Source organism: Manis javanica, chromosome 10 (assembly GCF_040802235.1).
Source record: "Manis javanica isolate MJ-LG chromosome 10, MJ_LKY, whole genome shotgun sequence".
Classification (NCBI taxonomy): domain Eukaryota; kingdom Metazoa; phylum Chordata; class Mammalia; order Pholidota; family Manidae; genus Manis; species Manis javanica.
Window position 1 is genome coordinate 269,907 of NC_133165.1, and position 537,946 is coordinate 807,852.

Consider the following 537,946-nt stretch of genomic DNA (forward strand, 5'->3'; position numbering starts at 1 on the left):
GAATTTTTGAACTATTTGTTCTGGTTCGTTGAAGAATGTTGTTGGTAATTTGATAGGGATTGCATCAAATCTATATATTGTTAAAGCTCTTTTTTGTTCCAGTTTTTTTGTGGATGTTATTGTCCAAGGCCTCCTATTCTGATTTCATGGAGGCAATGTCTTTTCTGTAAACATCAAATACAGCTCTGTGGGTCTGCTTATTTTGGTCCGTCTTCCACACTGCAGGCTTTCTCCATGAGTCTGAGATCCTTGACTGCCTGTCCTCACTTGTCCCCTACAACACTAACTGGACACTCTTTCTGTGGGGGCACGGCTTGCTAACTGGTAGGCTTCCCCATAGGGATGGATTTTTCACTCCCTAATGGGGTGGGAAGATCTTTTCTCGAGCTGGTCAGTTTCTCCAGCAGAAAATTCTCCTCTCCTGCTGAGGGTGTGTGTGTGGGCAGCGTGTATGCAGCAGGGGAAGAGGGCCCAGGCCCCCAGCTGGATGCACGGACTCCCACGCACTCCTGTTTCAGTCCCCTGATTCAGCTCACCTGCAGTGAGACACTTCATCAGGGTTCCCCCAAAGGTCTTATGAGTGCTCAAATGGGTCATCTCCATCTCCTTTCTGTCATTCTAGAATTGTCGCGCGCCCCGTCCTCGCCGGCAAGAACAGCACGCAACAACAGCAGGATTCTTCTGCAGAAAGCTTTATTCTTCAGCTCTTTGTGAAACAAATGAGTTGGGCAGGACCCAGAGGGGAAGGAGAGGCTTGCTTATATAGTTCTCATGCTCTGACCTGGTTGGTGCGGCTCCATATGCCTTATTAGCATAACCATTTGGTGGGTCTCATTGGTCCTTATGCCAAGGCGCAATTAGCATGTAGTTTAGTGGTGTGGGATGATTTGTCATTAGGAAGTTCGGGGCCTTCCGGCTGCCCTGCATTGGGCGCTATTTTCTGAGCGCGGCTGCCAACATAGAATACGCTTACATCTTTCACTAGCTGCTTCCTCCCCTCTCATTCTTTCTGTGTTCCTGGATTAATAGTCTTTTTATTCCTTTACTGTCCTTCTAACTGTGGTTTTGTGAGAGGGAGGTGGCATTTGCTTGCAGCCCTTCGGCCAGGTTTAATCGGTGTGATAATCCGTTTTGCAAATGAGGAAGCTAAGGGTTTCCCCAGGAGCCAACCAGTATAACCAGAAAATCAGTGCTGATCTGGGGTTTTGAGCCCATTTCTGCCTGCCTCCAAAGTCTAGGTTCACTCCCTGACAACACATGGCCTGTTTTCTAGAACGGTTCGTATTTGGATTAGCCGTCTTCCACAGTGGGATGGTCTGCAGTGTGTGTGGTTCCCAAGCATATGGAGAAGGCCCCTTCCCAACATATGCAGAAACCTGAAGTCACAGGACCTACCCCCATCCATTCAACAAGCACCCTAATTCCCTCTGCACCAGGTCCCCAGCTCAGCGGGGTGTGCCCAGCAATGCAGAGGACATGTTCTCTGCCTGATTTTTCTCCTGGCTCATAGATGGATGTCATGTATTATCTTTTCTGATATGGACTTGTAGGAAATTCTTACTTGCCTCTGAACTAGGCCCATGCCTATTCCAAATACAATAAAGGTCTCTGCTGGACAGAGATTTCAGGGTTCTAATATGGTTGCTCTATTTAGCAAATAAAACTTCAGAAAAAAAAAAAAACAAAAAACTTCAGGCCGTCCAGTTAAATTTGAATTTCAGTTAAACATCAAGTAATATTTTAGGATAATTACGATGGCATGCTCACACTAAAACATTATTCAGTGTTCCTCTGTGAAAGGAAGGAGCAACACACAGTAGCAATTCACCGGAGAATTCCACTTTATTGGGGAAAAGCACTGGGTTATATAGGGAGGGACATAAGCCGACTGAGGTGTCACTTCAACGGGACTGGTGCTATTGGCCAGGTGTTGGGATTGGTGGGGGGGGAGGTGACTGCGCCTCGGGTGGCGCCGGCGGGAACTGAAGACCCCTAAGAGAAGCAGGGAGTTCGCCATCTTACGGGTGGGGGCCCTTCACTCCCCCCTTTCTCCTCTATGGGTTTGTGGACGTTGCTTTCTCTCTGCTTCCTGCTGAATGGGGGCGGAGAAGGGAGTGAGGGCTTGAGGATTGGGAGGAAAGGGTTGACAGGACTCCCCACAGTAAGGACGAGTAGGTGTGGGCTTCTTCAGGCTGGAAATCAGTGAAGGTTCCCTGTAACCGTAGGTCGAGGACTTGTTGATTCCAATGGTGCCAAGAGGATATGGGTGTCAGGAGCCAGGCGTCTGCGGCCATTGTTTCCCGGAACAGTTTCCAGTGGAGAGAGGGGTCCATCTCAGCGTGTGGTGAGGAGGTCACGTGAGGGTGAGGGATCTTCTGTGGCCAGAAGCTGGTAGTTCCTGAGTAAAAGCTGGTTGAAAGCTTGATCAGAGATTTTTCTGACTTGGGATTTGATGAACTTTATTATACAGGGTAAGAAGAGACAGGCGAGAAGAATGACTATTATGGGGCCTGCAATGGGCCAGAGCCAGGTGAGGAGGGGGTTTGTTAGTATTGACGAGAATGGGTTGGAATTGGAAGCAGAATGGAGGCTGGAGGCAAGGTCAGTGAGTTTGGTGATGTCAGTTTCTACAATGCCGGATTCGTTGATGTAATAGCAGCACTCTTACGGGAGGAAGACGCAGGTGCCGCCCTTCTCGACTGTAAGCAGATCTAGGGCCCACCGGTTTTGAAGGGTGACCTTAGCTAGCAAAGTGACTTGTCTTTGGAGAGAGGCTAGGGAATCGGCAGTGGATGTCAGGGCCCCCTCAAGTTTGGCGTTGAGATCTCTAACTGCCCATAGAGAGTGACCCAAGGCTTCTCCCGAAAACCCTGCCCCAATGGCTGAGGTGATCAAAGAGATACCGACCATGATGGGAAGGAAAGCAGTCCTTTTTGTGCGCAAGGGCAAGGGAGGTTGGAGCTCAAGGAATTCTGCCATGCTGTAAAGTGTAAGCTGTGGGGTTAGGGTGACGAGAATGCAGGGTGTATCGGAGTTGAGAGGCAGTGAGTTGAAAAAACTGCTATTACACTAAAAGAAGTGTCCCCGTTGCATAAAAGTCTTAGAGCCGGAGGTGGGGGTGTAGATAGAGAGGCAGTGAAGTGCGCTGGAGTGGGGAGGGGTTGGGCCTACACAGTGGTGGATGGTGAGATTATCTGCGTATTCTGGTTCCCATAGGGGTATGTCTGCCAGGGGGCAGAGGGGTTGTCTTTCTGCATGGAAGGAGTAGTTGGAAATATTAAGGGGCACGGCAGCCAGCAGTGGGCGCTGTAGTGATGCGCACAAGAAACAATTGGCGGTGTTAAGGGTGTGGTTGAGAAAGATGGTGGTGTCCTGAATGAGCTGTAATGAAGAGTAGGAGAAATGGGAAGAGGGGCGGGGATAAGAAGATGAAGAGGCGCCGTCAAATGTTTGAATCTGATGCAACTTGAGAGATCTGGGAATGAGAGGGAACATACTCTCGAGAGATATGAAGGGTACTGTGGGGGGTCGAGGACCCCCCATAGTAAACTGAGGCTATGACTCCGGCGGCCCATCGAGAGTCCCAGGGATCTGGGATTGATAAGGAGAATGAGCCGTTGGGATATTTTCTGAAACGGTTGGAGGAGTAATACTGTGGGTACTGGAAGTCACCCATGTAGTGAATGGCGCAAGACCAGTAGGGACATCCCCCGTAGGTGTCTGGCCACTGCTTGCATGAGGCTTCTTTCTGGTCATAGAGGAAGCAGAGGTAGGGAATGAAAAGGGGGCTGCTAGTGAACACTTCGGTGGAGGGAGGAAAGTGAAGGTACAAATGCTCGGAGCAGCCTTTTAGAGGGCAGTCTGATGTGGTAATGAGGGGGGTAATTTTTGTTCCATGCTGTGTGTAAGTCTGTCTGACCTTGAACTGCCATACAAAGGAGGCTGGGGAGGTGGGGAAGACAATAGGAACGAGAAAAAAAAGCGAGAGAGCAGTAAAGGAGGAAAAAGTCATGATTTGGGTATAGATGGCAAAGGGGGTGCACAGGAGATGCGGAGTTTCAAGGGATCAGAAGGATGAGGCGTGGTAGACAGCGTCTTGGGCTGTATCCAAAGGACTCTGGGTTGGATCTTGGGTGTCCAGAGGAGGTGGGTCCTGGGTGTTTAGTTTCAACCTGGAGATATGAATCCAAGAGGTGACAGAGTTATCAGGCAGTGAGAGCTTAGTGGCCAAGGGGGTGCAGAGAATGAGTGGGTGTGGACCTTCCCATTTTGGGGTGAGAGGGGGCTTATTTTCTGGAGGCTTATAAAACACTAGTTGACCGGGTCGTAAGACAGGAGGGTTTTGGGAAGCGGATGGATCTGGGAGGAGCCAATCCTGATATTTCCATAATTCAGTGCGGAGGAGAAAGAGTAGCGGAAGGGCCATATTGGGAGGAATTGGTCCTTTGTGGGAAGGGAGCCCCGGGGGTAAAATTGGGCAGCCATACATAATCTCAAAGGGCGACAAGAAGGAAGGTTTCTTTGGGAGGGCCCGAATGCGGAGTAGAGCTAAGGGAAGTAAGCGAACCCAGTCAAGGTGTAGTTCTAGAGATCGTTTGGTCAGGATGTCCTTTAGAGTCCTATTGGCTCTTTCTACTTTTCCCGAAGCCTGTGGTCGATAAGGACAGTGTAGATGCCAGGGGAGCGAGGGCGACTTGGAGAGGTTCTGAATGATTTGGGCAGTGAACTCAGGGCCGTTATCTGATTGGAGGGAAGTGGGCATCCCGAACCTGGGAAAGATCTGGGTGAGGAGGATAGAGGCAACCGCGGACGCTCATTTGTTAGTGGTGGGGAAAGCTTCGACCCATCCTGAAAATGTATCTACCAACACGAGTAGGTATCTGGTACGCCGTACGGGGGGCATGTTAGTGAAGTCTATTTGCCAATCTGCGGTGGGGACATTACCCCTTGCTTGATGAGCCAGGAAGGGTCGGGCCTTGAGGGGGGTATTAGGGTTAGTGCATTGGCAGGTGGTGCACCTACGGGTGATTTGGTTAAGTAGGGTTTTGTCTTCAGGAGAAAGAGAGAAAAAGGATTGTAAAAAACAGATCAACGATTGGGGGCTAGGATGGAACAGATCGTGTAAGAAGCAGAAGAGGGACTCTTTGTCCTGGGAACAGAGGGTGTCTTGTGATAAGGCTAAAACCGCAAGGGCAGACGGATTGTTGTCTGGTGTGTCTTCTGATAGGGCAACTGACCGGGCTACTCTGTCGGCTTTGTTGTCACCTCTTGCAATGGGGGAGTCATCCTTTTGATGTGATTTGCAGTGGACTATGCCTAGTCGGTGTGGGAGTTGTGAAGCCTCTGTAAGTTTGGTAATTAAGGCTGAATTAGTGATGGAATTTCCTTTTGTGGTGAGGAGGCCTCGTTCTTTCCATACTGCCGTGTGAGACAAGAGAATGTGGAATACGTATTCGGAGTCAGTGTACAATGTGAGAGACGTGTCCCGGGCCAGAGTGCAAGCTCTGGTGGCTGCAATGAGTTCGGCCTGTTGATTGGTTGTACCGGGGGGTAGGGCTCGTGCCTCAGTGACGTCTTTGAGGGACACTACTGTGTATCCTGAGTAGTGGGTGCCCTCATGTTTAAAGGAGGACCCATCAGTAAACCAGGTGAGGTCGGAGTGTGAGAGGGCTCCTTCGGAGGTCATGGAGTGGCACGGAAGGAAGCTGTGAAGGGCTTCCAGGCAATCATGCGAGGGAGTGTGAGGAGAGTCGGGCAGAGGAAGAAGAACGGCCGGATTCAGGGGGGCAGGGGAGGAAAGAAGTGCCTGGATTTTGGAGGAAAGAGGACAGTAAGGTCAGGAGTCTGGAGGGAGGGAGAGTCTGTAAACTTTTGTAGGTTAAGAGGTCCTTTAGGTGATGTGGGGACAGAATGGTAAGGGGCGCCCCGAATGTTAGTTTATTAGCTTCTTTCTGCAAGAGCTGCCCAGCGGCTAATGCCCGTAGGCAGGGGGCCCATCCCCGAACTGTGGGGTCTAATTGCTTGGAGAGATAAGCTCCTGGGGCAAAGGATGGGCCATAATATTGGCCTAGGACTCCTAGAGCTTGACTGGACCTCTCATGAATGTATAATGAGAAGGGCTTCGACAAATCAGGGAGATGGAGAGCTGGGGCTTCCACAAGGGCTTGACGGAGCTTAATGAAGGAGTGTCGGGGTGAGGAGGATAATGGTTCTTCAGGGGGGCCCTTGCTGAGGTCGTATAGGGGTCTTGCCAACAGGGAGAAGTTAGGGATCCATGCTCTAAAATACCCAGCCAGGCCTAGAAAGGAAAGGATTTCTGTCTTGGTTTGGGGAACGGGCAGGTCAGAGAGGAGCTGTTTTCTGTCTAAGGTAATGGACTTTCTTTGTTGAGATAGAAGGAATCCGAGGTAAGTGACAGAAGGGGAAGAGATTTGAGCTTCGACGGGGGATACCTGGTAACCTCTGGAAGCTAGAAGGTTAAGTAGGGAGGCAGTGTCAAGTTGAGACTGTTCCCACGAGGGACTGCAGAGTAGAAGATCGTCCATGTATTGTAATAAGGTGGACTCGGAGTGACCATGATGAAACTGTTTGAGGTCCTGAGCTAGGACCTGTCCAAAAATATGGGGACTATCTCAGAAGCTTTGTGGCAAAACTGTCCAAGTGAGTTGTTCAGAATGTCTTGTGCATGGGTCCGTCCAGGTGAAGGTGAAAAAATCTTGGGAGGAGGGGTCCAGAGGGATAGAAAAAATGCGTCCTTGAGATCTAGGACTGAGAAGTGGGAGGTCTGAGGCAGGGATCCGCGACAAAAGGGTGTAAGGATTTGGAACTAAGGGATGGATAGGGACAACAGCCATGTTGATGAGGCGAAGGTCTTGGACAAGACAGAAAGACCTGTTGGTTTTTTTTTAACAGCTAATATGGGGGTATTAAACGGGGAGTGAGTGGGTCTGAGGTAATTTTTGTTTAAGAGATCTTGAATGATGGGTTGGAGGCCTATGAGGGCTGAAGTGGTTAGGGGGTATTGGGCCTGACAGATATACTGAGAGGGTTCATCTAATTTGATAGAGGCAGGGGGACATAGGGCCACGGAGGGGCTTGTAATGTCCCAAACTCTGGGATTTACAGGGTGTATGAGGGCGGAACCGGAGCTTTCATTGGGTAGACGGGGGTCATCGGCTATGAGGGCCATCAGAAAGGGAGTACTGGGGGCTGTGGGAGTGGATATAGTTATGGAAACGTGGAGGAGGGAAAGGATGTCCCGTCCTAGTAAAGGGATGGGACACTGGGGCATAACCAGGAAGGAGTGGGAGAAAGGTATGGGATTATCTTGGATTGTGCATAAAGTGGGGGTGGGGTTTAATGGGAAAATCTGTTTACCTCCTACCCCGACTATAGGAGTAATGGCAAGCGTGGTAGGGCCCCGGTATTCTCGCAAGACTGAGAAGGTGGCTCCTGTATCTAGGAGGAAGGAGATGGGGCGACCGTCTACTGTTAAAGTAACCCTGGGCTCCTGTTTGGTGATGGAAATGGTTGGGCGAGAAGCCCCCGGGCCCCGTCAATCTTCTTCTGCCAGCCCTACTACGGCGGGCTTAGGATGGGGGTTGTTCGTCCAGCCTCCCCTTCAGGTGGTTGGGCAATCAGACCCCCAGTGGCCCTTTTTGTGGCATCTGGGGCATGGGGTGGTAGGAGGTCTGGGGGAGGGGCACGCCCTTGACCAATGTCCCTCTTTTCCACACTTGAAACAAGCTCCTGGGGGGGGGCTTGTCTGTAGAGGGGCGCCCAGGTTGTGGTTTTATCAGCTGGGCCAACATCTGGAAATTGGCCTGATCAGCCTTTTGTTTACGGCGTTCTTTCTCCTCCTCCCGGTTATGGAAGACTTTAAAGGCCACTGTTAGGATCTCAGTCTGTGGGGTAGCGGGGCCCTGTTCTAACTTTTTGAGTTTAGCTTTAATGTCGGGTAGCTTTGAGCTAGGAAGTATGTCATAAGGACATGTCTTCCGTCTGGCGTTTCTGAGTCCAGGCTGGTATACTGTAATAGGGCTTGAGTGAGTCTGTCTAAGAACTCGGAGGGAGTTTCCTCCCTCCTTTGAATTATGTCTTGGAGCTGATGAAAATTGACTACTTTACAAGCTGCCTTTTTCAGACCTGGTATTAAGCAGCAGGTGAAGATATCTTGAGAGCAGAGACCCATGGTAGTGTTATAATCCCAGTGTGGGTCTTGTTCGGGGGACAGCGGTGGGGCCAGGAGGATAGGTGGGGTCAGTCCCGTGGGTTTTGGTAGCGTGTGTTTGGGTGAAGTCCCAAACTCGTCTACGCTCTTCAGGAAGGAGGGTATTGGCCTGGAGCATGAAAATGTCATGATGCGTGAGGCTGTAAGACTGGAGGGTCCATTGAAACTCCCTGATATATGTCTTGGGATCAGTGGAAAAGGAACCTAGGCATTTCTCAAGTTGGGCTAAATCCCCTAAGGAGAAAGGGACGTGAACGCGCACTATGCCTTCGGATCCTGCCACCTCTCGGAGGGGGGCGATAATTTGGGGTGGCCCCCGGGATAGAGTCTGAGGGCGACTGAAGGGTTCCGGCTCAGTCTGTGGGGGAGAAACAGGTGATGAGGGCAAAGACGGAGGAGGCCCCTGGGACCTAGTTAAAGGGGGGCTGAAAGGCTCAGGCTCAATCTGCGGGGGAGGGGCAGGTGAGGGGGGCTAAGGCGGAGGTGGTGGGGGAGGAGATGGGGGGGGAGGAAGTGGGAAGGGCTGTTGTAGGAGAAGAAGGGGAAGGGAGTGGGAGGGAGGCCTCTGCGGGGGAGGAGGTGGAGGTGGCGGTGGTGGAGGAGGGCGGAGGGGTTGTAGGAGGGGGAGGGGCCGAAGGGGGAAGTCTGTATGGCGGAGGTTCATTGGCTGGGTCAGAGGTAATCGAAGAGGGACTGGGAGTGTGTGGAGGGGAGGGAGGCGGCCTGCAGGCTAGGAGAACTTGGGGCGGGGAACAAGTGGTGCAGAGGCTGGGATTTTGGGCTAGGAGGCGAAAAGCCTCGATATAGGGAATCTCCTTCCATTTTTTCAGCCGGTGGCAGTAGTTAAAAAGATCGCGAGTGATGTTAGGATCAAGAGTTCCCCATGCGGGCCATTGGTTGTTATTGTCTAGGGGGTATGTCGGCCAATCTTGGGAGCAGTATTTACGGAGAAGTTTTGGTTTTATATCAGGCGTCAGGGAGAGGGTGGCCAGATGCTTGAGCAGGCATTCAAGAGGTGAACTTTCAGGGAGGGATGAGGAGGCTCCCATGGCTAAAGGACAGAGAAGGAGACAAACAGGGGAAGACAAACGGAGATCCTCGGACTGGGAGCAGACCGCAAGGAGACAAAGGGCGTCCCCGATGATCCTTGGTGGTCTGCGGAAACTCGTATACGAGTCGGAATTTCTTAGGAAGTGTGGGTCGTCACCCAGACTTCTTTAAGAAGGCAGAGTGCCGGAGTCACGAGGAACCTAGTACTAGGAATTTTCGGGGGAAGGAACGGAAGGAGGGGGGGGAAGGGAGCGTTCTCATCTACAAAGGAGTCACCTCGTTTATGGCTGTCAGAGGAGGGGCAGAGGGTCCGCCGCAGCAGTGAAGGCCTGAGGCGGGGAGAGTTCCCTCCTCGTCTCCAAGAGTCAGGGTCTTGCCGGACAATCACGGTCAATGGCGCTGCGATAGCTGGGGGGAGAGCAGCCCACCCGGGGGGGGGGGGGGGGGGGAAACTTACCCAAAGGCCAAAGAGGAGTGGTAAGTGCGAGGAGCCAGCGCCGGAAAAAGAGGACGAGGGCAAGCTGCTGCTGGTGTCAGGGGAAGACGGGGCCCAGTTGGGGCGTCCCGTCTCCCACGTTTCGGCACCAATGAAAGGAAGGAACGACACACAGCAGCAATTCACCGGAGAATTTCACTTAATTGGGGAAAAGTACTGGGTTATATAGGGAGGGACATAAGCCAACTGAGGTGTCACTTCAACGGGACTGGTGGCTATTGGCCAGGTGCTGGGATTGCGGGGGGAGGCGAGAGGTGATTGGGCCTCGGGTGGCGCCGGCGGGAACCGAAGACCCGGAAGAGAAGCAGGGAGTTCACCATCTTACGGGTGGGGGCCCTTCACTCTGAAATTCAAATTTAACTGGGGAGTCCCGTGTTTCATCTGGCCGGCAACCCTAGTCGATGGAGCCCCAGGAGGGCTGGGCGGTCCCGGGGCGCAGTTCCTGGGCTAGTGCCCGGGCGAGAAAGCTGTACCGGACGTCCGAGAGGCCCGCTCTGGCTAGAGCGCTCGGTGCCGGCGGGGCCGCTCTAGCCCGCGCCTCGCTGGGGCGACGTTGCCGCGCGCACTTCCGCCGGGCGGGGCGGATGCTGGGCGGGGCGATGACGTCGCCCAGGAAAGGGCGGGCCCACCGAGAGCAGGCCGTGCCGTTCTGTGCCGTTCTGCGCCGCGCCGCGCCGCGCCGGCCGGTTGGGGGCCGGATCCCGGACTATGGCGGCAGCGGTCGGCGCCGACGGGCGGCGCGCGGGCCTGGAGGCGGCGGCGGCGGCGGCGGCTCCCCCCGAGCGGGGCGGTGGGAGCTGCGTGCTGTGCTGCGGGGACCTGGAGGCTACGGCGCTGGGCCGCTGTGACCACCCGGTGTGCTACCGCTGCTCCACCAAGATGCGGGTGCTGTGTGAGCAGCGCTACTGCGCCGTTTGCCGCGAGGAGCTGCGTCAGGTGCGCTGCGCCGTCGGGCGGCGCGTTCAGGGCTCCGGGCCGGCGTGGGGGCGCGGCCTGGCGGGAACGGCCCCGGGGCGGCGGGGCTCCCGGCGCCCGGAAGGGGACTTTGCCTTCCTGGTGTCTGGCCGTACGGCTGGCGGCTCCGGCTTCCAAAAAAGAGGCCTTGAAGGGGCCACCGGGGCCGGGGCCCGGCAGACGGGCGGCTGTGGGGCGTCTGGGGCCGGCGGACAGGAGCTGGCCGAGCTGGGTCGAGAGCCTGGAGTCTTTCTGCGCCCCAGGAATTCCTGCCGGGCCACAGGAAGGGGCATGATCGGAACAATACCTAGACCTGCTGGTGTCTGGGAGTTTATTCCTTGGGTCTCCATTCAGGTAGCCGGGACAGGGCCGGGGGGCACCTCCAGAGGCAATCTGTTCTGGAGGCAGACCGTCAAAGTGGGCATTTCCGGCCCAGCTGTGTTTCTGGACCCCCCCTAGGTGACCCCAAGCAAACTCTTTCAAAGACTGACGCTTTCAGATAGTAAGTGGTGGTGGCACTCAGACCTGCCCACGGGAGGGGAAGGCAGAACCACTGAGGTCTCAGGATGCATGGTGGGTGGAGATAAAAGTGTCCCGATGGTTTCCCTCCCCGGGGGCCGGAGCACGCTCAGTTCCAGAGTGAAGGGGGTACATTTCAGGACTCGGATGCTCAGGAGGGATCAGAGGGCAGCACAGAGCTCTCCTCCACCTCTGAAGTGCCTGCTGCCGGCTGGGAGCACCGAACTGAAGCTCTCTGGGCTCGTGCTGTGGGCCTCCTTGCTTCCGCGTCGTGAAAACCCCCTGGTCTGTTCATGGAAGGCTCGGGTTGGTGACATCTGCCAGAGAGTTTGACTTTCCTTTTCCTAGAAGTGACACAGAGATGGCATTGTTGAGGAATAGGTTTCCTTCTCCTTTTTTTTTTTTCCCCCCAAAGTAAATATTTGTGTAAATGGAGCTAAGGAGATGCTGTGATCCCGTGAAAATTACTGGGGCACCTACTCTGTGCTCTTTGGGAAGAGACACTTGGAGATGCTGTCAGTCTGTAACTGGGTGGACAAAGATGGGCCAGACCCAGGGAAGATGTGGGGTGTGGGAATAGTTGGGGAAACCTTGGGCCTGCGGCTTACTCAGAGGCTGCCTGCAGCCTTGCCAGAGCCTGTGTTGATGGCCAGTCTTGCCTGACATGACGTAACTCTTCAAGTGCCAGGTTTCCTAGCACACCTGTAGTCTCCTCCTAGAGGAGAAGGTGCCACAGGCCTCACTCAGGAAGTGAGCAGACGTCGATGAATGGCTGCTGTGCCAGCACTGGACTCTCCCACTCCTTGTAGGTCCTATGCGATTCGAGTGCTGTGTGGCAAGGGCGTATTGGCAGGAGCTGTCAGGCTCCAGCTGCAGTGTGGCTTGGCACCCGGGGCCCTTGCTGAGCCTGAGCTTCCTCTTGGGCCTGCCTCTCACTGTTGAGCAGCGGGAGGGTGTCCTGGGAAGTCTGGGGAGATGATGCAGCTCTCCGTTCATCCTGCTGCACTCCCACTCCTGGACTGGAAGCTCCACCCTAGGCCTTCCTGTGTCCTTGCTGAGTCCTGCGCTATTCTCTGAATACATCCCGTGTGCCATGCCCTCTTGGGAATCCCACAGCAACCCCCATCCCCTGAACCTCGCCTCCTCTGTCCCCTCCTTATGGGACTAAGTCTTTCCAAAAAGAAATTGGGAGGAAGATGGGGCAAGAATGCTGTGTGGAACAGAGCAACTTTGCTTGCTGGTTAATGCCTACGCTCTGCGGAGTGCTTCCCTGTGTCTGCCCACAGCTGCTGGCCAGGGGAGGAGCCAGATCAGTCTAGAGTGCCTGGCAGGTACTCAGAGTGGAGGCTGAGGCAGGCTCCCCGCTGCTGGTGGCACCGGTCAGAACTGAGGTCAAGTCCCCTGCCCCCTTTTTCCCTGTCAGTGTCACATCTTTCCCACGGACCACTTTCTTCTGAAAGATGATCTGCATTTTGCCCTGATCCCCAGCCATGTCCAAGAGGCTTGATGGGGCTGCTTCACAAAATGGGGTGTGTGTGAGCTGGGAGGGGCCTGCAGGTTGCCTCGGCAGCCCCACCCCCATTTCACAGGCAGGAAGTGGTAGGGGAGGCTGAGGCAGGTTGGGAGGCTGGACCTGCTGACTCAGGGCCCCCTCACCGTGCCCTTGTCCTCTGGGCTTGTTCCTGCTCCATCCACATCTGGGCTCCTGGGTGCCTGAACTATACTCCAGGCAGGGCCATCCCCAGGGGCCTGGCCCTCACTATCCGGCTCCTGTGCCCACTGCATGACAGGAGTGGGGAGCAGCAACACCCCAGGTGGGAGGCCACATGCTGCCTGTGGGGGCTCAGGGGAGACTGTTGCCCCCATCTCCCCTTCACTCTCCTCAGGGACTGGCCTGACCATCCCAGGCCCACCTAGGGGTGCCCTTTACTTGTTGGACATTTACTGCTGAGCCCACCTAGGGGTGGCCCAGGCCTGCTCATCCCCAAATGTCCAGGCTTGCTGTGGACCCATGACCCTCTCCCACTGGGATTCTCATCAGGGTGGTGGGCGTGGATCCCTGGGGGGGTTCCTGCCCTCCCCTGGCTGGGTCACCACACCCTCGTCTTGTCCAGCTGCTCAGTCTCGCCACCTGCTTCACTTGCTAGGGGTGGCGACACTGGCCCCACCAGGCTGCACTGCCATCCGTCGTCTGCCCATTGCTGGTACCACCGCTGCTCATCTGGTACAGGCCTGGGGGGCCCAGTCCTAGCCTCTTGGCCTGTCTGGGACGGGAAGTTGGCATTTCCCCGCTCCTGCCTCAGACCCCGCTCACCCTCATCCTCCAACACGGCCTTGAGCCACATGCCCACAGCCACCTTCCTTTCCCAAACCTTTTCCTGTGTTTCCAGCCCCTTACTAGGCTGGTGCAATGACCGCCTTCTCTTCCCTGGCTTGGGTGCCCAGCCTGGGCTGCCCCAGCAGGCTGCTCAAGAGGGCCAGTCTTGAGACCCACAGCTTGCTTCTCCCAGGGCAAGGGTGCCTGCAGGTGGAGAGACACCACCATGTGGGTCAGGGCATCCAAGAGGAGGCCCCTGGAGCTGGTGGAGGTGGTGGTGATGGCGGTGTCCCGGCACCGGTTTCCTCTGGGGAAGGTGGTTTCCCTCTGCTGAGTGTGTAGGGCTTGGGTGCTTCTGGCAGCCTCCGGAGCTCCCTTGAGGACCTCTTGCCAGTGAGCGGAGTCTCGTCTCATTAGTGAGCGAGTCCACAAGGGGCTGCGCTTTGTGTTCACCTGGGTGGCGTGGCCCTGGGCAGGAAAGAGGAGGACCCAGGGCCTGGGCCGGGAGGGCACTCTGGGGAGAGGCGGGATGCAGGGCCGGGGGTGGGCTTGTCTTGGGAGGGTGGGTCTCGTGAGCAAAGGCCAGCTCAAGGCCCAGGGACCTTCACCATGTTTGTGGGCCGGGGGAGAAGGCTGGGGATGGAGGGTGACCCTTTGCCGGTGGAGCTCCAACTCCCTGTGAAGACAGGTCCTGGCAGTGCAGCTGGGAGGAGGCGCCCACCTGAGTTCGGGGCAGAGGGCAGCGGTTGGTGGCCTTGCTGGACATGACGACAGGGAGAAGAGGCCTGTTGGCAGCTGCTCATCTGCAGAGCGGGTGTGGCTGGACTGTGCTGGTGCCCCGGGCTCATTTTGGGGACAGGCTTCTGTGTCATCAGAAGTGGAGGCTGAGTCCCAGCTCCTCCTCCCCCAGACCCCCAGAGAACCGATGTGAACCCCTCCTGCAGGGGCGCAGTGACCACCCATCTTCCTGGCCAGCCCTGTGCTTTCCCAAGTTCATGGCTGTTCTGGTCCCAGAGGACCTCCCTGGCTGAGTCTAGACTTAATAGGGACGACCTCAACCTGGCCTTTGCCAAGGTGAGGATGTTCCCCCAGCTGTGCTGGTGAGGATTCTGACCTGAGGCGAGCCACCAAATCTAGGCTGCAGGGTGGGGGGTCGGTGGTGCCGATGGGGCGTGGAGAGAGGGGCTGGTGTCCTCTTGATCCGAGGGAGGGAGAGGGGGCCAGAGAGAAGGGGGACAGGAGGGGGAGGGGTGTGGAGCGAGCAGTGCCCTTGTTGGCTAAGAGGGGAGGCCTGAGCGCATAAGAGGGCCCCGGAGGTCAGGCTGAGGGCACAGGGACGGGTCTGTGGGGGAGGGGGCAGAGAGGCCAACAGGACAGGCCCAGAGGGCTCCTGCGTCCAGCCCCTGCTAAGTGTATGCATACCAACTTGTCACTTTGGTGCTGCCAGATGGCCCTGTTAACAGGAAGCTGGCCAGGTCCAAGTCCTGTGAAGGATGCCCTCTCCTGTGGCATCCTGGAGCCATCATGGGTGGACGGAGGGTTGCCAGGCCTCAATGCAGTCACCAGCTGCATCCGCCCTGGCAGCATCCCTCGTTTTCATGGCTGTTGCTTGGACTGCGTCTCTCCCTTCCTGTGAGAGCCACCCTGTTGAACCTCGCGTGGTTAAGCCCTGATTGGCCAGGCCTTTGGTCCCTGTCACTGTCCTGAGGGTCACTGCCCCTGGGGCGGCCTCCATCCGACAGTGGGTGTGGGTTTGGCTATGGGTGAGCGGGGAGCCGGCCGCCCCCTGGTGGCGAGGCCTGCTGTCACCTCGGTAGCTGGCAGCCCCGGGTGGGCGGGCTGCAGCTGTGGAGGACGGGGCCCTTGGCTGGTCCAGGGTAGCCCAGTACGGCAGAGGGTGCTGCCAGCAGGGCCTGCCTGGGGCCTCCCTCTCTCCTCAGCCGGACAGTGTTCTCCAGTGGGTGTCCATGGCCCCGCTCACCAGTCCCTTTCCCTTTCGGTTTCAGGTGGTCTTTGGGAAAAAGCTTCCTGCCTTCGCCACAATCCCCATCCGCCAGCTGCAGCATGAGAAGAAGTATGATATCTACTTCGCTGATGGAAAAGTGTTTGCTCTGTACAGGTGAGAGTGGGATCCCAAGGGTCTGTGGCCAGCCCCATCTGCAGGGCACTTTGTGGCAGGGACGGGTGTGTCCCCATTACTTCCTGTGTTCCTCACAACCCTCAGGTGGGTGGGGGTGCCTGGTGCAGCACAGATACCAGTGCCGGGAAGCTGGATTCCGTCCTTGGTTTCTTCTGTAACCAGGGACACTCCCAGCACCCCTCCTGGGGTGGCGGTAGAGACAGAGTCGGAGAGGCAAGTGGTGAGGTGAATTCAGGGAGAGCACTTCCAGTGAAACGCACAGCACCTGCTCTCTGGGGCTCTTTGGGGCACATGTGAGCCCCTAAAATTCAGGCTTTTTAGCCCATGGCAGTAAAACCCCATAAAGGGGTATGGTTGTCATGGGGGCGGACCCTAGCAGCTAGAGCTGGGGCTTCTGACCCCAGCCCTCTGTGTGGCTTCGGTCATGCCTACCCGGTGTGGGGGTCAGGCTTCCGGAGTGTGGACCTGCCCCAGCCCTGCGGCCTTGCTCCGTGCAGGCCGGGCCCGACACTGTCTGATGCAGCGGTTGGGTGGCGGAGGGCAGGGGGCGGCACCTGTCCTGCTCCTGCCCCCAGGGAGACTGTAAGGGCACAGAGCCAGGGCTGTGGGGGTGCCAGGGCCGCTTTGCACCGCAGTCCTGAGTGCCGGAGGTGGGGGCTCCTGGTGTCTCCCCAGGCAGCTGCTGCAGCACGAGTGCCCACGGTGCCCCGACCTGCCGCCCTTTGTCCTCTTCGGGGACCTGGAACAGCACATGCGGAAGCAGCATGAGCTCTTCTGTTGCAGGCTGTGCCTCAAACACCTAAAGGTGCGCCTGCCCTGCGCCCGTAGAAGGGGGCACCGGTGGGGCACTCAGCCAGGCAGCTCCAGGGGCCTCGTCGCTGCCTCTGACCCTGGCAGGCTGGACCCCCGGATCCTCACGCCTCCTGCACCCCTGCCTCACAGCCCTGGGTGGCACAGCGCAGGAAGGGAGGCGCCTAGTGCCCATCTGAGCCTGCCAGGCTCCTGGTGTCTGGGGCCCTGGGGTGAAGCTGGCGATAGCAGGGCCACCCCTGTTGTTGGGCCAGGGAAGGGGAGGTGGCCTGGGAGCCCTGCCCTGTGCCCACCCCTGCTCCCTACAGATCTTCACGTACGAGCGCAAGTGGTACTCACGCAAGGACCTGGCGCGGCACCGCATGCAGGGGGACCCGGATGACACGTCGCACCGTGGGCACCCGCTCTGCAAGTTCTGCGACGAGCGCTACCTGGACAACGACGAGCTGCTCAAGCACCTGCGCCGTGACCACTACTTCTGCCACTTCTGCGACGCTGACGGGGCCCAGGACTACTACAGGTGGGGGTGGGGGCGGGGCGGGGAAGGGGGGCGGGGCGGGGTGGCCTCGGAGCCCGCTCACACCCGTCCCGGACAGCGACTACGCGTACCTGCGCGAGCACTTCCGGGAGAAGCACTTCCTGTGCGAGGAGGGCCGCTGCAGCGCGGAGCAGTTCACCCACGCCTTCCGCACCGACATCGATCTCAAGGCCCACAGGACGGCCTGCCACAGCCGCAGCCGCGCCGAGGCCCGTCAGAACCGCCAGATCGACCTGCAGTTCAGCTACGCGCCGCGGCACTCGCGTCGTGGCGAGGGTGAGCGGGGACCCCCTTCCGCCGTGCGGGGCTCTCGGGGCGGCAGCCAGCCCCGGAGGCCTGATTCAGGTCCTGACGCCGCCTCTCCCGCGGGGTGGCTGGTGGCTGCAGGTGGCGCCCTCGGTGTCCTGTGCGGTGGGGCCCCCCCCGAGGCGGCGGTGGGCCGTTCTCCATGCCCACTCCCCGCTCCGACCTGGGGCCCAGGCCGTAGAGCTCTCGGGCCCACCCCCCGGGCTCCCGAGCTGCGGGGCGTGGCGAGCCTCTGCCCTCCCAGCCGGAGCACAGCCTTGGTCCACGCTGACCTGGGCCTGTCGCGGGCTGTGTGCTGGCTGCAGGGGTCGTCAGTGGCGAGGACTACGAGGAGGTGGACAGGTACAACCGCCAGGGTCGTGCAGGCCGGGCCAGCAGTCGCGGAGCCCAGCAGAGCCGCCGGGGAAGCTGGAGGTACAAGAGGTGGGAGGATCCGCGAGCCGCTGGCATTCTCGTGGCACCACCTGTGAGGTGGTGGCAGCGGCCAGCAGCTGGGCTGGGGGCAGGCACGGGGGTTGGGGGCCTTTGGCCTTCTGGCGTTGGGTGCCCCGAGCTTAGAAGCAGGGTCTGCTGAGTGTCAGCTGGACGCAGGTATCCTCATCTTTCTTCTAGTTGCAGCCAGAGACGGCAGGACCCTGCGGGTCAGGGTGGGCGCAGGGGGCCTGTGTCACTCTGCAGTTCAGTGTGGTTGTACCGAGGAGCAGCGGTGCTGCTCGGGCCAGGGTTGCCCCCATCCAGGGCAGGGTCAGAGCCGTCTGTGGACCCCAGGTGGTGCCCCAGCCTGGAGGGGGCGTGCGTCCCTCTCCTGGCCATCTCGGGTGGGCTGACCGCCTCTGGTAGCCCCAGGCCTGGCTCCTGGCAGCCTCCCGGGGCCTGGCTTTCCCAGGGGCAAGGACCCCTCCGCCTGCACGCCCCGTGGTCTGGCCTTGCCCAGCCTGAAGGCATCCCCATTGCAGGGAAGAAGAGGACTGGGAGGTGGCAGCTGCCACCCGGGCCTCGGTGGCCGCACAGCAGCAGGTGTGCAGGAGCGAAGAACAGGAGCGCAGCAGGCCCACAGAGGAGGCGGCTGGGGCGCGGGGGCCCGAGGAGCCCCACGGCCTCTGGCGCCCGCCCCGGACTCAGGGCGAAGCCCCAGGTGAGCCAGCCCTGCCGCAGGCAGCCCCGCGCTGGCCCAGGAGCCACCTGGGGGGCAGGGGGGTTCCTGACGCCACTGCCGGGGACCGGCAGAGCCCCCAGCCACAAGAGGACCCCAAGGGCCTGCTCACGAGGGCCTGCCCACGCCCTGACGTAGAGGCCTTTCGGGTAGGCCCCAAGGAGGTCCTGACAGATGGCCCCGTGAGCCAGGAGGCTCCCCCTGCACCCGGCCAAGCCGCAGGGGCCGCCCTGAGGTACGTGGGTGCACGAACTGGGGTGGGGGTGGGGCTCCCACAGAGGGTGGGCTCAGGGCAGGTCAGGGCCCGGCACGCCGCTGACCTCTCTCCCCTCTCTGGGCTCAGCACCGTCCCGCCCCCAACTTCAGAGCTCAAGGACGAAGACTTCCCCAGTCTCCGTGCCTCCACGTCCTCCTCCTGCCCCTCGGCAGCAGCCCTAGGCCCCGTGGGGCTGGCCCTGGCGTGCGCTGTTCCCTCCAGGGGCAGGAGCGCCTTCCAGGAGGAGGACTTCCCTGCCCTGGTGTCCTCCACCTCCAAGCCCAGCGCTGCCCCCACCAGCCTCATTTCCGCCTGGAACAGCAGCAGCGGCACAAAGGTGGTGCGGCCCCCTGCCGGGGTCCAGGCTGCCGGTGGGGGTGTCCAGCCGCACAGGAAGGCTGCAAAGGGGGGCAGGGGCAGCAAGAAGGGCGGGCCACCCCCTGTGGAGGAGGAGGAGGAGGAGGAGGACGGTCGAGCCAGCCTCACTGCCCAGGAGCTGCGGAGCGTGCCCACCGCGGTCGCCGTCTCCTCCCTGCTGTCGTTGGCCTCCACCCAGACTTTCAGCAAGGTTGGCAAGAAGAAGAAGGTGGGCTCAGAGAAGTCAGGTGCCGTGTCGCCCCCAGACAAGGATGGGCCCCCTGGGGCTGAGCAGGCCCCAACGGCCCCCCTTGGCAGAGCTGAAGGACCGGCTGCTGTCATCGTCAACGGACACACGGAGGGGCCCACCCTGGCTCAGAGCGCCCCCAAGGAACCGCCTGGCCTCCCTCGGCCCCGAGGGCCGCTCCCCTGCCCCACGGCCCAGGACGACTTCCCAGCGCTCGGTGTCCCCTGCCCGCCGAGGACACCCCCGCCCCCAGGTACTTGCCCCGGGCTCAGGCCTGCTGCTGGAAGTCTGGGAAGGGGACTGGTAGGAGAGTGAGCCTGGAATTCTGGCCCCGAGGGTAGCGCAGCTCGGGGGTGCAGGGCCGGGAAGTCAGGCCTGCAGGCAGGGGGAGGCGAGCCTGGGCAGTTCTTCCCAGCTGCTTCCAAAGCCTAGTGGCACCATTGTCAGCAGTCACCTTGCCCTCTCTGTGTCCCTGTTCTCCCTGTAAGATGGGAGATTTGGGCAAACGAGCTGCCTTAGGCCAGAATTTGCCACGAACAAGTGCAGCATGTGCAGGCCCTCGCCATCATCAGGCCCTGGCCCTGCTCTGCGGAGGAAGTGTGGCCTATGGACAAAGCCTGGCCCGGGGGACGGCATGACTGAGCTCTGGAGGTGCCTGGCCAGCAAGGGTCATGTTCTGGGTCTTGCGGTGCCACCCGCCCCCTACAGGCTTCAACAGTGTGGTGCTTCTGAAGGGCACCCCACCCCCACCTCCACCAGGTCTGGTGCCCCCTGTCAGCAAGCCACCCCCTGGCTTCTCTGGCCTCCTACCCAGCCCCCACCCAGCCTGCGTCCCCAGCACTACCACCACCACAAAAGTGTAAGTGTGGGTGGGCCACCTGGCCTTGTGCCCCTGGGGGCTGAGGGAGTGTCCTCACCTTGGTCCGCCCCAAGGCTGAAGCCTCCTCCTCCATCCTCAACTGCCAGAGCCAGGCTGACACCCGCACCGCGGGCCTACCTGGCCCCCAGGGACTTCCGGGAGCGGAACCTGCAGCTCATCCGGTCCGTCAGGGGCCTCCTGGCGAGCAACGAGGCCCGCTTCAGCGAGTTCAGAAGCCGCTCGGGAGAGTTCAGACAGGTCAGGCGGGCAGGGGGGTGGGGACCAGCCCAGCCACCTGGGCCCAGGCCTGGCCGGGCGTGACTGGGTCTGGCTCTGGGTGGCAGGGCATGATCTCTGCAGCCCAGTATTACAAGAGCTGCCGGGACCTGCTGGGGGAGAACTTCCAGAAGATCTTCAATGAGCTGCTGGTGCTCCTGCCTGACACGGCCAAGCAGCAGGAGCTGCTGTCTGCACACACGGACTTCCGGGGCCGCGAGAGGCCCCCAGGCACCAAGGCAAAGAAGAAGAAGAGTGCATGGCAGGCGGGCCTGGACTGCTGCGTATGCCCCACCTGCCAGCAGGTGCTTGCACATGGTGACGTCAGCAGCCACCAGGCGCTGCATGCTGCCCGGGACAATGATTTCCCCTCCCTGCAAGCCATTGCCAGGGTCCTGACGTAGCTCCTGCTGGTATGGGCAGGGCTGCCATACCTGCAAGCCTTTCTCCTTCCTTCTCTTGGGCTGCTGGGCAGCCAGGCAAGGCCCTGGTGAGGCTGCCTACTGAGGCCTCTTGGCCAGCTGGCCCACTAGGGGTTGCCAGGAATGCCCAATCTACCCTCTTGGTACACTGTCACGCAGGAGTCCAGGAGTCCTTGGGACTGGGCAGAGATGGCCCCTGCCTCAGTGGTGGGTTGCTCTTGGTTTGTATTCTCATGTTTTTGGAAGATGCCAGGAGTGGGAAGGTCCAGGGTGCCAGAACCTGTCCATGCTGTCAGAGCCAGTGGCCACAGTGGGCTGGTCTGGGACCTCCTGAGCCGGAGGGCTGCAGTACTGTGGCCCCCCAGGCAGACATTGTGGGTCCCCCGGAGCTGGAGTCAGATACTGAGTGTGCTGTATAAACATTTGGTTGTTCCGTGATTGAAGAATGTTCAGGATTAAAAGGCTGACACGAAATTGTGCTACTTGAAGTTGAACCGTTTTACAAGATGGGCTGCATCTGGGATCTCAAATTGTCTCTGACCCTTTATAAGACAGTTTATCTTCAAATAAATTTATTTTGCAATAATGCACATAGCTGGTGTTCTGAGCTTCTCTGCCTTCCAAGGTCAGCCCACAGCCTGGGATGCTGAGCTCCCGGGCACCGCCACTCGGGCAGTTGGCCGCCAGAGGACACAGGTGGGGAGGAAGCGCCGTAGGACAGCCGGGCAGCTGGGCTTTGGGCCCTGCCCAAGCCTTCCAGGAATAGCCATGCTTGACCCGCTCTGTGTACCAGTAAAACTATCCTTCCAGAAAGTGGAGGTCATACAGACTAGTGAGAAAGCCACTGAAGATACACACAGTGGTGGGCATTAAGAAAATAGTTTGTATGTAATTATTTGGATCCAGTATTTTAGAAGACGACCAGACAAACAAATCTCCCCATTTCTCCCCCAAATAAGTAAGTAGGGAAAAAGTTCTGAAGGCACAGCCACATCCAAATAAGGCAAAGGCGCCACCCTTGCCAAGCAGAGGCAGAGGTGTCTCGACGCAGCAGAGCTGCCTGTGGTGATGAAGGGGCCACAGCCACTCAAAGCTGAGGACATGCACAGCACTGTCTGCCCCTGGCTAGGGCGGAGGGGTTCCCGGGCATGCTCAGGGCCCACTAGGAGATGGCTGACCCATCACAGGCCGCCTGCGTCACCACCACGCACCATAAGCCCTGAGCTGGCGCCTTTTTCAAAGACCTGAGCACAACCGACCTCACAGGAGAGTGATCTGCAAAAGGGTAAAACTCATGAATGATATTGAAAATACCTTTTCAAGAAGCAAGAGCCACGGTAATACTAGGTGGCACTTGAGTAGCGCTTGCTGTGTGACAAGGCTTGCCCTTTATAGCTCTACATGTCTTTGCATGTACAGCTCCTTACATGTGCACACGTCACCCCTCATCTCACCCTGTGTGATAGGACTGTAACGGTTCTATTGCAGGCTGGGTGGGGAACCTGGGGTGTAGACAAGCTGAAACTTGCCCGAGATGACAAACTGTGAACATGGCAGCGCCAGCATTCCAGCTCCAGGAGGCCGTTAATTAGCAATCTTAGAAATGAAAAAGTAACTGAGATACAGATCCCAACAGACGGGCTCAGAAGTAAGTAAGACCAAGCTGGGGAAATTCCAGAGAACTCACTGGCCGTGAGACGCGGCTCTGGATGCTGCGTGCTGCACCTGAGGGGAGTCCTAGGACCAGAAGGTGGTGAAAAGGGGACGTTTGTAAAAATCATAATTTCTTTTCCAGCACTGAAACTGAAGAAGAAAAAGAAAAAAAAAAAGCACTAAGCATGATAATTTTTTAAAGACCCACATCTGGACACAACAGAACTTAAAACAAAAAAAAGACTAAACATTATTACCAAGAAGAAACCTACAAAAGAATGTGAATTATCGTGGTTCTCATCAGCAGTACAGGGTCCTACAAGAGAAATACCTTCAACGTTCTAAGGAAAATGACATTTACGTGCCCTGTACAACTATCCTTCAAAAAACATGGGAGTAATACAAAGATTCGTCTACATCCACAGACTGATGAACTTCTAAACATATTCCGATATTCCAACAAGAAATATTTACTAGTCCTGCCATTATAAGAAGAATAAAAGAGGTGGGGGTCTCCCGAGCATTTCCGAGAGTCTGCTCTGAGCATATGTGGTGGGCTCAGGGACCTGGGGTCCCCAGAAGGCAGGCATCAGCCTGGCCCCCCACCTCTTTGCCCCTGCCTGGATTCTGGGCCCCGGTACCACTCAGATCCCAGCCTCTGGCACTGGAAGGAGCAGGGGTAGAAATGATTCCACAAGTGTCTTGGCCACAGTAAACTCACTCACAGTCTTTATTGTAAAGAAGCTGCAGTTGGAAGATGGGACACTGAAAACACACAATCACTGATTGTTCTTTCAGAAGAGGGAGGAAGAGATCCATATATACAAAAGTGTAAACATGTTCACTTAAATATCCACACATAATCGGTCTATGCTACAATGTACAGGGTTGTAACTCAACTGCAGCTCCAGAGGGAGGTGTCTGCCTGTAAGAATGAAATGTGGCAACCACACTTGGTATTGAAAAGCCAGCTTTGAGCAATGCATGAATAGCTAAGCAGAAGGACCTCAACTTTGGGCTGGGCCTTAAAACAGGGTGTGGAGTTAAGGGACTGGTTCTGGGAGCCAAGGTAAAGGGGTTTGCACAAAATTGCATCTCTGGGGTGCCATGGACAGTGTGACCTCTGACCTCTCCTTGAAAGGAGCTTGTCTTGCCAGGCACCTGGGTGCTCCCAGACTCCCTGTGGCTTCGTTGAAGGGCTTGGAGAGGGCTGGTGCCCAGGCCTGCAGCCATGTTGTGTCTTCCTGGCCAGAACTGCCCATACCTGGGCAGAGGCTACAGACAGAGGGGCTGCTTACGGGGAACTATGAGGTGAAGCCTGAAGACATGACCACAGCCACAACATGGCCAGGGCCAGGCTATGGAAGCAAGCCTATGAGAGGGCACGGGGAGGCTCCGGGTGAGCCACCGTCAAGGGAACAAGGACCGTCATGACCAACAGGGATGTGGGATGGGTAACAGTGGCCACTCTCCCTGGGTCATGGCATGGGGAGGAGCAGTGGAGCAGTGCCCCTGGGGATGGGGCAGCCCTGCACCTGGCTATGGAGGACAGCTGGACCCCTGATCCCAGAGCAGACAGGTGAGACCCAGACTGGCTGGTGAGGAGAATGGCCACCTGATCAGGCTAGTCCACTAGAGGTTAGAGGGTAAGTGTCTAGGGCTGTGCATTCCCCTCCTCAGGACCTCAGGCCCAGGGCCAGCAGCTAAGCAGAGATCAGGGGAACTTGGGTGGGCACAGTCCAGTCACCCTGGGGGCTATCTCCTTTGGCCTCAGATGGTCCACACTGACCACCCCCTCTGTCACTGGCACTGGACCTAGAGGCCCTGCGATGGACCTTGCATTGATGGGGTGGCCTTCCAGCCATGGTCTGGGCCTGGTGGCCACTAGTAAGCTGGCACCTGGTACCCTTTGGGGCTGGTGTCCAGCGTCTCAGTGATGGGAGGGCTCTGGTAGGTCTCGGTGTCCTCTATGCTGCTGCCTACTGGGTAGCCGGGGTAGGCCTGGCCCGCCCCAGTGCCCAACTGTTCGGTGGCAAAGAGCGACATGTCGGTGCCCAGGCGGAACCGCTGCAGGGCCTTCACGGTGAGCGCCACCTGTGGGGAAGCCCGGGGTCAGCGGGTCGACCCCCAAAGCCGACGCCAACCCGCCCGGCCCCGCGCCGCGACCCCTGTCGGCGCACTCACCCAGCTAAAGATGGAGAAGAAGCTGAAGGCTATGGCGGCCCGCGCCGCGTCTCCCGCCTGCGCTGTGCCGGGCCCGGGCGCCGTGCGCTGCCACTGGTTGGTGAGGAAGCAGAAGCCCACGAACCACAGGAAGGACCAGAGCCCTGCGGACCGGCGGCCGGGTCACGCGCGGGGCCGGGGGCGCTGCCGCGGCGAGCGCGCCCCGCCTCCGCCCTCCCCGCGCGCCCCGCCCCTGCCCACCTGAGAAGCCCAGGTCCAGGAGCACCGCACGCCGGCGGTCGCGGACGCTGCTGATCTGCTGGAAGCGCGCGTCGAGCAGCAGGAAGGCGGCGCAGGCGAGGAAGGCCCCGAGGCCCAGCGCGACGCCGAAGCGACAGGCGCCCGCGTTCGCATTGAAGACGCAGCGCAGCTCGGGGCCGCTGTCGGCGTTCACGTAGCCCTCGTTGAGGATGGGCCCGAAGACGGCGATGGAGAACACCTGCGGGCGGCGGCGGGCGGCGCTCGGGGCCCTGCGTGCCCCTCCTCTCCCCGCCGAGGCCCGGGGCTCCTTTGAGCCCGCGGGCGCCCACGCCCTCGAGCCTGTCCCTGAGTCTCCCTGCGGCACAGGGCCCTCCTCCAGCGGGGGGTCCTCGGGCACACCTCGCTCAGGTGTTAGGAATTATGGATAACGCGCATCACTTAGCATCTACTATGCCCAGGCACCGTGCTCAAAACCGCTCCTTGACGCGCGTGCGCTCACAGAATCCTCCCAGAAAACCATAAGGGTGCCATTGTTCTTATCCCCCTTAGAGATGGGTAAATCGGGGCACCAACAGGTGAAGTGACCTGTCCAGCATCACACGGCTGATAAGAGACGGAGCTACCAAATTGGGTCCTCCGCGTGGGGTCCGTAGTGTCTCCCCAGGGCCCACTCAAGAGTTGGGAACAGGAGCCTTCGCCTGGACCAGTGACTTCCACACTGGACCCTGGAGCGGCAGGTGTGGAGCCAGAGGAGAGGGGCCGGAGCACAGGGCGGGCAGCGGAGAGACCACTGCCTAGAGCTGTCCTCCAGCCCCCGAGTAGAACCTGCTTTCAGCATTTTGGGGCCCCTTACCCTGTTTCCTAGATGCCAAAAGCACTGTCAGGAACAGCTCGTGGGGTGTTGGGGACAGAAATAATGCCCACCCAGCAATCTGCTCTCGGTGGCACTGGAGGGATGGCCGCCCCGCGGGACTGGCATCCATTGATCTCATCCATGAGTGTTTGGGCCTGCTGCCCTCGAATTGAGTCAAACCCCAGCCCCTGTGCCCGGCGGGCTGGAAGGCAGGTAGGAGGTGGACCGCTGTCATTTTTAAACCACACGCTGTTCTTTTAGCTCTGGGGAGCCCTGTGTTTCTACAAAAAGACCCCCAGTTCCAACTTCAGTTCCCTCCTTACCACCCCTGCTCCCAGAGACTGCGTGGAGAGAGAAACGAAGGCAAAGGACAAGGGCACGTCCCCCCGAGAAGCCTGCAAGGCGGACCAGAACTGGGGCCAGACACGGGGTCATTACTTCCTGGTCTGGCCACTGGAAGACCCAGGCCCCCTGCTCCACCCTGTGTACCACCCTCCTGGAAGCCCCGCTGGACACAACCTTGGACAAAACCTAGAACTCGGCAGCCCACTTGCCACCTCTCCCTGCAGGACAGGCGCAGGCCACGGGACTACGGATGCCCCGGGAGGCCAGGCTGCCTCCAGATCCGCCCCTCCCACGCCACCTCCAGGAAGCCCTCGCAGAGCAGAGTCCCTTCAGAATGCCCCACCCAGAGGGGGCCCAGAGCGCTCCCCCGACTCACAGTCGCGACTGGGCTTCTGGGAAAGGGCCAGCTCCTAGCTCCCTGCGAAGGAGGCTGGAGGGCGTGTGCGGGAGAAGCAGGGGGGGCTCTGCTGACCCTCTTGGCTCCAACAGCCCCCTCCTCCTGCTGAGGTTGAGGGCCCAAGCCCCTCGCAAACCCCGTCCCCGCTTCCAGGTCGTGAGAACAGGGAAAACGGAGCGAGGAGCTACGAGTTAGACCTAAGGAGGAATTCGGGGGCGGGGGGCAGCGGGCGGTGACCTCTCAAGGTCCCCGGCTGTCCCCGCCGGCCCCTCCCCCGCCCGCAGGTGGGCGCGCCCGGCCCGCTGACGTCACCCCAACCGGCGGCCGGCGGGGGAGGGGCCGGCGAGGAAGAGGACGGGGCGAGGGGCGAGGGGCGAGGGGAGGCGCAAGCGAGGCGAGGCCAGACGGGGTCAGGTACGAGGGCGGGGCCCCGGGCCACTCACCCAGGACGCGACCCGCAGCAGGGTCTGGGGCCGCCGCGCGAAGCTCACGGGGTCCAGGGCGGCCCCCGCGCGGCCCGCGCCGAACGAGGCTCCCTCCATCGCCGGCCCGGGCGGGTCACGTGCCCCTGGCGCCCTCTGTCCGACTGTCGGTCCGACCGGCCCCGCCCGAGGCCGCTCAGGACTGCAGCTGATGCTGCCGGTGCCGCCGCCGCCGCCTCCCGGGAGCGCGCGCCGGCCGAGGCGGGGGCGCGCAGGGCGGGGCCGAGCCCGCGCCCCCCACTGGCCCACGCGCGGGGGCCGGAGCCCTCCCGTCCGCCCCTCCCGCCTTCCACCCCCAGCGTCGCCTTAAGGCGGCAGGGTTGAGATGGAGACCACCAGCCACCAGGTCCCCATCAAGGCGCACGAGGGGCTGGGACGTCCACCGCCCCTCATCAGGGGAGTCGGACACTGGGCCCAGCCTTTTCAGTAGATGGACGGATGGACCTGGCTCCGCTCCTCGGAGCAGAACCGTCTCCTGTGCACGGACGTCACCAGGCTCAAGGGCTCCTGCGTCTTCGCCCAAGCTCAGGTAAGGGGAACCCAGGTCCCCAGCCCTGGTCTCTGCCTGGACCAGAGAAAGGTTACTGGAGCCTTTCCCACGACCCCCCAGTGCACCCCAGCTTCTCCTTTAGAAGGTTCTGGCCTGACAGGGAGAATGGCCTCTGCCCCAGGAGCACTTGTCCAGGTGGGCAGCATCAGGGAGAGCTGGAGCCTGTCTGCTCTTTTCCTGAGCCGCAGGGGCGCTCAGTGAGCTCTCCAAACTCCTGGGTCGCCCTGGCTGGTGGCTGTTTAGTTTGGGGTGGAGCGCTGGGGAGAACATCAGATGGGGAGTTTGGCCAAGCTGGGGGCCCTGGCTGCCCTGAGCCCCTCCCTGCTGGGTCTCCCGCACAGACCCCAGGCCCTGGTTAGCCAGGGTCCCTTCAAGCACTTCCCTGCCAGCTCAGCCTGGCAGTGGCCTGGTGACTCCTGTTTCTGTCCAGGGCACTGATAAGAAAGGAGATTTGCAGTGCCCAGTGCTTGATCACCAGTGGAAGTAGGGACTGTTTTTACCCCGTTTCAGATGGTGAACAGGCAGGCCGGTTGAGCTGCTCCATCACAGAAGCGAAGAGCTGGGCTTCAAACCCAGGTCCCTGCAGAACGCTAATATGGACAGCAGGTGGCGCCCGCAGCCCCTGGGAAGCTCCAGGCAGGGCAGGTGTGGCCAAAGGTGCCACCAGCCAGTCTTAAGGCAAATCCGTCGCACTGCATCCAATCCTGTCACCTCTTACCTGTCAGCTACAGTTCCCCACCTGTCTCTGCACCACCCACTTCCCCCTTTTACTGGATCATTTCCATCAGCTTTCTTCTCTCTCAAAACAGACCTCCATGTTAACCTCATTTCCTGCCACGGCTGTCCCACAGCTCTTCTCTTTAGTCCCTCTGGCAATCCAGACACTGCCGTCCGCACCCTCCTGGGAACGCTCCGGATCCGACCTCATGTTCCTCCTACTTCATAGGCCCTTTCTTATCGCCGCTCTGGGGCTCCCTCCCCCTGGGCAGCCCGAGAGGCCCCAGGGCGTGGTCCTGGGCTCTTCTCCCTCTGAGCTCGGTGCTGACAGTCTGGGCCAGAACTTTCCCTTGAACCAGAGTTCCATTTGTCTCAGCCTGGATGCCACGGAAAACAGAGTCTGAGGCAAAGTTGAGCTTTATTGGGGGTGGGGTGGAAACTTCAGGAAAGGCAGAGTCAGGGAACAGGGAAGTGAGGCCGGGCGGGAGGGCCAGGGGTAAAGGCGGGGGTGGTCCCGCGCTGACCACAGCTCTGTCAGAGAAGCTGGCTGCTTCCCCAGCACACGGGTGACTCGGGAAAGGCCAGAGAGCAGCCCTGGGCCAGGAACAGTTCACCTGGGGCAAGGCCGCAGTTTCTCTGCTGGGCGCCTGGCCCCTCCGGAAAAAGGCAGCTCCCCTGTGGGGCCAGGTGCTGCAGGTGCACAGGGGGCCATGCCAAGGGTTGGCCCTTGCCCAGAGCAGCTTCTCGGCCACATGGTGCCTGGCCATGCTGCCTCATTCTAGCTCAGCAGCTGGAGGGACCTTTCAGAAGTACACCTCACCATTCCTGGGCTCCGAATCCTCTAAGACCTTGTCACAGGAGCTGGAGTTAGAAACCACATCCTTGCTGGGGCCTCAAAGACCTCGTGCCATTTGAGTTCCCCTCACTTCTCAGCTCCAGAAGCTTGGTCTCCTTGCTGTTCCTGGAATGTCCACTTCTGCCTTGGGACCTCTCCCTGCTCCCGAGGAGCCGGAATGCAGACCCGCAGCAGCAGCTGAGCACAGAGGGGCAAGGGCAAGCCCCGCCCACCACTGTAGGTCCCGAAACAAACACAGGCTGAAGCCAGGCCCCCCGTCACTTCTCCAGCATTTTTTCTTCTCAACGCCCTGAGGAAGGTGGCCCCATGAAGCCTGACAGGTGCTGTGGTACAGCTGTGGAAGACATGTGCCAACAGGGCGCAAGTGGCAGGGTCGGTGTGTTCTCCCTGAAGTGCACACAGCACACAGGCTTGCAGGCTACAGTCCCTGCAGCTGTTGCTAGCTACATGGGGACACAATGCAGGGCAGGGGAGCCAAGCCAGGCCTGTCGCCTTCCTGTGCAGTAAGTGGACACCAGGGTGTGGTGCGAGTAGGAGGCTGTATCCTGAATGGAACAGACAGCCTGAGCTGCTCCCACCTCCTTCACCTGCAGTCCCACAGGTCCTCCGCTGAGGAGGAGGCCATCAGCGTGCCTATCAGGGTGGGTGCAGTGGGTGTGTCTACTTGGCCAGTGGCTGGGGACTCAGACTAAGAGACATAGGCTTGGGCTCTACACACTTTAATGAGGGCCCCATCCCTCTCCCACTGGGCCACGTGCAGTGGGCCCTGGCCAGAGGCCCCACAGGCCCCAGTGCCACCATCTAGTCACATGAGCCATCCTTCCAGCCATCACGCCAGCGCTCGTCCACCTGCGAGCAGTCGAAGTCTGGCTTGCCTAGCTTGCGGTTCACCTCGTTGTGCAGACGGCATAGCCACTGGGTGAGGTTGGCCCGCGTGCGTGTGTCTGGCTGGTTCCTGCATATCCTGCATGGGAGGAGCACAGGGAAGATGGGGTCATGGTCCCACTGCCTCTGCCCCACCAGCTTGTCTGTTCCGTCCAGGAGGAGGGCTGGGGCACTACTGTGAGCTGCACCCAGGAGTGCCTCTATGCTCTGAGAGACAGCAATTCCTAGGCCAGGGCTGTCCCTGCAGCATCCAGGCAGCTAGCCCTGCTGAAATCCCAGCCTGGGGAGCTTGGCAAACCCTGACAGAAGCCCAGAGCAAGACAGTAAGGCACAGACGAGACAACTTTACAACCTCATAACAATCAAAAAGCCTCAGCCCAGCATCCTTGGCCGGGGGCAGTATGTAAAAGGGGTGGGGCCAGCACAACTGGAAATCAGACCTGTTTCATAGCACCTGCTGCCCTGGTGCTTCAGCTCAGCCAGGCACCTGGTTCTAACGGCCCAGACTTTCAAATGCCACAGGCTGCCCTGCCCTCCACATCCATCTCAGAAACCCCTAAAGGTGCCAAACAACATCTCTTGGGCTTTTCAGCGAAGAAACAGTGGCTCTGTAAGTCAGGCAAAGTGGAGGCCCTTAACCTGCCAGAGCCTCCAGAGCCTCCATCTGTGCTAAGCAAGGGCCCTCATGGCGGAAGCCCTCCCTGGGAGCCTTGAGGCTGCGAAAAGCGCAGCCCCAGGCAGCTGGGCTTCTGAGGAGAAAGGAGAAACTGAGATGACCCAACCCCCACTCTGCTGGCGGTCCCTGTTTTCACCAACCCTCTGCACCTTATTTCTCTAGGCTACCCTTGATGACATCAGCAAGGGGCCCCAGGCCAGGCTCCAGGTGGGCGCTCTGCCACCTGCAGACAACGCAGACTCAACTCACCTCTGCCTTATGTCTTCAGCACACTCTTCACACGGGTAAAACTTGGAAAATAAGTGTATGAATTGGGCCATGTCTTGCTGCTCTTCTGGGGTAGGCAGGTCGGGGTAGTAGGCAGCCAGGGTGTGGAGGACAGCCCAGCTGTGGCGGCCCAGTTCTTCGCGATCCTGAGGGCAATCTTCCCTAAACTTGTCCCGCTGCGGAAGGAGGCCGACCTAGGGTCAGTTAAGTCTCCCGGCCAGAAGTCTGCAAAATTCCCTTTTTCTGCCCCAGCCAAAGACCCACTGACTCCGGACGGAACTACTGCGGCCGATCAGGCCCACAGACGGCTGAAAGCTGGAAGGCCGGAACTAGCTTGGGGTCAAGGTGCAGGGACAGCCAATTCTGGGGGGCATAAAGCTGCCCAGTGTGGGGCCCGAGAGACCGCCTGGCTTGGGCCTCGGAGGTCGGCCCGAGCGCCTGGGAATCACGGGTGGGGGCCGCGGGCAGGGTGCGGGCGCGCGCCGGGCAAGGGGTCGGCAGGGCTCGCGGGCCTCTGCGGGAGGTGGCGTCCCCGAGCACCTGCACCTTCTGCTGCGACCGCATCCACGCCCTGAAGTCCACGCAGGCCCTGCAGGGCCGCCGCCGGGAGGTGTCCTCCGCGACTTGAGAGTCGGAGGTCGGGGCCCGGGCTGGCGTCGGCGCCGAGGCGGTGGCATCTCTCCGCCCCGCGCCCCGGCCCCGCGCGTCCGTCCCCAGGTCGTCCATCTCGGAGCGAGCACCGCCGAGTAGGAAGGAGAAGAAGCTCCCACCACGGAAGCGCCCTTGCTCGCCGGGCGCCGCCATGCTGCCCGCGCAGCGCCTGCCGGGCCGGCTCGGTCTCCAGGCCGGCGCGCGCGCCCCCGCCCGGGCGAGGCCCCCGGAGGCGGGCGCGGAGGCGGGGCCTGAGGCCCGGGTGCTGGGCGCGCCCGACCTGCGTTCGTGGCGGCGCCCCCGCCTCCTCCAGCAGAAGATCAGTGTGTTGCGGAAGGCGCGCCGCGGCCGAGACGAAGTCCGTGGTGCTTCCCGCGACGCCCCCATCGTTCCGCTCAGACCGGCCCGCGCGCCCGCGTGCCCGCGTACCCTCGGCCGGGGGCGCGCCGCCATACAACGCGGGGAGGGCCCGTGAGCGCATAGAGGCCGGCGCGCGTGCCCGCGGGTCCGCCCCTTGGCCGGGAGCCTGGCAACGCGGGCGGGGTGGGGCCTGGCCCGGGCGGCGCGCTGCTCGGCTCCGGGAAGCGCGGAGCGGCCCCGGGCACTGCTGCGTCCTGCTGTGCATTGTCTCATTCCGTGAGTGTGTGTGTAGCTGCTCATCTGTGCCCTGTTCCATGCGCGGGGCAGGCTTCACAGACCGCTGGGCAAGACGGAAATAAAATAAAGGACCTCCCAACAGACGTTCACTTACAAACTGTGGTGGGGGCCAGAACGGGGCGTGGTGAGTCCGGAGGCCCCCCTGAGGCGGCCACAGGTCCGAAGGGTGAGGAGCCATCTGGGGACGGCGATCAAGGCCAAGGCCAGAGGAGGGGAGGTCTTGGACCCCTGCGTGGGCAGAAAGACCAGTGGGGACGGGACCTGGGGAAGGTGGTGGGGGCAGAGATCCGGAGGTGGGCAGAGGCCTAAGACCGCGTCAGCTGTCCGGGGCTGGGAATTGATTTGAAGGACCGGGGGACGGTGCTGGACAGTTCTGGGAAGGGCTACCCTGACCTGATCCCATTTGTTTTGCAAAGGCTCCTCTGAAAAGAGGATTTCATGGAGCAAGTGAGGAGCACAAGCGAGGAGGAGGGGCTTGTTGTAGGTGTCTAGGTGAAGGATGAAGAAGGGGCTACGGCCAGGGACATGGGAAAGGACGCAGGGTGCAGGGGAGTGGGGCAGGGCCACGTAGGGGGCCCACCATCCTTCTGTGGCTCTGGTCGTTGAGTAACTGGCCCTTCCCTAGCTTCTCTCCCCTGTTCTCCAGGGGAGCAGGGTCAGGGTCTGTCCTACCCTAGATGCTGCCAGGCCAGCTGTGCCCTCAGCATGACCCCCAGTAAGACTGGAGAGAGGGTGACAGGTGGGCTGCAGGCACTCTGCAAATCAGGCCCATGTCACCAGGTGCTCACTGTTGTCTGCCTTCCTTGTTATCTGTGGTGCAGGCCGCAGCTCACTGAATCTAAACCAAGATCTGTTTCTTGTTATCTCTACCCCGTCATCGCCTGGCACCAGGGCCGACTTGCCCCAGCGACCTAGAGTAAAGCATGTTAATCACTGTGTCTAGAAACTTGTTAACCCACTCGAGAATGTGATGCCTGATCAATAAACATGAGAGGTGCCTTTCCAGCACCACTCTCGAGCTGGTGTGCCTCGAGTCCCCTGGCTGGCCCGCTCAGGTCTTTGATGCCTCATCGCGTCGCCTCCTTTACCTGCAGGTCGGAGACGGGAGGAGGCCGACAGACCGCTATGAGCCGGGGTTGGGTGGTGCTCCGTGAATCTCCCCTATAAGCAAGCAGTCCAGAGATGTGGGGAGCACTTGGCATGTCCTCTATTACAGCCTTCCCTTCACCACTCTGGTGAGTGGGAGAATGGTCACTTCCGATCTCAAAGTCTGCATTTGCAGTAAATTGATGTAAACATGAATTTAGAGATGGCTCTCAAAACAGTCCTAGTCACCACCGCCTCCACCCCCCAAGTGCCAGTGACTGCAAGGCTGGACCCTTTTCATCCTGCCCGTCACCCACCACGGAGGAACCTGTAGTATGAGGTCTACCCTTCTCCAACACATACAGAAAAGCTAACATAATTCTCTGCTTAACACAAATGCCTTCCTCTGTGACTTGGGGACACTTACCTTTCCTCCAATGTTGGGACTGAGCCAAAAAAAAAGTGTTTAAAGCCCTTAGCACTGGGCTGTGGCTCCCCAATGACAACAGCAGTGAGCTCCCAGGGAGTTCAGAGGCGGAGCCACGGATGCGCCCTGACAGGAGGGTCCCACTAGTCCCCGCCCTGCCCGGGGGTCGGGGATGGGGGGTGGGGGGAAGGAGGCACGGGCCAGGCCCGCAGCACTTCGCTGGCGCTCCTCCCCCCTCCCGCGCCGGCCTCCAGCGGGAGGGTCCGGGCCAGCAGTCCCAGCCACACCACCGTCTCTGCCCCGCCTCCCCCTTCCCCAAGCTCCGTGCTCCTGTCCCTCCAGCCAGACCCTCAGCTTGGGGTGCAGTGAGGAAACTGAAGGACCCAGGGGCAGGGCAGCACGGCAAGGACCTGGCAGGTGTGGGGCGTCCGCGGGGAATTCCGACCAGTCTTCCGGGTGCCCCCTTCCTCCCTCTGCGGGCAGGGAGGCAGTGGGACCCTTGGCAACATCCTGACGGCTGCAGAACCCCAGGACCGCGACCTGTGAGCCCGCAGCGGTGGCGACCCCCCGGCACCCGGTGTCGCTGCGCGCATCTGCTCTGGTGCAGACAGCGCGGTTCCAGGTACGACTTACTGGGCCCCTGCCCGCCCCAGGGGGAGGGAATAGTTCCCGGCCCCTCCGAAATGCCCCAGCCCTTCCTCCAACAGACGTTCGCCTTCTCTGTGCGCTGGTCCGACAACAGCGACACCTTCGCGCGCAGGAGCTGGGACGAATTCAGGGGGCTCCATGTGAGTAAGCGCGGGGACCCCGGCTTCCTCCTACGGTAGGGCTGACCAGGGACCCCGCCCGAATGCCCGCCCTCGTGCCGACAAGAGCTTCCAGTCCCTTCCGTCCGGAGCCCCACGGACTCTGAGAGACCAATATGCCGGCTTCCGCCTTCAGAGGACGCTGAAGGAGGGCTTCCCGGTGGAGGCAGGCCTGCTGAGGAGATCCGGCCGCGTTCTCCCCAGGCTTCCCGGTCAGGCCAGCCAGGGACCCCCGGCAGCGGCGGGCATCGGCCGTGGGGGGTGTCCCGATGGGAGTCCCACGGCCCGCCCCCGTCGCGCCCGCAGACGCCTTGCTGCCGTTGCGCCGAGGGCGCGTGGGCCGCGGCTTGGAGCACCTGCGGCTGCTGGAGGACTATCTGCGGGCGCTGGTGGCACGCGTGTCCCGGAGCCCGGCGCTCACCGACTTCCTTGAGCCGCACGCCCTGGACCTGGAGCCCGCCCTGTCTCCTGGCAGGTGCCCGACCTGCCCGCAGCTCCGCGGAGGAGCAGGGAAGGGCCTATGAGGGGCTGCGGCGGGGGGCGGAACTGGTTCAGGAGGGGTGGCAGGCCGATTCGCACACTTCCCGCTCACCTCCTACCTGCACCCGCTGCCCTCCCCAGCCTGGTGATCCTGCCCGCGCCGGAGGAGCCCCCTGCGCACCCCGCAGGCAGCCCTTCCATCCGTGGCCTGGAGCCCCAGAGCCTGTGCTGCCTGCAGCCCTTCCACACTCAGCACACGCGGGGTCGGCTGTTCCACGCGCAAGCCCAAGAGGCCCTAGAAGTGCTGCTGCGACACCCCTCAGGTGGGGCACAGGAATCTAGGGGCTCGTGCTTCTGCCGTGATGCCAGCGGGCTTCCTGATCTGAGGCCCCATGCCCCTCTTGCGCACAGGATGGTGGCTGGTGGAGAACGAAGGCTCCATACCTGAAGGAGGCAGGCCCGGGCCCAGAGGCATGGCCCCTACGAGGCAGTGGTATCAAACTGACCCTCCTCCTCACGCCCACCACCGGGCACTGCGCAGCAATGCGGGGCTACAGGAACCACCTGAGCTGCAGTGGGAGGCCTAGGGACTAGGTGGCAGGGGGCCTGTAACAGGTGGTGGCACCCACAGCGAGGGGCAGCCCCATGGTTTTGTGTGGTCAATTATGTTAGTGGAGGACCTGGAAGGGACAGAGAGCTGTGGGCCCTGGCCTCTGGTCCTGTGGCAACGCCTTAAATGTCCACTCCCAGGGTCCCAGTTCTGTGCTTCCCGGGCCTACGAGAGCAGCAACGCGGACGAGCTTTCGGTGCCAGCGGGGGCACGTGCCGACGTGCTGGAAACCTCAGACCGTGGGTGGTAGCTGTGCAGGTGCGTGAGGGTGGGGCTTTGGGGGGCCCGGCCCGCACTGGTCTCCTCCCTGCTCTGCTGCTGAGGCCTGACTGGCTGGGTGCGGTCCTGGGCGTCTCAGGGCCCCACCTCCGGGCTGACGGCAGTGCCGGCGAGGCCGGAAGGTCCCTGGAGTCCACACAGGCCACGACCCTTACCCCTGCCGTGCCTGCCAGACCCATGCTGAGTGTTATTCAAAGCCGCTGTTGTACCATTACCAGGAGGGCGCTGGGGCAGGACCCAGAGGGTCAGGGACCCCCTTGAAGGTGTGTGGAACCAAATGGGGGGCCCTGCTGTGCACCGTAGGGCGTGACTGGTAGCAGCCATCCCATCCCATCCATGCTGGGTGGGAGAGCACCTGAGGTGGGGGTCTCCAGCTGGTACCATTTCCCCCCAGTAAACCTCTCCTGATGACCCACTGCAGTCCTGTGTGAGGGGCCTGCTGGATGCTGGCCAGGGGCAGGGAAGCTAGCCAAGGCTGGGGCCTGGCACCTGGGGTAAGACAAAGCCCAGACACAAGAAGCCGGGGTGGAAAGGTACACCTTTCTATATGTTTTAGAGAGCTGCGGGGGCGGTGTGGAGGGTGGGCAGCTTCATGCTGTGCCACAGGAAGTCCAGGAAGGTGGCCGCCTGCAGTGTCCGGCCAAGCCGCTGGAAGTGCCGCTCTGGGGAGGACAGGGCTGTCAGGGCTCCATGGAGTCTGGCAGGGCTGCTCCCTACCACCCAGGGCAGCTGCCCACATACCAGTGTAGGGCAGCAGGGCCTCCAGTGAGGCCCGCACACCCTCATAGGCCAGCAGCTCCTCTGGGGCCTCATGCCTCAAGAGCACACCCAACACAGCCTGGGCTTCGTGGCAGTGCCTTGAGTTGGTGTTCCACGTGACACAGAAGCGCAGCAAGGCCTCTGCAAGCGACAGGGAGAGTCAGGCGTCCCCCAGACCACCCTGCTCTTACCAGGCCATTGCCCAGCTCCACATGCCCACCCCAAACCTTTCTGGTCTCGCCGCAGTCGGAGCACAGTGGCTTCCAGTTTCTCGCAGGCCTCAGGGTCCCTCCGGATGGCTGTGCAGGGGAGCGAAGATTGAGCCTGGGGAAGGGGCACGGCAAGCCCAGGGGACCCTCTGCCCAGCCGGCCCCCAGGGCAGCACTGACCCTGGACCACAGTGAGCACGGTGTGTGGCCAGTCCAGGGAGATGGCCAGGCCCAGCGCACGCAGGTACCTCTTCTCGTGGAGCAGGTTGTCTAGTTCCTGCTGCCTAGCCCGGAAGAAAGGAGAACAGGGCTGCTGGGGGCCTGGCCAGGACTGGCGACAAAGCCACTGGGGCGCCGCCCTGGGAGTCAGCAGCCAGGGCCTGAGCACCCATTGGAGATGGCTGTCACCCACCTCTAAGCCTCAGTCTCCCCATGCTATAAAGCAGGGGTGATGCAGATACCCGGCCCCAGGAAAGGGATGGCACTGATGCACAGGTCATGCCAGACTTGTGGCGGCACACATGATGAGGGCTGAGTGGGGAGCCCCAGACTCACTTGACCAACTGTTCCTCCCGCTTGGCCTGCTCCTCTGCTTGCTCCACCTCGGTCACGTCCTGGGGTCAGATGGGTCAGATTGGCACCCGTGCTGCTGAGCCCCCCACTCGCTCCCTGAGTCCACACACCTTCCAGAGGATGATGCAGGAGTCGCTGGCACCAGTGAGGGCACGATCATCCAGCCGGCTGCAATGCAGCCCCCAGACCTTGTCCTCATGGGCGTCCAGCGTCCTCACACACTCGTTGTTCTTGATGGTCCAGAGCTTCACAAGTCCGTCAGAGCCTCTGGGTTTGAGATGGGGAGGGGCTTCAGCACTGGGGCCTGTCCCTCAGCTTCACCCGTGCCCTGCCGCCAGCCCACTCACGTGGACAGGAGCTGTGTGCCGCGGCTCACAAAGGCCACCTTCAGCACGGAAGCATCGTGCCCCTCGAATGTCTGCAGGGAAGGGAGGAGGAGGGCATAAGATATCACCGGGTGGGGGGCCAGGCTTAGGGCAGGGGTGGCTTACCTTGAGGCAGCTGAAGTCCTGCAGTGCCCAGAGCTTGATGGTGCCATCGGCTGAGGCTGTGGCCAGCACCTGGTCCATGGGTGAGAACTGGACACACCAGAGGCCACGCCGGTGGCCCGAGAAGACACCTAGCAGTTGGCACTGTGGCAGGGCCCAGAGCTTGGCCGTGCGGTCCTGTGAGCCTGTGGCTAGCAGCTTGTCATTGGGGGCAACGGCCACACTGTTGATGTCCTGGTGACAGGAGCACGCAGCAGCTCAAACCCTATCCAGTGGGGACCCTGCCACACCCCTGCCCCAGCATACCGTACAGTCACCTTGTCATGGCAGCGCTGTGTGACCTGGGCCTGGAGGAGGACAGGGCCACTGTCTGGGGCTAAGCTTTTGGACAGCAGGGCGCTGGGGAGAGGCCACAGCTTTACTGTGCAGTCCTGGCTGCCCGTTACCAAGAAGGTCTCCTTCAGCCTGAGGCCCAATTTGGGGGGAGGGAGAAACACGTGCTGAGCCCCAGCCAGTCCTGTCTGCCAGTGCACCACCGCCCAGGCATGTAGGACCATAGTCTAGACCAGAGGGACTGCCCCAGGATGCAGACAGTACATGTCATCCCCCACCACTGGGACCACCTGCCTGCTCTCCAGCCTGCACCCACCACCCTTGGTCCCACCATACCTGGTGATCTGGTGTCACCTTCTCCACCTGGGTTTGTTCAGTATCATTCTTTCTGCCCTGTATCCACCCAGTCCCAATGTTACTTCCAGAGGAAACCCCCCCCCCACTGGTGCCTGGGGGAACCCCTGGCCCGTTCTCTGTTCCATATCCCTGGGCTGGGGCTTTGAGGAACAAGGCCAAAGCCTCCCTCTGCATCTCCCTGAGCAGGGCCCCCATCAGCAGGGCCTGGGCCTCTGAAGCACCACTGACCCCAGTCCTGGCCCGCTACCTAGAGCAGCAGATGGCACCCACGCTGTGTGTGTGCCCTGAGCCCTGAGCCACACGGGTCACCTCGCCAGCCTTGTTCATCCTCCAGATGCAGATGCTCTGGTCCTAGGGATGGAGGGGTTAAGGAGAGGGTGGGCTGGGCTTCCCCACCCGAGGACCCGTGGTACCACACCTCTTAGGTGCCTTACTTTGGCACAGCTGGCAAAGAGCCACCCCTTCCGGAACACATCCAGAGCCAGGACGATGTCTGGGAAGAAGTGGAGGGGAAGTGGTCAGAGATCAGTTACGGCAAGTGGGGACAATCAGTCCAGGCTGGGGTCTGGTAGTGTCAGCCTGGCACCCTCACCTGTGTGGCCATGGAGAATCTGGCAGGCTGACGTCTGCAACTCAAACACTTTCAGGCAGGGGCTGTTGGAGGCCACGACAACGTGGGAGTCCTCGGGACCGAGAAACCGGACGTCCAGAACCTCCTCACTGTAGCCAGCAAACTGCAGGGCAGAAGGGACACAAGCCAGACCCACATGAGTGGAGGGCCAGTGCCCCAGCCGTGGGCAGAGCAGGGGCAGCACCCACCTGCTTCTGTAGCTGTAGGGAGCGAGCCTCGTACAGTAGCAGGTTGTGGTCGGCAGTGACGCTGAGGACCAGGCCAGCGGCGGGGACCAGCGAGCAGTGGGTCAGCTCCTGCCCGGGGCCTGGCCGCCGCTGCTGTGTGTACACACACTGCCCCGAGGCTGCCTCCCATACACGCAGTGCGCCTGTGCGGGGACAGGGGCTGCTGGGATTCAGATCTGCATGCCTCCCCCGGCCCCAGCTACCTGCCCTGGCGGGGCCCCGCACACCTTGGTCGCCAGCTGTCAAGAAGTGCAGGCCCGTGGACGTCACACCCAGCTCGGGCGCCAGCTCCTCTGGCAGCAGCACTGCGGCCTCCACGCTCTGCGGTTGAGAGGGTCAGGAGGCAGCAGCCCCCACCTCCCTGCCCGGCCCCACTCACTGGCCCCGGTCCCTTGCCACCCCCACCTCAAACACTGGCACGGTCCTTGTTGCCTGGTGGGTCCGCAGGTCCCAGACAACGCAGATCTTGTCTCGGCCTGAGCTGGGGGAAAACAGCCACGTCAGTTTCCAAGTCTCAGCTGCAGCCCCCTCAACCCCTGCCAAGGCTGGGCGGCCAGCTGCTAACCTGAGCATGGTCTGGCCACCACCAGTAAAGGTCAATGAGGTGACAGTACTGTAGTGGGCAGTTAGCACCGCCAGGCACGACCGGTCCTGGAGAGACCACACGCGTATGGTGGCATCTATGGATGAGGAGAAGAGCAGCAGACGTGCAGGGTCCGGGTGGAAGGCCACCAAACTGCAGGCAGGTGGGGTGGGGCAGGTGAGCTGTGCCACCCTGGTCGTGTTGCCCTGCCCGCCCGCCCTCCACTGGCACTCACTGTACAACACCCGGCGAGCCCCGAAAGTGGTGTGTCCCGTAATGCCGCACAATGTCCCAGACGCGCACAGCCCCGTCACAGCCACCTGTGGGGACGTGTTTGAGGGGAAGGGACTGGAGTGCCAGAAGTCCCCTGCCGCTGTGCTCTCCAGCCAGCACACCCACCCGGCCAAGGGGCCTCTACCTGTGGCTAGCAGCGTGGAGACGGGGTCAAAGGCCATGCTGGCCACAGGGGCTGTGTGTACTGCCTTCCACAGGCGGCTGATGCTGCCCTCTCGCCAGGCCCACTGAGCCAGCAGCAGTGCCCGGCTGGCACTCACCAGCACCTGGGGGAGGATGCATTTCAGCTGTGGGTACAAGCACGGCCACCCATCCTCATGGACTCAGAGTCTGGCTGGGAGGTACTGGAGCCCACCTCCTGTCCCTGCTGCACATACCGCATCATCGGGACTGAGCACGAAGGCAGTGATGTCCTCCTGGTCCTCCTAGGAGCAAGAGAGGACACATGGAGCACCAGGAGAGCAGGCTGCTCTCCATACCAGTCCCTCACCTGGCTCTCCCCAGCTCACCTGCTCCAGGCTCTGCAGCACAGCCCCTGAGGCCACGTCCAGGATGTTAACTCTGGTACCACAGACACAGAAGAGGTGCTGCCCAGTCTGGTCCAGCTGGAGACAGAGGGGTCTCAGCCAAGGTAACACTCTGCAGCCCTTGCCCACCCCACTGCTCTGACCCTCCTTGAGCTGGTACCTGCACCTTCCCGCCCTTGTAGAAAGGCTCGATCTTGCGCTCGACAGCATAGCTGGAGGGAAGACAGGGAAAGAGAGTGAATCGCCCACTGCTGGGTCCCCAGTGCCCAGCCCCATGCTGCGTGTTCTCCCAGAGGTCAGTGCAACAGGCCCTTGCCCTTGAGGAGTTTCTGGCCGGCAGCAGGGATGCGCGTGCAGAGCGGAGGTGCTGGTGATGAGCTCTTCTCGTTGTTAGCTACAGTGGGTGTTGGTACCCCCATGCTACAGAGCACCTGGCCCAGAGCTGGGCACTGATCTACACAGCACAGCCAGTCCCACAGCCCAGTCTCCCCGGAGTTCCTCCACGATGGAGAAGACCAGACCCTGGGGGCCCCTTACTGGCCGTGGGAGGCCAGGCCTGGTACCACAGCCAGGAGCAGCATCCTCAACATCTGCGCCCCTGAAGCCCAGCCTCCCTCTTCCCCAACCCTGGCTCCCTCCTCCATCTCCAGCCTGGCCTGCATCCTGCTCCCCAAGCAGCCTTCACTTCTGTGGCCTCGTGCTGGCCTCTTCCCTCCCTCTTGGCTGCCTCCATGCTGGTCCCGGCCACTGCACTCTCACATCTGGCTGCCGCTCCAGCCTCTTCTCCAGGCCCCTTCCCACTCTCTCAAATCCTGCTACCAAAGGGGCCTTTTAGAACATAACTGTTCACGTCAGCACCCTGCCTTAGCCCCCCTCCCCCTTACTTACATGTTTTGAAGACTGCCTGGCTAGAGGAGCCTCTGCTGCCCCTTCCTGCCTCACACAGGCTGCTCCTGGTATGTGGCCCGTGCTTCTCTTCCCAAAGTGCAATGGCATCTGCCTTACTTGACTGGGAGAAGCCTGACTGCCAAGTTGAAAGAGTCCTTCAACCCCTGAACCACGTACCACCCAGCAGGGGTGCTCTTGGCACAGCCACCTGCCTTTGTTAGTGTCCGTCACAGCCACTGACAGAAATGTCTTGTCTAATATGCGACCATCGAACTGTGCTCCACATGGCGGGATTACTCTGTCCCATCCCAGGCATGGCGCACTTAGATGTGCAACAGAGGCTTGGGTGTTGAAAAAGCACAGGACTCAAGGGCCTCCTGGCCCACTGCGCACGCACCGCTCTTCCGCTCCCTGGAGAGGAGGGAAGCAGGTGCAGGCTCCCCAGGTCCCGCTGCCGTCCAGAACCAGGCTCGACTTGTGCTCGGTCCCGCTCCTTCCTCCTTTGGGATTTCTCGTCTCCACCCCACCCCCACCCCCAAACTGGCTCTCAGTTTAAGTCACCGACGCTGGCTGTGCCCGGCGGGGTTCCAGGGCCGCCTCTCGCACCTTAAAATACTGCGGCTGCTACGACCCAGCGAGCCAGTCAGTGCTCAACCCTCACCCCTACCCAGACCTGAATGGGCGCCAGCTCCAGGGCGGGCGCCTCCGCTGCTCCCGCTGCAAACCCGGCCCCCTCCCCGGGTGGCGCCCGCAGTCCCAGCGTCTTGGCTCACTTAGCCTTGAAGCGACTCGCTCCCAGTGTGGCCTCCGCCATGCCGCCGCCGCCGCCGCGTGAGGGCGTACGCCACGCCACTCCACAACGCAGGCGCACTGCGTGGCGTCACCGTCGGCGACTAATGCGGCGTCACCAGCCCAGTACGACGCCATCTTTGCTGTGGGCAGCGGCTGCTGCTTCGGGAAGCGGAAACTGGGAGAGGTGTTTCCGGCCTGGAGGGTGCGAGGTGGGGCAGTGTCGAATGGACTACGGCGATGGAATAGACTGGTGGTGGAGTGGGATTGCCAGTTCTCCGGCCTCTTAATGAAAGTCTGAAAAAGGCACTCGTAGGAAATATTTGCTAGTTATCCCACGACCCCTGCCGCCTCAACATTCTGGGATTTGAGGGCAGGCACGATCAGGTGCGGTCAGTGAGCAGATGGAGGTGGGAACAGCGCACTGCCACCTGCTCACCGCTTGGTGTGAGAAATAACGCCATTAAGTGAATAAAACCAGGTAATCTCAGAATGGCTAAAGTATTTAGTGAGCACATTCTGTGTGCAAAGCCCTGTTCTGGGCACTATAGAGAAGAAAAAACACCAGTGTTCGAGTAGTGCGCACGCCGGGTGGGTTAAGGGTTGGACGGGGGAAGAGCAAGAAAGTCAAGATGGGTAAGTGATCAGTGCTGTGTAAAGGGTAAGTGTGGGCAACGGGGCGAGAGGCGTGCAAGAGCTGCAGTTTTAAATGGGTAATGGAGGCGGCTTCGTTGAAATGACACCTGAGCAAAAACCTGCAGTTGGTCAATCAGGAAACCCTGGGGCTCCCTGGGGGAACATGCTTCAGGCTGAGGAACAGCCAGGGCACAGGCCTGCGTTCAGGAGCAGCAGAGGTTGGTATGGCTGTAGGGAGTGAGGAGGCAGGAGGTCAGAGATTACGGGGGTTCCTCCTGTATCATTGTGTGGATCTGGCTTTTTCTCTTGAGCCCTAGGTTTTGAACTGGTTGTACTACTGGTTATGAAGCTGGTAGCCGACTGGTAGAAATTAACTGGGAAAGACACTGAGGATGATCAGTAGAAGCCTCTGGGAAGAGACATTTGAGTGAAACCTGCTCAGAGCAAGGGGAGGAGCCTTGGGCAGGGGAAGTAGCCAGTGCGAAGACCCCGCGGTGGGAAAGTACTTGGAGAAGTCAAGAGAAAGGCCACAGCAACCCTGCAGGGGAAGGAAGTAATGCCGGGAAGGCGGGGCGGGCTGTGGGGGAGGGGGAGGCGCAGGCAAATGTGACAAGCACAGAGGTGGTGGGGCGGGCCGGACCTGGGCTCCACGTTTATTTACTCTCTATTACAAGGTATCTTGGCCCCGGGCTCTCCACAGCTCAGCCCCAGTACTGCCTTCTGGGATGGTCTGGGCTTCCTGTTGCGAGGAGCCCATGAGCAAGGCGTCGTCCTCCTCCAGGAAGTCTCCAGCTGCGCCAGCTGCCGGTGAAAGAGGTTGATGGTGCGGTGCACCTTGCTCATGCGCCGCAGCACGCCCAGCCCTAAGATTTGGCAGCCTGGAGGTGGGCACGCCTGGAGGGGCCCTGGGTGGCCCCACAGCCACGGAGCAGCGCTGCTGGGCACCATGCTGGCTGCGCTGCCGGTGCTCAATCAGGGACCCACGCGGCACCCGAGCTGGGCAGCCCTCGTTGGGGCAGGCCATCAGCTCGAAAGGTCATGAGTCCTGGTGCTCTTTGTGATGGGCCAGGGGGAACGTCACCAAGCAGCCAGCTTCAGCGTTCTTGCACTGCACTGGGAGTGGGAGAGAGCACCTTGTGAGCTCCACTGTGAGGGCCGTGTGAGGGGCAGCCCAAGACTCGGAGATTGGTTAAGTATGGGGCTAGGTGGCTCCTGCAGGTGGTATGTTTACCAAACTTTTTAAACTTTAGTTTCCCCATCTATATAATTAAAGAATAGTAACACTTTATCCTCTTAAGAATTCTCTATAATCCCCGTTTTACAGCTGAGGCCCTAGGGGCTCAGAAAGGTAATTTGCCCAAAGTCACCAAGCAAGTTAAGTGGTAGAGATGTGACTAAAACTCAGCCAGGTCAGACAACGCCAGAGGCGCCAGTCTGAATGGTAGGCGTAGAAACCCTTGGTTCTGAGGGTGGTGTCTCCTTGTCCCCTTCCCAGGCTCTGCCCCAACACCCCCAGTGGTGGGACTGGGTGCTTCCAGCTAGCCTGACTTCTAAGTGGCCAATGATCTTCCAGAGTTTATTCACACGGACTACCTTTTTCCATTTTACTTCTTTCCTGCAGTATGGACAGGTCTTTTGTCTAGGAGGCATGAGGGTAGGGGGTAGGGGGTGTGTTGGCAGTGGCGAGGAAGCAAGCAGCAGTAATGTGCCTTCTCTCCAGCTAGAAGAGGCATGAGAGGGTTTTATAGGGAGTTCTCAGCTCTGACGCTTGCTTGGGTCAAGGGTTGCAGAGACCACAAGATGGACTGACCCATATTTTAGTGTCCCAGTGGATTTGACAGCTGAATCTTCTGACCATCATGACCCAGTGCTTCCTGTTCTGGGCCACAGGAATGGCTCTCAGCCCTGTCCTCCCAGCCTCTTGGGTACCCAGTAGCACCTGAATAGCCAGCAGAGGATGCACTTCTTGCAGATGTGGCTGCATGGCAACCTCACTGGGTTCTTGAGGACCCCATGGCAGACAGAGCACAGAAGTTGCAGTTGGGAGGGCTAGTGAAGAGGTTGAGGTCATACACACCACTGTGTAAGACAAGGCTAGCATCAGAGCCTGGCTGGGACCAGGATCTAGCCCCCTGTGGGTTGCCACCCATAGATCATTCTGTTTCTATGGGAATTGTTTGCCTCCCTTGGAATCTGGTGCAGGCCGCAGCTCACTAAAACTAAACCGAGATGTTTCTTACCGCTACCCCCTCATTGTCTGGCGCCAGCGACGACTTGCCCCAGCGACCTAAAGCACGTTAATCATTGTCTAGAAATTCGCTAACCCACTCGAGAATGTGATGCCTGCTCAATAAACATGAGAGGTGCCTTTCCAGCACCACTCTTGAGCTGGTGTGCCTCGAGTCCCCTGGCTGGCCCACTCAGGGCCTCGATATCTCATCGCGTCGCCTCCTTTATCTGCAGGTCGGAGATGGGGAGGAGGCCAACAGCACCCCCCACTCCACATGCCCGGAGGGAGACCAGGGAAGCTTTGGGTGGGGAGATGGGCCATGTGAGGACTCCCTACTGTTGATTTGAGGGGGCAGCTGAGGTTAAGATCTCCCTTGACTACAAACCCCCAGCTGGAGAAGCTGGCCTTGGCCTCGAGTCACACCTGGACAGAGCCTTCTGAAAGATTTCCTCCTCCCATTGTGAACCTGTAACCCACTGTCTGCCCCTTCTGAGGAATGGGGTCCCGTTCTAGGCAGATCTCTGGAGTCAGGCACAAATCTAATGGCCAGAGTCCAGGACCACTCACCATATTTGTCTTAGATGTCAGCTTCACTGATTCCTGGGACTCAAGAGCCTCCATTTCACAGCAGGAGTGGACTGACATCACAGTGGCATTGTCCAGCTCAGGTCAATCACAGCCCTGGTCCAGGGCCCTGTGGGACCCTGCATTATCTGCATTATCTGGCTCTTGCTCCCCTCTCCAAAGGGTCACAGAAGAGGACAGAACAGCATGGACCAGGGACAGGACCCTTGGAGCCCCTGCCTTGGGGGTAGCTGAAAGGCCAGGAACTAAGCTTCTGGGAGTTGTTTCCCCAAGGGTGAGGCTTCAGCAGGAACTGTTTCCCTGTCCTTCCTCAAATACAGTGCTGCCCAGGTGGACAGACCTCCAAGAGCTCAGAGGCTTTTGGCATCGATCCATCTCAAGTCTCTTAGGACCCATGGTGCTAGCTCTAAGTAGACAAGGGACGTGAGGGCCAGATTCCATTTAGCCCCTGGTACCACAGTAGGGAGGCCTGGCCTGTGGGAAAGCCTTCCAGGGCATCTTCATCTTGGCGGGCCTATGAGAAAAGGGGAGGGGAAGTCAAGTCTAGTCTGTGAAACCAGCATGTAGGAATAAACGACTGCAGGTTCAGTGCTATGGGAGTAGCAGTAGGAAAGGAAGATGAGGTCAGAGGGTAGAGAGTCCCAAAGACCCTAACCCTGCCCCAAGAGCAATAGCAGCCACAGCAAACGTTTGAGCTATGGACCTTGCACTCCTGTCCTTGCCAGTGGATTGTGGCCCAGACTCACTTGCCTCCAGCTCAAGACACTTTGCTGAGGTAAGGTATGAGGTGTGATAGACCCATCAGGGTGTCAAGCCTGGTTCTACCACTTAAGGAGTGTGGGACCTTAGGAGTCACCTGCCGACCTCCACAACTCAAGTTCTACCCCTGGGTGGCACCCACAGCAGAGGCCAAGTACAGGAGGTGTGCCACAAGGACCTGCCCTTCAGAGCACACCTTGGTCTCAGGGCCAAAGATGCGCTTTCCCGGCTGATAGGCGGGAGCCCAAGAACACCCACACACAGATGAACTGGTTCCACCCACGGCTTTATTGCAAAATGAGGGCTGAGAACCCCTCCTCCGCAGTCCTGGCCGCGACGGTCTCGGGCTTCGGCAGACCGGCGTCCTGTTAAAGGAAGATGAGGTCAGAGGCCGGAGCACCGAGCAGCGGCACGTGTCGGGGCCTGGGTTTCACCTGCCCACACGGCGGGGCGGGAGGCGAGCTAAGGCCCCGGTGGCTCTAGGCGCCGAATCTCACCCACGGCCACGGCCAAAGCAGCAGGTGATTTTCAACCAACGCCAACTCCCCCTGGCAACACTCTCGCAGAGCGCGAGAGACGGACCTACCTGCAGTCCTGCGAGGTGCGGCGCGGCGCAGGTACTTCCGGCCGCTCCGGCGCACGTAGATGGCCAGGCAGCCGAGCGCACGCGCACGCCCAGCCACTCACAGGCTGTTTTATAGCGCTCGGAGCGCTCGCGATCGGGGCGGGGCAGCGAGAATATCGCGGCACTTGATGTGATACAAAAACCGCCCTGTCGCGAGGCCTCATCCTTCTTCTCCGGAAAACACGTGAGTACCGCTCTGGCGGCGCCGAGCTGCTCGGACGGCGGGGTTCGCGGACATTGTGGCGTTTCGGGAGGGCGCGCCCGCCCCGTCGGAGTACCGGTCCGGTCAGCTCGGGTGTCAGGGCCTCACTGATTCTTGTCTTCCTTCTCAGCAAATGGCGGATGACGCCGGTGCTGCGGGGGGGCCCGGGGGCCCCGGGGCCCCCGTAATCGGAGGCCGCGGCAACTTCCGTGGAGGCTTTGGCAGCGGCGGCCGGGGTCGGGGCCGCGGCCGGGGTCGGGGCCGGGGCCGTGGCCGCGGAGCTCGCGGAGGCAAGGCCGAGGACAAAGAGGTAAGTCCGGGCCAACCGCGTGGGACGGGCCCGTGGACGGTGCCTGGCAGGCGGCCCTGGTCACCGGCGCCTTTTCCCCCTGCAGTGGATCCCTGTCACCAAGCTGGGCCGCCTGGTCAAAGATATGAAGATCAAATCGCTGGAGGAGATCTATCTCTTCTCGCTTCCCATCAAGGTAACACGAGGGCCCTTTGTCCCTGGAACGGGCTTTGGGCAGGTGGGGTCCCAGGGAGCTTTTTTCCTGGGGTGGAGGGATGAGATCTGCCTTTGAGGGGCTCCAGGCTTCACGTTTGAGAGGTGGTGTGGTGCGTGGGTGTCCCACGTCTGACACTGGTTTTCTGCCTAGAGAGTAAAGACTGGATGAGCAGCTCTGTTTGTTGAAGGGCACCCAGTGACGTGTGGTTGTGGATGGGCATTGTTTTAATTTTTAAACTCGATAAACGTATTTGCCACGAATCTTTTCCCTTGTAGGAGTCTGAAATAATTGACTTTTTCCTGGGGGCATCTCTCAAGGATGAGGTCTTGAAGATTATGCCTGTGCAAAAGCAGACCCGAGCTGGTCAGCGGACCAGGTTCAAGGTAGCCCAGTCGTCTTGTGCTTTTCTGGGCCGTTTCTTTTGAGGGGTTTTGTGAGACTCTCTCAGCTCTGCACAGTCACACTAGTTGACACACGTGTGACTTTCGTAATGGGGAGAGAGAGAAAGGAGCTCCTCAGGACCTCAGATTGGCCTTATGGTGGCTACTCTTCCCTTGAGGAGCACGACAGGCCCTGGGTGGTAGTTACTGTTGGTGTGCAGGCTAGTGGCTCACCAGCCAGCGTTCTCGTCTTAGGCGTTTGTCGCCATTGGAGATTACAACGGACATGTTGGCTTGGGTGTTAAGTGCTCCAAAGAAGTAGCCACTGCCATCCGTGGGGCCATCATTCTTGCCAAGCTCTCCATTGTCCCTGTGCGGCGAGGCTACTGGGGGAACAAGATTGGCAAGCCTCACACTGTCCCTTGTAAGGTAGGTGGGTGATGATGAGTGGTGGGCCCTGTAGTGGTGCAGACTCCAGCCCCATCTCTTGTTTCCTCCACCATTTCCAGGTGACTGGCCGCTGTGGCTCTGTGCTGGTGCGCCTCATCCCTGCCCCCAGGGGCACTGGTATCGTCTCTGCCCCTGTGCCCAAGAAGCTGCTGATGATGGCTGGTATTGATGACTGTTACACTTCAGCCAGGGGCTGCACGGCCACCCTGGGCAACTTTGGTAGGTGTCCCACACACAGGCTGTGGCCTCTCGGCTCTCCTCAATCACTGTGTGCTTGGTGTACTTTGAAAGAGAGAGAGGGAGAGTAATGCCTTCCTAATGCTTGGCAGACTGGCCCAAAGTGGCCTCTCTTCCTAGGAGTGCAACAGCTGCCTGCACGTGGGGTGTTCAGTGACCCCCCACCAACCGTCTTATGCTCTCCCTTTTCCAGCTAAGGCCACCTTTGATGCCATCTCCAAGACCTATAGCTATCTCACCCCTGATCTCTGGAAAGAGACAGTGTTCACCAAGTCTCCATACCAGGTACTGCCTGCCCTGCCGCCATTTTACCTAGCCAGGTGTAGAGGTGGTATGTCCAGCTGCAACCAAAGCGTTTTCTGTCTTTTTAGGAATTTACTGACCATCTTGTAAAGACCCACACCAGAGTCTCTGTGCAGAGGACCCAGGCTCCAGCTGTGGCCACCACATAGTTTACTACAAGTAAAATAAAGTGAATAAGTTGCCAACTCAATAGTTGGTTTTTGTTTCTTTCTCTCACAAGTCTGGTGATGACTGAATGTGGAAGAGAGACGGGAGGCAATGACAGGAATCAGCGTAAAGCTCATCAGTGTGTCGGGGGTAGAGCCTGAAGGTGACATGAGAAACAGCTTTCATGACTCTTTATTTTTGTAATAGTGACAGTATGTGGGAGCTTCAGCCAGCTCAGGCAGCAGCTGCCTCTTTAGCAGCTTTTCTCTCTGCCAGCATCCTCTGCTTCTGTTTTGCCAGGCACTTCCTGGCAGAATAGTGGGCACCCAGGTCGTGATCTAGGAACAAGATGGGAGGGAAATCATGGGCCACTTGGGCCGTGATAGGGACTGAGGTCTTCCCCCACGCGCGCACACGGGCTGGGCAGCTGAGCAGAACGGGGCCAGGCAGTTTCTCAGTAGCTGCACCCCACTGGCCACCCTGACTGCAAGCTTTGGGTGTGGTGGTGGTAGGGAATCACATGCGGCACACGGTTGGAAAGCAGTCAATAAGACTAGAAGCCCACACCTGCGTGGGGACTGGGCGGACTGGGGGTCAGGCTGGGGTGGAGCTTGCTTACAGCGGTCCTGGTAAGCCTTGGCCACCTGGGTAAACTGCTCCACTTCGTCGGCACAGTTCTGCTTGTAGCTCTCGCCTTCCCTCTGCTGACAGGCCTTCAGCCTTTCCTGGATGATGTTGACAATTTCTTGATCGACTTTGCTGAAAGTGAAAGGGACAAAAAAACATGGTCCACAAGGAATCCCTTCCCTGTCCCCAGGGAAAACAATGAAAGCAGGGCCACACAGCCCTGTGCAATATGCCATCCCATCTCCTAAAGGAATGATGGCCCAGCAGGGTATGTCTGCGTAGGGCTCAGTATTCCCTGACAGAATGAAACCAAAAGGCAGGACGTACTAATCTCTTCTCCACTGCATTTCTGCTTCAAACATGCACAAGACGTCTTCCTCCTGGCACTCGGTGACGTCCGGCACGCGGCGGAACTCCCGGTGGTAGTAGTAATACCTGCTCTTTGCATGCTGCCTCTCTATAAACTCTGCAGAGAGAAAACCCAGACTCACTCCCTGCTGGTGCGGACAGGCCAGTTTGGGCTCTTGGCTTTGTTATTTCACATAAGCCGCAGAAAGGGCAAAACTCCCAAATGTTCTTAGCTTTACAAGACTGGCAAAAGGTGTGCGCTGGCACAGTCCAGTCCTGGGAAGAACGGGGCTACAGAAGGTGAGCGCTGTTTATGGAGAGCCTCCTGCCAGCCAGGCACCATCTGGTTCCACACGCATTATCTCACTTTGTCCCCGCAGCAACCCTATGTGCAGCAAGTCCTTTTCATTCACAGACAGGACTGAGGCCCAGAGAGACAGGAGGACTCAGAACCCAAGGATTCTGCAAGCCCACACTCTGCTATAGGTTCTGGCAGCTGGCCCACCTTCCCCACAGCACAGAGACTCCACTGTGTAGACAGGAGCCATGACGAGCCACCAGCAGGGATTCTAGGCCCACATCTGCCACCACTGGCCTTCAGTCTTTTAACTTCCCCATTGGTAAATTAACAGGTCGGACCTAGTGGGGTTTCAAACATCCAGACATGTAAGGTGCTACCAAAAAAGCAGCTCCGGCGCTGTGCCTACGTGATCCTCCCTAAGAGCTGCCAGAGCATGCTATGCACCCCAAACGCTTTTGTTGTTTAATGAAAGCACTGACTGATTTAAATGCACGGATGAGCTGCTTGCCACTCATGGCTGAAGGCGGAACTTGCTGTAGCTGCTGCCCCATGGAGCTAGCTGGTGGAACCAAACTGGGCAGCGAAGAACTTTTTTAAACATCTGCCTGGTTCGGGCCAGAGGTGGGGGGAATGTGGGCAGGTATCAAGCGTGGCACACACGGAGGGCACCTCACAGCACATGGAGGTTGAGGGGCTCTCAGCCATCACCTGCCCACCGCGGTCATTTTGCAGGCGTGCAGAGGATTTAGCGGAGAACCCCTCATTTCGACTCCCGTTTGCTGACCGCCTACTGTGCACAGCGCAGGATGAAAAGCGTGCAGGAAGACTGAGACCTAACGAGACAGGACACGGATGGCTGCGATCCGCAGACCTCTAATATTTGGACGAGGACGGAGAGCAGGGGTGCGCGGGGGGTTTCCCAGGCGCCGGGGGCTGGGGGGTGGTGTAGGGGGGGGGGCGTTCGGGGGGCGAGGCCTCGGGTGCCGCGGGGGGTCCAAGGAGGCGAAGAGGCCCGCAGGTGCCTGGGTGGGGGCCCAGGGGAGCGGCGAGGTGTCGCGGCAGAGCGCCCGGGACCGGATGCGGGGGGGTCTGGGGGGCAGCGGGGAGCTCTGGGGGGCAGCGGGGCGGCCAGGGCGCGGTGAGGCCCGGGGGGGGCCGTTACCTCTCACGAAGGTCACGGGCCGGTCCACGAGGAGATCGAAAGCCTTTGCCAAGTAGGTGACGGGGTTGGGCAGCGAGGTCCGCGGCGAGGGCGCCGGCGTCCGACGAGGGGGCTCGGGATACACGTCCTTGTCCCAGCTGTCCGGCATGGCGTCGGGGCGCGGCGAGCTCGCCTCCGGACGCGCTGCCCAGGGCTCCGCCAGGCTCCCGCGGCCTAACGGCCGCAGCGCAGGACGCCCGAGCGCGACCTCGCCTGCGCAGGGCGGCCTGCGCCCCGAGGCACCACGGGACTTGTAGTTCGCCTGGCCGCCCCCGTGCGGGCTGTGGCAACGCCTTACGGCGGGTGCGCATGCGGCCTTCTCCCCCGGTCTGCGTTTCTGGAACGCCTAGTCTGTGGGGGCGCTGGTCTCGGTGAAGGAAACACCCCCAATCACTTCATAGGTGACAGACACAGGAGCAGGTAAACCACGCATTCCGATCCGATGGCGTGCAGGCACGCGCCAACTGCACAAGCGGTCAAGGTGAACACAGCTGGGCTTTCCTGGAGAATTCAGGCGGGGAGAGCAAACGAGTAACACCACAAAGTCAACAACTAACACAAACTACCAAATGTCCTACTCTTACAGGAAGCCTTCCTGGGTTGCCCATTCCCTATGGCCTTCTCTGGGCTCCGCTGTGTTTGCTAGAACCCTCATAGACTGGCTGGTGTTAGCAACCTGGGGCATTGCCCAGGTCTGAGCAGGGGCAGGGCTTGCCCTCGGGGGCCCCACCCATAGGGAGAGGCTGTTCCTGCCTTGGACACGGGGTGTTCTGTTCTGGTTCTGATGGTTCCATCCTGGCTCTGAGCATTGTCCTACCCCTGGTGCAACTCACTGCCCAGGACCCTGCTGGCTGCCTTCGGTGATCTGCATACCTGGCATTGCCCTTGTCTAATACCAGAGATGATGCTGGTCACCTCCTGCCCAGAGGCTGGGGCCGGGGACACAGAGCCATCCACTCAGTAGACGCACGGCCTCTGGAATCACAGAGGGGTCAAAGCTTCGCATCATGAACTCTTAGAAACACACCCTGTCAGACCCAAAGAATTGTGCTGTTGGCCTGCAACAATGGCCTGAACAAGGGGACCCAACAGAGGCAGACCCGATGGAGCTGCTGCAGTCGTCATGAACTGAACTAACAAGTGTGAGCTTGCCCACCAGAAGAATACGAGAGAGCACGGTACGCGGTTAAGGGAAAGTGACCAGGTGATGGCTTTCTGCAGGGCACCATAGCAGAGGGGCTTGGAGCTCAGGCAGTGGAGCCGAGAAAGACAAACGAGAAGGAAGGACCAAAGCAGCTTTGTGGCTCCATGTCCCTCTGGCCATTGGCTGGTGTGCCTGGAGCCAGTCCCGCCACACGGAGCATCTTGGGCCGCTCATGGGTCCCAGCTCTGATGGACTCCTTGGGCCTTGAATCTGAGGTGGGTCTCTTCTGTGCTGTCTTCCTTCAGGTAGCCTCTCTCCCACTGGACCCTTCCTGGGGGTGAGGGGGTTACCCCTTTCCAGTGACTTTATTCGTATGGGGCTCAGCCCAAAGCATATAAGTACCTTTAATTCAAAAACAACATCAAAAATAAATTATTGTAGAATTTTAGTAGCATCAAGCAGTGCAAAATCCACACACCCTCAAAAGACATCTGACATCTTAGGCCTATAGAATGGGTTCTGCAACTACAGAATTTTAAAATCATAGACTCTTTGAATCAAAAAAGAAGAGTTTTAATCTCTTTTTTATTCAAAACTGAAGTTCATAAAAGTATCTGAGTGTTTTTGGATCATACCTATTAGAGTCAAGGGCTCTTCATGGTGAATCACGACCCAGGCAGTGTCATCCCTCCCCGCCCCCACATCTGTCCAGTTCAGGCTCACAGCCTTCAGACAGGACAGGAGGTCCCTCCGCCTCAGTGCCGGCCGCCTAGACTGAGGCCCTCCTCTCAGCAGCCGCCTGGGTTCCTTGACCCCCTACCAGGCAGGCCAAGCTGTCCACTTCCTGGAAGGGTCATGTGAGGCAGAAAACAAAGTGGGTGTGACCCAGTCCCCCAGTCCCAGAGCCCTTGAAAGGAGTGCCAGCCTTATCTCAATGTCCCTGCTCCAGGCTGCCCATCTGATGCCCCACTTCATCCTGCCCTGGGCCAAGCCTGTTTCTGGCACCAGAGACGGTGCCTACCACAGATGACCTAGCTCTCCTGCCAGGGGCTAAATCTGGGATCTGGCTTCTGTATGTCCTGGCCCTGCCACTCGACCTCCGGAGCCTGGTGGGGAGGCCCCTTCCCTTCCTGACCTGCAGGGACCCGCCACCATGGTCAGTGGGCTGGGGGTGCTGGAGCCGGAGCAAGCCGGCCTCCTGGGGAAGGGCAGGTGGGCCTCTGGAGTCTCTACCAGCAGGGATGGTCCTTGGTCCTTGGTCCTGTGAGGCAGTAGGTGATTGGAGAAGACAGCAGGGGCCGGAGCTCTGGCTGACAGGCCTAGAAGGGGCAACAAGGTGGACAGATGGCAGCGGACCCACCATAGTCCTTAGCCCCAGTGAGGGCCTGCCCTTTCTGAGCCCAGCCAGGCCAAGCCCGCTGAGGCAGGAAGTCTGTGGGTGAGGAAAGCCTGGTGCTGCCTCTGTCCCTGTGACACTGCCCCTGGGCAAACCTTCCCCTCCTCTCCTGTAAGCAGATGGAGGCCCTGCAGACCACAGGGCTTCAGTCTGGTGTCTCTAGCCCGCTCCTCCAGCTCTGGGAGCTGAGGCCATGCAGATGACCCCACCAGGGAGACACCAGGTCTGACCTCCTTCCCCTCTGGCACCCAGTCCCACAGGAAGTTCTCTGCCCCTCGGCATGGACACCTGGGCTTCCTGCCCCACAAGAGGAGCCGCCGGCACCGGGGCAAGGTGAAGACGTGGCCTCGGGATGACCCCAGCCAGCCTGTGCATCTCACAGCTTTCCTGGGCTACAAGGCTGGCATGACACATACTCTGAGAGAGGTGCACCGGCCGGGTCTCAGTGAGTGGGCGCAGGGGACCTCAGGGGTGGGCGGAGCGTCCCTGAGCACCTCCAGCTGCGCCTGGGCTCCAGGAGGGGACACAGCCGCAGAGGGCGAGGTCCTGCCAGTGAGGATCAGTCAGCATGGCCCACCATCAAGCGCTGACCCCTGGCCAACCCTCGAGGTGGGTTCTGCCATTGCCCCCAGTTTACAGGTGAGGAAACTGAGCAGTTATGAGACTTGGCAGCGGCCCGGTTAGTGAGTGTTGGAGCTGGGATTCAAGGCAGTGCCCAGGATACTTTTTGTTTTGAACTTACTGCAGATTGGCATGCGGTTGGGAGCAATAGACCCTTCACCCAGTTCCGGTTCCCCAGTGGGAATGTCTTATAAAACAATGGTGCTATGTTGGCAGGATGTTGACATAGATACAACTACCCATCCTGTTTAGGTTTCCCCAGTGGCATGTGTGCATTTCATTCTGTGCGGTTCTGTCATGTGTAAATGTGGGGACCCAACACCTCAGAAAACCATCCCCACAGGGGCCCTCCTGGTGCCCCTCTGGAGCCAAAGCCACCTCAGCCTTCTGGCAGCCCCTTGGCTGCCTTTCTTCTCTCCTAAAACATTGTTTAAACACATACCTCTTTCCCATTGTATCAGTCTTAGTGGTGACAGCTGTCAAATCATGGGTTTTGGACAAGTTACAGGCTTTTTGGCTTTTTTCTAGAACTCTCCAACATACATTCATCATTGTTAAAATAGAATGCTTGTCCACGCTCCACTACAGGAGGCCCAGCTCTACCCCTTGGGAGGTGCTGCCTGGCTGCTGCTCTCCTAGTCCATTCCTGGAGGGCCTGGAGGGGGAAACTGAGGCAGGGAGCGGTGAGGCCTGGCCTGAGGTCTTAGAGTCAGCACGGGCCACCTGTCGGGGCCTGACCAGCAGCTACTCCATGCCCAGGGCAGAGTGGGGAGATGAGGGGCAGGGAGTGAGCAGGCTGAGGGGCATGAGGCTCTGTCCCCAGCAGCCCTGGGCATGGCCATCTGTCCCCCCTCAGGCAGAAGGGCTGCAGCTGGCCCCTCCCCTCTGTCCCCTTCCCCAGGGGCCCACCTCTATGCCTCTGTCTCTGGGTCTCTTCCAGAGATTTCCAAGAGGGAGGAGGTAGAGGCGGTGACGATCGTGGAGACACCGCCTCTGGTGGTGGTGGGCGTCGTGGGCTACGTGGCCACCCCTCGAGGCTTGCGGAGCTTCAAGACCATCTTTGCAGAACATCTCAGTGACGAATGCCGCCGCCGCTTCTACAAGGACTGGTGAGGCTGCCCTTGGCAGGACCATGGGGCCGAGCAGGCCCTGAGCTGCAACGATGCGTGTGGGCAGGCAGGAGAAGGGTCAGCTGTGCAGAGCTCCGGGGCTGATTGTTTGTCACTGAGAGATGAGTCCTAGAGCGCTGGAGAGGAAATGGGGAGAGAGGAAAAAGAAGCAAGTATTCTAATTCTCAGAGTCATTTAAGGGACTAATTTGATGGAATGTCAGAGTTGGCTCCAAGCTTCCCAGCACCCAGGGTGAAAAGGGAAAACAGCCAGCTGACAAGCTCTTCTCATCAGAAGGAAAAGCATTCTTGGGCCTCAACTCTTCCCGGGCAGTAAGTCCTGAAAGGGGAGGCCCTCCCTCCTGAGGAACCTCACTGACACCCCCTCTTGTGGAGGCAGAGACACAGCCCAACCCTGTGGGAGGTGACAAGCTTGGGCACCAGAGCCGTAGAGGGCTGTGAGACCACAGGCCAGCTGGCTCACCTCTCAGAGCCATGTGTCTCCTCCCACACACATCCCAGACACCATCAGGTGGAGATGGAGGGGTCCCTGTGGCATGGGGCTGCTCTGGGGCTGGGGAAACGGTGGTGTGCAGACCTTAGCACAGAGAAAGTGCTCAGCAAACACTAGCTGGCCTTGTTCTCATTGTTTCCATTGTTATCAGTTTACCCCGTGTCCAGGGACTTTGACCTTTGTGAACATTGTTTCATCATCTGTAGAATGGGGGTAATAATGTCTGCCTTCCAGAGGGCTGGTGAGGTGAGTCAGGAACAACGTGGCTGGGTGTCTGGCCGGTGCCAGCTGTTTGCTGCAGAAGTGGGGTCAGTAGCTGTAGCAGTGTGGGCAGGTGCCTCTGGGGGGCGAGCGATGCCGTTTCCCAGCGCTCCTGAACATCTGCCACTCACTCTCAGGCCCTGGGAGGCAGGGGTGCCCACTTTAGAGGAGGAAACTGAGGCCTAGAGGAGGAGCAGTCTGTGCGTAAAGGGAGAGACTGGACCCAGCCCAGAGGAGGGTCCAGCAGGGGCCTCCGCTAGGAGGCTCGGAGGAAGGAGGGGACATTTACTGTTTGAAGGCCCTTCTGAGCATCCCCTGCGTGGCTCAGGCACAGGAGCAAAAAGAAGGCCTTCACCAAGGCCTGCAAGAGGTGGCGTGACGCTGACGGCAAACAGCAGCTCCAGAAAGACTTTGCCGCCATGAAGAAATACTGCAAGGTCATCCGGGTCATCGTCCACACCCAGGTCAGGCCCCCACCCCTTGTCCATACTGGTGAGCCAGTCCACCCCTGGTCCCCTCCCCATCCTTCTTCCCTTCCTCCTCTGCCCCAGCTTCCGGGAGCCCCAGCAAATGTCAGCCTAAAAATACCACAAGCTCCGGGCACAGGCCCAAAGGGCTGGCTGACCAGCTGTGCGGGCCATCTGGCCACAATCCCAGGGACGGGATGCTGGGCGTCAGTGTGCTCTGAGGGCTGTGGGGCATCGGCCGTGCCCAGTGGTCAACCTGAAATGGCCTGAAGAGCCTGGATCTCCTGCCCAATGTCTGGTGTAGAGGGCCAGCTGCGTCCCTTTGGGTTCTGGCCTAAGTGTGTGTGAATCAGCGTTCACTGATGGGGTCTGGCCTGATGTGGGCTGGCAGGTTACCAACTGCTTATTCTGGGACAGTCCTTGGCGTCCTGTCATCAGGGCCCCTTCCCTAGGCTTGGAGAGCAGCACCTCGGCCCCAGGTACTCTCATGGAGGCCATTGGTTCCTGGTTACGTGCGTCACTGTCAGAGGCCCAAGTCCCTCAGCAGACAAGCAGAGCAGTCTACGTGCCCAGTACCCAGCAAGAGCCTTGCGCGTAGTAGGCGCCCCATAGTCACCTGCTGTGCACTGTGCTGTCCCTGACGCGTCCCACAGCCTGAGCCTCACACAGTGGCCAGAGAGCTTCAAAGACCAGAATCAGATCGCATCCCCCTGACACTTGGAACAAAGTCCAGGCGCCCCCCTACCAGACCAGCCTGGGCTGGCGCTGCTCACCTCCAACTCCATCCTGCGCCGCTCTCCTCCCTGCTCACCTTTCTGTCCCAACTCTCCAGGATCTTCCCTGACACAGGGCCTTTGCACCCTCTGGCAGGGTCCCCTCTGCCCAAAAGCTCTCAGGTCTTCACCTGGTGGCTCCTGCTTGTTATTGGTGGCACCTCCTCACAGAGGCCCTCCCTTGATCAGTCTATGGGAAACAACTGTCCCCCGCCCCCCACAAGCATTCCTTCAGAACACCTGGCCCTCTTCAGGAATTTTTCTCAGCTTCTGTCCCCCAGCTAGATGGTAGCTCCGTGAGGACTGGGACCCTATCTGCCTCATCCCGGGCTGCAGCCCCGGGGCCTAGCATAAAACACAGCCCATAAAGCAGACCAGAGCATGGAATGTCTGCTGGCGTCCCCAGCTGGCCACGCTGTAGCAGCAAGTGGGGCCCGGAACCAGCTGGCTGTGCCACGTCCTGCAGATGAAGCTGCTGCCCTTCCGGCAGAAGAAGGCGCACATCATGGAGATCCAGTTGAACGGTGGCACAGTGGCTGAGAAGGTGGCCTGGGCCCAGGCCCGGCTGGAGAAGCAGGTGCCGGTGTACAGTGTGTTCAGCCAGAGTGAGGTCATTGATGTCATTGCTGTCACCAAGGGCCGGGGAGTCAAAGGTAGGGTTGGGTGGGGATGGTGGCTTTGGAAGGCTACCTGGAGGGGGTGAAGGCCAGACTGGCCTCTCAACCACCAGCCTCTGCCACGTGCAGGGGTCACAAGCCGCTGGCATACCAAGAAGCTGCCTAGGAAGACCCACAAGGGGCTGCGCAAGGTGGCCTGCATCGGGGCCTGGCACCCTGCCCGTGTGGGCTGCTCCATCGCTCGGGCTGGGCAGAAGGGTTATCACCACCGCACAGAGCTCAACAAGAAGGTACATCTGTAGTCCCAGTGGTGGGGGGTCCTGTGACCAGGTCCCACCGGGTGGGGTGCATGACCCGGATACCACCTCACCACCCAAAGGCTCTGAGATGCCCCTGCCCCCCGGCACCTGGGTCTGCGCACATACCGCTGGCCCCAGAGGCCACCTGCTGCTCCCAATGTGCCCTGCTCTCCTGGCAGATCTACTGCATTGGCCGGGGGCTGCACATGAAGGATGGGAAGGTGGTCAAGAGCAATGCGTCCACCAGCTACGATGTGACCGAGAAGTCCATCACGCCGCTGGTGAGGGCAGGCAGCGATTTGGCAGAGGGGCCTGGTGAGCATGTGTGTGGGGTGGTGCCCTGTACCAAGAGCTCAGGCACCAGTGAGCAGCTGCCTGGGCGGAACAAACCACTGTCGTCCCTGCATCTTCCAAGCCTCCTCTGCAGATGGCTTCTGCTCCAGCTGTCACAGGCGCGGAAGGCAGCAGCTCAGACGTGGCCTCGGAGTCACGTCGCCTGGGTTCACACCCCAGCTGTGGAATGTAATAGCTGTGGCTGGAGCAAGTGACTCCTCTGAGCCTCGTTTTCCCCCTGTACAATGAAGATTGTTAAATGAGATAATACTTGTAAAGGACTTAGGGTGTGGCTCAGTTGCCCCCTCATTAGTGATGAGGGTGTCGCCTCAGTTGCAGGCATGGGGTGGGAGTCCACCTAGGGCCCCCAGCTGCCCTGACTTGGCAGCCCCTGTTCTGGACCCTGACCCACTTCCCCACAGGGCGGCTTCCCCCACTATGGGGAAGTCAACAACGACTTCGTTATGCTGAAGGGGTGCATCGCCGGCACCAAGAAGCGGGTCATCACGTTGAGGAAGGTCAGCTCCCACCGGTGGGCTGGGGAGCTCGAACCCCATGGGCTGTGGGGCTTTGGGAGCTGGCCTGCTCTGTCCCTCCAGCCTGCTGTGAGGAGGGTGGGCAACGGGGAGGGCGAAAGGGAGGGGCTGTGGCAGGAACTGGGTGGGTGAACCTTCCTGGTGGACTGGAAGTGAAGGGAGGGGATGGTGGGGACCTCCACCTTGAGGCTGTCTTCTCCCACCACCCGCAGTCCCTCCTGGTGCACCACAGCCGCCGGGCTCTGGAGAATATTGAACTCAAGTTCATTGACACCACCTCCAAGTTCGGCCATGGCCGTTTCCAGACAGCCCAAGAGAAGAGGGTCTTCATGGTGAGCCCCCAGCCTCAGTCTCTGGGGCTCAGGCCCCACATCCCACCGGCCCGGGGTGGGGAAGCTGGGGCAGACGGGCATGGCGGGCACGCCTCCTGCACTGCTGCCCAGAAAGGGGCTTCGGGGAGCCCGGCCCTGGGAGCTGGGCCTGCTGGAAAAGAGGACGGGGGAGGGAGCCCGGCTCGGCGTGACCCGCGTGGCCGGCAGACCCCTGTGACCATCGCTGCTCCCGTCCCCCCTCCCCCAGGGTCCCCAGAAGAAGCATCTCGAGCAGGACAAACCGGCGACCTCGGGAGACTCGTCGGCTCCACGGGACGGGGGAGCCTGACGGGGGGCGGCGCGATCCCCGCCCACAGCCCCTAATAAAGGCCGCGGCCGCTCTGCCCGCCCCGTGTCGGAGTTGGGGGCACGGCCGGACGGCCCACCGCCGGAGGCCGGGGCTCAGCACGCGGGGCCGGGCGGGCGCAGGGCCTCGGGTCGCGGCCCGGGGGCAGCCCCGCCCGAGCGGCCGGGAGGCAGGAGAGGCGGGGCCTGTGGGGGCCGAAGCCGGAACCCCGCTTCCGGGGCGCGATTGGTCCGCGGCAGCGGCGGGTCCGCGGGAGGAGGGCCGTGCGCGGGGGACGTGATTGGCCCCCGGGGCGGGGAGGCTGGCGCAGGCCCGGGGGTGGGCGCCGGCGGCCGCGGGGCTGTCCCGGCGGAGGGCGCGCAGCGGCCCCCGCGGCGCCATGTCCTTCTGCAGCTTCTTCGGGGGCGAGGTCTTCCAGAACCACTTCGAGCCGGGTACGCCTCGTGAGCTCCTGGGACGGCAGCGAGGCGGGGGCGCGCGTAGGGGGAGCGCGCTGCCCTCGAGTGTGAATGCGGGCGAGCGTGGCGGCTCGGGGAGGGGCGCACCTGGGTAGAGGGGAGCGCGCAGGAGGGAGAGTCCGGGGTGCCTGGGGAGGGGAGAGGGGACCTGGAGAGAGGGGTCGCTGCCCTCGGGGAGGACGCGCACCGGGTGCGAGCTTGGCTGCTTCCAGGAGGAATCTGTGCGGCCAGGTCTTGGGGGCGCAGACGTCGCCGGGCGCGATCTGGGTCAGGATCTGGACTTAAGAGGGACGCGGTGGAAAGTCTTGTTCAGGGGCAGCTCCTGTGGCTGGGCTGGCCCTCCTTGGGGCATCCCCCTGATGTTACCCCTGCCCTGTCCCCTCCCGGGTTGCAGGGACCACGTCCCGTTCCTGTATAAATGTACCCACCTGGGTGCCTCACCCACCTGCCCGCGATTCCTGGTTTCGGTAACCAGGAGTGCTACAGGGCTACGAACCGCCAGTGGAGTTTGGCCAGTGGAGTTTGACCAGACAGCCTGGGCAGGGTGGGGTGGTTGGGGCATGGCCAGCCCTCAGCCCTGGCTCTCGGCTTTGAGAGGCCCTGGAAAGGACTAATTTGGTAAAAACATGCCCACAGGCAAGACTAGAGCAGTGACCCTCGGGCAGATCTGTTGGGTGTGAGTGCCCTAGGGGGCTGGGCTGTGACCCCAGGCATCTGTGAGGGCCAGCTGTGACGTAGGTCCCTCTGGGCAAAGCTTCTCCTGAGACCCTGTGGCCCTGGGACCCTGGGCTGTCCTCAGGCTGCTCTGCGAAGCCGGAGCTGTCCTCCTGCTGCTGGCCCTGGTCCCCCTTACTGGTAGAGGCTGAGTTGTTCACAGACTGCGGGGCAGGTGTTCACAGACCCAGGCCAGGTGGTAAGTGACGGGTATTCCTGGAGGGGCTCCCACGCAGTTACCTGTTCTGCAAGTCAGTTTTGCAACTTTTTTCTTTTCTCCCACTGGAGTGATCTTTTGGGGATGGGTACAAGCCTATCCTTCCTGGTCCTGTCTTTCTAGGCCCCCTGGCTGGCCCCAGAGGCCTTTTTGCCATTTTCGTCTCACATGGAGGGCAAGCTGGTGTCTGGGTGTCCAGCTCAAGGCTTTGCCGGGCAGCAGGGCTGGCCACTTAGAGGGGCGGGGGTAGGTGGCTCTGCTGGCCACATCAGAGCCCCTCCCGAGTGGGGCCTGCGGTGAGGAGTGCTGTGTCATCACCGGGCTGCCTGGGCTCCTTCCTGGTGCACACCCCCTAGCTGAGACTTTGGCATCACTAAGCCTCAGCTTCCTCATCTGTGAAATGGAAAGGTCTGCACTGCAGGGCTGTTGAGAAGAGCCCATGTGAAATGTGGCTGTCCTGGTCTCTGGCACATGCTAAGAACCATGGGATGTGAGCTCAGTGGCGTGCCTTCCCCACAGAGCCAGGGTGCAGGCCTGAGGGTGGTGCGCTGGGTGTGGGAGGGCACACAGCCACTGCTGACAGTGAGGACCACGCTGCCCTCGGGGCCGAGGATGTGGGAGCTCGCTCCGCACAGGCCGAGCTGATGTGCCCGCTTTCCCTCTCCTCACGCCTCCCAGGCATCTACGCTTGTGCTAAGTGTGGCTATGAGCTCTTCTCCAGCCGCTCCAAGTATGCCCATTCGTCCCCATGGCCGGCCTTCACTGAGACCATCCACACTGACAGTGTGGCCAAGCGTCCGGAGCACAATCGGCCTGAAGCCTTAAAGGTGGGGGCAGCAGCAGAGTCAGCGAGGGGTGTTGGCCAGGGAAGGCCCAAGGCTGACCACCCCCTTCTTCCCCCCAACAGCTCTGGGGGCTTAGAGTCCATCCTCAGCCTCAGCCAGGGAAGCTGCCCCCACAGACTATCAGGAGAGCCTGGGTCCTGGTGGGAGCAGGAGAAAAGGACGGCCTCTGTGTGCAGGCTGTAGGGTGGAGGCCCACCCCTCTGGCTGGCGGTCACCTCGGGAAGGGGTGTGTGGGGTCACCATCTGCTGGTGGCAGGAGGGGCCGCAGCTGCTGCTCTTCCATGGTCTTCCCAGGTGTCCTGTGGCAGGTGTGGCAACGGGCTGGGCCATGAGTTCCTGAACGACGGCCCCAAGCGGGGGCAGTCCCGCTTCTGAATATTCAGCAGCTCTCTGAAGTTCATCCCTAAAGGTGAGATTGCCTTCTGGCAGCTGGCACAGGCCTGCTGTGCATTTTAGGTGCCCAGGGTGGGGGGCACACTGTTTCTGTCCACAGTGACAAAGCACGAGGGCACCAAAGCACACCACCCAGGACCTGCCCAGGGCCACCCCACGATGTGGCCGGAGGACAGGGCTGAGGGCTCAGATATCCTGCATCCCGCTCCTGTTGGCAGTGTGCTTGTTACTGGTGTCCCCGCCCTCCGTAAGTAGAGCGGTCCAGTGAAGCCTTTCATAAGCCGAATGGCATAAAGCCAAGACTATCCCCTGCTTACTGGAAGTTCCCCTTACAACGCTTCGCTTTTAGGGAAGACCTACCTTAATATCTGCTTTTGCGAGCTGAGAGAATTCTGAAGAGGATTTTGCTTCTGTGAAAAAAGCTATTGGCATACTAATGTAGGTCCTCCACAAAAGTGAGGTGTGGAAAGGGGACTTCAGGAAAGCAGGGGTTTCCTGTGCTGGCGGTGTGTCTTAGGGAGCTATTTGTCATTTCCGTGCGTTCTCACCTGAGCTCAGCCTTCTCTCTGGCCCTTTGCTCTCCTGCTCACACACAAATGCTCACCAATCACCACCTGTCTACCTGCACACCCAGCCGCCCTCTGAACTCAAATCCACGCTTTGTAACTCGAATCCCAGCTCATCGCTTGCTGCCACAGGCCTGGCTGGCCTCTGACCTCAGATGTGTCCCCTGTGAGGGGGGGCTGCTAACAGCACTTCGCTGTCCTCTGCAGGGTTGGGAGAGTGCCCGCGTGTGGTCAAGCTGTGATAATGCTTTCACCCTTTTGTACAGTCATCTGTTCTCCTGGTGTGGGTTCTCCTGCAGATCTCGAGGAACACAATGGAGCACACGGACCCCCCACAAGCTGAGCATCTGGGTCCTCTGGCCCGCCTGCCTGCTGGCTGGAATAGGAGCAGGGTAGCTCAGGGAATGGTGTCTGAGGCTTAAATTAGTGGTGACTTGTTTATCTCTCCACTCCCTTTTATTTCAGGCAAAGACACTTCTGCCTCCCAGGCGCAGTAGGCAGGCAGCCCACACCTTGGAACGAACCGGAACCCCAGACATTCAGGTCGGCGGGTAGCTGAGACATCAGGAAGGCTCCCAGGGCCTTGGCTCTGTGCTGGTTCTCCTTGAGAAAAGCCCTGGTCTGCCATCAACAGCCTGTACCCTGCTGCCAGAATGGGCCTGGAGGACCCAGCTGTCGGCTCATCTTAGCCTCCTGCTCACATGGGTCTCCAGGGGGTGGGCTCTAGGCCCAGCCATCTTAAGTCCACTGCCCCCTCCCTGCTTGTCTGGATTCACCCCTGTGGGGCGCAGTACTAAGGTGGGCCCCAGCCCTTGCCAAAGCTCATGTCCATCTTCTCCAGGCTGCACTAGAAGGCAGAATAATACAAGGGGGCCCAGCCAGCCACTCCAGCCCCGGTCACTATATGATTCACTCTGGTTAAACCCTTCTAGGCAACCAGAGTGGTGAAAACCTGTGACCCACTTGGAGGGCAGGCCAGGGTCACACAGCCCTGGTTTCTCAGTTACGTGACATCCTGAGCCTGTTTCACAACCTATGCGGGTGCAGCTTGCCTCACTTGGGCTTAAGAAAGCAGCTCTTACTCCATTACCTTGACTGCACCAGGCTGGGGAGCTCAGAGCCCCCAGCCTACAGGGCACACCATCCCGGAACTCGGAGACATGCCTTACTGCATATGCTCGGAAGCTCTTCCAGAAGGGCGGTTGATGCTGAAGCCCTCCCATCTTGAGCCCTCTCTGGAGCAATCAGATCAATAAATGGATGAAACCCAGGCCTGCCATCTTTATTAACACCATAAGGGATGCCAGGGCCTGGGGGCCCGGCTTTGCACAGTTTTGTTTGCTGCACAAACATTTAGTGAGCATCTGCTCCGTGCCAGGTTCCCACCTCATGCTGGGGGTGCGGCCATGAGGAAGACAGACGAGGTTGCCAGCAGGTCTGACGGTGCAGGTGGGGAGGCAGTAGGTTCGCGTGGGGTGATGGTTCTGGCCGTGAATAACTTTGGCAGAGTAATGATGCTAGAACGTACTTGGGCCCCAGTGGTCAGGGAGGACATCAAGGAGGGGTCACCCCAGCTCCACAGTGACGGGAGAGGAGCCAGCAGAAGAGCTTCCTGGGCAGGGGTCCAGCTTGTGCAAAGGCCCTGTGATGGCAGCAGGTCAGTGTGCCCAGGCCCTGCAGGGGGAAGTGCAAAGTCAGCCCCTGAGGACTCACACTGTTCTCTGAAAGACCTAATGATTCTGTCAGTTTATATTGATGGAAATCCAGGGAATGTGGGTGGGAATGGGCATTAAGGGATGGGATGATGGTGGAAGGAATATAAATTTGTATTAGGCTGAATTTATCGATAGGGGCTCACTAAGAGATCCTGAACTTAATGTTGGTGCTCATGGGATGAGAAAGGGCCTGACAGTTTGATCGGTCAGTCAGCGGAAGCATGAACCAGGAAAGGTGGCCCAAGGGACACGAGCCAAAATTCCAGACCTGCCTGTGTAATACAGGATGGGATCAAAGGCTTAGGGAGGCTGAAATGCTGGGAGGATCTCATTTCAGGCCGGCTCACCCACCAGGGAGGGTCCAGGGGTCACACTCACCGGGATGATGCGGAGTTAATGTGTGGGGGGGCGGAGCCCAGCATCCTGTAAGAGCTCTGTGGGCGGGGAACCTACACGCAGTGGGAGTCGCTGGGTCCGGAGGCAGGGGCGGTGTGGCTGCGCTTGGCCGCCCCAGACCAGGAGGGTGTGGTTACCGACAGAGGAGTAGGGTAGCGGTCCGAACATCCGCATGCAGCCTGTGGTGGTGGCGAGTTGATTGCGGTGTTCCTAGAAGTGAAAAAGATGGGAAGCCTACTGAATTCTTACTTAGTATGTATAAGCAGAAGGGTTCTAGGTCAGGGAGCCGAAGTGTATCTTGAATCATAAAAACGCAGTCATAGCCCCTCACTCACTCATTCCCAGACTCGAGGAGGTTACAGACCCCAAACTCCTTGGATAAACTAGAGGCGGCGACCTCCTGAGCTAGGACCCTGGTCTACTGCCAGAAGTTCATACCCTCCGTCCGTCTCCCGACCTTCCCCAGGGGGATCTATGCCACGGTGACTGTGCTGGGGAAGGAAAAATCAGGCACTCTGGGGGCTCCTGGACTCCGACTCGACTGATGCCAACCCCAGGAGATGACATGTGTCACTGTCAGTATGGTTAGCTGTCAGGTGGTCGGTGGAGTCTTAGCTCAGGTCTGTCTTACAGTGGGCCCAGTGGGCCCCCAAACCCACCCTGTGATCATTTCGCCAGTTCTGAGTGTGTAAGTGAACAGACATAGTTGGCATCGGAGCGTCCCCACACTGGGGGAAGCAGAGCCCACAGGTGTGAGGGCGAAGGCGAAGCAAGCAGCTGAGGAGGGGGCAGGGAGAGGCTGGCCAGTGCCCACGGCTCAGCTTGGGACTGTGCCCTCCCCAGACTCCAGCCCCAGGCCTGGGCTCCCTGTGCTGGGGTGGTGTCGCCAGCCTGCACAGGGGCTGCTGGCTCACCTGCTGGGCTTTGGTGGACTGCAAGCTCACTGTGCGGCATGGGCCCTGTGTCCTGTTGGGTGAGGGCACAGGTTCTAAGCACATGTTACTCTGTGGGTTAGATCCCAACGCCAAGCTGTATGGTCAGTGGGTCCTTTGCGCAGAGGAAGGTGTGCGACGGGTGAGTGGGGCCAGCATGGACAGAAAGCACAAAGGAACCCCATTCAGGAGGGCTCCGGCTGCTTGCCTCTTCCTCACAGTGTGGCAGCCGCTTTGTCTAGAGAACATCTCCATCCTGCCCTGCTGGGGGCTGGTACCACTGAAGCTGCCAGCGAATTGCCCTGGGGCTGCAGAGGGTGGCCCTCCACCGCATGATTCCAGCTCCTCCCTCTGCCTGACTTGCTTTTATGTGGACCCCTGTGTGTCCCAAGCTGGTCACTGGCTAAAGTGGAGCCTGTCTTTGGGCTGTCCTGGTCACCTGGGGTCCTGGCTGGCCCTGGGGCTGCTCGTGCTGAGTCTAGTAGCTGGCCTTGGCCAAGCGCAAGCCCACTGTAGGTGAGAAGGGATTGAGCACACAGTGTGTCTTCATGGACATCATCACCCTGAATCTCTACCCTAACCCTAGTGGGGCAGGTTCTCATTCTGCAGGGGAGAAAGGAGGGCTCAGAGAGGGGGAGTGAGTTGCCTGAGGCCACACAGCATGGAAGAACCTCAGGATCTCTCTGCGCACATTTAACCCTTTTCTTTCTCTTCACCCCAAATGAGAAACAGTGACTCTGAGAAGGCTGCAACCACCTACTGAGCACAGCCAGCATGTTGAAGGTGGCCAGGGATGAGGAGGTAGCCAGCTGAGTGGTCAGCAGGAATTTCTGGACCCCAGGGCCGGGATGGACCTTGGACTTTACTCACCCTTCCCAGCACATTCTGGCCCACCATGTCCCAGACAGTGAACTTGGCCCAAGAGCAGGCTGGCGTCTTCCTGAAATCTGGGCCCGTGCATCTAGGCCATGCCCCTGGGGCTGCCTCTCTGGGCTCAGACCTTTAGCAGGGTGGGCTAAAGAACCTGCTGGTGCCTAGGGGGCTGGTGAGGGGGATGCTGAGGCTGGTATGGATGCTGTGAGGAGCAGTGCCTGGCTGCCTGCACCCCAGGGGCCCCACAACATTTGCACATCCAGGTTCACACCGGGTGGGGTTGGGCTGGACAGTGGGCAGGGGGAGGGCTGCAAGCAGTGTGCTTGGAGAAGTAAGCAGGGAAGGGTGAGGCCCCCTCACATCAGGAGCCCAAGCCCCAGGCCGCGGGAAGGGTCTGTCTGTCGGCCAGAGGCCTGCTAGGGAATGGGTGTACCCCGTGGGATCAGAAATCCCCGCCCCCCCCCGCCCCCTCCTCCTGCTGGGTTGCACCATAACTTCCCCTGGCAGTCCCAGTTCCTGCTTGAGAAACAAAATTTTGCGTAGAGCCTCCAGGGCACAGCCTTGCAAGCCCAGGGTTGCATTCTCGGCAGCTGTCTTCTGGTGCTCTGTTAACACCAGCCAAAAGCAGCTGCCAGGCCTGGGCAGGGCAGGGCAGGACACCCCAGGCAAGGTGGGAGAAAGAAGTCTGTCTGGGCCTGCTTGCTCCCCAGCAGGGCCAGCGCTCCATAAGCGCTTGCAGAATGGGTGAGCGAACTGACAATGCTCGGGACTTGGGTGCATGCATGGCTTTCCTCTTTATCCTGAGTGACAAGTGCCAGGGAGGACCGTGGCCGTGATGGGGTGCGGCCTGTGGCAGGTCCTGAGGGTAGATCCCAGGAACCCCCTGACCCATTAATGCTGTCGGCAAGGCCAGCACGTGGGAGGGGCGCCCAGAGACGTGGGCCAGTCACCAAGCGAGCCGCTGTGAGGCCTTAGTAGGGGGCCCAGCGCGATGACCCCCACTTCTGAGTCTACCAGTCGTGAGCCCGCCCCCCGGGCAGTGGGCGCAGGGACCGTGCGCAGCACCGACTGACAGAGGGGTACGCTCGCTCCGCGCTGTGCCTGCTCCCCGGAGGGTCGAGAGGCGCTGCAGTTCCCTGGGGGCGCCGCTAGGGGCGCAGCGACGGCAGCTTCGAGAACCTGGACGCCCCGGGGCCGAGTCCGGCCCGGCCCGCGTAACCCCCGCGCCCGCAGAGCCCCGGTCGGGCCCGTCGTAGCCCCACGCGGAGCTCCGTCCTGAGCCCCAACGCCGGCTCCGCCCGGCGCCCCCGGCCGGCCCACAGCCCCTGCAGCCAGCGGTCAGCGCCAGCGTTCCCTGGCCTCCTCGGCCACGCCTGCGCAACACAGTGCCCAGGACACAGGCGGAGGCCCCCTGGTGTCAGAGCGTGCAGGACCGGTGGGGCGAGGGGCCTGTTTGGTGGGCTTCACGAAAGTAACCGGTGCAGGGAGAGCAGCGGAGGGCCACGTTGCCTCCTCTCCCCCTGGCATGAGCAGGGCAGGGCTGGGGCTGGGGGAAGGAAGCTGTGGGAATGGTGGGGGGGGCATGGGTGGAGGCAGGACGCGCCAACCCCTTCTCAGGGCAGCTTGGAGGGACCCACCTGCCCCGTGCCTCCAGCCTCCTCGCCCTGCTCGCGTCCATGCCCTCAGCTTGCACCTGCTGCCACTCCCGCCCCCTTGGGGACACCAGTCTGGGAGCCTGCCTCCACGCATCTTCACCCACTCTCTCCCCCACAGTAGTGATAGCTCCTAGCTAGCCTCCCAACCAGACTACGTATCTTTGCTCAGTGCCTCTGGCAGGCTCCATTTCCCCGGCTTGGTTTCCCACTCCAGAAGTGACTGTTTTTATTATCCACACCCCCAGCATCCAGACCCCTGTGCCTGTGCCTCTAGGCCATCCAGACTCCATTCTAGAAGCATACCCCTGTGTTCCTGCCTCCTAGCCTTTGCTGTTCCTTCTTCATCTGCTCCCCACTTGCTAGGATCCTTCTAGAAGGCTTTCCTGGGGCTCTGCCCTAGAGGCTCTCCCTGCCCTCACACTGCAGGGCCCCTGGGTGGGTCTGTGTGTGCCAGCGCAGACTGGGTCCCTCTTCCCCCTTGCAGGTCTCACCCCATCCCAGGTCAAAGAGCTCCTCAAAGTCGGTGGCAACAGCACACCCATCTTGTTGCCTTTCCCGAATGCTGAACTGAGCTGGATGGGATGAATGGATGTCCAATTGCACTGCCTCTGCGAGCTGCACAGCCTCAGGTGGGCGAGCCACAAGGCTGCGTGAGGGTGTCCATAGTCTGGGGTGCAGCGATGCCAGGTCAGCTACCACCCTACCCTTGCCCTGGGTGCTAAGGCTCTGCTTAATGGAGCTTAGGGGCAAGAAGAACAGGGAAGATAGTTGGACAGGAGGGGGGTTGCTGGGGAGGCGGCTGAGGGCTACTTGCAGGTAGGCTCCCTCCACCCCGTACCCTCATGGCCAGCCAGCTCCTGTCTCCAAGCGTGATTTGTTCCGGGTAAAGCTACGGGGACTATCCATGGTTCAGCCCCTGGCATCATGTCTTGGCACGTTTCCCCTCCATCCAGGACATTTACAAGCTACTCTCGGCTTCAAAGGGCTTTGCAGGTGAACTGCTGGAGCAGGAGCAGAGAGGAGATAGGGCACTATGGGGTCTGCCCCCTCTCAGTGCAGCCTTCCTGTGGCCCTGGGCCCCCCCTTTGCCCTCTGACTCCAGTGGCTTTGGGGCGCTTAGTCTCAGGAGTGTGGCTTTTTGCTGAGCCCTCATCCCTTAGCCCAGGAGCTCCTGGTGTGTGTCTGGAGGTAGAGGGAGGGCATGGAAGCCAGAGTTAGGGGATAAGCAATGCCAGAATAGGAGACGAAGATGAAGTCAGTCATTGTTCTTTGAGGAGGGGTGGGAGTCAATTTTGAAGGTCCCGTAGTCAGAGCAGCAAGACAGCACCTTAGGGAGGAGTGTGGTGGGGAGCAGGAGCTGGAGACAGCTTCCCCAGGATGTTTGGCTCAGGCTCTGGGTTCTGGGTCTTCCTAAGGACCAAGCCAAACAAGACTGGCCACATGTCTGTCTGGCCAACTGTGGAGGTGGGGTGCTTCCCCTGGTAATGAGCTGGGGACAGAGTGTAGCCCTCCCGGGGGGTCCTGTCCACTGGCTAGACTGGAATTGCTCCTGGGAGTAGGTCACTGGTATGTGGGGAGATTCAAATTTGGGTCTTAGCATACGCATGCACGCACGCGCACACACACACACACACACACACACACACACACACACACACACACACCATGTGCACACAGTCCTGCATGCTCTAAAGAGCTTAGGGTTCCTGAGCTCCTGAAGGAACATCCTTACAATCACCTTTCAGTCTCTGGGACCCTTGCCAGCCATAGATGGGCAGGCCTGGCCACAGAGCCCTTGCATGGGGCCTGAGGTGGGGGCCCTTGGATGGCACCCAGCCTTCCCTATGACGCTGAGGGGCCTCCATACCCAGAGGCCTGGCTTGGAGCTGTGAAGGTGGAGGAAGTGGGGAGGGTGGGACAGAGAGAGGCCTGTCTCTGTGGGACCCTCCTCTCTTTCCCCTTTAGGGGATGAGGGCTGTTCGCCTCCTGCAGAGCTGGGACTGCCAGTCTTAGAAGAATCACTATATCGGCATAAACTGTGGGGCCAGGCTGGCAGGTGAAACACTGCAGGCGCAGTTATACATCTGGGGACCCGGACCCCTGCCCTCTCCTGGAGAAGTAGGGGCCCGTAGCAAAGGCTCCTCTGCCCAAGGGAAAGCAGTGAGGTGGCTTGAAAGCAAGGCAGCAGGGGGCTGTCCCTTCAGGAGAGGAGCCCCAGGCAGGCTGCCTGTAGGCGGGTGACTGCTTGAGGAGGCCCTCACTCCTTCCCACTCCTGGCCACCGGCACCTTTTCATGCATTCCTCCTGACTGGGAATCTGGCTTGCCCTGGCACACCCTTCTGTGCCACAGTGTCCCAGGTCTAGCTGGTCACATCCAGAAAAGCCTGTTCCCAAGGAGGAAAAACTCCCATGTACTCAGGTCTCTACTGTGGGAGCAGCTTCAGGGCACCCCTGCTTGTGCCAGGGTCTCCGTCACATGTCCATTGCCTCGTTTTCATAGAGGGCTGGGCACCCAGGGGGTGGGGGCTAGTATCGCCTGTGTTTTATAAAGTAGGAAGGTGAGGTTCAGAGAGACTGGATACCTGCCGCAGTTGCGGGCTAGGAGGGGGTAGAGCTGGGCTTGAATCAGCCTCTGAGCTGAAAGGCCCTTCCTCTCAGCTTTGCCCACACCAGCCATGGGCTCCTCCCTTCACATTCCCTTCAGGGTGAGCTGGGAACAGCAGGCTCTGGGTGTGGGTGGGGTGGGTGGCTGGACTGTCTCAGGGGCCCCTCCTCAGGAGGAAACCACATTCTCTCTGTGCTCCAGCAAATCCAGCATCGAAGTGGGAAAACCCCACCCAAATCAGGGACAGCTGGGCCTGCCTTCAGCTGGAGCTGCCCCCCTGCCTAGCAACGCTTGCAGGCTCCGAATCCCGGCAGGCTGCAGGAGTGGGTCTGGGGGGCTAGGGTGAGGCTGGAGGGGAGGGAGTTCCTGGAAGCCCACATGTGTGAACTCTCTCCCCGTTGTCCCCCATGGAGGGAGGGACTGCACAGTGTTATTAATCATTTTCCAGAGTTGGGCACTGCTTGCACATCCCACCCTGCTGCCTGTGGGGGCCCCGGCTGGGCATGCCCACCCTGGGGAGGGGACAGGCTGGAAAAGAGGTGGATGGGGGCATGGGGAGGGCCCCCCGGCACTCCCCCACCAGAGTTGGTCAGTCACTCAGCAAGCATTCATGAGTACTCAGCATGTTAGGTATGCAGCTGTAGAGGGGATTAATACTGTCCTGTCCTCTGCCCTTGCAGAGATCATGGGTAGGTTCATTGGAGGGGGCAGATGAGGATCAAAATCATCCACAAAGAAATAATCAGTCTGTGAAGGGGACAGGGACATAGCTGGGCAGCTGGGTCACGGATTTGTGAGGTCAGGGGTGTGAGAAGGCTGAGTCTTCCTTCTACCATGAACTTGCTCCCCAGGCCTCCTTCCCTAGACTTGCCCTCTCTGCCCCCTGTTCTTCCATCCTTGTCATCTCCCCCAGGGACAGTGCTTACTTGGTCTAGCCGCCTGAGCAATGCAGCCCACCTCCTCTCCCAAATTCTCCTCCTGGCCAGCTGCCACAAGGAACGTGACTACCCACACATCTGATGGCTGGCCTAGGGGGGATGGAAGAGAGACCGACCTCTGCCTGGCCATCCTGCCCAGGCAGGAGCTCTGGGTAAGCCGGGTGAGAAGTGAGCCATGCTGGGCCTTCAGAGCTGAGGCCCCCGGGGACGCTGGCTGGGCAGAGGGACTCGATGGCATTGGTTTTCTATTACAGAGCAGGCTTGACCTCTCAGGGCACAGGGACAGCCACTCACCCCATGCCCCCATGACCTGGTCTCTTTTGGGGCCCCAAAGGCATCTTATGAACCATATGTTCCCATAAGAACTTGTACATGAACGTTCACAAAAGCACGATGCACAAGAGTCAAAAAGTGGAAACAGCCCAAGTGTCCCTCAGTGGATGAAAGGTAAACAGAATGTGGCCCATCCTCACAGTGGGCTATTACTCAGCCATAAAATGGAACGAAGCCCTGACACACACGCACATATGGTCCTTGAGCACATGCGGAGTGAAAGACGCCAGTGATAAAGGTCACTTATGTGAAACGTGGAGGACAGACACATGCAGAGATAGAGTGTAGGTTGGTGGGTGTCAGGGGCTTGGGGAGGAGATGGGGCTGGGCTGGGAGAGTGGAAGGGGCTGGGGGTCTGGGGAGGGCTGGGGGAGGGGATCAGGGCGGGGCTGATGGGGTGGTGACTGTGTTCTCAGTACAGCTGGTCATACAGCGCTGGGACTATACTGAAACCCACTGAATTCTACATTCTAACGGCTGAATTGCTTGGTATGGGTCTTACATCTCAATGAAGCTGTTACTTCAGAGACAGGACCACGGTCTCCCATCTTAACAAAGAAGGAACCGGAGCTCCTTGCCTGACCATCACCTCCTCCAGAGACCCTTCCTTGATCTCTCTCTCTTCACTCACAGACATTCACCAGCCAGCCTTTATTGAATGCCTACTGCATGCCAGGCTCCTAGGCTCCTAAACAAAACTCCAAACATCCTAGGAGTTCTCACCTGAGAGTCAAAGACAGTGGGTGAAGGCGGGGGACCAGCTGCCAAGCTCTCTGAGCCACTCTTGTCCTCACGACCTCTTGACCCCACTCCCCCATACTCAACGTGCTGTCCTGCTGCTCTTGGTAAATTGCTCCTGGAAAGTCATGCATTCCCAGCAGGAGCACAGCATGAGCAAAGGCAGGAGGTGGACACAACTATGCCTGGGCTGTGGCAGGAGATGGAAGGGCCACCAGCGTCCAAGTGCTGGAATTAGAGCCCTGAGTGGCAGCTGCTGAGACTGTGGGTGGGTGCAGTCTGGGACCCTACCCAGGATGGCTCTAAGGAACAAATCCCATTTTAAGCTAGACCAGAAGAAGAGCTGCCTGTGACCCTGCATGTGCCAGCATGTACCCCAGACACTGCCGGACCAACCGTCCACCCACAGGGCTCCTGGCTGGATTTTGCCTTGACAAGCAGGTGCAGGCCTGGCATCTGGGACCTGGGCTGGGGCCCTGGCCAGTGGTCTTCATCCCATTGGTTGTGCAAAGCCCCCTCCAGCCAGGGCTGCTTCTGGTTGCAAGCCTTGGAAATGTCTGGGGCTCATGGATGCCCCTGCCCCTTGAAGTCACACCAGGCTGCTGGCACTTGCCCAGATGCTATTAGGCCCAGGAACAGCTCATTAACCAGCAGAGCCCAGGGCCGTGTCCTCTAGGCATTGACTGCAGAGAGGCTGGCCTCTTCTGGGAGTTTGTGCCCACCTGGCTCCAACCTTGAGGCCAGGCAGGCTGGGGCAGAGGCGGAGAGAGGACGCAGGTCAGGTTTCACGTCTGCCTGGGGCCGTTGCTCACCCTCTCTGGGCCTACGCTCTTCTTCTCTGCCTTCCTTTGCCATGTTGGGGGTTCCGGGAACCACGGGGTGGATAGGGCTCCTGCAGAGTGTCCAGGGCCCAGCAGGTCCCATAATTGAGTGGCCCCTGGGTCTCACTGCCCCTGAGTGAGCTTCTAGGACAGGACCTGGGCTCCAACTCCTCCCCCTAACCCTTTGCTTCTCCAGGAGGAGCCACTTCATCAGTGTCGGAGTGGGTCACTGACATCCCAGGGCAGCACCAGGTGGACTAGCTGCACAGACTGACGGTGTGACACGGTAGAAGGGATCAGGGGACTGAGGTCTGAATGTCACTGGGCCCAGGGGAAAGAGGCCTGTCCCTTGGACTCTGAGTGGTGATCATACTTGGTCAGCCCTCTCCAGCCGCCTGGGCCGACCCCGGTCAACGACACGTAGACTGTCGGCAGGGCGCGCCCCATTGCCCCGGAGCCCCTTTGCGCACTAGGTTCGGGTCCACTAGCCTCCTTGGCCCACTTGCTTGGCCAGCGCACCCGCCGCGCCACCCTCGTCCGGGAACGGGGGGATCCGCTGTCACTGGCTCGGGAACCGACCCTGCCAAAGCAGCGCGTAAGGGTGAAGACGCTGGAGCCCAGCGGGATGCATCCCGGGCTCCGAGGCAGTAGGGCTCGTGGGAGCCCGCGTGTTCCAGGCGCGGCAGGGGGCGGGGCGTCTAGCCCGGCCCCCGCCTCGCGCCCGCTCCCGCTCCCGGGCGGCCCGGAGGTGGCGCGCAGAGAAGCCCGGCGCCCGCGGGCTGAACGAGGAGCGGGCCGGGATGCACGCCCTCCTGCAGCCCCCGTTCCCGAGCCTGGGCGCGGTGAGGCCCCACGGCAGGTAGCGGAGGCCTGGGCTGGGGTTCGCGCTGCGGTCGCCGCGTGCGCCGCGGCTGCTCGCCGCGCTGGTGCTTGGTGCCTACTGCCTCTGCGCCCTCCCGGGCCGTTGCCCGCCGGTCGCCCGCGTCCCCGTGGCGGCCCCCGCGCCCGCCAAGCTGGCCCGAGCCGCCCGCAGCCCAGGGGCGCCCGTGCTGCCGGTGGCCAGCAGCCCCGGCCGCCGGCGCTTATCGTGGGCGTGAAGAAGGGCGGCACGCGCGCTCTGCTGCTGTTCCTGCGGCTGCACCCCGATGTCGCGCGCTCGGTTCCGAGCCCCACTTCTTCGACAGGTGCTACGAGCGCGGCCTCGCCTGGTACCGGTGAGTGCCTTGGCTGGTCGGTCCCTGGGCTTCGGTTCGGGTGAGCGCCCTGGGCGGATGCCTTCCACAGAACAGCGAGGTGCGCCCCTGGGGTCTCGTTGGAGGCGCGCGGAGCGAGGTCTCTGGGCATCGGAGCTGAGACCAGCCCTGTTTGGGGTCGAGGGTTGACCCTGAGGACGCAGCCGTCCTGCAGCAGGTGTTACCGAAAGGAGGGACTATCCCTGGTCGGGGGCTCCCAGAAACCGAAAACTCCAGGGGAAGCCCCGGTTCGAGGCTGCTGAGGCGTCCCCTCTGGCCTGGAGGGGCGGGTGCGATCCCGGCTGAGCAGACTCGAGCTGGTGGGGTTCGGGGAGTCTTAGAACTACTTGGTGCCCAGTCGCTTTTCTTACCCCCCAGGATCGCTCTGCATAGCGCGTCTGGCCTCTGATCAGTTGCCCTAGGAAGGGGCCCTGGGTTCCCCGCAGCTTCCTAGAAAGTGCCCACCCATGGCCCCAACACCCCCGTCCCTGGGAAGAGGACCCCTTCTCCAGAGCCCTGGGGTCTGGGGAAAGTGGATGTCAGGAAGGAGGAAGGTGCCTTGGAGTGAGTGCCCAGGAGTGGGAATGGGCCTCAGCCTTGCAGCGGGGCTCTGCAGCTACCCTGCCCGCACCAGGGACGTATGGAAATGCCGCAGGGAGCAATGTGGGGGAGCACGAAGGGCTGTAGGGAGCACACGGCCCAGCTGCAGCCATCTGTCCTGGTGACTGGTCGCACACCAGCCCCTCCATGCTGCGGTCAGCACGGGAGGCCCTTCCCAACGGCGCCCTGCCCCTTCCTGGGGGAATGAGGGCTTCCAGATGGGGAGCATCACTCTACCCCGGCAGCTAGTGCCTCCCCAAGCCTGGGGCAGAGAGAAACCAGCCCAGGGTCGCCTGCTGAATCAGTGGGGAGTGGAGGCTGGTGGGACCCTTCCTCCCTGCCCATTGGGATGGGCAGGTGCACCTGGGTGAGAACAGTGTTCTCTGCTCTGGGCCTTGCACACACAGGTACTGGAAGCCCTCAGCAGACCCCTGAGTGGCCTCTGACTCAGGCTGGAGAGTGGGAGGTGTCAGAACCTGGACCCACCCTCCCCACTGGCCCAAAAGTACTTTCCTACGTGAATCTTCATTTGAGAAGAGGAGAGGAGGCTATGCACATTGTTTGCGCACTCCCCACCTTCAAGGCCCTTGTCTGGCTCCCTCTCTCCCTGGTGCAGGCTCTGCCAGCCTGGGGGCCTGGGAGCACAGCTGTGTGATCACCTGCTGACTCCAAGGTGCCCTCTCCTCTCCGTCCAGTCTAGCCTTCCTGTGGTCAGAGTGGGCAAAGCTGGAGGGCCAGGTGGGCTGAACCTGCTCCTCACTAGGGTGGAGGAGGACCTGTGTTTTGGGTGGCAGACTGGTCCTAGGCAGATCCACAGGACCTGGGCATCTTGCTGGATGCGGGTGAAGCCAGGAGAGCCTTGATAGTGGGACAGCGAGATGTTTGCTCGTGCGGTTCAGTGCGCAGGAGATAGCAGAGCATTTCCCATGTGTTCCGAGTGCTCTGCCACCATTACCTGTTATCTGGCCCTATCTTGCCAGGTACCTTGAGGGGTTGGTGAAGAATGACTGGTGGGGAAATGAGGTTCCCAGAAACAGTCTGGCTGGTACATGTGTCTGTGAGAGAGCGGCTGAGGCCAGGCTGAAACTGGTTTCCAGCTCCCCTACTCCTCTTTCCCCTCTGCATGGTCCCTGGGCTCGTTCCCCTGCAGAGCAGGAGATCAGCAGACCATCCCCAGGACTCCCAAGGTGCACACTGAAGCCTGTGCCTTACCTCTGCCGCCTGTCACAGGAACGTCATCCATGCCAGTGACTCTGTGGAGGGGGCGAAGAGGGAGATCCTGCTGTGGTTCCAGAGCAATGAGCTGGTGGACTGGGCAGATGAAGGCCACCACGGCAGCATCTACCCAGCCTGAGCGCTCAGGTTGCCTCCGCCCCGCAAGCATCCACCCAGGACCAGCTACCTCTGTCGACACGCCCACACTCCGCCCACCTGTGCCAGACCACCTCCCAGTCCATCTTCTGCCCCACCCCAGCCCAGAGGGATTGAGCTCACAACTTTATGTGCCTTTCAGTATTGCAAACCAGCAAGAGATTGGAGGAAATTCTTTCTGTAGTGAAGTGCCAGGCAGCCTTTGGGGTGCCTCCAAAAGTGGGTAGTGTGATCTCTCCTCCAAAGGGAGAGTGCATTAAAACATTGCTGTGCATGGGAGTGGGGTGCTTATAATGGTTCCTGCATCTGGGAGGGAGGGAGGAGGCCTTTATGCAAAGTTTAAGCAGTTTGCGAATAGAAATGGAGCTTACCCTCCCACACACCAGTCGGGGATCGAGAACTGGTGAATGTGTGAGACGGGCGTGGGCCAGAGACCTACAGCCTGGAGTCTGGGGGAAGTCAAGCTGAGACCCAGAACCGGAGATGTCCTGCCCTTCTCCTCGGACCTGCTGAAGGAGCTGCATTTCTTGGGCTGGACTGGAGGTTGGCAGGAATGGGTGGGGCTGAGACCACCCCCAGGGGCACATAGCCTGGTGACCAGGCACCGTCCCATCTTCGTGGTCTCATGGCTGAGGCTGACCAGAGCTGCCTGTCCACCTGTTTTCACGTTGACACTACACCCATCACACCTCCCCCCGGGGCCCCAGGTGTGTTCGTTGTCACTGGTCATGCACTGGACACTGCACGTCATCACACCTACCGAGGCCAACTTGGTCCTCACTCTGCTTTTCGACATCCTGGGGCCGGATGCCCTGGTGCTGGGTTCACGGCCTCGGTTGCTACCTGTGTCTCCAGGGAATGGCACGGATAAGGTGCCCTGATTTTTCTTCATCTGCCACGAGGCGGGCAATTCTGGGAACTGGCCCTGGGGCCGGCCAGGCGGGAGAAAGCCTTCGTTTCTCGTGCCTTCCCCCGCTCTAGTCTCCCCTCTAAGGAGCAGGGAAGGCCGGTGTCAGAGAGCAAGGCCGCTTAAATGCTGCGCGCCCCGTTCCAGGCGTTTTCAGTGAACATCGGGGCCCGAGCGCCCGCCGCGTACTGCGGGTTCCGACCGAGGCGGCGGCTCCCCGTCCTGTCGGAAGCACTCGGGAACGCGGACAGCTCGGCGCCCTCTCACCGGCGTCCGCAGCGGGGACAGGCCCACGGCACTGCGCTTGCGCCCGCCGCGCGGAACGGGGCCCTAAGTCCCAGCAGGCCGCGCGGCCGCGGTGGGCGGGGCGACCGGAGGAGGGGTCGGGCTCGAGAGAATGGGCGGGGCGGGAGGAGGCCGCGAGGGGCGGGGCGGGGCGGGGCGGGGCGGGGCGGGGCGACCGGGGGAGGGGAGGGGAGGGGCGCGAGAGGATGGGCGGGGAGGGGCGGGGCGGGGCGGGGCTGCCGGGGTTCGGCGCTGTCCCCACGGCGGCTGAGACCCAACCGTCGCCCCCCACGCGCCGTCCGCGCTTGCCGAGCGCCATGGCCCAGCCGCCGCCCGGCGTGGAGGAGGACGACTGCCTCCTCGAGTGCCGCCACCTCTTCTGCCCCCACCTGCCCCGGTGAGGCGGCAGGCGCCCGGGGCCACCGCACCGCCGCTCCGGGCCGGGGCGGGAGCGCGCGTGCGGGGCGCCTGTAGGGCGGGCGTCGCCCGCAGCTCGTTGTAAGGCCCCGAATAGAGGCTCTGGGGCTGGAGCAGAACCTGGGAATCGCCGCAGCGCGCAGGCTCTGCCAGGCGGCGTTTCAGCTTCTCTTCACCGAAAGTCCTGCGACGTCCTCGTCGACCAGCGCCGGGGCCAGAGGCCAGAGCCTCGCGTCGGCCGCGTTAGCGGGCGTCTCAAGGGCCGCCGGGGTTTTCTCGCAGGGACAAAGTGGCCTTCATCACCGGCGGCGGCTCGGGGACCGGGCTGCGGATCGCTGAGGTTTTCATGCGGTGAGCGCTGCCTTGTTCCCCCGCCCCTTGTAGGGATCCCACTGGATCCTGGGCTCCCTGGGCAACTTGCTGGTGGGCGGCGGGAACCCTCTAAGCGCGCCGAGAGGGGTCAGACGCCCTCCTGGGGGAGGTCAGACTCCGGGGTCTCCGAGAGGTTAGTCCAGCTGGTGGGGCTCTGGCTTCAGCACCCCCATTTGTACAAAGAGGGAGGGTTCACCAGGTTGAGGTCGCCGTAGCGCAGGGCTCCCTGGGCCCTCTCGGAGCCAGGGTTGGGGTGGACAAGTTGACCTTGACACATTGTTGGGACCCAAGCTCTGTGGCCTCAGGCTCACGTCAGCACTGTGTTTGCTGGGAGACACACTCACCTGGGAGAGAGGCCCAGAGGTAGGCCGGGTTGGAACAGAGGGGGCCTATTGATCAACTGGGGCTCCTCCCCAGTTTAGCCCAGCCACCCACTCTTCATACCAGAGGTAAGTCCCACTGGATGAGCTTCTGGGATTCAGCCAAACCAGGTGAACTCGTTTTCTAAGTTGGCAGCTTTGTGTGTGTTGCTTCTGTGAGCAGAGCGTGGCCAGCCATTCTCAGGTCGTCTGCAGGAGTAGATGGGGCCTGATTAGAAGGGAATGGCTGCTTCTGTCAGGGGGTGAGGCAGGGAATGCACCCTGACCTCAGAAGGGGTGCTCTCCTTCACTTCAACCTCGAAGGCAGGGGATGTCGGGGACACGTGGGACTGAGCCAGGAAGACCCAGCAGGCCCCATGCAGATGCCTGGACCCTGAATCCAGGCTCCTGGCTGCTTTGATGCTATGCACATGTTTCGGGCAGGGCCTGCATCCCTGTGTGGCCGAGATGCCTGTGCCAGAGAGGCCTGGCCAGAAACCTGAACCCCTACCTGCCACAGCCACTCAGCCCTGCTCAGGGCCTGTCTCCTCTGCCAGCTGTGCCCTCACCCCTGGGCTGGTGCTTCAGCCCAGGAGCCTTGAGGGAGGGGGTTCTGCTAGAGCAGGCAGGAGCCCACCTGATGTGTCCCTCGCACCCACCCTTTGGCTTTGCAGGCACGGCTGCCATACAGTTATCGCCAGCAGAAGCCTTCCAAGAGTTTCAGTGGTGAGGGGTCTCTCCTGTGCCCACCCTGTCCGTGGGTGGCTATGGGGTCCAGAGAATGTTGACACCAAAGCCTGCTCCTTTCCAAATATGGAGCTTCAGTGGAACTGGCCTCCCAGAGACATCTGGGGCTATAAAAAAATTTGGATGAGTGGGTCCTGAGAAGGGGCCCTCATGTTGGGTGGCATTATGGACCCAAGAGAAGTGTTGCAGCTCACCAGGCTTATAAGGTGGTCCGTGTGTGTCCCACTCACGGGGAGGAGAGTCTCACTGCTGCCACAGCTGGTTTCTGGGCAGGGACTGGAAGTCAGCTGGGGTGCCATTAACCTGTGACCAGTGACCAATGCCTGGGAGGTGATGGAGAGCGGGGATCCTGGGGCAGGTTGGTAGGGGAGGGAGTGTGGGATGTCTTGGAAATGCCTACCAGGGCTCCTGACCCCTGGAAGTCACCACTTGTCAGCTGCGCATCCGCAGAGTGGGGTCCAGCTTCCCAGCAGAACCTGGACACGTCATCCTCAGCAGGCTCTGAAAGGCTTTTCGTCCAGGACAAGAACACTTGCCTACCTATCTCTTCCTGTCCGGCTTCTAGGCTGCCAGGAAGCTGGCCTCTGCCACTGGCCAGCGGTGCCTCCCTTTATCTATGGACGTTTGAGTTCCAGCAGCCATCACAGCTGCCGTGGACCAGGGACTAAAGGAGTTTGGGAAAATTGACATCCTCGTTAACTGTGAGTGTCTGTTGAGTGAGGCCAGGGGGTTCTGAGGGGTTGGCAGTACCAGACCTCCCTGTGTGGAGGGCCCAGATGTCTGTCCCAGGCTCCTGAATGCTATCTTGGCCCAAATGCTCCTTCTGGGTCAGTGTAGCTGCCGCAAATTGGACCCTGTGAACCGGGGTGAATCACAGTCAAGAGTGTCTTGAAATTCCCCCTTAAAAAGAAAAGAAATAGACTGTACGAGTTTAGTACAGTTTTAGATTTATGGAGTAATCAACCAGATAGTACACAGAATTTTGCAAATCACCCCTCCCAGGGTTCCTTATTGTTAACATCTTCTGGTTTTTATATTGATGAACCAATATTGACACATATTGTTAACCATAGTCCTTAATTTAAGGTTCACCTTTTGCTGAAATTCCTTCTTAAAATGTCCAGTATATTAGTTTCCTGTGGCTGCCAAAGGACTGCAAGCTGTGGGGCTTAAAACAAGAAGTTGTTTCCCTGTTCTGGAGGCCAGAAGCCTGAAACCAAGTGCTGGCAGGGCTGCAGTCCTGTGAAGCACCCAGTGGGGATTCTGTCCTGGCCCCTCTCAGCCTCTGGTGCTGCTGGCGTCCTGGGCACCCCTGGGCTTGGCGTCGCCTCGCTCCAGCCTCTGCCTCCTCCCCCACGCAGCCATGTCCCTGTGTGTCTGTATCCTCTCTTCTTGTTTGAGGACACCTGTCCTTGGCGTTAGGCCCACCTGAATAGAGTATGCTCTCATCTTAACTTGATTACATCTGCAAAGATTGCATTTCCCACTAAGGTCAAGTGTGCAGGTCCCAGGGGTAAAGACTTCAACGTAGCTTTTTGAGGGACACAACCCAATACATCCACCCTGCCCCTGTCATTCAGGATTTTGTCCGAATGTCCAGGTCTCTCTCCCTGTCCAGCCTGGACTCTAACTACCTAGGGCTCCGGCACCATCTGCTGTCTCCTTTCACCTACAGGTGTGGCTGGACACTTCCTGTGCCCTGCTAGCGTGTTGTCCTTCAATGCCTTCAAGACTGTGATGGACATCGATGCCTTGGGACTCGGGTGCTTTACGAGGTTCTTCCGGGTGCGTGTCCTCTGGGCCGGGCTGCCCCTCCTCTCGCTGCCGGCTCATCGCCTGCTTTGTGTATTGCAGGACCACGGAGGGGTGATGGTGAGCATCACCGCGACCCTGGGTACCCGGGGGCGGGTGCTCCAAGTGCACGCAGGCTCTGCCAAGGCGGCCGTGGGTACGGGCACCCCCCTGGTCTGCTGCCTGGGTTCCTGTCAAGTCCCCCCCTGTCTGTCCCAGGAGGCCTGCAGTACCCGTGTGATGCTCAGTCCAGCGATGGGCAGTGGAGAGGCCCGGCCCCAGCCCTGAGCCCCCACTTGCACCCAGCGCCCCCAGGAGGCAGAGCAGCCCTGCTTCTCCCTCATGCCTCCCTTCCTTCCATGCAGATGCGATGACGAGGCACTTGGCTGTGGAGTGGGGTCCCCAGAATCGGTGTGAACAGCCTTGCTCCAGGCCCCATCAGTGGCACAGAGGGGTTCCGGCGGCTAGGTAAGGCTGTCGGGGAGCCCAGGCCCCCCACAGGTGCTCCCTGGGGCCCAAGCCTGGGATAAGTGCCGAGTCGTCATGGCTCCCTGGGGCTGGCAGAGTGTCCCCACGCCAAGTCAGGGCCAATCCTGGTCAGTGCACATCCGTGAGGGACTATGGGCAGCTGCTCCCTGGAGGTAGAGGCCACAGGGCCACGGCCCTTGATGTGAGCCAGGCACACGGTGAGGCACCCCCTGAAGCTTCTAGAACCTTGGCAGGGCGTACGTCAGAAAGTCCTGTGCTGGCTCTGTGGTGGTGCTGCCCTGTGGCTGGCCCGCACCTGCTCCCCCAGGATGCTGCTCACGCCCCCAACATTCCCGGATGTAGCTGGGAGGGAGCTGGGCAGGGGAGGGTGGGGGGCCATGGGGTTCACGGGGGCTGAGCGTCCCCTGGCCCAGGCGCGCTGGCAGAGGGAGTCAGTCTGGTAGAGAAGCCGCGGACTTCGGTCGCTCGCTCGCTACCCAGACAGACCTCGCTGATCGCTGCTCATGGGAGGTTTTCTGAGCCGAGTTGTGGGAGGGCTTCTCACCCAGCTGGTGGGGGTTCTTCTCCCGCAGCTGGTGGGGGTCCTTCTCTACAAAGTGGTGGGAGCCCTTCTCATCACGCTGCTGGGATTTCTCCTCACCGAGCTGGGGGGACGGCTTCTCCCCAATCTCCGCCCACCGGACCGCCTGGCCCTCCTCGGAAGCTCCGCCCACCCGTCCGGCCCTCGGGGATCCCATTCACCCCTCGGTCCGCCCTCCTTCCCTCCGGTCCCCTTGGAGGCCTTCCTGCGGGTAAGACACACTGACCCTCCCAAGACCGAGGACTTGACTTTGTTTGTTTGTTTTTTCGTTTAATTTATTTATTTTATTAAGGTATTATTGATATACACTCTATGAAGGTTTCACATGAAAAAACAATGTGGTTACAACATTCCCCCGTTATCGTGTCCCCCCAGACTCCATTGCAGTCACTGCCCATCAGTGTAGGAACATCTTTCTCTTTGAAATCAGAGAGGAACAATTTTTTAAAAATAAATGGTAGCCCTTATTTTAATCAGTGGGGGTGATTCTTTTTCTGATACTGACTAAACAATATTTCATAGGACCTAAGAAAAACTCTTTGAAAAAATTAAGTAGTAAACCCTTGTTTCAATTTTTCTTTTAAGGAGCTTTATTCATTCACCCTACAACAACAAAAAAGGAAATGGATATATTATTTTGACAAAGCATTGTTTAGTCATCACTCTACCTAAAACTTGCTAAATCTTCTATTTCTCAGGTAACTAAAGAAGTCCACAGAAAAGCAAATATTCATTTTAAAAATTAACTTTTGCTTTTGAAAGTGAGATCAGAAAAGCTATTAACACAGATCCAAAAAGCGTTGCCAGAGAGTTAGCTGCTGTTCCAAAGAACAGTGAAGAAACAGGAGCCTGTTAGCAGGTCCAGAACGTGGGCACGTAGCCCACCCAACAGCCGTGAGACCTTTGATGCCCCACCTCTAGGCTTTGGATATTCCCATCCTCTTTTATCTTGGCTGCTCAGGTGTTTGCTTTTCCTCCCTAAAGCAGAAAACTGAATATGAATGATGTAAAGGTTGATAGTAAACATTTATCTTTGAGCCCGTATTACATGCCAGTCACTAGGATACACATTTTACATGCCTCCTCTCAGTTAATTCTGACAAGAAGCCACAGAGGAAGGAATTATCGCCTCATTTAAGAGGTTTGTACCTTCGTTAGGGCTGAGACTGAAGCTTGGGGTGGGAATTCAAGCTATTTATAAATGCAGTAATAATTACTAGACTTTCCTGTATTTTTTAAAAGAGTGAATGAACTTTTATTTTTTCCTATGTATATTTTCCTGGTTAAAAGTAACCAGCTTATTCTTTACTTGAGTTGGTTCCACAGTTGTTGGCGCTTTGTTTAGTTACATATTTTTCCTTTTTGTCCGTATGATTTACTGGCTCTCAATAGATAGAAATGTTTTAAACTTATATATGTATTTTAATTTTTCAATATAAGATATGCATTGTTCTATCATTTAGGTTTTTTGGTCCAGAGCTATAATTACCTCTCAAGAGACATCATTGCATAAGACAATATTTATTAAGTAATTGTGAGTTCTATTTCATTACCTATTTCTTGGTTCTTTTTTCTTCATTCCCAAGTATAGCAAAACTGTGTATTTTATTCCTTTCATTTTCTCTATCAAAGTTTCAATTAAACTTATGTGAGTTTTTAAATGTTAAAAATCATAGTGATCTTTTTTTTTTTTTTGAGAGGGCATCTCTCATATTTATTGATCAAGTGATTGTTAACAACAATAAAATTCTGCATAGGGGACTCAATGCACAGTCATTAATCAACCCCAAGCCTAACTCTCAACAGTGTCCAATCTTCTGAAGCACAACGAACAAGTTCTTACATGGTGAACAAGTTCTTACACAGTGAATAAGTTCTTACATGGTGAGCAGTACAAGGGCAGTCATCACAGAAACTTCCGGTTTTGATCACGCATCACGAACTATAAACAATCAAGTCAGATATGATTATTCATTTGATTTTTATACTTGATGTAAATGTGAATCCCACATTTGTCCCTTATTATTATGATTTTTAAATAAAATGCTCAAGTGGTAGGTAGATGCAAGATAAATGTAGAAAACATAGTTTAGTGCTGTAAGAGGGCAAATGTAGATGATCAGGTCCTTGCCTATAGACTAAGTATTAATCCAAGCTAGACAAGGGCCACAAAACATCCACAGATGCAGAAGATTCCCAGAGAGGAACATTTTGAGGAACTTGCCGCAGTAACTATGTTGTCTAAATTTCACACCCATGAAACCATCACCACAGCCAAGATACTGAACATCACCATTCCTACCAGAAGTTTCCCCGGGCCCCTCGGTGGAGCCTAAGACCTCCCTCTCGCCCTGCCCCTGCTGCCAGGCATCCAGTGGTCCCCATTCTGTCACTGTAGATTTGTGTGCGTTTCCTAGAGTATACATAAGTAGAATCATACGTTTAATTTTTAAAATACTGAGCTTTCCCTTTCTTTGTGAGACATGTGTAGCTGAATTAACAGTAAAATTAACAACATTATCCTTTTTCATTACATTAGAACGACTTTGTGACCATGGGATGAAGCCTTAAAACAATGTTGCTGCCTTTCAGTAGCACATCTGTGTTTTTTCCTTTTATTTCCCTTTAAGGCCTGGGCCTCCGAAGAGTGGCTTCAGTTCCCAGAGCTCAGATGGCCACTTGGATAAGAGACCCTCCACCTATGCTGTGAGCTGCTTGAAGGGCACGTGCACATGTGGCATCCGTCTGTCCAGCCGCAATGCCATTACCAGTTCCTACAGCTCGACTGGAGGCATCTCTCAGGTTCCTTCCCCTGGTGCTGTGGAAGAAGTGGGTTCTTTGCGTTTATTCGTTGATTATAATACAGACTTGCGGAGCTGTTTTACGCAAGTGGGATCATCACATATGTGCTTTTTGCATGCTTTTTGTCATTATATATTGCATGCATTGTGTGTCATATAAACTCTCTTTAATGGCCTTTTTAAAATTAGAGAATGTGCAGAAAAACAGGTGTCATAAGCGCAACCATTCCATGGAACCACCACCCAGGCCAAGTTAATAAATCATTTTCAACGTCCCCGAGCCCCTCTCATACCCACTCTCAGTCACTACTCTTTCCCTCTCTTCTTTCCTGATTATTAGCACCACATATAGTTGTCCCTGTTTCTGAACCTCATATCAATGGGAACAGAATATGCTTTCTTTTATGTGTGGGTTCCTTCACTCAGCATTTTACTTGTGACATTCATCTGTGCTGTTGCAGGTAACAGAGGGTCTTTCATTTTCGTTGTGTATTCTCTTAAACTGTAGGATATATCACAACTTAACCATTCTACCACTGGACGTTTGGGTTTCCAGTTTGGAGCCATTATGCGTAATGCTGCTCTAGACATTCTTGTATTAGTCTTTTGGTGCACATATATCAAGTTACATGTATGTTCGGTCTTAGTAATTCGACCAATTGTAGAAAGTAATGTTTCAGTTAATACTCCTACCACAGCAGGGGAGCTTTTGTTCCTGGGGTTACACATCCTCACTGACACCTGCTGTTGCCACTCTCTTTAATGACCCATTTCAGTGGGTGTGAAGTAGCATTTCATTGTAGTTTTAATTTGCATTTTCCTGATTACTAATGAGTTAAAAGTATGAGTTCATTGGCCATTTGTACATCCTTTTCTATGAAGTGTCTGTGCAAGTTTCCTGACTTTTCTATTAGGTTCTCTATCTTTTTCTTACTGACGTATACAAGTTCTTTATATGTTCTAGATGCAAGCTTTCTGAATGATATATGTTGCTGTAAGTAAGCGTCCCCCATTTCATTCTCTTTCAGTCATTTCACTTGCGGTTAGTGTGTTTTCTGTGCTGTTTAGGAAATCTGTGCCTGCTGAGGGCTGTGATGATCCTCTCCAATACTCCTTTCTAGGAACTTTAATATTTTTCCTTTCACATTTAGATCCTCACCTGAAAAATTTTTTTTACATGGTATGAGGTCAAGGTCAGTCTTAGTATTTTTCCGTGTAATATCCGTTTGATTCTGTAACATTCACTGAAAGAATGGGTCACCCTTTCCCTATTGCTCACACTATCGGCTTTGTTGCATGTCGGTCCCTCCCTGCTTCCGACCCACAGATAAGGGGGGAGACACGATGAGATCCCAGAGACCTGAAAGGACCAGCCAGGGTACTCGAGGCCTAACAGCGCAAGAGTGGTGCTGAGAGGGCACCCTTCTTATTTTTTGAGCACATACGTGTTCAAAACAATAGAATCCTGTTGGGGGGACTTACTAGACAATCATTAACTAACTGGAAACTGCATCCTCAGCAGGCTCCGGTCTCCTGGGCCACGATGTCTCACATGGTATTGAAACAATAGCAAAGGCAATTAGGGCACAGAAACTGTCTTGGTCTTATTTGTTCTGTTCTTGATCACTTATCAGGAATTACAGGAAAAATAACCAAGTCATATATGATTATACGTTTGATTTCTATGCTTGATTTCTATAGTAATCCCACAGTTGCAATTGAAATGCCCACGTGTACGCGGATCCACTTCTAGATTCTGTCCTGTTCCGCTGCTCTGTTTTTCTGCCTGTGCCCATCTTTTTTTCTTCCCTATGCTACAGTCTTTATGTTTTGATATCTAGTAGAATAAGTCATCCAACGCTGTCATTTCTCTCATTCCTCTTCTGAAGGCTCTTGCATCATGACCCTGTGCATTTCTACATAAATTTAGAATCAACGTGTCAGTTTCAACCAAAACTAAAACAAAAACCACTTGCTGAGCTATTGATTGGGATTGCCTTTAATATAACAGTTATTTTGGAGAGAATCGATATTTGTACAGTATTTAATCTTAAAATCCATGAACATCGTACATTCTTCACTTATTTACATCATCAACTTCTCTGTGTAGTGGTTTTTTGTATCTTTTATTAAATTTTTCCTAGGTGTATGTTTTTGATGCTCTTATAAATAGTACATTGAAAATTTGTTGCTGATGTTAGAAATGCAACTGATTTTTATATTCAGAAAACTTGCTAAACTGTGAACATTTATCTGTACATTCTTCAGGATTTTTATATGTATGTCATGTCTACAATCATGACACTTTTTCTCCTTTCTTCCAATCCTTTTATTGTTTGTTTATGCCTTACTGCACTTGGCTAAGATCTCCAGTACAATGTTGAACAGAAGTGATAGCAAACATCTTTGTCTTGTTTTTCCCAATCTCAGAGGGACCACTTTCCAGTTTTGTATTACATGTGACATTTGAATATAGACATTCTTTGTAGATACCTTTATTGGATTAAGGGAGTTCCATTTCCAAAGTCATATTGTCAAGTACCAACTTTAGGAGCCATTCTCTTATGTTTTTCTGTTTCTTTAATTTCTGTTCTCATAGGTACTATTTCCTTCTCCCTTTCTTCATGTTTGAGTTGCTAGGATGCCTTTGTGGCTTTAAGTGTGGATTCTTAGATCACTCGGTTTCAGCCTGTTCTCTTTTCTCATGTATGTTTTGAAGGTTACTGGGAATTCAACTTTAGCTTCATCCCACTAGTTTTGAAATAGAAGGATTTTCATTTTCATGCAGTTAAAAATATTTTCTAATTGCCATTGTGATTTCTTCTTTGACTCATAGGTTACTTAGAAGTACACTGCTTAACTTTTAAATGGTTGGGAATTCTCTAGTTATCTTTTAATTACGGGCTTTTAGCTTAATTCTGCTGGGTCACATGGTGTCTTCATCAGTCCTTGAAATGTTCTGCATTTGCTTGATGCCCCAGCACATGTGCAGTTTTGGTAAGTGCTCCACCTTCACTTGAAGGGAAACTTTACTGTGAAGTGCTGCCTTGTGGTTTCTCTTGCTTGGAACTTACTGTGTGGCTTGATGACTTTGATGGTTTTGAGAAGCTCTCAGCCATTATCTTTTATACTGTTCTGCCCTGTTTTCTCACCTCTCTCTAGTAACAATTCTGGAACATGTTAGACGTCTTCACGGCGTCCTATGTGTGTCTCTGCATGTTTCCCATCATTCTGTCTCCCAACCATCAGTTCTTCAGTTTTCCAGTTCACTAATTTCAGTTAGTCATTTTTATAGCTACCGTTTCTGCCTGGAATCTCCATACTGTCATTTAAATCACAATAAACCGTCCCTCTAAAGTCTTGACCACTCCAGTATTTGAATCTTCTGTGCTCTGTCCACCTGGTTATTGGTCAAATCTTATCTTACATGCCTGATTTTATGTGTTGTTTATCTGTCAGACAGTGAAAAACACAAAACAAAGTGGCAGTAACTTGAAGCTCTCGGTGGTGGTGTCTTTCTCCAGAGAGGTTTCCCTTTTCCCTCTGGCAGGCAGCCAGGGAGGGAGCAGATTCCTCTGCCTACTTGGGACTGACACGGATTCTGAGTTGTCCGTTCTCAGGGGGCTGGTTTATTTCTGATTGCCTCCTGTCTTCTTGTGTAGCCTGTGCGATCCCAACCAGAGGTTTTGTTAGGACCCCTCCACTTTGGAAAGCTCTGAGTCCGTTATTTGTGTCTTCAGCCCTGTGAGGCTGGGGACAGGTGCTCGCAGCCTCCGCACTGCAGCTTTCCCTTGTGGAAACAGCAGTCACCTGGGGGAAATGCAGACCTGAAGGCAGGCTCGTCTCTGGGCTTCTCTTCTCTGTCTTGTCTTTTTTAAGCCAAATCATGAAGGAGCATCTCAAGTGCCCCCTTCATCCCCCGATTCCTCTAACTGAACTCCGCATGGTCTCTTCCTAGGCTCCTGGGCACAGACCTTCTTTATCTTTCATTGCTGTCATCATTTCGTGCTCTGCCCTGTCTCTTTTCCAGATTGTAAATTTCTTGACGATGGAACCGTCATACTTGTCTTGAGATTCTTTGTGGAGTCTGAAGGTATAGTGTCCTTATGAAGTAGGAACTCAGCAAATAAAAACGGGACTCCAGTGCTGAGCTACCTGCCCGAGACACAGGCTGCTTCTGGGAGTTGCCTTGCTGCGTGCTCCTTGCCTGCTCTCCCTGGACACAGTCGTGATATTCATATGGAATTGCGAGACTCCATTTTCACATGGTACGGACATGAATTTATCAGTTTAATGGAAAAGACGTGCCTTTTAATGTTGCTTATGGTTTTGTTTTTGTTTCAGGGTGTTTCGGTTTCCTATTTTATTTATGGTTTATGGAAACATTAGTATGGTTGAAAATTCAAATGGCACAAAGGGTGTACAGTAAAGTCTCTTTCCCATGGGACAATATTTTTAGAGAGAAAGGTTCTTAGTTTTATGGAACAGTCTGTCAGCTTTCTGTCTTCTCTCTCTCATACAGTCCCTCCCTACCCAACCTTATCTAAGAGCTTGTCTGTTTTGTTATAGTCCTTTTGTTTGTTACACTTCTAAATGTAAATCTTTTATCACGTCTGTGTGGTGTGTGTATGCACAGTCTATGAGGTACAGAGAAAACACTTTTTCCCTAATTGTTGAACTGGATTCTCCTCAACCCTGGCTGGTCACGGATAGATGGCTGTAGGGATAATTATCATGTGACAGTAAATGCCATAGATGTTGCAAAAGTCACAAGTGTCACAATAGCATATTTTTAAATTTTAATAAAATAAAATTGAAAATTCAATGGAAGCAAGACTAAACTAGCTTACTGGCTTGTCTTCACGGGAACAGTCTCTGAGTGTCCCTTTATCCTTTCCGTGGACGAGTACAGAGTGGCCTTGTGTGCGTCAGAGCCCGCTCCCCACCGTCGCTGAGTATGACGCTCCACTCTTCAGGACATGCAGAAAGGACGCTCATTCCTCTGCCGTTTATTGGCATTCCATTACTTTTTCCGACTTCATTCCCCATAGTTAATACTGGCAATTGACTCACTTTCCAGAAGCTCCTCTTCACAAAGAAGTGTTTTTGAGTCATGTGGAAAGGAGACTTTACCTACAGTGATGGATTAGAGCCACAGAATCATGTTGACGGTCAGCCCCTAAGTTATTACATAGGGTCAGTCACGTGACTTGTGTTTGGCTTTTAGCTCTGAAAGAGGAGAGGTCCCAGCTCGTCACCCTCCTCCGGTCCCTCCTCTTTCCGCCTGCAGACAGCAGAGAGGTCGCCAAGGAAAACGAGGTAACCAGTGATTTGCCGTGTGGACTAATGAGAGGGCAGGAAAGGAGGGGAATTCACTCGGCTCTTAGGCCATCTGAGACTCCGACTTGGAGAATCAAAGCGGTTCACATCTGAAGGGTAGCGATGGTGCCGCCCTGAATCACTCTTGTCTCTTGCAGTCGTCACACAGTGACCACACCGGCCTCTGCTCCCCGTCATGCTGCAGCGGGAGGGGCTGGGGTGTAAGGGGAAGGGCTGCACAGGACAGAGTGACCAGAGTGACTGATGGGAGTGGGCGGCAGGCTTCACATTCTAGACCCCAGCTGACCCTCCAGGTGTCTGACTAGAATGCCGCTTTCTTAGAGATAGAGGTGTGACTGGAACTCTCGGAAATTTGCCAGGCTGTACGTAAGGTTCTGGAGATTGTTTTGTGCTTGTTTTCAGATGAAGGTGTCTCTGTGGCTTCTCTAAACTGCCTCCCTTCATTTCTTTAGGAATTTTCTTTGATTTATTTCATTTGTTATCTTGACACACTGGGATCTTAGTCATGGTTGTTCTCGACTTTGGCCAGTCGGTAGTTAGGAGGGTGTAAGAAGTTATCCTGTACTTACTTGGGCCTCTTCCTCCGACAGAGGAGAGGAGCTTTCTCCTCATTCCGGCTCCTCAGCTCCCTCCGCAGGAGACAAGCAGTCCCAGGGAGAACAGGGTAAGTTGATGAACGCGTGGCATGTGTTGGCGGTAGTGTGTATGGAGGGCGCATGGGCCACGACCCACTGGACACATGTACTGAGCCTTGATTTGTGTGGGGCCTGGTAGTTACAGAGAGAGACGTTCCTGTCCTTCGGGCTTCCTGGTCTGGTAAGGGAAGGTGGCCCAGACTCGTAGAGCATGACCCAGGCCACCTGGGGGGTTCGGGGTAAGGTAAGCCTAGGTGGGGGAACCTGAGCAGTCCAGGCAATTTCTGTCCAGTCAGCAACCGTGTGCACACATTTGGAGCAATTCCCACCTCATGTCGTCTTGACTGTCAGAAATAATCTTGCGGACACCATCCAAGAGCCCAAACCATGGAAAATAGAATCCCAGAGACACCTAGTGACAGTTCAGTGTTACAAACTAGGCTGGCTAGACAAACCTCTCCATTTCTGGAAGAGAGGAGGAAGGAAGGAAGTCGGGTCCTTTATTTGCAGGCACAACCACACCTGGGAAGCAGAACTGGGATTCTCCACCTACGCCCAGCAGCTCCCGGCTCCGCAGACACAGGTTTCCCCTGGTGCCCTCCAGGCGAGGGATCCCGCTGATCTTGGTATGGCCTGTCCAGCCGCCCCTGCCCACCCCAGCCTGGCTCCCCTGCGTCTCGGGAACGGAAGGGTGGGCACAGGTTTCTTTCACTGCCTTCTGACCGGCTCGGCTTCTCCTTCTCCTGGTAGCCTCCAGCTCCCGTGCTCTGCGGCCCGATCACACGCGAAGAGTTATTACCGGGAGGAGCAAGCTCAGTCGGAGAAGTGGCTGAAGTGGATCTTCCAGGGTGAGGCTGGTAAGGAACATGGGTTAACTTCACACTCCAGAGACGGTTCCCTTTTGGTCTTTCTCCTCTGAGAAATCCACCTCTTGGGTTCTCAGTGGGCTCCGAGCACAGTGAGCCCTGAGACTGAGAGGAAGCATTTGTGCACGTGTTCCCCCGAGTCCCCAAGCCTCCCTGTGCTCTGTGAGGCCCCCGGAAAGAATTCCCCTGCCAGGGAGGATAAGCCCTTTTCTTTCTTCCTTAGAAACTGCATCGAACTCGGAGGGTGGGGACCCACCTGCCACTCCACCATCTCCTCCGAATTTCACCCTGCCCACTGCTGAGACTGCTGCTCCCGCAGCCTCCCTCCCAGCCACAGTGACTGACGTGCTGCTGAGGTGCTTGGAGCAGTTGGCAGACTTCCTGTGCCTACCATCTTTCCCAGGTGAGCAGGAGGGCTTTCTGGGCAGCACACAGTGCCATCAGCCTCTGCTCAGGTGAACGCAGCATGCCAGTCAGTCACTGAGACGGCTGAACCTGCTCTGGCTTGGCACACCTGAGCTGGTGCAGGCCTGGCGGCTTCAGAACCCTCTCATGAGGCGCAGATTGTAGGGAGGGGCCTGCCGCTCTTAAAGCTGGAGAAGGCAGCCTGGTTTTGGGAGTCAGACGGCTGTTGGCTTGCAGCCCCATTCCTTAGCTGCTCTGAGCCGTGCTTGGGTTCAGAGGATTGGATTTTCCTTAGTGTCCACACATGGAACCCCTGCTAGGCCAAGGTTTATCCCCTGCTGTCTGCCTTATGATCTGTGAAGGGTAGAAATAAAGAGCCCTTCCTTGATGTTGAGGAATGAATACTTGAAGAACCTGTGGTAGAGATGAGTCGGATTTGCTGACTCCTGAATCCCTGGCACAGCAAGGCTTCTAGAGCACCAATACCGTCACATTTCAGATACCAGAATTCACGTTTTCTGTTCTTCCTAGAATCGGCTGCAGTGGCACTGTTGGGGAGGAGGCATTGTGTATTCCCTCCATTCTTGTTCCCGCCGTGACAAAGAATTGAAGGGCAGAGACACAGTAGTGAGCAGAGGAAAAGTTTTATTTAAAGTTACTTAGAGAAAAAGTGCAGGCGACCTCAGAGAGAGAGGAGCACCCTGACAGTTTTGGGATCCCCCATTTCAGGATTCTTCAGGAATGTGACTAAGGGCTTGGGGTGCAGACCTGTTAGGTGGGCCTTGAATACTTAGAACTAACTTAACACAAGGGACTTCCTGCTCTGATTTCTCCCTGGGAGCCCGGCGTTTCTTGGTCTGGGAGCAGATCAAGGCTGCCTGCCCGGCCCCGAAGGTGGGCTGAGTTGTCTGTTTGCTAAAGAGTAAGTGAAGCATCTTCTTAACTTCCTGGGTATTAAGACCCAATCTTATTTTTAAGATGGAATCCTTCCTGCCTGTTGCTATGTTATTTATGCTGGCCTTGCTTGCCATTATTCATTGTGCAGATTGCAAACTACTTGATTTGGGCCAAAGGAGAAAAAAACAGCATATAGATAAAGTTAAAAACATAAGCTGAGCCTGTCTGATTAACACAATAAAGCCATGGGCTCTGCTGAGGTGCCTTCCTTTCTCTGGGGAATATTCAAACATTCCAGGCCAAGTTGCTCATGGCTTTTTGAGCTTTAACTGATTAACTCTGGGTCTTTTTTATTGGGCTTTTTCCTGGCCTTATTCTCTTTCCATCCCACTCATATCTATTTTCCTGCCTAACAGGGTGCGTTCCCTTCCCCTCTGGGTACAAGAAAGATGTGACCTCGCTGGCAGTCATGCGCCGCCGAGGTTTGCAGATAGGCAGCAGAGCTCAGAGAGGAGCTGTTTCTGGCAGGACTTTTCCCAAACCACAGGAAAGCCAGGTAAAAATACCTTCCCGGGCCTCCTGCCTCCCAGGGAACTCAGCCTGGGAAGTCCTGTTGAAGCACCCAGGGTTCTGTGGGCCTGGCCCTCCACAGCTTAGGGCACACAGAGAAGCAGTCTCTGGTAGTAGCTGCCCTGATGAGGTCTTTTTCCATTGGTGCAGGATCAAGATGCCTGGGAGCCGGACAGAAAACGCAGGCATATAGCATAGATAACCACGTCGGCAGGAAGTAGCCTAGGCCCCTTTCCCCCACCTGGACCCCTCACCCAGAGGTAGACTTCGGCTCCTGCTGGGAAGAGCCTCTGACCTGTTCCTTAAGGCAAACTGACAGCAGCAGATCTCTGGCTTCAGCCTGCAGGGAGGGAGGGGCAGCCCTGGAGGCCACTGCCCTCTCCAGGAGGAAGCAGAGCCTCAGGCTTTCTGCAGGAGGGGAGGCCGGATGTGGCAGAGCAGAGCCTGATTGGTACCTTGCTTTACCTGGACGGTTCCACTGGTGAGGCTGGACAGAATCAAGAAACATCTGGACCACCAGCTGAAAAGATGGAAGCGTGAGAGGCGAGACAGAGGCTTCTTCCTAAAACCGCATATAATACGAAAATATAACTAATACACACAATCCTCAAAGAGCAGCAGGAAAGAGGACTGCTCCAAGCTGCATACACCTGGAGAAGAGAATAAATCTCACAGAACAGGTAACGTACCAAAGCCGTGACCTGGCGGGACCCAGGCCCTTCCCCCACCCCAGTTCTCCTGTGGGAGGAAGAGAAACAGAGCAGGGAGGGAGTGGAGGCCTGGGCCTGCTGAACACCTAACTCCGCGATCTGCTCTGGGGGCACAAACCTACATTTCATGGTGTTTTCATGGTACTCTCGTGATTAGGGGGTTGGAAAGCTAAGACAGGCAAAATTCCTGGAGAGACTGAGATTCCAGCTGCTTGTGGAAAGCAGGGATCCATATCCGGCAGCTCCGGGACAAAAGAAAGGCGGGCATTCTGAGAGACTTCCTAACAGCAAGAGGGCTGCTAAAGGGCCAAGGATTGCAGAGCTCACTGCTCAGGAGAAAGGGGAGGCAGACAAAATTGTCCGGGGTACCTCTGCCCAGCAGGTTGGGAACTTTCACGATCTTCAGGAACTCCAGCCCCCTGGCTGGCTGCACAGCTGCAAGGACCCCCTCCGTGATAAGCAGCCTGCTGCGCGCCTTTCTCCCGGCCAGCCCCACCTGACTCCCCAACTGGCAAACTGGACCCTGGCATTAGGCCGGCCAGAGGGAAGCCCTGTCTACAGCGACTACAAACGCAAAGCATAGAGGCTTATACCTGTGTGCTCGGCCCACTGGCTCAGGCAGTGGAGACAGGCAGAGCAGCCGGGAAGCAGGAAACAGCTCTGTCCTCCCCCCAGGCACCAACACCGCTCCCCTGTGACCCCCAACATTGCTTCAGGGGCTGAGCAGCTCCAGTGAGTAGAGCTTCTGGGCACTAGAGGGCGCCATATACAAATATGAAACGCCAAAGGAACCTGCTTCAGAGTGAAATTATGAATATGAATACAACCCTGAGAAAGATTAAAATGAAATTGACCTCATGAATCTGCCTGTAAGGGATTTCAAAATAAAAATCATTAACATGCTCATGGAGGTAAGAAAAATATTCATAACTCAGGGAGGAATTCTGGTTGGAGATCCAATCATTATGGAACACTGTATCAAACATGAAACATACAATGGAAAGTTTTAAAAGCAGATTAGATATGGTGGAGGAGACGATAAAAGAAACAGAAATTAGAGAAGAGGAATACAAAGAAGCTGAGGCACAGAGAGAATAAAGGGTCTCTAAGAATGAAAGAATATGGAGAAAACTGTGTGACAAATCCAAATGGAACAATATTCACATTATAGGAGTTCTAAAAGAAGAAGAAAAGAGAAAAAGGGATAGAAAGTGTCTTTGAGGAGGTAATTGCTGAAGACTTCCCCAGTGTGGGGAAGGAGAGAGTCTCTCAGGCCGTGGAGCTGCACACATCTCCCAACACAAGGGACCCACGGAAGACAATACCAGCACAAACAGTAATTAAAATGACAAAGATCAAGGATAAGGACAGACTATTAAAAGCAGCTAGAGAGAGAACGAAGATCACATACAAAGGAAAGCCCATCAGGCTATCATCAGACTTCTCAACAGAATCCTTACAGGCCTGAAGGGAGTGGCATGATGTATTTAATGCAATGAAACAGAAGGGCCTTGAACCAAGAATACTTTATCTGGCAAGGTTATCATTTCAATTTGAAGGAGAAATTAAACAATTTCCAGATAAGCAAAAGCTGAGAGAATTTACCTCCCACAAACCATCTCTATAGTGTATTTTGGAAGGACTGCTATAGATGGAAGTGTTCCTAAGGTTTAGTAGCTGCCCCAGAGTTAATAAAACCACAGTAAAGAAAGTAGAACAGTTAATTACTAAACAACTGCACGATTAAATCAACTATCCACAAAGTCAATCAAGGGATAGATGAAGAGTACAGAACATGATACCTAATATACAAAGAATGGAGGAGGAAGAAAAAGGAGGAGAAAAGAAAAAGAACCTTTAGACTGTGTTTATAACAGCATATTACGTTAGTTAAGTTATACTCTTAGATAGTAAAGAAGTTCCCCTTGAACCATTGGTAACCACGAATCTAAAGCCTGCAATGGGAATAAGTACATACCTATCGATAATCACCCTAAATGTAAATGGACTGAATGCACCAATCAAAAGACATAGAGCCACTGAATGAATAAAAAAAACAAGACCCATCTATGTGCTGCGTACAAAAGACTCACTTTAAATCCAAAGACATACACAGACTAAAAGTGAAGGGATGAAAAAAGATATTTTATGCAATGAATAGAGAGAAAAAAGCAGGAGTTGCAGAACTTGTATCAGAAAAAATAGACTTCAGAACAAAGAAAGTCATAAGAGACAAAGAAGGACATTACATAATGGTAAAGGGGTCAATCCAACAAGAAGATATAACCATTATAAAAATCTATGCACCCAATATAGGAGCACCTACATATGTGAAACAAATACTAACAATTAAAAGGAGAAATACAATGCAATGCATTCATTCTAGGAGACTTCAACACTCCACTCACTCCAAATGACAGATCAACCAGACAGAAAATAAGGAGAAAGAAGCACTGAACAACACACTAGAGCAGATGAACCTAACAGACATCTACAGAACTTTACACCCAAAAGCAGCAGAATACACATTCTTCTCAAATACACATGGAATATTATCAAGAATAGATCATATCACAGGCCACAAAAAGAGCCTCTGTAAATTCAAAAAGGTAGAAATTGTACCAACCAGTTTCTCAGACCACAAAGGTATGAAACTAGAAATAAATTATGCAAAGAAAATGAAAAATCCCACAAACACATGGAGGTTTCACAGCATGCTCCTAAATAACCAATGGATCAATGACCAAATAAAAACAGACATCAAGCAATATATGGAGACAAATGACAACAATAATTCAACACCGCAAAATCTGTGGGACACAGTGAAAGCTGTGCTAAGAGGAAAGTATATTGCAATACAAGCCTACCTCAGGAAAGAAGAACAATCCCATACAAGCAGTCTAAACTCACAATTTATGAAACTAGAAAAAGAAGAACAGATGAGGCCCAAAGTCAGTAGAAGAAAGGACATAATAAAGATTAGAGCAGAAATCAATAAAATTAAGAAGAACAAAACAATAGAGTCAATGAAAGCAGAAGCTGATTCTTCAATAAAATAAACAAAAGATAAACACCTAGCCAGACTTACCACGAAAAAAAGAGAGTCTACTCACATAAACAGAATCAGAAATAAGAAAGGAAAAATCAGACACCACAGAAATACAAAGAATTATTAGAGAATGCTATGAAAAATTATATACTAACAAACTGGATAACGTAGAGGAAATGGACAGCTTTCTAGAAAAATACAACCTTCCAAGGCTGACCCAAGAAGAAACAGAAAATCTGAATAGACCAATGACCAGCAACGATACTGAACTGGTAATTAAAAAACTACCTAAGAACAAATTCCTGGACCAGATGGCTTCACCACTGAATTTTATCAAACATTTAGTGAAGACCTAATACCCATCCTCCTTAATATTTTCCAAAGAGCAGAAGAGGGAATACTTCCAAACTCATTCTATGAGGCCAGCATCACTCTAATACCAAAACCACAAAACAAAAAAAAAATTACAGGCCAATATCCCTGATGAACATAGATGCAAAAATACTCAACGAAATATTAGCAAACTGAATTAAAAAATACATCAAAAAGATCATCCATCATGATCAAGTAGGATTTATTTGAAGGATGCAAGAATGGTACAACATTAAAAAATCCATCAACATCATCCACCACATCAACAAAAAGAAGGACAAAAACCACATGATCATCTCCATAGATGCTGAAAAAGCATTTGACAAAATTCAACACCCATTGACAATAAAAACACTCAAAAAAATGGGTATAGAGGGCAAGTACCTCAACATAATAAAGGCTATATATGACAAACCCACAGCCAACATTATACTTAACAGTGAGAAGTTGAGAGGTTTTCCTTGAAGATTGGGAACAAGACAAGGATGCCCACTCTCCCCACTTCTATTCAACATAGTTCTGGAGGTCCTAGCCATGGCAATCAGACAACACAAAGAAATAGAAGGCATCCAGATTGGCAAGGAAGAAGTTAAACTGTCCCTGTTTGCAGATGACATGATATTGTACATAAAAAACCCTAAAGAATCCACTCCAAAATTACTAGATCTAATATCTGAATACAGCAAAGTTGCAGGATACAAAATTAATATGCAGAAATCTGTGGCATTCCTATACACTAACAATGAACTAGCAGAGAGAGAAATCAGGAAAACAATTCCATTCACAGTTGCATCAAAAAAAATAAAATACCTAGGAATAAACCTAACCAAAGAAGTGAAAGACCTATACTCTGAAAACTACAAGACACTCATGAGAGAAATTAAAGATACCAATAAATGAAAACATCGCGTGCTCATGGATAGGAAGAATTAATATGGTCAAAATGGCCATCCTACCTAAAGCAATCTATAGATTCAATGCAATTCCTATCAAAATACCAACAACATTCTTCAATGAACTGGAGAAAATCATTCTAAAATTCATATGGAAATACAGAAGACCTCGAATAGCCAAAGCATTCCTGAGAAGGAAAAATAAAGCTGGGGGGATTATGCTCCCTGACTTCAAGCTCTACTACAAAGCCACAGTAATCAAGACAATTTGGTACTGGCACAGGAACAGACGCATAGACCAATGGAACAGAATAGAGAGCCCACATATAAACCCAACTATATATGGTCAATTAATATATGATAAAGGAGTCATGGACATACAGTGGGAAAAAGACAGCCTCCTCAACAGCTGGTGTTGGCAAAACTGGACAACTACATGTAAGAGAATGAAACTGGATTACTGTTTAACACCATACACAAAGGTAAACACGAAATGGATCGAAGACCTGAATGTAAGTCATGAAACCATGAAACTCCTAGAAGACAACATAGGCAAAAATCTCCTGCCTATAAGCATGAGCAACCTCTTCCTGAACGCATCTCCTCAAGCAAGGGAAACAAAAGCAAAAATGAACTCATGGGACTACATCAAACTAAACAGTTTGTGTACATCAAAGGACACCATCAACAGAACAAAAGGGCATCCTACAGTATGGAAGAATATATTTGTAAATGACATATTGACAAGGGGTTAACATCCAAAATATATAAAGAACTTACACACCTCAACACCCAAAAAGCAAATAACCCATTGAACAAATGGGCAGAGGAAATGAAGAGACACTTCTCCAAAGAAGAAATTCAGATGGCCAACAGGCACATGAAAAGATGCTCCACATCACTAATCATCAGGGAAATGCAAATTAAAATGAGAATGAGCTATCACCTCACACCAGTAAGGATGGCCAGCATCGAAAAGACTAAGGACAACAAATGCTGGTGAGGATGCGGAGAAAGGGGAACCCTCCTACACTGCTGGTGGGAATGAATATAAGCTAGTCCAACTATTGTGGAAAGCAATATGGAGGTTCCTCAAAACACTAAAAATATAAATACCATGTGACCTGGGAATCACACTTTTTGGAATTTACCCAAAGAATACCACTTCTCAGATTCAAAAAGACAGATGCACCCCTATGTTTATTGCAGCATTATTTACAATAGCCAAGAAATGGAGGCAACCTAAATGTCCATCAGTAGATGAATGGATTAAGAAGATGTGGTACATACACACAATGGAATACTATTCAGCCATAAGAAAGAAACAAATCCTGCCATTTGCAACAACATGGATGGAGCTGGAGGACATTATGCTCAGTGAAATAAGCCAGGCAGAGAAAGACAAATGCCAAATGATTTCCCTCATTTGCAGAGTACACATGGTGTGGGGGATAATGGGGAAAACAGTGTAGCACAGAAAAGGCACATAGTGGATCTGTGGCATCTTGCTGCACTGATGGACAGTGACTGCAGTGGGGTTTGGGGGGGACTTGATAATATGGGTAAATGTAGTAACCACATTGTTTTTTTATGTGAAACCTTCATAAGAGTGTATATCAATCATACCTTAATAAAAAAAAAGATGTGGTACAAATACACAATGGAATATTACTTAGCCATAAAAATAAAAGAAATCCTTTCATTTGCAACAACATGGATGTATCTAGAGGGTATTGTGCTCAGTGAAATAAGCCAGGCAGAGAAAGAAAAATAGCAAATGATTTCACTTATTTGTGGAGTATAAAAACAAAGCAAAACAAAAGGAATGAAATAGCAGCAGACTCACAGACACTGAGAAGGAATGAGTGGTTGTTACCAAAGAGGAGGGTTTGCAGAGGCATGGTGGGAGGGAGAAAGGGATTGAGGCGCACAATAATTCCCAATGACAATATAGGTTGGTCATGGGAGTGTTAGTACAGCACAGAGAATAATTCTGTGGCATCTTACTGCATGGATGGACAGTGACCGCTCTGGAGGAGGTGAGGACTTGGTAGTATGGCTGAATGTTGAGCTGCCGTGTTGTGTATCTGAAACCAGCATAAGATTGTATATCAATGACACTTTAATTTTTAAAAAAAGGAATGAAGTGCTGACACATGCTATGTCATGAATGAACCTCAAAAACATGATGCTTAGTGAAAGACCACAGACTCAAAAAGACAAATATTGTGTGATTCCACTTATAGGAGGTCCCTGAGACATCAGATTCATAAAGACGGAAAGCAGAAGGGTGGCTGCCCGGAATGTGGCAAGGAGGGGGGAACAGCTGGGGAGTTTCAGCCTCAGAAGGTGGGGAAGTTCCTGAGAACTCTGTCATAGTGACCAGAAGCGCTGTCATTAGGAACAGGACAGCGTGTCTGTGTGTTTGTTTATAGTCACTGCCTCCGTCTCTGTTTTCTTCAGCACTGGATTCCCCAGTGCCCTTGCTCAACACCTGGGACACTAGACGTCCACCAGTAAGTGCTGTGGAGAGGAGGGAGGGAGGGAGGAGCACGTGCTGGGGAAAGAAATCAGGTAGTGGGACCCATCATCAGACAGGTAAAGTGGGGGAGTGGGGGCAGCTCCCAGGCCCCATCTCGGTGTGAGCGGGCTTCTGTGCACATGCGCTGGCGCACAGCCCAGAGGGTAACCCGTGCCTGGGCACTGCTGTTCGTGCTCCACCCACACAGAGCTGAGTTCTGGGAAGTGCTTGCTGCGCAGGTGAATCAATGCCTGTCCCCTCTGTGGTCCTGAGAGCTGCGCAGCCGCGGCTTCTGGCCAGTGAGTCGGCCCTGAGCAAGTGCGGAGGAATCCTGCTGTGCTTCACTTTCCTGGCCCTGAGGCTGCAGCCCAGGGCCCAGGTAGCAGGGATTAGGTATTATCTGCTCCTGCTTCCGGGCCCTCCTGGCATGAATCGGTTCGAGCCACCTCTTTCCCCAGCTGGGGCAGCATCTCCTCATGAGGTCAGACCGCCTGGCCTTCCCGGCGCTGGGGGAGCATGGGGACTGGCTGCTGCCACAGCAACGGCACAAACCCTGCTGGGGTTCTCACCCAATCCTGAGGAGCAGGGTGGGGGGCACCCTCCTCCGAATGTGCTCCATGCCCACAGGCTTCCGGATCAGCTGGCACCCCTGATGGGTCAGGGAGGGACGAGGAGGCTGTGAGGCCAGCCCGGGGCATCCTGACATTTAGTGGCATGTCAGGATCTTGATGGGAGGGAAGCACCATCTTAGATTATGCAAGTGTCTCAGGAATCAGCCTCCATCAGCTCTGCTTCCCCACGCTCTCCCAGCCTCCAGGATGGAATGCCCCCTCTCATTCATTTAAACCCTAATCTTTTCATGTCACTCATGTTGAAAACCTTCTCAAGCTCCCAAGGTCCTTGAAGAAACAAATGGACCGGGCCACACCGAGGCCCAAGTGAGCCCAGTTCCCTTCAACAGAGAGCGTTCTCCCCCTAACCACCCACCACAGGGCCTTTGCACACAGTGGACCTTCTCCCTTGGCAAAGTTGAACTTGGCTGACTTACCAGACCTTGGCTGATGGACCTTTCTCTGTGTTCCAAGAACGCCCTGCTCTTTCTGCCCGAGAAATCATTCCACATGGCATGTGCCTGGCTCCCCTATGCCCCCTGCCTTCACACACACACACACCACTGCAAGCTCTGTGACAGCAGGAAGGGATCATGTCAGGGGAACTAAGTTAGGACAGAGCCAGAACAAAAGCAGACATGGTCCCCGCCTTCCTGAAGCCTACTTGAATGAAAACACCTATATAAACAAGTAAACAAGCAAATTAACACAAAGAATAATGATGCATTTCAATAAGTTCTATGGAATCCACTATGCTGTAGCCCCTGCACTTAGCTTGGTGCTTGGCACACAATGAAAACTCAATAAATATTTGTGGAATGCATACATGCATGTATGCATGAATTAAGGCATGCATAAATTAATGAACAAGGCCCTGCAGTGTATTTCAGGGCCCTCTGAAATCAGATCACTTTGCTGGGCAGTGGATCACCTCTGCTCTCCCAGCCCAAATCAGAGCACCTCAGGGCCCTGTAAGCAATCCAGGGTGGAAAACGCTGCTTCCCTTAATCTGTTAGCAACAGGATCAGATGACAGGCTCCAGGGAACTAATTTAAACTCCTTTAAATAAGGCCCCTGATGCTTTATTAAAACTATATCCATAACAATGATTCCAACTGTAACTGCCTTTGGCTTTCAGAAGTGATGAGACTCTTCTAACAGACCCCCAAGAGGGCACTGCCCCGTAGTCAGGGACTGCCCTGTAGTCACGGACATCAGACAAGGGGCTGGGCCCTTCCCCTGCTCAGAGCCAAACTCCTGGCTTTGAGGCTGAGGAATTCCTTTCATCCTGCTTAATCTGAGCCACATTGCCTGTGCTTTTCGCTGGAAGAGCAGTTGGAAAACAGTCAGTCAGCCAGGACAGTTAATGCAAAACTGTTGCTGGGGGATTTCATACCCGAGTATTCTGATTAAGGGGGTAATGGAGGCCTGCTGTTGGGCAGCAGAGAACAATCAGAGATGTTGTTCTGGCTGTGTCTGCTCCCAGCCCTCCCCGGCGGCCCACAGGGGGACGGCGGGCCCAGCCTGACACGAGGGAGGACGGATGTCTGATAGAAAGCCAATCTGGAGACCAACGCTTGGGCCGCAGGGAGAGCCGGTTCCCCTGCACCAGAGGATGGCAGACCAAGCAGCTGTACAGAACAGGAGCTCTTTTGCCAGCCACAGCAGTGTGTTTGGGAGAAGCATCTGGAAACTGTCTGACTCCTGGTCTCACTGTCTGGACTCCGGTTGGGGAGCAGGGGGCCCCCTCATACAGGGCAGGGCATAGAGGGGTCTACTGTGCTTCCATCACGGGCTGGTCCTGTTGGGTGCAAGGCTGGAGGTGGGAGCAGGCTCGGAGGGAGCAGTGCGGGGGTGCGGGCGAGGCCCAGAAGAGCACCAAGAGGCACACCCAGGATTCCGCAGTCCCAGGGAGCGCCGCCACAGGGCCCGCTGGGGACGAGCCCAGGAGGAGCGGGGGAGGACAGGAGGCAGATGCCAGCGATAACGGCAGCGTGTCCTGGGCACGGAAAAAGAATGCCTTTCAAGTACTTGGCACAAGGCTGGCATCAGGCAGATTGATGCTCAGCCATGTCATTTCATTTCTCCATCAGGTCATTGCCTCCGTTTTACATATGAGTGACGTGAGCAGAGAAGGGACGTGCGTTAACAGGAGCCGGCGGAGCATGCGCACCGAGGCACACCTAGGCTCCGCCCACAGCACACACCCTCCCCGCGCATGCTCCATGTGAGGGGCTCAAGTGGCCGCCCGCCTAGGGCATAGAGAGGATGTGGGCCCTCAGAGCTGCCCCTCGGGTGGACGGGGATGTGGGAGGCAGAATACTGACGTGCCCCGGATTCCCTGTCCTGGGTGGGAAGGTTCTGGGAAAGCCCCTGCACTTTCCGAAGGTGTCAGGGGGCCTGTGAATTTGGAGGATATCACTCTTGCCATTCAGTTGCTAATCAGTTGACTGAGTTTCCTTAGGGAGAGCATCCTGGGTGGGCCTGGCTTCATCAGTTGGTCTCTGGGAGGGGGTCTGGTGTAATGGGTGCAGGGGTGATGCCAAGGCTGTGGAGCTGGACAGAGGTGACAGCCCAGCACCCCTAGTGACCTCAGCCCAGTCACCCTCATGACCTATTGCCTCCCAAAAGCCCACCTTCTATACCCATCACCTGGGGAGAAGGATTTCCATTAATGAACAGGAGTGTTGAGAAGGTGCAGAAAGACTGGGGGGACTGGCGCCTCTCTGCGTGAGCCCGGTGGGGTGCAGTCTGGTTTTTATTAAGTATCGTAAGCTCATATTAATTCCTGCTAGAAAAACACCGAGTCTCCATCCAGTTGTAAACACAAACGCTTTAAGACACAGGCCCTTGGGCCAGGGGGCACGTGCACGTCCTTCAGAGGTACCAGTGAACACGGCCCAGCCTCTGGTCAGGAGGACGGGGCCCAGGGCACACGAGGCCTGATGACAGTCAGTGCCAGGCCTCCATCCCGCCCGACGTCTGGAGCTGGCAGGCAGTGTTGGGGACAGCCCGTGTCCCCATCCAGGCAGCAATCGGGAGGGTTGTGTAAGGGCACGAGCGGTCCCAGGAACTTCTCTGGGACGTTTCCAGTCCTGCGACACGTGTGACACAACTCAGGCAGAGCTCGCTCTTCTGAGCAGAGTTGGGAACCGAGGCTGGAGCTCAGGCCTCCCGCAAGGCTCTGCCCCAGTGGGCAGGAAGGGAGGCGTGGGAGCGCACCTGCCCAGGGCTCTGCGGCGGGAATAGTGTCCCCCTAAATCCATGTCCACCCGGAACCTGTTGCTGAGACCTTGTTTGGAGATGTAATTAGTGAGGGATTTCGAGAGCGTCCTGGACCCGGGTGGCCCTGAAGCAGTGACTGGCGTCCTTATAAGAGGTGCGGACGCACAGACACACAGAGGAGAGGCCACGTGATGCTGCGGCAGAAACTGGAGCGATGCCCGGAAACAGCAAGGATTCCCGGCGGCTCCAGAAGCCGCAAGCTGCAACAGGGAGCCCCGCAGGCTTCCGAGGGGCCCTGCGCTGGGACACCTGTGATGTGCTTCTGGCCTCCAGGGCTACGAGAGCGCAAATCTGCTTTTCTTTCAGCTGCTGGATTGGCGGCCCTTTGTTGCGGCAGTCCCAGGAGAGAAGCGGCGTTGGAGAGAGTCAGTGCCTCCCTCCCCTGCATGGTCCTGGGAGCGGGTCAGCGGGGCGCGCACAGCAGGGCCTCGGTAACCACGCGAGTCCTGAATGTGGAGACGGTTCTGTCTGAGGGCTGCAGCCAGCCTGAAGCAGCTTGGCTGCGCTGCAAGGAGCCTTGGGTTCGTTTCCTGTCACTGCCTTAACAAATCCCCACCGACTCAGTGTCTTAAAACAGCACAAATGTGTTATCCTGGGGTTCTGGAGGAAAGGAGTCCAGCATAGGTCTCACCACGCTAAAATCAAGGTGTGGGAGGGCACCCTTCCCTCCAGGGGAGAGCCTGCTTCCGGCTCAGACTGTTGGCAGAATTCAGTACCTTGCAGTTGTAGGAGTGAGGTCCCCATTTCTGTGCTGGCTGTCAGCTGCAGGCTGCCTGATTCCTTCCCCCATCCTTGAAGCCAGAGACAATGGGCAGAGTCCTTTTCATGCTTTAAATCTCTCTGAGATTGTCTCAGCTCTCTCTGACTGAAGCTGGGGAAAGGTCCCCGCTCTTAAGGACCCGTGTGATGACACCACTGGGCCCCTCCAGATAACCTGCCTCAAACAGTCTCCCATCTCAAGATCCTTAAATTAATATGCAGAGTCCCTTTTGCCAAATAAGGTGCCTATCTATAGGCTCTAGGAATTAGGTTGTGGATAACTTGGGCCATCATTCTGCCAATCACAGACCCCAAAGCAACAGCCCCAGGAACTGTCTTTTGCTCCGGGGACCTGAGGCCTGACGTGCTGGTTACAGCCATCCTGGTGAGGGTGCAGGGTCATCTCATTACAGTTTTGGTTTGCATCCCTCGATGATTAGTGATGTTAAGCATCTTCTCATGGGCTTTTAGGCCATTTGTATGTATTCTTTGGGGGGAATAATGTCTACTCAGATCATTCGTTCATTTTTACAATGGGTTATTCATTTAAAAAATTGTAATAGTTCTTTATAAAATCTAGATATGAGTCTTTTACCAGACCTATGATTTGCAAATATTTTCTCCCAGTCTGTGGATTGTCTTCACTTTCTTGATGGTGCCCTTTAAAATGCAAAGGTTTTTAATTTTGATGAAGTTCAATTTCTCTGTTATCCTTCCCCCCTCCCCATGCTTTGGTTGCTTTTGATTTAGTACCATATCTAAAAAATCATTGCCTAATTCAAGGTCATGTAGATTTACACTTAAATTTTTTTCTAAGAGTTTTATAGTTTTAGGTCTTATATTCATGTCTTACATTTACATTTACATTTAGGTTTCATTTTGAGTTAATATTCGACTATGGTGTGAGGTAGGGGTCTAACTTCATTCTTTTCCTGTCTGCATAGTCAGGTTTCCCAGCACCACTGCTTAAAAGGACTATTCTTTTCCCATTGAATTTTCTTGGTACTTTTGTCAAAAAAATCCATAGTTTATTTCTGGACTGTCAATTCTATTCAGTTGGTCTCTACATCTATCCTTATGCTAATGCCACATTGTCTGGATTGCTGTAGATTTGTGATCAATTTTGAAATCAGTAAGTCCGACTCTTCCAAGTTTGTTCTTTTCAAGATTGTTTTGGCTCTTCTGGGACCCTTACATTTTCACATGAATTTTAAGATCAGCTTCTCCATTTGTGCAAAGAAGCCAGTTGGGATTTTTAGAGATTGCTTTGAATCTGTAGGTCAATTTGGAGAGTATTGCCATGTTGGCAATATTTAGTCTTTCAATCCATGAACATGTGATATCTTTCTATTTCTTTAATTTCTTTTGACAAAGTTCTGTAGCTTTCAGAGTGTAAGTTTTGCCTTGTACTTTTTTGTTAATTTTTTTTTCCTAGGTATTTTATTCTTTTTGTGTTATTGTATATGGAATTGTTTTCATAATTTCACTTTTGGATTGCTCGTTACAAGTGTTTAGAAATATAATCAATTTTTGCCTATTGATTTTATATCCCACAACCTTGCCGAATTCATTTATTAGTTCAAATAGCTTTTTAGTAGATCCCTTAAGGATTTTCAATGTATAAGATCATGTCATCTGCAAAGAGAGAGAGAGTCTTAGTTCCTCCTTTCCAATCTGCATACCTTTAATTTCATTTTCTTGCCTGCTTATACTCGCTAGAAACTCCTGTCTTACTCATCTCCCATTCTCCATGTGGGTGAGGACGGGATACCTGCCCTAAGCTTACAGGGACGGTAAAACACCTGACACCCAACACTGGGCAGATTAGATGGACAGCGGCTTATCAGTCACGTGTGCTCACAGCCCAGGCAGCAGGCCGCTGCAGGCCGCACGGAGCCACCGGAGGCTGCACTTGCGGATGGAGGGAGCCAGCAGGGCTGTGGGTGGCAGGCTTTGTAGTAACAAGAGGCCAGGTGCCCCCTGGTTCCGATGGGCTGGGATGGGCTTGTTAAACTCACAGGCTGCCAGGGAACCGATGCCCACTGATCAGGCTAAGCAGGAGCTGTGCCCCATCTGATAAGGAGGGTCATGTGGCTAGGGGACCCTGACCGTGGAATTCACGTGGGGAAAGGACCCTGCGGTTAGGCCATTCAGGGCCCCTCAGGTTTCAAATGTTTAATATTGGGTCTTAATTTCAGGCCTCATACCAAAGCCGCCATTTCCATGTTGGCTCATGAGGGCAGACTCGGCCTCATCTGCTGGCTAAGTGAACACGGGCTGACGTGCCCTGACGCTTCTCTTCTGGGGCTCGGGCTCTGGGGCTCTGTGGACCCCTCCTCTCCTCTCCTCTCTCCTCCCTGAATTCTTCAACGGCCTGCCTTTTCTAACGTCTACCCACCTGTGCAAATATTTGCGGTGGCCCAGCCCAGTGCCTGGTCCCTTCAGGCGGCTGGCCTCGAGCTGTGTTTGGGGGGCGAGAGCGTCTCACCCACAGGGCTTGTTTAAGTCTCTTCCTCTCGCTAGGGACATGCACCATTTATTTTGACCTACACACACACACAGGCCCTATTTAAAAGCAATTAAGAACACTCTCATGGTGTAACCACGGAAATGCCGCAGCTGGAAGCGAGAATTCACTGTGTGTCACGAGAACACTTGCGTTTGCTGGCTTAGAGCTTTTGGATAGATGCTCAGGACACAGCACTGCCCGAGCTGCCTGGTCACCTGCCAGCTGACGCTGTGTTCTCTCTGCGACGACGCTCCTGTTTCCAGGCGCTCAGACCCCAGAAGATGGCAGAGCACACTCGAGTTCCTCTTAGGACTGAAGGTGCCTGATGCTGTCTGCCCTGCAGGAAGTTAACCTGTAGAGAGAAGAACTCCAACGGAAAGAAAACATTGTACCTCTCTGTGTAGGTACCCACGCTGGCAGGGCTGTCCTGGGTTCTGGGGTTCGCCCCTCTCACTCCCACCGCAGGCTGAAGGCACCTCACCCGTCTGTGCCATGGAGGGCAGAAAATCGATGGTTTTGCTCTGCTGACAGAAATGCTCCTGACGGCTCGAATGCAGGAGACGATTAAAACACCACTGACACAGTTATTTACTATGAAGATGTAGCTATTGATTTAACAGTTTACAAGCACAAAATGCCGAAGAGCAGTGGCAGCCGGGGCTGGCCTTTCTCCAGTGCAGGTGGCGAGAGCTGAGCTTTTTTTTTTTAACGTTTGCAGAACTTTTTTGTGAAATAATTTTAGACTACAGGAGAGCTGCAGAGATAACTCCGAGTCCCCATGCAGCCCCTCACCCAGCCTGCCCCTCCTCAGGTCCACACTGCGTAACTGCAGCACGAGGGCTGAACATAGTGTGACCTTACTGGCGCCACACCGTCAGCTGGACGACAGACTGGACGCGGATGTCACTGGCGTCTCTGCGGAGTCCTTTTTCTGCCCTGGGGCCCCACACCGCTGCATTTAGTTGTGGTGTCAATTTTGGCTTGGACCTCAGACTGTTTTTCGGCCTCTCCTTTTCTGTGACGGCCGTGACCTTTCAGAAGACACTGCTCATGGGCTTTGTGGTATGTCCCTCAAATCGAGTTAGCCTGATGCGTTCTCATGATTCCACAGAGGCTGTGGGTTTGGGGGAAGAATCCCACAGAGGGGGCTGCCCTGCAGCACATCACATCAGGGGTTCGCGCTGCCCCCAGGTCTCCTTCCTGGTGATGTTAACCTTCATCACCTGGTGAAGGTGGTGTCTGCCCTCTAAGGTTACCATTTTCCCCTTTGTGATTAGTAATTATTTGGGGGCTGATACTTTGGTATCATGCACATGTTCTGTTTCTCCTTGAACCGTTGCCCACTGATTCTGGCATTTGTGGGTGCATCGAGCATTTGGTTAATTCCAGAAGTTCTCTGAGCAGCCTTTCTCCCATCCCTTGGAGAGTCAGACTCAAGCTGCTGAGGGTCTTCAGGCAAAGCCTTTCTAAGTATAACTGAAACTGTGACCAAGAACTCAGCTCCCTTGTTGACAAACAGGAGAGTATCCCCAGCACGCTGACAGACGCAAGAAACACGGTGGAATCATTTCATAAGGGTTTTGATGGAATTTTATTTTCACATATGTTAGCAGCTACTACGGAAAGCGAGGGCGTGAGCAAGGACCCGGGGAGGCTCCCGGGCGCACGCCGTTCCTGTAAAAGGCCGGATAGGAAATATTTCAGGCTTAGTGGGCCATATGGTCTCTGCTGAGGCTATTAAACTCTGCTGTTGGGCGAATATGCAGCTCTACACTTTGAACACCCACGAGTGTGGTTGTGTTCCATTTAAACTTTATGGACACTTAAATTCGGATTTCATGTAATTTCCACATGTCATGAAATATTCTTCTTCTTTTGATTTCTCAACCATTAAAAAAAATGTCAAAACCATTGAATGGCTCACCCATCACACAGACACAGGTGGTCGCCAGACGGAGTCCACAGGCGCTGTTTGCAAACCCCTGGTCAAGGGGCACGTTTTATTCTTCCGGTCCCCAAAACTCTTTCTTCCGCCTCCAGTGTTTTCATGCCTATTAGGATTGGATTCTACAATTATATATTTGCTGAAGTTGCAAACATCTAAAAGATCAGATTTATCCATTCATTTGTTTGGACTTTAAAAAAAATCATATCTGTCAATCTTTGTGTTTTGAAGAGTGAATTTAGACCATTTATGGACGTACTTGGACCTGTTCACACATCATTTCAGTTTGTCCCACTTTTTGTTTCCTCTTAATCCTTTCTTAAAAAATATTTTGATCTGTGTTTCTCCCATAATAGTAGCAGAATTTAGCACACTCTGGACCCTGGGTCTTCTCCTACCCAAGTCTGTGGGTAACACTTAATTCTTTTATAATACATACATATTCTTTAATATCCTTGCTATGGATATAATTTCTCTTTTTATCTCTTCTAAGAGATTTCCTAAGGACGCGATAATATTTTTCGAGGAATGTTAGTGCCTCTGTTTATCTCTTGTAGCTTCTCCTGTGATTTCTTCCCTCTTGTTTGAATACTTCATCCCAAACAATTTCCATGGGCCTTGTGACCCAAAACGCCTGAGGTCTTCTATGTCTTAAAGAATATTTTTATCATGCCCTCATATTTGAAAGCAGTTGACTGGATATAAAATTCTAAGTTCTAAGTTATTTTCCTTTAATATTTTGAGAATACTATTCCATTGTCCTTTTTTTTTTTTTTCAGCTTGCCGTTTCCCTGTCGAAACATTTGTTACAAGGTCCTGGTTTTTCATCTTTAAAAGTTATTATTATTGAGCTATAATCCATATACTGTAAAATTCACCATTTTAAAGGGTACAGTTCAGAGGTTTCTAGCACATTCACGAAATCGTGCCACCATCACTGCTGTCTAACTCCAGGACGTTTTTTGACGGGAGGAGGAAGCCCTGTGTTCATGTGCGGCTTCTCCATTCCCTCCCCCTCTGCCCCAGGCAACCACTGATGTAATTTCTGTCTCTGGGATTTGCCTGTTCTGGCCCAGAAGACCGTGCTCAGCTCTTCACCCCGTTATGTGGCCCTCAGAGCAGGCCTTTTCCACCTCTTCCTCTTTTTTTGGATTGTGTCTCCAAAATATGTGTTTCAGTCCTGACACCCAGCACCTCAGAATGTGACCTTATTTGGAAATAGGGTCTCGGCTGATCTAAGTTAAGATGAGGCTGTTAGGGCAGGCCCTCCTTCGATATGACTGGTGTCCTTATAAAAAGGGGGAATCTGGACGCAATCGGACACACGCAGAAGGCATGCGTGTTAAGACGCAGGGAGATGACACCCGCGAGACTGGGATCCACATCTGGGTGAGAACGCCCACCCACCTGCCTCCGTATTAGAAACTTTCTTTGGGCATCTTCTCTGTACCAAGTCCTGTGCCAGGCATGGCATGTAAATGGGGTAAAAATACAAAAGAGGCCATCCTGCCCTCAGGTTGCCTTCCCTGGAGGGGAGCCAGAACACATTTGGAGGACAGAGAGTCGCTCACTCCGCCTCAAACTCTGGAGTAAGCACCGTGCCTGCCAGCGCCCGGCCTTTCCTTGGTTCCTGGCATGTGTGCCGAGGGATGAGGTAAGAGTTGTTATTTTAATTTTCTAGATTATCGGAAGTTCAGAGAGCTTCCCCTGGGAGCGAAGAGTCTCACTAGACATATCTTCATACCTCTCATCCCAGTGTCATGAAGAAGCTCTCTGTTCAGCTCTAGACTACTCTAGGTCTTTAAGAAGTGTGCTCAGAGGTACACTGGATAAAAAATAAATGCAATGACCTGCATAACAGTTCTTCATCAGTTTTACTTAACAACCATTTCTGCCATCATTGAGAGAATAAGAAACCGGAAAACACCACACTTTTGCCTTCTCCAAACGTTCACTCTCAAATCGGGATAATTCATAGGGCTGAAACAATTCAGTCTTTCTTGTGTGTATGGTAAAATACACATACCATAAAATGTACCATTTTAACCATTTTTAAGTGTACAATGCAGTGACATTAAATACATTCACAGTGCTGTATGAATATTATCATCATCTATTTCCAGAACTTTTTCATCAACCTGAGAAATTCTTTTATATTCTCATGTTTTAAAATTACAGTAAAAACACTGATATGATGATAAACTTGAGCCAGTTGGGAAACTTTTCTCTCTTAATAGGTTGATTCCTTCCTAAACTCTCTAATAGTGAACATATTTATGCCAGAACTCTGGAAGCATTCACAGGTGCAGGTAAAGGGTTTTCAGATTGAATGAACTATAAGTCTTAGAATTAGAATTTGAATCTATCATTCCTAATTTCTAACTCCTTACAACATTTTACCATTTTGCTATATGGGTTAGTAAGTTTAAAATTGTATTGAAACGCACAATGTGAGATGTACTCTGCATGTATATCTCCTATCACAAAATAATTACTTGGAAGTGTATCTCCATGGACTCACCATCGTAAACGGTAACATCTCTTCTCTATAGTTATAGTTGAAAGAATGTTTTTTTTCAAACAGTTTTCAAGGTTTTCCACTTACACATATCAAGAGATCAATATAATAAACATGTCCTGCTTAGGTGAGAGCTTAACATGAGCGACAAGATGTGACATGCAAAACCTTTTCTTGAATCTGTGGCTTAAAGCCCTTCAAACAGTTTGATCAGTGGTTGGTATTGTGTGGAATGGCAACCCAAAAACAGTCTGTTAGTTCCTGGCGTGCCATTTTCCAACAGCACGGTGTGATTACAGTGGGCTTTATTGACATCATAAATACAAGAGCACAGGTGGTATCTATTTGCAGCAGTTTAATTGAAGAAATGAAAGATCCTGTAATATGGAGTTGACACAGGGACTTTGTCAGGCCACAATAATATTTTGCAATAGCTGTGACCTTGGGGTCACAAATGACTGGTCAAGAGGAAAAAGTTTTTATGAGAGAGAAGTGCCTGTATTGGCTTATTTTATTCTTAGCCGTCATGCCGACAGAGAATGAACTGCCTCCCACGGCCGTCTCCTCTAAAACCGAGTGGGAAAATCGATACAAGGATTGTCTGAAACCATAAGCTGTCATTAGATAATAAAAAATGGTCGACTTTTATGTTTAAGAAGGCCGAAAAAAGTGGAGGGTCCTGGAATGCTACTGCACAGCTGTTTGAAGCTCATGTCGCCACACACACACTAAAATGCAAAGAAAAAACATCTGTGATTTTCTCCAAAACAGGGACCGAGGCTGTCTTACCAATCTTTTTCCCCTCATACAGCTCTAGATGTAAATATCAAAATGATATTTAACTTATGGGCAACACATAAAGAGTTGTGCAAACTCCAAGGTTCTTTTTCAAAATCAGGCTGACTGCTCAGGTCCACCGACCTTCGCCTTGTCACCGGTCTTTCAGGCCCTGCGTCTTCGCAGCTACGGTGGGAATGAGTGTGCCCTGCAGGGGAGCCTCGAGCCTTCGGTTGCCGTGTGTCTGTGAAGGGAATTCACTGGGACAAGACTTGAATTTAAACACAGATGATACACTGTGTTGTGCTCAGGTGCCTTCGTTTATCCTCCTCCGTAAACCAGAATTTTCAGGATATATAGAAACTTCTGGAACTTCTCTGAAGACGTGAAGTGTGCAGGTTTTCCAATGCGAAGTTCATCATTTTGACAGCAATGAGGAGAGTTGAGGCCCATTAAAAAAAATACAGCAGCTTTACGAGAGATGACTCTCTAGATGGCTTACAGATTTTGGGGAGGTCTCACGGCATCAGGCAAATTTTTTTGATGATGTTGTTTATCGTGTTCCTGCACGAAGAACTAGGTGATAAATTCTTTTTATCCCATGGGAAAATAAATAGGGCTGTCTCTTTAGATTAATCTGCATGTTTCCTTCGTTGAATAATCAAAGCTATGTAATCCAATGTGTTTCCCTTTGTGATCCAGCTGCCAGAAAAACATCCTGAATCAGCTCATCTAGGATGCCCAGAAACATTTATTCCCTTTGCTGTTTGTATATGGTGGCTCTTTTCTAGCTGTCCTAATCATTCTGTTCCTACATCCTCTTCCCACACCCTAATCTAGTGTGACTTCATCTTAACTAATTATACCTACAAAGACTCTATTCCCCAAAAAGGTCACAGTGGATGTGAATCTGGGGGTGGTGGTGCTATTCAAACCAGTGCAGTACCGCACCTGATTGTGAAGTAGGCGAGTATCAATCCTAAATCAATGAAAAGCACATTTGTCACCGCTTACTAATCTATTGACTAATCAGAATCGTCAGGGTTTCCATAAACAGTCTTAGAAGAAGAAAATTGCCTTATAAAGCTTTCCAGTTGACTCTGGGTTTTGATAAACAATTGAGGCCAAAAAAAAAAAAAAGTGGTATTAGTGGTATTACAAGTATTAGAAAGCCAATACAGGGAAAGACGCTGCTGCTTGCTGACCCGTGGTGTCCCTGGCGCGGGGCGTGGGGCATGTACGGAGCGCTGCCTGGCCGTTTACCACCTGAGCTCTAAGAAGGAAGGATGCACGGACATTTTCAGAAGACTTGTATTGATTTTCTGCTACTTTTGTGTGATAGAACCTCTAGTTAATTTAGGGAAAATCGAATTGAAAAAGGAGAACAGTAAAGCCATTTCAGCTTGTTTTCATAGCCTGCCTAGCCCAAGATACTCTAAACCAGGTATGCCGACGGCAGCACGACACACACCGTTAGGCAACGGTTAGCAGTGGGAAGCGGCCTTCCATGTGACCCTTCCGTGACTTCCTAGGGATGACTACGGGGTGACTTTACGAGGTTAAAAATGGGGTGGGGTGGGGAGGAGAGTCATGTTTATTTACATTTGATGCAAACTTGAGTAACTCTTCCAAGATCCTACAGCAAATTCCGTTAAGGGCTAGAACTAGAAAGAATCCCTAAATCCTATAAGGCAAATCCACCGCTCTCCCCACCGGCACACAGCAGCGCCATGCCCCTGTGAGCACGACGCCTTCTCCCCTCTTCCCACATGCGAGAGGCTGCAGAGATTCACGATTATGGGTGAATCTGCCGGCGCCCACCAGTATGCACACAGTACTCCATTCTCAAGGGGAGGATTCTGAGGTGAACAGGCTTTTAAAAAGCTTCAGTCTGGAAGAGCCGGACGTACACACAAATAAATACACTGCATATTCCCGCTGGGTTTATGCCTTTGTATTCCTCTTGTCCCACTGTATCTATCCAAACCTTTTATTTGACATATAAGGAAAATGAAACTCAGAGAGTCTTGACCGACACAGCTAATTAGTGGCAAAGCTGAAATCTTGACCAGGCAGACTGACTTTTAGTTTCTACGATTCATGCTAGCTCCTCCTAGATTCCATTTATTTCCTCATTTTAGACATCCTGTGATAAAGCTGCGAAGATAAGAGAACTCTGATGAACGCGCACTGAAGCTAAGCACACTGGGAAATACGTAAGCTTAGGCCGGAACAAAGCCTGCGATGCGGACCCGGAGGGAGCAAAGTGTAGTTCTGCGCCTTGAAATCTCTGCTTTTCCTAAGTACCCGTATTCTTTCCCTGGAGTGATTTCGGGCTCTAAAATAGCCAAATTGAGTAGTGAGTATCAGTCAAGTGGTACAGGGGCTTCATTCAACGTAGCTCTTAAAAGTGTTTTCTAGAAGTGCTAGTGAAAGGAGGAGCATAGCATACTGGACAATTCTCCAGAAGAGGGGAAATGGAAATAAACGTATGGTTACAGGATCAGCAGTTGTTCACGTATCTTTAAAAATATTTGTATACCTGCACTGTGGGAAATTAATTTCTAAACATAAATTCATTACTTATGTAAAAGCCTCAGGGAAATGGACATGTTTTAGAGAAACGGTGGGGAAGAGGGCTAGCGGTTGGAATTGACTCCAAATTCTAGAAAGGGAGAAATGCCAGGCTAAGGAATTGTTACTTTAAGCCAGGGGTCTGCTGACCGTGGCTCACAGGCCCAACCCGGCCCACTGCGTGTTCTGTGAACGAAGCTTGCTAGGGCACCTGCATGCCCGTTTGTTCGGATGTTGTCTCAGAGCGCTCTTTGCACCGTAAGGACGGACTGGAGTCATTTCAACAGAGACCATATGGCCCCCAGAGCCCTTCACATACGACCCCTTACAGAGAAGGCTGGGCACTATCACAGACGGTACTGAAGGGCCGCTCCCGGGGGAGGGAGTGCAGTGATGGGCACTATGGGAAGCTTACTCTGGCAGGGCGGGTGTAGGACAGGCTGCAGCAGGGAGAGCTCCAAGCCCCTGCAGTGCCCGCTATAATGCCACCAGAGCCTAAGGTAAGGTGGTAACCATGGAAACTGGGAAACAAGGGCAGGATCCAGAGACATTCCAAAGAAAGATTGAATGTGATATGCGGTCCCATAAACGTAGAGCAGGAGAGGCTCTGAGCCCGGGATACTAGATGCATGTTTATGACGGAACTGGAGGGAGAAGAGCTGGCCTGGGGCGAGCTTCCGAGTTTAGTTTTAGGTGTACTGAGCTTAGACATACCTGGTTCCCTAGGCGTGTGGAAATGCCCCCTGATGGTTGGCATTGTGGGGAGAGGTCAGTGATATGGTCAGTTGCAATGTAGCTGGTAAAGGTACGTCACAGTAATTTAGGCAGGTCTTAAAAAATTATACACGTCTGATGCAAACTGTGATTGAACGTGGCCCATGATGGCCTTCCAGAGAGACAGGCCCTTCTTAACGTCCCATGAATGACTCTCTGGGGGGGCAGGCTGGGGGACAGCCAGATTCTTTTCCAGAGACCAAAGCCTGTGCTCTGTGTGTTCAAGACCTCTTCCTGCCGTCTCCCTCCTTAGCGCTTTCTCTCTGTGCAGCGCGCGCCAGGCACGCAGACCTAAAGGGGCACGCTGGGCGCTCAGCAGCCCTGTGCACAGACTACAGGCGCTGCGCCTGTGTAAGCCCCACTCCTGCTCACTGTGGTTCACCAGGGATCAACTCGTAGGTCAGGCTGCTAATAGGGTTTCAGCTCCACTTCGCAGCTCAACCCTGATTCTCACTACTTCCAGCCAAGGGTCAGCATTTATGTTTCTCCTCTCAGTTGCTTTGCTCCTGGAACAAGTCAAGTTCTTTTCTGCTTGGGCCACTGGAACTTGATAAGGGATCTGTTCTTTCCACAACTCCTTGAATCCTGACTCAGCAATTTGCATGGATTCTCCCCCAGAATTTTCTGGAATATTCCTGGAGAGGAAAGAGTTGCTACTGCTTTGCTTTTTCATGAACTCTCTCCCTTCCAATGCTTCTTCAAACTTTCCTGGGCCCAACTTCCTAGGGGTCCTTTTACTCTTTCTCTCGTTTCATCCTCTCATTTGTGCCAATAATTCTTAAGTTGCTTTGTTTGCGTCTGAATCTGGTCTCCAGATCTAGTTCTTCCAACCCCACTCACAGGTTACCTCACTCCTCTCTTCCAGGTAAACCTTTGCAGAAATTTGCACAAACATCTGTAAAGGTCAGCCTGCCTACAATCTGTTTAAATGTTGGCCGGCCCCTCTACAGATGGAGGAGTTGGGGAGTGGGACTAGTATTCCGTCTTCCAGTATTTCAGCTCCTAGCAGGGTTATTGTAATCACAGCATCAACCTTAAAAGTTACTTTGTTGTTTAAAAAAGGTTGGCTTGTAATTTATTAAAATAATTGTCAGTGTTTTCCTACCGATTAAGTAAGTGCAAAGTTGATCATTGTATATTTTGTCTGTCACTCCTCTGCGACATGCTTGTTGATGGCCTGCAGCTGGCTGCTCTGGGGAGGGGAGGGACGGGGAGCGGCCTCACCCCGCTCCTTGGCCAGCCAGCCGGCCGCTCCTCAGCTCTGACCTGTGCTCGCTCACCCTCGACTTCTCCACCAAGCCCCCAGGCTGGGCATCCTTGCTGGGGTTTCTGTTTACATCCATCCAAAATGTCTTGACAAGTCATTTCTATTGTTAAGAACACACCAAGTTCATAGAACTGCTTTAAAAAATGGAAGCAATGAATTCTTTATGCAATAACAGGGTCCGAATCTCATTATTAACATCTTGCAATTCCACCGTTTCAGGCTTGTGTTTCAAAGCAGCATGACTTATGAAAAGCCTTGTTGTCCTGGTGAAGCTGACCAGACTTGCTTAATCTTAGATAGCTTTCAGTGAAAATTATATATGAAAATATGAAAAAATACAAACAAAAATTTAAAACATTTCTCCCCCAGTGATGCTCACATGAAAAATGCACGCTACTTTTATACCTTTTTTCCCCACATTAAAATTGACTTAAAATGCTCATTCTTTTGGAAAGATCAAGATATGTCCTTTTAAAGAGAGAGAGTAGAAAGGAATATGGAAATTTTTTTAAAGCTTTCTCTATTAAATCTGAAGTGGTGGGAATGCAATTACTTTATTTTTCTTTCATTAATATTTGTTATTAAAAAGTAACAAATGAAAAATAAAAACCATGTTTTGATAATAATGTAAAACTCGCCCCTGACGTCGTATTTTTCTTTAATATATGGTTGTATGAGCTACACATGGACAGTCGGTGACAAATCTAATGGATTTAGTTGCTGGAACTCGACTTGTCCCTGATCAGTAGTCTGTTAACGAAAGTTTATAACTGAAAAGGTTTCCAAACGGCAGCAGCTAAAAAACACGAAGAGCTGGCAATTTTTTTGTCAGTTCCACCCAAGCCCAGCCGTCGGCCCGCCAGGCTCCGGCCAGTCCTCCTCGGAAATGCCCTGCGCCGCACCCCGGGGACAGCGCCGCCCGGCCGGGCGCTCTCCTCCCGCAGGGGGCACGGCGCGCGCTCTCTCCTTCCAGCGACACGACCACGGTCACACGCAGCGTAAGAAACCACCCCCGCCGGCCCCCTCGGAGCAGCCCGAAGACCACGGTCAAGGTCACTGGGCCCCGACGGACAGCGCTCGCCCGGCCTCTGCGGCTTCGCGGCCTCCCCGCGCTCGCGGGCGCGTGTGCGCGTGCGCGCGTGCGCGGTCCCGGCTTTCCTCCCTCGGCAGCCCCGCCCACCCCAGGCCCCGTGCAGCGGCCCCCTTGGCCACGCGACCCCCGTTCCGCCGTCCGCCAGCTCGGGCCCGGCGAGCGAAAAGAGACCGCGAACCGGCTCCTCACCGCCCGGACTGGACAGGGACGGCGCCTCCCCTCGGGGCGGCACCTTCGGCCCGAGGGGCGGGGCCAGAGGACGGGGGCGGGGCAAAGGGGGCGGGGTCTGCGCTAACGGGCTCTGAGGGGTCGTCGCGCCCTGGGCCGAGCGCGCTGAGGAGAAGCGGCGTTGTTGGCCTCCGCGCGGCGGGCCGCTGTCCAGGCGCGAGGAGCGGCCGGGTGTGGGGCGCCCCCGGGAGCAGCGCGAGCCGAGGCTCAGGTGACGTCCGCGCCCTGAGGCGGTGGGTCCCGCGCGGCTGAGGGCGGGGCTCGGGCTGCCCGCGGGGCGGCGCGGCAGTGGCGAAGGCGCGGCCCGAGAGCAGCCGCCCGCGGGCGGCCCCGCCGGAGTCCCCCGCCGCCGCTGGAGCGCGCGTGCGGGTCCCCGCAGCGCGGCCCGGCCCCTCGGGGCCCCGGGGAGGGCGCGGGGAGTGAGCCCGCGGGGCCCGCGGTGTGCCGGGCGGTCGCAGCAGGCGCCCGCGAGGTGGCAGGCGGAGGGCGGCTGCCCTTCGCTGCGAGGCGGGGCGGGCGCTTTCCTCCGACTCCGCAGGCGGCGTTTAGTTGGAAGCCGTGAGCTGCCGGGCAGGTGGCGGACGGACGGTCGCCGTGTCCGCCGCAGATGCCGGGGGTCGGGAGGGCCGGCGGGGGCCCGAGGCGCCGGGGAGCCTGCCCGGGGGAGCGCGAGGGGTCCCGTGCGAGGCAAGGAGAGCGCCGTCGGGCAGAGGCGCCGAGGGGGGGGCGCCCCGGGCTCCAGCCCCGCGCCGGCACGCAGGCCCCCGGGAGCAGAGCCCGCGGCCCCAGCAGGGCTTTCCCCGGGGGCGGCGCCGCAGGGACGGGCCGGGGGCCGGACCCGCCTGGGTTCAGGGACCCCAGCGAGGAGCGCCCCGAGGGGGGCTGGCCACATCGGACGGGGCGCTGGGCCAGACGGGAGGTCGCCCGCCAAAGCAGGGGAGGGCCCAGCGCGCAGGAGGGGACCTGGGGGGGGGCCTAGATGGTGAGCTGGGCAGACCGCCGCGGCAAACCCGGTGCCCGTCACTTCGCGCCCTCCTCACGGCGGGTATCCGCAGCTGACCGCCCGCTGCCGCCACGGTCCCCGAAGCGGCTGGTCCCACCACCGCCCCTCCGTTCCTCCATCCTCGGAAGGACCCGAGTCGGCGGCCTCGGGGCACACACGGCCGCCCCCGCACGCGGCTGCGGGGCTCCTGCTTGGCCGACCAACTCCCAGCCCTGCCGCGGCCCCGATGCAGGGCCAGACGGACACACGCCAGACGCAGCCCGCGCGAGGTGAATGCACGAAGTAGGCGCGAGCCAGGCCGTGAGGGGCTCCGAGTGAGCAGTGACTGCGCGCCGCTGGAGAGGGAGGAAGAGATTCATTTGAAATGCACTTGGGAAGTGGAAGCGGTGGGTTGCTCATAAATGGTGTGATCTCTGTATCACCATATTGAGCTCCTCATTCCGTGTTAATTTGTATTTCTCAAAATGTCCCAGTAGAAACGCAATTTGTCATTTGTGTGTGTGTGTGTGGCAAGACACTGAAGTACATGACCGTATATTTTAAATAATAGTAGAAACTGAGGGAACTTCAAAGAGTTCATGTAACATCACAAGTCAGTGACCAAACCACCAAGAGATGTTAAGGAATAAAATGGGGAACTCATTTAGTGGGTAGACAGGTTGTGTGTTTACACAAAACCCAACTACTGAATAGGTCATGTTCTAACCTCAAGTGTCTGGTAATCAACAGGCTCTCAATAAATGTTTGAGTGGGTGGATGAATGAATGAATCAGTCAGTGATGGTTTGGCAAGTATTTCAGAGACTAAAATTGCAGAGTGAGCCAGATGAGATCAGGCCAAACTTTGAGTGAAAAACTTAACAGTTTAAGAAGAACAGTTGTTTCTTCTGGCACAGAAGGCCTCAGATGCAGAAACCGCAGCACTGGATAGGAATGAAAAGCACTGGTTTCATCTTTTGAGAGTTGCAGATGTCTATGCACTTTATATACATCGTTTCAGATTCTCACAACAGTCCTGAAGTGAATAAGTCCATATTTTATGGATGAAGAGAGTAAAGCTCAGTAATGTCCAAACCCTCCACCATAAACGAGTGGTGCTGGAATTCAAAATCCTATTTGACTGACTGTACAGGCTCCCTGAAACACGTGTTACGGGACACGTCCTGAGAGCGAAGCCTCTCACAAATAGAGGCCATGTGTTATAAAGTGAAGTCTAGTAAATAAATCATCTAGTTTGGTGTAGCTGACAACTGTTACTACACTAAACATTTTTAGTGATGATATTGAGGGACAAGACAACATTTCACTCATTTGGTATTTACTGAGTGGTTTTTATGTGTAATACAGGAAAAAAAAGCATTGAAATACAGAAAAATATAAGACTCCATCTCTGCCCTCATGGAGCTTACCATCCAGATACAAGGTTAAAATCATGACCTGTCCCCACACAGTGTAACAAAATCATGGTTTGAAGTATTTACAATAGAGTTTTGCCATATTTTCAAAAGTTGGCTCTATGCTAATATTTAAATCTGCAGGTATCCCATTGAATCATCTCTCATCTGAAACTCTAAATTTACAGGGTGTACAAAAATTTCTAAATTATATACATCTTTGGAAAGTGAAAGTTAAAAATTGAAACCTAACTATACCATTAAAAATTATAAAAAGACATTTGAACCATGTTTTTTGCAGGTTGAATGTGTATTAATTTACATTTTACTGTTATAATAAAACCTTTCTCAAAAGAATGAGTAAAATATCCAGTGCTTTCCTAAATAAATTCTTTTTTTTAATCTTGGAATTTTTCATGGTTTATTTCAGTTATTTAGTTTATCCATCTAAATTACGTTTTCTACAATGCAGGTAAAAGAATGGCAAACTCCTTTGCATCGAAGACCTTCACTGCACTTTCAGAGCTGCATCCAAATATGGCTAATCTAGTAGGTTTCAGTTATGCAGTGGTGGGGTGGCTCTCTAATGAAACTATGTGGTCATGTTACGCTGTGTCAATGCTGTCTGTGCATTTGACACATGATTGTATGATTGATAAGTGTAGAGATACTCATTGCATTAGTATACTGTTAGATATTAAGTACCTTTAAACTTCTGTGATTTTTATGCCAGCTAAATGGAAATTGGTCTTTACTTTGTCTATAGTCAATTGTAGATATGACTATCGATTGTTTAAAATGATCAAAAGTTAGTTTGTATTACTTTAATTAAATATTAAATAACAGCTCAAAATTAGCATTGTAAAATCAAAACATTTTTGTTGAGCATTGTCTATCCTCTAATAAAAATTTCCAAGTTATAGTGTTAAATTCCTGTCATTATGCTAATTTTATGATATAAAGGTACACAATAGGTGTATTTCTGAAGTGACCATGTGAATATTCAGTTTTGGGGAGGGGTTGTGTGGGAATTCAATCATTTCAGATACACCAAGACTGCTATTTATTTAAAAGAAGTCAAGCTGAAATTATAAGGTGAAGAACTGACTGTAGAGCAGTTACCATGTACCCCTGAAGCAGTCTGCTATTACATTTGGCATTTGTGAATCAGACTTCTTATAAATTTACATGTAACTTTAATAATTTGCAATGGAAATGTTAGTCATGATAAAAGTAATTATTGCGTTATTGTTTTTCTTGAAAGGAAAACTGTTTGCTATTTGCCTCTTGAGTTAGAAAGTTTTGCTCAGTGTTTCCATTAGTGGTGTTTTCCCAACAAAATTCAGTGAGATCTTCATGTATGTGGAATTTAAGAAATGGTAGCAGTATGCCTAAATGTAATGAGACATTAGGACTCATTACATGTAGGCCAATAGCTCAGCTAGGACTCAGTAGTTTTAAAACCTTGAGCATATTTTAAATATAACAGATTATTGCAAGGTTAAAATCAGTTGCTAGAATTAGTAGTATAAGTTTTGGGTTATCCTTTCAGAAAAAGGTAGTTTCTTAAAGCACTTTTTTAATATTTAATTTTTCTTTGGTGGTCACTAAAAAGAACGTTAAAATTTTAAGACAATGTTAATATCTTTAAGGTTTGAGAGCTAGGACTTTAGAGCTTAGATTTATTAGCAACAATATACAAGTTTTGTTACAATCTAATTTGTATTACTGTCCAACATGTTTGGATTAAGAAACTAGGAAATTTTATGTGGATTGTTAGAAAACCCTATGTAAAAGAAAGCTTTGAAGACCATGGCAGATTAAATTCCATTATACATGTGCTCTGAGTGAATTCTGTAAGGGCTGATAGTGTAGGGCAATTACTGTTCTCCATCTAGTGACTGAAAATAAAGTAAAAACATACTAAGTATTAAATGATTTTGTTTGTAATAGCAGTTAACTGTCTTATTACTTTATATTGTTCCTTGTGGAATTGAACATTCATGAAGTTCTTTTAGATGTTTGTCTGGAATAAATACATTTAAATGGTTCCTAGTCAAAAATGTTTGTTAGAGCCAATAAAATATAACAAGTCCATGAAATTAAATTTACCATCTACATCTGTATTTAATATTAGTCTTCTATAACCTTTATGTTTTTCAGAAAATAATCGGTATAGTTATTGGGAAAACAGATGTCAAAGGCTTTCCAGACAGAAAAAGTTGAGTTCCATTTAACTCTTTGCTTCATTTTTCATCAGCTGTGGCTTATGACTACACTAAAGTATATTTAAGTGATTAAATTTTCCATGCCTGTTTAACTCCTGAAGAGCAATGGCCGTGTTCTCAGTTGTATGGTAAAGTACTCAGTTTAAGACCATATGTGTTAGGACATTAAAATAATTTTCATGATTTTATTCAATGTTTCTTAAACATAATTTTAAGCTTTATATATTCAATGCCAAAATAGTTGAAATGGCCACCTCATTAATGTGTATCAATGTGTATTTATTGAATACCTCCACTGGTTAAAGCCCTGTGTAAAGGTAAGATGGAGATAAATTGCAGTCTCATTATCATCTTTAGATATCACAGTGTCCGAGCATCATATGACCTTGGAGCTAAGTTGGGTTCAGTCATGGAGCAGTCTGAGATCAGCCCTATGTACAGCTGTGAAATCGGGATAGGTAAAGCTGGTGTGAGAATTAAATGAGCTCGTGCATGTCAGGGTGTGTGATGTGTAGTAAGAATTCCATGTTAACTGTCACTTTCAGCCATGAGATACAGCTACACAGGTAAATCTCAAGACAGAAAGTGATAAAGAGGAAAGTTTTCCAGCAGGGATGTGTCATGCTAGAGGCATGTTGAACTGGAGAAGCATGGTGGCAGCATCTGTGTATTTACCCAAACAACCAGAAAAAATGCAGTGAAAGAAAATCTTCCATACAAGGACTGTGGTTAACTTTGGCTTTGGTGGTTCTTAACTGAGTTGCTTGAACTGTGCAAGAGTTTTGGGACTATGGAAATGTAATCCAAGTATGAAATTGAATTTTAAAAATCAACTCACCTTCAGATAGTTCTAGTTGACATGCAAAGATACAATATTGAATGCCAAACTAGCAAATCACTATGACTAGCTTCTAAAGTGTCAGTGCTGTTTGTTAAAGGTTACAGTGTAAGTAACTTGAAGGAATCAGAGCTCTAGTCATCCAGTCAATCATTTTGGCAGAAGACGTTAATTTTGTTTGAATCACCTGGGTAATTGTGGCTCTGTTATTTGACTCCTGGTACAGTGACAGGCAGCTTTATTTTATTTCATACACTGTTCTATTACTTCTGAGGTGAATAACAAATGTCATGTCCACCCATACTTGTGTCTTCACTTCATAATAATTGATTAGGTCAGAATTATCATTTGAATAGTTTGAGATAGTCTATATGCCTGTTTTCTAAGCTTTAGAAGGAATACCTTAAAATACAAAAATTAGAAAAAGGTCAATGTTTAAATACTTGCTAAAATTACAGCAGTGAGATACAATTCTCATTCATCAGACTGTGAGGCAAGGGGACCATTCTGTGGTGTTTGACTACTTTTTTATAATACATGCACAGTATTCCTTTTTTGGAGAAGATATGTTTAGTGACTATAAAAAACATTACACATACAAAATATTAATATATTTTCATTAAAAATTCAAGTAGCACAGACGGTCCTGGAATTCTTCATTCAGCCCCAACTCCTCCCATTTCAGTCCCCCCACAGAGGTAAACATTGTAACAGTTCATCAGATATCTATAATTTGCATAGTCATGTTAGGTAAGTCCTATTACTTTTTTAATTAGCAAAAACAGCAAAGAAAGTTCATTTTGAAAAGAATGTACTTGCTGACCCCTAGTGGTGTGATTTAGTAACACATTTATTTTGAAATAATTTAGACCAGAATTATGACTTAGGTTAAAACAGTTTTACAGTGACAGAGAAATGGATAATCTGAGATAACATCTGGATGGTTCAAGCCTATGTGTTGTTCCCTCCAAATAAACAGATAATTGGGTGATGGTCAATAAATTATTATAGCATTTATATCTGAGATACTGGTTTATACCATGTGTTTGAATATTTTATCGTCATCATAATCATATTCAAAACTAAACAAAGTTTTCATGTGAAAAATAAAAGCTTTGGCTTTCCGTTAGACATTGGATCAGAAAGGTACACTTGCAGCTTCACCATCCGAGACTCGCCGACCCATTTTGTGAATGCAGCATCCTGGGGCAGCGAAGACTACATAAGATCACTTTCTGACAGCTTCAGGGTTGGCGACTGTGGTAAGCTGGTACTGATTCTCTAATTTTTTTAGTTAAAGTATCATTAATATACTACTTATGTTGGTTTCAAATGTACATCACAGTGATTCAACAGTCCCCGTGATCAACTTATATTGTGATTGCCCCCTAGCCCCCTACCCCTGCGCCCATCCCAACCCCTGCCCCTTGGTGACCACTAGTCACTTCTCAGTGTCTAGGGGTTTACTGCTGTTTTGTTCCTTCTGTTTTGCTTTGTTTTTATATTCCACAAACAACTGAAATCATATGGTAATTTGTCTTTCTCTGCCCGATTGATTCTTGACGTGTCTCTATGATGGTATTGTTGCTGTGATAGGTTCGTGGTGACTGCACTGAGGGAGCCGACGTGAAGTAAGACAGTTCCTAACTGTGTCAGCACTGACCTCTACCAGATAAAAGTCAAGTGCTAAGAGCATAACACAAGGCATTTAGCATCACTTGGAAGCATACAAACGTGATAGTCACATATTTTTACGAGGTAGCTTTACAATCTTTGGTTTAGTTCATACTTCAGTTTGCATCAATCCCTGTTTTGCTGTAACTTATCTTTCTGTAAACATGATAGGGCTGCCAAACAGATTTTGATAAGGGTGATATTTGAATTTTTAATATGATTTTAAGAAACTTTATTTAAAAGTTAAGTCTAAAATAACAAATCTTCTGCATCCTTTGCCCACCCAAATACCCCTCTGGTGGTACAGTATAGTGTAATAAAAAGAACAAGGACTTCAGAGACAGACGATCTGGAGTCAAATCCTCCTTCCAACGTTTATTTACATCACAGCTTTGAGAAAATGTCTTAATCTTGTTGTGCCTTGACTATGAATTATACCCTGTAGATGCCTGTGAATGCTAAATTCCTGTGCCTGAGATAAAATGTAGAATTCAGTCACTCATAGATGACAGCTGTACCCTCACACGGGGAACAAGCACATATACCAGCTTTCTTTCGTGGGAGAGAAAAGTGGGGGAAGAGCAAGGCAGATTCTTCAGCCACTCCTCCCGTATTGTACCATCGAGCAGCTACATAGCACCTCCCTAGAAGCAGAGCCCAGGAGGATTTTTGTGCCAACGATTTGCTGAGGGAGAGCTCTCAGGAGCAGCCTGTAAGGACGGGGCTGGGAGAAGAAGGTCTGACATAGACCATAAGGAAAGGGAAACCCTAAAATGTTAAATCACAAAGCTGGCAAGTTGTGGAGCGCCAGTCAGAGCCCAGGTTTTGCATTGCCCTTTACCCCACCACTGCTGTTTCCGAGAGCAGCTGTGAAGTGGGTAAAGATCAATTAAAGTCTTCGTTTTCTAGAAGGGCAGGTTGTAACCAAATCAAATGTCGAGTGTCACTAGTCAATAAAGTACTGTTAATATGGGTTGTATGTTGGAATTTAAACTCAAAGCATAAGAAATGTCACCTGGGACCAAACTGATGGTTGTGTCTCAGGACCCATTTCTTGCAGTGACACCAGGCGGTGGGGGTGAGGGTCATATGACGCCAATGCAGCGGTTACGGACAGCCCTGTAAGGTCCCTTGTTGTCCACACTTGTTTTTTATTTATCCTGTTGCTTCTTTGTAATCGCATCATACTTTTTCCCTGATTCAGTGGTAATTGAAAATCCCCTGATCCAAAGAAAGGAATTAGAAAGAGAAGAAAAATTCAGCCCTGAAACTCCTAGGTAAATATCTATTTAGTGCAGAGATTACCAATCTTTGTGCTAGAATGATCATTATTAAATTAATTATTAAATTAAATTTAAAATATGCTTAGTTTTGTGTCAGATTAGCAGAGAGTTTACCGCTCTCTATGTAAGATCTTTCTAATAGAATACTTAACCTGGAAGTATTCTATTAGAAAATCATTGTCTCTTTAAGCTTGTCTCTTAAAGGTGTGTACTTCAGTTTGAAAATTAGGGGTTTATTTCTTCCTCATAATATTTATCATATTTCCCTAATAATTTATGTTGACATAGGATCACATGAAAAGATGGCTTTGTTTTTAATACTTTTATTATTTTCATTCTTAGCTTTACAGATATTTGGCTCTAGTCACATTAAAGCTGAACAATGAGAAGAAAAGAAATTTTGGAAGGGGTGTATATATATAAATATATATTTCATACCAAGGTGTAACTCTGCTCACACCCTCACTATCTTAGTTCAGGCTCCCTAGAAGCAGAGCCCAGGAGGATTTTTGTGCCAGTGATGTGCTGAGGGAGAGCTCTCAGGAGCAGCCTGTAAGGACAGGGCTGGGAGAAGCTTAGCAAAGACCCAGGAGGGAGCTCTGGGGCCTGAGTGGCCCCTCAGAGCGGCAGCCTGGAAGGAGTGTCACCTCCTCGCACCGCCCCTTTCTATTCGGTGGTGGTAGCGCTTGCTGTCCATCCCTAGGCCCATGCCCTGCGCTGTCACCACTGTGACCGTGACAGCCATCGCTCTCTGAGACAGTCTGGCTAGTTGTTTTCATCTGTCTCCCTCTCACGCCTGTGCCTCTGCCAAATCAAGAGCTGCCTGTCTTCCCCACTGCATCTCTGGGCCCAGATTCAGGTCTGGCTCCTGATAGGCTCTCAGTAAATGTTTGTGTGATGGGTGGAGGGAGGGAGGGAAGAGCATTTGTGGCAGATGGAACAAACACGAAACCTCCTAGCCTTTTCCAGAACAGTTAGTAATAGGTTGAACCATATGAAACTGCTGACGTTGACTGTTTTTCATCTTAAAATGTCAATTTCATAGCCTCCTAGTGTGCTATGGCTGGAGTACAGGGCCAGGGCAGGAGAGGAACAGAAGCTTGAGAGAGAAGCAGATACTTGGCAGACAGCTTTGCCTGTTGCACCTACTTCATTGTTCAGTGAGGGCTAGTCCAGAAGGGCTTCAAGCTGGGAAATAATACATTCATATTTGTGGTTTAGGAAGATCCCTTTGCCAGCTGAGGAGGGTGGACCTTAGGGGAATGAAGCTTAGGAGACAAAGCAATAGTTGGGGTGAGAAGTGATGAGTTAAACACTTAAAGCAGCAGCAGGGGAAGGAGGGGCGGAGGCCCAGACTAGAGGCCTGGGGAGTCTCTATGGAGGGGACTTGGGAGTTGGTCAGCTGGACAGGAAGCAGTGCCTCAGTTCGTGTGGAGTGTGTACATGTGGTGCATCTACCCCTCTAGAGCGCCAAGAAGTGAAACAGTCCTCGCTCGGAAGTACACAGGCAGTGGGCGTCAGCGGGCTCCGGGCGACGAGCCCCGACTATCCCCCGCTTTACTGAAGCTCAGAGTCTCGGCCAGGCTGGCCAGCTGTCGTCAGCACGCTTAGAACTCGGCACAAATTGGTCCTCAAATATTTCCTTAATGAAAGTACATTTTGAGCAAAAAATGTTACCCTTTCCAACATTTCTATGAGTGAAAAGTATAAATTTTATTATTAGAGTCTAAATTGCAGCCAAAAAATAATTTAACTGCAAACCTGAAAGTATTCTATTAGAAAACTATTTGATATTAACTTTTTTTATGTGTTTTTGGAATTTAGTGACTATAAGCTGCTGCTCAGTGAGAATCACTCAATAGTAAAACTTTGCTCCAGTTATGAAGTGGATACCAAGTTGCTTTCTTTGATACATTTACCTGTTAAAGAGTCTCGTGACTATTATTCATTGGGTGACATTGTTGCAAATGAACACGGTCTGGATGGGAGAATTATTAATGTGCTTGCAGCTGTGAAGTTGGTAAGTTAAAATCTCAACAAAGCTAAGCTCACTTTGGTGGGGGACATTTGATCACTTGGTTTGTGTTTGGAAAGTAGTAACCAGTTGGACTGAATTTTCCTCTGTCTCTTGGCCTGTAGTCAGCTGAATTAAGAAAATGGTACTATTTCTCATTTAAGGGAAAGTAGCATTTTATCTGTAATGATAGGCAAAATAAAATCATACCTGAATGTTAAATGCAGTGCTTACTCATAAAGATCCACTAACTATATGAAAGCCTTTCATACTTCAGTTAAACAAAGATACAGGGGGAAAGGGTAAACTCATTGAAGATCTCCATGGAGTTCACTGAAGATGTGCAAATTGAATAGACCAAGGAATGAATGCTTGTGGGCCCTCAGAGCTGTCCTTGCTGGTGGTGTGGGGAGAATCCCTAGTGTAGCATGCAGGGCCCGCGGGCCGGTAGCAGGGAAGGCAGGCCCCCGCTCCGGGGCACCAGGTGCGTTTCACCTCCCGGTGCATCAGCATCCCCCTCACTTACTTACTGACACTGCCTTTGAGCTCCACAGGGGGCAGACTAGAGCCGCTTGCCAGGGACTTGGAGGTGGACCTCAAGGGCAAAGTGTCACAAAATAAATCACATGAAGGAAGTTAAAGGGGCAAGACTGATTTCTCATTATATGGAATGATGATAGAAGATAAAAAATAGGGAATAGACTTAGGTACTTGTAATTCATGTTGAAGTAGCTATAATTCCTTTTCTATGTTACATGACTGCCTGAGACTATCCACTCTCCCCGATGTCAGGCTCCTGGTGGCAGCAGCCATGTCTGCTTTGCTCAGCACCTAGCCCCAGCCTGGCACAGTGCTTGCCCTGTGGGCACTCAGTGTAGTGCCGCATGGAGGAATAAACACTCCAGGACAATCCCGAAAAGTAGGAGAAATCAGTCTAGGTTCAATTTCAAAGGCAGGATATGATCTCTCAATTTTCCCACGATTCTATGTGACCCTTTATATTATAGTGTCATTAAGTTTCCTAAACTCAGCACGAATATAAGCAAACACCTGCAACAGCTTTTTCTATGCTCTCCCCAAGACCCTGGCACCCTCTCCGAGTAAAATGACATTACTTCCTTTTTTCATGCCTTTCTTCCCGATTTGCTTCCATTGCTCTTATGTTTCCTTGATTCACATTTTTATCTGACCTGTCCTCTCTTCCTTCTCACCCCCGCTCAGGTCTCTGCACTTTAGAACTACTCTTCCTACAGGCTCTGTGTGCCATGGTGTGGCGGGCCTCTCACACTCTGGCTGTCCTTGCCTGCAGCTTCCCCCCAGATCCTGCTCTCTTGCTGACAGACGGGGGGCTTTCTTCAGGTCCTTCCCACAGAGCCCAGCTCGGCCCGTAGATGCTGTGGTGACAGTGGCACAGGGCAGCTAGCTGACCGTCCGTGTGTGGGCCATTGCTAGGCGGTTGCTATAAGTGCCTGCTGCTCCGTGTGAGCTCCCAGGGTGGGGCAGCAGGGCTCTGAGTTCACCTCTGCCCCCCCGATCCTCTTACCACGGTGTGGATCATATCACACAGTATGTCAGCGTGCTGCCCTTACAGCCCTCACTTGGCTGTCACCACCTGACCCCTGTGAAGGCGACCAGGGAGGTACTGATGCCCAGACCTGTGCCAGCAAGATGAGGAGCCTGTGGCCCAGGGAGATTCGAGTTCATCCGGTCCCAGGCACTCCACGCTGGCCCTGTGCTGAGCTGCGGTGATACACAGCTGTTGAAAATATGCTTTCTCACTGAGTCCACACAGATGCCACCCAGGGTCTTGCCATGGAACATTTTTCTGACAAGATCCCACAGCCTTAACTTAAAGCACACCTATCTGTGTCTCTCTTCAAATTGCATAACTTACAACTTCAGCTGATATACCTAGTTTAGAGAGAGAAGATATGTGTAAATCATCAATTTGATATTGGTGATTCTTGCTATTTTGATATTTCTAATTTGTTGTTTAAAAGGTAAACATTTATGTATTTCTATCAACAAATATTTAAGTACCTCTACAACTATAGGCAAAAAATAATGATTTCCTTCAATTTCTAAGATTGGAGAGCCAAAATACTTTACAACTTCAGACCGAAGAAAAGGCCAGAGGTGTGAAGTTAAACTCTACGATGAGACGGAGTCCTCCTTTGCGATGATATGGTAACCTCGCACATCTGCTCCAGACTGTGAGATCCCTTCTCTTGTCATGGACGCAGAACATTTTGTTTTACCAGGAAGATGGTAGATTTCATATCAAGAAAGGAGTAGCAATAGGAGAGAAATGATACTTTACATCTTGCTTCTCATGTTGAGTTGTTTCAGTCTGTGCTGTAAGATTGCCTTACAATGAGACCTTTAGACAGCATAGGATTGCCTAGACGGGCTGCACTGCCGCCGGGTTATTGCTGTACTCGGTTTTATAACACATGGCAACTTACTAGGTCCCACTGGTGAGGACCAAGCCAGCACTTGTGTGGCTCCTTGGGTATTACTCTGAAGCTGGGCCACAGGGGATGGCAGAAAAGCAAGGGTTGTCACAGGCTGGGTTCCATGGGGCACCTGGTGGGTTGGACATGGGGTGGGGCTACGCGCTGAAGCACCACAGGGCACAGTAGGGTATTGTGTAGGCTGCAGATGCCTACGTACCAAAGACAGCACTGAATCTGAACCAGGCCTTTCCTCCAAGTCCCTCGAGCAGCTCATCCATTGTGGGGGCCTCTCTGTGGTCTGGGAGTCTAGAGACTTGCAGTCACTCAGTTGTAACTAGCCTGCAGTGACCAGAGTGATGAGCAAAGAAAGAGGCAGGAGCAGAAGTTGTGAGACGAATGGTGCTGGAGGAATGGCTCATCGTGTAGGTAGGTGCTGGGTGCTCGCGAGACAGACAGTGTAGCCTGCAAAACGCAGGAGCGGCCAACATCCTGAACCTGCGCCTTTGAGCACTCGGGATCGTTAACTCCAGACATTAAGACAGTCTTTTTTAGGTAAATAATGTGGTCACTGCTACTTTTTTCTCAGTTTCTCTAACTTCTTTTTAAAATATGCAGTTGGGATAATGAATCCATCCTACTTGCACAGAGCTGGATGCCACGAGAAACAGGTATCATAGTTCAATGATTGTGTTCAATATCTGTCATTTCTTATCCCGCCATGTAATAATTTTGAAATATTTTTTTCCCCAAACAGTAATATTTGCCTCAGATGTAAGAATAAGCTTTGACAAATTTCGGAACTGCATGACAGCAACTGTAATCTCAAAAACCATTATCACAACTAATCCAGGTAAAAAGCTATCTGAAATTTTGTATACCTTTGGAAATGACTATCATATATTCCAATAGTGGTGCAGTGTATTTAAGAAGGAAAACAAAGCTTGGAGTTCATTTGAATTAAAAATTTTAAATTGCTTTATATGACTTTCAAACACAATGAACTATGTCTTTGACATCTTTACTGAAGAAATGTGAAACACCAGACTCATTTTTAAAGCATTATCCCCTGTGATGACTTTTATTTTTCATTTTAATATCATTAATCTACAATTACATGAAGAACATTATGGTTACTAGACTTCCCCCTTCACTAAGTCCCCCCCACAAACCCCATTACAGTCACTGTCCATCTGCGTAGTAAGATGCTGTAAAATCACTACTTGTCTTCTCTGTGTTGCGCAGCCCTCCCCATGCCCCCCCCCACATTATACATGCTAATCGTAAGGCCCCCTTTCTTTTTCCCTGCCCTTATCCCTCCCTTCCCTCCCATCCTACCCAGTCCCTTTCCCTTTGGTAACTGTTAGTCCATTTTTGGGTTCTGTGATTCTGCTGCTGTTTTGTTCCTTCAGTTTTTCTTTGTTCTTACACTCCACATATGAGCGAAATCAGTTGGTACTTGTCTTTTTCCGCCTGGCTTATTTCACTGAGCATAATACCCTCTAGCTCCATCCACGTTGTTGCAAATGGTGGGATTTGTTTTCTTCTTACGGCTGAATGATACTCCATTGTGTATATGTACCACCTCTTCTTTATCCATTCATCTACTGATGGACACTTAGGTTGCTTCCATTTCTTGGCTATTGTAAATAGTGCAGCAATAAACATAGGGGTGCATCTGTCTTTTTCAAACTGGGCTGCTGCATTCTTAGGGTAAATTCCTAGAAGTGGAATTCCTGGGTCAAATGGTGTTTCTATTTTGAGCATTTTGAGGAACCTCCATACTGCTTTCCACAATGGTTGAACTAATTTACATTCCCACCAGCAGTGTAGGAGGGTTCCCCTTTCTCCACAGCCTTGCCAACATTTGTTGTTCGTCTTTTGGATGGTGGCCATCCTGACTGGTGTGAGGTGATACCTCATTGTGGGTTTAATTTGCATTTCTCTGATGACAAGTGATGTGGAGCATCTTTTCATGTGTCTGTTGGCATCTGAATTTCTTCTTTGGAGAAGTGTCTGTTCAGATCCTCTGCCCATTTTTTAGTTGGATTATTTGCTTTTTGTTTGTTAAGGTGTGTGAGCTCTTTATATATTTTGGATGTCAGCCCTTTATCGGATCTGTCATTTATGAATATATTCTTCCATTCTGTAGGATGCCTTTTTGTTCTATTGATGGTGTCCTTTGCTGTACAGAAGCTTTTCAGCTTGATATAGTCCCACTGGTTCATTTTTGCTTTTGTTTCCCTTGCCCGGGGAGGTATGTTCATGAAGAAGTCGCTCAAGTTTATGTCCAAGAGATTTTTGCCTATGTTTTTTTCTAAGAGTTTTATGGTTTCATGACTTACATTCAGGTCTTTGATCCATTTCAAATTTACTCTTGTGTACGGGGTTAGACAGTGATCCAGTTTCATTCTCTTGCATGTAGCTGTCCAGGTTTGCCAGCACCATCTGTTGAAGAGGCTGTCATTTCCCCATTGTATGTCCATGGCTCCTTTACCATATATTAATTGACCATATATGTTTGGGCCCTGTGACGATTTTTGAGAGATCTATTCATTGGATACCTAAATATTCACTATTTAAAAAATAAATTGGGTTCCACTACATTCAAATGACTTAGTGCTGGAGCACTGACAACACACACGTAGTGGTCAGTCCAGAGCTGTAAGTTAGATGCCCTGAAGTCCCGCTGGAGTGGTTGCTGAAAGGGGCTACAGCCTATTCCAGCATGAGACCTGGGGGGCCAGGATCTGAGGAGATGGGGGCTGGTGCCCTTAAGCATCCTGGGAGTGCCTTGTGGTGCAGATAGAACAATCAGCCCCACCTGCAGAAGAGGGTAGAAGGCTTGGAAATGGAATGATCCTTCACGATATCAGGAGGTTGAAAATATGTAATGTGTCACTTTAAACAAAGTTCACTCTGCTGGTCATTACCAAAGCATCAACAGTGAATGGGAATTCTAAAGCGATTTTATTATGTCTTTGACCAAATCATTAGCAGAATTTTTAGAACTAGAAGATGAGATGTAAAATCAAAAGACTGTTTTGCTCAACACTGGATCTTGCCGTCCACCCCGGGAATGTCCCCTGAAGGCAGCAGCGTGGGAGGCGATGCCCCTGACTCGCTCCTCACTGAGTGCTCGTCTGCGGGCCATGCTGCGCGCCGGGCACTGTTCTGGCCCGGGGGGGGGCCAGTGACGAGACGAGATTCCCTGCCCTCATGCAGCTCGCATTCTGGCTGCGGGGAGACAGATAAGCTGCCCGTGAACTATCAGTATGTGAGATGAGAACGCGGAGCAGGGTGTGTGGGGCAGGTCCCGGCCAGAGGGTGGCCAGAGAGCCCTCCCGGGGGGGCGACATCTGAGCAGAGACGCGACGAGGCGGCGGGGGGCCGACCGCGGGACCGAGCACCAGGCAGAGGGAGCCGCCAGCGCGAAGGCCGCCGCGGAGAGGCCCCCGGCCGACGGGGAGCGAGGCGTGGCCGGAGCCGACCGAACACCAGCCTGCAGCAGGAGCGAGGCCAGCGGCGTGGTGCGGACCGCAAGGGCCTCACGCCCGGTGGGAGGGCTCTGGCTTCCACTCTGCAGGGCGGGGATCGGGGTGGGGTTTAGAGCGGAGCGGGGCCATTACCCAAGTGCGAGTCGGTGGCGACCCAGCCACAGTCTCTTCTCAGCGCCGGGACGGAGTGCTGCTCTTCGATTCCTTTGTTTTTTTTGAGGGGTGTACTGTGGTTTATTATTTTTAATGATTTCTTAATGCTGATAGTTCATTATTTATTTTAATTAGTAACATCAGTGACAGAAAATCTCCATCCTTTTAGGGTAAATTTTGCTGGGAAAGTTTCTAAAAGACAGTTGGATTTGCCTGTTGGAAGTATCGTAGAACTTGACAGGATTGATTGCGTCCAAACCTCGAGTCTAAGTGAGACAGTCAGCCAGCGCTGTACGCCTGGCGCGCAGCAGTTCTGTCTGCAGTTCAGAGATGTTCCCCACCAACTCACAGATGACTATAACATGGCTTTTATTTGCCAAGTGCTAAGATGACGTAGGTCCTTTCTGGAACAAGGCAAGGCATGAGGGATTGGATGCTGGAAATATGGAGATGAAAGGCAAAACCCTGGCTCACAAGGACGTGCAATGTAGTTCTGAGAAGAACAGGGACATGACTCCTGGTGGAACGGGAGCAAGGAGGGAGAGAGGCCTGACTGCCCAGGCGAGCCGGGGCCCCAGCGCCTTCAGGACCACCTGTGGAATGTTGCAGTGGCTGAGAGAGGGTGGGGCCCAGGGCTGAGGGCATCAGAGTCACATGAGAGCCTTTTCTCAGAATTCCATTCGCACACCATCTGACTATCTCAGAGTGCCCAGATCCCAAGTTGAGGAGGAAGCCTTTCAAGTTAACTTATCTTAAAAAATATATTTTTTTTTGTCCAGAATAATCAAATCCATAGAGATTAATGGTTTCCAGAGGCTGAAGGGGGTGAAAGGATTGGGGGTGACAGCTAAGGAGTGCAGGGTCTCTTCTGAGAGTAATGATATTCTAAAATTGTTCTAAAGTTGACTGTGGTGATGGTTGCACAACTCTGTGACTGTACATAAGGCAATAAATCATACACTACAGATGTGTAAATTGGATGGTATGTGAATTATATCTCAATAAAGCTCTATTTAAAAAATATATATATATTTTCTGATTAGAAAAGAAATATATAAAAAATTCAGAAAATACATAAAAGCATAAAAAGGATCACCTAAATTCTCAATCTTATACAAGATAATATTTTTCTAACATTTAATACTATTTCTTTGATATATATTCTTCCAGATAATTTTGCATATATATACATATTTTTTTAATTAGAAGAACATTGTACCACCTAGTTTTGTAAGCTGCTTTTTGCACTTACATCTGGTATCATCTCCCCATGTCGATAGAATGCTACACCACATTGTTAATGGTTGCAGAACATTCTATTTGATTGTATCCTTATATGTGTTCAGTTTTTTACCATTACCAAAATAATTTTGGTTCATTCACAATTACTTAAAAGGTCATCAGATTGTCTTTTACTTATATATTTTCAATTTAAGATACACCAGAAGCTAACATCCTATTGAATTTCATAAGAGAAAATAAAGAAGCAAATCCTCTGGATGATGAAATTGATAGTTATTTGAAAGAATCCATCAATTGTAAGTGATCTTTAAATGTTATTTGAATTTTTAAAAGGCCAAAATTTGGGCCTGTAAAGTTTTGTTTTACATAGTAAAAGGTGCCATATTCTTATTCTGTAACTGCTTTTACAGAATTTCCAACTTTTTCAAAGGTAGTTTAAAACTTGTAGAGGTTCCTGTAACTTCTGGCAATCTGATGAGAGCTAAAAAATTGAGCTGACTCTTTTTCTTATTGATTTTTAAGACTTCTTTAGAAATTCTGGATATGAGTCCTTCGTCTCTGTTACAGATGCTTGCCTTTCCACCCTTTCAGTGGCATCTTCTAATGACCAGAAATTCTTCATCTTAATGAAGACTAATTTCTCATTCTTTTTGTTTTTTTTTTTGCTTTTATGTCCATTTGTATAATCACTTTCACTATAGCAAATATAATCTTTGTTAACTGAAGTTATCACATACTCTCATTTGAACTTTGTAACTTTTATATTTATATATAATCCTTTGGCGCTCTTAGGCTGTATGGAGAGCTGTAATAACTTATTTTCATTTTCAGTAAATACAATAGTTGATGTCTATACAGTTGAACAATTAAAGGGAAAAGCTTTGAAGAATGAAGGAAAAGCTGACCCTTTCTACGGCATCCTCTATGCTCACATTTCTGCACTGAACATTGATGGTGAACCTGCAAGAGTTGTTCGAAATAGATGGTAAGCAGCCAAATTACTTTTAGCAAATTAATTCTTATAAGAAATAAAAACCAACTATGGTTAATAAGTTTTAAGCTCTATAAAAGTTAAAGCCATTCTTTGACATAAAGGTGGTTATGTATTTGAGAGAAATATAGAAATAAAAGGTCCATATTGACATTTCCATGGCAAACTATTTAGATTCAAAGACTATAATTTCCTTTTAATGTAAAATTTAATTTACTGTGTTTCTGCAACCCTACTAATACAAAGATGTACTACTGCCAGAAACTTTTAACTGATATGGCAAACTGTTGTTTTATAATGTATCAGAAAATTATTTTGGTTATCACATCCTATAGCAGTGCAAGGGACAGCATTTAAAAATTTTCAAATTGCTTGGTGAATATGATTTCCAACCTCTCCTGTCAAAGTTAATACCTACTTGCATAGAAGGAAACCCCAGTAGATTTAGTAATCTTAGCCAAAGGATGCTTGGCAAGAAACACAGAAAATGTTATTATGAAAGTCTCAGTTTGGATTTTTGTAACTGAAATTTTTATTGCAATAGTTCTAGATACACATGGAGTTGTAAGAAATAACACAGAGCCCACGCACACTTTGTCTGGTTTCCCCCAATGGCAACATTGCAAAATGGTAATATCACATCACATAGGCAAATTATTGACATGAGTTCAATCTACTGCTTTTATTAGAATTTCCCCGGATTGACACACAGTCTTCTGTGTGTGTATTAAGTCTATATAGTTTCATCACATGTGTAGGTTTGTATATATATCACCACAGTCAAGATCCTGACCTATGGATTTTTAAAACATTTATGACTTGGTAATAAAGTTGAAAAAACTAACTTGGAGGATGCTGTGTAAGGCAAAAATAAACATAAATTTTTTTTTCAAAAATATTTCTCTAAAGTTAAAAAAAATTTACTGTCTCCCTCATTTTTCTTACATCTCTAATATCAATATTTGAGGAAAAGCACCTAAAATTTACTTTAAAAGTGACCTGTGTTTAGATAGGAAACACTATCGTCAGATTATTCCTCTACTTGAGAAATTTGAATTAGTCTCCCTAAAGTGGCAAAAGTAAGGCCAACTTCAAAAATGTGGAATAGCATGTAATTGTCGCTGAAGAGAGAAGAGCATTGTCGGTGTGAACCTGACCAGCCCTGTGGTTTTCCAGTACATGCACAGAAGACCTAGTACAGGACCATAACTGAACGCTCATCTGACCCAGGCTGTCTAGGCACAAAACTAGACACAGAACTGCCTGCCCTTAGAGCAGCAGGCCAGGGAGATAAGGTGGACTTACCTGCAATGACACGAAATAGGAGGTGACCAGATAGGGTGAGTGCTGACATGTAACGTCTGCAGCTGTTAGCAGAGGGGAGGATGCGGGGAAGGAAGGCCTCAGCAGGGAAAGGCCTGGCAGGAGGCAGGGCGGGGAGGACTGACCCCAGGGCCAGGTGGGCCAGGAGAGCTGAAGAGGAACTGCGACTTCTCTTCGGACTTTCTGTCTTGCATCCTGCACAGCGTGAGCATGCAGAGACTGCAAACTCTCACTAGACTCTGAAGTGCACAGTCTTCAAGAGATCGGATGTGTTGCCTAGGGCCTCGCATTTTATCACTGATTTTCTTTTCAGTTCAGGCTGCGGTTACACTATAAATGAAGCTTCCAGCCCTTGTACAGCTTGCAACAAAGATTCTCTGCGTCTTAAGCCCGTCCTTCCCAGCTTGGATATGCTAATTGATGTCTCTGACCACACTGGCACCCTCCACTCCTGCAGTCTGGCAGGAGGCGTCGCTGAGGAGACTTTGGGCTACTCGGTAAATAGCGCAAAGGAAAACATGTTTAGAAGTATTTCCAAACTGATCTCTCTTCCCTAAAAATACAGGTTTTGGTGAAAATTTGATAGAAATTAATACATTTGTAAAAAGGTCTCTGGAAAATCAGTCTTGGTTTAAACACATTGCTTTAATGAACAGATAATTACATGTTGTATATCCAAGTCACAACTAATATTAACTATCAGAAGTAAGGACAGAGGCCCATGGCCACTGTGGAGAACAGACAAAATGCTATGTAGTCAGGTAGCGGTGGGTAAGAGGACACATGAGGGTGATGAGGTGGCTCTCCCAGGGGAGGGTGCGGTGATGCTGCACTGGCCTAGCCGCAGGAAGTCAGTGGCCAGCTTCCCCACCACCCGCTGCCACAGGACTGCCGCAGAGGCCTAGGTGAGCTCGTGCACCTGGGCATAGGCATGCGCTCCCCTGAAGTTTACTGTTACACCTCAGTTTCAGGTGGCTTCCAAGTGTGTTCCAGGGACTCTCCTGTCCTGAGCCACATGGTCAGCTTTGAGATTCAGTTTAGAGCCTTTCTGTCCTTATTTCCTCTGTCAAGAGGATTGAGCTGTAGTAACAGAATAAAATTCTATTTCTAGTGATGAGATTGAAGTTTCATGTTGTTGTCAAGATAGTTATTTATATATACTTTGGAAATACTTGTTTGATTTTTTTTTTAACCAGGTAAATGAGTTTCTTGCAATGACTGGCGAACAGAGAACAGCATTAAAGTGGCAATTCCTTTTGGAAAGGAGCAAAATTTACTTAAAAGTTAGTGTATTTTATAGTACTATGCTATTCTATATGTTCAAACAATAAGAAAGTCCTAGAGTGTGGCCTAACAAATTGAGGGATTGGTTATTTTTAATAATAAGATAATAATGCCCCATTCCTGGGCATGCAGAAGGACTCGGCTCCCACAGACACAGTAGGAGTAGTCAGGGTTTTGCATATAGTATAAAGGAGTTACAGATGACAACAAAGAAATGTAGACCAGCAAAGAAATCAATCCACTGATGTGAATTCCAAGGCAGCACACTGGGCTTTAGAGTCACAGCTGTGGCCCGCGGCCCTGCCATGTGGCGGAGCTCCTCACTTAGGTGGGCAGTATAAGATAGCATAGCTGAATGCTGAGATGCTGGGGTACACAGACTTGGGTTCGAATCCCCGTTCGACCACCCCTCAGTTTATGTGGCCCTTCGGAGGTTATGTATGACCCCTCTAAGCCTCTAAATGCTGTGACCCTACAACTCCGCTCAGAGCAGACTCCTGTAGCACTAGCGACTCTTCAGTGCTGGAGCATCATCAATCTAGTGTTGAAGGTGCAAAAGGGGGAGTGGGACAGATTCCCTTGGTTTTTGCAAATGAGGAAAATGGGACCAAGAAATGTCACCACTTGCCCCAGGTCACAGGTGAGACGGGGCTGCACCCTACATTATTTCTCTCCTTCTATCTCGCAAATGTTTTCTCTGTTACACTCTTAAAAGTCTTCAAGCTCTTGTTTAAGTTGTCATTCTATCTGTTGACATTTACTGTACTAGAACTTAACAGTGAGAAGAATTTTAAAACACTCATAAGCACATGTTTCATCAGTAGTCCTCAATAGTATCATCTTCGGTCACATAGCCTCTAGAGAATTACAGGTCATTCTGGTGAAAAAATGCGAGCAAAGGTGGGAAACAGCATCTTAGTGTTACTATGCAAACAGTTTTGATCTCATGGATACCCTGGAAGGGTCTCTGAGAACAATGGCTCTATTCCATCTCAGCCTCATAAGCAGGTTTTCCCATTTTCCAGTAGTTTCCTTCCTTCTGGCCTCAAGCATGGCTGAATAGGTTGCAGACACGAAGTCCCCAGTGGCCTCACCAGTATTTCTAGGACTTTGGTTTGAGGCCTCTTCATTACTAGGCCGAAGGGGGAAAATCACAGAAATATACTACATCTCTTCCACCATTAACATGGGTTTACCTTCATACTGTCTTTTCCCAAATCAGAGTACATAGCTGACCCTTGAACAGTGTGAGAGTTAGGGGTGCTGACCCCCTGCACAGCTGAAAAGCCCTGTTTAAGTGTTGACTCCTCCCAAACCTTAACTACTAAGAGGCTACTGCTGATGGGAAACATAGCCAATTAACACATATTTTGTATGTTATTTGTACTATAGATGTATTTTTTTTTTATAAAGTAAGCCAGAGAAAAGAAAATACTTTTTTTTCAAATTGTTGCAAATCTCCAAAAATTTTTCCAATCTATTTATTGAGAAAAATCCAGGCATTAGCAGACCTTCCCAGTTCAATCCTGTGTTGTTCAAAGGTCAGCTGTACTCAGATCCTTGACCAACTTTGTTTTCCCTCCAAACAGAAGATTCAAGTTGATAATGAGTTTGATCAGTTTAAATTCACAGCAACTTATAGTTTCCCAGATTGATCAAATATAACAACAAATTACTCTCCAGTAAAGGGACATGGTACCTTTCCACAGAGTACATTAAAAAGGTATTGAAGGTAGATTTCACAAAGATTTTAAGCAGATATAAAAATTTTAACACAAAATGTAGTAAACATCATGAGAATAAAATACAGTTTCAATTGTTATAAATCAATTGAAACAGAACATGTAATTTTAAAAATAACAACTTATACTGCTCTGCTAAAAACAAAGTATTCCTATATATTTTGGACATTTTATGTATTTATCACATTTCAATTAAAAACAGTGGGCCAGCTGGAGGGATTTCAAAGTGAGGTATTCATTTTAATGTTGTAAAACACATGGTGATATTAGTTCAAGTCCCTTACAATCTGACATTAGTGTAAAAGAGATTTCCAAGTAGCAAAAACCTATGACTCACATAAAAAGAAGTGAACACATCAGAATTTAACTCATTAATTAATGAAGGAACCAGTAAGATGTCTTTTTAAAAACAGGCTGAAAGGAGAATTAGAAGAATAAACACAGAGGCAGACAGGATGCTGGCATGAGTTTCTTACAGATGCAAAACTGGTGTGTCCCCCAGGCAGAGTGCCCTGCATGTCACCCAGACAGAGCCCCTCAGGCTTGTGTGAGGGGATCCTTGGTATCATTGCCTGCTCTTGACACCCTGCAGTCCACAGAGGCTCGGCTAGCACAGTGGAAGGTGCAGAGCCGTGCAGTCAGGCAAGTTGGAAGGTGTTCCGGCCACCCCACACCCAAGGGGCAGCGTGCCACTGAGGGGATGCATGCTGCTTGTCCTGACTGCCCACTTCAGAGCCCTTCACAGGGTTTTCTTATTAGTCGTTGAAGTTGAAATGGCTGGCAGATGTGTCCTTCCACTGTAAATAAAATGTTGGTGAGAGTGTTTCTGTTATCTGTGAAAGGTAAGGCACCATTATTAGTAAACTTCCTCACCACATCCTTGTAGTCTGACAGATCACGTACTGCTGCAGGTTAATGGCTATCGCAACTGGTAGTGTGAACACACTTAAACCCCTTTTTTTTTGTATATGTTGGATTTGAATCCCGACTTTCCTACCTGAGAGGAATGTAATGAAGAAAGGATACAGATTTTTACAAAACCACCATCAGAAGCCAGATCTGTAATCTCTCCTCTGAACTCTGGCTGATGCGGAAAGCCTGTTGTGTTGCCTTGCAGCTTTAATTGACGTCTATGCTGCTGTGAATGAATAAACACGGCATTCTCTGTGGTTTTGCTTTCAGCTTTACATACAAGGTGAGCTTGAGAAGTAACTCTTTCTCTCTTTTTCTCTTGACAGATTTTTTTATCACCCAGAGCACGGGGTGGGTTGAGAATTAGCGTACTCTCCTGTAAGCTCGCGGATCCTATTGAAGCAAGTAGGAGCTTGTCTGCACAAGGACATGTTTAAAACCATTAAACTCTGGAAAAGTGTATGAGTTCTAACTCCCTTTAAAGTGGGAAATGAGTTTGAAAATTATGGATAAAATTGGTTTTTGTTCAAATGTGGTAAAAATGTTTCTCTAAGTTGTTTCCTCCTGGAGTTGGTTTGGGCCTAAGCCTTAAAATCTCTCTCACCCAAACTCACATCTTGGCTTTTTCTACCAGCTTTCCCTTCCCAAGCTGGAAAATGCATGCATGAATTGAAAAACAGGTTTAATCTTTCCCACCACTATGGACAATTTCTTTTCTTAAGCCCCTTTCCTCTCTGTCATGTTTCTCTGAGAAGGATCAGAACCTCTGAAAATGAGGTCCCCCACCCTTGGCAATGGCTCAGCTGCTTCCCTGGAGCTGACAGGGCAGGAATGGGGCCCTCCTGGCGCCGGGCGGGTTGCAGGAGAGCGTGGGCGCCGCTGCGCTGCTGCTTTGAAGCTTTTCTAGGCTCTACGTTCTCTGATGGCACACAGGCTGCCCAGTGCTTGGGAAGGTGGCTGACTCAGGGCAGGCATTTATGAGTCTGAGTCACCTGGGAGGAGACTGCCCACCGAAGTCAGAGCGCCCAAGCCTCAGGCCCTTGGAGGACAGAGACCTGCTCTGACCGACACACGGGCCCCCTCCAGCCTCCTCCGCCACCAAGCGCTTAGCTCAGCCCCACCCCATCCTGGGTTACTTGTGCAGGGCAAGGTCAGCGGTGACCACAGTCAACATATGTGGGAGACTTGGCACTTCGGAAGGCTGTTTCACCCATCACAGGAGTGAAAAAAAGAAAAGAAAAAGTGAGTATCTGAAACTTTTATACAGTTGGTGTTGGAGATGAACTTACATTGTCAGTAATGTTTTCTCTGGCTTTAGCACAGGCAGGCCTGGAGGAGAAACGCGACCCTAGTGTGCCCAAACTGTGGGTATAAGCCAAGTAACGAGGGACATGACCTAGTTCTGCAAATAGCAAGTGTGCCCAGTGAAGGGCTTCCTTCCCCCGACCTTGGGGAGAGGAGTGGGTGTGTTAAGCAAGGTGAATTGGGAGGGTGGACAGGGAAGGAAGGAGAATGGTGGAGGGACAAGGACAGTGCCCTTCCCACTGGGCACGGGAAGGGGTCCGGCTGGGGAGGGGAGAGGAGACAGTGCCCACCTGCCAGCCACATTCACACCCTGCTGGCTAAGCAAGAGTGGGTGTCTAAGGGTGCAGGAGACAAGGAAGGACCTTAGCCTAGATGGTGTGTCAGGAGCCGCTGTGCCGGGCCTCCCAGTGCCCTGACGCTTGGGCCAAAGATGCCAGACCAGCTGTCTGAGCCCCCGTAGTTTATGGGCCTCAGCTGCATCGGCTGTGTCACCACTGACTTCCCCAGCAGAGTCCGGGGGCCCAGTGCAGGCATCCTTGAGGTAAGCACAGACTCGGTACCCAGTGTCCCCAACAGCCTGTGGAGCCCTAGCAGGGTGGCAGGGGGCTCTGAATGACCTCACTGCTCCCTTGGTGACCTCTCAGTCTGCCAGCACTTACCTAAGGAGACCTCACGTCCTAGAGGGACACCCCGTTGCTTATTTCATCTGATGACATGGGAAACTACAGAGCCAGGGGTCAGGCCACCCCGAGTCAAAGGTGCTTCACCAAGTTTAACTTACACATTTACGAAATGAAGATTACAATTGGTCGATATCTAGAACTTGGTTGTAGATTAGCCAGAATTGCACACACTCAAAGAAGTAAAATAAAGACGCATCATTACAAATTGCCAGCTCCCACCCCCCGCCCTCCCTGTCTGGGATCTCCATTTCCAGGGTCAGCAGGAGCTGCCCTCCTGCCCCAGTGGCTTTTGATCTACATGTAATATATTGCTTTATATAGTTTGGTGCCTACATGATTTTTCTCATATAGTGGTTTTCTTACTTAGTAGTTCATTTCAATATGACTTTTCTTTCCTAATTCTATTCTGGTGAGTTTATACATTTAATACTCTGCATGTGACAGAAACAGTAGATATTTGCCCATCTATTACTTACCTTTACCTTGAGGAACCCTGTGACTGCTTTTGCTTTTTAATTATTTTTTATTATAAAGTTCTATATGTTTATTACAGAAAAATTAGAAAATAATAGATATCCAAAAAAAGGGGAAAGCCCATAATCTCCCATACCAACATTTTTTAACTAGTAGGCAATATATTCTTGTATATATGCTTTTTTTCTTATTGTGGTAAAATATACATCACATAAAATTAACCATTTTAACCATTTTTTTTTTGAGAGGGCATCTCTCGTATTTATTGATCATGTGGTTGCCATTTTAACCATTCTTAAGTGTACAGTTGAGTGACATTACGTATATTCACAATGTTGTGCAACCATCACATTATCCATCTCCAGAGCTTTTTCATCATGCCAGCTTGAAACTCTGCCCCCGTAGACAGCTCCCCAGCCCCACCCCCCGCGGCCCCAGCGACCTCTGATCCACTTCGTCTCTGTGAGTCTGGCTCTTGCAGGTACGCCATGCAAGTGGAGTCGTGTGATATTTGTTCTTTTGCATCCACCTTATTTCTCCGAGCATGATGTTTTCAAGATCATTCATGCTATAGCATGTGTCAGAATCTCCTTCCTTTTTTCTGGCCGAGTAGGTCCACTGCATGCATGGGCTACATTTTATCCATTCATTTGCTGATGGACATTTGGGCTGTTTCCACCTATTGGGTGTTGTGATTAGCCAATCACAGCTGCTATGAACCTGTGTGCACAAGCATCCCACATTTTTGTATATGTCCTTCCTGACTATATCATCTATCCATCTTCCTATGTTAAGACATGTCATTTACAAAAATAGGTTACATTATAATCTGCTTTTACACTTAATAATTTATAATAAACTTTTTCACATCATTAAATATCCTACATAATTTTAATGGCTGCATATCATTTTATTGTATGAATATAGGATAGTGAATGTAATCAATTCAATACTGTTAGACCTTTAGGATGTTTCCCATCTTTCCTATTATAAATGACAACTTCATGTAAATTTTGGTCCACATACTTATTTCCTTAGGATAAGTTTCTAGACATTAAATTGCCGCAACAATACTAATAGCTAACATTATTGAGTGCTTTTTATGCCACATTGTAGTAAGCACTTTATGTGTAGTGTCCAATCCATGTGAGTACTGTAGTTAGCCCATTCCACAAATGGGACATGGAGGCCCTGCTAGGGAGGGAGAACTGGAGGTGGCTGCTCTGCAGGCTCTGTGGCTGCAGGCTCAACGCCATTTGCTCCTGGTCTCTGACTTTGAGCATCTCTGTTTGCAGTTATCCTTTCAAAATGTGGATGACCACATCAGCTTTTCTTGGCGACAGTGAAGACTGAGTAAGCTCACAGGGTAAAGGGTTTGGACTCATGCACCCTGTATATGATCAATAAGTACCAGTTATTGTTGTAGATGCTGAGCTACAGCAATTTCATTGGCACTATTTTTGCATGAATTCTGTTCTGCTTTTATAGTTTGAGTTTTTTATAGTACATCATTACACTTATTAATCTTCCCCTTTGAAATATATGAAGGGTTTAGCATATTTGAATTAATTGTATTGAAAAGAAACACACAACTTACCTGAAACCAAGGTACTACGCTAACATTTACACCACAGATGTGCCCAATAGTCTTGTTTTTAAAAAGAAAACTGAGTATAAACATAGGAATAGATACCAGCTAAACTCATAATCAGAGATGCAAATTAAATGACCATGATCATGACACCCAGCATCAGTCAGATCATGCACAGAAAGGTACTCTTCCACACTCAAGTACAAATTAATATATCCCTTTTCCTTGGCGACTTGGCAAAAAAGTATCAAGAATTTAAAGGGTAAGCTAGGTATCCAGTTTCACCTCTAGGACCTTCCCTAAGGAAATACACAAGCGCTGAATGATATTTGTGGAGGGTGTTCCTTAATTCATTCTAACAGCGTAACACTGGAGACCTGTGCAGCCTGTAGGAGAATGTCGGGCCCACTCTCACCCTTAGAACTTGCAGGTGCAGCCGATCCCTCAGCTTCCATGAGAGTCAGAGAATTACCTGGGAAGTTATAGGGTGGGTGGGAAGCACATTTTCCAATGACTTCCCCTTGGGATAGTCGGTGACCTGAAGCTCACCTCCAGCTTGGAGACCATACTCTTTCTCCTTCCTTTTCACTTCTTTTCTCCTGAGAGCACTCCTTCAGCACATCATCTGAACGAGAATCCTCCTCACCTTAGGCTCTGTCTGGAGAGTACATGATCTAAAGCACAGCCATTAAAAGAAAATGACAATGAAAATCTATTCACTGACCTATAACAATGTTCCTAGTGTATTAGTGGTTGCACAATACTCATTTTTTGTAAAACCCCAATAAATGTTAAAAAAAAGTCCCGAAAAATAGATGTGAAGCCATACATTCTGTATTAACTAATATATCAAGGAATTATACTCGTAAGTGTGGTAACGATGGCGTTGGGAAATCCAACCCAGGTCTCCCTGCATGCTAGGTGAGACCTCAGCCTGGAAAAGTGTTCTTGGCTGTGATGGAGAACGAATTCACGAGCAGGTCCAGCATGTATGTAAAGCAAAGCACACACTCAAGGGGGTGGGGCTGTGCTGCAGAGGGGAGCGGCCCAGTGGGGGTGGGCGGGGTGGTCTCATAGTTGGGGGTTGGTTAAGCAGGGGGTGAAATATTCACCTGGATAGGTGGGGTTTTCTCAGAATGGGGAGAAGATTCCCAGGAGATAAGGTGACACTCTTTTTGTCCTTAGAGGGTCTGCCTCGGACTGCTGTGGTGCCCAGGAGTGTGATGTTTACTATGCTGAAGAGCATATAATGTATTTTGTGGTGAAATCAGGGTCAACCTCTCCTCCATGTTGGAACCAGCCAGCTTTGGCTAGTTTTTATCTATACCCTCACTTCCCACATCCAGAGAGAACCGTTTACACGGAATGTTTAGAACATAAACAAGCATCTAGCTGCATGTAAACACCAGCCAAAGTCCCCAACCCCCTCCTGCTCAGGTCTGGCTATGCACTTCTGTCACACTGGTACTGAGGCCCTCCAGGAGAATGTCTTTGCTCCTGGGAGATGCGTGCTGAAAGGGCAGTGTTTCTGCACCTCACCTCCAGCCTCTACAGTAAGTGTGCGTAGGCATACACATGTGGAGAGAGAACCAACGGTGAATGTTAGCAATCACTGAATCCAGTGAAGGGTATATGGACTAGGCTGTATTTGTCTCTCAACTTGTTAGGAAGTTTAAATTCATTCAAAATAAAAAGTTTTGGGGGAAAAATGGGAGTGCTAGGATTACTGTGATTTTAGCCATATCAGGAACTATGGGAATTGGTGAGTCTGTGTTTTGTATTCTTGCAGCCAAGGACTTTGTGTGCTACACACACCCAGTGCCGTCGTCACTTGCTTGTGACAAAGCTTGTGCTGCCCTCCTTTGCCTTCAGCTTGCTTTGAAGTCTGTCAGCCTGGTAGACTTGTCTCGGCTGAACCTTGTATCTACCAGGTAGACTAATACTGATACCCTTCCAGTATGAGCACACCCTTGATTCAGCTCCTTACGGGAACATGATTCTGCTAGCAAATAATTAGAAAGTATCTCAATGGCCTGAAGTGGGGGGTTGACTTCAGAATTGTATGCAACCACCGAAAATATTACTGCAGAAATGTGCCAACTGATATGGGAAGATAGTTATAATATACAGCAGAAAAAAGCTAAAGGTTAGAAAGTTGTATGGTATGGGAAAATCCACTATTATATCCACAGATTTGGAGCAACGTACACTAATGTTTAACTTTGGCTGACTCTGGGTGGATGAAATTTTGGGTGTTTTGGGTTTTTTTGCTTGTCCATCTATTCTAACTCTTCTGTAATAGACGCATTTAAGCATTTAAAGAAACCTGATTAAAAGATAGCATGACATTTTTTCAACAAACAAATCCAATTATGGCACTTTCTCTTAAATTATAATTCAAATGTGGCGGTGGTGTAACACCTAGGCATGGCGATCCTCTTATATATTTATACTTGAGATGCAGCTGGCATTGTGGTCAAGACTTCAGATTCCGGTCTTGGGGTAGCGGAGCTGCACCTTGGCTCCCCCCTCACCTCTGTAACAGCTGGTAATACCGATCTCACAGCCGCGTTGGAAAGCTCTTGGCACAGTGCCTAGCAGTACTAAGGGCTCGATGTCCTTAGCCTTCTTCAAAGGGCCACCAGGAGCCCCTGCCTAGGCCTAAAGGGCTCCGCCAGGCATCTGACAGCTATGCTGTGCATCTCGCCTGGCCTTTTCTGAGAGCAGGAAGCAAGTGGCAGCAAAAGTGGCATTCCCAGGCCACTGAACTTCCCCCGAAGCCCAATCTGTGGTTGGAAGGCAGAGGTGCTGTTATCAGCACCATGCCCACGAGGCCAAAGGTCAACAACCAAGGTTCTGAAGACCCTAAACAAGAAAGTGTCCCTGCTAGGCACTATTGGAGGAAAAACATTCACTTGTCCGTGAGAAAGACAGTGTATTTATTTGGAACACTCTAGTTTCAAAATTATCTCCTAAACTCAGAATCTATGAGACAGGATACAAATGAGTAAAATCACCACTAATTGTTACACACTTATTAAAACTCAGTTGATTATGTGGAGTAGTGTTTTCCCACATTTCTGTGGTTAAGAATCACTTTGGAGTGCTGGGGATTAATTCTGATAATACAGAGGGGCTGGTATGGGCCAGTAGTCAGGAAATTTTTATTTTTAAAAATACCTCCAGATGATTAACAAAGGAATTTGAGAAACTATAATTTGAAACATACTTTTTCAATTTCCTTTACAGATTTTAAGTCTCAAGCTACTGATCCCAGAATGACCCAGTCCAGTTTTGGGAAAGGAACACTGGTCTCACAGATTCTTAGCTTTGGAAGCATCACAAATATTTTATTCTGGTTGTTTCCTAGAACTCTTGCTCCTTTCCATTTCTGTCCCAGATCTTCTAGACATGTTTTCCGTGAAGGATCCATCTTCCTTGAGTTGAGGCATAGCAATCTAATCACAGCATTTTCAAAAACCTTAACAAATTTTCTTATTAAAAGATTTATTGTTAAAGCTTTCTTTAACAATCCCTTGGCTTGCTTCTGTCCAGCTCCCTCCTGTCCCGAAGCTTAAGGAGTTTCAGTGGCGTTGTGCAGGCTCAATATTCTGGCCTTTCCACCCTGCACCTCATACTGACGACCCCGTGTATGCCGGCCCGGATCTCATCGTTTTCTTTCACGGGGCCAACTCCCTTTGGCGTCCCGGTCAGGATAATATCCCCTTCCTCCAAGGTCATTATCTTAGAAACGTAGCTGATGATGTAGGGGATGGGAAAGATCATTGAGGACGTGTCACCCTCCTGTCTGAGCTCGCCGTTGACCTTGAGCCAGAGCTTCAGGTTGTGGGGGTCCGAGATCTTGTCCCTGGGCACGAACGCACTCACGGGGCAGGAGGCCGTGAAGCCCTTGGCCAGCGTCCAGGGCAGCCCCTTCTTCTTGCACTCGTCTTGCACGTCTCTGGCGGTCATGTCCAGGCACAGGGCATAGCCGGCCACGCTGTCCATGGCGGCGGCCTCCGGGACGGCGCGACTGCGCCTGCCCAGCACCACGCCCAGCTCGAGCTCGTGCTGCAGGTCGCGGGTGTAGGCCGGCATGAGCACGGGCGCGCCCTCGGGCGCGTAGGCGCTGGAAGGCTTCAGGAAGAGCACCGGCTCGCGCGGCACGGCGCTCCGCATCTCCCGGGCGTGCTCCGCGTAGTTCCGGCCCACGCACACGATGTTCTTCCCCCACTCCCAGAAGCGGGACAGCGGCCTCGGCGCCGCCATGGCTGCGCCCGGCGTCCCGCGGCCCCTGCCCGCCGCCTACGGCAGCCTGGAGGGGACCAACCGCCTCGGAGCGCTGCCCCGTGCGCGCGGTCCGTTCCGCGGGGCGCTCTGCCGGGTGCCCGCCCGTCTCGGCGTTTGGCCTGCAGAGAGCCGCTGCGCGGGGACGCCCACGCGGTCGAGGAGAGAGGCGGGGTCTCCTGCGGGGTTCCGTCCCTCGGGCTGTGGCGCCGGCCAAGGCGCGGGGGCGGGGCCTGGCGCTGATTGGCCGGGGCGGGCCCGGGCGCTGATTGGCCGCGGCTCCCCACAGCACCGCCCGCCCCTCCGCGTCGTCCCCAGCGCCGCCGCCGCGTCATGGTTCTCGGTCGCGGGCTGCTCGGCCGCCGGAGCCTCGCCGCCCTGGGAGCCTGCGCCCGCCGCGGCCCGGGTAGGTGGGCGGCGCGCCCACGGGAAAGGCCGTCGGGCTGGCCGCGCTCAGAGGGTGTCCGGCGGCGGCGTGCGGCGTGGACGCTGCCCTCGGCGCGGCGTGAGTCACTCGCCGGGGACGGCGGCGGCCTGTGAGCCGGGGCTGCGCCGGCGCGGAGGTGGCGCCGGGGGCCTGGCCCCGGCCCTCGCGTGCGGTCCGCAGAGGCAGCAGCGCTCCTGTGTGAGCTCGGCGGACGGGGAAACCCGGGGCCCGCGGCCGCGCAGCGAGGACGGGGCCGAGCCTTGGACCTGCCCGGGGCCCTCGCGGGCTGTGCTTCCACCGGCCCCTAAGCCCGGAGCCTCCCAGCAGAGCCCAGTCTCTCTGTTTACCTCCTGCTTAGTTGGGACATTTTCACCTTGATGCCGAAATCTCTATTTCCTGGTATTCAATCTGGCCGACGTCCCAGCGGGGGCAGTGGGTTAGCCTGAGTCTGCGAGCTGGTTGGCCGCCAGCTAAGGGACCGCGGAGCGCCCGGAAGGGAGGTGGAGCAAGCAGCGAGGCCGTCCTTGGCCGTGTTCACATCTTGCTGGAAATTCCGGAGTGGGAATGTGTGGCCCTCGCTAAGGGCAGAGCCCGTTTCTTTTCCATGTGGGCACACTCATCAAAGTGTCAGGAGACAGGCAGATAGAGTGAGCGGTACTATGGGGAACTGGCCCGTGTGGCCGCCTCATTCAAGGGAGGACCCCAGCCCCACCCACTTGACGCCGCGGGGAAGGGCCGCCCAGTTTGGTTTGCAGAGCCAAATGGAACAGGTCTCGGGGCTTGGCCCGGACTGTGGGCTGCAGGTCTGTGCCCTCTGCTTATACAGAAAGTCACAGTTGCAAACCAGTCAGCCGGGAGTGTTTCTCAGGCAGTTGGCTGGAAAAGGAATAAGGTTTCTGGTAGTGTCTGCAGAAACAGCTACAACTTCCCCAGGTTCACAAGGCTCTGGGAGCACTTAGGGAGCCTAAGCACCTGGTAAAAGCGTTCCCTTCACCTGGGCAGGGCTTCTGGGGAATCAGCGGACTGGGCCCCTCCGAGGAGGATGCTCCCGGACTCACGGGGCTCCCCTTAATCCCTGTGCTGTCCCTAGGACGCGCAGTCCGCTCTGCCAGCCTCCTGGGGCTGGGATAGCACTGGGGGGAGGGGACGTGGAATGTCACAGAAACTTGGTCACGCACAAATGTTGGTTTTGCTGTCAAGAGGAGAAGGGCCTGGAATGCCCAGCTGTTTGTTAAAGAAAAGGGGGAATTGGGTATTCTTGTGTACTCAATAAAGCTGCGATTCAGGACAGCACTTGCCCCAGCTGTGGTAGGTTGAATTCTGTATTTAGACAGCCCCTGGACAGGTGTCCTGTCTGTCTTGTCAGTCGGGGCTGCCTGCCTTCTGGGTCTTTTTCTGGGAGAGGCTCCCATCCAGCACCTTTCCCAGAATTTCAAGGCTGTCTTCTCTGTCAGCTTTTCTTTCTATAAGTCCTTTCACCTTTAGACTTAAAGTATTGTTGGGGCATCCTTGAAATTCTGGATTGCACAGGGGTTCTGTCGCTGATGTATTTTGGCACTGTCTCCCGGTGGAGGGTGCTTTGTGCCGTCACTTCTGGCCCACCCTGGCAGGGTCCTGTGGCTTGGATGGAGATTCTGTACCCGCTCAAATCTAGGAATGGTTGCAGCCCACTCTGCCATTTCTCGGGCCCTTGTGGGTTTTGTGCATTATCCAAATTTTGAGTTCCTGCTGATTGAAAGTGAATGTTGTTTTCTTCCCTGGCTAGAGGCCTGGGAAGAGCTGTAAGTGCACATGACTCAGCCTGGCGCTGAGGGGAACAGCCCAGCCTGGCACCTTGGGTTCCTCCCTTCGTGGTCTGTCTGCGAGTCGGGTGTAAACACCCCAGAATGGCAGTGGTCACATCTGATGAGGTTTTAATCACAGCCACAAGCTGGCATGTCTGTCCTCTTAGAGCCCTTGGAGAAGAGAATAAGGATCACATGTCTGGAAGAGCTAATTTCCAGGAACATGAGCACGAAGTATTCTGTATTTTCATTACAGATATGGCTAAATGAGGATATTTTCTGCTCCACCAAAGGATCTTAGAAAACCTGGCACGGCAGGCCTCATGTTTGACGCTGAGCATATCATGTCCCAGGTTGCCTTTGCTGTTGTGTGGGGGGTTTGTTTTAAAGTCTCTGCCGATGTGGCGTCATGCGGACACTGACCTAAGCTGCGTCTGTCTTCCAGCCCTGCTGGGAATCCTCCTTTATCACATGGCTTTAAGGAAGAGCCTGACTGTGGAGCAGGGCACTATGAAGGTTGAGTTACTGCCTGCCCTGACCGACAACTACATGTACCTGGTCATCGATGGTGATACCAAGGAGGCTGCCATTGTGGACCCTGTGCAGCCCCAGAAGGTGGGAGGCATGGCCCCAGTGCCAGTTCTTCATCCCCTGTTGGGCTTCATTACTGTGGTATCCTTGTAACTTGGCTGAAGCCCAGCGGAAATGAATCTGTTTGGTTTTTAAAGAACAAACGAGTGTTCAGCCACTCTGCTGTGGGGGCAAAGGGCCAGCGAGGGGGCAGAAGTGGCCAAAGGCTTTGGCATGGGAGATGAGGGCTTCTGTGTGTCAGGCCCCGGGCGCAGGGAAGCAGGAGCTCTCCTGGGCACTGCCTTTCCCTGGGCAGCGCAACTGGGGGCGGCGAGCCAGTGCCGGGGTGTGACCTCTGGCCTGTGTCCTGGTTCGTATTTGGTTGCAGGTGTTAGAAGCGGTGAGGAAGCGCGGCGTGAAGCTGAGCACAGCGCTCACCACCCACCACCACTGGTACGTCCTGCGGTGCTGGCCTTCCTCCACTTCTCAGAGCTGCCTGGGCCCGTGGGCTCCGGCCACACCACCCCCTGGGCCGGGGTCTGTCACCGGGCTGGGTGCGCAGGCTCGCCACGCTCAGAGCCCTGGAGGCCGCCCTCCAGCTGCTGCGTCCACGGACCGGCTGAGGGGCCGCCCCCAGTGGGATTCTGCGACCTCGGGTGCGGGCCACCCTGCTGGTGGGTCTGCAGGGAGACCTCCGGCAGCATCTGCAGGTGTGTGGGCTGTTGTGACGGCTGCCCGGGGTGACCCTCAGAGGTGGGAGAAGGCATCTTCCCGTACGGGTCACTCAACTCCGCTGACGAGGACCGACTCAGATACCGTTCCCACGCCAGGTGCTTCCCTGCGCGGCCTGCATTTGGGTTTCAGGGCTAGAATTGCCAGCCAGAGGCCCTTACTTGGAGTTTTTGAAACTTTTGAGGCTAAAAAGCTAGAAAAGTACATTTTTTGGCTCTAAATTTTCCTTTCCAAGTGAGTGCCTGAGGACGGCCTGCGTGCTGGTGCCGGGCCCCGTGGCCCCCGCTCTCAGCCCGCGTGGGGCTCCGGCATGTCCGGGCTTTCTCCTCGTGGTAAACGAGGCCTCTCTCCCAGGGAGTGTTGTGTGGGTGTGCTGTGGCCGGAGTTTGTCAGATGGTGGCATGTCGTGGTTGAGGCGGCCACATCACCTGGAGCCTTTGGGGTGCTCAGTCCCTGGGGCACAGGCGCTGACCCCTGTGCGTGTCAGGGATGGGCTGTCACAGGCCAAGCGCTCTTCCCTCCGGGAGTCTGCTCGCGTGCGGTGCTGAGGCGCCCCGTGGCTGGCGGGGCCTTTCCTCCGCCACCGCGTAAGCCCCGTGTCACTTTGCTTTTCAGATGTTTCAATGCTTTGGGGTTTTCCTCGGCACCTGTGTTTGTGCTAGAATGGGAGACCCGAAACCAGGTCCTAATGGAGCCCCAGGCCCAGCCGAGCCTCCCTCCCACTTAGTGCGGCCATGGGGTTTCCCTGGGAGCGCGGGTGCGCCGAGGCAGTACTGGCTGGTGTGGGACAGCCCGGGATGGGGCAGTTATCTCTGGGCCCCTGGGATCCTAGGGGGATGTGTGGGAGGAGCAGGTGCTCCTGGCGATAAAAGCCCTCGCCTGGTACTGGGAGGGCCGATCTTCTGTGCCAGGCACTCCCCGCCCTGCCCTGAGCCTGGCCCCGGCCGGGCTCACATCGGTGTAAGTCCAACCCCACGAGGTGGACTCTTCCTCACGCCTTCCTGAGTGTGGGTTGGGCTGACCCCACGGGAGCACCGGGCACCCCTGGACGAACGCCTCGGAGGTGCCCGGCTCTGGCTGTATGTTCGGGTTGCCTGCGGGTCATCCAGGTGGCCTGCCCTGGGCAGATGGACCCTCGGGGGCCGGACAGGGCCCGGTTAGAAGACCGCTGTGGGTCCGCCCTGGGCCAGGAGCCGGGAGGCGGTGGCTCATGCTGCCAACATCCTCGGGAGATGCTGACGGGCCCAAAGGTCGGGACGTCTGTTTTGGTTTGTCTTCTCCAGAGCTTCAGAAGCAACAGCAGTGGTGTGGATGCACCTGGCGTGGGAACGGGTGTCCGAGCCGCCCTTATTAGTAGGGCTGAGTGACCTGTGTGGGGAGACCCTCTCCCACCTCTGAGGGTTGTCACTGGCAAGGGGGAAGCAAGCACCCCCAACATCCCACCCCCACTAGCAGGAGCCCCTAGTCTTCTTTCTGACTTCCAGGGACCACGCTGGTGGGAACGAGAAGCTGGTCAAGCTGGAGCCTGGGCTGAAGGTGTATGGGGGTGATGACCGGATCGGGGCGCTGACTCACAGGGTCACCCACCTGTCCACACTGCAGGTGAGGTGTGAGCCAGTGAGAGGGGCTTGAACATGGCCCTGCTGGGCTCCAGGCCCAGAGCACAGTGTGGTGGAACCACTGCCTCCCCCTCCTGGCTGTCCCCTCCCTCACCAAGGGGCCAAAGGGCACTTGAGGGCTTGGGCTCTGGAGGCCAGCCTGGGGATGGGCAGAGGCCCCTTGGGCTGCCTGGGCTGGATAGTCCCCTCTGCTGTAAGCCAGTCAGGTGCAAATGGTGACAGGTTTGGTTTTGAGACAGTTGGGGACACGTGTGGACTGTGCGTGGGACCCCTTCCTCAGGCCAGCATTAGGTCTGGGGGGTGGCGGTGATGAGTCACGTGGAGGTCTTTGCTTAGGAGGTGGGGCTGGAGCACGCAGGGCGGTCTGCTGGGAGCTGCGGCCCCTCGCGAGGTGCGGGAGGATGGGGGCTCTGAGCCCTGGGGACCCAGGTGAAGGCTGCACGGACGCTCAGCTTTATTTCAGTTTTCTTGTAGGTTTGAACATTTCAGAAGCGAAGAGATGGGGAGGGGTGGGGAGGCATAGAAGGAAAATGAAATGGAAGGCCGAGCACCTAAGGAGGAGAACCATCTTTTCCAGCAAGACACCCGGTTCAGATTTGGCCCAGTTTTGAGGGAGAAAATGAAATTAGCCCCTTTGGTTTTGTGCACTAGCAACACCGGGTGCCAGGTGGTCCCTTCCCTTGGGGCCACACTCAGAGGCTCAAGGGCTGCGTCCCTGCCACCCTGCGAGCCGAGCAGCACCCTGCGAGCACCGTGCGCTGGGAGCTCCTGAAGTGGGGGGTGTGGTCAGGGCGGGAGTCCGTGGGGTGGCCTTCAGGGAGCACATGCCAGTGTGTGGCCTGTTTAAGGTGGGGTCTCTCCACGTCAAGTGCCTGTGGACACCGTGCCACACTTCTGGACACATCTGCTACTTGGTGAGCAAGCCCAACAGTTCTGAGCCCCCTGCCGTGTTCACAGGTGAGTTTTCTGGGGGTCAGGCAGCCGAGGAAGGCCTCCTCGGAGGAGGCCACAGTGCCGGCGGGTGTGTGGCTCTGGCCCTGGAAGGTGGTGGGCAGGCAGTCTGTGGGGCAGCCTGATGTCTGTGGGGTCTGGGATCCCAGACGTGGGACCCAGCTGGTGGCAGAGTGCTGAGGCCACGAGCAGCTCAGGTGGCCTGGGAAGGGGAGGCCACAGCGGACCTGGGAACCATGGGCCGTGTCTGGTGTGTATGGGGAGGTGGCGGGACCCCTGGGTGCTCTTGGCAGTTGGCTGGTGGTGGAGTGTGAGCAGGGGAGGTGGCATACAGGAGAGAGGTGGTCCTGGCTGCCAGGGATGGGGCATGGGGGCCCCGGGCCTCCCAGGGTCCTTGCTGCTGAGATGCAGCCGGTGAGGATGTGGCCCCCCCCCAAGGAGGCCCAGGAAGCCCCCAGGAGGGCTGCTGGTCCTTGCTGCACCCGTGCACAGCCCTCTCCTCTGGGCTGTTCTGGCCTCTCGCTGGCCCAGACTCCAGGTCGAGGTGGCCTTCAGGGCCAGGCCACTGGGAGCCTGGAGGCTGTGAGGGGTGGGGCGGGCTCCCTGGAAGAGCCTGGCCAGCACAGATGGGGGGACGCGGCTGCATCTGGTGGCTGCTGGTCTTCTCCCATGGGCCTCCTTGGGCACGAAGCCCATTCTCGGGAGAGACTGGGCAGGAAGCAGCCTGGCAGGTGTCAGGGCAGAATGGGGGTGGGGGTCTGCAGGGTGGCAAGTCCTTGTCACAAGGGCCCTGGTGGGCTTTGGTCCCAAGAGAGGGGCTCCTGCAGGGTCCAGGGGACATGGCCTGGGGAGATCATGGGGGATTCACAGGAAGGCGCTGCCCGGGATGTGGGAAGGCCGGGCCTGGGAGGGCGTTGCTGGGTGGGTGGGGGCAGGGCTGGGTCTTGTGGCCTCAGGGCAGTGGGGGGGGAAGTCGGGTGACCCCAAGGTGACTTGAACAGCCGCTTGGGCGCCAGTGGTGCCAGGTGAGAGTCAGCAGGTGGGCACTGAGTTACGGGTGTCCTTGGGCCCTCTCTGGTGTCTGGGTGGAGGCCAGGCCCGGGCTGTGCCCTTTGCCCAGGGCTCAGAGTGGAGCCCCACTGTGTGCCGCCCACGTGGGCCGGGAGGTCAGCATTGCCCACGCGGGGGTGCGCACACCAGGGCCCTGACACCGCCCGGCGGCTGCTGTCTTCCAGGCGACACCCTGTTTGTGGCTGGCTGTGGGAAGTTCTACGAGGGGACGGCAGATGAGATGTACAAAGCCCTTCTTGAGGTCCTGGGCCGGCTCCCTCCAGACACAGTAGGTGCCCCTGGAGCCCCCACCAACCCCCGGGGGGCCAAGGGTGCTCGCCGCCTGACCCCCACGTAGGCGTGCAGGCCTGCCCGCGTGCCGGGAAGGGTGGGAGGGGGAGGCATGGTTTCCCTTTTGGTGTGTTTTGTACCCTGTATGTGTTCTTTAATGTCCATGCAAGTCCCTGGGCTCCAGGGATGTCACTGGCTGGACCGGGCCCGAGCCCTGTATGCCCATCCCGGGGGCCGGAGGGTCTGAGCCTCTCCAGAGCTCAGGCTTTGTGCTCCCCAGAGAGTGTACTGTGGGCACGAGTACACCATCAACAACCTCAAGTTTGCAAGGCACGTGGAGCCGGACAACACCGCTGTGCGGGAGAAGCTGGCCTGGGCCAAGGTGAGCGGGCGCTGGGTCCAGGGCCAGCTGGCTGGCCTCAGACAGGCTGACCGAGCCGCGGGAGGAGCCACTGCCCTGCCCGCCTCCCGGGCCTGGGCCAGGGCGCCTGTGCGGCCATGGAGTCTGCCCAGGAGGCCGCCTGTCTGAACGGTGGTGTTATTTCAGCCATGGCCCCAGGGTGCTCGGCTGCCTGGCCTCCTGGCCTAGGGCTGTGGCCTGGGAGGCATCTCCCTGGCAGGGCTGGGGGTGCTGGCAGTCGCTGCACAGGCAGCCAGCCGAGGTGCTCCTGGACTCGGTGGTCTTCCCCGTCACTTCCCCACGAGGAGCGGTGTCAGTAAGGGACACACGCTGGAAGCTCAGCGAGTAACGTGCCTCACAGAGCTTGGCTTGGCTTAGTAAGTCACCAGCTTTTATCCAGTATCTTTATCAGTTTTTGGGGGCGGGCTTACGGAATAATACTTACAAAAATTCAGACGCTACCTTAATAAGTTGACAGACGTTACCCCATTTTTTCAGTGTGCATGTATGAATGTTTGATATGACAAACTCATCCTGTTTATATACTGTGCATGTGGTTTTCTGGCTTCCTTTCCAGATAACAGCAGGTCTTAATGTTCTTTCCATAGGTGCCCATGCACGTGAACTCATTCTTTTCATTGTTACCTGTTTTTTAAAAACTAATTTTTATTGAGGACAGTTTGCCTACAATAAAGTGCACCCGTTCTGAGTGAACAGCACACAGCTGATGAATTTTGACAATGTATGCCTGTGGAGCCCCTGCCACACTTGGGGTACAGAGCTTTCCCACCACCCCAAAGGTTCCCCTCCATTTGCTGCCCCAGCGCTGCGGATCCGCTGTCACATGGGTCAGTTATTCCCAGAGTTTCATATAAGCAGAACCACGTAATATAACCCTGTGTGTCTGGTTCTTTCGCTCAGCATAATCTTTTTGAGATTCATCCATGTTCTTTTAATTACTGAGTCATACTTAGTGTGGATATACTGCAGCTCTTTGATCCACTCACCTGTGGGTGGCACTTGGGTTATTTCCAGTTTTTTGCTGTTATAAATAAAGTTGCTCTGAATGGAAGTCTTTGTGTGGACACACGTATTCAGTGCTTGTGGGCATACACTTAAGAGTGGAATTGCAGGGCCTGATGGTAGGCGTATGTTCAACTTCTAACAAACTGCCAAGCGGTTTTCTAATCGGTTGTGCTGTCTGCCATTCCTAGCAGTGTGTAAGCGTTCTGGTTGCTCCACACACTCACCCACCCTAGGTACTGTTGATTTTTAAACTTTAGCCATTCTAATAGGTGTGTAGTGGTATCTTGTGGTTTGAGAACTTAAATTTCTCAGATGGCTAATGAAGTGGAACGTCTTTCTATGTACTTTACATGTCTTTGTAAAGTGTATGTTCAAATCTTTTGTCCATTAAAATTGGGTTGTCTTACTAAGTTGTAGAAATTCCTTACATATTCTGGAAGCAAGTCTTTGTGAGGCACAGATCTCATTTTCTCCTGCGTTGTGGACCTGCCTTTCCATTACTTCCATAACAGTGTCTCTCCAAGAATAAACATTTATACTTTGGATGAAGTTTAGGTCGTTAATTTTTTTTTTATACTTTTTGTGTCCCATCTAACAAATCTGGGCCCACACTTACATCACAAAGATTTTTTCCTTTGTTTTCTCTTAGAAGATGTATAGTCTTAGTTTTATGTCTTATAAATTTCGGTCAATGACACGTCAAATCAGCGTTTGTCTCTGGTGTAAGGTCAGGGGAGAAGGTCACTCTTAACTGCCCACTGGCATCCAGTTGTTCAGGGCCATTTGTTGAAAAGACATTTCTCCTTGGGTCACTCTGGCGTCTTTGATGAATGAAGTGGGCCGTGCAGGCATGAATCTACTTCTGGACTCTGTTCTTTTCCATTGGTCAGTGTGATTTATCCTTGTGTGACTCACGCACCGTCTTAGCTGTGGTAAGTCTGGACTCAGGTAGTGTAAGTCCTGTAGCTTTATCCTTTTTAAAAATTGGTTGTGGCTCTTCTGAGTCCGTTGTATTTCTATGTGAATCTTAGGATCTTGTTAATTTTGTGTTCAGATCCTTTGCCCTTTAAAAAAACTGGAATGTCTTACTGAATGAGAGGATTTTCTTTAAAAAAAAAAAAACTATATTCTGCCTACAAGTCCTTTGTCAGATACGTGTATTGTGAATAGTTTCTTCCATTCTGTGGCTCACCTTTTATTTTCTCTACAATATATTTTGAAGAAATTTTTAATTTTAATGAAGTCTAGCTTATTTTTTTTCATGGTTTATACTTTAGTCTCCTAAGAAATCTTTGGTTTTCCCAATGTCAAAAAAGTTTCCTCCTGTTTTCTTTTGGAAATTTTAGTTTTAGCTTTTCCTTCTAGATCAGTCTGATCCCCCCAGCCCCCCCATTATCCGTTGGATCTGTAGTAATGTCCCCTCTTTTATTTGATGTTGGCAATTTGTGTTCTTTTCCTTATTCTTATCAGTTTTATTGATCTTTTAAGACTTTTGCCTTAATTTTTCTTATTTTTCCATCACACTGATTTCTGCTCTTTTTAAACTTATTTCTTGTACTTACTTTGGGTTTACTTTGCTTGCCTTTTTATAGATTCTTAAGGTAGAACCTGAGGCCCTTGACTTTCGTCCCGCTTCCTTTTCTAGGATCAGCGCTGAATGCTAACCCTCAGGTGGCCCTTTAAGCAGCAGTCCATAAATTGATATACTTACATTATATTCAATTTGAAATATTAAAAAGTCTGTGATTTCTTCGACATATGGTTTATACATATGAATTGTTAGCCTTTTCAACACTTACGAGAATTTTCATACACATGGAAAAGCCGGAGGAATTGCATAGTGGTGTACACGCACCCAGTGTGCGCTTTCTGCTGTCGCCTCACTGTGCTTACTGCCGTCTGCCTGTCCACCTCACTCGTTCTTTTTAACAAGTAAAGAATACCGATGTGGGGGTGCCACCCATCAGTCATTTTACCAGTCCCATTAGGGAGGGCACTGGAGTCGCCTCCAGTCCCGCTTTCAGGACATTGTGTAAGTCTCCACGTTTCCGTGTCTCGGGCTTCTGCAGGACCTGCTGCCCTGACCCTCGCTTAGCAGGTAGCCCCAAAGGCTGCGGCAGTTCTCACGGCCCTAGCCGACCGCCTGAGGACCTGTTCTAGGAATGTCCTTAGAGGACTTGTCTTTCCTTGTAGGAGGTAGGAGTGAGTGCTGGAGGAAGCACCGGGAATGGTCCAAAACATTCCCAGGGGGGAAAGGTCAGAGATTAGCAGTAAGCCTCCATCTTGACCTTCAGCGGGACCCGTTCCAGCGATTGAACCCCACCTGACGCCGCTGCTCTCGGTCATGGCGGGTTGGGACCTTGCGGTCCGAGGGCCCTGACACTGCCCACACTTTGACCCTGTGGCTCTCCGGGTCAGCCCAGCAGAAGGGCAGGGCAGAGCCCTGGCTGTGAACTCTGACCTTGCTGTCAGACCTCCTGTGGGAGCGAGCGGTTGGCCAGACGCCCCCGCTGCGTCTCGTCCCTGTCACCCTGGTCAGCATTGGTCAGGAGCAAGGCCCTGCAGGGGAGGTGACCAGCTGCCTGCTGGGGGCCCTCATGAGGGGGAAGCCCTGCCCGAACGCCTGTGTGGGGGCGACGGCGAGGGAAGGAAGAAGGCTGGCCATGGCTGCGGGTACCCGCGCCTCCCCTCGGGAGCTGCCACTCACCTCGCCTTCTCGGTGGGACCCTGTGTGAAGGTCCCTGGAGGGATTCAGGAGTTTCTGAATCACGCGATGTTTGTTTTGCAGGAGAAGTACAGCCTCGGGGAGCCCACGGTGCCATCCACCATTGGGGAGGAGCTCACCTACAACCCATTCATGAGAGTGAGGTGAGGGTCCCACCGGCCAGGGCCAGGGCTGCTCACTGGCACCCCGAAGGACGGTGACAGGGTGCTCACCAGAGCCGTGGAAGGCCCCAGGGTGTGCATTGTGTGGCCACAGAATCAGATGAAGGGGACACCTTCCTTGGCTCCCGGCTGGGGTGCGGGGTCCTCTCTGACCCCAGAGTCGGGATCAGCAGGCAGGAGAGGTGAAGTGCCGGCATGGAGTTGGTGTCCCCGCTCCCCCTCATCTGCAGGATGGCTCGGCTAGTGCGTCTTCCCCGTTTAGGAACCACCACATGGCCGTCGCGGCCTCGTATTTTTAAGAATGTCCCTGCTCCTCGTCTCCTCCCCGGCGCCCCGGGCAGGTGGTGCGCCTGCTGGGTGTGGCCTGCAGCCTGGCTCGGCTTCCGCAGGGAGAAGACGGTGCAGCGGCACGCGGGCGAGACGGACCCCGTGGCCACAATGAGAGCCATCCGCAAGGAGAAGGACCAGTTCCGGGTGCCCCGGGACTGAGGTGCCCTCGGCGGCCACCCCCCTTCACACGTGCTTGGGTGTCCGGATGGCCTTGTGGATTTCCTGCCGGCTGTGTAGGAAATTCATTCCGGGGTTGATTTTCACTTAATTCCAGCACCCTTGTGTGCTTGTTTTATCAACTGTTCTAATGCATATTTATAAGAGAAGAATGTCATGAAGTGTTTATTCCCGGAAACCCTTTCTGTGGGCCTGCAGTCACCGTGCACAACTCCACGTGCCGCCCCAGGAGCTGCCCCGTGCCTGCCAAGCCCACGCCCCAAGCTGTCGTTCTGAGCTCCGTGCCTTCCATGGCACGGCCCTGAGTGGCACCCCTCATCTCCAGACCCCGAGAGGAGGGGCCGGCACAACCCACGCCCTCCCCTACCTGTGTTCTCCACGTTGATGGGCAGAACAAGGCAGCTGGGCCGGGGTAGCATTTCCAGGCATGAAGCTGGGCCTGAGAGCCGGCCGTGTGGCGCCCACCTGCCCCATCGCTGTGAAGGCCAGTCTGTCCTGGGAGCATTCTCAGAGGCCAGCGCGGGACATTGTCTCCTGTAGCAAAAGGAGTGGGTGGGAGAGCCTTGAGGACTGTCTGCAGTGGGGGGTCCCTGGCCCCCGCATGGCTCTTGGACACGCCATCCACACCTTGCCACCCCTGCTTGAGCTCTGATACACCCAGGCCCCTGGCGGGAGTGTGGCAGGGCCCCTCCTGTGGGCTTGATGTGGGTGTCGTGTGGCACGGCCGTGCCAGGTGTGGCCGCTTAGCCTGCAGCCTCAGGCCACTCGGGTCCTGGGAGGACGGGGGGCTCTGGCCGCAGCAAGTCACACCCCAGGCAGAGCTGGCGGGAGGTCTGCATGGGGAGGAACGAGGTCCCCCGGCGTCTAGGGCCCTGAGCCGGGGGAGGGAGAGGGGAGACTCCGGGTGCGCGGGCCGAACGGGACATTTGTGGGCTGCAGGGCTGCAGGGCAGAGGAGTTCCCTGCCAACTCCTTTCTGGAGCTGGAAGTTGTCCTGTGCTTTCAAAGTTCCCTTGTTTTTTTGGGTGTTTGGCCTTGACCTGTGAGGCGAGCAGGGCTGGGAGTGGGTCTGCTGCTGCCCCAGCTGATCCCCGCCCAGTGCGGCTGTCAGAGCTTTTCTGCCTGGCTGAGGCCTGCTGCCACTTCCGCCAACGTTGGCACCTGGATGGCTTGTCCAGATGGGTCACCATGAAGCCTGGCTATCTGTGTCCCCTGCACAGATGTCCTCAGGTCCCAGAGGTGATGGTCCCCGCCCGTGGCTGAGCTTCTCTGCAGTTGCCTCTGGCCACAGTGCTGCAAGGCTGGGGGTCCAGGACACTGGAAACCTGCACGAGCGTCACACAGAATCATTCTTGCCCAGGCACCGTGACATTCCAGATGGGGCCAAAGTGCCGTGACCAGTGCCCCTGCTCCCGGGATGTCACGGCATGGAGCTTGCATGGGTCCTTCTAGAAGCTTCATCTCGTGGCTTTGTACCAACAGTGTGGAAATACCGCTGCTCCAGATCTGTGGCTTTGCAATACCTGTAAATGCTGGAGAGCTCCAGGGCGCTGTGCCATTCCAGCAGGCTGTGTGGGTGGCAGCACTGCCTGGGGACCCGAGATCACTGCCCATTTCCACAGCAGGTGCATCTTCCCCAGCATCAGAAAGGCAGCGCTGAGGACGTGCGGTTCAAGAAGCCCTTCTCCCCAAGTGCCCCGCGACCCCACGCTCCCCTCCTAGTTGTCCTCTTATTCCCGTCGCGCGTTTAAATGTCAAAGAGTAGAAACAAAACGTTTATGGAGCACATGGACACAGGGACGTAGAAGCTGCCCACCACCCGGCCTCTGCAGCCCTCGGGCCACCACGGGGCCAGGAGTGCCCAAATGGTAGGCAGTTTCCCTTTGCAAATGGTGGGGTCCTGCTGGGCTGTGGCCGCGTTGTCAGAGCAGCTGTGGTTGGATGTGTGGCCGCGGAGAACATGCATTTCCACTTGGGAGAGGGTTCCAGCCCCACCAGTCAAGCCAGCTGGCCCCCCAGACCTGTTGGCCTTCAGCCTGTGCATTTCTGCCTACCGGGAGGGAGACCTGGGAGGTGGAAGGGCCCCGAGGGAGGCTTCAGGGCGTTCACTGGTGCCTGGAGCGCCGAATCCCTCCCCGCTTAGCAGCCGCTGGGATCCTGGTTTCTGCCCTGGTCCTTGGGGAGCCCTTTATGTTCCTGGTGGCATATGTTACGGGTTCTCATTTGCTGCAGGTTTCTAAGCCAGTGTCTTGTTGAAGTTCTTAGTTTTAGTCACGGGCACTTCGTCCCTTGGGGCAAATGCCTGTGTTCTGCTGACCGCCCCTCCCTGCAGCGCCTCCTGCCCTCTCACCCCAGTTCCTTGTTTTGCTTTTCACACTCAGGTTTGTGATTCATGTGAAAAGGCTGCTTCCCTGGTGGCCAGGTGGGTTTGCCCGCCTGGGTGGGTGCCCAGGTGGCCCGACCCGGGGCTGCCCCGCTGGAGAGCTGGGCCTGCTGCGCCTACGGGTTCATGGCAGGTGCTTCGTGTCTGGGCTTTGGGCTGGAGTCACACCAACTCACTGGACTGCAAAGAAGGGACACAGACTCAGTCAGGAACGTGCTCCTTGTCTGTCCCCTCCGACCCGGGAGGTTGTGGTGCTGCTGAGGTCCAGCTGAGCCAGCCACCAGCATTAGTACCACCCCACAGCAGGAGGGCACATCCCTGCACGACTGGACCCCTGTGGTCCCCAGGCCACTGGCCACCAACCTGGAGTTTCCCACCACCCACTTGGATGGCTCACAGAACTTGGGGAAGTGCCCTACCTGTGACCTTAGCTTCTTTACAAAGGATGCAAAGCAGGACCTGCCTGGCGCAGAGCCCACCTGGGCTGCAGTGGGGCATCCAGGGCTCCCCTCCCAGGAAACTCACCAAGCTGCAGGGCCAGCGGGTGTGGGCTGTGCATGTGAATTCCTGTGCCTCCGCCCCTCCAGACGTCCAGCCCTCTGATCACAGGTGGGGCTTCTGGCATTGCAGCCACTGTCACTGGGCATGGCCAGGGCCACCGCTGGGAGATCCCAAGGACACAGGGCAGATGCTCCCCTGGGGATTTGTGACTTCTCTGGGATGGCTGGTCCCTGGACTTCACTGTAAGAGGCATTGTCTTTGAAACGACTCCAGTGGTCTGGACAGTGAGGAGGTCCAGTCAAGTCCATTCCTCAGCATCCTGCTAAATCTGCTCATCCTGAGGGGGCTGCTTCCTTTATGCTTTTAATAGTCCCCTCGCCGGGGCTCCTGTTTCTGTCTCCCTGTGGAGGTGAGGGGAGCCGGCCTTAACACGCATCCGAGTGCGACACCTGCCCTCAGCTCCTGTCCTGGTGGCGAGGGGCCAGGTCAGAGGGAGGGTGCGGCAGGCAGGGGAGGTGCAGGGCGAGGCCCAGGCTGGAACGAAGGGGGGCCCTGAAGCCACACAGGGAGGCAGAGCGGCTGGAGGGGGAGCAAAGCCGGGGCCAGGGGTGCAACGAAGGGCACCTGGTTCCCTGCAGCCAGCTGCTCGCACCGTCACAGCTCTGAATAGGAACTGGGTTTTACAGGGTGTGTGCTTCGCCGGCTGAATCCCCTTCACCTATTCCACCTGTGTTCCCACCTGTTCATGCTCCCTATTTAAATGTTGGTTTTCTTAGATTCCATACATAAGTGAGATCATAGGTTGTCTTTTTCTGTCTTATTTCACTGAACATAATGCCCTCTAGGTTCATCGTGTTGTCACAAATGGCAAGATCTCATTATTTTTTATGGCCGAGTAATATTCCATTGTGTGTGTACCACGTCTTCTTCATCCATTCGCTACCAACACGTAGGCTGCCTCCATAGCATGGCTGCTGGGAACAGTGCTGCAGTGAATACGGGGGAGCAGATATCTTTTTGAGTTGTTTTCCTTTTCTTCAGATAAATACCCAGAAATGGAATTACTGGGTCTATGATACCTCTATTACTGGTTTTTTAAGGAACCCCCATACTGTTCTCCACAGTGGCTGCACCAACTTATATCCTCACCAGTGGTGCCGAGAGTTCCCTTTTCCCCACGCCCTCACCACTTATTTCTTGTCGTTTGGAGGGTGGCCATTCTGTCTGGTGTGAGGTGACACTTCATTGTGGTGTTGAGTAGCATTTTCCTGATCATTAGTGATGTGGAGCATCTTTTCATGTACCTGTTGGCATCTGAATGTCTTTGGAAAAGTGTCTGTTCAGGCCCTTTGCCCATTTTTTTATTCAGATTTTTTTTTTGGTCATATGAGTTATTTATATATTCTGGATGTTAGCCCCTTATCACATACGTCATTCATAGATAACTTCCCCCATAGTCGGCTGCCTTTTCATTTTATTGATGGTTTCCTTTGTTCTGCGGAAGCTTTTGTTTGATGTTGTCCCACTTGCTTGGGGAGACATGTCCAGAAAAAAATCGCTAATGCTCATGTTCAGGAGTTTACTGCCTGTTTTCTTTCAGGAATCTTAATGCTCCAGGTCTTGCATTTAGGTCTTTAATCCACTTTGGGTTCACTTTTGTGCACGGCACAAGGCAGCGATCCGGTCTGCGCTCGTGCGTGTGGCCATTCGCCCGACACCATTTACTGAAGACAGTCTTTCCGCTTGTGCGCCGCTGGCTTGTCACGTGTACCGACACGCGGGCAGGCTGACCGCCAGGCGCCCGTCCCGTCCCGCCGGCTGGCGTCTTCTCTTGCTGCTCCTTCCTCAGTTCAGCTCCTGCTTCTCGCCTCCTCTGGGGTCTTGTCTTCTTTCCTTGTAAGAATGTGACGCCGACCCTCTTGGGGTCTAGCGTGGGGCACGGCTCCCTGCCCTTCTGGCGCGTGCAGGTACTGGAGGCGAGGTCATTTCCCGCGAATGTGGACAAAGCCCGGGAGCCTCATCGCTCACTGCTGATTCCTGACCCAGGGTCTTTCCTCCCTTGGAGGATTTTAAAGTATTTCCCAGCTGCTTTGCCCGCTGTTTCCTGGGTCGGGGCTACACTGCTCACCAAGCTGCATCCCTGTGCATTCAGTGTGGACCTTAGCCGCCAATCTGGGCTGCATCCCTGGGGGGGTCTCGCCTCTGCACTGGCACACCGGCCCAGGCAGTCTCCGTGCGGCACACTCTCTCTAGTGTACAACTGCTTAGGCTTAGTAGTGACTGTGTTTTACTCATCAGAACCTTTAATGTTTTATTTTCACTTATTTAAACTGAGGCGCAGCTTACACAGCCTGCAGTTGACCAAGTGTCCAGGCCAGTGGCACTCTGCACGTTCCTGACATCAGCAGCCCCCACCTCATCTGTCAGTGAAGCTGTACGGGAGCCTCTTCTGTCCACTCACTCCTGGGGGTGCTCGTTCCAAATCACGGCGCCAGGGGCCTGGGGAGGAATCAGAGCTGGGTGGACCCATGGAGGAAGGCCAGCCCTGCACCCCCACACGTAGCCCCCCAGGACACACCCCTCCCACTGTGGCGCCGTCTGTGGGAAGCACGGGCTCTTAGCAGAGCTGGGGGGCCCTCACCCATCTGGGACTGCACTTAGCCAGCTGGGGTGGGGGGGTGGGATGCCACGGCCCTTCTCCTCCCCCATTCTTCCCCACCCCAACCCAAAGACGCTTCTGTGTTGGCAAATATTCTTAGGCCAGAGCCTCGGTGTCTTCAGCACTACAGCCAAGGATTAGGTCTCCTTTGCTCTGACTTCTGCCCTGATAATTCTGTCACAGTGAACACCTCACGCCTAGTTTGAAGGGGCAGCAGAATGGTGGTGCAGACAGTGGGGAAAATGGATTCTGAAATCGGAGAGAAAACGGGTCATGAGGCAGGAGTAGCTGGAGACCTGAATGCCCCATGTGGCGGCTGGCAGGACCAGCGGGCATCAGCATTCTCCAGGACGGACAGGCCGTACCTCAGGCCACAACACAAGTCACAGTACATTTTAAAAAGACTGAAGTGTGTTCTCTAGTGGACATAGTTCTACAACACAGTGACGTCTGGGAAAACCCAGATGTTTGGAAGCTGAATGACATGTGACACATTTCCAGACAGCATGTGGGTCAAAAGTGAACATGAAGACATTCCACACCAGCATGTGCGGCCGGGGCAGCGCTAGAGGGAGACGGAGCCGTGAACGCCTCCATCCAAGAACAAAGGCCTCGAATCAAAGACCGAGGCTCTGCCTCCAGAGCCTGAAGAGCCAGCGAAGCCCAAGGGAAGCAGAAAGATTAAGAGGAAATCAGCAACATGTAAAACCCAAGTTAGTTCTTTGAAAATACCAACAAAATTGACAAACCAACTGACCAAGAGTATTGAGGTGACACACAAACTGTCAATCATGAATGACAGAAGGGACATTGTGACCAATCCTACAGGAACGGTCAGGATTTACAAGGCAATATAGGGAAACTGTACCAACAAATCTGAAAACTTAGATGAAATGGACAAATTCCTAGAAGATACAATCACTTAAACTGGCTCAAAAAAGAAGCTGAATTTGTAAAAAGTCGTAAGTCTACATGCAGAGGAAAGCCCAGACCCATGTGGCTCCACTAGGCGCTCTGTCAGTACACCACTCACTCACAGACTCCTCGGAAAATGCGGAGGGAGCAGCTCCCAACACTCATTCGAGGAGGCTGGTGTCATCCTGACAGCAAAGCCGGGGGCACACACGCAGAAAGAACACTAGAGATCAGCGTCCCTCGTGAACACAGATGTGAAATCCTTACCAAAACATCAAGAACCCAAGTACAGCAACGTGGGACCCCATTACCAAGCAGGACTTAAGCTGGAATGCAAGGTTGGTTAAACATCTAAAAATCAATTAACGTGATAGACTTAGTCATAGAATAAAGGGAAAAATCCACAAGATCATCTCAACGGATGCAGAAAAACACCAAATTCCAATACCCTTTCGTGACAGAAAGTATTCACGAACAATAGTAGAAGGGAGTTTCCTCAACTGGACAAAGGACTGTGTCACTCCAATACTGATGCATCAGATCACTACAAATGCAGTGACTTAATGCAACACGTGGCTGCCATTGACAGTCCCAGGAGTCAGAGTCCAATGAGAGCCTTTGGACCAAGCGCGGCCACAGGGCTGGTTCTTCTGGAGACCAGGGAGACGTGCTTCCTGGCCCCTTCCCACCGCCAGAGGCACCGCGTCCCTGGGCTCCTGGCCTCCTTCCTCCACCCTCTAGAGCCAGCAGCTGACGGGGTCCTTCTCCCGTCACCTCACACCAACCTCTTCTGACCCTTCTGCTTTTAAGGACCCTTGTAATTACACTGGGTCCACCTGGAATGTCCATATTAACCTATCTTAAGGTTGCTGAGTAGCAACCTCAAGTCCCCTTTGCCATATAATCTGACCGTCACGACTTCAGGGATAAAGACAAGACATTGGTTGGGAGCACTTTTCTGCCTGTTAGAACATCTAGGAGAAGCACCGGCTGGCCTCAGAGGCCACGGTGGAGGCCTGCAGGCTCCCCTCTGGGATCAGGACCAGGCCAGGGAGGCCAGCCTTTGCCACCTCCGCTCACACTGTGTTGGACGAGCAATGACACGAGTGCGCCTGTGCGTGTCCTCCCACCCCCAGGCCGCGCACTGCTGGAAGGGAAGAGGTCAAAATGTCCATTCACACGTGATGCAGTCTCACGTGTACCTGATCCTGAGGCCTCCGGGTACACACACACCTGGAAATAATAAGCTTAGAAAGTCCTGGGATGCAAGATTAGTGAGAAAAATCCATTGTATTTTACATACTAATCACCTGAAAATGAACTTAAAACAATTCCATTCACAATAGTATCAAAACTAATAAAGTACTTAGAAATTACTTTATTAAAGGCAATGCTAGTGTAAGATTTATATACTGGAAACCACCCAAAATCACTTAAGAAATTAAAGGGGAGCTAAACAGATCGACAGATGGTCCACATCCCTTGTTCAGAAGGCCCCTGTGGCCTCGGGTGGGTGAAGAGATGCGCCAAAAGCATGAGCTATGAAAGTAAAAACTTTATAAACTGTACTTCATTAAAATAAACTCTGGTAGTTCAAAAGACAGTATTTTTTAAGAATGGAGACAAGCCGGACTGGGAAAAATATTTGCCAACATTGTATCTGATAATCCATAATACCTAAAGTCTTAGTGCTCAGTAAGACGATACCAAAGACGACAGAAGATTGGCCAATAAACACGAAAAGCTGCTCAGTACCATTAATCAAACACAAATGCCACCCAGAACAGCTAAAGACGAGACAGTGACTACACCGAACACTGAGGATGTGGAACGACCGGATGCTTTGTAAAACGATACAATCAGTTTGGAAAAGTTTTTTAAAAAGTTAGACACACACACTAAGCCAGCAGTTCCGCCCGAGATTGCCCGAGAGGAATGAAAACTAAGTCCGCACCGAGACAGGTATTCAGTCACCACAACTGCAGTCGGATGGACAGAGGAGCAAAGGTGGCGGGAGGCATGATGGAGCCCACGCGGCCGAGGAATGGGGCGTTGACTATGCCACGTGCGCGGGCCCTGAGAGCCTGCAAGGAAAAGAGGGCGAAGTAGGAAAGGCCTCCCGTGGCTGGGGGTGCGGCAAGGCTGCGCAGCCCTCCACGTCCACGTCCACGGAGAGGCCGCTGTGCCCCTGTGGCGGGCAGGCCGAGGCTCGTGCTGTGTGAGTGATGCCCACACAGCTGCTGCAGGCAGAGAACCTTTGGGGGAGGAAACGGTGTCACGCAGCCGGTACTTCCTGTCCTCCCAAGACACCTGTAGGGAATATTTCCAGCCTAGATAAACAGAACTAAATTGAGGAGGAAAAAGGTAACGAGCAGCAGGAGGTCACTGCCATCCAGGGAAAGGACCTCAAGGTGCACACAAGGCTGTAACACAGAAACGCACGAACTGGGAAGCCAAGGAAGCCCCACAGCGAAGGGGGCCCGCCGCACCTGTGCAGGAAAGACTCGGCCCTTGGGGGTGCTGGCTCCCTGCAGACTGCAGCCCCGCCTAACCCCCGACAGGCTGTGGCTGTGTTAGAGGCTGGCCAGGCGGTGCCGCGCCAGCCCCGGGGGCGAGGTCCTGGGGACCCACGAGAAGGGCTGCGAGTGCCCCTGCCCCGGTCGGCAGGGGTCCAGAAGGCAGCCCAGTAAGGGGAGCTGGTGGCAGGCTGCCAAGGCATTTTATGAGAACCAGTCAAGTCCATGTGCCAGTAGGACTGGAAACCATGAAGAGGTTGATGAGCTGGACTAGACGATAAACTTGTCTGGAGTATTTTCGTCTTTATTGTTGGTGTTTGGGGAATCAAGTTGGCTGTGTGAATGTCTCACGAGGCCATGTTCAAACTGACTGCCCCTGAATCACGAGGGCGGGGAACTCCAGCACAGCCCTGCACACCTGGCGAGGGGCTTCCGTCCAGAATACAATTCGTTAAATAACAAACCAGACTAACAGCAAACCCCGGAGAAAGTTGGCACGACTTCAAATGCAGTCCACAAAGCAGGACCCTTGGCTGCCGGGGAGCCTGTGAGGAGCTCACCTTTGGGGCTCAGAGCAGACGGGTGGATGTGGGGGGCACCCCTGCCGGCCTCAGGGGCTGTGGCCCACTGCCACTTGGGAGGGCTTGGCCCTGCTTGCCAGGATGACCACCCCTGCCCAGGGGTCACACTGAGGGCCAGCAGACACACGGCTGTGCGGCTGGAAACGGCCCTCAGCAGCCCACCAGAACACCTCCCACCAGGCTCGGCGCTTGCGTGCGACACTGCTAACACAGAGGTCAAGACCAGGCACAGGAAGCTGTGCGCATTGGGGAGACTGCCAGGTGGTCCATCGAGAGGCCCGGGCAGGGCCAGCCTGCAAAGGCTGCTCTCTGCACAACTCAGCAGGCCGAGGCTGGCAGCATGGCAGGACCCAAGAAAGCTTTAGAAATACCCAGCCCAGCTGCCAGAATCCTGATGTGGTTTCCTGCCAGGAAAGCTGGCTCAGGAGTTGGTTTTTCCCATACTACCCACCAGATGTGCGCAGCAGGGACACTGGTCCACCTCCCGCCCTTGTGCTGTGGCTCTGGCCTCGGCCTGCAGCTCAGGGTGCCACTCGCAGGGCGCTCCGTGCAGGGAACTTTCCAGAGAAGAGGCCCTGCTGGCCTAGAGCTCCTGCTGAGTCCGCACTTTCTGCTGTAAATGTATGTTTACCGTGTAAATTTTTGGGTGCGGACTTTCTCCCTGTGGATCTATGATTTCTCAGAAGAGAGAAGCTGAGAAATGACCTGGAAAAAAAAAAATCAAAGCTCCATAAAGGGAGGGAGGAGAGGCTGTGGCGAGAAGCCCGCTGGGCGTGGGGCACTGCGGGGCCACTGCGGGCGCAGGCAGCCTGCCTCACTCTTCCCTCGCGTGTTCGCCTGTCGCAGACCTGCCGTCTCCCCCTCCTCGCCAGGAGTTAGGTCTGAGAGGCCCCCCATGGCAGCCAGCCTGGCTTCCTGCAGACCTGGCTTCGCAGTCCCACCACCCCAGGCAGAGCAGAGGCGCTGGGGGGGCAGGCACAGGCCAGGGGAAGGGTCCTTGGGGGAGGGGATGGCCGGCCAGGGGAGCCTGGGGAGACGGGAGCTGAGCAGTGGCTGAGCCAGGGGCGGGGTGGGGGTCACAGCGGGGCTCCCCTCTCTCCAGCAGCCACGCCCACTATCAGCCCTCTCCGAGTCTGTCCTGGGGCTGACCTCGTGCCCACCCCAGGCGCCTGTCCCAGCCGGCCTGCACCCAGCAGGGTGCTGTGCCCCGTGGGAGCCCTCGGGGAGGCACAGGGCCGCAGCAGGCAGAGGCTGGCCACGCGGCCACAGGACGGGCACACCCCTCTCCTCCCAGGAGAGCAAACACAAGGGGCCTGGGGCCTGCCCTGTGTTCCTAGAAGAGCTGGGGGAGGGCAGTGGCCAGACACCAGCTGACCCCGAGGTCACAGAAGCAGGGCTGGACCCTGGGGAGCCTGAACTAGGGCCCTACCTAGGCTGTTAGGAAACGGGCAGGGGGAGGGGCAAGTGGGGGGTGGTCAGGCCCACCGGGAAACATGGTCGCTGCTTAACTCCCATGTGGCCATCTGCCAGCGGGGAACCGGGAGCCGCCCCTCCCCAGGGGGGCGGCCAGGAGGGCACGGGCGTCCTCTCCTGGATTCGCCAAACCTGTCCGGAGCTCCGGCCCCTTAGGCTGCTGTGAGGGAGGCCCCCCGCGCCCACCCAAGCCTGCTGCCCAGCTCTGCACCCCCAGCCCTGCAGAGGTACAGGGATGGGCCCTGTGGGTCCTCAGCACTGCCCCACAGCCCACCTGGAGCCCTGAACCCCAAGCCTCTCCTGTGCCACCTGTATCCCAGGCATGCTGAGTCGTTGCTGGCTGCCCGGCATGAGGGGGTTAATGGAGCCGGGTCCTCAGGGCTGGGCTGGCCGGGGACAGGGCGCTGGCTGCCCAGGCGGTGGGGAAATCCAGAGGGCAGGAGCAGCCGGCCCCAGCAGACGCACCCTGCTCGCTGCCCACCTGTGGCCCACTCTGCATGAGGGATGGCGCTGAGGAAAGGTGAGGCTTCCTGGCACCCAGCCACTTGCTCTGGGGGCTAGCCCTGTGCCCTGAGCCCCCAGGGGCAGAGGCAGCCTTGGAGGGCTCAGCTTGGGAGTGTAGGGGACTCTGGGGGCACGTGGGGGCATGTCTTTGCTGGGGTGTGGGCGCAGCCCCCACTTCTTCCTCCCACCCAAGGGCCCCAATCACCAGTGTCACAGGGCAGGAGGCATGACGCAGAGCAGGCTGGGTGTCTCCTCACACCTGCACCCTGGGAGCCTTGTCCTCCATCTGCTGGGCCAGGGCCTGCTGCCCCCCCAGCTTCCCGGAGGCCAAGCTGCTGTCATGATGTCCCCTCACAGGCCTGGCCCCATCCACCTGGGCACCCACCGGCAGTGCCCCCCACCCCGGTGTCCTGAGCCCTCCAAGGGCAGAGATGAGCCTGACATGGTGGGCGGCCCAGTGCACAGTAGAGGTTTTGGGGCACAGTTACTGGGGGCCTGGCGCCCTTTGTCCCAAGGCATAGTGGGACCCCTGGTGAGTCAATGGTCTACCCCATTCCTCTCCCCACAGTGGCGCCTGGCTGACTCTCCAGGTTCAGGCCACATGTACTGGGGTACAGGTGGGTGATGCCCCCAAATCTGGGGCCCTAATGCATGCAGATTACTGCCAGCTCTCCAGGGCAGCTCCAGAACATTCTCACTCATACCTTCCGGGCCTGCTGGCAGCCTAGTCCAGGTCGTGTCCGCCCCGGGACACAGATGACCACACAGCCTAACTGCCAGCCTGCCAGCCCTGTTTTCCCTGGGACAGGCAGTGCCTCCCTGCCCATCCTGGGGGTGGATAGGCAGCCTGAACCGGGCACCCGGCTGTGCCAGCATCAGCAGGGTGCTGGCGTGTATGGCTCCCTCCAGCCCAGTGCGCGGCACCTCCCATGGCCCAATCCCAGAGCCCCTCTTCCTGCAGGAGGCCTGGCCCTGGCAGCGCTGCTGGTCTGCTGGGCGGCACTGGGCCCCCAAGGCCTAGAGGGAGTGGAGCTAGGGGACACTGGCGGCCTGCGCTGCCCAGCCGAGTGCACCTGTGGCCAGGACGACGACACAGACGAGCTCAGCGTCTTCTGCAGCTCCCGGAATCTCACACGGCTGCCTGATGGCCTCCCACATGACACCAGGGCCCTCTGGTTGGACGGCAACAACTTCTCCTCCATCCCCGCAGCGGCCTTCCAGAACCTGTCTGGGCTGGGCTTCCTCAACCTGCAGGGCAGCTGGCTCACCAGCCTGGAGCCACAGGCACTGCTGGGCCTGCACAGCCTCTGCCACCTACACCTGGAGCGGAACCAGCTGCGCAGCCTGGCGGCCCGCACCTTCCTGCACACCCCGAGGCTGGCCTCGCTGGGCCTTGGCAACAATGGCCTCAGCAGGGTGGACGAGGGCCTCTTCCAGGGCCTGGCTGACCTCTGGGCCCTCAACCTCGGCTGGAACAGCCTGGCTGTGCTGCCCGACATGGCCTTCCAGGGCCTGGCCAGCCTGCGGGAGCTGGTGCTGGCGGGCAACAAGCTGGCCTACCTGCAGCCCCCGCTCTTCTGCGGCCTGGGCGAGCTCCGTGAGCTGGACCTGAGCCGCAACGCCCTGAGGAGTGTTAAGGCCAATGTGTTTGTGAAGCTGCCCAAGCTCCGGAAGCTCTACCTGGACCACAACCTTGTCACTGCTGTGGCCCCGGGCGCCTTCCTGGGCATGAAGGCGCTGCGCTGGCTGGACCTGTCACACAACCGCGTGGGCGGGCTGCTGGAGGACACCTTCCCGGGCCTGCTGGGCCTGCACGTCCTGCGCCTGGCGCACAACGCCATCGCCGGCCTGCGGCCCCGCACCTTCAGGGACCTGCACTTCCTGGAGGAGCTGCAGCTGGGCCACAACCGCCTGCGGCAGCTGCCCGACAAGGCCTTTGAGGGCCTGGGCCAGCTGGAGGTGCTCGCGCTCAACGACAACCGGATCCAGGAGGTCAGGCTGGGCGCCTTCGCCGGCCTCGTCAACGTGGCCGTCATGGACCTTTCGGGCAACTGCCTGCGGGACCTTCCGGAGCAGGCGTTCCGGGGCCTGGGCAGGCTGCACAGCCTGCACCTGGAGGGCAGCTGCCTGGGCCGCGTCCGAGCGCACACCTTCGCCGGGCTCTCGGGCCTGCGCCGGCTCTTCCTCAAGGGCAGCGGCCTCGTGGCCGTGGAGGAGCAGAGCCTGCAGGGGCTCAGCGAGCTCCTGGAGCTGGACCTCACCTCCAACCTGCTCACGCACCTGCCGGGCCAGCTCTTCCGGGGCCTCGGCAAGCTGGAGTACCTGCTCCTCTCGGGCAACCGGCTGTCGGAGCTGCCGCCAGACGCCCTGCGGCCCCTGCAGCGTGCGTTCTGGCTGGACATCTCGCACAACCGCCTGCGGGCCCTGCCCGGGGGGGCCCTCTCGCCGCTGGGCCAGCTGCGCTACCTCAGCCTCAGGAACAACTCGCTGAGGACTTTCGTGCCGCAGGCCCCCCGCCTGGAGCGCCTGTGGCTTGAGGGCAACCCCTGGGACTGTGGCTGCTCCCTCCAGGCCCTGTGGGCCTTTGTCCGGCAGCACCCGCACACCGTGCCCCGCTTCGTCCAGGCTGTCCCAGAGGACGACGACAGCCAGCCGCCCGTGTACGCCTATAACAACATTACCTGTGCCAGCCCCCCCAGCGTTGCCGGGCTCGACCTGCGAGACGTGGGTGAGGCCCACTTTGCTCACTGCTGACCCGAGGCTCACCCTGGCCAGACACTGCCCTGTGGCCAGAACCGGCTCTCGCTGACCCAGGGCCTGGCAGGCACACTACCCTCCCGCTCTCTGGAGCCAGGCCCTGAGCTGCTCACTTGGTGGGGTGCCACCCTCCCACCCCATAACACTGGAGCTTTGCCAGGGTGGGCTCAGGACCTGTGGGCACCTGCCGGTCCCTGATGGCTTGACCTGGAGGGTGGGGAGCCCCCAGCCCTCCCTACCTGTCATCAATTAAAAGCAGTCTGGTAAACACAGCGTGTGGCCATGCAGCAGGGGCCGGAGGGTGGAAGGCAGGCTCTGGCCTGGGTACGTGAGGCCACCCTGCTCCTCCTGGGCCCTGACTCTCCACTGCTTATCCTGGGCCCTCCCAGCGCCCCCACCCACCTGACTGGGCAGCGTCCTGGAGGCGTCTGGCCCTGGGAAGCTGGGGCACAGTGGCACTGGGGCGGCCAGGCCTCACTCTCTGGCCATGGCCCTCCTGACCAAAGCCCTTGGTGGCCAAGGGGCCTTCTCCACTGGGTGCAGCGCAGGCCCCATGCCCCTCTCGAGAAGTTCTGGCCAAGGTTGCTTTACCAACTCCCCCATCCCTGCTTTCCAGATCTGTGTCCCGGGGCCATCTTGGGACAGCTGCATAGAAGAGCCCTGGGAGTCTCGCTGGGTCTCAGACGCTTCTTTCTGTTCTTAGCTCTGCATGGGGTCCCTGGTTGGGGGCCAAGCGCTCCCCACTCACACGTTCCCCCAACATCTCTAAATCCTCCACAAGCTGCCACCAAACTCGTTCCAAACATAGCCTGGCCCCAGCCTTCAGGTCCCTACTGATGGAACCACTAGCCCAGACGGGGTTCAGCGGCCCAACGCGGCAGGATGACCCGGACACACGTCTGTAAGCACGGCAGCAGGCACTTTAATTGCAGGTTCTTCTCATTATAAGTTTGATGCCTCATGAGGTGCTCCACTCCACTGCCAGTCACGCGCCCACCCACAGGCTGCCGCAGCCCGGACAGCGGAGACCCCACAGGTGCGCAGACCCGCCAGTGTGTGGACAATGGGAGGCTGGCTGTCAGGAGCAGCCAGCTGGCCTGTCCGTCTGGGGCACGTGAGTGCCAGGATGTGGTGAAGGGCCGCTGCACCAAGCCTCCACCATGTCGCCACATGCCTGCCACAGGCCTACTGGCAGAGCCACTCACCCTCAAGGGCCCTGACTCCAGGCCTGCGGGAGGAATGTGCACGGAGCTGGCAGCATGGGACCCACGCCCAGGGCCTCCGCTCAAGCCGCGTGTGGGAGCCTCACCGTGGCCGCCCCGGTCAGGACCGTAGGGCGGGCGTCTCGTCCAGGATCTTTTGGGCTATGGCGCAGAGTGCGGGAAACGCAGGGCTGTGGGGAAACTCCTGGATGAAGTCCCGGCCCTCCTCCAGGCTCTGTGTGAGCTGGGGGTCCAGGGGCACAGAGCCTGGAGGAGAGGAGGCGCTTAGGGCTCTGGGGGCACCGGGGGCAGGCGGGGACAGGGGCTGAGGGGCCCTGAAGGTGCTGCCCTGCCTGACAGCCAACCACCCGCCACCCGTGCTTGGCCCACTTGAACCAAGTGTGAGGCGAGCACTGGGGACACACGGCCACTGCGCCCAGCACCCCCCAGCAGAGGCGCTCCCAGAGCCAGAGCCAGAGCCCCCGCCATCGCTCCACCCCGCAGGCTCAGCCGGCCCTGGGGCCAAGGGAGGACGTGTGAGAGCCTGGTGGGTCCACGCTGCTCTCTCTCTGGGTGGTCAGAGGTTAGAGAGAAGCTGGGACTCGCAACTCAAGGAAGCTGGGGGGACATGCCCGCTGCTCCCCTGCCCCTTGGGCTTAGTGCACAGGCAGGCCAGCCCCCCTGGAGCAGAGGCCCAAGGGGCAGCCTCGACCTGCTCACCTAGGAAGGGGACTCCGGCGTGTCTGGCCAGCTCCTCGCCGCCGCCCCTGGAGAAGATGCTGGTGCACTCCTAGAACACAGGCCCAGCCCGCCTGTCGCTCAGCACAGCACAGCATCCTCGTTCTCCCGCTCACCCCTCTGCCTCGAGGCGGGGGACCCCCCATCACCTTCCACGACTCACTGAGCAGTGTGGGCAGACAAAACCACTCATGTTCTCCACGACCCCAATCACCCGCAAGCCTGTTTTCCTACAGAAGGTCAGCTCCCGCCGCACATCCCCCACAGACACTGCCTGGAGAGCAGGAGAGAGGCGAGACTGGCCAGTGGGCACCCTGGCAACTCGGAGCCGGGAGTGGCACCCAGCTCCTGAGAGCTGGGACGGAGCCCCACCGTACCTGGGGTGTGGTGACGACGAGGGCCCCCAGGGGACTGTAGGGGCGCAGGGCGTCCACGGCCGCCATGTGCTCATCAGAGGTGCCCGGGGGCGTGTCCACAACCAGGTAGTCCAGCTGTCCCCAGGCCACATCAGACACGAACTGCCTGATCAGCGCTGCAAAGACCCAGGCAGGCCAGGCAGGGCTCCTACGAGGCTTCCCCAGGCCGCTGGCCTCCACCCGGCCTCCGGCACACAGCGAGATCTCTGTGGGTCCCAGGGCCGCCCAACAGCACCAAGGCCCCACACAGTGGATGGGCAGGATGAGCACAGCGGGAGGCCCTTGGTCTGTCCCCCACAGGCACCCCTTTCTTTCCTGCTGTGGGGCCCCCAGCCCCCTCATACTTCTGCTCAGGCCTCAGCTGAGGATGGCGTGTTGGTGCCCAGACCCAGGAACAGCCTGGGAGACGCTGGCCTGAAGGAGGCAGCCCCTCACCTCAGGCCACGTCCACCCGGTGCCGGGCACCTCGGGTCAGAGAGCTGCCCATCCTGCAGGAGGACGGGCAGCGAGACCGCACAGCCGGGTCCCCCACTCGCACGCCCACACGCACACCTGCTGCCCAGAGACGCCAGGCCCGGGCGGAGGCCAGGAGGGCGGGAGGCAGGCAGCGCCGACCCCACCAGCTCATCACCGTTCTTTCTGGGGCCTCGCCACACCACGGCCTCGTCCGGCTCCTCCAGCAAGAAGCCCACAGACATAAGGGAGATGCTCTGCTCCTGGTCCACAAACACGGGCACCCAGCCACTGTCACACTGATGCACGGCCCTGCCCTGTGCCCGGAGCATGCGTGGGATGCTGGGGCCACACAGGTCCACATCGAGGATCCCCACCTGCAAGGAGGCAGGATGCCCAGCGGGCTGGAGGGGCCTCCCAGGGCAGAGGCACCACCCTCCTGGGCGGTGGGGGGCAGGGGCCGAGGGTCAGGAAGGGGCAGCTGGTTGGGCAGGAGGCGCTCACCTTCTTGCCTGCGTGCCTCAGGGCCAGGGCCAGTTCTGTGGAGATGGTGCTTTTCCCGACCCCCCCCTTTCCTGAGAGTACGAGGATGATGTGCTGCACGCCCGCCAGGTTTCCAGGCTCTGGTTAGGAGAAGGGAGATAGGGGAGGCCCCTCTGCACATCCACCACGTGGCCAAGCACCTCCCATGTCCTGATGCACACACCCCCAGGCCCCACGGGTTCACTCCTGCTGTAGTGCCTGAAGCTCCCTCCCAGCGTGTGCACAGGTGTGACTGTGCAGCCCTGGTGGGAGAGCCAAGGCCCTAGGCTCCCAGCAGTTCCGCGGGTGCCTGGCAGAGACTATGGAAGTGGGGTCCTCACTGCAGCCACAAGGCACATCTGTGTTGGGGCTCTTGGGACCCGGGTCCCACGCAGGTGCCTAGCACCGACCTCCAGGTCCCAGGAGGGGCGCATATGGTCTGGGGACTCCAGCAGCCCGATCCCAGCAGCCTGCGTGTCAGCTCACCTGGCTGGCCCCGGGCCGTGCTTTCCTGTGAAACCCCAGGTACTGCAGGAGCCACAGGATGTACCAGTGTCCTTGGCCACTCCCCCTGCTGGCCTCAGGCCACTCCCTGGATCCCTGCTGGCCACCAGCTCTTCCCCCTCCCCCACCTCCACCACTGAATAAGTATCCACCGTTCCAATCCCTGCCACCCCACAGGGGTGCCATCTGCATACGCACTACCCTCAGCCCCTCTGAGACCCCACATTCTTGCCCCAGCACCCCCGGCCCTCACCACGGCTCTCCTGCCCGCCTCCAATAAGCTGCTCTCCCCCAGCCCTGCCGCCAGCCCGGGGCCTCAGGCTCAGCCGAGATGCACCACCCTGGCCCCCCTCCTGAGCCCCGTCTCAAGGGGAGGTTTAAAGACCCCGCCTCCACAGCCTCCATAGGGAGGGCGCCAGGCTGGGCTTCCAGGCAAGTCTTGTCACATACGCGCCCCGGTGCCTGTCTGAGGTCTCCTTCCAGCACCAAGGTCTGGGACACCTCGTAAGGAGAGAAGGAAAGGGTGCCCCTCACCCTCAGCCAAAACACAGCCCGTGAGCACCAAGCGCCACCCAGAGGTGCTTTAGGAGCTTACTAAAGTGCTTTGGTACCAAAAGGTATTCAGGCGTCAGTTTCCCTACTGCGGCTGGGGAGGCGGAAGCCGGGAGTGAGCCGAACCCCGTCCTGACTTACCAGGCTCCTCACCGGCAGGACGCGGCTTCCTCACCGGTGGGGAGGCGGGCATTTTACCCGCCTGAGCATCTAACACCTGCGACCTGAGCGGTAGCCGGGCGGAGCTTCGCGCCTCTCGGACAGCGACCTCCGGGGTCAACCAGCAGAGCCTTTCCCTCCTAAGCCGTCTAAACCGTTCACCTGGGACACGTGTCCCGCCAATGCCGCTCTCGGGGGCAAAGCGAGGCAGCGCTCCCCAGGGGCAGGCGCGGCGCCTCGCAGGGGCCGCAGGCCTCCCCAGACTTGCCCTTAGGGCCACGCAAGGAGATCATCTGGCAGGCGAACAAGTTCTTGGACGCAAGAAACGCGCACAGGCCCTAGTCAGAGTCGGGGCTTGCGTGCGGCACGGGGAGGGCGGTCTCCACACGGCGATCCCCCCCTGCGGATTTGCACGTGCGTTTCCCCCCCCCCGGGGACAAGCCTGGAGCAGCCAGATGTCCCCCCCCGGCGGCAGACCCGCCCCGATAACCACCCGCTTCAGGCTCCCTCTCCGCGCTGCGTTTACAATCCGAGGACTGAGCCAGGCAGGTCTCCGAGCAGGTAACGTGGGGACCTCCACTCCCGGGGCGCCACCCGCCCCACCTCCCGCGCTCCAAGTGTCAAGGCCCGGCGAGCGGCAGCCACGCTCCGCAAAGCACCAGGTTCGCGCGTCCGCCTCGACCCAGCAGCCCCGGTCCGGACCGGGCGCCTCCCGACCGCGAGCAGGGCGCGCTCTCGGAGACCCGCGGCGCTCAGGGCAACGACACCGGAACGCAGGCGTGGCGCACACGTGGGTGCCCTGCGCCCCCGCGCCCCCCACTCTGGGAGTACACGGTGGGCCAGCGCCGCGCGCACTCACCCGCCGCCGCCTCCATGTCGCCCGCGGCTCCGCGCGGCGCCCGCCGGCCTCCGCCCGCGCTCCTGAGGGAAGTGCTCCGCGCCGATGGGCAGCGAAGCCCGCCCCCGGCCCTTATTGATGGGCCCTCAGCCAATCGGCGCGCACGGGGCGCTCACGGAGTTCCGGCGCAGACGGCGCGGCGGAGGCGGACCCACTTCCGTGGCAACGCCCGCGGGCGCCGCCTCCCTTCCTCTGCCCACGTCCAGTGGGCGCGCGGGCCTGTGCCGACCGCTTGCGGCGTGACCAATGGGGACGCCGAGGCAGGATGGACAGGTCCAGCAGCCTCTCGGCGTGAGGCGAGGGCCGCGCCGCCCGCCTGGTCGAGGCCCGCCCGGGGCGCCCGCCGCGGCCGCGGAGCCAATGCGGCGCGGGGCGGGGATTGTTTACGTCTCGCTCGGGAGCGGAAAGTAGGTCACGGCCGGCGGAGCGTGGCGGCGGCGGCGCGGCTGCAGGTGAGCAGCGGGCCGGCGCGCCTCCCCTCCCTGCCCGCCCGGCCCGGCCCGGCGCCCGTGCGGAGCCGCTGGCCGCGTGGAGCCGCTGGCGGGCCGGCGCGCCTTTGTTCGTGCGGCGGCGGCCCGAGGACCCCCGCGGCGCCCGGCCCTGGCCTCCAGAGGCCGGTGCGGGGCAGAGGCCGCCTGTTCCGCGCAGTGGCCGCAGACGCGGCGCCGGCCTCCGGCGGGCGGCGTCCGGGCGGGGCGGCCCGCCTCCGGGCGCAGTCCAGGGAGAGCCCGGAGGTGGGTAATGACAACAGTCGTGTCGCCGGAGGCGGCTGCGGGAGCGCAGGCCCGGCGGGGCGGCCTTCTGGGCAAAGGGCAGGCGGGAGCCGGCCGTGGAGCGCGGCCAGCAGGGCGTGGAGAGGCGCGGGGACCTTGATGGCCCGCGGAATTTGCCTGTGTCTTAAGAACTGTGACAGGCTCTGAGAAGTTTTACGATTTGGTGGTTTACTTAAATTTTAAAAATTTGTGTTTCGAGAAAAGCTTGGCTGTAGTAAGAGGAGTGGGAGGGGCCCGAGCCCAGGCGGCCGTGGGTGGGACCACGTGGTGGCCCTGGCTGGGGAGGGGGTGTGGCGGTGGGAGGCCTCGGCCCACGGGTGGGAGGGACAGGGAGCTGCTGGGATGACAGCCCCACGTCTGGCACGAGGAACTGGGAGGTTAGGGATTCCATTTGTCAAGCTGGACAGGGGAGGCGGCTCTGGCCAGGGTTTGAGATGCCTGACGGACAAGCAGGCGGACAGCTGGGCTCGGGAGGCTGCTCAGAGGGGCTGACGTACATCTGGGAGCCATGGATGTTTGGAGGACATTCCATATTCTCTGCCTAGGTTTTATCAGGGTGCTTGGACACTGGAGTGAGGTGCGAGCTTGGGAAGAGAATTCCAGAGCCCTGGCTTGGCATCTCCTATCGGGTGGGTCTGGCACAGCCCGAGGGCAGAGTGCAGGGGCTGTTGGGACCCCTTCCACGTGCTGCACGCATGTCTTCTTTGCTGAAAACTTGTGTTTTCTTCTAGATCCTGTCCACCATGGCCAGGCGTCCCCGGAGCAGCAGAGCATGGCATTTTGTTCTGAGCGCAGCCCGTCGAGATGCAGATGCCCGGGCTGTGGCTCTGGCAGGGACCGCTAGCTGGGACTGTGACTCTGATGGGCAGGTAGGTCCCAGTGGGTGACGAGGACATGGCTTGACTAGGGTGCAAAGATGGCGCTAAGGGCAGAGTACAGGGCCACCAGCCTCCAGCCCTACTATCCCTTGGTAGTTCTCTGCTCACCCAGGCCAAGGACTCACATGGTCCCAGGGTGACAGGACTTCAGGACAAATGCCACATCCCCAACGTGCTTCCCTCTGGAGAGAGTGCTTGTGGGTTGTTTGTTCCGTGAGTTGAACAAAACCTACATTTCGCTTAACCAACCAGTTCCCAAAGGTCATTGTTAACTGGGTGTGTGTCCTGGACGTGTCCTTTGCCTGTACAGAGACAAAACTCCACATTCGTGCACGTGCATGTATACACACATATGCATGTAAAAAAAGAACTTAAATTCTCAAAGACCAGAATCCCTGTGCCTTCCTCTGCTCAGCAAGCCCCGAGCTCTGGGAGACTAAGGGACCTGGATGCCCTCGGAGCAGCTCAGCCCGGTCCCCAGGCTGCCTGACGCACTGCCCAGGCACACCCGCTGCCCCCTGCGGGGGGCTATCCTTGGATGACGTGGTTCTGTTCTCACAGCCACCTTGTACTGTTCCCTGGCTTAGCCAGGTGCCCTGGGTCAGGGTGGGTGCTCTCCTCCCTAGAGCGAAGGCTGCTGAGCCCTGTGGAACCACCAGGATTTGGGGAGAATTGGAGATGACGGTTCTGGGTTGGCAGCATCTGGAGCCCCATCCTGGGGCCCCCCCCAGCTCCCTGTGCAGGCCAGCAGGAGGCCCTGGCCTGCAGTCCTGTTCTGCCTTCAGCTCCCACTGACCACGTGGCCTGGAACGATCTGTTCTGAGCCTGTCCCTGCCCTGCCAACTCAGCGCTGCAGGATGCAGGAGATGCTGGGGGGCCAGGGCTGCGCCCCACACATGCTTACAGCACCGTGTCAGCTGATAGGCTTGGAGCGCTTGTGTGGGTGTGTGACCCTGCGATCTCTGAAAGCTGAACAGACGCCTCTCTGCCCTCTTTCTGTCTCACGGTGGTCTTGGGGCTGCCTCCTGCCCAGGGGCTGGTGTACCGGTGCTGACCGGGTTAGCTCCAGGGCCTGCGGTGCAGGCTTCTGGCTCAGTAGAAAGGCGTTGCCTCTGGTCAGTCCTTCCCCTTGGTGAGCTTCTGCGTGGGCCCCCGTGTAACAGGAAAGGAATGAGGGCCAGGCCCCTCCCCTGAGCTTAGGTTCTGGTGGGAGGAGGCAGACCAACAGGGCAAAGGAGACGGAGCCTGAGAAGGGAGTGGGGGCGAGGGGAGAGCCTCTTTGAAGTGACATTTAAAAGCTTTGCTCCAGGGGCAGAGACCCTCCAGGGAGACAGGTGGACATAGCAGGTGGCTGGGCAGAGGCAGCCCAGCAGGCTGGTGTGGGTGGGGGGCAGCCTTTAGTCTTAGGGTGGCAGGAGCTGCCCAAGAACTAAGCAAGGTCACCTAGGCTGCCATGCAGAGGACATTGCAGGGAGACCTGGGGCACCCAGAGGTTAGGAGAGCGGTGGAGGCTGGTGCCTGACTGGCCCCCCAGGCCAACTTATGAGGGCTAGCAGAACGGGTACTGGGGTCAGAGGCCTGGGCAGTGAGGCCTCAACCAAGGCAGGTGTTGGATGGCTGCACTGCAGGAAGCAGGTGGACAGGAAGCACCTGGCTGGTCTCCAGGAGGGCCTGTGGGTCAGCCAGTCACCAGACAAGGCTGCTTAGACCCCCAGGGTTGGAGCACGTCCCAGTGGGGGGCCAGGCCCCAGTGAGTGTTTCCCTGCAACAAACCTCAAGGCGTGGCATAGCGCTGGGCCCATTGTGGCCTGTGTGGGGGCCAAGGGCTGTCCTCTGCTCAGACAGCAAGGGGGCCACAGCCCAGCACAGGCACCCCCAAGAGAGGAGCCGCTATGGTCAGCAGTGGAATTTGCCGTGGGCTCTTCTGCCCAGGCCCCCTAGCAGGGCCGCAGTGTATCTGTCTAGAAGCTGCCTGGAGAATGGCAGATGGCTGAGCAGGTGGCCCTGCCCTGGGGCACATTAGTGGCTGGGCTCCCAGGACCCCCTTAGCTGTGTAGAAATTGGGTCGAGCCCTTGAGCCCACTCCCAGGAAGTCAGTGATCCCAGGCCTTTGGGGAGGAGGTGTCCAGGATCACTGGGTGGCACCTGGGAAGGGTGGGCCAGCTGTGCGCTTGGGCCCAGAGAAGCCCTTTGAGGCGAAACCCCCAGATCCCTTCCTCAGGGCATGGAAACAGTATGAGCCACTGGTGGGCAGAGGGCAGGTGGAGGGCTTGGAGGGTGGGCGCAGCTAGCCCTTTCCTCCCAGCACAGTGACTCAGACTCCGACCCTGAGGCCACGGCCCCACCGCCCGTCCCCAGCGCCGTGCCTGTGACCGGGGAGTCCTTCTGTGACTGCGACAGCCAGAGCGAGGCGCCCTTCTGCGGTGGCCTGCACGCCGTGCGCCGGGGCAGGGACTGCCACTGCGGCGAGGAGGACGACCGTGAGCAGCGGGCGCCCGGGCTGGGCTGGTGGCCTCCTGGCGGGGCTCCAGAGGCCGCCCTGCCCAATCTCTCGCTCTTGCAGATTTCGACTGGGTCTGGGATGACCTGAGTAAGTCCTCGGCCACCCTGCTGAGCTGTGACAACCGTAAGGTGGACTTCCACACGGAGTACAGCTGCGGCACTGCGGCCATCCGGGGCACCAAGGAGCTGGGGGAGGGCCAGCACTTCTGGGAGATCAAGATGACCTCGCCCGTCTACGGCACAGACATGGTGAGTGGCCGCACGGCGCTGGGGAGCTGCCGGCCGCCTGCTCCGACCCCTCCACTTCTGCCCACCCTGCCGTCCCCAGATGGTGGGCATCGGGACGTCAGACGTGGACCTGGACAAATACCACCACACGTTCTGCAGCCTGCTTGGCAGGGACGAAGACAGCTGGGGTCTCTCCTACACAGGTGTGCGGGGCCGGGGAGTGGGGGGCCGGGAGGGCCAAGGCAACAGAGCTCACCCCTCTGCGGCCCCCAGGCCTCCTCCACCACAAGGGCGACAAGACGAGCTTCTCCTCACGCTTCGGCCAGGGCTCCATCATCGGGGTGCATCTGGACACCTGGCACGGGACGCTGACTTTCTTTAAGAACAGGAAGTGCATAGGTGAGGGGGCGTGATCTTGACGCAAGCCTGCAGGCTGTGCACCCCAAGGCTTCCTGCAAGGCTGTCCTCCCAGAGGCCCAGGTTCCCTGTGGGGGTGGAGGACGGGGTGCTCCATCCAGGCTCACGCTGCACCCCGCACCACAGGGGTGGCGGCCACCCGGCTGCACAACAGGAAGTTCTACCCGATGGTGTGCTCCACGGCGGCCAAGAGCAGCATGAAGGTGATCCGCTCATGCGCCAGTGCCACCTCCTTGCAGTTCCTGTGTTGCTACCGCCTGCGCCAGCTGCGACCTGACTCAGGAGACACGCTGGAGGGCCTGCCCCTGCCACCCGGCCTGAAGCAGGTGCTACGCCACAAGCTGGGCTGGCTTCTCAGCACAAGCTGTGGCCGCCACCAGCCTCCCGCATCCTCACCCAAGGCCCCCACACACCCTGCCAGCCCCGGGCCCCGGCGCTGCCCAAGGAAGCGCTGCCAAAGGACCTGACTGACCTTCTGGGGTCCGCCGCCTCCTGGGGCTGGGCAGCATCCCCTCCGGCCCTTCCTCCAGCCACACTCTGGGGCCACAGCAGACGGAGGAGCTGGGCTGAGGGCCATCCCGACTGTACCCCTGCGCCTGAGGCTGTCAGACCCTGAGGGTTAGGGGCCACAGGCCAGCATCCTGAGAGCAGGATTGGTGCACCTGTGTGCCACGGGTGCTGGGTGTGCAGACAGGTGCTGCCCCGGCTCCTGCGGACTCAGGCTGCAGGCCTGGGAGGCCGGGCCTGCTGCCTGGACAGTCTCCTTAGGGCCTGCCGTCCCTGCCCACGGCCTCGGGTTTTTCTAACTTGCTTTGCATGTTGTCCGCTGTTCTTGTCTGAGACTGAAACAGTGTAATAAACTGAGTTTATGTCCGACCTACAGAATGGTAGAATGCAAGCAGCCCAGAGCCAGGTGGGGCTGAAGGTAGCCACAGCTTCCCTGTGGGGTCTGCTTGCCTTATGACACGCTGGGAAGAGACACTGGTCATCTCCCCTCAAGACCGTCTTACTGCTTCCCTCCTCTGAGGCTGCCACCTCCATGCCTCCAAGTGACCAGTGTTTGTCCCCTGCATGGGCCTTGGGCACACCCCAGTCCTCCACTCCCCATATCCCCTCTAGCTGGCTGGGCACCTCCTGGTAAGAGTTTCCTCTTCTGCCCATCCCAGTTATCCCAGGGCTACCCTGCATCCTCTCTCTGGGGTCAGGACTGGCAGAGGCCATGGCGGCATGCCTGTTCCTCCAGTCGGGTAGGAGCTGGGCTGTTGCCTGTCAGTGGGCCGCACAACCTGCCTGCAGCCCTGGTGCCGGTGTCCCTGTCTGCCACAGGCCAAGAGCTCAGTGGGCTCCCGGTCTCACCACATCCCTGGTGGCCAACCAGAGCGCCCACCGGGGGGCACGCCCTATGCAGCCCCTCTCCCGTTCAGCAGGCTGGAAAACCCAACCCCTCACGACCGGGGAACTGCTATTCCCCCCATCCCCCAGGGTCAGGTGGATGACACCCCGCAGAGGCTCCAGCCAGTCTGGGGTCCACACCCCAGGAAACACCTGTGGGGACATTCAGGGAACTGCTCTCCGGCCTCGGTCGCGTGCACCCCAGCAGCTGTGAGGCTGGTGGCCACGGCCAAACCCAGGCCCTGGCAAGGCTGCCCCACAAGAGGCCTGGTGTCCAGGAGCGCGCCTCAGCAGCAGCGGAGTGCGGGCGCTGGCCCGGCCTCGGGGTAGCGGAGTGGCTCACCATCACCCACGCCGTGGGCCCCGTCCTTCGCCTACTGGTCGTGACCGCAGCGGCTGCCCTCTGCTCAGCTGCAGGGCTAAGGGGCTGCTCCACCTGGGGCTCCGGTCCAGACGCTGGGGCTCCGCGAGGTACTCGCAGCTCGGGGCGCCTAGGGGCCTCCATCAGGATGTCGGCACCCACATCTTCCAGGACGGCCGCGGGGGCCGGAAGAGAGAGCCGCCACTCGGACACCGCCCGGGGGGAGCGCGGGCTCCAGACCCCCAGTCTGCTCCAATCAGCTGCCCGCTGACCAGGCGCCTTCCGAAGCCCGGCCCGCCCCTGGGTCCTCGCACCCTGCCAGGCACCGGCCCGCCTGCTCGGGACGCAGCGCTTCGGACGCCGCTCTGCGTTCTGCCGGGGCTCTCGAGGCGGCGGCGGCCGGGGGCGAGACCCCGGCTGGGCGGCCGCCGCAGGCGTCAGACCGATGCGCGCCTCCGGGCCCCACGCGCGCCACTGCCAGCCGGCCTCCCCGGCGCTTCCGGCCGCGCCCGGCCGCTTTTGTGCGGCGCACCGGCCGCTTCCGGCGAATGCTTCCGGCGGGGCGCGGGCCATGGCGCGCGGAAAACGGCCGCGGCTCATCGCCGAGCTGGCCCGGCGCGTGCGCGCCCTGCGGGAGCAGCGGGAGCGGCCGCGCGACTCGCAGCGCTACGCCCTCGACTACGAGACGCTGGCACGGCCGCTCTCGGGCCGCCGGCTGCCGGTGCGGGCCTGGGCCGACGCGCGCCGCGAGAGCCGACTGCTGCAGCTGCTCGGCCGCCTCCCGCTCTTCGGCCTGGGCCGCCTCGTCACGCGCAAGTCCTGGCTGTGGCAGCACGACGAGCCGTGCTACTGGCGCGTCACGCGGGTCCGGCCCGACTACTCGGCGCAGGTGCGTGCCGGTGCTTGCCGCTGAGCGCGCGCCTCTGCCCCGGTGCCTGCGTCCGGCGGGCTCCGAGCTGATTCCTCCCCGTTTGCTTTGCAGAACTTGGACCACGGGAAGGCCTGGGGAATCCTGACCTTCAAAGGTAAGGCGGCCGAGCCCTGGGGGCGGCTGCTGCCAAGTGTTGGGAGAGCATGTGCGTTAAGCCCCGGGCTCTTCCCAGGACACACGGAGAGCGAGGCCCGGGAGATCGCACAGGTCATGTACCACGACTGGCGGCTGGTGCCCAAGCACGAGGAGGAGGCCTTCACTGCCTTCATGCCGGCGCCCGAGGCCGCGCTGCGATCGGTGCCCTACCCGCCGCTGCTCCGGGCCATGATTCTAGCAAAGCGACAAAAACAGGGGGACCCCAGCACCGAGGAGCCTGCGCTGAACCTGGGGAGGACGCGCCTGGACCACTGGGACTACCCTGCGAAACTGGAGGCGAGGAAAAAGGCCAAGGGCACCGCGGTCTGAAGCGGGGCTGGCAGGCCGCCTGCAGCGGGTACAGAGAATCGCTTGGATCCGCTTGCCAGGGACTTGCTGAGACTGTTCTTAGGGCAGGGTGTAGGGGGTCTGCCCTCTGGCCTTGCTGTCACATCCGGCCCACATCCGACCGAGGGGCTCCCCCGCAGGAGCGGGCCTGGGGGAAAGCTGGAAGCAGAGGCGCAGCTGGCGGGGGGCCCGTGCAGGCACCTGTCACCGCCATGCCGGCGCCTCTTTCCCATTAGGTGTTGCATCTGCCCGACTCAGAAGCCGTGAACGCGAATAAAGCAGTGACGTAGCCCTGCGTTGTGGTCTCTGAGGTTGCGGCTAGGGGACCACAGCGGTTTATCCGCGGGACTGTGCGGGGAGGCCGGCCGAGGCGCTGGCGGAGGGGAAGACGGAGCGGGCAGTGGGGCACCCTCGGGCTGCGCACCGCACGGCCATGGGGATCCTGGGCTGGGCGTGAACGACGGGCACCGTCTCGCCGCGCCCGCGTCCACGTCCACAGCTACCGCAGCGCTAGGGCTGCGGGGCCCCTTTAAGCGCAGGCCCCGCCCCGCCGCCCCGCCGCCATCATGATCTGCCTGGTGCTGACCGTCCTGGCCAACCTCTTCCCCGCGGGTGAGCGCGGGGCCCGGCGGGCGGCGGACCAGGGGCCGGGGGGCGCACGGGGCGGCCTCGCCTGACGGCCCTGGCCGCCGCCCCGCAGCCTGCGCCGGCGAGCACGAGCGCACCTTCCTGGCTGTGAAGCCCGACGGGGTGCAGCGGCGGCTCGTGGGCGAGATCGTGCGGCGCTTCGAGAGGAAGGGCTTCAAGCTGGTGGCGCTGAAGCTGGTGCAGGTGAGGCGGGGCGGCGCGGGCGCGGGCACGGGGGGGGAGGCGCGCGGGACCCCGGCGCTCGCGGCCCTTCCCCACCCCCAGGCCTCCGAGGAGCTGCTGCGCGAGCACTACGCCGAGCTGCGGGAGCGCCCCTTCTACAGCCGCCTGGTCAAGTACATGGGCTCGGGCCCGGTGGTGGCCATGGTGAGTGCCGGCCGGGGGCGGGAGGCGGGGGGGGGGGCGGGCCCCACGTGACCCGCCCGGGCCGCCCGCAGGTGTGGCAGGGCCTGGACGTCGTGCGTGCCTCGCGGGCGCTCATCGGGGCCACGGACCCGGCCGACGCCCGGCCCGGCACCATCCGCGGGGACTTCTGCGTCGAGGTCGGCAAGTAAGGCCGACCCCTCCCCAACGCACATCCGCAGGCCGACCCCTGCCCCCAGGGCGCTGCCGCCCGGGTTCACGCGCCTCTCCCGCAGGAACGTGATTCACGGCAGCGACTCGGCGGAGAGCGCCCGCCGCGAGATCGCGCTCTGGTTCCGCAGCGACGAGCTCCTGTGCTGGGAGGACAGCACCGGGCACTGGCTGTACGAGTAGGTCCCACCTCGGGCCCTCGGAAGGCCCTTCCCGCGGGGACCAGGACACCCCTTCAGGGCTTCCAAGAGCGCAGGCAGTGTCCGCCTGGCAGGCCCCGCCCCGATAAGCACTTAGCTGCCTACCCTGGCACAACTTGGTCTGGCATTACTTTTCACAATAAACTGGAAAAAAAACCCAAACCGTCTGTTCTTGTTAGTTTGGGCCCAGGGGACACTGAGATACGATGTTGACATTTATTACATACAGAATAGATACATAGGTTTGCTTGCAGGGCCAAAGACCGAGGATGGCGGTCACCCAGCCCCTTCCCCCAGCAGCACCCTCCCAGCTCCCCCCCCCCACCCGGCACTTTATGGCCCTGTGGGAACAGATGAGGGACTTGACATACATCACAGTGGAGAGTGGCAGGGTAGCAGGAGAAGCCTGCAGGTGCACACGGCTGCAGCAGTGGCTGGCTGGACTCGAGGGAGGCTGCCCAAGATCTGTGCTTCTCTGGTGGGAGGTGGGTGGGCAGCAGGGCCTGGGCTGCTCTGACTAGTGCCTCTACGAGCAGGAATAAGGCCTAGGCCTGGGCAGGTGGGGGAGGCTCTGCAGGCCAGGGTAATGCCCCTCAAAGCAGGTGGGTGTACACCTAGAGCCAGCTGGAGGCAGCTCCTGTCCTTGGCCCTTAGCAGACTAGTCCACTGTCCTCAAGGGAGCAGGCCATGCTGCCAGCCCCAGGCACTTAGTAGGTCTTGGGAGCCAGGCCCCTCAGAGACTGCATGGGAGGCAGGCGCTAAGCACACCGTGCCAGTCACCCTGAGGCTGGACCTGTGTTCTAGGACTAACTCCAGCCCTGGCAGCCTAAGAAGTCCCACCCTGGGGGCTTCTGGGAGGGGCACGACTCCAGAACCTGCTCCTTCAAGGTGGGTCTCCTGCCCGGAGAAAGCTGGGGAGTACACAGGTGAAGGCCAGTGACAGCTTGCCCCACTGGGGGGCAGGATGAGGGCACCTGTGTCTTCTCGAGCAGCTGTCCCAGGGAGCCTCGTTACGAGCTATCATGCCAGTTCCGGGATGGCAGGGATTGAGCGGGGGGAGCCCAGGGAAGGCCAGTGGCTGAGCTGGCCCCCCTTAGGGTTGGACCCCCACCCCTTCAGGCAGCAGGCAAAGGCAAGCAGGGTCAGGGTGGGAAGACAGTGTGGTGAAGCACCCGCAGGGTTCCAGAAATAGGGGTAGTGGGGAGCCCGGGGTAGGGCTGGGGACCGCCTGCAGGGGCTTCCTTCAGCCTGACCCACCCTGGAGTTCTGCCTGGCTCTGGCCCTGAAGTGCTCCTGTGACTTGAGGACTTTGGGTTGGGCACCAGCCAGGAGCTGCTGGGGAAGGGGTCCCGAGAGGTTCTGCCCCAACCTGGTGAGAATGCTACCCCACTCCCCGCCACCCTCCCAGCCCATACCCTGTGGGCCGCTCCTGCCAGCTCACGAGGAGGCCCAGACCTAAGGTGAAAGCTGCAGGTTGAGAGGTTAGAAGAGGGTGGAGCACACCTGGCTGCCTGTGGGCGGGTGGTGGGCAGCAGGTGGGGTTGTATGTACATATGGCATCAGGTGAGGCAGTGGGGTGACAGCCTCACTCGGGGGCATAGGACACCTGCCACACAATGATGTGGCTGCGCTCAGCCTTGGACAGCATGGGCTTCACCTGGACCCCGTCCCCTGCACCATCCTCCGCCTCGTCATCCTCTCCGTCGCCTGCAAGGAGGGCAGTGAGAGGCTCGAGGCAGCCCACACTGGGACCCTGGCCCAGGAAGCACACTCACCAATGCGGAAGTCAATGTAGCCTTCCCCACCGCTCAGCACCAGCACGTTCTGCAGCTTCTGGCCCTCGGCGTCGGCAGCAGAAGCAGCAGGCCCTGGACTCTCGGATGGACTGTCTAGGACGCTGCCATTCAGAGTGGCCAACACGTTCCCTGTCATCGGGGCACAAGGGACTCAGGAGCAGCCAGAGACCCACACTAGCTCCTGAGGGTGGTCAGGGCGGCAGCAGCCTGCATAAAGCAGCCCAGCCTCACCTGGCACTGACACAAAGAACTTGACGGCATCCCGGTGCCCGTGGAAGCAGAGCTGGGCCTGGGCCATGGAGCAGTAGGGGATGAAGCTGCTGGCAGATTTGTCACCGCTGTCGTCGCCGTACACATGGATGACGCCCCCTGGGCGGGCCCCTTCCCCGCACGTGGGAGATGTCTTGTTGGCTGGGGAGAGAGGGGCCTGGAGAGGCTGAGCCCACCTGCTGGGAGGGCCCATTTCTGGAGGGCGGACAGTGGGGACCCCAGGGCCACAGGGGAGGGGCAAAGCCAGCCTCAGCCCATGGGCTGTCCTGGGCAGGGGACTTCCTTGAGTGCAGGAGGAGGGTGCTCTGGACTCACCTCGGAGCCCCAGGAGCTGGCCTCGGTGCAGGACCACGGCTGGGGAGGCGAGGGGCCGAGCATGGAAGGGAGAGGAGAGGAGCTGTCACGGGGGGGCGAGCTGGGCGGCCAGCGTCGTCCTGGGTGCGGCCTGGCAGAGCACACCTGCCCCAAGCCCTGACCCTGTGCCCTTCAGTGGCAGCCCCCGCCCCAATACCCGGGGTCACTCACTCTCCGTCAGCGGGATGGAGATGACGACTCCATTGCCAGTGCCCACCCAGAGGCGGCTGCCCGCGATGAGCAGGGCCGTGATGCGCACGAAGGAGAAGCCCAGCTTGCCCGTGCCTGGGGTGGGAGGTGGGGTCAGCACGGCCAGCTGGACATCCCCCAGCTCCCCAGCACACCCAGCCCAGCGCAGCCCCTCACCCAGCATCTTGCTGACGTAGGGCTCGATGTCCACGTCCTGCAGGTGCTGGTGGGTGTGGGCGTGGTAGAGCCGCAGTGTGGAGTCCAGGCGGATGGACACCCACACCCCGTCACCGATCCACGCCAGCTGCCGCACCTGGCTCTCCCGCCTTGGGTGGGCATCGAATGACTTCTGCAGGGTCACGGCAGCCCCGTCAGTGGGGGTGGGGGTGCCCTGTGTCTGCGGCAGCTGAGGCACCCAGGCCACTCCTGTGTGGCCTGCGCTCAGTGCACCCTTCCTGCAGCACTGCTTCACCACTGTGGGTCCAGGCTCCTGGAAGTGGCCCCACCCCCCACCCCCGAACCCTTGGTCTGCAGCCCGATGGCCCAGGGGAGGTGTGTGGGGCCCCCATAGGTGCTGGTCTGACTTGCGACTGGGCGAGTTGCCCTACTGTTTGCCTGTGACCTTGGACAAATGAGTCAATGCCCTGAGCATGTTTCTTTTAACCCCACGAAGCCCCCAACACCTGTCAGAAGGTCGTTGGGAGCAAGGCTGCAGCAGGAGCCCCCTCGCCTCCCGCAGCCCCTGCCCGGCACTCGCCTCGATCTGCATAGTCTTGGGCTGGATGACGTGCACCTTGTTCTTGTAGCCGCACCAGACACGGTCGTACACGACAGCCATGCAGCGGATGGAGTGGTGTGGGTGGCCCAGGTCCATCAGGTGATAGTTGCTCAGGTCCCACTGGCCATCTGCAAGAGCCCAGAACACTGGCTCAGCCTGGCCAGGGCCCACATCTGCTCGCTGGGGGGCGGCTCACCTGCCTGGTCCCAAAGGCCTCACCTTCACCTCGGTGGAAGATGGCCAGAGTCCCGTCTGCAAGAGCCACGAGCACCCGCCCTTTCACATGCCTGGAAAGGGAAGGTGGCGAGCCAGGCTTAGGCCAGGACACCAGGCCCCTCCCACACCCGGCCCGGCCAGGGTCACATACACCAGGCTCAGCACGGAGTCCTTCAGCTTGATGGAGTGCAGACACTGCTTCCAGTTGGCCACAGCTGAGTGCACGTAGAGCCTGTGGGAGGAGGCGGTAGTGGGTGGGGGGCTCGCCTAGAGGTCCCCACGAATCCCGACCTCCAGGGCCCTGCATACCAGCCATTCTGGGCTCCCAGCCACATGGTTGGCGCAGCACTGCTACTGGGCCCTGAAGAGCCTCCATTGGGCTGCGGCTTGGGCTGCGTACCACTTCCATCGGCTTCTGGCCCTTGTTCACTGCGGAAAGGAGGGCGGCTCCGAAACGGTCCATGGGAGCCTGTCCCACCCACCTCTACCATTCTCCCTGTCCTTCACCTCCATCCCAGGAGCCCACCTGCCAGGCTGGGCACTGGGGCCTGGGGTGGGGGCCAGGTCAGTGAAGACGTGCTCTGTGAGAGGCCCAGGCCGCACTGTAGCTGCCTCTGCCTCGCTGGGCCCAGAGTCTGGCACCTCTGTGGCCTCTGTGGCCTCCTCCGTGGACTGAGATGGGTTGACCTTCCCACTGGCGACAGCCGCCACCTCCCCTGTGGAAGGGAGGGATGAGTGTGGCTGGGCATGGGCAGGAACAACGGGGCAGAGAGAAGACGGCCAGCAGGCTCACGCCCCGGCCTCACCCTGGCCCTTGTCCAGCACTGGGGTGTCCCCTCGGGAGGAGCAGGTGCTGCGTGGCACGTTGCAGCGGGTGGCACAGCCCACGAGGGTGATGCCGGCCAGCACGCCGTCTGCACCGGAGTCCTCAGGGTTCATGTCGCTGTCCAGGAAGATCTCCCCTGGAGGGTAGTCGCTGTCACTGGCCGCTGCGGGGAGAGGCACGGCCCCATCAGCCACGCGGAGGGGCCCCTGCCGCAAGGCCACACCCAGAGCTCCAGTCCCAGCGCAGGTGCGAGGGGAGAAGTGGGGGGCTGCTGGCCACGCCTGCCCCCAAGTGCCCCACACTTCCAGCTGGCCCCCGGCTCCTCTCACAGAGCCTGGCCAGCCTCCACTTGTGGGCACCCCTGCTCACAGTCACCTGCCTGGAAGCCCAGAAACCTAGCAAGCTTCCTCTGTCCGATTGGCTCTAGGTCAAGAGGATTGTCGACACAAGACTCTGGTGTCTGGGAGCAGACAACGTGTGACCGCGTGACAGATTTCAAGAGCCCTGAAGAGCTTGGCCATCTCAGCAGCACCCCTGCCCAGACCTGGTCACCCCTCTCCTGCACGTCCCACAGCCAGGGCGTGCAGGGGGGTCTAGGCCCCACCAGCAGCTGACGCTCAGCCCTGGATTGATGCTTCCACCTGCCAGGGGCCTGCTGCTCATCCTAAGGCCCAAACCCTCTCCTTTCATTCAGGGGAGTGGCAAGACTGCCAGCAAATGCCACACCACGTGCCCCACACCAGCCCCGGGCGTCCACAGCTGCCACAGGAAAGTGTTGCTGCTCTGCTGGCCTCGTCACCCAGTGCCCTGTGTCCCGAGCAGCTAAGCCCCCTCCTGGACAGAGGGCAGCAGCACTCACCAGGGATGCTGGAGATGCACAGGACGTGGGCATTGCACACGGTGAACTGGTCCACAACAGTGCCTGGCTGGTTGGCATCAATGATTACCACCTTGCTGGTGCTCAGCGTGCTGGTGAGGACCCATACCCGGCTGGAGGTGGCGTCCGCCTCCGGGGTCTCCTTTGCCTGTTTCAGAGCATGGGAGACTGAGGCTGCTGCCAGGAGGCTGGGACTCAGCCCTTCACTTTCTATCCAGATCACGGGCTATGTGACCTTACTTCCACGGGGGAACACTGTGAGCTTCAGGTGGTTACATCACTGGCCCCTGGTTCAAGCCGAGACTCCAGGGCAGAGCCTCTGCAGCTGCCTCCTGCGCTCAGCCCGCCCGCTGCTCCCACACTGCTTGGCAAGGAGGGGGCCACCGGGGCAGCTGCCCCAGCCTGCTGCCACCCATGCCCCCCAGTCCCGGAAGGGACTGTGGGGGACGTGCCACAGCGCCTGGCTCCTGGGGCTGGGCAAGAACCAGGAGGCAGCTGAGCCTCAGGCCTGCTGGGGGAGAGGGGAGTGCCCATGGGGCCGACCCATGCACTTCCCCCCCAGCTGTCCTCTCTGCCACTCCCGTGCAGACTCTGGCACCAGGTGCAACCTGAGCACGCCCACCATGGCAGAGACGGCAGTCTGGCCCTCCAGTCACTGTGGGCAGGATGGCACTGCACTGCCTGCCCCGCCTACCTTCTTCTCGGGGGATGTGTGGCTGCTCCTGGTCTCTCCTTCCATTTCTCGGTCACAGGTCAGGGGGTCACGGCCTGGCACAGGCCTGACAGCACTCCCAGAGTCGTCCTCGCCTGGCTTCCACCGGCTCAGATTGACGCCCGCGGCACACCATAGCTGAGAACAGGAGCGTGAGGTCCCGTGAGCTCTTTACGGTCAGCTGGCCCCGCTGCTTCCCAGACCTGCCTGGACTCAGCCAGGTGGAGCCCTTTCCTGCCTTGCCCCCTCCCGCCGGGCCCAGACTCCACGGAGGGACCTTCATGGTTGGGTCCTTCTCCACCAGAGGACGGCAGTACACCGGGACAGGCACGTTCTTCATCCGAGTGTCCTCCTGGCCCCCACTGGGACTCAGCTGCAACCAAAAGGCACAGAAGATCCGTGGGTAGGAGGTCTGGGAGGCTCAGGTGCGTGGCAGGGTGCTGAAGCTGGCGACTGGGCAGAGCCAGGCTCTAGGAAGATGGGGTGGTGGGGGCATGGGGGACTCCCCAAATAGCTCCCCGTCTGCAAGCCAGACTGAGGGCTCCAAGCCCTCCCTCGTCCCCGCACCGCAGCGCACCCGGCCCCGCGGCACCTGCTTGTACTTGGCCGGCAGGCTCCAGCCGCAGGCCTGCAGCCGCCCGTCGTCGTTGCGCACGTGCTCGCGCACCTGGCGGTACTGTTCCCGCTTCTGCTCGCGCCGCGCAGAGGAGGTGCAGTCGCTGGGCGGGAGGAACCGGAAGTCACTTCTTTAGGCGGTGACCGTCAGTCCCACGGACCTCCCAGGGAGCTGGACCTCCTGGACCGGCCTGCCCCTTCCCTGCTGAAGACTGGCCTCTGCCCTGTGGGCAGCATTTGACGGCAACTCCCCAGCTGCGGCCGCGTCGTGTGCCTGTCCTTGCTCAGAGGTCTGTTCCGTTGCTGCTGTCACTAAGGGCCAGCGGGCAGGGCCCTGCGGTGCAGACCTCCACACCCGGCCTTTCCAGAAAAACTTTCAGACTTGACACAAGGCACAGGATTTCCCATTGCTGCCCTCGGGCCAAATTCTTGGTTTCAAAACTAAGGAAAACACAAACTTCCCAACGGACACCAATTCCACAGGAAGAAATCCAACCCCGCAGGGACACTTCCTGTCAATTCCCTAATCCCTGGGGGGCAGGCGTGCAGGACAGGGAGGCCGCAGCCCTCCGACTAGGGGGTCGGCAGAGGGCAGCCTCTGCCCAAGGATGCCCAAGGATACCCAACGCTCCCACGCGGGTAGGGGCACAGTGCGCGCGCAGAGAGCTCATGGCACTGATGCCTGGCTGGCCCCCCTGCCGTGGACCCCTTCCCCGCACAGCTCAGGGCACGGGACCCCCTGTGCAGGCGGGATGCTCGCTCACTCTTCCGGGAAGAACTCCAGGGGCCGGCTGCCGGCGGAGATCGGGCACATGGCGTGGCTGCGGCGCTGGCTGAAGCCGGCGGTGGTGGGCGACTTGTAGTGGATGTTCACGGAGGGGTAGGCCCGCTTGGCCGGAGGGGGGCTGGAGGAGGAGCTGAAGAGGCGGCTGAAGCTGCGAGGGGCACGGAAGTGAGGGGCCGGCCCGCGGGGAGGGCCCCGCCCCCGCCCCCGCCCGCGGGGGCCCCTGACTCACAACTGCCAGATGGTGGACTTCTTCTTCTCCTGGACAGACGGGTGCTCACGGGAGGCTCTACAGGGGCACAGGGGAGGAGCCCGACTCGGCCACCGGCCACACCCACTCGGCCCCGGCCACACCCCGCCCAGTCAGACCCTGCTCCGCCCCTCTCCTTGCCTGGGGCCCTCCCCTCGGCCCCACTCGGAGCGGAGCGTCTCCCCTGGCCGGGCTGGGGCTGCCCCGGGGAGGCCCTGCTCTCCCAGCCCCTCTGACTCCCAGGGGGAGGACTCAGCCCCCTTCCAGTACTCCCAGAAGGGAGGTGGGCTGGAGGTCAGGGCCTCTTTACAGCAACCACGGCTGCCGGCGGCCCCACCTGATCATCTCCGTCCACCGCACGGCCTCCTGTAGCTCCATCAGCCGCTCCTTGTACTGGTTGCGCTCCATGAGCACGCGGGCCATCTCCACCCGTGTGAAGCGGCGTCGCTGGGCCATGGGGATCTTGTCCTGCAAGACAGAGGCACTGCTGCTCGGCCAGTGATGCCAGGTCACTTGGCACTTGCTCTGGGACAGGCCTCCGGGGGTGGGTGAATTCCCCCACCATTCCTCAGGCCCATGCGGTGGGGAGGGTGTGGGCAGGAGGACAGGAGACAAGAGTATCTGTCCCCGACAGGACCACCTTCTTTCCAGAAGGTCATACAGTACGCTGGGGTACTACTCAGTGACAGTGCCCAATGCCTCCTGTCAGTGCTGACAGGTGAGGCGGGCCCAAGGCAGGAAGGCAGGAAGAGAGGCTCCAGGGAAGGCAGCAAGCAGGACCAGGGTGCTACGTCTGAGTGGGACACTGGTGCGTCTGCACAGGGTCTGCTGCCGGTGAGTCCTGGGGCAGGGCCCTCTACTCTGCACAGCTACAGGCCGGCATGGGGTTGGGGGTGCTGGCAGGCCAGTGAGGGCAGGCACCCTCCCCAGGGGCCCTCCCCACCCAGCATGGAGGTGCAGGTTGCAGCCCCAGGGCCCACACGAGGGGGTCTGCCCTGTGTTCCAAGCCGGAGGCCTTGGAAGCTTTGTTCCTCTCAAGAGTTTCTGCAGGTGACACAGGAGGGGCATAGAGACGGCTCCTGTCCACCGAGTCCCTGCAATGTGACCGGCCTCCTGATGCGAGCAGCCAACCACCCCGAAATCAAAGAGCCGATGAGCGGTGAGGCCGGCAGCCAAGAGCCCCTCGGGCTGAAGAGTGCGCCTTGAGGAAGGCGGCCAGGTGGCTGGGCCCAGGCCTCTATTCCAGGCAGCAGCTGGAAGGGGTCTCTGCTGGGAAGGCCAAACGCCCCTACCAGCCCCCCAACCTGAACAGCCACTCCCGGGAACCCCCAGCGAGCAAAGAGCAGAGGGCTTTCCTCAGAACACTCCATGCACCTCAAGGGGACTTGGGGGCAGATGGGGGTCTGAAGGTCTCAAGCTGCCCCGTCTGGGGGACAGTGGTGGCTGGCGCTCTTTCTGCAGCGCTGCTCTGCAAGTTGGAGCACCCGAGGTAGCAGCCAGGCAGCACAGGCTGGGAGACGCCCCGGAACTGTGCAAAATGCACTCACTAGGGCCTGGGGCTGAGAGGGGGTCCTGTTCTGACTTCACCTTGGGGCTGGGGCAATGTCACACAGGAGGGGTGAGGAGGGCTCGGGGACCCGGAAGAACTAGCACGTCCCTGGGGCCCACCCCGTGCTGCCCGCCCCCATGCCCACATGTTAATAGTGGAATATACCAGTTCTGTGCAGAGATAGCTGCTCACATCCTCCACCTCTTCTTTGGGTTCGCGGCGGGCAGTGATGGCCTCCGACTTCACTCTGTGGGGCAAGGAGGGAAGCGGGGCAGGGGTAATGCTGTGTCCCGCAGCTCAGGATCAGGCCCTCAGCATCCCTGGGGACAGGTGGCCCCACACGCTGCTCACGTGTCCTTGAAACCCAGGCATCCATCCTGGCTGCTGCAGCCAAGGGCTGGGACTCCCACCCGGGCGGCAACCTCACAGACGGTGGGGCGAGCCGCACAGGGGTCACCCCCCTCGGGGCTCCGCCCACACCCCCTCTCCCTCTGGGGCCGAGGGCTCTGCTCCAGGACACCGGAGCACCGTGCCAGCGGGAAGCGAGAGGCTACAGGCGAGGGTGTGGTGCTGCGGGGGAGACCCCCGGGCTTCCCGATAGGGCTCTGAGGCTGAACCCCGGGTGACCTAGGGCGGGGAGCTTGGGGTCCTGGGGACCCTCAACCGTCCGTCCTCCCGTTCTCCTGAATGAGCATAAAGGTGTGAGCGCAGCAGGAAGGCCTGCTCAGCCTCCAGAGAGAGGACACCCAAGATGTGACCTCCGCCCCTCGGGGGATTCCCGTGAGATTGGCGGAGGGGCCAGGTGGCCAGCAGCACAGTGGCCAGGCCCGGGTGGAGTCCAGCAGGACGGGGAGCTGCAGGGGGAGGGGGCGGAGCAGTGCGCGCAGGCCCACCTCGGGTAGCGAACACCTCAGGGGTGCGGCCGGCCCAGCACTGGCCGGTGGGGTGGGGAGGTGGCAGGCGGCAGGAGGGCGGCTGCCCCTTCCGCGGATCCCTGCCCACCGCGCCAGCCACGCCCCGGGCCCGCCCACCTCCTCAGCTCCTCCTCCAGGTCCTTGATGCGGCCCTCCAGCCTGAGTTTGGCCTGCTTGGCAGCTTCCAGGTCCCCCTTCAGCACCTCCTGCTCCCCAGACAACTGGTCCACCTTGGCGATGAGGTCATTCTTCACCACGTTCAGAGCGTTTCTTGGGAAAGGCAGAAAGATGGGAGCCGTGTGTACCACTATACACATCATGTGATGGGGGTTCCAAAGGGGTACACCTGCACCTGTGTGGCTGAGGAGGCACACCCTGGTCGGCCCAGAACGTGGTGACACGCGGCGACCTCCCGTCCCAGCCCCAGGAGGAGCGAGCTGGGGCAGGTGGTCCTGACCCTGGCCCTGGGGCTGGGCTGCCTTGTCTCAGGGAGGCCCTGGCCCTAGCGAGGTACAGGGGGGAGCGTCCTTACTTGGTCTCCAGAAGCTGCGAGTTCTCCAGCAGCAGGTTCCCCACTTCCTTGCCCATTCCTGAAACGGGAGGTGCGGAGGTAAAGCCAGACCTGAGCCACTGCGCCTGCCTCAGAGCATCACACAACCCCCACGGGGCGGGCCGCCCCGGAGAGCAGATGCAGGGGGGCCCAGAGGCTGCACCCGCCCCAGGCCACTGCACAGGGAGGCCGTGCGGCCTGGGAAGAGGCCTCTGCTGGTCTCCTCGCAGGCTCTGCTCCCAACAGCGCCGTCAGGGGTGGACGGCTCTGGGCACACTGAGCAGGCCAGGCCCTGCTGCCTGTGCAGGCAGAGCAGCCCAGGGCATACTCTGGACCGCAGGGGTGGGCTCTCACAACTCTGCCAGCACGGATCTGCGCCGGCCGGGCCACCAGCACAGCCCGAGCCAACCCTGCTGGCCTCAGTGCAGCCACATCCTCTCTGCCCTCCCCCCTGCCCTGGGGGTTCCAGGTCCCTGTGGGGCTGCCCCAGGGAGAATGGGGGCTGGTGCTGTGGGAACAGGGACAGAGAAGACAGCACAGGATGCAGAGAACACAGCTGACAGGAAGGGACGGCCCTATGGCGATTGTGCCCTCGGCTGAGGCTGGGAGGACCCGGCCAGGGCAGTGGACGGGGGCAGGACCCCACAGACCCAGCTCTGGGCAGGCATGTCACAAAACCACCCAAGGGACTGAGTCTAATTCTTCGTGACAGTCTGGGAAAGCCAAGGGCTGCTCCCCCCATTCACTTCCCTCTGCGGCCTCACGTGCCCATGAGACAAGATCACATGCCAGGTGTGCCCGCGCCTGGGCTCTGCCTGCCGTCCCACCCTCACATCCTTGCCTCGAGCCTGACAGCCTCCCTCCCTGACGGGGTGCACCCAACAGGCTGGGGGCGCCCGGAGGCCAGGCTACTGTGAGAGAGGCTGCTGGGGAGTCACAGCACCAGCTCCCCATGCCCACCAGAGGCCCCACCGCCGCCCACCCTGGCCCCGCCCCGCCCAGGTGCCGGGGACTGGGGGGGCCTGCGAAACTACGGGCCAGGCCCCTGAGCCCCCCCGCCGCTGCCCCCCCAAGCAGAACCAAGCAAACAGCTCATGAAGCGTGAGGAGGTGTCGGGTGGGCCGAGGGAACCGGAAGAGAGACAAACATACTGAAATGGGGCCTTGGCCTTACCAAAAAAATCATCGCGCACTATGGGAGCGTCAGGTCCCCCGGGAGATGGGCAGATGGGCAACCGGGGCAGGAGGACGGAGAGAGGGAGGGAGAGAAAACAAGCGCGTTAAGCTGAGTGAGCTGCAGGTGGGGCTCTCCAGGGATACTTCAGGCGGGCTAGGGGGCAGGGGACGGGGCGCAGCCAGCAGCTCCTGGGAAGCTCATCCTTGGGGCTGCAGAGGGCACCAGGCCAAGGGCACCTGGAGGTGAGGGGGAGGGTCAGGGCAATGCAAAGGACATTTTACACAAAAATCCTGGTTGTGGGGGAGGTGAAAGGATGGGAGAAGTCTGCCAACGCCTTTGAGATGCCTGTCAGGCCACACTTGGATGGGGGTGCTGCTCAGAGGGTCCTACCAAGAAGCAGCCTCCCACATGGGGAGAGGGCCCTGAGCTGTGCTTGGCAAGGGCTTCATAGGAGCCCTGACCTCTGGGGTGCACCCAACAGAGGGCAGATGCTGCAGAACCGGACCTGCTTCCTTGTCTGTGGAACTGTTCTGTGGTAATGGCTCCAGAGAACCTTAAGCAGTGGCCCTGGGGAAACCTGGCTTGGAGAAGATGGGGTCAGGGGCACAGCAGCTCCCCCGTGGATGCCAAGGTCACTGTCAGTGGGCTAGTGGAGCAAAACCAAAATAAGCTTCCAAGCAGCGGTCGACTGGCAAGCAAATGTGCCTCAGGCCTGAAACAGAACTGGGGGATTGGCTGCACAGCCAGGGGTGACTGACAGCATCAAGGAGCATCCCAAGGTGCCACCCCGTTCCACCCGGGCCCTACTGTGGGGAGGTGGGGCCACAGACAGAGTGGGATACGCACCTGAGAACTCCCCTGGAGCGTGTCCAGCGAAGCACAGAGAGACGGGGGAAAGAAGTGATAGAGGTCAATTGGTGACTGGAATACACAAAACAAAGAAATTCTTACTAAAGAAAAGCAACAGTGACCAGTTATTTCCATGTCGAAGGGTATGAATGAATACGAGCACGTCACCAGGCCTGCGGGTGACAAACCCCACAGGGACAGAAACCCTAAAGGGAAAGGGAGGCCAGGACGGGGGTCCAGAGTCCCATGTGTTATGTGGGGGCGGCCGTGGGAATTCAAGGCCTGCTCCCCCTCCATTCCCAGTGCACATCGACCGCAGGCCTGGCTCCCTGCCGACGGGCAGACAAGGCCTGCACAGACGGGCTGGTGCGACAGTGGCTGTGCGAGCGGGATCTAATGGTAGTTGTCTTTCTCTGCCTGGTTTATTTCCCTTAGCCTGATACCCTCTAGGTCCATCCATGTCATCTCACAAGGCAAGACTTGCTTCTTTTCTATGGCTCAGTAATATTCCACTGTGTATGTGTATCACATCTTCTTTTCGATTCATCTATGGATGGGCGCTTGGGTTGCTTCTGTGACTTGGCTATTGTAAATTGTGCTGCAATAAACATAGGGGTGCACCTATCTTTCCAAACTAGTGATTTTGTTTCTATGGGTAAATTCCCAGAAGTGGAATTGCTAGGTCATATGGTATTTGCTTGTAGTTTTTTGAGGAACTGCCATGTTGTTTTCCACAGTGGCTGCACCAGTTCACATTCCCACTGTGATGGGAAGGAGGGATCCCCTTTCTGCACATCCTCGCCGACACTTGCTGTTCCTTGTCTTTTGGATGGTGGCCACTCTGTCTGGTGTGCGGGGATACCTCGCTGTAGCTTTGGTTTGCAGGTCCCTGAGGATCAGCGATGGGGAGCATCTTGTCTTGTGTCTGGTGGCATTTGTGTGTCTCCTTTAGAGAAATGTCTGTTCAGGTCCTCTGCCCATTGCTTAACTGGATTATTTGTTTTTTTGGTGTTGAGTTGTTAAACATTGTTTCCAAAAGCCGAATCACAGGAAAACAATTCCATTCACAATTGCATCAAAAAGAATAAAATACCTGGGAACAAACCTAACCAAAGAAGTGAAAGACCTATACCCTGAATACTATAAGACACTCTTAAGAGAAATTAAAGGGGACACTAACAAATGGAAACTCATCCCATGCTCTTGGCTAGGAAGAATTAATATCGTCAAAATGGCCATCCTGCCCAAAGCAATATACAGATTTGATGCAATCCCTATCAAATTACCAACAACATTCTTCAACGAACTGGAACAAATAGTTCAAAAATTCATATGGAAACACCAGAGACCCTGAATAGCCAAAGCAATCCTGAGAAGGAAGAATAAAGTGGGGGGAATCTCGCTCCCCAACTTCAAGCTCTACCACAAAGCCACAGTAATCAAGACAATTTGGTACTGGCACAAGAACAGAGCCACAGACCAGTGGAACAGAATAGAGACTCCAGACATTAACCCAAACATATATGGTCAATTAATATACGATAAAGGGGCCATGGACATACAATGGGGAAATGACAGTCTCTTCAACAGATGGTGCTGGCAAAGCTGGACAGCTACACGTAAGAGAATGAAACTGGATCACTGTCTAACCCCGTACACAAGAGTAAATTCAAAATGGATCAAAGACCTGAATGTAAGTCATGAAACCATAAAACTCTTAGAAAAAAACATAGGTAAAAATCTCTTGGACATAAACATGAGCGACTTCTTCATGAACATATCTCTCCGGGCAAGGAAAACAACAGCAAAAATGAACAAGTGGGACTACATCAAGCTGAAAAGCTTCTGTACAGCAAAGGACACCATCAATAGAACAAAAATGCATCCTACAGTATGGGAGAATATATTCATAAATGACAGATCCGATAAAGGGTTGACATCCAAAATATATAAAGAGCTCACACGCCTCAACAAACAAAAAGCAAATAATCCAATTAAAAAATGGGCAGAGGAGATGAGCAGACACTTCTCCAAAGAAGAAATTCAGATGGCCAACGGACACACGAAAAGATGCTCCACATCACTAGTTACCAGAGAAATGCAAATTAAACCCACAGTGAGATATCACCTCACACCAGTCAGGAGGGCTACCACCCAAAAGACAAACAACAAATGTTGGCGAGGCTGTGGAGAAAGGGGAACCCTCCTACACTGCTGGTGGGAATGTAAATTAGTTCAACCATTGTGGAAAGCAGTATGGAGGTTCCTCAAAAAGCTCAAAATAGAAATACCATTTGACCCAGGAATTCCACTTCTAGTAATTTACCCTAAGAATGCAGCAGCCCAGTTTGAAAAAGACAGATGCACCCCTATGTTGATCGCTGCACTATTTACAATAGCCAAGAAATGGAAGCAACCTAAGTGTCCATCAGTAGATGAATGGATAAAGATGTGGTACATATACACAATGGAATACTATTCAGCCATAAGAAGGAAACAAATCCTACCATTTGCAACAACATGGATGGAGCTAGAGGGTATTATGCTCAGTGAAATAAGCCAAGCGGAGAAAGGCAAGTATCAAATGATGTCACTAACCTCTGGAGAGGGAGAACGAAGAGAAACTGAATGAGCAAAACAGCACCAGATTGACAGAACCCAAGAAGGGACTAACGGTTACCAAAGGGAAAGGGACTGGGTAGGAGGGGTGGGAAGGGAGGGATAAGGGCGGGAAGAAGAAAGGGGGCCTTACGATTAGCATGTACAATGTGGGGGTGGCATGGGGAGGGCTGTGCAACACAGAGAGGACAAGTAGTGAGTCTACAGCATCTTAGTGCGCTGATGGACAGTGACTGTAATGGGGTTTGTGGGGGGGACTTGATGAAGGGGGAACCCTGGTAAACATAATGCTCTTCATGTAATTGTAGATCAATAACAAAATTATTAAAAAAAAGGTGAATCATGCCCACTTTCCATCCCGCTAGGGAACCTGCGCTATCCCAGCTGACACTGCATTGTGGGACCCCCTCCACAGCCACCCTGAATGCCCGAGGAGTCTCTGTAAGGACGTCCCGTCATTCACTACAGCATCGTGCCTTTCAGAGGTACGTGGAGTGTTTATAGCTGTGCATGACCACCCAGGAAACCCTACACAAGGCCTCGTGTGCACCGCGTGGCTGTTTAAGAACCGGGGTCCTGCTTGTCCGTGTGTCTGGCTGCTGTCCCACATGGGCACTCCACCAGGCTGCACAAGTCACCTCCCCCAGCATGACGCAATAGCACCCTCTTCGTTTTTGTCAATCTTTTGAGGAAAGTTTATCTATTTTCTTTGAATTTTCAGTTCCTTTTATTTCCCGAAGTTGAGCACCTTTCTGTGTTTGCTGGTGTCTTCTCTTTACCCTCTGCCCCTTGTCTAGCGTACTGGCGTTCTTTTACCTTCAGCAGTGGAGATCATACACGTGTGTATATATTCCTAGTTTCACCCAGCCCCACCTGCTGGTATGTACCCTCTGTGCCACGGCTGGGCAGACGAAGATGGTGAAACTCTCCAATATGCTCTTCCAGTTCTATCATCCTTGTTTCATTGTATTTAAATATTTAATCCCCTAAAAATTATGTCTGTGTGTGGTATGAGGTTGGGTCAGAACCTGCCCATTTTCCAGTGACTTGAAATCCTGTACCGATCACTCAATTCCCACGTGGCTCCGGCACCATCCTCAGTTCTCTGTGCCGGGGTTTCCCGTGGCCCTGGGGCTTCCGGCTCCATAACCACAGCTTTGCGGAATGCTCTGATTTTGGCCACGGCAATCCTGCAGCCCTGTTCTTTCTCTCAAGCTTCTGGGTGCTTCTTGTGTTTACTCCTCTGGATGAGCTTCAGAATCCACCCATTAAGTTCCAGAAGACAACCAGTCTGTGGGCTGTTCTGCAGCCCTGATGAATTCATGTACAGCGGGCTGATCTGTGATGTCGCCTGACAGCTTTACAGAGCTCGGTCTTTAGATCCAGGAACGTGTAGTGTCTCTCTACTGACCTGAGGCCTCTTTCCTACTTTTCTACATTGGTCTGCGTGTCTCCCAAGGTCACTTCTCGACGTTTCCGGGTCTGGTTACCACGTGGGTGGGACCTGCTGCTCGCTGTAGTGGAGCAGAGCAGATGTAGTCAGATCAGCCTGAACAGAATTTTGGAGTCTAAGGGACGCAGGAAGCTGCTCGGCTTCTCGGAGCTTCAGAAGCCTCTGCATCTGGGGGATGGGACACCACCTGGGCGCCGCCTGGGTGTAAAGTTCCCTGGCAGAGCGCCCAGCACACACTACATGGTAAGTATGAACTCCCTCCTCCCAGTTCTGTCTAGTGTAAGGTGTACATCTTTCACGTCTTAACATTTCTGAGACTGTAAACGGGTCTTAAAATCAACGTCATATTATAGTTTAATTTGCAGTGATGTTTTTTCTTCCTTGAAGATTTCTAAAGTAATGATGTATCTCACAATTGGTGGTGTTATTGGCTTAATGAAACAGAATGCATGTCTATCCACAGCCCTTACCCTTCCGTCTTTGCAAAAGCCATTCACAGTCCCAGTGCTGAGATGCACGGAGCAGCTGATCCAGACATCTAGAGCTTTAGGGGTGTGTTACCAAGCATGCTGACTACCTTAAGAGGCACCTATCTTGTTGCTCAGATAGAGCCCCAATGTATTTCTGGTATTGCAGAATACAGAGGCACGGAGCCAGCAGCCCTGCTCTCCTCCCAGCTCAGAAGCTGATGGGGAATGCAGGGCCAGGTGTCGGTGTCACCCCCTCTGCGGATGTGGTGATGGGGACCAGGACTCCCGTCATCGATGCTCCAGCTGAGCCCAATTTGGGGACAGTCCCTTGAATGAGGAGACTAGAGCCCAGTTAATTCCTCCACCCTGACAAAGAGCAGACTCCTGGGCCTCAGTGCCCCATGGGCAGGTCACCACAGTGCTAGGCCCCTCCTGAACTCACAGCTGCCTGACTGTCACATGCCTCTTGCCCTTAAGGTTCTAGAAAGGCACCAACAAGCTCATCCCTCCCCAAAGTGGGGCTCGCTCCACCCAGAACTGTGCAGTGCCCAGAGGTCATCAATCCTATCAAGTGTGGCAGCGCCATGCTGAGTGCCCAGCACCCATGCTCAGTCACCACATGGGAAAAGGGTTCTGACTGCAAGCTCCACAAGACCAAGACCCACCTGGCTAGGCCTTCTCGTGAAGACCACGTCAGGCACCCCGTCTTGTGAACTGACCTCAAGAGATTTATCGGGCATTGTTTCCCTCCCTAGGGCCCCACAACATCTGAGCAAGCAAGCCCACCTTTAATTGCACACTGACCCAGCCAACGTGGTGTCCAGGGAAAACTCACAATGTTTGGCTCCCACCTCCCCACTTTTTCCTTCCATCATTGTTTATGGAGATTGCATGAAAGTGACAGCTGGAGTGATGAACTGGGGGTCAGCTGAGTGCTGGAGTGTCTGACAGCCAGGAGGGCTCTGGCAGGGGAAGGAGGGGACAGTCACCGGGGGAGAGCAGGCCACCATCAGGGCTCTCCCAGCCTGGGGCCGCCAGGGGGGCAGGAGGTGGAGACCAGTGGGGCGGACTGAGGGCAGGCCACCCCCACAGAGGGCAGTGAGGGCCGGTCAGCTCTGGGGACGCTGCAGAACAGCACGAGGGCCCACGAGCATAGCGGGCACATGAGCAAAGCAGCCCAGAGTGGAAACGGCCCGGACACGTCTGTGTGGGTGGAGGGGCACCCACTGTGGTCTGGCTGCGCCGCAGCACGTTATCTGGCCACGGAAAGGGATGAAATTCTGACACCTTCCACAGCGTGGGGGGACCCTGGAGGCACCTTGCTAAATGAAAGGCAGCAGGGAGGGCCCACTGAGGGGGAACCTGCGTGCCAGGCAAAGCCCCAGACAGGAAGCAGGCTGGGGGCGGGCGGGGGTGACCGCCAGCAGGGACAGGCTCCCTCTGGGGGTCAGATGCCTCAAGGTTACGCAGCCATGGCTGCTCAGCTCCCAGTATGCTCCAAGCCACTGAACGGTACCCCTCCTCCCACTGGGTGAATGTGGGCTGTGAAAGTCTGTGTCAGCACAGCCTCCTCTGTGGACAGAGCTCGAGTACGAGTATGGCCAGAGCCAGGGGGCCGCCGGGTGGGACCTGGGCTGCGTCCTGGCTCTGCACTTCCCCACGGCCCCGAGACCGGTTTCTTCTTCTAGGGGGCAGGACACAGCCATACCACAGATGGACAGTGGCCTACGTGCTACTCTTCTTGTGATGAGTACGCTGAGCATTAGACAGAAGGAAGGTCAAGGGGCAGTGGGCTTCTGCTGGCCCCTCCTCTATGTCCCATCTCCCAGGCCGGCTGGGGGCGACCCCTGAAGGTACCTTGGTCCCTCCACAAGCACTCAGACCCCAACAGAGATGCAAAATGCCGCATGTCTGTGTGATTTCCTAGGGGTGAGGCCTTTATCTTTTTATCAAGTTCCCACGAACTCAGGTGCCATCGTGACCTGTCTTAGGTTCCTGGAGCCCTCCCTCCAGGGGTGGCCGGTGAAGGGCACACTCCCACCCACACACTTGCCACCAGCTCCCGACAGCACCCTTCCCAGCAGGCCCCGGGGCCTGACCCGGCTGCCAGGTAGCCCCTGCTGGGGGGCGCTCTGCCCGGGTAGCAGCCTGCCGCCAGTTCTCCAGAGCCCAGACTGTCACCCGGGGCTCCCGCATCCGGAATCTGCCCTTGAGAACCATCAGTGTCGCGGGCAAGGATCCACACCCACAGGCACAACGGCAGCAGTGTTCACACGGCAAAAATGAGCAGCAGGAGCGCAGACCAAGGGGCTCACAGTCACACGAAGGGCATCAGATGCTCAAGGAGCGTCACTGGTCGGGCAAGTGTTTGGGGGACAAGGCCACTTTTTAAAAATCTTTTTTAATTGAAGACTAGCTAATAGAGAATATAGCCAATAATTCTCCCAGTCTGCCGCACCCGAGGGCCACGGCCCTGCCTCAGAGTCACGTGGCAGCCCCTAGCCAGTGGCCCCAGTCTAGCAGACAGGGCGCACTACCTGCCTGAGGCCTGTCCCCCAGGATGGGAGGGCAGGAGCCGGTCTGCACTGCCCGGGGAGCGGGGGCTCTGCTGGGACCTGTGGTGTGCAGGGTCACACGGGGCACGGACCCTGCCTGGGCATTCTCCTCAGGGGTGCAGGGCTGCCCCATGTGTCTCTGCACCGGGGGGCGTCTGGGGCTGAGCCGGCTGAGTGCTCACAGCGGGGCTTCTTTGGGGTGATGCAAGTTGCCCAAGTCAGAGAACTGCACAGCTTCATGAGGGGCCCAGACCCCAACTTGTATGCCTTATGTGGCTGATTATTACGGGCCTATGAAATATACTCAATAAATCCGTGAAAAGGTCTGAGCCCATGGCTGACAGAGACTCTACTTTCATTCCGAACCACACCAACAAAAGCAAGTGGTGGCATGTGTTTACCTAGCAGGTCGGCCCCTTCATCCACATCCCCGATGACCTCGGACCCTGCGGTTGACAGTTCGTGGTACAGGGAGTCGGTGTTGATGCCAAACGCCTTGTTCACGATCCCCTGGGTCGGGCTGTGAGGACACGCGGCCGGGGCAGGGCAGAGTGAGTGGACTACATATAGGGCTCCCCAGTACCCTGTGGGGCCACTCAGAGTCAGAGAGAGACCCCAGCCCTCCGGCCAGCGCAGGGCCCCTGGAGCTGGGCCGTGGGCCCGAGGAGCACCTGCTGCCTGTGCGGTCCAGACGGGGCTCCCGACTCGTGTCCAGCTCTGGGGTGGAGTCGATGATGTCCTGAACATCAGACCACTCATCACTGCTGCCCATGCCTGGGGGACATGCAGACTGGTGTCAGGAGGGCCCCACTGGCCCCATCTGGAGGCCCCTTGCTATGGTGGCACCATGGGGCCCATCAGAAGAGGGCTCTTCCCACAATGCAGGCTGGATGGGGCCCACCCCTCAGGCCCTTGTTTGTCGCCTTTCAGGATCCCATCTGAACAGCCAGATGGCCTGCCTTCCCTACACCCCCATCTCTCAGACTGTCTGGGGGATGACAAGGCTGAGTGGGACCCTGAATTCGAGTCCTGGCTGCCAGCATCAGAATGTGTTTGGAGATGGGGCCCTTAAAGAGGCAATGCAGGAACTGTGGGGCCATATGGGGGCCTGGATCCCACAGGACTGTCCCCGCAAAAGTGGGAGCCAGGCCCCAGACATGGCTGCCCCTGCAGTACCTATGCTGACATTCCGCATCTCCTGTGTGACCTGGACCTCCATGTTGCGGCTGCTGCGTTTCTCCCGGGCACGTTTGCTGTTCTGGGTGCCGGAGCCGTAGTCCCCCAGGGGCTGCAGGCTCTCATTGAGCGGTGTGGCCGTGGCAGAGGGCACAGATGATGTGGGCGTGTTGGACTTGGTGCCTGTGGTACTGGGTGTGGCGGCTGCCGAGGACTGGCCCGACTCAGACATCTCGTCGTGTGGACACTAGGGCCAAAGGCAGGAACAGGATGTTACGGTGTGGGTCACCACCCTCGCGGCTCCAGGGAGGTGGCGTGGACCATGCAGGGCCACCTCCACAAGGCCCCCTGGTTCAGCTCCTTTGGCCATAATCAAGCTGCGCTCTGCGCCTGGGCCAGAAGGATGGCAGGACCGCAATCTCCTGCCGAGCTGACCCTGACCCTCATGGCCTAGTCACTGGGCTCGCCCAGCTACCCCCCGGCTTTCCAGAGGTGGCTGCGCCTTATTTAGGTGGTCTGCATGGGCTCTGGCGGGCCAAGGGTGCTGCAAAGAAGGATGGACGTGAAGCGGCATGGATATGGCAGGCCACCCTATGTAGGAGGCAGGTGGTCAGAAACAAGCTGCAGCCCAGGACAGGGCAGAGGGCTCTTCATGACCGGGGAGGAGGCCACCCAGGCAGCACACACCTCCTCAAGTTGTCACCCTGCTGCAAGGCACTCAGGGGCTGGTCCCACCTGCTCCTGGCCACAGTCGGGGCTATGAAGGGGCACATGCCTCCCAGTTCCCCCCATTGTGGCCTCTCAGAAACACCAGGGGACGCCAATGCTCAACCCCATGGTTCCACAGGACCACAGTCTGACTTAAGCATCTGTGCAAATGTGAACACGAAACTCCCACCCACGCCCCTCCAGCAGAGCATCCCCGGGGCACTCTGGGAGGGAGAAGACGGGCATGACAGGCCATGACCCCCGGAAGGCCTCGGGGGCTCCACGAGGGGAGTGGAGCTTGACTCTGAGAGGGCCTGAGCCGCAGCTCCTCTACGGTCCTTCCCGACAGGCCGACTGCGGGACGAGCTCCATGAAAATCGCCCCCGCTCTTCTGATACTGGCGACCCTGACTCATCCCCACGCAGGGGTCCCGGCGCCTCCGGCAGCCTTGGGGCGGCAGCTCCCCACTGCCCCCCTGCTCTCTTTCATGAGGACAAGGAGGGGTGCGGCTGAGAGGAGCCCCTGGCACACGCCCCAGGAGGACGGTGGCACCGGTCACATGTCCCACCCCACCCCCAGGGCTCAGGGTGCCACACGGCCACGAATGCTCAGCCCGGCCCGGCGGGGGGACAAGGGGAAGTGCCCTGCCTAGGGGGACCCTGCACAAACACCTCCTGCGGCGGAGGGCTGGCTGGAGGGAAAGTCCTCTCCTCTTTCCACCAGCACGTCAGAGGCCCTAGGCGTCCCGGGCAGCACGGGAGCAGAGGCAGGGAGACGAGAGGCAGGGGCATTCTCGGAGGTGGGGCAAGGCCAGGGGTGAAGGGCCAGGACTCCCAGGGCCACACTTTCTGGGCCACCGACTCCCTCAAGGGCCACGCTGCCCAGCCCGCCAGTGACTCACAAACTTGTGTCTGTGGACTTTCGGTGGCCTCCTCGACCCCAGTGCCCACTGCAAGGAGTTCTGTGGCATGACCAGGCCTCCCCCAGGCTGCCTGAGCTCTGAGACCCTACAGGCCACCACTTACCCACAGGGCACTCCCCCTGGCCACCACTTACCTAAAGGCAAACCTCTCAACCTCCTAACATCAACGTGGGGCAGTGGCCTCCACACGCAAAGACTCTTAGCAGCCACTCCTCACCATGAGGAGCCACAACTGCTCCGTTAAAACACTGAAAATACAGTACATACAAACAAAACAAAAAAACAACAACAAAAATTAAGAAATTAGAGAAATCTTAAAACCTAGAGCATGAAATAAAAAGAACTTAAAAGAAATTGTTTAAAAAAATGAAATAAAATACACTTATGAACTGAAACATAAAACACTATGATTTATTAACAGAAACTATTTCAGACACACAGCAGGAAAAGAAGAGACATCACAGACGAGCTGCTCAGACACAGGCACATGGAGGGCAATGGCCACAGCCCTCGGCGGCTTGTGTGCCCAAGCCAGGCCCCTGCAGCCGGGACAGCCGGACCCCGCAGGCCTCGGCCCTTCTGCCCAGCCCCACACGGCAGCAGGGAGCACCCCACTTAGGTGCGGCAGAGACATGCTCACTGCCCAGGACAGAAGCAGAAGGGAGCAGCCCCTCTGTGGCACAGCCGGCAGCTGGCAGCCACTCCTGCAGGCCAGCCAGACGCTGAGGCAGGAGGGCAGTTGGGAGGGAGCTCCTGGGGAAGACACGCCCCCCGTCTGCCAGCCCAGTCAGCCCAGAGGCAAGGCACTGCCTCCCAGGTGACCTCCAATGGCCTCTGCGGGACCCCCCCAGACCTGGGCTTGTTCCTCTGCCCGGAGGGTGATGACCTTACCTAGCTGTGGGGCTAGTGTCCCAGACTGGTCTGCCCACCTCTGCCCCACACGCTGAGCTAACACCATTACTGGCACAAGTGGTCAGGTGCCCTGAACCTGTTCTAGGCCATTGGCTTTCTCGGGGCCCCCATTGCGGGGTACACTCTCCGGTTAGTGACAGACACCCAGGATGTCAAACTCAGAGACCCAGCAGCCGCTAGTATGGGCCTGCAGGTGAGGACAGCCTGAACTGTAGCCCATGTTTTCTCCACTGCTGTCACACTTCGGGGAGGTCCGCTGCCCCGGGGCAGCTGTGAAGGGCTGTACGCACAGCGGGCTTCCTGAGTGAACATGGACACTGGGGAGGAGACCCTTGCTCCACAGCACGGCTACAAAACCTGGTAGCTGGAGCTGAACTGCAGCTGGCCGAGGTCACTCAGGTGCCAGTGGTCCCCCGCAGGCACGAGCTTGCCCCCCGTCTGCACACGTACCATGCTGTCGGCCAGGGGGAAGACGTTCAGAGAGGCAGGACGCTCCTTCCTGCTGGAATGTGAGGGAGAGAAGGAGAGCAGTGGTCAGCCAGGGGACCGGGACAAGGACTGAGCTGTCTGGATGTGAGTGCCCACGTGCAGATACAGTTGTCCTTGATGGCGCCCGACCTGGGAGGGCGTGGCCCGTGGATGGCCGACCTGCCCTGGCCACTCTGATCAACGTGACCACGGTCAGGGATCCTGGCCTCCAAGACCCCGACACCGTCCCTCCCGGGGGTCTCTGACTTTCAGCCACCTCGGTTTTAAGCGGCACCTGCTGTGTAGGCTAAGACTCCACAGCAGTTCTGTGGCCCTGTGGCATCGTGGCCAGCACTGACCCATCCCCTGGTGACTTGATGAAGATGGTTTATCCCGGTGGGCCCAGCCCTGCCTCCTCACAGCTGCCAGCCCTGGCCCTGCCTCCTGGCACCGGGCAGGCCCCCTTTGTGCCTCGTCCTTTGTCCCCCATCACCCACCCACTCCTCTACTGTTTCCATAGGACACTTCCTCGTTGCAGGACCTTTGCACAGATATGCACGCAGTAAAGAGTGGCTGCCCTTCTGCTGGGCCCCCGCCCTCCGCAGCCTTTGGCCCCTTTCTGACACTGGGGGGGATGGGGTGGACTTCGCCAAAGCTGGGCTAGGACACTGGAGTGTCTGGTGGCTTGGAGTCATGAGAGTGAAGCACAAAGCCGCCTGCCAGAGGCTCAGGCCCCGAGAGATGCTCCAAGGGCTGCTGGAGGCTTCGGCCTCACCATCTCCTGCCTCACCCTGGGGCAGACACATGGCCTCTCAGGGACTGTCGTCCATCAGAGCCCCTGCTGCTTGGAGCTGCAGACCTCAGGAAATAGAGTCCCTGCACCACAGCATCTCCTGCTCAGAGATCGACCCCCAAGACTGCAGCGGTGGGGGGCTTCCTTGGGGTCCCAAGGAGCAGGGTCCAGAGGCTGTACTCTTCTGGAGAGAGAAGGCGGTAGGCCTGCTCATGGTGCTTGGAGGCTGCAGGGGAGGGCGGCAGGGGGCCGAGTGGCCACTGGGACTGGGGCTTCTATATCCAGCTAGGCGGCTCCAGGAAGCACAGTTCTGGGAAGGTGGTCTCTTTGATGGGGCCCCACATAGTTCTGGGGGCAGGCTGGGCTGGGATGAAGCACCTGCTCTGTACCCACCATGGACAGTCCGTCTGTCCAGCTCAATAAAGATACCGCCATCCACAAACCAGGGTTCCCTGGACCTGCTGGGACCTGGCTGTGCCATCTGGTAGCTAATCCGTGGCAGGGTCAGAGCCAAAGAGCAGAGTGCTCCCAAGGATCTGGTTGGGGCACAGACGACTGTGCCCACCTAGGCCACTCAGGAAAGCGGTTTCCTGCAGACAATCTCAGGTACCTCATGTGGCCCTTGCCTCTGACAAGGGATACCTTCTTGGACATGTCTTAGCCTGTCACTTAAAATAAGAAACTCAGCCCCTAAGACGTCAAGGTGGGAAGGAAATTGTCCAGAAACTGGGTGGGCCACGACCCAACCCTCCCTCAGCTCTTCTGACAACAGCCCACAAGGCCCCTTGGTGCCTGGGAAGGCGGGCGGCTGCTGTGTGGTCTGCACATCCCCGGAGGACGGGCAGGCCTCCAGCACCACAGTGGCCAGGCCACCACTCCTGTCTGCTCCCTCGGGGGTGCTGGCACTTTTTCCGTGGGCTCCCAGTGTGGTCGGGAGCCCTCTCCTGGGCGTGGCTCCGGGGGCCACATATATGGGTCCTCAGCCCCAGGCGCCATGGCCAGCCTGCGGGTACAGAGTGCAGGCATCCTGCCTCAGAGGACAAGGGGCCACTTGCCTGTCTCCCACTCCCACAGCGTGCCCGCACACACGGCACCTAGCCAGCCCAGCCACTCTCTGCTGGGAATGTCACAGGGACCGAGCATGCAGCACCGGCACCACTTGCTTCCCAAGCCTCACAAGCACTAGCCAGGCACTGCTGCCTACCAGCCCTCAGCCCCGCCAAAGCCTGGCCGCCATGTCCTTGGGCTGCTCTCTGTGGCTCCCACGGGACATGCCCGTGGGCATCATGGCTGCACTGCTGGCTCTGGGCCCAGGGCTCTAAGTGACAGCGCTGGGCTGTGAGGCAGGTCCATCTGCCACCATAGCTCAGGGTCTCTGGCCCCCACGCCTCTATGGCAGCACCAGCCTGAGGCTACAGACGGCGATCCAGTCTGCGGACAAGGCATGGTTTGCTGAGTGGGGGCCCTGCTCCGCCACCTACTATGGGGTTGTCTCAGGGACCTCGGGCCAGCCCGCTGCCTCCTCAATGTCGTGGCCCTCAAAGTGCCACACCAAGAGTCTGTGATGGTAAATGGTGAGTAAGACCTGCCAGCCAGGGACCCCGGGGTGCTCAGCACAACAGTGTCAACACTGCCACAGGCTTTACCTTTTCCTCCACGACTGGCGCGGACTGCAGGGCAGCGACAGACACAAGGCCCAGCATGCGGGGCGACAGCACAGAGGACAAGACAAGAAGACAGCATTAGAGGGTGAAGGCCAGGCAGCTCGGGTCACATGTGCTCACACAGGGACTGGTGCACCGTGATGACGAGCAGGCGCACCCTCTGCTCCCCTCCACAGACAGTTGTCAAAACATGCAGACTACATGCAACGGACAGGTGACACACAGACATGCAGCCCTCTCAACTTTGAGGGTCACCCAGATGGCCAGCACAGGGTGGACGGTGAGTCCTCTCAGGCAGCCCTGTATGTGTGCACTCGGGCACACAGTGGCAGGGCACTCAGTGGCAGAGCACACAGTACACATATGCGCCCATTCGTGGGCCCAAGCACCCGACCAGGTAGGTGTTTTGGGCTCACACTGAGTTTTACTCTGAAGACACACAGATTCAGAAAACCAAGCCAGGAATGAAGAGAAACAGCATCTAGGTTCTGCATCTAGGGGCAACCCAGCACTGAGAGGGGGCCCTTGTGGGGGAGCCAGGGGGTGAACAAGAGGCTGGTAGACACACGTGTGTCCCCAAAGGGTCCAGAGTTTGGCAGGAGAGGGTGCACCACAGAGCAGGGAGGGCTGAGTAGCCGGGGACGCACGCTGCTCCAGCCCCCCCAACGGGGGCTCACGCCTTCATGGCTGAGGGACCCCAGGGTCTTCCTCCTGTGGGCAGGAACAGGAGGGGCTGCAGACCCAGGGGCAGTCACGGACACCTCGCCTCAGGGATTCCCTCCTGGCAGGGCCAGATCCAGGGGACAGGAGTGCTGGGAATCTGGGCCAGAGCCCTCCTGGTCCTGGGCAGCCAGTGGGTGCATTTTATAGACAAAGTGACTCCCCTTGGAACTGGCTTGGTAGGGAGAAAGCCCCTACCAGGGCAGCCACACCCCGAGGGCTCACCTTCTGCACCAGGCCCCGAAGGCCTTGGCCTACCGCCCACCAGCGATCTACACCTGCTGGCGCAGACAGAGACGCCAGAGGCCTGGCTGCCACAGAGTGCGTCATGGGGCTTTTCAGGACCAGCCTGTCGTGTTTCTCTGGGAGTGGAGAAAGCACACCTGAACTGCTGTGGACCCTGGGGGGGTTGTGTACTGGCCCCGTGCCCAGCAGTCTTGGCAGGAGAAGGGTCTGGAGCCCAACCCCAAGCACCGGGGAGAGCCGTGTGGGCTGGGGCTGTGCTCGGCCTAGCCTCCACTCAGGGCCTAAGGGGCCCAAGACACACCCTGAGAGCAGGTTCCAGGACCAGGCCCCGCTCCCCCACCCACGGAGGTACCACAGAAAGCACCCCATCCTGAACCACGGCACCTGTTCCATGTGAGCAGGAACCTGAGGCCGAGCATGGCCACGTGGTGGCCCACGGTGATAGCGGGACCCTCGGGCACCAGCTCCAGAGCCTGGGCAGCTGCTGCTCTGGGCTGGGCCCACATGGCCCTGACTTCCTAAGGACACCTACTTCCCTAGAGCCCCGAGGCCCAGGTGCTGTCCGGTGACTCAGGATGCTGGACAAGCGTGGTGCCGAGTCCTGAGAGCAGAGGTCATGCCTCCTTGGCTCTCGACACCAGGCCCTCTTGCTGAGCTCAGCCCTGCATGACCTTTGAGGTGCTCCTGCCTTGAAGGGAGCTGGCTGGAAGCAGCTGGAAGGCTCCAGAACACTGCAGCTGTCAGGCAATGGCCAAGAGCCCGGCACTCCTTGGGGAAACCCTAACACCAGCTTCTGCAGCCCCAGCTCAGGCTGCCCTGCCAAGTGCCGCGGACACCACGAAGACCCCACCCAGGTCAGCACTCGAGTGCAGTGACTCGGACGCTCTCCTGAGGCTCTGTGCCAGGCGCGAGGACTTCACAGTGTGCTCAGGAGGGAGCCTCCTGAGCCTGAGCTGGCAGGTGGGCCTGGATTCCCCACATTCGGACTGTTTCTGACCCGGACGCACTACCCACAGGGCCTGTGGTTCAGCCACCTCTGATACACACTCCCTTGCTGGATTCTCAGAGTCTCGGGCCGGCTGACGACTGGCTGTGAGACCTTGTTTAGGGCGTGAGCACTGATCGTGACAAAACCCCCACAGGGCTCACAGACTGACCGCCTCACAGCAGCCAGACTGTCCAGGAACGTGACTCAGCCCTGGCCGCCCTTCCTAGGTCCTGCCAGGCCTCCCCACATACACCGAGCACTTGCTTTCAGATCAGAACACTCAGGGACAGGAAAGCACCCCTGCCCACCGGGACCCAGAGAGTAATTGTGGACCCCCCCCGGGGGGAGGGCCCAAGTCTTCCTGCACACATGACTCACTGCAGAGGCGGGCAGAAAAGCTGTAGCCAACAGGCCTTTACATGACACGGCCAGGGCTCTAGGGGTTTGTCTGCGGGAACAAGGGGCCTGCCTGGAAACAGGCCGACTCTGAGCTGCACCCATGGGACCTGGAATTCCGACCCCAGGCCCCTCCCCCAACTGGTGGAGACTCAGAGCCTTGGACCAACCTGCCCCAGCCCGGGTCCACGGCTCTGCTCCACTACAGGCCACTCCCTTAGCTGGCCAACAGCCTGGAGATCCCTGACCATCTGCTCCTGTGGGGACTGGTCAGTCTCAGGCTGGCAGGACAGAGAAGGTGGGGAAGGAAGCAGCCTCTGCAGACTTCTCCCCAGTCCCTGATAAAACCAGCAGAGCTCTCAACTCAGACAGGTAAGGGCCTCTGGGTCTGCTGCCTCGCCCTGCCCTGAGGTGGGAAGGTGGCTCTGCCCAGCACTTGCCAGGCTAGCCCGGGCCTCTTCCCCAGCCACGTACAGTCAACTCTCGAGATTCGAGGTAGTTCTATTCTGGCACGCACACACAATGCGTATCTCATACAGATGGCGATCTTCATTCCTAACCCATCCTGGTAGATTCTATTTGCTTTACTTTATAAAAGAGAAGATGAGGTACAGGAGTATTTGGGGACCCGGCTGCCCCACCAACAGGGGCCACAGCTGGGCTTCGGATCCCCCCGGATGGTGCCCCGCCCTCTGGGAATTGGCATGAGGCTGAGGCAAGCGGCCAAGTGTTGCCTGTTCAACCTCAACTGGCATCATGTGTTGGCGAGGCAGTTTTCCCCGCTCTGCGCATGTCCAAAATGACTGCGAAGGTTCCATGCGCGCGGATTTCGAGGCCACACGTGTGCCAGCGAGCAGGCAGATCATATACCAGAATCTGAAGGTATCAGGGTGGCCTGCGCACGATCCACCCTGGGCCGTCGTGGCGACAGGGCAGCAGTGGAAGGCCCACCCAAGACCCTCAACCCCATTCTAGCACGCGGGGCAATTCCGGCACACATTCCTGTTCAGGCCACACACTCTGGCCAGACACCACTCTCCTAGGCGGCCCCTGCTCCCTGCCCCAGAGTGACCTAGGGTGGGGCCCGCTGGGCCGCAGGCCCCGCTGCCAGCCTACCTCCTCCCCGGCAGGCTGCTCTCGGTCTGGCTGCTGCCTCCCGCTTGCTGCATCTTGGACCTCTCGATGTGCTCCACGTACGTCTGTATCATCTGCGGAGAAGGAAGGCCCCGGGGAGTGACTCCTGCCGCCAGCTCTGCGCCCCCCCCACCCCCGGCCCCGGGGCGCGGCGGCGTCCAGGCGGGCCGGAGACGAGGCCCGCGCGGGGCGCCCACCTCTGTGTGCCGCTGGTGCAGAGCGTTGTACTCCTTCTTCATCTCCGACTCCCGCTCCTCCAACCGGGAAACTGGAAAACACAACTGCTGTTCGTCATGGAACCACCCGCTCCTCCACAGCTCCTCACTTGTTGGGGCTTAATCGCCAGCGGCAGCGGGCTCCGGGGCAAACTGATGCCCGGTGCAGACTGGCAGCAGCAGGCGCGCCCAGACAAGGGCATCATGAGGAAGCGGCCCCGGGGCCGCCGGGATGCAGGTTCCCCCTCGGTGCGGGGGTGCGCTGTGCACGCTGTGCTACGGGAGGACCCGCGATTCCGCTAAATGAGACAGAATGGGTGCCCACAAGGGGGCCACAGACACCTTCCTTTGTAGCCTCTGCTCGAACTGCGACTGTCCTTACAGCCCCAGAAGTGGAAAGGCTGATGTGCGGAGCGAGGGACAGGCCATGTGACAGGCACGGGACGGGGGACTCCCGCAGCTCTGCCCTTCCAACCCTGTCTCCCTGTTACCTGCTTTAGACTGGTTTAGTTTGAACCTCCTTTTGGTCCATATGCTCTCCTGTTCCTCCATCCCGGTTAACTTGCCCAGCACTGTCCTTGGAGGCCACATGATGTCAAGGTCATTCCCTGCCTGACAGGCGGTGCCTCAGAGCCTGCATTTCTAACGAGTTCCCTGGGGACCACACTGCGTGGAGCAGCAAGTGTGCCTGCACAACCCAGAGTTTATAGCTCCTCCTTTGACAAGGGCGAGGTGCTTACGGACACCAGCACATGGCATACACAGAACTGGCTGCCGAGGAAGGCGCTCTATCCAGGGACGTCTGACCTCTGCTCTGGCCTTGAGAGGGGTTGCCTGGCTGTCCGTCAGTTCCTGGCGAGGACTGTGGGGTGGGAGCTTCGGCCTCTTCTGACCTGCAGGGGCAGGCGTGCAGGCCCCTGTCTGGTCGAAGGAACCAGCCTGCCCCTCTCCCCTCTGGCCCTCACTCCTGGAGCAAACACCTTTAGCCTGTTTTTTTCCTTCTGGGAAGACCTGAAAAGGCTTCACATATGAGAAGTTTCCAAGCAAAGGGAGTATTAAGGAGTCTGTGTAATTACAGAAAGGGGTTTGTGTATGCCTAGATAGGCCCTTTAGTTTGTGGCCACTCCACGTATCCGAGCATGTCTGCATGTACACATTAAGCCACCGGCCGTCACCTGCCTGTGACGGACTCACCACGGGGTACTGGCCTCAGCAAAGTGCCCTTAAGTCTCGGTTTGGGATAGATATAGACCCAGAACATCAATCCATTATTTCCCGCAATCTGATCTCAACTTTTCAGTGAAATGAAGGCACCTGCACACCCAGGGAACTGGGTAAAGCCACGAACTAGGTCCCAGTCGTCGGAGATTCTTGTCACAGACACAGGTCATGATGTCTCCAACAGGACAGTTTAAACAGACTTCTGAGAACTAAAGTAAGTTCTTATAATAACAGTATTAGAAACCCCCTCTGCCTCTCCTTGCAAAGGTAGGGTCCATCAGCAGGCCCGACTTCCAGGTCACAAAAAAGCCTTCTCTCCTGGTCGCGTGCTGACAGGAGCCTGCACAGCAGCGTGCAGCTTGGGTCTGCAGGACCAGCGGGGTCCGCCTTGTGAGATTCGGGTCAGGCTGCAGCACTTTGTCATCAGAGGAGCCTTACTTGTTTCAGTCACTTCTATAAGGGACTTGGGGCTGACTAGGGAAATGCATAGTGCTGTAAAGAGGACTAATGGCTGAGGGCGTCACAGGGAAATCAAGTAAGGCTGCCACTGACTTTCTCCCTGGTGTCTGAGCCCCTCAGACCGCTCCAGCCAAGCTGGTGTTGCGACAAGCGCCTCAAGTGCGACATCCCAGCTCCTGCTACTCACTCTGATCTGCATAGTTCTTGGCCTTCGATTCTAGCTGGCGCGTCTGAAGCTCGTAGTGTTCCACCTGGGTTTGCAGCTCTTTCTTCTCTTGTTCCAAAGCATCTTCAAACTCGATGAATTTCTACACATGGAAGGAACACAGAGCAGGCATCAAGCACATGGGACGCCAGAGGACAGCGGCCCTTGCAGAAGGGCCACGCCACGGCTCGCAGCCCGATCTTGAGTGGAAAGCCGGAAGGGCCTCCCAGGAGTGAAGACGGTCACCTTCCACCCAGCTGGCAGGGCAGCGACACAGGGCCCCGGACCGAGAAGGGCTCAGGCCTGCACCATGTTCTGCTGGCACCATCTTGAAATGCTTAGTAATTTTTAAACAAGCAGCCCTGAATTTCCACTGCTGCCCTGGGCCCCACAAATAACAGCGCTGATCCTTCTGCAACAGGGTTACGTTACTCCTCTCAACACGAGACAGCTAAGCAAGGCCAAGTCGACTTCCCTCGTCTGTATTTCACCCACTACCAGGTCCAGGAAGCCATCAATATTGGAAGAGCTAGTAACGTAGAGTGTCACCCCTCCTGTTTAAAATATGGCAGGGGGATAAGTCTTTGTAATTTGCCACTTGCATCTACGTTTCTGAGCGGAATTATTATAAACCAAGCGAAAAGAAAGCACTTTGCAAAATAAAAGCAAATCTTAGGGGACACCAGCTTACTGCTGACAGCAGGGGGATCCCAGCCTTTGGCAGGGGGAGGAAGGGTGTCCCCACAACTGCTGCTGGCAGCACAGTCACCACTAGCTGCAGGGAGCCGGGAACACCTCAATTTCACTGAGAGGAGAGGGAATACTATTAAGAAATTTCATTTGTAGGAAGCATAAATACCAGCTGGGTTCTTAATATATGAAGAGTCTCAGAAGATGGGAATATAAAACTGACAGCTGATTTCAGGTTTTGGGTATCTGGAAGTGGATTAAGTCATGGCCATGGCTGTGTTTCAGGCCCCCAACCCCACCCCCAGGCCCTGCCCCACACACCCAGGACACCCCCACATATACACACCCAGGCCCCATCCTGACACCCAGCTCCCCCCAGGCCCCTCCCCTGCCCTGACACTCAGGACACCCCCACATATACATACCCAGGCCCCACCCTGGCACCCAGCCCCCCCACCACACACACTCAGGCCCCAACCCCAATACCCAGGATACCCCCACATATACACACCCAGGTCCCACCCTGACACCCAAGCACCCGACACACACATATCCAGGCCCCCACTCTAACACCCAGGGCCCTGCCCCCCACACCAAGGACTCCATCACACACACAGCCAGGCCCTCCCAGGGTCCTGACACCCAGGACACCCCCACAAATACACACCCAGGCCCCCCCAACACCCAGCCCCCACACACACCCAGGCCCCAAGGACACTTTTTCCTACAGCAGCCCCTCAAAGGTCTTTGGGTGAAACCCATGGGGGCTCCTGCTGAAGAACCCAGTCTGTGCAGTGATCTGGGGGCAGAACTGACTGGGAGCACAGGCACCAGAAAGTCTTAAATCACACGAACCTGAGTGAAAGGAGGAAAGCGATGGGCCACAGCGGAAGCACATGCGCGAGGCGCGGCGTGTGACGGAGGGAGCGGCTGTGGGGCCGTGCGTGGCATGGGGGCAGTGAGCAGGCGCTCCAGGCTGCTTAGGGCTTTTGTGATTTGGTGATTTAGTCCCATTACTTAAAACATTAAAGGAATGACAGACAACATATACTTTTGTAGAAAAATCAGATGAGTTTTGAGTAAAAAGAAGAGTATTTAAAAAAAATCTACTGTTCTTATAAATCAAGTATAAAAATCAAACGAAAAATCATATCTGACTTGATTGTTTATAGTTCGTGATGCGTGATCAAAACTGAAAGTCTCTGTGATTTGACTGCCCTTGCACTGCTCACCATGTAGGAACTTATTCACTATGTAAGAACTTGTTCACCATGTAAGAACTTGTTCGTTGTGCTTCAGAAGATTGGAGACTGTTGAGAATTAGGCTTGGAGTTGATTAATGATTGTGCATTGAGTCCCCTATGCAGAATTTTATTGTAGTTAACAACCATTTGATCAATAAATGAGAGATGCCCTCTCGAAAAAAAAAAAAATCTATTGTTCTACCTTCCAGAGTCAGTTAAAATTGGGGGATGCTCTCCCCGATCTGTGTCTGGGGCAGAAGTGCCATCTCTGGCACACAGTGCGTTGTAACCCCACCTAGTCTCTCCTTGACACTGACCTCCAAACATCTTTCTACATGGGGTGGCGTCTGCGCCACTGTAGGTGCGCCTGCAGCCTGTTCACCTCGGGGTGCTGGGCTTGTGCTGCTGTGAAATGCCTGCTTTACTGGTAGCGGTGTATCTGCCCCACAGCTTCCTGCTGCTGAAGGCTGTGCTCACACACTGCGACCCTCAGACGGCCAGCGCACGCTCACCAAGAGCTGTCACCGTAGGCAGAGAACTTAGTCTTAGCTACCTTGGAGGGGAGCTGGGGGGTGGGAGGGAGGCACCTGCCACAAGTGTCTGAAATCGCAGTTCCTGAATTACTGGTGATATTGAACACTTTTTCATGAATTTATTCACCATATATACTACTTTTATGAACAGCTTATTATGTCCTTTGTCCAACTTCCTGCCATTATATTCCTATTTTTCTTGATGATTTTAAGGGTTTTTATGATGCCTAGTCAAGAATCTGCCCATCTTCAACGCAATGTGGAGTATGCGTGGATGGCATGGAAGCTTACTTACCTTTTTCTTCACTGCTTGGAAGCACACCTTTCTCACATGCTGAAATTCTAAGCTATATTTCAGTCCATGTCTGAGCCACTACCAAAGGCTCCTTAAACCTGTGGTGTTGCCTTTAAAGTCTGACACAGAGTCACCCTGGGAGTCTTCCCTTCCAGCATTTGCTGGGTGACTCCCACGTGTGTGTCTGTCTAGATTAACTGACAGTCATTCAGATGCGCTGCCCCACTCATCTTTCTGGATGAGCATTCTGACATTGGCACCAGCTCTCTAGTCCTCAGAGAGAGTCCCTGAGTCTGATGAAGAAATGCTCAGGGCCCACTTAGGACAAAGGAAAACTCATCTTGAGCCAGGGAAGAGCCATTTGATGGGGAAGCTAGAGCTCGAAGACAGAAAACTCTCCTTTAAACCAATCGCCACCCTGCCACAGAGCTGCGCCACTGAGGTTTTATGCAAAGAAAAGGGATCTCTTGGTGCTGGACTCATTTCACTAGAATTTCCCCCCTCCAGTATTTCACTGTATTACCTGCATTCAATATTTGGGAGTCTCCTAAAAAGATTTCCAAGTTAGAGACAATGTAAGAAAATCCACTTCCAGACCCTTAAGAAGGTCAAGATAGACCCTTCCACATCTATCCTGATAGGCAAGAACTAAAACCCGACCTGAGAGACAGGCCAAAAAGCTTCGTCATGGCGTGGACTGCCGACAGGCCGAGGGGCTCCTGATCAATCTGGCCCCCAGCCAGCTCACAGGCCGACATCCTCAGACCTCATCAGGAAATACGGAGGCACTAACGGAGAGAGAAGACACCATGTAAAGCTGTGTCTACGGACATCCTCAAGGCCAAAGGCAGAGGGCCCGCTCAGAGACACGGAGATGGATCCCAGGGGGGCAAACAGGTCAGTTGTGGTTCTGGGTGCCTAAGGGGCGACCCACAGGCTGGGAAACACTTGGGCCTTAGCAACCGGGAGGTACCCCTCCACCCTCTGAGCAGCCCCACTGACAAGGGTGTGAGCGCTTGCATGGGGCCAACTCCTGAGAAACACTAGCAGTCACCAGAAGACCTGAGAGGCCCCAGCTCGGCCACCCTCCTGCTGGGCTCCGGGCCAAGTGTGGGACGATGGGGCTACCACAGCCTGGGAGGCAGGGTCCCCCCATCCCCCCTCTCCTCCATGGACCACCCAGGCAGAGCTGCTACAGGGCCCTAGGGCTTAAGTTCAGGACCATGTTGCAAACACTCCAAAGTTCTCTGCAGCTTCAACAACACCTCCCTGCTTCCCCCCTGAGAAAATCCATCAGTCACTGAGCTGACTTAACCACATGTAAGCCAGGCACTGAACTGAAATGAACAGGCAGCGCAGTCCCTCATCAGGTGTCGGAGGGACAAGGAGCGAGGAGTCCCGGCCAAGGCCGACCAATGCGGCATCTCTGCTTTCTGGGAGGGATGCTCAGCGCTGGGCTCGGTATGACCGAAAGACCATTTGGGCTGGCGAAGCCCGTTGGCGGGCCCAGGAAGGACGCAGGAGCCCCACGGCAGGGGGTGTGGTTAACAGGGCGGGGAGGAGGCTGTGAATCCCAGCTCTCCCAACACGAGGGAGGGTGCGGAGAGGTGCCAGGAGGGCTGTCACTAACTGGGTTCCTTGAAGTCACAAAAAGCTCAGTAGATGTTTTCAAAGAAGCAGAAAACATTTCTGTTTAAAGATCACTTACTTCACTTCAGATTTAAGAGACTCAAGAATTTTCAATGATTGGGGGCAGGGTAGGGCAGAAGCTGAAGTCTATAGAGTCTTCTGGAAGAAAATATAACAAGGCAGGAATGGAACTGAGAAGAGAAGTTCAACAGCCATCACGTGGGTGGGTGTGTCTGCACCTGAACACGCAGCAGCATCTGAGTCCCGACCACACCCAGGCGAACACCTCACACACAGCTGACACATACTGCTGACTTGAGCTTCCTCGGAACTGTCATATGTCTAACCAAGTCTCATCAAAACGTCATGTAGCACATGACAGCCCACAGAGGAACTCTTTAGAGTCCCCCGAAGAGCAACGATTACCAATTATAATCAAGGAAAACACGCCAGGGTGTGTTACCCTTAATGTCTAGATACAAAACGCGTAATCGTCACGTCTAAATACCAATATGTCACACGAATCCCTTTTTAGATTTCTTTTTAGGATATACCTCCCTCTCCCTCCCACCAACAAAGTGCTCTGTTTTAAAATTAGATTCAACTTTGGTTTTCAGAATCTGCTTTATGATGAATTTCAAGGTAATTACAAATAAGCTTGGAGTATGGGCTCTTCCAGAATCCAGGAACCTGACGAAGCTTTTCTCCATACCCCATGGAGTGTGGTTCACTCTCCCCATTTCATACATAAAAGCACATTTCAGGAGTTAACTGAGCTGTCTTGTCAAGAATAGAATCCAGACCACAACAGATGCCTACCTGGCAGAAGGTAAGAGGTCACCAGGTGAACACTCTCCCATGACAACCACTGGAGACTTGGCGACTCTCATGATCTGAGGTTATTTTAGTGGCAAAGTAAACTAACATATTAGATCTAACCCTTCCCTTGGTATGTCCCACAGGCCAGGGTCACACACAGCAAGTTATTTGCCTCTGGCTGGTTCGCTAGAAATGAATGAAGGGGAATCGGGTTCTTGCCCTTTTGCATCACTGACCAGTCAGCTCCTCCTGGGGTCAGGGGTAGAGCGCATTTCCAAAGGGATATGCTCTTCCTCAGTCCATCTTCAGCAGGCAGAGAGGTGAGCACTGGCGTGCTGGGTGCAGGTACCCTTTGCCCACTGGTGAACTCCCTGGGGCTGCCAGTGCCTTCCCAGCACCTTCGGGTATCTACCAGGTGCTCACAGGGGCACCTGACTCCCAGAGCCTCAAGCCACGGCTGTTCAGTTCCAACTTTCTTTCCATTTCCATAGCTCTGTCCCCACTTAGCCCTAACATGCAGGGTGGGCGCTGAGCAGAAGAGGACAAGCACGCAGGGCCCTGGAATTACAAGTGCGGCCCCAAGGTGACACACGGATGGGAGGGGTACTCCTGGGTCCAAGTACGAGATGCCTGTCTGGCCATGAGGCCCCATACAGGAAAAGCAGTCTCCTCACATTTGTGTTAAAGGGTCTGCTGTGCCAGTGTCTGCCAGCAACCAATCCCAACAAATGGCACTGGTGTAATTCAGACCAGCTTTCCCGAGTTGGAGAGACACTGCCTGCAGCTCACCAAGCTCACCTCTCTGTAGACAAAGGGCCTCGAGGTCAGAAACAACCCGATCACCTGAGACTGGCCCCAGCAGGGCACTGACCTGGGCATATGGGAAGGCGCTGGGAGTAGGGAGAGGCCGGCATGGAGCCAAGGAGGAAGGTGGAGGCGCAGGGCCTGAGGCTGTGCTAAGGAACCGGAGCCCCCAAGCCCCGCACGCCACGGCACATCTACTCCACTGGGCAGTACCCCAAATCCTTGTCCCCCGGAGCTCAAACCCCATGACTGATGACTAGATGGCTCTAGTGTCTGCCAAGACTTTGTTTCCCTGGGGTGAGTGAGGCTCTACCCTGGGGCCTGCGATGCTTTCCCAGGACGTGCCAGCCCCACCCGGCCACCAATAGAGTCTAACCTCTGGGTTTCACCACACTTCCTCACCAACAATCTGCTCCTGAGCCTCACCCATCCTGAGGTTCAGTGGGATGAACTGGGCTCCCGAACCCAGGACCGGGCAAGGTGGCGAGCATGCGGAGCCCCTGCTCTCCCCACCCCCCGCCCCGTGGAGGAGGGCAAACCCGTGGGACACCATTCTGCTGGGCAGTGGGCAGGCAGCCCCGGACGGATCGCAGTCCTGCTGGCTGAAAGGAGCCGGACCACAAAGCTCTCTCCACTGCATGACTCCGTTCACACCGAGTTCTAGAAGATGAAGATTAACCCTCACGGAGAGAAAGCAGAGTAGTGGTTACTGGGGGTGGGGGCAGGGGGAGATCACCAAGGGCCACAAGGAAGCTTCAGGAATGATGACAGCATCACTACCCTGACTGGGGGATGGTTTCTGGGGTGTAGGTGTGTCACAACTCTCCCAACAGCACACTTCCTATATGTACAGTTTAGTACATCAACCTCAGTGAAGTTGTTACAAAGAAGCGGGGAGTGGGGAGAAAAAAAAGGACAGGAAGCCCAGGGTCAAAGAGTCACTCCTGGGCCCTAAGCACCAGGCGGCTTCCGGGTGTGACTTCCCAGCAGGCTTCCTCTCAGCCTTTCGAGGATTTCATCACCTGTTGTTTCCTGAAGAGCTGCCACTTATTTTTCTGTTATGTTTTCTGTTCATCTCACAGTATTTCCTTCCGTCTGGTCTCCTGTATCAAAATCCACTGCTCTGGGATCTCTCCTCACTCTGGAACATGTTCACTGAAAACCCACCTTCCCTGAGGCCCCTTGTTGCCCGTCACACAGGAAAGCGACCCAGCCAGGCTGTGGGTGGCTGCCCTGCCCACTCCTGTAGCCATAGCCACGTGAGGCTATTTACACTCAAACCAGGTACAATGAAGTGAAAATAAAAACTCATTCTCCAGTTGCACGAGCCACATCTGAAGTGCCAGCAGTCCCATGCGCTGTCGGTACTGCATCAGCATAAAATCACGACTCCATCACCTCAGCAGGTTGTGTTGGGCAAGAGGCTAGTCCATGGACTCAAAGCCTAGAAGGTCCTCGACCTCCACGACCTGAAGGGGCAAGTCAATGTGGCATGCACAGATGCCTAGCCTCTCTGGCATTTGAGAGCAGGAAGAAAGAACCAGAGGGGATGGCCCTGCCCGCAAAGCAGCCATGAGCAGTAGCCGTGGGGACCTGGGCACCAGGCACAGTGCAGGCAGCTCCATGGGGAGGGGCGGGAAGTGATGGTGGGGGGCCCACTGGAGTGGCGGCCGTTCCTCTTGGCAAGCACTTTTCAAGCCCCCAGCATCTGGATGTGTGCGGTGCAGTCCCCGTACCAGAGGCGAGGAGGCAGGTGCACACAGGAGCCAGCAAGAGATCCACGCAGTGGGAACAAATTGGGCCGGGCAGAGCAGTGGGACAGTGCGGGGAGCAGGGGCAGGCGGGCCTAGGGCCTCCTCAGAGCAGAGCCAGGCCTGGGATGGTTGACGCATTCGTGTCCAGGCAGGGGGCCCCCTCCATGAGGAGTCTCTTTTGCTGCCTGTCCAAAGTGGTCCTCGTCCCTCTTACTCCACCCTGTGCTCCATTTCTGTTAATGAGCAAGGGGCGGAGCAGGTGGGAGCAGGGAGCTGCCTGGGGTATTCACTCTGGCTGGGGAAGGGCTGGGAGGGTGCAGCTGAAGCCAGCAGGGCAGCAAAGGAGATGAAAAAAAGGCCCATTAAATCAAATATCGGGCCAGGAAAATGGCTGGACTCGGTGAGCGACTGGACACGGGAGGTGATGAGAAGGACTTTGCATGGAGCACGGAAAACAAATGCTGGGAAAACCAGAGCTTCTCAGCTGCTGCTGCCTCCCGGCCTGTTCACACCTTAACAGGGCACCCTCCTAACAAAGGGGAGCTTGAGAAAGGGACCCTCTCACACTTGTGTGCCCTCCCAGCACTCATGGCACAGAGTAAGGGTTTAGGGGCATCTAGAAGCGCTCAGGCTCTCCAATGGAGGCTTCCTGCCCAGCCTGCAGGCCCTGCACCTGGTCACACGGTCATGGGAGAGCCGAAGTGAGGGACGTCCTGCAGGATGACTGCTGGAGCCACAGACAGGCGCTGGTCTGAGGGGGCGGAGGAGGCCACACGGACACCCAGGGCCCCTGAGGGCTCAGCAGGGCGCCAGGGAGGCAGGGAGAGAGGGAGTGGGGTGGGAAAGCGTCCCCCTTTGGGAATCTGGATACAGAGTACTGCTTTGCAGCTTGTCTATGAATTATTCCAAAATGGAAAGTTTTAAACCTTAAAAATAAAAAACCAGATATTAAACTTCACATAGAAATCCAGTTTTGGAAGAATTAATGTGTTCCAGTTTTCAGCCCTGCTGTCTAACTGCCACCCCAGGGCTCAGAGAGCTGCAGGAAGAGCGGGTGCCTCCCATGTGCCCACTCAGGCCCGGAGACGCCTTTCTTTGCTGTCCTGCGCCTACTTGCTTTCATCTTTCAGGGGTGTTCCGAGGTACTCTGGTACATGTACGAGGGCCGCCATTCAGAGCGAACCAAGGGAGGCAGCTCTGGCCGCCGAATCGCAATGGCAATGGCTTCATTTACAGAAACAAACAATTTTTTGAAAAACTGCTCTTAATATCACAACACAGCGAAAGAAGAAGTTGCATATCCTGTCCAAGCAGTGATGAATTTACTATTCATAATGGGAAACACAAAGACAGATTTGTGGCTCCATGTGTTAATTCGCTTACTTAAACAAAGGCAAAATGATGACCTCTATAGAGAACGGCGGCTTCCCCCACCCGACTTAACCCTGTGGAGAACCACGGGGATCACCCCCACCCGCACAGCTTAGCCCTGTGAGAGAACAAGGGCTTCCCCCACCCAGCTCAATTCTACCCAAATGTTCATCAGTAAGTGGCTTACTTACATATGACTAGGAAATGACAGTTTGGGGTGACTCTCCCCCAGCTGAAAGCTTTCCTCACACAGCACCAAGTGGTGATGTGCCTCTGTGGATGTGTAGCACCCACGGATGTGTCTCTTCAGCAGAACACCCAGCTGCTTGTGAAAGTCGGGGGTCTTTCCTCTGGTGAGCCGGGCATGCGGTCTCCCCAAGGAGGAGGCTCCTTGCTGTCTGCGGCAATGGGGCAAAAACAGCCCTCTCGTGAGGATCTGTTTGCTCTCCAGCCGGACGAGTCAGCTGCCCAGTTCCAACCGTCTTTTGTATAGGGAAGGAACGTGGGGCATTTTAAAGGCAACGTTTACTGGATAAAGCTCCAGCATTTTTATAGTCTAGAAATTTAAGGAGTCAGCAGTGGGTCCATTTAGCTCTGCACGTTTGAGCAGGACTCACTGGCCCTGATTACAGGGACAAAACCACACACCATCAGACTGAGGTGCCCTTCTTGGTATCCCAGGCTGCCCTGCAAATCCATCAGCGGGCCCTTCCCTGACTCGGCCCCAGCGCCAGGCCGCAATTCTCCGGGCACATGACTTGCCACTTCTGGCAACTCACTTGCTTTACACAGGCTACACCGTGGCCTGAGGTGAAGCGTGAGCACCAAGCGTGCAGCTCCCAAGGGCAGGGCTGGTGCTTGAGCCTGCATATGTGGACTGGGCCAGACCCCTCTCCCAGACTGCACTCTCTCTAGCTACTGTCGCCCTATGGAATCAGCCATCCTGGGACCAGAGCGAACTCGCGCCCTCTCGCTGTGGTTATTATGGGCAGGCAGGGGACATGTGTTTACTCTGCACCCCACAGATTCCGGGGGCTGGAAGGCTGCAGGCAGCTCAGGTTACCCGGCTCTGACTAAGGCTTCCCGAGTGGAGTGGCGGGGCACTCAGGCGCCACTGCGTAACACAAATGTGCCAGTAGCCCGTGCCCTTCCCGCTCTGATGCTGTCAGACCCACATCTGTGGTCCCAATCCCTGCCTGGCCCACAGGGGCACAGTGGTCCTTTCCACAAAACCAAAATGAAGACCTGCTGGATTGAACAACTAAGCTACAGTGCCAAAACGGCTACAGTGTCTGGCCCTTGCCTTTGGCTGTAACATCACCTGAGGTCTTTCCAAGGGCGTGCTATCAGCTTCTGACCACAGCCCCCATGCTGGCCAGCCAAGCGTTGGCTGGCTTCACGGCTCTCTGCTCAGTAAGCTCTGTGGGGCACCTCTCAGCTGGGGCACTGGTGGGTCTCAGCCTCGAAGGGCTCTCCTCCCGACCACATACAGCCACCCACCAAGCTTAGCCCAGCAGAGTGTTAGTGGGAGGAGGCCAGAGGCACACGGGAAAGGCACAGAGAGCAGAGCAGAGGCCTGCCTGGGCAGAACTGGTCTTAAGCCAGAAGGCTGACCCCTCGCCTTATGGTTGCCCATCCCGATTTTCTCCTCTAGCTCCTTCTCTCGCCTATGTTGACCACACAGGAACAGCGTGAAAGGAAACCAAGCTACTCGAACCTCAGACATGAAATGGCCACTGAGACTCCTCACAGCAGTGGAGGGGGCGGGGGGAGCCCCAGCACTCCAGTCTTCCAGGACTGCAGCTCTGTGCTACCCCCCATGGCTGATGGGGAAGCCCAGGCCAGGGGTCAGGGTAGAATGGGTCCTGGCCTGGCCCCTCAGGGCGCATGACAGTGATGCAGCCCCCAGGCCCCTCCCCGACTCCTCAGGCAGCCCTGAACAACCCGATCCCATAAACTCTTCTGTCTCCTCAAACCTAGAGCTTTAAACCAGTTTCGGTGGAGCCTGGCACCGCGATCGACAGACAACTGACTCTTGACAGATGCACAAATCCCAGAAGCGAAATAAACCACGGTAAATAGAAATTACAAGGCACGGTTAATTTTTATAAATATCTTTAAAATAAACTAAGCCATAAACTGCCCTGGTTTGAGGAAAAGCCAAAATATTAAAACAGTCTTCTATTTCAATAGTACAGCCAAGAATGTATTAAGCTGAACTGAAAGGAATTCAGCTCATTTAATAAGAAACTTCCTATATGTAAAATCAAAGTACCACCCTCCGCCTAGAGTAACAGGAATGTGGCGGCTTAGAGAGCATCTTGGGCAACTGACTCATTTGACTTGTGGAAAATCAAAGCCCTGAGCAGGCAGGTGCCACGGCCAAGGTCACAGGCGGAGCAGGGACGGGGGCCCACGTCCCCGCGATGCTCCTGGGCTGGCACACAGTCGCTGCTGGACGTGTGGCGGTGAGTGGGTGCGCTGGCATCCCTACAATGCGCGGTTCTTCAACCGGTTCACGACATGATCTCCCGGCCATGGAAGATCCTAGAACATGATCAGATATTTCAAAATTCTACTTTTAACCCCTCAGAAGCTGGAGGGGAATTTCTCAGCCTTTTCCATATAAGCTAATCGTCTTCCCCACCGAGGGAATCCCAGGGCGAAGAAAAAAGCCTCTGGAAACCTGGCGGCTGTCGGCCGGCGCCAAAGGGGCGGCCTCACTGCAGCCTGAGCGATGCGCCCGGCCGGGCCCCGCAGCGGGGGCGACGCAGAGGCCCGCGGCCGCAACCCCTTTTCCGGGGGGGCTCGGAGCCGCAGCAGCCCAAGGCAGGGACCGGGCTCTGGGGACACTGGTTTGCGGAAAAACACCCGAAAGCGGAGAGACCCGGCACCCGGCGGGAGAGGCGGGTGCGGAGCGGGGGGCCCGGCCCAGGGCGGGCGCTGCCAGACCGCACGCTCGCCGGCGACTGGGGGCTCTGCCGGGGGCCGCGGCCCCCGGGCGGGCGCCGGGGCGGGTCCCCGGGCGCCCCGCGCGCCGGCCCACGCACCTCCTCGGCCTGCTTGCGCAGCGCCTTCTCCCGCTCGTACTGGGTGAGCAGCTGCTCGTTGTCCTCGCGCAGCAGCTCCAGCTCCACCTCGTGCTCCTGGTTCTCACTGAGCACCGAGTCCAGGTTCTCGAGCACGTTGACCACGAGCGGCATGAGCTCCTTGACCACCTCCTCGTCGTAGCAGTGGATGAGGCGCTCGAACTCGCGGTAGATGGAGCCGGCCAGGCCCGACACCCGCTCCGACATCACCGAGCCGGAGCAGTAGTCGTCCTGGTACACCACCACGCCGCCGCCCTCGTCCATCTGGATCTCCATCATCGTGGCCGCCAGCGCGGCCCGCCGTCCGCCGGCGCGCCCGCCCGCCCGCCCCTGGTCCGCAGGCCACGGCCTGTCGCCGCCGCCGCCGCCGCTGTCGTCGTCGCCTCAGGGATCAGCCGCCGCTGCTACTGCTGCTGCTGCTGCTGCTGAGGCTGCGCCCGTCACTCAGCGCCCGGAAGTCTCGCCTCCCGGAAGTCCCGCCCGTCGAGCTGACGGGGCGTTGCCCGTCCTCCCCGGAGCCCCGCCGGCCGCGCCGCTAGGGGTAGTGACGTAAGAGGAAGTGGATCCCCAGGCCGGAAGCTCGGTAGCGCCGGGCGGGGCCGCTTCCGGTTGGGCCGGGCTGTGGTCTCTTGTTTTCCGCGCGCCCCGCTGAGCCCCTTCGCCGGTTGAACCCCGGGGGTCGATCCCTGGCACGCTCCCAGCCGGTCCTTCCAGCGGGCGCAGGCGGTCGTCCCGTCCACCTCCACGCCCTGCGGCTTGCGTGCCTTCGCTTCCCGGTTTTACTTCAGCCAATTAATCTGCCCCATCTAGTTTTTAATTTCAACGGTTACATTTTAAATTTCCGGTTGTCCTATTTGATTTTTTCATATTCTGTCGGTTTTGCTAGGCTCTTATTTCTTCCACTTTCCGCCGCTTGTCTTAACTCCCTCCGGTTACCTCCCGTCTGTGGCCCTCCCGGGTCTGGTTCCGCAGCCCGTTGTTATGGTTGACGGCGGGGCCGCCTCTCCCTCTCTCCTGAACTAGTGTTCCCTGAATTTAGTACAAGGTCTGAATTTAAAACGAGTTGCTTTAGAGGATTTACCTTCTTTATTCTCTCAGCATCATCTGAGGACACCATGAACCCAAGATTTAATTCTGCGGGGCCACACAGGTAGTGTGAATTCCGATTAAACCCGAGGTGGCTTGATGCTGACGAATGCTCTGCCTCCTCCCCTTCACCTAGTGAGATGGTTCAGGGGCAGTTCATCCTTACAGTACATCCCCTCCTGACTAAATTTCACCACATTGATGCATTTCCATGCAGGTGATGCCGGAAATATGATTGCACGCATTTCCCCCTTGCAACCTGATTTGCTGTGTAAGGATGCTCATCCACCCAACTAAGACATAAACGGAGATTCAGATCATTTTTTAAATTCATTTTATTATCATTAATCTACAATTACATGAAGAACATTATGGTTACTAGACTCCCCCCTTCAAGTACCCCCCAAAAACCCCATTTACAGTCACTGTCCATCAGCGCAGTAAGATGCTGTAGACTCACTACTTGTCTTCTCTGTGTTGCGCAGCCCTCCCCGTGCCCCCCATTATACATGCTGATCGTAAGGCCCCTTTTCTTTTTCCCTGCCCTTATCCCTCCCTTCCCACCCCTCCTGCCCAATCCTTTTCCCTTTTGTGACCATTAGTCCATTCTTGGGTTCTGTGATTCTGCTGCTGTTTTGTTCCTTCAGTTTTTGCTTTGTTCTTATACTCCACAGATGAGTGTAATCATTTGGTACCTGTCTTATTTCACTGAGCATAATACCCTCTAGCTCCATCCATGTTGTTGCAAATGGTAGGGTTTGTTTTCTTCTTATGGCTGAATAATATTCCATTGTGTATATGTACCACATCTTCTTTATCCATTCATCTACTGATGGACACTTAGGTTGCTTCCATTTCTTGGCTATTGTAAATAGTGCAGCGATCAACATAGGGGTGCATCTGTCTTTTTCAAACTGGGCTGCTGCATTCTTATGGTAAATTCCTAAGAGTGGAGTTCCTGGGTCAAATGGTATTTCTATTTTTAGTTTTTTGAGGAACCTCCATACTGTTTTCCAGAATGGTTGAACTAATTTACATTCCCACCAGCAGTGTAGGAGGGTTCCCCTTTCTCCACAACCTCGCCAACATTTGTTGTTGTCTTTTGGATGGTAGCCCTCCTGACTGGTGTGAGGTGATATCTCATTGTGGGTTTAATTTGCATTTCTCTGGTAACTAGTGATGTGGAGCATCTTTTCGTGTGTCTGTTGGCCATCTGAATTTCTTCTTTGGAGAAGTGTCTGCTCATCTCCTCTGCCCATTTTTTAATTGGATTATTTGCTTTTTGTTTGTTGAGGTGCATGAGCTCTTTATATATTTTGGATGTCAACCCTTTTATCAGATCTGTCATTTATGAATATATTCTCCCATACTGTACGATGGCTTTTTATTCTATTGGTGGTGCCCTTTGCTGTACAGAAGCTTTTCAGCTTGATGTAGACCCACTTGTTCATTTTTGCTTTTGTTTTCCTTGCCCAGGGAGATAGGTTCATGAAGAAATTGCTCATGTTTATGTCCAAGAGATTTTTGCCTGTGTTTTTTTCTAAGAGTTTTATGGTTTCATGACTTACATTCAGGTCTTTGATCCATTTCAAATTTACTCTTGTGTACGGGGTTAGACAGTGATCCAGTTTCATTCTCTTACGTGTAGCTGTCCAGTTTTGCCAGCACCATCTGTTGAAGAGACTGTCATTTCCCCATTGTATGTCCATGGCTCCTTTATCAAATATTAATTGACCATATATGTTTGGGTTAATATCTGGAGTCTCTATTCTGTTCCACTGGTCTGTGGGTCTGTTCTTGTGCCAGTACCAAACTGTCTTGATTACTGTGGCTTTGTAGTAGAGCTTGAAGTTGGGGAGCGAGATTCCCCCCACTTTATTCTTCCTTCTCAGGATTGCTTTGGCTATTCGGGGTCTTTGGTGTTTCCATATGAATTTTTGAGCTATTTGTTCTAGTTCGTTGAAGAATGCTGTTGGTAATTTGATAGGGATTGCATCAAATCTGTATATTGCTTTGGGCAGGATGGCCATTTTGACGATATTAATTCTTCCTAGCCAAGAGCATGGGATGAGTTTCCATTTGTTAGTGTCCTCTTTAATTTCTCTTGAGTGTCTTATAGATTCAGATCATTTTGATCCTGACGTAATTATCCTCAATTACCATTTCCAAACCTGTAGAACAGCCTAATATTATCAACCTATTAGCAATGTTATGAAGATTAAGCCAACCAAAATGAAAGGGGGTTTAATACCATCTCCAACAAAGTAGTAAGCATGCAGAAACTTAATGGAGAAATGTTAGTTTCATATTCCCAACCTGAGGGTCCAGGAGAAAGGTGAATTGTGTAGTTTTTCTGGTGAGCACATTACAGGGAATGCTTGTGAAGGGTAGTGTTTAAGATTTATGCTTTAGACCTTTTCCAGAAACATGACCACACTGAATTCCTATAGTAGCAAATATAGTAGGGCAGCCACTACCGAGTGAGAGGCCAATGACCTGGCAATCAACTCTGTTTTCATTACTAACACGATTTATTAGTGAATTTGTTGCCTGAAATTGGTCAAAACGAAGTTTTAACATGATGATATGCTGGGTAATTCTTAATGTTTACTGAAGAATGCCAAGTAGTACACTCTTGAGAGCGCTAACTGAATCAGAACTCACATTTTAGTAAACAGATTTGTAAAGGTAATTTGGGATACACCTTTTTCTTGTTCTCATTACAAGACCCTAAAAGGTAAGATGGGTCTGTAGGTTTCAAAGGTTTTACTTTATAAGTATCTGCCCCAATGGCTGCTCATCACCTAGGTCCCTCCTGTAAATGTCCCTCATTTCTTCTTAAGTTGAACTTTCTGTAGCACTTTGTAGTCACACATTAAACAGGAATATTGCAATTGTGATCTCCAACGGTGCTAAGGATTAAGACTGAGTTCAGATGACTGGGTAACACAGGAGGTATATACATCCTTGCAAGGTCTGACATGTATATTCCGTCAAGAGCCAGTGTATTTCTGGACAAGGCCCAGGTCTTGAAGTGACAACCTTTTGATGTCTGCCATCCACTCCCTCATCCCAGTGTAGATGGAGCTATCTCTTGTCGTTTCAGATTCCGTCACTGCTTGACCTCTGGAGACAAGCAGGCTGTGACACTCATGTCTTTGCTTGCCTGAGGACAAAGCAGGTGCTACACATAGGTAATGGGGCGTTGCCAGCGTGTCAGCCCAGTTCTCGGGACATGGTGTGCACTCCCAAACACAAAGACCATGTCAGGGAACCCACGCGGGGCTCTTGCTGAAGTGCTGTTCTGGCCACTGGCCACCATCCGGCAGGCAGAGAGGTGTGGGGCCTCTCCAGACCAGTGGTCTGAGGTTCATCACTTGTAACCCACATGTGATATAAGACAAGTCTGTTTGTAGGACATAGGAAACTACCTAATATATGAGACATTCAATCTGTTTTCTCTACAGGATGTAAGTCTATTGGCAAATCTGAATAGCCTAGCACCTCATCGACTTCACTACCAGGCTTGCCACTTGCAAGTTTCAGAGCCAGCTTCTGAACCTTGAGTTCCTTCCTCAACAAGAAAAAAGAATCATTATCATTGACCCACAAAAACTGAAAAGGACACTCATATTCCCTTATTCTACTCAAACCTAAGCCAATGGTTTTCAAGTGAAAAAACTTGTAATCCATACCCTTTGAGAAGATTTAGGCATCCTCTAGCTAAATGAAAAAAAAAAAAAGGGCAACCCCTTCACCTGTGAAGAGATGGAGGGAAAGGGACAGGGCTCTGCCCTTAGAGAATGGATGGAAGTGTGCGCATGTGCACTCTCGTGTGCCCACACACACACACACACACACACACACGACAGGCAAAGACTCGAGCGCTGATCACTACGTTTAATTCAACTGTAATCCAACGCTGCCTCGTAAAAATGACACAATGTTCCTATCAGATCGCACTGTGATGTGAGTACGGGTTTGTTTTAGAGCTCTGGAAAAATGTTGGCACCAAATGCACATAAGTTTTAAAGCTTAATAAAGATACAGATGAGTAATTTCTCAATTCAGCGTAGAGGTTGAGAACATGGTGCTAAGAGTGAATGAATCTTCCAGACACAGGCACTCCCCAACACACGGCATTTTCAAAATCTGAACGGCCACCCCAACAGGCTCATCTCCCAGCGACCCGACTGCTCAGGTACTTGAAACTCACTCCCACAGCCACAGGAGGGGAAGGCACGGACAAGGTAAAGTGGGGCACGTGGCCCTGCTGCGGCTCTGGCCCCTGTGGGTGGTCTGTGAGGGCCGGCACAGCAATGCCAGGTTCTCGGCGATCTAACCTGGAATTCACACATCATCTTATACGTTAAAAAGCAAAACCAAAGCTAAATGACAGTAGTTCGCTCGCACCACTGGAACACTTTGTTAAGTTAAAGAAGGTCGTGTGTTCGGTTATGTGTGGGTGCATGGCTACCCACCATCTATGACATTTGAACTGGGAGAAAATGCACTGAATTCCAAATAAATTTACAAACGACCATTTGAACGTTTCTGAATGAGGATATAGTACTTGCTAGTCACACGGAGTTGTCTGTCCATGGTCAGCTGGGCCACTGAAGGGGAAAACCGTCTTTGGTTGACAGAGTGACGTGCAGATGCCCTCAGTGTGCTGGGCATGTGGAGCTTGGCAGGCAGCTCCTATAGGCACTATGGTGTCCAGGATGCTGTGAGTTTATTCTGCATTTTAATGCTGACATGTAGCACCTGGCATTAACTTTGTAGGCACTTCTGCTAACATTTGCCACCACCTAGACCCTCCCTCATGAACTGCTGTTTTTTTTAGCAGGAGTGAAGTATAGGAACTGAGACTGTAGCCCACAAGAGGCTGAGTGGCACAACCTGCTGCCTGACAGATGAAAGCACCACAACTCTTGCCAGCCTGTCATCTGTGCAGGCAGATATGGAATTGGCCAGTTGAGACTTGGCTGGCAAACTCCTTAACCTCCTGGGAACTGTGACTATGGCCCAGAGGTTCTGCAAAGCTTTATCATGCGTGGCCTAAGCAAATCTTCCTCTTTGGTGTAACTGAGCAACTGGCTTTTTTCTAGAAAGGTGTCAGAAACAGACCAAAGTCAACAGTCACTCACTTAAGCCTGGTATTCTAGAAGAGCAGACAGAAAGAGTTCAGACCAGGGAACCTAAGGTCCCAGGGCATCTCTTTCTCCCACTGCAGTGGGAACAGACAGACACAGAAAGGTTTACACAACCCCCTGCCTGCACATATCTGATGGGAGTTTTCAAGTCTTGCAGGAGTCAGTGGGCCTTGCAATAGGAAGAACTGTAGCTTGTGAAGGGAACTGCCCACATCATTGTTGAAAGCAGGGGCTGAGGCTTAAGGCTGAGAAACAAGGGGAACAATTCACAAGCAAACCCACCTGGGCAGAGACCAGCACCCCTGGGAATGGAAGGCAGTGACTATGGAAGATCTGGCCAAGGTTTGATGGCAGACATGGGGCACCTCAGAGATCAGAATACAAAAGCTGTATTATTGTAAAGCTTAAGACCTAGAACAACTTTCTGGTTTTTGTTGACCACTGCCAAGAAAAGCAATCTAGAGATTTCAAGAAAGGGGTGTGGGGCGATTCTCTGGGGTGGAGGTAAAAGAAGGTGGTGGGGTCAGCAGCCGAATCCTTAAGGCAGACACTGTACCCCCGAGGGGAACGGCTGGGGGACTGTCTGCAGACCCCCGGCAGTAGTGTTTCGGCTTAAAGCCCTGCTCCTCCGTCCCAGAGCCATGGACAGGTTGTTTTTGGTTTTAAGGCTTTAAACTCGGCAGTTAGTGAGTGTTAGATACCCGATCAGCTGGCAGCTCATGCACACAAGGATGTGGAGGGCCCCGCCCCTCAGGAACCGCGCACGAGTGTACCAGGGGACCGCGTTTCGTCCCACCAAGACCAGTCTCCCGGCAGCCTGGAAGGCAAGGTCCTCCTCAGCTCGCACGGTGCAAAGGAGCCTGAGCAGCGGCCTCAGACAAGCGACACCCCCCTCCCCACCCCCACTCCTTTGGGCTAAAAGAAACTACAATACGCGAAATCCTCTCTCCAGTTCCTTGTGTGGCTACAGGGGCAGCAGCAGCTTCTCTTAGTAGAAGGAGATGCTGGACTTGCCTCCGGGCGGGTTGAGGACTTTGTTGTGAGATCGGGGCCGCGGGCCCAAGCGGGGCTCGTGGCTGTCAGGCGCGGGCACGGGCTCCTGGGCGTGGTCGGCTCTCCTGGGGCTGCCTCTCTCACCTGGCTCTTCTCTGGGCGAGGTGCTCACGGCTGCGGGACAAAGCACGCCATTCCGTTAGAGGCCGCCCATCTCCTGAACAGGGAAGCCGTGCACAGGGGGAGCCTGCGGCACAGACCAGCTAGCAAGAAATGCACACAGCGAGAGGGAGAGAGGGTGCGCAGAGAGCCCCCCGTCTTGCACCAAGATGGCCCTGCTCTCGTACTGCAGCCAGAGGCTTTGGGTCCCTGCCCGTCACTACACACTAGTTCAGCTTCCAGAAGCGGACACTGTGGTCTGGGGCCCAGGCTGATTAGCACTGACAAGTGAAGAAAAGCCATGGTGGCCGGCTGCAAAACTTTCACCAGAAATAACAGCCATTTCCGCAGCCTTCTTCAGGTAGGAAACCCTCTCGGCGATAAGCAGGACCTTGCTTGCTTTCACCAGCTGGCTTAGAAGGGGCTTGTGAACATACCCCCGTGTCCTGGTGGGGAGGGGTGGGCGGGGGAGACACCTGCAGCTCTAGAGTGGAAGCACTTGAGGGGAGGGACAGGAAGCGGGCGCTTACCTTTGCGGCCTGACTTTGGGTCTCCTTCACACAAAAGCATGTGGTCCTGCAACAAGGCAAACCCAGGTCAGTGTGAGATTCAAAACCATCACCCTCTTTCAATCAGGGCACAGATGACTGGGGTCTATTAACTTCTAAGGATGTTTTTTATGACTGGCAATTCAGCCATAAGCAAGGAGAACAGCCGCGGGGCCCCAGCCGGTCTGCTGTGCACAGGGAACAGCGCTGCTCACTGCCATCCCGCCAGCCACGCTGCTCTCCCACCCGCAGTCCCTCCTTCCCCGTGGGGTGACCCTTCACTTCTCTGTAAATATTTCAACATGTGACTCTTAAAAATGTCCTTGAAGAAACAAAAACAATCATAATTCTCACCTGCAAAAATCAGTTGTTTAAATGTCTAACAGCTAGCCAAATTTTAAAACAGCACGTTTCCAAGGTTCATCCATGGTGTAGCATGTATCAGAAGTTTTATTCGTGTTTCTCCCATTTTATGTGTATAGCACACTGTTTACCCATTCATCTGTTCAGGGACACTTGGATTATCTCTACCTTTTGGCTGTTATGAATCATGCTGCTATTAAAAGAGGTGTACAAGTAGTCTTTTGAGCTCGTTTTCCATTTTTTGGGTTATCCATGTAAGAGTGGGATTACTGGATCACATGGCAAAGACTACATTCAGCTTTTCAGAACCTGCAAAACTATCTTTCAGAGGGTGCACCATCATATATTCCTACCAGCCACATGAGGGGGTCCAGTTTCGCCCCATTCCCGCCAACACTGGTTCCCCTGCCTTTTAAGTAGCCATCCTAGTGGGTGTGAAGTGGCATCTCATGGTGATTTGGGGCAGCGTTTCCCATAATGACTAAGGAGGGCGTGCATCTGTTCACGTGCTTATTGACCATCTGTCTTCCTTTGAGAGATGTCTGTTCAAGTCCACCGGCCATTTTTGATTCTGAGTTTTTGTTGTTGAGCTTTTAAGAGCTCTTCAAATAGTCTGGATTGTAAACTTCTACTAGATTATGTGATTAAAAAATAATTTCTCCCATGCTATGCACTGTCTTTTCATTCTTTACATAGTGTCTTTTTTGTTGTTGTTGTTTTTTGGGAGAGCAAGGTACAGGCTTTTATTTAGACATAAAGTGAAAGGACAGAGCTCCCGGCTCGCGCCAGGAGGGACAAGAGAGTCCTACATAGTGTCTTTTGATGCACAAAATTTTTAATTTCATGAAGTTCAGTTTAATTGTTGTAAATTTTGTGTTTTTGCTGTCATATTTAAAAAAATCATTGCTAAATCTAAGATCATAAAGATCTGAAGAACTGTATAGTTTCAAGCCCTTAAATTTAGGTCTTTGATCCATTTTTAGTTAACTTCTGTTTATGGCGTGAGGTAATAAACTTTTCAATTTTCCCCGCACCATTTGCTGAAGAGATCACTGTGGGTCACCACCCATAGATGATTCTGTTTCTATGGGAATTGTCTGCCTCCCTTGGAATCTGGTGCAGGCCGCAGCTCACTAAATCTAAACCGAGATCTGTTTCTTACCGCTACCCCCTCATCGCCTGGCACCAGGGACGACTTGCCCCAGCGACCTAGAGTAAAGCACGTCAATCACTGTGTCTAGAAACTTGTTAACCCACTCGAGAATGTGATGCCTGATCAATAAACATGAGAGGTGCCTTTCCAGCACCACTCTTGAGCTGGTGTGCCTCCGAGTCCCCTGGCTGGCCCACTCAGGTCCTCGATATCTCATCGCGTCGCCTCCTTTATCTGCGGGTTGGAGATGGGAGGAGGCCGACAGACCGTCCTTTCACCTTGAGCGACCCCGGCTCTCTTACGGAAGCACCCACCACAAGCCTCGGTGAGCGCGTCTGTCTCGGCTCTCCACTCATGCCTCATGCCAGGACCACACTTGCAATCACTGTAGGCTGAAGTTGGGGTGTGTGGGCCCTTCACCTTTGTTTCTCACTGTCAAGATGGTGTGGCTATTCAGGGTCCCTTGAGATTCCACAGGAATTTAGGATGGGTCTTCCCATTAAAAAACAAAGGATAAAAAAATCAAACATACGTGGTTGGGGCTTTGATTAGGACTGCACTGAGTCTCCTTAATTTCTAATCACCACCTCTCCCTCTGTTGATTCCCATGCAAATTCCTGGGTTTTGCATTATCTGATTGAATCCCGGAGAATCAGGCTTTGGTCCGATGCAAGCTAGGTTTTTTTAACAAGAATTCAAAGTGGGTCCATGAAGGACTTCTATCGGGAGGCCCATCAGTCTCGGTTGTGCCTCGTTCTGTGACGACAGCAGCCACCGTCCGCAAAGCGGGAGTCTGAGCTGTTAGGCGCCTTCCCTCCCAGGCCACGGAGGAGCCTGCCAGGGGCGCCGGCCCGAGGCCTGACGCTGCCCCTCACTCGGCAGTTCTCATCATGAGCTGGCCCTCTGGATGCTGCAAGCTGACAGATTAGATTTCAAAGAGTAGTGCTCTGAATACATCAACTCTAAATATTTGGGGAGTTTTCATCCAGTGTAGCTACTGTAAGTGCGACCACCATAAATAGTGAAATGTTATGAGATGACACGAGTGTATGTGCGATTTTATGAACACCCTCACTGCCCCTCGGCGCTGCAGAGGGCAGCAGCCCGCCTGACACCCTCAGACCGGCCTCCCTGGGCTGAGCCTTCACGAGCTGGGACCGCACCCCTCTGCCGGCTCAGGGCTCTGGGCTCCACGACCAAGGACTCGGCTTCCTAGTAACACGCCGGTGCCTCCCTGACCGTTTCAAAGACTTAGTTCAGCTTTTGTTTTCTCACTTTCCTTCTGCTACCCGAAAGGAGTCCATACCTTGGGTTTGTTGGGGTGTGCCAACGGTGAGGTGGCAGCCACTGGGGACCCAAAAATGTCACTGGTCTTCCCACCAGGTGGGTTCAAACGCTGTCGAGTCTGCACAGGCGACATTTCATCAAAGATGCCACTTCCTTTGCCCCCTGCAAGAGCAATTACAAGACTGGTGAGCAGCATGGAGCGGCCAGCTGCTCCTGTCCTCGGACAGCTCCTCTCACGGCCGCCAGAGCGCCAGCCCGGGGCCAGGGAGCAGGACAGGGTGACTGGGGCATGAGGATCCTTGAGGACCGACATCGTGTGCAGCCCCTTTATGGGGGACTGCCAGGCCTTCGCTCAGCCCTGAGCTGACCAGGCCTCTAGAGGTGAGACAATGAGTTGGCAAAAAACATCATTTTCTCTAGAATTTCCCAAACCCTGAGCTTTTCATACTTTCCTGTCAAATCTGCTTCATTAAACCCACAAAAAGTTAAGCAGATTAAAAGCAAACAACTGCTTCATTTTTAGGTCAGATTCCCCAAACTGAATAACATTCAAGGCAAACCTGTAATCTGGAAAATAACCTTTATTAGTCATTCTGACCTCACTCTGGCTGGATGTCAGCAAAGTAGACGTCAGCATCTCACGGTACCAACTAATGGCGATGCACACATCTAAGACTAACTCCTTATAAGCGGACAACCAGGGCACACGAAAAGTGAATGCCAATGTCAAGCAGCAAGAGGCCGCCACACAGTGCCTGCTGGCCTTCTCTTCGCCCAGCAAACACCTCGCGCCTCCTCCCACAGGGCGCCAAGGCTGCATGGAGGTGGGTGGGCCGCTGCAATGGGTTCCCTGGTGCACCAAGCCCTTCTTGCGGGAGGAAGACGATGCAGCCATTAAATAGCTGTGTGACCGCACACAAGTTCCTTGGCCTTTCTGTGCCCCGACTGCCTCGGAGCCGTGTGAGGGACCAACGACTCACCGTGACTCCTACGACAATCGCTTAGAACAATGCCGGGACACAAATGCCCAGTGCAGATGTCCACTGCATTTTCTAGGTACCGGTAACAAAACCTGCCTGGACATTCAGTGAGAAACGGTGCGGGGCAATCCACACAGCTTGGGGCACCATGATGCAGGGGGAGCTGCTCCTGTCTGCTCTATCTGACCAGACAAGTGGTTTCTCTACCCGCCGCAAAAAGCGGCTGCCTGAGGGGGTCTGTGCACACAGAAAGTGGGGTGCAGGGGCTCCAGGCTGCTGAACGTGTCCTCTGTATGGAGTTGTGTTTTTTTTTTTACTGTACTGTTTTCATGGCCCTCAGGACTGGCGAGCCCCTCCAGGACGCCGGGTGCTCTCACCGGCCTCCAGACCGTGTTCAGGGCCCCCGCCTCTGCAGTGGGTTCTAAAGTGAGCAGCCTTCTGGGAGTCTGTCTTCTGGGGACTCAGGGCGCGGCCTCAGTGGCTCTGCAGGATGATGCGTGTACACGGCTTCACGTTATTGCAAAAAAGCCCTGGGCCTCCGCAACAGACCCCACGCTGGGGACCCTGGACACGTGACATCAGCCTTCTTGTCTCCAGGTCCTCAATTCTAACAAGGCAATAAATAAGAGTGCCTGCTATGTTGGTACTGATGGCGCATCAGCGCAACGGTCTAGACCACAGAGCGGACACAAACTTCTGCTCAAAGCCATCTGCCTGCTTCCTGCACTGGGTCTGGTGCTTTACCCAAGTGAATTCTTTTAAAAATGTGCATTCAGCTTTTTTTTAAAAATGGGAGATAACTCAATTCAAAGTATTTGGCTAAAGACACTCCTTTTTAAAACTGTTAAACACACAAAAGTTCCCAAGACAATCATCACAAATAACAAAGCAGATGCTTCAGCAACTGCCCAGGGAGGGAAACTACCCCAGCTCCCAGAGACCCCGACCCCCATGCCCTTCCCCGTCACACTGGGGTCCCCATGTCTGAATTTCCTGGAAACACAAACTTCGTAATTGACAGTTTAGCCACATATGTCCCAACCCTAAATAATACGGTTCTATTCTTGACCTTTACACTGCAGGTCTATTATTCAACATTGTACCTCAATGATGAATTCAGCTTGGAAGAGGGAAAGGATGCTCAATTCACTCAAAACTGAAGAAAAGAAGTTCAAGATACACTTTTTCAAGAATCAAATTGCAGAAGGTAGACAGTCGGCGGTGTGGGGAGTGGGTAGCAAATGGCCCTCTGCAGACTAGTGAGAGGTTCCATCAGTGTTTTCACCTGATCCACAACTCCATTTCGATAATTTTACCCAACAGATCTTCCAGCTGAGAGCATGAGCTTGGGGTCAGGGAGGCTGACCCAAAGGTCGGTTCTGCCACCCACCAGCAGTGAGGCCTGGGCCACCTCTGAACCTCCAAGCCTGTCTCCTCCTCCGTACAGGGGTGACACTGCCTGTCCCCGGGGTGGAGGGAGGACAGAATGAACACCTGCCCCTAACACAGTCCCTGCAAACCTCAGCAATCCTGTGGGCCAATCATCACTGCAGGACAGGGAGAACAATCTGTGGAAGCTCCTACCAGGCCATCAGCAGCGCACACAGACTGTGTGACACAGGGCGTGGCCAGCCGCACACTCTGCCCTGCACACTCCTCAGTCAGGCCCCCTCACCAGGGGCCGTGCGACCCAGTCTACAAGACCCAAGAAACCAGAGCAGGAGTTCAGGTCTGGGGCGGTGGACGTGCCCTTTCCCCTTGAGAATTCGTCACAGATCTTCAAAGAGCTCTTGGCAGGAAAGGACCCAAACCCCCAATGGCAGGGCCTCGGCACGGCGGGGGGGCACACTGGCTGTCGTCACACCTAGTGTCTGAGCGCAGTGCAGAGGCCTCCCAACTCTGCTCGGGGAGCCCAGGCTGCTCACTGGCCCGTGAGCATGGGAGCATCATGTGCTCAGGAGGGACTGGCAGAGCGGCGCTGTCCCCGGCTGCCATACTCTCCAGGAGCCTGACAGCCCAGGGACAGCTCGACACACACTGCTGAGCCAGGGCCAGGCGCCCGTCGTTCTGCTATCGCTGGCACAAAGGACGGGACCACGCCTGGCCCTGTCCCCACGAGGAAGTCACTCCCTTACCTGCTTCCCTCCTGTAACTTCAAAACACTAACCCTCCCCTATGCCGACAGTAACTAAACCCAAACCCAGCTTTTGAATGTACCACTTCTGTGCACCCAGGACTGTGGCAGGTGGGGGCCGTTCTGACTGCGGCTCCGCCTGACGTATCTTCTGTCTGAGATACTGGGTCCTGTGCCTGGCCTCTCAGATCAAGTGTGGAACCAACCTTGCTTTCCCTCCTGGACACAGACGGGGGACAGCACCTCAGGCACCTGTCAACGCCCACTCGCTCCACTGACTGTCTATCCACAGACCCGTGTCTCTCAGCTTCTCTCCCACTCTGGCTACTAGGTGGGTGGTGGAGGCCTCGGCAGACAAGGCTAGACCAAGACATCCTTCTCGGAGCTTCAATCCCACTGACAATCTGATTAAAAATACTCTCCCTAGGAAAAACACTTAAATTTGCACACAATTCCAGGAATCTTGAGGGGTCCATGGGACCTGGGAAAACGCGCACCCCATCCTCTGCCTGTCCTTAGTGTCTGTACCTGGCCAGGGCCCACAGACAGGCGAGACAGGGTTCAAAAACAACCGAGCCGCCTTTAGGACAGAAAGTCAGGATAAGACCACTCCCACATTCTAGGACGCTAATGGCAAGGGGTGTCCTGTGCAGAAAGTATATCAATATAAAGAAACAGGAAACTATCAGAATAGCAGCATAAAAGAAAACAGGTAGAGGCCAGAGCATCAAGATTCACAAAGGCCCGTACCTGGGGGGTTGGTCCTCTTAGGTATGTTCTGAGGTTCTTCAGTTGGTCCAAAAATATTAGATGCCATCCTATTGGGCCTGCTTGATGGAGCAGCTTCTTCCGGACTTCCAAAAAGACTGCTCGATTCTCCTCCCGGGGGCTTCATGGCCCTACGAGCACAGAGCAAGTGTGAGTCACTGACGGCCGACCCGGCAGCCACTGTCCAGACTGTACAGTGCAACCAGGTAGCACAGATGTACTTTAACATCTACAGAAAAATCACTTTGCAACTGTTTAATACCAGCATGGCTAGTTTACAGACAGCCACAGAGCAGGCCTCCTTTATTACCCGTAAGGTTCCCTTAAAAGCTTTCTCCTGCCAAAAAAAACCTCCAGAAATGTATATATTTTGGAATTATTCTTGTGACCTCTCAAAAGTAAAATTAGTTTCCCTAAAACAGGCAAATTGAGCCACATCCAGAAGAGCTTAATACTAATTTTAATTATACAGCCGACCCTTGAACAACAGGGGTTTGAACTGCATGGGTTCACTTATACGCAGATGTTTCTCAATAAATTTTGTATTGGAAAAATTTTAGAGACTTGCAACAATTTGAAGAAACACCTTATTTTCTCTAGCTTACTTTATCCTAAGACTATATAACACATATTATGAAGTATGTGCTGATTGACTGTTATCAGTAAGCCTTCCAGTCAACAACAGGCTTGTTCATAGTTAAGTCTGGGGGGACTCGAAGGTATACGTGGATTTTCAAGTGAGCCGGAGGTCGGTGTCTGTGACCCTCACTTCGTTCAAGGGTCAACGGCACTCTCATCCATTTTAGAGGGCAGGCAGCATGCCAGCCTTGGTCTGGACAGAGACCTGCGGGCAGGCCACACCACCGCAGCGTCCCTGCGGGCAGGCCACACCACCGCAGCGGCTGAGACGCAACCGGCAGGCCAAGTCCCCGTCCGCTGGGAAGGATGAGAAGGAGGACGCCTGCTCGGCAGTTAGCGTTTCCCTAAGGATTCGATGAAGGAAAAAAATCACTTCGACTTACGAAAAAAGTGTATCACAAAAAAGTAACCAATAACCGGACTTAAATCAGGAAGGGCTTAATAAGCCCTCAGGTCACAACTTTGGTGAATGGGGCAAGGCTGACCTCTGCACCCATGTACACCACACAGCCCTGGTCACGATGGCATCTCCGTATTCTTGGTGGTAAGTCTTGGTAGGTCTAAGGGGCACGGGTCTCCACAGTCAGCTCTTTGAAAACAAGGATGGAGGTCTGCCATCTTCAGAACTGCACTGAATTTAACATCAGTCTCATGCCCATATGTGTTAAAATGCCTATTTTATTGACTTATCTGAAACATGGCTCATCTCTCGGACCCTCAACTCCCTCAAATTATCAGGTCAGATTCATCTGGATTCGAAGCTCTCAGGACTCTCCTGACTCACATTCCACATCCCTGGGGTCTCCCCAGCCTCTCACCCTGCTTCAGTTCAATCCACATGTCCCCTGAGTACCCATCACTGGCACGTCTGACAGGACCTGTGGCTGAAGATGGCTAAGCACAAGCCCTTGGCCCGGAGAAGCTCCCGGTGTGCTGGCAAAACTAGAGCTGTGTGCAGCTGCATTCTCAGCATTCCGTGTTTGTCAGTGACGCCACACAGGCACCGAGTGTTACAACCCCAGCGACATCCATGCAGGAGGCAAGCCCACGAGTCTGTGGTCTCTGTGTGCGAAGGGCACCATCAGGCACAGCCCGTTACGTGACATGACCAAACGTTAATCTCGGGTGGTGAAGTACAGTGTTTATAGTATTATTCTGTGCACTGTTCAGAATTTTATTTTACTTTTCTTTGAAAAACAGGAGAGAAAAGGACAGTGCTGCCCAAAAACATTATAGCAGAGAGATCACTGTGCATAAAGCATGCTGCCAGGGAAGGGGCGGCGACCCGCCCCACTGCAGAGAGTGGGGTTGGCACCAGGACTTCACAGCCTTGCGGCTGTCATGCACAGCACATCAGGTCTCACACAAATGGTACTGAGAGTTAAATTGACATTTTGATGAAAACAGAACCCACAACAATGGCTCAATGCAGCCTTTGAGGCTCACTAGCCAGGGCAGCTGTCTGACACCAACTCCAGACAGGCTGAATGTCGGTGAGCTCAGACATTTTGAAGACAAATTCACCATGTGGGCATGCTTCCCAATTATTATTTTCTGTTTGTAGTACCCCCTCGACCTATTTCAATAAAGACACTCCAGGTACACAAGAGAATTAAGGGGCAGGTAACAAGAAAAGCCAAAGACACAGCTCAAGTGGACTACTGCACCGGGAGAGGCAGAGGTTAACAGATATGGCGGCCTGGGGGATCGCCATGCTCCCAACCCTCCCAATAGCCTGACCCTGTGTTTCAGGGAAGCTTTGGGGACTGGTCAGGCTTGGAGAGAAGCAGCAGAGAATAACCCTGGATTAAAGTCTTTACAAATACACGTTTTACAGAAGACAGACATCAGATTAATGATGGCTAATGCATAATGCTTTTATAGGTCAAAATCTCATAAGAAAATCCCCCAGTCACAAAACAAGAGGTAGGGTCAAGAGAGGAAAATCTGGCTGGGTAAATACTCTTACAGCTGCCCTGATTCCCTCCCTCCACAGCCAAATAAAATGTGGACCTTGTCAGGCCTGTCTGCCTGATCGGTTCCTCTAAGACAGCTGTCAGAAACTTCCAATTACAGTGAATCTTCCAATCAGGAAGATGACTTTTCCTTCTTCAGTGTTCTAAAAGGAAGATTTCTTTCTCCCTTCCTTAATATCCCCCAAAGAGGAGTGCAGTATTACTTTAGAGAGCCAGCACTGCAGCTGACTTCTGAACCTTGAACACCAGTCGAGGTCAGTATTACTCATGGCGTTATTGTCCACTGGGCAGTGCCGATCAGTGTAAATGAGGAGGGCACGTATGTAACGCACACAGCTGGGAAAGCGCTGGGAAGCGGCCCCTGCCCAGCTGGTGGGGGTGGTGCAGAACAGCGGTCGTCAGGCCCAGAAACTCATTCATCCTGAGCTCTCCAAGGCAAACTTCCGGCCCCACGTCAGTACAACTAGATGGGAGCGATTCTGTGGATTAGGGGTGAATTGTTCGGCTAGCTCTATTACTGGATTACCCACCTCCCCCAAATTCACAGAGTTTTAGCGAGCGAAAACATTCTCTCACTTAGCATTTCTTCTATACAGCGCTTGCCACAACAGCCATCACGCATACTGTCTGTCTGCTGCTTCTCCGGGGAGGCTAGGCCACAGAAGAGGTCACAACACACCCTAGGACACCTCAGACCCAAACGCAACGCAGGCTGATTCCCACCGGTATGGCAAGACTTCTGACCTGGGTCCCCAGGTGCGGGTAAAGGGGAGGCCCCACCCGGGTCCCGGGCTCAGGGATTAGGGGAGGGGGCACCTGGGTCCCCGGATGCTGGCTGGGGTGGCCCCCAGCACCCTGGCCGTCCCCAGGCACCGTCGGCAAGCGCCCAGCGCTGCACCAGCTCCGGAGGCGGTCCCCCGGCCCGCACACACCCGCACTGTCCTGGGCTCCTGGCTGCGCCCGCCCGAGGCAAAGCCGCGGGCCCGTGGGCTCGGGGCGCTCTGGACGAAGAGCGCGGGAAGGAAGCCTCTGGCCTGCCGCCGGGACCCGGCGCGGGGAACACGGCTCGCGTCGCCCCCACCTCCGGCAGCGACTGGGGTCTCCTGCCTCCCGCCTCCCGCTTCCCGCCGCACCTAGAAGCGCCACGGCCGCCCTCCCGCTCTGGAACCTGGAACATGTCGCCACCGGTCGCGCCTCTACTCCAGTCGCGCCGCGCGGCAGCGCACAGCCCGGCACAGCCCGACGCCCACCGGCCCGCGCCTATTGGGCGCCGCAGCCTCCAGTCACGCCGCCGTAGCCTATCATGACTCCGGATCCCGCCCCGACAAGGTGGCTAATGGAGGCCAGCCCGCGTCGCCGCCGATTGGCGGGCACAAGTGCCGCTCAGGCGGCAGGTACGAACGTTGGGCAACAGGCCGTGAGGGCGGGGCTGCAGAAGGAAGCTCCGCCGGGGGGCCGTCCTTGTCCCTGGTCCCGCCCACCTCCGACCTAAAAATGACCACCTGCAGGGGATCTGTGGCCGGGCGGTGGCTGAGCGCTCACCTGGCGAGCCACTCGAGCTGTCTTTCAAGCACACAGTTAAAAAGAGGCAAAAACGGTAATTATTAGATCAAGTATTAGTATGTATTTATGCACAATAATAAAAACATTTACAAGTTGAACTGGAAATTGAAACATAAGAAGTTTAACAGCTTTATTAAATAACCAAAACACCTTTTATTCCCAAAATTGGTAAAGAATAAATAATATAATTTACAATATGGTACAAAAAATAATCAGGAGCGTCAGGCATTCTGCTTTATACATACATTGTATATGTGTATTTATATCTATAAAACAAATTCACATCTCAAACAAGCCAAAAACCTTAGATGATATGGCTTAACGACTATTAAAAGAAACAGCATTAGCCCTGCTGCCCAGACCACAGGCTCTTGGGCCAGTCATCCTGCTACAAAACCAAGGGTCCACGCAGCTGTAGTGCTTCCAAGATTTAACTGACTTAACCTGACTTACAGATCACTGGGTTTAGCAGAGCCGTGGGCGGCCAGGAAAGGTTTTTTGCGGGTTTCTATTTTCTCACAAATGCATTTGATAGATCTCAATGTGTGGGGAAAATAAGGGCTGGTGCTGTTTTCCTCCCCTACGTGTTTCCAGTGTCTTTTCACTCCAGGGCTCATTTGCACAAGCTTGGGTCACGGTATGATCTAGCTAAGGGCGCTATGAAACTGAAGAGAGCCGCCAGTAATGGAGCCCCAGTGCAGAACAAGGAATGGGGTTCTGATGATAAGAACCTGGAGATGTGGGAGGGCGAGCAGCTCAGCTCAGGCAATCAAACGCCCTCGAATGTCCCCACTCCCTGAGCAAGTACCGAACACCTTCGAGGTACAGAGATGAGAAAAATGCTGCCATGAATCTTACGTGGAGTCACGACTTCAACATGCCTCTGCATCTTCTACAGAACAGGATGCCCGCCACCGGGGAGTCACGAGAGTCAGGCCGAAATGCCCACTGCCAACAGACACCCGGTCTTGATCTTCAGCAAAGAGACAGCAGGACCCCAGGCAGCACTGGGGTGACCAGGGCACGTTCCTCCTCACGAACCGACTGGCCAGTCACAGCACACCCATGCGCAGAGCGGGTGGGGGGACAGAGGCTGGAGGTGGGCTGCGGGAGGCTGCTGCTACCTCTGTCTTTCAAAAGTCCCCACCTTTACCAGTTGCTCACTTCTATACACATTTATCCATTTAGGCTGGGAAAAAAATGCACCCGTCACTTTAATGCTACAAATGACGTGGGCATTTGCCCCTTAATACGTGGGCAAATGGTTGTGCCTGTCTGGTTGTGAGAGCTGAATTCTCTGGAATCATGTCAGTCTTATTACAGGTAGGGGTGGGAGTCAGCCCACTCTCCAGCCGAGCCCACTCCCCATGGATGACCCTGCCCACAACTAGCTGCTCCAAAAAGGAGTTTGTCAGATTCAAGTGGGAGATGCTGTAAACAGCCGACAAGAGCCGGCCCACACCTCCAGAGCTTACCTCCTATTTTATGTCACTGGGCAACAGGTGCCCACCAGCCACTAGCCTGCCTCGGGTGTCCCAACAGGCATGCGGCTCTGGACCGTACTGCCTGCGGCACATGCACACCACTGCCAGGCAAGCTCCCAGCACCAGGGCTGTCATATTACCTGGCACCTCTGGTTCCCCAGTGGGAGTGTGAGTAAGCTAGTGATGGCCTAATGCTGGCTGGTACCCTAACAGTCAGATGTCCAGAAAAGGAGAGATGTGCTGATGGTTCAGCTCACTCAGGTGCTAATTTTGGGAGGCTGACATATTGATCACAAAACACAAGCTAGTGTAAAGATACTCTGGTTCAAACACTACTGTCTGTATCTCTTAATAAAGTGGCGACATGTTGACTTCGTTCACATTTCCAGAGCTCTGGGACTTTAAGAGCCAAGAAGAGCTGTGTATATAGGCTTTGTTAGTGATGTTCATGCCTCATACCAAACGTCAAAGGGGGAAGCCACCTTCTCAGCGGCAAAGGCTCTAAGAAACACTTGAGATGAAATAAGGGAACCACTGCCTGGCAGCCAACCATCCTGTTCCCTCCCACGGCTTGAGTGAATGACCCTGTTTGCAGCCTAGAGTGGCTGCAAGCAGCTGAAGGGGCGACAGCGTCAAGAGAGTCTGCACTGCCTGTACACGTAAAAGGCCATTTTCTCCCCCTTTCCCACCAGCTCACCTCCTCACTGTGGCCAGGGACAGAAGCCCATGTCAAGGGCTGTCACTCCACTGCCAGTCGGCGGAAGAGGAGAGGTGAGCAACAAGAGCGGTGAGTTCCAGTGCATCAGAGGCCAAGCTGACCCCGGCTGCCAGGTGGGGGGTGAGGCAGCAGGTGGGATGTGGCGCAGTGTCAGCTGCCCAACACCAGAGCCACATCAGATGTGGCCAGATGGGGAGCTGTGTGTCGGCACTCCCTTGGCTGAGAAGGCAAAGGAGCCCTGTCAGCTCCATTCTGGGTAAGACCGCGTGGTGACAGCTGGTCACCCAAGGAGGCTCAGGGGCAGAGCGGCTGCGCCCGGCACACGCTCTGCCTGGAGCCAGCCTGCCCTGCCCGGGCCTCCGGTCTCAGACTGTGCTCCTGAGGATCAAGGGCTCGTCGGGGAAGTCTCACTGGGCTCAGATGGGTGGCCCAGATCAGCCCAGTAGAGAGCGAGCAACTCAGACCCCCTAACAGGACCCGCAGATGGACACGGGCAGCAAACAACCGGGCTCTGCTCTTCCCCCTCAGCATCTCCTAACTCGTAACACACAAAAGAAACATTGCCCAGTCAGCTTTGTGGGGCTTATTCTAAAAACCCACCCAGCGTGCAAAAGATACGACTCTTGGTTCCCTCCTACGTCCAGCAGAGCAAATTTCTAGGTGGGAGAAGCATCTGGCCAGGATCACTATTCCGGGAGACGGCCCGGCTGCGCTGCCCACGGTCAGAGTGCCCTCTGACGTGGCTGCCATCTCGGCAGCCAGCTGTTTTCCCATCATCGCTGCAGAGGAAGCCCTAGGTGGGTGCAGGTGCGGCAGACAGAAAGTGGCGGTGGCCTGGAGACTCCCGTAGATGGGGGGTGCACCTCCGCAGGACCGACAGCTGTGCCCAGGCACAGCGCTCCTTTCCCCCAAAAAGAAGACCCACTGGGAGGCCCAGCACAGCCACCGAGGCAGAAGCACGGGTGGAAATGTAGTCACTATGCAGACCCTCATGGGAGGCCCAGGGCTGGTCACAGCAGTGTCTGACGTCGGCATCCTCCAACTCCAGGCCACCACTGTCCACTGTCTGCTGGACAAGGCTTCCTGCATGTTGCATATTCTGGGGTGCAGAGGGGTGTGATTTTTCTTGAGTCTGAAGAGTCGACACCTACAACAGTGGAGGCCCACCAGCTCTGTAAGCTCTCCTCTGCAGCCTGCAAGACGCCCCTGCCACGAGGTGAGGTCACTGGGATAGGTCACCGATGGGGGGGCCACCTCCACCGCCATCAAACAGAACCTCTCGGCGGCCGGGCTCAGTGATGGACAGCTCTTGGGCCAAATCGTTGAACCGAGATATGTAATCGATGCTGTTTTCGTTCATCATGCACACCAGCTGGGAATCCACAACCTGCAGGGAAGGACACAAGAGAGGGCCACGTTAGCTGGCGGCTGGCCCCTGGATGGAGGCGACTGGCTGCCACAGTGGGGATGTCGGCAGAAGGCAAATGAGCCGGTGTCTCTGCAATGAGCAGTAGGATCCCCAGTGGACTGGCCATGTGCTGGCAGCCCAGCGCTCGGGAGAATTTCAGAGAGGCCCCCGTCATTCTGAGCACTCACTTTTTTGACGTGTGTGCACAAGAGCCTGCCATGAGCCAGCACATCCACAAGTGACTTATGGGGAGAGACGCTCAGGGGATAGGGAACAGGCAAATGGCACACAGACCGCGGGGTGGCCTGAAGGAGATGGACATGGAGAAAGGGACAGAGTTGGCCATGGGGGTGGGGAGCACACTCCCTCCAGGAGAAACACAAGCACAAAGGCCCTAAGGTGGGAAAAGACTTCAGCTATTCAAGGAACAAGAAAGCTGGCGGCCGTGACTGAGGCAAAGAGCAGAAGGTGAGAGATGGCATGCACAGCAGGGCCTCAGGTATTGGACATTATTCTGAGGACAAACACAGGAGATTCACAACCTTCGGAGTTCCTGGCTGACCATTCTCTAGTGTGGAAGCCTTGGGAGTAGGAGGCCTTAGCCTTGACCACTCAGGGCCCGGCAAGGGGAGGCCCTGAGTCAACTCCACCAGTGAACTGCAAGATACGGGGAGCAAGTGAGAAGCCCCTGGGAAATCCTGAGTAGGGCTGTGCCGTGAGGTGGAGTTCACACCTTCATTATGGGATGTCTTAAACAACTCAAGTTTGTTTCCAAAAAGTAGAGCAAAGAGTGCCTAGCACACCCATCACCAGCCTCATCATGATGAACCTGCGGCCTGAGACGGCCACCAAAGGATTGCTCCAGCCACATTTCGGAAGCTACTTCTAAAAGATAAGCCTGTCTGGAAAACACATGTGTCCTCAAGTGTAGAGTTCTTAGTCAGACCCGTTTGCTCAGCACTTGCTGTCTCTGCAGTATGCACGTGTCTGTCTGAGTTACTGGCTGTGGACCAAGCAGTTCAGGATGGTGACCGGGCTGGTTCTGTGAGGCCCACCTTCCTACCCAGGCGCCTTCTGTGCGCCTCCTGGGTGTGCTCAGAGACCTAGTCAGGAATGCGTGTCGTCTCAGGACATCTGTGGAGGGCCCATCCCCACAGGAACTGATTGCTTAGAGGCGTCCACACAAACACAGGGAGGGAGTCTGGCTCCTTGGGGACATCAGAGCCACACAGTGTTCTCTGAATAAGGTTCAGTGGTCAATCAGTTTTGAGAAATGCTGTCTACTGGGGAGGGGGTCGCTCACTGTCCTGCGCGGGTTCACACTCATGACAATTTCTAGCGGTGTCACAGTGACTGACTCTCCAAAGCTGAAGTTCCTCTATCTCGAGGGTCCCCTCAGGACCCCAAGAGGCAGAGGAGCCAGCCCATGGGGGCTGTCAGATCCAGGCATTCCTTCAGATCTGACTCTTAAGTCTTCGAGGGACCCCCACTGCCACCGGGCATCACAGGGAGCCAGGCTGTAGGGAGTGCAGCCCTGGCCTCCAGCCCCAGGGGGCACTCTAGGCCTAGCCCTCCCTGCTACTCAGGACCCCCTCCACCCCCAACAGGTCCTGCCTGCCTCACTTCAGCCAAACGATTCTATGTTCACCCTTCAACAAGGGTCGCCGTAGTGTCTTACCTTCCCACACTACCACTTACACCAAGTGGGATGGAGTCCTAGGGGCTACACGAGCAGAGGGCGAGGCCCAAGGCTGCGCCCCAGGCCCACGAGGGTCACACTGTCTTCCACATCTGTGGGTGCCATACGTGACACCTGCTGTCATCACCTGACCTGGGAGGGGCCCCTCGTGCAGAACCCCCTTCCCAGCTCTGCTGGGTGGCAGCAACGATGACACAGCCCCTGCAAGCCCGCTCCCTCCTCCATGAAAGGCACCAGCACCGCAGGTCAGGAAACCCAGCAGGAAACCTTGGGCAGATCACGCTGCTGGTGAAGGACAGAAGCGCCCTAAACCACAACCAGCCTGCCTGCCGCAGAGCCCTCGGTCAGGCCAGGCACCAGGGCTCCAGGCTCAGCTGTCAGCCGCCTACCAGGAGGAGCCAGAGGCCTGGAGGGCGCACGCCAGCCCCTGGTGTCGGTCTCTCCAAGCCGTCCCCGGTGACCAAACAGGTCTGCCAGAGAAGCCCTGGCAGCCTCCAGACGGGGGCTGGTGGCCCAGCTCGAGTACAGGGCTGAGCACTTACCTCGGCGACATCGGCCAGGGACCGGGACACAAAGGAGTCCCTCGAGTTTCCATCCAGCAGGCTGGAGCCCAGCGGGGAAGGGCCGCTGTTGGTCCCGACAGGGGTCGGCAGCATCTTCCGGCTCTTCTCTGGGGAAATGAAGCTCGCTGCCAAGAGAGTGAGGAAAAGGCCTGAGCCAGCGAGCCTGCGCCGGTCCACAGGGTGGGCCTAGGGGCTGGTGCTGCAGACAGGCAGGGGGCCGCCCAGCCACTCCTGCGTGCTGAGCCTTGGCGGCCCCGAATGCTCAGCGTGACTTCCGTCACGGAAAACCCTCGTGGGGTGCTAGCTCTCCTGCGCCACCAGAACCCTGGTCATCCTGGCCGTCAGGGGTGGGCCCACACATGGGGCCCACCCGGTCTGTCGTGAGCAACGCACTGCTCTCTGGGGCTGCCAGTCAAGATGGCCATGTGCATGCCTGGGCTGCTCTGTAAGATACAAGGTATGTGAAGGCCCAGACGTGCCAGGCCAGCATGACATCCCTAGCACCCCATTCCCACCACAACAACCCCTAGAGCCCAGGAGGTGAACAGTCCTGCGCCTGCTGAAATCCGTTGCCAGCATGCCATATGACAGCTGAGCATCCATGTCAGAACACGCTGAGAGAAGAAAACGCGAAGCCAGAAGCACAGAGCCGACCCCATCCCTGACCCTCCGTGGGCCGCAAGAGCAGCAGGTCCTAGTGGGGGAGGGGGAGGGGGACCCAGTGGGGCCACATTTCAGCTGGGTGTGGGTTCCATGGGGGTGCGCACTTGGCAAAGCGTGGCAATTGGCCACCCGGGCATCTTTCCTATGTGAGTGATGTGGGAGAAATGGACACCCGAGCAAACAGGCCCCCAGTGGGCATTCTGCCAGCGGGAAGAGACCGCACCCCAGGCCCCAGTGGGCCCACCTTGCAGCCCTCTCATCAGGCTGCTCTGGGCCAGGGACTCACCAAACAGGCTGCTGAGTGATGAGTCCGTGGGGTCACTGGGACACCACTGGGGGTCGTGGGTTGGGGAGGCGATCCAGTCTGGCTGGGGGCTGCTGGACGGAGAGGGTAGACTCTTGGAACTGTCGCTGCCATTGAGTTTTGCCGGAGAAAGAGGGACTCCTTCACCTGTCAACCAAAACCCCGGGTCAGAGACGCCATGTGGGGTGAAGAGCAGGTACCGGGCTTCCCCAACTTGCACCAAGAAGGCGGGGGGTTGGGGAGGTGGCTGTGTGCCACTGCACTCGGGAGGCCCTGAGGATGAACAGCGGCAGTCTGCAGAGGGGACCCCAGTGGCAGGGACAAGCTCCCATCTCAGAGAACAATGCACGGCTGCCCCTGCAAGCTGGGCCCCACGCTGAGAGCCCCACCTGACCCTGAACACTGCCCAGCACAGCCCTGTGGGGGCGCGCAATTCCCGGGTCATGGCTGGGGAAAGCGAGGCTTGGAGCCCTGTGCCAACAGGCCATGGCTGGGGGTCGGTCCTCGGGAGGTGGTGGGGCCAGCGCCCCACAGGGCCTGTCCCACCCCTCCCAGAACCTGCAAAACCCACAGGGATCCAGCCGCATTTGGGACAAACTGGGAAGAAGACCAGTCTGCCGCCTGGGCTGGAAGGGTCACGTGGGCCTGTTTCTCAAGGTCAGGAGCAGGTGCACTGGACACCAAAAACAGGTCCTGCCAGCACCTCATCCACCGCCCGGGCCTGTGCTCAGTGCTGAAAAGGAAGGTCTGAGTGGGAGCTGCCCAGCAAGTGTGCCAACCCTGAGGCAGATGCCAAGGCCCTCCTGGCAGGGCACCTGGTCCTTACCGTACTGGCCAGAGCTGATGGCGATCTCAATGATGGAGTCACTGATGTGCGTGGCAGGCTCTCCCTGTGACAGCACATCCTCGGGTGGGCCGGGCAGCGAGATGTCCAGCAGAGCAGAGACGTCAGGTGGAGAGAGCCGAGAGCTAGTGCCCTCTGGCGGGGGCAGAGGTGTGGAGAGCCCATTGTGGAGGGGAGCCTTGGACAGCTCCGACAGGGAGAGAACAGGAGAGCCCTGGTGAGAGGCGGCACAGCTCAGACACCGCACATCCCCGGGGATATCGGGGACGGGAACTCAGTCTCAGCCCCGCGAGGCGGATGGAGCGGGGTCAGCAGATACAGGTGATGACCTGGCAGTGTCCCCATGCTTCCCAGAGAGAATCACTTCTGACCTCACCCCAGGGACAGCGGAGCTAGAAGACCAGGTGAGGGGCTCAGGCCCGGCCTCTGCTCCCAGCAGGAGGCTGGCTGACGCACGGGCAGAGGTAAGGACCAGGGAGCAGCCCTGGCTGGCAACATCCTACCCCTGGCCCAGAAAATGCCCCCTTTTGGAGCTGTCAATCGGCCTGCCTTGCGGAGGGCAGGCAGGAAGCTGAGATGGGAGACACGTGGTCATGTGTTCACCGCCCAGGTAAGCCCCGGTGTCCAGAGCTGTCTGTGTGTTCCTGCTGCGTCCTGGCGAGTCAGGTGAGGGACGTCGGGCCCCCCGGCAGACCACAGAGATGGGGACCTGGGACCGGAGGGCTGACCTGGGGGCTGCTCCGCACCCCCTCAGCACCCAACAGCACCCTCTACCTGGAAACCGTCGGGCACTGGCTCCTGCTCAGGCCTCGAGGGGACGCTGATGACCGGGTCGCGCGCGCCCTACAAGAACATCAGGAATGCCAGTGAGCCCCCAGCGTCTCGCCAGCGCTCTGCCCGAGGGCTTTCTGGCCACGAAGCTCCCGCCACAAGAGCCACTCCAGCTCAGGAATTCGAAGAGCCAGAGGCCCAGGAGACCGTCACAGTCCGGGCTGGAAGTACCTCCCTGTGAGAAGAGAGAGCCCGCTGCTTTCAGAGTGTGGGCCACCGAGCTCCTGCGCGTCAGACTGCCGGCCAATCCGAGTCCAAGCAAGCCCTGGCAGGAAGCTGGCCTCACGGTCTCCAGGCAGGCTGGGGGTGCAGCCACGAAACCCGAGCGGGGAGAGGTGGGGGCGTGCGGCCACGGGGGTGGGGGGGTGACTTGCTAAGTTACTTCTCACACTGAGATGCATCTGCTGTCACGTCCGCCCTGCATTCTCCAAGCCCACACACACACACACACACACACACACACCTGTCCCTGCCAGGCCGCCTTCCGGAGCTTGCCCCTCAGGGTCACGCGGCACCCCTGGGCCAGCCTCCTGGTTCGGGCGCTCTCCTCCTGAGGCAGGACTGGAGTCCAGCACCACCTCACCCTGCGGCCGCAGCCCCCACCCATCACAGGAGCAGGAGCCGACTCGGGGAAGCCTTCTAGGGACACTCACCCCCACGGCAGGGATGGGGTCTCCGTCGTGGGTGCCAGGGGAGTCGTGACCCAAGGCGGTGGCTGTCACCTCATCTGAGGACAGAGGAGAGATGCCAGACAAGCCATCGGTATCCACGGCAGGCAGGGGGCTCCGGGGGATGATGCCAGCACTTTTGGCGGCCAAGTCGATGGCACCTAGCAGCAGAGCAACATTCCAAACGTGAGCCCCTGGCATCCTGAAACCTGCCCAGGGATTGTGGGGGAGGGCAGAGGCTCCAGGCCTCCCCTGAGGGTGGCCAGGCAGCAGGCTCGCAGAACCCCGAACAGTGCCGACCCCAGGAACTTACTGGCCAGGGGGCCCGCGGCCTGGGCTGGGAGGACCTTGGGCACAATTGGCCGGGACAGGGCCGCCTTGGTCAGGGAGGACTGGATGGGCCGGAACGAGCCTCTCCCTGTGAGGACGAGAGAAGCAGCCGCATCAGCTCCCACCCTCAGCCCGCAGCGGGGGCCGCAGTCGGACCGCGGAAGCCGAGCCAACTCAGAAATCACTGAACGTGCCCAATACTTGCTGACTCGGTCAGAGGTCGCATGGGCCCTGTGTAGAGAAAGCTCTGGCACCCATGGTGGCAGCATCCCGTCCCCAGTGGGGCTGCTGAAAGGGCTGCAGTCACCACTCATCCCGCGGGGACGGCCCTGTTAAGGGCAAAACCGGCACCCTATTGAGCTACAGGCCCCTCTAAGGCGGTCGGAGCGTCAGACCTTGGACCAAGTTCTGTCTCTACACTGGCTCTTCCTGAAAAGGCTTTCTGCAGTCAAAACACAGGCATGAGGAAAAACAACTGACATGGTAAGGGTCTCGCGGTAAGTAAGTCTGAAACCTGAAAATCAAGACTGATTTGCAGGATAAATCGTGGAGTATGTGCTGCGCTAAAACAATTCTCACTGTAGAAGAAAACTTAGAAGAACCGTGGCTCCCAGTGGGCCTGCAGCCCTGGGGAGGTGTGAGCTATACACCCCATGCTTGCACCCATCTCATGAAATACCCACCGATGGAGGGTGGGCAGCAGGCGCCCCCAAACTGAGCCGAGGAAGCACCCACAGCAGGCTGTGTGGGCCCTCGTGGGAGGCTGCCCGGCACCACCTGTCGGTCCACGCCCGCCCACGTTTCTGCGGGGTGCATGGCCTATACAGACGCAATGACAAAGAATGCTGAGGTGTCCCCAGACAGCTGTGGAAGCAAACACGTGCCATCCCCCAAAGGCAGCTCAGGGGAGTGGAGGGGGGCACCCAAGCAGCCCCAGGAGCTTACCGGTCACAGAAGAATTGGACAGGATGGAGAAGGAGCAGACACTGTGCGGCTGGTTCTCGGACGGCCGGGGAAGCAGCGTTCTCTGTGGGGGGAACCACCACCATCAGCTGAGGCAGAGACCCAGGCCCGAGTCACCAGGAACTGGCGGTGGGCAGTGAAGGAATATTCCAGGTCAGAGGGCCAAGAGTGACTGGACAGGGGTCTGGCCCTAGGTGATGACACAGGGCACCAGGGCCAGATGGAGCACAGCTGGCCCGTGGACCCTGAGACCTGCACACGGGGTCCTCTGGCATGCACTCAGGCACTAAACCCACCCAGGGAACCTGGAGTCCACCGTCAACCTAGAATGTTCTGTATTTGACTGGAATGCCCCTAGTCACGTGAACCTGTTCATAACCACCAGAGGGACCTCCTTATCCTGGGCCTCCTGGTGGTCGGGGGGAAGGAAGACAAGTCGCTGCGTGTAGCGGACGGGCTGAGGACCCGAAACGCCTGCCCCATCTGAAGGTCCCAGGGCCCCCCTCCTGCTCACCCCCCCAGGACCCTGTGAGTACTAAGTGCCAGTGTGCTGACTGCAGCCGGAGGGGACTCTGCTTGCCTTGTAGAGACTGTCCGTCATCAAAATAAAACATCAGCAGAAAGAACCTGTCAATCCAGAGGTGCCCAGTGTCCCGCCAGCTCTGGGTGCTGCTGCTTTCTCTGCTGACACCTCCCTACCATTGAAGGGCCTCAGGGTGTTCGCAGAGAGCAAGGAGGAGGTGCCCTGGGGGAAGCTGACCAGGCTGCAAACTCCAAGCAGGGGCTGGCAGGTAAGGATGGCAGCAGGGAACCTGACAGTACAGTGAGCAGCTGCCAATGTTTTGGGCTGGTTTTGCTCTGAACGTGCGCTTCAGAAAGGGCCGGGCGGGAAACACTTAAGGGTTTGGGGCCATTCCACCCAGGTGGTGGGAGAGCAGCTGCAGACGGCAGGGAAATGAATAAATGGCCATGTGCCGATGAACCTTTTATACACACAGTAAATGGGGAGGACCACCTACTGTGTGGACTCCAACTACATAAAAGGCCTGGAGCAGGCAAGCCACAGAGGCAGAGTGGTTCAGTGGCTGCCAGGGGCTGCAGGTGGTCAGGGCCATGGGGTACTGGGTATGGGGTTTCTGTTTGGGAAGATGAAATGGTCTGGGATTAGAGTGGTGGCGGCTAAAGCCCACGGGCCTGTACACTTTACACGAGTGACCTTTCTGGTAAGTCAGTGATTTATCAATACGGCTGCTAAAGACAAACAAAAAATAACTGGCGGGCCACGTGGGTGGCCTGGTTTGCAACCCTGAACCCAAGGGCCACGGCTGGCCCCTACTCGGCCAAGGAGTGTCCCCACTTCTAAGGCGGAGGGTCAGCATCTTCGCCACATACAGGAAAATGAAACGCCTTCATGCTACATCCGTCCACGCACACACACACCACTTGAGATTCAGAATACAGTAGTCTCCCCTTGTCCACAGGGGATACATTTCAAGACCCCCAGCGGATGCTTGAAACCACGGATGCTTGAAACCATATGAACCCTGGATATGGTATCTTTTCCTTCATAGGCAGACCTTGCTTTATTGTGCCTTGTAGACCCTGCGCTTTTCACAGACTGAAAGTGTGCCAACCTTGTGTGGAGCAAGTCTATAGGCAACATTTTTCCAGAAACATCTGCTCACTTCATGTCTCTGTGTCACCTTTGTTAATTCTCAAATATTTCAAACTTCTTCATCACGATTATATTTGTTAAGGTGTCTGTGATCAGTGATCTTTGATGTTATAATAATTGTTTGGGGGCACCGTGAACCACGCCCATACAAGACAGCGAGCTAACCGGTAAATACGTGTTCTGCCTCACTGACCAGCCTCCTCCAGTCTCTCTCCCTCTCCTTGGGCCTCCCTATTCCCTGGGACACAACACTGAAATCAGGACAGTCAATAACCCTGCAAAGGCCTCTAAGTGTCCTTCACCGAATGAGCTGTGCCTCTCTTGCCCTAAATCAAAAGCTAGAGATGAGCGAGCTCGGTGCGGACGGTGCGCCGCAAGCGGAGACAGGCTGCTTGCCCCACTGAGCCGAGCAAAGTTCTTGAAGGAGATGAAACTGCTGCTCCCGCGAACACACGGATGATGAGAGAGCAAAACAGCCGCGTTGCTGACGTGGAGGAAGCATGAGTGGTCTGGACAGAGGATCAAACCAGCCACAACAGTCCTTAAGCCAACGCCTGACCCCGAGCAAGGGCCTGACTCTCTTCAATTCCACGAGGGCTGAGGGGGAGGAAGCTGCAGGAGTCTGACGCCAGCAGAGGCTGGCTCCTGAGGTTTAAGGAAAGAAGCCGTCTCCGTGACAGAGGAGCGCAAGGTGAACAGCAGGTGCTGATGGAGAGGCTGCAGCTCAGATCACTAACGAAGGTGCTGAGCTCGGCAGCCTCTCGGTGTAGACGAAAGCAGCCCTCTACTGGAAGAGGCCATCTAGGACTTTCACAGCTGCAGAGGAGGCGTCAGTGCCTGGCTTCAAAGCGTCAAAGGACAGGCTGACTCCCTCGCGAGCGGCTAAGGCAGCTGGTGAATGCTCACTGACCATTCTGAAGATCCCAGGACCCTTGATAATTATGCTCGGTCCGCTCTGCCTGCGCTCTATACATGGAACAGCGAAGCCTGGATGGCAGCACATCTGGTTACAGCGTGGTTCACTGAGTATTTTAAGCCACTGTTGAGACCGACTGCTCAGGACAGACGACTGCTCACTGACAATGCACCCGGTCACCCAGGAGCTCTGCTGGAGACCAGCAGTGAGATTCATGCTGTTTCCATGCCTGCAGCCCGTGGATCCAGGGGTCATTCTGACTCTGAAGTCTAATCATTGACAAATTACATTTCGTAAGACTCTAGCTGCCACAGACAGTGATGCCCCTCATGGTCTGGGCAAAGTAAACCGGAACCTTCTGGGAAGGTGCCACGAGGAACACTCGGTTCATGGGAAGAGGTCGAATATCAACACTGACGGGAGTCGGCAAGCAGTGGATTCCAACCCTCATGGGTGACACTGAGGGGTTCAAGCCCTCAGTGGACGTCACTGCAGATGGGGTGGGCAAGAGCAGGGGAACTAGAGGTGGAGCCAGAGCTGTAGCTGACTTGCTGCCTCTGGCGCTAACACTAAGGGGGGAGGAGCTGCTGCTCAGGGATGTGCAAAGGGAGTGCTTTCCGGAGACGGAAGCTGCTCCTGGTGAGCACGCCGACGAGACCTGAATGACAGCACAGCACTCAGAACATCACGTAAACGCGGCTGATAAAGCAGCGGCAGGTCTGGGAGGACTGACTCCAGCTCTGAAAGAAGCTCTCCTGAGGGTGAAATGCTATCAAACATCATCACAGCTCCAGAGAAATCACTCCTGAAGAGTCGACTGATGCATGAAATGTCCCTGTTGTCTTACTTGAAGAAACTGCCAAGACCACCCCAGCCTGCAGTCACCACCGCCCTGATCGGTCAGCAGCCATCAGCACGGAGGCAAAACTCTCCACCAGCTAGAAGGTCACGACTCGCCTAAAGCTCAGGTGATGGGGAACATTTATAATAATGCAGTGTTTTTAATTAAGGTATAACATTGTTTTTTCAGACTTGATGCTATTAAACATTTAAAGACTACTGTTGAGTGTAAATCTAACTTGTATATGCTCTGGGGAACCAAAAAATCCCTGTGACTTGCTGTACTGTGATACTCACTCAATGGTGGTGCTCTGGGGCTGAGCCCGCCGTACCTGAGGGGGCTTGCACACACACGTGTGCGACAGAGCTCAACTCATAAATCAGGCACAGTGAGACATTATCAACAACATTAGTAACAGAAGAGCACAAGCACAGACACTGCGATCAAAGACACACGAACGTGGTCCCTCCCCCCAAAGCATCTTACTACGCGCACGCACCCTCATCATGGTGTGAGAGGATGAGACGCCTGTGTGTGAGGGGAAGCGAGGCGTACGAGGCGGGTGCGGTGACGTACTGTCAGACTACACATGTACCAGGAGGAGGAGCATCTGCCTCCAGACCGTGGCTGACCACGGGTAACCGAGACCACGGGTAAAGGCGGGTTACGGCACAGCTTCCTTCCCGAGACCTGACATGCACTCTCTGAATTCTACATAAGTTAGTCTCAAGAGAGAAAAGAGATTTCTAGAGTGTAACAAAAAGAGTTGTATGCATTAATCCAAAACATACATTCATTAATTTCTAAGCCCATAGTCATTTCACAATTCCAGCTTCGCCTCCTTATCTTTTCACCTCCAAATAACAACGCCCTGTTCCCCATGTGCCTCTCACCGCCTGTCTGCAGATGGCATCCACCGGTGCTCCCAGGGTTCATTGTGAGCTCAGGAGATACCTGGCCTCTGGCCCATCCATATTCCTTCCCAGCTGCTCCCACTGACTACATATTTATAAATAAATGTTCTGAGAGTCCTCAAATATATCCCAATCTGGGACATTCTTGGAATTCAAATCCCCCAGAACTTTCAGTCTTTTCTCCAAGTGGGTTTCACGTTGTACAAAAATCATCTTTATTTTTAAGTACAGCTAGACCCACTGTGACTACTTTTATTTACCCTGCTCATAAGAAGGAAAGGGTAGGTGCTCTCCACTTTATGAGAACCTGAGACACAGAAGCAAACCAGTGGGCCCCAGGCAGCCCAGCCAGAGGGGCTGCACAGCAGACGCGGGCAGTTCCTGACCTGGACCACCAGCGGCTTCCGCAGGTGCCGGTTCCGCAACTTCCGGGGCTTTGGCAGGAAGAAGTCCGACTGCATCTGGAAGGAAGAGAGAGGCCCTGAGCCGCGGGAGGCCTTCGCGGCCTTCTCCACGAACGTGTGGCCCTGGGTGCGGGGCGGCGGAGCCTGCGCTTACGCTGATGGAGTTCAGATGCTGGCGGAAAGTCAGTTCTGTGTCTTTGCTGGGAGAGAAGAGCTTCCCGAGCCGGCTGTTGGGCGGTAGGGTTGTCGGGACAGCAAAAAGGCCACCGTCTGAGTCGCTGCTTCCGGTGCTGGAGGGACCTGCCACCAGGAGGGGCTTCGAAGGGTTTCCCAAACCTAGAGGAGAGTAGACATGGAGGTTACCCGGCATCGCTGCAGCATGAACACAGCCAGAGGGGAATACTAGAACCTTTTCAGCCTTTACCTTAGTCCCACAGAAACCTCCTTTTTTATCTCCCTGAAATTCTAGTTTCCCTGTGTGCAGACCACAGCTCTCCCACACAGAATGAAGGCACTTTACCGCTCAGGTACTCAGGGGAAGGGTGGACACACCTTCAAAGACATTGCAGAGCTACAAGAACCTTCCAGATCACCTGGTATATACGAGAGGTCAGCAAACTTTCTATGTAAAGGGCCAGATAAAAACATCAGCTTTGCAGACCGTACGGCTCTGCTGAACTCAGCCTTACAGCTGTAGCACAAAACGGCCATGCTGAGGAGCATGGCACCGTGCCGGGTGATCCAGTGATGTGGCCACGTGCCAATAAATGCACTCTGACAAGCAGGCCACGGGCTGTAATTCATGGCTCCCAAAGAGACAGGGCAGGAAGGATTTGTTTAGGAACTAAGGTTTCAGGACTCTGCTGTTTCCATGATTGTAGCTGCTGCTCTGAGGTGCCCTCAAACCGCGGCAGGGAGGCCTTTACTGTCCACCTGCAAATCTGTGAGACTGAACTGACTCTCAGGTTGATAGCAACCAGGTCCCTGACAGAGCCGCCTCTAGCATCGGGGCACTGGTCTATAAGCACCCTCGTGCCAGAGGTGGATGTCACAGCAGACAGAGAACTAGGAAATCTGAGAAACAGAATGGAAGGTGGGAGATTAGACTCTACCAGCTGGCCTCACCACCGGTGAGCACATCTTGCTCTGTAAGGACAACCAGATGGCAGTGGCTGCTGCCCTCCCTGTAGCCCACAGGGAGGAAACAGGGTGGAGGTGAGAGGGGGGAGTCAGTGGGAACGTGGCAGGGGGCCGCCTGACCCCACAGCAGCCTGTTCTCTCCTGGTAACAGAGCAACCATGAGGTGCCTGGTAGACACACTCCTGCCAGCAGTGAGCAGGCAGGCTATTTGCAAGAGTCAGTCAGAGGAAACGCAAGGCCAGGAAGTAATCCCAGGGGACCACTGACACGCCAGGACACAGGTCTGTGCAGTTGGAGGCAGTGCCTACAGTTCGGGGCAGCTGTCTAGGTCAGGGCAAGAACGAGGCAGGCCTGCTCCTGGTCTGGGGCACTGGCAACACCATCCGCTGCCAGCACAGGCATCAAGAATAATGGGCAGCTGTGGTGCTGTGGCAGGAGCATCGCCTCCAGGGGCCCCTGCAGCCTCGCCGTCCCCGTCCCGGCAGGGCAGAGCTGTAGGACGCGGCTGGGCGAGGATGGCACCCACACGTGTCTGCACGGACTCCACCCGGGTCTCATGAGGCAGGGCCCAGAGAGTGTGCACAGGTCCTATTTTACCTTTAAGATTCATGCAGAATTCATGATTCCAGCCATGAAAATCTTATAAAATTACTAAGCAAGTTAACTTGATGCCTCAGGGAAACGGGGCATGTTTGCCCTGGGGTTTTATGTACTAAGTAACCCCACTGGGGACCCTGCATTTAGTTACTCTCTAGACACAACCGGGGCAAAGGGACACCATGGACTGACAGGTGAGCCACCGTTCTTCCTTCCAGGACTGGTGTTAAACTGCTGGGGAATCCCTCAACTGAAGGTTCGTTATTCTAGGTATTTTATTTTATTTTTAAATTAGACACAAAGGAAAACAGTCTTTAAGATTTAGAAAGGACCAACCCTTCTGAGGCTTTAAGCCACTGGCAGCACGTCACAGAGGTCCCTGCTGGTCATACAAAGCAAGACACGAGTGACCGGCCACCCGGTGTTTCTCAGCAGCTGCCTCCTGTGGGAGCCGGGCCCCTGCGCGTATTCCCGGGAGGAGGGGGAGATCTCTGCACACTCATCCCATCTGCAGACCATGGCCGATGGAGTGGGGCCGGGCCCCAGAGACCCCCACGCACTCACCTCCAGAGCAGCCACCAGTGCCCAGCAGGGCCCAGCAGAGCCAGCTGGGGGGCACAGGCACTGCGGGGCTCACCTGAGGAGCATGGCACCGTGCCGGGTGGGAAGGCCTTGCTGCCGCGGAGGACAGACTGGCTCCGAGGGCAGCGGGGGCTCCGGGAGCTGACAGCCGCCACCTTGCCTGGGGGGCTCGCGGACTGCTCCTCCTGCGGGGGCCTCACGGAGGGGGTGGAGCTGGCGTGTGCTTCCGGGGCCTGGGACAGAAGGGCCGAGACAACAGCCAGGCTCAGCACAGGAACAGGGCTCTGGGACCAGTGCCCAGAGCAGGAGGCATGGGAAGTCCCTGAGTTCAGAGAGACAGAAAAGGGCTCCAGGGTCACATCTGCACGATGGCAAAGGGTGGCATCCCCGGGGCCACCTGGCAGAGTGCAGGCTGTGAAACGACCGGTCAGGTAGGCGCTCGGAAACACCGCCCTCCCCTGCTGACTGCCTTTGCTGCCCGTGGCTGACACGGATGGGCAGTCCCACGGCAGAGGGCACCCCTGGCAGGACACCTGCCGGCCCTCAAGAGCCCTTGGGCTACCGGCAGGGATGCTGCATGGCAAGCAACAGCGACTGGCCTTCATAAGGAGCATGCCCCAGGATTGCAGCGGCCCCTTCCATCGTGAGTCAGAGGAAGGAAATGCAAACTTAATTTCTAGAATTAAACCCAACCACAGCCCAAGATCTGTCTCTGGAGTCAGAACCCCAATCTCAGTGGTTTCCTAAGTCCCTGCCTGAGGCCACGAGTCCTGGGGTCTGTGCTGCAGGGACACCCTCCTCAGGCTGTTCTCAGTCTGGTGCCCTCCCCGACTCCGTCCTCGCCGGTCCCTGTACCTCCCATGACCCTTCAGCTCCATCCTGACCCACCTTCTCCCTCTCACAGGAACCCCTGCCTCTGCCCCCACACAACCACCCAGCTGAGCACCAGCCGGCCCCAGGCCAGGACCCGATTCTCCTGGGCTCGGCTCCCGCTGCACGGCCGCTTCCCCCTCTGCCCAGCAGAGTCCAGCAGCAGGAAACCAGCAGGACCAGGAAGCCCAACCCCCGTGAAAGGTCTCCAGTCTCTGCCTGGGGCCTCTAGCCAGTGGTTCTCCCATCTGAGCTGCACCAGAATTCCCAGGGTGGGGGTTCTGTGGGGGGCACCAAGAACCTGCATCTCTCCTGAGTTCCCAGGTGGCACAGCAGCTGCTGGTCAGAGACCTCAGTCTGGAAGCCATGACTCTCAGCACCCCTTTGTTTTCTGCCCCCCGTCCCCCTCCAGAGGTCAGGGCCTGCACCTCAGCCCCGTCCCAGAACTCCTACGATGCGAGTTGCCTACAGCCTTCTCAGAAGCTGGCCTAGCCCGGCCTTCTTAACTAGGGCCCTGGGTTCATGATCCCAAAGCCTCTTCTCCTGACCCCTCCCAGAAGCACATCGGAAAAAGGTTTTTAAACTTATCATTTGTCAGGTCACCCCAGCACTGCCTATGCCTGCCTGCAGTCCTCTGTGAACCACTGCATCCAGAGGCCACCACCCTGGCCTCTGTAGCCCTCGCCAGTCCCCAGCCACGTCTGCAAGAGTCACCTCTCTCACGTGCCACCTGTTCACTCCCCGCGGGCTCTGCTGAGCACTGTTCCAGGCCAGCACCCAGGGAGGCCGATGGAGAAGCCCAGCCCAGGCATGGTGCATAGCCCGCGGTGACGGGTGCATCTGGCACTTGGTCTCAATGGAATCACACAGGAATCAGCCTCAGGGTCCCCAGGGCCCCACAGTTCCGGCCCGCCTCCACCCTACTCCTTCAAGACCACATTCCAGTCCCTCAGCTGGGCCTCGTGAACCTCCTTGCATCTGAACGCCACAAACACGCCGCCAGCTCAGGACCAACCAGCCTCAGCGCTCAGCTCTGCATGCCCAGGAGAGCTGGCGACCCGCCCTCCAAGGTGCCTCCGGCCCCAGGTGTGGGCTCTGCTAACCGGCCTTCCCAAGTGGGGGCCGCAGGCTGCCATGGTGACAACCTCCAGCTCAGCGGCCATCCACCCACCAAGGAACCACATCCTGGACGCTGCCCACGGAGGTCTCCCTAGACAGCCTTAGGGGTGCCCCCGCAGCCCCAGGGACCTGCACATCCCCTCCCTCCATCGGGGCCACGCCACTGTGCAACCACGCCGGCCGTCTTACAGCACAAACCCCACCCCGTTACTCCCTCTGCCGCGCCTGCACCCACACGGGTACTCAGGAAAGCCTGGTCCTGGCTCGGCTTCTGGCCAGTCTGCTACTCCACCTGTATGCACAGCGCCCCCATCCGCAGGCTCAGGGCTCAGCAGAATCCCAGGAGCCTGGCTGGGTCCGGCCTGCTGGTCGCCTCGTCTGTGGCGCCATGTCTGGCCCCGGAGACAGCCTGTGCTGGGCAGGACTGTGGCCCCGCCCTGTACTGCTCCAGCTGAGGGCACCACGTGGGGCCCCTGGTCATCTGGGCTCCTGCCTTCTCCTACCCCACGGAGCCGCCATGGGGCCAGGCCTCCCCTGCTGGGACACAACTGTCCCGCTGACCGCACGTACCAGCCTGGGGTTGACCTCGGTGGAGATGAGCTTCAGGAGGCAGTTGAGGAGGCGCTGCTTGTGCAAGGCGGTGGGGGGGGTGCCGGCGCAGGGACCCTGGGCCTGCCAGCCAGGGGCCTGGCCCTCAGGGCCCCACACGGCCAGCCAGTCATACTCCAGCTGCAACTTGTGTGGTTTGCCCATCATGAGGTAGACTTCGGCCAACGTGAGGCTCTCGGAGGTCTGCAGGCTCCAGCCCTCCTCACGGAACCGCTGGGCTAGCCGGCTGGCAGGGACATCCCTTGGGGGCTTGCTGGCAGGCGGTCCCTGAGGCATGCAGGGGTCTGAGGAGCTCACCTTGCCCCGGGGCTCCTCTGCAGGGGCGTCTGCTGAGTCCTTCGTGGAGGTGTCGGGCTGGGGCCCGGGGCTGGGCTGAGGCCCAGAGACGGGTGGGGTGTGGATGGGGGAGGGCGCCCCGGCCTGGGCGAGGTCGGCCACCTCTGGGCTGCAGTGGCCCTGAGTCTCCGGGGAGGCGCACCCTGAGGGCCGCAGGGGTGCGCAGCGACACTGCTCGGGGACGATGAGATCCTGGCAGGACTTCATGTAGCGGGGGAAGGGGTCAAGGAGGGATAGCTCCTCCTCCAGGTCCGGAGGCCGGCCACAGGCGCACAGCACAGCCCTGGGCTCTCCCGCAGGGCTGTCCCCGCCCTCTGCAGGAGCGGCCACAGGGCTCTTCTCAAGCTGTCCCCCGCCATCCTGGAGCCCAGGGGGAGGCCCATCGGCAGTGTCCAGGCCGTGGAGGCACAGGGCGGCCCCCTCCCCAGGGGCACTTTCAGGGGAGCTCTCTCCAGAGCTCTGCGAAGCGTCGGTGGAGGGAGGGAGCCGCCCCATTCCCCTGCCCTCGGCGCTGCCCCGTGGACACTTCACCTGGCCCCTGGCCGTGCCCTGGCCGCTCTGGATGCCCAGGATCTGGGCTGGAGGCAGCGTGTGGGCATCCTTGGCACCTTGCTTGCACCGGCCACCCTCCTGCCAGTGCACCGTGCAGAAGGCCTTGGAGTGCACCACACGGGCCACCCCTGGGAGTGGGGTCAGCGTGCAGTTCTCCCCTGGAAACAGGTGCAGTGCCACCTTCTCCTGCAATGGCTCCACAAACGAGTCCTGCAGTGGCTGCTCCTCGAGCGTCTTCCGCTGAGCACACTGTCAAGGAGCCCCGTGCAACACCCGCACGACCCAGACCCTTCCTTCTTCAGGCACTTCACACGCCACACACGCCCTCCTCACTGGGGACTGCGCAGGGCTGGGAGCCGGCCAAGGACACAGACAAGTCTGTGGCTGTCCCTGGCCAATCCTCAATCTGCCGTGCCCCATGGGCCAGACGGCAGCTGCTGACGGCAGGGACGGCCGCCACTCCGGGGTTGTGACACTGAGGATGAGAAAGGGGGCTCATGTGCCCAGCCCGCGGGGGTGAGGGGCTGTGGGTTCTAGTTCTACATCCCCTCGTGGCACGGCTGCCACTTCCCCCCACAGGGCCCATGGTAACCCCAGGACCCAAGAGCAGGACCTCATCCCAGGGAGCAGGTGCTCTAGTGGGAAAAAGATACAATTCGCACTTCGTGGAGTGCCCACTTCTGCTTCAAGAACTCGATGAGGCTGGAGACCTTTCGATGGAGCTCCACGATCATCCTGCACAGAAAGGGCAGGCAGGGGAAGGGGGGCCTGTCACACCGGCCTTCCGATGCGCTGAGGCCACTGCGGCAGGACAGGGCCGCTGGGCAGAAGGGCAAAGAGGAGGGGCCCGTGCAGCCACGCCCCTGCAAGGCCCCGACTCCTCATCTGAAAGGTGGAGCTCTGAGGTGACTGGAGACTCACGTGAAAACAGCGACCACACACCCTTCACAGAGCACGGTCCCGACTGGGACACAGGCCCGGGGCAGCCCACCACTGTGCGCGGGTAGCCCCTTCGAGGCTCGAGGAGGGTGGGTCTGGCCAGCCTTAACCGATCCCAAGGAAATAAAAATTACATGGGAAGGAATGGCGGGCTGACAGAGGCTGCGACACGGATGGACCGTGAAAACCCCACACTTGGTGTGAAGCTGGACACAAAGGACCACGGCACGTGTCCCATCCGGGCCACTCCACAGAGCAGAAAGGGGACTGGCGGCTGCCAGGGGCCCAGGGAGAGAATGGAAGTGTTCAGTGGATGTGGGTTCCTTTCGGGGAAATGAAAACATTCTGCAACCAGCCAGAGGTGATGGCTGGAAGGCACCGGGAAGGGCCTCGACGCCTCTGTGCTGGACACCTTCAAATGGCTAACGCTTGACTGTGTGAGTTGGGTTTAACCTCCACCTAAAGAAACCATGTGAACGGAAAGCGGTCCGGCCCCATAATGCTGCCCTGTGTCTAATTGGGGAGACAATCAGGGAGGGACAGAAAGGGGCTTCAGGGGAAAGACTGCACAGCCTTTACATCCTGCTCTCGGCCTGAGAGCCTCTCCGCAGGCGCGCAGCTGCAGCTCAGCACGGCCAGGCCCCGAAAGCGCGAGGCCTCGGTGACGGGGCCCCATGCTCACGTATGTCGGAGGATGCAAAGTACAGCATCAGAGCTCTGGGTGAGCTCTGCTCAAGGCCCCTGCAGCAGCGTCCCTGGCGGCTGTCCCCGCTAATGCCCAGCCTCGTTACCTGAGCCTCGGGTTCTGGGCGAGGCTCTGCACACGGGCCCAGGCGTGGTTGTTCCGCGGCTGCAGCTCTACAGGGACTTTCAGGGGCAGACGCACTGGCTTCTGGTCCTCTTCGTCACTCAAGCCTGTGACGGGAAGGGGCAGTGGGAGCCAGCACAAACGGACTGTGACGCAGACCCAGAGCCCTTGGCCAGACAGGTACGAGTCAAGGGGGGCTCAGGGCCCTGCAAGGTCTGCACTCCACGGGGGAGCCCCACGTGCCACTTTTAAGTGGCCAGAGCCCTGGACTGGGCCGTGCTAGATGGCTCCATCTGAACACCGCTGTGGCATTTGAGCTGACCTGACTCATTGCATGGACGCCGTGCTGCATGGACACGGCACTGTAACAGGGAGCTTCCAGTTCAGAAGCTGCCATGGCAGGACCAGGTCACGCAAGCTCAGACACAGAGCCAGCATGAAATGCTCCCAGCTCAGCCTGTCCACCGCTGAGCGGGGCAGGGTAGAACGCCTCCCCAGATCTGTGTGGACCACAGAGCATGCTGGCACCACCCAGCCCATGTTTCACGTACCATCTGGGTCACAGAGCTTCTTCAGGGCTCGGCACATGGGTGCTTTGATCCTCAGGTTTCTCCCTTTGTAACGGACTGTGGTGGCCCTGGAAAAGAGTTTTAAGGAGGAGCTGAGGCCCATAGATGAACAGTCACCCCCTGCCCAGTGCACGATGGAAGGGCCAGCGTGTTCAACACCCACAGACCCGGAGTGGAAGCAGGTCCTGGCTGAACAACCACCCTGGCCCCCCGAGCCCGTGCTCAGCCTGTGAGGCTCCCCCAGAGCTCCAGTGACAACGGGCCGATGTGTACAGCAGGGACAGCACCGTGGCTCCGGAAGTCCCACCGCTCTCCCGGCTACGCTTCACAATGCGAAGAGGACACCTGCCGCTTGCAAGGGACGTGCCCTGCCCCTGAGCCTAGGGACTGGCCGCACCAGCGGCCACCCTGTCCCTGGACAGCCCGCTGCACAGGAGCCCATCGGATGCCGGACAGCACAGCCTCTTCTCCTCTTCCTCCAGGCGGGTCCCTGGAGAGGCCTCAGGCCACCCGAGTGAGCCTGGCTCCATGTCAGTGAGGATCCCCTGTAAACCACACGGGCAGGGTGTGGGGAGCACAGGGCATACACAGGCAGCAGGCCTCAGGCATTGCTTGTGCTCTCCAAAGCCGACCTGCAGGCAGGCCTGGGATCTGTGGGGCCTCCCTGATGCCCTCAGCTGTAGACGACACTACATCTGATTACTGCTATGGCAGCAATTCATATAATGCTAGAATTATAGAAGTTAAAGAAATACTGTGTAACTGGTAAAAAGAATATGAATGCAACAAAAATAGTTCTTTCAGGAAAACACACTTGGAATGCTTTCAAAATTCTCAATTAAGGTAGGTTGTTTTGATGAAGAGCAGTCAGGTTAAGTGTGGGCAAGGCAACATGAAATGGGGCGACCCACTGCTTTGGACCATGTTCTTGCTCTGCTTGGAACAGGAAATTATCAATGATGCACCTTCACTACCACATCTGATAGAAATAGTGCAGAAGTCCGAGTGAGCCCCAGTCAAAAAAAAGGCCTTGCTTGACCAGCCACCCAGCAGTTGGTGAACGAATGCAGGCTTGTTGTAGGAAAGGTTCAAGGTCCATTTATACTGTTTTTATGACTCAGGTTTAACCAACTTCTTCGACTGAGCGACTCCTGGCTGTGACAACGGGGAGAGGGCTGGGGTACCCTTGCTACTCCACTTCTCAGAAAGAGTCAGTGGAAAGTCACGTGAACTCTAAAGATGTAGGAACACTGCACATTTGTATCTGTGCATATTCATATTTGTGTCCGTACATTTGTGCAAATTCCCTGAGAAAAAATTCAGAAAGTTATGCGTGAAATGTGTGCAAGTGGTTACCTCTGGGGAAGGGGCAGAAGCCAAGTAGTTGGGGTCTCCCTATATTTATATATGGTGGTATTCACATATTACTCATACAATTATACGGAGTGGCGCTCAAGGGCTGCCTGAAACAGGAGATGAGAAGGGAGACACTGGTCTTGGACACAGTGCCAGGCAGCCTTTGCAGCACCTGCCAGAGCCAAGCTTCTGGGGAGCACAGTGCACTCCCCTTCCCACAGCGAGTCAGCCCCAATTCATCATCACAGGGCCCCTACTCCTCAAGGGGCTTCACTATCACCCCCAAAGTCTGTAGGGCTGTGAGCAAGCATTTACAAGGCCAGCAAAACAGCAAGGGCCCCTGGGGGCAGGGCCACAGCTGGGTGCAGCCAGCAAGCAGGGAGCTCAGGAAGCCTGCCCACCTGTCCACCTAAATACTGACTGAGCCCCTTCTATGCAAGGAGTCAAACACAGGACACCACAGGGCACACCTGCGATTCGGGAAGGTGGGCCGAAGAGGCAAGACGACCCTGGGAAGCCAGCTCCCCTGACTGTTAAGAGGCGTGACTCAGGGAGGACCAGTGCCTGCACGGGGCGAGCACCATCTCTGCTGGGAGCAGAGGCTCGGGTCTGAACCCCTCAGCCCAAGGCATACAGAGAGCAGGGGTGCACTGAGCTGGGGGCTGCAGGAGGGCCCCTATGAGGAACACTTCAAAAGAGGAAGAAGGAAGCATGGGTCACATCCTTAGATAATGTCCTCCAACAGAGGGCTCTGGGAACAATCAGACTCTTCTGCCCCACACAAAACACAGTGGCAGGCAGGCTGGAAGAGCAGGCGCGCAGCAGCACGAGGCACCTGTGTTTGTGATAATCACGTTTTCCGTTAAACTGCTTTTTTGTGACTTCCTTGTTTTAAAGTGAAGTGAAGCAGCCCCTTCGCATGATCAGACAGCCATTCTGAGACGGCAACCCCTTCATTTGCTCGCAGTGGGAGCTCTCTGAGCGAGGACGGCCTCTCCTCCCAGCCACACACCGCACCTCACCTCTGGCCAGCTGTCACCACACAGGCCGCCCTGTCTGACCCCTGCGCTGAGCATCACCTTGACAGAACAGACGGCAGAGCAGCTCCTCCGCGTGCCCGGGAGTCTCTGGTTTTCCTTTCTGATAGGCTTATTTTCCTCTCTGCTAAGTTACTTGATAAAATGTGATATGCACATGCTAATCTGTGTTTCCAGGTCTGTGACCAAGGTGATAAGGTTTAATTTTAGGGATTTTCTCAATTCATTTGCTCCTTAATCTAATCCTACAACTTTTAAAGAAAGGAGTTTCAGTTAACTGAAATAGGTCTGCATGGACAGGAGTAGTTTTCGAATGGCAGCCTTACTAATTTTTCTCCCATTCCTGTTTCACCTTTACAAACTTTGAGCTTTGTTCTTAAAAACTGACATCTGCTGGTGAAAGAATAGACACACTGGCCAGTGGAACAGAGCCGTAGGTCTGGGGTCAGACCCACACAGCACAGCTTGTGGGGGAGGGACCGGCCCTTGGCACACGGGCGGGAACCAGCGGCCCCCACAGCGAGCCTGGGCATGCACTTCCTGTTGCTCACAAAAGCTTACTCAACGTAGATGGTGGATTTAAATGTCGAACCTCCAGCTTTTACAAGAAAATATGGGAAAGCATCTTTGTGACCTTAAGGTTAGGCAAAGAGTTCTTAGATATGACACCAAAAACGAAAATTTCCATAAAAGAAAATGACAAGCAAATTCACCAAAGCTACACCCTCCTGCCCTATGAAAGACACGCGTAATGGCCACAGAACGGGTCGCAGACTGGGAGGAACGTGTGGGCGCCCACCCAACAAAGGCATGCACCCAGAACACATAATGCACTCTCTAAACACAGTAAGAAAATGGGCGCTTTGCCAAAGACTTACAGGTGGCCCGAAGCATGAGGGATTTGCAAGGCCATCAGCCATCAGGGAACACAAACCCACAGTGAGATACTACCGCACACCTGCTAGGACAGTACGAGGGAACAGACGGGAACAGAGCCTGGGGGGCGTGGGGAAGCACTGGTGGCCCCTTAGAGCTGCGGGATCTCCCCACTGCTGCCCCCTGGGGCAAAAGCAAACCAAACCAAAGCGAATGCCAGTGCCTCACTTGGGGATGGATAAACGGGACTGGACAGCCACACCGGGACACACTGCGGGAAGAGGCACGAACTTGGATGCACGCAGCCACGTGGACATATTTCAAGTGTATACTGCAGAGTGGAAGATACGAGCAGCTTCAAAAGGCCACACAAGGCAGCACTCACTTAGATACCATTCCTGGAAGGGCTGGACTGGAGGGGATGAAGCAGCCTAGAGGGGGCTGGGAATGCACATGGAAAGGGGAGGAACACAAGGGGAAGCAGGGAGAAATCAGGGGGGCCTGGTGCATCTTGGTTGTGATGGGACACAGTGCCATGCGTCTGCTAAACTCAAGAGGCAGGTGAGCGGCCGGTCCGAGATGGCGGCCCACTGCACGGTTCCCTCCCTGACATTCTGGAACAGGCACCGTGGAGACAGCAACAGGTGGGAGGTTCCAGGGCGTTGGGTGGGGGGATGTGGGGGACACGGGACTGTGAGCTTAGCAGCGAATCTGCCGGATCCTGCGGCAGTGGACACGGGCAGCACATACATGTGCCCTGAGGTGAGCGTGCAGCATGCACCGCACCCCGCAGACAAACCCACACTGCCCCGGGAGAAAGAGGAACCACGGCACAGGAGGACAAGCGACACCACGCGTGACAGGGCAGCCCTCCGCGTCCCTTCTAACTCTGGGCAGGGTGGGTGAAAGCGGCACGAGCGCTCTGGCAGGGTGGCTGGGAAGGCCGCTGGTCCAGCACTCACTCCATTTCTCCGTCTGGCAGGCTGCTCGGAAAGCCCATGGAGCTGGGCACCAGGGGCCCGCAAGCTCTCCTACGGGCTCATCAGGCTTCAGCTGAGGGCGGAGAAAGGCCACTCCACGCCTGACAGCAACTCCACGCCTGCACATTGACTGGGGTCAGACGTCTGTATGGTGCTCGTCCTCACGCCGTGACCCTGACCTCCCGGCCGAGGCCGCCTCCTTCAGGTTTCCCCATGGTCTGGCTCCCTTCTTCCTTGGATTAAGCCCTCTTAAGAAAGTGGTCCCTACACACAGCCCATGCTTAAGAGAGGGGCTCTGTCCTCCCCTCCTCAATGGCACAGTATCTGCAGACACTATGTAGAATGCTACGGGACAGATGTGTCTGTCCCCATGTATGTATTCAACCACTGGCGATCCCAGGATGGACTCACGGAATCTTGTCTGTCGCTTAGGTCATAACCCAACACTATGTTACGAATTAAAGATTCAAAGCAAATGCGTGACCAGCGAGAGCCCCTCCTTAGCCCAGGCTCTGCTCAGAACCAGCCCCACCTCTGGCCTCGGGGCTGCACGATGGCTCAGCTCTGCTCCCGGGCTAGCCTGGACCTTCAGCCTCCAGCTCAGAGCCTTGAGGCTCTCTGATCTCCAGCAGCCCCTGAAACTGACCCTCTGGCCATTTTCAAACTTACTGAAATGTCTTCCACCTTGCCCAACCAGTTGGGCACGTCTCCCCAGAAACCCAGGGTAACTAAAATAAGAGGTGAAGTGCGACTGGGCCCGGAGCTGCCCCACAGGGGCACACTGTCCCTCCTGGGCAGCTCCTTCCCCAGCCAGTGCCATGGCAGCATCAGAAGCCACCCAGCCAGGATCTTCCACCTTTACAAGGTTGCTCAGATGCGCAGATGCTGCTTGAGAATCCCAGGTCCCAGGACAAACACAGTTCCTACCTGACAGGCACAGGGCAGGTATAAGGGGGACAGAAGAGACCCTGGAGCGGCGAGAGATGAGTGGCAGAGGGGAGTAGGTGACCCCCAAGGCCCTGGCCAGGGGCTCTCTTCTTGCTCGCCCTTGACGTTGTCCCACACAGGTCCGGTGGGCCATGTGCCCACCGACACCAGTCTTCAAGGCCACCTGCCCTTCCCGGCACTCGTGGTCAATCACTGCTCCTTCCACAACAGTGTTACATCATAGTTACCATAAGGCCTGGCTCTAAGCTGGTGGCGGTTCACAGAACTAGAGCCTTGAGAATTTAACACAAGCATCTGCAAGGGCAGGCGCTGGGCTGGTGCCAGAGCAGAAATGCACACAGCCGGCCGCACCTGGCAGGAGCTCACAGGCCATCCCACACCAGGCAGAGGGAGACAGGGAGCCAGAGGTGCAAGGTGGTGACATCCTGCAGATGCAGCAGACACTGAAGAAGGCTGTCCCAGCACAGAGCTCAACCCACAGGACAGGGGACTTCACCCAGCAGCGGCCTGGGGATGCCAAGTGGGTCTGTCTGTCCAGCGGGCAGAGGTCCAGGCAGGAGTGAAGCTTGGGGTTGTGACTGGCAGGGGCATGTGGCCGCTAATGAGGGCTCCCCCCTGCCACCCCGAGGTGAGAAACATACGCACACAGAACCCCCAGACAGTAGAATAGGGCATGGGAGGCCAGGGCTATGCCTGAGTCCAGGACAGCGGCATGACAGCGGCAGTGTTACCGCAGCTACAAGAGGCCAAGGGGCCAGGGCAGGAGGCCCCTCTGCAGTGCTGCCTCTGCCTGTGGGGGGAAAGGCGCTGAGCCAGGGGCCCTGGGAGTGTGAGGTTGGGGGCATCTGTCCCAGAAAGAGCCACCTTGGGTGTCCGGCTGGGACAGAGAAATGCCGGGGACATGACGGAATTGATAAATCAAAGAACAGAAATGGGGGACAAACTAGATCTGGGATCCTTACCCAGAAAAGGTAACAGAGGCCCTGGGGCGAGTTAAAACAGCTCCAGGAGAAGGTGCTGGGACAGCCTCGAGGCAGGCACGGGTGGGCAGGGAGCTGGAGGGCGGCTTGGCACACAGCCGGCCGCAGGCCAGGCCAGCACGAGGCTGAGCGAGCCAAGGAGGGCTCAAAGGCCAGCTCCAAACCCAGGGCCAGGAGGAAGCCACAGGCACGGGGACAACACCAGCCCTGGCGGGGGGCTTTCACACGCAGCAAGTTCCCTGTGTGGGGTCTCGGGACAGAGCTGGTCACAGCAGTGCAGCCAAACAGGCGTCCCTGGCACTTTCTGGGACCAGGACGTCAAGCCCTTGGAGGCCATGGGTGTGAGGGCAGAACAGAGTCAGACTTGGCAGTGCCTAGAGGGGGTACAGAGCCTCTGGGGGCACAAGGAGGGCTGGCAGGCAGAGGAAGGAAAAAAAGCAGAAGGGAGAACGGTCAGACCAGATAAACAGGGGCAGGAAGGCAGGAGGGAGGCCTTCTAGAGACGCCAGGAGATGCAGGGCTGTGTGGAGCCCACCACCCCCGCGCACACTGAGGGAAGAGCAAACACAGGCCCTCAGGCCTGACCGGGAGGGACCAGGTGTCACCGAGGAGCTCAGGACGCAAGGCCCTCGCTGAGGAAAGGGAAGCAAAGTGCACATACTTCAAGTTCTGTGTTCCACAGAAGAAGGGAAATGCTCCAAAGGAACGGGGAGTGTCTCCCCAGGCAGTGCCCACTTACCCAACCTGGATGAGCTCATTCAACTTCGTGGCGTTCTTGTCATCCATGCCTTTGATTGGAAAAGAGAGTAAGTGTGACCTTGAGGCAGGAGCAACCACCCCAAGATGCCCATGATCATCGTCAACACAGACCCCAGATCCTCTCTGGAGCACATGGACTCTCGGAATAAAACCCCTACATAAGCTGCAGCCTCCCCCGGAGTCAAAATGGGTCCCTGGTTGAGGGCACCGTCCCCATCTGCACGTCCCATCCACCACCCAGGCCTCCTCAGAGCTACTGTGTGTCTGCACAGCTGACGACCCCTCCCGACTCTCCCCAGACCCTGCTCCGCTGAGGCTGTGCCCGGCCCCAGCCGCCTGGCTCAGGGACTCTCGTTGCGCAGGGTCACTGCCATGCCCTGTGCAGGCTTCTGCCGGCCTCATGTACCCTGTGGGCCTGCAGCCATCAGCTCTGCGCCCCAGGCTCCCAGGGTGCTGAGTGATGCCCTGAGACCCCGTGTGCTCTCCTGGCCCTCGCCATCCTCAGAAATAGTGTGAGAAAGCAGAGTAGTGCCCAGGTGAGGGGATGCGGGTGTGCACGTCTGGGTACTCAGTGCAAAGTTCTTTGAGAACTCTTTCACTGTGTCGGGGAGGGGACGCGGGGTTGGCTACTGAAAACCAAAGACAAAGACAAAACCCTGAAAGCAGCCAGAGAAAAACAACGTGCCACCTGCAGGGGACAGGGACATGAACAGCCGCGACCTCCCACGAGAAACAGCACAGCCCAGAGACTTGAAACATCTTTAAAGCAAAGAAAAACCGCCAAGTGAGAATTCCACATCTAGCAAGAGTATCTTTTAAAGGATGAAGATTCAAGACTTCCCAGATAAATAGTAACTCAGAGAACTCCTGGCCGCATGACGGCCTGAGGAGACACTGCAGGATGCTGTGCAGGAGGCAGGGCCAGGGGGAGGTGTGTCTCCAGAGACACAGAGCAGGGTCAGCCACCATGGACGTGCACCCACGGGACGGGTACATCACAGCACACAGCATGCAGGGGACAGCAGTGGGCACTGCCCGAGGACAGGGCTGGTGGGCTGTGTGAGACAGGGTGGCCCAGCTGCCCTGGAGGGTGGTGGACATGTGAGCTGAGATCCACAGGTAAGCAGGAGCTAACAGGCAAAGGAGGAGGGAGGGCATCTGGCAGGCTGGACAGACAGAAGGACAGAGGCCTGGGTAGATGGAGCCACTACCCAGGGTTCAAGCCGGAAGATGGAGCCCATCCGAGGAACCACCCTCCAAAGACAAGCGGGCTCAACATGGTGGTGAGGACTGCAGACAGCCACAGTGGGGGCCTCGCGGGCACGCATGTGCGTGCAACCGACATGCAGGTGGCCTGCGAGGCACCAACTAGGCGGTGCTGGCAGGCCCTGGGGGACATGTGGCAGGGGAGCTGAGGGTGGCAAAAAACCAGCTGAAGTCCAAGTGCAGAGGCCCTGTGGGCCAGGGCCCAGCCAACACCCATGGTTACGGAGCAGCCAACTGCCAGGGGGATGAGGCCAAAGCTCGTGCAGAGCCAAGCCAGGCTGGGGAGAGGTCTGGCCGTGTGGCTTGGACAGAGAGAAGGAAGGGGCGGAGGAAGCACAGATTCGAGGAACAGGCCCCCCAGCCCCCGTCAGCAGACCGTGCGGAGCAGGAGCCAGGCAGGCTCACATAGAAGGCCCAGGCTGCGGAGACGGTGGGGTAGGTGGTGCTGGGGGTCGGTACACCCATCCTCCCAGCCCTTCTGCTGCCTCCGCCCCGGGTCCCACTGCCTGAGCTGCGACCTGTCAGGGGACCAGTAAGATGACAACTTAGGATCGCCCCCATGACCTTGTTTAGCTGTCAGCATGGCCTGTGTGAGTGCTTGCCCAGCTGCCCCGGCTGCGGTCACACAGGAAGGCAAGGTGGGGCACAAGGCGCTGGGCCCTATGTGCAGGAAGGCCAGAGCGCCCCCATCTGCAGGGAGTGTGGTGGCGAGGAGACCGTCAGAGCAAGGCCGAGGGGCCTGCACCCTTCAAAGGACCATGTCACGAAAGACCACAGTGCAGCAGCTGCAGGGAACTCCGCAGCTACGGGCAGGGCAGCATCCCCAGTGGGGCCCGGACTGGTGAGTCGGGACACTGGGAGAGGAGGGTGAGGGTGGGACGTTAGGTAGGATGGTGGCCCCGGCCTGACTGGTGCCCACGGTGCTGGGCGTGGGCCCAGGGCTGGGGCAGCAGGACAGGGGCTCGGAGGCCGGGTGCCAGGCTGTCTGCACCTGCCGGTCTCAGGGGCTGGGAGAGCGTGTGTGCACAGATGCGGCCCCTGCCCATGACCTCGACCTCAGTCTGGGTGAAGGCACATGGTGGCTTTCATGAAGGCACAGCCTCAGTGTTGCTGTAGGCTACATTTCCAAAATGAAAGTTGGAGGGAAAACAGAAGACCCCCAGGACCAAAGACCCAAGGGAGTGAGCACAGCAGGCCCTCGTAGGGGAAGGCCCCTCGCCTGGGGGCTGGGGGACCCCCAGGTGCCTCATACTCACAGCCCCCGACCTTCTTGCGCAGCTCGCCATAGCAGATGAGACCGTACAGCTCCTGGGACGACTTCTTCAGCCCACGGGAGCACACTGGAAGACGAGGGTGGGGGTGGGGAGGTAAAGCTTACACAGGAGGCACACTGCCAGCGGTGCACACAGCGCGTTTGCCACGCGGGGGGCGTTCGCCACACAGAACGCCGACCATGCAGGTTCCCCAGGGCGACCGCGGCAGCTCAGGACTGCAGAGTTAGCAGCAGGGAGAACTGGGTGAACGGGATACGGGAACATGGAGCTGGTACCAATTTTCAAAAGAAAAAGTTAAACAAGAAAAAGGGGCGGGGAAACTAGTCCCAGCAGGCAGAGCAATGTCCCCAGGAAGGAGGGAATGAACACCCAGCCCGCCAGCTTCCGCAGAGGCAGAGCAGGGACTGACCTGCCTGCCATCCCGCTCTCCGCCCACCTCGGCACAAGGCTGGCCGCCCCGGCTGAGGAAGCTTGCCCGTCGCTCTCCTTTGATGGCTGACATACATGTCTGGGGTCAGACACGAAAGAGAACTGCAGCTCAGAGCTCCAGACCACCGACAGCCACTCTCCCCCATTCCTTAGCGGCAGACCCCGGTTTTATTTGGGAAGCAACGTGTACAGTTACGAGAGCACATGTCCCACCTGCCCTGCACCTGCATCTGACCACACCACCGAGTCACAGCCTTTGGTGTGAGCAGGCAGCTGTAGGAGAGTTCTGGAAGGTTCCACAAGTAACTGAAGGCTGACCCGAGATGGAATGTGGCCCTGCTGCCTACCCCCCTTTCCTACAGAGCCACTGCCTGGCACCATCCGGACAGAAGCAAGGGGTCAGGGAGGGCAGAGAAGGACGGGAGGCCCTGGGTCCCCAGTGCCTGCCTGCACGGCCCACTCGCAGGCGCCTTAAGGGGACATGAGAGCATCAACCCTGACAGGAAAGCACGGGCGCAGGCCTGAGTGGAGGCCCAGCAGAGGCAGCCCGACGGCCTCATCCCTGCACCCTCACTCACAGCTGTCCTCTTGGGGTCTCTCCTCAGAGACCCCTTCGCAAAGTCCGAACCTTTGGCTGTGTGTGACAACAGGAAAGGAAAAAATTATATTAGTATGTGGACAATAAGGTTTTGAAAAATGATCTAAAATCAGGCTTCTGAACCATGGACAGGCCCTCAGGACCCTCAGATTCTGCAAACATCACACACCAAACATTCCAGAAGGTTCTAAGAGAAAGCACTCTTCCGGCTTCCATAGGGATCCCTGCTGCGGGAAGTCTAAGGGCCATCCTGCCGCCCATGTAGACGAAGGAACGTCACTCGGCCACCAGGAGGGTGGGCTCGAGCACACAATACGGCGTGCACAGGCCTGGGAACGTGCTCAGCCAAGGAGGCCAACACGAAAGGCTCTATTTATATGGAGCACCCAGGACAGGCAAATCCATGGGGGCAGGAGCAGGTCAGCGGCTGCCAGGGGCCGGGAAGGGACCGAGCAGCCCTGGCGCAGCTGCCCGTGTGGCACAGAGGGGCAGTCAGGCTGGGGCTCCAAACAGCCACCCGCTGGGGGAGGTGAGCGGAGCCAGGGAGCCGGGGGCCCATCTGCTCAAAAGAAAGAAGGCACCTCTTGTGGGGCCACCCAGAACAGAACGCAGGATACAGGACCCCAAGAAGCGTGTGGTACAGGGAGGAGGTGGAGGAGGGAGGGAGACATGGGTCACCCGCAAGGTAGGGAGGCCGGCAGGAGCTGGGGCGGCAGCGTGCCACGGGAGCGGGGCCTGAGCATGGCCGGCGCGCCCACCCTTCACCCTGTGCCCGCTGTCAATAAAGGACTGGTGCGGCGGACGCCTCCCGGGATGGGGAAGGTCAGGCCGCCCCGCAGGAAGAGGCGACCCAAGTGCCCAGAAGAGGGACGTCCCCTCCACGCACCTTCTGACACCCACACAGATGGAGCCTGCAGGGGGCAGGCCTGGCCACGCACCCCCAGACCCCGGAGCGGCAGCTGAGGCCCCGTCCACCCTGCGACCTGAGCGTCCCCTGAGCAGCGCCTGGGGGCCTGCAGCACAGCTGAGGGGAACAGGCAGAGCAGGCTGGACCCCAGCTCCAGGAATGGCCCCAGGCCCTTGCCGTGCCCCACGCCACACGGCCTTCTGTCCTCTGCACGCAGTGGGCAGCGTCCTCGTCCGAAGAGAGCTCAACACCAGCTCGAAGGACCCGCCCTCACAGAATGACCCGCGGAAAGCTGCCAGCGAATGGACACGTAGCAAGGGTGGGAAAGGCAACCGAGGAAGAGCCGGTGCCCTGAACGCCATCTCTCAGGCCGCGGAGGAAGGTGGCGGCTGTGAGGGTGGCAAAAAGCCTTGGGCACAGCCAGCTGAGCCAGGGCTGGTGTTTCCAGATGAACGGGTGCCCTGAGAGACCGTCTCCATGAAGGACGCGCACAGCTGGAAGGGGCACTGCAGGGGGCAGCCTGGGCAGGGGCGGGCGCGGCCATGCTGTGTGCCCCACAGCCGGCAGACGCTGTCTGGGACAAATGGCCACGTGGGTGCTGAGAGCAAATGAGCAAAATGGCGTTAGCAAAAGACCTGTGCGCCAGACCTGGGGACCACCCCAAAGCACGGAAACCCACAGCCTGCTTCCACGGCCTCTGGAAAGAGTGGCCGTCTCACGCAAACAGGCAAGCTGGTAAACGGTGCTGGGCCCGCCTTTCCCTTTGTGTCACGTTTTCCCCAAGATGCCGCCAGGCTGGACTGGAGGCCCCTGCAGCCAGAGGGCTGGGGACATGAGCCTCCTCCCAGCAGCCCTGGTTATGCGTCATAAACACCGAGACCCCCGTTCTTGCAAGGATGGGAAGGAGGATACCCCTTGAGATCGCCAGTAGAAGGCTTTGAAGGAGAGAAGATACCTTAGAAAGGCAAGTGAGAAACGAGCATCTTGCTGGCCAGAGAACAGCTCAGCAGGGCCAGCAACTGAGCAGGAAGAAGGCACTTCACATGAGGTCTCGCCATGAAGACGGGGTTTGCTGTGGGCGGCACAAGCCCAACTGTCAGGGGCTCCTGTCCTTGGTCCGGGACAGAAGCAGATGGGACGTAAGTGAGGCAGCAGACAGGCCCCCGGACCAGCTCCCAGAGGGCAGTCAGACAGCACTCACAAGATGCTCACGATGAGACTGATTTCGTCACGATCGTGCGAGTTCATCTGCAGGCGCATGTGCTATGCATAAAGACGCCCACTCCTCCTTATTCAAAACCACTCAGAAGTGGCCTGCACGTCCACAAGGAGAGGTAGAATTCATTCATGTGTGGCATGCCAACTCAAAGAAATAACGTTTAACAGAAACACACAGAGAAACTGTCCACCGACATGAAACACAGCCTGGAAACATCACATGTTAAGACAGGAGTGAGGAGACGCTGTGGGCTCTGTCTCCCCCTGGGGTTTCGGCTCCTGCTGTTTGCTGGGTGGGCCTGGCGAGGGCCTCGTGCTGGGCTGGGGTTTCCCTATCTGCCCGAGGGTGACTGGCATCTCCGAGGAAGAGCGTGTGCTGAGCTCACAGAGAGGCACCAGGCAGGATTCGGGGAAGGGTTCCTGGGAGACAGGCAAGTTAAGGAAGCCAGCCGGGGGGCGGTGGCGGAAGTCAAGACGCAAAGGGAAGGCTAATGGCCCTGCTCCTGGGAGCCGCGGCAGGTTGACACGGGGTCTGGTGGGTGGGGGTGGTGGGTGGGTGGGTCAAGGTGTGTGAAGGGTGGGCTGGGAAGGGCAGGAGCAGGCCTCACAGGAGCACAGATGGTGCAGGGCAGGAGGGCCAGGTGAGGGGCAGGTCCGAAAAGCTCTGAGAACCAGCAAGGCCAGCCAGTGGGCGAGGATGCCCACGAGGATTCAAAGGGAAATACACCCAGGGGACGGAGCCAGATGACTGTGCCACCTGGAGACTGGGCCCCCGGTCCCCACGAGCCACATGCCGGCAGTGAGAACGGGTTTCTCTAGGAAGGAGGGCTTGCAGGCCGAGTCCGGCCATGGCCTCTCAGTGTGAATAAGCCTGGCTGGACTCGGTGACACACACTCATGTACGTTGTCTATGATGAGCTCGACAGCAGACTGAAGAAGTTTCGTAAAGACTGTAAAACTCCCAAAGCAAAAAATATTTGTCATCTGACCCTTTACAGAGAGCTTGAATCATGCTGTGTGGGCCTCTCTAAAGCCAGAGGAGGAACCGCTGGTCCCTGCACCCTGACCTGGGAAGAACCAGGGAGGCTTGGACGGGTCCCCAGGTGGCCGATGCGCCAGGGCTGAGACACCTGGTGCTGCCGACAGAACAGCCCAGGCAGGGCCAAGGCAAGAACAGGGAGGGCAGGGCCAGCAGGGGGGCTCGCAGCAGGGGTTCCAGGGGGAGGGACGTTCCGGATCAGAGTTTACATGGTTTGAGGAGAAGCGTCAGGAGTAAGTGGAGTTAGTAGATGCCAAGGGCAGAATGACGGAGCTGCGAGTGGAGCTGCAGAGATGAGAGTGACCGAGGAGGACGGGGACTGCGGACTGGGCACCGACTCTCCTGGAAGGTGCAGGCAGGAGGGGCACGCCACCCAAGGAGAGACACCGGGGACAGACGCCGCTCTGGCCCGAAGTCAGAACCACCCCAGCACGACCTGGATGTGTGGATTAAAGGCGGGAGTCTACACGTCTTGAGGCAAGACAGTGGCTGGAACTGGGGAAAGCTAGCCCTCCCCTCGAGGCTGACGCACACCAGGCCCTGCCCAGCCCTCCCCAAAATGAGCCCCAACTAGGGAGAGAAGGGTGAGCAGGGGGCACCTGACTCTTGCCTGCCCAGCCCGTGGCCTGCTCCTCCTCACTGACCTCCTTCCTGGTGGGCTGCCAGAGCCACCGGAGGCACACACAGCCTCTCGTGACTCAGCCTGACCAGCAGTTAAGAGGCCACGGCCAGCCACAAGGCACCGAGACCCCAGGCCACCCACCCGGCGGAGACGCTGCCCGAGAGGAAGCCCGGCGGGCCTGCTGGCAGCCACATTCCCAGCCACATGGCCAGCCGAGCCCACGTGCTCACCATGATCAAAGTCGATGTACTTGGTGATCTTGTGCCATGTGCGGTAGTAGAAGTGCCGGACCTGCTCTTTGTTCTTCACCATGCTCGCCGGCTTGCCTTTCTTCCGGTACTTGAGGGCGATGTTGTTCTGAATGGCCTCGAAGTCCTTCCCGTGCTGCGAGAGGAGGTCCATGTTAGCATGAGTGCCAAACAAGGCAGCCTTCCGCACGGGGCACGCTTTCTGAGGTAGGAGATGGGCCCCGCGGCCAGGTTTTAATTAAAATAATAGACAAAGCAGCAGTGGAGACTCGAGGACAGGATTTTCCCAGCACACGGAGACCAGAGAGGCAAGGTCCCTGGAGCAGGAGGAACGCAAAACTGGTCACGCGGACAAGGGGCTCGGCCTCGCGAGTCGCTCAGAGGCCGTGAAGCTCAACAGCTCCGTGAGAACACAGAACACAGGGGGAGCGGCTCAGGGTGCTGTGTCTCTGGCATCTGCTCTAGCAACATGCTAGCTATTCAGAAACACGCTCATTGCTTCTGTCACACAACATGCCTTCTGTATTTGAACAGGGACTGCGAACGTGAACACTCAGTAAGGAACCACACAGACGGCGCTCTGGACACACCTCGGGCTGCCCCTTCCTTCAGCGCCTCCACGCAAAAGCTGAGCATGCTTAGATTTCCCGAAGAGAATTCCTTTCCCGAGAACGTGGTCATCGTCAGTGTCGCTCGGGAACGGCCACAGTGAGGACCAGCTGTTGGCCCTCCCCCCAGAACGAAGCCGGCAAGAGCAGCAGGAGGGCCCAGGGCTTCCAGACCCCACCCTCCAGGGGGGCCCAGGGCTCCACTCTGGAGGAACGGCCACTGTGGCCGGGAAAGCACCCAGTGGGTCTGGACTGTCCTGTGGTGCAGAAAGTGAGGGCGCGCTTGAAGCACAAGAGCAGCAGGCAGGAAGGGCACTGCTGGGGGCAAAACCTACAACAATCTGGGCAACAAGATCAACAGCGATGTCAACAGATAGTGACCCAGGCAACAGCCTAAGTACCCAAGTCCACAGCGACAGGAACCAGCAGCGGAGCTCGAGTTCCCCTGGCTTTGCTGCACCGCACACATGGCGCACTGTCTGCAGACTGAAGGTCCGTGGTGACCCTGCAGTGAGCGAGTCTTTGGTACCATTTTCCCAACAGCACCGCCCACGTGTGTCTCTGTCATGCTTCGGTGATTCCCACGGTATTTCAAGCCCCCTCTTCACTGTATGTGCGATGGGTCTGTGATCGCTGGTGACGCGTGCAGAAAGCTCAGGTGATGGTCAGCACTGTTTAATTAAGGTGAGTGCAGTGCTTGCTGAGACATGCTGCCGCTGCACACTTAGCAGATGACAGTGTGCAGTGGACATAACTTGTAACTTACACATCCCAGGAAACCCAAAATCCATCTGTTACTTGCTTTATTACAGTGGTCAGAAACTAAGCCTGCAGAATCTATGAGGTGTGCCTGAATACATAAATGGGGGAGAAGGGAGAGCTCATCCTTACATGAGATTTTCCATTTTCCAACTAAGAAACATAGAAAGAATAATGTAATCGCAGGTTGTCACGGGACAGACAGCACAGTGCCAGCTGCTCAGGTAAGAAGGGATGACAGCTGACATCGCCAGGAGGAGGGCGATGCGAGACAGAGTGCTCACAGGGCCTCAAAGCAAAAAAGAAGGGCTTGGCGGCGGGGAGCCAGGGAAACACCACCCGGGCGCGGGGCCGCCAGCACCAAGCCGGATCACGTACCACACTCAGGGCAGCCTGGCTGCCAGGGGCACTCTGGGCAAAACACAAAATGTAAATTCAGTCGTGAGGAAGGAACCACAGATAAGCCCCATCTGAGGGGCGCTCCATGACTGACCGACCAGAAGCCTTCCACCGTGTCACGGCCCTGAGATGGGGACAAAGGGGAGACTGAGCACCTGTCCCAGACGGGGAGGGCGTAGGCGTCATGAAGCCAAGGGCTACGTGGGATCCTGGTCCAGAAACGGACATCAGCAGGAGCGCAGGCCGTGGCAGGGTGGGTGGGCAGGAAGGCAGCCTCCCCACAGCCTGCTGCTCACTAGGAGCACAGGGAAACAGGTGAGCAGCACACAGATTATCTCTTTCTGTAACTTTCTCCAAGTCTGTAATTGTTTTAAAAGGAAAAGATCAAAAATAAAAACCTCAAAGAATGAAGGCTTCTTCACAGCTTTTAAAACAACAGCAAGTAAGGGGTAAACAGTCCAAGTTCATCCAGAGCCCCTTCCTCCGGGTCCAGAATCTGACAGACACAAACACGGCCCCACTCGCGGCTGCATTTGGCAGTGGGCTGACCGGGCAGAGGGGCGCTGACACACCTGCAGGGGCCAGAATCTGGGGTGGTGACTTCCGAGCCCTCTGGAGTGTCGGCACCACCCACCTTCCAACAGGCCAGCTTTGATGTTGCTCTCACGGACCCTAACCACTGCCGGCCCCTTTCAGGGCTTTCTTTGCACTTCTAGGGCCCCCGGTGCTCTAGCAGATGGGGCCTTTACAACGGCCGACCGGGCGGAAAGCAAGCACAGGCTGCTGCCCACTCGGCTGTTCCGCAGGAATCAAGAACTGTCCAGCAAAAGCAAACACAGGCAGACGGACACGAGGAGGGAAGACGGCCAGCCGGCGGCAGGCTCTGCGAGGAGCTGCCGCAGATGCAGGTAGGAGGATGTCAAAAAGATGGCAGGGATCAGGGGTCCACCCCGCACCCGACCACAGGCTGGAGCCCGGGGTGGGCCAGCCAGGTGAGTCCTGCTCAGAACCACCCTAAATGGAGCAGGCGCTGGCGGTGACACTCTTGCCCCGGAGCGTGTCTGACGTAGAGAGGACACACAAACACGTCACCTCCAGTGCACAGGGTGACGGCGTCATCACGGCCCCTGCACTGTCGCGCCTGGGCCAGGCCTCCCTCGTCCACACCGGCACGGAGCCACTCAACCTCCCGGGGCCTTCCTGTGTTGAGCTGGGTGCCTGCGGGCACCACAAAGGCAGGGACCACCTGGACAAGCACCGCAGCAGCTTCCCTCCGTGGAGCAGAGGCATGTGTGAGCCTGAACCCCACAGGCCACATACGCCGGGCTGACCAGCCTGTCCCCCGCCAGAGTGCCAGGAGTTGTGGGCAGACACACAAAATGACAGACACAAAGTGTGTGCTGTGCTCTCACATACGGAACACATACACAGCACAGGCGCAGAAGCATTAAGTGATCACAACACAGTCGGTGGTGTCAGTAACCAAGGATCTCAGGAGACCTTAAAACAGACATCTGCCTGAAAAACTTCCAACAAGAAGGCTATCCCAGCAAAGAGGGGGTGAACCAGCACCACTGAAGGTGACCCCCCTTATCACGGACAGCCACACCTCCCGTGCCCCTTCTGCCCCCACAGGACCCATGCCCTCCCAGGCAGGCAGGAAGGGCCACACCACAGCAGCAACTACTCATGTAAGAATCAGCAATGGCTGCTCTGAGGACGTTCCTGAAATCACAAGTCCCCCATGCCTAACAAACAGCATAAAGAAGGTACGGTTTGGGGATGAAATAATACATTTGGATTTGTCTGAATGACTGTACCTATTGGAACAAGCCTCATGCGGACATGGGCTTCTCTCTTTGGACAACCGACTCAAACGGCACTGACGCACGGGTCCCCTCCAAGCAGACAGCAGAACTGAACTGCCGGCCCAAGAGGGAGGAGGGCGGCCACGGGGGCACCCTGAAGCCAGCAGAGTTCTCGCCCCTACCTACATGGGGCCTCCTTTTCTGATCTCTGGGTGAGCACGTCATGGCTTCAGTCCGGAGCCTCCTTCCCGAGCCTTGTCTCGCAGGCTCGCCGACACTTCTAGCAGCTCAGTGACTCCACCGCCGGAAGGAATGGCTCACTGGCCGAGCAACCCCCTCTAGACGCTCTACCCGAGAGAAGCGTGAAGCATGGACGCGCACAAAGACGTTCACTATAACCTTACTTAAAACAGAATCTGGAAGGAACCACAGCAACCACCACCGTGTGTGGTTAAGAAGAGCGAGGGCCGGCTGGAGAGCAGGTGTGCCCTGTCGCGGGCCGCTGGGAATCTGCCCTGACCGCTTCGCTCTGCCGCTGGAGCCTGCACCCGCCAGGCGGCACTCGAGTGAGTGGGCGTGGCTGTGCCTCGCATGGTACGCAGCAGGCACGCGGGCCACCGCTCTACACCTGAAGCACAACATTTCCAGGCATAAAAACATTAAGCAAAAGCACTACAAACCGCCACAAAAAACGCACCTGACGCTAATAAAAAGCATGCTCACTGAAACCACACACATTTAAAGTCAACCATGTGGTGACAGCGGCTGGCAGGCACGCCCGCTTCTCTGGGCCCTGGGGTCTGGAGCAGCTTCTCTCCATGTCTGGGACGGGCCGCTCTGCCCTGGGTGAGCGGCGATGCCTGCCAGGGCCGAGCTGCCTGATCTGACTGATGTGGCGAGGCTGCCCGCGCCCTGCTCCCTCAGGGGACACCCTCCTGAATGGGCCCCCCCAGCTACGCGGGGAAGGCCCAGAGAGGAGGCACATGTTTCGGCAAGGGCTGTACGTGAGATGCCACCAAGACACTTGGCCAGTCTCCCAACTCGTAGGAGCTCTCCCGTCACCCAGGAGGCTGAGGGCCAGGGCTGCGGGCAGGCACACGGTGGGGGGCAGGCTGCTGACCTGGGGGGTGGCAGGTCAGGGCCCGCTCAGGGAGGGAGCGGGGGCAGAGGGCCCAGCAAGCAGCGGCGGGGCGAGCACTCACCTCGTACAGCCCCTCGAAGAATGTGTTCTTGTCCTCTGCACTCCACGACTCCCACTGTCGCCGGACCTTCCTGCCCTCTTCCTTCTCACCTCCCGATGACCCTGAGTTCCGGGAGGAGGAGCGAGAGCCCCCTGCGGGAGCAGCAGGAGCAGCCGGGGCTGCCCCAGACCCGCTTCCGGACGATGACGATGATCCGCCACTGTCGGCTCCTTGGGGAGAGAGAAATAAACAGTGACCTGCTCCAGAAGTGAGGAGCCGGGAAGCCCCCGGCTGCTGCACAGGGGCCTGGGGCTGCTCTGCAGTGACGCTGTCCTCCCAGCATCCTGGGGCCCAGCTCCCGAGGTCTTCACAGTGAGGAAAAGGGGAGGGTGAGTCTGTGTGGGCCCCTGGGGCACGGCCACTGTGTCCCCTGGGGCCCTGAGACCCCACATCACACTCACAGTATCTTTCTTTTTCAAACAAGGTTTTGGGTGAAATAATTCATATCTTTTTGAATAAACAAACTGAAGTTGAAACTCAGAAAAACATTCAGATGTGTATACAGCACTACCCTCTTTCAGATACAATCAATAATTCAGGATATGAATCATGTGATGCCTAAGAATCTCTAAAAAAATTCTCGTTCCACTGCCGCCGACAAAATCAGGGGTTCAGAGGGAGCGGACAACCTTGCACGTGCTCTGTAAGCCTCAGGTCCTCATGGCCAGACGAGCCCTGCAGACCAGCTGAGGCAGGCGCGAGAGCAGAGGGGCACCGCCTGGCCGGGCCGGGCACCCCTGGAGGATGCGGGCGAGCGCTGCGGAGGTGACCAGCCACAGGCAGCAGGGACCTATGGCAGCCCGAACCTCCCACCCGGCCAGCTCCTCCCCCTCGGGGCGCAGCACCCAGCTGGCAACCAGCACTTTGCAGGGAACTCCAGGGCAGGCACACAGTGGGAAATCTCCCAAACTCTAAACAAGGTTAAAAAAGACAGACCATAAAAATAAAAATGCTCTAAAAGGCAAAAGCCAAGCAAATGCAGATTATTGTTAAAATGCTTTCCTAATGACATAATCATGAGTTTTTCCTGAGGCTGCTTTCTGGTTTTCACTGGGTGGAGGCCCTCCCAGGGCAGCCGCACAGCCTGGGGCACCAGGTCCATGATTCCCCCAGTCCCTCGAAGGAGGTCTGTCTCCAAAGTGGGGGTGAGAGACAAGGAGCTTCACAGAAAACCACGACAAAAAAAAAAATGAACATTCAAAAGTCCATCAAGCCGTACGTGTTTGCAAAGATGCCTCAGAAAAACACAAGGCCACTGCCTGCGGACACACCTTGTGCCTTTCCAAGTGGTCGTGCATCGGTGCCACTTCATCAAAATCCCACGAGCCAGCTGTCAGAAAGCAGAGCGTGTTTTCCTGCTTGCAGGAGATACTACTCAGCGACACGGGACGGGTCTGACAGTCTCAAGGGGAAAGGTAAGCGAGTTTGCTGATGGGTTATGTTCTGAGTGCGGTGTAACCTGGGACCAAAAATCGCTGCTCATCAGAACTGTGCATCTAATTCAACAGCCACCTGAGGCTATTTAAATGTAAATATTGGTTAATTAATGTTAACTAAAACAAAAACCAGTTCCTTGGTCACCCAGCCACAGTCGACGTCCCCATGTGGTTGGCGGGTGGCTACTCCGCTGGGCAGCACAGCACGTTTCTATGACCACACAAAGAGCCGCTGGCCAGCGCTATGACTACTGAACAGTCACAGTCCTAAATACAATTACAAAATGAGACAAAAGCAAGCCCAAGCTACCTCCCTTCACAGCCTACCTCCCAGCTGCCCCTTCCCACCCCACGGGCACAATTCAGGTATCGCTGTGCTACGGAATGGGCTGCAGATGCACTCAACACACAGCCCGACTTCGTTCCTCACCAAACCAACTCAGACGTGACCTAATGCACCTACCTAGCAACCGGGGGTAGCGGGGGGTGGGATTTGGAGCACATTTCCAGGGTCACAGGTTTCCTTCAGTGTATTATAGGTCAGAGACACCTTGCCGGGGGCGATGAACAGGCTGGAGTGCCATGGGAAACCACACCCTTCAATACTACAAGTTCTGGCCGGTTGGGAGCCCCTAATTCTTCACGAGGGCTCACATGGAGAAGGGCTGCCTGTCCCCCTCTGCACCACCCACAAGAGCATTTCAGAGTTATTAGTAACTTCTGATGGGACACTCCTAAACTTTTTCCAAAACAAAGTCGATTTGCTTGCCAAGAGCAGCTCCAGTTTAGCGTTGCCAGATGGCATTAGATGTACCTGAAGGCAACAGGTTTCTGCAAGTCCTACGATGCTGACGTCTGGCTAGCACCTTTGAGCCTGTACTGGGTCACGGCACTGGTGACCCAAGACAAGAACAAACAGTCAAGGTGACGGGGATGACAGTGCTTCTGAGCCAGAAGGGGACGCAGGGGTGGAGCAGAGGATAAACCCAGCCGGTGGACAAGCAAGAAGGTACAACCCAAAGCCGGCCCTGCCGAGGGCACAGGCAGCACACCGCACCTCCCAGCGGCCAGATGTCAGACGCAGAGAGCTCAGCCTTCCCTCCTGATGCTTCAGAAATGACACATCCCCAGCAGAGCAAACAAGCACACAAACATTCAGAAAACAGCACATCACCCCCACGTAAGCGTGTCTAACATTCGGCGCTGAACGTTCTAGATCTTGGATGCTTTTTGCAAGTAAAGGAGGGTCACAAAGTTCAGGGTAGAAAGAGACCCCAGCGCGTGCCGCGCCCCTACAGCACCACAGGGGACAGGCCGTGCTGCTCTCCCTCAGGCCCATCATGCAAGGGCTCCAACCCTGGCAGTGTGGTGGTGACCACTGGGGAGGCCACTTTAGCGCAGAAAACCCCAGATGAAGCCAGAGATAAGGGGGCAAGAGGGGGAAGCAGGCAGAGAGAACAGAGCAAGTCAGAATCAAGAGCGGGGAAGGGAGTCAATTTCGAACAAGAGCGGGTGGGCGCGGGGGCTTCCCCAGGGTGGACACGAGAAAGCCAGCAAGACACAGAGGGCTGACGCCAACACCCATCTGTAACCAGCCACCACAAAGAGGGTTGGCCAGGGTGCCTGTGAGGAAGTCCACACCCAGGAAACTGAAGGGACACCATGAATCAGGAGCCTGGCCTTGCACTTGGACGCCCAGTGAGAGCAGAACCCACCCAGCACAGGCTGGGGCTCCCTATGCCTGCCCCGCAGCTCACCCGCCAGGGCCTCCTAACAGGGCCCACTGCCCCCCTCAACCCACTTCAGTGCCACAGTCCTCCAGCAGCCAGGGTGCCAGCTGCCTTCTTCCCTCCCCTCCCCAGGCCAGCTGTGCCCCACCTCTGAGTAGGACAACTTTAACAGCCTCCACTGTCTCCCAAACCACCAGCCCCAGGGCAGCCCACTCTCCAGGCTTGCACCCAGGAACACCACCTGAGGCCTGGGCCAGGTCTGGTCACAAGAAAGTAAGACGCTGTTCCTGCCTCAAAGAGCTCACTGCGGGGGACCCCACTGCACTCGCAGGTACAAGCTGGACTGCAGCACCTTCACCCATGGCCCCTCACACCACCTGCAGGGAAGCAGCTACCCCCTCTCCGCTGGGGAGGCTGAGCCCCACAGCTCATGCCCGGCAGGCCGGAAGCGAGGCATGCAGATTCCACGGCACCTGCAAAGCCAGCTCAGACACTCGCTTGCCTGCCCGGGTGGCCAGGGGGGCTCATGCGGTCACCACTGAGGCTGACCGCACTAAACATGATTTACTGGGTTAGACTTGGACAAAAAGTGGGTACTCTAGCCTCTGTGGTCTGGTGACAATCCCGAGAGTAGGGAAAACACAAACGTCACAGCCTGCCCGCTGCTTCCAACCAGCTGTGCGGAGCCTGAGGCAGGAGTCCGAGCCCTCGCAAAGCGGGCCACATGGGCACAGGCCTGGCCGGGGATGCATGCTCTCCAGGAGGCAAGCACTAAGCAGAGCCCACCAGGTCGAGAACGACACTGGTTCCAGGCCATCCGCCTTCCAAAACGCTCCCGTGACGACACGCAGGGCCCAATTCAGCTCTGTGTGGCTGACTCCTGCATCCCTGAACCGCAATGGGAAGGCGGCTTCCAGCTCACCTGACCCATTCTGAGAGCAAGGAGCCTGAAGTTCGGGCTTGTCCAGCGACGTCCCCTTTGTGCCGCAGCTGAACAGCATCTCTGGAGGGAGAAGGCCTGACTGCTGGCTCACCCCTTCCCAATATACTTCCCCTCTCCCAAGGATGACCGAATCAGCATTTCATGGGATGTCTTAAAAACACGGAGAAAGTACAGGCAGCCCACAGATTAGGCAAAACATTAAGTTGTATACAATGATTTACTAGTAGCTAAATATAGCACACTAAACCCAGGAGACACTGAACAACCTGAGACGGAGCATTTCATAAGCCCCACCCCCCTGCCAATAGCCAGGTGGGACAAGTGTTCTTGGGGTGGGAGGTAGCAAGGGAAATGGGGGGGTCTGACTTTGCCCCCACCTTGAGAACCCCTCAGGCCGACCACCCTGACAGGGCAGCAGCAGCCTGGAGGCATTCCTGGGATGTCTACCTCCCATGTCCCCAAAGGTGACCCCCTCCACCCTGTCCAGCTGTTCAGACTTCTCATAGCCCCTGATCTCACAGCTGCACCCGACACTGGTGGCCAAGGCACTGAAGCCTTTTCCCCACTCACAGCAGGGCTCAGCTGCGCTTACTGCGGTGAGGTGGGCACTGGCACTGTCCTCACTGACAACAACAAAACCAAGTCTCCAAGAGATGGGCTCATTTGCCCAGAACCACCCAGATCACAAACTGGCCAAAGAGGAAGGGCACCAGGGGCTCCACCTCACGGCAGGTTCACCGACACAAGTTCTGCGTTTCAGTCAATGCACCCTCAGGTCACCAGGGCCTTGTGGTAGGGCTGGAGGAAAATCTGTTTGGTATCAAGCAGATGCAAGGTCTGCAGCTCACCCTGGGCACGTGATTCAAACCAACTTAAAAGTAAGTAACAGAGGTGCAAGTGCCTGGCACAAAGGCACTAAACTGTAGCTACCCTCCCTGTATAAATTCAGGAGAATGTAATTCAGAATTGTACCAAAAGAGAATCATTTTTCACTGAAGTTGACATGAGTCTGTTCTTATAGAGAAAGAAAACACCGTTCCATGGAGAGAAGCCCAAGGAGGATTTCCTTTTCTCCACAAGTCTTTCCCTGCAAATGCACTGCCTGCCAGCTTCTCACACCTGTTAAGACTGGAACCGGCCAGAGCCTGGTAAGTAATCAACCAAGGAACCACCAGCGACCATTGTGTAAACACAACAGAAGTTACAGTAGTTTGAAGTCAAAACTGAGAACCGCCAGCACCATTCACTGTCTTGCTGCTCCGCGGCCACCAACCAGATGCAGATTTCCACACCGCGAGGCAGACGCTCCCGCAAGGGCTCAATGACAGAGGCTGCCGGACAGGTGGCCACAACCCGACCCTCTTTGCTGGTTGTTACTGGAGGCAGTGAGCAGAGGCTGCCCTGCGCCGAGGAGGGTGGGCTGTGGCGTGCGGTGAAGTGCATCCGAATGACCCAGGTCACCGAGCAGAAACCAAGAGAGGCCCCGCCAAGAAGTTGCAGGCCAGGCACTTTCTGTGCAGCAGAGAAGACATGCTTCCCACTGCTCTCCTTCACTGCTGAGCTTACTGACGACTTGAACATTTGCTTGCTGAAATGGGCAAATACGTAAGTAACAAGGAACATGAAATTCAGATTTACCAATGACAGTCGATGCTGCCCTGAGCCCCATGCTGGGACGGGAGCCAAGGACAGATGTGCCAACCATCCCAGACAAGGCTGGCCCAGGACACCTCCTCTCATGAGCCACACGCCTCAGCACTGGACCATCACAAGTGGTCTAAGCAAACACACAAGTTTCAGCGTCACTTCACCTACACGCAGGCAGCCATAAACAGGGCACAGAGGGTGCCACGCCAGCACCCTGCTGCATCCTAGCGGCCACTCATAGACAGAGCGGAGCAGTCGCTGCTGCTCCCAGCTTAGGGTGAAGATGCCTCTCTGACAAAAGCGGGTCTGAGAGGTGAAGCATGCAGACTGAGGTCAGAGGGCAGGGTGACAAAGCTGGGAACTCAATTCCAGATCCAGGGATTCGGAAGCCACACACCAACCCTCAAAGGCACCCCAGGGGCTTACAAGTGACAACTTAAGACGCACCTTTAAGTAGGAGTGAACAACTAGTTTTTACAAAACAAACGAAACCAGTAAAATGAATGCTTCCTAACTGGTCAGCAACTCTCACACCAAAATAAGCTTATAATAGGCAAGCTTTAATTTCTGAAATACATTGTATTATCTTTATACCTACATCTTAAAGTAAGTGTACTTCCACCAAAATGTTCATCAAATCAGTGAGTGGGGCCGTGCATTCAGAGGCCCGCCCTCCTCAGTTGAGAATGAGCAGAAGCGAGTGTAAGTGCACACAGCTGGCACAGACGTCCAAAATGGGCTCTCTGTGAGCTCCTGAGATACTTCCTCGTGGAAGTTATCAGAACCATCCACTAACTTTAAGTTACCATTTCCCAAGGAACTAAGCAGAAGTTTCTTCATGGGGAAAGGCACCAGGAATTGGTGTGTTACGCGCTACCTGTAAAGAGCTGCAAACGTGGCCTGAGACAAGGAGGACGGTCAAGAGCGATTCCCTTTACAGTTAGAGAAAAGCGGACGCTGAACTGTGAACAGATGCACGCGGGGAACAACAGAGAGTGGCCATCAGGACAGAGCTCACCAGCTGCCTTGTTACTTTGTGGGGACCCTAGGGAGGCCGCGACAGTGCGGTCACCTCGGAACAGCAGCCCGAGACCGCAGACGCGGCTCCTTGCGCAGGCCCCGAGCCTCTTCGCCCCCTCCTGGGCGGGGACACCGTCCCCGGGCACTCTGCAGCCTTCTCTGCAAGCCCAGGCGGCCACATCCCGACGCCCTTCACACTTCCGAGTCTGGAGGACTTGAGGCGGAGGGCGAGGCGCCCGAGGCGACCCGCCGGGTGACGGCCGCCCCCACCCCCGGCCCCCCCGGGTCGGGCCGCAGGCACGGCACGCGTGCCCTCCGGGCTCCAACCCCCGCCCGCCACCGACTTCCCGGGCTCCCTCCAGGGACGCCGACCTCGGGGACTCCGGCCCCGCCGCCCGAAGGCGGGGCGCCCCCGGCGCACGGAGGGAGGCCCCGCAGGGCCCGGGCGCGCGAGGGGCTGGGGGTGGCCGTACCTTTTCCGCGGGGCCCCGGGCCGCCGCCGCCGGCGCAGGACGCGTCCTTCCGGGGCCTCTTGCTCTGCGGCCGCACGCTGGACCTGAGGAAGTGGTGCTGGTCCTGCGGGCAGGCGGGCGGCGGCGACGGGGCCGGGGGGCCGCCCGCGGGGGCCGGGGGGCCGCCGCCGCCGTCGCGGGGGGTCTCGGCGTCCCTCTTTGTGCCGCCGTCCCGGGCCGCGGCCGCGCCGGGCCCCTCGCCGTCCAGCGCGTCCTCGTCCGCCGACCGCTTGCCCAGCCGCCTGAGGCCCTCGTCGCCGCCGCCGTCGCCCAGCTTCACTGTCATCCTGCCGGGGAGGCGGCGGGGCCCGTGAGGCGCGGCCGGCCGCCCGCCGCCCAAGTTTCGCCGCCGCGGGCCCTCTCAACATGGCCGCCGTTGTTTGTCGCGAGCCTCCCGGCCCCGCGCCCGCGCGCCGCGCCCGGGGAGCGGGGACCGGCGGCGGGACGCGGCTCGGGCGGCCCCGCGCCCGCGCCCCCCGCCCCGCCCGGCCCCCCGGCCGCGCACCTGCCCCGCTCGCCGGCCCCCGGAGTCGGCCCCGCCGCGGGGCCGCGGGGCGCCGGCCGGCCGCGGCAGTCGGGAAGCGCGGGCTCGCCTGCGCACACAGGGAACTCCATGGTGGCCCGCGCGCCCGTCCGCCTGCTCATTTTAAAACAGACATAAAGAATCATAAGCTCGGGGTTTCTGGGAATCTCGCTCCCCAGGGAGGGAGACGTGCGCTGCTGCCGGGATTCACGAACTGAACATCGCTTTCGCAGTGAAGGAGCCTGTTGCACGGGACAGGCTGGAGCCACCCGTGAAAGTGACACGACGGTTTTGTCCAGGTCCGGATGCCAGAAGGGGTGACAGAGAACTGTGTTAAAACTCTTGGCAGCCATTGAAAGAATTCGTGAATTAACTTTCTTACCCACTGCCGTGTGATGACGCTAAAAGTGTTTGTAGCTCCAGAAGCAGATCCATGCAAAAATAAATTCACTAAGAAAACTAGGTGCCCCACAACATCATAAAGCCAAGAAACAGTCATGTAAGCAAAAAAGGAGAGATACTACATTCCTCAACAGGTGTTGCCACTATGCCCAAACTGAGTTTTACATGTTCAACACAACTGCTGAGGATGCGGACATTTCATTTAAAAAGAAAAGGAGTACAGAGCGTCAAAGGTAGCAGTGAAAAACAGAATCAGGGCCCAGCACCTCTCCTAGAAAGCTCTTAAGTGAGTAAAAATCAGTGACACCCACTGCTGCTCCGATGAATTCTGTCACAAACTTACCTGCAACACTTTCATCTCTTAAAATTGATCTTGTAAGTCATTTGAATTCATGCTCTTTTAAAGAACAACAGAGCCTGCCAAAGACTAGAACTATACAAGACAAACACCCAAACTTGAACGACTTCATTGCACAGGCCTGCTCACTGTTCATTCTCAACCGATCCAGTCCTCCTTAGGACACCTGAAAATATCCTCAAGTTTCCTTTCCCTGGGTCATAATGTGGAGAACCCTACTGCCCAGGGACCAAGCACCCCAAAGCTATCCAGTCGACCCAGGACCCAGGCACAGCACACATGAGCCGCAACAGGATAAAGCTGCCCGCTCGCCAGGCTGACTACTGGAAGACACTGAACCGAACTCGGGAGACACGACTCCCGACTTTTCCCCCTAACAGGAAAGGATGGAATTCTTTCAGAGAAAACCTCCAACATCCTGACTGAGCACAGAGGTGGAATCACCCCAAGCACAGTCCCGGCTCTAAAAGCCGATTTCGGGCTGCACACAAAGGGCTCTGTCAGGGCAACAACCCTCCTCCCGGGCTCCCCGGGGCCGCCCCGACAAAGCACCGCGTGCGTAACCACCGCCGCAAGGGCGCAGGCCGCTTCCCTCGAAGCCCAGCTGCGACTGGGAGTCGGACCTCGCCGTGACAGCGGGTCGGGGCAGCCCACCCCTCCCGAGCCCCAACCCTCGGTCACCTTTATCATCAACGCCTCGCAGCAGCCTGGCTTCCCGGGTCCCCCGGGGGCCTCCCAGGCGCCCTCAGAACTGGCCGGGCCGGGCAGCCCCGGCTGCAGAGAGGCCGCGACGCCGGTGTGATCCTCCCGCCTTGAAGGCGGTCACAGAGCAGCACTCGGCCCAGCACGTCCCCTCCGCAGCCGTCGTGCTGCCAACAGGGCTGCGGGCGCCGGTACAGCGGGCGCCGGTGCAGCGGCCGCTCAGCCTCGCGGAGGCCCGGCCCGCCGCGCTCAACAGCAGTTCCGGCTACGGCGGCCGGCGAAGACCGCGGCGACGCCGGGCGGGGCGGGGCGGGGCGGCGGGAGCGCGGGGCGGGGGCGAGGCGGGGCGACGTGCTCGGGGACGAGCACGCCCGGGGATTCCAACAGACGCGCCCCATCAGGGGCGCTCCCATTGGCCAGCAGTCGGCGCGCGCACATGCACGCACGGACGCCGGGCGGAGGAAGGGGGCGGGCCTGCAACGACAGTAATGTTGTGACGTTAACCTCGCGGCCGTGCGGGACGGTGCGTCTCTCCGGATTGGTGTACCGACAGCCAATAGAGTCAGCGCTGGGCTTTGATTGGCCGTGGCCATGTTGACGGATGCGTGAGAAGAAAACGCCGCGCTGCGCGGAGTCGTGAACGCGAACGCGGTTTTTAGCAACGTAATGTGGAAGTGTAGCTGAGGCAGATAAACAGCCTTTATTGGGTCGAGTCTGTACTCTTCAACTTCTTTAGCATAGCTAAAGGTCATTGGCTCATTTTTCTTCACTACGGCGATAAAGGAGTGTTTTCAAAATGCTGGTGTTTATGTGGTGGTTGGTAAGAGTGGTGGTGTTGAAGGGTGCAGACGTGTGAGGAGCAGCAGTAAACAAGCCGCAGAGGTCTAATGCACTGATCAGTGAAGACAAGACAATAATACTGTGCTATAATTATGCAATGTGTTAAGTACCGCTGCATGGGCAATATATGACAATAATATATGCAAGTCACACTCTGTACATCTTAAACTTACAAAATGTTACGTGTCAAGTGTATTTAATAAAAAAAAATTCTAGTGTTTATGAAAATGGATTTTTTAAAAATAGAATCTTCCTTGCACGTATGCGATCCAGCACCTATCGCGTCGGATCCAGTAGTACCTACATTTTCCTTTTTTTTGCTCATTGGTTTAACAAGATAGACCTTTTTGCTGCTTTTTGCTATAGTAACCATTTTTTTAAAGGCTCTGACATTATTTTGGTTTTCAAAGTTAATTCTAAGTTACTTTAAAAACACCTGACCGAAAAGCGAGGGCTCACGTTGCTAATCGCCCTTGGGAATGCAGTCTGCTGCCACGAATCAGGGTGGTTTCAAATGGGATGAACCTGTATCCTTGGCTACCGTTTTCTCACCGTAGGTTCCATATAGTACCCAAAGCACTGAACGCCTAGGTTACCTAATAAGTCATAGAACTATGTCGAATCGATAGGCTTTTCTCGGAAATACTTGCTTCCTCTTTGAGACAAGACACAACAGCGAGCCTAGCAAGCGTTTGGGAGTCCAGAAGCCCCAGCAATTGGAGTGGCCAGAGAGGAGAATCTTCAGGTGGCGTCCCGTGTTTCCCCCACAGTCTCTGAGGCCGTGCTCCACTTCCTCTCCCCCACCTCTGAGGCCTAAGAGGTTGGAAAGGTGTAACTACTGAGCGGGGCCCCCCAGGCTTTGCATCCCCGTCACACGTACAGAAATTCCCCCCAGCTTCCCTTCTCTGCACAGGACGGCACATCCTGGCCTCTCAGCCCCTTTCCAAACTAACGTTGATTCTAGTCCGCGGCTGCGGTGCGAAGAAACTGTCTCGGGGACCGGCTAGTCGCTGCCCGGGGCGCCCGCGGGCGATGCAGCCCTCCGCGCAGCACGAACACTCCCGATCGTCTTCGGCTATTTCCGGCCTCCCGGGGCACTTCGGGCTGTCTCGGTGCCCGCGTCTCTCACCTTCGGCTGTTTCCGCATTCTGCTCGCAGCTGTTGTCCCGGCAACGCGCGGCGGCGCGACGACTGTCGGGAGGTAAGTCCGGTCTGGGGCGAGGGCTGACCGGGCCGGTGGCCTGGCGCATGGCGGGGTAGGGGCGCCGAGGCGCGCCGGAGCCGGGGTCGGGGCTGGGGCGGGCGGCGACAAGGTTATTTTCGTCCGGAAATCCGGCCTCGGCCCGGCCGCAGGTCAAGGCCACGGGCCGCACGCTCGGCGTCGGAGCGGTGAGCGCGAGACGGGCCTCCTCAGGCGCAGTCCTGGGCCGACTGAGGGCGGCGGGGCTGGGCGAGGCTGGGCGAGGCCCGGGGGACCGGGCGGGGGCTGGGCGGCGCCGGCAGGGCTCCGGGTGATACCGCGGGCAGGAACACAAAAAATCCGCCTTTGCGCGCTGGGTCCTGCGGCCCCGGGTCCAGAACCAGAGAAGGCTTCCCTTGGCGTCGCCGGTGCGGCTGGGACCCGGCGCCGTCCGGCCCCGGGGGCCGTGGCCCAGCGCGCAGGCTTCCCGCGGTGGCCGCTAGTGCCGTCCCCGCACGCCCCCGAGGCCCCGCAGCTCTTCCTGCCCCTCGAGCCGCATCTGCGGGCGGTAGCGCCGCTAAAATGAGCCTTAGTAAGCCGGACCCCGTGGGTGAACGGGCTCAACAGAATCTTTCCCAAAGGCGGGTGTAGTGGGGGCCCAAGAAGTTGGAGTGTTGGAGGCGAGAGGAGACATCAGGACACATGGAATTCCTTTTCTTTCCCCCAGTATTTATACATGTGCCAAATCGTTTTGTGTTCAGAGGACCCTAGAAACGGAAGCGCACTTGTTTCTGACCTGATGCCATGAATACATGGCATCAGGTAATGATTTCATTGGTCGTCAGCGCTTTTCCTTGTGTTTTACTTTGGAAACTTTTTTTTTTAGGACAGTTTTAAACAGCAGGAGTTTATGAAGCAAAACATAAGTACGGTCTCAAGAAGGGTGGAGAGCGGGCTGCCTGGAAACCAGAAGCAGCCTTGGTAACTTTTCTTTCATAATTAGGCAGATAACAGTTGTTCCTTAAAGAAAAATGTTAGAATGCAGGTAAAAAGAATGATGAAAAAAAACATACACTGTGTAAAAATGGACTCACTGACCCTAGCCTGTGACCTACTTTTTACAACTAACAAAACATCAAGAATATTTTTCTTTGCTAGGCATTGTTCTAGAGGACTGGGGGCATTCCCATGGCCTCCCGCCCTCTGGGGCAGATGATCTGGTAGGGAGTGGAGGATGGTCAAACACACACATTTGCAATAAAATCTGAGTGCAAGGATGGAGAACTCAAAGTTGGAATGTAAGAGCACCTCCGGGGAATGTTCAGGCAGGAAAAGAGTTATTTAAAAACCTGTTAGTAATATATGTTTTATTACAAGGCGACATTTGAAATTAAAAAGACAAGAGAAATCAGGTTTAACTTCAAGTGGCGTTGTAACTCTCCATCATAACCGCACATTAACATGCTGCTCACTTTTCAGAGGCATATTTTCACAAACCTGTTAAATAGGAATACAAATTTCCCATAGCCCAGGATTTAGACCCTTTGTTGGCTGCAACATGTTAAAACTCATTGTAAAAGGTGTCCTTTGCTGTATTAAATAGCCCAGGTTTTTATCTGGTGTGTTTTCATTTTTAATGGCTTTGCTTGAAGATTTGCAGCAAGAACACTGACCCATGTAGCTGTCCCCTAAGTGATGTGTGTGTGCAGGAGCCCCTGGATCCTGCCCCTGCCCCTGACTCCAGTCCTCACCCGCCCTGCCCCCTCAGCCAGAGCCTGGCTGCCCCCGTGGGAGCCACATCTAGGAGCTCTGCCATTAGTGTGCCCACCCTCAAAAATCGTGCCCTTGTTTAGTATTCAGGGTATAGAGTCAAAGGAAAAAGGTAGACATTTGAAATGTGACTGTCATTTGTGCCCCCATGCCTTCTGGCTTCTCACTGAGTGGCGTCCCTTCTCCAGGTGCAAACTAGCTTTTATGGCTCCCTCTGATACACCGTCATATTGCTAAAAGCAAACAGCACAGTCCATTCCCTACTCTAGTGAGAAGTTTGCAGGGGTTGAATAATTTTTTTGCACAACGTTTTTGTTGTATTTAAATATGCGAAACATAAAACTTACCATTCTAAGCATTTGTAATATACAGTGCAGGGGCATTAAGCACACTCACATATTGTGTTACTATCCCCACTATCCTCTCCAGAACTTTTTCATCTTCTCAAGGCTGAATAACATTCCACTGTATGAATTTACCACATTTTGTTTATTCATTCATCCATCAGTAGACGTTTGGGTAGTAACCACCTTTTGGCTATTGTGAGTAATGCTGCTGTGAATATTGGTGTGCAAGTATCTGGTCAAGTCCCTGATTTCAGTTCTCTTGAGTGTGTACCCAGAAGCGGACTTCCTAGGGCATATGGTGATTCTGTGTTCAAAATAAAGGAGCCACTGTACTGTTTTCCGCAGCGGCTGCGCCGTCTCACACTCCCAGCAGCGATGCACAAGGGTTCCAATTTCTCCCCATCCTCACCACACTTGTTATTTTCTGTTTTTCTGATGAAAGCCCTCCTAATGGGTTGAAATTGGATAATAAAAAATGCTCTTTTCTGTCCTAGTTAGCGTAGGTTCATCCACCACACTCCCCCCTTTCCAAAGGGCCAGAATGCACATCTTTTCCAGGAAAGAAAGACACTAAGTTCTAATCCAGTTCAAGTCCACAGTGGTCGTGGCCTTGCCTTCTTGAGTCTGGCAAAGGAGTCCTCTTGCCTTCTACTATCTGAGAGTCAGAGGGAGAAGCAGTCTTGGCTTTCAGGCTTTATCGGACATTGAGTACTAGGGTTTTTTGTATATTTCTCTTGTGAAGCAGTTTGTGCTTTTTTTGGTTTGAAATGAAAGTTTTCTTAAAGGGGAGCTATAGACATATAAGTTACCTTTATTAGGATTGGAATCAGAATGGCCAACAATCACTGTGTGTGTGGTCTGGATTGCAGGGCTGGCTTCTTACTGTCTTTACGGCACTCTTTTATTCTTTTCCATCACACCCTGGATCATTCCAGGTCCAATCCCTTGGTTCTAATTGTATTTTTTCCTCTTTCGGAGCTCACTCCCACATGAAATTACCTGTATTGCTCTGGAGACGTATTTATTTATAAGTTGCTGAATGTTTTACAATCGTAGGTTTGTGACACTTCTCTTTCCCAATCATGTAGTCATTTTATTTTGTTCAAAACTTACAGGACTTGGTTGTTTTTTTTTTCAGCGGTGTTCAGCTCTGACTAGGTCTGACGTTCATCATGGCCCTGTATTTCGACCACCGACTTGAAGCCCCAGACTCAGTCGGCTCTCCTTCCCACCTCAGTTGGCACCCTGTCCAGCCACTCCTGGCAGTCGCCTCTGTCAGTACAACCTCGGGGGGCAGCGTGAATGTATATCTGGAACAGGTGAGTTCTGGAAGGAAGCTGCAATTCTGACTTGAGTAGCTCTGGCTCTTGTCTCTCTTGTGTGTGTGCATGTATGTGTGGGGCAGGGTGTGTGCGGTGGGGGGCTGTGTGTGTATCTGGCGGGGGCAAGGTGTGTGTGGGGGTAGAAACCCACACCTCATGCTCACAAGTCCCCCGAGCTGCAGACTTAGGACTCCATCTGCCTGTGGGATAGCTCCTGGGTGTTTCAAACAGACCTCAAACTCCACAAGGCCAAAACTTTGCCCCACGCTGCTCCTGCCCCACACTTCCCTGCAAAGGCTGAATGTCGGTGTCTCCTGCTCCATGAAGGTCGCACCCTGTGTCCCGATGCCCAGCATGGAGCCCGGCAATGACCCTGAACTCCCCCGACCCGTAATCCATTGCCAAGTTTCCTCTGTTTACCCCCAAGCCTCTGGGAAACCAGTACAGCTTCCTCACCACAGCAGCCGCATCCTCGAGGGCCACCCCATGCCAGCCCCACATGGGCAGACTGTCCCTTGGGGCCCCAGATGGAATCTCTCCTACTCTTACCTCTCCCAACCCTGCGTTGCACCTTGGGTAAGGACAGAGACCCCTCTGTGGTGCCCAGGACCCCCAAGGCCTGGCGCTGCCTATCTCCCGCACATGCTCTGCCTTTGGCCTGCAGACAGGCGAGGCTCCCATAGCCTTCCCAGGCGCCCGTGCTGCACCCTCCGTGCAGGAGAGCCTCCCCTGGCCTGTTTGCTCAGTTACTGCATTAAGCCTCCAGACAAAAGTGGCTCAGTGGGCACCCTCCAGGGAAGTCGCCCTCCTGTTACAAGGGCAAACGCGCCTGTGTGCGCACTCAGTTCAGAGGTCTCATCTGGGGCATGTGCCCGTCGCCCCTCTGGAGATGGAAGCTCAGCCAGGGGCCCCATCTGTTTTGTTAGTCCAGCCCCAGCACCAAGCACAGTGTTGCCCAGCTTCCTTGGAGTAGATTCCTCCCATCTAGGAGCCAGAGAATTCTTTGGTATGTATTATGGCATCTTCTTTAGAATAAATACTATTAAGTTCAAAAATAACAATTTTAGATACAACTTAAAAATTTAGAAAATTTTTAAAAAGCTATTAAAGTGTATTTCTTGTGTTTCTAATTTGTACAAGGAAAACTTTAGGATGTCAAAACAATGATTTATGGGATGATAATGAAGCCGCTAATCTAGCTATAACTGGAGATTTCTGGGAAGAGCCCAGTACTACTGAGAACAAACCAAGTTACTCTCTGAAAACTCACATACTTATGCCCTAAATCTACTTCCTTAGAAAATACTACAAAACGAAGAATATACAAACACATATTCCATTAGCTGTCAGAGCAGTGATATCATCACGAGTCACATGGCCTCTGGAAAATTCCACTGCGCACTCCTGAGATGAGAGTAAACAAGGCTAGTGACTTCTTAGCATCATTCTGAAAATTACTTTGACCTTGTAAATGGTTCTTGGGTTCACCTGACAACGCTTAGAACATTGGGGTCAATGAACTTCACCCACCAGCCCACTGCTTGTTTTTATCAATAAACTTTTATTGGACCCATCAAAATGCTAGCTAGTCACAGCAGCTGTGAGTATGAGGTCATACTCCTTGGTAAGCTGCTCAGCATGGTCAGTTGAGTGTTAACTTTGTGCTTTTATAGCTCAGCTAGGGACAAGGTTGGTATTCTGTGAAAATTAAATATAACATTTCCTTAAGAACCAGCTCTTGATATCTTCTGGCTGATGTCAAGTCTGTTGATCAGCCATGAATTCTCAGAGTAGCTGCCACCCTCTGTGATATGGGATTTGCCTCTTGTCTGTCGTAGGGTGAGCACGTGCCCGATATGCATATCGAGAGGTCATTCCGGGTCACTTCCCTGAGCTGGCACCCTACACGGCTGATCCTGGCTGTTGGCTGGGAGACGGGGGAGGTGACAGTGTTCAATAAGCAGGAGAAAGAGCAGCATGTGGTCCCCCTGACACACACCGCCGACGTCACTGTCCTCCAGTGGAGCCCCAGCGGGAGCTGCCTCGTGTCAGGGGACAGGGTAAGCAGATGCTTGACACTGTTTTCAGACGCCAGCATTTCACTGTCCGTACTCCTAGGGACGCACATTGGGAAGGGCGGTTGGAAAAAACGAATTATTAGAAATGTGTGGTTGTCTAAATCAGTTGATCTTGCCAGATGTCATGGTAGATTTTGTTTTATTTTGAAAATTCTACCATCCCACTCACTTTACGGCAGAGGTATGTCTATGACTTTTTTTTTTTTTTTTGCTATCATTAATCTACTATTACATGAAAGACATTATGTTTACTAGGCTCCCCCCTTCACCAAGTCCCCCCCACATACCATGTCTATGACTTTTTAAATGAGCTTTTCTGGGTAAAAACATTCATAAATATGGGTGAGTACCTCAGGCCCTAACACTTTCATAGCACCCCAAGTCACCGGCTCCCTGAGCACACTTCCTTGTTGTCTGGGGGACCCTGGTCCTAACTGTACGACCCAGAGCTTCTTAACCATCTCAGTTTGCCCCGAGGAGACTTGACAGTTCTGGAGACCATTTTTATTGTCACTCTGGTGACAGGGGGTTGCTTCTGTGGCATCTAGTGGGTGGCAGCCAGAGGTACTGGTGAACATCCTGGCATGCACAGGACAGACCCTACAGCAGAGAGTTATCCAACCCAAGATGTCACCGGTGCCCATGGGTTAACACTGGTCTAGACTTCTTTTGATTCACAAATATATGGCAGAAAGTTTACAATGAATTCACTTATTTTACATGTTTAAGGTGATACATGTATGTGTTTAAAAGTTCAAAAGGTATGAACAGGTACAAACAGGGAGGACCCTCCACCCCCGTGCCCCCTGCCCTCAGGTGCTTACAGCTCCCTGAAGCCCTGAAGTCGCTCTCCCAAGTCTCTGCAGGCGGGCACAGGCGTTCCTCCCCGACTTCAGGTTTTGAAAAGCTTCAACCCTCTAGAGGCGTTGCAGGACCAGTACGAGGAGCACCCAGGTGCCCTTCACGTGAACTCAGCGGTTGTTAACGTGTGGGCACATCTGCTCGCTCACCCTTTTGCCTGAATATCTGGGAGTTTGTCCCAGACATCACACTTGCGCCTACCTACTTCAGCACGGACCTCCTGAGAACAGGGTGTGCTGCGGCCGCACGCGCAGGGAAGTCATTGCTGAGGCGGTGCGGGGCCTCGGTGCTCAGTCCGCATCAGCGTGTCTCCGGTGGCCCCGGCGACGCCGGTGGCTGGTTTTGTCTGAACCCAGGACCCAGCCAGGCGCGTGTCTCTGACCGTCATCTCTCTCCAGTCTCCTCTCAGCACTGTTTCCTGATGTCATCCTTTCCCTCCTCTCTTCCTTCCGGGTCTTCTGTGACACCAACATTTTGAGGAGTCCAGACTAGTTACTCTATAGAACGTCCTGCAGTTCAGATGCCTTTCCCCCCAGGATTCCCTGTAGCTCACAGAGCTGCCGCCTCCTCCGTTTTTCCTAGTCCTCCAGAGGAGAGTGTGGGTGCAGCCCGCCCACTCTGGCCCCCTGTTCCTCGCTGCTCTGTCAGCGCCCTCTGTGCTGGTCACCAGAGGACTCTCTTCTCTTTTAAGCAGCTCTTCATTGTGTGAGCGCCGTGCCACCAGCCCTGTCGGTAAGCATTTTGGCCTCCTCCAAGCTTTCGCTGAACAGACGCTGACGCAGTGGCTAACCTGCTCTTGCCGTTTCTCACATGTGGCACTTCAGAGGGATTCCTAGAAGCAGGGCATCTGGGCCACAGGGTACATGCCCCCATGGTTCGGTGAGCGTTCGCAGAACCCCTCTGTGGGGCTGTGCGCACCGCACTGACACGCCGCCCGTGGTTCCCCGCGGTGTTGTGCCCAGATCAGAGTTCTGCCTGGAAAGTGACGGCACAGTGGTGTCCGTCTGCACTCTTGCTACTGAGGGTGACTGTTACCTAGAAGAGCCGCGTACACGCCCTTTGCTGTTCATACCGTGTGCCCATTTTTCTGGATTTTCTGATGGGCGTCTGTCCCTGTGTCAGCACAGGTGCACGGTCATGCGACGGAGCAGAAGTCACTGCTCCTTGGGCACAGGCACTCTGAACTTTTGCATTGAACACCTTCTTCCTCAGAATAATAGCCTAGGAATCTGGACATGCTAAGTCATACTTACATTTAAAAAATGAGTTCTGGATGGTTGCCTTGGGAGGACAGAGCAGAGCAATGTCTCTGCATTCCTGTGTGGGTCTCATAGCAGGCAGCCCCACAGGGCCCCTGGGTGCGCTCTCGAGGGAGGGCTGTGTGCAGTGACAGCGGCCTTTTCATTTTCTGTCTTTGTGTGTGTTTTTCACTAGGCAAGTGGTATATTTTTAATATCATTTTTGAAAAAATTACTAAGCACTAGAAAGTTGGCTTTGTGACATACACACTATTCAAAGTGTGCAGATACTACCTTTGATCTTCCATGACTTTTCTTAGAGTTGTTCTGTACATGTTGCTTTTTGAGGCTGAAATTATTTGGAAACCATATTCTGATATACAGGGAAGTGATGCCAGCGGCCTGAGGGGACCGTGGAATCGGTGCTGACTGAAAGGGTAGGAGGAGGGGTGTCCGGTGACCTTGAGCAGGAAGCAGGCCTTGGGGATGCTTGGGCACCAAAGCAGAGGAGACTCCAAATGGACATAATGCGTGTGCTGTCCCCAACCACAAAGCCCACCTCCGGGACTGGGTCATTCCAGGCGGTGGCATCTCCTGCCCGCCGTGAACCCTGGATGACTGAGACTCTGATGACTTTCCGAGTGAACATGGAACACACCCAGCACCCAGATCCAGCTTCCTTTAGTTTCCAACAATAAAGGGAACCAGGGCTCCTTGGAAAAATGGCTGGTGTTAGGGCCAGGGCAGTGAGCCCCAGGCCTCTGTAGAGCCAGAAAATAAAGTGCTCCCCGAACCCACAGTGACCAGGTTGTCAAAGGGTCACAGGAACCAACCAAAAGAGCTGCCAGTGACCACAGCTGGACCAACTGGAACATCAAAATGAATAAAATTACATTGGATTATACCCCAAAGTAGAAAATAAATGTTCATGGGTCCATACTAATATAAATCTATGATTTCATAAATAAGTCAGTGTGGAAAAGAGACCCAGCTCCTGTACTGAAGAATCCCAAATGATTTATGCAGATACACCATGCTCAAGGGGGTGAGCCATAACTCTCCTAAGTGTGGGTGTCCAAACAGCAGAGGAAGGAAAGGGGACCCTGAGGAACTTCCCAGGGGAGAGGGTCGCAGACACATCCTCGGCCAGGATTGCAGACTCAGCATCAGCAGAGGCAGGTCGTGTCAGTGGCCTGGACCCCTGATGGGGTGCCAAGAAGGGTGCTTGATCTCTGTGGTCTTCTCCCTGAACCCACAACCCCAGACCCTGGTGAGGAAACTAGACAAGTCAACGTAGAGGGACATTCTGCAAAAACCCTCATAGTCCTCAAAATGTCAGAACTGGAGAGCCTGGGGCTCTGTCCCAGCCCAGAACAGCCTGGGAGGCCGGATGACATGTCTGTCACATGGGAGGGCCGGGGAGGAGCTGAGGAAGTGTGGGTACACAGTGACGTGTCTGTGTTGGCACATTAATGCTGAGACACGGCCCACTGGATGTAAGATCTGTAACAGGAGCAACTAGGCGCAGGTGTGGGGCTTCTCTGTCTTTGCGTCTGCTCTGAGAATCTGAATCTACTCAGATCAAAAGTTTGTCTTAAAAACTGAACACATGACAGTCATTTCCTCTGGGGAGTAAGGACGAGAGGGACACGTTGGAAGAGTTTCTGATGTCTGCATTGAATTTGAATTGTTTGGATTTTTCGTGGGGCATGTAACAGTTTTGTAATTTAAAAAAAAAGAATAAACTTGAAATGGATTAAAGATCCAAATGTAAGACATAAAATTCCTAGAAGAAAACATAGGCAAAAATCTCTTCAACAGGAAGAACAATCCCAAATGAATAGTCTAAAGTCACAGTTATTGAAATGGGAAAAGAACAAATGAGGCCCAAAGTCAGCAGAAGGAGGGACATAATAAAGATCAGAGAAGAAATAAATAAAATTGGCAAGAATAAAACAATAGAAAAAATCAACAAAACCAAGAGCTGGTTCTTCAGGAAAATTAAGAAAAAAAGAGAATCCACACACATAAACAGAATCAGAAATGAGAAAGGAAAAATCATGACGGACCCCACAGAAGTACAAAGAATTATTAGAGAATACCATGAAAATCTGTATGCTAACAAGCTAGATAGCCTAGAAGAAATGGACAACTTTCTACAAAAATACAACTTTCCAAGGCTGACCAAGGAAGAAACAGAAAATCTAAACAGACCAATTACCAGCAACGAAATTGAAGCGGTAATCAAAAAACTACCCAAGAACAAAACTCCCACGCCAGATGGCTTCACCGTTGAATTTTATCAGACATTTAGAGAAGACATAATACCCATTCTCCTTAAAATTTTCCAAAATATCGAAGAGGAGGGAATACTTCCAAACTCATTCTATGAAGCCAGTACCACTATAATACCAAAACCAGGCAAAGACCCCACAAAAAAAGAAAATTTCAGACCAATATCCCTGATGAACATAGATACAAAAATACTCAACAAAATATTAGCAGACCAAATTCAAAAATACATCAAGAGGATCATACACTATGATCAAGTGGGTTTCATCCCAGGGATGCAAGGATGGTACAACATTCAAAAATCCATCAACATCATCCACCACATCAACAAAAAGAAGGACAAAAACCACATGATTATCCCCATAGATGCTGAAAAAGCATTTGACAAAATTCAATATCTGTTCATGATAAAAACTCCCAACAAAATGAGTATAGTGGGCAAGTACCTCAACATAATAAAGGCCATATATGACAAACCCACAGCCAACATTATATTTAAAAGCGAGAAGCTAAAAGCTTTTCCTTTAAGATTGGGAACAAGACAGGGATGCCCACTTTCCCCATTTCTATTCAGCATAGTACTGGAGGTCCTAGCCATGGCAATCAGACAACACAAAGAAATAAAAGGCATCCAGATAGTCAAAGAAGAAGTTAAATTGTCCCTGTTTGCAGATGACATGATATTGTACATAAAAAACCCTAAAGAATCTACTCCAGAACTACTAGATCTAATATCTGAATTCAGCAAAGTCGCAGGATACAAAATTAATATGCAGAAATATGTGGCATTCCTATACATTAACAATGAACTAACAGAGAGAGAAATCAGGAAAACAATTCCATCCACAATTGCATCAAAAAGAATAAAATACCTAGCAAAAAATTAAAACCACAATGAGATATCACCTCACACCAGTAAGGACCACCACCATCCAAAAGACAAACAACAACAAATGTTGGCGAGGTTGTGGAGAAAGGGGAACCCTCCTACACTGTTGGTGGAAATGTAAATTAGTTCAACCATTGTGGAAAAAGCTCAAAATAGAAATTCAATTTGACCCAGCAATTTCACTTCTAGGAATTTACCAAGAATGCAGCAGTCCAGTTTGAAAAAGACAGATGCACCCCTATGTTTATCACAGCACTATTTACAATAGCCAAGAAATGGAAGCAACTTAAATGTCCATCAGTAGATGAATGGATAAGGAAGAGTGGTACATATACACAATGGAATACTATTCAGCCATAAGAAGAAAACAAACCCTACCATTTGCAACAACATGGATGGAGCTAGAGGCTCTTATGCTCAGTGAAATAAGTCAGGTGGAGAAAGACAAGTACCAAATGATTTCACTCATATGTGGAGTATAAGAGCAAAGAAAAACTGAAGGAACAAAACAGCAGCAGAATCACAGAACCCACGAATGGACTAACAGTTACCAAAGGGGAAGGGACTGGGGAGGATGGGTGGGAGGGGAGGGATAGGGGGGAAATGGGCCATTACGATTAGCACACATAATGTAGGGGAGAGCACGGGATGGCTGTGCAACACAGAGAAGACAAGTAGTGATTCTATAACATCTTACTACGCTGATAGACAGTGACTGTAGTGGGGTATGTAGGGGGGACTTGGTGATGGGGGGAGTCTAGTAACCATACTGCTGCTCATGTAATTGTAGATTAGTGATACCAAAATTAAAAAACATCTCTTGAACATAAAAACGTAAGTCACTTTTTTCCAGACACATCTCTATGGGCAAGGGAAACAAAAGCAAAAATGAACAAGTGGGACTACATCAAACTAAAAAGCTTCTGCACAGCAAAGGACACCATCCACAGAATAAAAAGGCACCCTACACTGTGGGAGGATATATCTGTACGTGATTTATCCAATAAGGGGTTAAGGGGTTAACATCCAAAATATATAAAGAACTCACATGATTCAACACCAGAAAAACAAACAACCTCCAAAGAAGAGATATAAATGGCCAACAGGCGCATGGGAAGATACTCCGTGTCGCTGATCACCAGGGACATGCAGGTCGGAGCCAGCGAGACACCGCCTGACGCCAGTCAGAACGGCCACCATCCAGAAGACAGGGTGACAAGTGTTGGTGAGGGTGTGGGGGAAGGGGCCTCCTACTCTGTCGGTGGGACTGTGGATCGGTGCAACAGCTGTGGGGAGGGATAGGAGCTTCCTCAAAAAGTAAAAACAGGAACACCATACAACCCAGTGATTCCACTTTAGGAATTTACCCTTAGAGATCAAAATCCCTGATTCGAAAAGACACATGCACCCCTATGCTATTGCCAGACTGTTTGTGGTAGCCAAGATATTGAAACGACTTAAAGGTCCATCCATAGGTGAATGGATAATGCACACAATGGAATATACTCAGCCATTAAAGGAAAAGAAAGCCTGCCATTTGCAACAACATGGATGGACCTAGAAGGTATTATGCTCAGTGAGATAAGCCAGGCGGAGAAAGACAAATACTGTATGATTTCACTTATTTGTGGAATATGAAAACAAAGCAAAATAAGGAACAAAACAGCAGTAGACTCCTAATACTGAGAAGGGACTGGGGTTACCATGGGGGAGGGGATAAAGGGGCACAGGAATTCTCGGTCGTAATACACATCGGTCCTGGGGACCGTAGCACAGCATGGAGACTGCAGCCCGTGGTTCTGTGACATCTTCCTGTGCCGACAGATAGTGACAGCGCTAGTGGGGGTGAGGATTTAACAATGTGGGTTACTGTTGAACCACTGGGTCATATACCTGAAACCAATATAATGCATATCAACTACACTTCAATAAAAAATAGCAAACAAACCTTTAAAAGGGAATAAGCACGCGCTCCGTTGCATGGACCCCCTGTAAGAACGCGTCTCCTCTGCGCCTGCTGCTGGTTTTGCAGCTCGGGGTCCTGCTCTTGTGGAGGCCGGACCAGAGGGGCCGAGTGCAGGGCGCGCCCCTGCTGAGACACGAGCACGCCAGGCGTCTGACCCACTGCGTCTTCCAGCCGCCGCCTCCTGGCGAGTAAGTACCGGCTCCCTGCTGGCCGCACGGCAACATCCTGTGGGGACCGGAGGGCGCGGGATGTGGCTCCCCCCGGCACTGAGGGGTGGTACCCACGAGCCACGGGGCGACGCCTTCCTACAAAGAGCAGCAGGAGCCCTGACCCCTGTGTCCTACTCACTTTCAGGGACCTCGTCCAGCTGGCGAAGGCGGCCGTGAGGGGCGATGAGGAGGCCCTGGACATGTTTAACTGGAGGAAGAGCGGCTCTGGGAGGCTCCTGAAAACGGGGTCTCAGGAGGGACTGTCATTCTTTGTCAGCTTGGTGGATGGTGAGACGCTGAGCTTGGGATTCTAGGACGCTGGAGCATTTTAGGGCTGTCTGGCACGATTTCAAATGAGTACGTGGTGTTTGCATAAAATAATAGGCTGATGTGTGCCAATCTAGAGGATTACATCAGCCAGCTTACGTCAGTTACTTATCCAGTATTCAAAGAGGGGCTTCACTTTGTCCTGATAGATAGGAATTGAGCTGTTTTGGTGTTTGGAGTTTTTATGGTGAAGCTGTCAGTGAGCCAGCCTGTCCTGCCTGCTGACGGGGCTCCTAGCAACAGGCAGACTAGGGGGCCGGAGTGAGGTTCTCCTGTGCTCCTGCTGCCCAGTCTATGTCATCAGCAGGTGCCTCTCACCTGCCTGGCACTGGCCAGCCTCCGGAACGGCGAGCGCGGGGCCAGCTGGGCTTTGCCGGGGCCTGTGGCCACCTGCCAGCCCAAGGCGCTCAGCATTGCGCACCATCTGTCTGGGCCCCAACCCAGCTCTTCCTCAGAGTAAGCGGTGAGCCTGGCTGCCGCTGTGACACTCGGCAAATTCAGCGTGAGGTTAGGAGAGAAGCATCTTCCACATTCACGGGAGACATTCACAGGTGTGTGTCTGCTGCGGGAAAGAGGCCGAGGAGGTGAGGCCCACAAAGGCCATGAGGCCAGCGAGGTGGTGCCACTGCAGCTCAACCTGGGCCAGGCAGCAGCTCGAGGGGCTGGGCTTCATCCCCATAAATAGGACACCTGCTGTCTCAGGAGGTAGAAGCGGAGCCAATGGCGGGCTTGGAGGTCCTGCAAGGGGCACGCCGACAGGCCAGCCCTCACCCAGGGCCGCGGCCCGAGCTGCACGGGGGCAGTGGGCGTGTCTGCTCCTCGCCCGAGCCCCCAGGACACGGCTTCCAAGCTAACCCTGGAGGCGCTCAGTTCCCCCTGCCGCAGACGGCGGACACCTGCTGCCTAAGTGCTCAGCACTGCCAGGATTAGCCGCTAGGTAACCCACTTTTCGGCTTAATAAAAACTCAAGTGTCATTGAGAATGTGAGGATTCTGGGGGGCCCCTGAGAGCAGCAGCAAGGATGCAGTGACTGAGCCCACTGGAGGGCTGGCGAGGGGGGCCGCCTGCTGTGGGGCACAGGCAGGGCTCATGGCCCAGGGCCTCGGTGCCCGAATGCTCGGTCATAGACCGAGGAGGCCAGGTGTTCAAGGGGAGGCGTCTGTGTGAAGGTCAGAGGCCCCACGACTGGTGAGATGGAGCTGACTTCAGGGCCGGCAGCCTCTGCTGTTCCACACACATCTTTTAAATTTTTATAACAAAGACGTTTATTTTGTAGATAGAGACAGATGGTGGTGAGTGTGGAGCCACTGGCAGACTGACCCTCTTTGCCCTCAGGGACAGTGCACCATGTGGACGAGAAAGGCAAGACCACCCGGACAGCGGCTGTGGACGGCTCCGTCCAAACGCTGTTCTACGTGGAGGAGCGGAAGGCGCTGGTGGTGGTCACGGAGAGCCTGCTGCTGTCGCTGTACATGGTGACCCCCGAGGGCGAGGCCGAGGAGATGATGAAGGTGAACGGCAGCTCCATGCTCCGTGCGCGTCTACGAAGCCGCCAGGGCTATGGTGGCGCTGCTGGGCCGTTCCTTCTGCTCTGGGGAGGGAGGTACGCAGCTGGGCAGCGGTCAGGCCGGCGGGCACTGCACGGGGTTCGGCCCTGTGGTTGGCCTTCCCCGTGGAGATGGGGGGCCAGTGGGACACTGTCCTGTTTCCCAGCTGTGCACACACAGTGCAAAGGAGGCCTGCCCACCGTCTGAGAGCCACAGGGATTTGACCCGCGTTCGTTCTGCACACATACAGCCGCCACGTGCACACATGCACCATCTCACCTGCCGCGTGTGTGGCAGCCATGCCGCGTCCTCAAGGGGCCCGGCCCCGAGGAGTCTGTGTTCTCAGAGGGCTTGGGACTGTCCCCGAGGGGCCGCCGGCAGACCATGGAGCTGACAGATTTCACAGGCTGTGTGTTCTTGGTCGTTCACGTCCTGTAGCACAGTAGCTGGAAAGATGGTTCCTGAGTCACGTGGACTTGGGTTCCAATCCCTCTGAGCCCCTCACTGGCCAGGGGCCCTGGGCAGGTTGGTTCTGTGCAAACCGGGGGTGAGCTGCCTCCCTTGGAGGGCAGCTTGGTAGCCAGTCGCCCTGCCTGTGTGCTCACCGCACCCCACACGCTGGGGGGGCTGCTGTGATCAGCCACTGAGCCTGCAGGGCTGGTGGTGGGCTCTGCCTTATGCCCCATGGAGGCCAGGGAGGGCCCCCAGTGCCCGCGTTCACCCCGCCTCCCGCCCTGGGGAGTCCCCACCACAGAGCATGGCCCAGGCGCGCAGACGGGAACATGCCGTCTTGGCCAGAGCGACATGCGGCTCTGGGGCTGTTTCCCTTGTCCAGGTAAAGCTGAGCAGGAAGACGGGCCACCCGGCGGACGTCACCTTGGTCGAAGGCAGCCTTCTCGTGAGTGCCACAGGGGACGCGGCCCTCAGGTGAGAGCCAGGCTCTCCAGCAAGTCCACGACTAAAACTCACTCCCTTTGGGAATATAACATATGTACAGAAAAACACATGAATTATGAAGAATTTTCACCAAGTGATCATGGCTTTGTAACCAGCTGTGAGATCAAAGAACAAGACCCGCCAGAGACCGCGGTGTCCCCGCTCCGCCCGCCCAGGGGTGGCCCCCGCCCCGATGTCAGCCCATGGCACCCTCACCTGGCCTCAAGCCGGTGCTGGGCAGGTCACGCATGTCCACGCCCCTCCGGGTCTCAGTGGCGCTGCTGAGGTCAGAACTCCTTTGTTCTCCCTGTGCCCTGGTGTCACAGGGAAGCCTCTCTTTAAAAACTACTTCCTCTGGCCATGAGTGTAAAGTACACCCGGTGTGATGACGGCGTGCGTCTCCTGTCCGAATCCGAGGGGCCGCGTCTTCTCCTGATTTTTAGTTTGCTCTGCGAGCTGACCGAGGCCCCGCGAGCTGGGGGACGTGCAGCGATACACGCTGACCAGCCTTCCTTCCTTCCACTGCAGATTCTGGGATTTAGAACGAGGGGAGAATTACCTGCTGAGTCCAGAGGAGAAGTTTGGTTTTGAAAAAGGAGAAAATATAAACTGTGTTTCTTACTGTAAAGTCAAAGGTGAGACCTCTCGGGCTGGCACGACTCAGGGAGGGAACCAGCCCTAGGCTTCTCCCCATGGGCCACAGGGTGGTGGCAGCTCTTCCAAGATCAGTAATTGACTTTAACTTTCGTCAGTCATGGAATAAAGTCATTTCTCAAGAACAGGAAAGTGACAGTACAGCTCTGGTATCCCACCTGAGGGTCTGGGGCTTTGACTTCTTGCAACTAATCTCTATTCCCTCCTAATACCCCCCAGAAAGACAGTGCAGAAAACACTGTGTGCGTGTGACGTGTGTATGTGCACACACACATACAGGGGTGCAAAGAACAGGAGACTCCTTTGGTCCCACTGGGTGCTCAGTGCTGCCCTGGCTTCGGGGAAGCGGCCCTGATCAGTCAGGTGGGTCCCTGCCCTCATGGGGCACGCGGCAGCCCCCACCCCCACCCCCACACACTCTGTTGCCAGGTAGCCATGAGTTCCTGCGGAGGAAGATGCCGCAAGGGGAGGCCGCAGGGCCGAGGGCCAGCAGCTGGTCAGAGAGGAAGCTTGGTGCTGTTTCTCTCATTGTTCGACTCAGGTAATGTGCCCTTTGTTTTCACCTGTAGGCCTTCTGGCAGCGGGGACTGACAAAGGGCGAATAGCCATGTGGAGAAAAGTGCCACGTGCCCAGAGCAGCCGAGGGACGGAGGGAAAAGACAGGTGGGCCCTTCAAACCCCTACTGAGCTCGAAGGGAACATCATGCAGTTAAAGGTACATGTCTACCAGGGTGGCGGCTGCACTTGTTTTCTGCAAAAGTGGAGGAAATAATTGGCTTTGAACCTATTATTGTCAGTTACTCAACTTAAGACTATATAAAGGTAACAACAAAAAATATTTCTGAAGGCCTTTTGGGTTTCAGAATGGTAGATAAGGGGTTGGGGTCTGTAGAAACCTATGTTTATTTTATCTACCTACCCATCCCTTTATCTCTATCTATCCCAAGAGCAACTTAACTGAGATATATATATAACATACCAAGGGATTTTTAGTGTATTCACAGTTTTGCAACCAGCATAATGAATTTTAGAACATTTCCATCACCTGTACCTGCCCCCCTTGCCCCTCCCCAAGCCTGGCAGCTGTGCATCTGCTCCCTGGCTCCAGGGACCTGCCTACCCTGGGCATGTCACAGGTGGAATCCTGCAGCGTGCAGACTTTCGTGTCTGGCTTCCTTCACCTTCCAAGGTGTTTCCAAGGTTTATCCACAGAGCACATGTCAGTACAGTAGATCTTGAAACAACCTGGGTTTGATGCACAGATCCACTTATACATGGATATTTTTTCCAGTAAATATATTAGGAAATTTTGGGGGGATTTGCAACAATTTGAAAAGACATTTTCTTTCCTTTAGCTGATTTGATTGTACGAATACAGTTTAATACATATAACTTAAAAAATGTATGTCAGTTGACTATTACATCATCAGCAAGGCTTCCACTCAACATGTGGTGGCTATTAGAAGTTAAGTTTTGGTAAGTCAAAAATTAATGTGGGTTTTTGACTGTGTGGGGAGCCCACGCCCCAAGCTCTGCATCCTGCAAGCATCGACGGTACTTCACGCTTTCCGTGACCGAGTACGCTTGCATCGTGGACGGGCCACATTCTGTTGTGCATCCATCCGTCCATGGACACTGGGTCGTGTCACTTCTGCACTATTCTGCATAATGCTGCTGTGAACATTCATGTGTGAGTTCTGTGTGGGTGTATGTTGAAATTCTTGGGCATTTGGTGCTCTCACACAGTGTCCTCCTCCCCGTGCCTGTCACGCGAGGCTTTCTTGGCTCTGGACACGTTTGCCGTGGGTCGTCTGGGGGCTCATCTGCTCACGCGGGCGCCTGAGGCCTCTCTGGCAGTTTCTGCTGCCTGCTTTTTCTCCGCGTGTGGGTCATATTTTCCCGTTGTACCTGGCTCTTAATTTTTGGTTGCAAGCTGGACATTTTAGGTAAAATATTGTGTCGACCCTGGGATTCTGATCCTCCTGCCCACTCCCCTCCGGGGCCTGTTGCTGTCATTTGCCTGCCAGTCTGTTTAGCAATGGCTGGACCACTGTAGTGCCGGCTCCTTCCCCTGCCCATTGCTGCTCAGAGGGCATGCATGCCACCCGGGACAGCAGTGGTTTTAAACGTTCTTTGGTCCTGTCCCTGATCTCTGGTGATGGAATAAATGTCATTTTAAATAATAGTAAAAGCCACACTGATTTTCCTAAAGGACATTAAAAAATAGTCACCACCTTTTAAAAGTGTTATTTCTTGCCAAATCTACAAATTACACATACATCTAGTAAAAATAATGACTTTTTTTCTGGGAGAAGTCAACACAATAATTCTAAACTCATCTGGGAGAGAAATGGCCAAGGAAAAAATGGATAAAGAATCAGAACATTTCTGTATCATGTACCAGAATATATCTTGAAACTATAGCAATTAAAACACTGCATGCTTGACTCAGGAGTGGATAAATACATCAGTGTGACAGAGTAGGAAATCCAGAAACCAGCCTGCACAGTTCTGGGAGTATAATATGAAATCGTGATAGCATTTCAGATCATCCGAGGAGAGCTGGGTGGTCTGATACACAGCCTGAGTGTGGTGGCCATTTATGAACGATGAACCTCCCTAAAATGATGTCAGAAAAGTAAATTCTAGAAGACGCTCAGCCAGTCAGAATGAGCACACGCCAGAACCACCACACGAGTGTCTACCTGCTCCCACACCCTGAGTGTCAGTATTTTTAAATGTTTCTACAGAGCACACATCTTAAGTCACTTTTTTAAATGACAAAAAGAAATAGTGCTTGGAAACTGTTCAGAATCCTTGTACTGAAGACACTTTCCTGATTGCGTCTCTCTCCTCGTTCCTTTTTGGTTCTTTCTCTGCAACACGGAATGAAGTGGGGCTCCAGGAAGAACCTTCTGGCCGTGAACAGCAGCAGCTCCGCGGTCATCCTCAGCGAGCAGGCCATGGCATCGCACTTCCACCAGCAAGTGGCCGTGGTGCAGATCTCCCCAAGCTTACTCAGCGTGTCCTCCCTGTCCACAGGGGTGGCGCACACGCTGCGCACAGACATGCACATCCATGGCGTGTTTGCCACCAAGGTGACTGTGAGGGTGACCTGTGGGGCCAGCCTGGGGTCTCCAGCATTGACAAAAGACCTGCTCAGTCCCTAGGGCAACTCAGGATGGGGGCGGCCCCAGTGGCAGGTTGCCTTCTGATTCCCATGATCCTTTCTAGGACGCCATTGCCATCTGGAATGGAAAACAGGTGGCGATCTTTGAGCCCTCTGGAGCCGCATTTCGAAATGCAGGTAGGAGTCGTGTGACCCCAACAGAGTGGACTCAGCTCTGTGCTTTAACATCTCAAGATCTAATGGGGGCCCTGGTGCCTGTGTGGGGGCAGGGGCTGCACATGGCCTTGGAGAGACCCTCCTGTCAGTCTTCCTGAGTGGCCAGTGCTGCAGCTCTGCCCTCCCCACACCCCCGGGGCCTCCTGGGCCTCCTCAGCTGCACCCCATTGAAGCCAGCCAAGGTCGTTGAGAAGTGCAGCCAGATCTGGGGCCAGCAGGCTCTGCCTGGCTCCAGGAGTGCAGTAGCTCAGAAATAAGGCTGCGCGAGCATAAACAAGCACAGTGCCTTCTAGGGAGGAGGCTTGCTGCACACCCGACTTCTGAACTGGTTCCATGCCCCAGAGCAGTGAGCCTGTGGCATCTTGACCAAGGCCGGCTTCTATCTGGATATTGCAGGATGGATCATCGGAGAGGCCCCATCAGTCTGCAGCCCCAGTGCGTCCCATGAGCCCCCCAAGCTCACGGGCCCACCATCACCCTTGCTGCCTGGCCTGTACCTGTAGGGGTGTCCTGGGGCCACTCTAACAAGGCGCAGACCCAGTGGCTTAAGCAGAAACTCCTTCTCCCACAGTTGTGGAGGTCAGAAGTCCAGAATCAGTTTGTTGGGCCAAAATGAGGCATCAGCAGGGTCACACTCCCTCCAGAGAGTGAGGGAAGAATCTGTCCCTCGCATTTTCCAGCCTTTGTGGCTGCTGGCAGCCCTTGGCTTGGGGTGCTGCCTCCGTCACCACTGTTCCTGCCCAACACCCCCCTCTCTTCCAAGGACGCTTGCTGTGGCATGTAGTCCAGGGTGCTCCCCCACTGAAGACCCGAGCTGATAGTCACAGGTTCCAGGGATCAGGACCTGGTATCTTTGGGGACGTCCTCCAGCCCACCACACTGGCCATCAGGATGGGCTCCTTGGTCCGCTCTGCTGCACATTCTCACTTTCAGCCGTCCTGACCCTGGCCACTGCCCTGTCCCCAGGGCACACCCTCTGCTGGTCGCGCCGTCTCCCACTGGGATCACCTCCTTCGCGCCACTCCCTTACTCTTTGTCATGACACTTCTGTTCTGCCTTGTCTCGTGCAGACAGTTCGCGCTCCCTCCTCTTTTCTGCTGTAGGCTCCCCGGGGGAACTTCTCCCCGGGAGACAGCATAGCAGGTGCCGGTATATTTTCTGGTTTTGGGTGTAATCATCTCCCTAATTAGATAAGAACCTGTCTGCAGGCAGAGACCAGGGCTTGTTGCCTCCAAACTTCCAAGTGAGATGAGCAGTCACTTGCATGAACAGCTATGCTATGCTGCTGGAGGCACCAGCTACCAGACTGGGGGTGAGAGAGACACGGCTAGCGAGGGGGGCCCGGGGAGCCTGCACCGAGGCCCCGCACGAAACCCTGAGCCTGCCTGATCCATCACTGCCAGCTGTGACCTTGGGCAGTCCCCTGTGCTCAGAGCCTCGCTTTCCTCATTTGCAGGCACAGAAAACACATCGGTGAGGGCCAGGGTGAATCAGGGAACGTATGTGAGCGTGCTTCTCAAACACTGAGGAGGCACAGGCCGCTCTCATGACGTCATCTTCCTCTTAGGTGCCTTCCTGTGTGAGTCTCCGGTGTTAGCAATGCATGAAGAAAGCGTGTATACAGTGGAGCCAAACCGAGTTCAAGTTCGGACCTGGCAGGTAAATCGTTGCTCAGGAGCAGGAGGGCAGTGACGACCGAGCGGTCAGAGCAAAGCTGGAGATGTGTGTCTCTCCGTCAGGCCAGAGCCTGTTACGACTTCGCAGCCAGGCAGCTTCACCCACCAGGAGCTTGTTTTCTTACTGGTTTTGTGCCATCTTCTCCTAGAAGATGCCACTGTCGGCGTAGTGGGCAGACCAGGGCAGCTGGCGAGCGGTTGGGGCAGCTGAGAGGTGCCACCAGGAGCAGGTCTGAGGGCCTGGAGCCGCAGCCAGAGTGGAAGGGGGGTCGAGGCGCTGGTTAGGGGTGTGTGGAGTGGTTAGATGGTGGGTGGTGGCAGGGGTGAATTGAGGGTGTTCTGAGCTTGCTAGTTCAGGAGTCTGGGTCTGGGGGCAAGGTGCAGGTTTGAGGCACCTTGGAGCCCCTCCAGAGACACCCAGGAGCCAGTTGGGAATGGAGGTTCTGAGGTCAGGAGCTGGGTCAGCTCACTGAGGCCACAATTTGGGCATGTGGAATGCGTTGACATGAAGATGGTAGCCTAACATGGTGTGTGGGGGTCACGGGGAAGACAGTGCAGCACAAAGAAGACAAGTAGGGACTCTGTGGCATCTCACCACACTGGTGGACGGTGACTGCATTGGGGTGGGGGGACTCGATAATAAGGGTAAATGTAGTAACCACATTGTTTTTCTTGTGAAACCTTCATAAGAGTATATATCAATGATACCTTAATAAAAAATTTTTTAAATAAATAAATTACATCATTCTTTTAATGTAAAGAATAAAAAAGGATGGTAGCTGAGCAGTGTAGACGCAAGGGGAGTTCAGGTTTGCCCGGGGCCCTGGTGCACTGCGGCAGCAGAGGCGGCTGTCAGGGAGGAGGCCGAGACCCCCGCCCTCCGCTCTGTCCCCGTTCGCAGGCTCCCCTGGCCCAGTCAGCAGTGGCTTGTGGTTCTTCTTTCGGTCCTTTGAGACTCTGTGAGTGTTTGCTCATTCCACAAGCCTTTACTGAGCACCTACTCAGTGCATCAAAACGACGATTCTTCAGCTTAGAATTCCCCCCTCCTCCCCCACCCTGGGTCCCCTTGTGCAGCTGCCTCCTGCTTCGCCTGCTCGTGGAGTTGCTCTCTAGAATTAGGAGCCCACCAAGCTGTGCTGGAAGCCAGCTGGCCTCCTTCCTGCCCAGGGCACTGGAACTGCCTGCTCTGCTGCCTGGGCTCAGCCCGCTGTGCACCTGAGTCGCTGCCCCCATTTTGAGTCCTGGGGACACTCTGCTCACTGCTAGGATTCTCTGCTCTGGACCCAGTGCCAGGCAGGGTGCAGATAGTCACTGAGCATTGGATGTTTGAGCCACAGGGCTCTCTTACGGAATAGGAGGGTCAGAGTGTGGACAGGACACATCACGGGCTCTTAGACCTGTGCGGTGAGGCCTCCTGGACCACCCCAAGCAGGTGGCACTCACTGTCCCCACCCCTGGTAATGTCTCTACTTGTCGCCTCTGTGGCTGAGGTTACATGTGTCTCTGCGTGTTGGCCTGGCTGCTCTGTCCCTCCCAACCTGCATGCACTCGCGACCCCCGCCGAGGGCAGGCCCTGTCTACCCCGCAGAGCGACAGAGCCTCGCAGAGTGCTTGCGCGCACACGCCCCGGCAGACCTGCACTGCAGGTGTGAGTGCCACGCGAGCGGCCGCCCTGAGCCCAGCTCTCTCTCCCACAGGGCACCGTGAAGCAGCTCTTGCTGTTCTCTGAGACGGAGGGGAACCCGTGCTTCCTGGACATCTGTGGGAATTTCCTGGCTGTGGGAACAGACCTGGCTCACTTCAAAAGCTTTGATCTTTCCCGAAGGTACAACTAGGCCACTCCCAGCACAGCGGAGCCCAAGGGCACGAGGCAGTTAAATGTCATGAGGGGCCTGAAGGGATCCTGGGGCAGAAAGAGGACATTGCGGCAATAATGAGGAAATGTGAATAAAGTAAAAAACCAAGCTGAGCTGCCACTGCACGCTGGGCGGTGTTACCATGGTGGCAGCTAGTGGTGGCTGTTCGGCGCCAGTTGGGTGTGTTTTAGGGAGACTCTAGTTGTAACCAAGTCCTTAGAGGAAGGGCCCCAAAACCTGCCCCAGGCAGCAGCCTGCAGAGCGTGTCCTTGAGCTGTGGGTGAGATCCGGTGTCCTTATGTGTTCATAAAAGCAGAACCTTAAAAACCCAGACAAATGTCTAAGTGCCATCTTGTACCCCAGAAACCAGTACCACCTTATAGGTCAGTTGTGCCTCCATTTTAAAAACTTTAAACAAAAAAAAATAAGACTTGCCCTGTGTCTTGAGCATGGCCCATTTCCCAGGCACGCCTAGGCCTGGCGAGTGCAGCGGGCCACCGCACAGCACCCGAGGCTCAGGCCGCCCTCGGACCTGCCTGTGTACGGTGAGCGGCAAACACCAGTGTGCACTGGCATCTGTGTCCCCTGCAGGGAGGCCCAAGTGCACTGCGGCTGCAAGAACCTGGTGGAGCTGGTCCCAGCGGCGGCAGGCCTGGCCTCGCTCAGGGGCAATGCAAACGGCAGCAAGATCAGCATCCTCCTCAGCAAGGTGGGTGGGGCCTGGGGCCCTCCCCACTCAGCTCCTCCACCCCCACGGCCCCTCGCCACCCACCACGCCCCGCCTAGCGTCTGTTTTCCCTGCCTTCCCTCCCTTCTGAATCCTCACCTCTTCCCTGTCTTCTCCTCCTCACCCAGTTAAATTCTCTTGGCATGAGGGGGTGACACGAGCCGTTGGGAGTACCTTGAGCCACTTGCTTACAGAAGCGGATTGACTGGTATAAGAAGTCTCCAGGCGGGGTGGTGTCTGCTCATGTTCCCCTTCATTCCACATACTGAGTGTTTTGCTGGACACTGTAGGTACCATCTGATGGATAAGCGAGAGGGCCTGTAGGTGAAGGGACATGGATCAAGGGGCAAGGCAGAGAGTGAAGTCTGACAGCCTGGCCGAGAGCTGGAGGGAGGGACGTGATGCTCCAAAGACTCCCCAGGGAGGTGGGGGCATCCAGGAGGGATGGGCAAGCCCAGCTGTGAAGTGCCAGGCAAGGGTGCCAGGGAGCACCCGGCCGAGGGCCTGCGTCACTGGCAGAGGGGCGAAGCCAAGGCCAGCGTGGTCGGCGGTCATCACACGGGGCCAATCTCGCGCACATGGCGCCCGCACACGGGGCAGAGGAGGCAGGGTTGTGACGCCGCAGCGTCTTTCTAGAGACCATTTCTAAACGACAGGTTGAGGGGCTGACGGATCAGGGGTGCGGAAGTCCCCTTGGTACATGGCACCATCCTGAGGGCTTGGGGTTTGACTGGCCGAGGGGTGAGGAAGGGCAGGAGCTGGTTCTCACCCTCAGAGCCGAGTGGAAGCAGCGAAGGAGAGCTGGCAAGGAGCCTCTGCCGGACGGGGAGTCCCGTTGCAGTGTGTGGAGTCTGCAGCATCTAAGGCAGCCAGTAGTCAGTTAAAGACACAAGCTGGAGTCCCAGAAAGGAGGCCTGGCTGCACCTGGGGATCCTTGGGAGGAAAAGCGCAGCCACTGCGTGCCCAAGGACCAAGATGGGACCCGGAGCAGCTGAAGGAGCAGAGTGTCCATGGTGGCAGGAGGTGGCCGAGGAGATGGGGGATGGTCAGGCTCCACGTGCCAGGCGGGCCTGGGGCACCCAGTCGGTCAGCAGACGAGCAGACAGCTGTCTTCCAGACAGTGGGGAAAGTGCCGGGCATGCCCCAGGCCACGTGTCCTGCGAGATCCTCAGGGATCCCTGGAGGGCTGTTTCCATGGTGGTGGGCATGCGTGCAGGTGAGAGGTGGGGGCAGCACAGGGTGGCCACTCACCCGAGAGGCTGGATTCTCCAGAGCAGAGTGAGACTGAGGGAGATTCAGGCTCAGAGCAGGGCCCCCTGCAAGGTCCCCCAGGGCCTGTCCTCAGCAGAAGGAAAGGAAAGAGGAACCGACCAGCAGCTGCCCCCGCCCACCCCATCGGTGCCCGGGGGCTGGGGAGCGGGCTTCGGGCAGGGAAGGTCACGTGCAGGCCCCGCGCAGCGAGTGGGCCGCGGGTCCCTGGCGCGTGGGGGGCGTGGGAGAGCCGGGCTGGGGCGTACGCTGCTGCCTCTGGCTCGTGTTTCTCGTGTTGATGACGGTATCCGTGACGACTAGAAGCTCACAGCGTCATGTCAGACCTCTTGAGGACTTTAATTTGTGACTTCTACCACTGCTCCTAAGCTTGAAGTATCTTCTTTTGTCTAAAATTCTGGCAAATTTTCATTTCCTTGCCTTTCTTAAGTGCTCACATCCCATTTACTGTTCCAGTGTTTGCTAGTATAAAGCTTTAATGGTGTGCCTACGTCATTGGCATCCATTTGCCCTGATAGCCAAGCTGGCTCCATTTTCTCAGCTTTCCTGACGGTCCTTTGTGGAGTTTACTTCATTCTTACCCATAACTGGTTTATCAGAATCCAGATCCTTCCTGTTCCCACGGTGAGCCCCTCAGTCCAGCTCAGCACCAGGACCAGCTGGACAGCTGTGGTCGAAGTCAACCTTCACGAGCGTCTAGAATCTGTCTTCAGTTCTCTGAAATTGCAAAGTAGTAATGCGGGAGCTGTCCCGGTGGGGGACAGCGAGGCAGCACTGCTGTCATGACTGCGGTGGGCCCGCAGCGGGAGGGGCTTACAGGCCGTCGATGCCGGGACGTGTTTTTCTCGAGCGTGTGATACGTCCACCGGGCAGGCGCCGTGACCTGGTTTTCTGTCCCCCAGGCTGACAGTGGCCCCGACTCCAGAATCTGCTTCTATGATGTAGAAATGGACACGGTGACTCTCTTTGACTTCAAGACAGGACAGATTGATCAGAGGGAGACGACATCCTTTCACGGGCAGGAGATGAAGAAGTAAGACTGGTTTGGGAGGCGTTTGCTCAAAGCGATACTCAGTCGCTTGTCCTCTTTGAGGCGGGCTGTTACTGAGTTTGAAGTAAAAACAGAAAGGAAGGCTGGTGCCCTGCAGGCAGGGGGTCTGTCTCCAGGCCTGAGGCTCTGGAGCCCCGGCGGGGTGGTGGCCACAGACCACCAGCGTCTCCTGAGATGGAGGGTCTGTTCTGATGGAAAATGTGGTTCTGGAAGAAATATCTGTCTTTCTTCAGGAGTTCCTGTAATATGTGTTTGTACTTCCTTCTCCTGCTGAGAAAGGACTCACGGAATGTAGTCCACTCAGGTTCATGTCTGCTTCTGTGTGAAGTGGCGCGTGAGGCCCAGTGTGCTGGCCAGATTCCCACGGGGCGCCCGCAGCCCTTCCAGGGGCAGAGCAGCCCAGGCCAGAGCGTACTGCCAGGGGAGACACGCCCTGGCTCTGCTGCAGCCCCTCCCATGCCTCCTCCAGCCCGGGCTGCACTCGCCCACTTCTCCTCAGAGTCCTTTTCCAGAACCTTCTTTCACCTGGTGGCTTATGCTGACCCCTGCCTGTGGCCCCCTGGAGCACATTCACTGTGCTCGCCGTGCTTAGCTCCACTTGTCTTCAAACTGCCCGTGGGAGTTTCCCCCACACCTCAGCCCTCGGCCCTGCCCCACCTTCTTCCCCAGGGACCCAGCCTTGTCAGTGGCACCAGCTTCCCTGGTCACCTGACCTAAAACCATGGGACTGGCTCTCCCTTTAACCCCACTGTCCTCAACCCTAATCCCCAGTGTCTCTTGTCTGACTTTTGTGAGTTCCCCGTCCCCTCGATGCCCCGCCTGCCCCTCGGGATGTCCACCTGCAGCCCTCGGCTGGCCGGGCCCTCCGCCGGAGCGGTCGTCCCTGGCTCATGCCGCTCCTCCCGGTGGCGATCAGAGGCGGCTCAGGGCCCTCCGCAGGCTCCTGCCCTCTTAGATCTGGTCCCTGTGCTGCCCAACCCCTTTTGTCTCCCTGGGGCACCAGGTCACGTTCTAGGCACATGAAACACAGAGTTTCACTGGTGAGGGGAACCCAGGCTGTGCTCAGCACACGCGTCACCCAGGTCGCCACTGGGATGGGAGCCACCCGACTGCTGGGCCACAGCCTGAGGCCACCAGGCCGGGGGCACTGTCCCACCAGAGCCCCACCTGCCTGCTGCCCTGAGCCGGAGCACCCAGCTGGTGCACTAGCTCGCCTGCTTGGGACTCTGGCCCGTGTTCCGGTCTGACAGGGTACGAGCAGGCTGCAGGCCTGCTGGGCGTGCACCCAGGCCGGGCACGGGCCAGCACCGCCGCCCTCCTCCATGTGCAGGGGGGCCTTCTCTTTCAGGAGCTGCCCCTTCGAGGATGAGAGACTGACGAATCTCATTCCTGTGAGTCACTTCTGGGATGAGAGCGAGCCCGGGCTGTTCGTGTGCGAGACCGTGCGGGAGGAGCCTGGAGCCCAGTGCCCTGCAGAGGACAGTGCGGCCCTCACGGTACCAGGGGGCCTGCATGCCATGTTCAAGCACAGGGGCCCTTGGTAGGCTCACGGCCTCCGTGATGTGGGTGATGGGGAAGTTCATGCCGTAGGCTGCGTGCCCGCCCAGGGTGCCTGCGTCGTCCCCGCTCTGGGGTGAGTCCGTGCCCGGGGTGGCCCACCTGTCTGTCGGGTCTGAGTCAGGGCGCCTCCTGGGGCTTTCCAGGCATCTCACCTGCTGCTCTTGGCTCCTCCCAAGGGCAGACCCATTGCTGAACTGCTCACGTGAGCTCCCCTTTGGTGTTTGCTCGCCCTGTGAGTCACGGGCTGGCACACCAGCTCCGCATTTGCTCCCAGCCAGGCCGATGCCCAGCAAAGCAGCCTCCTGTCTGTCATTTCCCAACGCCCCCACCACCCCACTCCCCAGCTCTGCACAGCCTCCTCCCCCACACTGATGACTCTCAGGCCACGTCTGCCCCTTGCAGGGGCTTGGACTATAACACTTTCCAAATCTTGTGTCCTGTGGAGTGGCCAGCATCCCCCAGAAAGCCCAGTGGTTGGCTGTGCATTTATAACCCACCTCGTTCCAAGAGGGATTTATATGTAGGGCCCTATCAGCAAAGGGCAGCCAGCCCTACAGCTTTAGGAGACTTGTCTGCCTGCCAAAGGAATTTCCCTCCCAGGACAGTAAGAATTTGGACCCCCGAGTTACCAGCAGTCAATGTCTATACCCTGGATTTTTGGTTCTGAAACACTGGATGTGATCCAGTGAGGTGCCGTCTCTGTCCCTGATGGAAGAGTGAGTGCATGGCCGGAGGGATGCCTTCACACTAGGGGGCCTGGGGGCGACCCCAGACAGGTGATGGGGAAGGCGGGCCAATGACCAGTCGAGGACGAGGGGTGCGCGCCGTGGGGCGTCTCCTGGCGGTTTGGCCAGGTAGCCTCCGCTCTTTATGGCGACGAGAAGCTGTGAGCATTCAGGCTGCAGGGAAAGGCTGGGGCTCCAGCCTGCTGCTACCCATCTCCTGTGCAGAGGGTCCGCAGCCCTGCCGTCGCTGCCGGGTCGCGGGCCACAGGTCCTGCAGAGCTCCTGGCCCTGCAGAGCTTCTGCCTTCCCAAGGGCACAGGAGAGAGTCCTTGCTGTCGCCGACTGATGGTCAGAGCGGAGCAGGTGGGGCCGTGCCTGAGCGCGCGCAGCACTGCAGCTCCTCTGACGCGTCTCCCTCAGGCCCGGTGGGAGTGGCCAGTCTTTGCCTTCCCCGTGCTTGCAGGGGGTGCACCCTGCCTCCAGGTGCAGCGGTGACGTGGGGCCGGTGCGATGGCCACGCGTCCCAGGCACCAAGGGGCTGTGTGGGGGCGCTGCCTCCTGTTCTCTCTGCGTCCTGGGTGCGTGTCCAGCAAGGACGATGGGCATGGACGGGCGCTAGATGTCACATCAGCAGAATAAAGCAGAGTGACGCTGTCCCTCTCTCCCAGGTGGACGTGTGGATCCTGTCCTTCTTCGTCTCTGAGGAGCACGGCTTCCTGCTTCAGGACAGCTTCCCCCGGCCTCCCACCTTCCAGATGCTTCTGGGGATGGAAGTGCCCTCTTACTACTTCACCAGAAAGGTGCGAGCCCCACAGCAGGGTTTCCGTCCTCCCTCCTGGGCTCTGAGTGAGCACTTGTCGTGGGGCACCCGGCTCACCTCCCGCCGAGCTAAGCAGACCGTCTGCCCTGACTTGTGCCCCGAGATGCCAGCCAGTAGGGACCTCCAGGTTAGGACAGCTGCACGGCCTGGCTTTGCTCTCAGGACCGATGGCCAGTGCTCTGCGGGGTGCCCTGGGGTCGTGCAGGCACCCTCCTGGTGTCTGCCCTGAAGATACCAGCTTTCGAGTCTTCCTTTTTGATTCTAACCACTTTTTGAAAAGCGTACCTTCCTGGCTGCTTACCTCTGCATGCCCGCACTCTCCCCTGAGTGTGTACTTTGCTTTATTAAAGTACTCATTCATATTCCTAAATTCACTATAGAAATTTAGAAACTATAAATAAGAAAATTAGGACCAAAGATGATGCGAATCTCCACTGTCCTGGCCCCAGGGGCGGTCGTGGGGCCTCCAGGAAGTCTCTGTACACCTGGTGTGGGTGTGTCTCGTGCATGTGTGTGTGCTTTACCTCTTGGATGGCTAGTTTCCAGCCCTGCGCACACCCCGGCCATGTTGTGGTGGTGCTCCCTCGCCCCCCTGGCACTAGGTCCTGCGGTCCGTGAGCGTCCCGTGGGTGGCAGCGTGAGGGTCTCTGGCTCTCAGTCTCAGCAGCTTCTCCCGTAACAGCATCCGCGTCTGAGGTGATGAGTCTGGGCGTGTGCCCAGGTCCCCCCACCGCGGCGCCATGCAGCCACTGGGGCCACTTGAAGAGCAGCATGCGGGCACCCAACATGGGACAGCCTCAGTGAGCACGGGCAGCGGGCCGGGAGCACCTGCACCCCAGGCCCCACTGTGCTCTTATCTGCGCAGCTCTCCCTTGTTCTTTTCTCCCCTTTTTCATTGAGTGGAGCTGATACGCACTAGTGTTGGCTTCAGGCTGCAGCACAGTGGCCAGACAGGTACCCATGTCGTTAAGTGCTCACCGGGTGGCCGCAGCTCCCACTGGTCACCACACTAGACGTCGATGCCGCTGCCCATGTTCCCGAAGCTGCGCTTTCACCCCGGGCCAGTTTGCACTGGAGCTGCAATCCTGTGCCTCTGCCCCTCTCCCCTGCTCCCTCTGCCCCCCATGGCCACCGCCAGTCTCCTCTCTGTGATGCAGGGAATAGATTTCGAATAGGTTGGCTCCACCACACTGGCATTTTCCTGGCTTTCATTCCTCCTTAGTGCATTACTTATTTATCCATTTTCATTTTTCCCTGACTTGAGGACTCAAAGTTTCAAGTGTTTGAATTCTCCCCGTTGAGCTTCCCCGTTATTCCCCATCACAGACTTGGTTCCCCCCACACACTGGTGCATCTTTGCTCTTCTCGGGGACGCCCGTGTCCCTTGCGCCTAGGCTCCGAGCTGTCCTACGGGGAGGCACGGCAAGGAGCTGCCCACCTGCGTGTGGTATGGGAAACAGTTGGCTTGCCCGCACTGTGGTATAGGCCGTCTCGTCACCCTGCCCTCTGGAGTGCGCGGTGGGCGGCCATGGAGTGCTGGTTCCCTAGGAGCTGCCTTCTCCGATCACTGGCCTTTGTTGATGGCTCTCAGCCCTGCCCACACACAAGGGTGTGGGTGAGCTGGACTTTCTGGGTCTCCCCAGCTGAGCACCCCCTCACAGAGCTGCAGTAAAGACCCAAAACTGGACCCCTGGCGCATGTGGAGTGCAGGGGCACAGGGAACCCAACCGTGGGTGCGTGTGTGTCTGGGAATTCCCATGTGTGCTCACAGTGAGTGGGTTCTGGTTACAACGAGGTGTCCAGATTTGTTACCCAGAGGCAGCAGCTGCCTGGCCATTCCTGGGCGAGCACCTTCCCTGAAGGTCTGCTGCTCTGTGCAGGAGCAATCCAAGCCCCGCAGCACTCAGCCTCCTGGTGTGAGCAGCCTGCACACTGCCCCAACCATAAACGTAAGCCCTAGACTATGGCTGCCTCAGGGCCTCTGCTGGCGCTCTGCTCTGTGCCTGGAAGGGTCTCTGCACCCACACCTGGATCTGACTGACCCTGCCAGTGTTTCAGGGCCCCGGTCAGCGCCCCGAGTTTGGGGCTGCAGAGAGAAAGAAGCAGATGATGCAGGAGACAGAAGGTGGTATGTGGGTGGGGAGCAGTGGCCGGCAGGGAGAAAGGGTGCCAACGTTTGAGGAAGGTAGGGCACAGTGCCCTTGGGAGGGTGTACTCAAGCTTGCAGGTGTGAAGAGGTGCCAGGAGGCCGGCCAGCACACTGGACAGTCGCACTTACGCCTGGGGTGGGGGGGGCATGTCCTCCTCACACACCTGTGGGGTACATCACTCAGCCAGTGGTTCTGGTGAAAAACGCCAGGTGAGGGCACACCACTCATCCAGGTCTTCATTTGGAAAACTCTACCTGAAATCATGCTGGTGCTACTTAATTTTAAGGCCTTGTGTATTTGCACACACGTCTGACTTGATTGTATAACCTCTTTCTAGTTTATAAAAAGCACCCAGGAGGTGGGAACTTTCACAGACATTCTGTAAGATGTTCGTGAGTTAGAGGCCGAAGACGGGCCCCTGTGCATGAACAGCCTTTGCTTACCTGCTGCCTGAACCAGAGCCCAAAGCTCAGGCAGCATGGAAGGCCCACAGGTTTTTGTTGCATTTGACAGGGACTGTTGCGATCATCTGTCTGTGTGCAGAGGGGCCCCCATAGCTGGCGGACATCTCTAGGGTGCACCTCAGTACGGGCATTAGCTTCACATGGATGGGCAGCAAATGATGCTCTTTGTCATTCAGCCGGAAGAAGCAGACCGAGACGGCCAGCTGGATCCAGGGTGCCGCCGCGTCCCCCAGATGGTGGGCAGGAGACCTCTGCGAGACTTCGTCGGGCTGGAGGACTGCGACAAGCCCACTCGGGATGCCATGCTCAACTTCAGCTTGTTCGTCACCATCGGAGATATGGACGAAGCTTTCAAATCGATCAAACTCATCAAAAGGTGAGGATTCCACCCCCGAGGGGTCCGAGGCATGTGCACCCCTCTTAGAGTCCCTCTTTACAGCTCTCTCCTGAATGAGGTTCTGAGAACCATGAGCTCCCCTGTCTGTGTCACGGGATAGCTCCTGGCCTTTGACCCGATGAAATGCGCTGTGCTTGTGTGGAGCTGGCGTGTTCTGGCGCGGTGGGGCCGGAGCGCCGGCCAGGCACAGGCAGGGCCTGGGGCCTCTCGGGCTGTCTCTTGTGTTGACTTGTTGTGAAGGGTTCTGGACATGAGCAGCTGCAGGTTCTGCTGCTGCTGAATGTTGGTGGTACCTGTGTCTCTGGGCATAATTGCTGCTAAGCAATACTGAACCGAAAGGGTTTTGATAATAAACACTCAAAACATGTGTGAAAATGCAATTAAAATTGCCCTAAGAGAAGTTTTCAGCTGAGAGCCGCCTACAAGTAGCTTCCTCTCACTTCCCGAGAGAGTTCAGACGCTTCCCAAGGGCATATGATGGATTGTGATCTCCAAAGGGTAGAAAAATTACTGAAGAATGAAACCAAAGTGGGAAGAGAAAGATGGGAGGTTGCCTGGAACATGCCCCTCACTTGCCGTGATGGTTTCTTTCTGAAACGTGGAAGTTCCTTCCAAAAGAGCACATGCCTGCTCGTCCATCGTCTTTCCTGGGACAGTGTGGCCGCGCCATCCCTCTGCAGGGCCTCGTCGGCTGGCTGCGTGGCCAGGGCGCTGCAGCGGGGGAGTGAGCCGGGGGCGCTGACGGGGGGCTCAGCCTTCCTCTGACCACTGTGTGTGCGGTGCAGGTGTGCTCACAGATAGCAGTCAACCACACAGCCAACTTTAAAGCTTTAATGTACGTTTATATAGGCAGATACATAATATTAACAACATTATACATCTTAAATATTTCATTATTCTCTTTAAAAACAATTATTTTTAGTAAATGCTTGTGGGAAACATGCATTCTGGGAAGAAGGTCAGACCTCAGTGTCCTAAAGAGCGCTGGCTCTGGGACACAAGTCTGGCCATTTCTACACCGTGTGCTGGGTTTGTTATAAATGGTTAGTTCTCACACACCTTTTGTTCTTAGAGCCCCAACCCCAACCCACCCCTCGCTCTGACTATAGACAAATCCCTGGGGTGCTAAGGGCTTCACATTTCCGGCTAGCATCTTGTGCTCCCTGGGAGGTTACGCGTCTCTCAGAGGGAGTTGGCCTCCTAAGGGAGAGGCAGCCGACGGCTCAGGGCTTTGCTTGGACCCGTCAATTTGGCCCAGCATCAGTTTCCTGGGCCGGAGGAAGGCCGCGGCAATGGCGGCCCTGCACCAGGTGGCACGGGGCCAAGCAGCACAGTGCACGGGAGGTGTCCCAGCCAGGCACTGAGGGCTGTCCGAAAGTGTGTAGCCCGGCAGACCTGCGAGCCCGCTGTCAGCTTACGGGTTTAGGCCAGGCATGTGTGGAGTCCTGCAGTATCACAAAGGCATTCTGCAGCCCACAAGCATTTGGCTGAACTTAGGGTGAAGGTCAAGTGAACCAGTCTCTCTGAATTTTTTTAAACAGGTAGATTTTTCCCCTCTTACTCTGCCAGTTGTCCATCTGCCACCATACAGCCACAGAGCTCAGAATCTCCAGGAACGTGGACGTCCGAGGCTCAGCTAATAAAGATACGATTGCCCGCTGCTGAGCTCCCGCTGGGTCTTTAAAAATGCCTCGGCCCTTCTCTTACTTCCAGCCCACAAAATGGCAGACAAATAGACCAGTTCTTTCCATGTGCATGGCAGTGTAGACAGATAAAATACAAGTTTTAGACAGTGGTAAGAGGTTTTTAAGTTTATTTTCACTTACAAAAAGAATGAGGAATGAACAGACAGCACAGTCCTGGCGTAAAGCCATAACCCTCAGGTCGCGGCTGGAGATCTTCCCAGGCGCTCTGCTTTGCCACGGTAGATACGACTTGAGGGAGCCCCTCTCATCAGACGCAGAATGAGTCGATCCCAGAGCAGGCACAGAGCAGGGTGGCCTCCTGTCTCCTCGCGTGCGCCTCACACGCTGGGCTCCACCCTGGAGCATGTGAGCCTGAAGCCAAGCTGTGCGTGCCAGGAGGAGGGTGGCGGAGACGATACATCAGCACATAACGTATTTATATATAACATAGTGAACACGTCTGTGTGTTGTACGTGCACACGAGGGAGCCCTGCTGGTAGCCACCCCACACAGGCAGCCCCCGGTGTCCGGGCTATTCTGTGCAGTGGGTGAAGCCCCGAGCAAGGCCCCTCGTGGGCAGCCCTCAGCACGGGGACTCCACGTAGTCGTTGTCCAGCCCCCGGCGAAACCGTGCAGTCAGGGAGCGGCTGATGACAATCACCCGGGGCGCCATGCAGTCCTCTCTCCTGTGGAGAATGTTCCAGATCAGCATGGCAGCTGCCAGGGTGGCCAGCAGGCAGGCGCCAATGTTCAGGTAGCAAGACCAGGACAGGTGGGTGTAGGGGCCGATCCTATAGAAGGTCACCAGCCCGATGACCAGCACAAAACCTGCAGATGAAAGGGAAGCGTTCAGAGAGCCTCACCAGGAGCCTCAGCAGGGCCACGGCCAGGGGTGCGGCACTGGGGCAAACGCAGCGTTCGCCTGCCCTGGCCCTGGGTCCCCAGGCAAGTGGTGCCGGGGCCTCTGTGGCCCTTTAGGGCCTTTGGGTCTGGAGGCCTGGAGTGGACTCTGCTTCTGCGGAGCCCTGGCCAGGAGTGATTTCACGGTCCGGGCCCTGCGTGCTCTTCCCGGGTCCGCCAGGTGTCAGCCGTTTCCACGCGCACCCTCCCATTGGCTTCTCCTCCCCCAGACAAAGCCTCAGGGACTGCGCATGAGGCCCTCCCTGATTTCAGTGAATGCCCACATCAGGGTGAAAGTAAGCACAAATTCTCTGAATCTTATCTAGGAACAGCGCAGATTAGTGTTTAACTTAGTCCAAATGAACTCCTGTTCTTAGTGTTTGATTCTAGAGGAAATAGAGATTTTCTTCAAAATTCAAGATGGCGTGGGGCCTGCACACATGGCAGGTGCAGAAGCCAAAGACGATGCGTGCCGGCCACCTGCTCATCCCGCCTGTCGCGCCCTGCTACGACCTCGGTCAGCCTGGGCTTGTCCCCGTTGTCAGTAGCTGACACCATAGCACCACTTGCTCCTGTGGTCTTGTCTATAAGGAGCCCCAGAGATGTGGTTTCACTGGTTCTCACAATACAAGAACCGGAGTTTTGTGCCCAGGACCTGTTGGCTAGAACAGTAGGGCGGCATGTTTGGAGGAGGTCAGATCTGAATCCTGGCTGCAAACCCCACTGGCTGCTGACCCTGCCCAGGAAGCTGGTCCACACAGCCCCTCTCCATGCCCACTGCATCCCCCAGATCAACAAACCCCTTGGCTAGGAGGGGCTGGATGAGGCAGATGAAGCCGAGAGGCGGTGTGGGGGTGGGCAGGAGCCGGTGGCACAGCGAGCGGAGCAGGGCAGGAGTGAAGGCGGGCAGTCTGGACCTGTCTGCCCCACCGACACCTGCCTTTGTGGTGCCCCAGTGAGGTCGAAGTGCCTGATGAGGACAAAGCCTCTTGAATGGTCCACATGGAGCTCTGTGCCCCTCTTGGACTTGTTCCCATTCCCTGACCTGCACTGCAGCCAAGCCAGCCTCCCGCTGAGGCCCCTGTACTCCTGTGCACCCTGGTCCCTGCCCTCCCACAGCCTCCCCTGGTCTCTCAGGAAGCCAGCTCATGCATGCCTCAGTGCGGCCCCGGGTGAGCGGCGGCAGCCTCCTCTGCCCGCTGTCGGTGCTCGAGGACCCCCAACCACAGCGCCTGAAGCTCACTGGGTGCCAGGAAATACCACTGTGGCCTGAACAGCATAGTCCAGGGCATGCCAGCGGGAGACAGGCTGCAGGCAGCGGGCAGCGGCCGGCACCACCAGCCAGGCAGCTGCACACACGGGACCTGGAGGGAGTCTCCAGGGACCCGGGCTCCTCTGCACCCTCCAGGCTCAGCCATCAGCCGTGTTTAGGGAGACATGGGGAGGAACAGTATGTGAAGAAAACCTGGGAGTGGCTGGCCAGCAGGCAGCAGCTGTTACCCGGGGAGTCGGGGGTCCTAACCTCTGGCTGCTCAGTGTCCATCTCACACCCTCAGTGGCACATGTGTTTCATTGAGTCCTGTGTCACATTTCACCTTAAAACATCTAGACTAGCCTTAGATTCTTCGACCCACTGGGCAGCCCCCAACCTTGCCCCACCATTTCCACAGCCACCTGGGCAGAGGCAGTGCTGCGCCCGGGTTCCGCATGGCTGCCTCTGTGTGGCAGGAGCGCGGCCTGCCACTGACCTTGGCCTCCCAGTCTCCAGGGTACACATGGACTGGGTCACTGAGACGGACCCAGGTGGGCCACGGTGGGGGCAGGGAGCAGCGGGGACCTCTGAGAAGGAAGGCTGGGGAGTGGCCACTCCCGCAGCCCAGCCTGCTGAGCTTTGCAGCGACTGGAGCCCATCAGGGCTGGACCCCATCGGCGCCACCCAGCATTGCCCCCAAAACACCCGCCGACACAGTTATGGTGTCCGTGTTCAGCAGACCTGCTCAGGCCCCCTGCCACACACTCTGAGCTGAGGTGTGGTCCATCTGCCTTGTGAAATTGGTGTTCTGACGGAGGAGGGGGGAAGATGGGATGAGTCACAACGCAGCGGGCAAGTTAGGATGGCCATGTGAGCAGGAGCAGAGGTGCTGTCCAGGGTGCCCCCAGGGCGTGGCAGCGGGCTGGGCCCTTGACCCCTGGGAGACTCCAGCGTGCAGAGGGGGCACACAGCCTGTGACTTGGCTGCCGATTCAGTGTTTTTCCTCCCTGTATTCAGCTGTGGTGCCTGCAGTATGTAGATTTTGCAGCGCATAACTGCTGCTGATTGAGAGGCCACTTTTGATATTATAAGATGGAAGACCCCTCAGGGTCGGACAGATTGAAGGAGTATAAAGTCACGTGCACACAGGCAAGCCGGGCAGAGCCACCTGCACCCTGAGGACACAGGGTAGGGGATGGTGATGAAGACGGTGGTCATACAGGCACAGAGCCTGACCACCAGGCTTCCCAAAGTGAAAGGTGCAAGCGAGGCCCCCCCGTTTGGTTGTCTGTCAGTGAAACTGCTCATTGACCGTCCGGTGGTGAGCGGCAGGGGCAGCTCTCAGCGCATGCGGTCTCCCGCCCTGGCTGTTAACGATGCTGAGGCCATGCCTTGCTCAGCTTTCTTTCCCAGGGAGTAAAAGGGAAGGCCTGGCTGTGCACTGCAGTGTGAGAAGGCCACATGCCTCCCAGCCACGTGATTTCTGTGTGAGGCCCACCCTGTCCTCACCTGTCTTAGGTCCTCTGAGAACATGTATAGTTAGAGAGGGTTTGCTTCCTCAACATTAGTAACACATGTAGAGGAACCTCTCCGGGAAGACCCGTCCCAGGAGGGCACACAGAGCCCACTGGAGCAGCGGGCACGGGCTCAGCCTCGGGGCAGACGTCCCGACAGACACGTGGGGCTCGGGGATCTTCTGTGGGCCCCACATGTCAGCAGTACAAAGCCAGAGACATGGAAGGATGGGCCCATGTGGCCCCATGACCCCACTGAGTATCTCCAGCCTCAGCCTTGACTCCAGGGCATCAACGCATGTGCACGTTCTGAAATCACATGCACCTTTGCACCAAGCCCGGCAGCCGGGGAGCGAGGTGACGCACGGAGCAGGCTCGGCACTGTGGGGGCCGTAAGCCTCGGGCCTTCCCCTCGTGCCCCTTGTCCTCAAAGACTTTTCTCCCAGGATTTTTCAGTGGTGTTAATGTTTGTCCAGAAGCATATCACATCTAAGGGCGGTTTCAGCAAGCCCTGAATTCTGCCCGCAGAGGCGGCTCCATCTGCATGGATGTTTCCAGAGCAAACAGCCCCTTCCTGTGAGCTGGCCGCCGGTCGGCCAGTCACCGCCCCGCCTGCAGAGCGCCCCTTCCCTCTCTCTTCCTTCCTGCCTGCTTCCTAGGGCTTCGGGGTCTGTCACAGGGCCTTCCTTTGGGATGCGGTCAAGCACATGCAGGTGGCCTAAGTGGAAAAAGCGCGGGGTCAGCCCTGAGCTCTTCACGAGGCTCACCTGCTTGGCATGGCACGGCACAGAGCTGGCAGAGTCGCCTGGGACTTAGGTTTGCTGTGACACGTTTCAAAGAGTGTTTACAGAGCAGACTCATTGCTGCACCATGTCAAGACACAGCCGTGCAGGCATTTTCCAACACTGTGAGCAGAAAAGTGATGGTTAAGCAGATGTTTCTCCCTAAACGGAAAGCGGGGAAGGAAGGGCTAAAGATGACAGGGGTGGTACATGCTCCTGGGGAGTCACAGCCCCAAGGGTGCCCCGAGCAACACACGGACAAGGGGACGGGAAGACGCAAGAGGTGCGCCTGGGGAGCGGACACAGGAGGCAGGACTCACACTGTCCAGACCAAGAAGTCCCGGTTTACTGTGCAAAGTTTAAAATTCTGTTCCTATGAGAAGAGCCCCAAGTCTAAGCAGCAGAAGCCATCCCACCCAGCTCATGAGATGCTGGGACAGCTACTGCTCACCAGCCCCCACAGCAGGGCAGGCGGCTCCTATATGCTCATAGGATTTGCTGCTGAAGGAAAAATTCTATGGTTTCCAAAAGTAGAGAGGAAGCTGGCAGACGGGGACCACATGAGGCTTTTATCAGCTGTCGACTCAGTTCCACTGTGAACTCCGCTGCCAGCACTGGAGGCGGGGCTGGAGGGTGACGCAGAGCCAGCGCCGGAAGCCGCGTGGTGAAGGCCCGTGTCCATGCCAGGATGCTTTGCGGGCACGGAGCTCAGTTTGGGGTTTGAGGGTTGGTGCTGGATGCCGAGGGGCCAGGACGGGCCCGGGTCAGGTCGCTCCTCCCTGGGGAGCTCTAAGGCACCCGAGGCACGCGCCCCCGCGGCAGCCTCTGCAGAAATACGCACGCATGGGCACTGCAGCCGGGTCGTTTGGTTGTGGTTGTTGGGCCCTAACTCTCAGAAAGGTCCATGGCCACTCAGATGACCGATGAGGCCGCCCTGAAGTTGCGCAGGGACGGAGCTGGGGGCTGGCTCCTGGCGGGAGCTGCAGCACGACCACCTGGGAGAGCATCAGGCACTGGCGTGGAGCCCATGGGCACCTGGTGGAGGAGCCCCCCGCCTGAGCTGGAGGTGCGGCCAGCGGGCTGCTGCAGCGCCACCGGAGGCCCCAGGGGCTTCAGGGCCCGCCTGGTGTTCTGCCCGGAGGACAGTTTGCCTGTGGAGGGGCCCGCAGGGATGCCTGGTGGGCTCGGGCATTCACCAGGCCCCATGGAGGGCCCTGAGCTCTGAGCATAGAGGGCACAGGACGCACGTGGGAATGGATGCTGCTCAGCAAGTGGTCGGTCACCCAGCAGGACCACTGGAGGGTCAGAGTACCAGCAGAGCGTGCCACAGCTCTCCCTGTGGCGCGGAGCACACAGGCCAGGGTGGCTCGGCCAGGGCCTTGCGGCGACCAGCAGTGGGGCCCAGTGGCACCCACGTGGCCTGCTGTGGCTGGCTGTCCACCTGGATGCCCCATGAGAAATCTCACTCTCAGGAGCTCTGGAGCTGAGGAGGCGCCCCCCAAGGTGCCACCATGCTCCCTGTAGAATTCTCCTCAGCTTTCCTGTGCGCTTTAGGCATCCCTCAGCCTTTCACGTGGGGTCTGCAGGCGTCGACAGCAACCCAAGGCCTTTCCCAGGTCGCTTCCTCTGATCCCATTTGGCACTCCTTTCCCCTTCTGCCCACACCTTCCTGCACACAGTGAGACCACAGGCACACAAGAACAGAGGTGTGGCCCCAGGGGCTGGCCAAGGAGAAGGCTGCAAGCTCGGTGGGGGGGGAGAGCCTGCAGCTGGAGCCAGTCAGGGCCTGTGCAGGGTGAGAAGCCGCACGGAGGGGCACACAGGCATCAGCAGCTGCTTGCCCTGGCACGTGGGGCCAGCCCTGCGGCAGCAGGTATCCAAGCAGAGCCTCCTGGCCCCTCTGCCGGTCCCCAGAACACAACGGGCAGAAGGCTGGCACGAGCCTGGGATGGGTTGCCCTCTGGCGTCGGGAGGGGCAGGGACCTGGAGGCGGAGACCTAGCGGAGCTTCCTCAGAGCCCCTCCGCTTCTGGGGCGGGGTCGGCTGAGGGACAGAGGAACTTTTCCCACTTCGAGGTAAATTAAAATTATACTTGGAAAGTTCTGCAAAGATTTGGAAACGATTGCATATGGCACCCGAGCTTGGTGGAGTCAGCAGGTGGAGCCGCTGGGCCCATGCTTTGATGCGGGAAGCAGCCGTGGTGCCATCCCTCAGCACCCCCCGCGACGGTCCTTGGCTGCAGCCCTGCGGGGCAGTCCGGGTCCCAGCATGCCAGCGCCAGCCGCACACCCTGTCGGGGTGTCTGCCTTGCGGGTATCAGCATCCCCGATGGCACGTGCTCTTCTCCTCCCATCAGCATTTCCCCGCCCACCCTCTGGCCAGCGCTGGGGACTCTGCTCACTTGCATAACAGGTGCCAGCAGGCATTTCCCTCCTGGGACAGGACATCCTGGCGCCCCTCAGTCTCTCCCCGACTGTTTAACACAGACCAGAGCACAGGAAAAAACCTAACTCTAAAATTAGCAGCAGATAGAAGAAAGGCACATGGCTGCATTCTTCACTGTTTGCCAACGAAACAGGTCTAAACAGGCCAAACGCATTTCCTTTTTGGGCAAAACAGACCTGCTGGTGGTCAGACGCGCGGCACCTCGCATAGGCACTCCGCCTGGCAGGTTTGAATGGAGCCGGTGCGGCCTCTCCTGGGGCTGTGCGGCCTGGGAATGCCCGGGAGGGGCGGCCCCAGCCCCCACCTTGCCAGCACGGGCCCCCGGAGGCCGGTGGCAGTCCCAGGGTGGCAGTAAGACAGCTTGTATTGGTTAATGGGGCTTCCCCCACTTCCGTTTCAATTTTTTTTTTAATACATTATTTGGAAACAACGCTGCTTTGTTCTGAATAAGGGTTTGCAGGAAGGAGACTGTGAGACTGACCCTAAACCCACAGTGTTTCTCACACTAATTCTGAATAAGCATCTCAAAGAAATTTCTTAAGAAATGCAAAATCAAATATCCTGTTAGAGGGACTTATTTTCAGAATCAAGAACTGTTACTTTGGTTTCTTAAATGCCACTAAATAACCGTTTTTAATACAGCTTTTCCAATCTCATTTTCAAAACCTGCGCTCCCCTTGTGACAGGCTGGAATTTCAGATAATCCCACATGGCAGAGAGGAGTGGGTTCTGCAGGGCCGCCCTCAAGTCAGCAGCGGGCAGCTGGGCAGTCTCCCTAAAGGTGTCACTGTCTCTTGGGGTACCCTGTGCCTCCCGAGATCATGGAGGGGAGGAGACAGGAGTGGTCCCATCACATGTCAGCTACTGACTCTCAGAACCAACTAGGTGAGGGCAGTGACCCCACAGCCCTGTCCCCGCTCTGCCGGCAGGTAGAGGCGGTGTGAGCGGGGTCATCAGTTTGCCCCAGTTCGTGTCCGTGATAAGTGATGGAGCCCAGATGCAAGTCCAGTTCCCTGGACCCTGGAGCCTCTGCTCTTTCCTGGAAACTTGGCCTGGCCGGCCCTTGACAACCCCGCCCTGCATCTGACCCACGCCATGGGGAGATGACTGGCCCAGGACCACCCACCTTCTATTAATAGAACCCAGGAGGGCCTGTTTCCGATTCCTACCCAGGCACTTCCCAGCACATGAATCCTTGCCAGTCTGTCAGTCTCATTCTGGAAATTGCGTTTCTCCAGAAAAGGGCCAGGATCCATTTTTTCTGGAGTGATTCACTTCTCACTTCCTGCCATCTCTCCTGCTGGGCTTGTGGGAACTGTACCTCCCATGTGGGAGCTCGCTGCCCTTTCCCCGGGCAGGGGTGGCAGAGGTGCGGCTGGCACTGCCCCTGCAGCCCAGCCCTAGGGGCTGTCTCTCTCTGTCCCCATAGGCAGCTCCCCAGTGGGGGCAGCAAACCTGAGTGCACCCCCATCTCTGATGAGGCGAGAAGGCCCCCTGGCAAGCTCCAGGTGCTTGGCCCCCATAGGCACCAGGGGACCCTCCAGAACAAGAAGGACCCCCAGCCCGAGGTGCATGGACCCCACAACCACCCAGGGGACCCTCCAAAATGACCCTTCTGTCATTTACAACACATACACTCACCCTTTCAGGACCACCAAGTAGCTTCGTGCCCTGCCCATTTCGCCCTGTGGCTACCCTCAGTGGCTGTAGTGGCTTCCAGGTAGTTCTGAAAAGGCTTGTTCATGGATGGCCCAAGGCCCAAAGTGGGGCCCCCTCAGCGCTCCAGGTGCTCCCCCCGCACTGGGTGTTGGAGCGGACAGGGTGCATGTGCTCCACACTTTGCACACTTTGCTCTTGTGAGGAGGGTTGGCTGGGTCCTGGGAAGGTACTTGGAGGGGAGCGTGCCGGTGAGCCGGGCCAGAGCCATGCGTGTGTCTGACTGCCCGTTCACACACCCTTTGCCGGCGAGGCGGCTGAGGTGTGGGCTCCCCTTCAGTCATTAGGGAGGAGCGTGAACTCAGGCTGCCTGCCGCACGGGCTACTATAGGGCAAAGCACATCATCCCAAAGTGCCAGCACCCGGGAGCTTGGACACGCACCGGGTGCCAGCTGCAGGTGTGGCGCCCCTCTGTGTGTGCTGCTGTCTTGCCTCTGCCCGTGGCAACCATCTGGGGCAAGCAGGTGACCCACGGGGTCACTGTGAGAGGAGAACACGGGCCAGCTCCAACAGGAGCTGAGCACGGAGCTCGGCCCGCCCAGGGCCTGGGTACTTACTTGCCAGCTGGAATGCAGCAGCCATGGCCTCCTCCCAGCACTGCGAATTGGGCGACATCAGGGACAGGCCGGGCAGCCCCAAGACGAAAGTGAGCTGGCCCGCAGCAAGTGCTGCCGTAGCGACCAGGTTGCAGGCACGCATCATGTCAAACTGCACTGCAAGAGGGGGGAAGGCAGGCGGTCAGCAGGGACGAGGCCACTCAGAATGGGGTGCCCTCCCCTTCCGGAGCCTCTGTCTGCACCCAGTTGGGCCGGGAGCCTGGTGTGTGAGGATGTGTACACGGGGCAGCGGAGGACCGGGAGGCCCTCAGGAGAACCACAGAGGTGGGGGTTGGGCAGCAGTGTGTCCTGCGGGCCCATGCGGGGTGACGGAGCGCAGGCTGTGCGGCCAGGCCCCTCCTCTGGTCCTCCAGGCTGCGGGGGCAATGGTGTCTGTCATTCGTGCTCCACCAGCGGGGGGCCACGATTCTCTCTGGCACCTGTAGAAGCTTTGTGCTCCTTCCCATCGTATCTCTGCCTGCCTCCTCCCTGCGTCTTCTGTCACTTGGAGCTTGAGGGATTTCACCTTCCCCGACCCCGGGCCTTTCCCAACACGATGCTCAGGCCTGGGGATGGCACCCCTGCTCCAAAGCTGAGGGGCTTCTGGAAGGAGAGCCCGGCGCTGGGGAGGAGGAGTCGGGGAGGCAGGGCGGACACATGAGGTGGGGGCCCGAGGCCCTGGCAGACCCACCAGCAGGGTGTGAGCTGGGCCGCGGCGGCCTTGGGCCCCCTGCCTCTGACGGCTCACACTCCAGCCTTCTGCGTAGCCACAGCTGCATGACCGTGATCACGAGAGCCCTTGATGCTCTTCTCTGGCTTGTCAGCTGCCAGGGGCAAGGCGCTGCGAGAGGCCCCATGTGAGCCGGCCAGGCGCCCAGGGCGGGGCTCTTGGTGCTGGTGTGGCAGTGGGTCCAGACTGACCGGGGGCCCAAAACCGCCCAGCTGAGCCTGGGCTGTGGGCCTGGTGCGGACACCCAGGCTCCCTCACCTCCCGCAGGCTGAGGCCGGGCTGGGAGCTGGGCTTCAGGCTGATTAGCTGGGGCCTTCCTGGCTGCCCACAGTCTTCACGGCACAGCTGGAGGCACAGCAGCCCTGAGCGGCGACCATGTGCATGCGGGAGACCACACCGCCTCCCTGTCCAGACAGGAGCTTCCAGGACACTAGCCAACTCGCTCGCAAAGGCTGCTGTTCACAGGCCCCTTCTGTCTGCTTCACACTGGCTTTCACTGCCATTACTGTACTGCTTATATGGCCCATGGCCGTCAGAAGGCTCTGCTACTCTGAAAGACAGCGAACCTGGGAGGAGAAGTCGTCTCAGGGAGGAGGGGTGTTCTCAGCACCAGGGAGCCGAGGGCTCCGAATTCATGGCCAGGCCAGAAGTATCGTCCAAGGTCCTCACAGGTGAGGAAAGACTTGCAGGTGGGGCTGGCATGGAGAGGGGGCGCCTGCGGTGCCCCTGGGTGCTGGGCCCCCACTCCCAGGCATCCTGGGCGGTGCTCCATCCCTCCTGGCGGCTCTGGGCCCACAGCCCTGTGACCCACGCCTGGCAGCAGGCCTGCATCCTGACCCCATCTGCAAGCCGCCATGTGAGGCCTCTACCCCAGCCACCAGGTCCCCCAAAACGTCACAAGGGTGTAAAGGCTGAAGCAGTGACTGCCCGTAGACACACCTCCCTGCCCGAGCAGCCGCGCTCCCCGTCTCAGCCCCCGAGAGGGCCGCCGTTCTTGGCACCCCACATGCCCAGGCAGGTCTTGGGTTCTGGCACCACCTGTGTGTGCAGCCCGGCTCAGAGAACCCAGTGCAGCAGCAGCCTCCCGGCCAGCAGTGTGTGACACACACTGGGTGTCCCCAGCCCAGGTGCCCTGCGAGTCTGTCTTCCAAGGGAAACTTGGGTCGCCCGCCTTGCAAGTCCCCTGAGGAGCAGGGGCTCCCCACAGGCTCCACGTGCTCTGACCATGTGCCCGGGACTCAATCGTTCAATTGCTCGCACCCCAGCTTGACTCAGCAGAAGAGCTTAGGTGTCTGACAGGGTGTCTGCAGTGGTGGGGGTGGGTGGCCAGAGAGTGAGGCTGGCCCACATGGACGTTGTAAAGCATCTTCCAGAGCCAGAGGTGGACCTCACCCAAGGCCGCAGACACCTGCCCACAGGAAGGAGGGCCCCTGAGCAGCCACACCGCTCACGGTCGCCACTCCCTGCCCAGCAAGCTGGCTGATGGGCAGGTGCCCCTCATCCCCGTGATGCGGGCACAGCTTAAGGGCCAGGACGCGCCCCCTTGTCCCTTGGCCTGGCTCGCTCAGATGCCCAGTGGCACTGAGAGCTCGGCAGAGTGCAGAGGGTCTCTGTTTGCCACGACAAGCCTGGCATGGCCCTGACTCGGCTCCATGAGGCGTTGCCAGGGCCTCAGGCGTGGGGCCAGCAGGAGCACGGCCACTGTCCACAGGCTCCTACCACAATGTTTAGAGTCACAAACAGGCTGGCCCTCAGTGCTGGTGGAGAGGGACATGTTGCCCTTGCAGCGATCCCACGGGTACCTGGGGTGGAGCAGTGAGTCCCACCAGGATGGTCAGCCCGGAGGCTAGATGGAGGCAGCTTCGCAGAGGATGGCTGGGTGCCAGGGAGCCTTGAGTGCCGAGCCAGTGTGCACCGGGGCACCGGAGCACCTGCTCTTCCCCAGCCTCTGCGCCCACCTGGGTCGCGGGGCAAAGCTGATGAAGGTGGGATGCGTGTGGCTTGGCTGAGGTAGCAGGGGTGCCAAGACGGGTGCCGGGAGCCCTGGGCCGCTTCTGCCCCACTCCTGTTGGCGTCGCATTCTTTTGGGTGGAGCTGGTGAGCCGGGGTGGGCACACGTCACCGTGGGCTCACTGTCCTCCATCCAGTCCTGCTCACAAGACGCGTCCATCATATTTCCCTTGTTAGGGGCAAATACCTGCTGCTCAGAGACTCATTAAGGGTTGGCTGCCACAAATGCCAAATTAATGGCAAGAGGAAATTTGAAAAGCTGTTCCAGGAGCTTATCAGGTTGTCAGGGAGGGACCAGCGAGTGCGGCCACCAGCATATGTGGTGGGAGGCTGGGGGCAGAGAGCATTCTGGCCCGAGGTGGCCAGGACTCAGTGTGGGGCTGGAGGAGTAGGTGCCTGGGGAGGGCACCTGTGCAGCCCTGAGGGGCCTGGGGGTGTTCTCTGGGAGCCCTCAGCTTGTGCTGTGAAGGGTGGAATTGGTGTGGGCCACACAGAGGCTACACTGGCACAGTAGGCTGCTCCTCAGGACAACCCAGAGCCTGGGGCCTGCTCTGGACCAGCTGGCCACCCTGAAACCAGGCCAGGCTGCATTTGTCCAGCTCCCTGGAGCCCCTGAGTTCTGAGAGCTCATGGAAACCTTTGAGGTCCCTGCTCTCCAAGGAGGCAAGGGTGTCCTCGACAGAAGAGGCCCTCGGTGTGCGTGGTGAGGGGCTCCAAGGGGGCCGATCCAGGGCCCTGGTCCAGCACATGCTTCCCACAATCTCGGCCTCCCTGCCTGTGAAATGGGACAACACCCACCACCCCAGGCTCCCTCGAGGGTCAGGGTTACAGGCACGTGGCAGTTCAGGGACATTCACCCACTGAGCACATCACGCACCAGTTCCTGGAGGGCTCTGGGGACACCCTCTGAACACCCTCTGAATGCTTCTAGCACTGGCTGGCCAAAGCCATGCCTTTCCTTAAAGACAAGGGCCATCTTCAGACAGAGGAGGCCCATCTGTGAGTCAGACGTGTCAGCTGCCTCGGAGGGTCTTGTAGGAAGACCTTTGCCTGCTGGCCGCCAAGACCATACAGATAACGCATTAGGTGACAAGCATCGTCACATTGAGGAAGCGTGCCCTGCACACTCTGGCCCACCCCGTTTCCAGAGCTCCAGAGCGAGCAGTGGGCCCAGGGCCAGTCTGTTCTCCTGTCAGGGCCCCTGAGCCTGCCCTCCACCCCCCATGGCCACCAGCCTCCAGTCTCCTGGACTTCCCACCCACAGCCTGTCCCCATGAGTCCCCCAGGCACTGCTCATGGGCTGACAACCCTGACAACTGGAATGAAGTTGGAGCTTAGCCACATGTCTTTATGTTCCTGTTTATTTTACTAACAATCTATGTTTTCCTTGACTGGTTGACATGTCGTCCTGCAGCTATGTGTGGTGGCTGAGAAAAAGCCCTGGAGGAGCCAGAGGCAGGTTGGCCCAGCAGAGCTGGGGGGCTCACCAAGGGGGTGGCATGGAGCATGGGGTTTGCAGCATCGGCCCAGAGTGGGGTGCCCTCCCCACCACAGACGCACACCCAACCGGCGCCATGCAGGCCCGGCCATCCGAAGGAGACGGGAAAGTGAGCAGACTTACGTTTGACAGTGCCTCGCGGCTCCTGGAAGCCCGCCACCTCTGAGCCCCAGCCCAGGGCCTCGCAGTCCCTGGCGTGCACCGGCCCAGGCCTGACCCCTGGGCTTGGCACTGCCCGGGCCCTGTCCGCCAGCCAGCAGGATCTCCACAGCCCCACACTCCGCCTGCGCCCATCCTCCAGCGTCTGGTACAGCCAGTTAGGGGTGAAGGCGGCCGCGTTGTTGAGGACAAGGGAGATGAGGGCCACCAGCACGGCCGTGGCCACCAGCTTCCGGATGGTCATGGCCAACCACGGTGCCGGCGCCCCTTCTGGAGAAAGTGCAGCCTGGTGAGCTGTTGGGGCCCGGGAACCGACTCGCTGCTAGGGCCGGCTAGAGGACATCGCCGCTCATTCTCGGAGGTGTCGGGAAGGCCCGTGTGGCAGGTGCAGGCGGGCCCACCTCGCGGCCTCCTTACCCTGCTTCCTGTACCTGGAGCGGGGCCAGGCCTGGGCTGCCGCAAGCCGCACAGCCCATCCCAGGGGGGCCGCGGGGGCACCAGCCACAGCCCAGGGTCGTGAGTGCGCCGTCTTCCTGGGCAGCAGCGGCGAAGGGAGGACACGAAGCGTCTTCTCCCGTGTGCAGGGAAATGGAAAGTTAGCAGGGGAGGCAGGCACGTCGGCCGGCCTTCTCAGGCGCAGCGCTGCTTGCAGCAGCCCAGTGAGTGGTGGCAGCCGGCTCTGAGCAGGGCTGAGGGGGCAGCGTGGGTTCCTCAGCCTGCCTCCTGGCCCAGCCCCTGCCCTGTACCTCTGCCGCAAACAGCCAGTCCTGGAAAGCAGAGAGCTTGTCGCAGGGGAGTGTGTACGCATGTGTTTTCCCCCGTCTCTCAGCAGAAAGGAAATGGTTGTTTTTGAGGCTGTTTTTGGTGAGCTGGAGGGCGTAGCCAACTGCAACAAATAGCGGCTGGCCGCAGCAGCCAGACACCCAACAGGATGTGCTTCCTGATGGGAAAGACAGGAGGCCTTCTGAAGCCTTGCTCCGGGACCCTCCTCCCCGCCCCCTCCCCACCTTCCCTTCCGGCCCAGGACAGGCCGAGTCCTGCCTGTCCGTCTTGGATCAGGCCAGCCCAGCACTGCGGCACTGCGGAGCAGCCCAGAGGCAGTGCTGCACAGGGCCCAGGCCCAGGGACAGCTGCACGGCCCAGGGCAGGCAGCATGCTGCCAGCCTGTCACCTTGGTGACTTGGCACCCACCAAGCTGCCTGGGTGCCCACCCAGCATGTAGGTACCGCCATCAGGCCCTGATGATCCAGGGCCTATCCTTACTGCAGGTATGCTGCTGTCAACCAGGAGACCACAGAGGGACCTGCTGGGAGGAGGACGCAGAGAGGCCTCCTTGGATGGGCCAGCACCCCTCGCTCTGGGGCGGGTCAGGGCCCACACCTGGAGGGCTGGGGCAGGGTGTTGGCCTCTAGGTTCTGGAAGGTGGCGGAGGGTGGGCTGTGCACATGCCCAGAGAGGTGGGCGGAGCAGTGGTTCCCGGCCCAGCCGCGTTTTTAGCCGTTGGGAATGTCAGTCAGTGCAGCTGGCCAGGGACCAGGGCCATCCTCTGGCAAACTGTCATAACACCATACAAGTTGTTAAGCTGCTGGAATCCTGGGGAGATCCTCATCTGTGCTGCTCAGACGTTTCTGCACGTGAGGCCAGCACAGCATGGGGGTCTGTGCCTCCGCCTCTGGAGTCCCCACGCCCAGCCAGGACCCCAGAGAGGCTATGAATGAACAGAAAGGCATGCGGGTCCTGCCTTAGGAGAACACATGCCCAAGATGTGCAGTGAGACCCCTGGGTCCAGCCTCTAACGTCTGCTGTCCCCCTGCACTGCCCACCTCCATCGCCACACCCCCACCAAGTCCGTCCATCTGTGTGGCTGTGGGGGGCCACCAGGGATGGAAGCCAGGCCTTGTCTTCCTCCTGTCGGGGTCCTGGCTGCAGCCCACACGTGCCTCCCCACTCCTGCGCTTAGACAGTGTGTATCCTAGAGCAAAGTGCAGCAGGTCAGCCCTTTACACCACACCCACTCCCTCACGGGCCAGGCTCTGGGCCGCACTGGGACAGCACTGGTGTGCATTTGAAAGAATGAATGGCAGACGTCAGTGGAGGGACCACCGTTGTGTGGAACTGCCTGGAAGCTGTGGGGTGGGAAGAGATTCCACAAATGACCCTGGGCTCTTTGCCATCCCAGCTGTCGTTTCTGGAATGAGGGCCTGGGGGACCTGCTGGCAGGCCGCCGCCTGGACACCCGCAGTCACTCGCATGCGTCTCAGCCAGCACCTCAGAATGAGTTTTCTGCTCGTTACAAGGGAGGGAGTCTGAATATGGAGAATGTGATTTCCTGCATGAAGCCACAGACGAGACGGGCAGAGCCTGGCCCGCACCGCTCATACACGGAGCTGGCGGGCCAGGAAAGATTCACATTCTGAAGCTGAAGGGGGAGGACTTGCTCAGCGGTTACTGGTGTCCCAGACGCCTCTTCATGGCCTGTGGGAGGCCCAGCATGAAACCATGGAAGGGCCCCGCGTGCCCAGCTTGGCCCTGTCCCCAGGCATTGCTCCCTAATGGCTGCCAGGACTGCCTGGGCTGCTGTTGCTAAAACGGGCCATTTGCCCCTGCACTTTGTCCACCCTTCAGGACCCACACTTAGAGAATTAAGAAATTCCAGCAGGACCCAGATAAAACCCCCACACACACAAAAGTATGCATGTACGTGTGGGAAGGGGCACCTGGACGCACGGCCCCAGGACCGGACACTGCAGGCCTCCCAGTGGCCAAGCGCCGAGCTCCAGCCTGGTGTCCCCCATCTCCGGGGCTGCCCTCCCTGGGTTCCACTCATGTCGGGTACCTAGGATGACGGTCGCCAGTTTATCAGGAGCCTGCACTCAGCCATGGCTCTCCGTGCACAGGCCCACAGCTCTGCCCTCACGCCAGGTGCTCCCTTCCCTTGGCCTTCAAGCAAGCCTCTGGGGTGAGCTCTGCAGCTGCCACCAGGGAACAGTGTGCTGACTGTGTGGCCTCCCACAGTCACAGACTTCCTCCCCCAGGACCTGCACCCGCCTGGGTAACCCCCACAGAGCACCCCAGGGAAACAGCCCTACAGGTCTGGGATCCCCTGCAGCCATGGGACGGAGCCTGGTGGCAGGAGCGGGTGTCCAGGGCCCGCCATGGGCGGGGTGGCGATGAGAGGCTGCGCACCTGCCATGGGATGGGGGGGCTCAGCTTGGGGTGGGGGTGTGGCCCCTACTCTGCTGTGTTGTCCCATGGGTGAAGCCCATCGGGCTCCCACACATCCCCCTTCTTGGTGACCCTGTGTGTCTGGCCAGGGCCCCCTGCCCTGTCTGGCATCAGCATCAGTGGGGCCCGGGGGCTGGAAGCTAATGCCCGGCCATGCCCCCTGCTGCAGCCAGGCCGTCTGGGAGAACATGGCCCGCATGTGCGTCAAGACCCAGCGGCTGGATGTGGCCAAGGTGTGTCTGGGGAACATGGGCCACGCGCACGGAGCCCGGGCACTGCGGGAGGCAGAGCGGGAGCCGGAGCTGGAGGCCAGAGTGGCCATGCTGGCCATACAGCTGGGCATGCTGGTGAGCCGGGCCCTCCCGGGCCGGGCGGTGGGCGGGCACCCAGGCCGCAGCGAGAGGCACATCCCCACCAGGTGCATGTCGCCCTAGAGGATCACTCAGGACCCCAGAGCTGGCAGCGTGGCCAAGCCCATTGGCCTTTGGGGAGCCACAGTGTGTGCTTTCTGGGCCACTGGTTACGGGAACAGAAACCCCCTCAAACTAGCTTACGCCAAAATGTGGGTGAGGCCTGAGGAACCCCCGAGGCCCCTCTCCTCTGCCAGGTGTCCGCCCTGTGTCCTGCCCGTTCCCAGAGCCCATGGCCCACCGTGCCCTGCGCAGTCAAGCAGGGCAGCCTGAGGGCCGGGCAGCAGGGGCGGGGTCTCCTCCCCGCGGCACTTGGTGGCCCTACAGGAGGCCGGCCTGGGGACCGGGGACCAGGCCTCCCCGACCGCTGTGAATCTCCTCCAGCGTGGGGCAGGGACGCCTCTCCGCGGGCAGTGCTCGGAGCGGCTCCCCACCAGGCACTGTGCACCTTCACCGTGGGGTGGCTGACGGCCCGCGGAGCAGAGGCCATGCCGACACACTCTTGCCTTCAGGAGGATGCCGAGCGGCTCTACAAGCAGTGCCAGCGCTATGACCTCCTGAACAAGCTGTACCAGGCCTCCGGCCAGTGGCACAAGGCAGTGGAGGTTGCCGAGCACCAGGACCGCATCCGTCTCCGCACCACCTATTACAACTATGCCAAGCACCTAGAGGCCGGCGCCGACTGCGGTCTGGCCCTCAACTAGTAAGCAGGGCGGGGCCAGGGGTGGGGGGACCCCGGTGAGGGGCTTGCCCTGGGATAGGCCCTGCCGGCCTCCTGCTTTTCCTCTGCCCAGTGAGGTTCCCAGAGGAAGCTTGTAGACAGGCCCCCCCTTCAGGCCTCAGGGACCTTCTCAGTGGGGGCCTTCCCAGGCAGCTGCAGGGGCTGCCCTCCACCCTGGCCTGGCTCCTGGCTTCTCAGCACGTGGAGCAAGCCTTATCTGAGGCCTGGGGCAGGCCAGTGCTGCTGCAGCGCCCACCAGGGTCCGGCCACCGTGGCAGGGCTAGCTGGGGCCCTGGGCCAGCTCAGCCCCCTCCAGGTGGAGCCCTCCCCCTGGGGTCCATGCAGCCTGCAAGCATCGCGGGAGAACCACTGCCCCCTAGCGGCGGGTCCGCAGGCACAGAGCCATAAGCAGGGGCCCCAGAGCTGGGTTGTTTCCACCTGGCATCCCTAGGCACTGAGACGGTGGGAGTGAGCTGCCCCTTCCTTCTCTCGCAGCTACGAGAAGTCTGACACCCACCGCTTTGAGGTGCCCAGGATGCTGTCGGAGGACCTGCAGTCCCTGGAGCTCTACGTCAATAAGAAGGAGGACAAGTGAGTGCCAGGCAGGGCGGCCCCGGCTCCCCGGGCCTTCCAGGGCTTTGGAGTGCGAGGCCCTCTAGGTGCCGATGGCAGCCGGGGTGTCCCTCTGGGAAGATTCCTTCAGGGCCTGGGCTTTACCTGTGGCCTCATCCATCCAGCTCATATCTGGCTGCTGGTCATGTGAAGACACTGGGGTGGCATTTGGGGTCTAGGGAGCCAACGCCAGTGGGGTGGGGCTGAGGGAGAGCCTGCTGGCCACCCGCAGGACCCTGTGGCGGTGGTGGGCCCAGTACCTGGAGAGCCAGGCCGAGATGGAGGCTGCACTGCACTACTACGAGCTGGCACAGGACCACTTCTCCCTGGTGCGCATCCACTGCTTCCAGGGCAACATCCAGAAGGTAGGCTGTTCGGTGGGGGGAGCAGGGCACATGCCTGGTGCAGGGAGGTGAGGACAGAGTCCTGCAGGTCCCCGGTGTGCTTCCAGGCTGCTGAAATAGCCAACGAGACGGGAAACTGGGCCGCCTCCTACCACGTGGCCCGCCAGTACGAGAGCCAGGAGGAGGTGAGGCAGGCGGTGCGTTTCTACACGCGAGCGCAGGCCTTCAACAACGCCATTCGCCTGTGCAAGGTGGGCAGGGCCGTCGGCAGCATGGGGGAGACAGCGTGCAGGTGGACGGGTGCGCTCTGCGGGTGGGCGTGGTGCGCTCTGTCCCCACGGAGAGTCGGACTGTGGGCACCCTCCCCCCACCCCCAGCCAGCTTCCGCCACTCACCTCACCCTGCCAGACGCGTGCACCTCCTGCCTGCCTTCCACCCGGCTTGGCCTCCCTGTTTACGAGGCCCTGAGCTGTCCTCGGTGCCTGCTGGTACCCAGCTGGACAAACAGGCCGGCTCACGGCTGCGGCCTCATGTGTGGCTCAGTGGGGAGCTGTGGGGCATTCTGCATCCATAACGATGTTCTGACCCAGGGTGTTGTTTCTGGGAAAATCCAAAATGTGGAGAACCGTCACAGCAGGTAACCTGTGCGGTGTTCTGTGTAACAGCAAAAAGGAAGCCTCTGAATGTCTGGTGCACAAGCCTAGTAAGACTGACCCGTGAGAGGCCACATCGTGGGTCAGCAGCGTGTCAGAACCAGGGTGGGCTCTGCCAGGGCCCATTCCCAGCCTGGGCAGGAGCCCTGAATCTGCCTTGCCCACCCGCAGGAGAACAGCCTGGACGACCAGCTCGTGACCTTGGCCCTGCTGAGCAGCCCCGAGGACATGACCGAGGCAGCCCGCTACTACGAGGAGAGGGGCGAGCACATGGACAGGGCGGTCACGCTGTACCACAAGGTGAGGGCCGGCCTGCCAGGCCCAGGGCACAGCACAGTGTGCGCACAGGGCCCGGAGGACATGGCACAGGGCCTGGGAGTGCAGCACGGGGCCCTGGGGTGCAGCATGAGGCCGGGGGGCACAGCACAGGGCCCAGGGGCACAGCACGGGCAGGACCAGGTGGCTGGCCTGCTGCATGTGAGGGGACCGGTCAGATGCTCTCAGGGACCGCTCAGAGTCACCCCGCCATCCACAGGCCGGCCACTTGTCTAAGGCCCTGGAGCTGGCCTTTGCCACCCAGCAGTTCGTGGCCCTACAGCTTATAGCGGAGGACCTGGATGAGAAGTCGGACCCCACCCTCCTGGCCCGCTGCTCAGACTTCTTCCTGGAGCACAGTCAGTACGAGAAGGCAGTGGATCTGCTGCTGGCCGCCAAGAAGGTGTGTGTCGGAGCCCCACCTGGGCACCTGGTGTGCAGGCACAGAGGGCGTGGCGCCGCCCTCTCATGGTTCCAGTTGACTGTGGCCTGCCCTGGGATGAGGCCCAGCCCACGCTCACCTGCACAGCCGGCCCAGGGGCAGGCTTCCCGCTCATTTTCAGGGCTGCCAAGTCATACCCAGGGCTGGCATCATCCTGTGTGTGGTACGGTGCGGACAGGGACGTAGACTGACCGCTGAGCTGCTTTGTAGCGTACAGCTCAGTCGTGGGCAGTCACTTTTTTGTGTACTCACCAACATCCACCCACACAGTCTGCATCTCACAGAACCAAGACTCTGTGCGCACCCATCAGCAAGTGCCCCCTGCCCTCCCGGCCCCTGGGGCCCACTCCTCTCTGCTTCCTGCACTCACGGCTGCGGAGTCCCACAGGGCGTCTGGCCTGTTCCCTGGGCGTCTTGTCGAGGGGCACCCGCGCTGCAGCACACCTCGGGGTGTCTTCCTCTGTGGCCTGACCACGTCCCGCTGTGTAAGCAGGCCACATTCTGCCCGTCTGCCACCCATTGACGGGGGCTTGGTTGCTCTGCCTTTTGGCTGTTGTGAATGATGCTGTTTGAACCCGGGTGTGCCAGTATCTCTTCCCAACCCTGCTTCCCGTTCTTTAGGGTGGTCACCCAGCATGGGGATTGCTGCAGCATAGGGCCACTCGGTAGGCTTTCTGTGGGGCCTCACGTCATTCCCAGGGCAGCCGGGCCTTTCCAGGAGCAGCGCGCTGGCATCCGGTCCCCCCACAGCCTCCCCATTACTTGCTGTTTCCTACCTTTTGACAGCAGCCATACTACTGGGTATGGACATAAATCTTCTTTAGGCAGAAAAATTTGCCTTGATAGCAACTAAATGCAGATGTGGGAAAGGGTCAATCCTATAAAACCAGCCTGCGCAAACTGAAAGGTCTTCCTTTCGGCAGCCGGTTGTGCTCACACTGCAGTGCCCCCTGCTGGGTGATACCAGAATTATCGAACCCGTGGAAGGCACATGCATGTCTGGACAGAAAGACCCACTGACACGTGTCAGTCCTCCCCAAGGCGGCTCAGAATCAGTCTGACCCCACGAGACACACCACAGGGTCTTCGGTAGCTAAATAAGCGGGCTCTTTAGTTTCACAGTGAGAACCAGCTAAGCCAGGAGAGCTCTGGGAAGACCAGCCAGCAGTGGTCAGACCCCTGAGATGGTCACACCGCCACGCAGCCAGGCCTGCCAGTCGGTGGGGAATACTGGTAGACCCGGGATGGGGCTGTGTGCACGCACACCCTGAGCGTGTGGGGGAGCAGCAGTCTACAACCACGGGAGGTACATGGGGTCGACAGCCGCACAGCCACTAGGAAAACACAGTCAGCCCTGTTCACTGCCTCCATCCAGGCAAATTCCAGGCAGCTCCAGGATTTAAGGGGGACAGTGAGGAGGCAGCAGTTCCCCAGGAGCCATGGGGCATCTTGTACGATGTGCAGGAGGGAAGCTGTTTGCTAGGTACAAATGAAAACCCAAAGGCCCATGGGAGACACCGATCAACGTGGTGGCCAGTATAAACTTGAAAACAGCATATGCTAAAAACACCAAACACAAAGCAAATATACGTAATAAAATGGGGGAAATATACCCTACCTGTATCTCAAAAGGAAAGGACAAGGAATATAGGTAGTTAATTTAAACAAGGAAATGTGGGTGGTTTCTGAATGTCAGATACATAAACACATTAGCCTCATTCACTGTAAGATAAATATAGATCCCAATACAAGGAGAACCCATTTTTCATGAATTAGGCTGGTACAGGTGGGGGCGTTAGGAAGCCACCAGACTGCATGGGAAGCGTACTCACTGCGAGTGGGAGCACAGCACACAGCGCGACCCAAGGACAGATCACCTCTCCCTGACCCAGGGCACCCTGGCCTCGGAACTCACCCTAACAGCACGTTTATACATGTGCAGGTGGCCTGTGCCCTCAGGCTGTGCCAGCAAAACACAGCCAACTCTGTGTCTGTTAGCAGGACAGGTAATAATATAATCCAAGGTTCTCAGCACAGTGGAATATTACATGACTGTCAAAAAGAATGTGCCACCACTCATATACTGAGACAGAATCAGCTCCAAGACATTATGCATTTTTTTCCCAAGATACAGTCTTAAGAATACAAATGTTTCTTAAACTTTTAAGACAAAATTAATTGAATTGGAAAGAACTATAGAGCAAAAGTAATTTCTGGTTTCCTATACCCCCCCCAACAAACATGTTCTTGTGGCCCCACTTCCCTCACCACGTTCTGGGGGTGACAAGCAAAAGCAGCCTGCACGCTCGTGGTCAGTCCCTGCCCCTCTGCCTGGGACTCCCTGAGCAGTGCCCCACTACCTGGAAGGAGGTGGTAGGGGCCGGGGGCTGTCCTCAGCAGCCACAGTGACCGCCCCTTCTCAGTTTCTGCACCACCTTCCAGTATCGCGAAGCCCTGCAGCTTTGCCTGGAGCAGAACCTGACCATCACCGAGGAGATGGCCGAGAAGATGACCGTGTCCAAGGACTCCACGGACATGTCCGAAGAGTCGCGGCGCGAGCTGCTAGAGCAAATAGCAAGCTGCTGCATGCTCCAGGGCAGCTACCACCTGGCAACGAAGAAGTACACGCAGGCTGGGAACAAGCTGAAGGTGAGCGCCTGCTGGTCCGTCATGGCAGTGCCTGTGGCCACCTGCAACAGGTGCACCCACTGCATGGGTTCCCCCTGCCCTGCGTTTTACCCAGCAGGGGAGAGCTCCCCTGGCCAGGCCTTTGAAGGGCACCCACCAGGACCCTTGTGGGCAGGTCCTTGTCACGAATCCCAGCGTGCAGGGGAGGGCGACAGCGTGTGTCTGCTCTACTGGGAAGGTGGCACGCCATTCACTGTAGGCTCCTGGCCCAGCCCTGGCTCACTCTCCGTCTAGGCCATGAGAGCGCTGCTGAAGTCTGGGGACACGGAGAAAATCGTGTTTTTTGCGGGTGTCTCAAGGCAAAAGGAAATCTACATCATGGCTGCCAACTACCTGCAGTCCCTGGACTGGCAGAAGGAGCCAGAGATCATGAAGAATATCATCAGCTTCTATACCAAAGGGCGGGCCCTAGACCTTCTGGCCAACTTTTATGATGCCTGTGCCCAGGTACTGGCCCGCATCCCGGTTTCAGGGACCCCGGGGGTCGGGAGCCCTGCAGGTCCTGACTGGTGGTCTCATCCGTGCAGGTGGAGATCGACGAATACCAGAACTATGACAAAGCCCACGGGGCGCTGACAGAGGCCTACAAGTGCCTGTCCAGGGCCAAGGCCAAGAGCCCCCTGGACCAGGAGACCAAGCTGGCCCAGCTGCAGAGCAAGATGACGCTGGTGAAGCGGTTCACACAGGCCCGCAGGTGCGTTGGCCCCAGGAGGGCGAGGATGTGGTGGCTGTACCCCTGGTGACTCTCCAGCTCCCCTCACTGCCCTGCTGGACCCAGGTCTCACCTCCCAGGACAGCCGGGCGGGCTCCAGGGGCGTCCCCATTGCTTTAGCCACGTCTCAGCTCCCTGGGCTCCCCCAGGACCGGGCCACACCTGGCAGAACTGCTCCAGAACCTACCAGGGACCGTTGGTGAGGAATCGGGGTGGGGGCAGCCCTGGGTCAGGAGAGTGTGTGTCTGAGCGGAGCCCGGCACCGGCAGGTGTGTGCGGGGTCACTGGGGTGCTCCTGAGTGATGGGCCACTGTTCCGCCCGGGGGTGGCGGGTGGGAAGGAGGCTCAGGCCGCACGGGTGTCAGGAGAGGCACGCGGCATGCAGTATCCATTGACCGCTCACCCAGCTTTCCCAGGAGCTTGGCTGCTGCCTGAGCCAGTGAAGGCACTTTCCCTATCTGAGGACAGACTCCCAGGAGGGCTTCCAGAAGCATTCTGGACACTGTGTACAAGTGAGGCTCCTTGAAGGAGCTCCCCACCCACGTGCAAGTCCTGGGCTGCTGAGCCTCGGCTGTGGGAGGAGGAAGGGCTGTGGGGCTGTGCAGCCGTGAGGCGGGTGTCATGCGCAGGGGGAGCATCGCGTGGGCCCTGCCCTGGCCTGGCCAGCGCAGGGTGCCCTGGTCCCGCCCGCTCACAGGCACTCACTGTGACACCCTATCGTGTCACAGCCTGGCCTTTGCTAAGCCTGACCACCTCGGGCACAGCAGAGCGGCCTCTCCATACCCCACACCCCTGGTGTCACACTGTCTCCGTCCAGACTGTCCACCAGGCAGGGGCTGGGGCTGGCGAACTCTGCTGCCCAGAGTCTGGCACAGGACCTGCCCGGCAGGCAGTCAGCGAGTTTTGGATGGGTGTGTTCATGAATTAACCCCCTGATGAAGTGGGGTTGGCCCTCCAACAACTTGGGGGTTGGGGTGCCCCCCACACACAGTCAAAAGTCTGCATGTAACTTATGATGCCCCAGATACGTTAACAACTAATATCCTGTTGGCCAGGGTCTTACTGGATTAACACGTATTTTCCGCTGTGTGTATTACATACTGTGTTCTTACAGTAAAGTCAGCCACAGAAGACAGCTTTTTTTCAAACTGTCACAAATCTCCAAAGTTTTCCAATATGTTACTGAGCAAGTTCCACATATGAGCGGACCCCCACAGCTCAGACCCATGTTCCTCAGGGCTTGACTGCGACCTAACCCTCGGGAGCTGCCTTCCCCAGTTCTGTCCAGCCGGCTCCCCCGGGCTCCTGCTGGCCGGGAGTCAGCCTGACACGCTGCCCCCAACCGGGCCGGGCTCAGGCTGCCTCTGCTCTCGGCAGGATGTACCCCCAGGACCCCACGGAGTCGGCCCGGCAGTGCGAGCTGCTCCTGGAGGAGCCGGGCCTGGACGGCGCCCTCCGCGTCGGGGACGTGTGTGGCTTCCTGGTGGAGCACTACCTGCAGACGGGGGAGCTCCAGACGGTGAGGCCCCGCTCCGCGGTGCTGGGCCACCTGCGGCTCGGCTTCCAGGGGGGTGCTGGGCGCTGGGGGGGCTCTGCTGTTCCTGCTTCTACTTTGGAGGTTTTAACCTTCTTTATTTGAAATTATTTTAGTCATTAAATTACAAGAGAAGTTACAAGAGTAGAACCCAAATGCCCGGATTCACCAGTCACATTTGTCTATTTATTCATGTTTCATATTTTCTATTTTATGCATAAAATGGGCATTTTTCTGAGCTGTTTGAGAGACACAGACGTTCTTGCCCTTCCCCCCCGATTCGCTAATACTTGGGCAAAGACCCGGGCGCGGGGTCCCTGGGCCGTGTGGTAAGTGCAGGTTTGACTTCCTGAGAAACCGCCCCCTTTCCGCAGGGTCTCCTGGTCAGTGTCCGGGTTACTCAAGCCTTACAGAGTGTGCTGACGCGTGTCGCCTTCCGTCTTCTCTTACGTTTATGTAGACATGGTATTTCTTCCTTAAATGTTTGCTAGGATGCATCCGTGACCCTCCTTAAGGCCTAGAGCTTTCTCTGTGGAAGGTATCTGACCATTCTTCTGAACAGAGCACTTCTCGAACATTCTGGTCTTAGGACCCCTTTCTGCTGGGCCCCCAGAGCCTGTCTGTAGGTGGTTTACATCTACCAATGGTTACTCTTAGAAATAACAAATATTTTACATATTTATTATCTTTAACTCACTCAAAAATAAACCTATATGTTAACATAGATAACAATTTCATTTAACGTGTCTATCTTCAAAAACAAATTTAGTGAGGAAAGTAGCATTGTTTTACATTTTTTGCTAATTGCCTTGTCTGACTTAACAGAAGACAGCTGGATTCTCAATTTCTGCCTCTGCATCCAGTTTCATACCGTGAGTTGTTTTAGCTGAACTATCCGAAGAGAATCCAGCGTCACACCAGCACTGGGGGGAAGGGAGGCCTTTACTGGCCTCAGCCCTTGATCTGTGGGGCTGCACCAGAACTCCACAAGAGGTATTTCTGAAGTTGGCTGCACTGAGGGGCCTGAACCCGTCGTGTGCTTCCCCTGCTCCGGGGCATTGAGACAGCTGGTCCCTCTTGTATCTTCAACACATGCATGATTTTGTAACATGTTGGTCATTTGGAAAATAGCAGTTCACTGAGTTATGCAAATGTCAACATGCTTCATTATACATATAAAAATGTCACATTTGCTCATATCACCACCAGTCTCATCAGAAAACTCTTTAAGTACTGAGAAGATGTCCAGCCCACGGTGGCTGACATAAGGTTTCTGAAGTTCTAACCTTCATTTGAAAGCTCAATGGTGTCCTTTGCAAAAACAGTCAGTTACTATTTTCCTTGAAGTGATGGGCCCGCTTTACTCATTCATGAGAAAAAGCCTGCTACATGCGCACATCTGAGTCAGCACCCGCCGCCGTGTCTTCACGTGGACGTGGCGTTCCGCGTAGGAGCAGCTGGCTGAGCTCAGCCTGCCCAGCGTGCTGCCTCGTCTGCGCCAGCACTAGGTCTGGTCGGTCCTCACTCCGGCCATCCCGGGGGTGTGGAGCGGTGTCTGGTTGTGGGGCAGTGTGCACGTTCCTAATGTCTAGCTGCACTGAGCTCCTCGCCGGCTCGCTGGCCCTCTGCGTGCCACCCTCCTGTGTGTGCTCAAGCCCTCCCTGCCACGTGCTGGGTGCTGCCCTTCTTGTCGAAGATGTGATCTCCAGCCCGTAGGAAGCTCCCTTCTATCGGCCTCCCTTCTGGAACTCCAGTCACTTGAATATATTGTTCCACGACGCAACTGATTCTCTTCTCTCCTTTTCCCGGAGGCTTTCATTGTGGGCAGTTCTTTCACAGTTGCTTCTAGGTCACCAGCCTTCCTCCGCAGTGTCTGTCACTCCCGTCCCCATCTGCTTTCTGACATCACAGTTTTCACCTCCTGTAGTCTGAACGGGCTCTGACCTGTGTCCCCATCTCTCTGTTGTGCTCTTCCTGTCCCCCGTCTTCGTGAGCACGTGAAGTGTGTGTATCAGGTACTGAAGGCCTCGCCTCCTGCCGCGTGGCTGGATCTCTTTCTGTTGATCGATTATTCTCTTTGTTATGGTTCGTATTTTCTTGCTTCTTTGCATGCCTGGTAATTTTCTAAAACTCATTAATCTACAATTACAGGAGGAACATTACAGTTACTAGACTCCCCCCATCATGAAGTGCCCCCCACATACCCCATTACAGTCACTGTCCGTCAGTGTAGTTAGGCCTGGTAATTTTTTATTGGATTCCACACACTGTGTTTTAGGCCATTCAATGACGGAATCAGTATGTATTGTTGAGTTTTGTTCTGGGATGAGCCTTGTTCTGTCGCAAACTTGTTAACAGTTTGATCCTTTGGCAGCTGTATTTTATCTCGTCAGCTGGAGCCGTGTGTCCAGGGCTGATTCTGCCCCATCACCAAGGCAGTGTCCTGAGGACTCTCCAGGCCAAGGGCAGTGGCAGGCCTCTCCCGCGGGCCCGTGGGTGGGGACTGTCCTGCCTGCCCCTTTAGGCGGCCGTCCCCTGGCCCCGTTACACACGCATCGGTCATTACTGAGACGAAGCCTCAGAGGGTCCCTCTGCACTTTGCTGGAGCACACGTGTGCCCCTCTCCCCTACCCTTCCATTTTCTCAGTTTGATGATGATGCCCCTAGGTGTTTTCATTGTAGATTAGCCTGAATTTCTTGGATCTGTAGATTTATGTCTTTCACTAAATTTGGGAAATTTGTAATTACTTTTCCTTCAAGTATTTTTTCTGCTTCTTTCTGGGACTCCAGTTAAATGTTAGGTCTTCTCATATTAACTGGACACACATCTGTAATTCTGTTCAGTGTTTTTCTTTTTTTCTGTTATTTGAATTACGTAACATATTGATCTGTCTTCAAAGACACTTTCTTTGACCATCTTCATCTGCTATTAACCTCTCTAGCAAATTTTCAATTTTAGATTTTGTATTTTTCAGCTCTAGAATTTAAACTTAGCTTTTTTTTATTTCACTGCTAAAATCCCCTCTTTGTTCATTAAAAATGTAGCTTCCTTTCTATACTTGAGCAGCATTACAACTGCTGCTCTAAGGTCCTTAATCTAACGTGTTGATACCGGGGTCCTGCTGAGTTGGCCTTCATTGTCTTTTCTCTTTCGAGTGTTCATAGGTTCTCTTGCTTTCTTCCTGTGTCTAGCGATCCAATCTTTAACATCTTTTGTATTTTCTGGACATCCCGTTCAAGCTACTTGGGCTCTGGGTTCCGCTGTGTCACTCCAGAGGAACTCACTCATTTTCCTTTCCTCCCTTCCTTCTCTTTCCTTCCTCGTCTTTGCTCAGCTCGGAGTCTGACCTCTGCCCCGTGGTGGGCAGCAGCTGGAGTGCCGCCCCGTTCTCTAGCTCTGCAGTTGGCTCCCGGAACTGTCCTCCTTCCCACCGCCTGCAGAGCTCGGAGTCGGCGGAGTCAGACCGCGTCACACCCAGAATCCGGGCGCTCTCGCTGTGCTCCCCCTCCCAGTACTTTCCCGCACTCCAGCTGCGTGGCCGACCCCATTTCTGACTCCGGTTCTTCCACGCGGTAAGGACGCAGTTTTCCATGTGCCTGTCGGCTTCCTGCGGCGGCCGGACGGGGGCCTCTGCTGGGGCAGAAGTGAGAACAGGCACCCCACGCTGCTCTCCTCCCAGGCGCCGGCTCCCCGAGTCTCTGCGCTCACGGTCGTTCCCCAGCGCACGTGCCTTCCCAGCTCATCACACTGTGTGTGGGAGCACTGGTCTGATCCCGGCTGCTCCGCCATGACCAGACGTGTCTCCTCATTCTTGTCGATCACAGTCCTCTCTAAGCGGTGTAGGAATTCTGCCCAGCTGCGTTTTCTGTGTTCCGAAGGGCGTCATGTAGACTTTGCGGAAACTCACGTGCTCTGCTTACAGCATCTCCTCCGAGCGCCGGCTGCATCACCCCGTAGGTAGTGCCTGGGGAAACTGAACGACCCCGACGAGCCTCTTGTCATCTGGTCCTAAGTCCTCACCAGCCATGTTGACTAATTTCCTCATTAGGCTGCAGTTGCCAGAATTTGCAGAATTACCCATCACTGGCTCCGCTCCACGTCTGAAAGGTCAGACGATGACTCTCAGACCCCCTCACCTACTCACCCATTTCCTCTTTGCCCTTCACCACTTCCATCCAGTGACCCATTCCATTGCTGGGAGAAAACAGGTCTACACCTAATCTCCACAGGGTTCCTTCTTTTTTGGAGAATAACAACAAAATGGGACTGCAGAGAAGCTCAGACCACTGTGTCCTCAAAATTAAAAGAAAACTTGTATTTTCAGTATTTCACCAACTTCTTTGTTGTCTTGCTGTGTTTGAGGCCTGTGGGATCGAGTGACCCTAGGTGTTGTCAAGCATGTATGCGGCTGAGAAGGCATAGGCCGCCCCTTGCTCCGTGGTGGGCAAAGACCCCTGTTGCTGCTCTGATGGTCTCGCCTCTTCTTTTGCAAATTCTGCCCCATTTTCTTCCCACCTGCTCAGCTCTCATGACCCTGTCACCAGAGCCAAGTCCTACAAACTGGTGACTGTGGATGGTGAGCACCCCCTGCGGCCAGGGCAGCCAGTAGCACTTCTTTGCCACCCGTCCTCATCTTTGGTGGCTGTGCCTTCTTGTGGCAAAGCCTCTTCCTTGCCCTTCACAAAAGCTGCTTCGCATACTGTGCGGTCCCACCGCGCCCTGGTCCTTCGTGACCACGCGGCCCTTGCACATGTTCTCCTGGACACCCTGCTCCCCGTCCGCCAGCACACCCTGAGCTCTCCTCACTCCCGCTGCCTCTGCAGACCTCACCGCCTCTGCAGCCCCGGCCCTCCGCGTGGCCGGGCTTCCACCAGCTGCAGCGCTGTGCTGGCCTCGGTCCTCTGCTCATGTGCCGCATGCCCAGCCCAGCGCACAGCCCTAGGTGAGTCTCCTTTCCAGCAAGAGCGCCTGCGTTCCGCGGTCCCCTCCAGACCCACGTTTACCATTAGTCTTACCATCTTCATCTTTCATTTTTTATATCTTATTTATAGCTGTCAAAATAAAATTGTTCTAAAAGTTTTATCATCTTTAAGAAATGTTAAGAAAAAGGAAATTGAGAAGTTCCTAGAAATTTGGTCACGTTCTGAATTGACAAAGCAAATTTGGGTGTCAGCCTTAGAGGTTGTGTGAGGCTCTGCTCCTCCCGTCATGACTGTGTGGCCCTCTCTGTGGGTGAGCAGGCATAGCAGGTGTGTGTGGGCAGGTGTAGTCAGCGTGACAGGTGTAGCAGGTGTGTGTGGGCAGGTGTAGTCAGCGTGGCAGGCAGAGTCCTGGTGCTGCTCAGGTTCCCTGCGCCTCAAGCTGCTGTGTGGCACCCTGTGCTCTCCCACGTGACCACTGGCAGGATGAAAGGAAGCTTCTGACAGTTCCATAATCTACAGTCAAGGATCAAGGACCAGTCATACAAGAGACTCAGATTAACTACAGGCCCAGTTAACGGAGGCATGCATGACACTTGGTCAAAACCCAAGGTTCAAACCACTGGCAAGCTGCTGTCTGCTCCCCACATGACCAGCACACATCCGGAGCGAGTGGGAGATGGGGCAGGAATCCACCTGCCCTCAGGGCCTCCCTGTGCACCTGCAGGACTAGCAGACCCTACAGGAGACACAGTCCCAAAACACACGCAGGCCCGCCCGCACGGGCTGCTCCCAGACCTTCCCGGGAGGCTGGCTGCACTGGTTCAGCTGCTGGCCTCTGATCACAGCGTACAGTGCGGACCCCGGGGCCACCACCCTCAGAAAGGCTGAGAGTCCACGCAGGCAACGTCCCCGCCGCAGACAAGGGCTGGGCCCTTGGGTTCTTTCTGTGCACTAACCAGGCATTGGTTCTGTTGACCCAGGCCTACAAGTACCTGGAGGAGATGCGGCGGCAACTGCCCTCAGCCAGCATTGCTTACTACGTGAACCAGCGGACGGTGGGCGCCGTGCACCAGGGCCTGGGCATCCCGCTGCCACGCGTTGGGCCCGAAGAGCGCGCCAGCCGCAGCAGCGCCGAGGATCGCACGGAGGCGGACGAGGAAGTTCCGGACGAGGCGGATGCCGAACCCTGACTGCCGGCCCGCATCTGGAAAGCTCTTCTGGAACTTTCCGGTGGTCGGCAGCAGCTGGAACCCGACCTTCTTGCTGAAGAGAACACCCCGGTGCTTGGGGGCGTGGCGGCCGCCCTCGGGGTGGCTCTCCACCGTCCTGCCCCCTGATCCCTGTGCTGGCCAGGGCCTTGCTCACCTTAACCCCCCACGGCAGACTGTAAGGCCTAAGAACCTTCTGGAACCCCACAAGTTGAGGGTGCTGGTGTGTTCACTGCGCGTCTTCGCCGCAGGACGCACTCTCCCTGCCCACAGGGACAGGACCCGGCGGAGCGAAGGCAGGCGGGCCCCTGTGGTCGGGTCTCTTGCCCACCGGCCGGCCCAGGCTCCCAGACACTGCCCAGCCTGGACCCGCCCCTCCTGCCCGGCCCCTTTGAGCCCCGCTCGAACCACAAGGCGCGTCTGAGCACCCGAAACTCCTATTTATTCTTTTCCTCCTGCCTCCGGGCGAGGAAGGGTTGGGGGTGCGCCGCCCAGAGGCCCACGGGGCTCCCGCAGGCGCCCCCAGCCTCCACCCTGCCCGCGGGGCCCTCGTCCCGAGCCGGGCTTCCCGGTGCACGCGGAGCAGGCCCGGCCCTCCCCGCCGGCCGCCGCACAGGAAGCTCGGCGTTGGGCCCTGCTCCTTGGGCCTGGCGCGCCCTCCGGGGCCTTCCTCCGTGGGCTGGGACGCTGGGGGCTACGGCTCGGGGCACGGGAGGAGCTTGTCCTTGAGCTTCTCCAGAAGCAGCAGTGCCCTCATGGCCAGCATCCTGCAGTCCTCGTCCGGCTCCTGCTCCGCCACGCCTGCGGGAGGGGAAAATCGAACAGGACTCCCGCTGGTCTGGGGCCTGGAGCTGAGGCCCCCGGGACGCCGCAGCGGCCGGCAGAGGGTCCTTACCGCGCAGAAGCCACGCTGCCCTCCGCCAGGGCTGGCGGCAGCAGGAGACGGGGGGCTGGATGCCCACCGTGGTGGGGGGCCGGGCTCTGCGGGAGGGTGCCTGCATTGCCGCGCCTGGGAACCCTTCTAGGACACTGGGCACCCGACGCCTGCAGCGCAAGGGGACCCCACACTGCCCAGAGCCTTGCTGACATGGGACGGGAGAGGAACCCACACAAGGGGCCCTCTGCAAACCACCCCACGCAAGGACGGGCTTGGCCAGCCCAGAATCCTGCAGGCAGGCAAGGGGAGGCTGTCACTGGAACCGCAGGGCCTGGAGGGTGCCAGTGGGCTGGGCTGGACAGTCGTGTCAGCTGGGAGCCCGAGGGTGGAAATGGCTGTGCTGGCTCTGGGGACCTGCCCAAGGGCCCAAAGGCAGGAAGCCATGCTGGCCACAAGGGACATTTAAAATGAACATATTGTGGGCAGAAGAATGTGACAGAAGCTAGTGACCGGGGAGTCTGGTGAGGGCACATATTGCTCACTGCACAACTTCCATTCTGAAGATTTGGAATTTCCCAGACATACGCCATTTCCCACACCAGGGTGCTTTCTCTCTGGTCCCCTGGAGGGCTTCCCAAAGGACCCTGACAACGGCTAAGTTCCCACACCCCACACTGGGAGACGCTGAGTGCACAGGGGCGTGGGCTGGCGCGCTCAGCCCCACACCGCCTGCCGAGCCAGCCGCCCAGTCGCGCTCACCTGCTAACCAGCACCGAGCTTCCAGCAGCTCGCCCAGCAGGTCTCCCAGCAGCCGCTCAGGGGGGACGCTGAGGAGTACGGAGGAGACGGCACACAGCAGGCCCCGGCGCACATAGCTGCAGAGCAAGGCCGGCAGGCTGGGCCCTGGCGCCTGCCCACCCCAGCCCAGGGAGGCCCCTTCCCCCGGGGCATGCAGGCCCACTGGCCACAGAAGCAGGCTGGCCCTGGCCAGCCCGTCCTGCACAACAAGTGCCACCACCGACCCCCGGCTGCCCACCTCCCGGTGGGACCTAGAGCCCCTCCCCCAGCCCCACCACCCTCTGCCTGGCGGCCACTCACGCATCTCCATGGAAGCGAAGGGCCCACACGAAATCCAGCAGAGCCCTGCCCATAGGCGCAGCCACCTGAAATGAGAGGACAGCAGACAGGGGTCCTGGCACCTAGCAGACTCCGCCTTGGACGCCCTGCGGTCCCCGGGGCTAAGACGAGGCCCACAGCGAGGACAGCCGGCTGGCACACACTGCACAGGAGACGGGGCCACCGCTGCCATCCCCCAGCTCACCGTGGTGTTCACAGCCAGGTACATCAGGGCCCCTAAGGTGTGGGCCAGTCTCCCGAGAACCAGCTGGTCATCTCCCAAAAGATCAAAGGTCACTAGAGGCCTACAACACAGAACCCAGTGAATGGTGCAGGCTGGACCCTCAGGGCAGCTCCCAACTTCCTGAGCTACCAGGGGACACCCAGGCCCCCAGATGCTCCTCCTGCCTGTCCCCACACGAAACCCAGAGCCATGAGAACGCACAGGACAGACGCCCAGTCATTCCACCAGGGCCAGGGTGCGGGAGGGGAGGCCAACGGCATGCAGCAAGGTGGTAGGTCCCTGCCCCGCCTTTGCAGGAAGGGCTGTACACCCACACGGTGTAGGCGAGGCGCATCCACAGCCCTCAGAGGCCAAGGTGGGACTAGGTGGCGAGCCGGCAGGCAGTGTGGCAAGTCTCCAGCCCGGCCCCACACGAACTCCGCTTCTGTGACGCAGACCTGACACCCTTACCACCACGCTTAATCAAGCTCTGGACAACCCCAGCCAGGGCCCACCCTGGGGGCTGCCCGTCCGGTGGGTGTCCCGGCGCCTGTTCCCCCAATCAGGCCTCCCACTCACCTGTCAAAATGCCGAACGAGGGGGAAGAAGAAGCAGCCGGCCACGGAGTTGAACTCGTTGGGGCTGGCGGCCGGTCCCTGCCTGGTAGAGCCCTGCCGGACATACGGTGCTCACACCAGGCGCAGGGCATGGCTAGCCCTGCTGAACGGACAGCACGCTGTGGACACGGGCCACAGGCCTCTCGCGCAGGGGCCATCCTGAGCACTGGGAGGGGGAGGAGTCTCCCCGGCCCTCACCCCCTGGGTTTCGGCAGACCTACCCCTGTGGCAGTCAACAATATGTGGACACGGCCAAACCTCCCAGCACAGACCATGCCATTTACAGCTAGAGCAGTTTCTTGGGGCTTTTTGTGCCCATGTCCGTGTTCCCACCTGAAACCCTTCAGTTTGATGTCTCACAGCCACATCACTGTTGGTACCACAAGCCCTCCATCCACAGCACAGCAGTGCCGGCGCCACCCCAGCCCCACCTGCGGGGGCTGCGCTGGGGCCTGGCTGACCTGAGCAAACCGCCGGGTCTTGCTCCGGATCCGCTCCTCCACCACCACCCTCCAGGCAGGAGCCGCAGGGCCGCCGGGCCCCGTGGAGCAGGGGGAAGCCCTCCCGAGGCGCCCGGGCCGCGACAGCTCCTGGGCGGCCAGAGTCAGCACCTGCAGGAGAGGCGGGGCCGGGGCAGCTGTGCTTCTGGGGAAGGGCAGCCTTTCCTAATTCCACGTAGACCGAGTGCCCCCAGAGCCCCCACCCACCACCAGCGGCCCGTGTAGGGGAGGTTCTGGGGACCACATGGAAAGTCCGTTCCACACCTCAGGGTCACTTCTGTGTCACAGGACAGGTGGGAAAGGGAGGCATGCTCCCTGGTGACAAGCCAGCGCCTTCACTCACCCAGGGTCTCTGGTCTTCCCAAAGCTGTCCAGTCCTGCCACCCCACCTCCCAGGAAAAGGCCACACACAGATGGGCCCTGAAAACATGCACGTCAAAGAGGCCACACACAAGCCTTCATTTATGGAAGTGCCTGAACAGGTGAATCAGGGGGAGTGGACAGGTGGTTACAGGGCTCCAGGAGGGGTCAGTGCTAACGAGCTGGTCCTGAGGGTGAGGCAAGACGTCCTGGGACAGACAGATATGACAGCCACACGGCACCTGTGTGCCAAATGCCACCAACTGCAGGTGTCAGAGCAGCTCTCTGGTGTCCCAGTGTTTTTGTTTTACCCTGTGTAACACCTAATATTTGTGATCTTAGCCCCCATCAAGTGTGGTCGGGCCCTGGGCCGTCGCTGTCGCGCAGCCCCACCACCACCTCTCCAGAATGCGCTCATCATCCCAAACTGACACCACGCCCATGAGTACTCACTCCCACCCCTCCCCAGGCCCCGCCCCACCCTTCCGTTTCTGTCCCTGGGGCTCTGCCGACCCCAGGGACACCACAGAAGGGGACTCCCTCACGACATGTCCTCTGTGTCTGGTTCACCGAGCGTGGTGTCCCCAGGGTCATCCTCATGAGAGCAAATAGAAGCAAGGACGAGTAGCGGCCCTTGTACGCAGGTCCTGCATTTCGCTCACCTTACAGTGGTGAACCGTATGGCATGTGAAGCATGGCTCAATAAGGCTATTACTTGCAACCAAGAGCACAGCCACCACAGCCCCACTGAACCCACAGGCATCAGAAAACCAGCCAGCCGCCAGCCCCGGGCTCTCGCATCTGGTAAGGGACTCAGGGAGGCCTCTGGTCTGTCCACACAGGTTTTGGCGAACACCTGCTCCCCTCAAGGGCCTCCATATCAGGCCGGGCCCCCCCACAGGTGGGTCAGAGGCCGGGGCACTTACATCCAGAATGTCCATGCGCTGCCGGAGGCTGTAGTTGAGGGCGTAGAACTGAGAGGTCAGGTACTCCGCCACCTAGCCAGGCCGGCAAGAGGTGGTGTGGGCCACACCCCCAGAGGCGGGGGCCCCACGCAGACCCCACCCAGAGGCCCGACCTCGGATGCCTCAGGGCACCTCACCTGGGCCGGGTCCGTGACCGTGACGGCCACCAGGGCTCTCTGGCGCAGGCCTTCAAATCCTGCCACGCTCTTCTTCTCCTCCAGGTGCAGAAGCACCTTGGCCAGCTCCACGCTCACCTGCGCACGGCCAGGAGCCTTGTGTCTGGGCCTGCCCTGGGGTCCCCACAGTGCTCCACCTGCCTTGCAACACCTCCCGGTGCCAGCAGAGGTCCGGCCACGGGGACACAGAACCGCCAAGACACACACAGGCCAGACCAGGGTCCCTGCGGGCGCACGTCCTGAGTCGCCACCCCGTCCCCTGCTCACCTCCCGAGCAGCCGCTGGGCTTCTGAAGACCAGCCCCTCGAGGGCTCGCAGTGCCGCCTCCCAGCGCTCCCCATCCTCAGACACGGTCAGGGCTGCACAGAACCCACATGGGCCTCCATCAGTCCTGAGCCCCAAACATGTACAAGGTGGAGCCGGCGGCCGGGGTCTGGGCAGGAGCAGGGGTGGCTGCACCCCGGGGCTTGGGCAGGGCTGTGCTCAAGGGTCCCCCCAGGGGAAGAGGCCCACCTTCCACGCAGTCCCGGACATATATGGGCGCCTTGCTGTTCCTCAGCTCTTGGTCCCCTGACATGTCATAGGGGACAAACTCATCATCACTGTGGAAGCAGCACAGACGTGGGGCTGCCGGTCAGCCAGCAGGGGCAGGGACGGGCACCTGGAGCTGAGGCTGGTGCCCTCTGCCACCAGGATGGACTCCTGGGTGGCTGAAATTCACCCCTGAGTCCCTGAAGCTTCAGCAACAACTGACGGGCTCAGGCTGCAGTGAGCTAGATGGAAGATGCTTGCACTCAAGGAAAAGTGGTACGTGGCAGGCTGACCCATGGAGCCCTACCTGTCCAGCTCAGAGCCAGAGCCCTCCCTCTGAGCCTGGGGGACACCGCCATCCACCACCTCTTCGTCAGGGGTCTCTGCAGCAGCTGGAGCAACAACCGGGCTTTCGGGAAACAAAGGTGGACCCTTAAGGGACACCGCACACAAATGTCCATCCCAAACCTACATCTCCCAGGACACAGCTCTCCACCCACTCAGCTTCTCAGCATCTGACCCAGCAACTGGCATCCCGAATGAGCAGACGATTCAGCAAGTGCACAGGAAGTGGCTCCCCCCACCAAGCATGCTCACAGCTCAGGGTGGGGGCCACGGGGCACAGAGACCCTCACCCTGCCTCCGAGGGGCTGTCGGCAGCAGGCAGGGGGGCAGCCAAGGCCAGCAGCTCCCGGCTCAGCTCGTCCTCCTCGTACTGCAAGCACACGGCAGGAGTCGGTGGGGGGGACGGCTGGAGCCGCAGAGCCTGGCCCCTCCGCGGCCCTGTGACAGCCCGCAGCCTGCGCCCAACCTGAGAAACTTCCCAAGCTGGCACCTCTGCAGAGGGCGGCACTGACGTGCTGGAGGCTAGAGCCCCCAGGGAGCTGAGAGGACGCTCATCCAGGGGATGGAGCAAAATGCGGTGACAGCCCCAGCCCCTCCCAGGACACCCACCCCCACTCCTGCACCCCAACCCTCGGGGGGCCGTGGGAGTTGATGCTGAACATTGACATGCAGGTGCTCCGCAGGCCTGAGGTGACATCGGAGTCGGAGTGAGGGTAGCTTGGGAGGCCGCGGTGGGCACAGCCCTGCTCACCTGGAACTTCAGGGGAGGCCCGTCTGGGTGGATGCGGGCGCTGGCCACCTCGGCCACGATCATGCCCAGGCGGCGCACGGCAGGCAGGCTGCTGTCCAGGCGGCTCTTCACGCCCGCCATCAGGCTGGACAGCAACTCTGGAAGCGCAGACGCACACACTGAGTGCTGGGGTGCGCCTAGGGAGGGGGCCAGGGTGCCCACACTACCTGCTCACCGTCTCTGCTGTCCTGGAGCTCCGCCTCCCCCAGGTACGCCAGGCAGATGAGCACAGCTTTACTGACATGGCACTGCTGCGGCAGGGGCGTGTGGCGGATGGCGCTGCTGGCGCCCCACGTCTCCAGAAGCTCCTTCAGTGCCTGACGGGCAGCATGCCCAAGCCAGTTGGACAGCCCTGGCCAACCCCACCGCAGCCGGGGAGCACCATCTGCACCAGCACCTGTCACCCGCTGCCAATCCCTGGGAGGCTCTGGCCAGCACCTCCATCCCATCCAGGAATGCGCTCCCTCCCCTCCCAGGACACCGCAGGGCTGCTGGCGAGACGCACTTACCTGTGTGAGCAGCGGGCGCCGCTGGCTGTCCATGGCCAGGTACCCCAGCAGGATCTGCAGCACGGGCGTCTGTGACAGAGGCCGGGTATCCTGTCACTGCTCACCAGGCAGACACCGCCCTCCTGGCCACCAGCCTGCCTGCCCAGGAGCCCAAGCGGGAACGGGTCTGCGCCGAAGCCGGCTGTTTCCCAGGGACTGGGCACTGATCGGCCCCACCTGCTACATCCTTCCTGCCAACCTGGACAGCCATGGCCCTGGACCGCTCAGGCGCTCTCACCGTGTAGCTGTACTGGAGGAACAGAAGCTTCCGGGTCATCACAAACTGGGCCTTTCTGTTCTTCATCACTAGGTTCCCCAAAAGCCGTGAGAGGGCTGCAGGCCTGTGGGACAGTCGGGGAAAAGCAGTGGGCTCGGAACCTGGCAGATCAGACCCAGGGAGCTGGGCAGCGGGTCAATCCTGTTCTCGGTCTTCTCCCGGTAACCATGGAAACCAGGGCAAGCCCAGTGCTTCCGGGCAGGCATCCCCTCTCTGCTCTAAGTTGACGGTTTCGACCGGAGCAGGGGCCCAAGAGCAAACAGTATAGGTTTCCAGGCCGTCAGGCTCTGCAGAGACACCGCGACCACGAGCAGCCCTGGGCAGGCATGCACGCGAGGGAGCGTGGCTGTGGGCCAGGGAAGCATTACTCATAACGTGCAGGATGGGCTGCATTCGGCCAAAGGCCACCGTGTGCAGACCCCTGGTCTAGACCAGGAGACCCCTGCTGCCTTTAGTGAGAGCCCCGCAAAGCCTCCAGGCTGCACTTCTCCCCCCTCCGCCGCCCAGGGTTGTACTCGGTCAACGGCAGAAAGGCTACAAAGAAAAAGAGTAAAACACTGCCGACGCAGAGGAGGAGGACCGCACAGCTGACCTGAGAGCGTGGCCGGGCCGCCCTCAGCGATGACCCATGGCATGCGGTGCTGTCAGGTGCCAAATGGGCAGTTTTAAAAAGCCACCAATGAAATGACGCCGGTGGGAGAGATACCTGAACTGTGTGGGGAGGGAGGGTGGATGTCGCTGCTCAGAAGGGGCCTCACCCGCAAGGACTGAGAGCCTGATGTGAATCAGACACTCACGGAGAGAAACCGGCCTCATACGCCCCACCCAGACCCCAGGAAGCGCTAAGTGTCCTTCCTGGCGGAGAGACAGGCAGAGCCGCCATGTGCTGGGGACGGCATCGAGGCAGGCGGGCTGGCGAGGCTGATGCCCAGAGTTCCCGCCCCCACACGCCCCACCAGCAGGCGCCCACGCACACGGCCACAGACACGCATGCAAAGGGAAGTCACCACGGCCCCAGGGGCCACCTCAGCTTCTGCCCACCGGGAGGCACAGGGTTGGTGGGCACACCAGGCTAAGCATTAGCCTTGAAAGGCGCCTTTTCACGGCATATCCTTGGGCGCAATGCAGGTGATTTGTGAACAGGGACCCTCAGAGAGGCTGCAGCCTGAGAAGGGGACCATAGCATGGATCTTGGACCAGCCAGAGCAGCCTGGGCGCCTGGTATGGCTGTGCAGCACCAAGAATGACACGTGAAGGCTCAGCACCGGGTTGGGCCCCCACTGGGGTGCTAAAGGAGGGTCACCATCGGGGTGCATGTTTGTATAGCCAAGGTCCAGGACTGGCCTGGCCACAGCCATGCCTGTGAGTGCCCGCAGGGGGCAGAGGCCGGTACATGTGGTGTCGTCTGGACCCCGCCTCCGCGCTCCTGGAGAGGAGCCTGCAGCATGAAGGCACGTGCTTCTTACCCCGAGGCAGCCTCCATGAGCCCCATCAGCACAGCCTCCATGGCCCGGTCAGGTACGCACTCCATCAGGCGCCAGCAGACCCGCTGCCAGAGGCAGCTGCCCTGGGTGAGGACCGTCAGCTGGGGCACCAGCACACCCAGCATCTCCTCTGGGGAGAAGCACACAGGTCTGCCATCTGCAGCCCACAGGCCCACCCGCCACACGGCCACACCCAGGTAAGGGGACTGTCCCACCCACACCCCCAGGTCGGCCGGTAGGAGGGTATGGAAAGGGCAGGACTATGCGGGGCCTCCCCACAGGTAGGAGACACTCACTCTGTCTGCCGCGGACACAGGCTTTCCCCAGGACCTGGGACACGAAGGCCACGGAGCAGTCGGCACCACCTGGGACAGGAGGGAAAGCACCATTCTAAAGGGTTGCAGAGGGAGGGCCGGACCTGAGCGGGCGGGCAGACTCGCTTTTGGGCAGGTGGCCTCCAAGACACAGAAAATGCCAATTTATTTGATCTGATTCCAACCCAAACCTCAACAGGGAAGTTTCTACCCTAAGAGCCAGTGAGGAAACCTTTGGAGAGGTCTGCACGTGCTCACTCGCTCAAGGTCACACAGAGAAGGGAGGACACGGCACCACGGAGGGGGCACCGAGGGGGCCAGCAGGTCAGCTACACTGGCGGGCAGGGCTCTTAGTCACCCACAGGGAAGGGATGTGGACATGCAGACAAGAAGAGGGTGGGTGCACCACCTCCACCAGGAGCCAGGACGATGGAGCCACTTGGAAGCACAGGGACCCACAGCAGGGGGTTCACAGCATCTGTGGTCCAGAAGGGTGTCCCCAGTCCCACAGAGGCTGACCCCCTGCATCCCTGAACCATGGGGACGTGTGTCAGGACACACTGCAGACTCCATCAGGATGCAGGTGGCATCTCCCAGCACAGGGCAGTGGGCTGGCGGCCTGGCTGACCCAGTTTGCACCCTGGGCTGGACAAATGCCGGCACACGCTTCACCATTACCGGACGGCCACCAGAAGCCAAGAGAAACACATGTGAGGGGCCCCAGCAGCGCCTGCACATGGCCCCTGCTCCACAGCCTCACCAGGGGAGACGCGGCGCTGGCCAGTGAGGCAGCATGACAGCGGGCATGCAGGCAACTGCCTGGCGCCCAGGGCCCAGGCTCACGGCAGAAGAGCAGCAGGCTGCCAGCCTCCCCTGCTCTGCCAAGGGGTCTCCGAGACCCCGCCCACTGCCAGGTGAGACGCAGCTGCAGCACCATCCGCAGGGAGGGAGCTCTGGGCAAGCTCTCTCGGCAGAGCCTGTGCCTCGGACTGAGGGATGCAGGCACGGGTTCACACGTGGGCAAACCCAACGACCTGGGCCGCAGAACCCCACACGTGTCCCTGCCCAGGCCTGCCTTCCCTGAAGGGTGGCATGGCATGTGGTGCAGCCTGGCTTACAGGTCCCAGGACACTGCATTTAGGTCTGTTTGTTTCTCTCAAAGAACGCGTAGTGACACTCCCCGTGTGGGCGCTACCCTGAGCGCGGACGGGCTGCGTGAAAGCAGACAACCCCAGGCACTCACACTTGGAGAATCCAGACAATACCCCAAGTCCACTGTTGGCGCTCGTTCCCAGGAGGAGTGAAGTGGGAGCAGAACACGGGGTGCAGCTGGGCAGTGAGGGCCCCCTGGTGACTGGGACGGCGCCCCGTGGCAGGGATGCTCCAGTGAACACCGATGCCAGCAGAGTGAGCCAGGAGAGCCCGATGTCATAGCCCAGGCAGCTCTGAGCTGGGGGAGGGGGGCAGGCGCAGCTGGAAGGTTCTGGGCAAAGTGGTGTGGCCCAAGTCCTAACAGCATCACGCTGCTGTGTTCAGAAGACCCGAAAGGGGACAAGGGAGGTCATGGCAAAAATCCAGGCAAGATGAGGGGCTTGGGCCAGGATGGGGGCAGCACACAGGCCAGGGTCGGCCTTTACTGGAGCTGCAGGGGGTACACAGCACCTAGGGGCATCTCTGATTGCAAGTGGGCCACCCGCCCCACCGGCCACCACCTGTGCCCACTCCCCTTGGGGCTCCCCATGCCCCCAACTTCTTGCACTTGAAGGCACACTTCAGGTGCCCCAAGGCTGACAAAGCCACTCCCATGGTGCCCCAGCGTGCAAGGAACCGAACCCTTGACGGCGCTGTCCCAACCCTGGATCCCCAAGGTGACCAGTGACCAAACAAGCCAGCAAGGACCTCAGCAACAGAAAGAAAGCCGGACCCTTCTTCACAGCAAGGGTGCTTCCATCCTCAGGCCGCCTACATTTCCACGGTGCTCAGAGGGGCCAGGCAGCAAGCAGCCCCAGCTGCCCCCGTGTCCAGCCAAGAGCTGAGCAAATCAAGGGTCAGCTCCACCTCCGAGGTCAGCAGCCAAGAAGTGGGTGGAGGTCAGTGCTGAACAGGAGGCATTAGCCAGAGGCTCCAGTCTTTGGAGGCCAGAGGAGGGGACAGTGGCCCCAGATGGTTAGAAGAGATTCGCCAGAGGGGCCCTACCTCGGAGAGAGTCCACGACTGCGTGCAGCACACGCATGACTGCTTCGCCCAGCAGAGGGAAGTAGTTCTGGGGGAGGAACACAGCCAGGTTCTCCCGCTGCAGGCGGTTGCCCAGGCGATCGGGCAGGCTCACCACCTCGGTGAGGAGTGTCTCCTGGAGCAGGGGGAAGGCCGGCTCCGTCGGCTGCCGACACTGCGCCTCCATCACAGCAGCCATCCTGCCGGCGCTCAGGAACCTGGCCAGCAGCTGTGCCATCTTCATCAGACGGAAGCTTGGGCTGAACCAAGAGCAGGTGTGATGGCAGAGGCCAGGCCCCCTCCACCCTTGGCGCCCCAGCCAGGAGGAGACAATCCCAATCTCCTACGTGTGCATCGAAAGGAGAACCCAAGTCCCACTACTAAAGCACCACAATTACCAGGGAACGTGAGTGCCCACTGGGCCCAGCGCAGTCTGCCCTCTGCATCTGCTCCACACCCATGTTCACGCGGTATTTGCTGTTCATCACAGCAGCCGCTGTAAACCCTGCTTTGTGATGACCCAGTGTCCCATGACAACTGTCGTGGTCTCTGCCCTTGCATGTGGGAACCACTTCCAGTGAGGTGTCCCGTGAGCTGCCCAAGTGTCTGGGTGTGGGAGCCGCGGTGCTACAAGGCCCAAGGCCACCCATGTCACCTCGGTTGTAGCTAAGCCAGCCCCCACCTGCGGATGCTGACATGCCCATTCCCTCTGTCCCGCACGTGGCAGGACACAGCATGGGCCTTGCCACTGAAGGGAGGTGAGCACAGACCACTGATTTTCGGGGGCTCGGCCCTTCAGGATACTGAATTCCCACTGAATTTGGAGACGCTGCTGGTCGGCAAGCCCTCAGGCCACGCTCCCACGACCCCGTCACCAGCCGCAGCCCCACACACCCGGCAGCGCCCTCAATGGACTCCGTGAGCACCAGGAAGGCCTGGTTGGCCGGGCCCTGCAGAAAGAAGCTGGCGCACAGCTCCTCCAGCTGTCCGTCGGGCAGCAGCTCCAGCCAGTCCGGGCTCAGCCTGCTGACGAGACACCTGAGCAAGCCGGAAAAGTGGACCCTGGCAAACTCCTGCTGCTCCCCGGGGAGGGCCGGGTTCTCCCCCCCACCGAGGTACCGCTTCAGGGGTGCCAGGGCGGACCCGATGAGGCCGCCATCGTCGGAAGTCGAAAGCGTGTGCACGGCCCCCCGGACAGTGCGCCGGACAGCGGAGCGCGCTGCGTCCATCTGGGGGGACAGCAGAGGCGGGTGAGGCGCCGCGGCCACGCGGGGCGCTCCAACAGGGCGGTCTTTTCGCGCACTCTCGGGGCCGCCACCCTCAGGCGCTCACTACGCTTCCTGGGGGCCCCGTTCCCCCGCGCCGGGGCCGTGGTCACCCAGCTAGATCCTCCCCCCGCGGCGCCTGCCACTGTTCCCCTCGGGAGTCGTTCCGCGGCCGGAGGCCCTCCGTGGCACCCTCCACAGCGGGGCAGCCGCGCCGCACGGCAGGGTCTGGGGGCACCGCAACTGTCGCGGCCCGGGGCGGGCACCAGGGCTCCCGGTGAACGTCGCATTCGGTGCGGGGCAGCCCCAACGGCAGCGAGTGCGAGCCGGACCCACATGGCGGCAGCGCCAGGGCAGGAGACCCCGGCCCAGAGGCGGCCTTCAGCGCCGGACGCACCCAGCGCCGGGGCCCCCCGCCAAGCTCCCTTCCCGGAACCAAAACCGTCTGCGGGGGGCATTTGTCCCTGGGGGGCGCCCCTGCAGGGCCGAGGCCCGCTGAGCGGGCACCTGCCTGTCGCCGAGGCGAGGCTGTGGGGGCCGAGACGCGCCCGCGTGTTGCGCGGCGGGAAGGGGTGTCGGGAGAAGGCGCCGCGGTCTCGAGGCAGGGGGGTCCCGAGTCGCCGCGGCGTGCTCGAGTCCCGCGCCGCTCGGCCGCCGATTCGCCACGACCGCCGAAGCCCAGTTCCGCGCTCGGTCAGCGACTCGGCGCGCCGCCGCGAGGCACGAGCTCCCCCGGCCAGGGCGGAGCTGCCGCCGGAATTTTCTGAGCCTGTGGCGCCGGTCCCCGCGGGCCGGTCTCCGCGAATCTGCGGCGGGCCCGGAGCCAGGAGAGGGGCGGGGCGCGCGGCCGCATCTGCGTCTGCGCGAGGCGGGGCGGGGCCGTTGTGGGCGGGGCCTCCGCGCGTCTGGAGCTGCGCCTGCGCGCCCTCCTCCCGCGCCCTCCCCGGGTCGCCCCTCCAGTCCTCCCGCCGCCCCCCAGCCCCGCTCTCCCCGAATGCCACCGCCGGTGCGCCGTGAACCGAGCGCTAACCGCCTGCCAGCCTCACTCCCCGGCCGCCAGCAAGGCCCTGTTTCCCCAGCTGCCATCTTACAGGGAACCGCACGGCAGGCAGGGGACGTGTTAACCCTGAAAATGAAGGTTATTGACCAGCAGAAACGGGTTTATTCGCGAACAGCAGAGAAGTGCCACTTTGGGCATGAAATCTACGGCGAAACCATAGGCAAGTCCAACCGACAAAGTGGAGGAACGTTCTTTTATGGAGGAGGACGTTGGAAGGGGTTGTCCTGAACCAAAATCCTTTGGAGCGAAGCGAGAGTTCAGGGCGGTGAGGGCTTCTCGTCGGCCGAGTCGCGGGGCAGGCAAGCTCTTGGAGATGACATGTGTCTCCCTCCCTGTCGGGGCCTGGAGTTATGACCCTTCCTTGCTCGTGCTCCCGCCCTTCCGGGCTCCGGAGCCCCTGTGGCTAGTGACTGCCATGATGCACGGCACAGATAGGACAGCTTCTGTCCCGGCAGAACGTCCCGTTGGCGGGATTGGGGAGTGATCCGAAAGACCTCACAAGGAGGTGCCGTTTCAGCCTCGTCATGGTTGTAGAGAAATCTGGGAAACCTTTATTCATTCAGCATACATTAATTAAATGCCTGGTGCGAGCAGCAAGCACTCTTCCAGGGCAGAGAGAAGCAGATAAAATCCCTGCTGACATATAAGGGGGACAAATAAAGTACATGCACAATTTGTCAGATGGCAAATAGTGATAAGAAAAATTATGCAGGGTGAGAAAATGAGTGACCAAGGGCAAAAACGTCCGCCCTGGGCGCAGCTGGGAGGATGGACATTAGGGGGCAGCCCTGGATGCAGGGAGCCCAGCTGGCTGGCTGATGTAAGGACAGGTGTAGACCAGGTGGCAAGACAGAGCCGCTTGGCTTTCTGTGCAGTAGAGCTGATGGATTGGATGCGGGCTGTGCCAGGGCATGAGGAGTCCAGCATGACGTCTCCTTGGGACTGCCCAGGAGTTCCTCCTCATCTGCTTCTTGATGAGAGTCCCCACTCACACTCTCCAGTTCTTACAGCTGCTTCATTCCTCCTTGATTCCCATATTTTCCTGAAGCCTGTCAACCAGTACCTTCTCAGGAAATGGTGCATGGAAGACAAATTTCCTAAGCCTTTGCATAGCTGAAAAATTCCTTTGCTCCAGGTCAATTCACATCTGAGCTAGATGCACAATTTTAAATAAAAATCATTTTCACTTAGAAGTGTTCAGGCTTGCTCCTCTGCTTTGGCAGCCAGCATTGCTGCTGAGATGGCCAACAGTTCTCAAGTCAAGTCTCAGTCCTTCCCATGTGGCCAGTTTTCTCTCTGGACACATACAGGACCTTCTCCTCATTGTGGTGTTCTGACACTTGACGAGATGAGCCCTGGGGTCATGACCCGCCACTCTCTGGCATGTGGTCTTGAAAATGATGATGCACTTGTCTGGAACAGCTTCCTGGGTTATCTTTTCAATTCCTCCCACCCTGTTTTGTTTAGTCTCATGTTCTGCAGTTTCTTTTCTTTGGGTTAATCTCAAATGCCTACTTTCTGGATAACTGCTTTAATTTTGCCTTTCAGCTTTCTGTTAGTTTTAATTGCTTATGTATTTGGAAAATCATAGTTGCATTTCCAAGAGCAGCTTCTTCCTTTCAGATTATTCCTTTTCTTGTAGCGCCCATTTCTTGCCTTGTGGACACAAAGCTTTCCTTACCTTTCTGAGGGTATGAGTTAGAAGGCCTCTGAGCTTTCCCTTGGTCCTCTGCATTGTCTCCTGGATTCCTTTTCTGTTTGGACAGGTTTCTCTTCTGCTGGGAGCTTCCAAGTGTCTAGCGATCCTTGGCTGAGCCTTCCTGTCAAGCATGAGCCAGGAAATGGTGGGCAGCTCTGCATGTGGATAGGGGGTTCGTCTTCTTGGATCAGGTTCAGGGTATCTCCTGTCCACACTGTCAGCAAGGGCAGGTTTATCCCCAGGGCCGAAGAAGCTCCTGCCCTCCTTCTACCTGGAAACAGGTGTCTGGCTCTGGCTGCTGCTTTCTGAAAGTTGGCAGAACCCACAGAGTCCCATATTTCAATGTGTAGACATTATTTCAATATCTTTTAACATTACCCTTAAAAGGAGTGGATTTTATGGTATGTATAGTTTCCACTAAAATTCTTTTTAAAAAAAACTGATGATTAAAGAGATTGAAAGTCCCCTGTGTCATTGCACACCTGCACACCCTGTCTTCCTCCAGGGAAATGCTGTCCAATCGAAGTATGATGTAGCCCCATATGTTAAACTACATTAAATAATTTAATGATCAAGTTTGTAGAAGCCATACTAAAAAAGCAAAAAGATGCATCCGTGGATGTTTTGTTGCCCTTGTCTAGCTTGGATTAATACTTAGTCCATAGGCACACACCTGATCGTCAACATTTGCCCTCTTACAGCACTAAACTATGTTTTCTACCTTTATCTTGCATCTACCTACCACTTCAGCATTTTATTTAAAAATAATAATAATAATAATAATAATAAGGGAGAAATGTGGGATTCCCATATAAATCAAGTATAAAAATCAAATAATCATAATTGACCTGATTGTTTATAGTTCATGATGCGTGATCAAAACCGAAAGTTTCTGTGATGACTGCCCTTGCACTGCTCACCATGTAAGAACTTGTTCGTTGTGCTTCAGAAGATTGGAGACTGTTGAGAATTACGTTTGGGGTTGATGAATGATTGTGCATTGAGTCCCCTATACAGAATTTTATTGTTGTTAACAACCATATGATCAATAAATATGAGAGATGCCCTCTCAAAAAAAAAAAAAAGCAAAAAGAAACAGGTGAAATTAATAATATATATAATATGGTGATTAATGAGATACTTGCCATTTCTCTTTTGTACTGAAGTCTGAAATCCAGTGTGCATTTTAAATCTGCAGTGAATCTCAATTCAAACCCACCTGACTCACCATGAATGCCTTCACTCCAGCCTGCACCCCGCCCCAGCCTCCTACATCCCTGGACACCCCCGAGCTTTCGACCTCCCAGTACTGGGCCACAGTTAACTTCAAGTCTTGACCTTGACCATAGTTTACAGTTTCATCCTGCTTCCCTCCCACATCACTGCTGTCTGCGTAGCTGGCCCAAGGATGAGGTCCCCACCTGCCCCGTTTCCCTAGACTAGGCTGTCCCAGGGCCCCCATAACCCGTGACCTCCCTGCAGAGTTAAACAGCAACCAAGCACCCATCCTCTCGGTCTCAGGGCCAGCAGTCCAAGACCAAGTACGGAGGGATGGGCTCCTCCTGAAGGCTCCTGGGGAGGCTCCTTCCCACCAGGTCTAGCTCCCGGCATGCCTGGGGTGCATCAACCCCATCCCTGCTTCCAGTCTCCCCACAGCCTTGTCCCTTGTGTGCGCCTCTCCTCTTCTGTCTCTTATAAGGACACTTGTTTTTGGATTTAGGGCCACCCTAATCCAGGGTGATCTCATCTCGAGATTCTTGGTTACATCCGCAAAGAGCTTTTCCCAAGTAAGTGCACGTTCACAGGTCCAGGGGTATGACTCGGACCTACCTTTCTGGAGGCCACCATTTAGCCCACCATACAACCTGTACCCAAAAATAAGTCCAGGTGGCCCCCAGACTTATTTTCCTTTGCCCTGTCTGAGGGAGAGAGATGGGCCTCACAAGACCCGCAGGGTGCAGCAGGGTCACCAGGCCCCAGCCAGGTTCCCCGTCCTGCTCCAGCGGCTTTGTTAGTGGAAACATGAGTCCGGGAGCTCCTGCTAAAGCAGTCACCCGCAGCTGCCCCCGAGCCAGACAGTCCTGGGCTCGCCCCCAGAAGAATCATTTTCCAAAGAAGCTGTTTGCATCTGTTTTAAGCTTGTGTTCTTGGGAACCCCCATCTCTCCAGAGCCCGTGGGCTTGGAGGCAAGTGCGTGCCTTCCACTAAGGTGCAGGAAGTGTCCGCCTCCCAGCCAGGGTGGGAAGGGAGACCAGCCTCCGAGAGCAGGAGGCCCGCGCTCCCTCCCCCACAGTCCGCCCAGCCACCCACTCCGCGTCTAACCAGGATGTGCTCCCTGGGCAGGAGCCCCGTCCTCCTTCCTTATTGCTGCGCGCCTGTATCTGCATGGGGTTTCATCTCAGGGAGCAGGCCCTGCGCAGCAAAGAAAACCATTTTCTGCGAGGCTCCGCAGACTGGAAGAGCAGGTGAGTACCCACCGCACCCAACGGGGGCCACTGATTGTTTTCACCTGAAAACAGACAAAGGCCAGATGTACAGAAACAGTGGTCAGCATCGGCGCGCCGGACAGAAATGTGGAGTTTGGAGTCCTTTTTATCAGTTGTTTATTTTCACCTATAGTTGTAAACCAGCAAAAGAGGTTCGCTGAGCTCCATTCTGAAAACAAGCTGCTGACGAAGAAAACTGAAGGAACAAAACAGCAGCAGACTCACAGACCCCAAGAGGGGACTGGCGGTCACCAGAGGGGAGGGGTGGGGAGGGAGGGAGAAGGGGACTGAGGGGTATCATGATTGGCACTCATGGTGTTAGTGGGGGGGTCACGGGGAAGACAGTGTAGCTCAGAGAAGACAAGTAGTGACTCTATAGCATCTTACTACACTGACAGACAGTGACTGTAATGGGGTGTGGGGGGGGACTCGATAATATGGGTGGATGTAGTAACCACATTGGTTTCATGTGAAACCTTCATAAGAGTGTGTATCAATGATACCTTAATTTAAAAAAAAGCCTCTGACATGTGAGGATGAGGGAAGGTGGGGTCACAGGCTGGCAAAGCACCGGGAAGGCCCCAGGAGTGCAGAGAAGGGCAGCTGGGTGGAGGGGCAGCGTGGCTGGCAGGGCCGGGGGTCTCGGGGCCACCACAGAGCAGCAGCTCACGTGGGGGCCCGTAGCTGGTCTCCAGCACCCACTACACAGGGCGGGCGCCAAGCTCTCCACACTCAGACCCCACAGACAGACCACTCATGAAGCCCATCCTGCCACATGTCCACTTGCAGGTGGACCTCAAGGTCACAGGGTAGAGACCAAGGGGTGGGGGTGGCAGCCCATGGTGCAGCTGCAGACCTGGGGGTGGCCCCCCACCCCCAACCTCGTGGTGATGGGGCTGGTCGTGGGAATCTGGTGCATCTCATGGCGTTGCCATGAGGATCAAGTAAGCATGGGTCATGGCCCAGGGCACAGCAGGCTCGAGAGAGCACGAATGGGGGAGGCTTGTGTGCCCTCCCCGGCCCCCACAGCTGCCACGTCCCCTCTACAGTTTTGCAGGTTCCAAGAGGTGACCCTCACAGACCTTCAAGGCGTCGTTAGCAACTACAACCTGTCCCACAGCATCAACACCCGGTTCCTGGGCCTGGCCTCAGAGACCCAGGCCATGGCTCTGGCAGTCAACCAGTCGCTGGCCACTGTGCAGGACCACCTGGGCCACCTCAAGACCTGGATGTGCAAGACCCAGCACAGAAGCCAGAAGGTGGACTCCAGGCTGCTGGCCTTGGGCACTGCCCTGAGCGAGAGGCGGGCACAGTGTTCCCGGGACAGGAAGGAGCAGGCGGCACAGAGGGACACCCTCTCCCAGCTGGCCCTGGGCGTGTGGGCTCTGCAGGACAAGATGGCTCACCTGACGCACCTTGTCCAGAGCGAGGGTGTCAGGCTGGCTGCTCTCGAGGGGTGGCCGCAGGTGCCCAGCCCTGACCCCACAGTCCCAAGGCCACCCCTTGCCCAGCGCCCAGCCCTGCCTGGGCCGCCAGGCCCAAGCTCCCTGAAGCCACAGGGGGCAGGCAGGCGCCCAGAGCTTCTCCTGAGCCCAGGCACCCACCTCAGGACTTTGCTGAGCATCTCCAGGGGATGCAGGAGCCCCCAGGCCCAGGCAGCCTGTGGGCACAGCCCCCGAAGGACCAGGAAAGAGTAAGTGCCACAAGCCTGCCCCCGACCCATCTCTGCTCTTCCCCCTCCCCCTCCTTAGGCCTCCACTCCCCTCTGAAAAGCCTCCCCAGGGCTGTATGGGGAGGACACTGGCTACATGCCCCAGCAGAAAGTGACCATCCTGGGGATGACCTGTCCGTAAGCCCCCCATACGTCGAGCCACACAGTGGCCTGGGCATTGTGAACATACACACACATGTGGACGCTGCCCATGGTAAATGCCCACTTGGAACTGGCGGTTGCTCTTATTGGGGCTGATAGGACCCCACCAACACAGCAGCCACAAACAGCCTGAGGCCCCTGTAGGGCGCTGGCTCAGCCGGCACCTCATGGGGCTTGTGCACTGGGCCTTTGCAGAGCTGGCTCGGCACGCCCAGTCAGGGCTTCTCAGGCACAGCGCCACTGACCCTGCGGGTGGGTGACCCTTAGCTGTGGGCTGCCCAGGCACTGTAGGGTGTTAGCAGCATCCCTGGCCTCTCCCTGCTAAATGCCAGCTCATCTTTAACTTTTATTTTTGGCAAAGTTGTTGTCTCTGTGTGGCTTAGCAGGCCAGGGACCCACTAGTCCAAAGCAGGTTTCCCTCCATCTCGGTGGCTCTGGTGGCCTTTCTGCTGTGACACGGCTGATGGGCTGACCTTGAGGAAACAAGCAGGGCTCCCAGGAAAGGGGAGCTGTAGGTCTGTGGGTTCCCAGGGTCCTGGCGCCATAAGTATCTGCAGACACTGCCCAGTGGCCCTGGAGACACACCTCTGGTGTGGGACCTCTGCCCTGGTCACGACAGTGACCCAGCAGTGGAGCAAGGAGCTGGGGCCCCCCAACAGCAACCTCCATCCGTGAGCTCCATGGGCCGCTGGCAGAAACACAGATCCCTACGCCTGCCCCTAGCCTGCCGACCAGAACCCCAGGTGCAGCGACTGCAGGGGCGTACCCCCAACATTTGCGTTGCAGACCTGGCACGAGTTCGGGTCAGCAGGATCACGGCCCCCGAAGGTGTCCATGCGCTGAGGACTGGATCCCAACCTGGCCAGGGGACTCTGCACACATGATTAAGGGTATCCAGGTGGGGGTGATGCTGCATTACCCTGGAGGCTCCATGAGGTCCCAGGTCCCTGTAAGAGGGAGGCAGGAAGGTCAGGGTCAGAGGAGCCCTGAAGGTGGGGCAGAGGTCGGGGGTTATGCTCTGAAGAGCGGCAGGGCCAAGCCTTGGGGTGCGGGGCGTCCAGAGGCTGGGAAGGGCCGGGGAGGGCCTCCCGGAGCCCCTGCAGGAGCCAGCCTGTGACACCGTGACTTTAGCTCAGGGAGATCCTGTGAGTCTGTGAAATAAACCTAGGTGTGGTTTCAGGCCTCGCAGCCTGGAGGGACTGGCTGCAGCAGCCACAGGAGGCCCACAGAGGCCCCGTCCGTGGGAGTGGTGGCCCAGGCCCACCCAAACGAGGTGCCTGCCTTCCCCGATACTCGTCTCCCCACTGTGAGACTGTAGGGTGAGGGTGAGGGAGATCCTGCAAGCCTGCCTTGCGGTTACCGCTCCACGGAGGCCGGCTGCTGGGGTGTTCAGCCCCCACCGGGGCAGAGGGCAGAGACCACAGGTAGATGTTTCTGGATGCTTCTGGGCGGCTCCTGCTGCGGGAGTTGACTCTCCCGTTTCTAGCTTGCAGTGTGGGCCCTGTGCTTGTCTTCCCGAATGCCTCCACCAAGAACGTGGTCTTCCTCAGCCCTGGCTTCCTCTGGAGCCTGCAGGCCCTGTCTGTGTGCAGCTGGGTCCGCACGGCCTCAGGCCACCTGGGCACCCTGCTCTCCTCTGCCGTGCAGGAGAATGACAGTAAGCTGGCGCTGCTCAGCCACGACTCCCTGGTCCCCGGCTCTGGCCACTTGTGATCGGAGACCCAGCCTTCAGGGAGCTGCCTCTGCAGCCACTGCTGGATGGCCAATGGCACCACGTGTGTGTCATCTGGACGTTCATCCTGGGCAGGTGTTGGCTCCACATAGACTGCAGGCTAGTGGCCACTGGCTCCCATTTCAGAGGGGGCTACAAGATCCCTCCAGGAGGGTCCCTTGTGCTGGGCCAGGAGCAGGACAGTGTGAGGGGTGGTTTGACAGCTCTGAGGCCTTCGTGGGGAGTGTGGCAGGCCTGGCCACATGGGGCTGGGCACTGGTCCCCAGGGAGGTCTCAGACCTTGCCACCGGGAAAGAGCTCCCGATGGGCCCCATCCTGACCCTAGCCAACACCTCGTGGGTTGGCAGATTCGTGCAGAGGGTGAACTGCACCCATCTAGTGCCCTAGCTGCAGTCATGCTTGGGCGGTGAGAGGAGAGTCTCCAGCAGCCGCTGGCCACCCTGACCCCAGCACCCTCCATAGAGGGCCCCCCAAAACCCACACTGGGAAATGAAGGGTAGACCGCTGCACCTACCTGGGCTGGGCACATGTGCCCTCTACGGGGGGTGCAAGGAAGCATGGAGGGGAGACAGGTTCGACTGCCCTAAGGACCCCATGCATTCCTGCAGACCCCGGCTCTTTGTGGCGTGACATGGTTTCAACAGGGCCCCATCTTGCCAATGGGAGCGCCGGCCTCCACAGGCTCCCCTCCAGCTGTGGGTTTGCGGTGACACTGGTCTGGTTCCCAGAGACCCCATTCCCCACGGAACTGCAGAGGCAGCCCGGGCTCTGTCCCTGCCTCTCTCACGGTGGCTTTCTGGGTTCCCTCGGGTGAGCACTGTTCCAACTGCCCCCGAACAGCACTGGAGTCCATTTTCCTGGCCCCAAAGCCACTGCCCCTTCTCAGGAGCCCCAGGGTCTCCCTCAGCTCCTGTGGTGGTTGGTGAGGCTGCCAGAGCCGCCGGGAAGGGGACCACTGAGGGACAAAGCCATTCAGAAGGAAACACTGATAATGCAGGGGCCACGCTTTTAAAGCAACCCTACCAGGGTATAACTTACATAGGTGTACAGTTCAAAATTTTCAGTAAATTTACTGAATTGTGCACCCATCCCCATAATCCAGTTTCATAACGTTTCTGTTGCTCTCCTCCAAAAAAAAGAAACCCCAAATCATGCCTGTTAGTGGTCCCTCTGCCCCAGCCCTCCCCGGCTGGAAACCATCCATCCACCTCCTGCCCCTGTGGGTGTGCCGCTCTGGACAGTCCACGCAAATGGAATCACACACCATGTGTCCTGTGTCTGGCTTCTCCCACGTAGCACCATGTTTCTCAGGCTCAACCCACTTAGTTCGTTTGCGTGGCTGAGCAAGATTCTGTGTGTGCACCACCCCCCCACCCCCTCCTGCTGACCCGCTCATTATTTGATCAGTATTTGGGCAGTTTCCAATTTTTGGCTGTTGTGAATAAAGCCAGTAGGAGCATTCTCATGTGAGTCTTCATGGAGACCCAAGTTCTTCTTTCTCAAGTGGATACCTAGGAGTAAAACTGCTAGTTGTATGGTAAATTTGTGTGGTAAAGTCTAAACTTTCAAAGAAACCTAACTGGTTTCCAAAGTGACTGCACCATTTTACATTCCAGACAGCAATATAGAAAAGTTCCCATTTCTCCACATTCTTGATGTTGAACACTTTTGTACATTGGCTTTTTTACCTTTTTTTTCCAGAATTCTGAGTTGTGGCATTTGAAGAAATATACCTTGACAATTAGAACAGGTGATTTTCTTGAAGCTTCTGTGTGATATAAATGAACCCTTATGATATCCGAGATTTTAGAGGACCCAAAGGCGAGATCACAGGACCAGAAGACGTCAGTACAGCTAGAACACAGGGGCAGCTTGCAGGGGCTGGTGGGGTTCAGCACAGAGGCCCCCCTGTCTGTGCTACAGGCTTAGAATCACTGAGCTTGCAAACAGGCTGGGCTCACAGAATTTGCCTACCACCACCCATTTTAAAAGTGAAGAAACAAACTAGCACAGTCCCACATTAGGGGCCCAGCTGCAGCTCCCTGGGGCCTGCCCACAGGGAGGTGGCCAGGCAAACACAATCTGGGCAGCTGCTCAGAGGAGGAGGTGCCCCAAATCAGAGAACCTCGGGTTCTCAGCAGTGTTCTGTCCTTGCACAGCTGTCTGGGGCTTCAGACTCCGGCCTTCAGCTCAAGACTCAGCCCAGCCCGTGCATGAGTCAAGGTCAGAGGCAGCATTCCAGAACTGGAAAGCCCCGGGGTGGCCACGTCAAGGCTCCTGAAGTCACTGGCTTCCACTTCCCCAGGAGGCCTCCATCTTTGCAGAGAGCTGCGCCTGGTCAGTGTTCTTTCCCAGGCTCCCTCCACCCCGCTGCCCAGGCGGGAGGGATGACATCTTTCTGTGGGGAGGGGTGAGAGTTTGATCAGTAAGTTCTCTCCAGGGACAGCTAGGTCGCCAGCATAAAAAGGCACGACAGGCTGTTGTTTCCCACCCCGCCCTGCTTCCCAGCGCCTACAAATGCTGCAGGATGGCTGACCGTGCACACCACGTTCCAATACCTGTCCACAGACCCCCTGGGAATTTGGCACAGGTAGCACTGCTGTGCGCTGCCGCCTTCGGATGCTGGGTGGGGAGGAGGCCCTCCAGGAGGGCAGAGCAGCCTGGGGAGGGTGTGGAGCTGGGGTGAGACCGGTTGGTGGGAGCTCGGGTCGCTGGTAGCCGAGGAGTCTGGGCTCAGTACGGCAGAAGAGGGAAATCCATTCAGGTTTTGGAACAGGCGAGTCTTATTATGCATCCTGACCCACCGACCACGTGCATTTTGAAGCAAGAGCCACATCCACCTCTTAATTGGACCAAATCCCACCTTTGACCCATGTCTGCGGCCTTTCTGGGTAAGGAGGATAAATGGACTTCGGGGCTGTCCCTTCTGCTGCAGGAGGTGGTTCTACCTTCCCCCGCCTGCCCGGCCCACCCCAGCAGAAGTTCAGGGCCCTCGAGCGGCCGGGAAGCCCTGCCCCGCCTGGCCAGAGAGGGCGGCCCTCCCCAGCACGCCCCGGGCCCGAGCCGCTCTCCCCTCGGCCCGCCTGGCCGTGCTCGCGCAAGCCCCTCACCTCGTCGGTTCAGCTAAACCAGTCTGGGGACCCCGTCCGCAAACCGGGGGCACCTCGCTCCTGCCACCATGCTAGAAGGGGCGTTAACCTTAAAAGTAAATCTATCGGTTATTTTCTCACCAAAAATGGGTATATTCTGGAAAAGCAGAGAATTACAACTCAAAAAAACCGCGGGACAACCATGGAAATCTCCCAAACAGCGGAGGCTCTTTTATAGAAGAAGGGGAGTTGGGCCTGTTCTAAGCGGAAAGCCCGTTGGAGGAAACCGGGAGTCCCATGTGTGGTGGCTGTTCATTGGCTAACTTGTGACAGTCTCTCATTGGCTGGGCTGTTGCTGAGAGGCAGAAGCGCTTTCCCTCTTCCTGCTGGGTGGTAAAGTAGCCCAAGTCGGCTAGGTGGTGTGGCGTCCGGCTCCTCCTGTGGGGTCTGCGACCGACCAGGAGTTGCGGGCCGGGGAATCCCCCCTGGTACCGTGTCAGTGAGGCTTCCTTTTATCCATTTTCACAGGCAAAGCGAACGAGTTACACCAATGAGAAAACATATTTTTTGAAAGGGCGCATTTCCCAAGAAACGTTGCACAATAATCATGGGGAAAATTCAAAACCTGTTGGAGTTCCTCTTATTGTGGTTTTAGTTTTGGTTTTATTTTGAATTATGCGGGGAAGGGGCTCCGTTATCTTCTCTGCCTCAGAGCCTCTGAAGAACTTGCAAGATCTTTTTAGTTGCAAGAATATCAAACCTAAACAAAAAGCTGCAAGATGAATACATCACACGTCATATACGTTTATCCTCATGCGTCAAGTATGAGCCCTTCGCCACAGCGCCTCTCTGCGGCCTGCAACTCCCAGGAGGCGCTGCGCGCGAAGGACCCTCGGCGGCTGCCGTGGTGCGGTCACGTGCCCGCGGCGCGGGGTCACATGACTGCCGGCGCGAGGTCACGGGGCGCGAGAGCAAACCCCGGTCCCGAGAGCGAACGCTGGGCTGCGACGCTTCCCTGGCCGGTGGGACCGCGACGGGCCATGGCCAACGTGTCCAAGAAGGTGTCGTGGTCCGGCCGCGACCTGGACGACGATGAGGCGGCGCCGCTGCTGCGGAGGACGGCGCGGCCCGGGTCGCCGGCCGGCGAAGACACGCCGTTGCTGAACGGGGCCGGGCCGGCCGCGCGCCAGGTAGGGCCCGCGCCGGACAGGTGGGGCGTAGCCGGGCCGGAGGGAGCGGCAGCCCGTCTGCGCGCTCAGCCTCCCCGCGGCGGGCACGGGCCGCTCTGCCAGGCGGGCGCTGGCGGGCGCGGTCCCTGCTGAGCCTCACGGGGCTCGTGCTCGGATCATTCCCGTGTGAAGACGAAGCGGCGGACGGGCTGGGGAACCTGCCCAGGGCGCCTCTGGGCAAGTGGCAGAGCTGGCATTGGAGCCGAGGCTCAGGGCTCCGGGGTCCTGGGAGGAAGCCCTGGGCCGGGTGACGAGCCGGGCTCGCCCTTACTCTCGGGTGTTGTACGAGCAGTTTTTTCTTTCCGTGCCAGTGGCCTAGGAGCCCTGCCTGCCACCGTTCCGCAGGGACTGGCACAGAGGGTCAGGGCCAGTTCAGGAATGACGGGTATTTGGATTCAGTTTCCCTTAGCAATTAGCTGAACGTGGAGCGTGCAGCCAGACACTAAGCAACAGGCCAGAGTGGGTGAAATGTGCCCAGAACGTCATCGATGGAGACTGTCTTTACACGAATGTATGTGCGCCATGTTAGCTTTGAGTTTACCAACAATTTTCTGTTGATTGTTGGGTGTTACTCTGTTTTGTGATTATGCTTTTTTTCAAACTCTTGCTAGATCTGTACTCTAAACACTTGTACAGTGTTTAAAAATGAGGAAGGACACAAGTATCAGGCTGGTCTTCTAGAACTTATATTTAGATTTCCCCTGTCTCTTGGAAGAGCATTACACGATGAAGTCAATCTGCTCTTTGAAATGTTCTGCTGACGTGGTTTTGTGTCTGCGTGAGAAGTTATCTGCAGTGGCTGATTTGGGGTGGTGAACATATGGGTGTTTGATTAATTTCTTGGAACATTTCTTCCTCCTTTTTTACTCTATTAAAAGTAAGTCTACCGAACAGAAGTGTAAGACTGGTTTTAAGGGCTGACAAGTAAAGAGATCGGAAACTTTGAGGTTGAACTTGGATTCGTCTTAGGACTGAGAGCTTGGGGTTTCTCACTTCTTGCGAGTAGATACAGGAGTCGGCTTTCTTTGAAAGAGCTTGTTTATCTGTTCCTGTAAAACTCATTCCCTTAAAACATCCTTGCAACCTTTTTTTGTTTATTTGCATTTAATAACTGACTAGCTGTTCTTAAACAACTTACAAGATAGTTTATTGTGCACCTATTCTGTGCCCAGCTGCAGGCGTTTGCCTGGGACACACAGATGCAGGAAGCGGCCTCTTTCCTGCTGGCTCCAGGCTCATGGAGAAACAGGCACAGCGCTCTGTGAGGAGCCCCGTGCATAGAAGAGATCACGTTTGGATCCAGTCTTGAAGAGTCCAGACAAGAAAGGATAAGGGGAGTGTATGCTGGGGACCAGCAAGAGTTTGGAAAGTAAATCAGAAAGGCTGTGGAGGCTGGGAGAGAGACCTGGTGGGGTGTCAGACCTGCTGGAGACAGCTGCTGGCTTCCTCTCTGGGAGAGCCCTGCAGGAAGCTGGAGAGTCCCATCTCAGAGGACCCTTAGCCCACCTTGTGCGGACTGGGAAGGGAAGGACAGGAGGGACTTGCACTAGGGGCACCGCCCTGGACCAGCAGAGGCGAGCTGTACGCGTGTGGTGCTGAGTAAGCCTGTAGATGGTAACTGTTGGTCCCTTGCATAGTGTTTAAAACAGCAGCACGTCAAGAATTGTCTGGGCTGCTGTTCATTGCGTGCCTTCCCGGGAAGCTGATTGGATTCCTTGACGCTGCCTTTCTTGGGAGCAGGGTCTGCTCTGGACCAGTGGGCAGAATTCTCGGGTGGGCACTGAGGCACCTCGTGCTGCAGCTTCCAAGCTGTTCTCAGTCCAGGGCCATTTGAACAGAAATGCTGGCCCAGGCCACCAGCTGCCCTACTATGTTCTAGTAAACTGGACTTGAGAGCTGGCCACGTTCTGGCCCTTCGGTGTTTGCGGCAGCATGGCCAGAGTTGGACGGTAAGGTTGTTGCCATCCAGTGGGGGAGCTGGCACAGACTCCTGGGCAGGGCGGTCTGGACCAGCCTGAGCTCAGCCTCTGTCCACCTGGGACCAGGCTGTTCAGAGCCACCTGTGATGGCAAGTTACCAGCCAGTCGCTGCAGGTCTGCTGCTGGGAGGAGGAAGGTGAGGTCAGCCGGACAGTCATGGTCATGTGGTGGGCAGCAGATTGTTTTGAGAACTTGTAGGGGGAAAATCTGAGCCAGAGGCGGATGTTAGAGATGGGGGGGATATCTGCTATGCAGCGCAGGGCATTTCCGGGGGCCTCGGTGTTGGGCAGGTCTGCCTGAGAACCCAGTGGAGTGCGACTCTCAGGTTACTGTTTAGAGTCGGGTCTGGGGTCTTTCTTCTCCGGGAATGCAGTTACCCCTGTCTCTCCTGCCCTGGTGGCCTGGAGCCACAGACCAGTCTGCGAGTGCTCGGGGCGGGGAGGCGCAGGGAAGCTGCAGGGCAAGTCGTCTGTCATCCCCACCACCCCTTGAGCTCTGCTCCACGTGGTGAGTTCCACGTCCTCCTTCGTGGCTCGCAGCACCAGGGGCAGCCCCTCCAGGAAGTCCCTGTGCCTCTGTCCTTGTCCTGTCCCCCTGTCTGTCCACCCACCCCCAGCCCCACTTTTTAGGGCTCAGGCTGGCCACCTCAGTGCCTCCGAGGGCTCCCTGAATCTGTCTCCCTTGTGCAGGGCCAGTGTGGGTGGGACAGAGCCACCGCACTCAGCATGCTTGAAGTCTGGGGAGGCAGACTAGGGTGCTGGCGTGGCCGGTCAGTGCAGAGAGCTGAGGGAGAAGAGTGGGCCCAGACTGAGCCAGAGGGTCCAGAGAGACCCCACAGTGGGGGTTGCCACATGCGGAACACGAGGTGACAGCGCCGGGGCCTCTCCCCTCCCCGCGTCCCGCTGCGCACCTGGCTGCCGTCTGGTTCCCCGTCCTCTCGGCCTGTGTCACATGTACACTTTGTTTGTGGGCAGCCTGTTTCCTTTGATGGAGGTGCTGGCTGCGGCGGCCCCGTCTACTCGCAGAGAATGGGGCCCGGGAGATGTTCCAGCAGCAGAGGTAGATGGCAGTCGGTCTTTAAGTAGTTTTCAAAATTTGTTTTAATTGTGGTAAAAACAAAACTCATCATCTGAAATACTACTAAGTGTGCACCAGGGGCATGAGTGCATTCACGCTGTTGTGCAGCCCCGCCGCCATCCCCGGGACTCTGCATCTTGCACAACTGGACCTCTGTCCCCATCGGTACTCACCCCCAATCCCTACCCCAGCCCCTGGCACCCACTGGCCCTTTCTGTCTCTAGGGTCCCACTGCCCTAGGAATCTTGTAGATGTTTGTGTTTTGTGACTGCTTCTTTCTCAGTAAAATGGCCTTAAGGTTCATCCGTGTGGCCGCAGGTGTCAGGATTTCCTTCTTTTTTAAGACCAAGTGCCCCGTTGTATGGGCAGACCACGTTATGTTTATCCATTCACCTGTCGGGGATGATGCCGGAGTCGCCCCCGCCCCTTGGCTGTTGTGGACCACACTGCTGTGAGCATGCGGGCACAGACGTCTCTCCAAACTCTGCTTTCAGTTCTATTTTGTACTTACCCAGAGGGGCAATTGTGGGTCATAAGGAAGCTCTGGTTCCAGTTCCCAAGGAGATGCCAGAACATTTTCCACAGCAGCCGCACCACCTCGCTCTCACTGGCTGTGCGCCCGGCGTCCGGCTTCTCCATGCCCTCACCAGCACTTCGGTCTCATCTGGGGTAGTGTCTTCATCTCCCAGCGATGGGTGTGTCTCACTGTGGCTTGACCTGCGGTCCCTGATTAGAAGGGATGTGGGGCATCTCCTCGTGTGCCTGTTGACATCTGTATGTTTTCTTTGGAAAAATGTCTAGTCAGGTCCTCTGCCCATTTTCTAGTTAGATATTTCTTTGTGGCTGGGTTGTAGGAGTTGAGTGTAGATCCTAATAGGCCTGGTCAGACACATGACCTGCGGGTAGTTTTTCCCATTTTGTAGGTGGTCTTTTTACTCTCTTTCCTTTGATGCCAGTTTCCCAGTTTGACATAGTCCCATTTGCATGTAAGTTTTTTTCTTAAAGTAATTATGGATTTACAGGAAATTGACAGGACATTACAGAGTGGGCCTGTGGACCTTCCTGTCCCCCCAGGAGTTACATCTTGTATAACAATCACATGGTGCTGAAACAGGGCATTGGCAGTGGCACGCCATATGCATGTAGTTCAGCCGCTACTTCACACACGTGGATCTGGGCACGCAGCGCCAGTCAGGACATGGGCCACATTGTCAGCACGATGTCCCCATCCTACCTGTACGGCGCCTTCCCCTCCCGCCAGGTCAGTGGGACTGCGCGGTATGTGAGCGTCAGGAGTGGCTGCTTTCCCTTGCCATCACACCCTGGAGGTTTCTTCCAGGTTGTCGTGTATGTCAGTAGTTTGAGGAACTAATATTTAACTTAACTTGCATTTAAGAAAATTGGAAGAAATTTGAATCACTGAACTTCAAGAAAATGGCTTTTTTCATCACAAAAGATACTTCCTGAAATGCCTGTGAAGTTCAGAAAAGATGAAAAACATGGAGGCGCTGGAGAAGGGGCGGCAGTGGGGCTGGTGGGGCTGAGCCCCTGACTTGTTAGCACACCCTGCCCCCCACACGCTCACCCATGTCTGGGTCCAGACGGCGCTCCCTTGGGGTGCAGATAGCCGCACTCGCCTGGCATCCTGCCCTGGGTGCTGAGGACCCACTGTCACCCGAGCCACAAGTCCTCGTCCACCTGGACTGTCCTGCCGCGCTCTCCCGGTAGGCATGAGGCCGCAGCCTGGCCCTTGGGCACTGCCCGGACGTTGAAGGAAGCACTGTGAGCCCCAGCCTTGGGCCCCCTTAGGGCAGTGGGAGCCATCACCTTGAGCTTCCGTGATCGGCGTGAACAACACCGAAGTGGGCAGACTGTCTTTTCCTGTGGGCTCCCCCTGCCCGGCCAGGCGGCAAATCAGTTCTTCCATTTTCCTGTCACAGCTGAACTTTCAGTTCCTCCTGGGCCTGGCTTAGCCGCCCTGTCTACCCGTCGGCCAGGCCTGGCCGCCTTCGCGGAGGTGTCCCCGAGGAGCTGCATTCGCAATTCCACGGTCAGGCATGTGGCCAGGCACACTGGCCCAGGGCACCTCCCCACCACTCCTGTGCTGCTTGGGAGCAGCCAGCCCCCCACCTCCTGCCCAGTGTTCACTCAGGAGCCGAGTGCCTCTTTTGAGGGAGGTTTGGGCGGACTCACACGGAGAAGACGGAGGAGGCCACGGACAGCAGAAGCAGAGGTGGGAGGGGTGTGTCCATCAGAAGCTGGCGGAGGCAGGAAGGATCCTCCCCACGGCCGCTGTGGGAGCACTGCCTGCGGGCACCTCCAGAGCCGGCAGGGAGCACATTTCTGCTGTTTGAAGCCACGGACGCTGTGATGCTTGGGGCCGAGGCCCAGGAGACTCAGACATCCCTGCTGGAGTCAGCCAGTGTCCCCAACACCCCTGTGCCCTCCCGTCACGGGCCCTGCTAGGGTACTTGCAGCAGGCTCTCCACATCACGCTTTCCCAGGGGACTCATGGCAAGCCCTCCACTCTGTACCCCTCTGGGGCTCCTCACGGTGCAGGCAGCGCGAGAGCAGCCCCCCACCTGCAGGGATGCGTTCTGAGACCCCCCAGAGGATGCCTGAGGCCACGGCTGGACCAAACCCGGATGTGCTGTGCTTTCTTCTGTGCTTATGTCCCTGTGCTGAAGTGTAGTTATAACAGCCACAACTAACCAGAAACAGAGCTGCCATAACAGGCACTGCAGAAGGGTTGCGTGAACGTGACCTCAGAACAGCTCACCCTGCACTCACCTTCCTCTGATGGTGTGGCGCCCGGTGCTGTGCAGCGGGACGAAGTGAGGTGGTGCCCCGGGCACCGGGACGTGGGGCTGGCTGCTCTCAGGCTCTGATGAGATGCCAGGGGGGCCATCTGCCCGTGGACGGTGGTGACCGCGGATGGGGGGCTGCCCTTCCTGTCCTTGCTGTGGGGCTGCCCCATACAGTGCTTGGCGCCGGTTACATCTGTGTGTCTGAGAAGCAGCCAGTCATGTTCTAGTATGTTCCCTGCAACATCTGATTGACACGCTGAAGCTTGGCTGGCTGTCTCTTGGATAAACATGAGCTGGTGCCTGTGTCTGTTCCCCAGGGCCAGCCTCCGCGTGCCCGGGCAGTGGGCACGAGAGCAGTTGTGTGCGTGGTCTCTCCTCTGTGGCGGACCCACCCCTGGGCCTGGGAGCTTGGCCCCATAACAGAGGGGGTGTCCTGGGGGTGCTCCTGCCCTGGGAGATGAGGTGCCTCTGTGTGTCTGCGGGCTGGCCTGGAGGCCTGTGACAGGTCCCTGCCTACCAGAGCCACTCAGTCTCATGACAAGGGGATGCACAGAGAAAGCCTGGGGGCTGGAGGAGGGGCCCTGCACTCCCAGGGTTCCCCTGGGGTCAGGGAGCCAGGAGACACGGTGTGGCCCTCCCAGGGCCCTCAGTCCTGGTGGCTGGCAGATGCCCCGTCTCCAGTCTCTGAAGCGCCTCAGCACAAGGGAAGCGGGGTCTCTGGGAGAGGAAGGCCTGGGCCTCTCGGTGGCAGGTGCGAATGGCAGGGGTGGGCCTGGGGTGGGCGGCAAGGCCCGGCACAGCACGGCCCTGTGACTTCTCTCCTGCTTCTAGTCGTCCCACTCGTCATTCTTCCGGATTGGACAGATGAGCAACGTGGAGCTGGACGATGAGCTTCTGGACTCGGTGAGTGGTTGTCGTCTCAGGCCTGTTCGCAGGGAGGACGAGGCCTGTGCTCATGGCCCTGCAGCCTGGCAGAAGGCCGGCGGCGGGCAGGGCAGGGCTCAGGGACAGAGTGACTGGCAGGCTGCAGGTGCCCCGGCGCCTGGGTGACCAGGGAAGGCCTCTCTGAGGGCCTGTGTCCCCGGAGGCCAAGCCATGGCTTGGAGGTGGGAAGTGCCGCGTGCAGGCGGGAGTGCTGTGCCTGGTGCTGGGGAGCAGGGATGCCCCGCCCTCCCCCGTGCTGGGGCCGTTGCTGAGCCCCACCCTTGAGCCTGACCTCCTCCGGGGCGTCCTGCGGCTCTGCTCTCTGGTTCCCCCACGGCCTGCGGTGTGGGGTGGCCATTTGTGTGTCTCATTTTGAGAAATGTCTGTTCAGATTCTGTGCCCATTTCTTAATCAGAGCACTTCTGTTTTTGTGATTGCTTGTGAGAGATCTTCATATTCTAGACCAAATCAATCATCAGACCCACGCGATGCAGACTTCCTCTCTCCCGTGGGCGGCCCTCCTTGGGGCACAGAAGCCTTGAATTTGGGGAAGGCCCGTCTGCATGTTCCTTCCATTGCTTGCATTCATCCAAGGCTGTAAAGATTCACTCCTAGTTTTCTTGTAAAAGGCCTATGGTTTTAGATCTTTGATCATTTTTCATTAATTCTGTATGTGGTGTCAGATAACGTCCGACTTCATTCTTTTGCATGTGGATGTCCGGTTTTCTCAGCACCGTTTCCTGTGGGGAAAAAAGGGTCCTCAGAGGTCTCCGTCGGCCCGCGTCTGTCCTTGGGCCACTGCCACACTCTCCTGGTGACTTGCTTTGTGATAAGCTTTGAAACTAGGAAGTTCTAGTGCTCCAGCTCTGTTCTCCTTTTTCAAGGTGGTCGGGGCTGTTCAAGGTCCCTTGCGTCCCCGCACGGAGCTCTGTGTCAGCCAGTCACTCTCATCCGTGTCGCTGGGAGTGCAGAGGGGTCACACCGACTCTTAGGTCTTCCCATCTGTGAGCGCAGGGCGTCTCTCCAGTTACGTGGGCTTCAGTTTCTGTGAATGTCTCATAGCCTTCAGTGTGCAAGTTCAGTACTCCTTTGGTGAATCCATTTTAGAAATAAGTCTTTTATCTTTATTTTTATGCTGTTGCAAGCTGAATGTGCTTCATTTCCTTCAGCTTGTTCGCTGCACGTGCATAGAGGCGTGCGGTTTTGGTGACTGACCTGTGTCCTTCATTCTTACTACTGCAGTATTGATTTAATCTTTGGAGTATTTCTTGGGACTTCTACACACAAGGTCACGTCAACTACAAATAGTTTCATTTCTTCCTTTCCCATCTGGATGCCGTTTTCCCTTTTTCCCATTTTCTTGCCTAATGGCCCTGCTGAGACTTGGCAGAGTGTTGAACAGAAATGGTGGGATCGGGTGTCCTGGTCTGGTTCCTGACCTTCCGGGAGGAGCTGCTGGTCCTTCCCCACTGGGGACGCGCTCGCTGTGGGTTTCCATGGGTGCCTCCAGCAGGTCCGGGAAGTTTGCTTCTGTTCCCAGCTTGTGGAGTATTTTTATCAAGAAGGGGGCGTCAAATTTTTGTCGGATGCTTTTTCTGCTTTTATTGAGATGATCATGTGTATTTTGTCCTTTGTTCTGTTAAAACAGCATTGAAGTTTTTTCTTACATCACTTTGACAAGTGTGTGGGGCTTTTCTTCTCACTAATTCTCTGATTCTCTGGGTGTCCTACCATTTAACTCGACTCCGACACTAACTGCCCAGCATTAGCACAGGCCCCCGGGCTGAGGGCTCAGTCCCCCGGACACCCCCACCTCACACCCAGTCACAGGTCCCGGCGGTCAGTCGTGCTTCCGAGCCGTCAGCTATAGGGTGGGGTTCCCACGGCCCCCTCCTCGGGTTCCACAGTTCCCTAGAGGGGCCCACAGAACTCAGGGAAATACTGTTTACTGGTTCGTCATAAAGGAACAGCAGATGCAGAGACGCCTGGGGCAGATTTATGGGGAAGGGACGTGGGGCTCCCGTGTACCTCCATGTGTTCACCAACCTGGAAGCCCCCAAACCTCAGTTAGGGTCTCATGGAGGCCCCATTACACAGGCACTGCTGGTAAAGTCATTGACCAATCAACCTCCATGCCGTCTCCCATCTCTAGGGTCAGGGTCGGGCTGGAACGCTGCGCCATGGTCTTCTGGTGACCAGCCCACCCTGCCACGACTTAGGGGCCCCCATCTGTCTTAGTAGCACACAGAAGACACCAGTCCAGGGGTGCCGAGGGGTCTAGGAGTGGGGCCAGGATCCAGGACAGAGGCCCTTGATGTTTCTCGTCATACCCCAGCCATGTTACATTAATTGATCCTCAGAGGTCTAACCAACCTTGCATCCCTGGGACACACCTGACATGGCCATGCCCCGTGGGCCTGGTCTGTGGTGCCTCGTCGAGGACTTCGTGTGGACTGTGTGGCTGGTGTCCTGTCTCGGGGGGAGGCCCGGGCTTGTGCTTCACTCTGGAATGTGCTGGTTGTCTTCCTTCTGCAGGAGGCGGATCCCCCCCACCCTTTCCCCAGGGAGGTCCCGCACAGCGAGAAGCTGCTGTCCCTCAAGTACGAGGTGGGCCTCCTCCCTCCGCTCCTGACCCATGCACACCCCGGGCACTTTGTCCCCTCCCAACCCGCCTCCCGCCCCCGGGGGACCCCGCACGCTGGGGTCAGTATATGCCCTGTACCGCCCGGTCTGCAGAGCTTGGACTATGACAGCAGCGAGAACCAGCTGTTCCTGGACGAGGAGAGGCGGATCAACCACGCAGTGAGTGTGCTGGCCGGGGGGCCTGGGGCCTCTGGGTGCTGCTCTGTGGCTGCTGCAGCCGTGCATCCCACCCTTGCCCATCCCACGTGGCACTGGGCACATGTGCCTGCTGCAGATGTTCCGCTGTGTCTGAGACAGCTGGAGGCCACCTCCCCAGGACCTGGGATCCTGAGTGCAGCGTGCCGCGCACAGTGGCAGCCAGCAGAATTCCAGGGCCAGCTACACTGGCACCAGGGCAGCCCCTGGGCACACTCCCTGCTAACGGGCCTCTCCACAGGCCTTTCGGACCGTGGAGATCAAGCGCTGGGTCATCTGCGCCATGATCGGGATTCTCACGGGCCTCGTGGCCTGCTTCATCGACATCGTGGTGGAGAACTTGGCCGGCCTGAAATACAAGGTCGTCAAGGACAGTATCCTTTGCAGTTCCCCCCCACAGAACTGGTGGGGGGCCCAGCAGCACAGCCGAGGGCCCCCAGGGGTTGTGCGATCAGAGCCAGGCCTGCAGAAGTGCCAAGCCCGGTGCATATGCCGGCTGGCTGAGTCGCTGCCTGTCAGTTGGGCTGTGTGGTGTCGCTGAGGTTTCCAGGTAGCATGGCTGGCCCTCATGTGCTCGGGCGTGTGCTGGAGCCCGGGGTGGCACCCTGGGCCCAGGAGGCTGGGTTGCGGCACCCAGTGGCTGAGCCGCCAGTGTCCTTGACGAGCGCAGATATCGACAGGTTCACGGAGACGGGCGGCCTGTCCTCCTCCCTTCTGCTGTGGGCCGCACTCAACTCCTCGTTCGTGCTCGTCGGCTCTGTGATCGTCGCCTTCGTAGAGGTACGGCCACAAGGAGGCCGTGACAGGTCTGGGCTGGGTGGGATCCCTCCAGCACCCCCACCCATGGCTTCTGCCGGAAATCCCCGCGGCTAGGCAGCAGCCCCTGGGCCTCCTCACCCTGACCTGTCCCCACACCACTCGTGCTGGGCACACGTGCGGGACCACAGGAGTGAGCAGCAGCCCCCAGCCAAGGGCTGCCCTGGGTGGACAGGGCCTTAGACGCACGGCAGGCCCGGCCCGGATCCAGGAGGAGGGGGCTGCCCCCCGAGGCTTCCGTCCCATGGCCTCACTCTTTGACCTTTCCTTACCATGGGGTGTCGGGAGGAAGAAGGGGAGGCATCCAGAAGCTGTCTGGGGCGCAGTGCATGGTCCCCCGAGGGTGCAGGGAGCTCCTGCCCCTGTCTCTTTCTGCAGCATCTGCCCCCCTGGGTGTCACTGTGCATGTGGGGTGGGGAGAGGACGCTTCCCTGCCTGGCCGTCCCAGCCCTGGTTCGGTGGCTGTGGCTTCCTGGGCCCGGTGGCAGTGCCAGCAGCCCGCTCAGCACCTGCTTGCCTCTTTCCAGCCGGTGGCTGCTGGCAGCGGGATCCCCCAGATCAAGTGCTTCCTCAACGGGGTGAAGATTCCTCACGTGGTTCGGCTCAAGGTGAGGCACGGAGGTGACCTGGCATCAGGGTTCTTCGCCAGGTCAGCGCTGAGGGGTCTGTGCACTGGCACATCCAGAACCACCCCAGACTGGTCTTTGGGCTTTGGGCAGATCCCGCGCCAGCTTCCTGGAAAGTGGTGAAAACTTCCTCTCTGCGCATTATTTTTAAGTAACGCGCGGCAGCGTCGGCAGCGCGCTCGTGTTCTCTGCATGAGGACAGCTCCTGGGGTCCTGGAGTGCAGGGGCTTTTCCTGCCTTCAGGATTTCCCTTGATGCTCGCATCAAGTTCTCAGCAGCACCCTGGTGTGGGCCAGGATGTTGGTCCCTCCCGTGGCACCTCTGGGTGTCAGTTGGCAATCAGCCTGCAGGCTCTCCTGCCCCGTGGGGCAGGGGCGCCGGGAGCTCAGTGGTGGGTCAGCCTGTGGTGACATGGCCCGGGGGGCGGGCTGGCCAGGAGGGCTGTGCCCATCACCTGCAGCAGGAGCCGCTGGTGATGGTGTCTGACCTGGGGCACTCAGGAGGGACCAGGTGGTGTGTGGTGACCTGGGAGACAGCGGCCTGCGGAGCGGGGGTGGCCATGTCCTCAGCCTCTTGGTCCATGACACTCAGCGTACGTCATTTGGAGACGGATGAAGGCAGGGAAGAACCAGCCAGGGCCTGCCCTGGGGCGCCTGCCGTGGCAATGGGCACTCACGCCGTCAGGTCGCAGTTGGCTGCTCCGGTTCAGGGCAGAGAGCTGATGTCTTTTCCTTTGTGTTGCAGACGCTGGTGATCAAGGTGGCCGGAGTGATCCTGTCCGTGGTGGGCGGGCTGGCTGTGGGGAAGGTAAGGGAGCACGGCGTGGCCCGAGGCCGTGGGTCCAGGAGCTCCTGTGGCCTGAGCGCTGCCCTGTGTCTTCCAGGAAGGACCGATGATTCACTCAGGCTCCGTGATTGCTGCTGGGATTTCCCAGGGCAGGTCGACGTCCCTGAAGCGGGATTTCAAGGTGAACCCGCTCCTCCAGCCCCGGGGGGCAGTGTCGGGGATGAGGGTGACCACAAAGGGCCCTGGGGGAGCGGGGCCCTCATGCTCCAAGCAGGCATGCTCTGCTGGGGCCCCCAGCTTTTGTCGCAGCACCTGCAGGAAGAGGTTAACGCGGAAAGAGGTCAGGAACGATGTGTGTGAATTAAAGATGATTAATTTTCAAGATACACTTCAGAGATATTTTGTCTCCTTTCCCCAAAACATTGCCAGTGATTTGATGTGTGTTGCCCTGGGCTTATGTGTGAATTTCAGAGGCAATAAGTGACTTCACAGGATAGAGTCCCTAAGCTGAGAGCATGTCCTCAGTGTTTGGGTCCCTGGGTTTTCACGAGGTGTCCTGGAGTCAGTGCATTTCAGTATGTGGCTCTTGCGGCCCGCGGAGCCCCCCTGCTGTGGCTGAGACATCATGCTCTCGGTCTCGCCGCCGCCCCAGCTCCATGCTCCCGAGGCCCCAGGAGTTGACGAGTTGCCCAGGGCCCCCTCCCTTGTGTCCCCTCCCTTGGCCCTGTCCTGGGCCTTCAGCCAACCTTCGCCCTCTCTGAGATGAGTGCCCTTGGAGACGCTGGCTGAGAACATCCCCCTCCACCCTGTTCTAGATCTTTGAGTACTTCCGCAGAGACACCGAGAAGCGGGACTTTGTCTCGGCAGGAGCTGCCGCCGGCGTGTCTGCTGCGTTCGGAGCCCCTGTGGGTGAGGAGGGGCGGCCCTGCCTCCCCGCGCGGTCTGGCGAGCCCCGTGGCTGCCCGTGCTCAGGCGCCACGCTCTCCTTGCTGTGTGAAGGGGTCTTGGTGCTTGCAGACCTAGAGTGCCGGCTGGGGGGGCCTCCCAGGGGGCCCCGGCTGCCTCGACGGGCTGGCTGCCCCAGGGCCTTGGGGCTTGAGGCGGCAGTGGGGGTGGTACTCCTGTGGCCTGCATGGGCCACTCAGGGCTGGGCTGATTGTCGTTCCAGGTGGGGTCCTGTTCAGCCTGGAGGAGGGTGCCTCCTTCTGGAACCAGTTCCTGACGTGGAGAATTGTGAGTGCCCGTGGACAGCCGTTGCCCAGCTCTGCCTGTGCGCTGGGGCTCTCACCTGAGGTCCCTGTCCAGCTGGTGGGAGCCATGCCCCATGAGTCCATGCTGGCCCGGCTCTGCAGGCACCTACTGGAGCCACTGGCTGTCCTCTTGCTGCCCGCTCCGCCCCCATCAGTGTGTCTGCCCTCTTCCTCTGCTAACTCACCGGGACCCCCAGACTCCACACCCTTCCTTCCTTGGCCCGTCACCGGCTCGGCCCAACACTTGTCAGAGCTGTGACCCAGCTGGCCTGGCACGAGGGGCAGTCCCCTTCCCATCAGCCTCTGGGGCCCCTTCTCCATCCTCCAGGGCGTCGGCTGGCGGGCTTGGAGCCCCAGCTGGAGGCCACGTTCTGATGGCGCCCATGTCTCTGCCCACAGTTCTTCGCTTCCATGATCTCCACCTTCACCCTGAACTTCGTGCTAAGCATTTACCACGGGAACGTCTGGGATCTGTCCAGCCCAGGCCTCATTAACTTCGGGAGATTCGACACAGAGGTACCTGGCTTGTCCCCTTGCTCCTGCTGGGCCTTTCCTAGCGAGGGCCGGGGCCGTGTTCCTTAGGCCCAGCGGAGCCTGGAGCCTGTGGGAAATCCCGCTCAGCCACAGGATTGAGCTCTCGGGCTCTGGGGGCTGGGTGGCAGGGCCCTGGTGAAGCACACACCTGGCCTCCGCGTTTGCTGAGAGGCCCATCGCCCGGCAGGCACTTGCAGGTCCAGCTCAGCTTCCCAAGGATGCTGGCAGGGACACTGAGGCTGGCAGGCTGGGTGCTGGGCAGCAGCTGACAGTGGGCGAGGAGGCCCAGCCGCATTTCTGGGGAGGCCTGGGCCGGGTGTACCGTCGCTGGGACGCCGTGTGCTGGGAGCCACTCCAGGCATGGTTTGTGCCCGTGGGGATGTTGTAGCTCGCTGTTGTCTGGGGTCACGAGCTGTGTTCCAGGGCTCCCCTGCGTCATGCCCTCCTTCAGCAAAAGCTCCGCCATCCCCACTGGGGAGCAGGTGGAAGCCTCAGAGGGAAGCCCGGTGGGGCGTCTGAGCCCTGCCCCGAGCAGCTGGTGTGGGAGGGGCCCCAGCTGGCTGCGGCGCCCAGTGGTGTCCCCCAGGGCCTCCGCGGCCCTGAGAGAGTACCAGAGGCTCTGAGCCTGTGGGCCGAGTGCGTGCGGCCGCCTGAGCAGCGGGGGCCCCTCACGGGGCGTCCGGTCTCTCCCTGCAGACGATGGTGTACACAATCCACGAGATCCCCATCTTCATCGCCATGGGCGTGGTGGGTAAGGGCCAGCGCGTGGCACCCAGCCTGCCCAGCCCCCCTTTCCCCGTCACTCTTGGGGGGTTGCAGGAGCCTCCGGCGGAGCAGAGTGTGTGGCGGGTCGGCCCCACTCCCGCCCACCGCTCCAGGGCCGCCTGAGCCGGCTGCCCTCCGCGTCCTGCCCGTGTGGCTCCTGGGGGCCTGGGGTGGGGTGGTGTGCTCCCCTCCGCTGGTGGGGCCCTGGGGCGGGGGCTCCTCTGAGAAGTAGGTCGTGCCTGGTCAGCGTGCATTTCTGTGTGAGGAGGCTTTTTCCCCGGGAGGAAGGCTGAGGTGTTGAGGAGCCATCTGTCCGTCTGCCCGTCTGTCGGGGACACAGTGCAGCCCGGACTTTTGCACAGAGCTCACCTGGCCACCCCCGCCTCCCAGGCTGCCTCCGCCTCCCCCCTGATCCCCTTATGTGCCTCCTTCCTGGCTGTAGGCGGTGTTCTTGGGGCTGTGTTCAATGCCTTGAATTACTGGCTGACGATGTTTCGGATCAGGTGAGAAACCTCTGTTTTGTGGACCAAGTTGACAGGTGCCTCCGTGTCCCCAGGCTTTTGGAAATGGACTTGTCGGAAGCCCTGTGTGCTGCCTTCCATGGTAGTTTGGGGGGGACGGACTGGCACAGAATGGGGGCGATCAAGCTAGGAGAGGCCTGGGGGCGGCCCCCCAGGCAGGGCAGGGAGAATCCCCTGTGGCCCAGAAGGGCCCCAGGTTTGGGGTTTTCTGCGCCCTCCCCAGCCTGGTCTGTGGGGACCTGGGATCTGGGTGCAGTCGGGCTGGCGCAGGCCCTGTGGAAGGCCTCAGCTGTAAGGAGAGCAGGTTCTTGAGTGGGTCCTGGGCCTAGGGGCCCTTCTTGTGCTCTTGCACCAACTGACACTGCTACTGGGTGCCCAGTGGGTAACCTGCGCCCACCAGGGAGTCGGGGGGCATTGGTGATGAAGCGCGCTGTGTCACCTCCCAGTCAGTGTGCTGAGGCCCAGCTCAGGTTGCCGTGGGCACCCCTGCCCCTGTCCTCTGCCTGCCCTGGCGTCCTGCAGCTGGTCCCTCCTGGCTGTGTGCTCCAGGTACATCCACAGACCATGCCTCCAGGTGATCGAGGCCATGCTGGTGGCTGCCGTCACGGCCACGGTCGCCTTCGTGCTGATTTACTCATCGCGGGACTGCCAGCCCCTACAGGGCAGCTCCGTGTCCTACCCCCTCCAGGTAGGGGGCCTGCGCCCCAGGCGGGGTGAGGCTGCAGACGTGAGCGTGCCGGTGCGTCTGCAGAGGGTCAGGCGGCCGAGAGAGCAGGATAGACTGAGGGGTGGGCTGGTGAGGCTGCACTGTCGACAGCCCAGCGGCGCTCTGAACCACCCCCAGCAGCAGGTGGGGCCTCGGAGGGCTCTGCTCAGCCCGGGAGGGGCTGGGCCTGCTGCCTCAGGCATCTAATGGGTGAGTTCTGGGGGTGAGCTCAGTGTGGCCCGTGGGTCCCCATGCTCCAGGGACAGACCTGCTGTCTAGCCCAGGGCTCCTAAAGGGCTAAACTTGCCTATGGAAGTCTCACCACCCCAGGCCTGGCTCTGCGTCCTACCTCCCTGCTGCCGTGTGTGTGCCCAGTGCTGCCCAGACAGGATGACTCCACCTGCTGAACTGTCCCCCCAACCCTGCAGCTCTTCTGTGCGGATGGCGAGTACAACTCCATGGCCGCAGCCTTCTTCAACACCCCAGAGAAGAGCGTGGTCGGCCTTTTCCACGACCCCCCAGGTGTGTGCCTGTGCTCCGGGCTGTCGGCCATGTTCGCCTGAGCCCAGGCCTGGTGATGCCTCTGGCTGAGTGTCCCGAGGCCAGAGGTCACTGCCCTGGCCAGGGGCAGGGTGCGCTGGAGGACAGGAGTTGGCAGCCCAGGAGTCAGCTGGTGGCAAGGGCCTTGGAGGAGCCCAGCCAGGCTGCCCGCACCTCTCTGCCCTTCCGGGAGGGCGGCTGCTCGGGCGTTGGTTCGTGAGACAGTCTTGTCTCCTGGGATGTTTTCCTTCTGGGTACTGCACGGGTCATTCTTGGTCAAAAAACAGCCTGGTGACTTGCATGCCAGGGCTGTGGCCAGCCTCCCGCAACTACATGCACTGCTGACGAGCAGTGGGCTCGGCGCCGACCACTGCTTTTCAGGGCGCGTCCCGGGCAGCGGCTGTCCCGCCTGCAGCACGCAGGCCCACGGCAGCGCCTGCTGCGCACACCCGCGGCCCCCAGCTGGCCTCCCCTGGGGCTGCTCCGTGACACTGTCTTGCCCTTTGTGTGGGACCCTTAGGCTGTCTCCAATCGTTTGCTGTCACAAACCAGGCCACAAGGAACTTCCTGGGCCTTATTCCTCCGTGCACCTGTGACAGGAGTCCACAGAATGTAACAGAAAGGCTTTTCTAAAAGTGGGGTGAGGCGGAGCTCTCTTTGCGAGGCACCGAGCGGGGCTGTCGTGCAGGTCCAGGCCTGCAGGCACTGCCCCCGGGGCTCGCCCAGCAGCCTCCTGTTCTGGAAATCTGTGCTGGCTGCCGGCCTCCCCCAGGCGCCGAGAGCCCCTGAGAGACGTCGGTGGTCCGCACTGCCATGCCAGCTGTTCACACACAGATCTCAAGGGGAGCCTTCCCTCAGTTTCAGGTCACCATCCTGCCCAGGCACCAGGCCCACCTCGGAGGACTGGGCCTCCGAGACTCGGCATTCTGGTCTCTGGGGATGGAGAGACTTTGGGGTGTCGGGGTTGGGCTGTGATGGGAGGCAGGAATGGGGCACCCGGTAGGGTGGCCTTGCTCAGGTGTGAGTCCATGTGGCAGCCCCAGCACCCCAACCTTCCCTAGGCTCCTATAACCCCATGACCCTCGGCCTCTTCACGCTCGTCTACTTCCTCCTGGCCTGCTGGACCTACGGGCTCACCGTGTCTGCTGGCGTCTTCATCCCGTCCCTGCTCATCGGGGCCGCCTGGGGCCGGCTCTTTGGCATATCCCTGTCCTACCTCACGGGGGCTGCGGTGAGTGTGAGGCTTTGCACGCACCAGGCCAGGGGCCCAGGGCCCTGAGCACGGGTGGACTGGAGAATCCTTACCTCGCGGGGTTTTCCTCCGCCTTGGAGATTTCCAGCTGGTGCTGTTCTGACGGGGACTTGCTGGGAGCTTAGCTGTCCACGCACACAGTCCACGCAAGCAGTCCGCACAGACTGTCACTGTAAAAGACCATGCCATGGGAGGGTTGGCAGCCCAGGGGCTGGGGACAGTGGTGCCTGGGTACCAGGCGCCCTGCCTTCCTGCTGTCACTGGCCACCTTGGCACTTAGCTTTTATTTGGAGTATTCTCTTTTTATTTATCTCAAGTGAGAGTAGGCAGGCCTCAGTGAGCCTCCGGTACCCCTTCTGCACCCACAGACTCTGGTCGTGCGTTGCTTGGGGGTCCTTCCAGACACAGGTTTGTACATGTGTAATTCACTTGCCACAGGACCCACTCTTTTAAAAGCATGTGGTTCAGTGGCCATGTAGCGCATTCAGAGCTGGCTGACCATTGGCAGTCTAGTCTCGATGTTCTCATCCCCCAGAAGGAGACGCGTCCCCACTAAGCAGTCACGTCTGTCCCCCTCCCCAGCCCCTGGCAGCTGCCGGTCAGCTTCCCGTCTGAGTTTGTGGCCCAGGCGTCTGGCCTCTAGTGAGCTTTCAGGCCTCGTCCACGCTGGCCTGTTGGGCCCGCTCTGTGCCCCTGTGGTGCAGGGCTTCTGCAAAGGTGTGGTCCCCGCACCCGCGGGACCAGCCTCCTGCCTCAATGCCCGGAGGGGCCCTGCCCCACACCGCCAGGACTCCAGCGGGCGCATCCCCCAGGAGGACGTGCCCACCTGGGGTGTTCCCGACCTTGTCCCGTGAGGCAGCACCGTGGCACACCGTTAGGCCCGTGCAAACTGGGACTCCCTGCTGGGCCTGGGGCCTGGGTGGCCTGCTCTTGGCAGGCTGTGGTGGGGGGCTGACGCCGCCTCCATCCTCCCCACAGATCTGGGCGGACCCCGGCAAGTACGCCCTGATGGGAGCCGCCGCCCAGCTGGGTGAGTCCCAGCTGCTGTGGTGGGGCCCCGAGGTGGGGGCACCTGGCTCCTGGGGATACAGAGGCTGGGTGTTCACTCCATTCCGGAGGGCAGCCTGGAGGGCGAATGGACGGGGCACAGAGTGGGCGGGATGGGGCGTGCCACGGGGCCTGCAGGTACTCACCCCCCGACAGGCGGCATCGTGAGGATGACGCTGAGCCTGACGGTCATCATGATGGAGGCCACCAGCAACGTGACCTACGGCTTCCCCATCATGCTGGTCCTCATGACCGCCAAGATCGTGGGGGACGTCTTCATCGAGGTGTGGCTTGGCGGCAGAGGCGGAGGGAGGGGCCCCGCGAAGCCCACCCCCGTGGCCGCCTCCGGGGCACGCAGCTGGCGCGTCACACATCTCTCCCCAGGGCCTGTACGATGTGCACATCCAGCTGCAGAGCGTGCCCTTCCTGCACTGGGAGGCCCCCGTCACCTCCCACTCGCTCACGGCCAGGTACCCGCGGGCCATGTGCCGCCCCTCCCGCCTGGTGACCCTGTGGGTCAGGGGAAGGCCTGCAGGCCTGGGGCCTCCTCTCCACGCAGCCTGACCGGGGGCATTGGGTGTGGGGCTGCGCCCTCGTCCCAGTGTCCGTGGAGATGGGTCGCGGAGGGTCGCCCATGCTGGGCAGCTTCCTGCCTGCTGAACTTCAACTCTGGTGCGAAGAGGGGCCCGTGGAGGCAGCACCCACTGCCGCACGGCCAGGCACGGCGAGGCCAGTGGCCGACGAGGCAGGTGCTCTTTCAGGGAGGTGATGAGCACGCCGGTGACCTGCCTGCGGAGGCGGGAGAAGGTGGGCGTTGTTGTGGATGTGCTCAGCTGCACGGCGTCCAGTCACAACGGCTTCCCCGTGGTGGAGTGCACCCACGACAGCCAGGTGCCCGGGGGCGGGCTCTCAGGGAGGCCGGGCTCCTGGTGGCACCCACTGTAGGATGCGGGAAGCCTGTCTGTAGGTTCGTAGCGTAGTGCTCGCTGCAAAAGGACCTGCTCACAGCCGTGAACAAACGGGCCCGTGACAGGCGTGTTGCCACACCCCAGGCTGCGGTCCACCGAGGCACCGTGGCTGTGCGTTTTCTCAGGAGAGGTCCTGATGGAGTGTGGCCTGCCCCTCCCCACATACCTGTGGTTCAGGGTGGCTTGCCCAGCTCAGGGCTGCTTCTCCCAATTCCCCCAAACACTGCAGCCCCCAGCTCCTCTCTGCCTTGCTTGTTTGGTTCCGCTGCCCCTCGGGCGGGCGGATGCTCGGTGATTAGCGAGCTGTGCAGGTGAAATGCCTGCGGCGAGGGGACGGTGCCTCGAGGCCGGGTCCCCACCAGGGCCCCGGCCCCACAGACGGAGTCTCTCCTCCTTCCCCGCAGCCAGCCAGGCTCCGGGGCCTGATCCTGCGTTCGCAGCTGATCGTCCTGCTGAAGCATAAGGTAGGGTAGCTGGGGGCGGGCACGTGGGGGCGGGCCGGGCACCGGGCCGATGCTGCCCGCTGCCCGCCCCCCACAGGTGTTCGTGGAGCGGTCCAACACGGGCCTGGTGCGGCGGCGGCTGAGGCTGAAGGACTTCCGCGACGCCTACCCGCGCTTCCCGCCCATCCAGTCCATCCACGTGTCCCAGGATGAGCGCGGGTGCACCGTGGACCTCTCCGAGTTCATGAACCCCTGCCCCTACACAGTGCCCCAGGTGCCCGCGGCCACAGGGAGACGGCGGGGGGCCCCGCTCCAGGGTTGCCCGGTGGCGAGTCTCTCCAGAACCCCGTGGGGCTGCTGCCTCTGCTGGCCCGGGGTGGGGGTCAGTGGGGAGCCGGAGGAGCTGGCCAAGCGCAGGACCGGTGCCTTCTGCCCTTCCCTGTGGCCGTGCCGGGTGTGGGGGCCGCGCTGTGTGGCCAGCAGGCTGAGGCCAGGCTCACATTCCAGGAGGCGTCACTGCCGCGGGTGTTCAAGCTGTTCCGGGCCCTGGGCCTCAGGCACCTGGTGGTGGTGGACAACTGCAATCAGGTGAGCCTCCACGCTCCGCCTCCCGCCCGAGAGAGCCCTGGGCGGGGGTGCGGGCCCCTGAGCTGCCTGCCTGGGTCACAGGCACACGCTGGCTCTCAGCTCGTGTGGGGCCCTGAGCTGGGGCCCCAACCGGCCACGTGCCCACTGCCAGGGCTCCCTGGACTGTTGCTTCCTGGCGCAGGGCAGGGGCTTCTGCAGAGACGGGCATACTAGACACCGTGACCTGGCTCTGCCCCCACAGGTGGTTGGGCTGGTGACCAGGAAGGACCTGGCCAGGTACCGGCTTGGGAAGGGGGGCCTGGAGGAGCTGGCGCTGGCCCAGACGTGAGGCCCTGGGTCTCTGCCTCGTGCCCAGGCGGTGGTGGATCCGGCACCCTCCAGAGCTCAGGACGCACGTGCGTGTTTGTGTGTGTGTGTGTCTGTGTGCCCGCGTGTGTGTGTAAGATGGCGAGTGAGCTGGGTCCCTGGGTCCAGGGCTACAGGCCCCCAGGATGGGCCCCACCGTGGCTCTGTGCTCCGTCACTCGGGCCGGCTCAGAGGGACCACGCTGCCTGTGCCTGCCAACCCGAGCCTGGGTGACGTGAGGCTGCAGTGGGGCCCTGGACCTTGTGCCCCTCGGCTCGGCCTGCCGCAGCGATGACACCTGGACGCTTGGGGCGATGCCTCGGAGGACAGGCTCCAGCGGCTCCGCCCAGACTCACCCCAGGCACCCCTGGGCCACCCCCTCATACAGCAGGCTCTGTGCTGGGGTCCCAGCTGGAAGAGAGCTGAGACTGGCCTCTGCACCCCGACCCTGAGCTGGAGTCCACACGAGCGGTTGTCTCTGCACCTGTGTGAGCAGCAGCTGGGCGGGAGGGTCTCAGCACACCCTCCCCAATCCCAGAGGACCGTGGGCCATGTTCCAGAGCCACTCAGTTCCAGTCTTGGGACAGGCGGGCTCTGGGATGAGTCGGTGTGCCCGCAGAAAGTGTGCTACGCCTTCCCGTGCCAGGCAGGGCAGGTCTGTTGTCCTGTGCGCCCCGGCCCTGTGGGGCTGTCCTGGGGTGATTCCCGCGTGCCCAGCCCACTTCTAGACAACAAAGACACCTCGGTTTTGGCCCCTTTTGTGGGGGTGGGGGATTGGAACTGGCGAATTAAAGGAATTGGACCTGGGTGGCCGGGGCCGGCCTCCTTGTCCCTGGCAGCACTGACCGCAGTCCGGCAGCAGGACCTGTGGGGTCGTGGGGCAGGGGTGGCCCCGGACCGGGCCTCCGTGGTGTCTGGCTCGAGTGTGGCCACAGGCAGGCGTGCCCCGTGGGGAAGCCCCCCTGGGACGGCCCCCACGCCCCAGGGTGTCCGGCTCAGGTGGGCCTGGCTGTACTCTGCCACCCTGGGGCTCCTGGCCTTCCTCCTGTGCCCCGACCAGAGGGCCAGCGATCGCTCCCACCCAGGCCGGCAGCACTTGCCTGGGCGAGGGGCTGACTGAAGCCTTACTCACCTAGGGAAGCCTCGGTCCGCCCCCGGCGGGAGGGCCTGCGTGACCTCAGGGAGAGCACGGGGCCCCTGGCGGGGTGAGGGCCGAGGGGCCACAGTGGCCTGGGGTGGGACGTGAAACACCGCCTCAGGCGCCGGACACTCAGCTGGGGAAGGTGTGCGCAGCATCTTGCTACCGTTTTGAGACAATTACTTGTCGAAATGGCAATATTTAGATAACGTTGGGTTAAATAAAGTGGACTGAGACTTGCTGCCTAGTCTCTTTTACTTGTTTGCCGTGGCTGCTAGGAGGGGGTTGCCAGCGCAGCCCAGGCAGGTGCCCAGGTCCCTGCTCTGGGACGGCCCTGGGACGGCCCCCACGCCCCAGGGCGTCCGGCTCAGGTGGGCCTGGCTGTACTCTGCCACCCTGGGACTCCTGGCCTTCCTCCTGTGCCCCGACCAGAGGGCCAGCGATCGCTCCCACCCAGGCCGGCAGCACTTGCCTGGGGTCTGAACAGCCCCTGGACCCTTCCAGAAGCCAGCAGTTGGGAGGCCTTGCAGGAAGGGGAGAGACGGGGCTCAGGTTTCACTGGCAGTTAAGTGGTGAAGTCACAAGGTTCTGGGGAGGAGGGGGTTTCAGAAGAGTCCCTGCTGGTCCCCAACCTGGCGTCAGGAAGAGAAGGGAAGTGAGGAGCCCCCTCAGCGCCCAGGGGCCCCCCAAGGCACCTGAGCCTTCTGCTCTGAGCCCTGCCTCCCCCCAACCCCCCCCCCCCGTGTCTGGCTTAGCAGCCATGGGGCAGTGGCCTGAGCCACAGGTGAGCCAGGTGCCAACTAGGGCAGATCTGGGAGGACAGGCCAGGGAGGTGCCTGTGCAGCAGGGGCCACACGGGCGGCTCTGCTTCCTGACCCCAGGTTGCTTCACTGCTCAGGCTCCCCCGAGCTGGCTGGGGGCTGTCCTGCCCCTGCTGCCCAGCGCTGTGTCCTCAGGCAGGGGCGCAGACCTCGGCCCGAGCTTCCTGTTGCAGGCAGACTAGTGGGGCTCAGCCGGCTGCCTGCGTGAGTCCTGCTATGGTTTGGGCCCCTGCTACCCCGGCTGTCTGGGCGCCCGTGCCCCTCATGGGCCTGGGAGGCCAAGTAACAAGCCCCGAGGTGCCTTCTTGCAGAACTGGCTAATAGCCACCCTAAGCAGGGGGCCTCGCCCCACTCCCAGCTGGGGTTCCCCCTGGAGGAAGGGCTGGGCAGCTCTGTGCCCTTGAGTCTGGACGAGGTCTCAGAGAGCTATGAGTCCAGCCACCTGGTGTCCTCTGCCTCCATCCCGGAGCAGGACACCCCCGAGTGTTGGAAGCGGATGGAGCCATGGTGAGCCCCGCGGCGGACGGGTAGGAGATGCATGCTGCCTGCACTCGGCACACCTGGCCCAACCCGGCCCACGTTCACAGCCAGCGTGGCTGCCCTGCAGGCCCAGGTGGCCTCCCTACGGGGGAGGTTTCACTGGCATTTGGGTGGGTCCTACGGGGACACAAGGACCGCTGTGAGCATGCCATGCTGGGCCTGCAGCAGGAGCTGCTCCAGGTGCGGGCCTGCGTGCAGCTGCAAGACTCAGAGCTGAGGAAGCTGCGGCAGGCAGCCGGGGGCCCTGACAGGGTGAGCTGTCACTGTCCCAGGCGCCAGGGAGCTGCCACCTGGGCACTGAGTCCAGCTTGACCACCGCTGCCCAGGCCCAGAAAATCCCTGACCCCTGGCCCCAGAGCCCCGGTGTCTGTGCTCAGCCCACACCCTGCTCCTTGCAGTTCCCCAGCTCCCAGCCCCAGAACCAGATGCAGGTCCTGGACGAGAGGTACACCCCCACACGGGCAGCACAGGCCTCGGCAGGAGGAGAAGGGGCTTTGGGGAAGCAGCGGCTGCCGGTCCTTGGGCACAGCAGCCTGACCCCCGCTGGCTGCCTTGCTTGCTGAGTGATACACATCCATGGCTGACTCAAAGGCCAGGGTTGGCCTGAGCCAGCTGCCCGCAGAGGCCTGGAAAGGGGGGAGTGCTGGGGCCCCTTGGCCCGTCACCTGGGCCCCGAGGGCTGTCAAGACTCCGGCTGCCAGGCAAGCCCTGGGCAGAAGCGGCTCTTGTGTGTCAGGCTGGTGGCTGTCCGGGAGGCCCTGACCCAGATCAGAAAGGAGCGGGCGCTGCAGGACACTGAGCGGCAGGATGCTGAGCAGGAGGCCGGCTTCAGGTAAGCGCCTCCGGGCTCCCTCTCGGGGGCTGGCTCTGGACCCACTGTGCAGTCGTGCGCGAGTCAGCGAGCAGGGCAGGCGTCCTGCCCTCAGCGCCAAGCTGCTGGGTGATGGTGGGCCTTGGCCCCGCTGTGGACCCTCTGGGGCAAATAGAGACTCGAGCCTGGGCGCCCCCTGCCCCAGCGGTTTCATGCTTCTGGGACCCGGTCTCGCCGTCTGGCTGGGGCAGAAGCTGCGTCTTGTCCTTGGCCTGTTTCCCCAGGCAGGGTTGTGCACCTGCTCCGCCAGCCTGTAGTCGGCCTAGGCCCTCCAGGTGCAGGCCCCACGCTGAGAGGGACTCTCCATGTCCGGAGTCCCCGCCAGTCCCTGTAGTAGGCCAGGCTGCTGCGGCCCGTGGCCATGGCCCCTAGGCTGGCCAAGCTGACCAGGAAGCTGGGACGGGAGAGCAGGACCAGGAGGTCGCCTGCGGCGCCCTGCAGAGGAGCCGGGCAGAGGCCAGCCAGAGGGTAGGTCGGGGGGTGGCCAGGATGCAGGTACCCTGGAAGGAGGCTGATCCCAGGCCAGGTCCGCATCTGGGCAGCCAGCGAGCTCCCCGAGAGAGGGCCCCTCCGGAAGAGACCTCGGCACCCCCAGCCGGTCCTCCTCGCTCTGCTGGCCCTCTGGGTTCCGTCTGTGTGGTCAGACCTAGGGGGCGACCTCCGGATCCTGTGCTGTGAGACTCCGAGGCCACCAGCCACAGGGACTCTGTGTGTGGAAATCAGCTCACACGTTAGACAGCTTGAACTTGTTTCCTTGGGCACATGAGCCACATTTCAAAGACTCGGGGAGCACATGTGGCCAGCGACTGCCGCTCCAGACAGCACCGAGAGGGAGGGGGTGCGTCCTCCGTCCCGAGAGGTGGGCCGCTGGCACTGCCTCGGCCGGGGCTGCTCCTGCTGCTCTGAGACCGGCACCCAGGTGAAGAAACGGGGCCCTGGCTCCTGAGCCCCTTCCACAGCCATTTTTAGCTTGGGTGCTACCCTCTAGGGGAAGTAGATGTCAATTTCCTGATGACGCAGCTCAGCTGATGCAGCTCTGGAGCCCTGGGAGGTGGGCATGGACTGGGGTGGGGTTGGGGGGGGGCGTGACTTGGGACTCAGCCTCTCAGCTCTGCAAATAGAGACCAGCAACCATGCTGCACATGGGTGGGTGCACCAGCCAAGTGCTCCCCAGCTGTGCCCACATAGCCCAGCTGCCTAGCTTCGGTGGTGCTCCCCCCCCCCACTGCCAACCAGGGGCTCCAGAAGGCCTTGGGGCCCAGGATCCCGACATGCCAGGCATGCTCATGGGCACCTGGCTCTTCCCCAAGTGCATTCTAGGGCTGGGGTCCCAAACGGCAGCCCACCACCTGTTTTTGTAAATAAGGTTTTATCGGCACATGGCCATGTGCGTTCGTTTACTACTGTCCATGGCTGCTTTTGTGCCAACCGCAGAGTTGAGAAGCTGTGACAGAGACCCCGTGTCCCCTAAACTTAAGCTGTCTGCTCTCTAGCTCTTTACAGAAACCGTTTGCCTGCCCTGCTCCAGGGTGCTCTACGCGGGGTGGGGAGGCTGCTGGGGGCTGGGCACACCTGCCATGTGGTGTGTGGGGTGCAGATAGAGCTGGCCTAGGCCTTGCCCCCTCGTGTCCTGCACCTTAGACTCTTGTGCAGCACTAAGGGGCCAAGCGGAAGGAGAAAGAGGGGAAGGGGCCCCACACTGGGCCTGGAGGGCAAGGGGGAAGGATGTGCACACACGTGCAGGGGTGTGTGACTGTGTACAGGCGTGTGCTCACACATGCTCACTGTGCTGCCAAAGGCTCCCAGCTCGGGGTACAGTTTTGGTGACTACTGTGTCACCAATGGTCACACCATGCATATTCTGGACCCAGGTGAGCTTGGCCAGCAGGCCCTTCACAGCCCCTCAGTCTGGCCTTCTCGGGGCCATATGGCCCCAGGAGCCTTGCCTGCCTCCTAAGCCTGGTGCACCCGGCTAGGCTTGGGGACCACAGGGTACACAGGACCTAGGGCCCCCTCTGATAAGGATGGTTGGGCAAGAAAGCAACTCGAAGGCCCTGAGGTGGTCGGGGGTGGACAGTGCAGGGGTGGACGCAGGGAAGAGGGCATCCTGTAGGGAAGCCAGGCCCACGGCGACCACACGGGCACCACCGACCCCGCCGGTCCAGGTGACCAAGCTCGGCAAGGAGATGAGCCTGCGCTTCCTGAAGAAGGAGGCCAAGCTGTGCGGCTTCTTGCAGAAGAGCTCCCTGGCCCGGGAGCAGGTGGGTGCCGGGACCGCTGGCTGGGCCTGGGTCTCTGGGAATCCCTGCAGACAGTGCGTCTCCCCGAAGAGGGTGAAGGCCTCGGGGTGCGTGCGGCTGAAGGCAGAGAGCCGCCTGCAGGGGGAGCCGGAGAGCAGGCAGCAGCCGCTCAGCGAGCTGACCCAGCAGCTGTGCAGGCCCTGCAGGGGCAGCTGGAGGTGGGCGGCTGTGGCTGCCGCCTGGGGGCACTGGGGGCTCAGGGCCGCCCCACACAGCAGCAGGAAGAAGGCCTCCGGGTGGGCAGCGCCAGGGCCTGGACAAGGCTGTGGTCCAGTTGACCAGGTTGGTGCAGCAGAACCAGCTGTCGCTGGACCACGTCTTGCTGGCCATGCGGGCAGCCTGGCGCGTGTCCCAAGGGGCTGTCGGGGTGTGTGGGAGGCAGTGGGTGGACAGGAGCCGTCCTTGCGGCCCGCAGCCTCTGAGCCCAGGGCTAGGCCTGCCACACCCTCTGGCGGGGCTTCCTACCCGCCCGGCCGCGGGACTGGCCTCACTGGGATCCTGCCAGGCCAAAGGGCCCCTGTGACCACACTCCGTCCTCGGCTCCCTGGGTTCTGGAGACAGCAGCCGGGCTCACCTCCCTGGCCCAGCGCTGAGGGGCAGTCTAGGTGGCACCTACCCCCAGGGACACCAGGGGGCACTTGGAGGAGAGCCAGTGCGGGGGTGGGGGAGCGAGCTGCCTGCCCGCAGGAGAGCCTGGAGGCCATGCGGCTGGCCAGGGAGCTGGCCCAGTGGGAGACGCTCAGTGCGCTGAAGCTGGTGAGGGCACGGGGCTGGCCGGGCTCCCTGGAGGGGCCCCCACCTGCCCAGGCACCCACACTCAACCTGGCCGCCCAGCTCTGAGAGAGAAGCCAGGCCCCAGAGGCGTCTGTGGCTGAGCTAGTCAGGCAGGTGAAGGGCCTGGGTGACCGCTTCCTGGCCCTGAGCCTGAGGCTGAGTGAGGTGACGTGGGCTGCCTGGGGCCGGGCGACTCGGCCTCTCCATCCCACCCACCCACCTGTCCCCCAGGTCCCCGCAGGGGCTCCCCCAAGGGGCAGCAAGGTGGGCCCCACCCCCAGGTGCTTTTTTCTCTTTCGACAACAGCTTAGTTGACATTTGATTGACACCATAGTTTGCCCTTTTAAGGCATATAATTCAGTGGCTGTCTGCATGTTCAGGGTTGTACAGCTGTGACCACAGTCACTTTTGAACTTTCCATCCCCCAAGAGGAAGCCCTGTGCCGCCCGTGCCCCTGCCCTCCCCGGCCTCCGGCAGCCCATGCTCTGCTTTCTGCCTCTGGAGCTGTGTGTTCTGGGTGTGTTCTGTGGCCTTCTGAATCCAGCTTCTCCCGCTGGTGGAATGTGCCGGGGCCCATCGGCTGTGGTGCACCTGGGCCCACTGTGTGCACACACAGGTTTGTCTGTCTGTCCCTCGGCCAGCGGATGCAGGGCTGTCGCCCTTTCTGGCAGTGTGAATAGCGCCTCTGTGAGCGCGCACACTCCCAGGCTGTGGGCTGCCCCTGCGCCCCATCTCCTGTAGGTGCAGGCAGGCTGCTCTCTGGTACTGTCCCTTCCAGCTCCTGGTGGGCAGCAGGCTTTCATGTGGACGCCCAAGCCAAGCCAGGCCTTCTTAGGGATGAGCTCTGCTCGGCCTGGGGCCCTGCCTGTGGGACCCGGGTCTGCAGAGAGCTGTCTGGGGCCTGTGTGGGCATGCTTGGAGCCCGAGGTGGATGCCATGCCCCGTAGCCCCCCAGAGCTCTCCACCACATGGGCATGACTGTCTCGGGTCCATCTCTGCTCCTGTGGGCCCTCCACCTGTCCACTCTTGCTCGGTGGCTTCCACCCTCACTGATGCCCGTGTTCCAGGCAGAGAGAATTGGGAGGCACGGAGCTGAAATCACTGGAGGGCCTGGCTCAGTGTCAGAAGGAGGCCAAGGTCCACCCGTGGGAGGCGCAGGAGAAGGTGGGCAGCCTGTTCTGCAGGTGGGTGAGGGCTGGCTCCGCCTCCCTGCTCCCCACATCCTGTCCTTGGCTACCTACCTGGCCCCGCATTTCAGACAGAGGCTGTTTCCGACAAGTGCCTCCTTCACAAGAGCGACTCTGACCTCAAGATCTCTGCAGAGGGCAAAGCCAGGGGAGACCCTGTTCCTAGCTGTCACCTGGCAGGACTGTGGTCCCCGGGGTGGACGAGCTCTTTCACCCTCTGGGGAGGGCACAGCTGTCTCAGAACCACCCTACTGTGTGGACAAGGCCTCCCCGGGGCACCCCTCCCGGCCCCTGCCCTGTAGCAGCCTGCACAGACTCCAGCCTCGCCCTCTGTCACCTGCTGGGGACACCCCAGTCTCCACTAGAGGGTGGCAAGGCTGAGCGCCCCTGTGACCGGCCCAGAGCCTCCCCACTCCCTGTCCCACAGCCTGGCCCCCTGTGCCCACAGGGAGTTTGAGGTCGGGGCCATGCGGCAGGAGCTGGCTGCCCTGCTGGATCCGTCAGCACCTCAGGGATGGCCACTGCCGGCAGAAGATTGCCGAGATCCAGGGCAAGCTGGCCACGGTAAACCTGCACCCTTGCCCGTCCCGCTCAGCAGACCAGGGGGCCCCAGGGAGTCCTCAGGAACCAGCTCTCCTGCTGGGTGTCTCAGCCTTTGGCAGCACCAAGCAGAGGCTTCTGTCTGGCGCCCGCAAGCACTGTGGGTATTAGCAGTCTCGGTGAACGGAGCGGGCATTGGGCTGGGTGGTGCACCCAGACCCCATGGGGTGAGGACCCCAGCCCCGGTGACAGGTAGCGGCTGCCCTCAGCTGGGGGCCCTGCCCATCAGGAGGCTGAGTCTAGTTTCAGAACCAAATGATAAAACTGGAAAACAGCCTTCAGGACAACAAAGCCATCCAGACCTCAGGCTTCCCCGAGAGCAGGCTGGTGAGAGGCGCGCCCCCTCCCCATGCCGCCTGGCCCACCCCACAGCCCTTCCATTGGTCTGGGAAACTGAGCAGCGCTTCCCAGCAGATGAGACCCTGGTTCGTCCAGAGGTAGGTAAAGCCTGCGTGAGCCCCGGCCTCTTGTCGGATTCCTGGGTTGAGTGCTGGGCCCCCATGCCCGCAGCACGCAGAGGAGATGGCCGTCCTGCGGGAGGGCGTGATGCGGCTGTGGAGTGAGGTGGGCCTGGGGGCCCTGACGCCGGGCAGCAAGAGCGTCCTTGTGTCTCTAGTGATGCAGCAGTTCTTCATCAAGGACGTGGCACCTGGCGAGGTGGTCCCCGTGGGGCGTGTATCAGGCCATGAGGTGGGCAGCAGGAGCCGCCTTCTGGGAACGCTCCAGGCCCAGGGGGTGCTGGGGGGGAGCCGAGGGCAGTGGGTGGAGGCAGAGGTCCAGGGCATGAGCCGTGCCTCTGAGCAGGTGGCTGCAGTGGAAGGCAGTCCTCATGAACCTGGTGGCCCAGAGGAGGCCGAGAACGGTCTTGGAGAAGGCCCTCAGCCGGGAGCCTGCCCACCGGCTCACATCCGTGTCCCTTTCCCAGAAATAAATGTGCCAGTCCCTGTGACTGTCAGAGTCCAGAGTTCCTCCCACCAGCATGAGGCCCAGGCTGTGGGACTGACCAAGAAGACCCTCCCCAAGAGCCAGGCCCCCAGCCCGCAAGCCTCTGCCCCCTGGCCGCCAGCTCTGCCCTTTACTCCTGTGTGGTGGCCGGCCAAGGAAGGCTTCTCCAGCCCTAACCCAGGGAGCAAATGGTGTGTGGGCACGCACTGGGCGGTAGCCCATTCCCGCCTCTGAGGGAACCCTCGGCTCATTCCACAGAGGCTGGTACTGCCACATGCAGCAGGACCCTGGAGGAGGGGCCACCCTGGGACCTCCCAGGTGGCTGGGCAGTGGGAGGCCTGCCCTTTGCTGCCAACCTGGAATCGCGGGCTGGGTCTCGTCCGGGTGGAGAACAGAGCTCGCCCAGGGTGGGGCACCGCTCCTGCCCAGCCCTCCCCTGTTGTGGGCGGGGTGCCCAGGTATAGTGACTCCTGCCCATTCCCCACCCAAGTGGCCTCTGCAGTGGCAGCTCCAGGCCCCAGGGTGAGCCTTGCCCCTCTTTCTGGGCCTGTGATGTCCCCACCTGGGCTGGTTTGTCCTGCTGGTTGCCCTGGTTAAGAGGGTCCCAGGGGCTCCTCCCAGGAGGGCAGTGAGTCCAGACGCCCTAGGGACAGGCAGTCCTCACCGCCCTCACCTCTTGCTAAGCCTCGGCCAGCTGCACCCCCTCCAGGGCCTGGATACCCCCTCCAGGCAGCTCGGGGCTGGCCTCCGCTGACCAGCTGGCCAGCAGGTCGCTGAAATCAGGAGTGCCGGGGTGGAGCAGACCCAGGGGGCTGGGCGCCGGCTCCTTCCAGAAGGAGGGGGGCAGCTTCCTCTGGGTCATGGGGGTGATGTGGCCGTACTTGCGCCGCAGCCTCAGCCGGCGGCCGGCAGCCACCCCCAGCCCAGAGCACCGCAGCAGCCCGTAGTCAAAGAGCTCGGCCAGGGGCCCCAGCGGCAGCACCGAGTCCCGGGTGAGGCCCGGCCCACGCGCCTGCCCTTCGGGACCCCTGGGCGACTGGGCCTCGGGCTCGGCAGCCTCGTCGTCTTCCGGGGCCCCGCCCCGGGCCAGGCACCCCGGGTCTGAGCAGTAGAGCTCCCGGGCCGAGCTGCCGGCCAGGCGGCTGCCGGCACAGATGCTGCAGGCTCCGGGGTCCTGTCCCCGGCCCTCGCGGCCAAAGTACCGCTGGATGTCGCCGCTGATGAGCTCGGAAAAGCGCAGCAGCTGCCGCGGGGTCTCGGGGCTGCCGGGACCGGGAGGGGCTGCGTCTTGGGAAGCTGGGCAGCAGGCCCCTGGCTCCCCTCTCTCCTCCTCCTCCTCCTCCTCAGAAGTGTCTGGAGACTCCGGGTCTGAGGGCAGGAAGGGCCGGAGGGAGGGCGGGGGCAGCCAGAAGTCGCAGAGAGGCCGGACTGCGCCTGCCGCCATGCCCTGCGCTTCCCAGGCTTCTGGAGCAACAGGCACTGGCCGCAGAAGGGCCGGGGAGGGGGAGGGGCGGTCAGGGCCCCGCAGGCCTGTACTTGGAGAGGGCGCAGGCTCAGAGCAGGGCAGGGGTGGGCACCCGGGGCGGCGGGCAGGGAAGCAGGGGAGGTGTGAAGGGCTGGGGTGCGTGCGGGCTTGGGGACCAGGAGGGCAGAGCCCTGGTTCCAGCGTGGGGTAGCTGTGGCCTCGATAGACGTGCTGGCCGACGGGGCGTCTGCTAGGTGCAGGCAGTGGGGGTACCCCTGGCCCCCTCACCAGGAGTCTGGGGTCAGGAGTGTCCCACCTCCAGAGATGCCCACACAGCCCAGGAGCTGCTCTAGTGCCCTGAGCGGGTGCAGTTTCTCCCGTCCCAGTGGAATTCCAGTAAGTGCAGTCCGGGTCCCAGGGTTTCTGTCCCTGCTGGGAAGGGACGTGAGAGAGAGGACACCTCTGTGCCCCTGAGTGGGCACTTGTGGCTTGGTGGGGTCTGTGGGGAGGGCACGTGGGCCTGGGGCAGGACTGGGGAGGTTCCTGACCGGGTGGGGCTGCCTCTGCCCCAGCGCCCCGCGTCCCAGGATGGGGGCTGCCCCTCTGCCGGGAGAGCCCTGGGCAGGAGGGAGAAAGGAAGGGAAGGTGGTGTGGAGACAGGGGTCCCCCAGTTTGCACATCCCCCAGCCAGAGAGGTCGGGGAATCCAGGGGTATCGTTCAGGCCGACCTGGGCAGGGCAGGGGCTGCTTGGGCCTCCCACTCCCTGCCTGGGCCACTTCTGTGTTTACAGGGGGCTCCTTCCTCCCTGCCCGGGTGCCCTGCTGCAGCACTGGGCTATGGGGATGGCCACTCAAGGAGAGCCAAGGTTTAGCTGCCCCCACAGCCCACTGGCCACCTGGTGAGAAGGCCCGGTCAGGGTGGGGGTAGCCCCCCCAGCAGCACCCCTGCCCCCAGCCCAGCTCCTACCTGCTGAGGCCGCAGCTCCTGCTGGGCAGGCCACCTCCACCTGGGCTCAGGCATTTATAGCCTGGCCGCACAGCGGCTAGGCTGACAAATATTTGGTGAGCGCATTGTCATCGCAGACTGGACAAATAGAGCCCGTTTGCTTTAGCGCCCAGCAACCCGGGCCCCGAGGGGGGAGCCTCAGCCTGCCCAGGGACCGTGGAGTGTTTGCTGCGGGCCCAGCTGGCTTACGCTCGGGACCGAGCACCCTTATCTCCACTGCCAATCAGGACCCAGACCAAGCCTTGTCAAATAGGCGGAAAATTAAATTTCATGCTATTTTGACTTCTGGAGGAGCCTCCTCTAGAGGGTGTCCCGTGTGTGCGGCGTGCTGGGTGAACGTGCGGGGCCAACACAGGACCTGGGACGAGGCCCTGGGATGCCTGGCCGGGGCCCAGCGCACGCTCATGCAGGTGGGGCCCTGGGGCTCCTTACCCGGCCCCCTCCAGCTTCAGGGGCCCCTGGCCGGCTGTACCCAGAAGGGGCTGGTTGAAGACCCAGCAGGGCTCCCAGGGGCCCAGCCTCTCAGCCCCTCCCGCCGCCACCCCCAGTCCCGGTTTGTGGCTCCCACACCTTGGGGGCCCGGTGCCATCCCACCTGGAAAGTGCTCAGGGCAAGTCCTTGCTGCAAAAGACCCCAGGGGTATCTGCCACCTGTGCACACCTGCCCTTGGGTGGGCAGCCCCTCTGCTGAGGGCTGGGGCTGCCGAAACCTCTCCCCACAAGCAGGGGCTGAGAGCGGCAGAGGGACCCTCTGCTCCGAGACCCAGGAGTTCAAACCAAGGAGCATCAGGCTTGGCTCCCTGCGGAGGCGGAGGCGGGTCAGGGCTGTGCCCTTGGGTGTCTGGTGGGGCACTCCCTGGCACCCAGCCTGCCTGCATCCGGCCTCTGTCCCGGCTGCCTGTCCAGCTCCCTCTGTGAAGGGCCTGTTGCTGGACTCAGGCTGACCACACTGTAACTTGACCACGTCTGCACAGACCCTATTCCATGTGAGCTCACATTCTGAGGTTCAGGTAGATGAGCTTGGGGGATACTTTTCATCCCAGGAAGTGCCCCTTGTCAGTGACCAGACGCGGCTGCGGCTGGCACTTTGCTCAAATCCCATCGGAGCCACCATGGCTTATGGGCCATGTTCTGGGGAAGGGCCAGCAGCCCCCTCCTATTCCGCGTGAGCCCCAGCCCTGGGCCCCCCAGCCATGGAGGCTCGCCCCTCCTCCCAGGTCCTTGCCCTGCGGCTCCAGGTTCCCCCCAGTCACTGCCGTGGGGTGTGGGCAGAGACCCAGGTACCCCTGACTGCTGCCAGTCATCTGGCCACCTGGAGGGTCTCAGTGCCTGGGCTGACCCCACAGGGAAGTGATAGGGAAATTAAAGTTCAGCCCCAAGAATGGGACCCACCCCAAGCCAAGCCTGCTACCGGGCAGGAGTGGGTCTTCGGGGTGACTGCTGTCTCACAACCAGCTAATGACCTGGAGCAGGACCAGGAAGGGGGTCCTGAGGTGCAGGGCCCTGCAGGCAGGTCCCGGGGGAAGGCTGCAGGGCGAGGGGAGGGGCAGAGACACACCAGACTCCCTAGCCTGTATGGCCCCTTTACCACATCCTGGAGGAGGCCAGGCCCCAGGGAGGGCTCTGGCTGGGGTCAGGCCCACAAGTCCAGTCTGTGCTTGAACCTCAGCCCTCTGGAGATCGGCCTTAGGCACGGCCCGGGTTCTGTCTGCAGACCCCAGGTTCTGCTGACGCTTGTCTGGATCCAGGCTGTAGGGCGGCCCTGCTCCAGCCACAGCCTGTCCAGCTCCCTCTGTGAAGGGCCTGTTGCTGGACTCAGGCTGACCACACTGTAACTTGACCATGTCTGCACAGACCCTATTCCATGTGAGCTCACATTCTGAGGTTCAGGTAGATGAGCTTGGGGGATACTTTTCATCCCAGGAAGTGCCCTCCCTCTCACCCCGTGCAGCCTACCTGTCAGCCAAGACCTGCGGGGGGCCCAGGCTCAGGGTCCCAGGTGGCTCCCCAGCTGCTGGGGCCCCGGGCCTGGGGAGGTCCTGCCCTGCCCACTGCGGACTGTGTCCGACCCCAGGGAGGGACCAGCAGCTACCCTGATGCAGCCTCGGCGCCCCCTGCTGCTCAGGGAGAGGCAGGGCGGGGGCCTGGGGACGGACTGGGGACCCGGCTGGAGGAGGTGGGGCTGCAGGGGCTGCGGGAAGTGCGGGGAGGGCGAAGGCTCAGGCCCGCACCTGTGCCTGCAGGCTGGGCTGCAAGGGGGGCCAGGAAGGTGAGACTCCCCTGCCCTCCTTCAGGTTCCCCCGCTGGGCAAAGGAGGGCCCTCACCTGGCCCAGCCGTGGAAGCAAAGGTGTCCAGAAGAGGGCGCAGCCTGGGAAAGACCCAGGCCTCCAGGGGAGTGAGGGCCCCAAAGTGGGAGGTGATCCAGGGAGGCCAGGGGGCTGGGGCACGGTCACTGCTGGCTCTGAAGGCGGCGGGCTCCACAGTCAAGGACTGGATCCGTCTCCAGAACCTGGAAGGCGATTGGAAGTGGAGTGACCGTCCCCTGGAGCCTCTTTGGTTTTGGACCAGGGGAACCCATTCTGGACGTCTGACCTCCAGGATCGCATGATAAAAATCAGTGATGTTCTAGGCCACTCGGCATGGCTCACTTGTTCAGCGCCAGCAGGAGCTGGAAGCGTTGACTGAAAAGGGTCGGGTGGTGGGCAGGCCCCCTTGCCCTGGGCACGGGGTCTGGCCCTTCCTCCCAGTGCAGGGAGCCAGGACTCTGCCCCTCCCTCCATCTCTGCAGCCAAATACTGGGGTGATAATGGGGCCCCTGTCACCCCCCACCCCACAGGCCTACTTTCCTGTCTTGGCCTCAGGCCCCCAGTCAGTGGGGCTGGGGCCATGGCTGGGGCTTTGGGTCCTGCAATGGCCCAGCAAGGTGCTGTCCGCGCGTGCCAGCCACGGGGAGGCTGTCCACACGTGCCAGCACGGGGGAGATCCTCCTTGGCTGGCACAATCCCAGTGCTTTTCTCTGCCCGAGCAGAGGCCAAGAAGGAAAGCCCAGTGTGGACAAGGGAATTCAAGTGGGGGAGATGCTGGGGCAGACAGGTGTTTGGGAAGGGGCCTGTGCAGCACAGTGTGGACCTGGCATCTGGACAGAGCAGCCTGAGGCCAGACCATGGGGAGAGGGCTACTGCAGCAGCCCCAGGGTCTACACGGGGTGGCTAGGGACAGCTGAGGGCGAGGCCGGGTCGGGGTTATTTGGGGTGTCAGTGAAGTATCCTCTCCTTGCTCTCTGCCACACTGGTTCAGCCAGGTGTTGGGTGGCTGGCGGGGCCAGGCCGAGTGGCATGGGTGTCCCAAGGCCCCTGGACAGGGCTGGGGGCTGAGCATGTGTCCCAGCAGCTGCTCCCATCTGGCCTCCCATGGCAGGCAGCCTCCAGCTGTAGGCGGCTCTGTGTCCACCCTGCCCCAGCAGCCCTCTCCCCTGTGGTAAGGCTTCGGTCCTGGAGGAAAGCTCTGCTCTCCTCAAGGCAGCAGACCTGCCAGTCCCCACGCACCCTGTATTGATCTTCCCGTAGAAAATCAATAGCTCCAATATGTCAGCTCTCAAGTGGCGCTACAGTGAATTACTCCCACCACTGGGCACAGGAGGGCTGCAGCCTCCCCGCCCATTAACGGGACGTTAGGCCTCTTGTCCAGGTTTCCCTGTATGCTTTGAGATAATGAAGGCTGAGGTGTTGGTTTATGCCCCTGAGGGGTTGGGGAGGGGAGACCGCAGACTAGAGCAGGCGACACCAGGCCAGGCACCTGTCACCCAGGGCCCAGCTGGGGCCTGCTTGGGTCAGTGGGGAGGGCCTAGAGGCACGGCCCTGGACACCTGGTTGTGGCTTTTCCTGCTCTGGGCTCCACTGCATGGGAGGGTCAGATACCCACAGCATTCGGGCAGCATTGCCCTCCAGCCACAGGCCACTGGGAACACACCTGTTGGACTAGGTGGGTTTAAGTGAGGGAGAACACACCACAGCCAGGTGTCTCCGGAGCTGTGGGCTCAGGCTGCATTGTGTGAGGGGCTCTGCTCTGCAATATTTGTGTCAGGAAGCTGGGTGACTGCAGTTGAGGCCTTTATTAGTCTCCTGGGGTGGCCATAACAGCGGACCACAAGCTAGGGGGCTTAAAGCAACAGGAAGTTGTTTCCGCAGTTCCGGAGGCCAGAGGCCAGAGACCAAGATGCTGGCAGGGCCGCACTCCCATGAAGCACCCAGCAGGGATTCCGCGCCGGCCTCCCTCTCAGGCACCCCGGGCTTGGGGACGCCGCGCTCCAGCCCCCTCCGACTCCTCTCCACGCGGCCATCTCCCTGTGTGTCTGCAACTTTCTTCCCCTCTTATAAGGACACCAGGCACTGGATTTAGGGCCACCCCATCCAGTGTGACCTCACATTAACTAATTACACCCACAAAGACCCTATTTCCAGTCAAGTGTGTGTGTGGAGGTTCCAGGCAGATGTGGATCTGGGGGAACACCATCAGCCCTGCACAGCTTCTTAGTACATCTTACAGAAGGAGGGCAGGCAAGGTGGGGCTCCAGCCGTGCCTGGTGAAGGACAGCCATCCCTTTGTCATCCAGGATTGGGTGTTTGGTGTGCCTTGAGGTTTGGACCATGCTCACATCTTGGTCGTGTTCAGTGTGATTACAGAGGGCTCTCGGTTTGTCGTGAGCCATCGTGGTCACAGAGTTGGCCAATGTTGATGTTTTCTGAAATTGTTTATGTCCACGGGAGATCCCAGCTGTGAGCGCTAGGTTGGCTCCCGGAGTGTGGGGCTGCTGTCCGGGTAAGACCCTACAGGCCCCGTGTCTGTTGCATAGTGCCTTCACCTACAACGGTGACCAAGTGGTAGCAGGAGTTGGGGACAGAAGAGGGGTTGTTTGGACACGTGGATTCGCTTGCCTTGTGGGCATGTGATGCTCCTCCCAGACTGCAGCCGGTCAGCCCCGCTAGGAACCTGGTGGCTCCACTGCCACAGGATGGAAGGGCATGCCCTTGTTGGCCCCTAAGCAATCCTAACAGTTGTCTTAGGCACTGCCAGGGTCTCCTGCATAGAAAAGGTCCTTGCAGCAGCCCGATGGGTGTACGATCCCATTTTACAGGGGAGGAAGCAGAGGCTGCAGGGTCAAGTCACCTGTCCAAGGTGTCCTATTTCTGTCATCCATCCAAGGCGGTGTTGCAGACTGAGGTGGATTTAGTGGCGCCTCGGAGGCTGCCTCACCCTGGATGAAGCCTCAGCCCTTGCCTCTGCCTCCCAGCTCTGCCCCAACTCTGCTGTCCCGGGGCAGCTTGTGCCCAGATGCCCTAAAGCATCTTAACGAGGTAGCTGCGGCAGCAATAGTCAGCAGCTGCATCCCTGACCTCGGAGCTCTTTGATCTCCAACTCCTCTAGGAAGCCCTTCAGGCTGCACACCAGGATTCTGGCTCATCCTCCCCACACGTCAAGCCCCCTTGTCCTGCCCACAGAGGGTGCTCCTGGGTCTCCTGTGATGAGTTGGTTTGGCAGTGATCCCGGGTGGGGTGCTGGACTGGAACAGGTGGGGTGGGGCCCAGTGAGAAGGACCTGGGCACACAGGTGCCTCTGTTGACACAGTCGCTCTGAACACAGCCTTGGGCTGGGAGCTGAGCTGCCAGCGGGTGTCGGGGCTGGGCTTCCATATGTTGCCGAGCTCTGAACACCTCCCGCCCCCACCCTTGCCCTTCCTGGGGGCTCAGAACTGGGCCCTGAGGCTGGCGCTTCTCCTGCCAGGAAGCATGTACAGGACAGGGGTGCTCCAGAGGCAAAGGTGATTAACTAGGGAGGCAGCACAAGGTGGCCTCATGATCGGATTTAGTCAGCAGGTCACCCCCGCGCCCCCAACACACGCACTTATATCCCCAGAGTCTGTGATGGCGCCCGGTGTGCTGAAGCTCCTCTGTGGTCTTCAGGGAGGGCGGCTCAGCAGAGCCTTGAAGGCTCCTGGGAAGCTGACTGGGGAACCGGGTAGAGCAGAAAGCCCGGGCCAGCCTGAGGGTCACCCTCTCGGCCCGACTCCTGTGGGGCGCGCGGAGGACCCCAGGGGCCGTTGCAGCCTCGTCTACAGAGGGTGCTGGGCTAGGCCGTGCGCACGCGCGGTCCTGCTGGCGTGGACAGGCGGGCCCGCGGGCACGATTGCCTCCCGGGGAGGAGGCGCCACGCTTCCGGCTCCTGCGCGGTGGCTGGACCCACGCAGCCCTCCAAGCGCGGCCGCGAGCAACGCCGGGCGCCGGGGCGCGGGCGGGGGCTGCGGTCCCCACGGTGCAGGCTTGGGCGCAGCGCGGGCTGGGGCAGCTCCCGCCTGACGGGGGCACCCATCGAGGGGACACGATGACTCCTGTGGTTGGAAGTCCCGGGAGGCGAGCAAACGGCGCCGCCAGACCGCGGGGAGGGGGAGTCCAGGGACCGCGCCCGCGGCGCAAGAAGGGTGCGGATATGGGCGCCGCTCTCGGCCCAGTGACCAAGCCCGGACTGACGGAGACCCACTCGGAGGCGACCTCGCGGAGGACGACCGGCGCCCCGTCCCCGCCGGCCAGCCTCGAGCCTGTTCCTGGAGCTCAGGGATCCACCGGCCCCAAGCCTGTTCGGCGGGCGGCGAACTACACTTCCCGGCACGCCTCGCGGCCAGCTGGGCGGGCCTGAGACGGAAGAGGCCGCCGGAGGATGTGCGTTATTTCCGCTGCGCGACTGAGCCCACGTTCCGCCGTCGTAAGCGGAGGCCTCGAACGGCAAACGGTTTTCCGGTTCGCGCGACGGAAGTGACGCAAATGTGGCGCGCCGCAGCGCCCATCGAGGAACCCGGGTCACGATGAACCGGGTCCTCAGTGTGCCCGCGGCAAGGTGAGCTGCGCGCGGTGGCGGCGGGCTGAGGGCGGCAGCGGCGGGCGGCCCGCTCACTGCTCTCCCTCTCTCTTCCAGGGCCGTCCGGGTGCTGAGGCCAGGGCGCAGGGCTTCCGGAAGCCTGCCTTCGCCTCCCGGTACCGGGGCTCGCGCCCAGCCCACGGCCCGGGGCGAGGAGGACGACCTCAGTCGTGCCGTTCACTTTTCCTCCAGCAGAGCCAGCCCGTCCTGCTGGAGAGTGGAGCGTTCCCTGGGAAGGGAGCAGCAGAGACCCTGGTGGAGGGTCCTGCCCTGCAGCCTGGCCCTCCTGGTTCTGGTCGTCTGGTGCTTCCTTAGGCGGGAGACCGGCGCGGATCACTGGCTGAGACAGGTGCTGGAGGAACAGGAGCCGGAGCCCAGCGATCGTCCTGAGGCGCACGGAACTCCGGCCGCCGCCAGGGCGAGAGCTTAGGGCGGCGCCCGCGGCGCTCAGCGAGGGAACAGGCATCCGTCCGTAGGCTTCGACGTTGCGTTTGACCGTTTCTGTCCTGCTTACACGCGTCCCCGAACTGACGGACTTGGGTGGCGCGCCTGGCCGCGCTGACCCCCGTGGAAGCAGAGCAGAATGCCAGCAGATCGCAGCCGGCTCTTTGCCTGATAGTCGATGCCCAGCGAATCCGTGCAAAAGATTTCAGATCCAGAGGAAAGGTGTCGGTTGCAGCGTGTGCTTTTGGATTTGTGGTCTTTGTACAGCGTTGCCATGTTTTGGGAGCAGTTCTGGTGATACCTGTAATCCAGTGTAAACCAGTTTGCAGCTCATTCGCTTTCTGACACAGAGTAACTGGCAGAAGAGCTATTAACCTTGTTATTTTATAATGTACTGTGGTGGGTATAAATTGGTGTTAGTTTTACAAACTAACAAATCGACAATAAGTCTTAATTTGGTGATGTGAAATTAAGCCAAGTGCCCCCCCACACCGTCCCGTGGCCCCCCCCCCATTTTTTGTTTTTGCATCTCATTAAAAAAGGAAGCCTTTTAAGCCCTCCCATCAATTCTTTTGTTTACCTTTTTTTCCACAATAGGAATTGAGGAAATAAGTCTATATGAATTGTGGAATACATTGTCAAACAGTACCAGAAATAATGAACTTTTCTCAGCTCTGCGAATCTCTATTTTTAGCAAAGCAACGATTTACTAGAATGAAACTGAGGAGTATTTCTTTTGACAAATATTACAGGGTGATATTTTGAGTAAGTAAATGATAATATGTTTTCCAAGTACTGCCTAATAGGAAACCTTAATTCAGAATTAAATACAAAATAATAAAGGGAAGCTTTTATTTACTTAAGCTTCTAGTGGAAGGTTTTATCTTTGTATGTCTTTGGTGCCAAAGTTATTTGGAGGTTTCTCCCCTTGATGTTCGAGGGCCACTGGCTGTATGGCAATAGAATGGCTTCTCACGAGACCTCTGCAGAAGTGCTCTAAATGTCTGGCAAACCTCGGTAAATTATATTTCTCAGGGAGGTGGGGCGTATACAAGTATATTCACTTTTTAAAGATGGAGAGACCAGGATTTGACCTAAACATAGCTCAGGCTACACTGTCAGTAGGAGCAAGAAACTAAGACCACCTTTCTGGCCTGGCATGGTTGTGACCTGTTTGGTTGTGTTATTTTGTTTCAGCAATAGTCATTCAAACTGAACCTATACTTTGCTCTCACTAGCTCGTGCAGGAAAAAAGTCCAAAACTAATGAGAAGAATTTTTTTGTTTTAATTAGAAGTGACTGTGATACAGAAAATGCAAGATGATGCATCTGGAAAAGACAGACACTTTATGAGCAAAAGGATGAGAATGAGAGACGCCAGCAGCCCTGCTGCCTCCGATAGCCACTGTGATCGCTGTGGTGGGTCTTCCCACATGTTTTTTGTGTGTATGTAAATAGACAGTTTTTCAGGAACACAGTGGAGTTGTGCTTTTGAGGATACATCACACCACATGCAACAGGTCCTGAGTGCCTCCAGGGTGGCCATCCTCAGGTAGGGATGGGCTTTGTCATGAGCAAAAGGGGGACCCAAGGCCAGCTGGTGACTTTGGTCGTACCCTCCTGACACCTGTGCTTTTCAAAGGGGTGGCTGCAGAGCAAGTGAATAAGTAAACCGTTGTTTTAGCCCTTCTATTATTTGGCCATTTCTGTCTTGCGCCTGTCTTATTTCCCCAACTGAGCTGTAGCTTTTACTTTTCTGAGGGTGCTGGGGACTGCCCCGGAGAAGCCCCCAGTAAGGAGATGAGCAGGAGTGGACCCATGTAGGCATGCTAGGACAGAAGCGGCCGCAGTGAGGGGTGAGATGAGAAATTGTTGAGTGGAGGAGAAAACTTGATAAAATTTCAAGGAAGGAGATGTTAGCTTAATAGTCTCCTGTCTCCTAAGCTGCTGAGCAGTCTTGGAAGGCTCTGGCGGTGCTGTGCGTTTCCCCCTCAAAATGTAAACGCTTCTGAGTGCGCAGCAAGAACCCTGCGGCGGTCATGTCTGGGTGCTGCCTCAGCCTCACGAACATTCCACCAAGCATGGCACGTGACCCTGAGTGTTTACAGCTCACCAGTTCTCTCATCCCCAAGGAAGATGCCTCGGGTCAGGAGGACAGTGGGTGTCTTCCACTTTTACAGCAAAGATCCCCACATTCCTTTGAGTCTCAAATTTCCTTTTTTGAGCTCGAGGTGGCTCTCTGCACATCTCTACTGGGCTTTACAGATTCTTCAGACTCCTTAGGTCCAGGATAGATTTCGTCTCCCCACTCCTGTTTCTTTGTTCTGTATCCTTCCAAGCAGGGGACCCTGGAATTGTCCTGGATTCCTTCTCATTCCCCACCTCCAGCAGCCTTCACGCTCTTTTCATCCCACCTTCAAGTTCCCGGGCCCTGTCCTCCCCCGATTCATTCTGCTTGATTTTCTGGAAACGCCATGTTGTGGGTTTAAATCTAATGTTTCAATCGGGTTTAAAATTATGTTTGTAGAAGTATTCAGTCATTTAGAAAATGTGAACATAGGAAGATGACCAACCTGCAAGTGATAGCTTTTGTTATTTTGCTATATTGTGTTTCAAAAAATAACATACTTGGGAACAAATGTATGGAACTGTTAGGCCATGTTTTATTTTTCACCTAAATAGTAGCATGTCCCATGTCACTGACAATTCTCATTGGCAAAGGTCTCAGAATTCAACCATTTCCTGACGACCGGGCTGTTAGGTGCCCTCAAGTTTTTGCTAAATGGCTGGTATTATCTTTGTACATAAATCTTGATCTTCCTCTGACTCTTTTAGGTCAGAGTTCCTAGAAATGGAACACGTTATCTTGCAGGAGGGTCGGTCCCCAGGAGCCCTCCCGGCCACACTTGCTCCCGACGTGCCTTGCTCGCAGCCCCCTGGCGCTGCTTGTCATTCCAGAGGGGGCGCAGCCTGCCCATGGGCTCTTCATTGTTTTAATTTGTATTTTTAAAAATTACTAGTGAGGTTGAACATTTAAAATAATGTCTCCTATGCCATATATTTACAAAATAATGTGCTTTAGGCCTGAGGTCGCCCTTCCTCCTTCCTCCTCCAGGGCGTGGTCTGCAGCTGCTCCCCAGGGTCCTGGTAGCTGCTGCCTGCTCCCCGAATTCCCACCCTCCCCCATCCCACCTTCAAGGTGGGATGACTGTAAGCCTTCTGGATTCCTTTATCAAAGTCAACTTTATTGATAACATAGTTCACATATTACTCACCCATTTATGCAATTAAAGAGCGTTTAGTATAGTCACTGGGGCACCATCACCGCAAGCTCGTTTTAGGACCTGTTCGTGCGCCCTATAAGGAACTCCCGTACCAAGGGCAGCCGGGCCCATCTGCCCCCATCCTGGCACGCTGGCCCCTGCCTCCGGGTCCGCGTGGACGGAAGGGTGAAGTGCCAGTGTGAGCAGGCTGTGCACGGGGTCTGCGCCGGGCACCTGCCGGCTCCATCTGTTCCCAGGGCTGCGCGGGGCTTGCGGGGTGTGTGCGTGGGACCAGGGGCCGAGGTCCAGGGACCGACGGACTGGGCCCGGGGCGTGTGGACGCGGAGCCGGTTGGGGCGATGCGGACCCGGGAGGCACACGAGTGGCAGCGGCGGCGCGTTCGGGGAGTGTCCCTCGCACCGAGTCCGGGGTCCGCGCGCGGCCGCCTGTCCCGCGGGGGCGGGGGCGTGTCCGGGGCGTGTCCTGTCGGCCGGGGCGGGGCCGGCGGGGTGGAGGGCGCGGGGGGCTCGGCGCGGGCAGATCCGGAGGGGCGGGGGCGGGCCCGCGGCGCATGCGCGCTGCATTGTTTTGACTGAAAATGCCGTCGGTTTCGAAAGCGGCGGCGGCGGCGCTGAGCGGGTCCCCCCCGCAGACGGAGAAGCCGACCCACTACAGGTCAGCGCCCGGCGGCCGCGGCGGGCGGGAGTGTGCGTCCCCCGGCCCGCGCGTCTGCGCCCCCGCCCCGGGCCCGGATGCCGCTGCCGGGTGCGGCCTGGGGCCCGCGCCGCCCCCCGCCCCCCGCGCCCCGCGCCTGGGCTCCGGGCCGCGGCCCACGTTCCGAGCCGGCTGCCGCCGCCTGAGGTCTGGAGGCGGTGGCCCGGGTCCGGGTGGCATCTGGGCCTGGGGGCTGGGGGACGCAGCCAGAGTCGTGGGTCGGGGACCGCGAAAAATGCGCCTGGGCTCGAGGGGGCGGGCAGCCATCTGGACTCGGGCTGCCTCCGCCTGGGGTCGGGGATGGCACCTGGGCTGGGTCGCGGCGTCGCGCCTGAATTTTTGGGGGTTGCGTCTGTGGTCGGAATGGGGGCTTCTCCTGGGGTAGGGGACCACGGAACGCGCCCAGGTTGAGGGTGGATTGGAGGGTGAAATAGGGCCGCCTGGATTCGGAGTAGGGGGCTCCCGCCTGGGGCCGGGAATCCCTCTCGGGTCGGGGTCCGTGCCCTGCGTCCGAGGAACGCGCCGAGGCAGGGTTTGGGGGCTGGGGTTGGAGGCGGCTGCCCGGACTCTGCGTGGGGGTCGCGCCTGGGGTGGGCCCCGCCTACGAGTCACCGGGGCCGCCTGCCGGCGGCGGAAGCGACCCGCAACGCTGTTTGTCTTTTTAGGTATCTAAAGGAGTTTAGGACAGAGCAGTGCGCCCTGTTTGTGCAGCACAAGTGCACCCAGCACAGGCCATTTACCTGTTTCCATTGGCATTTCCTAAATCAGCGTCGGCGCAGACCGCTCCGCAGGCGCGACGGCACGTTCAACTACAGCCCAGACGTGTACTGCTCCAAGTATGACGAGGCCAGCGGCGTGTGCCCCGACGGCGATGAGTGAGTGCGCGCCGCCTCCCCGGCCTCCCCTGGCCTCCCTTAACCTCCATTTGGCCTGCACTTGGCTTGCACTTGGCCTTCTCCGCCTCCCCTTGGGGTCCCCTTTCCTTTCCAGCGCCTGGCACCTGTACAGGGGACCATATTTTTACTCTGAATTGTTTCCGTGAGCACCGGTGGGGGCGGGGACTTTCCCCTGTGTTTAGGCCGGCAAGGGAGGGCTGTGCCTACGGGTCTCGGGGATCGCCCCTACCTGGCGCTAACCGATTTGGCTTCACTTTCCGCTTTCGACTGTGACACAGTTTTCGAATTTTCCTCCATTAGAACCAGCCCTTATACCTTTTGGGTTTAGGACCATTTAGTAGTAGGGGGTTGGTTTTCAGTCAGGGGTTAAAATGTTCGTTTAGACGACGCAAATGTACCTAGAAGATTTGCTTTCTTGCAGTTTATATGTTAAATGTTTTTTTAATTGATAGGAAAGTTTATTTGCAGACTCATTTATGTAACACATTTAAAGTTTAAGAAATCAAAGTTTTGGTTGGATTTTTTTCTTTTACAATTTTCCTAGTGGTGTCACGAACAGATGTCTTTATTTTGACATATGTAGAACGGGAAAACAAGGAAAATATAGTCAGATTGTATGTTCATCTAATGGGCAGAAATCGGTAGCGGGAGGTCTTGCTTTCTCCCTGTGGGCTGTGTGAAGAGGAAGGAGGGTATCCGGTCCTTCCTGGAGGTGGCGTGGCAGCACTGTGCCCTCCAGCCCTCTGGAGAGAGCAGCTTGTTCAGCTTTTGTGTGGCCGTGAGTCTGATTTGGGGGTGGTCCTTTGGGCTCCATCCCCGGATCCTGTGAGGGAATTTGGTTCTCCGGTTATCACCCTGCCACGTGCAGAGACCAGGGTGAAGTCTGTTCTCTTTCATTTCCCAAAAATGCTTAGGCCAGGGAGTAGACTTTTAATCCATGGTATAGGATCTTACAGACCTTATACACTCACTGACAAGTCCTCATTCGAACACCAGACAGTTCAGTAGTGCTGCTAAGGCAGCTTGAAGCTCTTTGAAGTTACATGCCCAGCCCCGCCTCGGTTACGACCGTGCCGTATTCTGTGAAGCTTTGAAAGCGCATTGTTTAATTGCTTTGTGAGCCAACATTTTCTGCAAATGAGTTTTCAGAAGAGATATTTTTGTCTGGTTGAGGCCTGGCATCTGGTCCCTCCTCTCCCATGACCGCATCGGTCACCTCTCTGGACCGTGGGTCCTGACTCGCCTGGGGGACACTGCTGTTTAGCTGTGGTGCGGGGATCCGTCCACCTGGCCTGTCTGACCCCGTTCCATAGTCCAGTATGGGGGACTAAGTAGTAGAATTCTCTGGTGATGCTTTTTAATGTGTGAAAAGGAAGCATGTTGTGACAGCTTTTTCAGGTTCCAGCCCTGGATGTTCCGGTATTGGTTCAGCCCTGCTGCCGGGTGTCGGGGTGGTGTCCAGTTCTTAGGGGATGAAAGGTGCTCCGGTGAGCACCTACTATGTGGTAGGTGTAGGAGATCATTTTAAGCTTGGCTCAAATAGTAATTTAAAAAATAACTGGGTGTAATTATTTATTATGAACGTGCAGTCTAAATGGCATGCAGATTATTCTGAGAAACAGGAGGGGTGCGACCAGCGTGGTGGTTTGCCCTGGGTCTTGGGAGCACCCTGTGCACCCACACTAATCAGGGGAGTCACTGCGTCTCCCGAAGACTTTGTTGCCAACTTTTACCGAGCACGGGATGACTGGCTTCTGACGCTCAGGAGGTGTGTGTTTGACGGGCCAGCCGTCTCGCGGGGGCTCCCCTCGGTGACTCCCGCTCATGCCGTGGGCGAGGGCCTTCCCGTCACCCACACAGGGACGGCCCAGTCTGTCCCGTCGACGAGCATTCTGGCCCCGCGAGGATTCGTGACCAGGTGCACCCCTCCGCGCAGGGACAGGGCCTTTTTATTTCGGTTCGCTGGTTGTTGGAATCTCTATTTAGGACATTTGTATTACCAGCCTAGTATTCTAAAACCCGAGTATGTTTCAGAGAGCAAAGACCCTCCAAGCCGAGGCCAGGCGGAGAAGCGTCCAGCGTTTTTGGCGCTGGCGGGGCACCTTGGGGCTGAGCTGGGGGCCAGGGGGGACGGCGGCCACAGGCAGGTTGGCACCCAGCTGTCGCCCCCTCTCCTGTGGGGTCGAGCGCCCTGGGGCGGCGGGGCCCTCCTGGGAGCCCTTTGCCCTGGTGGGCACGCCCCCTCCCCGGCGCCGGCTGCGATTGGCTTTCCGGGTCACGTGGCCGCACCCGTGGGAGCTGGGCCCGGCGTGCACCTGCCCTCCGCCCGTGCGAGCCCAGACGTTCCTGGGGCTACGAGCAAAGAGGCTGTCCGGCGGCGGTTGGGCGTCCGGCCCCGCCCTGAAGGCCGCCCTGAGGGCGTCGCGGGGTGTGGACGGCCGGGCATCCCCCCCGGAGCCTGCTGCCGCCGTCCGCGGGCCATCGGGGCCGGCGCGCGCCTTGGCCCCTGGAAGCCAGGTGTGCTCGGCACCTTCCGCCCTGGGTGCGAGTCGGGCCCTGACTTAGGTGTCCCCAGGTCTTGAGAGACTCCTCCAGAGTAACATTTTCATCGGGAAAAACACGCAGTCCCCAACCCTATAAGCGTATGAGGTGGTGGCCCTGTTTCTTTGTTAACCGCCCTGCTGAGCACAGGCTGTCCCTGGGAGTGGCCCCCACAGCTACAGATTTTCATGTTTTTAAGAAGCAATGGGCCACCCCACACTGGGGTGTGACGTTCCAGCTCGGCTGCCCTGTTCTTCCAGGGCTCCTGCTGCACTTCCCCTGGGCGAGGGGGGGCTGCCACAGGAGCGCTTCCCTCTCCTCACAGGGCGCCCGGGACACGGGCCACACGGCTGGCGGGCTGCTGATGTGTGACTTGTGGCCTTCGCACTCGCTAATCTGGGCCCACTTGTGGGAGCCCACTGACGTGGACTTCCCTTGGTGTGTGTGTGAGGCTGCTGTGCCATGCGTGCACTTGTGCCTTTAGTGTGGTCTTTCTATGAAAGATGCTCGGCGATGTTTGATTTTAAAAACTTGAGTATCTTAGGACCTAAGGTTTAGCTGGAAGTCCACTCACTTTAGGGGGCTGTAAACTTACTCTTTGACTGACCCTGTGAGTGAGCTCTGCTGGGACTTGGGGTAAGGCAAAAGCCAAGGTGGGGTCCGGAGCACAGGAGCAGAATTCTCAGGAGCCCGGGACTGCTCCCAGCCTGGAAAACTTGCGCTTCTTGGTTATGGGTTATCCTGCTGAAGGGAATCACCATCGTGTGACTGAGTTGGGCGTGTAACACACTACAGGACAGTGTGAAAACCCCAGGTGGCCGCAGCACTTTGTCCCTTCCTGCTTTAGTGAGGGTAGTGACCAGGAGGCAGTGCCCAGGCCAGGAAGCTGCACCCTGCGGAGGCCTTGGCAGAGGTGGGTTCCCCGGGAGAGGGCACAGGCCAAGGAGGTGGTAGCTCTGTCACCGGAGCCAACCGTCTGGGTGAGAGGCTGCATCCTAGCTCAGGAGTCCGGGGCGGCCCTTGGAAACCCCAGACCGGGGCCGAAGGGCTGAACAGGTGTGTGGTCAGCATGCAGGTGTGGGCTGTCACAGGCTTTTCCCCACAAGGGCCATGTTTCCGCCGTCCCCCACCTGCCTGCCCTTGCGCTCTGGCCCTGCCTGTCGTTGTCTGCCATGCTCAGATCCCTCTCCATCTTTCCGCTGTCACTCACATTCAGCTTTGCTCCTCAATCCTTCCAGTCTCCCCACCTGTGTCTGAGCCCCCAAGGACCAGGAGGGAGTCCTGCTGCACTGTGTCCTGCTGTCTGTGGCCAGTGGCTCCCCTTGCCTGCAGTTCTGTCCCGAGGTCCCGTCTGGACTGGCGGGCTTGGACGTTCTGGGGCCAGCAGGCCCTGCAGTGTGAGGCCGTGGCCCAGACGAGGCCCAGGTGGATGCATGTGCATCTGAGTTTGCTGACCACCTGGCGCTCACACCACAGGCATAGCTTGGTGGGCACCCCCTTGTTTCAAGTGAGAGTGGCCCGAGGGATGGGGCCAATTTCAGGCTCTCCTGGGACAGTTGGCCGTCTTGAGCCCCTGCTGGATGCCTACTAGACCCCGCCTCCTGGCTCAGTGGTCCCACCCAGAGTGTCGTGGCAGACTGTGTTCAACGTGGGCTGCCACATGCTGCTACCAAGGCAGCCCTGTTGTAATCAGACTGTTGGCATCACTAATTGTGGATGGGTTTGAGAACCATAGATGCCACCGTGAATTTGGTGCCCTGTGGAACTGAGTCCCACAGGGTCACATCGTGGGGGCGGGGCTGGCAGGGCCCAGCGGTCGCCTGCACGCAGCCCAGGAGTGACTCAGGACCGCCTGCAAGGACGGGTCTGCACGCGGTGCTGAGCGGCCCCCTGGGTCTCCACTGCCTCGAGCAGGGGGCCTGCCTTTGCCACAGTGTTTTCTCTGAGTTTCCCCTTTCACCTCTTAGGTGCTGTAAAGGCGAGGCCGTGTTCTTCCCATCAATGTTCCCTGGTGTTTTAAGGTTGGCTCATGCTTCTCAGTCTGTACTAAGCAGGAGGCGACATGCTCCGAGTGAAATAGAGCCTTTGGCACTCAGTGCGAGGCAGGGGGGCCGCGGCTGGGTTCTGGCTTCTATGGTAATGGACAGAGAGGAGACCAGATGGTGCTGGCGAACTGCTTGGGTGTGCGGGAGCTTGTGTGCACATGTGCATGGGGTGTGTGTGTCAGGGGGGCGCATGCATGCATGGGGGGCAGGTGTGTCATGGGGGGGCAGATGCGTGCATGGGGGGAGGCGTGTGCATGGGGGGCATATGTGTGCACGTGTGCAGCGTGGACTGCACCGTGCTGTCACACCAGGTGCCTCCCCTCTCAGCTCAGCGTGCCCGGGTGGTGGTTGGACCTGTTGAGGCCGTTGTGTTTGGTGGCCCACGCAGACTCGCGGTGCATGCACAAGGACTTCTGAGGAGTGGGACATTTAAAATGGCTGCTTTCCTGTTGGCTTAGTGTGTTTGGTTCTGTTTCATCACACGTGGTCTGGGGGTGTGATGTCCAGGTGGTGTTGTCCGACCCCCTGGAACCTTCTCCAGAACCTCACCCCAGACTGAGACCCTTCCCTGTGGAACCGTAGCTTCCTCCCTGCATGAGTCCTGATGTCGGCAGATGCATATGTATTTCTGCCCCTGGTCCCTAGATAATCGGCATGCTGGACCCCCTTTCCCAGGGGTTCTCCCTGCTGGCACCTCCTGGCACCCCTCCATAGCCATCCACATGGACCCTGTCCCGCAGGGCTGCACCAGCCCCATGCTCATCCCCTGGCCCAGGCCATTCCGGCCTTGGCGATCACACACAGGCCTTGTTTCCCTTTTCTTTCTGCGCCTCTGGGGCTCCCGAGAAGTGGGATCGCTAGGTCAGAGGGTGAATTTGCCTCCTGTCTTGGTGCGTGTGCCAGGCTCCTGTCCAGAGAGGCTGCCGAGCCGTGCGGGCCTGCCAGCCGTGTGGCTGCTCCCTGAAGCCCAACCCCGCTGGGCAGGTGGCGTTTGCCTTGTCTTGAGCAGGGCTGGTGCCTGTGTGGTGGAGAGCCACTTGTGTTTCTGTCTGTAGGTTCTTCATTTCTCCAGCCCATTGCTCTGTGAGCTCCTGGCCTCTTTATTTTACAAGTTATTTGTTTGTGGTGTTAGTGTCTATATTCTGTGAAAAGTGGGGCAGGACCTGTGTTCTAGTCAGGTTCCCTGGGACTGCCTCAACCGTCTGGCACCCCGAGATGGGCCCCACGGCAGCGCCTGTGCGAAGGCCAGGATGAGTTTGGGCAAGCTGGGTGGTGTGTATACCCTCCCTGGAGAAAGGGCTTTTACGCAAGCACCTCCCGAAGTGCTGCCTGGAGCCCCTCGTGGTGTACTTTGGCCTATTCCAGTTCCTGCCTCGCAGCAGGGAGTGTGGCCCTGGGCCCAGGTGCTGCCGTCCTGCCCAGAGGGCCAGTGCCCGTGCTCGCTATTGGTTTGTGATGGGGCCGCATGCTGTCCAGGGACAACCCCTGTGCTTTTCTGTAGGGCCTATAGTACATCTCATACAAACATGTAAAGATCTGTTTTTTGTCTGTCCTCTGTCTCCAGGGGACTTTGTTTAAAATTACAATAAGATACACGTAATATAAATTTGCCATTTTAACCATTTTTAAGTGTCATTTCAGTGGCATTGTTACGGTCATTGTTTAACTGTCACCACCGACTTCCGATTCTTCCCATTTTCCCAAACACACCCTGTCCCCATTACAGTCACTCCCCTGCCCCCGCCCCAGGTGCCCACCCACCACTTTCTGTGTCTGCGAATCTGATGGCTCTGGGGGCCTCGCCCGAGTGGGGCCGCCCAGTGTGTGTCCTTTGCGTGTCCTCTCACTGGACCTAGGCCTGCAGGGCCCGCCCCGTTCAGACCGTGTATTGGGGCTTGGAGCCTTGAGTCGGCCCAGAGGCGTCCCGCTGTCTGCAGAGACCGTGGTGTGATGGGCTTGCGGGCCGTTTCCGGCTTGAAGCTGCTGTGTCTTGGACTCTGATAGCTCTTGTAGGCCCTGCCTCCTCCACTTCTGGGTGTGCCTCTGAAATGGGGCTGCCGGGCCCCACAGGGGGCTCTCACTGCCCCGGAAACTCTAGGGGCGTGACGTCCTGTACCCCCCCGTGTGCCTTGAACACCTCAGGTGCTCATTAAGGTCTGGGGTGCGTCTGCTCTTGTGGTCAGGGGTCTAGACTGGATGGCCACTAAGGTGTTTTCTCTCTTTGGGGACTTGTTGGGCAGCACAGCGCCACCTTCCCCACCAGTATGCCCAGCACCCAGGTCCACAGCTTGCCCGGCAGCCGTTCCCAAGCCCCGCATGGTGCCCCAGGCCATCGCTGGAGGTGAGAAGCCTTGCCTGAGACTGGGGATGGCAGTGATGGCCCCCCTGCCTTGTCCCTCGGACCTCTTGGGGACCTTGCCGGCCAGGGTCTTGGCATATGCCCTCCCCTCTTCTGTGTCTCTGGCTCTTGCGGGAGGTACCAACCCCAAGGCGGGCTCAGTGTCCCTGCCCCACTTGTGCTAGAACCTTCCAAACCCCCTGCAGTTGTGGCCTCCCCACAGCACGAGCCTGTTTGCTGCTCCCTGTCCTGGGAAGGCCTGGCGCTGGCGCCTGTGACACCGCACGTGCCTGCCACTCTCCTGCCCGTCTCCCGCCAGCCTCCTCCCCCAGCCACATGCAGGCCCCCGTGTTTCTCCCCAGGCTCCTTCCGTCCCTTCCCTGAGGGGTCCCCAAATGCACCTGGTAGGGCACAGGGGAGGCCGCAGCCCCTTACCTGATGACTCTTGACAGGAAAAATGAAGGACATGGCTGTATCCAGGGGCTAAATTTTACTTCCACACTTTATTCAAAAATTATGAGGTGTGGTCTTCAGGGAAATGTGGTGTGTTTTTTTGCTGCATATTGAGGGGTTTGTGGGGGCTGGTCCCAGGTGCGGGCAGGTGCTCTGTCCTGTGGCATCCCACCTGGATTGGAGCAGATGTGGGGTGCTGCCAGCCAGGTGGGGCTGCAGGTGGGGCAGGTGGGGCCGGAAGTGGCCCCCAGCCCAGGGGCCCAACAGCACATTTGCCTCTCTGCCGCCAGGTGTCCCTACCTGCATCGGACGGCGGGCGACACGGAGCGCAAGTACCACCTGCGCTACTACAAGACGGGCATCTGCATCCACGAGACCGACGCCCGGGGCCACTGCCTGAGGAACGGGCTGCACTGCGCCTTCGCCCATGGTCCCCTGGACCTGCGGCCACCAGTGTGTGATGTCCGGTAAGCAGGGCGCCCTGTGCCGGGCAGGCGGGAGGCGGGCTCCTCCCTGGGCTTCCGGCCTCACCCACCTAGAGCATGAAGGTGCCCGAGGCCCGTGGACGCCCATCCTGGACCCTCCAGGCTGGCAGTATCTCCAGGGCCTCGCAGGCGGCTCTGTACAGTGCCATGACCAAGTGTTGCCCTCGCCTTCAGGACGGGCTTCGAACACACCTCAGCACTGTCCCCACGTGTCGTTTGGTTGTAGGGAGCTGCAGGCTCAGGAAGCCCTACAGAATGGCCAGCTCAGCAGTGGGGATGGCCTCCCTGACCTGCAGCCCGGGGTCTTGGCCAGCCAGGCCATGATCGAGAAGGTCCTGGGCGAGGACCCCCGGTGGCAAGGTAACCCCGGGGCCCCGCTGATGGGGGTGGGGCAGCCCCTCCATATCAGGTGGGGACTCAGGCCGAGTCGGGATTCCGCCCTCAGCTCCTCAGGGGCAGTGGCTGCGTGGGACCTGGCCTCCGGCCTCGGGTCCTGCAGGCTGCCCTGGACCTTTGCCTGGGGCAGCTTCTCGGCGGGGCCAGCTTCAGTCGCTGTGGGGAGGGGATTGCACAGTGGCCCAGCTCCTCCCGGGCACCCCCCAGGCCGGCTGGCCCAGTGCCCCGCTCCCAGAGGTGCCCACGCCCCCTCCTAGTCCCCACCGTGCTGGGCGCCATGTGGCCTTTGGATGAGCAGCTTCGGGGTCTGTGGGGTTTGTCAGGAACAGGAGTCCCTGGCCGTGTCCCTTGGGGCCACGGGGCCTGCGTTCCCAGCAGGCTGCCCAGAGGCTGGCTGTGGGCAGTGAAGGTTTGGGTTTTTAAAATAACAGAAAACATAAATTCACCATTTTAACTGTCTCAGAGTGGACAGTTCCGTGTCATTGAGCACATTCATGGTGCTGTGCAACCACCATCACCTTTTGGTTCCAGAACATTCCATCCCCCCAGGTGGAAGCCAGCCCCCAGCACCCCCGCGGCTGGCCCTGTCTGTGGCTTTGCCTGTCCGGAGATCTCACGGGCAGTGGCATTTCACAAAGCGCCCCCCATGACCCGTTCCTCGGACTTGAGTCACTGATGTCTCACACTGATGGTGCTTTAATGCCGTTTCTCCCAGCGATGACTTCTCTCCCCACACCTGCCCCCTGCGTGCCCTGCTCCGCCCCTCCAAGCGCCTGCTCTGGGCCGTGGGGCCTGGGTGAGCTGGTCTGGCCACTGTGTGACCCTTTCCCATCCCCTCCCCTCTGCCTGCCCTTCCCTCCATGTACCTAGTGGCCAGCTGGCACTGCAAGTGGCACCTGCTGGCTGGGCAGGGACTCAGGGCTGCCCCTGCTGGGGCAGCGCCAAGGAGAGTGGGGAGGCCTTGGGGACCTCGTCCCCATGCTGTGTTGTCCCTCCTCAGGTGACAGTCCCCACAGAGAGTGGTCGTGGGCCTGCAGCCTCCTGCTGCCGGTGCCCAAGGACACATGCTTTATTCCAGGCTTTGCTGCTCTGGAGAGCGCCCAGGGGACCTTCTTTCCTTGTTTTTCAGCCTGCGGGTACCCAGGTCCACGTTCCGTCTCCCCCTCCCCGGCAGGGGTCCCCCCACCATCGGGGCTGGAGGCAGTGGTGGGGCAGGCAAGCCCCGGTGTCGGAGGCCTGAGTGCAGACCTGGGCCGGAGGTGTCCAGCTAGGGGCCTTGGCTCCCGCTCTCCCGGGGTTCTGGGTGGACACGGGGCGCCGAAGGTCATCACCTCCTTCAGGAGAACCGCCCAGGCCTGCTTCCCCATCCTTGCAGACTGGCCGCCTGTCTTAGCCCGGTGCGTCTGGGCTGCCCGTGTCTTCCTGTCCAGGCAGCGTGTCTCTCCTCACTGCTGACATCCCACCGTCCAGGCGGGCCCGAGCTTACCCTGGCGTCTCTGTCCCTGGCTGCATTTAGGCGGCCTCCATCACCACGAAGGCGCATGCCCCGTTTCACTGCACATCTTCATGCACGGGTCTGTCCAGACAGCACGTCTCACTGCTCCAGCATCTGTGAGCGCATGTTTGTGTTATTCTCCGGGCGTGCACTCCGCAGCGTGGAAGGCGCCTGGGGGCCTGGGTCTCGCATTTGCCACTGCGCTGCACACGTCTGGGTTTTGTGCCGCTGGCTGCAGGGCCTCGTATCTGCCTGCGTGAGGTGCTTGGTTGATCCTGGTGACCAAATGTTAAAAAATTTTTCTTAAAGTCGGCTTCTCTGTTACCCAGACGCCCTTGCTCTGTCCATCCCTGCCTTGCGTCTGACACCCCCTGTCGCCCAGTGAGTCACTCTGGGGGCCTCGGCGTGGGTGGACAGTGAGGGGATTAGCTCTCACCTGGATGCCTGTGTGCTGCCTGCTCCCGGGCGCGGCTGTGACCTGCCCTGGCCTTTTTCTTTCCCCCAGCACACTTTCAGCCTTGCTGAGCAAGTGTCACTAAACAACAGCACGTGTAAGTCATTAATGAGCCCAACAATGGATGTGATCTCAGGACCTTCTCTCGTGTTCCTGCTTTTCAGTGACCCCTGGTGGCTTTTTGTTTGTTTTTGCTTTGTGGTAAAATTCAAATGATGTAAAGTTAACCATCTCCAAAACCAGGCTTTATTTTCTGGAGCAGTTTCAGGCACCCTGGGTCCCCACATTCTGAGCCTCCATGGCACCATCCCTACCACAGAGGGGACCCTGCCACACTTGGCGACCCTGCATAGACATGTCACTGTCACCCAGAGTCCGTCTTGCGTGTCAGGGCTCAGATGAACTACGTCCAAGTGCGTTTCGGTGGCTTTTAGCATGGCTTGGTTCCCTCAGAGAAGCCCCATCCCCCTGGCGGCCACTCCTCCCCACCTCCCGCTGTCCAGGCAGCCTCGCACCCACTCCCTGTCTATGTACCACTTGTTCTGGATGTTTCCCTGAGGAGGGACCGCATCGCACACTGGGCAGCCTCTATATCTGGCATTCCTTACGAGCGCCACGTTCTCGGGGGTCCGTGCTGTAGTATGGGGTCCCTGCTTCTCGTGGCTGAGCACTGTGTGGGTGTGGGTGGCCACAGGGCATTTGCCGTCGTGCGCTGCCAGGCGCTCTCATTGCCTCCTTTTAGCTGTGAGCACGTGCATGCGTGTTTCCATGGGGACCCTGCTTTTCAGACACCAACTTCGTGCTGGGCAGCTACAAGACCGAGCAGTGCCCGAAGCCGCCACGCCTGTGCCGCCAGGGCTATGCGTGTCCACACTACCACAATGGCAGGGACAGACGGCGGGACCCCCGGAGGTTCCAGTACAGGTGGGCCCTGGGGCCTCCAGGTATGGGGGCATGTGGGCAGATGTCTCTTGGGCCCCCGGTGACACTTCCTTGGCCCCAGGTCCACACCGTGCCCCAGTGTGAAGCTCGGCGATGAATGGGGCGAGCCCTCCAGGTGTGACAGCGGGGACAGCTGCCTGTACTGCCATTCCCGCACGGAGCAGCAGTTCCACCCTGAGGTGCGTGGGCCTGGCTGTGGGGGTGGGTCCGGGTCACTGCCCTTCCTGCTGTGCTGGGGTCCCTAAGACCACCCTCAGCTCTAGTGATCGCCTGGAAGGACTCACAGAACTGCACAGAGCTGTGGTGTCCACAGTCAGGGTTCCTGCACTGAGAGGGTCCAGACAAGATGAGCACAGGGTGGGTCCTGGTGGGGCGGGGTCCCGGGAGGCTGGGCACCAGCTTCCAGCCACCCTCCTGCTTTGTGTGTGCAGTGGGCAGTGTTGCCAAGCCGGGAAGTCACCTAGCCTTGGCATCCAGGGCTTGTATTGGGGGTCAGTTGTGTAGATGTGCTGACCCGTTTCAAGCCCATTCAGAGGAATGATGCCGAGTGGCCCAAGGTCAAGTGAACAGACACTTAGCGGTGGGACATTCCAGGAGCCCAGAGGTCACCTCCCAGGAGCTGGCTGAGTGAGGCCCACCCTTCCTTTGGAACGTGTGGGGTGTGGACAGCCAGAGCCTGCTGAGTTGACCAGAGCACACCTGGGTTTGTGTTAAAAGTGGGCAAGCCCATGGCCCCCTCGGTGCTGAAACGGCCAGTGAGCACGTGGCCAGGGAGAGTGGTGGGCCAGGGCCAGGCTGGGTGCTGGGCCCAGACTTCTACCCGCACAGCAGGCTGGGGTGGGTGCTGTGCGCACGAGGTGGGGAGAGGCAGGCTGATGGGGACAAAGGTGGCTTGGGGGACAGTGGGGGAGAGGCGGCAGGGAGTGGCCAAGCCGGAGAGCAGGAAATGGGACCGGCCAGTGCCACGCGGGATGAGGGCGACAGCTTGGGGGCAGAGGGCACCATGTGGCCTACGTGGGCTCTGGTGAACGGCCACTGCCCTGGCTTGAGGCACTGGTGGCCGTGGCCCGGGGCTGGGGGTGCCGAGCCTGGAGTTCGAGGCACTGGGCTCGTCGTCGGCTGTGATGACGTCCTGGCCTCCACACTGCATGCCCTCTGGCTGCAGGTCAGTTTTTTTCCTCTCCTGGGTCCTTCCTTTGTTTACGTGTCCATTCATTCATTCAGCTTTGAAACTCAGAACATTTTGTGCTGGTTCACACCAGAGGTGTTGGCACAAAAAGGCCCCACCCCACCCCCAGCCCTGCACCCGAGCCCGTTGCTGTTCCCGCTCGTCTCTGGGCTCTTGCTACCCTTGGATTCTAACCCGGCTCCCGAGCAGACAGCCTTATATGTGGGTCGCATGGGTGCTGAATTGGGACTTAGAGCCCAGGGGATACTACTTCTGTTCGCTCTTAACGGCGTGTGGGTATTTCAACCACGCTTTTAGTGGAGAAGGAAGAGGTGGCTGGCAACCTCGGGGCTGTTGCGCCCAGTTTGGGTTCAGACTCCCCAGTGATGTCGGCAGCAGGTCAGGTACCGGAACATCCATGTCGTGGACACTCACCCCGGGGTGTCTGCCGCCCGTGTGCACCATATGTCTGCTCACGCCCAGCAAGGCGAAGCTGGGGTGGTGGGAGCGCCCTTCCCTCGGGAGCCGGGGGCTCGAGCTGCCTGGACTTGACAGGCAGCCACTGCGGCCAGCCATGCTGTTCGTGTCCTGAGTTGCATTCTGCTCAGAGATTCTGTGCTTTGAAACACATGGGAGGTGACATCTGGCCTCCTGATATTTTGGTTCCAAACTCAGACCCTTTGAAATGGGTTTTGTTGGTGGGCTGCAAAACCTCAGTGCAGGCAATGGGAGAGCCGAAGCGGGGAGGGGTGGGGTAGCCGGGGAAGGCTTCCTGAGGGCGTCGGCTTGGGATCTGGACAAGAGTGTGGGGGTCCGTGCCTTGGGTTCTGGTGCGCCTCAGGGCGGACCCACGTGGGTGGATGCATGAGAATTCCTGACCCCACAGAGCGGACTGTGTGGCGTTTAACAGGCATTTCCTGAGCACCTAGTGTACACCAGATACCTGAGCAGGTGCAGCTTCCAGGACACCCTGTGGGGAAGGCGTCTGTGTATGCGATTTCAAGGACGGGGTACGGGAGCTGGTGCCCAGGCTGACCGGCTCTGTGCTGAGGGAAGCCCGGACGGAAGGTGGGCTGGGGGCGGGGGCCAAGTCCACGCTCTTCTTTGGCAATCCCTTTAGGATTTGGAGCTGAATTCTCTGCGTCATGACTCAGCCAACCCAGGACTCTCCATGGACACGCGTTTCCAGTCCAGCCTCCCCATTTCATTTCACTGTTTTATGTTCATTCCCCAGATCTACAAATCTACGAGGTGCAACGACATGCGCCAGACTGGCCTCTGCCCTCGGGGTCCTTTCTGTGCCTTTGCACACGTGGAAAGTAAGTACCTGATGCCCAGCAGGCCTCACTAGACGCCCCTCCTCTGGAGCAGGCTCCCAGGGCGGGGCCAGGAAGGCTGGACACGCCTTTCGGAGCCCCTGGAGGAGACAGTCAGTGCCGCTCAGCCACGCTGCCCTTCGTGCCCGCTGCGGGCCGGGCTCCCAGGTCGGGGCCACGCTGCCCTCTTGGGACCGAGGTGGTTGTGCCTCTGGGTGTTCTGGGGTCCTAGGTGCAGCAGCCGGGTGCTGGCACGTGTTAGTTAGATGGCCAGATGGGCCCATAAAATGTTCCCAAAGGCGGAAAAGAACCCCAGTGGCAGGAGCAAGCTCGCAGACACAGCCTTCCTCAGGGCCCGAGGGTTTCCTCTGGGACTCAGTCTGAGTCTGGGTTCCGGTGCCTGGGGCACTGGTGCCCTCCAGTCCAGCGAGGAGGGAAGTCTGCAGTTTTCTGCTGTTCAGACCACGTGATTGGAGGGCCTTGGATGGCCCGGGGCTGGCGCATGCTCAGTCCCTGGTTTGTGGGAGACCTTTAACTGAAGGCTCCGTGCACGGTGTCCTGTTGTCGCCACTCAGCCTGCTGCCCCCTTTCTCGGCAGAGAGCCTCGGAACGGCCAACGGCTGGGGCTGCCGAGACCTGCCCTGCACCAGCAGCACCGCGGCCGAAGGCGGCTGGCCTGGAAACGTAAGTGGACAGCGAGCATCTCAGCAGGTCCTGCTAGCGGCCTGCGGTGGTGTTTGGGTCTAATGAACTGCTAGGGGCACAGGTGGATGTGTTCTCTGGGTGACACGGTGGCGAGCGGTGCCTGTGGGCTTGGTGGCTCCTTCTGGAAGAGTCTAGAAGAGGCCTGGCCAAGTGCTGGTTGCTGCTGAGCTGACCTTGTGCCCGCGGGGCTGAGGAGACAGTGGGCAGGGGCTTTAGGCCTCAAGTCCCACCCTCCCTCTGGTGTAGTAGTGGGCTCCTTGCCTCTGTGCCTGCTGTGTTGTTGGGGATCTGCATGTGCCATGTCGGAGCTCGGGGCAGGGCTGCATTGTGCCCTTGACTTCCCCTTGGCTTCAGGGGCTGGGACACTTGTGGGTTTAGGAGGTGGCCCGAGGCTCTGGGTGGAAGGAGCCTTGGTGGGGGGCTTGTCCCTGTGAGGCACCCGCCCGGCCGGTGTGGGTGTGGCCTGGGCTGCTGCTGGCCGGTCCACACCACCCCCTGCAGGAGTCACTGTGCTCCTCTGGGCGCTGGTCGGCGGCTTCTGTGTACCCACCGGTGTTTTGCACCGTGAACATCAGGCTGTGGCACACAGAGTGGGTGCCCAGCCTGGCAGTAGAGACGTGGACAGGATGGGGCACAGTCCCACTGCCCTGTGAATGTGCTGCCACTGAGCCCTGTGCGCTGGGGAGGCCCCACCTACCTGGGGTGAATTTCCCCCAGTTAAAAAAAACTAAAGAAGCGACAGCTGGGTGTGGACCCGCCCCCGCACAGTGCCTTCCCACTAGCTGCGCAGAGGCACCTTCACCCACTGAGGCAGGTGGGGCGGCCGGAGACCCATTCAGCCCCATCGTGCCTACAGAGGGGCTCAGAGAGGTGCTGGGGTCTGCGCCCTGCTTCCCAACAGCAGCTCCCCCTTTCCGGCCCTCCGTGCCTCCCTCCCGTACCCGTGCTGGGCTGTTCACCTGTGGCCTCTGTCACCTCCTGTGTCAACAGCAAATCGGCAAATGTGAGCATCCCCCTCCGTCCTGGGACCTGTTCTAGGAAATGTTGGAAGCTAGGGAGGGGGCTGCAGGAGCCCCGGGGTACAGCCGTTCGGGAAGAAGTGCGGTGACAGCTTGGGACTCACGGTTGTGATCTGAATGGTGCTGTCTCGTGGGACCTCAGCCTGGGGGCCTGCACCCCAGAGACACTGGATCAGCGGGCACTGAACTGTGGGCGCCTGCGGCACGGGGACCCCACCCTGGTGTCAGAGTGTTGACTGGTGGTAGCTCAGAGTGACACAGAGGGTCTCCTGTCACCTGCAGGACCATGAGGAGCCATCTGTAGTGCTTCCTCTCGTGTCTGGTAGCAGATGAGCTGGGTTCCCCCGGGCAGGCCCACGGTCAGGGTTGGGGCCAGGGCCCACCCGGTGGCAGTGTCAGGCCAGGCAGTTCTGCCCACCTCCCAGGGCCTCCCAGGCAAGGCTCCCTTGTGTAAATGTGACCCCTTGAAAGGGGACTGCGGCCTCTGTGCGTTTGCAGCATGCACAGCCACCACCCCTAGGTGGGGCTGGCTCGGGCGCCTTTTGGTGATGTGGAGCCCAGATGGGCCTGGGGCCGGGAGTGCACTGAGGAGGAGGCTGAGGTCCTCTAGGAAGTGGCCATTAAAAAGACTTGAGCAAAATATTTCAGCACAGATGCCAGGATTCCCTCCGGGGACCAAGCTGTCGAAGCTGCTGGTCTTCCTGGGCACCGTTTTCAGCAGATGGGTGAATCTTGGGGGCGTAAGAGCACTGCGGGGCATGGAGAGGAAGGGCCGTTTGGTTCTGGTGATCCTGAGGCGACATGCCAACTGGAGAATGCCGTACCTTGGTGTGCGCCTCGCGGCCCCAGACCAGCCGTTTTCTCTGGAAGGGGGGCAGGGGACGGAGTCGAGGACCGGCTTCCCTCTCCCAGTTTTCCGATTCTTGGCCCCCTGAACACCAGAGCCGACCGAGAGGGAAGAGCCGGCACTGCCCCGCTGGGCGGACAGACGGCCCTCCCCACCCTCCCCCCTCCCAGGGCCGGAATGCCCACGCACCACCCATGTGACAGGGCCGAGGGCGTAAGGCCCCCGCGGGGAGCCCTGTGGGCCTGCCCGGGGCCTTCCCAGGAGCCCCTTCACAGCATAGCTAGGCCTCGAGGTGTGGAGCTCCGGTCTCTGCTCGGTGGCTGTGCAGACCCTCACAAGAGGCAAGAAAGACCAGGATGGCCTTGGGGCTGAGCCCGGCAGACCTGCCCAGCAGTGGGAGGAAGGGGCTCCGGCAGCCCCCTGGCACCTCCTCTTTCTCCGCCCTTGGTGGCCCCTCTGGGTCCTCTTGCAAGTCCAGAAACTGAACAAGAAAGGAAGAAAGGCCAGGGTGACCGGAGCCGCTGCTGCAAGCTCACTTTCTATAAAGCCAGGCACAAAAATCAGTGCTGCTTCTGTTTGGGGACATTTCGGCGTACAGTCTGTGTGTTTATGTCTGATCTGGGGGTGTGCCCACCGAGGTCTGTGGGCAGAACCATCACTGAGCACACGTGTGCCAGACAGTGGCTCACCAGAGTCTGGAGAGGAAATGAACTTCCAGTACTTTTAGGTGCGGGGTCCAGGGGCCTGCAAATTAAATTGTCAAAAGGCAGATTAACTGGAGAAAGGGTTTATTACTTGTGCCCGTGAAGGCCTTCGTAGGAAAGAAATCAAGAGCCAAAGCAGCGATTAGACCTGGGGGCTCACACACACTTTTAGCAGAGTGATCAGTTATGAAGTGGTGAGACAAGAAAAGGGGTGTCTGCTTCCAGGGGCATTAAACTGTGGGAAGGTAAATACATGGGGGATGCTAATGGGAGACACAGGCGATTCAGTCAGGTTTGCTGTGCACATGCCATCCTGCAGACCCAGCAATTCTGAGTTGCTGTCCGCTCCTGGAAGAAGCGTCCGCCTGCCGTCAGCAGCAGGCACAGGTCTGCCTTCAGCTCCGAATAGTCCTTGGCCTGGCGGTGTTCTTCCCAAGACTTCCCCGCCCTGGGGGAGGCTGCTGGCACTCAGGGTTTGATGCATTGTGGGTTCAGAGGGCACGGAGCTCAGCCCTGCCTTCCCATGGGCTTGCCTGGGGGTCAGAGATCAGAGTCCAGGTGTCAGAATTCAGGAGACCTGAGCAGAGGCAGCAGATGAATGGCTTTCTGTCTGGGGAGGAGTCAGCAACGGGCATTTTCCAAACCCTGAGAGGCAGCCTAGGTCTCCGCGCAGGTCCAGTCTGCGGCGCTCTCCTTGTGACACCAGGGCTCCTTCTGTTGCAGGCAAAGCGGAGAGACTCGCCCACGGCAGGCGGCCAGAAAGCCAGTGAGCAGGACAGTAAGCAGGTACCGCCGGCCCACGGCCCTGGGGCCGGCACGCGCACTTCCGCGACTCTCAAGGCGGGGGGCACGCGCCGCGACATGACGCGATTGTGTTTCTGCTTAGGTTCTTCCTAAACTCATTCTGTGCATCCTTTGTTTTAGTGTTTGCAAAGTTTGTGCTGTACTTTGGAAACAGTGGGTCCAGAACCTCTCACCTTTCCCCCCGGGGGAGGGGAGGCCCCTGCCTCGCCCGTGTCTGTAGGTCCGCGGCTGTCTGTCCTCCCAGGGCCTCCTGCTGCAGATGGCTGTCCTCCCTCCACGTCTGCATCTTCCTCTAGTTTCCCCTTTTGTTACTTTCAATTAAGTTACCAAATTATTTTTCTTGCTGATTTAACTTAATTAAGACCCACTCTAATAACCTGTCCTTCCCTTGATCCCCCTGTGAAGAGCCTGTCCTGAAGGAAGTCACATTCAGGAGTTCTGGGGGCCAGGACTCCAACATAGGAGTTTCTAGGGACGCAGTTCAGCCCACGGCCCGCGTGGGCCTGGCTCGGTCTCTGGGAGCCGACCCCGTAAGGGCCCAGCGACACCCTCCCAGCTGAGCTGAGCACCGTGTTCTCTGAGCTTTCCTGGCCTCTTGGCCTCCTGCCCGTGGGCTTCCCACCGCGCCCATGACCCCGAGGCTGCCTCGGTTCTGGTCTGGCCACTGCTCCCCACGTGCTTTCAAACCCAGTTGTTTGTTTCGAGAAACTATTTTTCTGGTTGCTGCTGCCCTGACAGCTGAAACCACCTTCTCTGCATCGCTGTCAGAAGGTGGAGAGAGCTTTCAGCGTTCAGGACTCCCCTTCTCTGGCCAAGGACCTCAGCCAGTTGTCCCTCGTGTCTGCGTGATCTTCGTGTCCCTAAGTGGGTGGCACCCTGTCCTCTCTCCGTTTCTGGGTGCCCCCAGAGGCCTCTTCCCCCCAAGTAGCTGTGCAAACGAGTCTGCTAAGGCGCTCCTGAGGCACATTTTTGGCTTCAGTGGGAGGAGAGTTGAAAGTAAAAATGCAACTTAGTTTGTAATTGTTTAAGAGGTTAAATGGACAAGATGTTGACTAAGAATCTGGGAAGTGAAATGTTAGTCTGAGATGTTAGTGGTGAGGTCGCCAGGGGGGCATGTTCCTTGGGGGCAGGAGCAGAAGCCGCCCAGGCCGAGCTGCATGCAGGACCCCCAGGGTGGCCTGGCCAGGTCCCTGTGTGTGAGCTGCCCCAGGGACAGCATGCTGGCCCTGCTGCCCCGGGTGTCCTCCCCTTGTGTCAGCAGCTGTGCTCGGGACTGATTCATCCTCAAGCCGGCTCCTGCCTGCACCCGGAGACCCCGTCCCATCACCAAGCTGGGCTCTGGGGGCAGCAAGCACCAGGTGGGAACGTGGGAAAGCTGGCTGCGAGGGTCCCCAAGCCAGGGTAGCGCTTCCCCAGGGCCCTCTGAGGCTCCCGCTCAGCCTGGAAGGCTGGGGGTTGCTGAGGCTTTGCGGCCAGCCTGCAACTCTCCAGAGGCCCTCCCAGCATGTGGGCACCTGTCCACTCTGGCCAGGGGAGAACCCTAGCCACTCTGTCCCCAGGACCTCCCGTCTCCTCTGCGTTGGCCACAGGTCCCAGCATCCCTTGTGTCCCCTGTCCCCAGGGGCCCCGGCAGGTGCTCCTACTGCTGGGGCCTCAGCCTGTGGGCTGGTGGGGGTGCATGGGGTGTCTCTCCATCAAGAGTTTCCTTTGATAAACAGAGTTGGTGCCCCTCCCCAGCTAGTGAGGCCCACTCCCCAGCTGCTGTCTTCCTTCCTGGGCAGCCCCTGCCACACAAGCCTCCTGCTCCCTGGGCCACACCTGGTGGAACATGCTGAGTGACGTGGCTTCATGCCGGTGGGCACCCACTGCTGCAGAGCTGAGGCATTGGCACTGCCCACGGTGCGCCCAGACCCCAGCGGCCCCTGGAAAGCAGCTGGCATGTCACCTCGCCAGCCGCAGAGTGCAAGGTCCTCCTGAGAGCACCGCAGCTGGGCGTCGGGCGGGGGTCACTTCCCTCTAGCCTGTTACCCAAAAGCAGCAGATGGAGAAGCTTTGCGACGTTGAGGCCCAACGCCATTGGATTGGACACCAAAGCACAGACAGTGAAAGAGAAAATAGATAGGATTTTGTCAAGCAAAAGTTAAAACTTTTGTGTTATCAAAGGACACCATCAGTAGAACAAAAAGGCAGCCCACAGAGTGGGAGAGAATATCGTGTATCCACTAAGGGGCTGGATAAAAGAACAAAACACCCCAATTTAAAAACAGGCAGAGGACTTAAGTGAACATTTCTCCAAAGGAGACATTCAGGTGCCAACAAACACATGAGGAGATGCCCAGCGTCGCGGGTCATGGGGAAGTGCAGACCCAGGCCATGGCGGGAGGCGAGTGTTAGCAGGACGTGGTTGCTGGAGCACCCCGTCTTGCACGCTGCCGGGGGGCCCGGGACAGCGTGGCCACGGTGGAAGACAGTCTGGTGGGTCCTCAGAAAACGACTAACAGCTGCCTCGTGACCAGCAGTCCCACTCGGGTGTGACCCAGGGGAGCAGGGCAGGGTCTGCCAGAGATGCTTGCACACCCACGTGATTCACAACATCCAAAAGATGGACACAACCCAAGTGCCCGTGGACGGGTGAACGAACAAAGTGCTGTCCAGCTATACAAAGGAATTTTATTCAGCCTTAACCGGCAGCAAGTCCTAACGTGTGCTACGTGGAGGGACCTGGGGGACTGTATTAGCTGCCGCCATCGTGACAAAATACCCCGGATTGGCGGAAACAGCAGAAGTTATGTCCCTGCAGTCGGGAGGCGGGAGCCCGGGGGCGGCGCAGGCAGGGCTGGCCTCTGAAGCGCCCTCCCCCTGGCCCGCCGACGGTGCCCCCTGGTGTCTCCTCTTCCTGGGAGAGCACCAGTCCAGTCAGACGGGAACCCCACCCACTCTTAGGACCTTGTTCAACCTTAGGTACCTCCAAATGCAGTCATATCGGGGTTATGGCTTCCACATAGGAATTCTGAGGGGAGGATTCAGTCCAGAGCAATGGTATTGTGCTGCTCAGGCAAATAAGCCAGACAGAGGAGCGCCCGCGAGATTCACTCACAGGGGGTCCCCAGAGCAGCCACGTTTATAGGGCTGCGAGGGGGTGGCACGGTTGGGGGGGAGTGTTCAGTGGGATGGGGTGTCAGTTGGAAGATGAGAAAGTTCTGGGGAGGATGGTGCTGGGGGCTGCACAACATGGGTGCCTGACCCCCTGAGCTGGGCATGTAAGGATGGTCAAAATGGGGCCTGTCATGTATATTTTACCACAGTAGAAAGGAGACAAACATCAGGCAGGCGAGCTGGCGTCAGAGGAGGCCTGGCGCCATCTCGCTGTCTTATGGGCTGCCTGGTGGGGGACCCTGCCCTGCTCACGGGCACCCAGTGTTGACTTGTGGTACCTCTGTAACCATAGTGGCCTCAGGAAGGACCTGTGAGGACATGTCAGTTTTCGGGAACAAGCGTCACCTCATGTCTTCCAGGGGGCACGTCAGCCTGCAGTGTGACCTTTCTGGGTAGAGTCCCTGTGGGTGCCCCAGGCCAGGCTCAGGTCCTGGCGTGTGATGTGTGTTCCTGTCTCAGCCGGTGCCCCCACAGGAGCCTCGGGAGAGGCTGGGGAGCATGGCCTGAGGCCCCCTCCCACAGCTGGAGGGGCGGAAAGCCCAGTATGTGGGCGAGGGGGCAGCCCGCCTCTGAGTCGAGCCCAGAGGGCCCTTGGGACCATCGCTCTCCAGATTTCTGCAGTCTGAGTTCTTTTTAAAACTGACCCTCTAATGTACAAGGGCGGTCAGTCCCCGGTCTCCCGGGCCCACTGACCGGTGTTCTGTCACCTGGGGCCAATTGTGAGCGAAGCCAGTCGGGGGGTCTTGGAGCCCGCGAACACCAACAGGCGGCAGGTCCCAGAGGAACCTCCCAGTGCCCGATTTCTCCCTCTTACAGAACATACATTATTATGGGAAATTTCACTCAAGCTGACAAACTGGTAAAATCTACCCCCTCCAGTTGGACCCCCAGGGCTCACTGTCCTGGGTCCTGTCCAGGCAGACCCAGCATCGTGCCGGTTCACTTCCATGGCCTCGGGGCCTGCCCGATGCCGAGTGAAGGGCCTGGGTCTGTGGCGTGTGGCTCTGTCCTGGGTCCCTTTCAGAGGCCTTATTCTTGAGCACGGTCCTCTCCACCTGACCAGCTCCTTACCTAAGATGTGCTAGCTCTTCTGTCATCAGATAAGATCAGGGGACATCCCCATTTTTCTTTCTTGGGTAGCAAGGCCACAGGCCCGTTTCACCTGTTTGTGGAAGTGGTCCTGGCATGTCGCTTTGCCACGCGTCTCATCTGACAGTTGTTCTGTGCAAAAAGGTTCATTAGGTGAGACACTTCCTGGATGCATTTCTTCCCACCCCTGGGTGATGGACAGCTAGCGATTCTGCCTGCCATGGGCATCCAAATCAGCCGTTTAAATGCCCCCTTGACTATTTGGGAAAGTCAACTTTACATTCTGCCCTGGGGAAAGAAGTCCGCGGTTCCTTGCGTCTGCTGGCCGGCATCCTCCGAGGCTGTTAGGTCGCCACTCTCTGTGCTGGGGGCACCTGCTCATTGTGTTTGTGTCTCTGGCAGAACCACCTCTCAGTGTTTGCCGTGGTTCACCCTCTGGCACCCAGCGTGGCGTCCAGCGTGGCGTCCAGCCTGGCATCGAGTGCTGGCTCTGGCAGCTCCTCCCCGCCCGCCCTCCCGGCCAGCACCCACACGCTTGGCCCCCCCGGCACCGCTGTCGAGTCTGTCCCAGGTAAGTGAGAAGCTTGCCCCACCTCCCCGGCGGCTCTGCACTCACTGTGGCTTTTGGGGAGTAACCAAAAAGGGTGCATTCAGGACACACCGTGGAAAGCTTGTTCTCACGTAGAAGCCTGGCATCAGTCACCGGCTGTGCCGCATGTGGGTTGGAAAACACCCACCTCACCAGGGCCACAGGCTGTAGAGGGGATGGGGAGCTCCCAGAGAGGGCAGAGTGGGTGGTGCCACCTGCCCAGAGACGAGGGTGGGAGGGGGTGGGGTGAGGCTAGGAGGTGGAGGGAACGGCTGCCTGCAGAGGGGTCCCTGACCTGGGCAGTCATGGAGTGTTCAGGTGCCAATGATCCACGTGATTGGAGCCAGGCTGGGGGAATCTGTCGGGTGGTCTGGGCCGGCTTTTGTGAAAGCGCTGAGGAGCAGGACAGGTGTAGGGCTGGTGGGCGAGAGGCTGGGGGCTGTGCGTGGCCCCCTCAGGCCACATCTGGTGGAGGGACACCTGGTGGCATCTGTGGAGGGCTTTGCCGGCCAAGCCAACCTGAGCCGACCCGAGCCTGCCTCTCTGTCCTGGAAAGGGAGACGTGGGGAAGGCCTTCTCGGTGGCAGCTTCCAAGTTTCTGTCCCACAGTGGCTGGGATGGTGTGGACGTTGGCTCTGTGAGAGGCCCAGCTTGGTCAGCTCCAGAACAGTGTTGTCCTTGATCTTTGGGTCCCTGGAGCACACCCCCTGCCTTCTCCCATGGGGTCTGGGAAGGGAGGGGGTCCTGGGTTTGCCCATCAGGTACCTGTGTCAGGTCACCGCATCCCTTCCAGAGTCGGCCAGGTGGCCAGACCTGACATGATGATTTCCTACCTGGAGATAAAGGCACCAGCAGCCAAGGAATGCTCAAAAGTTCTTTTCTGCCCCACTGATGTGTGAACACCAGTCACACTGCTCATATTGTGGGGTGTGTGGCTGAGACGCAGGTTTGAAATGCAGCCAGTTCAAGTTGGGGAGGAGAGGGCATCTTCTCAGCTGTTTTTGGCTGCAAACGACGTCAGAGGGCTATAGAGCCAGTCCAGTCCTCTATGGTGACTGCAGGGGAAGCCTGGCGGTACAGTGTTGTCCCAGCTCTGTGCTCATTCTGGGGGGGCCGAGGTCTGGCTGGAGCAGCCGGCCGGCAAGGGCTTCGGGGCTTTCGGGTAAAAATCCCCCCTTTGCCATAGCAGAGCGGTCTTGGCCCGTGAGCGGTCCGGGCGCCCCGCCCGCACCCCCCCCAACCCCGAGCCCCGGGAGGGGCAGGTGCTGGTCAAGGACGGGGCAGGGCCGGGTAGCGCGCCCCTGCCCGCGGGGCCGCAGCGCGTTCTCAGGCTTGCGTCATCGGGGGCGGGGCCGGGCCGCCCCTCCGGCTTGCGTCACAGGGGGCGGGCGGGGCCAGCGCGGGGCGGGCGGGGCGCGGGCCGCGTTTGAATCGGCGGCGGCGGCGGCGGCGGCGCAGCGGACGGTGAGTCAGCATCGTCAGCCCCGTGCCGTCAGGGTGCGGGTCGTCGTGGCACGGAGCGGGCCGTGCGTCCCCCCAGGTGAGGTGCCAACCCCGACCCCGTGCACCAACACCGGGTGTTCCGCTACCCGTCCCCTTGTGAGCCTGCTGCCCCAGGTGAGCCTCCCTCACTGCCCGAAGCACTAACCCTTCTCCGCAGGTACCCTTCTCTCCCTGCAGGTTCCCGTACCGGCCCCCGGAGGCTGCGCCCTGTGCCAGGTGTGACCGCCAGGGGTCGGTACCCGGTTTCCTAGGGGCTTCAGAATTAGGTGCACGCAGATGTGCCCTCTTAGGGAACCTGTTCTGCAGAGGAGCCCGCTGGTTCCCGCGTGGGCGCGAGCAGCGGGGCTTCTCCGGGGGAGCCTGCATCACCTGGCGCAGGCGGGTCTTTTGCTTCTTGGGGATGACGAGTGACTTGCTTCGTCCTGCTGCGAATCGCGCCTGCATTGGTACCTGGGCCGGCGGATCAGCGGGTCGGCCAGGTGCCCTTCCGTCCTGCAGTGGTGGGGAACCTCCGCGGGTGCGTGGTGGGGAGCACCCGCATGGGCACTCCCCTTCTGACCTCTCATTCCGTGCACTGACTGTGCGTTGTCCCCGTGTGTCCCTGACCCTGGCGGACTGCAGTGCCTTCTGAACGTGCTGTGTCGCGTCAGGAGCAGGGTTCTGCCAGGACCATTACTCAGCAGCTTCTGGCTAATTTCTCATTAACATCTGGGCGGTTTTGGTAGTTTGGCAAGGCTGGTTCCGGGTCAGATGGCAGTTTATGTAACCCGAAGCCCTCTGAGCTGGATGCTGGGTGTGGTTTGTCAGGTGAGTGGTGCCCCCTTTGCACCTGAGGCGGGCAGGGCAGTGGGTGCACCTGGGTGCTGAGTCATGGGTGGGGGTGGGGGAGCGTGATGAAGTACATCTCTTCAAGCTGCAGAAAGGCCCCTGAACTCCAGTTTATTTCCCCGTCACCCATTTGTGCCACTTACTTAAAAAAGCATTTCTGACGGTCTTTTGGCTTTGAAGCAGACCACCCCTTGCTTGATCCCAAGATCTCAGGCCGATGCGTGGTGGGGAACACCCGCATGGGGGTGTGCCAGGCCAGCACATGAAGGATGGGTTTAGGTCCCATTCTTTGGGCTGCAGCATGGGAGCATGGCAGGGCCGGGCAGGCCTGGAGTGGGGTGCTTGTTCTCAGTGATTCTGCACACCCACCAGCCCTGGTCTGGCGGACCTGCAGTGTGGGCATGCAAGGGATGGAGCAGGGTGGTTCCAAGAAGGGTTTTGGAGGCTGAGCAGGAGTTCTTCCAGGACTGGTGTGGCTCATGGAAGCTGTGCCAGGCTGTAGCCCCAGCAGTGCAGGAGACTCTTGCTGAGGTGGAAGGTTTCTTGGGGTGAAGCAGGGTGTGCTCAGGAAGAGACCAGCCTGGCAGTGGGGACCTTCATCCTAGGAGGCAGGACTTGTGGCATCTGGGTTGACACCCTGGGCCTCAGTGGGATAGTGGGGGGACAGGGAGCCTGCAGAGATGGTGGGAGTTTGGTGTGACTGGTGTGACTGGGGGAGGAAGAGCTGCTGAGGGCTTCTGCTCAGCACTTGGATGTGTGTGTCAGCTTGAGAGCTCAGGAAGGTGCTGGTGCCTGGGGGGCTTCTCCCAGCCATGTTGGGGTGCATCCGGGGGCCTGAGGGTCAGGCTGCAGAGGCCACACGTGTCCAAACATGCCTCAGGCATAGGAGTGAGTGCCAGCTTCCAACAAGGTGCAGGGCACAGGTGTGGGGTGGTCTGCTTCGAAGCTGAAAGACCTTCAGAATGCTTTTTGAATGAAAAACCCGGTCCCCTGGCTTGAGAACTGAGGGTGGCCTCCCAGTGCTTGAAGCTGCGGGTGTGGTGCTTGGTCCCGAGAGCCCCAGGACACGGGTGTCCCTGTACCTCCCTGGAGGAAGAAGCTTCCGGAGCACTTGAGCAAGGGCTGGAGGAGCATGGGGGGAGGGCTCCCGCAGAAAGGAGCCCCAGGGGAGAGGGGCCGTGCGGGCCAGTGCGGGCCCAGGGACACGCGTCCTTCCTCCTCACGGTCTTCTCATCGACCCATTTCTGTGGTGTCTCTGGGGGCACGTGGGTGCTCCAGCCTGTTGAGGAGCCGGCCCGTGTGGGGCTCCACCGTGAGGATTCCGCGATGTCTCCTTGACACTGTCCCAAGGACGAAGGAGCAGGGGTGGGGCCAGCTTGGGGCCAGCTCTCTGCTCCCTGAACGTGTCCTCCCAGGGTTAGGTGCCTGCCGGCCCAGCACTGTCTGCCGCCTCTCACTGCCTCTCACTGCGGAGCCAGGAGCTGCGGCCGGGGGCCTGACTCCTCTGGCTCCTGCCATTTGCCCCTTTCCAGATGAGACCTCTGCGGGAATGGATTTTCCTTCAGGGAAGGTGGGCCTGAGGCCAGGCTGGTGGGGTCTGTGTTCTCCAGGTGGCTGGGTGTCCAGAAAACACCCTTCAAGGCCAGGATCTGATCAAGAGGACATGGTGGCATTGGGCCTCGGTGGCCCCAGCACTGCCTCGGGGCTGGCGGCACGACCCCGCTTGGGGCATCTGGCTGTGGCTGCATGTGGGGCTGGGTTTCACCTGCAGGGAAGACACCCACACGACCCCCAAGGGTGCCTTCTCACATGTGCGAAGGGCCATACTCCACAGAGGCAGGGCCGCCAGCTCCCAGTGTGCACACCGCACTCCTGGAAATCAGCATTTGGCCACCTCCCGGCGTGTGCCAAGGACCAGGCGCGAGGCGAGGAGCAACCCTCGTGGGTAGCTCCTGTGGGCCCCAGGGATTGGGGTGCCGACCTCCCCAGGGAGCTGCTCTGCACAGCGCAGAGCTGGCTCCTGGTGGATCTGCAGGCATCCGACATCTCCTATCAGTATTTCCCACTCATTGCTGTAAATGTGCCTCTCTGGCCTGGGTGCGTTCCTCCCACCCCCTTGTCTTGGTGAGGCCTTCGCCTTGTCCCCCAGAACAGTCCTAGCCCACCCCCTCCTTCCTGCGACCGCAGCCCTGTGGCCTCCCGGCCCGACCCTGTGCAGAGGGTGTGGCTGTCCCCAGGGACAGTGGGCGTCCAGGCCAGTGGTGGGCCAGGTGTGGACAGAACTGAGCAATGGCTTCTCTCCCCAGGCAGTTTTGACTTAATGTCACTCGTCAGATTCGGTCCAGCGGGCTCTGTGACACTGGGCACTAGAGAGGTGGGCAGCTCTAGAAGCTTGGCCTACTGAGTCAGAGCAGAGGGGCCTGATGGATCCGTGGTGGATCCTCTGGGCTCCAGAGAGGTGTTTGCCCCGGGGGAGGGTCAGGGATGGCACTGTGGCCTCTTGAAATGGGGCTTGGTGCGTCTGACCAGGCATTCTGGGGGTGCTGTGGCCAGGCGTGGGGTTGGGGGGAGGACAGGGCTGGGCCACACAGAAGAGGCCCTGCTGCTTCCGAGAGGGCATGCACAGAGGAAGAGGGACCCAGAGGTGGGGCGAGGGGAGCAAGGTGCTGAGTGCTGCGTGATTCCTGTGCCTTCAGTGCCACTGGGTCCCCTGTAGGCTATGACTTGGAGCTGGGTGGCAGGACTGGCGCACAGCTCCCGGCCCTTGGCAGACTGGCGCAGTGAGCTCTGATCACTCAAGGGCTGGTTCTGTGTGGCCGCGGGAACTTCAGAGGTGCGCTCTGGGCTTGCAGGCTGGCAGGCCTGACCTCAGCCACCCCAAGGCAGCGTCCTGCTCCATGCCAGGTCCCCAGGGTCTTTGGGGGGATGGAGCTCATGAGCTGGGGCAGGGCCTAGGGGGCGGTGTCAGACGGGGAGAGGGCGGCCCCCTGCCTGCAGGAAGGAGTTTTGAGGAGGAAGGCTGGTGCAGGGTCAGCTCCGAGGGGCCCGCCTTGCCTTCCTCTGCTCCCGGGACAGAGGGACCTGGAGTGCACCAGGGTCCCCATGGGCCCTGCCCCACGTGGGGAGAAACAGATCTCTGCTGTGACTGGGGCCCTTAGCACAACGCAGCCTCAGAGTTGCCGTGAACCAGTTTCTTGTTGGTGGTGCAAGAGGCATGTTTTTACTAGTCAGTGTGTTTACTTGGTCAAACGTCACCATGTGATTAGAAGTTTCAACTTCAAAGAAGCGGACATCAGTGAAGGCTGAGTGCTGACGTCGCGGAGGCTGCGAGCTGGTGCCTCAGCCTAGATGCTGATTTGGGGTGGAGGCCGAGCCCCAAGTGGAGCGGCGGGCCAGGGCCTCCATGGCAGTCGGCTTCCCGGCTGGCGCCCTGCTGGTCCCCATGCAGTCACCCGGTGTTCTGCCGGCAGGTTCTGCTCTGGATCTGCACCTGAGTGACCTGAATCTCGCACCCCCAGAGAAGGGGCTTGAGGAGCAGGACGCCAGTGACCTTGGCCCCCCAGGTAAGGGCGCTGGCACAGGGCTCTTGAGGGCCGGCTGGTGTCCTCTTTCAAGAGTTCTTCATTGGTTCCAGGGTGGGGGCTCTGGCCCTGTCCCCTTAGCCTGTGCAGGAGCTGCTTCCTGCCACCTCGGTTTACCTCCACCTTGGCCAGGTGACCACCGCAGTGGGGCATGGCCTCTCTGGCCCTTCCCGGGTGTTTTAACCACTGTGTTGGTGTAAAGATGAGTGTGGTAACATTACTGCCTGGTCACCTTCTACTTGAAGATGTGTCTTTCTCTTCTGATAGAAGAGGGTAAATGATTTGGGGGCGCCTAAAAGTACTGGAACCACCATGCCAGGGACGGACTGGCTGGGAAGGGCCTAGCGGGTATCTTGCACCCCTTGCCCTGTGAGTGAAGTGCGTGCCTGATTAGGAGGGGAGGCTCCATCCGGGGTCAGGGAGCTTGGCTCTGGCACCGCACCTCTGCGTGGCGGCTGCCGGCCAGGTCCCCGGGTCCCCACCCTCTCCTTGGCTGCCCCCACCCCGCAGCCCCTGAGCTCGGGCGTCTTGAGCTGCGCCTGGCCCTGTTGCCGCCTGGCTCACCGGCCCCTCTCGGCCCCGCGCAGGTCAGCGGTCGCTGGGCGGCTCAGCTCCTGTGGCCATCCCAGGCGGCCCACCCCGCCCCCCGTCCCTGCCCTCCTCGCCCTCGCTGCCCACCTCCCCGCTCTGCTCGCTCTCCCAGCCCCCGTCGGGGCCGTTCGTCTCCTCGGCCATGACGCCCCCCCAGCAGCCACCGGCCCTCAAGTCGGAGCCCGACGCGCTGGGCCCCTCGGCCTCATCCTACAACGCCTTAGGTGAGCCGGGGCCCGCCTGCGAGTGCCCCTCACAGCTGGGGGGACGGAGGCGTGGTGCGGTGGCACTGATGCGTCGGAGGCTCCCGTGCCCTGTGCCTTCCCGGTGCTGGCATTGACTCATGTCCCAGGCAGCCACGTGTCCGCGTCTGCTGGCTGGTCTGCTGACGGCGGCCCGGGTTTGTGCGTGAGCCTCTTTCAGTCTCAGTGAGACACATTTGCAGAAACAGGAGGCAGGGCCGCCTTGGGTTATTTCTCACTGGAAAGTCCTTTCACCTAGTTTGTTAAATCGATGGTTGTCACCCAAGTGAACAAAAGCTCTCCAGGGTCCCTGAAATTCTAGTGTGTGATGGGTTCCTGGGACCAGAGTTTGAGAACCGCTGAAAATAACGTCCTGCCCTCTAAACATGGCGAATGGCCGGAAGCGGCCTGGTGGGAAGCCGGCGGCGCCCGTAGAGGCCCCGCCGTCCCGCAGCCTGCCTGGGGCTGGCTGACACCCGTCCCCTGCACACTCAGGCTTGAACGGCGTCCCCGGGAGCATCTGGGACTTTGTTTCTGGCAGCTTCTCTCCCAGCCCGACCCCCATCCTGAGCGCCGGCCCCCCGTCCTCTTCAAGCACAAGCCCCAACGGCGCCGAGCTGGCTCGGGTCCGGCGGCAGCTGGACGAGGCCCGGAGGAAGATCAGGCAGTGGGAGGAGTCCTGGCAGCAGGTGAAGCAGGTGAGCGCGGGGCGGGGCGGGGCCGGGCCGCGGGGGGCGGGGCCGCGCCGCGGGGGGCGGGGCCGGGCCGCGGGGGGCGGGGCCGGGCCGCGGGGGGCGGGGCCGGGCCGCGGGTGCCCCGCTGCCTCACCGCCGCGGCCCCCCGGGTTCCAGGCCTGTGACGCGTGGCAGCGGGAGGCCAAGGAGGCCAAGGAGCGCGCGCTGGCGGCCGACAGTGCCCGGCAGCTGGCCCTGCAGAAGAAGGAGGAGGTGGAGGCGCAGTTCAGGCGGCTGCAGGAGGAGCTGGAGGGCCGGGGAGCGGCCGCGGTGCTGCCTGGGCTGCGGCGCTGCGGGGACCTGGGCGCGGTGCCTCTGCCCAAGCTGCGCTCCCTGCGGAGCCAGCTGCGCCTGGACTTGGAAGCGGTCGATGGGGTGAGTGCATTTTCCAGGAACCGGGCTTCCCGGGGACCCCCCACCCCCAGCTCAGCGCTGCCAGCCTTCCCACGGCGTGGCGCTCGGGGCCCCGTCCTGGGAGTGTGCGCCTCTCCCCTGCCTCCTGCTCCTGTGGGCTGTGCCCTCCATGGCCGGTGGACGCCCCTCCCGCGGCCTGTAGTTGGAGCCGTGGCCTCCGTGCGGGCACCTCTCAGCGGTCACCCTCCAGGGCCACTGGTGGTCCGTTGCCTGCTCTCATTTTCCACCTTTGCTGGTGGAGCATGGAACCTGCCGTCCGAGCTCAGCCTCAGCTCCTTCCACCCCTGGGTGTGTGAGAACTGGGAGCATCTAGAAGGTTCCACGGCCCTACGTCTCACACCCCTCTGCCGGCTTTGTCTCCAAGGCACTGCCCCAGGCTCTGACTGCCCTTCTGGACAGAGGGCCAGGTCCCGGGGAAGGTCCCAGCAAGCTCAACCCCCGCCCCCCCGCAAGCCCCCTGTGGCCTGCACAGGTGGGGCCCCGTCCACGCCTTGCCCTGCCCCTGGCTGCCCCTCCCCGTGTGGGTGCGTTGGCTCAGCCTCTGGAGCCCAGCCTCCAGGTTTGTGGGGTGAAGCATCTCGCACCCCCATCTTTTTCCCTGGGTGGCCGCTGACTCTGGGGTCTGCCGTAGCCCCGACCCTGCTGCCTGCAGTGGCGGCAGTCACCCCAGATTTCTCGTGGAGTCTGCGCATGGCCGCCTGTGAGCTGGGCAGGCCCTCGGCTTTGTTTTGCTGGCAGCCTGCCGGCCGTGGAGTGTAGGGAGGCACCAGACATACCAGTCACGTCTCGCCTGCAGGTGATCTTCCAGATGCGCTCGAAGCAGTGCGAGGTGTGCCGGGAGCGGGCCCACGGCGCCGTCCTGCGGCCCTGCCAGCACCGCGCCCTCTGTGAGCCATGCGCGGCCAGTGCGCCCGGATGCCCCTACTGCGATGGCCAGCCCATCCCGTGGTGATGGCGCCTTGCCCGTGTTCCACAGACGCGGTGACATCGCCGCTCAGCTCCTGGTGCCGCCGACCTCGGGGCCCTGGCCCTGGGCAGCTGCTGGGACCGGAGGCCTGCGTGTCCTGCCGTGGCTGCTCGGGGTTCCTCCGGTAGACCCGGCGGGACCCTGCCCCGCCCCACTGGCTCCGCTCACAGCGGTCTGGGCGGGCGGGCGTGGGAGCACGCGGGGGCTGCGCATCCTGGCACTACTTGGACAGATCCTGGGAATTTGGGTCCAGCAAAGCACTTTGTAAACCGAGGAACTTAAATGGGCGTCTTAAGTTGCTATAAGCTGCTTTCTAGGTTCATGTTTTTTTTAATATGCGATAATATGAAGCTTTATATGTGTACTGTGAACTTAAAATATTACCTATCAGTTTGTTAACTCATAGTATGGTAATTACATTAGGTTGCATATCCTGAAATGTTACTTCTGAAATGAGCATTTATCTAGTTAGTGAGAGAGACCTAGGATTTTTATAGTTTTCAAATTAAGTGCAAATAGTATTTATAGCAGGGAGTGATTCTTGAAAGATACGTCCGTTTAAATGCTTTTAACTTTGTGGGAAGAACGCTTCCCAAGCACGCGGCGCGCGTCCACCGGCCTGTCCGCCGCCGCGGGGCGGGGCGAGCGGGGCGGGGCGGGGCGAGCGGGGCGGAGCTCGCCGTTGGGCCCGCCCGCTTCTCTAAGCGCCTGCGCCTGCGGAGGAGCCACGGAAGCGGGGCGTTCGGCTCGCTCTTCCCCCTTCGAACTCTTGAGACAATTCGCTGGTGGAAGGTGAGCAGACAGGGTCCGGCGGCGGCGGACGCTCCCTCAGCCGTGCCCTGGCCGTGGCTGCCGGGCAGTGGTGCCCTCCCCCTTCTGGGCGGGCCGGCGGGACCCCGCCAGTGGGCGAGGCGGGCCGGGCGGTGGCGCCCTCGCAGCGCACGCTGCGCGCGGCCTGTGCACGTGGCTGTCGGCAGCTTTCATGTGGCCGCGAGGCTGAGCGCGCCTGGCCGCGTGCGGGGCTGGGCCGTGTTCGCCGCAGGCCCCTCAGGTCCAGCCTGGCGTCAAGGCCGCCGCAGAAATGCTGAAAACGGGTCTGATTCTAGCCAGGCCGTGAATCTTCTCCGGTCTTGTTGGGTCGTTTTTCCCGGCAGGCAATCCGGGAAGCAGAAGGTGCCCATAGTTTACCCAGCAACTCACTGCAGAGCAGCCCAGGTTGCAGTGAGGAAATCTCTCCAGGGCCGCTGGGGGCGGGAAGTGACCCCTGACCCGTCCCTACCGCCTGTGGCTCTGCCAAAGACTTCTAATAGCGTTTTTAAAAGTGCGAAGTGACTAGGTAAGAATTTTTATCAGTGACCAAATATTTACTATAGGAAGAGGTTCAAAACATTTTTTAATGTAAGACAAACTGATAGAAAAGTTGTGTCATTGTAAAGGTGGATCTATGACATTCTGCTAGTCCGCTACTAAAGGTAACTATTGACGGTTTTAGTGACTGTTTTTAACGATAGTGATTTATTAGCTCTTAGAAATTACGTATATTTTGTGCTACTGTTATCACTGTTTAAAATTATTTTTATTAATATTTATGTACTTGTTTCCCATTTCAGGCCTTTGGTCTTTTTGGGAATCAGGACAGTGTTTATTATTGATGCCTAGACATTTTCAAATTACAATTACGAACAATTAAGCTTTAGGTCTATTTATAAGCTACTCTGTGAGTCGTGTGCTGGCTGGGAGTCTGCAGGCACACATCCCCGGGCTTGCACTCCTAGGACAGGCATGGTGGGAAGACCACAGCAGCACCCAGTGGTCCTCCTGGAGTGCCGAGCTGCTTGGGGGGCCTCGTCTCCCTGCCTCTCAATGGCGGCCCTGGTCTCCCGAGGGAGCCGGCCCTGCAGGCCCAGGTGGCTGAGCTGGGGGCAGGCTTGGCCTCTCAGGCCTCACGTCCAGTCGTGGGTGCCAGTCGGGAGGCCGGGGGTGGCAGCTGGAGCTGCAGGTACTTGCTGGGTGAGGTGGTGTCCTCGCTGCCTCTTGCCCCCCAGCCCCTTGTGTCAGTATCATTGCCAGCACTGTACCATCACTGCACTTGTGGGCCTGGGGTCAGCAGATCTCAGCTTCATGTAGATCGATTTATGGAAGTCCAAATCTGTGTGTGCTGAGTGTTCAGATGAGATATTACTGGAATGGAATATTCTTAACCCAGAAGGTAGTAGTATTTATAATGCATAATCATTTATTTGTAGTGAATTGTTTAAAGTTAACACTTGTTTAAATCTTTTTACACTATAGCATTTATGCAACAGTTTACAGAATTCATGGAATTATTTTTATCCATATGGGAATTAATTAAAACTCTGAATCTTTATTTTGTCTGTGTCTTTGAGCACCAGTTTGAGTCGGGCTGGCTGGTAGGCACGTGGGCAGTGTGGCCTCTGCCCGCGGTGTGTCCACCTGGCCTTCTTGCCCTGCCGCGGCCCCAGCCAGCAGCCTGCTCTGCTCTCCAGCCTACCCCCGCTCACAGGAGGGGTCCTTGCAGTCCTGGGTCACCTCGCAGCTGCTCTGCTGTCCTGTCTGTGGGGGCCTTGGTGCCCAAATGCTCAGAGGTGGAAGTTTCTACTAAAAGACCAGATGGCAGAGGTCAGGACAGGGCTTGGTCCACAGGCCAGGGCACACTTGGCCCCTTCACCCAGGCAGGACTCACCTGCAGGCTTTGTGTGCGGGATGCCATGCTGGGTCAGCACGTTCCTCAGCCTCCTGACCTCTTCTAACAGTGATTTGTGTGCCTAGAACAGGACAGACCCACAGGTGGGGCTGGCCGCCCAGTGGTGCCAGGTGGTATGGGGGCACCACCAGCACCCCCACTCCGTACCCTGCTGCAGTCCTCCAGGTTCTCAAACACCAGGCCTGCAGTGCCTGCTTCCTGCTGTGCAGATTCGCTCTCTTCTGAACTCTTCAGGTAGCCAGCATCTTCAAGAAGCGCCCTGAGCAACTTGGCATAGCCCTGAAGGTCGGGGAGAGGGACACCCAGCTCCCGGCTGCACTGCCAGGCCAAGGGGGTGCCCGCCCCAGCACCTCACCTGGGAAGTGATCAGCTCATCGGCCAGGTCCTGTTCCACCCGGTCCCACCTCTGCTGCAGGGCTGCGGGCAGGGCTGGGTACACTAGGAACCCGGCAGAAAGCAGACTCAGCTGAGCCCTTCTGCCCCCAACCCCCATCCCCCTGCCCCGCCCCTACCTAACAAGGCATGGGGGTGACAGACAAGGGGCGTCTCAAACGTCAGCGCGTAGACACAGGTGCTTGGCTCAGACACGTGGGCCAGTCGGTTGCTTTTTCCACAGGTGAGTTCCACCTGGGGAGACCCTTGGTGGGTGGGGGGTAGGGGGGAGCCAGCCCCTCCCCCCCAGGCTCCTTTCATGCAGCCCCACCTTGCTCTGCCGGCTCTGGGAGCGGCAGGAGTCGCCGTCTCTCATCCACATGCCCGTGAAGGTGCCGTTGGTGATTTCCCACTCGTGCCAGATGCTGGGGAGCAGCAGCACAGCATGAGGCTGGGGATGGGGGCTGCCTGGGGACGCAGCAGCCCACCTGCCTGACTCACCCAAGGATCCCGCTGTAGGCGTTCCAGCGGAAGGTCTGCTCGTGCTGCGTCACGTTGTGGAAGGGACACAGCTCGTACTTGTACCTGGGGGCACAGCCGCCATCACAGGGGTCCCGGTCCCTGCCCGCCGCCCGGACCCGCCCCTCACTCACATGGACTCCACCAGGCTGAAGCACTTTCCAGAAAGTATGGAGAGGTGGGCGGGCCCTGGAGGAGAAGAGCGCCACAGCTGAGTCCCGTGCAAAGAGCAGGCGCAGCAACGTAGACTGTGGCCCCTGCCTTGGCTCTGAGGCCTGGCGTCCCAGCCCGGCTGGGGGCTGCCTGACTCAGATCACAAAAGCGGCAGGGGGCTAGAGACTCGCAAGAGGTGATGGGTGGGCACATGGCAGACCCTGCAGCCCTGAGGCCTGGGAAGTGGCATCCGGAGCAGCCTGGTACCCAGCTTCCAGGGAAGGACCAGCCTGCTCCCTCGGCTGAGTATGCCTGGCTCACTGGTGGAGGCTTCATCTGCAAAGACGGGAGGAGGTGTCTGTTTCCAGAGGAAAACCCCACACCACCATGCCAGGAGAAGCCCAGACACTGCACTTAAACAGGCTTTTAACCAGCTACTTACATGTGCTCCAGGCACTAAAGGGTACCAGGAAACTGAAAGATGGGAAAGAGAAAAATTATAGAAACGAACCAGAGAGAGATCCCAGAGCTGAAAAACAACTGAGGTGAAACAGCCGCAGGAAGGGTCCGACAGATGGAGCAGGAGGGAACACCGGGCACAGCCTGCCCGGCACCTGGGAGTCCTGGGAGTGGGGCAGTGGGGGCAGGGGGCTGGTCAGTGGGAAGGACTGTCCAAACCTCCCCAACTCGATAAAACAGACCCAAGAAGCTCACTGGACTCCGACTGTGATGCATGGAAAGAGACCCACACTGAGACAAAGGAGAGGAACACCAGAGACCAAGCACGAAGTGCCTCCTCGATGGCAAGAGTGCCTTGAGGTCGTCATCCAGTTTCAGTGCAGAAATGCAGGAGGCCAGAAAGCGGTGGAATGAAAGAAAAATGCCCCTGTCAACCAAGGATCCCATACCCAGGAAAACTACCTCCTAAAATGAGGATGAAATCAGGATGCTCCCACGTGAACTGAAGCTGAGGGAGCTCCATCAATCGTCCTGCCCTGCAAGAATGCCCAAGGGGGTCCCATGAGGTGCATGAGGGTTATAAAGGTCTCCAGGAAAGGTATTAACACAGGCAAGTCAAAAAGTCAGTGTTGGGACTCTGATTTGTAACGTACAGAATTTAAAAACCAGATGTATGAAAAAATGTAAGTTGATGTTGGTGGGTACACAATATTTGGAGGGGTGTAGAAGGCAGTAACAAATACAGACTGTACGTATGTGACTGACATTAAGTTGGTACAAATTCAAAGTAGACTTTCAATACCTCTAGGATGCTGTGTGAGCCCCATGGTAGAATTTGTTACTTTCTACCAGGTAGAAAGAGAAATGAGAAGGAAATCAAAACATGTCACCTAGAAAATCAGCAAGAAATAGTGGGGGAAGGAGACAGACAGTGACCAGACACACTCGCCATTTCATTTCCTGCAAGTAGTTCCTCACAGATCATTACTCTAAATGTAAATGGATTAAACTCTCCACCCAAAAGGCAGAGATGGGCCAAGTGGGTTAAAAAAAAAATGTGATCCAATTGTGCTGCCTATCAGAGACTCACTTGAGCTCCAAAGACAAGCAGATTGAAAGTGAAAGGATGGAGAAGATATTCCATGCAAGTAACAGCTACACATGGGGCAGCTATGCTGATTATGAGACAGACATTATATGGGTCAATGCATCTTTGGATTGATAATTATAAACATGGACACCAAACATGGGACTGTGAATACAGATGAAGCAAATACTGACAAAGAAGGGAGAAACAGTCCTACAATGCGTGGAGGTCCCGGGAGCCCCCTGCTAAGGAAATGGAGGGCTCGCACGGACACCACAGGCCAACGGGACCTACCAGCTGTGTACAGAACACCCCACCCAACAGCAGGACATGCGTGTTTCCCAAGCGCACACACAACATTCTGCAGGAAAGACCATGTGTTAGGCCACAAACGAATTCTTCGTAAACTTAAGACTAAATTGTGCTTACCACAAAGGAAACCAGAAATCAGTAGCAGAAGCAAAAGTGGGAAATTCATAAATATGGATATTAACACAATCTTAAATAGCCATTGGATTGAATAAATCACAAAGCAAATTAGAAAATGAGACAAAAATGAAAAAAGTTACAAAAACTTGGGGGATACAGTGAAAGCAATGCCAAGAGGGAACTTTATAACAAACTGTAAAGACATCCAAAAATAAGACCTCAAGTCAATAATCTTTGAAAACTTTAAGGCACTAGAAAAAGAAAAGCAAACTAAGTCCAAAGCAGAAGGAAGAAAAGATTAGAGAGAAATCAGTAAACCAAAGGAGGTTCTTTAAAGAAATCAACAGAATCAACACATTTTCACTAGACTAAGAAGAAAAGCTCCAATACTAAAACCGAAGGAAGGGCATCACTACCAGTTTTACAGAAATTTTACAGGACAATATTCCGTACAAACATCAATGCAAAAATCTTCAACAAAATACTAGCAAACTGAAGTCAACACATTCAAAGTGTTCCAGAGCATGACCGAGTGAGATTCACTCCTGGAATGCAAGGATGGTTCAAAATACAGAAACCAATCACTGTAACACACCTCACTCTCAGAGTAAAGAGGGAGGAAAAAACCATGCGATCCACCCCAGCTGAACACAAAGGCACCTGACGACGTGCAAGACCCTTTCGTGACAGAAGCTGTGCAGGCGAGAAACAGAAGGACAGTCCATCAGCGCGAGGAAGGCCGTGCCGCGGGGAAAGACTGCGGGCTCTCCCTGAGCTGGGGGTTGGGGCAGAAGACCGTCCTTCCCGCCCCACTGCCGGGGCCACGGGGCAGCGCTAGGCAGACGAAAAGGCATCTGGATCGGAAAGGACGAGGCAAAACCACATCATCATGTTTCCAGATGACACGAAAACCCTGAAGAGTCCCCAAAACCTGCTGGTGCTAAAAAGCAAGTTCAGCAAAGTCTCAGGATATGAAACTGACAGAAACAAGTTGTTTCTAGACACGAACAATGAACAGCCCTTTTTCTTCTAACAACTAAAATTTAAGAAAATAATTTACAGTAGCATCAAAAAGAAAAAAATTGGGGAATAGATGTAACCACAGAGGCAAAACACTCATGCACTGAAAATGGCCAGATGGCGCTGGCAGAGATCAAAGGCACGAAGGAATGGAGATGCGCCACCGTCATGGAGAGGGGGGTTCCATATCAAGATGTCAGCACTGCCCAAAGTGGCCTGCTGGTTCCACGCCGCCTGTATTGAGATTCCAGTGACTTCTTTTGGGGGCAGAAATAGAAAAAACCCATCCTAAAATTAAAATCGACTCTCAAGGGTCCCCAAAGCCAAAACTATCTTGAAACAAAGTTGAAGGACTCACCATTGCTGACTTCAAACTTGCTGTACAACTACAGTAATGAAAACTGGCACAGGGGTAAAGATATCAGACCACATGGCATAAAGCAGACCAACAAAATACAGAGGATGTATACACAGCATGGTCACTGGGGGTACTGATACCACCTATGTTTCCAAGTCGCCGAGAGATACATAGCAAAGCAGGCCGGTGTGACCCTGGCAATCATGGGAGCGGGACCCAGGGACGGTGCGCCAGCTATACACTCTGTTCGCGGGTGTAAAGTGAACATGCTGAAGCAAGAGACAGAATTCAGCACACAAATAGAAAAAAGAACCAAGAGAAATTCTAGAAATGAAGGAAAAAAGGTCAGAAACAATTTGCACTTTAAATGCAGCAATATATAAAATGTACGTACTCATCACGGCAAGTAAGGTTTATTCTAAGAATATGAGGTTGGCTCAACATTCAAAAACCAGTGCTACCCATGTTAACAGCCCTATGATCATCTCAATAGGTGCAGAAAAGCATTTAACAGAATCCGACATCCATGCATGGTAAAAACTCAGCAGCCAGGAATGGGGCGCCTTCCTCTAGGGCCAAGCACAGGGCTGCACACGGCCTGTGAGGCCCTGCGGACGGGCAGCCTGCTCTCGCCGCTGCTCTCCAGCAGAACACAAGGCCAGGCTAGTGCCACAGGCGAGAAAAGTAAGGCAAAGACACACGGAGCGGGAAAAAAAAGAACTGTATTATTCTGGCTAACTGAGGACGCAAGGTCAAGTGCTACAGGAATGCAATGGACAAAATCCAGAACGCGGGACACAAGGGACCCAGTTTCTTCACTACATACGTTGCGAGGAAGCAGATTCAGAGACAAAGTACACAGGATTCATGTCAGCAGCACGCAGCATGCAGCCCTGAGATCCCGACTAGGACTAACTGGCTGCTAAGGATGTGCGAGGCCGTTAGGGGCACGGGGGGGGTGGGGTGGGGGGGGGGCGCGCTTTCAGCGGCTTGGGAGGAGTTACTGCTTGTTAAACAGTACGACGAGATACTGTGGCTGTGCCTCGGGAGATACACACGGAAATATACACATGGAGTATGCTGGGAGCAGTCGGTTTCCAGTGAGCGGGGGTGGCCGGGAAAAGGTAGGATAAGGGGCTGAGGCTGGCAGAGCATGCCTGGGGCCTCCCATGGCCTTCTGTCCACCTAAACATGCTTAAAATAAGCATGTTTTTCACAGTTAGGGAAAAACCACATGGGAAAATATGTATAGCATGCACGATACCTGAGCACAAGCAGAAACATGGGCCAAACTGTGAATCTGACGGCCGACAAGGACGGGACGGCCTGGCTGCTGCGCACCCAGTGCTCGGACACCCATGTCTGCCCGACTCTACATGGGCTGCAAGCCTCACACAGCCATTCATGGAAAGCGTGACGCTGTGATGACCCTGGGACTATTGCAGGTGAGTTACAGAAAAAAACAGTAAATGTATTTATGTATTTAAGGAACCCAGCTTTTAGTGTTAGAGAAAAAGACAGGAGTGGAAAATACATGAAAAGTCCCTGCAATTTGACATTTCAGTAGGGAACTTACAAACGTGGGCTCCATCTACTTCACTGTAAGCACACATGTGCATGTGTAACTACAGACTTACCAGAAGTCACAAAACTCTCAGGTCTGTGTGCCGTCAGCCAGCCTCCCCCAGTGCTTTATGGGGCATCAGGACACAATACAACTGACTAGACTACAGACGGCTTGGCAATAACTAGCTATATGCAACACGGAGGGGCCCCCAACATGCCACATGGGCTGGACGCTGTGGGACCCTCTTCAGCTGAAGGCCAAGCACACATACCTGCAGTCACGGAAACCAGAAAGTCATGGGAAGGAGGACTTGTACCAGGGAACCTTCTGGGTGATGGAGGTGTTCTTTCTTGTTTTGAATGACAATTACACGGATGTGCCCAATTGTCAAACTCCATCAAACTGAATGTGTCCCTTACACCTCAATAAAAATGCAGTTTAAATCTGAGCCACAATGATATTCAAAAGGAAGAGAGAGAAAAGGAGGAAAGGGGAAGGCTCTCCTTTACCAGAGATCATGCTGCTAAGTGCAGAAGGTGTGAGGGGAGCAGGGAGTCAGCCCTCCCCAGCCCCTCGGGCCAGGCGAGAGGCTGCTGGGACAGCAGACAGCACGGGGCACAGGGAGACCCTTGCCGCACTGAGCCGTGGTCAGGTGTAGCCCTCGAACATGATACTACAGAAATCCACTGCTTCCCTATGAAGCATCTGCGCCTAAACTGCTTCACCTGACTACAGTCAGGCTTCTGGGGCTACCTGCCTATTCATGGAATGTACTGGGGAAAGCAGAGCAAGGTCAACAATGTATCCAGGCGGCCAGGCTTTCTGTAAGACAGCCTCCTAAAGTCAACACCAAGCCAGGCGGGTGGACAGATCTATGCCTAACTAGCCAGATGCACGTGTGACCCTTGCCTGCTGCTGGCAGGGCCGGGGCTGGTGGGACAGCTAAAGAAGGCATTCCTGGGACAATGTGGACCGGGACTGGTCATACCATAGAATTAAGGCCGATTCGGGGGTGGAAGATCCCCACTGAATATTTAGGGATAGCCTGTCATGATGTCTGTGACCAACTTTCAAATGGTTCAGGAAAATGGAAGTTCACTTTTTTCAAAATGAAACCAGAGGACGGCAGCGCCACGGCAAAGTTAACTGCTTTCCAGAGGCAGAACGTACTCTGGTGCTCACGCCCCACCTCTCCGCCTTTCTACTCAGCGCTCTTTGTAATGAGCTGGAGCAGACTCGTGCAGAGCAGAGGCCCCGTGTGCCCCTCCTCTCGGATCTCACCCTACCCCCCGCCAGCCCCTCTGGCCCAGCACCCTTGCTCAAGGCCTCTATCTGGCCACTCCTTGCACTGGACCCCTCTGCCCTCAGATAGCCACACCCCTTACTCCCTTTCCCCGCCCAGCGTTTGACCGACATGTCACTTCTATCTGTCCCTGACCACCACTTGGAACCCCAGCTCCCAGAGCCACCCCACATGCTCCTCGGCCTCGCGGGCCTACAGAGCGTTTTCCGCCCTCGAGCTTTTCTCCAGCTTCCTGTTGATCGGCTACACCCCGCCCCCTGCCCCGTCAGGCTGTCGACTCCATGAGGACAGGCGCTGTGTGTTCGCTTCTACACCCCCGGCTCAGACCCTAACACACCGTAGCATTCAATTTTAAAAAATTGTTTCTTTTTTGTTTCTTACATTTATACCCGTTTAACGACCCTGCCTTAGGAGACCGCTTACGGTGGCGTAGACGGTCCTCAGGAGGGATGGCCCACAGCGCGGTTTCTAGTGGCCAAAGAGCTAAACGAATGCTCGATGGCGAAGGGCGTCCTCCGCAGCGGGTGGGAAGGAAGCCCTACGTCCACCACCGCGCAAACCGCCGGCGCACACGACGACCGCCGGCGGCAAAGGGGCAAACCGGCGGAGCGGCACTTTTCGTATTGAAGGAAAAGTCACCGAAACATCATTACACGGTCTCAACGTGGATACTAAGGCACACAAAGCACAGACCACGGCGGGACAGGCGCCGAGCTGTTCGCAGGTCCCTTGTAGAGAAGAAAATAAAGGGCCACGTCCAGGGCCGACTGCCTAGCTCGGGGGCTCTGCCCTCGGATGGCCCGTGCGCGCCTGTCGAGCGCCCAAGGCCGCCCTTCTCTCCGCGGCCCCTCTGGGCAGCACCCGATCCGGAACCCAGACCCGCTTCCCGCAGCCCTGCCGCCCCACGTCACTCACCGGACACTGGGGAAGGCCCCCTCTTGGGCTGGAGGCGACTGGTCTGGGGCAGGAACGGGTTGTTGAGCCTGCGGTAAGCAGAGCGTCAGGGGGGCCCGGGCCCAGGCCGCCCCGCCGCGGCCCGCCCCGCGAGGACGCTCACCCGAACGCGTTGGGCTCCTCCACCACCTTCATCCTGGCGGCACCTGCAGGCGCGGGCCCTGCGGGGAACGGGCTGTGAGGGTCCCGTTGGGCGGGGCGCGGGGATCTCGGGGTCCCGTTGGGCAGGGCCGGGGGGTCTCCGGTTCCGTTGGGCGGGGGGGGGCGCGGGGGTCTCGGGGTCCCGTTGGGCAGGGCCGGGGGGTCTCGGGGCCTGTTGGGCGGGGGCGCGGGGGTCTCGGGGTCCCGTTGGGCAGGGCCGGGAGGTCTCCGGTTCCGTTGGGCGGGGACGCGGGGGTCTCAGGGGCTCGGCCGGCGGGGGCGCGGGGGTCTCGGGGCCCGTTGGGCGGGGGCGCGGGGGTCTCGGGCCCGGCGGGCGGGGGCGCGGGACCCCAGCACTCACAGCTCGCCGCCAGCCCGAGCAGCAGCAAGGGCACCAGCGCGGCCGCCATCCCTCCGCCGGGCGCGCGGTCACGTGGGCGCCGCCTGCTCACGTGACCGCCGTGCCGAAAGCGGCGCAGGCGCCTCTCGGCGACTGGGGTCCCCGCCATGGACCGCAGGAGGGCTGCTCGCCGGCCGCGGGCTGAAGGCGGCCGCGCTCGGCGCCCGGCGGGCCGCTCCCTGGAGGCCTTTGCCGAGGAGGTGGGCGCCGCGCTGCGCGGTGAGTGGGGCGCGGCCGGGGGCGGGCCGGGGGCCGGGGCGGGGCTGGCGGCAGCGCCTGGGGCCCGACGCCCTTCTCCGCCCGCTGCAGCGTCCGAGGAGCCCGAGGCGGCGGAGGATGAGGGCGGCCCGGGCCCGACGCGCCTGCCCTGCGCGCTGGCCATGTGGGAGCTGGGCCACTGCGACCCCCGGCGCTGCACCGGCCGCAAGCTGGCCCGCCTGGGGCTGGTTCGCCGCCTGCGCCTGGGCCACAGGTTCGGCGGCCTCGTGCTGAGCCCCGTGGGCTCCCAGTACGTGTCCCCCGCAGACAGGTAGGTGCGGAAGCCCGGGCGTGATGCCTTCCTGGACACTGTCACCTTAATGAGCGCCCGGCACTGGCACGTGCTTCCTTTCAGGGCTCACTTGTATGCACCTGTTCCTCGCGTTTGCTCTGCTGCCCAGCGCCGAGTCTGGGATGTAGCAGGCCTCGGTAAATGTTTGTTGAGTGAATAAACGAGCCTGCTGCAGGAACTCCCTCCCCCTAAGCTGCCTCGAAAGCCTGGCCTGTGAGGGCCTTTGGTGGGTGTTGAGGAGCAGGGGGCTGTCCTTGTATCTCTAGTGAGGCCCGTCCCCAGGGACACACCTGTCTTGGGGCCATCACCACGGTGCTGGCCCCCAGACCCTCGCCCTCGCTGCTCCTGGCAGACAGCTGGTGGCGCAGTTTGGGGTTGCTGTCATTGACTGCTCCTGGGCCAGACTGGAGGAGACACCATTTGGGAAAATGCGGGGGGGCCACTTGCGGCTGCTCCCACACCTGGTGGCTGCCAACCCTGTGAACTACGGCCGGCCCTGCAAACTGTCCTGCGTGGAAGCTTTTGCTGCCACCTTCTGCATCCTGGGTGAGTATCCAGGTCTGGTGGCGTGGAGGTCTGCAGTGCTCCCAGCCATATTTTCTGTGGGCAAATCCCAGGAGGAAATGAAGGTGTGGGGAGAGATCGGGTTGGACAGGTCAGGGTTCCCATGCCAACTCCCGCGGGCCTGAGGGGCCCTGTGAATTGCTAGCCCACAGGCTCCTGTGTGGCCTCCTGTTAACACAGCACCGTTGGCCCGAATGCCCTCCATCACCCCTCACAAACCATCCTGGGATGCCCCGGGGGAGGGACTGGGCAGGCTGCGGGGCTTTGTAGACTGTAAGATGGCATCTGGCAGGAACTCAGTTCCTGGGACAGCGTGGAGCAGGGTGGAGGGACACGCTCGCAGTGGAAGGAGGATTGTCCACTCTTGGGTCTCCTTTTTGTGCACCCTCAGGCTTCTCAGACCTTGCTGTCCTTTTGCTGCGCAAGTTCAAGTGGGGCAAGGGCTTCCTAGACCTGAACCGCCAACTCCTGGACAAGTATGCGGCCTGCAGTGGCCCAGAGGGGGTGCTGCAGGCCGAGAGGGAGTTCCTGGCTGGAGCCGCGGAGGCCCCCGAGGAGGACATTGGTGAGGCCTGGCTCGGACAAAGCACCCCCAGTGGAGGCCAGCCTGCCCCCTTTGGAGCAGCTCAGGGCTGGGGGCTCAGGTCTGCTGCAGGCTCACCCACGGGTCACTTTCTTCTTTGTTCCCTTCATTCAGATCCATTTGATGTGGATTCAGGGAGAGAGTTTGCAAACCCCAATAGGCCTGTGGCTGGCACCTGGTAGGTTCTGGGCATTCCCAGTTTTGGACAGCTCAGACCCAGGCCTCTGGCCTCAGCCGCTCATGCTACAGGGGAGGGTCTGGGTGAGGTGGTGCCCTACACAAGGGCACGATGGTTTTCTGACTGGAAGAGGGAGCACGGGCATCGCACTGGACAGGTTTTGGTTTCATGAGTACAGGAACAGAGTGGGCCCCAGCTTGGGGCTTCGCAGCTGAGAGCTAGGGAGGGTACCCTCAGACTGGCCAGAGTCACCTTAGTGAACACGGTACCCCCTTCCAGGCTGCCCACAGACAGCGGGGACAGCGAGGATGACTCTGAGGAGCGCGGGCCTGAGGCCAAGGACAGAGGTGGTGGCCCCGAAGAGGAGGCTCTGGGGCAAGGAGCTGTGGCCGGGGCCCCCCCAGAGGCCTGGACAGGAATCGAGAAACGGCAGAGAGACTGAAGACTGCAGGCACGTGTATTTTCCGGGACGGAGCAATGAGGAGATCCAGAGGCGGCAGAGGACTTGGGGGACAGACGGGCCTGGCGGCCTGAGTCCGTGCGGCTGGGAGCAGGGGTCAGCCCTGCAGGGGTCTCTCCGGGCCTTGCCTTGGACCTGTCCCAACAAGCTGCAGGCCACTGAGACCCCCGCGTGAGCCTGTTTCTTTGCACTTGGCCTGGAGGCTTAGAGGGACTCTCGGTCTCTAGTGAGGCGCACCCTGCATGAAGGGTCCAGGCCGTGGGGTGGCAGGCAGTGGGTAGGTCTCGCATGGTGTGTGGACACATAGGAGAAGCCAGCCAATTGGCACTGACCCACCAGCCTCAGAGTTGCCCCAGGGGTCACGCCCTGAGCCTGTGAGCCAGTGAGGACAAGACCGGGAGGTCTTAGCCGACCTGTCTGCATGCCCTCAGCGGGTAGAGGGTCTTGGAGGCAGAGGGGACTCCACCCATGCTCCCACATCCTGGGGCCCTGGACTCCCTCCGAGACGTGGCTTGTTCATACTCAAACGCCAGCCTTCCTGCCTCCGCCTAGTGAGGCCTTGTCCACCCCACCCCACCAGAGAGGCAGAGGATAGAGCTCCCCCTCAGGTGGGGCTCTGCTGCAGGGCTGGTGATGTCTTTGGAAGGACAGTTCCCTGGGCGGGCGGTGGGGTGTTGCTGCAGGACGTTGAGAAGCACCCTGGTCTCTACCCACTGGTGCTTCGCCTCCAGTCCCAACTGATGAACCTAACGTCCCCTGCAGGGCAAGGCCACCCCACCAAGAACCCTCTAGGACCAGTGCCTGCCCGCCTACCTGCCCTGGGGCTCTGGCATCTGAGGGAGCAGACAGGAGCTCACTGGGGACCAGGCCTGCTCTGCACGGGGGGGGGGGGGGGGGGGGGGGGGGGGGGGGGGGGGGGGGGGGGTGCGCAGCTGCAGGCCAGGCCATGCTGAGTCTGCTGCCCAGATCAGTGTGGGGGTTGCTTGCTGGGCACGGGGTTCACAGCACACACCACAGGGGTACACCCAGGGCAGATGGCACCCAGGGGTCCAGCCACAGCATGCATGCCACACAAGGGAGGGGGCACCATGGGCCCCCGCTGCACAGAGCTGACCACAGGCAGGTGGAGGAAGTGTGGGGACTTGGGGAGGGCCTGGGGCTGGCGGCCCGGGGACTCAGGGGTCTGCCTCCATGCACTTCTCCAGCTCCTTAAGTCTCTTGACAAACTCCTGCGCGTCCTTGTTGGCGCGGCCCTCCAGCATCCTCAGCGCTGACCTCACTGTGGGTGGGTGGGAGGGTGGGGCTGCAGCAGGCAGCGCCAGCCTGCAGACCCACCGCCCCAGGCCGGCCCTCACTCACCCTGGGCTCGGGGCCGGCGCAGGTGTAGGGTGATGGGCTGCCTGGCCCTCGTGCTCCCTCCCACCTGGGGCCGTGCAATGCCGCCAATGCTGCCCAGGCTGAGAGCCGCTTCCCCCGCGAAGTCGTTGGAGGACAGCCAGTCGTGGTCCATGACGGTGAACAGCACGCAGGCGCTGCGGTGGCGGCACACCTCGGCCGGCACGGAGCTGCAGCAGAGAGCGGTCACCCGCAGCCCTGCCCCTCTCTTGGGGCCGGCCGGGGCGGGTGCGACACTCACAAGTAGAAGAGCTCGTCATACAGGGGGTGCAGCGTCCGGCTCTTGACCTGGGTCCTCTGGCTGCGGACCAGCGGGAAGAGGTGTGGCGGGCCCAGCTCCACGATCACAAAGGGGTCACTCAGGCCTGGGGACACTGCCGTGAGTGGACGGCCGGCCCCCTGCGGCCCAAGCCCTACCCCGCGCTGCGCCCGCTCACCGTTGGTGTCCAGGGGAAGCAGGTCGGCAGCATGCAGCACCTCCACCACCAGCCGCTGCTCCGCAGCCTCGTAATAGCAACGCACGCTCAGGCGGCCGAAGCGGTTCTGCTCCAGAGGGCGCTAAGGGGAGGCAGGGCGTGGGTGGGGCTGGATGGGGCGCTGCGGGCGGGGCGCGCCGGCGCCGGAGCCCCGTACCTGCTTCAGCTTGTCCAGGTAGTACTGCTCGATGCACTCGCGCGTGGAGCACCTGTGCAGGCGCAGCTCCTCCTGCAGCCTCTGCGGGGGCGGGGGTCGCTGTGCGTGGGCTGCTGCGGGCCGCAGCCACGCGCAGCCTGTGCCGGCCTCCCTTCCCTCCCTGAGGCCCCCGGCCAGGCCTCACCTTGTAGCTTCCGTCGCACAGGCTCTCCAGGGGCAAGCCCTGGCCCTCGGCGTGGAACACACTGACCAAGGCCTGGGGCAAGGCAAGAGGGGCAGCAGTCGGGCACGGCGTGTGCTGGGCACAACGGGCCAAGACGGGGCCCTGAGCAGCACAGGGGCAGAGCTGCCTCGCTTCTGGGACACCTCCAGAGCCCCCAGGCAGCCTGGGAGCGTGGGTGCCTGACGCTAGCTGGTGGCCCAGGGCTGCTGCAGGTGGGTGTGCGGGAGGGGGAGGGGATGCTGCCTCGGGAGAAGCTGCTCCACCCACAGGCCAGGAAGCAGTGAGGCAAAGGGCGGGTCAGCAGCCTCATCTCCCAGGGCAGCGCGGACAGGGCCTGGAACTGGGCAGGCAGGGGGCCCCTCCTCGCAACCCTACCTCCAGCGTGAAGTGGAAGCGGCTGTAGAAGTCGGCAGAGACATCGAAGTTTGCACCCAGCGCCTGTAGGATGGCCTGCAGGAGCAGCTCCCAGAGGGCCTCCAGTACCCTGCAGGGACACCTGGCATCTGTGCCTGCACCCCAGGCCCGGCCCTGCTCCCCCACCCAGGACCCCACCTGCTCAGGTTCTCCTTCACCAGCGAGGTGCTCAGCAGTGCCAGCTTCTCGTCCAGGTACTTCATGAGCGGGGCCGCAGCCTGCAGGCGGGGTGCTCAGGGCTGGCTGCGTCGGACCCTCGCCCACTCCCCGCCATGCCAAGCCCAGCACCGGCCCCTCACCTCCTCGCTTTGGATGGAGTCAGGAGACAGGCCGATGTGCTGCACGCACTTCCTGACGTCACCTGCCATCTGAGGGGTACAGCGCTCAGCCTTGTGTGGGCTGGGGCACCCAGGCGCCCTGCCCTGCATCCCCACTCCGCCCACCTTTGAGGTCAGGTGCGCTGTCACAGTGTGAGCCTCCTGCTGCAGGTCCTCGTCCAGGGCTTGCGTGCAGCTGAGCAGGGGGCGCGGGAGCACCCCCTCGGACCCTGCTGCCCCCTCCGGCCATGCCAGACCCCGCAGTGCCTGCCCAGCAGCCTTGCGCAGAAGCTCCACATTGTTGAGGACCACACAGAGCTGGGAGATGTGCCGGCCACGGGTGGTTGGGGCCCCAGGGTGACCCCACTCGGCCTTCCACCCCTGCCCACCTGCTGGCCAGCCCGCTCACCGGTTCACTCACTGCCTCGCCTGTGGCCCCGGGCTGAGTGTCCACCTTCTTCCGCAGCAGCTGGGTGTAGAAGAGGGCTGCCTCACACAGGTCCTAGGCAGGAGACAGGGCCTCAGGAGCTGTAGGATGTGCCCTGGCACTGCTGCCCTCTGGCCCCAGCTCCTCCTGGGCTGTGCTCCCCACCCCCACAGTGGACGCACCTGGCTGAGCTGGGTGCCCAGCCCCTGGGCCTGGGTGGGGTCTGGCCAGGCCAGGCGGGCCCACAGCTCCTGGATGTGACCGAAGCAGAGGCTTGCAGTGGCTGCAGAGCTGCTGTGCTTGGAGGACACATCCATGGACTCCAGCTAGGAAGGCAGGAGGGGAGGTGGGGAGCTGCAGGAGAGGGGGGCCCAGATGAGCCCAGCACCCTCATGCCCAGGTGCTCACTCACCGTGTCCACGTCCACAGCGCCTTGAAGCCTCCACTTGGTTTGGTCCCGAAGCACCTGCAGCCACAGCTTCACAGCGGGCAGAAATGGGGCGTGGATGCCAGCCAGTGCGAGGGAGCGGCCGTCCCTGGGGCAGGAGGCCAGTCAGTACCCACCCAAATCAAGACACCTTGAGCCAGCCCGTCCTAGGGTCCTGGCGTAAGGGAGCACTGGGGCTTCTGTCCCAGAGCCCTCCTGGAGGAGGCTGGAGTACAGGTGGGACAGCATAGACATGGGGCGGAACAAGTGGGAGGAAGGAGACAGACGGGAGCGATGGGGCGGGAGACAGGTAGAGAAGGCACGGGTGGGCAAGGCACCCACCAGCCCGGGGTGCTGCTCCAGAGACGCTGGATGTCTGCCAGGGTCAGGTAGAGCTCAAAGAGCCCTGAGGCCACCTCGAGGGTCATTTTGGGGCTCAGCTCCTCTATCAGCACCCATGCTTCCTCAGTCACCTGCCCAGAAGGGGGGAGTCTGGCCCCAGGCAACAGGGAAACGCAGACCCCTTCCCAGCCAAGGCATCTCTGCCCACCCCTCTCCTCACCAGGCGCTCCAGCTGCCGGAAGGTGAGAGTGAAGAAGTCGATCTTGACGATGCTGCAAAGGACACACCTCAGAGGCCTGCTCACCATGGCCGTGCATGCCGGCTACAGCAATGGGGCGCCGGGTGCAGAGGAAGCGGGCAGGGCCAGGGCTCACCTGTGGAAGAGGCTGGCGTAGATGCCGTAGCAGGACTGCAGGTCCTCATAGACGTCGTCGGCCAGCTTGACCATCCCGGTAAGGCGCTGCGGCCCTGGCTGCAAGGAGGCCCCATTCGCACTGACCTTCTGGCCTGCGCCCACCTGCCCCCCACTCTCCTGGGGCCATGCCCTCCCTTAGCCGAACCTGCTCACGTGGCGTCTTGGTGGTCAGGAGCCTGTCGTACCATTCGCGGTTGCCTCTCTGCAAAGGACGCAGTGGAGCCAGAAGATGGGTGGGGCCGAGGGAGGATGGGGAAGGGGGTGTGGTACTGCAGGGTGGGACACGGGCTGGTGGCGTGGTCGGACCAGGAGTGACGTGGCCTGAACAGTCGGCCTGCCCCGGCCACCAGACACACACACCTTCAGGGCTGCAGCGATGTCCATGTTCAGCCCTGTCTCGAAGGGGCGGACCTCGAAGGAAGGCTGGAAGAGCTGCAGCTTGCCGAGACACCTGCGCAAGGGGCGCCGTGATGAGGGGCCGCCCCGCCTGTGCCCTGCCCCACCCCTCGTGCAGGGCTGCACCCACTTGAGCAGGAGCTCCAGGCGGCTCACAGCCTTGCTGTTGGTGGCAGGGAAGTAGTCTCGTAGCCCGCGCAGCAGCTGCAGCCCGAACTCGGAGAAAACGGAGAAGCTTTCTGCCAGGCCCTCCACCTGCGGGACAGGGTCCTTCAGAGCTGACCTCTCGGTGCCGCGCTGCGGGCCAGCCAGGCCTCGCCCCATGGGCCTCGGTCGCTGGCCCTGGCGGCAGGGCAGCCTCGAGGCCTCAGCACCGCCGGCCGTCGCTGCGGCAGGCCCGCAAGGCCATGCCCTCTGCTGCTGGCGGGGCTGACGCACAGCCCACCTGCACGCCCGGCACCTTCCCCAGGCGCGTGCCCCTTCGTTCTCCACCCGTTGTGCCACAGGTCTGGCCGCTCACTGTGTGCCCCGCCCACCAGGCACGCGGCACACCCTGAAGAAGCGCGTTTCCAGCCCGCGCGCGGGTACCACCTGCTCCTGGGGCAGCGAGGCCGCCTCGTCCCAGTGGGCGTGCACGTCCTCCAGCAGCCCCAGCAGGTAGCCGTAGTCGAGCGTGCGGGTCTGGTGGTGGCGGCTGCTCACCTGCCAGTGCCTGTGGGACGGCCCGGGGTCAGGGTCCCCCGGAGGGGCCGGCGTCCCTGCCTGCCCACAGCCACCCCATTCCTGTGCCCCGCCCCCTCCCGGCCCCCCGAAGCACCGCCCCTTCCCAGGGCCCCGCCCACTCACAGCACCGCCAGCTGCAGCGCAGACAGGTCGCTCTGGGCACCGTGCAGGCAGAGCACCGTGGCCGCTGGGCCGCTGAACTCGCCGCGCCAGGCGCTCGAGCTGGGCTGCGGGAAGGGGCCAGGGCGGCTGGAGGCAGGAGACCCGGCCCCGAGGCCCAGCCTGCCCAGCCGCCCCTCCGCAGGCCGTTCCCCGGCCCCCGCGGGGCCCCGCGTGCCGCTACCTCCCGGGCTTGGTGCTCGAACTGCAGCAGACGGCTGAGCAGCAGCAGGTATGACGGGAAGCCGGACCGTCCGCGCTGGCCCATGCACGTGTCCCTCTGGAACGCAGGGCCTGCCGGTCACCGGCCCGCCCCAGCCCAGGGCTGTGGTACAGAGCGGGCGCGCAGGGCTGGGAGCGCGGGCTGGGGTGCGGGGCCGGGCCCCCTCAGCTCCCCACCTGGGTGGTGATCAGTTTGAGGATCAACCGGCAGTCTCCCTGCACACGGGAGGCGCTGGAGCGCCGTTCCAGCTTGAACCAGCGGTCCTCGCCGGCCACGGGGACCTCCTAGGGGAAGCGGGTTCCGTCGGGTGGGTCCTCCTCCCTCCGCCTCCCGCGGACCGCGGGACAGGGGAGAACACTGGCCCTGCTCCCCACTGGACACGGGCAACAGCGGGGTGAGCGCTCGGGTGCCCGGGCACGAGACGCGCTGGGAGGCTGTCCCCTCCCCATTCCCGCAGTGCAGTGCCTCCCCCCAGCCCCAGAGGATGGGAGACTCTGGGGGTCACAGGACGCGGCCACCTGCAGTATGCCAGGAGGGTGGGGTGCCACAGGCAGGTGCTCCACGAGCGAGGCCCTGGCACCCACTCACCCGGATGGGTATGTTGAGGCACCCGAGGAAGTCATCAGTGTGGTCCTCTGTGGGCCCTGCCGTCCCATTTGTGCGAGCTGACTTGACGATCTGTTTGAAGTACCTGGGCACAGCAGGGCATTCACTGTGCTCCCTCTAACCACCACCCACGGGCCCAGTGGCTGAGCTGCAGGTTCGGTGTCAGGGGACACAAGGGTCCCACCTGGCATACCTGCCCATGCCCTTCAGGCCGATGACTTCATTCAGCTTCCTGCATGCTTCCACCACGGACACGTCGTCATCGTGGTCCCTGGGGGCGGGGCGAGGGGCTCCTGGCTTGTCTGGAGCCCAGCCGGGCCCTGAGTGCCCCCCCACAGCCCCCAGATCAGGGGCACCCACACCCCCTGCTCTGCGGGCACAGTGGCCTATACCAGATGTCCAGGTGCAGCTGGTCCATGCTGACATCCTCGATCTCACTTTAAGGAGAGAAGAGATGCCCTTGAGGGCCCGGGGCGGTCCCTGCCCAGGGCCAGAGCACAGGTTCAAGCAGCGGAGGCCCGTGAGCTCTGCTTTTCCAGACAGGCTGCCTGGGTTTGACTGTGCGGCCACTCTGAGCCTCAGTCTCCTCTCCTGGGAAGTGGGCGTATGACCAGCCCCCCTGGTTCCCTGGGGCAGTCACCGAGACCAGGCCCTGTGAGCAGTCCCCCTCCCGTCACAGCTGCCCACATGCAGCCCCAGGAACGGCCCTGGCCCCGGCCCCTGCCTGACCACCCTGCCACCCAGCTGGGTGGGGGCCTTACAAGATGAAGTGTTCCTTCCAGATGGGGTTCAGGGTGCTGCTCTTGACCTCTGTGACCTGGATGCACTTGGCGGGCAGCAGGCCACTGCGCTTGCTGCCCCTGCGGAAGCTGAAGCGCTGCTCCTTGTGCGGGCCTGGCTTCCGCGGGGAACCCGAGGCCGGCAGGATGCCCAGCATGCAGTATGGGTCACTGAAGCCTGGGACACAGTGGGCGCCTCAGCCCGACTGCAGCCTCCTGCCCCTCCGTGGCCACCAGGCCCTGGTGTGGCCCAGGTCCAAGCCAGTCCCCACTCACCATTGGGGTCTTTGGCCAGCAGGTTCTTGGCACGCATGACGGAGACTTTCAGGGCGTACCTGGGGGCCTGTGGACAGAGGCGTGCTGAGGGGCCTCTGGGGGCTCAGTGCGCACATGACAGGGCCCTCCTGTGGCCCCTCCAACCCCGAGTCCCTGAACACAGGTGCTGCGGCTGGTCAGCATCTGCCCACATGGGCAGCAGCTCACCTTGGCCTTCTTCACGCGCTCTATGGCCTTAGCGTGCTCCTCACGGCTAGTGCCAAACACCTGCAGAGGACAGGCAGCTGTGAGGACCCAGGGACCCCCAGAGTGGGGCTCCTAGGATCTCATGGGCAAGGGGAGCACACAGGCAAGGTGGAGAGGGGTGTCCATCCTTCCATCCTGTGGTCACCCATCTACTCTTCGTCTTTCTACCTGCTGCACGTGTCTGTCCATCATGCCATCTCTGGGCATGCCTGTCAGCCTAGGCATGTGTGTGCACGGAGCCAATCTGTGTGTGTGGTCTGAGCCGGGGAGGCCAGCAGGCAGGGGCGGGGGTGGGCAGTGGTCCCAGAGCTGGGCGGGGCTCACCAGCTGAAGGTAGCCCAGCAGGGCCTCCTGGTCATCCACCTGGTCAGGGCCCAGGGTTCCTGCACGGTGAAGCACCGTGTACAAAGCTTCCTCGTACAGCATCTCCTCCTGCAGGTGGGGGAGGGCCTCAGGTTCCTCGGGCCACCCCGCATGCCAGCCCCAGCTCCGGCAGCAGCTCCGGCAGGCAGAGCCCCATCCCTGCCTCAGGGCCTTGGCACCTGCTGGGCCTTCCACTGGCGGCCCGTGCTGACCTCTGCCCCCTACCAGCCTCCCTTGGAGGCCTGGCCCACGCATCCTTGCCACCTTTGCGATCCCCCTGTCCCCAGACCCCGGGTCTGACACAGTAGGTGCTCGCAGCCCTTTCCTGGGGCTGGACCTCCATCCTCCTCACCTCCTCCTGCGTCACAGCTCTCAAGCCACGGCTGGGATCCACAGGCTCGGCAGGGGCTGGGGAGTCGCTGCGCAGGAGGACCTGTGAGGGGCACTGGGTGAGGGCCCTGCAGCTGGGTGGAAGGGAGGGGAAGCCTGGCATGGCGCCACCATGCTGGGCAGCGTTCTCACCTCCGGGCATGGTAGGCCCTGTCTGCCCTCCCCCTTCTTCAGGATGAGGCGCATCTGGGCAAAGAACTCCACACCATCCCTAGGTTTCCTGCAGGAAAGGCCAGATTGGGGTCAGCCGACCCCCCCAAGCTCACAGCTCACAGCCACCACCCGGGACCAACCACCAGCCCACAAGACCCAAGGGGATCCATCTGATGGTCTCCACACATCTGGGGGCACATCGTGGCGTCCACAGCACACCCCACAGCCCGGGCTTCAAGGCTTCCTAGGCTTCTGGGGCGTTGCCGAGGCAGCTGGTGTGTGAGGTCCAGGGAGGGGAGGGACGCCTGGTGCACGTGGCCGTGTGAGTCAGCCATGGGGCACCCACCGGGCCCCCTCAGCAGGCTCCTTGGGGTCGGCTCCACCGCTCCCCGGCTCCTCCTCGGCTCTCCGGCGGAAGGGTGGGCACACGTGCACCTGTCTGAGCACGCTGCTCTTGATGTCCATCAAGGCTGACATGGTGGGCGACCTACAGTGGACAGCACAGCCACAGCCTCCAGTCATCCACCCGTCCAGCAACACTGCCATGCTCCCCCGATTACCTCGCAAGGTACGCATGGAGCAGTTACTGAGTTACCCCCGGCCGGGTCAGTGGTCCTGAGGGCCAGGGAGCAGCCGCCTGACCGGACCACCGAGGGGCAGGAGGAGCGGCACTCGTGGGGCAGCAGTGGCTGGTGGGGGGCGTGGGCCCTGGAGACCACGTGCTACCCAGGAAGGCCCTGGGTGCCCGGTGGGACTCCTGCTGACAACCAAGGGCAAGCCACTTGCTCTAAGCCTTCATGGCCCCATCTGCGAAAGGGGGGCCGCTGCAGGGTGGTCCTGGGGCCGGACGAGGCTGCAGGGGAGGGCGCTGCCCGGCACTGCCCAAGCTCCATCGCCGGGGGCTGCCGGGCTCCCCCCAACACTATCCAGGCCTGGGGTCCCCTAGGAGAGCGAGGCAGGAAATGGCTCCTGCTGGCTTTGCTTGGTGCCGAGGTGGGGGTGGTGGTGCCCCACTCTCCCAGCCCCTGCGGCCTGCTCTGGGGCCTGGAGGCCCTGCCCTGCCGAGCAACCCAGGGGTAGGGGGCAGTGGGCATGGCTGCCACACCCGAGGCCTTCCCTGCACCAGGTCTGCACCCCGCATGGCCAGGGTACACAGGAGGGACCACTGGGGGCTCCTCACCCAGGAAGCACAGCCAGGGACTGCACCCCACCTCAGAGCCGAGCCAGCTCCCCACAGTCAGCAGCTGTGAGGACATGGAGCTCGTCCTGCCCCTTATGGGAAGGGTAGGGTGTGGGTCCACAGCTCCCCCCATCCCCCATCCTGCTCCAAGTGTCCCGTGTGGCCATGGCAACCCATCCACTGGGGCCAAGTTCCCCTTGGAGCAGCCCAGGTGTCAGAGCTGGTGGGAGAAAGGCCCTTGGTCCTGCTGCCCCGAAGCCAGCTGTCCTCATTCTGCTGGGTGGTCAGTACCCGCTGGGGCAGGCTCAGCCCTGGGGGTGCTGGAGCCAGCAGCCCCCGCAGCAGGTATGTCTGGGCATCAGGTTGGGGGACACCCTGCTGTCGCCCACCTCCCCAGCCTGAGCCAGGGAGGCAGGCCTTGGCACCTCTGGCTGGGTCACAGCTGCACACCTCCTGGGGGGCTCTGTCCTCTGCAGGTTCCAGGGAGAAGGGCAGGATGGCACCAAGCTGCTGCAGGCCCTGGAGCCCCTCTTGCCCTGTCCCCCAGGCACCCACTCCTCCCTGGCTCGTGCGACAATCTCCCGTCCTGCGCCTCCCCCAAAGCCCCAGGGTGGTCCCCCTCGTCCCTGTGGAAAACCACCGGGACAAAGCGCAGCTCTCCCTGCCAGGCTGCCTCTGCCACTCAGGGCCCAATCTAGGGGGCCCTGCCCCAGGCTGGCCAGCCTCTGGTGCACAGGCCACCCTGTGCCCCTCTAGCACATCACAGGACCCTTGCACCTGCTGGCCAGGTCCCATCCTGGCTGGTGCCCCCTCGTCCACTTATCAGGGGTGTCTCTGGTCCAGGCCCATCAGCCTGCACAGGGGGCACTGTCATTTTGGCAAAATAGGGATGGGGACTCAGCCAGACCCAACCACACTTGCCCTAGATCTCAGGGTCAGTTAGCAGCAGGAACAGGGCCAAGCCAGCCATGCCCCTGCCCTGTGGGCCAGGCCAGCTCCTCAGGCCACCCCCCTGCTAAGGGGTCACACCTGTGTTCTCCAAGTCTGTTTACATCTGTTGCCTGTTCCTCAGCGTCTTACCCCTGCTGGGAGAGCCGGACCAGCGTGTGCCTGGCACCTCGTGGGTCCTAAACAGACTTGGTTGGGCCAGCAGAGCCCTGCTCTGTCTGTCCGTCCCTTGGCAATCTAGGCCTGTGGTCTCTGGTCTGTACTGGCCACCAGCCCAGCCACCATGTGCAGAAAGCACCTCGCCCTGCTCCCTGAAGCTCCAGTCCAGGTCCTGTGGCGCCTGGTGGATGCTGGTCTCAGAGGATCTCATCTGGCCAGGCCCAGGAAGGGCAAGCAGCTTGTCCCCACATGGGAGCAGTGCTCCAGGTGCCAGAAATGAGGCCCCAAGTCCTTCCCATGTATCAGCATCTGCCCTCAAGAGCCCCCCACCCAAGATGGGGGCCTTGGCAGCTTGGGAATGTGCTTCCGGAAGCTGCCACTCCCCTGCCAGCTGTGGGGACCCCAGGGCCTCCTCTCCTTCTCTAGTGGAGAAGGGGTTGCACCCCCCCCCACAGCCAGGGGAGCAGCTGCTGCCTGAGCTGTTGCCAAGGCAACCGCCAGCAGCATCTGCGTGTGACCAGGGCTACAGGGCTTGTGGTCCCATTGACAAGAGGAGCCAAGCGGCCTGAGACGCAATGGGAAGCTGTCTTTGGAAAAGAAATGTTTGAGGCAGATGGGGCAGGGGGTGGGGGACCACCTCACCTTAGAATCTTCAGATGGGCCCTCACCTAGGCGAGGAGACTGAGGCCCTGTGCTCAGGAGCCCACCCAAGGCCACGGAACCAGCAGGTGACCTGGGATGGATGCCAAGGCTCCTGCTGGCCCTGGTGTCCACTGCTAAGCTCCTGGCACGTCTTGAGTCCTGGGGTTCCAGTGGACTGGCCTCCCCTCTTCTGGGTGGCATTTCCTGTCCCCTCCCTCAGCCTCTTGCTGGGACAGAGGCCACAGTGGTATCTGGGTGCAGGCATGGGTAGAGATGGCTCATCCTGGGTGTCCAGAAACCCTTTGGTTCCTGGGAAACCCTAGGCCACCTGTTCTGCCCAGCCTAGGCCCTGGGACCAGCGGCACCTCACCCAGGCAGTGTCCACAGTGGCCAGTGGCTGACCCCCAGGAAGTGTGCACTGCCCGCCAGGGGCCCTTGGCCTGTAGGGGACTGGGGTGGGCCAGGTACAAGCTGCAGGGCCCTGCGTCTGCCTGATGGGCCCCAGTGGGATTCCACCTGCTCTCCGGGCGTGGATGACTACACCGCGAGGCCATGTTCGCATCCCTGCCCACGCCCAGCCACCAGAACCAGAACCACAGCTCCCGTCTGCCCAGTGAGCAGAGTGAGGCCAGGCCAGACACAGAGCTGAAACCGAGAGGCCCGACTCATTCCCCGGCTGTCCCCAAGGCCTGGGCTGAGTGGGAAATGACAATTCTGCAAAGTGGGTATCACTGTTCCACTCACAGCCCAGGGCTGGGGTGACCTGCCCAGAGCCAGGACTTGAATCTAGGGCTCCTAAACCAAGCTGCCTCCTGCCAACCTGTCGGGCTTGGATGGCACTGAGGCCGGTGTGTATGGGGGCAGCTGAGATCTGGCTCCCTGGCCAGTGGCCCGCTGGCCACCTCTGGAGTAAATAAACACTTTCAGAGCAGTAGGCTCCTCCTTGCTGACTTTGGGTCCTTGCGACTTGGGGGTAGAGGGTCCACCTAGGCTGCCCTGGGCGTGTGTGAGCAGCGCCAGGACCCTCCCCGCCATCTTCCTGGCTGGCTCTGCCCACCCAGCCCCCACCGGCCCACTTCTCTCCTCCTGGATTTGGGGATCTCCTAGCTCGGTGGCCTCAGACTCCCCTGACGCAGGCAGGTGCAGATCGCTTGTGTCCATTACAAAAGCTGCCACCTGGGGTCTCAAGCCGGCTTAATCCCCAGGAAGGCCTGCGTTTTGTAGGTGGACATAGAGCCCCGGGAAGCCTGAGACAAGCCCAACAGGGCTCGCTGGATGCTTCTAGAAAGAACACAGGAAAAATGGGATTCCCCATGCTCCTCCTTTGCAGCCCCTCCCACCTGCCTGTACGCACCTGTCCGTGTGCGACGCCCCACCCCACCCCCCGCGTCTCACCGCCGCCCCCTCCCCGGGCCCCTCCCACCTCAACCTTCTCGGTGCTTCCCGCGGGAGGCTTGGGCCCCCCAGTTCCGTCGGGGTCTTTCCCCCGTTGGTGGGCGGGGGATCTGGGGGCAGTTCAGAGGCCTGGGAAGTGTGTACCTTTTTATACCCCGCCAGACCTCTGGAGGGATTTCGGGGAGACAAGGGGCCCTCCGAGGACCAGCGCAGGTGGAAGGGACGGACACCGGGAGAGTCTTCCTTCCCGGTGGGGGGGCCGGGAGGCCCCGCGGAGCCTCTCTGGGGCCCTCGGCCCCATCCCACCCGCGGCACTAGCCAAGGAGGACGTGCGCGAGACCCGCCTCCCCAAGCGCGCGCCGGCCTCGGTTTCCCCGGGACCGAGGTTGCACCTGCGCGACCACCCGCCGCCTTCCGCCTCGGGGGCCTCCCCGCACCCAGCGGGAGTCGGCGGCCAGCGCAGGGGTCGGAGGGCGGGGACGGTGCTCACCGCGCGCGGGGTTGCAGGGGTGCGGGTCCAGCTCCGACGCGCTGCGCTCGCTGCCGGCTCCGGGGACGCCCGGCAAGAGCGCCCGTTCGCAGCCGCGCGCGCCGACTACTGAGCCCGGCGGGGGCGGGCCCGGGCCTCTCGCCCCGCCCCGCCGCGTGCCCGGCCCCGGCCAGGGAGCCTCCCCGCACCCCCGGGGTCGCGGGCCCTCAGGCAACTCACAGTGGGAGCCGAAGGGGCAGAGTAGGCCCGTTCTGCGCCAGGACCCCCTAACCCTAACCTGGGGCCCAGGGAAGCCAGAATCTGAAAACAAACGACACGCTCCGGCCGCAGCACAGACCATTCTGGAAGGACTGTGCAGCCATCTCCAGGGTCTGCAGTCCACGCTGTCCTCTGAAGCAGTCTGGAGCGGTCGGGACGTGGGGACTCTGCCACCGGCCGGCACCCAGGGCAAGGGGGTGCTGCAGGCCTCAACCCAGGACGCCCGATGACAAGCCTTATCACCTGTTGATGATCCTCCCCTCCACCCAGGTGAGGCCCACATGCCCAGGTTGGGCCACACGCAGCTGGAGCCTCAGGGCCCCCAGCCCACCTTCAGTCCCCTCCCTGAGCCGCTCCCCACCACCTCCACCGCAGTGTTCTGAAACCTGGGCGAACTGGTGCACGCACGTAGACACCTGGAGAGTCTGTTAAAACAGATGAAGGCCCCAGACCTGCTGATTCCGACCCTCTGTATTTCTAACAAGTTTTCGGGGGTGCTGGGAGTCTGGGGACCACTCTGGGAGAACCCTGGGGACTGCTTAGAAGTCCTGGACTTGTCTGAGGTGCACGGGGTCCCTGGACCCCCTGCCCTGGCTGATCCTGTGGGATCCTCAGAGCACCTCTTAACTTGGGGGTCAGACTGGGCCGTGGAGAACTTGTCAACCTGAAGGGCTTCATCTCTAATGGCCGGACCCAGTGGGGAACAGAGAGTCCGGCCTGGAACCGACTCCAGCTCAGGCCCCAGAGCCAAGGATGGTTAGCTCTGGGGAGGCCAGGGCTCAGCTGAGCTGAGGGGAGGCCAAAGGCTGGAGAAGCAAGGCTCGGGATCAGAGGTCCTCACAGGCAGACCGTCCATCTCTGAGCACCTCCGCCTTTCACCCACAGCCCCCAGCCCTGCCCCTGTAGGGCACCCAGGGGCTGTGAGGGGACCGCGGCAACTGTTCCCCAGCCAGGGGCACCAGATGCCCCCCTTGCCGCGATGGTGTGGACGCTGCTCTGATGGAGCTACTGCCTGTCTGTCTCTACACTTGGACACACTCGCATCCATGCTGTGCCTCGCTCGTCTTGCGACACAGAACTTCTGGGGGAGGGGCAGGAGCAGGGTGCTGGGACAGCACTGTGGGGGGCTCCCTGGAAGTGGGGGTGCTCAGGAGAGCATCGACTGTTTGGAACCCATGCTACTAGCTGCCCCTTGGCTTCCTTCTGCAGGGATGGGCAGCTAATGTCCTCTGGCAGGTCCTGAGCAAGGAACCTGCAGCTGGTGCTCCGACCCCTGCAGTCTTGCGTCAGGTTTTGCCAACCTGTTGGAACAAACACGGCCTGGTTGCCATGGTGATCATAATGGCTTTGGGGTGAAGAGAGGAGACTGCAGCAGCTGTAAACAGGAAGCGAGGAGGGGCAGCTCAGGAGGGGGACCCACCGGCACCCCACCCCTGAAACTGGCCCTTCTAGAGTCAAGGGGCTGGTGGCCGGTGGCAACGCTCTGGTGCACCAGCCGTAAGACCAGCCACACAGCCTACTGGGTCCTCCCCTGAGGATGGGGACGCTGAGGCCCAGAGGAGGGGAAAGCGCTGGCCCGGTGCCGTGCCTCGGACGGCTGGGTCCCAAGCCCTGTTACTGGGAACCGGTTTTCCGTTTCCCTAGGAGAGGATGATGCCGAGGGCCCTTCTCTTCACAAACACTTGTGCGGAGCAGTGAGGGTCCCTTCATCCTCAGGCCTGGCCGGGTCAGGCCCCTGCCCCTCCCACCCTCTGCAGCCCTGGGCCGCAGTTTCCCCCATGTGTGTAATGGGCGGACCCCTCAGCGGTGGGCCGCAGTCCGAGCAGGTGCTGGTCCGGGTCAGCTGCGCGCTCCTCCAACCCCGGGGGTCCCTCCCTCTGGGGACTCGGTTCTGCCTCACAGGAGGCGATCCGGAGCCCCAGACCCCGCAGCCACCCTGGGCGTGGAGGTGGCCGCAGTGCTGGGCACGCGTGGGTCCCAGCGGGCTGGCGGCGCGGGACACCTGTCCCCCGCGCAGGTTCGCCGCGGGGAGGAAGGGGCCCGGGACGGTGGGACGGTAGACGGTCCGGGCGGCCGCGGAGGGCCAGGAGGATGGCGCCGCCAGCGGCTTTCGGGCGCGTGCGCTCGCGCCCCCCGGTGGCAGCCCTCGGAATTGCAGACACATCAGCCCAGCACCTGTCCGGGAACGGAGGCAGGGACGGGGCGGACACGGAGGGCTGTGGCGCACAGCCCAGGGACTCGGGCGGGCGTCTCTGCCTGTCCTGGCAGGAGGGCCCTGAGAGCCACAGGGGTCTGTCCCCTTGCCTGTGCTCTCTGGGTGGTTCTGCCCGCGGAAGAGGTGGCTCCAGGTGGGAGGGGTCTGGCCGGTTCTGGCCCCTTGGCTGAGATGCTGGCTCCTGGGGCACAGTCACCAGGCATCTGGAGGTCCTGTCGTTAGCACCTGCACAGGTAGTGTGCCAGGCTGGGGTGCTCTGGACTTCAGGCCCGGGTGCCCCGTGGGCATGAGGCTTGGGACCAGGGGGTTGGGGAGAAGGAGCAGCAGCCCAGACCGGGCTTTGCACGTCTGTGAGGCCCAGGGTGACCGGCTGCAAGCGCCGCCCATTGTCTGACCACTAGGCCTTCCCACCAGCTTCTGGCCCAGGGGTGGGTGTGCTGGGGGCCACCTCCCAGCAGGGCTCCTCCTGAACCCACCCCTTTGTGAGGTCCTGGGGGCGGCGGCCGGAAGGGCACGGGCAGCATGAGGAGGCAGAGCTGGGAGGACCGAGAATGCGGGGGCTCCAGACCCCCCGGGGAAAGGCCCCTGGGAGGGCAGCATGAGCACCGAGTGGCCCCTCTCTTCAGGAGGGCATCCTGAAGGAGGGCGTGCGTCACCTGGAAGGACAGAGCCCCAGGGGGAGGCCAGGCCCACCCCCGGAGCCCTGCTTCTGCTGCTTCTTGACAGATGCTGGACTCCTTGGGGCTGGGGGCGGCAGGGTGCCTGGGGGTCAGCGCTCCGTCCCTGCTGCCCTGTGGTCCCCAGCCTGCACCTGCGCTGGGCATGGTCTTGGCAGATAAAGTCACAGGTCTGGGCCTCAACGTGAGCCTCCTGGGCCACTGTGGCAGGACACCCCCAGCCCCAAGGTCAGCAGGGGCCATCTGGGACCAGTGCTCCTAGGCCCCCTCCTTGCTGGAGCTGGCTCAGACTGGTTCGAGCCGGCCCAAGTCAGCGCTTGGCCCTCTAACCCAGCAACTGGTCGTCATAGCAACTTCAAAATGGAGGCCACCCATCCTCAGAGCCCGTGCAGAGGGCCCTGGGCAGGCGTCAGGGAGCAACGAGGCCTCGTGCAGGGGGACAGGCATGGGGATACGGTGCTGGTGCCAGTGGGGCAGCCCAGGGAGGTGGGGGCACCCACAGGGACCCACAGCTTGTCCCATCCAAGGCTTGGTCTTCCTGGCGGCCCTAAACCAGGCTCTGGACCATGCAAGGCCTGGCCCAAGCCGCAGCCAGTCCTGGGCACACTGTGCTCGGCGCCCAGTCGGTCTGAAACGTGCACGAGGCACAGGGAGGATGAAGCCCATTCCTGAGAGGCCCACCCAGGTGGCGAGAACAGCCCAGGGTCCCGGGTGGTGCAGGCGAGACAGGGGCCGGGGCTGCGCCAGTACAGGGGGGTACCCAGCCCGGCTCCAGGGGATGTGGCTCCTGGGGCGGCCAGGGTCTGACACTGGAAGCCCCGGGAGGAGGCGGCCTCCGCAGGCCTCCCAGGTGGGCAGGACTAGTCCGCGTGGGCTGCGCTGGGCAGGAGTGGCCTGTGTGGGACGAAGCAGGACAAGGACACACTGAGGCAGCACTTGTGGAAACACGCTTTAATCGGAGGTTTCGCAGATACAGTGGTTAATCTACTGCCCACGATTCCTTACTGATTTCTAGGCGCCCGGGCTGGGAGAACACTCCCCCCTCACATTAGAAACAGGATGACCACATTCACAGCTCTCGTGTTACAAGGTTCACATCTGTTAAGCCAAGGACTGTGGCACAAAAGGACATTTCATTAGCTGAGGTCACGACAATTTGCTAGAAACATTGATTACTTTAGAATGCTTTAACTAGAAAATATATTGAATTTCCATATATATTAACCATATACGTGTGTAACTATTACTAAGTGTAGTTCAGTTATTACAAAATAAGACATTCTGGGAGAGGCTGCAAGCACACCGACCCGCTGGCTCCCCGTCAGGCCCTCCGCACTGGACACTCGCCACCACCAGCCAAGAGCTCAGCTCAGTGTCCAGCCTGGTGAGCGAAGGCTCTGGGCCCCAGAGCCCTGGAGGTGGTCAGCCAGAGGGCCCTCGGGGGCTGTCTCCGCCTCCCACTGCCATCCTGCCACAGGCGGCACATTTTCCAGGTGAGCCATGGTGCCCCTTTCTGACCGAGGGCCCAGGTGACCAGCCCTCCCTGACTATTTGGGACCACTGAACCCCCTTGGTCCATCCGATGGAGTTGTAGGCAGCCGGTGGGAGGGCGAGGCTCACTGGTGCAGGTGGGCTCTGGGCCTCTGGTCTGGTCAGCACCATGCTCCTGGGGCCTGGAGGCCAGGTCCCCGGCCAGCACTGGGCTTTGGGACACCAGGCCTGTTCCCTCTGTTTCCTCTCTGCGGCCATTCCCTGCTGAGCTTCACAGCACAACCAGCAGCCAGCTCCGGGCAGCTCTGTAGTGGCTGGGGTTCCAGGGCACTTCCTGAGCAGCTTCTTTGGGAAGACCAGGCTTGGGGCTCTTCAGGAGGAAGTGAGCGCGTGGAACAGCAGTCCTCAGAGATGCTCTCAGGGCCCCCTGGTGCTGATGACCGCTGGGCATCACCTGTGCCCCGGGCTGGGGACTGATGCGGTGAGCACGGGCGGGCTGCCTGCAGGGGCCCAGGGCAACCACTGAGGCCTTGGCGTGCCGCACGCCTGCCCCAGACAGACCAGGCCCAGTCCTCCCCAGGGCTCTGCCCTGGCCTGGGCTTAGGCAGCTTGTCCTCCTGAAGGCCAGAGGGGCACAGGGGCACCGATTCCAGCCTGAGCACACGTACACCTCTCCAGCACGCTGAGGCTCAGGAGACCTGGGGTGGGGACAAGCCCCACGCACACACACGTCCTTGTGCGCTATTTACAAAGGACCAGGGTGAGCGCCACATGGTGCTGGCACTCCGAGCAGATAGCGAGTCATGTGGCCAAGGCTGGTGTGCTGTGCGGCCTGCCATCCTGGGGGAGGGCTGGGCACACGAGGCTGTTCCTCACCTTTTAATGACAATAATGCAACAAAAACCTTTATATAAACAGTTTATTTACTCTAAACAGCAACACAGACAAAACGCCATATAAACACAAAGGAAGTGATGCGGAAATGAGACGCTGGCTGACTCTGGATTCAAGGATCCTAAGCAACACAACCCAGGTTCTGCAGGGAGGGCAGATGCGGGAGGAGGGCCGGGCCGGCTCGGTTTGCACAGCCACGGGGTGGGGGGAGAGTGCTGAGCGGCTGGCGGCAAGCATGCCTGCACCCACGAGCAAGGGAACGTGCTCTGGGGGATGCGGCGAGTAAAAAAGTTTATAATTTTACAGCAGTTGAAATACTGACATCAATATTAAAATAAAAGCAAGTTTTACATAACAATCAAAAATACAAAAGACCGAAGGAAGAGACCCTGTAGGAAACACCGGGCGATCAGCAAGTCGAGAGCCGTGTGCCGGCGGCAGATGGAAATGGCACCGCCCTCCCTCCCCTAGCGACTAGCGTGGTACAGAGCAAAGTTAGATCTGCAGAAATGTGTAAACAAGTTCTTGCCAAACCAATCCCTTCCTTTTTATGATGCCACAAGGTTGCTGCTTATGAAGGCGCAAATTTCTTGGCTTGTGCTCGAACCCGCTTCTCGTACTCCACTCTGTTTTGGCTGAGGAGGTCAAGAGAGAGACACGTTAGAAGGTGCACCACCTGCTCTTGGGCTGAGGGCGCCGGGCACAGGCTGCAGAGCTGGAGGGCAGAGGGTGGCCCTCCGGGTGGCAGCCCAGTCTCACCACCGACCAGCAGTTTGCTTCTCTTAGGCTGCAACAGCCCCAACCATCCTGTGGGGAGAACACCAACCCCGGCGGGGTTTCTGCGGGGGTGCATGCCATGCCAAGGGCAGAGGTGCGGGGCAGCTCTCCAGTGGTCAGTGGAGAGCCCTGGCCCACAGGGGCTGGGCATGACAGCACCAAGTGTGCCATCAGAGGGGACAGACGGACCACTACGAGGGAGCCGTGTGACCTCCAGGCTGGTGGGGATGAGACGAGCTGGGGGAGGGCTTGCCGAGCGCCTTGGGGCTGGTCTGGGAGCAGCGTGCTCCCGAGTGAGCGGTGGGTCCTAGCCTCTGTGGGCTGCTCCCAGGCCCGGGGGTTTGCTGAAGCTCCCAGGGGACACAGACAAGGCTGAGGATTTCCCCTCCGCTCTGCCCCAGCACAGGTGACAGGCTCCAGCCCAGGGAAAGGAAGAACCTTTCTGCTGGCCCAGCAGCTGCCCACGGAGAGCTGTGGGTGAGGGCCCCAGGAGGCCTGAGGCGAAGGGAGGCTTCTGTAGGGGCTGTGGCCATGAGGCCCCAGGGTAGATGCAGCCACGTCTGGCTCTGCCACTGACTGAGGGGGGCCACAGGCAGCCTCTGGGGGCCATGGGCACCTGCCAAGAGCCACATGGCCTCACGTGCAAGGAAAAGACCTGAAAACTTTCAGTGAGTTTCACAAAAGGTGCTTTGAAAGTGGATGCATACAGGAGAGCACCATGTCTCAGTGTGGAGCACGTAGCCCAAGACGGCAGGTCAGGAGCCCCGTGTGATGGGGAGAGGCTACGGCACTCCAGGCACCACACCCACATGCCACACATGCCAGGAGCCGTGGGTGGTGGTTCTGGCTCCGTGGGCCGCACGGACTGTCACAGGGCTCGGCTCAGACGGTGATGACCTGAGTGGCCTTACCTATAGAGGTGCTGTGCAGCAGCAGCACCACACAGCAACCGGGGCTGCCGGCACACCGTGGCACCAGGTTCGAGCGACTGTCAGCCACAACCTACTAGAACCCTTGGACACTGCCGGTCGGGCCACCAGCACCACACAGAGAAGGGTGGAGACACCGCAGCAGCGCGTGACCAGGAGGAAGCCAGGAGCACGGTGGGAGCGGCCACCTGCCTGCTGTCCCACACAACCTCCCGCCGGGGCCAACCCTGGCTGCCACACACGTGCGCCTGCGTCTCATGCCCTGTGTCAGGGACCGTCCCACACCCCCAGAGTGCCGGCCACTCCTCTGCACAGGCAGCCCAGACTGGCTTCCTGGGAACGTGCGTGAGCCAGTGGGGCTGCAGCAGGGGGGACCGGGTCGCCACTAACCAGTAAATCGTGTAGGCCTCTGCTTGAGCTGGGTCTTGGATATTTGGTTCATTTAGAAGTTCCTGTATTCCTAATAAGATCTGTGTAACAGAGAAAAACAGACACGGAAGGGTAGGAGGTCAGTGGGCCAAAACCTCTGGAACACGGGCCTCGGCTACCGAGAACCACAGCCGGGTCCCCAGGGCAGCCCCGGCAAGGCCGCATGCACTGTACCTGCTTGATGGTGATGGCCGGCCTCCAGTCCTTGTCCTCCTCAAGGATGGACAGGCACACCGTGCCTGAGGGGTACACGTTCGGGTGAAACAACGGCGGCTCAAACTTGCCTGGACGCAGGGAGAAAGGACACGTGCTGTGGCGGCGGCTGCCCTGCAGAGCCTCATGGGCCCCCGGGCACATGGCCAAGGGCCATTCAGACAGACAAAACTGCAGCCCTGCGAGGTGGGAGGCGGAGGGGGGCGAGCATGCGCCCCCCTGCAGGCGCAGAGGAAGCCACGCCCCCCGCCCCTGCAGGCGCAGAGGAAGCCACGCCCCCCCGCGGGACCCAGCCCCAGGCTGGCAGGCAGAGCCCCGGGGGCCGTCCCCACGGCCGGTGTCTCAGCACATTCTCCCTCTCCTTCATCTGGGAGCTTCCCCTTCTCATTTTTAAATGCTATTTAATTTTACCCAGGAAAACGCAACAAGTTCAGGGCAGCTTAGTGAGTCACCAGAAAACAGACGCACCTGCTGACCCATCTCCCAGAACACCCCCAGCTGCACCTGCTTGTCCGCCCCAGGGCACCGGCCGCACCGTGGACTGGCCACCACACTGCAGGCACAAGCGAGCGGCCACAAAAAGCGGGGGCACAAGTCCTTGCATGAGAACTCTGCTGCCCGTGGGGGCACTATGTGAAAACGCTGCGTCAGGTGTGTCCCCACCACACCCGGACAACTGTGAGCTTCCGCAGGGCGGCGGCGGTCTGCAAGGCAGCGCTGCCAGGGCCTCAGTGGTGGAAAGGGACAGTGCTGCCTCTGTGGCTCTGATCTGCATTTCCCCGGTGTCAACCAAGGGTGCGCTCCTTGCGCTCAGCGCTGCGCACAGGGCCGCCTCTTGGGGGCGAGTCATGCTCGAGACCCTCGCACGCTCCTTCCTGGATTCAGGGTGTCAGTTGAATGTCCTGCAGGTGTCTTCTTGCACCGAGTTCACCCTTTCGCTCTTTTGATATTTTTGGTGAATACAAGTTCTTGATTTTAATTTAGTCTGATTCTCGACCTTATTTCTTACCTAGTAGCCAGGTGAACCAGTGGTGATTCCAGTGCCCCAAGCGTCTCATTCGCTCTTCTGGTCGCTGGCTGGCTTCCCTCCTGACCTCAGACACTGCAGCTCACGTGGCCTGTGGCGGGCCTCTCCCTCTCGAGGGGCTGCAGGAACTGCTCTGGGCCCTGCTCGGTCACCCTTCCCGGGCGGGAGAGCCGCTCGTGCTGTGAGCAGCGGCGGCTCCCGCAGTCCTGCCCAGTAGACTGGGCCATTCGCCCCTTCTGTGTGCGTGGACACGGGCTGTCTGCGTCTCCTGGCGGCTCCCGCTGGGTCTGTCACACTCACGCCTGTCCATGCCTTTTGGTGAGCACGTCGGCATTTCCACCGAATGTGTGGTTGAGTGAACGGATGGGTCCCAGGAAAGGCAACATTTCAGCTTCAGCAGATGCAGCAGACGGCTTTCCAAGGGAAATACTCAGAACCTGCCATCTCCCGCCGAGTGGCTGCAGGACCCTGCCGCTCTGCACCCTCTCCCGCCCTGACTACTCGCCCCGTGGATGGAATGCGCAGCTGTCTGGGGGGGATCAGCCGTCTTCCCCAAGCTGGCCAGCCAGGCGGAGCCTCTTCTGTGAAGGACCTGTTCTATGGCTGCGTTTTCCTGCTGATTTGAAGATGCTCTTGATATATTCAGGTCAAGCACCGATCTGCACATGTGGTCTTCTCCCCCGTCACTCTCACGTGCAGTCATTTTCCCCATGGGGGTTAAAGCACTATTTGTACTTCCTTGGTTAAGAAATCTTTGCCCACAGGGTGAAGTGACCCACCGTCGTCCTCTAGCAGCTGCACTGTTCTTCCTGCCCACTGGCCATCGAGACCTGCCTGGAAGGCTTCTGTCTGTGGCAAGGGGTGACTGAGTCCTTCTGAGGGGACACCCACTGGCCCAGTCCACACATCAGAGCTGCCTTTCCCCACCCTGCCCATCCTGCTAACGGTCCCCACCCGAGAGCCTCGAAGCACCCCCCCGCCCCTGGGACTCCAAGGGCCGCGGCTGCTCAGCACTGCCACACCCAGGTCCCCACAGGCTCTGCCCGGACACCGGCGGGATGGCATGCAGCCGCTTGGGGGCACCGACACCCTCACAGCGCCACGCCCTCCACCCGTGGACTCCGCCTGCCGGCCTCAGGCTCTCCTCCATTTTCCTCAGAACATTTTACGGTGTTCAGCATGGATGTTTTTGATGTCCTTTCATGGATTTATTCCAAGATATTTGACGCTACTATAAACAGGACAGTTAAAAACTTTCATTTGTTGCAATTATACAAAAACACATTTTTTGTGTATCGATCGTTTATTCAGTGACCTTAATGCACAGACTTAGAGAAAGACCATGGGCAGCCGTGGCCCACCCCCCGCGGGGGTCTCTTCTCCCGCCCTGCTGCAGTGCTCAGCACAAACGGCGAGAGCAGCTACAACTTGTCTCATTTCTTAATGAAACTACTTAAAGTAAGAACTGCACAGGACACAAACACTCAAACAGCAAAGAACTACCCCAAATAAACAAAGAGTCCACCCCACCGGCTACCCCGAATTGTTCATTTAGAAAGTCTTCTGTGAGAAGCTATTATAATGGGCACACACTTCCACCTGCTAGACTATTAGCCACAGGGGCACACGTTTATACACTGCCTCACCACGTACAGGGCACTTTCCACATGCCGGGCTACGCAGTGACTCAATCTGCCAGCCGCAGATGGTGTCTGCTCATCTCCAGCTACAAAAAGGGGGACGCGGCGCCGCCCCAGTCCTGTTTCCGTCACCCCGGTCCCGCTGCAGCCCTGCCTTGCCCTGCCGCCCCCCCCACAGCCCGCACCTCTCACAGCGCTTACGTGCGCTAGCTGTTCAGGCCACACATCCAGCCCCAAGGTGGGTGTGAAATTCTCAGATGCCAGGTGGGGTGATCAGATCGGGACGGACGGAGCCCTCTCAGGATGAGGCCGTGGCCTGTGTATTGTGCATGCCCATCCATACCCGGGGCTGGTACCCTGCGGCCCCTTATGCCTCCTGACAGGCACCGAGGGCCCAGGAGCCCCTAGCGGGTCAGAGCTGGAATCTGAGACTAGGTCTGTTACTGGGACCTCCTGACCCGGGGCTAGAAACAGACTCGAATCTTCAGCTAGCCCGCCACAGGGTCAAAGCCCCCCTCCCAGGAGCAGTGTGGACTCCCCCCACCCCCCGGAGAGGCAGCCAAGCTCCCTAAGGAGGACGGCAGGCCTCTGCTAGAACAGGGCCAGCGGCCTGCCTGCCAAGGGCTGTGTTCTACTCACATTTTGGTGGTGAGGATGGATAGTCGTCTTTGAAAAGCATCCGTAGTTTAAACAAACCTCCTTCCCACGGAGTCTGTTGGGACATAAAACCACTGTCAGGTGTGCAGGTGGCCTCTGCTGTGGGCAGGCCAGGCGAGGACTTGCTTCTGCTACCCGCCCCAGGCTCACAAGGCCCCCCGAGACCTGACAGAGGCAGGCCCCACACCGGCCCATGGAGGGCTGGCCCTGCCAGCAGGATGGCAGGGCCTCCACGAGCCCTAAGGAGCCCTCCCTGGGGAGGGGCGGGGCAGGAGCCGGGTTTGAGGAGGCAGGTGGGCCCTGCTGGCCGCCTCCCCCTGGCCCAGGGGGAGGTCAGGACACCTGAGCAGCTGCAGGGAGGCCTGCGTGAGCGCCGGTGTGCACCCGTCCCCTGGAGGGGCGTCTTGCCTCCTGTCCCCGGGCAGCCTCCCAGCTCCATAGCCCACACCTCCCCACCCCCTGGCAGGGAGATGACCAGGGCGCACGGTCAGCAGGCCTGGTAAGACAAGAGGCCAAGAATGGGCTCAGCAAAGGCTGGGCTGCTCACCAAGCCCTGGACAGAGGCTCGGACAAATGCAAACCAAACCACATCAGCTTGTGGACAAAGTCTGGTCTGCTCCTGCTGGCTCAGTGCGAGGAAGCGGACTCGGGGAGCAGCAGGGGCGGGCGTGTGCCTCTCACAGCAAACCACGAGGGCCGAGGGCAGGTGCTGAGGCCTGGCTCAGCCCAGATGCCCCAGGGGCCGCCTCCGTCCTCTGGAGTCACCCAGGAGGGGCTGCAGCTGTGCTCACTGGGCACCCCCCGACCAAACGCTTCGAGCGGGCCAGTTCTTGGGAGAGCCAAGCCTCAGCACCGAGGGGCGGCCTGTGGCCTCGTGGAGGACACGGGGGTCCCAAGCAGGAATCCCAGGCGGCGACACCTGGCTGCTGTACCCAAGGATCTGCGGCTGTCCCAGGCACAAAGCCCCACCCGGGGAAGCACTGCTGTGTCCAGGCCGCTTCAGCCTCGGCGCTTCCCGAAGGACCGACCCGAGGCCATCCGGCCTCTTCCGGCCCCTTCTTCACCTGCCTTGCGGCTCCTTCACCTGCAGGTGCAGCAGGGGTGCCACACCCCACCATCCCCACCACAGCCAGCCCCTTCTTTCCGAATTACAACGGCCTTGGGGAGCTGGTCCCCCTTGCCTTGTCCCTGTGGGCTGCAAGACTGTCACTTGGACCTCAGTCCCTCCGAAGGGCAGCAGCATATCCCAGCTGCTGGGCTCAGACCTGCTGCCAGGAGCCCACCAGCAGCCCGGGTGTCTGCCCTGCCCCTCTTACCCCTTTTTTTCCTGGAATGGCGCACTCCCAGTTCATAAGGTTCATCGTGCCGTCGGGATTTTTTGTTGGGACAGCCACAAAACCCTGAGAACCATAGGAACGTTATTAGCGCCAGGGCGTCCCACTCCAGCGCTCCCAGAACAGCCCTGCGACTCCCCCACATGCCAGCCCGGCCCCACGCAACCCTCTGGGCAGGACTCAAGGTCTGGCCAAGGGGACACCGGTCACTGCAAGCAGAGACGACGCTCTCCTTACAAAAGGGTGGTCTTTTCTCCACGCTTTCCTCTCCTGGGCGAGTCTGCTGAGAGCAATCCCCGACATAGTCAAAGTCCCTGGAAAAGAGGGGCGGGCATGCCATCAGAGGCAAGGCTGGGGCACCTCCGCCCACACCTGGCCCAACGAGATCATGCTCTTAGCACACAGGCCCCTCCCCAGCCCCACGGCTGCATGGGCATCACGCCCCCACAGTGACCCCAGCCACCTCTCACAGGCAGTTCGCTGGGCCACGCCGGCACAGCTGTGCCTCCCGGAAGGCACCTTCCCCATGAACCTGCCCTCCCAGGGCCCCACATCACAGGCTGTAGCCTCCATTCCATGGTGACACAGGTTCACAGAGGTGAAGCCACAGGCCCAGGGTCACACAGCTGCCAGTGCAGTGAGGGTGGGGTGCCGCGCACTCGCAGGGGACCCCTGTGTGCCACTGCCAGACATGGTAGGAAAGGGAGGACGGCTCTGCCCTGTGTGGGGAGGTGGGAGTTGTGTCAGGCCCCCCAGTTTACGATCAAAGGCTCAAAATTTAGATACAGGCCTGGCTAAGAGGGTAACCCTATTCTGGAAGGCCACTTTGTGGAAAGTGCCAGAGGGCAGAGAGAAGCTTGGACGCACCTGGGACAAGTCCAAAAACAGCACCCGACAGATGCATCCCCAGGGCCCCTACATCTGCCCCCTCCACAGGCCCACCTGCCCTTGGGCGCGCCTCGACAGAGCGCTGCTCACTCCCGGACGTCAGGCTCCCCTGCCTCACACCCCCAGACAGAAGAGCCTCAGCCTGTCCGCCCGAGCGCCCCAGGGGATGAAGCAGCAGCTCCAGGGCGCTGCGCAGCCAGCACGCACCCCAGGCCACGGCCGCCGCACTCCTCTGTGACCCCAGCCCCGGTGGCTCCCACGCCCTTCGCCATGGGAAGGTGGCCTTGCTGGAGGACTTGATCCTACGCGTGCCTGGTGGCCTCCAGCACCCACAGGAACACTGAAGACACTCCCAGGTCAAGACTCGCCACAGTCGAGGCTTCGCTAGGACCAGGGGTGGGTGTCTCCAGAAGCAGATGCCCAGCAGCTGGCCCGGCCACCCAGGCTAACACGGAGGGTCCTGGAGCACAGGACGCCTTCCACAACCACAAGAGGCCCTCAGCCGGGTCTGGAAGAACAAACTTCCGTGATGACAACACCTGAGACCCGCAGTGTGGCCCGGCTTTGCCATGTGTGCAACCACAGCCTTGCATGGGCCTGAGGATGCCACCAAGCCAGTTTGAGGGACAAGAGGGGAGACCAAGGTGGTGCCTGGCCTGCTAGGGGGCGGAGCCTCCACTCCAACCCACTGGTGGGAGGGGCTACCTCCCTGCCCTCCTGCAGCGGTTCCTGCAGCCTCCCCACAGTAGCTCAGCAGGCCAAACCCCACTGCCACCCTGGCTTCCCCCTGGCCCGGCCACCACCAGGACCCTAAAGACATAAACACGGCCCACACTGCCACACAGCGTCTGTGCGGGAGTCAGGTCAGCAGTTCAGCAGCAGGGCCGTGAGGCCACAGGCTCCCCCCACCCCTTCACCACAGCCACATCACCTGGCACCTGGACGCAGGTACGAAATGCACATCCCCAGGCCCCGGTGGCCCCACAGAGTCAGGAACTCTGAGTGGGGCCTTGGGTGGATCTTATCCCTAGAAGTAAGCAAAGCGGAAGGAGGCTTCGAGGTCACCAAGGCAGAAAGCCACTGTGGCCACCCAGGGGCCCAGGTCTTGGGAAGCTGGCTGAGTTACTGCCTACCGGTTGGTGCATTTTCAGGAAACGCGTGTACTTGTGCCACCACAAGGGTAAGTGAGGGTCGGAAGCCAAAGCCCCCCGGTGAGGAGGCATGGCCTCCAGCCCCAGCACTCTGACCTCCAAATGCGCCATTTAAAAGGCTCTAACCCTACTGACCTCAAGATTAGTCCAAAACAGATGATTCCACGCTTGGGTCCCAGACTGAGTTTCTCTTCCCCGCCGCACCACCCCAGAGCTCTGGCTGGGTGCCCAGCCCCACCCACGGACCCGGCACCAGCACCCTGCTGCGAGGGGCTTGGGTGGGGCTGCTGAGGCTCACGCCCCCGGGCATCTCCTCCACACTGGATCACTCACTTGTGCAGGCGACAGCGGGGACTGACACAGCGACACTGCCCTGGCGGCTCACAGGAGGGAGCCCTGTGCCGGGAAGACGAGGTGCCAGGAGATATGGGGCAGGGCCACTGGGACTGGCCTGGAGCACAGTCAGCAGCGACCTGGCCGGAGACGGATCAAGCAGGGCTTGGTGGGCCAGAGGTGAGGGCCATGGCAGGCAGGAGGGGTAGGCACTGGCCAGGAGGGCCAGCGGGTCACTGTGGGGGCTTGGGCACAGAGGGCAGGGTTAGAGAGCACCAGCGGGCTTCTGTCTTTGACTCTGTGGTGAGAATCAGGCAGTGACTCCAATATCTGAAAATGTCTTCACTCCCACAAGATTCTCAAAACCTTCACTTCAACTGGTTCTTCTTCTAAATGGAACTCGACCCAACTCCAGGCCAGTGGAAATGCCCTTCTGCACAAGGCCCTGGGCCGCAGCACCTGGGACACACTGGCTTTCAAAGCAACCCGCCCCGCCTGAGCCTGCCAGCGTCCCTCCCTATGGAGCACACACAGGACGTCTCTGCAGCAGGCCCCTCGCCTCGACCAAGGCAGAGCGGACAGCGCGGGCTAGAAGAACACGGCTGCTGACCAACGAACACGGAAACTGTGATCGAAGCCAAGCAGCCCCGTAGAGGGCTGCTGAGTCCCCACTGAGTCTGAGCTCGGCCAGGCCAGCACCCTGGGCACCGAGGAGCCACGAATGCCCTAGTGGGCAAAAACCACCCTCAAGAGTGCTCTGGACACGGTGCAAGCCTACAGGGCCAGGCTGAGGGCCGCCCGCCTGCTGACTGCGCGCCAGGACCCTGGCGGGCTGCCTCTTCTGCTCTGATGGACAAGGTCGCTTGTGGAGGCCTTTCCCTAGTGCTTAGCTGTGGTTGTCCCAGGTGAGAGCGATCATGCGGGTGGTACTGCAGGAGCTCCTGCGGCCCCCCCCAGGGGGTGCTGGTGCAACAGCCCGGGTCCGCATCAGGGCACACCCGCTGTCCCGGGCAGAGGCTGGGGTCTCCTCCCCCTTGGCCTCATGCCCTCCAGGAGAAAGCAGCCAGTTCGTTACATTTTAATCGCAACACGGAACCACGAGTCATTCAGAATCGCACTTGAAATCACTCTACCTTCGGCGGCACTAGAGCACCTGTTACCAGACCCTTGAGGGCCAGCAAGTCGGGATACCTCCCCTGCTAGGCACTGGGGACAGCCTGCAGGACAGGGGCCAGTTCTCTGCGCGGAGCCGGGGGTCAGCCCGCCAGTCACAGAGCGCCCCGTGTGCTGGCTGCCAGCCCAGCTTCAGAGCTCCTCGCTGCCCGCATGAGTGGGCAAGGTGCTCATCTCCCCCACCCCAACTTTCTCATCGGTAAAGCGCGTGACGGCACCACCTGGATGCAATGGTGGTGAAAGAGGAGCCGCGGACGGGCCCTTCCCACCCAAACGCCGACTCCCCGGTGGTGGTGGCCTGGGGGTGGGCGGCATGTGCTTGGCCTGGGCCTAGCTCCCTGCGCTCGAAGACCCTCCCGCCCTGTCTGCACCCTCCTGTCACTATCTGACACAGCTCCCAGGACCCTGGGCTGCTTCTGAAGCGACGTCTCAAACCCCGAGACTCACCAAAGGCACACAGCATGCTGAGTGCACCCCTGAACCCCCAAAAGGCCTTAAGCGGATCGGGACGAACTCAGGGCGCACCTCCCTTTTCTGTCGTGTAGGTCCTCTCTACTCAACGGCAGCGTTTCCTTAACAACAAGAAGCGACTGGGGCTGCAGTCTTCAAAGGTTAACAACCAAAAATCCAACCTTGCACACGGAGGAACTAAGCCTATTTTCGGGCTACACAAACCAAACGGCTAACACAGTGGTTCGGAGCGCCTGCAGGCCGTGCTCGCGAGCCTGGACCATCACTCCCTTCCCCTCCTCCCGCAGCGACCGGCTCCGGCCTCCGTCCAACTGCAGCGGGGCGATCCAGAAAGAAACTCCGCGCGGGCCGCCGGCACCCGGTCCCGCAACAGCGCGGAATACCGGACGCAACCAACAGCGGCTCGCGGTGTGCAGACGCTGCCCCGCCACCAGCCCGCGCCACAGGTCCGCGCGCCGCGCTCGGAGACGCGCACCGGCCGGACTCCCGCCCCGCGCGGAGCCCGGGCCGCCCCGCCGCCTCCCCCGAACCCAGGCCAGGCGAGGCCAGGCCGAGCCCCGCGGCGCGGGCCGCGGGCAGGGCGGGCGTCGGCGCGGCCCTGTCCGCCCGCCCACCCGCTCACCTCGGCGGCCAGGCCGGCGAGCGAGGAAGCGAGGCGGCGGCGGCAGCGGCGCTCCTTTGTTCGGGACTTCCCTCCCGAGCCCGCTCCGCGCGCAGCCCGAGCGCTCCGAGGACCCCGCGCGGGCGGGGCGGGGCGGGGCCTGCGGGGGCTGCCCGCCGCGCGCCTGCCCCGGGAGCCGCCGCACCCGTCCCGCACTGCCCACCGCCCGCGCCGCACCGCGCCCCGAGCCGCCCGCGCCCCGCCACGGTCCGCCCGCGGCCCACGTCCTGCCCGGGAGCCCGGCCCGGGGGCGGCTTTCCAGTCAGGCGGCTCCCTGGACACTTGCACCCTTAAAGGAGCCGCGTCCCCGAGGTGAGGGACCGTCTGCAAACTCCGCCCCGCGGTGCGCGCGTGCACTCGAGGACACGCCGGCGAGCCGTGGACGAAGGAGGCGGCCGAGATCTCCAAGGGCCCCCCGGATGCCGTGCGGGCAGCTCTCCGGGCGCCGGTCCCAGAAGTCTCCTTGCGGTTGGGGACCGGGACGAGGGGGCAAAGGGTACTGAGGCCTAAGGCTCCCTGAAGCGTCGCAGCACGGTGACGATCCCCCGAGCGCGGCGCCCTGTGAAAACCCTCGCAATTGGCCAGATCGGGGCCCTGGGCGGAGTGTCCGTCGAATCCGCCCAATAAGCTGACCCAATACAAGAGGCTGCGTGTGCGTTCGACCGACGGGAGGAGAAGTGCGGACGCTCCCTAAAGTGGGGGCAGCCCGGGGACGGGGCGGTGGGACCCACGCACGGACTCTGGCCCTGCCTGGCCTCCCGGGTTACCTCGCCGTCGGGCGGCCCCTCGCCCCGCGCCCCTGACTTCGCGGCGGGGAGGGGGCGCTCCAAGGTCAGCCCCCTCCTCCTGTGGGGGGTCCCCCAGCGAGGGTGTCCCGGCCCCTTGCGGGCAGCGCAGGCGTTGCGGGGCGTTCTCGTGGGCCGGGCCGCACGCGCGGGACGCTGGACAGCGGAGCCCTCCCCGGAGCTCCTCCAGTGGGCACCTTGTTGGCGGTTTCCCCAGGGGCAGGGACCGTATGGCTAGTGTCCCCTTGCCCACTGCTGGCCCAGTGCGCTCAGCGGATGCCCAGTGAATGAAGTCCACGTGCTCCCAGCCATCCTGTTGCTCCAGAGTAAAATGAGGGCATCTCACAGCTCTGACATGGGGGACTCATAGTGGGCTGGGGAGGGGTGTGCAACAGTGGCCGGGAGAGGGGGCTTGGCTGTCATGACGGGGATTCCAGGTAACAAAGGTCAGAGGTCTTGGCCCCCCTGAGCAGAATGTGAACGTTTCAGGTCTCTCCCAGACTGAACTCCAAAGTGGCCTCCCATTCCTGGGTCCCTGTAGTGACCCAGCGTGGGCTGGCCTGGGGACACCGCCTCCCGCAGCCCCTCCACCCAAGGCAGCCGCAGTTGCGTGCAATGATCCTCGGGCTTGTCTGAGACGCTGATTTTCTGAGCCCCCAGCCCTGGTTTGCCAGTTCTGTGTGGTCCGGAGAGGTGGGTGTGCCGTGCAGCCAGCCCATGGCTGTGCTTTAAGGAACCAGGCTCCTACTGAGAGCATCAGGCTCCGTCTTGTTGGTGGGGTGCCAGGAGGTTTGCACAGAAGTGCATGGGGAAGGCACTCAGCAATAGCAGCGGCCAGTAAAGGGCTGGCCAATGCTGAAGGCAAGAGGATCAGGGGCCTGTGGGCTCCCAGAGCCAGGGGGACAGAACAGGCAGGGACGGCTAGTGTGGTGTGGCCTGGAGGGATAACGAAGGGTGTGGTTTGGGGAGGCAGACGGACAAGGCATGTGGGCCGGGCTTGGTCCCGTGGGCCGTGGGCAGCCATCGAGGTCGTGGAGCAGGAGACTCGAGGTTTTGGTTTTGTTTGCGTGGTGAAAGGATATTTGGAGATGGAGGCAGTGTGGCCCCTCAGCCTTAGGGGTTACTGAGTTTTAACCAGCAGAGAATTCCCATCCTGGTGGGAAGTGGTGTGAGGCCTAAGGCCCTCATTTTGGGAGAAGGGCTGGCATCGGGGGAGGGAAGATGGATTGGAGGAGGGTGGGGTGGGCAGAAGGCTCCCTCAGGGCTCGCCTCAGCCCAGATGCCTTCCTGAGCTCATGCCCTGGCACACCATGACCACGTACTCAGTATCAGCCTCCCATTCATCAGTCAGCTCACGAACATTTATCCAGCACTGACTGGCCTTGAAGAAGCACATTGCCATTGTGTACATGGGGCCACGTGACAGGAAACAGCTGGTGGCCCCTGAGAGCTGAGAATGGCCCCCTGCTGACAGCCAGTAAGAAAGTGGGACCTTGGCCTTCAATAGCAAGGAGCTGAATGCTGCCAACAGCTAGTGAGTTTGCAGGAAGTCCCTGAGCCTCAGATGAGGGCTGGAGAATGCAACCCGAGCCTTGTGAGACCCTAAGCAGAGGACCCTGCCAAGCCCGGGCTCCTGATGCACAAAAGCTGAGATAATAAACTTGCCTTGCTGAAAGCTAAGTATGTAGTGACTTGTTACACAGCAACAGCTAACTAATTCACCTGGTTTAGACAGGGTGGTCAGGGAGGGCTCTGAGGAGGTGGTCTCCACTCCAAGGCCTGAAGGAGGAGCAGGATCCGGCTGTGTGTGTATAAGGGTGGGGAGGGGGCAGCGGGTGGTTGGAGGAAGAGCCTTCCAGGGAGAAGGAACCGGAGGTGGGTGAGCAGACGTAGGCCCCTGTGGCTGGAGCAGAGGGAGCGGGGGCAGGGTGGTATGGGGTGGGTTGGGACAAGCGGTTGGGGCCAGACTTCACATGACATTTCCAGTATATGGGGCTGCAGCAGGGGGTGGGGGCTTGCTGTGTGTCCAAAGTGCAGCAGTTCCAGTGGGAGGGGGCACTTGAGAGCTCACTGGGTATGAAGGAGAACGGCTTGGGGAAGGTGAGGGCTTGATAAAACCCCGTGGAGGGATTCTGGCGGGCTGTGCCAGGCCTTGTGCCCACCCTATGGGGAGGGGGTGGTAAGTGTGACTGGGGCAGGGCCCCAGGGACGCCAGCTCCCCTGGGGACCAAGCTGTGGGTACGGAGGAGGCTGCATGCAGAGGCCACTTCTCCAGGGGCTGGGTTTTGAAGGAAGGGGACCCATGTGCAAAGGAATGAAGTTGAACCCCTGCCTCAACCACATACAACTCTAACTCATACACCTAAGCACAGGAGCTAAAGCTTTTTAACTCTTGGAAGAAAACATGGGGGGAGCGTCTTCACAGCTCTGGACCTGGCGATGGCTTCTGGGATATGGAATCAAAAGCACAGGCAAGGAAAGAAAAAGATAAATTAAGCTTTAACGAAGTTAAAAACTTTGACACATTAAAGGACGCTGTTAACAGAGTGTCAAGGCCGCCCACAGGGTGGGAGAAAGTATTTGCAAATCATGTCTGATAAGAGGTTAATATCTAGGATATAAAACAACAACTCCTGCAGTCCAACAACAAAGAGCCCAGCTCACAACGGGCCAAGAGTGTGAACAGGTGTTTCTCGTAAGATACACCAGTGGCGAATAAGAACATGAGAAACGCTCACCATTCTTAGCCAAATCAAAACCGTCATGAGAGACCACCTCACGCATTAGATGGTTCTTATAAAAAAAGAAAACTGAAAATAATGGATGTTGGTGAGGATGTGGGGATGTGGAGGGATTGGAAGCCTTGCGCTTTGCTGGGTTTTATGTAAAATGGTGCAGCTGCTGTGGAAAAGTCTGGAAGGAGGGAAGGCCCATGCCTGGGAGGGGCTGGACCCGTCCCCCTGAGCTTGAGGGCTGTCTTAGTAGGCCAAAGAGCCCCATCTTCCAACTCGAGGGTGGGAGTGTATGTGCAGATTGCAAGGGGCACTGGGCAGGCACTGGGTTGGTTTCCACTGTTCTCTCCCTGCAGCCCCCCATGCTCCCCCAATCCCTGGCACTCCAGGTGCATTGAGGATCTATCCTGAGCGTTTGGGGGTCTCCCTGCCCTGCAGCCCAGCCTTTCTAGGCTGAGCCTTTTGCAAGACGCCCCTAAGTAGCCATGGCCCTATTGTGACCCTGGTCCGACTGCCCCTCTTCCAAGAGGCTCCCCCTGTGGGCTCCCTGGAGCATCCCTCAGGTCCCCGCCCAGCTCCTCCCGCCAGGCCCCACAGGCACAGAGGGCATCTGCCAGTCCCAACCCGAGCTGCTGTGGTGGCTTGATGGCGTAATCCCTCCCCCCACACCTGGGCACGTGTGAATGTGATCGGCAGCCCCCATCACTGGGTGGTTTCCAGGAAACCAGAGGAAAGAGCAGTCTAGCACTGGCCCTGTTTGCCTGTGGGTTTGATTGGTTCTCTGGGTCCAAATGAGAAAGGAAGACGGTCATGGATGCACATTACTACCAACTGCCAACTTGACACGGTCAGGGAGGCCATGACCAGGCTGGGCACTCAGAACCTGGCTGTGGGCAGGCCTGCTGTGGAGTGAACGGAGAGAGGGCCGGCCTCTGTTCCTGCAACTCCCGAGCTGGACGTGCCCTTGTCCCGCGTTCAGGAACCTGCACCTAGCAGAGTCGGGCCCCCAACCCCCAGAAGCACATGGAAGGGCCCGAGGAGCAGGGGTGGGTGGCTGCCAGCTCACTCCGGGCTCCCACTGGCCGCGCTCTCATTCCTTCCTTCCCTGTTTATTGAGGGTCGCGCCTAGGGTCTTGTTTTTGTTTTTGATCCCAAGATGGGATAACAAGGTTCCTACCGCAAGACAGTGAGAGAGAACTCGGCGCGCCGTGGAGATACCTGGCACCGCCCGCCCCGCGGGTGCATGCGGCCCCCGTGGCATTTCCGGAGCCCACCCCTCCGTGTGAGCTCGCCGCGGCTAAAGGGGACGTTCTGAGGACCCCAGAGCCCCCGCTAGCACCCCATGTCGCCCGGGCGCGCCAGGTCCTTCCTCTCTTTCCCCACGTGCGCCAGCTCTGCCTCAAACGAGGAGACTGAGACCCACGCCTGCGGACACTGCTGTTTCGAAAGTCCTGGGCGCCGAGGCCGCCGCCGCCGCACCCCTGCGCCGTTCCCCGCCTCCAGGCAAGCGCTCCTCCGGGCACGGCAGCGGGTGGCGCCCTCCCACCCCTCCTACGGGCCCAAATTCCAACCCCCTCGCCTGCCCCCCCACCTCTGCAAGCCGCACCCCCCCCCCCCCGCTTTGTGCTGTGACCACCTGCTCGGGGCTCTGCCTCCTAACCTGCCCCCGAGCGCGGAAGGAGCTGGGAAAGGGCGCCTACCTGGCTCAGGTGACTCCGCCGCGGCGTCGGCTCTCCCGGCCGTGGCCGCCAGGTGGCAGCAAAGCTCCCGCCCGCAGCGGCGTCTCTGACCCGGACCTTTGTGGTCCCCTCGTGGGGTCAATGCGCGTGTGTCACAAGGAGACTTTCAATACAACGGGTAGGGACAGCCCCTTGCCCCTTGCCCTGTGAACACCGTTCAAGCCTGACCATGCGCCTGTTTGTCGCCCATGGTGTTACCTGCCGAGACTCTGTGCCCCACAGGTTCTAGTAAAGGTGAGGGGGGGAGAGGATACCAAGTCTTGGAAAGGGGTGAAGTGACCACAGTGGTCCACGGGGGACCCTTTCTCTTTGTTTTAATTGGGAGGATTTTACAAGGAACCGGAATGCCTCCTTCACTCTGTAACTCAGTGTTATTTATGCTAGCTCCTTGAACATCCAAGAACTGTCTGCACACATGTTCTCCCTGTCCCCTCTCTGAGACGTGCTCAGAATGCCACGTGCTCCAAGGCCTTCGTGCCACATCCCCTCCCGGTTTCCTGGTGCTCTGTCTCCATGTCCCAGGCTCCAGGGCCGGGTGGCCCTCACCCCAGGTGTGCTTTCTCTAGGTAATGAGCTCAAAGCCCTGAGGGGCCTCCAACTTGATGTTTGTTCTCCTGTGCCTTTGAGATTACAGATGCTCACCAAAGGTATGCTCACGCTGGGTGTACAGCTCAGACCTGGGGCACAGGGGTCAGGAGTGACAGCCTATCCCTGCTGTCTCCAGAGCTCAGTCCAGCGGGGAGATGGCTTAGCAAAGGGGGGGCTTGGCTCAAAGTGAGATTCTCACCAGCAGGGAGGTGGGGCAAAGGCGCAGATGCTCTGTTACAGGTTAGGGCAGACTTCCCAGAGGAGGTGGCGTTGGGGTGGGTGCTGGTAGGGTAGGGAAGAGTTTTCCGGAGGGCAGTGGGAAGGGATGCAGTCAGGGAGGGTGGGGCCAGAGAGTGGTTCAGAATGGCTGGGGCGGGCAGACAGGGATGCGGGTCCAGCAAGGAATTCAGACTTTATCCTGTGATAAAGGAAAGGGGAGATGGGAAGGGCTTGGTAACACGTGACACCTGGGTGGGAGTAGTGTTCCCCAGCGCAGCACGTGCTGCCTCCAGACCCCAAAGGTCCCACCGAGCCCTGGGACTCTTTCTGGGGGGTGGGAGTGGCAATATGTATTTTGCCCTTTATCTTGGACGGGACGCCTCATCATGCCATCAACACTGTAGCCTAAAAACTTCACCAAGGAGCCCATTTCTGGTTTAGTCCAGGTTCCATTGATCTTGGAGCAAATTTAGAGAAAACACGGGGCATGGGTAGCTGGGAAGGGTGAGGGTGGCGGGCTGGGGACCCCCAGGGGCTGCTATCCCTGCTCATTGTTGCCCCTGCTGGGTGCCCCGAGGGCCGGGAGCCCTCATGGGGGGTGCTTTTCTGTTTATGTTTGGGGGTGCACCCTGCCCCCCAGGGCCCCAGAGGTGTCATCAGTTTTGGCCCTGCTCTCAGATGGCTCCAGAGGAGGCTGGTGCTCTGGGAGAGATGGCTGGGGATGAGGCAGGGCTGAGAGCTGCTGCCCTGGGCTGGGCCCAGAGAGGAGCCAGTGGGGACCCCCTGAGGGTGCCAGGGCCTGGGCCCCTGTTACCCTGTGCAGTTGGGCTGTGGTGTGTTGGCACACCAGGGAGGGGGCTCCCGGCAGGACCGGGGATGCCGACCTCCCCACTGACTTCGGTGCTGACCTGCATGCTGACCCCTGCGCTGACCTCTGTGCGGTGACTGGTTAAGATGCTTCACAGGTCTAGCTGCGCCACACGGGGGCGTTTTGGCCCACTCACCTGGGCAGGAGGGGCGTGGCCAAGCAGGGCTCGGTTGGGACCAGGTGCCCTAACACCAGGCAGCTGACAGGTGGGGCTGGCTCCTGGGTTCCCCTGGGGCTCCATGGACAGGCGCTGTAAACTCCATCTGCTGCTGACTTGCAAACTCGAGCTTCTTAGCTAGACTTTGGGGGCTACAGTTGTGTGCAGGTGTGTGTGTGCAGGTGCGTGTGCAGAGGTGTGCACAGGTGTGCACAGGTGTATGTGTCTTGTTTAGGTTCTAGTCTCCTATACCTGACTGTCCACACTCAGGCCTCGGGGTGTTAGTTCACTTCCTGCACGTTCTCAGGCCTGCACGGTGTGGCTCAGGTTGTATTTAGGAATGAATGAACCAGCCAAACCCTGGCTGGTCCTTAAGTGAAAAGCTTGTGTCTTGCCAGTGGGTTTCAGCCCCAGGCAAGTTCACTATGGACTCAATGTGACCAAAGAAATGACAGTAGAACATTCTTGGGGTGAAAGGGTTTATACCCAACTTTATTTCCATGGTGGCAGGTCAATCACTAAAATCTCGTTCATTCAGAGCAAGTCTGCATGCAGCAAGCCGGTCTTTGCCTCTGGGCCTCTCTGCCCGCACAGCTGTCCTCTGGGCCTCTATCCTTGGCACTGTCACCATTCCAGCCTCTGCTCTGCTCTCCTGCAACCTTGCAGCCATGCCACCGTGTTGCCCAGAGCACTACTGGGCAGAGCTCTTTTTATAGAGTCAATAGCAACACATTGCCCACACATGTGTAGTGAGCTAGCCAGCCAGGGCCAGGTGAGAATCCTGGCCACAGGAACTTTCATTTTATTCACAGCTTGGCACAGAGCTGGCTGAATCAGACCAGAGAGGGAAAATGATTTCAGTGATAAAATATAGTTCCACCTTTGCACCCAGGTCCTGTGGACAGCAAAGTAGATGCTAGCACTGCACAATCACTCCCTCTGCACTGCTGGGGATGGGTGCTGGGGCAACTGTGGGGTGGCGAGGGAGCTGGGGCCATCTGCTGGGCTGTCCAGAGGGGCAGGAGGGGTCCTGGCAGGCAAACAGGTGCACTGGTGAAGATTACACAGTCCCCACCAAATAGCCAAAGCAATCCTGAGAAGGAAGAGTAAAGCAGGGGGGATCTCACTCCCCAACTTCAAGCTCTACTACAAAGCCACAGTAATCAAGACAGTTTGGTACTGGCACAAGAACAGACCCACAGACCAGTGGAACAGATTAGAGACTCCAGATATTAACCCAAACATATATGGTCAATTAATATATGATAATGGAGCCATGGACATACAATGGGGAAATGACAGCCTCTTCAACAGATGGTGCTGGCAAAACTGGACAGCTACATGTAAGAGAATGAAACTGGATCACTGTCTGACCCCATACACAACAGTAAACTCGAAATGGATCAAAGACCTGGATGTAAGTCATGAAACCATAAAACTCTTAGAAGGAAACATAGGCAAAACTCCCTTAAATATAAACAAGAACAACTTCTTCATGAACATATCTCCCCGGGCAAGGGAAACAAAAGCAAAAATGAACACACGGGACTGAATCAAACTAAAAAGCTTCTGTACAGCAAAGGACACCATCAGTAGAACAAAAAGGCATCCTACAGTATGGGAGAATATATTCATAAATGACAGATCCGATAAGGGGTTGACATCCAAATTATACAAAGAGCAAATAATCCAATTGAACAATGGGCAGAGGAGCTGAACAGACACTTCTCCAAAGAAGAAATTCAGATGCCAACAGACACATGAAAAGATGCTCCACATCGCTTGTCATCAGAGAAATGCAAATTAAAACCACAATGAGATATCACCTCACACCAGTAAGGACTGCCACCATCCAAAAGACAAACAACAACAAATGTTGGCAAGGCTGTGGAGAAAGGGGAACCCTCCTACACTGCTGGTGGGAATGTAAATTAGTTCAGCCATTGTGGAAAGCAGTATGGAGGTTCCTCAAAATGCTCAAAATAGAAATACCATTTGACCGAGGAATTCCACTTCCAGGAATTTACCCTAAGAATGCAGCAGCCCAGTTTGAAAAAGACAGGTGCACCCCTATGTTTATCACAGCACTATTAAAAATAGCCAAGAAATGGAAGCAACCTAAGTGTCCATCAGTAGATGAATGGATAAAGAAGATGTGGTACATACACACAATGGAATATTACTCAGCCATAAGAAGAAAACAAATCCTACCATTTGCGACAACATGGATGGAGCTAGAGGGTATTATGCTCAGTGAAATAAGCCAGGCGGAGAAAGACAAATACCAAATGATTTCACTCATCTGTGGAGTATAAGAACAAAGCAAAAACTGAAGGAACAAAACAGCAGCAGAATCACAGAACCCAAGAATGGACTAACAGTTGCCAAAGGGAAAGGGACTGGAGGGTGTGGGTGGGAAGGGAGAAGGGGAGTAAGGGCCATTATGATTAGCACACATAATGAAGGGGGAACACGGGGAAGGCAGTATAACACAGAGAAGACAAGTAGTGACTCTACAGCATCTTACTACACTGATGGACAGTGACTGTAATGGGGTATGTGGAGGGGGGAACTTGACAATGGGGGGAATCTAGTAACCACAATGTTGCTCGTGTAATTGTATATATATATATATATATATATATATTTTTTTTTAAATTATTCTAGCTTTATTTTTTATTTTTTTAATTTTGGTTTCATTAATCTACAATTACATGAAAGACATTATGTTTACTAGGCTCCCCCCTTCACCAAGTCCCCCCCCCGACATACCCCTTCACAGTCACTGTCCATCGGCGTAGTAAGATGCTGTAGAATCACTACTTGTCTTCTCTGTGTTGCACAGCCCTCCCCGTGCCCTCCCCACACTATACATGCTAATCGTAGGGCCCCCTTTTTTTTCCCCCCTTATCCCTCCCCTCCCACCCATCCTTCCCAGTCCCTTTCCCTTTGGTAACTGTTAGTCCATTCTTGGGTTCTGTGATTCTGCTGCTGTTTTGTCCCTTCAGTTTTTTGTTGTTCTTGTACTCCACATATGAGTGAAATCATTTGGTACTTGTCTTTCTCCACCTGGCTTATTTCACTGAGCATAATACCCTCTAGCTCCATCCATGTTGTTGCAAATGGTAGAATTTCTTTTCTTCTTATGGCTGAATAATATTCCATTGTGTGTATGTACCACATCTTCTTTATCCATTCATCTACTGATGGACACTTAGGTTACTTCCATTTCTTGGCTATTGTAAATAGTGCTGTGATAAACATAGGGGTGCATCTGTCTCTTTCACACTGGGCTGTTGCATTCTTAGGGTAAATTCCTAGAAGTGGGATTCCTGGGTCAAATGGTATTTCTATTTTGAGCATTTTGAGGAACCTCCATACTGCTTTCCACAATGGCTGAACTAATTTACATTCCCACCAGCAGTGTAGGAGGGTTCCCCTTTCTCCACAACCTCGCCAAAATTGTATATTAATGATACCAAAAAAAAGAAAGATCACACGGCCCCCAGCCCTGCCTGCCTGGGGGAGTCGAAGGCCGCTGTTCCCAGTGACCTTACTAGTTGGAATTTAAATTTCCAGCAGGTTTGGGCTGTCAGCCATCACCCTTCCACATGCACCCTGGCAGAGGCCACTGCACTTGCCCCGGGGCCCAGGCTCGCCCTCTGCCTGCTCCGGGGCCTCCTCTGCCCTTTGAGCGTGATGCCGTGGCTCTAGCTCGTGGCCGGGTGAGCTGCATCTTCCCTCTGATGCTCCGTTTTGATGACCGCGGTCTTATTCTCTGTGCCAGAACCTTCTCTAGGCCTTCCACCACAGGGAGCAAAGGGAAGGGCCGGGGCACAAGTGCACTGATTCCTGTAAGTCCAGCGAAATCATTTTTCAGACCAGACGTATGTGCCTGTGTCTGCCCCCATTGTGGGTTGAGTGGCAGCCCCAGGGGACGAGCCGCATCTGAATCACCAGCGCCAGGGGATGCCACCTCTTACAGCAGACATGCTCTCATGGCTTCCCCCCATGTCTTCTCTTCCAAGGACACCAGTCAGTGCATTTAGGGCCATCCTAGTCCAGGTTACACCTGTAAAGTCCCTGTTTTTGGATAAGATCACATTCTGAAATTCCAGATGACATTAAAGTCAGAGCGGCCATGCTCAGCGGGGCTCTCTTAGGGGAGACGCACACTGCTGCTGGGACTGGAAGTGGAACACCACCTGGGAAGCCCCAGCCCTCCACCCCAGGGCCATGCTGCGGGTCTCCCGGAGATGCACTGTGGCATCTGAGCAGTGTGTGCCGCCAGTGCCATGTGAGTCCAGGGTCACAGGTCACAAAGGGATGTGCACAAAGGGAACCCAAAGCACGTGGTACTGTTTGGGGATGTACGCAGGTGGTAAAACCATAAAGGGCCTCCAAAATACGGGGTCTGCATGGGGCAGCAGAGACTCTGACCATGGCCAGCCGACAGACGTGACCCACATCGTCCAGGGCCCCAGGTTCAACATGAGCCTACCTGCTCTGGGGGCATGGACATCGCCCTGATCAGTCTGGCGGGGCTCCTAGCAGTGGGTGAGGAAGGGCATCTAGTGGATGGTGGGGCCTGGTGGCCTCAGCTGTGGCTCGAGGTGGCTGCTGGTGGCACCCTTAGAGTCCCCTCTGGGCTTTCTTGGGAAGCGAGGCCCTCGTGGTCGTGCTCAGCACTCCCAGCTGCACTCAGGTGTGCCTGCTGCCTGGTGTCTGGGCAGGCGGCAGCCCCTTGCGCCGCCCTCATGGTAATCCAGGAGGGTGTAGGGGCCGGCGTCAGGCTCTTGTCAGCTGGCAGCAGTGAGGGTCACGTCTGGCCATGCTCTGGTCAGATGGCGGTGTGCTCCCGAGGTCAAGGATTCGGGGCTGCCCTGTGGCTTGCGTGGCTCAGCTCGTGGTGCCTGCTGGGGCCGCTTCCCAGGGCTGCCTCTAGGAAATGTGCACCGTCCAGACACCCCTCGGTGTGGTCCTGCTGGCCTGGATGTGCTCCACAGCCAGAGAGCCATGCAGCCCGAGTGTGGCTGTTGTCTGGGGAGGGCTGGGTGGTGGGTCTGGTAGGCAGCACGGCCAGGGCCCAGCAGGAGTGTCTCGATGCCTGTTGATTGACTTACAGACCTCAGTCCCCACGGGACCCAAGAAAGGAGAAGCCCCACTTCCTGCCTATCCCTGCTTGGGGATAAAGGGGCTCACAGAGGCCAGAGAGGACAGAGGGGGGCATCCCATCAAGGTGAGGACCACGCTCAGACCCCGCCTCCCCTCCCCACTCAGACCCGGCCCCTGCCCTCTTTCAGATGCTGTGGCTGCTCCTCCTGACCCTCCCAGGCTTGGGGGGCTCCCCGCTGTGCTCCCCAGTGAGTCCCAGCTCCCTGTCCTCAGACCCTACCCCAGGCTGCCAGGCCCCTGAGCACCAGCTCCGGGTGGGGTTGTTGGGTCCACCCAGGGAGGGACTGCGCGAGAGCCCGAGCCGGGGTCCCTGATGGTCCCTCTGCTTCCCAGGCCCTGGCCCAGTCAGGGAGCCGGATGGCGCCGCGATGGGGGGCGTGGCAGGTCAGCCTCCCACCACTGTAAGGAGCTTGGCCTGCGGCAGCCTGAGTGCGGGGCGCCCTGGCCTGCTGCCAGCGGGTGCTGAGTGCCGCCCTTCGCGCCGGCGGAGACGTGGCCCCCGTGGCGGGCGGAGAGCGGCGGGGCCCGCACGTGGCTGCAGGCAGGCTTCGGGGCACTAGGGAAGCCACGGTGTGCCCGCCGCACTCCGGCTGCCTGCCGTGCTGAGCCAGGCCCCACCCGCAGCCTCCTCGGAGGAGCTGCGGCCCCTCCCCGGGGGGAGCTTGGAGGCGTGCGCTTCAGGGTCCAGCCCAGCCAGCTGAAGACCCGCGCCCACAACCAGCTGCTCAAGGTGGCCCAGATGATCCGCCACCCCAAGTCCAGCGCTAACCTGTCGGCCGAGGGGGGCGCGGACGTCACCCTGCTGAAGCTGGCAGCCCCGTGGTGCTCTCCGAGTAAGTCACCTGGGTCACCCTTCCGCCTGCCTCCCTAAAGGTCCCCCTGGGGACGGCGGGTCGGGTGACCAGCTGGGATGACGTAGGACTTGGAGGCTCGGCTCGGGGAGACCTGGTGGGGACCTTTTTCGGGGGTAGCTGCAGTGCCAGTCCTTCCTCCGAGCACCCCTGG

The 537,946-nt window shown here is 57.7% G+C and overlaps 36 protein-coding genes, 6 long non-coding RNA genes and 3 other non-coding genes across 120 annotated transcripts; 24 read left to right on the forward strand and 21 right to left on the reverse strand.

Annotated features, from left to right (window-relative positions):
* Positions 1 to 1,823: 1,823 nt before the first annotated feature.
* LOC140843909 (uncharacterized) lies at positions 1,824 to 10,290 on the reverse strand. The gene is made up of 2 exons (XR_012121810.1): positions 9,738 to 10,290; positions 1,824 to 4,172 (listed from the first exon to the last, which is right to left on the reverse strand). It is a non-coding gene; the product is annotated as an uncharacterized lncRNA (long non-coding RNA).
* A 95-nt stretch (positions 10,291 to 10,385) lies between these two features.
* ZNF598 (zinc finger protein 598, E3 ubiquitin ligase) lies at positions 10,386 to 21,520 on the forward strand. Of its 4 annotated transcripts, none has more exons than XM_073214352.1 (12): positions 10,386 to 10,712; positions 15,573 to 15,685; positions 16,382 to 16,511; positions 16,825 to 17,036; positions 17,113 to 17,330; positions 17,666 to 17,774; positions 18,317 to 18,495; positions 18,667 to 18,748; positions 18,857 to 19,626; positions 20,082 to 20,232; positions 20,307 to 20,490; positions 20,577 to 21,520. In XM_073214352.1, exons 1-12 carry the CDS (start codon positions 10,485 to 10,487, stop codon positions 20,910 to 20,912), a joined length of 2,712 nt encoding a protein of 903 aa, XP_073070453.1. In that variant the 5' UTR covers positions 10,386 to 10,484; the 3' UTR covers positions 20,913 to 21,520. The 4 variants fall into 4 exon arrangements, with proteins under 4 accessions (XP_073070453.1, XP_073070452.1, XP_036857675.2 ...); XM_073214351.1 differs by having other exon boundaries at positions 10,387 to 10,712; positions 17,666 to 17,783; XM_037001780.2 differs by having other exon boundaries at positions 10,387 to 10,712; positions 17,666 to 17,783; positions 20,340 to 20,490.
* Positions 21,521 to 23,283: 1,763 nt separating this feature from the next.
* SYNGR3 (synaptogyrin 3) lies at positions 23,284 to 27,264 on the reverse strand. The gene is made up of 4 exons (XM_037001750.2): positions 27,046 to 27,264; positions 25,008 to 25,245; positions 24,768 to 24,910; positions 23,284 to 24,677 (listed from the first exon to the last, which is right to left on the reverse strand). Exons 1-4 carry the CDS (start codon positions 27,142 to 27,144, stop codon positions 24,468 to 24,470), a joined length of 690 nt encoding a protein of 229 aa, XP_036857645.1. The 5' UTR covers positions 27,145 to 27,264; the 3' UTR covers positions 23,284 to 24,467.
* A 1,486-nt stretch (positions 27,265 to 28,750) lies between these two features.
* On the reverse strand, positions 28,751 to 32,074 carry GFER (growth factor, augmenter of liver regeneration). Of its 2 annotated transcripts, none has more exons than XM_017647545.3 (3): positions 31,576 to 32,074; positions 31,018 to 31,211; positions 28,751 to 30,171 (listed from the first exon to the last, which is right to left on the reverse strand). In XM_017647545.3, the coding sequence occupies exons 1-3, from the start codon at positions 32,071 to 32,073 to the stop codon at positions 30,009 to 30,011; spliced, it is 855 nt and encodes a 284-aa protein (XP_017503034.3). In that variant the 5' UTR covers position 32,074; the 3' UTR covers positions 28,751 to 30,008. The 2 variants fall into 2 exon arrangements, with proteins under 2 accessions (XP_017503034.3, XP_036857647.1); XM_037001752.2 differs by having other exon boundaries at positions 31,582 to 31,839.
* A 2,296-nt stretch (positions 32,075 to 34,370) lies between these two features.
* NOXO1 (NADPH oxidase organizer 1) lies at positions 34,371 to 36,551 on the forward strand (the record flags this gene model as incomplete). The annotated part of the gene is made up of 5 exons (XM_037001803.2): positions 34,371 to 34,644; positions 34,969 to 35,137; positions 35,284 to 35,465; positions 35,554 to 35,635; positions 35,893 to 36,551. Coding segments are annotated over 5 exons (1,107 nt in total), but the record flags the coding sequence as incomplete, so codon positions are not given.
* A 1-nt stretch (position 36,552) lies between these two features.
* TBL3 (transducin beta like 3) lies at positions 36,553 to 42,823 on the reverse strand. Its single transcript, XM_017647542.3, has 22 exons — positions 42,674 to 42,823; positions 41,173 to 41,224; positions 40,995 to 41,090; positions 40,863 to 40,910; positions 40,610 to 40,751; positions 40,427 to 40,511; positions 40,174 to 40,344; positions 40,014 to 40,089; positions 39,836 to 39,929; positions 39,570 to 39,751; positions 39,343 to 39,484; positions 39,185 to 39,243; positions 38,998 to 39,101; positions 38,378 to 38,525; positions 38,064 to 38,294; positions 37,920 to 37,990; positions 37,683 to 37,839; positions 37,555 to 37,613; positions 37,180 to 37,283; positions 37,018 to 37,089; positions 36,773 to 36,931; positions 36,553 to 36,693 (listed from the first exon to the last, which is right to left on the reverse strand). Exons 1-22 carry the CDS (start codon positions 42,712 to 42,714, stop codon positions 36,584 to 36,586), a joined length of 2,403 nt encoding a protein of 800 aa, XP_017503031.1. The 5' UTR covers positions 42,715 to 42,823; the 3' UTR covers positions 36,553 to 36,583.
* A 1,131-nt stretch (positions 42,824 to 43,954) lies between these two features.
* RNF151 (ring finger protein 151) lies at positions 43,955 to 46,115 on the reverse strand. Its single transcript, XM_017647541.3, is given in 7 exon segments — positions 43,955 to 44,112; positions 44,115 to 44,209; positions 44,212 to 44,250; positions 44,253 to 44,433; positions 44,865 to 44,964; positions 45,265 to 45,355; positions 45,358 to 46,115. Coding segments are annotated over 7 exon segments (744 nt in total). The 5' UTR covers positions 45,476 to 46,115; the 3' UTR covers positions 43,955 to 43,992.
* A 1,051-nt stretch (positions 46,116 to 47,166) lies between these two features.
* On the reverse strand, positions 47,167 to 47,708 carry LOC118969001 (uncharacterized). The gene is made up of 2 exons (XR_005056886.2): positions 47,486 to 47,708; positions 47,167 to 47,264 (listed from the first exon to the last, which is right to left on the reverse strand). It is a non-coding gene; the product is annotated as an uncharacterized lncRNA (long non-coding RNA).
* On the reverse strand, positions 47,311 to 47,436 carry LOC118969002 (small nucleolar RNA ACA64). Its single transcript, XR_005056887.1, has one exon. It is a non-coding gene; the product is annotated as a small nucleolar RNA ACA64 (small nucleolar RNA).
* A 148-nt stretch (positions 47,709 to 47,856) lies between the features above and the next one.
* Positions 47,857 to 49,792, forward strand: RPS2 (ribosomal protein S2). Its single transcript, XM_073214359.1, has 7 exons — positions 47,857 to 48,036; positions 48,122 to 48,211; positions 48,508 to 48,615; positions 48,868 to 49,041; positions 49,122 to 49,281; positions 49,493 to 49,584; positions 49,671 to 49,792. The coding sequence occupies exons 1-7, from the start codon at positions 47,860 to 47,862 to the stop codon at positions 49,749 to 49,751; spliced, it is 882 nt and encodes a 293-aa protein (XP_073070460.1). The 5' UTR covers positions 47,857 to 47,859; the 3' UTR covers positions 49,752 to 49,792.
* LOC118969531 (small nucleolar RNA SNORA64/SNORA10 family) lies at positions 48,671 to 48,804 on the forward strand. The gene has a single exon (XR_005057451.2). It is a non-coding gene; the product is annotated as a small nucleolar RNA SNORA64/SNORA10 family (small nucleolar RNA).
* Positions 49,306 to 49,432, forward strand: LOC140844126 (small nucleolar RNA SNORA64/SNORA10 family). Its single transcript, XR_012122378.1, has one exon. It is a non-coding gene; the product is annotated as a small nucleolar RNA SNORA64/SNORA10 family (small nucleolar RNA).
* A 133-nt stretch (positions 49,793 to 49,925) lies between the features above and the next one.
* On the reverse strand, positions 49,926 to 52,458 carry NDUFB10 (NADH:ubiquinone oxidoreductase subunit B10). Its single transcript, XM_073214360.1, has 4 exons — positions 52,188 to 52,458; positions 50,704 to 50,842; positions 50,369 to 50,508; positions 49,926 to 50,087 (listed from the first exon to the last, which is right to left on the reverse strand). The coding sequence occupies exons 1-4, from the start codon at positions 52,333 to 52,335 to the stop codon at positions 49,984 to 49,986; spliced, it is 531 nt and encodes a 176-aa protein (XP_073070461.1). The 5' UTR covers positions 52,336 to 52,458; the 3' UTR covers positions 49,926 to 49,983.
* Positions 52,459 to 53,086: 628 nt separating this feature from the next.
* On the forward strand, positions 53,087 to 65,436 carry RPL3L (ribosomal protein L3 like). Of its 3 annotated transcripts, none has more exons than XM_073214354.1 (12): positions 53,087 to 53,645; positions 55,019 to 55,211; positions 56,328 to 56,496; positions 57,599 to 57,734; positions 58,977 to 59,163; positions 59,257 to 59,417; positions 59,606 to 59,707; positions 60,182 to 60,277; positions 60,508 to 60,627; positions 60,875 to 61,407; positions 63,502 to 63,616; positions 64,632 to 65,436. In XM_073214354.1, the coding sequence occupies exons 1-10, from the start codon at positions 53,535 to 53,537 to the stop codon at positions 60,953 to 60,955; spliced, it is 1,356 nt and encodes a 451-aa protein (XP_073070455.1). In that variant the 5' UTR covers positions 53,087 to 53,534; the 3' UTR covers positions 60,956 to 61,407; positions 63,502 to 63,616; positions 64,632 to 65,436. The 3 variants fall into 3 exon arrangements, with proteins under 3 accessions (XP_073070455.1, XP_073070456.1, XP_073070457.1); XM_073214355.1 differs by lacking the exon at positions 53,087 to 53,645 and adding an exon at positions 54,387 to 54,526; XM_073214356.1 differs by lacking the exon at positions 53,087 to 53,645 and adding an exon at positions 54,457 to 54,582.
* MSRB1 (methionine sulfoxide reductase B1) lies at positions 61,274 to 65,436 on the forward strand. The gene is made up of 4 exons (XM_073214361.1): positions 61,274 to 61,407; positions 63,041 to 63,189; positions 63,502 to 63,616; positions 64,632 to 65,436. Exons 1-4 carry the CDS (start codon positions 61,353 to 61,355, stop codon positions 64,661 to 64,663), a joined length of 351 nt encoding a protein of 116 aa, XP_073070462.1. The 5' UTR covers positions 61,274 to 61,352; the 3' UTR covers positions 64,664 to 65,436.
* Positions 65,433 to 79,273, reverse strand: LOC140843912 (uncharacterized). The gene is made up of 4 exons (XR_012121813.1): positions 79,136 to 79,273; positions 78,217 to 78,257; positions 66,260 to 66,487; positions 65,433 to 65,840 (listed from the first exon to the last, which is right to left on the reverse strand). It is a non-coding gene; the product is annotated as an uncharacterized lncRNA (long non-coding RNA).
* On the forward strand, positions 68,638 to 78,654 carry HS3ST6 (heparan sulfate-glucosamine 3-sulfotransferase 6). Of its 6 annotated transcripts, none has more exons than XM_073214358.1 (5): positions 68,641 to 68,826; positions 70,222 to 70,366; positions 73,256 to 73,432; positions 75,369 to 76,386; positions 78,155 to 78,654. In XM_073214358.1, exons 4-5 carry the CDS (start codon positions 75,798 to 75,800, stop codon positions 78,253 to 78,255), a joined length of 690 nt encoding a protein of 229 aa, XP_073070459.1. In that variant the 5' UTR covers positions 68,641 to 68,826; positions 70,222 to 70,366; positions 73,256 to 73,432; positions 75,369 to 75,797; the 3' UTR covers positions 78,256 to 78,654. The 6 variants fall into 6 exon arrangements, 4 of the variants coding, with proteins under 4 accessions (XP_073070459.1, XP_073070458.1, XP_036859876.2 ...); XM_073214357.1 differs by having other exon boundaries at positions 68,644 to 68,826; positions 75,369 to 76,426; positions 78,235 to 78,654; XM_037003981.2 differs by having other exon boundaries at positions 68,661 to 68,826; positions 71,703 to 73,432; positions 78,235 to 78,654.
* Positions 79,274 to 80,342: 1,069 nt separating the features above from the next.
* Positions 80,343 to 102,580, forward strand: LOC118969529 (uncharacterized). The gene is given in 14 exon segments (XM_073214363.1): positions 80,343 to 81,441; positions 82,028 to 82,163; positions 83,138 to 83,247; positions 83,317 to 83,410; positions 83,619 to 83,721; positions 84,315 to 84,533; positions 86,953 to 87,151; positions 92,351 to 92,442; positions 93,054 to 93,127; positions 93,609 to 93,724; positions 93,849 to 93,955; positions 94,188 to 94,367; positions 95,683 to 95,822; positions 95,987 to 102,580. Coding segments are annotated over 8 exon segments (1,173 nt in total). The 5' UTR covers positions 80,343 to 81,135; the 3' UTR covers positions 92,357 to 92,442; positions 93,054 to 93,127; positions 93,609 to 93,724; positions 93,849 to 93,955; positions 94,188 to 94,367; positions 95,683 to 95,822; positions 95,987 to 102,580.
* Positions 102,581 to 121,780: 19,200 nt separating this feature from the next.
* Positions 121,781 to 146,287, forward strand: MEIOB (meiosis specific with OB-fold). Of its 7 annotated transcripts, none has more exons than XM_037005620.2 (15): positions 121,781 to 121,932; positions 122,957 to 123,110; positions 124,590 to 124,666; positions 126,281 to 126,338; positions 128,314 to 128,445; positions 130,062 to 130,134; positions 131,965 to 132,160; positions 134,241 to 134,341; positions 135,226 to 135,278; positions 135,365 to 135,460; positions 139,694 to 139,795; positions 140,331 to 140,484; positions 142,127 to 142,310; positions 143,010 to 143,096; positions 146,078 to 146,287. In XM_037005620.2, the coding sequence occupies exons 2-15, from the start codon at positions 123,089 to 123,091 to the stop codon at positions 146,186 to 146,188; spliced, it is 1,446 nt and encodes a 481-aa protein (XP_036861515.2). In that variant the 5' UTR covers positions 121,781 to 121,932; positions 122,957 to 123,088; the 3' UTR covers positions 146,189 to 146,287. The 7 variants fall into 7 exon arrangements, with proteins under 7 accessions (XP_036861515.2, XP_036861516.1, XP_073070465.1 ...); XM_073214364.1 differs by having other exon boundaries at positions 121,785 to 121,932; positions 122,777 to 122,993; XM_073214365.1 differs by having other exon boundaries at positions 121,786 to 121,954.
* A 593-nt stretch (positions 146,288 to 146,880) lies between these two features.
* Positions 146,881 to 166,486, forward strand: HAGH (hydroxyacylglutathione hydrolase). 8 transcript variants are annotated; one of them, XM_073214375.1, is made up of 9 exons: positions 146,881 to 146,993; positions 156,748 to 156,917; positions 157,261 to 157,325; positions 159,089 to 159,206; positions 160,072 to 160,180; positions 161,410 to 161,513; positions 161,796 to 161,897; positions 165,730 to 165,809; positions 166,058 to 166,486. In XM_073214375.1, the coding sequence occupies exons 2-9, from the start codon at positions 156,774 to 156,776 to the stop codon at positions 166,314 to 166,316; spliced, it is 981 nt and encodes a 326-aa protein (XP_073070476.1). In that variant the 5' UTR covers positions 146,881 to 146,993; positions 156,748 to 156,773; the 3' UTR covers positions 166,317 to 166,486. The 8 variants fall into 8 exon arrangements, with proteins under 8 accessions (XP_073070476.1, XP_036861699.2, XP_073070475.1 ...); XM_037005804.2 differs by lacking the exon at positions 146,881 to 146,993 and adding an exon at positions 154,357 to 154,497; XM_073214374.1 differs by lacking the exon at positions 146,881 to 146,993 and adding an exon at positions 154,357 to 154,497 and having other exon boundaries at positions 166,217 to 166,486.
* On the reverse strand, positions 152,945 to 154,241 carry FAHD1 (fumarylacetoacetate hydrolase domain containing 1). The gene has a single exon (XM_017641446.3). It carries the CDS (start codon positions 154,071 to 154,073, stop codon positions 153,408 to 153,410), a length of 666 nt encoding a protein of 221 aa, XP_017496935.1. The 5' UTR covers positions 154,074 to 154,241; the 3' UTR covers positions 152,945 to 153,407.
* Positions 166,487 to 175,574: 9,088 nt separating the features above from the next.
* IGFALS (insulin like growth factor binding protein acid labile subunit) lies at positions 175,575 to 181,383 on the forward strand. Its single transcript, XM_017641450.3, has 2 exons — positions 175,575 to 177,881; positions 178,827 to 181,383. The coding sequence occupies exons 1-2, from the start codon at positions 177,866 to 177,868 to the stop codon at positions 180,617 to 180,619; spliced, it is 1,809 nt and encodes a 602-aa protein (XP_017496939.3). The 5' UTR covers positions 175,575 to 177,865; the 3' UTR covers positions 180,620 to 181,383.
* Positions 181,384 to 181,522: 139 nt separating this feature from the next.
* NUBP2 (NUBP iron-sulfur cluster assembly factor 2, cytosolic) lies at positions 181,523 to 186,178 on the reverse strand. Of its 3 annotated transcripts, none has more exons than XM_037005811.2 (7): positions 186,028 to 186,178; positions 183,936 to 184,054; positions 183,610 to 183,808; positions 182,940 to 183,094; positions 182,726 to 182,836; positions 182,545 to 182,614; positions 181,523 to 182,091 (listed from the first exon to the last, which is right to left on the reverse strand). In XM_037005811.2, exons 1-7 carry the CDS (start codon positions 186,041 to 186,043, stop codon positions 181,946 to 181,948), a joined length of 816 nt encoding a protein of 271 aa, XP_036861706.1. In that variant the 5' UTR covers positions 186,044 to 186,178; the 3' UTR covers positions 181,523 to 181,945. The 3 variants fall into 3 exon arrangements, with proteins under 3 accessions (XP_036861706.1, XP_073070477.1, XP_017496929.2); XM_073214376.1 differs by lacking the exon at positions 186,028 to 186,178 and having other exon boundaries at positions 181,523 to 181,850; positions 181,932 to 182,091; XM_017641440.3 differs by lacking the exons at positions 183,936 to 184,054; positions 186,028 to 186,178 and having other exon boundaries at positions 183,531 to 183,804.
* A 1,392-nt stretch (positions 186,179 to 187,570) lies between these two features.
* SPSB3 (splA/ryanodine receptor domain and SOCS box containing 3) lies at positions 187,571 to 191,740 on the forward strand. 3 transcript variants are annotated; one of them, XM_017641437.3, is made up of 6 exons: positions 187,571 to 187,708; positions 190,076 to 190,197; positions 190,281 to 190,468; positions 190,548 to 190,650; positions 190,721 to 190,846; positions 190,991 to 191,740. In XM_017641437.3, exons 1-6 carry the CDS (start codon positions 187,644 to 187,646, stop codon positions 191,329 to 191,331), a joined length of 945 nt encoding a protein of 314 aa, XP_017496926.1. In that variant the 5' UTR covers positions 187,571 to 187,643; the 3' UTR covers positions 191,332 to 191,740. The 3 variants fall into 3 exon arrangements, with proteins under 3 accessions (XP_017496926.1, XP_036861695.1, XP_073070474.1); XM_037005800.2 differs by having other exon boundaries at positions 187,577 to 187,708; positions 190,023 to 190,197; XM_073214373.1 differs by lacking the exon at positions 187,571 to 187,708 and adding an exon at positions 188,041 to 188,849.
* A 1,448-nt stretch (positions 191,741 to 193,188) lies between these two features.
* MRPS34 (mitochondrial ribosomal protein S34) lies at positions 193,189 to 194,326 on the forward strand. 3 transcript variants are annotated; one of them, XM_037005816.2, is made up of 4 exons: positions 193,189 to 193,506; positions 193,600 to 193,642; positions 193,721 to 193,980; positions 194,268 to 194,326. In XM_037005816.2, exons 1-4 carry the CDS (start codon positions 193,189 to 193,191, stop codon positions 194,319 to 194,321), a joined length of 675 nt encoding a protein of 224 aa, XP_036861711.2. In that variant the 3' UTR covers positions 194,322 to 194,326. The 3 variants fall into 3 exon arrangements, with proteins under 3 accessions (XP_036861711.2, XP_036861713.2, XP_036861712.2); XM_037005818.2 differs by having other exon boundaries at positions 193,721 to 194,041; positions 194,268 to 194,321; XM_037005817.2 differs by having other exon boundaries at positions 193,721 to 194,321.
* A 136-nt stretch (positions 194,327 to 194,462) lies between these two features.
* NME3 (NME/NM23 nucleoside diphosphate kinase 3) lies at positions 194,463 to 195,680 on the forward strand. Of its 4 annotated transcripts, XM_037005820.2 has the most exons (5): positions 194,463 to 194,643; positions 194,732 to 194,862; positions 194,944 to 195,045; positions 195,117 to 195,229; positions 195,318 to 195,614. In XM_037005820.2, the coding sequence occupies exons 1-5, from the start codon at positions 194,598 to 194,600 to the stop codon at positions 195,433 to 195,435; spliced, it is 510 nt and encodes a 169-aa protein (XP_036861715.1). In that variant the 5' UTR covers positions 194,463 to 194,597; the 3' UTR covers positions 195,436 to 195,614. The 4 variants fall into 4 exon arrangements, with proteins under 4 accessions (XP_036861715.1, XP_073070479.1, XP_036861714.1 ...); XM_073214378.1 differs by lacking the exon at positions 195,117 to 195,229 and having other exon boundaries at positions 194,480 to 194,643; positions 195,264 to 195,680; XM_037005819.2 differs by having other exon boundaries at positions 194,480 to 194,643; positions 194,732 to 195,045.
* A 98-nt stretch (positions 195,681 to 195,778) lies between these two features.
* Positions 195,779 to 240,107, reverse strand: MAPK8IP3 (mitogen-activated protein kinase 8 interacting protein 3). 6 transcript variants are annotated; one of them, XM_037005791.2, is made up of 33 exons: positions 239,671 to 240,104; positions 227,464 to 227,584; positions 225,579 to 225,649; positions 225,364 to 225,455; positions 221,880 to 221,903; positions 219,423 to 219,474; positions 216,431 to 216,677; positions 215,926 to 216,028; positions 215,656 to 215,774; positions 208,155 to 208,166; positions 207,306 to 207,323; positions 206,115 to 206,172; positions 205,700 to 205,852; positions 204,834 to 204,915; positions 203,457 to 203,587; positions 203,102 to 203,158; positions 202,850 to 203,020; positions 202,063 to 202,189; positions 201,748 to 201,843; positions 201,453 to 201,608; positions 200,741 to 200,906; positions 199,862 to 200,044; positions 199,582 to 199,771; positions 199,365 to 199,484; positions 199,207 to 199,287; positions 199,059 to 199,126; positions 198,819 to 198,967; positions 198,239 to 198,410; positions 198,044 to 198,157; positions 197,834 to 197,872; positions 197,480 to 197,659; positions 197,228 to 197,377; positions 195,779 to 197,159 (listed from the first exon to the last, which is right to left on the reverse strand). In XM_037005791.2, the coding sequence occupies exons 1-33, from the start codon at positions 239,986 to 239,988 to the stop codon at positions 197,038 to 197,040; spliced, it is 3,942 nt and encodes a 1,313-aa protein (XP_036861686.2). In that variant the 5' UTR covers positions 239,989 to 240,104; the 3' UTR covers positions 195,779 to 197,037. The 6 variants fall into 6 exon arrangements, 5 of the variants coding, with proteins under 5 accessions (XP_036861686.2, XP_036861688.2, XP_036861685.2 ...); XM_037005793.2 differs by lacking the exon at positions 221,880 to 221,903 and having other exon boundaries at positions 219,423 to 219,471; XM_037005790.2 differs by lacking the exon at positions 221,880 to 221,903 and having other exon boundaries at positions 219,330 to 219,471.
* Positions 203,491 to 204,826, forward strand: LOC140843913 (uncharacterized). 3 transcript variants are annotated; one of them, XR_012121816.1, is made up of 3 exons: positions 203,491 to 203,627; positions 203,771 to 203,953; positions 204,159 to 204,826. It is a non-coding gene; the product is annotated as an uncharacterized lncRNA (long non-coding RNA). The 3 variants fall into 3 exon arrangements; XR_012121817.1 differs by having other exon boundaries at positions 203,530 to 203,627; positions 203,754 to 203,953; XR_012121818.1 differs by having other exon boundaries at positions 203,544 to 203,663; positions 203,754 to 203,953.
* A 4,568-nt stretch (positions 240,108 to 244,675) lies between the features above and the next one.
* JPT2 (Jupiter microtubule associated homolog 2) lies at positions 244,676 to 258,240 on the reverse strand. Its single transcript, XM_073214380.1, has 5 exons — positions 258,085 to 258,240; positions 254,319 to 254,467; positions 250,474 to 250,616; positions 247,634 to 247,679; positions 244,676 to 247,118 (listed from the first exon to the last, which is right to left on the reverse strand). The coding sequence occupies exons 1-5, from the start codon at positions 258,126 to 258,128 to the stop codon at positions 246,940 to 246,942; spliced, it is 561 nt and encodes a 186-aa protein (XP_073070481.1). The 5' UTR covers positions 258,129 to 258,240; the 3' UTR covers positions 244,676 to 246,939.
* A 390-nt stretch (positions 258,241 to 258,630) lies between these two features.
* On the reverse strand, positions 258,631 to 310,779 carry CRAMP1 (cramped chromatin regulator homolog 1). 7 transcript variants are annotated; one of them, XM_037005667.2, is made up of 22 exons: positions 310,465 to 310,779; positions 308,462 to 308,787; positions 305,301 to 305,381; positions 301,174 to 301,382; positions 296,380 to 296,533; positions 291,319 to 291,402; positions 288,777 to 288,825; positions 281,843 to 281,928; positions 281,275 to 281,398; positions 280,198 to 280,279; positions 278,618 to 279,784; positions 276,114 to 276,291; positions 273,894 to 274,075; positions 273,722 to 273,796; positions 268,972 to 269,053; positions 268,010 to 268,114; positions 267,682 to 267,755; positions 266,972 to 267,040; positions 266,180 to 266,411; positions 265,336 to 265,500; positions 264,366 to 264,511; positions 258,631 to 262,103 (listed from the first exon to the last, which is right to left on the reverse strand). In XM_037005667.2, the coding sequence occupies exons 2-22, from the start codon at positions 308,784 to 308,786 to the stop codon at positions 261,939 to 261,941; spliced, it is 3,834 nt and encodes a 1,277-aa protein (XP_036861562.2). In that variant the 5' UTR covers position 308,787; positions 310,465 to 310,779; the 3' UTR covers positions 258,631 to 261,938. The 7 variants fall into 7 exon arrangements, with proteins under 7 accessions (XP_036861562.2, XP_036861560.2, XP_036861561.2 ...); XM_037005665.2 differs by having other exon boundaries at positions 267,682 to 267,857; XM_037005666.2 differs by lacking the exon at positions 305,301 to 305,381 and having other exon boundaries at positions 267,682 to 267,857; positions 310,465 to 310,778.
* Positions 310,780 to 312,413: 1,634 nt separating this feature from the next.
* Positions 312,414 to 378,266, forward strand: IFT140 (intraflagellar transport 140). Of its 8 annotated transcripts, none has more exons than XM_073214385.1 (31): positions 312,414 to 312,526; positions 315,761 to 315,941; positions 317,783 to 318,004; positions 325,335 to 325,456; positions 325,623 to 325,765; positions 327,140 to 327,315; positions 328,187 to 328,278; positions 328,816 to 328,922; positions 329,511 to 329,656; positions 331,836 to 332,039; positions 332,176 to 332,248; positions 333,855 to 333,946; positions 335,661 to 335,788; positions 336,411 to 336,528; positions 338,718 to 338,848; positions 340,197 to 340,362; positions 341,820 to 341,951; positions 344,762 to 344,961; positions 363,664 to 363,841; positions 364,417 to 364,607; positions 365,121 to 365,216; positions 365,470 to 365,602; positions 365,689 to 365,832; positions 366,406 to 366,534; positions 366,770 to 366,952; positions 369,434 to 369,640; positions 369,914 to 370,126; positions 370,207 to 370,373; positions 371,769 to 371,910; positions 376,750 to 376,868; positions 377,829 to 378,031. In XM_073214385.1, the coding sequence occupies exons 2-31, from the start codon at positions 315,795 to 315,797 to the stop codon at positions 377,890 to 377,892; spliced, it is 4,365 nt and encodes a 1,454-aa protein (XP_073070486.1). In that variant the 5' UTR covers positions 312,414 to 312,526; positions 315,761 to 315,794; the 3' UTR covers positions 377,893 to 378,031. The 8 variants fall into 8 exon arrangements, with proteins under 8 accessions (XP_073070486.1, XP_073070482.1, XP_017496917.3 ...); XM_073214382.1 differs by lacking the exons at positions 312,414 to 312,526; positions 376,750 to 376,868 and adding exons at positions 312,592 to 312,714; positions 313,392 to 313,486 and having other exon boundaries at positions 377,829 to 378,266; XM_073214381.1 differs by lacking the exon at positions 376,750 to 376,868 and having other exon boundaries at positions 377,829 to 378,266.
* Positions 336,523 to 338,710, reverse strand: LOC118970109 (uncharacterized). The gene is made up of 3 exons (XR_005057906.2): positions 337,798 to 338,710; positions 337,316 to 337,479; positions 336,523 to 336,864 (listed from the first exon to the last, which is right to left on the reverse strand). It is a non-coding gene; the product is annotated as an uncharacterized lncRNA (long non-coding RNA).
* TMEM204 (transmembrane protein 204) lies at positions 345,800 to 361,184 on the reverse strand. Its single transcript, XM_017641431.3, has 3 exons — positions 360,234 to 361,184; positions 355,834 to 355,989; positions 345,800 to 347,495 (listed from the first exon to the last, which is right to left on the reverse strand). The coding sequence occupies exons 1-3, from the start codon at positions 360,511 to 360,513 to the stop codon at positions 347,251 to 347,253; spliced, it is 681 nt and encodes a 226-aa protein (XP_017496920.2). The 5' UTR covers positions 360,514 to 361,184; the 3' UTR covers positions 345,800 to 347,250.
* A 209-nt stretch (positions 378,267 to 378,475) lies between the features above and the next one.
* TELO2 (telomere maintenance 2) lies at positions 378,476 to 391,501 on the reverse strand. 10 transcript variants are annotated; one of them, XM_073214391.1, is made up of 22 exons: positions 391,166 to 391,494; positions 390,513 to 390,622; positions 390,288 to 390,416; positions 389,376 to 389,653; positions 387,162 to 387,230; positions 386,848 to 386,995; positions 385,343 to 385,445; positions 385,066 to 385,134; positions 384,732 to 384,873; positions 384,518 to 384,654; positions 384,057 to 384,136; positions 383,729 to 383,830; positions 383,404 to 383,492; positions 383,158 to 383,249; positions 382,852 to 382,968; positions 382,676 to 382,747; positions 381,351 to 381,500; positions 380,852 to 380,943; positions 380,255 to 380,354; positions 380,032 to 380,096; positions 379,693 to 379,808; positions 378,476 to 378,857 (listed from the first exon to the last, which is right to left on the reverse strand). In XM_073214391.1, exons 2-22 carry the CDS (start codon positions 390,620 to 390,622, stop codon positions 378,751 to 378,753), a joined length of 2,367 nt encoding a protein of 788 aa, XP_073070492.1. In that variant the 5' UTR covers positions 391,166 to 391,494; the 3' UTR covers positions 378,476 to 378,750. The 10 variants fall into 10 exon arrangements, 8 of the variants coding, with proteins under 8 accessions (XP_073070492.1, XP_073070491.1, XP_073070494.1 ...); XM_073214390.1 differs by having other exon boundaries at positions 390,288 to 390,431; XM_073214393.1 differs by having other exon boundaries at positions 391,170 to 391,303.
* A 174-nt stretch (positions 391,502 to 391,675) lies between these two features.
* Positions 391,676 to 394,470, forward strand: LOC140843914 (uncharacterized). Its single transcript, XR_012121821.1, has 2 exons — positions 391,676 to 391,878; positions 394,280 to 394,470. It is a non-coding gene; the product is annotated as an uncharacterized lncRNA (long non-coding RNA).
* Positions 394,471 to 394,646: 176 nt separating this feature from the next.
* Positions 394,647 to 401,065, forward strand: PTX4 (pentraxin 4). The gene is given in 9 exon segments (XM_073214146.1): positions 394,647 to 394,723; positions 394,900 to 394,958; positions 395,743 to 395,882; positions 396,953 to 397,460; positions 397,463 to 397,852; positions 398,500 to 398,579; positions 399,205 to 399,481; positions 399,484 to 399,693; positions 399,696 to 401,065. Coding segments are annotated over 9 exon segments (1,941 nt in total). The 3' UTR covers positions 399,896 to 401,065.
* Positions 401,066 to 403,200: 2,135 nt separating this feature from the next.
* On the forward strand, positions 403,201 to 426,017 carry CLCN7 (chloride voltage-gated channel 7). 3 transcript variants are annotated; one of them, XM_073214396.1, is made up of 25 exons: positions 403,266 to 403,787; positions 410,521 to 410,592; positions 413,149 to 413,220; positions 413,350 to 413,415; positions 413,693 to 413,825; positions 414,122 to 414,231; positions 414,795 to 414,875; positions 415,638 to 415,700; positions 415,777 to 415,860; positions 416,495 to 416,588; positions 416,848 to 416,912; positions 417,329 to 417,445; positions 418,160 to 418,214; positions 418,671 to 418,731; positions 419,299 to 419,437; positions 419,884 to 419,977; positions 421,057 to 421,226; positions 422,226 to 422,277; positions 422,451 to 422,578; positions 422,679 to 422,764; positions 423,056 to 423,185; positions 423,667 to 423,726; positions 423,803 to 423,979; positions 424,213 to 424,293; positions 424,535 to 426,017. In XM_073214396.1, exons 1-25 carry the CDS (start codon positions 403,377 to 403,379, stop codon positions 424,619 to 424,621), a joined length of 2,688 nt encoding a protein of 895 aa, XP_073070497.1. In that variant the 5' UTR covers positions 403,266 to 403,376; the 3' UTR covers positions 424,622 to 426,017. The 3 variants fall into 3 exon arrangements, with proteins under 3 accessions (XP_073070499.1, XP_073070498.1, XP_073070497.1); XM_073214397.1 differs by lacking the exon at positions 410,521 to 410,592 and having other exon boundaries at positions 403,262 to 403,787; XM_073214398.1 differs by lacking the exons at positions 423,056 to 423,185; positions 424,213 to 424,293; positions 424,535 to 426,017 and having other exon boundaries at positions 403,201 to 403,787.
* Positions 424,738 to 433,930, forward strand: CCDC154 (coiled-coil domain containing 154). The gene is given in 18 exon segments (XM_073214147.1): positions 424,738 to 424,744; positions 425,478 to 425,637; positions 425,775 to 425,843; positions 426,895 to 427,108; positions 427,231 to 427,419; positions 427,551 to 427,582; positions 427,874 to 427,969; positions 428,381 to 428,409; positions 428,412 to 428,503; positions 430,174 to 431,133; positions 431,824 to 432,025; positions 432,276 to 432,427; positions 432,722 to 432,768; positions 432,770 to 432,833; positions 433,113 to 433,196; positions 433,380 to 433,534; positions 433,536 to 433,559; positions 433,674 to 433,930. Coding segments are annotated over 18 exon segments (2,703 nt in total). The 3' UTR covers positions 433,801 to 433,930.
* Positions 433,931 to 434,359: 429 nt separating this feature from the next.
* Positions 434,360 to 438,423, reverse strand: PERCC1 (proline and glutamate rich with coiled coil 1). The gene has a single exon (XM_073214399.1). It carries the CDS (start codon positions 435,256 to 435,258, stop codon positions 434,494 to 434,496), a length of 765 nt encoding a protein of 254 aa, XP_073070500.1. The 5' UTR covers positions 435,259 to 438,423; the 3' UTR covers positions 434,360 to 434,493.
* A 3,781-nt stretch (positions 438,424 to 442,204) lies between these two features.
* UQCC4 (ubiquinol-cytochrome c reductase complex assembly factor 4) lies at positions 442,205 to 445,330 on the forward strand. The gene is made up of 2 exons (XM_017645870.3): positions 442,205 to 443,173; positions 443,252 to 445,330. Exons 1-2 carry the CDS (start codon positions 443,142 to 443,144, stop codon positions 443,622 to 443,624), a joined length of 405 nt encoding a protein of 134 aa, XP_017501359.1. The 5' UTR covers positions 442,205 to 443,141; the 3' UTR covers positions 443,625 to 445,330.
* A 2,107-nt stretch (positions 445,331 to 447,437) lies between these two features.
* Positions 447,438 to 482,285, forward strand: UNKL (unk like zinc finger). 10 transcript variants are annotated; one of them, XM_037005629.2, is made up of 15 exons: positions 447,438 to 447,576; positions 448,281 to 448,490; positions 456,179 to 456,355; positions 456,600 to 456,733; positions 459,507 to 459,642; positions 459,722 to 459,839; positions 462,063 to 462,147; positions 462,743 to 462,828; positions 466,143 to 466,205; positions 470,871 to 471,039; positions 476,859 to 476,951; positions 477,557 to 477,784; positions 478,298 to 478,500; positions 478,654 to 478,911; positions 479,747 to 482,285. In XM_037005629.2, the coding sequence occupies exons 1-15, from the start codon at positions 447,500 to 447,502 to the stop codon at positions 479,900 to 479,902; spliced, it is 2,193 nt and encodes a 730-aa protein (XP_036861524.1). In that variant the 5' UTR covers positions 447,438 to 447,499; the 3' UTR covers positions 479,903 to 482,285. The 10 variants fall into 10 exon arrangements, with proteins under 10 accessions (XP_036861524.1, XP_036861526.1, XP_073070508.1 ...); XM_073214407.1 differs by having other exon boundaries at positions 447,461 to 447,576; positions 448,384 to 448,490; XM_073214408.1 differs by lacking the exon at positions 447,438 to 447,576 and adding an exon at positions 447,640 to 447,762 and having other exon boundaries at positions 448,384 to 448,490.
* Positions 482,131 to 491,513, reverse strand: GNPTG (N-acetylglucosamine-1-phosphate transferase subunit gamma). Of its 2 annotated transcripts, none has more exons than XM_073214411.1 (11): positions 491,366 to 491,513; positions 490,967 to 491,024; positions 490,825 to 490,892; positions 483,668 to 483,722; positions 483,516 to 483,599; positions 483,346 to 483,439; positions 483,155 to 483,269; positions 482,998 to 483,080; positions 482,790 to 482,921; positions 482,622 to 482,703; positions 482,131 to 482,533 (listed from the first exon to the last, which is right to left on the reverse strand). In XM_073214411.1, exons 1-11 carry the CDS (start codon positions 491,511 to 491,513, stop codon positions 482,436 to 482,438), a joined length of 1,017 nt encoding a protein of 338 aa, XP_073070512.1. In that variant the 3' UTR covers positions 482,131 to 482,435. The 2 variants fall into 2 exon arrangements, with proteins under 2 accessions (XP_073070512.1, XP_073070511.1); XM_073214410.1 differs by having other exon boundaries at positions 482,131 to 482,536.
* Positions 491,470 to 493,903, forward strand: TSR3 (TSR3 ribosome maturation factor). Its single transcript, XM_073214412.1, has 6 exons — positions 491,470 to 491,623; positions 491,714 to 491,933; positions 492,307 to 492,500; positions 492,910 to 493,083; positions 493,216 to 493,279; positions 493,559 to 493,903. The coding sequence occupies exons 1-6, from the start codon at positions 491,512 to 491,514 to the stop codon at positions 493,719 to 493,721; spliced, it is 927 nt and encodes a 308-aa protein (XP_073070513.1). The 5' UTR covers positions 491,470 to 491,511; the 3' UTR covers positions 493,722 to 493,903.
* BAIAP3 (BAI1 associated protein 3) lies at positions 493,719 to 503,222 on the reverse strand. Of its 2 annotated transcripts, none has more exons than XM_073214401.1 (33): positions 502,993 to 503,222; positions 502,626 to 502,713; positions 502,456 to 502,536; positions 502,065 to 502,172; positions 501,702 to 501,761; positions 501,495 to 501,561; positions 501,201 to 501,396; positions 500,832 to 500,876; positions 500,633 to 500,710; positions 500,422 to 500,524; positions 500,010 to 500,117; positions 499,795 to 499,890; positions 499,575 to 499,678; positions 499,320 to 499,440; positions 498,859 to 498,983; positions 498,693 to 498,783; positions 498,478 to 498,534; positions 498,292 to 498,389; positions 498,138 to 498,189; positions 497,918 to 498,048; positions 497,561 to 497,684; positions 497,331 to 497,474; positions 497,143 to 497,223; positions 496,848 to 497,039; positions 496,704 to 496,772; positions 496,543 to 496,622; positions 496,366 to 496,474; positions 495,952 to 496,023; positions 495,768 to 495,848; positions 495,572 to 495,692; positions 495,376 to 495,499; positions 495,099 to 495,304; positions 493,719 to 495,018 (listed from the first exon to the last, which is right to left on the reverse strand). In XM_073214401.1, the coding sequence occupies exons 1-33, from the start codon at positions 503,220 to 503,222 to the stop codon at positions 494,915 to 494,917; spliced, it is 3,546 nt and encodes a 1,181-aa protein (XP_073070502.1). In that variant the 3' UTR covers positions 493,719 to 494,914. The 2 variants fall into 2 exon arrangements, with proteins under 2 accessions (XP_073070502.1, XP_036861717.2); XM_037005822.2 differs by having other exon boundaries at positions 497,131 to 497,223.
* A 9,783-nt stretch (positions 503,223 to 513,005) lies between these two features.
* Positions 513,006 to 524,763, reverse strand: UBE2I (ubiquitin conjugating enzyme E2 I). The gene is made up of 7 exons (XM_037005648.2): positions 524,640 to 524,763; positions 520,239 to 520,315; positions 519,984 to 520,067; positions 518,650 to 518,722; positions 515,305 to 515,414; positions 515,092 to 515,171; positions 513,006 to 513,630 (listed from the first exon to the last, which is right to left on the reverse strand). Exons 2-7 carry the CDS (start codon positions 520,302 to 520,304, stop codon positions 513,567 to 513,569), a joined length of 477 nt encoding a protein of 158 aa, XP_036861543.1. The 5' UTR covers positions 520,305 to 520,315; positions 524,640 to 524,763; the 3' UTR covers positions 513,006 to 513,566.
* Positions 524,764 to 537,946: the final 13,183 nt, after the last annotated feature.

What these genes read in the sequence shown, in the direction of transcription:
- ZNF598 (XM_073214351.1), top strand. Translation starts at nt 10,485, where the DNA reads ATGGCGGCAGCGGTCGGCGCCGACGGGCGGCGCGCGGGCCTGGAGGCG. An exon ending in GCACTCGCGTCGTGGCGAGG is followed by an intron (nt 17,331 to 17,665) that starts GTGAGCGGGGAC and finishes TGCTGGCTGCAG; the next exon opens with GGGTCGTCAGTGGCGAGGAC. An exon ending in GGAAGCTGGAGGTACAAGAG is followed by an intron (nt 17,784 to 18,316) that starts GTGGGAGGATCC and finishes TCCCCATTGCAG; the next exon opens with GGAAGAAGAGGACTGGGAGG.
- SYNGR3 (XM_037001750.2), bottom strand. Translation starts at nt 27,144, where the DNA reads ATGGAGGGAGCCTCGTTCGGCGCGGGCCGCGCGGGGGCCGCCCTGGAC. An exon ending in TGCTGCGGGTCGCGTCCTGG is followed by an intron (nt 25,246 to 27,045) that starts GTGAGTGGCCCG and finishes CGCCGCCCGCAG; the next exon opens with GTGTTCTCCATCGCCGTCTT. An exon ending in CCTGGACCTGGGCTTCTCAG is followed by an intron (nt 24,911 to 25,007) that starts GTGGGCAGGGGC and finishes GCCGGTCCGCAG; the next exon opens with GGCTCTGGTCCTTCCTGTGG.
- GFER (XM_017647545.3), bottom strand. Translation starts at nt 32,073, where the DNA reads ATGGGGGCGTCGCGGGAAGCACCACGGACTTCGTCTCGGCCGCGGCGC. An exon ending in GGTCGCAGCAGAAGGTGCAG is followed by an intron (nt 31,212 to 31,575) that starts GTGCTCGGGGAC and finishes CTCCTTCCGCAG; the next exon opens with CGGGACAAGTTTAGGGAAGA. An exon ending in GCTGAAGACATAAGGCAGAG is followed by an intron (nt 30,172 to 31,017) that starts GTGAGTTGAGTC and finishes CCTCCCATGCAG; the next exon opens with GATATGCAGGAACCAGCCAG.
- TBL3 (XM_017647542.3), bottom strand. Translation starts at nt 42,714, where the DNA reads ATGGCGGAGGCCACACTGGGAGCGAGTCGCTTCAAGGCTAA. An exon ending in GGCTCGCCGGGTGTTGTACA is followed by an intron (nt 40,345 to 40,426) that starts GTGAGTGCCAGT and finishes ACCTGCCTGCAG; the next exon opens with TTTGGTGGCCTTCCACCCGG. An exon ending in CCCTACAGCTACAGAAGCAG is followed by an intron (nt 39,485 to 39,569) that starts GTGGGTGCTGCC and finishes TCTGCCCTGCAG; the next exon opens with TTTGCTGGCTACAGTGAGGA.
- RPS2 (XM_073214359.1), top strand. Translation starts at nt 47,860, where the DNA reads ATGGCGGATGACGCCGGTGCTGCGGGGGGGCCCGGGGGCCCCGGGGCC. An exon ending in CTCACACTGTCCCTTGTAAG is followed by an intron (nt 49,042 to 49,121) that starts GTAGGTGGGTGA and finishes CACCATTTCCAG; the next exon opens with GTGACTGGCCGCTGTGGCTC. An exon ending in GGCCACCCTGGGCAACTTTG is followed by an intron (nt 49,282 to 49,492) that starts GTAGGTGTCCCA and finishes TCCCTTTTCCAG; the next exon opens with CTAAGGCCACCTTTGATGCC.
- NDUFB10 (XM_073214360.1), bottom strand. Translation starts at nt 52,335, where the DNA reads ATGCCGGACAGCTGGGACAAGGACGTGTATCCCGAGCCCCCTCGTCGG. An exon ending in GCCCGTGACCTTCGTGAGAG is followed by an intron (nt 50,843 to 52,187) that starts GTAACGGCCCCC and finishes TTCTCTCTGCAG; the next exon opens with AGTTTATAGAGAGGCAGCAT. An exon ending in ATGCAGTGGAGAAGAGATTA is followed by an intron (nt 50,509 to 50,703) that starts GTACGTCCTGCC and finishes TTTCACTTTCAG; the next exon opens with CAAAGTCGATCAAGAAATTG.
- RPL3L (XM_073214354.1), top strand. Translation starts at nt 53,535, where the DNA reads ATGTCCCTCTGGCCATTGGCTGGTGTGCCTGGAGCCAGTCCCGCCACA. An exon ending in CAAGGGCCGGGGAGTCAAAG is followed by an intron (nt 59,164 to 59,256) that starts GTAGGGTTGGGT and finishes TGCCACGTGCAG; the next exon opens with GGGTCACAAGCCGCTGGCAT. An exon ending in AAGAGAAGAGGGTCTTCATG is followed by an intron (nt 60,628 to 60,874) that starts GTGAGCCCCCAG and finishes CCCCTCCCCCAG; the next exon opens with GGTCCCCAGAAGAAGCATCT.
- HS3ST6 (XM_037003981.2), top strand. Translation starts at nt 75,798, where the DNA reads ATGCATCCCGGGCTCCGAGGCAGTAGGGCTCGTGGGAGCCCGCGTGTT. An exon ending in CGCGGCCTCGCCTGGTACCG is followed by an intron (nt 76,387 to 78,234) that starts GTGAGTGCCTTG and finishes CGCCTGTCACAG; the next exon opens with GAACGTCATCCATGCCAGTG.
- MEIOB (XM_073214364.1), top strand. Translation starts at nt 122,951, where the DNA reads ATGCAGGGCCAGACGGACACACGCCAGACGCAGCCCGCGCGAG. An exon ending in TGCTTGCAGCTGTGAAGTTG is followed by an intron (nt 132,161 to 134,240) that starts GTAAGTTAAAAT and finishes TCAATTTCTAAG; the next exon opens with ATTGGAGAGCCAAAATACTT. An exon ending in AGGAGACTTTGGGCTACTCG is followed by an intron (nt 142,311 to 143,009) that starts GTAAATAGCGCA and finishes TTTTTTAACCAG; the next exon opens with GTAAATGAGTTTCTTGCAAT.
- FAHD1 (XM_017641446.3), bottom strand. Translation starts at nt 154,073, where the DNA reads ATGGCGGCGCCGAGGCCGCTGTCCCGCTTCTGGGAGTGGGGGAAGAAC.
- HAGH (XM_037005803.2), top strand. Translation starts at nt 154,425, where the DNA reads ATGGTTCTCGGTCGCGGGCTGCTCGGCCGCCGGAGCCTCGCCGCCCTG. An exon ending in ACCCTGTGCAGCCCCAGAAG is followed by an intron (nt 156,918 to 157,260) that starts GTGGGAGGCATG and finishes ATTTGGTTGCAG; the next exon opens with GTGTTAGAAGCGGTGAGGAA. An exon ending in AACCCATTCATGAGAGTGAG is followed by an intron (nt 165,810 to 166,057) that starts GTGAGGGTCCCA and finishes CCTCATCTGCAG; the next exon opens with GATGGCTCGGCTAGTGCGTC.
- NUBP2 (XM_037005811.2), bottom strand. An exon ending in GCGAGGCCCCAGAAAGAACG is followed by an intron (nt 183,095 to 183,609) that starts GTGATGAGCTGG and finishes GGGTCTTTGCAG; the next exon opens with CGCTGATCAGGCAGTTCGTG. An exon ending in TTGTCTGCCCACACTGCTCA is followed by an intron (nt 182,615 to 182,725) that starts GTGAGTCGTGGA and finishes CCTGTGTTCTAG; the next exon opens with GAGTGCACCAGCATCTTCTC.
- SPSB3 (XM_073214373.1), top strand. Translation starts at nt 188,575, where the DNA reads ATGCAGGAGATGCTGGGGGGCCAGGGCTGCGCCCCACACATGCTTACA. An exon ending in CCGTCTACGGCACAGACATG is followed by an intron (nt 190,469 to 190,547) that starts GTGAGTGGCCGC and finishes TGCCGTCCCCAG; the next exon opens with ATGGTGGGCATCGGGACGTC. An exon ending in TAAGAACAGGAAGTGCATAG is followed by an intron (nt 190,847 to 190,990) that starts GTGAGGGGGCGT and finishes CCCGCACCACAG; the next exon opens with GGGTGGCGGCCACCCGGCTG.
- MRPS34 (XM_037005816.2), top strand. Translation starts at nt 193,189, where the DNA reads ATGGCGCGCGGAAAACGGCCGCGGCTCATCGCCGAGCTGGCCCGGCGC. An exon ending in GGGAATCCTGACCTTCAAAG is followed by an intron (nt 193,643 to 193,720) that starts GTAAGGCGGCCG and finishes GGCTCTTCCCAG; the next exon opens with GACACACGGAGAGCGAGGCC. An exon ending in ACTACCCTGCGAAACTGGAG is followed by an intron (nt 193,981 to 194,267) that starts GCGAGGAAAAAG and finishes CTTTCCCATTAG; the next exon opens with GTGTTGCATCTGCCCGACTC.
- NME3 (XM_073214377.1), top strand. Translation starts at nt 194,598, where the DNA reads ATGATCTGCCTGGTGCTGACCGTCCTGGCCAACCTCTTCCCCGCGG. An exon ending in GGCCAACCTCTTCCCCGCGG is followed by an intron (nt 194,644 to 194,731) that starts GTGAGCGCGGGG and finishes GCCGCCCCGCAG; the next exon opens with CCTGCGCCGGCGAGCACGAG. An exon ending in CGGGCCCGGTGGTGGCCATG is followed by an intron (nt 195,046 to 195,263) that starts GTGAGTGCCGGC and finishes GCACATCCGCAG; the next exon opens with GCCGACCCCTGCCCCCAGGG.
- MAPK8IP3 (XM_037005789.2), bottom strand. Translation starts at nt 239,988, where the DNA reads ATGATGGAGATCCAGATGGACGAGGGCGGCGGCGTGGTGGTGTACCAG. An exon ending in CTGGAGGAGGAGCTGAGGAG is followed by an intron (nt 204,916 to 205,699) that starts GTGGGCGGGCCC and finishes CTTGCCCCACAG; the next exon opens with AGTGAAGTCGGAGGCCATCA. An exon ending in CTACATTGACTTCCGCATTG is followed by an intron (nt 197,160 to 197,227) that starts GTGAGTGTGCTT and finishes CCCTCCTTGCAG; the next exon opens with GCGACGGAGAGGATGACGAG.
- JPT2 (XM_073214380.1), bottom strand. Translation starts at nt 258,128, where the DNA reads ATGTTCCAGGTTCCAGAGCGGGAGGGCGGCCGTGGCGCTTCTAG. An exon ending in TAAGAGGACCAACCCCCCAG is followed by an intron (nt 250,617 to 254,318) that starts GTACGGGCCTTT and finishes TTGCTCTTGCAG; the next exon opens with GGGGCAAAGGAAGTGGCATC. An exon ending in CCCAAAGTCAGGCCGCAAAG is followed by an intron (nt 247,119 to 247,633) that starts GTAAGCGCCCGC and finishes TTTGTCCCGCAG; the next exon opens with CCGTGAGCACCTCGCCCAGA.
- CRAMP1 (XM_037005665.2), bottom strand. Translation starts at nt 308,786, where the DNA reads ATGACAGTGAAGCTGGGCGACGGCGGCGGCGACGAGGGCCTCAGGCGG. An exon ending in TCTTCGAGGGGCTGTACGAG is followed by an intron (nt 296,534 to 301,173) that starts GTGAGTGCTCGC and finishes CTCCTCTCGCAG; the next exon opens with CACGGGAAGGACTTCGAGGC. An exon ending in AATGAGCTCATCCAGGTTGG is followed by an intron (nt 281,929 to 288,776) that starts GTAAGTGGGCAC and finishes ACTCTTTTCCAG; the next exon opens with GGCCACCACAGTCCGTTACA.
- IFT140 (XM_073214381.1), top strand. Translation starts at nt 315,795, where the DNA reads ATGGCCCTGTATTTCGACCACCGACTTGAAGCCCCAGACTCAGTCGGC. An exon ending in AGCTTTGATCTTTCCCGAAG is followed by an intron (nt 335,789 to 336,410) that starts GTACAACTAGGC and finishes TGTCCCCTGCAG; the next exon opens with GGAGGCCCAAGTGCACTGCG. An exon ending in TTTATGATGCCTGTGCCCAG is followed by an intron (nt 370,127 to 370,206) that starts GTACTGGCCCGC and finishes TCATCCGTGCAG; the next exon opens with GTGGAGATCGACGAATACCA.
- TMEM204 (XM_017641431.3), bottom strand. Translation starts at nt 360,513, where the DNA reads ATGACCATCCGGAAGCTGGTGGCCACGGCCGTGCTGGTGGCCCTCATC. An exon ending in GCCGCGAGGCACTGTCAAAC is followed by an intron (nt 355,990 to 360,233) that starts GTAAGTCTGCTC and finishes CCCCTCTTGCAG; the next exon opens with TGCAGTTTGACATGATGCGT. An exon ending in TGCTGCATTCCAGCTGGCAA is followed by an intron (nt 347,496 to 355,833) that starts GTAAGTACCCAG and finishes TTTCATCTGCAG; the next exon opens with GTTTTGTGCTGGTCATCGGG.
- TELO2 (XM_037005764.2), bottom strand. Translation starts at nt 390,622, where the DNA reads ATGGACGCAGCGCGCTCCGCTGTCCGGCGCACTGTCCGGGGGGCCGTG. An exon ending in GCTCCAGGACAGCAGAGACG is followed by an intron (nt 384,655 to 384,731) that starts GTGAGCAGGTAG and finishes CTGCGCTTCCAG; the next exon opens with AGTTGCTGTCCAGCCTGATG. An exon ending in GCCCAGCGGCTGCTCGGGAG is followed by an intron (nt 382,969 to 383,157) that starts GTGAGCAGGGGA and finishes GGCCGTGCGCAG; the next exon opens with GTGAGCGTGGAGCTGGCCAA.
- CLCN7 (XM_073214396.1), top strand. Translation starts at nt 403,377, where the DNA reads ATGAATACATCACACGTCATATACGTTTATCCTCATGCGTCAAGTATG. An exon ending in CATCGCCATGGGCGTGGTGG is followed by an intron (nt 418,215 to 418,670) that starts GTAAGGGCCAGC and finishes TCCTGGCTGTAG; the next exon opens with GCGGTGTTCTTGGGGCTGTG. An exon ending in TCCCACTCGCTCACGGCCAG is followed by an intron (nt 422,765 to 423,055) that starts GTACCCGCGGGC and finishes GTGCTCTTTCAG; the next exon opens with GGAGGTGATGAGCACGCCGG.
- PERCC1 (XM_073214399.1), bottom strand. Translation starts at nt 435,258, where the DNA reads ATGGCGGCAGGCGCAGTCCGGCCTCTCTGCGACTTCTGGCTGCCCCCG.
- UQCC4 (XM_017645870.3), top strand. Translation starts at nt 443,142, where the DNA reads ATGAACCGGGTCCTCAGTGTGCCCGCGGCAAG. An exon ending in CTCAGTGTGCCCGCGGCAAG is followed by an intron (nt 443,174 to 443,251) that starts GTGAGCTGCGCG and finishes TCTCTCTTCCAG; the next exon opens with GGCCGTCCGGGTGCTGAGGC.
- UNKL (XM_037005629.2), top strand. Translation starts at nt 447,500, where the DNA reads ATGCCGTCGGTTTCGAAAGCGGCGGCGGCGGCGCTGAGCGGGTCCCCC. An exon ending in TGCCTTTGCACACGTGGAAA is followed by an intron (nt 462,148 to 462,742) that starts GTAAGTACCTGA and finishes CTTTCTCGGCAG; the next exon opens with AGAGCCTCGGAACGGCCAAC. An exon ending in AAGGCGGCTGGCCTGGAAAC is followed by an intron (nt 462,829 to 466,142) that starts GTAAGTGGACAG and finishes CTTCTGTTGCAG; the next exon opens with GCAAAGCGGAGAGACTCGCC.
- TSR3 (XM_073214412.1), top strand. Translation starts at nt 491,512, where the DNA reads ATGGACCGCAGGAGGGCTGCTCGCCGGCCGCGGGCTGAAGGCGGCCGC. An exon ending in GGTGGGCGCCGCGCTGCGCG is followed by an intron (nt 491,624 to 491,713) that starts GTGAGTGGGGCG and finishes CGCCCGCTGCAG; the next exon opens with CGTCCGAGGAGCCCGAGGCG. An exon ending in GGCCCCCGAGGAGGACATTG is followed by an intron (nt 493,084 to 493,215) that starts GTGAGGCCTGGC and finishes CCCTTCATTCAG; the next exon opens with ATCCATTTGATGTGGATTCA.
- GNPTG (XM_073214410.1), bottom strand. Translation starts at nt 491,513, where the DNA reads ATGGCGGGGACCCCAGTCGCCGAGAGGCGCCTGCGCCGCTTTCGGCAC. An exon ending in GGGGCCTTCCCCAGTGTCCG is followed by an intron (nt 483,723 to 490,824) that starts GTGAGTGACGTG and finishes CTTCTCCTCCAG; the next exon opens with GGCCCGCCCACCTCTCCATA. An exon ending in CCCAGAGCCGGCAGAGCAAG is followed by an intron (nt 483,270 to 483,345) that starts GTGGGGCTGCAT and finishes GGGTCTCCCCAG; the next exon opens with GTGGAACTCACCTGTGGAAA.
- BAIAP3 (XM_037005822.2), bottom strand. Translation starts at nt 503,222, where the DNA reads ATGCGTACCTTGCGAGGTAATCGGGGGAGCATGGCAGTGTTGCTGGAC. An exon ending in TACGCCAGCCTCTTCCACAG is followed by an intron (nt 498,190 to 498,291) that starts GTGAGCCCTGGC and finishes TGTCCTTTGCAG; the next exon opens with CATCGTCAAGATCGACTTCT. An exon ending in GCGCCGGCCCCGAGCCCAGG is followed by an intron (nt 495,019 to 495,098) that starts GTGAGTGAGGGC and finishes ACCCACCCACAG; the next exon opens with TGAGGTCAGCGCTGAGGATG.
- UBE2I (XM_037005648.2), bottom strand. Translation starts at nt 520,304, where the DNA reads ATGTCGGGGATTGCTCTCAGCAGACTCGCCCAGGAGAGGAAAGCGTGG. An exon ending in CGGCCATCACCATCAAGCAG is followed by an intron (nt 515,172 to 515,304) that starts GTACAGTGCATG and finishes TCTGTTACACAG; the next exon opens with ATCTTATTAGGAATACAGGA. An exon ending in GAGGCCTACACGATTTACTG is followed by an intron (nt 513,631 to 515,091) that starts GTTAGTGGCGAC and finishes TGACCTCCTCAG; the next exon opens with CCAAAACAGAGTGGAGTACG.